The sequence below is a fragment of the Colletotrichum chrysophilum genome (assembly GCF_026319265.1).
Source record: "Colletotrichum chrysophilum strain AFK26 chromosome Unknown scaffold_17, whole genome shotgun sequence".
NCBI classification, from domain to species: Eukaryota; Fungi; Ascomycota; class Sordariomycetes; order Glomerellales; family Glomerellaceae; genus Colletotrichum; species Colletotrichum chrysophilum.
Genome location: NW_026517304.1, coordinates 1 through 539,587, shown reverse-complemented (window position 1 = coordinate 539,587; position 539,587 = coordinate 1). Strand labels below are relative to the sequence as shown.

The window sequence follows — 539,587 nt, the reverse complement described above, 5'->3', positions numbered from 1 at the left end:
CGTACTTGAGGAGACGGACATCTGCAAAACACCAATCAGCATTCCCGTCCCGTCACACGAACAAAACACACGGGTTTCCAACGCACAATCTCTGGAGATGGTCTCGATGAGGTGCTTCGCCGTCGAGAGCTGGCCGAGGGCGATCTTGAAGTGGTCGGCATCGTAGAGGGTGTTGATCAGGTCCTTGTGGAAGGGGTGGATGTCGTTCAAGCGGGGGAACGACTCGATGATCTGGCCGAGCTTCTCACTGACGGTCTCCTGGGTGAACTTGACCTTACGGGTGTAGAAGCCACGGATTCTGGAGATCTTGAAGCCGGATCGGATCTGGGTCGGCAGCCGGCGCTGCGTCCTGGAGAGGACGATGTCCAGGAACTCTTGCGAGTTGGGGACGGGAGGGAGGTCCTTCCACCTGGAGGGCGAAACATGATTAGCACACTGCCTTTACTCAATCGTACACGCAAGGGAAAGTCCATACTGAGTCTTCATGTTGGGCGGCTGGGGTCTGCGCGGGAAAATGAAGCAGTCCTCAGAGTTGCGATCGGTCAAAAATTGCCCGTCCGTGAACTGGATGAAGCACTGGGCGGTCGGGCGGTGTCGAGAGGCTTGAATTTTTTTTTTCCTGGACGCACTGCGGAGACTCGCTTACCTTATCTTATCGGACCCACACCTGGTGGCGACGCATGTCACCTCTCTCTTGGCAGCGGTTCTCGCGCTTCGACGGCGTTTACTGTCGGTGGTGTGAATTCCGCTGAGCGTGAGGGCGAAGGTTTGATTTGCGACGCACTAATCGCTAAGTTTGCCTCGTAAACCATCATGGCGGAGCTATCCTCTCGCGTGTTGTAGATGATGCTGAACATGAGGCTATCCAACTCCCGGGTGGTAGACCCTGCAGAGTGCAGACCCAAGGGTACCTCTGCCTAGAACTTAATCGCAAAAATTTCCAGCTGGTAGTGGGGCACATTCCGCGGGGCAGTCCTTCAATGGAGGGGCAACCCGAGAATCTTCAATCTTGAGAATTCCATCCTCCAGCACACGACAAGCCAGACTGGTTGATCACCCCCCTCTGATACCCTCCTACCGACTCCCTCAAAACAAAGCCGGAAACATCATCACCAAAATGGCCTCTCAGCTACCCCCCTACAAGCAGGACTTCCTCAAGGCCGCCATCTCGGGCGGCGTCCTTAAGTTCGGCTCCTTCGAGCTCAAGTCGAAGCGCATCTCGCCCTACTTCTTCAACGCCGGCGACTTTTACCGCGCCGACCTCCTCCGCGCCATTTCCGTGGCCTACGCCCACACCGTCATCGACGCCCGCAAGACTGCCGGCCTCGAGTTCGACATCGTCTTCGGCCCCGCCTACAAGGGCATCCCCCTCGCGACCTCCACCACCGACAAGCTCGCCGAGCTCGACCCCGAGCACTACGCGCAGACCTGCTACTCCTTTGACCGCAAGGAGGCCAAGGACCACGGCGAGGGCGGCAACATTGTCGGCGCGCCCCTCAAGGGCAAGAAGGTCCTGATCGTCGACGACGTCATCACCGCCGGCACCGCCAAGCGCGAGGCCATTGCCAAGATCCGCAAGGAGGGCGGCGAGGTCGTCGGCATCGTCGTCGCGCTCGACCGCATGGAGAAGCTGCCCGCCGCCGACGGCGACGACAGCAAGCCCGGCCCCAGCGCCATGGGCGAGATCAAGAAGGAGTATGGCATCCCCATCTTCGCCATCCTCACCCTCGACGACATCATTGAGGGTGCCAAGAGCTTCGCGTCCGCCGAGGACATTAAGCGTACGGAGGAGTACCGCGCCAAGTACAAGGCGACCGACTAAGCGGTTATTGGGTTTCTGGGTCAGAGGATGAGCAGCTGGGGTTCTCAGGTCACGGCTGTCGGCGTAGATGGGCACGCTCGATAGGAGCTTCCCTTGGGTCAGGCGCAAAAGATGAAGAATAAAAAAAGTGATTTCGAAGCGGTCCATAGACTTGAGCCCCCTCGCATGAAATAAAAAGCGATGCAGGATGAAATGGGTTCAATTCTCTTGCTCTCCCTTTTGAGGCAAGTTAGTCTATGTCATATCCTCGTACCGTAGCTGCATGCTGTCTATAGGAGTTTGCCGCCCTCCAGATATCGTAACGCAGTGGGCAAAAGAGAACAAAAAGCCAGTAATGCAAACCCGTCGTTTACTTGAGCGACCAGGGTATGTGTGTCCTTCCTAATCATGTACCGAAAGGGGGGAAGTATGCTGTTACACGAATAGTCACCCAAGGAAGGTGGACTTTTTCGTGCGACCAAACCATGGAATTCTTCACTTGGCCTCGTGGGCACGAGTCTCGTCGGCGACGGCCTTGAGAGCCTCGGTGCTCTTCTTGGGAGGGCCGGCGAGATCAATCACCTGAGACGTCGTCAGTGTCGTTTTGCAGCCGCGGAAATCAACGGCACTTACCATGTCGTTCCATCCACCTCCAGCAAAGGACGCCCTGCTCTCGCCAAGATGGCGGAATCCGAATCGCTTGTAATAGCTGACAAGGTACTGCTACATGTCAGCGCGAACATGGCACGGCAGCCAGGGTCAACTTACGTCCTGGCAGATGAGGGCCACACGGTCAGCAACGCCTGAGTTGTTGATCTGCTGGAGATAGGACTTCATCATGAGCTTGCCCAGACCGCAACCCTGGAGCTTGGGCGCGACGGCGAACGAGTGAAGACAGACGGTGCGACCCATGACTTGATGGCCGAGACCCGACGACTTGGACGACTCCTGGTCGCGCCAGTTGACTGGGTAGCTCATGTCGGCATCTGTGACGACGGGTCCGTTGCCAAGGGTCGAGACGACGTGGGCGCAAAGCGCGAGAACGGCGCCGTTGGCGCGGCCCGTCTCGACAGGATTGGCCACTGGCAGAGTCTCCAGGGCAAAGTCCTTGTCCTGGGCTTCGCTGGGGACGATGCTGCAGAAAATGCCGGAGCAGATGTCGGAGCAGGTCGAAAGACGGTACTCGAACTGCAGGGAAGTCAGCATGAACCAAATCTGGAGGAGGAGACCATGTTCAACACCGCTGGCCACACCAACGAGCAACGCAGCAAGGCAAATTGTCTGCAAAGCGCGGAGCAAGCAGCGATGATCACCATCCACCCAGGACGCGCGAGAGAAAGCGGCGCGATCGGAGAAACACCGTGTTGACCCAGAGGAAAAGAAAAAAAAAGTTGACTCACCTTCTCTCTGGTAGCGCGATGGTCCGGGTTGGGGAAAGCAGCGTTCTCGAGGACGACACACGACTCGACACTCGAACTGGTCAAGGGCTGGACGAGGGGGCTGAAATGGACGGGGAAAATCTCCTGGACACGGAGAGAGTCCGTCTGAGGGCGCTTCTGCTTCTGCTCAGAGCGGATGCGTTGGGCCTCAACGTAGCTCTCGTCGCCATCGTCCGAGTCGTCGATGGCGCAGTCAGAGGCCGCGGGGGGCTGGCTGACAGGAGGGTCCTTCTCGGGCATGGTGGCTGATGCGGGCTGATGCGCGATGATGAATGAAGATGGATGGGGTAAGGATGGATGGGGTAAGGATGAGTAGGATCCGGGAGTATGGGATATGGAGAATGGGAGGAGGGGTGTTGGAAGTTGGGAGGTTGTTGGTTACACAAGAGAGAGAAAGAGAGAGACTGGAGCTTTTCTGGGAAATATTTCCTGGGTTGCAAACACCAGAAACAATTGGCAACAAGGCGGGGAGCAAGCCGAGAACAGAGAGGCCCAAGAAGGCAAGTGCTACACTCAAACGGAGAGCACTGGCCGGCCAGGGCGGGTCGGACACGGAGGGCACACAACAGGCTGCCGGCCGTGGGACTCGGGGCTGACGTTAGGGGGCGGGGATGGGATGACGGAGCCTAACACAGAGGGTGCCGGCCGGGTGCCGATGAGGTGAGCCGATCAAGGCCTGGAATCCGGGGGACAGGCGCCGAGTGGCAGTGAGAGAAGACTAAGAAGGGTCACTGAACGTTGGAGGGGCACAATGCACCGACAGTGTGAGACAGTGAAGAAGATGGCAACGGCAGTGGTGGGAGCTGCAAGCTGCAAAAGTCAAGTAGGTAAGCTGCTTCAAAGAAAACAGGAGACTGTCAAACAGAAGGGCATACAGCTGGTAAAAGACTTGATTGGATTTGCCTGGGCTGGGCGGGCAAACAAGAGAATTGGAGTTGGATGACCTGCCATTGCCAGCACCTCCTCCAGCCATTGGGCGGCCGCTCACTCACTGGTACCTGGGCTGGTAGGATGAGGTGTTTGTCGCGTGACCGACCTACCCGCAGTGGCACAGTTGTGGCCTGTTCAGTCCCCCTGGATGCTCAAAGGCCGTCTGCCCAGGCTCCATCTTTATTTCCCACTCTTTGCATGCGAATGCTAGAGTTGCGACGTTGACGAATAACGCTGCTTGTGATGCATCTCAGGTCTGTGAGATTAGGTGCAAGAAAGGGCCCTCTTTGTACAGATGGCGACGCGGGTAACAATGGATACCTGTCCGACCTCTGTGCTTGTTCAGCTCACCCTGCTGATAAGGGACGGCCTGAAGCTGCTAATTGAGGCCCTGAAGCTGGCTTGCTGGCTGCCCAGGATCAAGGGAAACAAACTGAGGTGCCACGCCAGCTTGGGAGGTACCTCTACCTAGGTACCCCACCAAACATTGGCTCTGGCGGCTTGACCTGAATGCCTGCCAGGTGCGAGAGGCCTTTGGAGCAGGGAGGCTGTGGGAGATGTACTGGGCGTTTCGATCCTCAAATGGTTGAGCCGTAATCATGACTTTGGGTTGATCGAAATGGTATGCAAAAAAATCAAGAACCAACGGAGGCCGCCCTCGCTAGAATGGCCGCGGAAAAAAAAGCAACATTAAAAAAAGGGTGCAGGATTTGGCGATGCTATCCGTACTTGTTGGTGAGTAAGTGTGTTGTCAGGTCTTGGCATGCTTGTTGCTCCTTTGCCATGCGCCTGGCTGGAGCATTTTGCTTTGCATCGTGAACATGTCCCCACCACCACAAGTGCCAAGGTAGAGCCTACTTTGCAGTAACACTGCTGGGCGAGTCAATCAACCTGAAAAGGGATCTATCTCTCCCGTGTCGACGGCCCGTGAGAACGAGCCGGACAAACCAGTTTGGTCAACACTGTCAACTATGAGGAGAAGCCCTCGTCCGGCGGAAAATCTTCCTGCTCTGTTGCTCAAGCTGGCCGGGTGACAGCTGCAGGAGGTGACTGAAACGGATGGAGGTGCAGCATCGACATTTGCTAGGTGTCCCGGTCCCGCGATCCAGAGTTGCATCGCCCCCGCCGCGCTTCTGCAGATGCATCACGCTCGAATAGGACGGCAGCTGAGGCACTTTTGAGTCTTGTAGCAAAGTACATTTGGTGTTGGTTGGAGCGAGGCATCAATGAGGCTAGCCAGAGACGTTGTCGGCCAGTGCAAACAGCACCATCGACCGGCAAGCAAACGGCACCCGGCCTGAGAAGTTGGCCGGAAGCCCGGGTCCTGCCCAACCTCACCAGCGTCCGAGCATGTCTGTGCAGTGCCGACGTCCGCCGGCGCAGACGCCGCGGTCTGTCTGACTCGACCGGAAGGTGTCATCATCCAGCGTCGGAGTTATCGAGACACGATGATCTCTGTCTCGAGTACTTTCTCTCGTCTTTTTGCTGACGATAGCCCAGCGCCTCGATTTTGCAACCCGCATGATGTCGCTGAAATCGGTTGGTCCTCGACGGGCGCCTCATCATGAAGAATTTGCCGTGCGCCGAAGCGAGCGGGTGGGATTGACTGGATCTCCCGAGTCGAACCGGGATATCGAGGGCTGGGGATATTCGTCGTTCGGGATCTTCGTCATTATTGCACAGAAACCCACCAAAGCAGTGGCAGAGGATGTCGCCGGCGGCGTTCGATTGGCGGCTTGGGGCAACAGACCTATCAACTTGCATAGTTGAGGTAAGCTCCAGTGTAAAAATATCCATCGCTTGTGTGGTGAGTAAGGTGTCGGGTACCTCGTCTAAGGAGGGATGGTGTGCAAGGGTTTGTTGCTCGTCAGTTGCCTTGTTTGACTTGCGCAGATGTGCCGGTCATGTAAACGGGAGGTAACTGGGCGGACGGCTTTCGCACCTGCAGATACTCTGACGGTACCTCGAGCGCGGCTTAGGTAACGATTAGCTCGTGGGGCTGATGTGCTCGGGAGAGGCACCTGAGAAATGGGAGAAATAGGTCGGGTGACGGTATTGCGATTGCGCGTTGCTGTTTCGTTGCCCGAGGCATCTGGCTGTTCCCTGGTATCAGAGTCCGGCCACAGTCTCTTTACCAATGTAACTGTTGACATGACAGTGAGCTGCCCGGGGAAGCAGGGCATGCAGACAGCTTACTTGTGGTACAAGCAGCGTGAAAAGAAAGTACCATGCTGACGCACAGGTTCAACGCCCTTCCATCAGCTTCCTCGTCGGCTTGGCCAGTGCTTCCCGTGCTGTACTGCATCGAATGAAGGGTAAGGTAGTGCGAGCTTGCCGCCCCAGCTCCATTGCCGCAAACGGGGAAACGGGGCAACGTACAAAGTAGACGACGGCCAGGGCCAGGGTGCCTCTCGTCGCCGCGGTGTCTCTACAATCGTGTTTTAGGGGTCGCCCAGCGCCCACCTTCCTGACGAAACACTTGGTTGGTACCTGAGTGGCCGAGCTCTTTACGTACCCCGACCTCACCTCGTCTGCCCGCCCTCCCTTACGTCGAGATCCCTACCTTGACCACATTGACGTTTCTCTCTGCTACCTACCTTTTTTCTGACGACGGCAAACACCCAATCACCAGAAGACGCACCACAAGTCCGCGCCCAATCGAAAACTTTTCGCAAGCTCTCTATTTTCCAGCCTTCTTCTTCTTCGTTCAAAGACGTCTGCTTTTTCCATAAGACGTCACCACCGTGCTGCCTGGATTCCCGCCGCTGCCCCTCCAAAACACCCCTCATCAACCCTCCACCGCAGCTCCGGTGTGAACCTGAAGTACCTAGAACTTCGCATTCGCAACCGTGAAACTCGACTGGCTCGTGACGACAGCTAGCCTTACGTTGCCCGCCAACTCTAACAGAAGCCTCGGGCTGCTTGCCTCCTGCTGCTCACCGCCGCTACCTAGTCTTCCAACTTACCTTTCACTTCCACCCGGGCACCAAAAACTACACACCTGACATCGCGGGAAACAAACAAAGCCCATCATGTAAGCTCGCTACATGTGCGAAACATTCTTGACTCTCGACTGACAGCTTCGGTGACAGGCGCATCACACTAAGCATAACGAATCCCGAGGTCGAAGACCAAGACCTTCTCACCCTCGAGATCTTTCCCGACATGCCCGTCTCCACCCTCCGCGAAGCCATCCAAGCCGAGACACAGATTCTGCCCACCTCTCAGCACCTCTACCACAACGGCCGTCTGATTCAGGATGACAACAGCACGATGGAGCAGCTGCAGATTGCCGACGGTGAAATGTTGGCGTTGCACGTGAGAGATATGCGAGGAAGCACCGGTGTGCCCGACCAAGGCAGGAGAGGACAAGGACAGCAGCAGCGTCGACGACCCGGCGGCCAAGACCCCGAGCTCATCCGCCTCCAGATCCTTGGCGACCCCAACCTGCGTGCGGAAGCTACCCGTCAGCAGCCTCAGCTCGCCGCCGCCCTCGAAGACCCCGCACGCTTCGCACAGCTGTTCAACGATAGTTACGACCGGGAGCAACGCGAACGCGAGGAGAGGCAGAGGGAGATTGCACGCCTGAACGAGGACCCGTTCGACATTGAGGCGCAGGCCAAGATTGAGGAGATGATTCGCCAAGAGAGGGTAATGGAGAACCTGCAAAACGCCATGGAGCACAATCCTGAAGGTAAGTTAAGGATTCAGTCAAGACAAGGGGCTTGCATCAGCTAACGTTGTTCAGTCTTTGGGAGGGTCCACATGCTGTATGTGGATGTCGAGGTCAACGGCCACAGGGTGAAGGCATTGGTCGACTCCGGAGCCCAGGCCACCATCATGTCGCCGGCGTGCGCGGAAGCGTGTGGTATCATGCGTCTTGTGGACAAGCGCTTCGCAGGAGTGGCTCGTGGAGTCGGCACGGCCAACATCATCGGCCGCGTGCACTCTGCCCAGATCAAGGTCGGAACGCTGTTCCTGCCCTGCAGCTTCACCGTCATGGAGGGCAAGCAGGTGGAACTTCTGCTCGGCCTCGACATGCTCAAGCGCTACCAGGCCAGCATCGACCTCGCAAAGGACAAGCTCATCATTCAAGGCGAGGAGGTGCCCTTCCTAGGCGAGGCGGAGATCCCGAAGGAGAGTGAGGAGGCACTCGAGGAAGAACCAAGACTACCCGGTCCTGCTGGCACAACCATTGGCCAACGGTCTGGCGTTGTAAGCGGCCCGGCCGGTGGTGGCGCCTCCGCTCCTCAACCTCCTGCTCAACAGGGTGGCCCAGCGCCGGCGCAGTCTGCCGCCCCTACCTTCCCCGAGGAGCACATTTCTCAGCTCATGGCCCTGGGCTTTCCGAGAGAGGCAGCCGTCAACGCATTGCAGGCCACAGGTGGCAATGTCGAATTTGCCGCGGGCCTCCTGTTTGGAGCATAGACTGGCCAGGCGTATACGGGAAACGGTCGGGCTGAGCAGGACCTGCATGAGAAGCGCGTGGCCAACAAATAGGACAACGGACATCACGGGGTTGGGTACAATACAATAACTAGAGGCGTCATGTGTTTTTCTCGCCCAGTGCGACACGGGCAGCTTGTCCTGGCCCAGGTGTTTGTAAACCAACCAAGTCAACATGTTGTATTTCAGAGGATAGTCCCTGAGCGGTAAATGCCCACGGAAATTGCAGCACCTGTGCCGTTTCACTGCCGATGCTCTCGTGAGAAGTCTTTTGCATGTTTCCCTAAGTACAATTACGTGATGAACCCTTTCTCCCCTGTGTGATATCCCATATTTCAGTCTTCCGAAGATGCACAACTTTTGTGTAACCGTACAAAACTCCAGCCACGAGGATATTCTCACCTAATCTTGTAAACACAAGGCTTCAAGATGGAAGTCTCATCAGCATTGTCCTCCTCCGTATTCCATACGAATCGCTTCTGTTTCTTCTCCTTCTCCACGAAACCTGCGGCCTTGGCGGCGGCAAGACCCTTGCCCTTGGTAGGCACGGCGCCCTTGATGAAGTGCATCTTGACGAACATCTTGTTGGACAGGTCCACGGCGCCCTTGTTGCCCTCGCCCTCGCCACGCAGCACGAAGCCGCGCTTTCGCAGGGCCTCGATGAAGGCCGAGACATCCGTCTCGCCGCGGCGGTCTTCATGGCCGTCAACCTCGACGGCGAGGGCCGTGCGGTCCGCCTCCGTCTCCGCCTCGGCTTTGGCGGCCTTGCCCTTCTTCTCCGCGGCGGCTTGCTTCCTGCGGTTGCCGACGCTGTGGGAGACGACGGCATTCTTGGACTTGACGGGCCCGAAGCGGGACTTGATCTCCGCGATCCACAGCTCGCCCTTCCAGTGGAGGATGCGGTACGCCTCTTCGATGAAGTCGATCCAGTTCGTCCCCATGAGGGCGAGACAGAAGATGGCGATGTCGACCGAGCCGTCTTCCAGAGGGAGGTTAGCAATGTCGGCCTTGGTGACGAACTTGGCGGGGGAGTGCAGGTCGTAGCTCTTGATCTGGAGACGGAGCTTCTGAGACTCCGAGGCCAGCGTCGAGGCGAGGCGGGCGTCGCCACAGCCCAGGTCGGCAATGATGCAGGTGCCGTCCGTACGGGGGAGCGGCTGAGGCCCGTTCGGGTTCTTGGGGGGCATGCCGCGCGGCGGGAACCGCTGCTTCGCCCGCAGCTTGATGTCGCGGATGTAGCCGTCGACGGGGTTCTCGGGCCACACCTCGACCTGTCGGCGGAAGCCCTCGTGGTACTCGGAGAACATGTCGGGGGAGTCTTCAAAGAGCTGGTAGGCCTCGGCGGAGGGGCGGGTGTACAGCGTCTCGTTGAGATGGCGGAAGCGGGCGGAGATGAGCTTCTGTCTCATGGCGGCCTGGAGGGGGGTGAGTTTTGCGGGCGCCGGAGGCACGGGAGGGACAGACGCAGCGATGGCTGCTGCGGCATCCTTTGTCCTTTTCTTCTTCTCGTCTTTGCTGGGTGTCTCTGTCGACTGCTCGTCGACATCGTCTTGCTTCTCAACCTTGTCCTTCTTGTCCTTCTTCTGCTTCTTCTCCTTCTTGTCGGGCCTAGGCGTGCTGCCCTCCTCTGCCACCTCCTCTTCAGGTTTTGAGTCCTTCTCCTTCTTCTGCTTCTTGCTGGGCTTGGCCGCATCCGGCGCATCCTCGCCGGCCGTGGACGCTCTGCGCTCCTTCTTCTTGGGAGTCTCCTCGCCGCCCTCGCTCTTCCTGCTGCGCTTGCCCTCCGTCTTCTTTCCCTCAATCACATTTTGGTAGAGGTCGGCAAAGTTGGACTCCGTGACCTTTTCGTCCTTGTTGTTCCTCTTGCGCTTGCGCGTCTTGTTCCTCGCGGGGCCGTCCTTCTGGCCGCCAGGCGTTTCCGATTTGAGGGCGTCGGCCGCGACGGACCACCCTGGAACTGCGAACATGTTTAGGTTGACTTTGAGGTGTCAATGGCTGGTGCTGGAATGAGATTCGCAGACGCGGGATGAAAATGGACGTTGTTGTGAATGAAGCGTCGCTCAAAGCTCAGTCTCACGCAGCGGCTCATTCAGTCTTGGTCGACGAAGTTTTTTTTTTTTCTCCTTCCCATCGTTATCACACCCCTGGACGCTGATCGGCGCCAGGATGGGAGGAGCAAGGTGGGTGGACCGTGCACACCGCCGAGCTTTTGGCACGCAGTTGCATCGTCTGACTGTAAGCCAACTTCCCCATCACCACTTTTCCGTCTTTGGGCCGACTTCTGTACGGATTTGCCTTTCAAAACTTAGCACTAAACCCACCCATTTGGTTTCCTCATGAGAGGCGTTTCTTGTGGAACGATTTGCGAGCCTGTCAGCGCCGCTATGAAGATGTGCATCTACCCAACGTTGGCGCCACTTCCATGAAAACGGCTTTGCGCCAGTGAGATGCAAATCATCTGTTTAGCACCAACGGCGGCAAGACCTGCGACATCCTTCACTACCCCAGATCGTCTTGGCATCATGAATGCTGCCACCCGTCACCCTGGTGGGAATGCCCCTTTGCACCTACTGACATGCTCGAGTTGGACAAGGCCAAGTGCATTCTCTGGACCCTGAGATGGCCTCCAGTCGACTTCCGCCCGTCCGCCCGCTCCCTTCCGCCAGAAACTGGAGGAACGCTCTACTGGGAAGCCAGGCCGGCTCACCACAACCACCCTGCCAGGTCTTCCGAGATCTGCACGGTGGCTCATCGGATTGGTCCTGATCTTTCGGCCCTGCATCGGGTCCTGGGATCACGGCGTTTCAGCTTACTTTTCCAGCTTGCAACGACGCCAGTAATAGCAAAGGAATTGTTGTCCCAGGAAAAAGACAAATAGCTCGCCCAATGGGGAAGCCATGATTACCTCTGCAATCTCCATAATTCTCCCGCATGCGACGGACCAGACGGAAACATCCAGACGCGTGCGGGAGCGACCCCGAGAAGCCACTGAGAACGGGGAGCCGCAACCTGGGCCCCACGAGTCCGAGCCTCGTTACCTACGGCTGCCTTGAGCCGAACAAACGTCCGACATAGGCAACTTTGCCATGGCGTCTGTTAAGCCAGCTCGAAGGGGAAGGTCTCCTGTCAAACAGGTTGCTGGCTGCCCTAAGCTCATGACAGCAGGCCGGGGACGGATGGCTTGTCCTCCGTCCTTTGGGTCGCCGCCAGTCTATTAAAGTTAGGGCCGTTGATAGCTCTCCAGGCAGCTAGTCTCCAGCCTGTGATGATGGTTCCCCTGGTTTAAACACCGAAACATTGCTCCCTCGGATGCCGCCAGGCATGCGGCCCCGTTGTAACCGCCTGCGCATTCTCACCGGAGACCAGAAGATTCTGCAAAGTTTGGACGGCGACAGCGACCCACCGGTGGGTTGTTCGGCGGACAGTCGGTTCAATTCTCAAAAGACTCCGACTTGTGGTCCGAAAAACGGGTACGGCGCATTAACCGGCCTTATGGAGTACCGCTATGTTTGGCGTTGATAGCGTGGGCACAGAGACAGGGACCTGGGGAATGGCAACAACCCAACACGGGCGGCAGCATTCGGGGATGAACGGCCTTCCAGAGCCGTTGGTCTCGGGAGCCAAGACAAGACATCAAAGAGACGAGACAGTTCAGAGAACCTTGAGGCTGGAAACGCTCACCAAAGAGACAGAAATAGGGCAACCGGCACCGTGGCACAAGGCGCAGTACAGTCTCTGTGCCGCAATGTGCCAGATGCCTTTGTTTGGCAGCCCGGCTTGCTTCATTGCCACGATTCGCATCTGGCTATTTCAGGATCGTCCTCGACGGCCAGTCTTCAACGTCACGGCACTCATTGCTCTCTCGAAAAAGGAGAGAGCTCCCTGCCCCGACTCAACTACTGGCATGCGGGAAGGCTACCTGCATACTTAGCCTGTGGCGGCAGCCAGTATCGACCTCTGCTCAGATCAGATACAGTAAACATCCGGGAAAAGCTGCCAAGGTGACCCTGCGCGTCGAGGAGGACGAGAAGGCACAAGGCGATCGATGATGGGCGGGAACCGATTGTGACCAGTTGCAGTTGTTCAAGAAGGAAAGAGGGCGGGCGGAGGTGGTCCGCGGGGATCGGCGTGCCTCCTCCTGTTCGACAACGAGCACGTTTGTGTTGCACCGTATGCCAGCCGACTGTGTACTGCGGCCAGTCGCCGGTGACACCGTCCATGAGGTCGGAAACGCAACGATTGGCCGAAGCTGATGTTCGGATGCTTGGTGGCTAGAATGGGGGGGATGGCGAGATCCCAGCGGCACATCGCCGTTCATCTCAATCAGTCCATCGGCCTGCCAGACTTGGAATGCATTCACCTAAGTTGGGACGTCGTGGCAAGAGAGACGGGTTGAAAGGCTTGTCTCGTCAATTCTCATACTGTCCCAACGGCGGCAGGAAGGGCTGTCAAGCCATTGAGAGCCTCCACTACCTAGCAGACGGCCTTCGCGAGGCCCCGTCGGCGTCGGGTTGTTCTTTCTTAGCATGCCGCTTTCTCGGCACATGGCAAGTTGCCTAAAACTAGTGGCAGAAATGCATCCCACCTTGGAACGCCACCGGCGCATATCTCACTTTTGGGCTTGATGGCCACCAACGGACGATCTGGATACCCCATCGATGACGAACACCCCCGGCCCTGCTGAAGATTTTGAACATCACGAGGGTTTCAATACATCTTCAATAGTAGCGACGAGCGACGGGCAACGGGCAACGGGCAGTCACGGATGCCGCGTCCCCGTAGGACTTCGCCGTCGACCTAGTCGACGCTTTTCGCCGGATGTCGTCTTGGTCATTGCTGACCCCATAGGGCAGACGAGGGGCAACAGGCTGGACCCTGACGGACGGGGAGAGTCCAGACCTCCAAAGACCTCGGATGAAATAGCGTTCGGCTTCTCTCTCTGGGCCCCATGTTGCCTGCGACGTTGGCGGTGCCCAGGGCGCGACGACTGCGAGATGGTTCATGCCACCACGAAAGCTCAAGATACCCATGGCCAGATTGTCGGGTATGCGAGGACAAAGTCTGTTGAGCGTTGCCGTTGGGATTTGCAGCTTGGCGGGTTGCCTAACCCAACCTCCAATCTCCGCCGCGCTTCAATCAAATTTGCAGTAGTTGCCCTACCGGGACGGTACCGGATTGGATTGCTTCACCGCAACAACGACGATGCAGGCCGCACGATGCACAGCACAGCGTAGTGTACGCGCAGAAAAGTTTCTTTCCTCGTCAGACCATGCGTACATGAGTAGCTCGGCTTAGCTCTGCTAGACCCGTGGGACCACAACACCACAGGAAGCAGCTTTTTGCTTTCGAGAAGGAGAAGAGACGATGATTCAGTCAGCTCGTCCTATTGCCGTGCGCCATTCCACTGAGCCCTGTCACTCGGGACATGACAGACCCCTGAAAGAAGGGGCCCCGGTCCGCCCCTCAGTTCAGTGGCAGCCGAGGCCCTAAACGGCCTAATCCTCGCAGCCCAGCGGCGCCATCGCGCGAAAACATGGCAGGCTCACGACGGAGCTAGAACCCTGGACGAGCCTTACCAACCACTGTATGTACTGCATAGTACCTACCCACCTACCTACTTACGGCGGCATGTATGCATTATTACTGCCCGCGGGAGGGGAAGAGCAGACACAGCAGACGCAGCAGACACATTGAGATGGATTTCGGGGCGACTGGGGGAGACGTCTTTGACACGGAACCTACCTGGGAATCATTGAGTGGGCCATCTTAGCGCGCTGCTTTATCACGCAGCAGCACGTATCACACCCACTCGTGTTGCTTCCGCAAGCCACCCCAATACGCCGTATGTGTGTTTTCTCCCTCCCGTCGTCTTGCCGCACCTCCTACATACATGCCCATACTGGACCAAGAATAGCCAGGGTCGGGCAGCCAACTGCGTGCGGTGGACGGTCCAATTCAAGACCTTGAGCCAAAAGGTGAGTAGGCAGTGATTAGAGAGTCCCATGTTTTCACTCTGCTGTTAGTGTTTGTTGTCTTGCTCGTACTTGTCACGTCCCTGGCCCCCCTCGAGCCCGAGTCTCTCAGAGACAACTCCAATTGTCCTGCAATGCTGTCTCTCACCCTCGTCCCCATCACCGGCAGCATCGTCCATGGCTTTGTCTGCCTTGCCGGTCATGCACGATTAATGACCCCTACCTGAATCATCTGCATCCCCGTCCTCCCATTCGTCTGGGCCGGCTCTCGTGTCTGGTTTGGTTCGTCCCGATCTCCCAAGTTTCCAACCTCCATCTTCCTGTCACCACCCCCCGGTCCCTCCGGCCCGGCCTCTTCTTAGTCTTCTCGCCGCTTGGCACCTCCCTCGCTCTACCTTGTCTCCGTTGTTTGTGCATCTGCCTCTCCACGCCGCCTTTCTTCACCTTGCTTGATACCCTGTTACAGTACATTTGCCTGCCTTGGAGCTACCTTAATCTACCTACCCTTCTTCCCCTCCCCCCGTCTTCTCTATTCCAGAGTGGGAAAGGTCACCAGTCCCTCGTGTCGTGAGAGACACATCTCCAACTGCTGCAGACATCCTTACACCCCCGTCCTACCCCACGAGTCCATGCGTCCTGTCCAACCCGTTCATGACAACCTATTCGGCGTAGACAAAGTCACACTGGCTTGTTTCACTTCCTTCCACCGTCTATGGCTGCTTAATAAAAAGCATCTCACTCCAGAGCGCCCGACTTGCTTCCTCTATCTTTCCACCCTCGAACCCCGTCCCGTTGCCCGCGCACAAAGGCGGAAGTTAACCCACCTTGTCTCGCTGCGCTGCTGCCACTCTTGGACGCTTGTGGCCCGTTGAAGACGCCGCCTCTTGACTAAACGCCTGCCCAGAAATCACAGCTTTTGCCCACCCTCCCTCACCGTAACCGACGCGCCGAACATCGAACGGCACTGCTCTGAGAGTAGTAGTAGTACTCTCTGTGCCTTGGGCGAGCCACACGATCTCTTGTGTGTGCAAGTTTGCGGGAACTAGACGAGACCATCTGTTGTCGACAGGACCCAGTGGATGGAGATTTGAGTCGGGTCACGGAGCTTCACTCACAACAAGACAGCATCTACTAGGATGGACACGGCCGATGGGGCGCCCGACGGCGGCGACAAGTCCCCGACCAAGGCCTCGGGCAACAACGATGAGAATGACAACGATGACCAGAACCGCAAAAGAGCGAACATCAGAAAGAGGACCAAGACCGGTTGCCTGAGTACGTGCCCGCCTTCTTCAGCCAGATTCAACACCAAGGGATGTCTCGTCTCTAGACCGAATTGCTAACATGACCAAAAGCATGTCGAAAACGACGCATCAAGTGCGATGAGGGAAGGCCCATCTGCAACAACTGCATCAAGTCCAAAAGACACTGCGAGGGTTACAACCAGCGAGTCATCTTCAAAGACCCAATCGGCGCATTCAACCTGAACGGAGTCTACGGCCCCGTGGTCTACCCTCCCGAGGCGTCAAATCCCCCTTTCCATCAGCTGTCCAACCCGCCGCCGAAGTCATCCAATGCGCCTCCCCTGGCACCAATAGCTCCCAAGCCGCCACAGAACATGGACTATGGCGGCCAGCCGATGCATCACCAGTATGGCCAGGGCTTCCCAGGCCCATCTTCGGGTCATCACCCATCTTCCTCTCCATTCGACTTCAACCAGTATGCCTTTGGGCCGCCGCAGATACCCCCGCAAATGCCCCCGACGCCCTCATTGACATCGCCCATCAGCCCAGACCAATTCCAGGGACCGTTCGGCGGAGCCCAGAGCACCTTTGTCAGTCCAAATACCGACAACGGCTCGTTTGCGTACGTACCCCGGGAAGCATGGCAAGGACAGCCTTCAAATCATGTACGGGTGGAAGAGATTCGACACTACCCCAACGACCCTCTGCGGCGAGAAGACGTGGTGGAGGACCCCGATGTCCAGTTCTTCTTCAACGACGACGACGACGCATCCATGGGCGATTCGGACGACGGCTTCGAGGACTTGATGGGTGAGGAGAGCGCCTACGGACAACTGGTCCAGGCCCGTTCGGACGGTCCCTGGGACGGCTTCGGCACCGAGGTCAGAAAGTTCTCCGCCTTTGCGGAGGAGACGATTCTCACGTCGTACATCCCGACCCCGAACAACTCACCGCTCAACGACGAGCGGACGGCAGCCCTGTTCTGGCACTTTATCAATGTCACGGGCCCCAGCATGTCCCTGTATGAGAGGCATCCGTTTGACCACACGAAACTGATGAACAACTTTTCTGTGCCAAAGGCCGGCCATAACTTGTGGACCTGTAAGTGATTCCATGCCTCTACCGGGCTGGACACGATTAACCATCCGCAGACACGTTCCCCATCCTGTCGTTCAACCACCCGGCACTCCTCCAAGCAATGCTTGCCCTGGGCGCTTTACAGATAGCCAAACTGCAGCAGATCCCGCCGACGGCGGCCATGAAACACTATCACCTCTCCATTCGCAGGATCGCAAAGAACGTGCGAACAGTAAAGAGGAGGACGTCACCAGCCACGCTCGCAGCCACCCTGCTGTTGGGGTACTTTGAAGTGTGGAATTCGGACCATTCCAAGTGGTGCAATCACCTGTTTGGAGCCAGGCTGCTGATCAAGGAGATACCTTTTCGGGAGATGACGAGGAACATACTGCCGCTGAAGCGAGCCAGACGGGCGCTGTTCCAAGAAAGCCAGAACCAGCCGTTCGACCCCTTTTACATGGGCCACGACAACACGCACATGATGAACCATGATCTAGACGATTTGGACCTTGGCCTACTGAGTCGATTAACGAACCAACACGTGTCGTACGAGGACGATGCAGCAGCCTCGATCGGCAATTACTACACTGACCGCGATATCGAACATTACGAGCATTTGAGGGATCTGTATTGGTGGTACTGCAAGATGGACGTCTATCAAAGCATGCTCGGTGGTGGGAAGCCATTGTAAGTGTTTTTCTCGCGGATGCATATGACGCCAAACGCTGACGGATTTTCAGTATGGACTACCAGCACTGGACGCAATGTCCGCCCCGAGCCCCGATGGGCCGACTGGAGGCCATGTAAGTCACCCTCTAGGTGCAGATAGCATTGAACATGTGCTGACTCTGGTAGTTACGGAACGTATGACCACTTGATGCTCCTTCTTGGTCGCCTGTGCAGTTTCGCTTCCAAGGACCTCGCTCGAAAGAAGAAGTCGTTCAAGGGGTTCGGGCCTCCGGGTGGCCCCCCGGGCGGTCGTCCAGGGGTTCCCACCGGCGGCCCTCCCGGTGCGCCGCCAGGACGGGGAGGGCCGCCCAATGCGTCCGGGCCACCGGGAGGAGGAGGCCAGGAGTGGGGCCCACCGGGGATGGCAACCGGTATGCCCGGAGGCGGGCCGCCCCCTGGCATGATGGGAGGGATGCCCGGTGGGCCGCCCGGGGGTCCGCCGCCGGGCATGAGAGGCCACCCAGGAGGGCCGGGCGGTCAGATGGGAGCGCCTCCTGGGGCCGGGTCACCGCCCATGTTCCCGGGCATGCTGCCGAATCTCCAAAAGGTGAGACTGCCCATGGGCTTCAGCCCTCCGAGAGACGACTCGCCGCCTCCGCCGGAGATGCCAGAAGACCTCGACTCCGACGTTGCCATGGAGGCGGCGATGCGTGAGTGGGAAGGCCTTAGGGAGGCGTTTGAGATCCTCCGATCCCAGTTTGGGCCCGAGTTCCAGGCCCTGGGCGCCGAGTACGCAGACCACAGGGACTCGCCCTTTGGGCCGACGCTGCAGTACCGCACCTTTTCCGTGGCCGGCATCTGGATGAACTACTACATGGGCCTGATCCATCTGTACCGCGCACACCCGCGGATGCCGCCGGCCGCCATGATTGCCGCGGGCATCCAGGCGCAGCATACCGAGAAGTTTGCCATCGAGATTGGGCGGATCGCGGCGGGGCTGACGGACGACGTCTCCAACGCCACCGAGATCAGCACCTTGGTCGGGGCGGCGCTCATCGAGAGTGCCTTCTGTCTCTTTGTCGGCGCTATCCAGGTAATACATTCACGTGGCCTCACCGCCCTTTTACCCGCCCGGAGATCATCCTCGCTAACACGGTGTACAGTACAGAGACGACGCCCAGCGTCACTGGATCGTCAGGCGGATGCACGACGTAGCACGTCTCACAGGCTGGCAATCTGCGCGACAAATCGCCGAGGGCTGCGAGTCTGGCTGGAAGAAGGCCGCGGCTATGGGACGGGGTCCGCCGTACACAAGAGACCCCACGCTCCAGACCGTCGTGCCCCCCTCGGTGTGGTTGAACCCGAGGAGGATTGGCGCCCGGCTGGAGCTGCTGGACGGAGACGACAAGGTGCTCGTCGTCGCCAAGACGGAGCGGGCGCATTACGCCCTGGGGCTACTCAGCGTCGAGCAGGAGCTGGAGAGGCTCGACATCAAGGAGGGATGAGAGAAAGCCCTTCTGGGCGATGGATGGGTCGTGTACGATGTGTAGATCAGGGCTTCCAACCTTTTCGAGTAGGTTTAGTTTTAGATCAATACGACGGGTCCATTCAACGTCACCTCCTGAGATCCTCATCACGTTTGAGTACGCTATTGATACACGGTGGGAAATCGTCTAGACGTCAGGTTCCTGATTCGTGACCGGTGTGCCTGGGTAAGTATCTTTTGGGGTTCTCTCCCTTCCAGAAAACGTCTTTTTCACCCGCCCAGCCTCATGATTCTCTATTACGCTCACCCTAGCCCATGCTCTCGTCTAGTTGGCAGGGAGTCGCTCCACGACCGCGGCCATCTCCTCATCCGTGTATATTCTGAAGCCCTTCTCCTTCGTTACGCTCGCCAACTGCACGTTTTTCGAATCCAACTTCTCCTCCATAACCTGCTTCAGCGTCTTGAGCACCAGTGTCTCGGCGTCGGTAATCGTCAGAGACTGGAGAGCATGTTAGACATGGTTCAAACACATAGCCGCGGAGGGGGTCTCACCTTGTGGTACTCGTTCTGCAGCTCAGCCTGAGCGCCCTCGGAGCCGGAACCGATGGCCTTGGCGTCGTAACGGTAAAAGGTGCCGCTGGGCTCGGCGTGGAAGAGCTGGGGGCCGTCCTCGTCGTAGCCGGCGATCAGGAGGGCGACACCAAAGGGGCGGGACATGATGGTCTCCTCGCCCTCGGCACCCTCACCGAAGCGGAGGGCCAGGTCGCAAATGGCCTGGGTGCACGACTCGACGCGGAGGGGCTCGTTGTAGTTGAAGGCGTGGGACTGGGACTCGACGCGGGCGTGCTCGACCATGGAACGGGCATCGGCCTGCAGACCGCTCATAGCGCATCCGATGTGGCGGTCGATCTCGACAATCTTCTCGACGGAGGAGGTCTCCAGGAGGGTCGAGGTTACGCGCTTCTCGACACCGAGGACGACACCCTCGGAGGTGGCAACGCCGATGGCCGTGGAGCCGAGCTTGATGGCCTCGAGGGAGTATTCGACTTGGAAGAGGCGACCTTCGGGGGAGAAGGTGTTGATTCCTCGATCTGTTGTTGACGGGTTGTCAGAGGAGCTCTTCTCGAAGACAGGGAAGGAGGGCAGTAGGCTTACCGTATTCAGATCTTGCCATAAACATCTTGGCGGTGTTCTGTGTGTCAAATTGCTGAAGAGAGAAGGTGGTGAATCTCTTCCAGAGGAATTGATCGATGTGTTCAATTCCTGAGCGTTGCGGGCGTGGGTGATGCGGTTGCGGGATGCTGGGGTGGTGATGGTGGTGGTGGATGGAGGGGAGCTCGTGGTGCAGGTGAGGTAACCAAACGGTGACGGTGGAAGGCTGAAGCACAGTCAGGTCGTTAGGCAAGCACCAGCCTACGCAGCCGCAAGCTTGGGGGGGCTCCAGCAGCGGAAGCAGTAGCACCACCACCACCATCAGCAGGACTACGTACCTGGCCCGGACCTTAGCGCAGCTTGCTCCTGGCCCCTGTTCGTCTGCCCAAAGCTTCTGATTGGCTGGGGCGACAAGATCCCCTCCAACAGCTGCCCGCTGTCCCGTCCCCGGAATATTTCAGGGGCCAGGCGAGCCCCGGGGCCGGGGTCAACAACACGCGAGGATTTTCCGAGCAGACGCGCCTGGGCTAATAGGCACTTTACTGTGTAACCCAGCCCAACCTGCCCGCCGCTTAGACCTGGAGAGTGCGACTCTGCAAATAGAGGGGTACGACTTGACGAACAAAGAGGGACTGGCAAGGAATAAAGGTGCACACCCTCCAAGACACGGCCGCAGACGAGACGAACGCCCAATCGAGAGGACCATCACATCAAGAAAACAACGCCCCAAAGACGCACTATACCCCCACCAATGCAGTCGGCGACATGTCGTCTGGCACGCGCCGCGCGAACGGCACAGCCTCTGCAGCTGCGGACCACGAACGACTTTCGAGGGCGTCACGCATGAACACTGCGGCGAACGGGGGAGGCAGCGGCAGCGGCAGCGCCCACGCGAGCTTCAGGAGCGAACGCAGCGAGCGGAGCGATGCGCGGCAGCAGCAGAGGGAACGGGAGCGCGAGAGGGAACGTGAACGGGATCGCGAGTCGGGAAGCAATGCGCACAAGAGGTCTGCGTCGGGAAACCCTCGCACCACGAGCAGGACGCAGGACGACCGCCACGTAGAGGAGAGGAGAACAGAGAGGACGTATGTGACCCAGCTGGAGACGCTTGTGCAGCGGACGCGGAGCCCTGAGAGGGGGGACCGCAGAGGCGACAAGGGCAAGCCGAAGGAGGACAAGTCCCGATCAGCCGAGACGAAGCCTAAGGAGGCCAAGGTCGAAACCCCGTCCGGTGAGATTGCAGTTTGCCGTCGTGATCGAGGGAATGCTCACTGACTTGCGCGTGCAGCACCGTGGAACCCAGAGGCGACGCTTCTCCCCCATACATCTGCCCCCTTGGCGTGTCGAATATCCATACCGCCATTGGCGTCCCAAGCGCCCCAGCCCCAGCAACCGAAGCCACTTAGCGAGCTGTCACTCGAGGCACAGGAGGCGGTCATGATTGAGGATCTGCTGTTCGTGTTCATGGGCTACGAGGGCCAGTATATCCGCTTCGCCAAAACGTACAACCCGCACGAGGAGAGGGATCGTCTTTCAGGGCCAACATTTAGAATATTGCCTGGCCTGGACCCGAGCCTGCAGGATCTGACGGCGTCAATGCTGAAGATGGCGACGTACTACTCTGCTCTCGAGATGTTCGTCGACGTGCAGAGCAGAGAGGAGTTTGGCGCCGTCAACCACGCGTTATGTGCCTCCGTGAGGAAGTTCCTTCACGACTATCTTGTCATGATTGCGCAACTTGAGACGCAATTTCTGACAAACGAGACCTTTACGCTCCACGTACTAAACATTCACACCCTGCCTACCAACCAGATGATGTCACACCTGTACTCTTTGGCACACGAACTGCTGAAGCGAAACGCACTCCTAGACGACGATGACGAGGAGGAAGAGAGCGACAGCGCGGACGACTTTGAGAACATTCTAGAGTCCCTTCGTGAGGGCGGCGATCTGGTGCCGGGATCGGGGAAGAAGATCTCCAAAGGCGGCGTCGTGCTCGGCTTGCTCACCAAGAGGCTGGAGTCCCTGTCAGGAGACCCGGCGGCGCGCGCACTACTGACAACGCTGCTCCGAGACTCCAGCAAACCGTACATGGTCATGCTGAACGAGTGGCTTCATCACGGCGGCATCAACGACCCGCACGCCGAGTTCCTCATCAAGGAGCAGAAAAGCATCCGCAGAGAGCGCCTAGAACAGGACTACACGGACGAATACTGGGAGAGACGGTACACCATCAGAGAGCACGATATCCCGCCTCAACTGGAAGGTGTCAAGGACAAGGTCCTGTTGGCAGGGAAGTACCTCAACGTGGTCAGAGAGTGCGGTGGTGTGGACGTCAGCAAGGTCGTCTCGGACGTGCCCAACTCATTTGACGACAGCCGTTTCCTGGAAAACGTCAACAACGCATACGCCCACGCCAACGAGTCCCTCATGCAGCTGTTGCTCACCACACACTCCCTGCCCGCGCGGCTGCGGTCGCTCAAGCACTACTTCTTCTTGGACCCGTCCGACTACTTTTCCTATTTCCTCGAGCTCGGCGCCTCGGAACTGCGGAAGCCCGTCAAGTCCGTTAACACCGGCAAGCTGCAGTCTCTGCTCGACCTGGTCCTGCGCCAGCCTGGCAGCATCGTGTCTCTGGACCCGTTCAAGGAAGACGTCAAGGTGGAGATGAACGAAATCACCCTCACAAAGTCCCTTCAGAGGGTCGTCAACATCACCGGTATCGAGCAGGGCGAGTCGCTGCAACCTCTGGCGAACCAGCCGGTCGAGAACGACAAGAACGCGATTGGCTTCACGTCGCTGCAGCTCGACTACACAGTGCCCTTCCCCGTCTCTTTGGTCATCAGCCGCAAGACCGTGTGGCGTTACCAGGCGCTGTTCCGCTACCTGCTCTCGCTCAGATACCTCGAGTCCCAACTGTCGACAACATGGCACTCGCAGACGACAGGCATGACGTGGTCTCACAAGAGCTCCTCGCGCAGCCTCGAGATTTGGAAGCGCCGGGTATGGACGCTTCGCGCGCGCATGTTGGTGTTTGTGCAGCAGCTCTTGTACTTTTGCACGGCCGAGGTCATTGAGCCCAACTGGGCCAAGTTCATGTCCAGGCTCAAGGTCAAGGAGGACGGCCAGGACGGTACTAGTACCACCGAGGGACCGACGAGGACGGTGGACGAACTGATGCAGGACCATGTGGATTTCTTGGACACGTGCTTGAAGGAGTGCATGCTCACCAACAGCAAGCTACTGAGGGTAAGTCACAGGGCGCTTCGCTCATCTCTGCGTGCCACACGACTAACAACCTGCAGATCCACTCAAAGCTGATGCAAACCTGCACAATCTTTGCGACATACTCCAACTGGCTCTCGCGTGAGCTGGAAAAGGCCGATCCAGACTTGTCCGGCGCCACCAAGCCGCCCAACATGACGCAGAAGCAGTGGCGCGCCTTTCAAGAGGTCCGCACACAGAAGCCTTCGGGCTCGCACAGCGAGTCGACATCGTCGGCGGGTGCCGGCGAGCAGCACGAGGCCCGCGTGGGCAACCTATTCGAGATCATGAAGAAGTGGGAGGGCAACTTTAGCAGGCACCTGCAGATCCTCCTGGACGCGCTGAATCACTACGCCGCCACGGAGACGGTTGTGCTGCTCAGTCTATGCGCGCGGCTTAGCACGGCCAACCAGGGGACCGAGTATGCGGGGTTGAGGAACGAGGAGGACAGCATGGCATGATTGTGCGTTCACGTTACATACCCTTCCATTCGAGGAAATCACACGAGACGGCGTTCTGGGGTTGGAGCAGACGGGGTCATCGTTCCAGGACGGCATCAAAAGCAGTCGAAAGGGGGAGGAGGGAAAGAAAGCGGCAGGGGCGGGTTTTGTCCACATGCCCTACCTAGACAGATACCATTGATTTGCTGATGCGCGCGGCGTCATGTTCAAGCTTCATCTCTTGTCGTTGAGTTTGCATTCAATGCATCATGTGAGGAGTTGTCATGACAGGATTTCATTTCTCTTAATGCTTGGGAGAGGGAGAGCCTCGGGTATGCTGAAATTATACACGTGGTGGTAGTACATGTTGCCGTCCGGCATCTATTTCTCCAGAGCCTCCTTAATTATCTCGGAGATGCGCTTCTTGTCAATCTCGACGTCCTTGCCCTGTACCGCGGCGTTGACCAGCTTCATGACCTCGCCCAAAGAGACCTTTCCAGCAGCAGTGGCCTGCTCAATGGCCTTCTCGACATGCACGCGGACGTCGGCCTCGGTGACGGTGAGGACGCCCGAGTTGGCAATGTACTCGGCCATGACCTTGGCCTGAAGATCCTCCTTGTCGGCCAGATCGTCGCGGCCGGCGGCACGGAACTGGGCGGCGGCGTCCTGGCCGGCGCGCTGGGTCTTGCGCAGGAGAGCGACGAGCTGGGCGTCGGTGACGATGGGAGACGACGTCTTGGCAGCGTTGTTGGTGGCGGACAGGACGGAGCGCAGGACAGAGAGGCGAGCGGCATCCTTGGCGCGCATGGCCGTCTTCAGATCGGCCTTGAGATTGGCCAGGAGCGGAGGCGCGGCCGGGGCGGCGTCCGAGTAGAAGCGGATCGTCCGGGGCAAGGCGCGGCCGGGCACTACCGTCGGCCGGAGATTCTGGAGGAGACGTGTTGATTGTCTGGCGGCCATTGTGATGTGCGTTGGTCGGAAGATGGAGTAAGTGAATCAGAAGATTGTCCAATTGGTCGTTTCTAGTGTCGTCGACCTCGTCAATTGCTCGAGTGTTGAGTATAACTAATTCGTTGTCTGAAGCTGTCGATGGACCGACAAAAAAAAATCGAGAGCTGTGAGATGCATAAATTTGGGCAAGCTTTCCCATTGGCCGGAGCTCATGGCCTGTTCCAGATGTGCAAAGAGTTCGGCGGCGTTGGTGGCGCATTGCGGCTTCGGCGCCAGCCAGGTGAATGGACGGTGGAGCTCCCCCAAGGGCACGTCTGTCTGCCGAGGTCTTCCAACTGAGTTGGTGCTCGGTGCCCAGTCCCTACACTATTGCCTATCAAGTGTCTGTCAGGGTCGTCCGTTCGTTGGTTCGTCGAATTTGGGGAACTGGATCCACTGATTAACACTCCCATTGACTGACATCTGTGACTTTGACAGTTTCCTCCTGCCCGTTCGTTGGCCGGAGCATGGACATGTTGAGACATGCAGAGAACATGCATAAGGTTCGGATGACACAAAGTGTTCAACGACGCGTCCTTGAGAACCCGATCGGAATGCTGCGATCCAGATGCGACGTTTGTGCAATTTCCAGAGCTTCCCAGCGTCGCCTGATGTGCAGGCTGTCAGGGAATCCGCTGCACCAGCAAGGGTCGGGGCACTCGCAAACGCCTCCGGATATCACATCTACCGGGGGCATCAGGCCCAAGGTTCCGGGGTGGCATACGGGCGTAATATAGATTCGGTTGGGATGGGGCCAATCTGCCTGGTGTGTAGCCTCAGCAGCATCGGTGTTCGGGGCGACGGGCAAAGAAACTCTCAGAGTTGCAAGCTCGTCGCCATTGTGGCTGATTGGTCCCTTACCTAGTCGATTCTATTGTCAGTCCCGAAGCACCAGAGCCGCCGCCAACGCCGCCTGTTCGTCGTCGTCGACTCGGATGGGTACGACACCAAGCGGACCTTCTTCAAAACGTCTGTGCCATGGTCCTGCCAGGATGGCCAGGATGGAGCTCCCGAAGCTGGGGAACCTGAGCCGCTCAAGCTCACCGGCGTGGGAACCGGCAGGATATTGGCGTGGAATTGGCGAGGACGACGGCGGCGGCGCGGGTGCGGCAGCAAGACATGGCATGCCCTGGTTATTGCTCTTCAGATGAAAGTGGATTCCAGTGAATTGCTGCGTACCCTCAGATGGAACACGACTCGACTGCTCGGCCGCGGGGGCCAGACAACGACATGGCACACGGATGACGTGCCTGCCCTCTCAGTCAGATGATGGCCGAAGAATGTGTGTGTGCGTGCGTGTGTGTGCGTGTGTACGTGTATGCTGTACATAGTATTCGTGGACGTGTCTGAGTATTCGCTCAATGTGACGTGAAGTGCTCCAGGCCTCCCTCACCGAGAGACGACCCGACTGTCTGGTAGCGAGTTAAATCTGCGCGTTCGTTATCCATTATCCATCCTCCCCTGAACTAGGCAAGAACCAACCGCAGGACGGCTCCTCGCCTGGGCGGAAGCAGACACGCCGCCGTTCTGCCTCCTTCCAATCTAAACCCAACTGAGGTGAGGTGGACAAAACGAGCCCAAGTCCGTCCAGTCGGGTACCCAGACCGGGGAACCGCCTTCGCTTTTCTCCTGTCCTCCCTCCACCGCTTCCCTTAGCTTCCGTTGCTCTCCACTTCAGGTCTCGCACCGCACCGCACCGGTCTCCCGTATTTCGACTTCATGCCTTCTCTCCCTTCTTTGCGTCGTGTGCCGTAAAACTCGCCCTTGCCTGCAGAGGCATCAGTCGAAACCTGTCTTACACAACGGCCAACACACCAGACGATACCAAAATAACCTTGCCTGGGTACGCCTTCTCTTTAGCCAGCCGGAGGCGGAAATTCCCTCGATAGTCCCAACGTCGCCTTTCTCATGTTTCCAACAGTCACAAAGGTCGAGAGCGAGAGCGCAATTCAGATCCAGGCCGTCATCGGCTTCGCACCTGCCACGTCGCCGACAACACATCAGCTCCACCTTGACTAACACCGGGGATGTATGGAGTCTGGGCAAGAGCCGAAGCCTTCGCCATCAAGTTTTCTTCTGGTTCTTTCACGAGTGAGCCAGCTTTTGTTCACGTTGGAGCCATCAGGTGCGAATAAGTCGAAAGAAACTCAAGAGACTTGCGAGCTAGGCACGGGGTATTCGCTGCCGTGACATCGTCATCATCAGAAGCCCAGAAAAGGATGCCCACCGAAACTACCGAAATCAATCCCTCTCAAGGCTCCCCCGGATCTGTAATAAACCGATTCGCCAAAAAATGATTCGCCTCAACGACGCTTGCGCCCTATACAAACATACCTGCAACGCGCGTGTCAGCCCTGGAAGTCTTGCAGTAAGAGAGTCTCCAGGCCATACTTACATTGGAAAATACGCCTGTTACGAGCAGCGGGTCATTGTCCTTCATGTTAGTCACAGCTCCAATCCTGGACAGTCTGCAAATCATGGAAAACTAACCCTGAACTCCGGATTGTCAGCCTCGCTTCTGGCCTGTGCGACCAGAACTTGGAACTCTTGGGACGTCATGCTATATAGCAAAGCGGTCAGCTGCTTTGCCCGAACGCTTGACTGTGGCGGCTGCTCGGTACTCACCCCCGGAACTCCGTCATTGGATAGTGTCCTAATGACGATAAAAATCTCCTCACGTTCTCTCTGTTCGCCAAGCCGATCTGATGTTGCCGTGGATCTTGCGTCTCTGGTCAGCACCGACAATCTACAACCCGGTGTTCGGCGATTCCGTACCGTTGGACCATCCGCAGGTCGGGAGCGGGATCATTTGCGTCTCCACCGAGTCGAAGCCTGCACTTTGCATCCAGCTCTGCATCTGCAAGGGAGCTCGAGGGTCTTTGTACGGTTGCATGCTGTCCAGATATCGTCTCGACCACCTTCGAAGTGCGTGATCTGGCCATGTCAAAAGTCAGCAGCTGCGCCCAAAAGGGGAAGGGGAGAGACGCACTCTGTGTCAGTGTACCATTGTCCGATTGCGCGTTGAAGTATATTTCCACCGTTTGGACCCAGCCGCCTGGCCGAAGCACGCGATGAATGTCACGCAGATAATCCCTCCATCGATTCGAATGAATTCCCCCGGCCATCATCTGGCTGTGGACCAGGTCGAAGTGGTTGGATGGGAAGGTGAACCTGGCTAGATGGTTAGCGATGATCCGACTGGAGAAACAACCGGCGAGTGTCTGGGTTGCCTACCTTCCATTCAGATCATCGACTTGAAGGTTCAGATTTGGCGGCGTTTGCGCTTCGTCGGGCCAAATGTGCGGGCAAATGTCGATGCCCACCACCTATTGCGCTGGTCAACCGTCGTTTTCGGAGCAAAGAATCAGACCCCAGAATCGCACGATTTCGATCTCAATGGCGAACGAGCTCTGGGATGCAGATGGCGGTGAAGACTCCAAAGGCGGGAGCAGACGGTTTGGCACCAACGCGGAAAAGGAGTCTCCGCTTAGGGGCATGATGGTAAAGCCCAACGAAGACGCTGAAGCTCTCCGTCCACCCGCCCCGAGCCATCTTGCGCATCGCCAGACGTCTACCAGAGTCAAGTGAATGTGTGGCAAACGCCTTTGCACGCGCGTGCATTACGTACCTCGCAGCTCGGGTGTTGCTGTGCAACTTCGATTGCCCAGTCGCCGGTACCGAACCCGCATTCGAGTATTCGGCGGGGTCTCGTTATGGGCGGAAAGATGAGCGAGTTTTCAAAAACTATCGAGAAGAGACAGTGCATCATTTGCAAACGCTCGATTTCGTCCTACAGGTCGGGAGAAGAGACTAAGCAACGCGATCAGGGATTTCAGGGGCTCCATGGGCCATCTTTACCTCGTCTATCGGCGCGAAGTAGGCACCGTTGTCGACAGCATATCTTTGGAACTCTCTTCCCAAGTACGTGATAGTCTCGAGAAAAGTGTTGTCCAACGGGACCGTTTGCGGATCGCTGGGAAGAGTTTAGCGGGCGCTTTCGCCAAAGGCGAAGAGGTGCAACCGTACTTGGCCATGATGGCAGACGGAAGATGGGGTCGACGGCCCTATGTCTTCGCTCTGTGAAGCTGCAGAAGGGTCTCCGTCTCGACGTGGGAATCTTCAAAACGATCTCTCGGGATGAAGTCGAGATCGTGACCAGAGCGTGTTGTGGTCCAACCAAATGTTGGTTTAAGTTCAGAGACGGGACGGAAGACAAGGACCAGACTTCAAGCACATCCTACTCGAGAACCCTGAAGGATCTTTGACAACCATATCGGAAGCACAGGGGCCTTCACGAAGGCGGCAGCCGTGTCTAATAGACATAAAATGGACTGCCCGCTGCGCTGGAGGTGGAGACATGGGCCGGTCAGACTTCAGATTGGACTGGCATTTGTTCTACACCCCACGATGTTGCTGTCGATCCTGGGTTAGCACACACACTACCTACAACCAAAGAAGGCCTGTTTCGGCGGTCTTTGGTTCGTGGTGCAGACGAGGCACACTTCAGGTGACATGGATATGTCTTCTGGTGTTATTGCTGGCCCCGGACCCCCCCTGTACGTACGAAAATTCGATAATGGAGCCGGCAGACAACCAGGACGTGCTAATCCTAGGCCCTCGAGTGGCATAGGGCGGGTGTGGCAGCGGGTCCAACCATCCTGGACACCGCTTTTACCAGCTGCCAGATCCATGGATTCCGTTAACCGCGGCGGCTTTCACAAGCTGTTCCGGCTTCCAGGTAGACGGTTGCTTTTTGGACGACCTGGTCATCGTCTAGCGGGACACGCCATGACATACCAACTTCTCACAGGGCGGCGGCAGGGCTGCAAAAAGGCCACTCATGCTACCTACTAATTACCCGAGGGCTTGCCCATCACCGGGCTGCTGTGGCCCAACTCGCTGTTTACGTTGGAAGTTATATACAAGCGTCGGGGTCGGACGAATAAACCGATCCCCCTCATCCTGTATGCTGTATGTACGGTCGACGCATGCACACCCAGGACAACGCCCAGTGGTGGACGCCGTTCCTGAGACCAACCGCAGACCCGGAGGACAGGGCCCAGCACACACACACACCCTCTCGCTACAACCCTCCAGCGCCCAGGGAATGGGAAGCTCTTCAGCAAACACGACGTGCCATCCCTTGTTTCCTGGCTATTCCCCTTCCGCCCCCCTCCTCCCTCGACCACGGGTGGGAACGTTGCTCAAAGGAGGGGTTGCATGGCCGATCTGCACCCATTGCACGCGGAGCTATAATCGAGTCCGAGGACTCTCATGTCCCAAGGATCCGGTCGTTGGCTTATGTCTAGACGGCGAAGGAGGGAAGCAAGGTGGGAAGCCAACTTGGACCAGAGGGGCATCGAACAACACCCGATAGGACCGCGAGTCACACGAAAGGGGTGATCGTCCGCGCCGCGACGGCCTCTCGTGCCAGACGGTTGGTCCTCGTCGCAACAGCTTCCCGAGAACGTGGACTTGGGATCTTGCCCGTCAGCTTCGCGGTAGCTCGTCGGCCGTTCCTGTCGTGGCCGCGAGACGCGGTGAGGGGAAAGGTCCCGGAGCCATACGGGCAGGACGGACAACTACAGACTTGCAGAAACGGTTCCCCATTGCCTCGTACGACAAGCAGGCTGAGTGCCCTCTGAGTCGGTCGCTTGTCTTGTTTGGCATAAAGCAGGCTGGGACCATATGCGGCCGACAAACCTCAAGGGCGGAGTCAATGGTCTGATCCTCTCACACTCGCGCAGACAATCATCTGCACTCAAGCTAGCGCAGTGAGACCCATACCAGGGCTGTATCTCATAGCACAGTAGACGGGAGGGGGAGAGACGAACAACGCAGCGCAACGAAGCCATCGATCGTCACTGTACTGAGTACAGACATGCCTGTCGTCGTTGCAACTGGAGACCTGCACCACACCATCCCGAGGCTCTCTTTTGGGAGGGCTTCGGTCGGATGGCGGCACAATATGCACAAGACAGGCAAAGCTCTGCAAAATATAGGTAGGGGCATGTATGTGTCTTTGGCCTGTGGGTTGCGTCGACGGTCGCTGCATTTTGACACGTTGGCGTATTCGGGTGCGTGCGTGCTGATGGCTTTAATTACCTCACACTCCCTTTGCTTTCTACGCGGTGGACGTCCTTCTGCTGACCCTATCCCATCCTGGCAAGAGTTGCTTATAAGGCCGGGGGGTATGGCTTTGGAGATGCCTAGGTGCAGCAAGTTCGCGCCAACAACGCTTCTAGTGCGGAGTTGGTTTGATGAAGGTTGGAAGAAGAAATTGGGCGACCCAGTTCAGTCGCGAACCCTCGGCGGGCCGCTCTGCAGGCTCAAAAACTAAGAGAGAGGAAGTGCTGTAGCCACCAACCCGGAAGTACCTATCGACCAGGTTGTCGCTGGCTCGGGTGGTGGAGCTTCGGGAGAGAGCGCGCGATGACGCGAGCCACAAAACTCTCCTGGTTCCAGCTATTTGGGAACAGAGCTATTTGGGAACAGAGCAGCGACTGTCGACAACCCTTCCTTGTCGAAGAGACCGCGCCCTGGTGCTTGGGAACACCATGCCTGTCCACGCCAGCCACGTACGCCCTGCACCCTGGCCTCCCCTTGCACCAACGGACTCGAAATCTGCTGTACGGATACATGTACGGGTAAAAAGACGAGAGACACCATGAGACGACGGCCGTTCGCCGTTGAGTTTGGCTGCGCGCCACCCCGACCTGTAATCTTTTGACGTCAGAACAAGAGGCACGGAGCTGTTGGCCGTACCTCGCACCACACACACGCACGTCCATGCCGGTCACGGTCTCACAATGCTGCACGCCAACCCTTCCTCGGGGACGACGGTATCGTCGCCAACGGGAGGGTACGGGTTGGCCGGATGCTCCCTTGAGAGTGACCAATGAGCCAGCTGGGGTTGCTCACGGCAATCCCTAACACGAGCCGCAAAAGGAATTACTCACGAGTGGTGATTGATGCATGATTGGACGCCTTCAAAAACGGTGATTGTCATTGTTGACGCAGGTGCATCATCAGGTATGAATCGACCGGCCAGCCAGCCAGCCACGGAGAAGGATCCGGAACAGGGGCCGCAACCAATCTACCTCAGCATTCACACGACACAGAGTCACTTTCCCTGCCAGGTGCCATACGGTTTCTGTCCTTCCAACGAGGACGGCTCAGGACAATCCTTCGTGCCAGGAAGCGAGGCAAGATGCTAGCTCGTCAGAGATGCTGCACGTCAGAGGGGAGCATTCGACCCAGTTCCTTACAGCGTGCTACTGTGTGTAATGCGCTTCCTACGCCTCCTTTCCCTCTTGCCGGACCTTAAACGAGCCTCTGAGCTGTGCGACTTGTGGCCGTTTGTCATGTCGGCGTCTGCACGGTGCGGACCATGCGCCTGGCTATTACAGACAGTCTGTTTACCCGATATGAGAGAAATTGGGTCAGCTCCTCTCTCTTCCAACGGCTTTTCTTATCCCATGCAGAGAGGGGAAGGAGATGAGTTGGCGGTCGATGAGCAGTCACATTCAGCTCCGCCAACAGGGAACCCTAGTCGGAACGAACCCTGCTGGTTCCTCCCTCTTCATTTTCCTCTCAAACAGAACCGTCCCCTCGGGTTCCCCTACGACGGGAGGCTGGGGCACCATCTCTCTCCCTATCTCCCTTTGTCGATGCCATCCGTCCCCTGAAATGGCCCCCCCCTATCGCGACGGACGACAGTCGACCATGACGGTGCAGATAGCAACGTACAGCGGTATCATGCAAAACCCACCACAATTCCAAAGATACCCGGCCAGCGCCCCTTATTGTTGGAGGAGCTGCTGCGGAGTTGCCTGCCGCAGCATGCCCACCAATTGCCCTAACCCATTTCCCAGGACCGGGTTTTGGCGTTTCACAAGGCACGGAGAATACTTCTAGAAGGCCATGCACTTGCGAGATGGAGAGGGCGGCGCCGGTCCTACGAGCCGAAAGTCCCAAATGAAAGCGCACCCAGCAGCAGGATGAACAGCCATTATTACCTACACAGGCACACGGCTTTACTGCGGTCATGGCCGGCCGGGTGGGCTTTTCCTCTTTTATCCCGTTTTCGATCTACCGACGATACGGAATTTGGTTGTAATACCGACGCCCACCCTCCTATAATATCGCTGATGCGTGCACAGATCGCAGACAGACATATGCCAGTTCTCTTTTGGACAACCGCGGACGCGCCGCGTTGTCAAATTGACAATACCCGTCCGTCGCCAATTCCCAACGGGTCATGACGCTGTCTACCAAGCACGCGAAGGCCGCCATAGCGGCGGCCACCCGGGACCATTGGCTCAGCCGTCTTGTGCGACTTGAGCGGTCACGTCTTTCCCACCGAACTGATCCCGAAGATGACGCACCTGGTTCTCATTTGCCAGCAGCTCCCGGTGTGGTGGTGACAACCTGTGGAAGGGGGCCTTTCTCATGCTGTGTCTATGGTACTTTGGAACTATGCATTACACGTACAATATCCGTAGTTTGGTGGTGGTCGGCGACCACCAACCCCCCCTCTCCCCCCTGGGGATCCGGACGAGCAGGACCAACAAGGCTGCGATGTTGGTAAATCCTTGCCCGATTGACGCAAAGGGGCGGAGGACTTTTCTCGAGCCGCCGAAAGAGGCTCTTTGCATGTACGCCTTTCCAACCCTTCTCGAAAAGAAGAAAATAACAAATAACCCATGTCTTCAATATTCCTGTCTCTCTCGGTCTCTCCTCCGCCCAGAACCCCTTTTCTTTGCTTTTCTTTTTGTCTCTCTCTCTCTTTCCACCCCTCGTCACAATTACCCCTCCGCGGGCCCTTGCCTTGTTTCTTACCCGGGGTTCTCTCTGAGTTGTCCTTCTTTCTTCTGACAAGCCTATCTTGCGCATATCATGCATATCGTGTGTGTCTCTTCCTCAGACGCCCATCGTCTCTCTCGCTCTCTCCTACCCCGTCTCGGTCTCTGCCAAGTAGACCGGCCCGTACGACGGATTCATACGAGGTCCTGAACCGCACCCAGCCAGAAGAACGCCGTCAATGCCTCTTTCCAAGGGGATGATGATGATGACATGATTCGTCCTGATGCGCGCGTGCAAGTCACTATTCTAGACAAGATCCGAAATGGTCCCAAACGAACTCCAGGCATCCCTATTCGTGCTCGGCGTGGTGGTTGCCCAAAACAGAAGAAGTGAAAGAGAAGTGAGAAATAGTAATAACACCGCTCGCTCTCTCCACCCTTTGCATGCGCAGCGAGCGGAGCGCAAAACCCACCAACCGATATTCTAGCTCCAACTTAACTCCTCTTTGGACTCCGTGTCGGCCCCTCTCCACCATCCCCCGTGGATGTTTTGCTCGATGCAAGCGTGGTGGATCACCAGCAGGTGAAAACCGGGTTCCTGGCTTTCACAGGCTCCAGCCTCTCCACAATAACCTTGCGTTGGTTGCCCTCCATCCCCTCCGCCGCAGCGTAACCCAAATCGCCGTCTTCAAGGTCGTGTTCGTCGTATTCGTGACTCGGTCGCGCCCCGTACAGCTGCTGCGCGATGCTGCTGCTGTTGCGCCGTCCCGCCGCCGTCGCAAACGAGTACCGTCGCTGCTGTGACTGCTGCTGGCGGGCGGGAGAATACATGTTAAGCGCGCGGGATCCGTGATAGCTCTCGCGGTGTGCCTGGCCTGAAAACTTGGGTCGTTGCGCCGTCGGTTCCTTACCCAGGGGCGCGGACGACGCCAAGATACCGGAGCCGTTCATGGACATCTCGTCGGGAGACTGGGCGCCCTCGCCCGTCGGACTCATTGCTATCTCGAACCTACCCGGGTGAGGCATGTCGGCCGGCGGGCTGGCGAAGCCGAGCAGATCCTCGTCGGTGCGGTGTGCAGGTGCAGGTGCGTTGGACGCGTTGGCCTCGCCAATGTCCCCTTCGTCAATGGAACGGCGAAGCTCTGCCTCGTGACGCATCATCTCAGCAGAGGCCACCCGCATGGGCACGGCGACGGGCACGTCGACGAGGTCGTCCCACACGCACACCTTGGCGCGGCGGGTGAGCTCCAGTGGACCGTGGTCCGGCGTCTTGAGCGTCTCGACGACATTCCACGCCTGCCCCTTCATGACGGCGATCTGCCGCGCAAACATCTTTTCCTGGAAATCGGGATCCAATTGGAACACCTTCCTCAGCGCCAATTGCGTCTGGCTCCACCAGTGCGTCGACGTCAGAAGAGGGAGGAAATGATCCCGTGTCTTTTGCGAGAATGGCCGGCCAATGAGGTCGACCGGCAGAAAGAGCCATCCGAAGGGGAAGCTGCGCGTGAAGATCTCGTTAGCATGACGGCTTCTGCGCGGATTCACTCCCTCGCCCGGCAAAGCTGCCGTGAGAGGTGGAATCCAGAGGAGGAGTATACTACACACCTTCGCCATGCGTCTGGATGCTTCCAGGGCCAGGAGAGTGAGTTGTCGATGGCACCGATCATAATCTTAGGGTCTTGCGTTCTGGGCAAGGGGCTCGACGCCTGCATGGGCTGCTGCGTCTTATAGGGGTACGAGGAGCGATTGGGCGATGGTCGCTGGCTCAGGTCGACCGGCCGTGGGCCTTCTTCCTCCGCGGACGGGGCCGTCTCCATGTGCATCTGAAGCGGCTCCGAGGCGATTGATACTTGTTGCGTGTTCCAGTCCACCTTGATCATCCAGTTGTCCAGACCTCGATCAGTGTTTCGCATGATGTAATCCAAAATGACGAGCTTCTCCAGTTCTTCCCGGAACGACTGTTTCAGCGTTTCGGTCCACACGAAATTATCGGGCCCGAGAGGTAGTTCGTCCGGCCTGCTTTCGTCGTCACTTTCAATGTCATCCAACGCAGCGCCGCTGCTGGGGCGGCAGTTGTCCGCCCACCTCCTCCTGCGCTTGCGGTGCGGATCATTCGCCCTGAAACCGGACCAGTACTGGTCTGGCCAAGGGTGCTCTCGCAGGAACACGTTGGCGTCCTTGAAGCCTTTGAGGAACACCTGGAAGCTTCCCGGCTTTTCTGGAAGGGGCTTCTGTTTCCGATAGTAGTTGCGACGGTCCCAGAACGGGTAGTGGAAAGATTTTGAGGAGAGCCATACAACGTCCGTGTACGGGACCATGTGCGTGCGAAGTTGACAGTCGAGGGTATACGCAGCCGCTTCGCTGACATATGAGAGGTTCGGAATGAGGCTGCACGTGTTAGCTTTTCCGTATCCAACCAGAGTCAAGGCCAACTCACCATGCTCGCCCGAAGCAGCACGGGAACAGATTTCTGTGAATCCACTTGTTCCACTTGGGGTTGCCCGCTGCGTACGGCTCTTCGTCCTTTGGCTTGAACACCCCGACGACCTTGCCCTCGGTATTCCGAGCAAAGTAACTGCCTGAGCTACCCTGAGAGATCATGCGCGGGTGCGTGCCCTGGAGAATAGCTTGCTTCACGCTCCCGAGAATCTCCTCGAACTCGAACTTGGTCATGACATCTTGCACGACGGCCAGACCTTCCGGTGTGATGGGCCTGACGCCCTCGGGGGCCTGGAAGACGGAGTGGTGGATCTCGAGGCGCTCTTCCTCGCCGACCTTGCCGCGTTTGGTGCGCTTGAAGCGACTGGCGATTTCGTCGGCCCAGCGCTCGAGGCGGGCGTTGATGGCCTTGAGATCAACGCCGGAGTTGCTCCCGCCGCGGCGACGGTTTCTCGGCCTGGCAGAGGGGCCGGAGGCGGTTATGGATATGGGTTTCGGGGTCGTCATGCCCGAGCGGGGACGCGGCTGGGTGATGGGGGCAAAGCGAGGGGCGGCCGGCGGCTGGAGGGAGGCGTAGGACTGGGTCAAGGGGTCGTCGTCTTCCGAGTCGGAGGAGAGCGCGTCGGCTTGAGCGAGGCGCTCATAGCCCGTCGTCGCGGGCCTAGAGCGAGGCATCGCGGGCAGTCGGTCGGCGGAAGGGCGAGGAAAGGGAGGCTATCGTCGCGAGAGGAGAATTCGTGAGGCTCGCTTACGGAGCAACCGCAGGGTTGTGGTGGATTTCGCAATCGAGAATGCTCGAACGTGGCAATTCAGCGTGTCACCGTTGCGATGCGAAAAGAACAGCGGCGAAAGGAGCGCGGAAACCTGGCCTGAGGACGGAAGAAGCCACACAAAGTCTATGGAAGGAAGGGAGGCGGATAAGAACTAGTAATACAGCAAAAAATGAAACAAACGTGGTGCCAACAAAGAGAGCAGGCAGCAGGTCTGGCGGTGGAGCAGAGAAAGCACCAAAAGGACAGGTGGTTGTCGGGGACACACAAGGAGGCCGTCTCTCAGATGTCGCGTCGTGGTCGTGGTCGTGTCGTCGTCGGCGAGAAAGTGTGTCGTCAAGTTTCGGCGGACGGCGATGCTGTCATTGGGGTGCAGCCGGTGCTGCTGCCATCCTGGTGCAACGCAAAGCGCCGAGGTACCTTGTGAGGTACCTGAGTTGGCTACAGGGCACTTGAGCTGTTCGTCAGGCGGGTTGGTAGCTCTGGGTGCTACCTAAGTTACTTAGCTGCTAGGTAGGTACGGTAGGTAAGGTAGGTAAGGTAAGGTGCCCCAAGGTTCCAGGCACCTGCGGACCGCGTCTACCCGGCACCCGGCCTTCTCCCTGCCAAACCTGCACCTCGTGGCAGTATGGCCTGTAATGAGTGGCCAGTCTCTGAGGAGCTCTCGAGGCGCCTCGCGAAGACGCCAGATGTGCTTCTCATCAATTTTTTGAATGGCTTGTTGGAAAGCAAGCTCCGTGAATCACAGCTGTCTAAACCACCGATCTTACCCGACCGGACCAAGTCATGAACGTTGCTAACCAACACATTCTCCCTGTCCGAGGCAGTCTCTGGACTTTTGGCATCAACGGACGTTTGTTAGTCGTATCGAAACGGCTCGCGTAGGACCGACGTTTGGTCGGTCATTGGCAGAGGTCTTGGGTAGGTCGCCATTCGCTAAACGCTTTCCGGATCGGCCTGCACCGCGGCAGGCAGCCGGCGGCGGGAGCATCGGGCCAAACGCTTTGACTGAGATGGGTAATACCCAGGTAGGTAGGAAGATACGGGGGCCGCGGCGGGCGGGGCATAGGGTGCCACAATGTCTTGCTCGTCCCGATGTTACCGGCAAAGCTCGTGATACCTCAGGGAGGCTCACGTTGTGTATGGGCGATGAGATGGCCTCGACGACTTTGGGATGCGCGACCACAGGCAATGTCAACTTACTATCTAATATCAGCCATCCTCCGTCACGGACAGAACAGGCACAGCTCATCTAAGCTCTTCCCCTTCGGAGAGGCATCGAATAGAAGGTCACTGCCACGCCCCGGAATCCCCAAGCTCTCGGGTCGCAGATGGGCCCACTCACACCGAATGTCCGTCTCTTCCACCCGCGAATTGGCTCGATTCATCAGGCGACTGCGAAGACCTGTCAATGTCTTTCCGCACCATCACGCTGAAAACATTCCGTTTGCATCACCACGGCCAATCCTGTCACAGACTTGCATCGGAATCTGCAGGTCTTTCGTGCCAACGTCCAATTCCAGGCACGCAGCCTACCGCTTCCTTGCCGAGTGGCAGGTCCAGCATCATCGTTTGCGGTTCGGACGACTAAGAACCAGTCTACCCGGCTGATCTTCCCACCACCAAGCCTCCCGGCGTCTTGCAAGATCCCGATCAAGACCATCTCCTGCCACATCGGCCAATCCCTTCCGCCGGCCTCGTGCTCAGCTCCCCCTCATCTTTCTGGGCAGTCTCCAAATCTCTTTATATTCTGTTCGTCCGCTCCACCTTTCACCCCCGTCTCCGTCCGGACAGTATTTTTGTCTACCAATAGGCAAATTGTCAATACAGAGCTGCAAACCTTGGCATCAATCATACTATTCCCTGTACCGAAAAGTCTTTCAGCATGGCTGCCCAATTAGAGACCGGAATCAGATTCCTGGACGTGACGTCGAGGCCTTTCTCGCCCGACCCAGATGCCCACCGCGGCCGCAAGAGGCACCGGAGCCTCACGAGGAGTGACATGCCGGCGACCCACTACGGCGGCACGGGCGAGTCGAGCACGTTTCGCGGCCGTCCCCGCCGTCGATCGACCTCCCCGATGGCGCTCTCCTCTCGGGCGTCCTCTCGAGGCCTGCTGAACCCTTCGGTCTCCCCGACGAGAAAGCGGCTGCTCCGGGTCGTCCTTCTAGACCGACGACGGAGCCAAAGCCCTTCCAGGTCCCGGTCGCCCAATCACCAACAGCCGCCGCCAAGGCGCCGTCAGAGGACCCGGAGCCGGAGCCGCACCCACACGAAGGATGCGCTTCAGCCCAAGGAGCAGCCCCCTCGGCTGTTTCAGGAGCTATTCAAGAAGTCGGGCAAGCCCGGCGAGGACTGATTACGTCGTCAATCACGAGACTGGAGACGAACGATATGGAATCCGAAAAGATGGGAAACAGAAAAAAACGGCAGCACCACCGGTCGAGCATGCTGCTCACATGGCATTTTGCGGTGTGCGAAAAAAAAAAAACATGAGCAACGAATTATCCCGCCGCTAGTCGGACGGGCCTGAGGGCGGCGACAGGGCTGGCAGCATTCTGGAGATGCTCGTGTCTCGGACAGCTCAGATAACGCAAGACAGGCACCCAGACTCCCGGAGTCACCATGTGACTCGGCGGAACCCGTGCAAGGAGGCAGTCCTCGTTTGCTGTGCTTTTGGCGAGTTGTCTCTGTCTCCTTGCTACCTACCAGTGAGGTTACATGTAACTCTTAAGACCACGGGGAGTAGAGTTGCAGAGGCAAGGTGAAAATAGGCAGTCTCCAAACGAAGGGTGTGTGCAGCCTGGGGCCATCATTTAATGTCTTGACGGGCGGTCATATCCAGCTCGGCCTGGGGAATGGTGGGTAAGACTCGGAAGATCGGGCAATGAGATGCAACTAGCAAGGGACGGACTGTTGAAGGTTGTTCGGAAGTGCAGATGTATCGTTTACAGGCGATGCCCGGATGTGGGTTTCTCGGAGGGTGCAAAGCATCTTGTGTCTGCAACTTTGTATCATTACGGCAACCCTGGGTTACACATTGATAGGAATTCAGGAGATCAATCCAAACTTTGGCAACAAGACAAAGAAGCCAGTGAGTGAGCGATACGAGTCGTCGGGGCCAGACAGCGAGGTGTGGAAAAAGTCGACGGGTCAAGTGACCCCTCAGACTTTCACACTTTCACAGGTTGCCTTGGACAAGCGGGTGCTAAGAGCGCATAGTGTCGTCTAGAGTGACACAGAGAGTGGGATGTTGGCTGGGCCGAGATGGGTTGATGTGGGGCGCACAGACCAGGCTCCCTCTGAAAAGGATGGCCACGTGAGGAAGATGAACTTTCCAGATAGCTAATCGGAATCGGGAACCAGCCTGTCTCCACCGCAGATGCCCCGCTGCAAGAGGCGGAGGGAGTGACCTCAGCTGCAAGAAGGCTGCGCTGCTGCAGCCAACGCCGCACCGCATCCCATATGCCGCGCCTACCACCACCACCACCACCACCTCCACCACCACTTACCTACGGATACCTCAGCACCCACCTCAGCCCGCACCTCTCCGCGAATACGCCGGCGCCCTTCCTGCCCTGGGTCTGCACTAGACCGGCGCTTGCCTTATTGTCATCACCATTTGATTTTTCCGTCCTTCGCGCCAGACCGGAGGAAGTTTTTCTTCCTCATCTCGCCCTTCCTTATCAAAGGCAGGGACACGGCGGCATGGAAGTCAGCGCACTTTGATCTGGTGTCGACTCGACTCGACGACGACTTTCGACCTCGTTCCCCCTTTGCGCCCCAATCACGACCTTTGGCTTTGCGCTCTCATCTCTCTACCTAAAGAGTGACGATAACGACTTCGAGAACGACTCACACCCCGGTTGTGACTCCCCGCCTGGATACCTTGTCGGTCTTGTATTCACCACAACACACTGAATCTACCACCAGCCTTGTGCCTGCCTCGCCCGACTGACTGGCTGTGGTCGGCTATTCCTTCCCATCTGTTCCAAACAGCAGCATTCACTGGCTGGAAGTCTTGTGATTGCCAAGTTCAATCTCTCTTTTCCGAATCTTTCTCCATCTCAGCCACACACTCAGGACCTCAGTGCTTTCAACCCCGCCGCCAGAGTGATATAAAATACCTTCTACATATCTCTCGTCTGTGATGATCGCAACAACTCCGTCCAGACTGCCTATAATACGAAGCCTACTGGTGTGAGGCCTCCAGAACCCACCGATCCTCGAGGCTTGGCACCTGCCTGGTGACAAGTCGTCGCCATGGCGTCTCCAAACAGACCAAACGGTGAGTCCCTGCCTCTTGCCTTCGACCACAGCACCTCCCCTCCTTCCTCTTCAATATCTCCCATAGCCTTCGACCTTCCCAGGCACACAGAGAGCGGGGTAATACTGACAAGATCTCCCCCTCCAGGCCGAGCCAGCTTGGCCACCAACCCCCAGCCGCAAACGTGGAACGCGCAAGCCTTGCTAGCCCCTCGTTCGTATGCGTCTTCGACCTCGACCGCGAGACGAAACTCCCCAAAACCACAAACTCTAGCGACGCGAGCCGCCCCGATGAATCACAACGCAAACAACGCGATGGTGTTCCAATTCGCGAGTCCGAATGACACGCCCAGCGAATCTTTGACGCCCAGCATGGCTTCGGGCGCGTCGACACCCGTCCTCGACGGCGGCGCTTCGCCCTACGGAGTGGGCAGCGTCATTGAGCGGATGAACCATGTTCAAGACCGCGCTGCAGCTCCCCAACCCAAGCGCAGAAAAGTCGACACCCCCGAGTCTGACGCGGACAGCAACAAGAAGACCATGGCAGGTGGGGGCAGCGGCATGCTTGGCGCATATGTGAAGGAAAAGCAAGACGAGGGCAAGAAGGAAGGTCCACAGGCGTCCACACAGACCGTGGATTTGACAGGAGGTGACGACGACGTTGTCATGGTCGCGAACCCCGGTAACGAAGAGGTCTGCTACGGCATGTTGTCCGGTCACCTCGACTGCCATAGGGTACCATCCGCGAAGCCCGGAGCGCAGAGTATCTTTGGAGCGGACTACACGGCGCCGGTCAAGATCGTTCTGAAGAGAATCCTGGGTGAATCGACCAAGCGAATCCAGGCGTACGACCATACTCGAGAGATTATTGGAAACGTGGACGCGGCCACTGCTACTGCGCTCGTCCCGTTGCTGGACTCCAACGTCAGTCTCAGGACCGACTGCAAGATCCCAGGGCGTCGGAAGCAGCCTGACGAGCAACCGGGCCAGCCCATATCGCGATCCTACCCTGTGGAGATGACGCTTTACGGCCAGTACAAGTTCGCCAAAGCCATCGGCAAGCACTTTCAGAGACACAACATTATCCTTCGTCACCCTAACAGAGTCGACAAGGGCATACGATACGAGAACGTCCATGCCGAGGCCCCGAAGCCGGCGGCCGGAAACGCCCCTAGGTCCCTCTCGGGAGCACTTGCCCACTACAACCCCCAGACGTCCACCACCTACTACACGAACCCGACCCCGCGGACCGTGGAGGAGATCCGCTCAGACGTCATGGGCGTGTTTGATTCGATGGGTAACAGTGATGAGCTCCCAGAGCTTGATCCAGCCGCCGTCATCACCACTCCGCTGCTCAAGCACCAGAAGCAGGGACTGTATTTCATGACATCGAGAGAAAAGACATCGAGTGCCGAGGAGAGAACCAAGGGTACCATGTGGCAGTTACGCATTGGCCCCAACGGTCAAAAGTCTTACTACAACGTCATCACCGGTCATGCAGAACGACAGCTTCCCAGTGATACCCATGGCGGTATCCTTGCCGACATGATGGGCCTGGGAAAGACCCTGAGTGTCCTCTCGCTCATCGCCAGCTCGCTTGACCAAGCCCGCGAATGGGCCAGCCGCGCTCCGGTCCAGCCTGAGATGCCACCGCAAAAGGCAGGAGGCAAAGCGACGGCCTCAAGCACCCTGCCGCTGACCAGCGTCACCACGAACACAAGAGCAACTCTGCTGGTCTGCCCCCTGAGCACAGTGACTAACTGGGAGGAGCAAATCAAGCAGCACATTGCGCCTGGCGAGCTGAGCTACTACATTTACCACGGCTCGAACAGGACCAGGGAGGCCGATAAGCTGGCAGACTACGACCTGGTCATCACCACCTACGGCTCCGTGTCGAGCGAATTGGGCGCACGCAGCAAGCGCAAGGGAGGCAAATACCCGTTGGAAGAAATTGGCTGGTTCCGTATCGTGCTCGACGAGGCTCACATGATTCGTGAGGTGGCGACTCTCCAGTTCAAAGCCATTGTCCGACTGCAGGCTGCACGCCGTTGGGCCGTCACCGGAACCCCCGTCCAGAACCGTCTTGAAGACTTGGCTGCGTTGCTCCAGTTTATCAGACTCAGACCCTTTGACGATCGGAACAAGTTCAACCGCTTCATCGTGGACCCGTTCAAGGCGTGTGACACGGAGATTGTGCCAAAGCTCCGCGTGCTGGTGGACAGCGTTACCCTCCGCCGGTTGAAGGACAAGATCAACCTGCCCCCGCGGAGCGACCACATTGTCAAGCTCGACTTCACGGCGGAGGAGCGCGAGATTTACGATCTGTTTGAAAAGAACGCCCAGGACCGAGTCAAGGTTCTCGCTGGAAACGGGGTGCAGCGTGCATTGGGAGGGCACACATACATCCACATTCTTCGTTCCATTTTGCGGCTCCGGCTTCTCTGTGCCCACGGCAAGGATCTTCTCAACGATGAAGATCTCGAGGCTCTTCAAGGAATGACTGCTGACATGGCTATTGACCTGGACAGCGACGATGAAGACCAGAAGCCCGGGCTGTCGGACCGCAAGGCGTACGAGATGTTTGAGCTCATGCAGGAAACGAACACAGATGTCTGCAGCTCCTGCTCCAAGAAGTTGGGCACCAATGACGACGCTAGCATCGAGTCGGAGGGACAAGAAGACATTCTCGGATACATGACGCCGTGCTTCCACATCATTTGCGGCTCCTGCATTAGAGGTGTCAAGGAGCAAGCCAAGCGATTGCTGCCAGCCGGTCAGGCCGTCGGACCCTGTCCCATCTGCTCCACGATCATCAAGCCTGCTTATGTGGATATTCGTCGCTCGCGAATCAAGGTTGAGCACGAAGGACCTGCCAAGGACAAGACGACGACAAACGGCCGCAAAGGCTTCGACAAGTACACTGGGCCGCACACGAAGACGAGGGCGCTCGTCGAAGACCTCCTCAAGTCGAGAGACGACAGCGACGCGAACCCGCATGAGCCACCTTACAAGTCCGTTGTCTTCTCAACGTGGACGTCGCACCTTGATCTGATTCAGCTGGCGCTCGACAAGCTGGAAATCAAATACGTACGTCTCGACGGCAGCATGTCTCGTGTCGCCCGTACGCAGGCGATGGACACTTTCAGGGAGGACGACTCCGTGCATGTCATCTTGGTCTCAATCACAGCAGGTGGCCTCGGACTCAACCTGACGGCCGGCAACAACGTCTATGTCATGGAGCCTCAATACAACCCGGCGGCTGAGGCTCAGGCTATCGACCGAGTCCATCGTCTTGGGCAGAAGCGACCGGTCCGCACGGTGCGATACATTATGCGCAACAGTTTCGAAGAGAAGATGCTGGAGTTGCAAGAAAAGAAGAACAAGCTCGCCAGTCTCAGCATGGACAGAAAAGACCGGGTGTTTGACAAGAGCGAGGCGGCTCGGCAACGGCTGCTGGACCTTAGAAGTCTCTTCAAATGAGTTACGACGACGCAGCAACGTCAAGGATCGAAACGACTAGTTCGAACTGCGCCGCGCGGGCATTGCAACCTGGTGTTTCGGAGTTTATGGAATTGAGGCAGCTCGGCGATTGGCCTCGACACACGACTTTTTCTTCTCTTAGTTGGTTGCCACTTGCGAAAGGACTCGTCCGTCCGTCATCAGGTGGCTGCATTGTTTGGTGTAGGGAGGGGGAGGCATTCTCAGTTTTCAGCGTCCAATGACGTGACGATACCACACCGCTTCAAGTTATTTTATTCCCTTTTCGAGAGCGAAGGCGACGAGCATGCCATCTGTTGAGGGCGGGATCGGAGGCAGCCATGGTTTTCTCTTTTATGGTTCTAGAATTGCATTAGACCGGCTGAGGCGGTAACATCACAGTCGAGGAGGTACATCTGCTTTGAAGGAGGGACACGCACACTGCATCACTCGATAGTTTTGATGGCAAAAGTGCCTCCCTTGCAATTTACGTACATTAACCCACGTGTTTCCCTCATGTCCGAGGCATCGCAACGACCATGTGGCAACTTGAGAAGGCTCGAAGCGTGTCACATACTGCTGGTCGTCAGCACTGATGATGTTGATATTGAGCTTGGAGGAGGGGCGGGAAAGGAGCCGCGGGGATGTGGTGTCCAGAGCGATCCCTGTCCAACGTGGTTGTTGATAACCACACCCGAGGCATATCAACATGCGGGTAAGTGGCTTTGAGAGGTGGGTCAGTTATCATGTGTACTGCGTACATTTTGCATGTGTTTCGATATCATTTGAACGAGTGCTGTTTCCTCGGTGGCATCATATGCGCGTGTCTCTTATTGTGGAGTTTGTGTGTTGTAGCGTCCCCCCATTTTTGTTGGGAAAGTCGTTGTGTTGCAGTGTTGTAGTCGCATAACTCATCTTTTCTAGTTTCCGCCGCCTGGGTAGCCCAAAGTGCGGAAAGCCAGCGGCCGAGCCGTTCGCCCGGCTCTCCGCCCCAACACCGGGCTTTTTTTTCTGCTGATTCTTACCTTCAGGCTCCAGGCCCCGTCCCGCAGTTGAAGGGCACCTTTGGCGCCAGCCCGAGACAAGCCTTATCGTGTGCCCTGGTCTTGCCGCGTGCGGATTGCGGGACGGGCTCAAGCGAGTCTTTCCATTATTAAAGAGGTACAGTACCGCCGAGACGGATACAAACATGTGATTGCGGCTCTGGGCAGGGTGGTTGACGAGGTTGTTCAGGCTGTCTGAACGACGCTTCTTGCTGGCTTGTACAACGCCATTACTGACCCGTGAACATCAAGTTTACAATCGGTCTCGGGGACTGCACTCTCGTGGTTGCCTGCGCTTTATTATGGTCGTGAACATGACAGAGTAACGGAACGATAAGTTAAAATAGGTTTCTCGCATATTCATTCTCGCCCTCTGATGGGCTTCCTGTTTTCTATTCTAAGCAACAGCTTCAATGAACTGCAAGTGAACGCCTTCCGTGATGCCCGACCCCGCAAACGCCCTAATGATACCCATAATTGTGAGGTCGGCCGCTGCTGCCACTCATTGCTCAACCATAGCGGATGGAATGAGTGTCAAGGCGAAACACCAATAACGACGCGATGGTCGTTATGAGAGCAGCCCAAGCCTGTTGGCCCGGATCTGCTGTCTGAAGTGAAAGTTCGAAGCTCCCACATCACCGCCTCGTTGGTTCGAAACAACCCTCCCAAGTCATTAAATTTTACCATCCATCATCTCGTTCATGCAGCGTCAGCGCTGGCAACAGGGGGCTGGACCTTGGTGACCTGGTCGCCAGCGCGGGTGATACGTTGACCGTTCGAGTCGGTAACATAGGTCATGTCCTTGTTCTCGAACTGAGCGCGCTTCCAGATCTCAACCTCGCAGCCACCACGCAGGACACCGACACGCATGGTGGAGAGCAGGTTGTGAGCGGCGTTGGAGTGGAGGTAGACACCGCCGTTGAAGGTGGCAGTGGCATCCTTGCCAATGGCGGAAGAGATGAGAGCCTTGCCACCGGGGTGGTCCTTGATGAAGTCGGTAACGTCGTGGATGACACCAGCAATAGCAACGAGTCCGCGTCCGCCCTTGGCCTGAGCAACGAAGTCGTCCCAGTCGATGACGGGCAGCTGCTCCAGGGGAACACCCCAGTCGAGCTTGGCGCGCTTCTGGTCGAGCTTCTTCTGCAGCTGCTGGACACGGCCCTTCTCAATCTCGTTCTGGCGGAATTGCTTCAGGTCGGAGGCGAGGCCGAGCTGCTTCCACATCCAGATGCTCCACTTGGTGGGGTCGTACTGCCACCACTGGATAGCGTTGCGGTAGTCGGAGGGGAACTCGTGGTGGAAGTTGTGGTATCCCTCACCGAGAGTGACGAGGGCAGTGATGACGTGGTCACGCGGTGAGTTGCGGTCGTCGAAGGGCTGGTCACCGAGCCAGTGGGCCAGGGAGTTGACGCAGAAGGTAGCCTGCTGGACGAAGAAGATGCGGAGAATGCCACCGTAGATGTAGCCGCCCATCCAGTCACCCCAGCCGAGACCGCAGACGAGGGTAGGGAAAACGACACCCATGCCGATGACACACTTGATGAAGTGGATGTGCTGGAACATGACAACGGGGTCCTCGTTGAGATCGGAGATGTCGGTACGGCCCATGCGCTTGGGGTCCTGCTTCATAACCATCCAGCCGATGTGGCTGTAGAGGAGACCCTTGCGAACGGAGTAGGGGTCCTTGTCGGTATCGGTGTAGCGGTGGTGAGCACGGTGGCCGTGAGACCACCAACGGATGGAACCCTCAACAGCACCAGCGCCGACGGCGGCAAGGTAGATTCTCAGGGGCAGGCTGGCCTTATAGGAGCGGTGAGCCCACAGGCGATGGTATCCAGCAGTAATTCCAAGACCGGTGTTGAAGTAGTAGATGACGGCGAAGGCGGCGGTCTTCCACTGGAGAGGGACCCAGTAGGAGTAGATGAGGCCGACCAAGGGGATGACCAGAATGAAGGTGGTGTTCAACCAGTTGACGTGCTGGTACCAGTTACCCCAGGTGATGGGCTGGGTAGAACTGTGTGAAAGTTAGCGAGTGGTAGTTCAACCAGCTGTGGCCAGGACGCACATATGAGGCTTCTTGGTGTCGTAAGCCTTGGAGGCACGGACGGGAACGTAGTCGCTGGTGCCATCAGGGAAGGCCGAAACCTCCTTGGGCTTCGCGGCCGAGGACGAAGTTGCCGCCGACATGTTGATGAGAGCCAACGGGCTTCACTGGGGAGGTCGTCGGATCTGTTCGGAAGTCGAGGGACTCCGGGGCTGTCTAAGCCGGAGACGATCGGTATGCCTTGTGGTCGAAGCAACGTCCACACAACAACAAGGTCGGTGTCCAAAAGCCAGGCGGGCGATGGACTTTGGGTTTGAGGGCAAGTCTGGAGACGAAGATCAGAAAGAGAGGAAGGGGGGTTGAAGAGCCGGGAGTTATATAAAGGGATATCAGATAGTTGACCAGGCCCCAGCAAGGAGGAAAAAAGGTACGGAGTACGGAGGCCGGGGTACCTTTGGGCGAGTTGTCCGCCACCCACCAGGATCAAAAAATCCCAGCAAACGAGTTGAGTGGGAAGTGGAAGGGTGGGAGGGGTGGTGGGGATTGGGGGGGGGGGGGGGGGGTGCGGGTGGGTGTTGGTGAATCAATCAGGTCAGGACCAGCAATCACAATCAGCCAAAAATGCAAAGACAAATGCACCGTGGGTCGTGGGGTTTGACTTGACTTGCTGGCGGGACTTGGACCTGGCCGGGATTTGCAAAGAAAATGGGCAGATGGGGAGGCACAGCGACGAAGAAGCTTCCCGTTGGACCACCTAGTTTCCCAGGTCCCGTCCCCGCCGCCGCACTTCACCGAAGAGTGACCCAGGCACCGTGCCTTGAGAGACGCGTGTGCGTGTATCCCGAGCAGCGGCCAGATGCTGATATGCCTGTCTACCTTCCCGGCGGGAACTGCTGGCAAAGTACATACTGCGGTAGACAAACCGCGAGGCAAGAATGCAAGTGGCCAGTCGTGGTTGTGGTTGTATCTCGCACACCTGCCACCGCCGGAAAGGTACCAGCCGCGGCTTCCCTTGCAGATGTGCCAATTGGTGGTGTAGAGCGGATCGTAATAGGAAGTGACCTTCACCCATCTTACATCACAGTAGCTGCATTGCATGATAGCAGTTACCTAGCCCGTGTTAGCCATTGCCAAATCATCACCTTCTCTGCTTAAACCTCCACGTCGCTTGCCGGCGTTGCTCTGAATCCAGGAATCCCTCCCTTCCCTCCGCTGGCTGCTCCGTCGGTCCGTCTGTTACCTGTCACGGCCTCGACCTTAACCTCACGCCCATGCGTAGCGGCAGCAGCAAGTGCACAGCATGATCTGAGCAATCTTGGCCCATCTCTCTTAGGTAGTCTTCGTTGGGGGAAGGGACCACGACGGCCAGATTCAACTATTCAGATCCCCTCAGAGGACCCTTATCCCCAAGGAGCCAACAAAAAGCGTTCAAATGTCATCAAACACGGCCATGACGGCTCGAAAACATGCCATCTCCGACTCGAGGCTTGGGGATCAGAAGCAAATTCGGGCTCTTCTTGAGCGCAGGATCTCTCCGCACAGCCGAGGATGAGACGATTGACGGCCCCAGATCAGGTCACACCTTGGCTGGCTTTTTTGGTGCCTTGTCGGGGGGAGGGGGGCTCTGGGGTTGCAGGCAAGTACACATTGTGCCTTTTCTGCGCCGTAGTGAGGGTGGGAGGTTGTCAATCTGCAATGAATAACTGGCAAGCACGCACGAGATGCGGTCCAAAGAAGAAAAAAAAGAGGCCCCGGCTCCCAACAACTTCCCCAACGCTTTTCAATATGACGGGTCCTTGATTGGACGGGACGGGGGCTGACCCCTGCCATGTGGTCGCCGCTGGGGCGGGGCGGATGGGCGGCTGGAATCCACCTTACCTCATCGGGCAACGCCCATCCACACCCACACCACCCCAATCTGCATTCTTTCCACGACTCCCCCAGGGCTGAGGGCTGAAGAGAGAGCTTCCTGTGCTGGGAGAACTTCACAACTCACAGTGCCCGTTGGCATGGCTGGCCTGGCCCGGTTCTCCCTGCAAACACCGCATCGCATCGCAATTCTGTGATACACATCCCCAAATGCCGTCTCGTCCAAGTGGCGATATCTGAAACCGCCGCTTCTCACCAGCAACGCCTCGGTTCGACAGACGAGACAAGGCAAGCAGAGACGCCTCGAGCCTTGTCCTACAGTGACATCTCCCGTCTTGCCCTATGCAGTAGCTCTGTTTCTGCAGCTGCTTGCCTTTCTGACAGACACCACCATTCATTCTCTTCAACAATCTCTTACCGCTGCTCCATCGGACGAGAACTGGCCATCCTCATGTCCCTTCTTGGGGGCGGCAGGAAAAAGTCGGGATCGCGCCAAAAGTGACTGAGGCGACTCACCCAGTTACAAGCTTCAAGCCGCTGTCTCAGACTGACCGATCAATCGACCTCTTGTCTAGGCCCCCGCCGCATCATGCGCAGAGACAGAACACACCGCGAGAATGGAGGCGACAACGAACCAACAGAGTAGTCTGAATCGGCGGTGGCGGTTCGTTTGCTCTCCCTCAACATGTTCCCCACTAAAGCTCCATCGAGTGACGAAGGTCTCACGTTGCCTCCGAGCTCTGCTGTGGTAGGGCGCCTCCACTTGGGCAGGGAACCTGTCACTCTCTCCCTTATCGCCGCGACAACGGTCTCGTGGAACTCAACTACGCGGGTAATTTGGTTCGTTCTCACAAGAAAGCGGCGGCGTGAGCGTCCATCAATGACAGATGCATGCAATCCCTCCTTGACCTCGGCAGCCCCTCGATCGGCCGTCCTGTGACATTCACAACCGCCCCAAAGCCGGGCCCATTCCGTCATGAACTTCGCTTACGTTCGACGATCTTTTTTTACTGAAAAAAAGACGACGACCCAGATCCCACTTCGGCATCCCGGCACATCCCCAACAGAAACAGGACCCTGCCCCGCAAACCTCCGCCCCAGAGCTGCAGGACATGGCAGGGATCACAGGTGTCGTTTGCCCGCCATCCCGAGGTTGCTTGCTCTTCTTCTCTCCATTGTGGATTTCCATTGCCCATCACTGGCCATCGCGATCCCCTTCTGCCCCCTTCATGGTGGTGGCTAACGATTGGTCACGTGGTGGATTAGATAACCATATTTCGAGACGAGACTCACGATCAACGATTCGCAGACGCAGAGGCCCTTCGCCCTGAGTGAGAGAAAAGGTTCGCCCTTCTGGAACCTTTCCATGCTAACCCGATATGGTAAGGCGCTCCCTCTAGGACTTGGCCGACGCCACACCCGACCCGCCCTGTCATTCCATCGCTCCTCTCATCCAAACGTTTTGCCGCGGGAGCTAGCCGCCTCCGAGTTAAAGCGCCCCAAGCTCCCAAGCTGGAAGCTTTCACAGAGCTCTGAGGTGAGCTCTGACTGCTTGACTCGCCACCTCTCTAATACTGAAGTTTTCCGTCAGCTTGGGTCGCTCTGCTCGGCCGTTACATGGCAAGATCCGGAGGAGTGGTTGCAGCTGCGCGTGCTTGGATCGAGGGCTCAGTCTCATCCGTCCAGATCTCGGAGAATTTCTGGCAACCGCGAGTGCTTTGATAAAGGGCTCAGTCTCGTCTGATTTGCTCTACTCCTGTTCATGATCCGCACACCTCACGCAGGGACAAACTGTGGTCTGTTGCAAGGTTTCCGAAAGCCCGGGATTCACTTTGACAAAGACCAAAAGGCAAGCTCGGAGTTTCACTCTCGCCAATGCTGGCTTGTGGGAAAAGCCGGTCTGGTGCCACACAACCATCTATTACACATACATGGTCCTCAAGGATCTACACCGATGCTATGCTGGGGAAAATATGGTGCCATCGCCAAAACAGGAAAAAAAAAAAAAAAAAAAATACCTCCAGTGTCCGGAATACAAGTTGCCTCCTTCATGCAAAGTCGCCTGTAAATGCCAACCTCTTGCTGGTGTTACATGCTAACGTCTGTCGATATCGTCGTCATCGTCGCCGCTGTTGTGCTAATCATCGCCAAATGCCAAGTCTTCATCGTAGGACGCCTTCTCGTGCACCACTCGTTCGTCTCCGCCCGAATGCGCCCCTCCAACCCCCTTGAGCTCCGGGGCCTCGGCTTTGGTGATACTTCCGGCAGATGTTCGTTCCGCTGAGACCGGCCGAGTTTCGACGGCGGCGGCAGAGCCCTTCTCGGTCTCCGGCCGCGCCTCCGAACGAGCGAGTGGTGGAGCTTCCCCAGAAGGCGGGGTGGTGATCGGCTTCGTTGCCACGTCTCTACGAGCTGCAACGTCCTTCTCTGCCCCCAAGACATGATCGTTCCTGTCCGTTTGGTCCTTGGGTTCTGTGGACCCCTTTTCTTCGGGCGCTGATTGCCCTTGTGCTACTTTCCCCCGCTGCTGCTGCTCTCTTTCCTCCTTTTCGTTTTCGTCCTCGGTGCTGAACCTCTCGTCCTCCGTGTCGTTACCCGCGTCAGCGTCGTCCTTGATCGTCATGGGGCTCGCCACCGCCGTCCGTATGTCGACCGGGTCCGCAGGGGTGCGCGGGTCCGCCTGCTCCTGTCGGGACAGCACCTGAGCAAGCTCATCATGCACGAGCTTGGTGTCCTCCTGAATCGGCGTATGGTCGACCTCGACTTCGTCCAAGGGCGGCAGGGACATTGGCGTGAACTGCAGCTCCTCCAGCTTCTGCTGCATGGCTCTGCTCGTCTCTTCCAACGGCTCCGGGGTCGCGACAGAGTCCTTGCTGGTCGTCGGCGTAGCGCTCTTAGGCTCCTCAACCTCGTCGGCCCCGATGTCGCTGTATGAAGGCGCAATGTTCTTAGCACCAGCCCACCCGGCGTAGTGGCTCGGGAGAGGGCTCGGAGGGGATCGACCTCTGGTGTAGTAATAGGGGTCCTGGGAGAACCCTCCGTTCGGGTTTCCGTGCTGGGGCCCCATGTTGACGTATGCCCAGTCTTGGGATGGCTGCACGGTCCTGACCCTCCCCCGACTGTTGTAGCCGTCTACAAAGTACTCTTGCATGGAGTAGCCGTCATCGACCGAGATGGATGGAGGGGCCACATCGTCCCCGTCCGTGGGCCCGGGGAAGAGAGACATGAGCGATGAGGCCTGCAGGCGCATCCGCGGGTCTTCGCTCAGGCAGATGTCCACAATTTGTCGGTACCACGCCGGCACGGTGTGCTCTTCTCCAAGCTGAAGAGGCCGTCCCTGGGCTTCGGGCTCGTCATCCTGTGCCGCCAACGCCCACAGAACCATGCCGAGCTGGTACAGGTCAGACTTGACGCCAATGTACATCGAGATACGCTGGTTGCTCTCGATCAGCGGCGTTGCCTCTGGAGGTTCCCAGCCAACGGGACAGCCCCGCCTGTTGATGTCGATAATTTTCGCGTCGTAGTCGTAGTCGATGACAATGTTCGAGAGCGTAAAGTCGCCCTGGACGAAGCCGGACTCGTGGATATCAGCCAGCCCCTGCACGATCTGACGCGCCCACTTCTCACGGATAGGCCACGGTAGCCCGAGCTCCGACTCCTGTCGGTTGTCGTAGATGACGTCGATGAGAGCCCCGTGGACGGCATAGCTGATTAGCAAGCCTTTGACGTGCTCGTCGTCATCGTCGACAACAACGCCGTAGAACCGGATGATGTTTCTCGAGTAGCGAAGCCGGTTCAGAGCGTTGATTTCGTAAAGGAACTCGTCGATGGTGTCAGGGCCGGGGATTTCTTTCTTAATGAGCACCTCGCCGCCAACGCATACTTTGTATACAAAACCAGACATGTGCGAGTCAAACTCAATGTCCCTCTCTCTTATCCTTCGACAGCCCAGGTGTTGCACCTGGCGGACTGCGGGATACTGGATGATTTCCTGGAACTGGTTAGGGCAGGCTCAGACTGTCACAACCGTAAAACTTACATTGACGTCCTCCACGACGTGCACGTGAAGCCGGCCGTCGGTTGTCTGCAGCTTCAGATTGGTGACGGATTGGTAAAATTGAATATCCTGCAGGCTGTCCCTGATGGCTTCGTAAATCTTGGAGCTCTTGTCGCGCTGGGACTTGGTGTGCAGCAGATCCATCTCGAGAGAGTTGTCGGGCGCGTTGCGGTAGTCTAGAGATATGGTCACCCGCCGCCAGAGGGTTGGCGTCTCTCGGTACGTGACGAAGAACTTTTCTCGCTTGGACTTGTCCCGGAAGTGCATGCTGAGGTTGAGGATCCAGGTCGTCTCAAGCTCGTCATGGATCATGGCCTCGTAGTGAGACTGCGATGTCGTGACGGAATGGGCGTCTGAATTGGACTGGAGGTCGTGGATATGGGACTCCTCCGGCACAGGCTCCCCAACGTGCGCTACCATCGGGGCCACCATCGGAGCTAGATTGTCTTCGGTCTTTTCCTCGATGGGACTGACCGGCGCCGATGGGGCTGACTGCACATCCAGCGGCGCATTTTCAAAGAGGTCTGGGGCGCTAGCCCGGGGGAATGAGTGAGTCTGCGACGCTGTGCGTGAAGGCTGTATGCGCCTGTCGACGGACAAGGCACGCCTCTCGGCGGGTGAGGGCTCGACGGGTGCGAGGTTATTCCTGCGCTCCGATTGCTGGCGTTTGAAGGTCTGCACTCGAGGAAGCCCGGGCACGACCTTTCTTGAACGGCGGCCTAGCTCAGCGTTTTGCGGGTCGTCGGAGTCGGGCTCCGGCTCGGTCTCGGGCCCTTTGGTCTGGGGCGGGCCGGCGGGACCCGGAGCCCGGTTGTTTCGTCCGAACAATTTGCGAAGAAAGCTGGTACTTGGCGGCTGGCTCTGGCTCTGGCTCGTCGATGATGGCGGCGGCGGCTCTGAGGGGGCGCTCGTTTGCGCCATGGCGACTGACTGCGGTTGAGTGTCGATTTCAAAACTCTCCAGTTCTCGATGAGCTCGACAAGACGACGGTGTGAGGTGAGGCTCTGAGCGGTGTAGTTATGGGGGGGCAAGGTGTGTTAATTATGGATAGGCCCGCGAACCGGGTCCGGGACCTAGCTAGGCGGGTGACAAGGATGGGCCTTGGAAGGGAAAGACGGTCAACCACAGGCCTGGTCAAGCCTGGTTTGAGCCGGTCTTGGTGCCAGGTCGGAGCTAAATTGAGCTGGCAGCGGCTGGGGGGTGGCCGGGCGCGGGGAAGGCGAGACAGGAATGACGGCGGCCGTTGTGTTGTGGATGTCTACTTGCAACTCGAGAGTGGCGGATAGAATGCGGGTAGCCGCAGGCAAGATGGGACATCAGATGCTGTGACGGAGCAGGATGGACATGTGCAGCAAGGAAATGGTGAAGAAGTCGACCATGTTCAGATGGTGTGAGAGGAACGGGGGCGGGGGGACAGGACTCGCAGTGCCTTTTTGAGGGAGCGGGAAAGCAAGCTGGAGGCTATCGACGAATAATTGGTGCGGGCCGTGCTAGCTGCAATGTATGTGTTGTCATCCGGGGGGCAGCTTGACAAAGTTGAGTGGTGTTGTTCGGAGACGACTGAGAGGGCCGGATGAGCTCACTTTAGACAGACACGATAGTCAGGCAGGTCGAGGACTGCAGATTACGTCCGGGGCTGCATTGGCGAGAGACTGATTCGGCGAGAGAGGTGATTTGTCCAAGGCGGCACGTCGCGGGGCTATGCGGCACGGTACTTGGATCGAGCCCAGTCGGCCTGGGTTTCGGCCAGATGGGTTTTGGTTTGGGATAAGATGGATGGCAACCGACGACGTCGACGTCAATGTAGGCGATGGAGCTGTGAGCTGGTGTAGTAAGGCATGCGCAGCTGGGATTGATCGGGAGTTGGTGTTGGCGTTGGGTACTGCCGGGCTCGGCTGGATTGGACGAGGGTGGGAGCTTTTCGAGGGTGCAGCAATCGCAGCAGTAGCAGCAGCAGCAGCAGCAGCGAGCGGCAGGCTGGACGAGGCGAGCGTCGGTCTGATTTGTATGGAAAACAAGTGATGGCGACCGGGGTGATCCGAGAAGAGGGGGAGGGGCACCGTTGCCCTGGACGGCCGTGTCGTGGGGTTCAGGTCCAGGTCCAGGTCCAGGTCTGCGACTGGTTGACGGGGTTCAGGTGCAGCGAGCGTCTGGAGCAGTTTTCCTTTTTCTCGCGACGGGATAACCCAAGCGGTGCATATGGCATGCATGCATGCAGCAGGAGAGGCGCCCCGAGGTGAAGACGAAGAGGCAGACAGACGCGAGCTGGTGGTGGTGTTGGAGCTAACAACATGAAGGTTCAGTGTCCATATGGCCATGTCTTTGCTCGGTGCTTCGAGGGTGCTTCTTCGAGGGGCTGGGCAAGATGCCTGCCCCAGAATGAGGTAAGGTAAGGTAACCTGAAGAAGGTCTCCTCAAGTGAGGTCAGCTGGAGGTCACTGTCACTTCCGCCGTCACTGCAACCGCCGTTCATCTTTTTTTAATGGTGGGGCATTCCCAACTGTGATGCGTTGTCCCTCGTCTTTTCCACCCGCTGCCTGGGCGTCTTCATTATCTATCCCCGGAAAGGATGGCTTCATCACAGCAAACTACCCAGGCAGGTGTGCATCCGTTGACGAACGAAAAGTAGGCCTCACGCGGTGGAGTGGTAAATCTGTCAGGTAAGGCAAGGTACGCTTCTCCTTTGGGCTGCAACTGCCAACGAGTCCTTCCTCTCTTCAGCATTCATTGGAGGAGAACCAGCAGCAGCAGGCCTTTTAGACGAGCTAAGCCCTCGAAGCGCTACTTTTCTCTCCCTCCCCCACCTTGGCTCGAGGCCGCCCACCATCACCACCACCACCACCACCACCACCCTTTTTAGACACCTCCATCTCTCCCTCTCTCTCCATCCATCTTTAGCGGCTTCCTACCCATGCACAACCTGGGCATTGGGTTCGTTGGGCTCTCATCTGAACCCTCCTTCAAACCTGCGAACCTCCACCTCGTCCATGCAAACCTTTCGATGCATTCCCGTGGTAATCAACCTCAGAAACAGCAATTGACCGCCCTTTGCTTTCCATAGTGGTCCACCCCGTCAGAATAGGAACCGGCATGGGTGGCTGGACATCACGCCGATCGAGGTGCCAGCCAGCCGCTGGCCTTGGACATACCTGTCAACCGAACAGGGGTATGTCATAACGGATACCCCAAGCCCAGCTGCCCCCGTCGCATCCACCAATCGCGACTCCCTCGCTCAGGGACCAGAGATGCCTATCTGAGAGATCTGCTCCTGGGGGGGATCATCTTGTCCGATGGCGCACTCGTCGTCGCGGTGCTATTCTGCCATGCAACGGCGGCCAAACCCGAGTCCCGGACGCGGACGTCTGGCGACGAGAACGCGACGGGCTCGCCGGCTAGAAGCGCCGTCCGTCCCATTGCCGAAGCCACCTCGAGCCTAGTCAACACCACCTTGAACGACATGCGAAGAGAGTCTGACGGGGGATGCGTCTTTACTGGCTAAACTCTACACATCCACCCGCGGCAAAAATCTCGTCGCTTACAGTGACCATTGCGCAATCTTAGAGATAACGGGATGGATCTCTCTCCATCCGCCGGCGTGCAAAGTCTGCACGAGAAGCGCAGCATAACAGGGACGAAATACCCACGTGCCTGCCGCCCTCATGCGGGAAGACCGTCTGCACGACCCAAAGTCTTCACTTGCGGTCGTGGAAGCCAACACATTGCCAATTAGCGCTCGAAAGGTTTGCCTTTCGCCCTCCACTGCCTGACGCTACGCCGTGGTCTTGGTGACACGGCAGCTAGCATCTGCATCACAGACGATGGGACGGCAACATGACACCGTATGCACAGAGGAAACGAACTGGTCCGGCGTCATCCAGAATCACCATGCTGCGCGAGGTTGGTACCGTCGGCTGCGACACGGCCTCTGGAAGCCTAGAATCCCAGCCCCGAATGGTGTTTGCTCACACCTACCCGTGTCCCCTGCTAGTCTGAAGCACGGCTCGCCGGCCTGGCTTCCAGTGCAGCCGGGCTGCTTCTGCTGAGGCCATCGGATGGAATATCTAATCGACCTGGAAGCGCAGTCCCGCCGTCAGCCCTGCCACTCGGTCAACGTTAGTGGTCGGATCCGAGAACCACTCTCGCGCGCTGCCTGCATCTTGGGCACCGATGCAGCCTAAATGGTGAGGCTGTCTGCTCGTTGACAGGCTGTCGTCCTGTACGCATGGCTTGCATCTGCATCATTCACCCAGACACCCGGTGGGCTCGGGGCTATTGACGTCGAGCTTGGTCAACAAGACGCAACCGTGCAGTCTCCGGCCGGTTGGGATCGTCGAATGCATGGACGCCGTTGCAAAAGTTTCCCGTCCCTCTCTCTGACCACCTCTCTCTGTCTCTGGCTCTCGCTCAATTGCTGCTCCAAGCGCTGGGAGCAGGCATAGCCATGCTACCATAAGCGCCCTCTCCAATTGCGAGCCTGGAGATCTCCCGCCTTCAACGTGCCAGATGTACCCGGCCATGGACAGCAGATTCACGATCGATGATCGATGGCGGGAACACTACGGACACGGCACAAAACAAGACGTGGTGTGTCGATGCCAGGGTCTTCCCGTCTGTCCCTTTGCCAGATCCCAGCCGACCCGAGTGTCTTCCCGCAAACCCCACCGATCCCGCGTGGGTGGGTTAGTCGTGCCGCCAGACCAGACCCTGAAGCGCAAGGAAAGCTAGTCAGAGGTACGAATACCCCACCATCGCAGCTGTAAAGGAGCGCCAGAGTGCACACAGCAGCTCTCACCGTCCACAATCGCACAAGAAACGAATTGGGCCACAGTCAGGCACATGAAATATGTCACCATGACTCGACCTCGTATCAAAGAAGGACGGCCATCAGATATCATAAAAACAACGGCGAGCACCGGAGAAACGACCGTTCCACCGTTCGATGTCATCGGGGGGTCCAATCCCGCGGCCGCCAGCCAACCTCGACGCGATGCACGGCGCAGGCGTCTCACTCGAGTTGGTGTGCTCGTCATGTCGGCGGCCCCCCATCTGCAGGCGTCAGCATTTCCGGTCAACTGGGCTCCCCTCTGTTATTCCACTTTCTTCGCCTCGAACGGCATCCACTGGAGGTCACGACCCCTCGATGGGGATACCAATTGAAATGCAATGCTGTTGACGCAATGCTCATTGCACCAAACGGCCACGGCACGCGCGAATCATGTGCCCTTTTAACAATTGTTGATTGTGTGTGGCTACTCGCCGAGTGCTTATGCACTGCTCGTGACCGTAATGTACAAGAATCTGCCCTCTGCCCAATAGCTACCCTATGCAAACATGGCGCCCTGCTAATCCTCCCACCCTTCACATCGACGCCGTCCTCCTAATGCGCTCTTACTGCTGCTGCCGCTGCGCGGTCTATGCTATTGGGTTGGTCTGCAACCCTACTCTTACAAAGGCCCGCCTAACCAATCGCCTTGGAAAAACAAAAACATACGCGATAAAATAACCATCTAGAGTAGAGATGCGGTATTCTTTGAGAATGCGTCAGCACGCGTGACGGCTTTATGCGGGTTCGTCTAATTCGTTTTGTGAGTGTGTGTGTGTGTCAAAAACATCCGCTCCGAACGCCCCCGTCCAGTCATCCGCGTCAGCGCCCCAACCTCGCCTGGTCCTTCCCGTCGAGGACCTCCGGGCGCAAGCAGATCCCAAGACGGGGCGGGGCCGTGGCTTGGTGGGATGGCCGTCCATGGATGTTGGGGGCGCGGGCGGGCTGGAAAGGACAGTCTAATGGCGATGCAACGGGTTGGCAGTCCAGTTGACTACCTTTTTGATGGTGAGGCACTCTCTAGTCGTCGTTCTCGTCGTCAGAGTCGTCCTTCTTCTTGTTCTTCTTGTCCTTCTTCTTCTTGGTGTCGTGCTCCTTCTGCCACTCGCACGTCTTGCACTTGTTGGCGGCCTCGCGGTCCAGCTGGGGGAAGATGAGCTCAAAGACGTCGGAGTACCAGGTGACGGGCTTGCCCTCGATACCCTCCTTGATGTTCTGTAGATTTGGTCAGTACACAGAGTACAAAAAAAAGATGTGTTTCATACCTCTGGGAGCTCGAGCCAGTCCGACATGCAGTCCTTGGGGAAGATGATCATCTTGCACCCGGCACGGCGTGCGGCGACGGTCTTCTCGCGGAGACCGCCGATGCGGAGCACCTTGCCGGTCAGGGTCAGCTCGCCCGTCATGGCGACGGTCGGGTTGACGGGCGTGTCGAGGGCGAGGGACAGGAAGGAGGTGGCCATGGTGATACCAGCCGAAGGACCGTCCTTTTGCACAGCACCGTCGGGGACGTGCAGGTGGAGCTTGGCCTTGTCGAAGAAGTGGTTGTCGGGGAATTCCTTTACCATGAGCGCCTTGGCAAAGGAGTAGGCAATCGTGGAGGACTCCTTCATGACGTTCTTGAGGTTGCCGGTGATCTCGAGGCCGGGCCTGCTGCTGGGACGCAGAGGGGCCTGCAGTATAGACTCGACGTACATGGCCGCACCGCCCATCTGGGTCCAGGCGAGACCCATGGCGACACCGGGCGGGTTGACCTCGTAAAGGCGGTCCGAGGTGAAGACGGGGGGACCGACGTAGTCAACAAGGTTCTCCTTTCCGATGGTGACGTGAACGCTGTCCGGGACGTTGAGGGCCACGCGGGGCTTCTCGGTCGTGGGGGTCTCGGCCGGCTCCTCGCCGGTCTCCTTCGCAGCCTCCGTCTTCTTCTCCGACTCCTCCAGGGCCTCCTTGCCACTGTCGGTGAGGGCCTCCTGCTCGGGGAGGACCTCCTCGCCGAGGTCCTGGACGATCTTGAGGGCGGACTTGCGGTAGACCTTCTCGATCTGCTTCTTGAGATTGCGCACACCAGACTCGCGCGCGTAGGACTTGATGAGCTCCTCAATCGCCTCCTCGCTCAGCTTGACGTCGGCGTTCGCCAGGCCTGCCGCCTCCTTGGCAGCGGGGGCGAGGTACCGGTCTGCAATGGCCTTCTTCTCGTCGGCGACATAGCCGGAGAGCTGGATGAGCTCCATGCGATCGAGAAGGGGTCTGGGGATGGTGTCGGTCATGTTGGCTGTGCAGACAAAGAGGACCTTGGACAGGTCGACGGGGACGTCCATGTAGTGATCCAGGAAAGAGCTGTTCTGCTCGGGGTCGAGAAGTTCCAGAAGGGCAGACGAGGGGTCGCCCTGGTAGCCCCGGCCGATCTTGTCGATTTCGTCAATCAGGATCAAGGGGTTCTCGGTCTGACATTTCTTGAGCGCCTGGATGATGCGGCCAGGCAGAGCCCCGACGTAGGTGCGTCTGTGGCCCTTGATCTCCGCCACATCGGTGAGACCACCGACACTGAATCTGTAGTACTGGCGGTTGAGAGCGCGGGCGATGGACTTTCCAATAGACGTCTTGCCGACACCGGGAGGGCCGACGAAGCAGATGATCTTGCCCTCGACGGTGCCGCGAAGCTTGCCAACGGCAATGAACTCGAGAATGCGATCCTTGACGTCCTTGAGGCCGTAGTGGTCTTCATCGAGTACCGTCATTGCATTCTTGATGCCAAAGTTCTCTGCGCTGCGCTGTCCCCACGGAATCTGGGTGAGCCAGTCGAGGTAGTTACGCGTGACGTTGAACTCAGATGCCGCGGGCTCGAGGTGGGCGAGCTTGTTGATTTCGTCGTCAAAGACCTTGCGAACGGCCTCGGGCATGGCCAGCTTGTCGGCCTTTTCCTTAAACCTCTCCACCAGCTTATCCTTGCCGTCAGACTCGAGACCGAGCTCGCGGCGGATGCCCTTCATCTGCTCCATCAACCAGTACTCACGCTGACGCTTGGTGATCTTACTCTCGACGTCCTTGGTGATCTTTGACTGCAGCTGGGCGTTCATGAGCTCCTTCTTCAGGACGATCAGTGCCTTTTGCATCCTCTCCTCCACGTTGAGACTGGAAAGGACCTCCTGGAGCTCGCCCTGCTCGCCCGAGGATACCGCGGCGGCAAAGTCTGCAAGCTTCGCCGGCTCGGACGTGACGTTTCCAGTCGATTGGCTCATGGAAAAGGTGGAGATCTGGTCCCGGAAGAGGCTGTTCATGGTGGCGACCTCCTTGAAGACGTTGACGATCTCGTTCGTGACGGCCCGGATGACGGCGCTCTTGGGGTCATAGGGCTCCTCGGTCAGGTTCTCGACGTTGACGAGACTGACGGGGTATCTCCTGAGGAACGCGGTGGGCTCGTACTTTTCCGCGGCCTGGTCCGGCTTGGGCGCGACGGCGCTCTCCTCGAAGCTCGCCACGACGTCGCCCTTCTTGTCCGGCTGCGCCTCCTCCTCGACGGGCTTCGGGGGTATCGGCTCGGGGACGGGCTCGACCTTGGCCTCGCTGGGCTTCTTGTCCTCGGTCCCGGGCGGCAGCAGGCTCGAGAGGCGGATGCGGCGGTGGGGGTAAAGGATGGCCGTGAGGCTGCCCTGCTCGCCGTGCATCGGGAAGGCACTGGTGATTTGCGCAAAGACACCGGTATCGTAGACGTCATCGACGTTGCGGATCACGTCCTCGTCCTGGTTCTCGTCCTTGAAGAGGAACGCTCCCACGTACGGCTGGCCGCGCTTGATCATCTCGGTGATGGCGGCGGCCACGTTGGGGTCCTTGATGGTGATAGCCTTATAGAAACCGGGGAACAAGGGCCGCTTCGCAATGGGGATGGCAAGGACCTGGGGGTACACGTCCGGCACGACGGGCTTCTGCAAGCTCTTGTCCGAGGACTTGCGTCCCTTGCGGCCGCTGCCGTCGCCCTTATCGTCGCCACCACTGCCAGAGCCCGCCGATGAGCCGCCCGCCGCGCTGCTGCCCTTCCCGTCCTGAGCGCCGCCGGCAGAGCCTTCATTCTTGGGGGAGGACTCGGAGCTGGAGTTCTTTGCCTCGGCGGCGAGCTCCTTCTCCTCAAGCTCGCGCTGGTGCTTGAGGTTGGCCTTTTGCTCCTCCTCGGACAGAGGCTCTACGGCGCGGTCAAAGAAGCCACTGTTGTCCTCCTCCTCCTTCAGGCGGTGCGTCGACGTCGAGAATTGGGCGACGGCTCGCTGTGTTCGGGGGACGGCGGACAGGAGCAGGCGGTCGAAGGTGGGAGCCGAGCACCTCGGGGCACTGGCGGGGGATAGCCTGCTCGGGGTGGAGTATGGGCGTCTGAGGTAGTTGGCTGGGCGGCCGAGGGCGAGGCGCCTCGGGAAGCTCGATCGCATGACCATGATGGCGGCGGTCGAGGGGAGTGTTGGCGAGGTTGTGCGTTGCGGACCAGCAAGCGTTGAGGAAGCTCCGGTCTCGCGGGCACGTGGAAGTCGGGTGTTGCAGGGCCGAAGGCGAATAGCCGCTGAGAGGAAGGAGAGAGGGGGGAACAAGAGGGAGACGAGCTTTCAGAACAATTGAAACGTGCGGGTTTGTTTAATTTTTGCAGCAGTACAGGACGTCTCGTCCTAGATGGCGGTGCGCATGGCCTCCTGTCGCCTTACAAATACAAAGTGGCAGTCGAGAGCGAGAGAGTCAAGGTCCCCGGCTGAGTAGGTAGCCTTTTTAGCTATTATGGAGTACGTCGGGGGACTACAGAGTAAACGACATCACCAAAAAATCCGCCGCCAGCCAGCAGAGCACTGACGTTGCCGCTGGCTCGGCCACTGAGAGTGGAAGACGTCGTTGCCCAGTGGGGTGGCCACATCTCCACCCGGCTGCCTATAGAATCTGGAAGAACATCGGACCCGGCGGGCGGGAGCACATCGGAGCATTCCACCGATGCATCAGTCAGCGGCTTGGGTGCAGCGCAGGGCCAGCCACTGGTGTTTTTCTAGTCGTCGTATTCATACTGTCCGTTTGCATGTTGTAAGCCTCAACAGCTACAGTGTCTCTTTCGGGGTGCACACACAGTACTTAGACCGTGGCGTCCGAACTCTTTGACTCGATTGCGGGGAAGTTGAGCAAGCACTCCACGCTGAAGAGGGAACGGCAGTCCATCCAATGTCACTTACCTTAGCTGGAGCCGCTGCCCAGCCCGCTCACACAGGTCACAGTGCTCGACATCAGTCCATTACCTGATTTAATACCTAGGGTCCAGACCGTCGTCTTCCTCGGCACCTGCCATCACAAGCCCTGGACTCTCGAGAGCTGCTCTCCATCCCGCAGACTCGTCGTCTTCACACTCGAATTTGCACTCTCGAGCCCGGCTGCGACCTGCATTGTCACCTCTGCATTAGCGCTCACCCTGTTGATCCTTCACGCCTCCTCCACCGTGACGTTGCGGACGCTGCTTCCCCCTCCCCCTTTTCTCGTTGATCTTCCCTTCCCTGCACCTGGGAACATCCACCCTCGCTTCCCGACGGGACCGCATCCGGGGTCTCGGGGCTTGGTTCTTCAAGCAGCACCTTGCCATCACATACTCGTACTTACACATACACACACGCACGCGCGACTTCACATTCACTTCCACGATGCCTTCAGGTCAAAAGTCAGACGTCGCCTCGTCCCTCTCCAAGCTCACGCTGGATGGCGACAAAAAGCCCGCAAAGACGGCCAAGAAGACTAAGAAGCCAGTCGTAGACTCCTGGGAAGACGAGGACCTCGACGACGATGATGAGGAAGAGGAGGCAAAGCCCCCGGGCGGCGACGGCTCCAAGGCGCCTCCTCCGACCCCCATCTCTCCCACGTACAACGCGGCGTCTCACTCGTTTCCCCCGTACAGCACGACGGATCCCACGGGCGCCTCGGCAGCAGGAGCACCACCGGCAGGCGGTCCGCGTCGTCCCGAGAAGACGGACGCCGTGGCCAGGCGCATGATTGCCAGCGCGCTCGGCGTCAAGGTCCCGAAGCAGACGGAGGAGCAAAAGGCCTACGACAGAGCCATGCGGGAGCAGGAGCGCAAGCGCAGGGAAGAGGAGAAGGCGGCGGAGAGAAAGAAGCAGGAGGAGACGGAAAGGGCAAAGGCCGCCATCTGGGAGGACTAGACAGACAGGCAGTGCTGTCCTCTTCGCTTCAGTGTCAGTATAGGGTTGATTTCCCTCGTCATGGGGTTTGTATATACGAAAGAATCCGTGTTGTCATGGACGCCGAAGCGCAACGCACTGCTCTGTATACATTGAAGAGACTCCTACGGCGGCTAGTCGCTGCTCTCCTCCTTGGCCCTCTCCGACTTCATCGCCGCAAGCGTCTTCTCGACGGCGGGCCGGGACCTGATCCTCTCCGCCCAGGCCGCGTAGTCGGGGTACTCTTTGTCGATGGCGAACTTGTCGTTCCACGCAGTGTCGAGCATGCGGCGGGCCATATAATCCCAGGGCATGAAGGCGATGTCGACGTAGGTCCTAGGTGTGTTGCCCGTCAGCTATGAGCCACTCGGAAGGAGGACAGCAAAGCATACGCCTTGTCGCCGACGAGGTACTCTCTCCCCTTGAGCACGCGGTCGAGGACGGACAGCACGCGCACAGTCTGCTCCTCGTATCTCTCCTTGGCGCTCGGGACGTCTTCGGGGTGGAACATCTTGAACCACCCGAGCTGGCCAAAGTAGGGGCCCTGCCATCCGTCAGAGTTGTTGTTGTGAATGGGTAGGGGGGCACGACGTTACCTGTCCGGACATTTGGAACGCCAGGAACTGCTTCAGATGAAACTTTTCGGGGAACGAAGTGTAGGACAGCCTGTTCTCGGTGTCGTACGTCTCGACGAGGTACTCGATGATGGCGCCCGACTCCCAGAGGGTGATGCCCGTGTTCGGATCTGTGATGGCGGGGAGGCGGCCGTTGGGGTTGACTGTCGTGAAGTGTTCCTTTTTGACGTCCGTGAATTCCACCTTGATCTGCCCATGTTGTGAGATGGTTCTCTTCTCGCTGATGGGCAAGGAGGTGGCGACTCACCATCTCGTACGGAATCTCAAGTTCTCTGAGAATCATGACTACTTTGGCCGGGTTCGGGGCGTAGTATGCGGGCCGTGTTAGCCACATGGTGTTCGAGTGAGATGGAAGGTCTTGGGGCGGCTTACTGTGACCATACAAGACGATGGGCTTGGTGACGGACATTTTGACTGCGATATGGATTCCGAACTGGTTCGAAGGCTGCTAGATGATGTGTTTGGGTTTCAGAAGTTGGTATATGTAGAGACGTCTTGTGGTACTTATGCAGTTTGTCAAACGTATGTCTTCCGCAGCTCAACTATCTCCACCTGGCGGAAGCCCGCCCGAAAGATGCTCCAACTTGTGTGATCAGCAGTCCGACTTGGAACGCCATATGGAGTTTTCCTGCCAAATGAGGATATCGGTATCTCCGGGAGGAACACTTCCATGCCACCATCACGTAAAGTTGTCTCCCAGCGATGTTGTGCACCTGTCCAGCTTACAATATCATCACCTCACAAGGGCCGTCACGTTACAAATCAGATGCAGACACGGCTACGTCATGATTTTAATCGTCATCTCACAGAGAGGAACCGTCACGCCATGTCGCGATGCCGCGCGGGAAGCCACGAGGTTGTCGTCCGGGTTCGGCCGGGCGCCGGACGAACCGCCGGGCCCCACATCGACGCCGGCCGGATTATCACGCCGAATCTCGCAGGCCGTGTACCTTGGGCTCCGGACATTTCCATCACGAGCGAAATGTCCGATGACTCCCCGCCTAGCCTCTGCCACGACCTTCTTCTGCACGTGATTCGCCTACATCTCTTGTCTCGCGCGTCTGTATTCGTACTCGTGTCGACGCTCCCACTCCACGACCTTATAACTCACGTCTTATAGCATGTCAAATTCTAAACGCCAGGCTTGCAGGCGCGGCGTTTATGGATATACCCCGACTTTGATAAACTTCAAGATCGGAAAAGATTTCCCCATTTCACTCATCTTGTCCCTTCACCGGCATGCAGGCTTTTTTTGCCAGCCCGCTGCCACCACCACCACCAAACAATGTTTCTACCAAGAACCCCCAGACCATGCGCGTGTTTTGAGAGCACGTGGCAAACAGGTTTGACTGAATCATTGGCCGAGTCGCCACAACCCCCTCTCGAAGCCCGGAAAATCGATAAGCTTTTCCCTGGCCTCCGGACGATGTGTGAAGCAGCCGGGCTGAATCGTGTGACAATGTCTCCGTTCATCCCAGACCAACTCTAAGTTCTTCCATGGTAGAACAACGACCGCCACGCAGACGCGGCCACAAACGAATAATGTAGCCAAAACTCTGCCCGTCCACATTAGTCAGACCAGAGGCCATGAAACACTGGAACACACCGACAGGGTTGCGAGAGGTCGATTGGCTTGTGGAACAATTCCCCCGCGAGGCGCCGGTGTTCGCTTGAACAAGCCGGCTTGGCCAAGCTCATTCGGCCCGCTCCTGTGGCTCCGTAGGATTGTCGGGGCACGTCCACCTGTGATGCTGTAGCAGGAGGTCAAAGGGGCGGCAGGCGACCATCCCATTGCCGAAGGGCCGTTCGTTTTACTACACGATGCCTGCTACAGACCTGCGGGTTCCGGACATTAGATGCGAACACTTGGCTTCGCACGGCCCTCGCCATACACTCGTATGGAAGCAAGCCGAGGGTCAGCCGTATTGTTCGCGCCGATCCAGGCATGCAGAGCAAACGGAGAATCAATCGGACCGCACGCCCCAGACGCCGGTATCTTCGTCGGCTCGGAAGCGGGTCCCGGTGATTGTGACCCAGACCCGACAGTTCTTCATCGAAGCCGGCCTGCAATGGACCCCGGGTATTTGACTGAATGGAACAAACGGCTAAGCGCCGGGCGAACGCATGAAGAAAAGGATTGGGCTGCCGACAATTGTGAGGTGCATCAAGCCTTTCTCGTTTGGGAAGCTGACAAGAAGTCTGCCAGGGGACAATATTGTCAGCACGCCCGCAATGAGAACGCGCCTGCGAAGATTTGCTGGGAAAGCATCCCCATTCGACCGCTCTTGCATGACAGGCTTGGCGTAGGACTGTGTCTTGCCTCCTGGAGACCACGCCTCTGCAGAGAGAAAATTGGCATCATTTTGATTCCAGATGCGTAGCTGAATGCGGCCACTTCCCACAGCCTGACGGCCTTGAAGACATCGGCCCAGGTCGCGCGTACGAGGCGTACGAAGTACCGTAAAGGGGCCGGCGGTTTGGGGCTGCTCGGACGGGCCCTTGTCTGTGTGGTGTGCCTCTCAAACTGGTCGGAGAGATGAGACTTGATGCCTCCCTCTCCCACGTGTGCTCCCTGCCTATAGTGTTCCAAAGCTGCTGGGCCGCCTGCCAGTTCAACGCTAGCCGATTGGGCGAGAAGCCCCAGGGGCACAGACGAGAGCCCTGATCAGTGCCAGTTATCTGACGAAAACGTGAACATAGACAAGGGTGTCCAGTCGTCAAACCGTGCGGCCGAGCCCTTGCTTCGTCCTTCGCACGAAAGCAACAAGACGGACAATCATGCAAAGGAGTTCGCCCTGAAGTCCAGGATTGCTGTCAAAGGACCCAACCCGTGCGGAGTCGGCCGTTGAGTCTGACCCATCTCTGATGAAGCCGACACAACGTCTGAACTAGATCCAGATCTCGACGAGTGGACGAAGGTTGTCTTGACTGCCGGCCGAAGAGATGTAGGTGAGAGCGTGGCATTACGGACGCAGCCATTTGGCCGTCCCCCCTGTCCACCTGGAGAATAGCGAGACCGAAAGGGAATTTGATAAAATTCGGGCGCGACGGACAATCTGAAATCGAGGCGAATAAGGACGGAACTAGGATGGAGCTGCGACCGGGCTAGAGCCAAGTGGTAAACAGAGTGCCCAAAGCGAGTATAAGGTTTTCGTGATGGTCTACATCCTCTGGCCTCGCGACCTCGTCCATGGGATACCCCGCCAATGCTGCCGTGGGCAGTAGCTCGCAACGCGACGCGAGGGTATTCGTACGGCCGTTCATCAGCAGCAGCAGCAACAGCAGCCGCCGGCAAGGTCGCTCAGTGGTGCGGAATACTATCATGGGCTTGGCGGACGCTGGAATGCCGCAGCGAAGAACGCGGCCGGTATCCCGGAGAGACAGAGTTTGGCGGTGTGAAGCTGAAATTGTGACCGCAGCCTTGAAGAATTACCTCATCTCTTGCGTCGTCTGGGTGCGTTGCTGAGGTAGACGAGCTGTGCTCCCGGTGCAATGCTGCGGGTGGTTGACCGATGCAACAGGACAACGCCCAGACCGAAACGGGCAAGGGCACTCCAGATGAGCAGATCTCTGCAGACGATAGGAACGGACGCAAGACCGGTTGCAAGCCACGGACATGTAACGAGGCGGCGGGTAGAAGCCATCCGTCTTGTTCTATTCTGTTCAAACTGTAGCGCCGGGCTGAGTGAAGTGTCACCCGGGTCCTGGGTCGGCTCATCAAAGCTCCTAGTCTGCGTCAGGTCGACGATCCATCGACGGCAACAGAAGAATGACTGCGACGACGAAAAGGCGTGGTGGGTGGACTTTTTGGTTTTCTGGTGTTGCCGTTGTTGCTTGCCGTCACTTTCGTCCCATGCGAGACTCTAGACTTGTTGACTCTTCTGCGTCTGTGGTTCTGGAATGTGCCCTGTAGTTGTACGTGAACCATCCGCAGGTCAGGTAGGTACGGATAAGTGCATCGTGGCCACAGTCTGGCCTGCGGCGGTCAAAAGTCTAAGTCCAAGTCTGAACTTGGCAGTGGTCCAGGGTCCGTCGTTGATCTGGAGTTTGGGAGTCTGGAGTCTGGACGGGAGATTGGAGGTTTGGGGGCCCAGTTTGGGGGGGCAGCAGTTGGGGGTGAGAGAGTCATTACTCGGTGCTTGACGACTGAAACAGATGTTACATTGCCTTAGGCTGGAGGGGGGAGGAGGAGGAGGGCGAGCCAGCCCGCGAAAAGAGACTACGCTCGCTCATCGGGGACGTCTGAGGCTGCCGAATGCGGCGGTGCGGGTGCTGGGCGCGGTCGACCTCGCGTGGCTCATGTGAGTGCTGGAATTTGCCGGGGCCCGAGAACAGACATTGAAGGGTCCAAACATCAAAGATGGTCGACAGGGGGGCTTGGAAATGACGATGATCATGTTGGAAAAAGTAACGAGACGGCGGCAAAAAAGGGTCTGGGTCTGGGGCTTCAGAAGAACTGGAACGGGGTAGGAGACTGGTCAATTCCGACGACGTTCTAGGATTGGGCGGACGGGACGGACGGTGTCGTGCTTTGCCAACTGCGTTTGCGTGGTTGTGGTGCCTTACAGAATCGAGATGATGCAGCGCAGATTGGATGCTGCGGAGGGGGCCAGCCAGCCAGGCACGAAGAAGAAAAAAAAAAGGTAATTAGATTCGTTAATGTTGAGTCGATATGAATAGAAGCCAAGACGAGGGAGCCCTCTCCAACGTCGGAACCTTGTGGTGGTGGCCCCGGCAGAGCTTCTGCCATAGGATGCTGCCCTGTGCAATAGCAGACTGGGAGAGCACAGGTAGTATCCGTCAGGTAGATACCCAGCGGTGCATGCGCAGAGAAAAGACGAGGAGGAGCCGTCAGCATCAAAGTTTGCCCTTGCAAGATGAGCTCCAATCGTGTTGCATTTTAGAGTCGCCCCGTTGCCTCGCCGCTACGTGCCTCAGGTAAGGTGACGGGACAGCTGTTAGGGCTGCGATGTGAGGCAGGAATTGATATCACAGGACCATGTGGGATGAGTGAGCAGCAGTCGGATGTCTCCAGGGCGGGCGGGCAGAGGGAGGGATGGATGGATGGATGGAAATAGAAGGGACCGCGACTGGCCCAGAAAAGTCCCGACCCAGGGTGGACACGCGAAGAACATGAACATGAACATGAACATGAACATGAACGAACATGGGGCCCGGAGACGACACTCGCTCGTGGACTTTGGGGGTCTCATTGCCTGTCCAATAAGAGGCGGTACGTACTGCAGGTTCTGATACTCAAATGCCATGCATGCGGTGGAGGGACAACACACTAAAACAAGTGGAGGCGATCCTGAGGTGTGCTGTGGAAAAGTACTTACCTAGGTACCTTACCCAGTCAAGCCATAAGAGAGACAGAGCTCTCTTTCTCTCTCTGCCTGCCATTGTAATTTGTATAGCGGCATTCAGTTTAGTCAAGTGCTCGAGGCAGCTTGGGCGGGGCGTTCCAAGCAGGGCGGGTACGTACTCCCGAGCATGTCTGGACCTTGAGGTGCTCTCCTCCTACCTTACCCAGGCAGGTACCTAGATTGTGAGATGTAAGACGACGTTGATGATGCGGATGCGATGCTCATGGCCCCCATGCTTCACTGTTCGGTCTGAGGCCAGGCACCCATCTCCCACCACCCACCACCCGTCCAGGAATCGGGCAACCTCGTCTTGCAACCTGGCAAAGCTGCAGCAATAGCAACAGGACGCTGACGCCTCGTCTCCCCGCCTGTAGATACCCTGTCTGGTTAGGTTGTCTGCCCGGCGTGCTGCCCATGTGCCAGACGGGCAGGTCCCAAGCATCTCTCTCTCACTCTCTGCCCTGCCAATGTTCCAATCGTGTCGCCCATCGTCAGTTGTCCTCCCGGGCATTTTGCGTTCCTCTCTTCCTCCTCCGGCAGGCCAAGCTGCTGAAGACAGACTACCGAGCTACCTTGCTGCGTGATACCTACATGGCCATCCGTACCTAATCTGCAAGGTATCCAATGTACAAGCCGGGTCCGTCAGGTATCAGACTTTGCGGACCCAGGACCCGACGGACGTGGACGGAGGGCGCTGCTGGACCCATTCATATCCGATCCACACACCACCACCCACGCTGCACGGCACACCTCACCAGCACCTCGCGCGCACCACCACAAACCAAACGCACACCCACCCGACCTCATTGGACCGTCGCGCCCTGGCCCCGGCCCTGTCCTCCCGTCTGCGGGCTGCTGCCAACCACTCACGTTGCCAGGTGCTGGTGGGTGTTGCTCTCTGCTCTGCTTGGGGGCGCAGGAAGAGAGAGGAGCAGCAGCAGCAGCAGAGAACAGACACCAGCAACAAGCAAGCGTCAGAGAGTTCGGGTGCTAATAATTGCCTTGCCTACCTACCTTATCCCCGACGGCACGCATTGCTGAGGTGCAGGCTCTGCAGCGACTTGTAGCGGTGCCAAAGTGAAAGAAGGGGGAAAAAGTTACCGCTCTCTCTCTCTCTGTCTGACTCTCTGCCGCTACCCTACCTTACCTTAGCATCAACTTTACACTTTCCCGCCTCGTCAGAATTCCTTTTCCCCTCTACCCACCCACCAATTACCTGCGCCAGTCCGTCCGTCTCTTTCCTCTCTGGTGGCTGTCCTGTCGTTCTGCTGTGTGAAGTGACGCCGCGTTGTCTGCTGCCTTTTCCGATCGCTCGCACACTCTCGCACACACTCACTCTCTCACTCTCACTCTCTGCATCACCACCTCCCACGCCCACGCCAATTCGTCAGCTTGTACCCGTACGCAGATCAGCACATCAGAGATCCGAACCGGGACACCAAAAGAGACCACCAGCCTGATCTCTGTCACATCAGCTCCCTGCTCCCCAACACTCCAACCACCCACCACAGATACCGTGGGCTGTGACAGCTGCCGAACGACCCTGACCCCGAATTGAACTGCCCGTGGCCTGCCCTGCAAGGCTCGGCTTCTCACTCGTCCACGTCCTCTCGCCCACGCCCAGCCCAGCCCACACCAGACGCTGCGCTCGCTCGCTCGCTGGGGACGGATGCCTTAGCTTGGGGCGCTCTACCAATTACCCGCCCGCCAGCGCTGTCGAGGTCCTTGTGATCCCCACATTTCTTCCTCCGACACTGTCCTTGCCCGCCTTCCCGGTCGCACTCACCACCACCACATCCACTACCACCACCGTCTTCCGCTCCTTCGCACCACCACATCTCCCTCGATAGCTTCCGCTTGACCCCGACCTGGACGCCTTCCGCCCATCATCTCATTCATCGTCGCTTCCTTCGAAATCGAATTCTCGTCGCTCCCCATCAGAGTGCACCATTGCCGTGCCGTCGCTGATCGTCTCTCCACCCACCCAGCCTCCCCAGTACCCGACGCCTGCTGCTCGTTACCGCCGAGTCCTCCGCCCGCCGATTGAACAGCATCGATTCAACGGCACACTCACCGTGCTGGTCCCGGCTGCGAAACCTGCGACTTAATCAATACGACCTGCCGCATCTATTTAATATTACTATGGGCATCTAAAGTGCGTTCCTTGGACAACCACACACGACTTCTCTCGGACGTTTCGAGTCTGCGCTCGAGGACCGACGCCTACCAATCCGGTCATCATCTCGGTCACCGGCTTACCTGAAGCCTCACCACACCGCCAAGATGGGTGCCTGTATGAGTTCGAACAATGAGGAGGTGGAACAGAAGAAGAAGAGCCAGGCCATCGACAGGCAACTAGAAGAGGACTCCAAGAGGTTACGAAGAGAATGCAAGATTCTCCTGCTCGGTAGGTGATGGTCGTGATGGGATTGATCGGGGGTGGTGTACGACAGGATGCTGACTGATTATCGAAGGATCCGGCGAAAGTGGAAAGTCGACCATTGTGAAACAGATGAAAATCATTCACTTGAAGGGCTACTCCGAAGATGAGCTGTACAACTACAGACCGACCGTCTTCAAGAACTTGGTCGAGTGCGCAAAAGCCGTCATCCAGGCGATGCGACAGTTCGACATCGAACCCGTCATCGAGGAAAACAAGGCCTACGCCACATTTTTGATGGAATACACCGCAGAGTCCGGGCCTCAGGCGAACATCGACCCCCAAATCGGCATCGCCATCCAGTCAATATGGAGCGATCCGGCAAGGGAACAGCTCATGGAGAGGCAAACCGAGTTTTATCTGATGGATTCCGCAGAATAGTGAGACGCCCTCCAACTGACATGGTGTCGTAGGATGCGGCTAACAGACAACAGCTTCTTCCAAGAAGTCATGCGCATCGTCGTACCGGACTATCTCCCAAACGAGATGGACGTTCTCCGCGCGAGAACAAAGACGACCGGTATCTACGAGACGAGATTCCAAATGGGCCAGCTCAGCATACAGTGAGTCGCGGACCGCCCGCGCATCGCCCGACAGAGCTAACTATCGCCAGCATGTTTGACGTGGGCGGCCAGCGAAGCGAAAGGAAGAAGTGGATTCACTGCTTCGAAAACGTCACATCCATCATCTTTTGCGTAGCCTTGAGCGAGTACGACCAGGTCCTGCTCGAGGAGAGCAGTCAGGTACGCCGAAATTGGTGCCGTCTGTCTGACGCGTGCTAACCGTGTCGCAGAATCGAATGATGGAGAGCTTGCTCCTGTTCGACTCCGTCGTCAACTCCAGATGGTTCATGCGGACCAGCATCATCCTGTTCCTCAATAAGGTCGATATCTTCAAGCAGAAGCTTGGGCGGTCACCGCTGGGCAACTACTTCCCGGACTACTCGGGCGGCAACGACGTGAACAAGGCGGCCAAGTATCTGCTGTGGCGCTTTAATCAAGTAAACAGAGCACACCTGAATCTATATCCCCAGTAAGTTATAGCGTCATCGTTTCGGCGGGCGGGGGGCTAATCAGAGGGCAGCCTGACTCAAGCAACCGACACATCGAATATCCGACTAGTGTTTGCGGCAGTAAAGGAGACGATTCTCAACAACGCCCTGCGAGACTCGGGAATCCTATGACAGACGAGACGCCACAGCGACCACCGGGCTTGATCAGCCGAAATTTCCTTAATGTTTAGATTCATCTCCTCTGTTGCAGGTCAGCGTTTTACAGCATTGCCGGGCGTTGTGGGCGGCACTTCGTTTGGATGGCGTTCACTCTGGTTTTTCGCTCGCTTTCTACGGCTACCAGTCGAACGATAAGCGATAGCGGTCTGTGGTTGGGGGCCTAATGCGACAGCGGCAATTCCGTTCATTTGCATTGCAGAACAAATTGCTTTTCAGTCAGGGGCATCCGCAACCGGTGTGCCGCACGCCCCGAGCAGAGAGAACCGGGGAGAAAGCACGAGAGAAGGACGAAAAAAAAGCAAGCCGTCTTCTGGAGTACGGATACGGGAAGTGAAAGTTTGCAGACGAAGTGATGAAGGGACCCGTTCGCGATTGGGACGGTGGGCTAGTGTTGGGAAAGCAACAACTGCATCCATCATCTCGCAAGGAAAGCCATGAGTTACGGAAACCGTGGTGCAGAGCAGCGACAGCTATATATGATGGGGGCGTTCTTATGTGAGAAGCAAGAAGTCATATATTGGGATTTTTCAACTGTACGACGCTGTGCGGCTCAAGTGACACGCTGTTGGTGGCATTTGCTCATTGCAAAAACGTGGTGCGGGTTCGTCCGGGTCCGTCCCCCTTCGCGTTGGACACGATTGAGATGAAGCTTGGTCGGTCAGCACGCAGCAGATGCGAGGCGGCGACAAGGCCTTCCCGGTACACTTGTCAGGAGGTTGGGGAGATGTGGAGATGCGCCTTTTACTCTGGATGGTCGGCTTGAGGCTGGGCACATTTTGTTTGTATACTATATCGTCTTAATCACGCAAGGCTGTGGTGCTCTGCTGGAAGCGGTGCATTTGTTTCTCTCAAGTCACATTTCACTTTTGTTTATTCGCGTGAATGGGTTCTTCAGGCGCGACGACAGGGGTTGAGATACGGATGAGGTGACGCGGTGCATGCAGACCTTGGATTCGTCAATTCGTGATATCACCAATGTATGTGATATCGGGCGGCCGAGTCGGACAATTGGACAATTGACGAGAGGGTGAGATGGATAAATGGCATTGTGATGTACCTATGGAATGGAATGGCAACGCACGGGGGGGGCGAGAGAAGCATCAGGTGATGTCTGGGTGGATTGCAGCAGCAGCAGCAGCAGCGTATTGCATTGCATTCCGACTGGCGTATGTCGTGCTCTATCAGAGTTTCTGCTGGACGACAGAAAAGGCGGGGAGCCGGCGGTCGACGTCGTCTGTCCCAGCCAATGGCGCGCCGGCTGGCGATGGACACTCGATGGAGAGGGCATGCAGGGCAATGGAGACCGACGAGGAACAACAGGACGGAGAGCCCGTACGAATATCGTATTTCTGTGAAAGTGGCCACTATCGTGACAGAGCTGGGGAGACGAGACTTGACAGAGAACCGGGAAAGTCGGGGCCGCCAACTGTCAGTCTTGCGTTCTCCAGTGTTCCATGCTCCACCGGGCGTGGAGTGTGTGTTCAGTGTCTTTTTTACCCCAGGCCGTTGGCGCCGTGTCAAGCTGTGGAACTCAAGGTCTGGCAATTTGGTTGGTGATTTGGGCACCTACTAATGAACCTGGGCCCTCGCCGGGGTACGGTACGGTACGGGGACGGGTGCTGGAATTCTTCGCCAATGGGTCGTTGCCGGGAGGCGGCAGGTATGGCGGGCAAGCAGCACGGCAACGAAGGCGAAGACGAGAGCTATTGGAATTGAGGCTTTGGTTGGTTCCCAGGACGATTTCGGTTGGGCAAGGGTGTTAAGGTAGTTCGCCGGAGATATGCGCGTTGACGACTCGACTTACACATACGAGCCGCGCGAGGTTGAGCTGCGCGTCCCCCGGTACTTTCGCCGCAGGGAGGTAGACATTCACCGGATTGCCTTTCCAGGTCGTCCCGACACGGCCAAGCTGTTCGCCGCGAAGCAGCTTCGCCTTGTTCCTGTTCTTGCCCTTGTTCTCGGTCGGTTCGCCGGGGGTGATAGCGGTGGGAGACACAGCTGGGCGAGGTGGGAGGTGGGAGCTATCCTGGCAAACTGGCCAAAGGCCCATTCCTAGTGCGCCTCAAGATGCAGCACTGGGTAGCTTGGGTACCTAGGTGCCGCATTCTTGCGCTACTGCATGAGGAAAGGCCATTGTGCGTGGAAGCACCTCACGACCTCATGTCTTGACCGGACTGGCAGCCGCGGTGTGTCTTTCTCTGTGCTGCGACCCGGCATCCCTGTCGCGCTACACTGCCTTAGCTCCAGGTCGGCGTCGCTGCTAATAGCTGCTGCCGTGTCTCTGCTGCTGCTGTTGGTGCTGCTGTTGCTTCCCCCGCATTCTGTTGCTATGCGGCAAGCAAGTGTTCACTGCTGCTGCATCTGCTCGGCGCGGTTTCACCAGCAAGAGGGAGATGCTTGTCCGGCCTGCTCCCCTCAATTTCCTGTGGTGAGGTCATATCAGGCGTTTTGTGTTTTTCTCGGTGTTGTTGCAGGCCAGACCGGGCCAGATTGCCAGACAAGACCTTGATGGAGACAGAAACGGGGTCAGATCCATCGCGTCGTTGATGGGTGTGCGGGTTGTCAGATCAGATCAGTCAATCCATGCCCAGGCCGTCCATGCCAGGCCAGGACCGCAACTTGGGGCCTGTGTTTGATGTGCAACATGACGGCTACCTTGCCTTGGTTTGTGCGAGAGCAGGTCTGCGTGCCTTTGGCTGTACCTGCCTGGCAAATTGGATGCCATGCTGCATTGCCTTCCCATCTCGAGAAAGGCGCTTTGTATCTTCCCATCACATCTGCGTCTCGTCTTGTACCTTCTGACCGCTGGCCAAACATGCCATGGCCCATGGCTGACTACCTGCCTCCCACTAGCCATGGCTCATGAATGATACCTTCCCGTCTCTTTCTTAAGCTCCCTCCCTCCCCCTCTCTCCCGGTCTGGAAGTCTCCTCCTCCTTCTACCCCTCCCCCTCTTCCCCTCCTCTTCTCAGAGTCCAAAAGCTTGCGGTGCTTCAGGTCTTCCCCCGTCACACCTTGCTTCTGCCTCTGCTTCGTCTTCTCCTCGCTGAGCTAGCTGCATCTGTTACGAACCTCTTGCGACGATACCTGCAGTCCAATCGCCATCATCATCGCTAGAACTCCCATTCGACGCCGAAGATACCTTCATCTTCAGCCGAGAGACGCGCTCCATTGGCGTTTCGCTGACTACGAATCCCGGCAGCCCCGTGGTGGACTGAGGTTCAGGCACCGCCAGCAGCACCCCGCTCTTCTCCCCACTAACATCCTGGGCGAATCCTGACGTACGTCCCGTCCGCTCCGCTGTCAGTCGAGTCTGGACCTCGTCCTCTCCTCGCTATGCATGCTCCCAGCCGAGTCGTGTGTTTCGACTCACGTCCCGAGAGTTCGCCATAGCTAACACGACGGCAGCAGGTTTCCGAGGTGATTGTGGCCTGAATTCGAGCCATTCGAGTCTGTGACTGCTCAATCCCTTGCCTTCTACGGTTACACGTACAAACAAAATGTCGGACACCAAGAGCTTGCCCACGCGGGAGCGTCGCCCGTCTATGGGTGCCCCCATCGTCGACATCCAGGGCTCCGTCGGTCCTGCTGGCATCTCCCGCCCCAAGCACAAGCGAACCTTTACCGGCTTCGGTGCTGGCGAGATCAAGAGCGTCGAGGGTGAGTTTTCCCGCCGGCCCTCCCCATTCAATGGCACGCGTTGCCATGTGCCCGCGGCCCTGCGGGTGAGCTTTGGCAGCTCTCGTGGAGCTTGGAGGGGCAGCTCTCAGCCCGGGCTGCCCGCCCCAAAATACCCCGCACTGATCAGCGGGAGCTCCATCACGCCACATCCACAGCCCCAGTAGCTTCGTCCCCCTAGCACATGCCTGCAGCTCACTCGGCTAACCGTCTCTGAATAGCTTCCATCCCTGAGCCCCAGCGCGAAGCATGGAACAAAGCCAAGGCTGCTCCCTTCAAGACCAAGGAGGAGTTTGAGACGGATGTCGTCCGCCATGTCGAGACCACTCTCGCCCGTAGCATGTTCAACTGCGACGAGACGGCTGCGTACTCTGCCGCCAGTCTGGCCTTCCGCGACCGTCTGGTCAAGGAGTGGAACAAGACCCAGCAGCGCCAGACCCTCGTCGACGGAAAGCGTGTCTACTACCTCTCTCTGGAGTTTCTCATGGGCCGTGCCCTCGACAATGCCATGCTCAACGTCGGACTGAAGGATGTTGCCAAGGGTGAGTGCTGCATATCGATGTGCAGACAGAAAGGGGCTAACAGCGCATAGCTGGTCTTGACGACCTCGGCTTCCGCATCGAGGATGTCATTGAGCAGGAGCACGACGCTGCCCTCGGAAACGGTGGCCTCGGTCGATTGGCCGCCTGCTTCCTCGACAGTCTTGCTTCCCTCAACTTTCCCGCCTGGGGCTACGGCCTGAGGTACAGGTACGGTATCTTCAAGCAGGAGATTATCGACGGCTACCAAGTCGAGGTGCCCGACTACTGGCTTGACTTTAACCCCTGGGAGTTCCCTCGCCAGGACGTGACGGTCGACGTGAGTCAAGCCAGTCACACGCTCAAAGACGCATACTGACCCTCCAAGATCCAATTCTACGGCCACGTTCAAAAATCAACCGACGCCAACGGCAAGACGGTTGCCAGCTGGGAGGGCGGCGAGACGGTCACGGCCGTCGCCTACGACGTGCCCATCCCGGGCTACGCCACCCCGTCCACGAACAATCTGCGTCTGTGGTCCAGCAAGGCTGCCAGCGGCGAGTTTGACTTCCAAAAATTCAACAGCGGTGACTACGAAAACTCGGTCGCCGACCAGCAGCGTGCTGAGACGATCAGCGCCGTCCTCTACCCCAACGACAACCTGGAGCGTGGAAAGGAGCTCCGCCTGAAGCAGCAATACTTCTGGGTGGCCGCGTCCCTCTACGACATTGTCCGTCGTTTCAAGAAGTCCAAACGCCCCTGGAGGGAGTTCCCCGACCAGGTCGCCATCCAGCTGAACGACACGCACCCTACGCTGGCCATTGTCGAGCTCCAGCGCATCCTTGTCGACCTCGAGAAGCTCGAGTGGGATGAGGCGTGGAACCTCGTCACGGCCACGTTTGGCTACACCAACCACACCGTCCTGCCCGAGGCCCTCGAGAAGTGGCCCGTCGGTTTGGTCCAGCACCTGCTGCCCAGACACCTGCAGATCATTTACGACATCAACCTCTTCTTCCTCCAGAGCGTCGAGAAGATGTTCCCCAACGACCGTGACATCCTCGGACGGGTCTCGATCATAGAAGAGTCGCAGCCCAAGATGGTCCGCATGGCCTTCTTGGCCATTGTCGGCTCCCACAAGGTCAACGGTGTCGCCGAGCTGCACTCGGACCTCATCAAGACGACAATCTTCAAGGACTTTGTCAACATCTACGGCCCCGACAAGTTCACCAACGTCACAAACGGCATCACCCCGAGACGCTGGCTGCACCAGGCCAACCCCCGCCTGTCGGAGCTCATTGCTTCCAAGACGGGCGGCCACGAGTTCCTCAAGGACCTCACCCAGCTGAACAAGCTCGAGCTCAGCATCGACGACCAGCAGTTCCGCAAGGAGTGGGCGGAGATCAAGTACGCCAACAAGGTACGCTTGGCCAAGTACATCAAGACCACGACGGGCGTCAGTGTCAATCCCGCCGCGCTCTTCGACGTCCAGGTCAAGAGAATCCACGAGTACAAGCGCCAGCAGATGAACATCTTTGGCGTCATCCACCGATACCTGACGCTCAAGGCCATGTCTCCCGAGGACCGCAAGAAGGTGGCGCCGCGCGTCTCCATCTTTGGTGGAAAGGCTGCCCCCGGCTACTGGATGGCCAAGCAAATCATTCACCTGGTCAACAACGTTGGCGCTGTCGTCAACAAGGACGAGGAGATTGGTGACTTGCTCAAGGTCATCTTCCTCGAGGACTACAACGTCAGCAAGGCCGAGATGATTATCCCCGCCTCCGACTTGAGCGAGCACATTTCAACCGCCGGTACTGAGTGAGTAGCCTCCGAGCTTCGGACTGATAGAGACTAACACCACGCAGGGCTTCGGGAACGAGCAACATGAAGTTTGTGCTCAACGGCGGTCTCATTATCGGAACATGCGACGGTGCCAACGTAAGTAGTATGCTACAAGTCTGGACGATCAGTGCTGAAACCAGATTAGATTGAAATCACCCGCGAGATTGGCGAGAGCAACATCTTCCTCTTTGGCAACCTGGCCGAGGATGTCGAGGATCTCCGCCATGCACACACCTACGGCTCCCACTCGATCGACGAGAACCTTGCCAAGGTCTTCTCGGCGATTGAGCAGAGCACCTTTGGCTCGCCGTCCGACTTCCAGGCCCTCATCTCGGCCGTCCGCGACCACGGCGACTACTACCTCGTCTCGGACGACTTCAACAGCTACATTGAGACGCACCACCTCGTCGATGAGGCGTACAAGAACCAGGAAGAGTGGATCACCAAGTCCATCACCAGCGTGGCCCGCATGGGATTCTTCAGCAGTGACCGTTGCATCAACGAGTACGCAGAGGAGATTTGGAACGTCGAGCCTCTCAAGGTTGACGAGTAGACGAATACACTTTGAATACATGAGACAGACCGGGGCCGGTAGATGATGGTTGGTTAGGCGCGGATAAAACCAAGTACCTACTGCACTTTGACTCCTAGGAAAGCGCTGCAGAAACACCAGTGCTAGATAATATCTTTTCTTTGTATAGGCTATCAAGTATCTAAAGCCCGAGTCCTGAAACTCTTGTCCAATGCAGACGTTGAAGTGTGTGTGTGTAGTGACTCGACTGTGTGCAACGTCGACTGAGTTATTGCAGACACGAAAGGATTACGGGAGCGGGAAGACGTGAGCGTTGACACTGTTTGGGCAGGGGTTGGGAACGGCGGGGCGCTATTTAGCTTCAGTGACGTAATTATGCCGCAAGGTGGGCGTCGTTTTTGATGACGAGAAATCCACCTCGGAACAAGTTGAACATAGGCAGATGGGGCGGGTACCGTTACCACGCCGTGAACGCCATCCTGAGCTACGAGAATGTGACCATGGATAGAGGCGGTCAGTCGCGTTCTAGAAAGTCAATGGGTGCGCACTCTGCATGTTCCAGACTTTCAGAGGCCGCGGGATGAGAGACTGCCAAACAACCAAGAAGCTGCAAAGCCTCTGGTATGGGATGCCTACCTATGGCAGTGAGCATGTCGGTCCGGGAGACATGGTCCGGAAAGACGAGGGCAAGGGTCGTCTAAGGGGGGGGGACTGAAAAAAATCAAGGGACCAAGGAACCCAAACACCCCCAGCCCTGCCAGATGCAGGATGACATCAGAGGAACGACAGGAACGGGATGCTTGGAAGAAAAGGGTCCCTGGAACGCAACAGCGGCAGCAGCAGCAGCAGAAAAAGAAGTTGTGTGAACTCGAGGCGTGTGTGTGTGTGTGTGTGTGTTCCGGCCGGCAACGGAATGGGGGCCGTGGTGGGGTGTTTGGGTGTCACTCGAGGTTGTCTTCTGTAATGATTCGTGCGTTGAAGTTATTTCGGACGTGGATGTATGTATGCCTTGGTTCTTGAGCAGTGAGAGGAGAGAGAGAGTCAGTCAGTCAGTGTCACGGTGAAGGTTTTTTCTTCTTCTTTTGCAGTCCGTCTTGACGGAGGCGGGAGCCGTCGTAAAGGGGTATTTGGGGTCTTTGGGGTCTTGAGAAGTCTCGTGGTCTGCGGCGAGGCGTTCGACGGTGCCGTGGTGAGGCTTGAGGCTTCGCGCTACGCTTTCCAGGCGGACGGTCGACGACGCTATGGGTTTGCACGCGGCCATGCGCCCATCGAGATCTGGCGTCGTTCCGTTTGGATTTACCCAGCAGAGAGGGGATCGTCAGTTCGGCAGAGGCAGCAGAGTTCAGGGTCCCTTTTCGAAGGGGTCCTTGGACGGAGCCTTTTGGTGGCCGGTGGTTCGTCACGGCGTACGTGAATGCGTGTGGTTGGGGCAGAAGTAAATCTGGCAACCGACTCCCACCAATGCCCAGCATCTGCGCATGTTGAAAGTGTATTCCTGCGGTCCCCTATTCTTTTCTGGACCTGATCAGCATCCATCATCATCATCGTCCCGGGATAGCATCACCGGAAAGGATTACTTACAGGTTGACCCCTGGGGAGGGGAACCACAGGAGCCCCATCGGCTGGATCTTGCTTCGTTGTGAGATGGACCCCTTTTTTCCCTGCTGGTGCCGGTGCCGAGCCAGGGCATATGTCACGATTTTTTTCGTTTACGACTCCATGATGACGGGCGTTGGACGTAAGGACCGAGTCTGCGTACGCAAGCCGCTCGCTTGGTATTGCCCACCCGAGGACGGGATGTACATGCGGTGGTACTCGGCAGGCAGGGCGGGGGCCATCGGACGGAGCATGCGTCGGCCCTCAACGTTATCTGGTGGACGGGGACGGAACGGACATGGAGCGCTGGCGGAACGGAAGACGGCCAGAACGGAGCTTCAGCAGTCGAGTCGTGGAACCGGTTCAATATGTGTGTCTGCCAGAGCAGCTTGCTCTGCGTGGCATGGGCGATCGACGACTCTAACATGACTGAGATGAATCGGCTGGGCGCCGTGAATTATACTGCACAAAAGAACACGACGTGGTCGAAAGAGGAATGGACCGAGGCTTGCCCCAAGAACTCGGTCAGCCGGTGCGCGGCTCTAGCCTAGATTTGCCCATCGGACGGGGGGCCGTGTGGGAGAATTTCGTGAACCCTCTCACACTCTCAGTGTTCCAAGGCGAGCCGAGCGGCAGACGATAAAAATGGTGAAATGCGCGCTGCGGAGATATGTCCAGCTACAGCAGGTAATGCGCTGAACTGGCACATTTAGGCCGGCCTAGAACATGCGGCTGTTGGGTTCTAGAGTCGCAGAAGCTCTCGTGACGGGAAGTTTTGGGGGCCCTTTTCTTTTGGCGTCGTGGGAACACTGAAGGAAAAAGCTGCTGTGCGTCCAATACGGTGGGCGGTCCAGTAAGGTCGAGAGGCATACACCCCCTCTGGCGCAACATCGCGCTGCCGGGGGCGGGGGGGGGGGGGGGGGGGGGGGGCCACCGTCTGCTGCGTTTTACCGATCCTCGCCCTCGCCTTCGATGTTCGGTTAAAGAGGAGACGGTCAGGGCCTGGAATCAGATCGGGGGCCCTTAATGGGACGGAGGTACTGTTTCGGTGGGCTTTTGGTGAGGAGAGTACCTGCGTCGCGGTATGCGTAGTGGGATCGTGATTCCTCTGAAGCCTGAGGAGCCCTTCGGATTGTGAGCGGCTAAGGCAGGCTGTCAGAGGGAGGGAAACGCTAGAGCAAACGCCAGAGCCTGGAAGGGCCAGATGGAGTCGCAGGAGGAGGCACTGGACTCTCTGGAGAGCAGCTCACTGGAGGGCGCACCGTCGGGGGGTGGCAGGGGGCTGCGGGACGGGGACACTGGAGAGTTGGGAGGACACACGCCCCCCTTCCTGGCGCGGCGACAGCGCAGACCATCCCGTCCCACGCATCCATGGACCATGGCCATCCCAGCATGTCGGCCATCTCGATGCGATCGCGAAATGACGTCACTGGCCATGGTGGGGTTTGGGAGACTCGGAGTCTGTTTTTCTCTGCTGGCCCTATGCTACCTATGCTGCTAGCAGTGGTGTCCCAGGCCAGGCCACAGAGAGAGCTGCACACACGCACGCAAACACCCCCTGGACTGAATTGGAGTCTTGGAGCTTACTGCTGCGGGATGGTTTCGTGGTTGGGCGGCCGGCAATCAGTCCGGTTCGACTGAGGCCTGGGCAAGGTGCAAACTAGGTTGTCAGGTATGCGTGCTGCGTCCCGCGTCCCCCATCAGCGGTGAGTGGAGGGGGGGAGATACCACCGCCGCGAGCAACAATGAAATGCAGGCACAGGTACAGACAGGCGCGGTGCATTTGCATTGGCACATGCAACGTGACAGAGACAGAGTTGCCGCGCGAAGAATATGGGTAAAACATGAGATCGACCATGGGAATTACCACTCGGCGCTCTCTGCACGCAAAGTCAAGAACGACCTGAGAAAAGGTTAGTTACCGCGGTGCCTTTTGTCTCCTAATCCATGATGCCGAGAAACAGAGTCGATCGGCCGATGCGAGTTGCAAGGGGACAACCCTGAAGTCGGTGGTGTTGTGTAGGTACTGCATAGTATGGAGGGTGGTGTGTGTGCTGCCCGCGGACACCACAGCAGCGACGGCACCGTAATGGTTGGACAGCCGTTCACCGTCTTCTCAACGGGGGGCCTGGCCTGGGCAGCATCCAGGATCGATCGTGGAAAGCGGGAAACGGCAAAAGTGCGTCGAGCAAAACATGGCATTTCTGAGAATCAATGGTGGACATTTGGAGGGGCTGTGGTTGGGTGGGCTGGCCGGTGCATCCAATTATGCTGTCACGATGCAAGGCCGCCGCCTTCGATTCCGATCGTTTTGAGCAATGTCCGATGTCCATGCTGCATGGCCTAGGCAGGCAGGGCAGGCAGGTTGGCAAGGAGGATCCAAAACACCATGTCTCTGTCTATCCTGCCTCGCTTGATGCAGCGCCGCTGCTAACTACGGGCAGCGATGTGAATGAGCAGGCCGGCCTGTGACTCGTCCGTCAGTCTGTTAGTCCGTCCGAAGCTGCTGATGATCCCGGGCCGCATCGAAGAGAAAAGACAGCAAGAGAGGGGAAGGAATGGGCGGCTGAGAGCATGCAAGGCGAGCCATGGCATTGTTGCAAATTCCCACCCTTTTCGGGATTCTCGTGGGCTCATATTCGTGCCGTGGCGGGCTGGAATAAGATGGGCTTGTGGTGCCGCTGATGCTCAGACCATTCCATGCACCGGCGCTCGTGACACACGCCCTGGTTGTTGTCTCTCGGCGCGAGCTGGATATCGGCCGCGTTATTGCAATTCGATGCTTGCCGGCTCCTGCTAGCCCGGCCAACTGCGCGTTCTTCTGCCTCCTCGTTGCCCAGTCTGTCCAACCCGTGTTTCTCTCATTCCCCTTTCCTCTCGAGAGGCCAGGACAGTGCAAGACAGAGACAGACAGAGGCCAAGGTTCGCGGGATCAGACATTGATAAACAGGTAACTTCAGACAAGTTGAAAACAGCCTGATGTCTGGTTTGGCTGGCTTCTCGTCTCCCGATCTCGCCCTCTGGTCGGACGTTTCTCTCCATTGGATCTGATTTGACGTCTCTTGGTTCGGCACCACCTTGTGTTATGTGCTTCGCTCGGGGCTACTTTTGCTGGGCAGAAAACGGTACGCCGGGCCCCGTTCAGTCGTCGTTTCGCCCAGTGAGAGCTGCCGCAGCTGACATTACTGTACCTCTGCTTTGTACGCAGTACTGTGGCCCGTCTGGGACAATTGACCGTTCCAATTCCCGTTCCCTTCCACCACACACCCCCCCTCCCCGCAGGTACCTCGCAGCAGCACCCTTGCCCACCCAGGTACACCACCTTACACTCCTGAGCAAGCCTAGGCGGAGTGGGCAGCTCCTTTCCCGGGCTCTCTCTCCCACGCTTCACGGTTCAACACACCTCAGAAGCATTACCAAGCTGTGTCTGTCTGCCAGCCAGCAAGTCCAGCGTGTGCTTTCCCTGCTTGCACCCCTCACCCCCTCCCCCCATCCGCTCCGCTGAGTATCCCAGGTCAAGGCCCTTTCTGGAACAATTAAAAACCACTTTCCCCCTCCACGCTGAAGCCGTCGAGTCCGTCCAGGCTTTGATTCTGCTCGATCTTTCACTCTTCCAGACTCAATCACAAGCATCTCTAGCCCCCTCACCTCTCTTAGAGACAAGAAAAACAACTACGAACAAACGCGGAACCGCAGCGGCACCTCGACCTCGACAACACACCCTGTCAACGAGTTGCTGTAGATCCACCTCACGCTCTCACCGCGAAGGCAACAAGAGCAGACGACGGCGACGACTGATCGACATTCGTGGGACTTGCTGCTTGCTGCATTCTCCACGTGCGCCCGCCACTTGCATCGCCCATACCCAACTACGGCCACCTTTTGGTTCGAGCTTCCCTGCTACCGGACTTGAACCCGGCGAACAGACGGTCTGGACTATTGGAACAAGAGAAGACAGAGAAAGACTCTGAAGAGCAGGGGGGGAAAAAAAGGAGAGCAACAGAGAAGGACATTTTGGAAACGCCGTCCACGGTAATTGCGCAGGTAAGCTATCCAATTGTGCTAGTATCACAAACTGGTTGCTCAGTTCAACACACCCCCGTCAATTTCCCCAAACAAGCCAGCCCCATCTTGTACCGCGGCCGCGCCCTCGACATAGAGTTGCCCATGTAGCAAATGGCGTCCCTACGTTATGCAAAAGCGAAGGACGGCCTGTAGGGTAGGGGGGAGGGGGCCAGCCGGGCAAAGCAGACGTCACGGACAGAAAACCAGGTTTCTCTTCGTTTTTTTTCCCCCCTTCGGTCGCTCTGCTCTGCTCTGCATTGCTGTGGTTCGCTTTATTGCCCCGACTGCTATAATTCGCTACTACCAGTTGTACTGCTGCTCCTTGCACATGTTTAAAGAGAGAGGAAGAGAGCGCGCTCGCTAATGCCGTCGCCACGCTGTGCAATAGGTTGCTTTCCAGATCCCAGCAAAACGCCAGAGCCTGAGCCAGTCTAGACGTGTGTGTGCACCTGCTGCCACTTTCGTTACCCCGCCGCCTTTTGCACGCCTCGACCAGGTCCTCCTCTTCTTCCTCGCCCTGGACGCCCCGCCGAACAGCCGCCCCTCCTGCAAAACAATTCCTTGAAGCTCGCTCCCCGCCGTCACTGGTTCCTTTTTCAAACCCGGCCAACTCCAGCGTCCTCCGCCCGTCATCCCTCCCTCCAGCTGCACCATCGCATTTTAACCGCAGAACCCCCCTCGGTCGATATCAAAGTATCGCTCTATTCGACTTGGTTCGTTTTGCCCGTTTATTCCCTCATCACCGCAACGAAAGGGAAAAAAGTGCAACCAGAGCATAACCTGTTCCGTCGATCTCCCGACAGCCGGTCTCCTGCTCCACCATCCCTCACACCCTTCTCTCTAGTTCTCGACAGCCGCCCATCGCCAAACTCAACTCTCCCTTTTGTTCACCACACAACATACCCGATCGCGAAGATCGACCATCGCACAAAATGGCGGAATTCATCAGAGCACAAATCTTTGGTACGACCTTTGAGATCACCTCAAGGTACTCGGACCTGCAACCCGTAGGCATGGGCGCCTTCGGTCTCGTTTGGTTAGTCTGAGAAGTCTGCGTCGCAGCGGCTGCGAGTGCCGCTGCGAGCCTCCCATCATTCTGCTGACATGCCGTTTCTGCTGCCAGCTCCGCCCGTGACCAGCTCACCAACCAGAATGTCGCCGTCAAGAAGATCATGAAGCCCTTCAGCACCCCGGTGCTCGCCAAGCGCACATACAGAGAGCTCAAGCTGCTCAAGCACCTCAGGCACGAGAACGTATGTCGCGGGTAGTAGTTGTCAACCATCGGGCAGGCTCTAACACGCAGCAGGTCATCTCCCTGAGCGACATCTTCATCTCTCCCCTTGAGGACATCTACTTTGTCACAGAGCTGCTGGGCACCGACTTGCACAGGCTACTCACCTCCAGGCCCTTGGAGAAGCAGTTCATTCAGTACTTCCTCTATCAGATTATGGTATGCTTCCGCTCTCTCTGTAGCACCCGACGCCAATATGCTGACCGCGTCGCAGCGCGGATTGAAATACGTCCACTCCGCTGGAGTTGTTCACCGTGACCTGAAGCCCAGCAACATCCTCGTCAACGAGAACTGCGATTTGAAGATTTGCGACTTCGGCCTCGCTCGTATTCAGGACCCCCAGATGACCGGCTACGTCTCGACGAGATACTACCGTGCCCCCGAAATCATGCTCACGTGGCAAAAGTACGACGTCGAGGTTGATATCTGGAGCGCGGGATGCATCTTTGCCGAGATGCTCGAGGGCAAGCCTCTCTTCCCGGGAAAGGACCATGTCAACCAGTTCTCCATCATCACTGAGCTGCTGGGCACCCCCCCCGACGATGTTATCAACACTATTGCTAGCGAAAACGTGAGTGAGCCATCATGTCGTGAGATGCCTAGAAGTTAACCACCGCGCAGACCCTCCGCTTCGTCAAGTCGCTCCCCAAGCGCGAGAGGCAACCCCTGAAGAACAAGTTTAAGAATGCCGACCCGTCGGCCATCGACCTCTTGGAGAGGATGCTCGTCTTCGACCCCAAGAAGAGAGTAACGGCCACCGAGGCGCTCTCGCACGACTACCTCGCCCCCTACCACGACCCCACCGATGAGCCCGTGGCTGAGGAGAAGTTCGACTGGAGCTTCAACGACGCCGATCTGCCAGTGGACACTTGGAAGATCATGATGTATGTCGCCCCGAGCACGCACTGACACCGATTCGAATGCTAACAGGGCTTTTACAGGTACTCTGAGATACTCGACTACCATAATGTGGACGCGGCGACTCAGCAGATGGAGCAGGAGCAGCAATTCAACGGGCAATAGACGACGGCGCAATTAAAAAAAAAAAAAAAAAGGAAAGGGGGGCCTAGCGAGGACAAATAGGAGCGAGGAGGCTATGATACCACGCAAAACCTGATGGGACGTGTTTCCAGTACATTCACACACACTGCCTTGGTGTTCGGAAGACGGGTTCGGTTTTTGTAACGTTGACACAATGCAGAGGGCCAACAGTATACGCGATAAAGGAAATGGCATGCATCTCGGAGGTGTTTTTATCTTTTTATGTTTCCTTCAAACCATGTTGTAACGGCATTTCCTTTTTCCTTTCTGTTCCTGGGGGTCCCTCGACTGTTAGATGATAGCCCGCGGCATTGAGGACGGTGGTGTGAGGCAGCAAAGGGTCTCCAGGCCCTGGGAAGACGACTATACCTATCGAACGAACACGAATAGCCATGGCGGAGTTGTAATCACCAGAGAGGGCTGTGGGGGAAGCCCGTCTGGAACGATGAATGGCGCAACGGTAGAGTCGGCGAGAAGAATAGAAGAAACCGTGAAAACACCCAATGGCTGTGACCTACAGCATCGGTGCTGATGCTCCGGCTACACCGAGTGACGCATCGACCGGTCGGGCCTACGGTGAAGTCTCGCGGGGGTCGCACGGCAGCATGTGCCGCAGACCGCCTCATCGACAATCTGACTCGGTTCAGTTGGATCCGTCGCAAACCATTGTCCACTGATGGAGATCAATTTTCACTTCATCTGACTGCGAACCAGCCGGCAGTCAGAGTCAGTTGCAAGGAAGTCACTGGACGAAAATGAGGGTCGCCACATCACGGCGAGGTAGCATTGGGTGAGATGGGACGGCGCGGGGAGAGATGCGACTGATTCAACGAGGAGGGAGATTCTGGGAATCCCATCCCAAGGTTCATGCAATGCAAGACACGCTGGCGGTGCTCGTAGGCGGAGGCGGGTGTACGTGGTTCTTTTGCCTCTTCCGGGAACGAGGTTTTCGCCTCCCAGACATTTCTCTGCCGTCGGTAGGAGTGCACTCCGCGGGGCTTCCGCGCATGGCGGGCGGCATGGAACTTGGTTTCTGGCTTCCAGAAGGTCGACACAAGTCCTGACAATCCCTTCCAACGCGACGGGAATGGCCCATTGTGAGGTGAGCTTGCCCGTGGCATGTAGATGTGCGCTACGGACACAACGACGCGCACTCATTGGACCGGTGACGGGTGGTCGGTGCTCCGTGCATGGTTGACGTGTCTCTGGGGTGGACCATGTAGCTCGGCCGGCCCTTGGCGCTACGCCGGTTGGGGCAAAAGCGACTGACACACAATGCCAGCCCGTGATGCTGATCGTGAGAGGTGCATGTCAATTGAAACGATGCTATTCTCGTGGAATTCACAGCAGCCGGTTGAATGAGCTGCTTGGCCTGGCTGTGTTCAAGATGATACCCCAAGACTTACAGGTGGCAGCGGCCGGCCCGTGCCAGACCCTGGACTGGTCTCACGACACGTGATCTCCAGACGTATCATGTCACTGTCCGAGGCGCCTGCCAACGCTGCAACCCCGGCACTGGTTGTCTGTGGTTCTAGAACGAGTTGCTTCAGAGATTGCCGCGGGGTTCATTTTGGGCGTGCTTCTCGAATCCCTGAGTGAACCACCACCTCCGGCCGAGGTGGGACGAGCAGCATTATTTTTTCAAATGAGACGAAATTTCGATGCCGAGGGGGTTCGTGAGGTGAGGGCAGAAAATTGAAATAAAGAGTGGAAGTGGTAATAAAGTATTACTTACAGAGATGCCTTAGCGCATTAGCACTAATTCAACAACTCATCGACCCCCGAACCCCCCAAGACTAACAAGGTGCAAGGTACCGCCGTGTCGGGTGCTGGGCCCTTACCCACCACGACAACACGTCCTCGACTCTCTCACCTCACCTCCCCTCCCTATCTCGCATTCTCTTCTCCTCTGGCTGTCCGCAAGAGGCGAATTGCTCCCGTCTTCAGCTCTGCAGCCCTCGTCCTGCAATTCGGCTCTCGTGTAAGCCAGCCGTCGCTTACTGCTCGCTCCTCGTTCCGCAATTCGTTCACACCAGCCAGCGAATCAACCACGCGAGACGCCGGCGGTGCGCCACCCCGACCTTTACAGCTCATCAACACACGCGCACACGCGCACGCTGGTCGAGCCAGACGACCGCCGTCACCGCTTCTCCAAGCTGGCCCTCTTCCCGCTCTGAGCGAATCCCACCAACGACACTGCCAACTGTGACCGCGATTGTCACGAAAGGCACAGGAGAAGCGTTATAAGAAGACCGCCGTTAATCGACCACTCCTCTTAATCGTGACCTCCGCTGCGAGACGGGGTCAATTGCTTTTTGGATACGGCTCCCCTTGACCGTTGTGTGTCTCACTTCCGCCCCTCTTCTGAGTGGACAGCGCTCGATACTACGTCAGAAGAAGCCCCTCACGTTGGCGGCACCTTTTTTGCTCGGAGGGGGGACGAATAGCTTCCACGCACGGCGAGGCTGACAGCGGCGCGAACCCGAAATCCCGTCGAGCCCGAACTTGCGACGAAACGTGCGACGGATTCTCGAAAGGGGGCCAACGCCGACCCGAAGCGAACTGCAAAGAGCCGAGGTGGGAATATACATGGCAAAGTCATAGGAGTGGGCCGAGTCGCGCCAAGGAAACCAAAGACCACAGCAACGAGAAAGCATTGGTAGTTGGAATTGTTAAGGGCCATTGGTCGGCTCGGGAAGTATTGTACAGAGACTTGTTTAGTGACTCGGCTGAAGCTGCGTCGTGGATACACCGAAAGACGTGGACGGGAACAGACACGGCATGGACACCCCCGAGGTCGCGACGCCCACGTCCGGCGTTGCTACGCCGCTGACGGTGCCGTCAACGCCGGCGAAGACGGGCTTCATCCCGCTGGTGACGGTCGTCGACTTCCACCATGCGCGCGGGCCCGAGGTCGAGATGTGGTTTGGCGTGCCCGAGGGCAGCGACCCGGCTGTCGAGTACGACTGGGGGCTGCTGCCGTTCATGGCGTTGAGCGACGGCGCACATCTGTGAGAGCGGAAAACCCGTGTGCGGCAACAAGACAGGAAGCTAATACTGGACAGATCGAGCGAGGACTTTTCCTACTTCACCCTCCTCCGCCCTGCGACCGCCACCGGGCCCGCGACGTCCCTATTCGGCATTTCGTGCACGCGGCAGCTCGACGCCTCGCAGCTGATCAACCGCCCCGCCGACGTGACCCGCTCGACGGTCCAGAAGGCCGTCGTCGTCATCGCCGACACGCCGCAGCACTTTGGCATGATGCGCGAGCGGCTGAGCGTCGTCACCCAGGCCTGGTTCGCCCAGCGCGAGTTCACCGACACGGAGATCCTGCGTCGCTTCCAGGAGAGCCTGGCGGAGGAGAAGGAGCGCGGGCTGTTGACCGAGGAGGAGAGCCGCGACCAGTATCTCGGCATGAACCTTAGGGAGCTTGTGCGCGAGTTCAGGTGGCAGACGTTGGTTCTGTTCAAGTGCTGTTTGCTGCAGCCAAAGGTGCGTCGCGCAGTCAGCCCTCGACGCACTCATACTGACCGTTCACAGATGCTCTTTTTTGGATCACGTTGCGAGCGGTTATGCATGATGCAGTTTTCTCTCATTTCATTGATACCCGGTCTTATTCGTAATCTCATTGACTGCGCCGATCCCGAGCTGAACAGGTATGAAGAGAAGCTAAGGAAGCCCACAAGTCTGCGGACGAGCGATCGCAACTCTCTGCTCACTTACATGGGTCTGCCTCTTCAAATATTTGGCAAGGTGCGTCGAACGTATCTCGTCTCTTGAGCATAGGCTGACACCTAACAGGGCAGCTTGTTTGGCCCCTACACACCCCTCCAGCAGCTCGACATCCTTGCCGATTTTGGCACAAAGTCCTACATTGTCGGCAGCACAAACTCGCTGCTCCTGCAGCAGCGAGACCGCTACAGCGATATCCTAATCAACCTGGACGAGCACAACGTTAATGTCACCTCCACATCCCTTCGCAACGCCCTGGCACTTTCGGCGGCCGACCGCCGCTGGATCGACTACCTGACCAACGAGGTGAACGAGACCTGGGATGAGGCCAACCCGGGCCGGCCCAAGACCATGGGCTACGTCGGCAGCGAGGAGTTTATCCGCCTGCAGTTCGAGGAGTACATCCTGTCGCTTGTCGCCTCGGTCAAGTACCGCGCCCACCTCCTCGCCAACCCCAACAACCCGCGCGCCCTCCTCCCGCACATCGAGGGCGACCCGTCGCTCGACTTTGGCAGCGACTTTGTGGAGTACTGGAACCGCACGGAGAACCACCGCATCTGGAACGCCAACACCGACTCACACCTCTTTGACGTGGTCGAGCCGCGGCATCCATGCGCCGGTGGCCTAACGATCGACGACGTGCAGAGGCGCATCGCGCAGCAGGTGCAGGACATGCACCTCGACGAGCGCCTCGCCGTCGGCAAGGAGGTGCTGGGGCGCAACTTCGCCGCCGGCAAGGAGAAGGCGTCGACCATGTTCAACAAGTTCTACGCCGACATGGAGGCGTTCCGTGAGAAGAGGGCGGAGGAGCAGCGCATCGCCCAGGAGCAGGCCGAGAAGGCTGGCGCGTCGGCGCCCCCTACGCCCACTATCGGGTCCGAGACGGAGAAGAAGAGCGCTCAGGGCACGGGAGGCAAGGCCAGCTCGTACGTCAGTTCATGGGTCACCTGGGCCGGCGAGAAGCGAAAGGCCGGATGGGGCGGCGGCGGCGGCGGCAGCGGTAGCAATAGGGACAGTACGAGTAGTAATACCAGCGGAGGGGGCGGAGGATACGGCGGCTGGGGCAGGGGATGGGGCAAGTCCAAGACAACAGACGCCAACAAGGACGGCAGGACGTCCACGTCATCGGCAAGCACCGAGGTCAACGAGAAGAAGGCCCCGGAGAGGAGCAGCACCAGCAACCACGACTTCCGTCCCCTGACGCAAGACTCGTTTACGGAGTCGCTGTTTTCTGCGGGGACGGTAGAGTCGGCGCCGGGCAGCCCCGAGAGGGAGCGCCGGCCAAAGTCAAAGGACGGCCCTGCTGCTGCCGCCGCCGCCGAGACACCCGCGGCGAGCGCTGATGGCAAGCCGAACGGGCAGGAAAAGGAGAGCACCATCAAGATGGTGGCGCCCGAGCCTGAAAAGGAGCAGCCGCCGCTGACCCCTAAGCCCGCCGTCATCGCGAAGGAGAAGCACGAATCGTCCGACGATGACGAGGACGAAGCCGCCCAGGACACACACGTCACGACAGAAGCCGCCGAAGCGGCCAAGGCTTGGGGTAGCGAGCGCCACTAAACGGACGCAGAACCCCCAAAGTCTTGTGTTCTTTTTATATTGAGTTTGTAGTGAACATGGCGTTACTTTATCGTTATTTAGCATAGTCGCATTGATGAAGGCAAGGGTGGGTGGGGTGAGAGAGAGATGGAGATTGTTTGGTGTGTCGAGACAACGCATAGCGAAGCATTCGGCAAAAGAAAGATTGCTGTCGAGGGATGAAAGTTGATGGGTTGCATGTAGAAAGGGGTATATGTGTGAGTGTGGGTGTGTGGATCTCTCCGCGTGTGCGTCGATGTCTTTATTCATATTTACACATATGCAATGATGAAGTGCGTAACGGCCTTGGGTAGGTAGAACAAGTCTGGTGGAGGAAGAAGGGAATACAGAGCATCAAGTCATCTGCTGCGTGCGTGTGCATCCATCCTGTCCAGGTGCACGAGTTGGGCCATGTTTACAATAATGCATCTATTCAAAGGCGCGAACCGCAGCTATTTAAGCGTACCTGTTGCGTGTGTTTACTGCCAACCTACGTCCCTCAACGGCCTCTCGGTCATGGCACTCTGGAAGGCCATCGTCGGCTTGCGTGGCAACCTCGTCACCGCGGCCAAAAGCGAACAAATTCCAAGACTCCGGGTCCATGCATCACTCATACCTCACGTCCGCCCTCACTTCCAGTTATTCAACCCGGCCCAAGGATCGCTGTTCTGCTGCGGCTGTGCAGACCTGGGGTGCGCGCTCGAGGGATACTGGCCTTGTTGTTGATAGTTTTGCTGCTGCTGCTGCTGCTGGTAGTCTTGCTGGCCGTAAAAGGTCTGCTGGGGACCCAGCGGAGGCGGCCCGGGAGGGGGAGGGGGCGGCACGAAACCCGCAGGCATCTGCTGCGGTTGCCCAGGATAGTTGCCGTAGGGCTGGCCTTGGTTAAATGACGTCTGATTGGGAGGAGGAGATGCAGGCCCGCGGAGGACGGTCGGACCAAAGGTAGACTGATGAGGCGGCGGAGACGTCGGGCCGGGTGTGCGTCCGTATTGACTTGGGTTGTACGCCGGCTGGCCGTATGTGTTGGCCGGCTGGGGCGTATACGATTGCGTCGTTGGGGGGGCGGCGAAGCTGGGGTATTGCTGCTGGTTGGCTGGAGGGGACTGAGGGACCTGATACTGCCCCTGGAAGTTGGTCTGGGGATACCGCGGCGCGGAGTTGCTGGCAAAGTTCAACGGGGACGGCGTCGGGCGGTTCGAGGTGGGCTTGGGCGAGGTCGCGTTCGGTTCCATCGACATGCGTTCCATTAGTCCCCTGAGGCGCTCGCGCTCCAACTCGGCGTGCGCATCCTTGCGGGTGGACCGCTCTTGTTCGATGCTGTTGAGCAGCTGCGCACCCTCCGAACGCCTGTTGTTGACAAACGTCTCGACGTTCTTCTCGAGGCTCTGCACGGTCTCCTTCATCTCGGCGTACCATGTCTTGGCGCCCTGCAGCCCGGCCTCGAGGTCGAGGAACTCTTGGTACGCGCGCTTGTACTTGTTCATGACCGCCGTCCTTTGTCTCTGCACCGCCTCGTACTTGCTCTGCTCCGACCTCACCCGCTTGTCCTGCAGAAGCGTGTTGAAGCTGGCCGTAAGATCCTTCATCAACGCCGACTGCTTGTGGTTTGCCTGAAGCAGCCGGTTCTGGTATGGCCTGAACTTTTCCAGCTCCGACTGGAACAGCTGAGACTCGTAGTTTGAAATGGACTTTTTGTTGAGTATGAGAATCTCTGAAATGTCGTCGTTGTGAACCTGTCTTGGTCAGCATCTTTTCTGCAAGCATCAACACCAGGGCCTACCTTTTCCTTGAGGTCTTTCAACACTTGATTGCGCTCCCTCTTGATCAGGTTCAGCTTCTTCATGATCTCCTCCACTTTGTGGATCTGATCGACGACACTGGGGCCCCCTTCGTCAAAGTCCATGTCCAGCAGGTTCTCGTTGCCAGAAGGGCTGGCCGTGTTGCTCGTCTTGCCGCGGACCTTGCCGACCGCACGCTGGAACAGAGCGTCAATGTTTCCGTGTGCCGCGGCAGCCCTCATCTCCTCGAATTCAGCCTCGTTTTGCCGCAGCTTGGCCGCTAATTGGTTGTCGCTCCGCGCTGCTTCCTCCAATGCTTCTCGATAATTCCTTATGTCGCTCCGCAGCGTCGTGGTCAACCTGGAACTCGGTTGTTGCGTCCATTCGTTTTCGTATTTTGAGCGCATCTTTTCGCAAACACTCTCCTCCATGTCCAGCTGCTTCGTGTTCTTGTCCAGCGTGGTGATGATGTAGTCCTTTTCGGTCCGGAGTGTCTCAAATATGGATGTCGGGTCCTCGTGTCCTGCAACGTCCTCGCACCACGTCCTAAACTCGTCGTCGGGAAGAATCTCCTGGTCGAAACCGCCCTTTAGAACCTGCAAAGCACCGGGTAACCTTAGATAATCCAGGCTGGCAGCCATCTCGCTGTTGGCAATGTCTACTCGTTCCGTCTCCGCTCTGATAAGCTTGGCCTTCTCCTCGTCGTAGAGACTGGCCGACTCCGTCACAGCCAGAGGCACAATCTTGGAGAACAGGTCTGGGCCGGTGATCCGTTGAATATCCTGCCCGGCGTACAGTTCGCTCACGGGAATCGGCTTGGATGCCGGGAGCTTGGCGACCGGTGCGAGGCTCGCCTCCGCAGGCACGGTTTGGTGGTAAATAAAGTCATTGTCCTTGCTCAGCTCCTTCAGCTTATCTTGCACGGTCGACAGGTGCCTTTTTGTAAACTCAACGAGGAGCCCTCCCGTCTCGGCGCTGAGGTTGGAGTTCGGTGGCACGGAATTGGGGAAGTTAGTAGCGATGCGATTGGCCTCCTTCCCTTGCGATTCGGCCGCCTGCAACCTGGCAACGGCGTTTCCGTGTTGGCCTGCCTCGTCGTCGGCCAGGGCCTGATAGTACTGGGACATGGAGCTCATGAGGTTGGATTTTACCTGCGAGCGTTAGCCGAAGCTCGCCAAGCTGCACGGTGGGGTGACAAAAAGACAGATCTTACCTGCACCATGAGAAGCCAGACCTTCTCGAATATGGCCCTGTTGAAGTTGTCCTGGACGCCTTCGACCGCCTGCGCATACAGGTACGCAGCTTGGCTGGCAAGCTTGGCAAGCAGCGCCACCTTCTTCTTGTCGGCCACCTGTTTCTCCAGGAACACCTCCTGCGCTTGGGCCAGCATGATGGCGATGAGCGTCTTGACGGTCTCGCGGCTCAGGTCGGACGAGGGCGCGTGCAGAAAGTTCTCGTTGATGTAAGTGAACATGCCGGCGGACGCCTGGAACGAGTGGTACGCCGTCTTGAGGCCCGACTCCTCGGATCTCGTCTGGTGCGCGGCGTGGCATGACAGGACGGCGGATATGTTGAAGATTATGGAGGCTTTCTCGAACGCGAGGGAGTACTGTGCTGTCGACTTGTGGGTGAAGGCGTCGAACCTGTGATCGGCGGGTGTCAGTCTGCGGGCGCGGCTAGCTTGGGGAGCGGGTAGTACCATGTGAAGGAGATCTTGATGTGCTGCTCGTCGACGGGGAAGCGCAAATCGAGCAGCTCGAGCTGGCCATAGTATCTGTAGAGCATGTCGCGACCCGAGGTGCTGTCCTTGCCGGCGCCCCTCACATCCTGTCGCAGGCGGTTGAGGGTGGCGCATTCCTCGGCGTAGCGCTCGGGATCATCGCCGTATGTGTTGCGGATGTAGTCTTTCAGCGGGGAGACCCAGTCGATCTCGTTTGTGGCCTTGAGGGGCGAGGAGATCATGGGAGACTGCGTCATTTTGAAAGATGAGGGCGAGCTTGGGGCCCGGGCGATGGATCAAGTGGTTCGCAGTCTCGCGGGGGGTGAGTGTTTTGCTGTGGACGGGCAGCCTTATTCAGATGCCGTGATGATTGGGTGGCATACGGGGCCTCGTCGGAGGTGACCTCTGGGTGTTTGGTCAGGAACTCGCAGCAGGAGGTGGACGGATGCAGCTCGCCGGGTCAGGATACAGTCGGTGGTTGCTGTCTTGTGCTGTTGTGTGCGGAGTGCGGGGTGGGGGAAGCGGCGATTGAGGCAGACCAGTGTCAGTGCACTCTGGGATCCGTCACCCTCTTTCTGTACGTACTCTGTAAGGTACGGTTACTGCTCTTCAGAGGTTGGCCGGTGGTGCTGATGGAGAAGAGCTAGCGCGCAGCGGCTCCTTTCGGCGTCGAGGACGGCGGCGGCGGCGGCGTCTTCGAGTCCGTCGGTGGGCTGCTGCTCTGCGGCCGGTCTCAAGTCTTCCGAGGTGTGTGTAGTTCGGTGGCACGATATGCTGGTAGCAGCGAGGGCCTTATTAGATGTTGCGGGTGCGTTTGGTTCTATTGCTTGTCAAGAGGTGTCCCGAGTTGGTCTGCCTGTGAGGTCATAGTGCTGGGGTTGAAATGAGAGACGGGCAGTTGATTGAGGCGGGGCAGACGGGCGCTGAGAGCTCCCTAGATAGGTAGCTGCCGGCGCGTCGAGGTGTCTGGTCTTTGTGTGACTCTTGTCGTCTCCGACGGCGGCGGCGGCGGTGTTTGGTGGACGAAGCGCCCGACAGACGGTGAGTGCCGGGTGGGAGGGCAGGGCTCGGAGAGTTGGGGGCGATGAGAGAGGTGGGAAAGGAAGGCTGAGTGATGGAGGAGCGGTGTCCTGTCGTCTTGTAACTCTCAGCTAGGCGAGCTGGGCGGGCAGGTCGAACGAAGCTTTGTGCGTGTTGTTGACGTTGGCGCATAACGTGGTCCGCAGCAGGGCACGTTAGGCTGTCGTACGTAGCCGCCAGGCAGTGATGAATGATTGCCCGCCCACCAGGAACCGGGGAGGTGCCTGGCTTTCTGGCGGGGCCCGACCGAGGGGCGATTGAGGTCGATGAAGAGATGCAAGGTACGCCCTTCTCTCAGAGGATGCTTCCCTCTCTCAACGAGGGCATCAACAACGGAAACTTTCAAAATACACCACATGCAACGTCCGTCATTCAGCACCCATTCCCCATTCACCCCGGTCAAGCCCAACGCCTGACCGACCTGCGGTTGACCGACGCTCTTCCTGCATCTTCCATCACGTTCCGCAAGTGCGAGGTGCCAGGCAACCTCAACACCAAGCTATTCGTCGGGCAGCTATCCCACCTCACTTCTACCTGACATCGCCCGCTGTCGCTGCGGACCCGGCAGCTATGCCGTCGCCAATGAGTAAAGCCGTTCGCGCACGCGCAGCAGCAGCAGCAGCATCGCGTATTCAGCCTCGGCCAGCAGACATTCACCAGTGTGTAATTCGTCCTGCCGCGACACAACAAGACGGCCTATCCTTTGACTTTGGCCGGAGCAGAGTGAGACAACCCGATGCGACGTCCCTGTCTCTGCATGCTGCCTCACTCCACCCTGCTTGGGTACGATTAGCCGGCCATCTCGTGATATCCGCCGGTCTGCCCCTCAGCCAGACCGCACCGCTTCTTCGTCACGGTATCATTGCTGCTTACACCATGTGCGTCTGCTGCAGTAAGCACGAAAGCGAACCATCCGCATCTCAGACAGGACCATTGACTCAGCATACCTACTTCGCAAGCTTCACGATGCCGTCTTGTCCCACCAAGTCGACCAGGTTACAGCACCGCTCGGCCTCAAACACCAGAAACACGATAATTCCACCAAAATCTCCAGCTCCTTGAACATCCCATGTCCGAGCAACGACATTGGCCATGCTCCCTTCCCGCCCTCATGCAGGTGACGGGCCACGCGAAGAGCTGCCCCTCCTCTCGTACCCCTCATTGGCCGGCGCTTCGCAACCCCACCACAGGGCCGGACAGGGGGGCCCAGAACCTCATCCCGACCCCTCAAGAGCGAGATAAAGTGTCAAGCGAACTGGTCCGAACGGCCCGCTCTGCAGGGTTGGGAGCTCTTTGTGCGAGATCGATAGTCCGGTGTCTCATGTCTGTCGTTGTGTCTTTGACATTCTTTTGCAAGGTGCTGCAGAAAATGACCCAGAATGCCATTGTCACTGCAAGACTGACTGATCTTCATGGGGAGGCCGTTTCTGCGACCGCAACGCTCGGCCTTCTGCGCATCATCTGCCATCATGCCGGGGTACATGGCGAGATGCGGAGGCATGGAGATGTCAATCAGCAGCCAGAGCCAACCGCGCGTTTTCCACAACCGAGCGCCTCACGCTTCAGACCTCAAGCGCCGCGGCCCCCATCACAATTAGGCGCCTCAGCCTCCCCCTCGCAGTCAACCCGCGGGAACAAGTGTTGGTTGCTCATGTACATGTCTTCGTGATATTGATTGGGTGATTTCTCTGTTTGTAAAGTGTCTGAGGTGAGTGGCCTCCGCGGCGGGAGCTGGCTTTTCTTCCCCTCCCCCACCCTCGTGTGTCTATACTACATTGTACATTGCGGAATAATACAAGCATCAATCGGCTTTTTCTCCAAACCACATAAGCAAGGGCTTCTTTCTAGGTGGTCTCCCCGTTCTGCCGACGCCAGGGATAGTTTCGTAAATAAAAGGACAGGACAGAATCAGTAAAACAACCGTTTTGAACACCTTCCATGCAAACACCCCACCACCGTCTAATGATGATTAACGTAAGTCTGCTGCACGTAAAGAGCCGCCCGCCGTCGGAGGCCGGTATCGTTACAGCCAACGCTCACCGTCCGGGGTCAGCCTCTCACTTGGAGCCGTCCTTGTCGTCCTTCTTGTTGGGGTCCGAAGGCTTGCCGGCGGCGTCGTCATGGCCCTTGTGGGCGGGGTGGTTCGTCAGAGTGTGCCACATGGACTTGAGGAAGCCCTCATTCTTGTGGGACTCTGAGTCTTCCGGCGACATCGGCTGCGACCTGCGCCGTGGTGGTTAGTAACCGGGTGACAGGGGCACAGCGGACGGAACTCACCCCTGGGGAGTGACGTTCATGATTCTCTTGGCCGTCTTGTCGCCCATCTCGTTCGCCAGCATCTCCACCAGGGTGCGCTGATTCGCGCTCAGGTACTTGGGCATGTTGACCCGGAACTCCACCTTGAGGTCGCCCGAGCCGCCCCTGCGGCCGTTGAGCTTCTTCATTCCCATGCCCGAGAGCGTCAGCTTGTCGCCCGTGTTGGTGCCTGTGGCGACCTTGACGTTGACCTGGCCGTCGAGCGTCGGCACGGTGACCTCACCGCCGAGCATCGCCGTCGTGATGGGGATCGACGCCGTGTAGAGAATGTCGGAGCCCATGCGGCGGAACTTGGGGTCGGACGCCACGCGCACGAACACGTAGAGGTCGCCCTTTTGCGTGCGCATGCTGGGCTCCGTGTTCTTGCCCGTGACGGGGGCGTCGCCGGCGCCGTCGACGCGCAGCCGCATGCCGTCCTCGATGCCGGCGGGAATGTCGACGGTGATGGTCTTGCGCTCCCTGACGACGCCATTGCCCGCGCAGGACCGGCACTCGGACCCGCGCGGGATTGTCGTGCCCGTGCCGCCGCACGCATTGCACGTCGACGCCATCTGGAAGCCGCCGTTCATGAAGTGCACCCGCGTGCCCGAGCCGTTGCAGGCGCCGCACGCCGACCGCTTGGTGCCCTGCTTCAGGCCGCTGCCCGTACACGTGCCGCACTCCGTCAGGGGCGTTATCGTAATCGTCTTGCTCGTGCCCTTAGCCGCCTCCATGAACGATATGCTCGACTGCACCTCAATGTTGTCGCCGACGAGTATCTCCTGCTGGAACGGGTTGCGCCCGGCGCCGCCGCGACGGCCAAACGGCGAGCCCTGGCCGCCGGTGAAGGCCGAAAAGATATCGTCAAAGTTGAAGCCCCCGCCGAATCCGCCCTGGCCGCCGAACCCGCCGCCGAACGGGTTGCCGGCTCCGCCAAACGGGTCACCGCCGGGTGCCCCGCCGCCTCTGGGGTCGAAGCCGGCGGCGCCGAACTGGTCAAATTGCTGTTTCTTCTTGGGGTCGGAGAGAATCTCGTATGCGCTCTGGATCTCGCCGAAAGTCTCCTTCGCCGAGGGGTCCTTGTTCGTGTCCGGGTGGTACTTCTTCGCGAGGCCGTAGTACGCCTTCTTGATGTCGCCGGCCGAGGCCGACTTGTCGACGCCCAACGTCTTGTACGGGTCGCTCGGTGCGAGGGCTGTCGACGTTGCGTGGAATGCCTATGATGAGGCTCGTGAGCATGCTGTGCAGCTTCATGACAGGTGGTGCGTCACTTACACGCTTGGATGGGGGAGCTTGACATGTCACCCGGGGAGCTGGAGACTTCGTGGATCTGGCGGTAAAGGTTCCGCCGCCGGTATGGATGCCCGCGCGCTTGCAGACGGCATCCTTGAGCTTGGATTGCCGAGAAGAAATACGGCTCGACAACAGACGGCCTGGTGCCGCTGCCTTTGTGAGAATGCTTGCATTCATTGTGAGCTGTGTCGACGCATCTGAAGCAGTGGTGTCGTAGAGTTTAGAGGGTTAATAATTGGCTGGGGGACGCGGAAAAGCATCTAGCGCGCAAGTGGAACTCTCCCGCAAATTCTTTGCCCTTCGATGTGCCATTGAGTCGGGACGGTTATGATATCAACTTTTTTTTTTTTTTGCCCGATGCTAAGCCGAACACCGGTGCCTGCCTGAGGCCACTGGGTCCGCGCCCGGAGCCTTTCTGCTCAGGGCGGTTTACAGGGGCCGCGGGGCTGCTGCACGGCGAACGTCAGCAATTTGCGACGACTTTAAGTGGTGCGCGCAGCCGCCCCACATCAAGTTGCGTCCTGGTGGAAATTCGCGGGTAAGTGCGCGTTGTGTGCGCCGCCCTGCTTGCTCTACTCGGAGCCGGCACCGGCTGCACACAGCCATGCAGAAGGGAAGGGATTGTGTGAGTGACCGAACCCAAAACGCCCAAATATCATTATGTAGTATCGTAACTATGTAAAAGGCCTGCGACGGAGGGTCTCGCTTGCCCCCGTCCGTCCTTTCTTTTCCATGTGGTTTCCCGCCTAGGATGAGGTATCATTATGCACTCCGAAGTCGCCCACGCAGCCTGTTCTTCCAAAGCAGAATCGCATGCCAATCAGCTCCTGTCGATGCATGTTGTAGTCGCAAAAACAATATGGTGTACGTCGTATAGCGTCGTCAAGCGTCGTGGGGATTTGCTCGCCTGCTCCGATCGGCTTTAGTGATGGAGTGGCTCCTGACCTTGTGGATAAAGTCCACGATCACGTCGTTCTCCTGGACCCCGAGACCGTTGAAGTGTTTCCGCACAGTCATGGTGAGCTGCTCCTTGCTCTGCCTCCGGTTCTCCTTCTTCCGGGCCATCGTGGGGGACTGCAGCCCGATGCCTCCGGGTCGTGACAGGACCAGTTGGCGGTACGAGCAGGAGAAGGAGGTTGGGGTGTTGAGGTGGTGCTCGCGACGGTAAGCGTGTAACGTCTCTCGGTCGAAGGTATTCCATTGCAGCTGGGAGAACGAAAGTGTTAGCAGGCTGCTTCGTGATCGTGGCGTGAGGATGTCTGTCCCCTTACCCCTGGGTTCTGTGCCTCCTGCTTCGTGGGCACCGCCTCGGCAGCCGCGCTGGCGTTTGTGACCTCGCGCAGGTTGGAGCCGGTCGAGCTGGCTACACGCCGCATCTTGCCATTTGTATGACTTCCGGAGCCGGACGAGTGCTTTTCTTTCGTCGTTGGGCCCTCGGCTTTAGAGTCGTCGTGTGCCGCAGCGGTCTTGGAGTTTTTAGGAGCCATGACGAAGGCGACCAGGGTGAGAAGGGCTCTAGAGTGGTTGGCAAATCGCCGAGGCCGTCTGTAGTGGTTCGGTCGGGTCTCTGGAGTGAAAAGTAGGCGTCGGACGGTATCACATTGTATTCGGAGCAGCAATTGAGCAGGAAGTGGTGCGAGTGGAAGAGAGCAGCCGGGGGGGGGGGAGATTTCACGTCATGGCTCTGTCTGTTGGTTGCTGGACCGGCCGGTTGCCCAGGGCCTTGCCTGCCTCAAAAGTGAGCTGCGGGGCGCTGGCGGCATTCGGGGACTCAACGAGCTGTGCCTGGTGGTGCGACAAGATCGCACTGATTAGGTACGTACCGCGTGAGCAGCACCCTGAGAATGCCTGCCAAACAGCCGCCTGCCTCGGTGAGTGCTTGCTCATTTTTCAGCACCAACCACATTAGGATAGCGGGTGACCCACGCCGTCCACTTGGCTCTCTTGGCAGTCGGCCCCTCCCCCATCCATCCCGCGACTCATTTTTTCGTGTAGGAAGTAGGAACTCATAGCAGCACGCAGACGATTGAAAGCCAACGAAACAACCAGTCAACACGGCTAGCTGAGATGGACTTCTACCCTCGGGGTGCTTGACTGGGAGAAGAGGGGGCATCGAAGGGGGCAGAAGGGAGTCATGCTCACTATGAAGCAGACCGGAGGAGACGACGCCCTCATCAAGTCAGATTACACCTACGATTCATGGGCTGCAGTCCGGGCTTCACTCAGTAATACTCACGGAGTAGGCGAGCCGGAGCCGGTGACGGCACAGACTGAGCCCTGCAACATGCCAAACATCAACGACGCAATAACGGGAGTTCCCATTGTCGTCACACCTCAAGTCGACGGAACAAAGAAGACAAACCAGACAGACCGTTACAACTTGCCAGCCAAACGACATAGTTCCGTCCAATCTAGGGGTCTCCCACACGGGCTGGGGCGCTTTTCGGCTTACCTCATGCGGATGGCTCGCAGTACGCTTCACGCACAGTTTCCCCACGCCGCATGACCCCTCAAGCACCAGATTTTACCTTGCATCTGCGTTCCATACGGCTCCTGACAACAAGTAGAAATTCAATGCATGAGCCCGAACAACGGCGAACTGGAGGGCCGCTCGCACCCGGAAATCCCACAGACGGTGTCAAGCCCAAGTTCTCCGCACGCCAGTACAGGTGGCCATACGAATACGTTGGGTGCACATACTGCTGCATGGTCACCGGCCAGCGATACCTTGGAGCAATACCGCACGACGGGCCGGCGAGGGCGCCCAAGTTTGCTGTGCTCGCTGGTCATCCCACACCGAAAGAATGTGTGTGGTTTCTTATCCCGCGCTGGGAGACAGGCGTGGCTGGCCCAGCGGTCTGGGTCACGGCTCGCACGTAATTGATATCCCGCGTCCTGAGGGTCATCCCACGTCCGGACGCAGGTGGACCAAGAGACCCCCAAACTTTCTTTCAACGCCAGCCCGAGATCTGCTCGATTCTCCAGGGCACGTCTCTCACAGCGCCGGCGTCGTGACCCCGCAATGCCGAGAATGCCATCCCGGGGCCGATGGGCGAGGCGGCAGTTTAGCAAGTGCCAAGCTAGTCATTGGCACACATTCCCCCTCAACGACCCGCAAGGCGATGGTTGGCTGCCAGAACGATGGGCTACTTTCGTCCGTCCGGTGGCGAGCAACGAATCGATTTGCAGAGATTTGATCAGGTGCTGCAGTCGAGGACCTGCATCGATGCAGCAACCTGCTGTTGAACCAGTTCGCCGCCGCTTGCTCGACAGAAAGGTCCTTCATTAGAAGCACACCAGCCACCGGACACAAGCCCCGAGCGCTGCTGCTCGTCGGATACCCAAGAAAAGCAGCCCGTCTTCTTTCGTCGCCCTCAGCCAACACGCAAGGGAGACTGGCGATTCGATGGCCACCCTGGAGGCTGGCTTCGGGAGCTGTTGTCCAACTCCCCATGTCCCTGATCACGGCTCGCTCTCAGTGGGGATTGTCGCATGCTGACTGGCGATCGATCAAGGACCAGCAGATCACCCCTGTCCCCTTTCGACTAGGATTCTCGGTCTTCATTCTCGGAGCTGGAGAACGCGTCTGGACTTTTGACACCGCTTCACTCTGGTACGCCGAACGACAGGATTGTCTCAGAGGCACTGGGCGTTGCTATAAGGGAGGACATCACTCTTGGGTCATCCAGGTACTGCCGCGAAGCTAAGCAGTCATTTCGCTACTTCCGGCTAGGTGTACGGAAAGATAGTCGCCTGCCAAGCACAGCTCAAGCTGACCGGCCACATTACAACTACTTGTGTGAACGTCTAAACAGAAGGCCCGCGGAAGTCGACTCGAGCCCACGACGCCCACTCTCGGTTGGTTTGGTCGAGTGGGTGGGGGACCAATTCTCCACAGGGTGTGATCAGCAAGGGGACGACTCCAACAACGGGAGGTGCTCAAAATGCACGGTTTCTCCAATCTCGAATGCCAAATGGACTCTTTTGCGACTAGCGAGAGTCGTGTGCTGCCATACCTATTTGAAACCACGCCCATGCCCCATCAGGAACACATTACGAGATGAGATGGACCAAGAAGATGATAGCGTCCAAGGTCATGAGCAGAAATGCGAATCAGCTTCACTGACGCACCGGCACAGTGCTCCCACGCCAGGCGGTAGACCCGGGAGTGCGGTATTTGTACCTGATGTGCGCTGCGCACCTCAGCCTCAGGCGTGGGGTGTTAGCGACCGACCGGCGACAACATGACAGCTGCCTGCGAACGAAGCTGTCTGCTTCTAGTGCCACGGCATGTTTGTCTATGGACGAGGATGACGGCTGGCCTCACAACTTAGACGCGACAGCCGGGAAGGCCAACGGCGCCGTTGGGTACGACATGGCACCAGATGAGCTGTGCCGGGAGGCTACAGGAGGAGATGGTCAAGTGAACGCAGAGGCGCTGTGGTCCGATGGCAGCATCAACTCCCATCGCAGGCCTCGCCCACCTGACTCTGCACGGTGCCGGTGTCCATCTTCGTCTGTTGCACTATGCAGTCTGTCTGATTTCATTTCGTCATTCTCGAGCGCCGCTAACCCTCGCCAATATTGACACCAAGACAGCTTCCAGCGGCAGAAGGTCCCGAGAAGTGCGTGTGGCCGAGCACACTAGTGAGGACGATCCTGTGTTGAAATAAGCTGCAGTGTCTGTGGGCAAGCTCTCGCCCAGGCTAGCAGAAATTCGATGCCTTACAGATGCGCTCCCAGGAAAGCTCAAGGTGACACCGGCGGCCGATCCACGCAACTCGTCCGCAGGTCGGGGGAATGGCGCCCCGGATGGGCCATGTCCAAGCTCCAGACCGTGCCCATCCCCACACGTCTCGTCTTCTTCAAGTGAACATCCTACACCGGGCATCCCTGCGAGACTAACCGCGCCGGTCACTGGGGGGCCATGTCGCCCTACAAGAGAGGGACTCGGGGTCTGGAGGGTCCTCTGCCGCTACAGTTGATCAGGCTGAACGCACACTGTCTATCGTTATTCTCTGGTTTCCATCGTGCCATCGTACGACGAGTGAGAGCCGTTGAACACACATCATGAGAGAAGCCTCCATCGCATGCTGTTGTTCCAAGTGGAGCCAGCGTTGGAAGTAATGAGTCTGGAGGGCTGAGGGCTGATGGCTAGTGCGTGGGACAGAAGACGAGGCGGGCAACGTGACAGAAGACGCTCGGTCGCCAACGCCCCCATTTGTCCACCTCGAAATCGCAAACGCACGACAAACAGTCCTTCGAATCAAGCCGGGATCAAACGGATCTAGACGTGACAGTCCCTCGACCGCCCGCGCCCGATGAGACACCGAGGCCAGTCCTGCTTTGGGGTTGGCACGATGGCAGACAATACGGCTGTCCCGGGCAAATATCACGCACCGCAGAACGAAGTAAATGACGAGGCGCAGGCACAAGAATGCAGTTCCTGTCACTTGTCAATTCTCGTTGCAACGGTACCGAAGACTGGCTGAACGCCCTTGTGGTCTGCCAGTGCCAACCTTTGGGTGGTGGCTTGCATTTGAGCATCGGATATAAGCAGGTCGATGACGGCGCGAGCAGGGACAAGGGAAGCAACATGCTGGGACGTTAAGAACCGCCAGATCGATCAGATGAGAGCACCGAGAGAAAGCAACCCAACGGTGGACGTGGATCGACGACACGACACCGTGACCGGCTCGCTGGAGATGATGCCGTCGACTGACAATACACACGTCGTCTCACAGTGCGGGCTGGGTGGCCAGAGATGGGCATCTCGTTCTCGGGGCGCCGTCTGTCCAGGTACCTTGACAATTAGTGCCAGCCCAAGTCGAGTCGCCTCCCCCTCTCCGAGTGCACCCCCAAAGGCTGTCGCAACGGGGGGCCACTTCGCGGCCCTAGCAGCGTTCCAACCGCCTTTCCCATATTATTCGGGGCTACTAAAGGACCCCCATGGCGTGTGGTCCACCACACTTTTTGGCAGGTTGCCGTCTCTCGATGCTCCTATGGGAGCTGGAAGCTGGCAGCTTACTTGCTGCAATTACTGCTCTGGGACAGGTCGAGACAGGGCAGGCAGGGCATCGCATCGCATCGCATCGCAGCGCCGTAGGTACATCACGCCGCGGGCCTCACACCCAGACCTGGACATGGACCTGACTGGTCCCGACCCAGACCCGGGGGAGGGGGGGGGGGCTCCTCATTCACACCGGCCGGCTCATCTGGGAGGAGGTGGTGGGAGGAGACGCCTGGATGCCAGAGTCGAGGTCGAGGTCGAGGAGGGAGACGAGAGTGGGAGTGCCATAAGACCCCCCACATTCCCACCCTGCGTCTCTGTCCTGCCTACCGTCCCTAGATGGCCGAATTGCTCTGCTGCTGCCCACTTCCCCAGGACCTGGACCCCGACTTGTGCCATTGAGGTTGATCAGTGAGACTCGACTCGACGACAGCAACCGCATCACGACGCGAACGGGCACCACCCACGCACGACACCACGCGATCACCAACCGCAGCCTCGAGGCCAATCTCGAACCCGCGCCCGCACGTCAGTCAACCTTCGAGAAGCTCCGACGAGTTTGCCTCTGTGTTTGCCAGTTCCTACTGCGACCCTACCACCTGCGAAATCCACCAGACTCGCTTTCTCTGCCCTTGCATCTCTCGACTTGGCAAGGTCAGTCTGTCTTTAGGTAGGCCATTCCCGTCTCCCGTATGTCGCAGCTTTCCCTTTCCTCACCCGCGCCTGTTGTCTCGATCCTCCCCTTTCCCCCCCCAACCCCCAGTCCCGTTCGACATTCCACGGTACAGCAATGGCTTGGATGAGTGCCGTCGCGGGCCATGTCAGACGCGGGCCGCTACGCACATCCCATACCGGACATCGGTCAGGTTGGAGTCGTGGAATGGACCTGATATCCCACCCAAGACGACAGCCTGGCAGACTCCCGCCGCTGCTACTGCAGTTGTAAGGAGCGCCGGACACCGAGACGATGACGGCGCATCCCGACGAGCCCTCTCCAGCTCGACCTAAGGCAGAGAGAGGTGCCTTGTCCCCTTGAGGTATCTGCAGCTACGGCCAAGGTTCGCTGGGGATGCCATAGGCGGACATCAACGGCTCGCTTCGGTTCGTTTCGCTCCAGGGGATCATGCTGCGACGGGTCGTGTACCTTGAAGCTACAGATACCCGCCCGCACTCAGCGAAGACCAAGCGATCGGCGTACCGCGGTACATCCCGCTCTCATCTGGTCTACTCCATGTCTTGCTTCCTCGAGGCTGGACTCCCCCAGACCACAGCGCGTGCGACTTGAACGGCGGCGTGCGCCTCCCCCAGGAAAACAGACGGAACCTTTTTCTTCGCCCTCCACGTCCTCCAGTCACCTCCAACTGCTCCCTTCCTGGCATCGGACTAGTCCTTTTCGTCGCCCGTGTCCTGGCAATAGTACACCGAGCTATATCGTGCTTTGCTTCACGGGGCGGAGGGCTCACTTAGGGCTCAAGGCCTTGCATCACAAGAGGCCTTGCCCCAAGGTTGTCCCTCCTCCCACGGCGGGTAGCGGATGGCGGATGGCAGGCCTTGGTCTTCTTCGTCTCTCGTCGTTACACCCCCGAACGGCAACGCTTGGTCCACGGCCCTTGATGACGGTCCACTCCATCCGCAACCTCCAACCTTGCCGTCTCTTATTTTTTTTGACACCCACCCGGGCCACCCCCTCCTCTCATGCAGCCCGCGCTCGTCCATTTTACCGCAACAGGCGGCAGGCCCATCATTAATACCACGAGCTCCACCGACATCCACTTGCTAACCCACCCCCAGCAGCACCAGTACCACCAACTCACCTTGGCTTACCTCGCCTCAAGAGTGCCTTCATACAGGGAAATCTCACTCTGCCTTCTCAGCCGGCCACGCTTCTCGTCGCGCACTCGCATCTCCAGCTTGGCCGCCGTCGACTCTGCTGGCGAGACACCTCCCCGACAGTCATGTTTTGAAAACCCCTCTCCAATTGGCTTTGGAGAGGCCGAAACCAATAACCACGAGTGCGATTTTGCGCACTTCGTTGTACATTGCGAAAAAGGACGGAAGCCTGGTGGACTGATCCGCCCCAGTCTCGCCGCGCCACCCACTGCACATATTCGAATCTCACGACGTATACGGTTTCCCTCGAGACGCCACCGCACCCCGCGCGCTCGAGGCTTTGCTGCGCGCCTGATTACAGTAGACGCCCGCGCCACATAGTCCCTTGGCCATCCAAGAAATATGACTTCCGTACTACCGGCGCATACGTCTGACTTTACCAGTTCGATGCCCCTCTCTCCCCGAAGCTCTGCGACAATGGCACCGGACCACGACTCGCGGGCGAGCCCGCAGCAGTTCATCAAGCAAGAGCACGACTCTGGAAGAGGGAGGCCGCGGGAGGGCTCCGAAGAAAAGGACGCCGATCTGGTGGACGACGATGGGGCCGACGGCGACGACGGCAAGGCCGGTTCGTCCAATTCAGACGGCGGCCCTGCGCGGAAGAGACGGAGGAGCCGCAAGGGCTTGGACAAGAAGTTTGAATGTCCCCAAGAAGGCTGTGGGAAGAGCTACTCGAGAGCCGAGCATCTGTCAGTAGACGCACCAAAGCTGACGGCTTCGACTAACACGTTTCCAGATACCGACACCAGTTGAACCACACACCGAAACAGATCTACGCTTGCGACTTTCCCGACTGCAATCGCACCTTTGTCCGGCTGGATTTGTGTAACCGCCACAGGGACCGCCACACGGCCAAGGGATCGGCTCTGAACCGCAAAGACTCGATGATGAGCCACATTTCTCCCACGACTGACCGGCCACCGTATCCCCTGCCCGGGTCGGCGTCGCCCGAAATCAGTCGGCCGGGCACCGGCTTCGCCAATGTGCGACAGAACCAGATGCAGCAGTTCCAGTCGCCCAAGGAAGCCACGGGAAGCCCTTTTGCGCAGGCGACTCATACGCCTCCCACCGGATATCCCATGGGGGCACCCCCGAACATGGACGGCTACATGCACCACGACGGTGGTTACGGAAACGTCCAGGCGCTTCGGCCTCCGCATCAGTCTCCAAGCAACGGATCACGGCCGACGGTACAGACGAACGGGCCATACATGTCTCCGGTTTCCAACCAGCATGGATACCACGGCCAGCAGCACAACACCCCGCAGTCCGCAACCTACACTACCCAGCAAAACTTTCCGCCGTTCAACCTTCCCCCGTCCGACTTCTCCAACGGGACGGGTAACGTACCCCGGGAAGCAGGCCAGACGTACGCACCGACCACCTCGGCCGAGTACAGCGAACAGGGGCATCCCCAGCAGTCGGGCGAGATGATGCTGCTCGACCAGATGTCGATGCCCGGGACCATCCCGGTCTTTGGGACCGACAGCATCCTCAGCAAGTCGCCGTACGTGACGATCCCGGAAGACTTTGTCGCCTACCTGTTCAACACCACCCAGCAGGGCGAGGGGTCACCAATGGGGCAGATAGTGCCCCCTCAGTATGCGAGCAAGTGAGTACATTGGATGTTCGTGCGTGAGTTGCGCTGACCTTTCTCAGCTACGGAGAATATGGAAACTCCTATAGCGTACCTTATGTCGGGACCGACGGCGTGCCGATGGGATACTTCCCGTCCGGCTCGCACCAGGTCATGGCCGTCAACAACCTACTGGACCAGAACCTACCAGAGGCGACCATTTCGGAAGAGAAGAGCCAGGAGATTTACGACTTCATCAGCCAGAGGTTCCACGAAAACGACCAGGCGCCGACACTGCGGCAGCGCGACAGCATTCTGGAAGGGGACCGGACCGACGGCGACCACATGCTCAGCAAGCGGATGATGCAGGCCTACATCGGATCATACTGGGTTCACTTCAGTGACCAGATTCCCATCCTTCACAAGCCCACCTTCTCTCCCGATCGGACGCCGAATCTGCTGCTTCTCGCCATGATGACAATCGGTGCCGCCTGTCTCGATAAGACGCACGGGCAAAAGGTCACCAAGGCCGGCGCGCAGCTGTCCAACTTTCTGGCATGGCACTTGCGGTGGGAAATCTTCATGGACCCCAACTTCCGCCCGCCGGCGAAGCTTTGGCTGTTCCAGACCCTCTTGCTGCTGGAGCTGTACGAGAAAATGTACTCGACGAGAGAGTTGCACGAGCGGGCCCACATTCACCACGCGACGACAATCACCCTGATGCGCCGCGGCAGGTCACTCATTGGCAAGTCGGCACTAGATTCGCCTCCGAATCCGCGAGACGATAAGAATAGCTCACGACACTCCTCGGCATCAGGGGTTGCCCACACCGCCGACGAATGGTGGAATCACTGGATCACCAACGAGTCGACGCGCCGGGCCGCGTTCGCCGCCTTCGTCATTGACTCAATACACGCAACCATGTTTGGCCACTCCACGGTGATGGTCACCCACGAAATGCGGCTCCCGCTGCCCTGCGACGATGCCATGTGGAAAGCCAACAGCGGCGCAGAGGTCGGCCGGATCGAGTCCAACATCATGTCAAACGGCATTAAGCCGATATCCTTCCTGGAGGGTCTCAAGCGGACACTCAGCGGCCAGGGGGTCCAAACCAACCCATTCGGCCGCATGGTCCTGATGGCCGGACTCCTCAGCGTTAGCTGGCACATGAACCAGAGGGACCTCCAGGTTAACGTCCTCGGCGGTGGAGTCTCGCAGGCGCTAGGGGGCCGGGATAAGTGGCGGGGGACACTTACACGCGCCTTTGATGCGTGGAAGGAGGACTTTGACAAGTCACTCTCTCGGAACGAAGGCTCGTCGGATCCTTACCGGTTCGACTCCGCCAAGAAGAACGAGGCCAACGTAGTGTTTGAAAGTCGCACAGTGCTGCACCACCTCGCCCACATGGCGATGCATGTCGATATTGTGGACTGCCAGATTTTCGCCAGGGCGAAGCGGCTTTTGGGGCGAGCCATCGGGCAGCAGGACCTCAACAGCGCTCAGAGAAGGATGAGGGACCTCTGGGCGCCGTCCGCAAAGGCCCGAGACGCAACCTACTACGCGCTCAAGTTCCTCTGCTCTGTCCTGATGCCTGACGGGGGAGGATCGCCACAATCAAACGGCTTCAAGTACGACGAGCCGTATACGGCCCGAGACGACGTGCTGCTCAACAGGCCGTGGGTTCTCTACTTTGCAGCACTCGTCGTCTGGTGCTACGGGTTCGCCCTCGAGGGGCCCTGTCCCGGGGTGCCTCTGCCAACCACGAAGCAGGAACAGGTGCGGCAGATGCGGGACTACCTAGCCAAGTACGGCGGTGTGTCTTCGCCAGAGGAGCTCAAGAGCATGAAGGGCATCAACACGAACACGGCGCTACTGCTCGTGCTCAAAGACTCTTTCGGAACCACACGCTGGGAGCTGCTCCACGAGGGAGCCAATCTTCTCAACAACTGCCTCCAGCTGAATTCTGGGGCAACGGCATAGCGAATCAAGACAGAAGGCGGCAGGCATGTTTTTCATCGATTGGCATCGGAACGAACCGTGACGGCGGCATTATGACGGGAGGAATTCGGGTTTACAATATACCACTTTTGTGCCAGTTATCATTTGAGGAGTCGGGACGATAATTTGGCATGACAGACCTTGCGGCCGCACTTCACATTTTTTCTGTACTGTATCTATACCCGACGAGGCGCCCTTTTCTTCAAGGCGTGTCGCAATGTTTGTGACATACGAATAGCATGAAGGCCGAGGCAGAGAATACCTAGTCTCGGCGAGTATATTGGCGAACTTGTCACTTTTCACATTGGTGCACCCTGTGGTTCTCATTTCATTGCTGACATGGTCGGTCGTCTCAGTCGGGCCGCGGCCCATGGAGAGAACAGAGGCAACGGGACGTGGGGTGCGTGTGAACCGAGAAGATGAAATCCCACCTATCCGGTCCCAAGGTGATGGGCGATCTTGGCGGTTGGGCTGCATTCTTCACGGCATTCGCTGCGCCGTGTTGGTGCCTTCATTTAGGCTTTTTTGAATAGGGGGCGACGACGGGGCACGAGTTGGATGGGTGTGTGCATATGGACGGGCGACTTGCTCGAGGGGTGGCACATCTCTGCGGCATGTAGATGATGCCGTCTCCTGGCGATACGCGGCCCACGTGGTCCGGGGCTTTCGGCCTTTCGTCCAGTGATGAAGCTCGGCGTCTAAGCTTGTTTATTGAGTTGAAATACGCTTTGCGGCCTCCGACGGCGCCGGGTAAGTCCGCTGAGGCCCGGGTGGGCCGGGTGTATTTAAAGCTTTGCCAATGAGGGTGGTGAATCGGTGGCGTGAGGGTTGCCTTCATTTGGTCGGTTTGCCTGTCTATGCTGCCTCGGTAGACTGCGGGCCCGCCCCGGGCCGTCTGCCGGGTCCCGGTGGGTCCATCGGCACCGATGGTGTAAGTGCAAGAATTAGACGAAAGAGCATGTGCGTCGACTTACGTCATGATGATTAATGCAACGGTCCAACAACGCAAGCGCTGGTGAAGCAAGTAACAGTTGGGGTAGCTGGAACGGCGCCTCACTTTCAGGCAGCGTGGGACAGGCTTTTCTTTACTTGGTTGGTTGGAGAAGCGACCGGTACGAAGCAAACCTCAGCCGGTGAACCGTGATGGCATGAACTTGCCTGATTCGGTCGTAGTCTCCACCGCGCTGATACGTCGGAGCTTACCTCCTACCTCCGGAGAGTCGCCCGCCCACGTCCCCGCATGATGGGTTGGGTGTGGTGGACCAATCCAGGCCGACGACGTAAGTTTAAGCTTCTGTTGCGTCGTTCATCTCCCACCTCACCACATCTCGCACTCACCTCTTGTTTCGAAACGTTCTCATTCGTGAGCGAGCTGCGCGCACCTTGACTTGCAGAACAAATGGGTCACGCCGACGGGGCATCCAAGATGCTGCATCTCAACCTGCTGCCGGCGGAGATCCTCCACCACATCTTTGCGGGCCTCGAGCCGCGCGACCTCGGCCGCCTGCCCCGCACATGCCGCTTTTTACACACTTTTGTGAAGGGGAACCAGAAACTCTGCAAGGACGTTTATCTGAGTGTGCTGGTGAGACGGTTGCGTGGCGATGCGATGAATGCGGTCTAACTGCGGCGACAGGACACCCCGGCAGACGCGGAATTGGACTGGGAGAAGGAGATCCACGACTACGTGAGGCTCAGTTTGCTCTGCACCGGTAGTAATGTAGATGAGAAGGTGCGTCAACTTTCCAGTTCGTCGCATGGTAATGACACTTATCATACTAGACTGACGAATTACCGTTCGTCTACGATACCGTCAACAGACTCCTCAAGAACGCCTCATCCACGGGCGAAGCACAAAACGAAGCTGGGACTCACGCAGCGTCACGAAACGCAGCATTTCTGGCGCGCGCCTTCCGTGAGGAGCCGGCGCGTCTGGCATTTCTCTGCCGCTCCTTCATCTTTGAGCGCGCGCGCAGCGAAGTACGGCCTATCCGCATCCCGGAGAAGCCCAAGGAGGCGCACCAGCAGAGCGCGAAGCTGCACTGCCTGTATGGCCGCCCGATCCTCAACTGTGGGCGCACGCGATCGTCGCGGGTGTATCCGTACGCGTGTTCCAAGGTGTACGACTTGCGGCAGTACACCCCGCGGACGAAATGGGGACCGTTCATGGACGACGACACGGACCGTGTGGACTGGGAGAAGGTTGAGGCGATTCTGATTGTGCTTGGGAGCAACATACGCTCGCAGAACCTGACGGCCAAGGTGTTTAGTAATCTGTGGGAACGTCCGTTTGTTGGGTCGTGGGCTGGGAGCTACGTGCCTGCTCCGAATCGGGGGATCCAGGACTTGGATTTGAAGGACCCGTACGGTGTTGCCGGGACATGGCTAAGGGTAGGTGGTGGTTCTCACAAGTTGGCCGTAACTAACAATCCCAGGTGGTGTGTTTCATCGACTACAACGACTTTTTCGGCTACAACTTTCCCCTCGACGACCAAATGCCGCGGGAGGTTCCCCGGCCAGCCCTGGACGTGGGCGAAGCCACCCGCCTCATCGTCATGAAGATTCACGTCACGGACGTACAGCCGCCGGGCGAGCAGGACGGCAAAGACCTACCCGTCGTGCACTTTGAGGGCATCTCACGGTCGATTGACGACTCGTGGGACGAGAACGCCAACTCTGACCTCCGAGGTAGGTGCATGTGCTTGGCGTATCGTGCTCGTTGTCATTGTTAATTCTCCTCTAATCAGCAGTAAAAGGCACCGTCCGCCTGACGAAAGAGGGCGAGGTCCGCTGGACCACGTTCTCCATCTTTAGCGGCCACGCCCGATGGCGAAGTGAGGGTATTCAGATCGGCGGCGTCGGCTCCGCGAGGGGCGTTGTAGGGCATTGGTTCGACACGTACGTAACATCGACCACCGATGCGGGTAAAGTGCTGACTAGGAACAGAGACTACGATCCTCACGGCCCCTGCGGGCCCAGCGCGTACTTCAAAGTGTCTGACCGGGCGCCGAACCCCAAGGGGGACGATCAGCAGATCAGCTTTCACGACTTTTTGCCAATCATGGACTTTGAGGCGGACCTGGGCAGCGACGAAGACGACGAGGACTTTGTCGTGGGCGAGTGGGGTGAGGACGAGGAAGACGAGGAGATGGATGTCGAGAACGACAGGGAGGCCCTGGCGCAGGACCTGGCGGCGCTGGCCTCTGCGGACGCCGAGATCATCGACATGTTGCTGAACGGGCATCACGTCATTGGCGAATGATAATGCAGTGTACAATTATGGTGTTCTATATTCTAATGAGGGCCCCTCTGGTCTACAATTTGCTGCTCACAGGCGGGTCCGTGTTGTACTTATGGTGTTCACACGTAACCAGGATGACGTTGTCGCTCTTCCTCCGCAGGACGCCCTTGAGCTGGCACAAGGTGCGGCCGACCTGGACAATCTCGCACTCGACGATGCACTCTTCCCCACAGGGGGCCGGGCGGAGGTAGCTGCAGCTAAGGGTGCGCGAGACGCCGAGGAACTGCCAGAAGCCCGGCTTGTCGTTGATGAGGGCCAGCGGGAGGGTGGTAAGAAAGTCGAAGAGCGTCGCCGCGCAGCCGCCGTGCAGATTGCCGCCCCTATTGCAGTGGTCCGGCTGGACCGTGAAGGAGAAGGTCGCCGAGGGGTGCGGGCTTGATGCGTCTGTCGAGAGGAGTGTGACGTGGGGCATAATCTCACGCATCCAGTTCTGTGTCTTGTTAGTCGTTTGTTGTGAGAGTCGTATGTGAGAAAGACGCACCCCGGACTTGAGCTGACCATTGTCGTTCTTCTCAAGCGATATCCATGCTTTGATGCGATCCTCGGGGGTGTCGGCGTCGAAAATTGTCTTGAAATGAGAGGGGATGCGTTTAGAGTCTTTAGCCATATTGTAAACTTGATGCGGATTGGTGAGTCTCAAAGATGTGTGCTCAATGAAGGCTTCAAAATGATTCTATAAAATGAACGTGTATCGGTGTCTATTGCGTATTAAGTGAGGTTGTTGATGAAGGAACTCCATTGCCATTCCGGGCCCCTGGGCGTCCGTCAGCAGCAACGCCCCGCTAACCACTGACTTCCCCGGGTTCTGGGTCCCAGCTTCGGCACGCTAGCGGAAAGTGCCTCGGCAAATCCCATCGGTACCGCCAACTTCCCACTCCTGACAAACCACCAGTCCATCAGAGAACATGTCGAGATAACAGCCTTCGACACCCGAATCATCACCAGTTCAATGACCGAGGCCGCCCGCCATGGAGTTCATGACCGCCCTTCGGGGCTCTTTCGACGACCAGAAGCCCTCCCTCTTCGAGCTGATCTCCGAACAGCAGCTCAATTCCCTCCTCCCCCCGACGATCCGATACCTTCTCACGGTCGCGACGCAGCGCTACCCGCGGTACCTCCTCCGCGCCCTCAACTCCTTTGACGAGCTGTACGCGCTGTGCATGCTCGTCGTCGAGCGCCACTACCTCAAGACCCGCGGCGGCAGCTTCACGGAACACTTTTACGGCCTCAAGCGCGAGAGGGCCCTGCATGCCGAGATCCCGCGCGCGAGCGCCAGCGCGCCGCACATCGTGCGGGACACGCTGAAGCTGACCACAAAGGATGTGTGGATGAATCTGGCCGTGATGGTCGGGATACCGTACCTCAAGCGCAAGCTCGACGAGGGGTACGAGGTCAACGCGCCCCGCGCGCTGCTGGGCGCGGCGTACACGCAGATGCCGCCGAACCCGACGTGGAAGCAGAGGTTCCTGCACTACTACCGCTGGTTCCTGCGCAACGTCTACCCCAGCGTCAACGCGGCCTACTACTTTGCGCTGCTGTCCTTCAACCTCGCGTACCTGTTTGACAACAGCAAATACCACAACCCCTTCATGTGGCTCATCAACACCCGCGTGCGGCGGATGACGGGGGCAGACTACCAGGCCATCGACGCCCTGACGAGCGGCACCCCGGCAAAGGGCGGCGCGCCCCCCGGCTGGCGGTCGCTATTCTCGCCGCGCGAGATGGGCCCGCGGCTGCTCTCAAGCCTGTCGATGCTGCTGCCGATGAGCATCTTTGCGCTCAAGTTTCTCGAGTGGTGGCACGCTTCCGACTTTGCGAAGCAGCTGTCGCGCAAGGCGACGGAGACGCTGGACCTGCCGCCACCCGTCGTCTCGGGGCTGGCTGGCAAGGGATGGTCCGCCGACACGAGCAAGGGCAAGGAGACTGCTGGTGGCGACGAGTCCGAGGCGGCTGCTGTCCCGGCCGCAGAGACGGCGCCAATTGCTACGCCTTCACTGCTGCCCATCTACACGGTCCCCGCGCCCGAGGACTCTGCGCTGTGTCCGGTGTGCGAGGAGCCGATTGCGACCCCGACAGCGTGCCAGACGGGCATCGTGTACTGCTACTCGTGCATCCATCGATGGGTGGAGGGCATGCACCCCAAGCAGGAAGACTTCATGGCGGACAAGGAGGGCAAGTGGGAGAGCGGGCAGGGACGATGCGCGGTCACCGGACGACGCGTCCTGGGTGGCACGGAGGGGTTGAGGAGGATCATGGTGTAAGAATAGACGTGGGCCAGCGACCAGTGGGAGAGCATTCTACGAAAGGGATCATTTTAGAGCATCCGGAAAAGACCGGCGTTTGGGATGCGGTGTTAGTTTGTCACATACACATGAGTAATATACCCCCCTTGATCTGACAATCGAGTCTTTTGCGAGTGAGCAGTGGGTGAAGCAAGGGTTTGGGGAAAAGGACGCCAGCCGGCTTCTGGAATGAAGAAACGCGTTGAGGGTGTCTTGGTCTGACCCCACGCCGCCCTCCCTTTTTACGGCTTTTCTAGGCGTCCCACTGGCGCCCGATGCGAGCCTCACGAAACACGTATTGGTCTTGTTCGTCAGTCTCTGGAGCCCCAATTCAGAGACACAGTCTTGCGCTCGAACGGTGCCAACGCTCACACGTCGATGTCTGAGGCTCTCGTCTCCTGCGAGGAGGCAACTCCCGGCGGTGCGGGTGCATTCCACCGGTTCCTTTTTCCTGCTTCAGGCTTGACTTCTTTCGGCCGCCTGAATGGGATAGACTGTATTGAATTCTCTGTTTGATCGCCAGATCAGTCTGGCTTCTCCAGCCCGGACCGAGGGGCGGACCTCATTCGCTGGCAGGGGTCTCTTCGGGCGAGCAAGAGGAGGCTGGGAGGGCTCTTGGGGAGACGGCGCCGGCGCGGCATTCCTTGATGCGATGGAGGGGTGGTGATGTTTCTGTTCCTGAGGGTTGGCGATGGTGATGCGCCAATGCAAGGGATATTGGGCTGGCGATATAAGGATGCCGCCGCGAGGCTGCCCTTTGCGAGGGGAAGACTTATTGGTCTCATTGCACTCTCTCTACGAGCTCGTACTATCGTCAGTCTTTCGTTGCCTGTCTCGTATCACACCCTCTCTTGTTTCTCGGTGGCGGTGTCGGTCACTTATACACACTCTTTGTTTGGAAAAGGTAGCACGCAGGATCAGCGAAGAAGGAAAAGAAAGGAAGCATGGCATACAGCCTGTCGCATTCGTATTTTGGCGCCAATTTCGTGTCTGATTTCCACTGGATCAATTATGCCGATCCGTCCAACGGCTTCGTACGGTAATGAAGCCCTCGAGAGACTTCACGAAGACGCCTGCTAAGCCTTCCCTTCAACAGATACCAGACCCAGCCGGACGCCCTCGCTAAAGGCCTGTACTCAATCAACCCCGACACGCAGGCCGTGACCCTCGGCGTGGACGACACAAATGTCTACGCACTCAGCGAAGGCCGGCCCAGCGTGAGGCTGGAGAGCAAGCAGGTCTACAACGGCGGTCTCTTCATCGGGGACTTTGCGCATATGCCCCCGTCAGTGTGCGGACTGTGGCCCGCTTGTATGCAATTATCGAGTCTCGTGCCGAGTTGAATGCTGATGAGCCGCAGTCTGGATGTACGGGCCCGACTGGCCTGCTAGCGGAGAGATTGACATTGTCGAGGGCGCGAACCAGGCGACCGTGAACGTTATCTCCGGACACACGTAAGTCTCGCCGTGGCATCGTCGAGACGGGGCTGACATGGCGCAGAACATCGGGCTGCACCCTGCCCAACAACCCAGCCGTCAGCGGCCAGAACCTTCTCACCGACTGCGAAAGCCCAGGGGTATGCTTCCACAGGTCTGATGAAGTGCTCCCGCTGACCGTGACAGACGACCAACAACGCCGGCTGCAACTATGTTCCCCCCACCTCGGACACGCACACGTACGGAGACCCTTTCAACGCCGTCGGCGGAGGCGTGTACGCGCTGGAGTGGACGGACGATGCCATCAGCGTCTGGCACTGGCCGAGGCAGAGCATCCCCGCCGACATCTTGTCCAAGAAGCCCGATCCGTCCGGGTGGGGTCTGCCGACAGCGCTGTTTGGGACGTTGACCTGCGAGGTTAACAAGTACTTTAAAGATATGAGCATTGTGATCCAGACGGTGAGTAGACGCGTGAACATGGCTGCTGAGTGTTGAGGCTGACTGTGTAGAACTTTTGCGGTGACTACGCCGGCAACATCTGGGGCCAAGCCAGTGACACTTGCAACCAGGTCGCCCCTACATGCAACGAATACGTCGCGAACAACCCCAGTGCGTTTACGAGCGCGTAAGTACAAACGCCACTCGCAAGGCCAGAGACTGACTGCCGCAGGTACTGGGAGGTCAACTACATTGACGTCTACCAGCTGGGCCTGGGCAACACTACAACCAGCACCCCTGAGCCGACCACGACCACGACTGTCAAGACCACGTCCACCGTCTTCACAACGGTACCGAACCCCGCCACCATGAGCCACAACAGCACAGCGCTCATCTCAACCACTCTCCCGTCTGCAGCGGTCTCTACGGCCCCGCCAAGCCCGTCGACTGATCCGCTCGTCCCTGAGCGCGAGCCGGCGACCATTGACGGATACGCTTTCCTGGGCTGTTTCGGCTCGGCAACGGGCTTCAGCACGTTCACAGCAAAGGCGTCGGCGACGGATATGACGCTGCAAAAGTGCGTTGATCTGTGCACGCCGAGCAAGTATGCCGGCGTCCACCAAAAGTGCGTGCCCCTTTCCCAGATGAATGTGTCTGCTGCTGACAGAATGTAAAGCGAGTGCTTCTGCGCAGATGAGCTCGACCCCAGTACTAGAGCCGAGGCCGAACGCGCACGCTGCAATATCCCTTGCCCTGGGAACAGCACGCAGTTCTGCGGCGGAAACGCGAATGTCTCACCGGCCCCGTCCCGTCTCATGTTCCTTCATCGTCGCGCCGCACCGGCCAACTACCTCCTCACCGTCTACGGCCGCGTCAGCGACCAGACGCCTCTCCCGGCGCCACCCCTGGGCGATCCCGAGCCTCACGTCCCGTCGACCTCGACCGTGGTGACAACCGTGACCTACACCACTGTTGTCGACGGCTCAATGGCGCCTACTGAACACGTGACGACCATCCTCGTCCCCGGCTGCAACAAGTACTGCGCCGGAGACGGGCAGCCAAATGTCATCATCGTGCCAATGACCACCACAGTGGTGTCTTGCAATGCCTGTGGCGCTCACGGAGAAAACCAGGCCACCATCACCATCCCTCTGCAGATTGCGGCAGCACCGGTCACGACGGCCGCAACTGGATACTATCCTACCGCCAGCCCAGTGACGACGTCACCTCCCGCTGGAGGAGCTGGGGGAGCCGGAGGATCGTCTGGGAGTGGAGGCACACCTGGAAGTGGAGGAGCGCCTGGAAGCGGAAGCACACCTCAGCCGTCGATGGTGCCGATCAACTCGGCGCCAGGCCGGCGTCTCGGCTGGTCTGCATGCGTGGGAGTCGCAGTCGGGGCGATCTGCTCCGTGCTGATGTTTGTTTAATAATACGGCATCATCGTCGGACGGGTGGGGCTGGTCCCGGTGCATTTGGCGGAGCATTTGGATTTCTTTTGAAGCTTTTTACTATACCACGTTCATTAGCATAGACATCACCATGATACCACACCAGCGCAACGGGCGCACGTACTGCTAGAATACAACGCACGACAATATTTGTCATAAATCTACCACCTCCACCGGATTCCCGAGTCGTCCCGTGTTGCCGTACATCTGCGCCGCGTTCACCATGAGGCTGCTGGTGTTGCCGCCGGGCCCAATCATGAGCCATTTCCATATCACGCCGTGTATGCCGTAGCCGAGCACACGCAGAGCGCCCAGCCAGCCGGAGTGGGGGAAGAAGTCACGGACAAGTCCCCGCGGAGGCTGGGCGATGAGGGTCTCGTAGGCTCGCTGGCAGTCGTCAAAGTGTACGGTCTGGCGGCCATGGCCCCAATGTACGTGGCCAAAGACGTGCAGCTTCGGCCGTACTCGCCAAACTTCCTCCAGGAGACCGGCACAGCCAAGACCAAGGTCCAGGTGGTGCTTCTGCTGCTTGTCAGAGGGAGCAAGACCGACAGAGAAGGCGACATACCGGAGGAGCGTGCGTAACGAGAATGTCAGTGTCAATTGGGACAGTGTTCGCCCACGGCGGCGAGGCGCGGTCATATTGGAAAGCCATCTCGGGGCCGCCACACGCGGGGATATCAGGAGATCCGTAGATTTTCAGACGGCGGCCGCCCTTGAACTCCAGCGTCACGGCATCGTGTACCAGGTAGCGGATGCCCTTGAAGTCGAGCGTCTTGCCACGGTCCTCGGGGCGGCGGGCGCTCAGGTCGAAGAAGCTGTCGTGGTTGCCGCAGACAAGGATCTTGTGCTGGTGGGGGAAAGAGGCGAGCCAGTCGAGCTGCGCCTGAATGTCGTCGGCCGTGCCGGCATTGGTGAGGTCTCCCGCGTGGATGAGTAGGTCGCCCGGGGGAACGCGGACGTTTATTTGGTCGTGGGTGTCGGAGAGGCAGACGACGCGGATGGCGGGCTTGTCGCGGGGCGGTCTAAAGGGGCGACCGCGGAGGAAGAGGAGAATGCTAAATATTATCGTCACGAGCAGGTGGAGAGGGGAAATGAGGAGGGAGTCGAGAAGGGTTGGGGGCTCCCAATCGTTTTTGCGGCGAAGGCCGAGGGCTGTGAGAAGTGTCATTTGAGGCGGCGGGCTGGTCTGCAGCTTCAGATGCCTTGCCTGGGTGTCGGGAGGTGATTGATTCGGGTTATACGGGATCCATGCGGGTGCGTGCTGTGCTGCGGAAAGGACTGAGGTGAGGCATACGGTGAGAATGAGGATGAGATCTTCACATGGGACGAGGAGCTTCCAGCAGCTGCCCGAGCTGAAACCCCACCGATGACAGCACCACCACCACCGACAATCTATTGTTTCAGCGTGGCAGCCGTTCGTCGCACAGCGAGAAGGGGGTTGAGGACCGGCCGACAGCTGGCACGTACCCGACACTGGGGTCTGGCTGGTGGGAGTGGCCGGGGCAGCACAGGCCACCCTCCAATGTGCCGCTGTCTATCCCAAACCTGGAATTGGCGACGGCGTGCCACTGGGATCAACTGGCTCTAGACGCGCCGGGGGCTGGAGCTTGTTCCCTGGAAAGCTGACCCCCTAGTCGGGCTGGAAGGACGGGCCCTGCGCGGTGACGTGACGTTTTCTTGACCCTTTCCGCGCGCCCAAGCTTTGCTCCTCCAAGAAAACCTGCCGAGCGAGACATCGTCCCGTCATTACTTCAGCCACTGGCTGTCTTTTGTGAACCTGCTTAAAACATCTTGGTCTCGCCATCAACCGTCTGAATAGCCCTCCAAGGGATTGCGTCCCATCTTTGCAGTCCAACCACCACCTACCCGTTACCCGTGCTCAACTCGAGAGCTTGGGACGAACCTCTGACGCAGCCATGGCGAGCATCAGGGACCTGTACAGCAACAAGGACACGGCCGGGTTGGATTCCAACTTTGGCGTCGACTATGTGATCAACTACAAGATTCCCCAGGAAGGTGCGATTGGTCTTGCAGTTTCGAGGGAAGCCACCACCTAACAGCGCGACAGAGAGAACCGAAGCCGAAGCCAACTTTGTCCAGCTCATTGAGGGCTTGACGAGCGTGGGACTGACCACCGAGGTCCGCAGGGGCGACAAGCACTCCCTGCTCATTTTTGTCAAGATCGCCTCCGACAAGTTCCTCGCCGACCAGGTCTATCGCTCCCGACTGCAGGACTGGCTGCATGGCGCCCGCACCGTCGGCCCCGACTCCGACCTCTCCCAGGCCCTCCGCGATGAGCCCGTCTCGGACGCCGAGCGCCTGCGTCTGGTATATCTCCTAATCATCAAGCCCAAGAACGAGGGCGGCGCCGGCATCACACCCCAGTCCGGCCGCTGGAAGCATGTGGACTGCGTCTTTCCCCTGCACAACCACGTCTTCAACAGGCAGTGGATTAAGAAGGTGAGCACCAAGGGCCAGACCGACGACACCGACCTCGACGAGATCCGCGACAAGTTTGGCGAGAACGTTGCCTTCTACTTTGCGTTCATGCAGTCCTACTTCAAGTTTCTCGTCTTCCCCGCCGCCGCCGGCTTCGCGGCCTGGATGTTCCTCGGCCAATTCTCTTGGCTGTACGCTTTGGCGAGCTGCCTGTGGTCCGTCGTTTTCTTCGAGTTCTGGAAGAAGAAGGAGGTCGACCTAGCCGTCGAGTGGGGCGTCCGTGGCGTATCCAACATCCAGCACCCGAGGCCGCAGTTTGAGTACGAGCGCCAGGCCGAGGACCCCATCACCGGAGAAGCCGTCAAGATCTACTCGCCCATCAAGCGCCTCCAGACGCAGCTTCTCCAGATTCCCTTCGCCGCGGCCTGCATCGTGGTGCTTGGCTCTCTCATCGTGACATGCAACTCGCTGGAGATCTTCATCAATGAGGTTTACAACGGCCCGTTCCAGGCGTATCTGGTATGTCTAATGCCGGTCTCGGCAAGTCTCAAGCTAACCATCCAGGGCTTTCTCCCAACCATCATCTTGGTCGTAATGACGCCCACCTTCTCCACCGTCCTTACCAAGTTCGCCAACCGTCTGACGGAGATCGAGAACTACGAGACCATTGACGGTAAGTGTTGCGTCTCCCCTAATGCGACACAACTGACAGCTCCCCAGCCCACCACGCCGCCCTGGTTCAGAAGGAGTTCGTTCTCAACTTCCTGACCTCGTACATGGCACTCTTCTTTACAGCATTCGTCTACCTCCCGTTTGGAGACCGGCTCACACCGTTCCTCAACTTCTGGCGGTCCACCGCCCAGATGCTCACTCCCAAGGATGTCAGCTTCCAGACCCAGGAGTTTGTCATCAACCCCGAGCGCATTAGCAAGCAAATGTTCTACTTCACCGTGACCGCCCAGGTCGTCAACTTCGCCACCGAAGTCATCGTGCCGTACGTCAAGCGCCAGGTGTTCCAGGAGGTTCGCGAGGTGCAGTCCAAGATGGCCAAGGAGGACGATGCTGCCAAGATCAAGGACCCCGCTGAAGAGGCCGCCTTTTTGGAGAGAGTGAGAAACGAGGTCGAGCTCGAGACGTATGATGTTACCAGCGACTACCGCGAGATGGTCATTCAGTTTGGATATCTCTCCCTCTTCTCGGTCGCGTGGCCCCTGACGGCTTGCTGCTTCTTGGTCAACAACTGGGTCGAGATGCGGTCCGACGCCGTCAAGATTGCTATCAGCAGCAGACGTCCCATCCCGTGGCGTGCGGACTCGATCGGACCTTGGCTCAACGCTCTCGGGTTCCTCTCCTGGTTGGGCAGCATCACCAGCGCGTCCATCGTTTTCCTGTGCAGTGCCAACGGCGACGGGCCGCGTGGAACACCGTCCAGCATCAAGGCCTGGGGTTTGCTGCTCAGCATTCTCCTTGCTGAGCACTTTTACTTTGCCGCGCAGTTCCTCGTTCGTCTGGCGTTTAAGAAACTGGACAGCCCCGGACTGCAGAAGGAGAGGAAGGAGCGCTTCCTGATGAAGAAGAGGCTCCTTGAACAGAACCTGGGCCAGGGTGTTTCCGACCAAGCTGCCACGCCTGGTATTGAGAAGACTGAGGAGATTACCCTCCAAGCGTTGGAGGAGGAGGCTCGCAGGATTTCCACTCAGGGCCACGGAGGCCCAGAGGAAGCGTGAGTTTTTTGAGTGTCATATCCGCTCAAGTCACTAACAATGAGTAGATTTTGGCGCAGACAGCGCGGTATGGGCGAGACCATTCAGATCGGCAGGAGCTTGATCGCACAGGTGAGCATGGCTGAAAGGCTGTAGTTGTGGCGAACTAACATCTGTCACAGAGCACTTCCGGCAACAAGACCAAGGCGTGAGGGCGTCAAGACGACACAAGGGGATACATGGGCACTTGCCCAATCACGAGAACATGATAACCTGCGTTGGTGTGTACTTTTAGCGGAGGCTTTGAAAACTGCGGGCATTTGGGGCGTTCGTTTCTAGGAGTAATCAATTCGATTTCTTGGACTTCATGATCGGTGACTGAAAGGGCGACCGACGGTCAATTTGAGCAACTGGCAGATGACCGATCCGCTAGATATGCGCCCGCAAGGCATACCGAGAGGCTTAAACGGGTTGCACTGATTGTCCACTTCCAGATGATGGAGGGGAGACAATCCATCTAGGCACATTATTGAGCTGCGCCCCCCGCTAGCTGGCCTGCCTGACGTGCGCTAGGGGTACGTACTATGTCGAGGTAGCTTTTAGCGCAGTTGGTCCTCGAGCTGAACTTGCCCACGACATTCCCGTCGCTTGGAGTCACCAATCGCGAGACCTTGTCAAGCAGTGTGCCACACCGATGGATTCAAACGGGTCTCCCCAGAACGCCCCGGAGCCGCTGGATCATTTACCAAGATACGGGCATCGACAGCCCTACCTCGGTTCCAAGCCTGTCGTTTGCTTCCGCGTCTCCTTCCGCACTTCTAGGATTCATCGCCCTCCATACCGAGTTTGTCTAGTGACTAGTCTCGTCCCGGGCGATGTTCACCCTGCCTGCACGTTGCTTGAGGCTTTCTGGGTGTGTGTCTCGGGAGCTGTCTGGCCCCCGAAAACGCCCTGCATATTGCCCACCATGTCTGCCCATGCTGTGCCGTCCTGCGGCCTGGAGCTGTCCTTGTTCGTGGTCCTGAGCTAGCTGCTCAGCTCAAGGACAGCCTGGTCGAATTCTTCTTCATCTCTCTTCACTCTCCGTCACATCATTCAGAACATCAAAAGTCGATTGTCCAAGACGTCGAATGACTGAGGGTGTCGCACCGGCGTAACCTGCGTGCTAACCACGCTTACCCCGCCAAGGACAGATCAACACCATGGATATTGTGGCCGACCTAGTGACGGGGCCGTACAGGGAGATTATCGAAAAGGGAAACACGGCGATCGAGAATGCGGGCGACAACCAGGAGATGCTCTCTGCGAGCCAGAGGATGGTCAAAGGTGCCGAGCGATGCCTCAAGATTATTGAGCCGCTCTGCGCACGCCATCTGAAGGGGTCAGAGGTCGCTTTTACGAATGCGCTCAAGGATAATAGTAGGTGTTTCACCGGTGTTGCTCTGAACATACTGACAAGCGACAGATGACATTGCCGAGTTCAGGTTGCAATTGACCGATACGCTCTGGGACTTTGATGAGTACACGGAAGCAGACACCTTCGACAAGGACAAGTACACGGAGCTGTGGGAACTGTGCAAGAAGTCGGGCGTGAAGATTGGCGAGATCCTCAAGAGGTTGAAGCTGGAGGCGCCTGCGGCACCCGTCGCCGCAACACCACCGGCCGTCACAATTGGTAAGCGGCATTGAAACGCGAGGCAACATTGTCTGACCAGCGCAGAGAGTCAAACACCAGTCGTCCTGATCGACTCGGGCATTGTTCATCCCCCGAGTGAGGCAGAGCCAAAGGTTGAAGAACTCGAGCCCCCTCCACCTCCCCCGACGAACCCATGGGATCTGAGGACGACTCCAACGATTGAGACGGGGGCCACTTTGACCGAGACCATCGAGAGGCGGCCGCCTGTGTCGACCATGAGCTCTCCCGTCTCCGAGCCCAACAGCCCCGAGTACGAGAGAAGGTCGAGTTGCCTCTTGGAAATCGGCGTAGACAGATTGCTCACGGACGAGGAGCGGTATCACATGAGCCCGCAGGACATGAGGCCCCCTCCTCTCTCACCGCGTGGGCGGACATCCACGTTGAGCGCGCCCATTCCGGGGGACCACGCGATCCAGCCGCGGCCTCATCGGTACTCACAAGCCAGCTCCGTTCATTCCCATCCCTCGAGGCAACGCTCGCTGGAGTCGATGCACGGATCAGTGTTTGACGGGTGGAAGGAAGAGGGGACGAGAAGCCCTGCCATGACGGATCATCGCTCTTCAACGGCGTCCGGCCAAGACGGACAGCTGATTCCACTGTCTCGAGGCGCAGTCATACCGCCAAACTTCCCACCAGGCATCCACGAAGGCATCGAACGAGTCCCACTGGTTACGAATGACTATGAAGCGCCCATACCGGTCGATTCGGAGTCAACCCACAGCAGGCCCGCATCCATGATGTCGGCTCGGCCAAAGGATTGTAGTATCGGCCTCAGCAGCTCGTTCTATCTGTACAAAGGGTTCTGCGACGGGGCAAAGGAGGTCATTCGAGGGGGCGCTGGCATCAAGAAAGTCAAGAAGCCGGTACGTATACTGCGAAGGAGTAAGGGGCCTTTCTAACAACCGAACAGGGCTTCTCCGGCGCGCACGTTGTTGCCCAGTGCGAAAGCTGCTACTATGAGACCGACTTTAATCAGATGCAGGCAGACGTCAACTACGCAGAGGAAGCCAACTACCAGCTGAACAAGATTGGCTACCGCGTCCGCTTCCTGCAGAAGAGTCATATCGCCACGAAACGCGCCGACGAGTCCCTCTACGGCTGCGTCTTTTGCGTGCAGTCCCAACATACCCTCGAAGAGTGCGATGCCACAGTCTTTTTCAGCCAGAAGAAGCTGTTTGAGCACCTTGCGCGCCACCCACGCCCGCTGCCGCAAGTCCCCGGGGTCACTGTGGTAGAGGAGGCAGAGATCCCGTTCAACCTCCGGAACAACTATGATTTGCACTTCCGTGCTCCGCCGAAGCCGTCGCCGCTGGCAGACAAGCAGCTCGAGCTGGCGCAGCTACCGCACGCCACGGCCACGCAGACGGTGAAGCGGATGTACGGGATGCGGCTGCTGTACGACCAGACACCCGCGTTTGAGCTTGCAAACGGCGCCAGGCTCGGCGGAGTGGCATTCCCTGCCAAGTACAACGGGGAGTGGATCATGGCGTGGCATGAGGGAAACTACGGCTCCGCGCCGGTTGACGTGGTGAAGCTGGAGCCGCCACCCAGGGCGGAGATCAAGATGGACACGACGAGTAACATCTCTGCGGTGGCACGGTGGAAGTTTGCGCCCAAGTCAAAGGACGGCGGCGACTGGCTCAAGTTTGATCAGGGAGAGAGAATCACAAACATTAGCTGTAAGTTAACCGCTCTTACATATTGACGCAAGCTGATGCGGTATAGGGGCGTGGCAAGATCACTGGTGTTGGTCTGGGACGAATGCCAAGGGGACATGGGGTATCTTTCCGCAGACGCATATCGATACGAACACGATACGGGAGACCACGGACCGGTCGAGCATCTCGAGCAGCGAGAGAAAGAGGTCTGAAGGGTTCTTTGGGCGGCTTACGAGCCGGAAGAGTTCGCAGAGGCCGTCCAGTGTAGCTGAAGTGATGGTATCTTCGGGGCCCAGGCCTTCGGTGTTCTAGGAGAGATGTACAAAGGAGTTTGGAGGAGCTTATACCCAGATTACGAATAGACGTTGACTTTGCATGCCGGTAGTTGAATCTGCCTCGTGCCGCCTCTATCCGTTGTCGGGATCCCGCGACTTGCCGATAAGAACGCGTGGGATTCGGGAACGCATCCGCGCCTCGGGGCATCCGCCATTCGGGGATAGACCGGGTTCACCACCTTCGCCGCGGTCCCTTTACACCGAAGAACAGAACGTCACCGACTTATTACCCCGCACCCCATTGACCCGAGGTGGGCCGCTAACGCAGAGTCGTATCCTTGGTGGGGTACGGCAGTGTCTGACGGTACAATGAAGAGCGAGCTGATGACCTTTCATCGGTTTCGCCCCCGGCTCCAACCCCGCCTAGGCTTCTCCAAGCGCCCCCCCAAGACTCTCCTCGAGACGATACCAGGGACTTTTTTTTTTTGGAGACCGGTCCTCGGACCAAGCTTGCTAGACACGTTTTCTGTCGCGCGCGAACGACCTCATCTTTTTTCCCTTTTTTCTATCCGTCATCGGTGTGTGATTTGAAATTCTTTTGGACTGGAGCGAATTGGCCACTTAGCGTCTTCTTAATCTTCCTTACATCTACCCCGTGGAGAAGCGATCTACCCGTTACCCCGGATTTTCTTCTCAATCACAACATTGCCATTCGCCCGAGAGCAGACGTCGCGAAAATGGGACTGAACGGCGACGAGATTGCAAAGCACAATAGTGCCGACTCCTGTTGGGTCATTGTTCATGTAGGTTGCGTCTGCTCAGACAGAACGCAGTCAATTGACGCGCAAACAGGGCAAAGCCTACGATGTAACGGACTTCTTGCCGGGTGAGTGCCCCCCTCCCCTCAACACCGTAGAAACACTTCTAACGATGCCAGAACACCCCGGCGGCTCCAAGATCATTCTCAAGTATGCCGGCAAGGACGCGACGGAAGAGTTCGACCCCATCCACCCGCCAGACACGCTGGACAAGTACCTCGAGCAGTCCAAGCACCTGGGCCCCGTCGACATGACATCCGTGGTGGCGGAAGAGAAGGAGGAGGACCCCGAGGAGGCGGAGCGCCTCGAGAGGGTCGAGCAGAAGCCGCTGCTGTCTCAGTGCTACAACCTGATGGACTTTGAGGCCGTCGCGCGCAGGATCATGAAGAAGACGGCATGGGGTTACTACTCGAGCGCCGCCGATGATGAGATTGTGAGCAGCCCGTCGCATTTCACCGACTAGTACTGACCGACAGACCCTCCGAGAAAACCACAGCGCCTTCCACCGCATCTGGTTCCGCCCGCAGATCCTCGTCGACGTCGAAAAAGTCGACTTCAGCACCACAATGTTCGGCGCAAAGGTCGACATGCCCTTCTACGTCACCGCGACCGCCCTCGGCAAGCTGGGCCACCCCGAGGGCGAGGTCCTCCTCACGCGCGCCGCCCGCAAGCACAACGTCATCCAGATGATCCCGACGTTGGCATCGTGCGCCTTTGATGAGATGATGGACGCCGCCGAGGGCGACCAGGTGCAGTGGCTGCAGCTGTACGTTAACAAGGACCGCGAAATCACAAAGAAGATTGTCGAGCACGCCGAGAAGCGCGGCTGCAAGGGCCTCTTCATCACCGTCGACGCCCCGCAGCTCGGCCGCCGCGAGAAGGACATGCGCTCCAAGTTCACCGACCCCGGCGCCAACGTCCAGTCGGGCCAGGCCACCGACCAGTCCCAGGGCGCCGCCCGCGCCATCTCGTCCTTCATCGACCCCGCCCTCTCGTGGAAGGACATTCCCTGGTTCAAATCTATCACCAACATGCCCATCATCCTGAAGGGCGTCCAGCGCGTCGAGGACGTCATCAAGGCGATCGAGGCCGGCGTCCAGGGCGTCGTCCTGTCCAACCACGGCGGTCGCCAGCTCGACTTTGCGCGGTCCGGCGTCGAGGTGCTGGCCGAGACGATGCCGGTGCTGAGACGCATGGGTCTCGAGAACGCCATTGAGATTTACATTGACGGCGGCGTCCGTCGCGCTACCGACATCATCAAGGCGCTCTGCCTCGGTGCCAAGGGCGTCGGCATCGGCAGGCCGTTCCTGTACGCCATGGCCGGCTACGGGTTCGAGGGCGTCGACCGCGCCATGCAGCTGCTTCGCGACGAGATGGAGATGAACATGCGTCTCATCGGCTGCACGAGCGTCGACCAGCTCAACCCCTCGCTTCTTGATACGCGCAGTCTCTTCAACCACGGATCAACGCCGTCGGATAACCTCGGCCTAGCCATCTACGATCCGCTTGCGACGCCCACGCAGAGGCCCAAGGTGCCGAAGCCTTCGAAGCTGTAGACCTTTTGCGGTGTTTTTCTTGTCACCATCGTTTAGAGCAAGCATGGAATGTTTCAAGACTTGATCCAACGTCAGATGTATGATACTATACACTATACAGGGCGCTATATACCGCAAAGACATTTGAATTGCAGGAGACACTGTTCGCTGAGCAGCCATAGGGTTTTCCAACTCCAGTGATAAGATGAATGACCGGTGGCAGTTTGAATCAATTGCCGATTTGCCCTGGTATCTCAACCAGTCGACCGGGAGAGACTGACTCTGCCTACACTACAGCTGTCTCACGGTGCCTATCCCGGCGTATCGTGACTTTATTATACTACACTCTTACATTCACACAGATTCTATAGTACGAGAAGAGGAAAAGAACAAAAGTGTATTTACCTACATGCGTCTTCTGTGCAACATGCCAACCTGCGGAAACCGAGAGGCCAAGTCTTCAAGCGACCGATTGCCGACGGCCTCCTTCAGTGCGATCGTGGAGATGGCCGTTGGCAAATGAATGGCGCCATACACCCCGTCGTCAGCCCACTTGAGGTGGTGGTAGACAAGGTAGAATTTCTTGCCATAATCTTCTGGCTCGAGAATCCAATTCCAAGCTGGCTTCGGCTTGCGACTGTCCACGGTGACATGAGAGTCGGCCGCGACGCAGCGGTAGTCAAAGGCCCCGTTTTCACGCTCCTGTGTGAAGAACGCGAGATGGGGCAGACAAGATCTTGCCAGGATGACCTCGATATGGTGCACCTTGTCGGCACTGAGAGTAGGCAACCCTTCAAAGGGGGGTTGACTCTGCATGTTCAATGCCTTCTCGATAGCGAGAACAAGTCCGTAGACTTCCTCGGCCAGCCCCGGGTTGATCTCCACGACATCGTTCACAGGGACGGTTGTAAGGAGACGGTTGACTCCGTGGTTGAACGACATGAAGTCTACCATCTTCACCCGGTAAGTGTCCCAGATGCCTAGCATCTGCCACAAGGCTCCGAACGGGAACAACTCCTTGGTGATGCCGCCGCAGACGTCAAGGATCAAGGGCAAGCTCTCGTCTTTGAACGATGCGGCCGGGCCTTTGAATTTGATCAACGGGGCACTCGTTTCGTCCGCGGTCCAAGGCATTGCGACATCCATGATGGCGGCCAGACGGATGAGCACTCTGGTCTCGTCCTCGTCCAGTGTGCCGTTCTCGAAGCCGTGGAAAGTCTGAGCGAGCATGGCTGCAGAGAAGAAGTCGACGTTGAGTTCGGCATCGCCACCTACAAGGCAGTCGGCAATCTTTTCGGGCCAGCCCTCCTTCACCTTGTAGGCATCCGGCGTAGTTCCCTCCTCGAGGATATCCATCAACGTGAGCATTTGGTGCACGTGGTCGAGCACGTCGTATTGGTAGGGCATCTCGATCGCAACATCCTCCATGGCCATGTCAGAGCAAATGTTGGCAAAAGTGTAAAGGAACTCGAAAGGCGTCTGGTCCTCGGACGCCGGTTCGGGTCTCCAGGGTCGCGTCTTGAGCGCCGTGGAAAGGTCAAAGTCGCCATAAATGACCGCTCGCGGGTCTGTTGTCTTGCGGAGGTAGCCGATCTGATGGTACAGTTCCATGCGCGAGAGTCCGACCATATCTTTCATCGTCTGGCAATGGTCATCATCGAAGTAGAACCTCCACGCACGATCAGTGGCGATGATGTATCTGAGGTTGGGCAGGTCCACGCTGCATGTCGTCAGGCCCGGGGTCAGGTCTGAGATCACGAACATGGACGTTTTCTGTGGGATTAATCGACATTGGCGTTGAAGGTTTCTGAGATCTGCAGGCGAGTTCAGGTGGAACACTTGCCAGCCGGCTTCGTGCGCCGTTATTATGGCCCCGACGGCGTTCTCCAGCGTGGCGAAGGACAGTATCGTGACCGTCTCACCTTCACTGATGGCCCTTTGCATTAGCTTGATAGTTGCCTGACCAATGTCGGTTCCGGCCTCAAATCTCTCAAAGGGGAGATCGAGCTTGGCCTCGGCCTCTTCGCAAGCGGCCAAGGTGTAGCCCAGGTCGGTGTATTCAAAGGCCAGCCTTCCGAGTGCTTGGCCTTTGTGCATTCCGAAGGAGGACATCACCACGAGGGTGCAAGCCCAGCCCTTGGTCTTCTCGAAAAAGTGGTGGTAGATGTGGTCGCGAATGACGACCTGGCCGAAGTCTGAGTGCAGGGTGCGCTGGCCATCAAGCTTGACAATGATGGTCGTGCCTGCTTCGTCCATAGCCTCGAAGAACTCTTGGCGGTCATTTGTGAAGATGTCTTCCCATGTGATCACAAGGCCAGCAACCGACTTTTCCTCTCCATTCGGCCAGACAAACTCGCTCTCCAGACGAGTAGGCACGATGAAGATGGATCTTTTCCCGAGTGTTTCAGTGGCGAGACTTGCGACACTTGCAATTTGTTGCATCTTTCCGGAGGAGGGCGGTCCAGTGACCTTGAAGTAAGAGAAGCCGTCGTTCTTCTCGATGGCTGTGACGATGGGTGTAATGGTGTTTCTCCAATCCGTCGCATGGTATCGACCGGAAGGCTGGTTGTCCTGCTCCGCATTGGGATCCATCGCTGCTATCGTTTGTAATTGTTTTCGTCGTCCGTTGTCGCTGTCGCGTTCTTCTGACTTTTGCGAGATGGATAGCTTTGACGAAACAGTTGTATTTCGTTAGTTAGCGGCGGCGGGTTTGAGATAGGTAGGCAGCGGCCAACGGAAGCGTTGGCGAACTTTTTTCTTTTTGGTTTTTTTTCCTCCCGTGGCGGGCCGGGCGGGAGTATCTGTGTCTTTTGGATATCGACTGCGAGTGAAGAGGAAGGAAGGTCCTGGGGCGAGGTGAATAGGAGCCCGTTCTACTTTGATTAGAACACAACGTTTTCACAGCTCACCTCTTAGATACGCACCTGCCCAAAAGACGATGGGAAGAAAGAAGAGCAACAAGAAAAAAAAACAGTCCCAAAAAAACCCCACTGTCTCCAAAGAACAACATCAGCAATGGATGGTATACTCGAGAAAATCAGGGCCTTATCTGACATGCGCAAGCTGTACGGTGAGATCTTGTTCGAGAGGATTACGACTGAACGGCCACACCCACTCGGGGAGAAGATAGTCAATGGAGCATCTAGCACTACGACTCGTGCTCTGGACGTCCTAGTTGTCCTTGTGAGATACCTGTCGTGATGCTCCCGTCTGGCCCCGACAACGATACGGGTTCGAACCTCATTTGGGAACTGGCCTGGAGAGATCTCCAAAGCGACGAATACAAGGACAACGCGCCAGTCCTCAAGCAGGAGATCATGAACGCCGTCGGCAAGAACGACACCTCGTCCTTCTCACTTTGCGAGTCGCAAATCATGCGCGAGACTCTGTGGAGCCGCAAGGAACTCCTTCTCTGCGGACTCGAATACCTGGAAAACGGGCTACGGACTGGGAGAAGATTGACTCACCCTACGCGGCTTTCCTCGCAGAGATGACCTTGGTGAGCTGGGACGGCAAGTCGGAGGGGTTGGGCATGGCCGTGAAACGGGTGTTTTGCCGTAGGTACCGCTCCGACGGTGACGCAGGCCGCCTCACTTTGCTGAAACGCGCCCCGATGATCATTCGCGTCCACCTCAAGCCGTCCGCTGGATCCAATCTAGAGGAAAAGGACGTCCTTCGATTCCAGGGCGGCGAAGACGTTAATAAAAACTGCTGGCTGCAGTTCAATTGAGAACCGACGACGCCAAGTCAGGAGATACCATACAGCTTTACGCATTCAATGGTGTTGATATCTTGCCCACGACATTCAACGCCAGCCGCTCAAGGCGCCCCGAAATGCTTGGAGCAGAAGGCTATGAGTATATGCTGTTCTACTGTAGCTATGACCCAAATATTCGCATCAAGCATCGTTTCGCCTGTGAGAAGGACATATACGGCGATGTTGACGAAAAGATCCTCAAGGAGCGATTTCGCTTCGAAACTTGACAACCTGCGCGACCTTCCACTGGCGAGAACTTTTCGACCACGCGCCCCAGAAACCGCATCAAGACCATACTGGAAACTCTCCAACGCAAAGCCGCCATGATGACACAGGCTCCGAGGCTGAAAAGGGCGGCCCTGGGGACGAGGCAGGCCCTACAGGCCAGAAGGTTGGATACCGCGGTAGAGGTCACGGAGAACCTGGTCGCGGTGGTCACTGATGACACTCACTACGGAGATTCCCACCAGATAGAGAATACTTATGATGAAAATTCAAGCACGGTTCGATTCAATACTTGGAATTTCATAATCCTCCTTTAAAATGATGTTATACGCATGTTACAGAGCAGTTAAGTACTACGTCACGGATAGTTAAACTATCATAGTAAAGCAAGCAAGTGATGAAACAGTCTCTATAAAATAACGAATACATAGTGAGATGAAGTAATGTATTGAATCAGCCCTGTTTAATGCATATGATCCCATCAGCCTGACGTCGCAAATGTATACACTGGAACAAGTTGCAGTCATCGCAAATAGCTAAAGGCCCGAAGCCATAGTCTCTAATCCGTGTCATGCAGTACCACTCTGTCTCTCCTTCCCCATCGACTAAGACCCTGAGACTAGCACGGCACCTGTCAAGGATCAGACAAGACAGAACTTCTTGTATGGCATCATCGACGCCATAGTTGCACGATTGCACCGCCTCTACGTCAAAACTGCTGAGCAGATCAACCACGTCTCCGATGACTTCTCTCCACTCCGACGAACCCGGAAGAGTTGGGTTAGCCGCGCGGTGTTTCTTGGCCGGGCGTGCCTCTTTGTGCGCCGCCGTCTCGTCACCACGGGCGAACTTGGCCACTCCTTGCTCTGGTCCGGGGACCAGCTGGCCGACTTGCTCTCTGAGCTTATATATGGCCATCGCCGTGTCCTCGAGCGCCGCTACATAGGACTCATCGTGGCAATCGTCGGTTGCGACTTTGCCTCCTGTGGCTCTATGGTCTCTGCGGAACGGCAACTACTCTTGCAGCTCTTGGCTCTCATACCGGGCTAGCAAAGTATCGCTGTTCTTCTCGAGAGCGTCGTTGTCGAACAACCTGGACGTATGCTTTGACAGAGCGTCTTAAGTCGTCGGCCGAATATTCTGCTACGTGCTTCCGCCGACGCCTATGATCGATCTCGCGGGTGTGCTGCTGTGCCTGCTCTTGGAGCTGCCGGCGCATCTGCTCGACTTCAATGGCCTCTTGCCTAGCTTCAGTCTTCGCTTTCGCAGCATCTTCTCGAAGTATCCGTTTCATCTGCTCGACCTCAGTGGCTTTCTGCCTATCTTCGGTCTTCGCAGCTTCGTCTCGAAGTCTCAAGATTTCTCGCTTCAGTCGTCCGATTGTCTCGCACTGCCGCGCTTTCGATTCCTCGTTGGTGGCAGTCAGGGTCTCGCGAAGGTTGGTAAGCTCTTGAGGCCAGGCTAAAGTTTGCCGGACATAATCAGCCATTGGCAGTCTCTCGATCTTTGGCCGGGCTTCCTGTAATGCATCGGAGCATTTTGACAGCCAATCTACTGCTCTCGTTAATTCGTCGCTTAGCATAGCACGCAAGTGCCTCGCTGGGCAAGGAACCCGCTGAATGAGGCAGTCCATATTCGCGGCCATTGTCTTCGCCTCATTCACATTCTTCTTCAGGTTATCAATCACAGCGTTCATTGCGCTTGGCATATTTGCGTATGTACTTGGGTACTAATAGAGTTGGATGGTAAGTGCCAGAGAGGATGATGGAGGACGACAGAGGCAACGACGATAAAGTGAAGTTGAACAGAAGAAAGCGGGGCTCCAGGATTGGCAAGTGCAGACTCGCTTGGAGAGCGCAGGCAGGTGAGGTCTGGATGGCAGGTACGGTGGACCATGACACAGCAGGCGCGAGCAGACATGCAAAGCTGGTTTGGGGTTTACCAGGCGACATTATATGGTTTGAAGAGGGCGTATAGTCACAGTTTAGACTATCGCCACTGGTACGCTTCGCGTGTACTTGGGTTGCCTTGCCTTTGGTGGTTTGAAACGTCGAATCGTGTGTGATAATATGTCAGCTTGCCCGGTGATTGAGACCCTTCATTGACGCATAATCCGAGTCTAGTCGTGTAAGACGAATGTAAGTTAGGTGATATTGTTGTTGCAGTTGTTTCTTGTGCGCGTTGTCCTGCCTTGATCTCTTTTTCCCTTGTCTCTCTTCGCCTGTGCCTCCTTTCCTTTCCTCCCGCAACAAACCACTACCAACGCAGGCACCCACCCACGACACCGCCAGACGATCAAAAGAAAATGGCGCCTCGATTCCCGATTCTCCAAGCGTTTTCTGATTCTGGAAAGAGAGAGGAATTCGTCAAAATGCAGTTGGGAAAATACCTTCAAAGTGAGGAGAAGGTGCTGCGCGTGTTCGAGCAGATGCGCGACAGGCTCCAAGTGAATGGCACAATCACGATCAACACAGAGAATGCTTTCGGACCACAACGAAACCCGTCGGATCTGCTTCGAACTGTCCAGCAGACCAACGTTTCCCGGCGAATAATCGCAACTCGCAGGCAGGATATGAGTAGAAGCCCGCCGCAGGAAGTCTTACTTGCCGGGGACCGGGAGGGGTGTCGTCAGGGAGGCGGCAGAGCCTCCGCCCCGGCGATCGGAGTCTTACTTTGCCTTGTCCCGTTACATCCGGCCCTGTCCAAGCGGTGACGTCAGATCGCACAAGTCGCATTGTGCATGGGAAATTCGTTCAGGAGAGCAAGACGGGATACGAAGCTTCTGTGCACGAACACCCGCTGCACAGCCCATGGGGCCGGTGGGCAGATCATAAGATGTGCATAGTTATCCATCGCGTGAGCGACTCAGCTCCCGCAGACGAACATGAATGCGAGTCATACGGGCGGCGCCAACAATAAAAAAGACATTGCGGTTCGGAAAAAGGGGAACGGGGGCAGCTCCACGATGGCCTTGGCCGCCCAACTTTGTTTGGTTTAGCGGCATCTCAAACGGGCAGGGGAGCGCAGGCCAAGCCCAAAGAGATCGACACACTGTATTCCTTGTTTCATAATCCGGTAGACGGGTGACCCCTGCCATCGAGGCTCCGAGATCTCTGGAAACTTTTTGAGTTGGCGCCCTGGGAGATTTTTATCCCACATCGCCTACGGATATCCCACATTTTCGGATGCTATTTTCGTTGCACAACTCCCAGCGATGAGGTCTGCGTTCAACCATGCTCCGACGCAGATTACCGGTGTTTTGAACCCGTAGGGCTGGCAGCATTTCTGCCTGTTGGGTCTGGCCATTCGAAGGCAGTTGGCCGGCGCCTCTCGTCGTATTTCTCATCGATCGTCGAAGCTATCGCGATACGAAGACGCGGTGTCGAACCAAGTGGTCCGGAGGCGTGCGGCGGTCTGCGTACGACATTGAGAGTTTGTCCTGCATCCGACAGAGGATTTTGTGCACGATGGCCTCAACCTGTGGTCGCCGGGCAATTGCTCGGTCTTCTCCGTTCACCTTAATTCCTTGGCCGTGGGGAGGAATCACTCCCTCGCGGAGCAGGGGTGATGGCAGCGCGAGGTGAACGTCGACGGTGAGGCTATTGGGATGATGCTGACAGCGGCAGGTTTACGTCAGCCGAACTTCCGGTACATCAGACGACGGGAACGGACGGGAACTCTAATTGACAGCTTTTACAGCAGCGAAGCTTGTCTCGCATGAAGTTCAGACGAATTTTTTCCTACAGAGTCTTGCTCGATGGCCGTGCCGGCGATCAGTCATGCGACTCAACCGCAAGAGCCCCAGAGCAACGACGGAAACGGGGCAAACTGCGGGCCCCATGGCAGGGAAGGCCAAGGGGAAGGCGTCCAAACCTTCGATGGACGATGGCCGTCGACGTCTCTTCAGAGGTGACCGGGCAGGCGTTTAAGCACTCCACAGGTTGCGGTGCCTTCACACGTTCGGATCCCACATCACGGCAACCTTGGCTTGGACCTCCGCCCGCCCAACACTTAGCGCGCCAGGACTCTGTTTCCACCTTATCCCTTCTCGTATGGAGATCCTCCTGCTCGCGTTCGGTTCCTATTCGCCAGCGCCCTCTCGGCCTCGACGATGTCGTCGGTTCCCCTGGCAGACTCTATCGGGCCACACCGTACCTGCGGGATGGCGCAGCCCAGCGGGGGGCTCCCAGGTTTCCACTCCTCGATGGACCTGTGTCTCCTGGAGGGAGGACCGCAGCACTTGGCATCGAGTGAGCGTATATACAAAATGAACAGGTTTCTCCCTCCTCTTGTTTACTTGGGACTCTCTCTCCAACGTCGCTCTCGCGGATCACCAAGAGTTGCCTTTCGTTCTTTTCCTTTAGTAGTCTTTTCAGTGCGTTGTCCTAATAACAGATACGGTCCTTCTTTCATACGTATCTGATAATCACACTCACTCCACATACACTCACTCAACATCTACTACACTCATTCGACACATCATGGTTCGCTCAAACACTTACACGGCACTCGCTGCCGCCACACTCTTTTCACAACTGTCCTCCGCGGCCATCACCAAGTGCCCCAACGAGGAGGCCGTCTGGGAGACCCCCGTCGGCGTCAAGTACACCGTCTGCCCCGGCTCCGACTACCAGTATGGCGGCAACAGCCTCCAGGTCGTCAAGGATGTGGCCTCGACCAAGGACTGCGTCCAGATCTGTGATACGGATGCCCGCTGCTACCGTGCCGTCTACGACACAGAGGACAAGCTCTGCCACGTCAAGGACAACAAGAACAACATGAACTGGGCCGCCGACGGCCGCTTCGTCTCCATCCGCATGACCAACGACCTGCCCGAGGGTTCCTTCCTCGCCACCTGCCCCTTTGACGAGGAGTCGTACAAGGTCCCCAACACCGACAAGGAGTTCCGCGTCTGCCTCAACACCGACTACACCGGCACCAGCGTCAAGATGGTCAAGGACGTCACCACCGTCCAGGCCTGTGCCGAGCTCTGCTCCAACACCAAGGACTGCACCAAGTCCGTCCACGACAACATCAACAACGTCTGCCACATCAAGGGCGCCGAGCCCGCCAACTCGCTCTTCTGGGTCCAGGACAAGCAGTTCACCACCATCCACGTCCCCGAGACCTACAACCCTGCCGTCGAGGGCAAGTGGGGAGACCTCATCCGCCTGCCCGTCATCCCCGTCGCGGCCTACATCGTCCCCGCCTACCCCCAGCCCGACAGGCTGCTCTTCTTCTCCTCCTGGGGCAAGGACGCCTTTGGCGGCGCCTCTGGCATGACCCAGTACGGCGACTACAACTTCGCCACCGGCGAGATCTCCCAGCGCACCGTCACCAACACCCACCACGACATGTTCTGCCCCGGCATCAGCCAGCTCCAGGACGGCCGCATCGTCGTCCAGGGCGGCTCCGACGCCGAGGCGGTCTCCATCTACGACCCGGCCACCAACAACTTCACCCGCGGCCCCGACATGAAGATTGCCCGCGGCTACCAGACCTCGACCACGCTGTCCAACGGCAAGATCTTCACCATTGGCGGCGCCTACTCGGGTCCCCGCGAGGGCAAGAACGGCGAGATGTACGACCCCGAGACCAACGAGTGGACCCTCCTCAACGGCGCCGACGTCAAGCCCATGCTCACCGTCGACCACGAGGGCATCTGGCGTGAGGACAACCACGCGTGGCTCTTTGGCTGGAAGAACGGCAGCGTCTACCAGGCCGGCCCCAGCAAGGACCAGCACTGGTACGGCACCGACGGCGACGGCTCCGTCATGAAGGCGGCCACCCGCGACGACCAGAACGCCATGTGCGGCGTCTGGGTCATGTACGACGCCGTCGCCGGCAAGATCCTCTCCGCCGGCGGCAGCCCCGACTACACGGACAGCGTCGCCAACAACCACGCCCACATCACCACCATTGGCGAGCCCAACACCCCCGCCGAGGTCGAGCGTGTCGCCGACATGGCCTTCCCCCGCGGCTTCGCCAACGCCGTCGTCCTTCCCGACGGCCAGGTCCTCGTCACCGGCGGCCAGCGCAAGTCCCTCGTCTTCACCAACACGGACGGCATCCTCATTGCCGAGCTGTTCAACCCCGAGACCAAGGAGTGGAAGCAGATGGCGCCCATGGCCGTCCCCCGCAACTACCACTCCGTCTCCATCCTGATGCCCGATGCGACCGTCTTCTCTGGCGGCGGCGGCCTCTGCTACGTGCAGACCATCCTCGGCTCCACGGCCAAGTGCGACAAGACGGTCGACCACGCCGACAGCGAGATCTTCCAGCCGCCCTACCTCTTCAACGCGGACGGCACCCTCGCGGCGCGCCCCAACATTGCCACCATCGGCACCGACCCCGTCAAGGCCGGCGCGACCATCACCTTCACGGTCGAGAACTGCGAGGGCCCGGCCAAGGTCGCGCTGATCCGCACCGGCAGCGTCACGCACTCGTCCAACACGGACCAGCGCCGCATTCCCCTCGACTTTCAGGTCAACGGCAACGAGTACTCGGCCAAGCTGCCCGAGGACTACGGCATCCTCCTTCCCGGCTACTACTACCTGTTCGTCTTGAACGCCAACGGCACCCCCAGCGTTGCCAAGACCGTCCACGTTGTTTTGTAAGCGTTGATTTACTACTGGATGGATAGACTATAGACAAAAGCGACAGAAGGATAATACCCCCGATAGACTACTTAATGTATAGTATAAGGTCGCGCCAAATGATGCGATGGTACTGTGACGACGTAATGAAAGAAGACTAAGATTAGAATATGGTTGCTCGCGCCGTAACGTTGATGTGTGGCGATACGTTCCAGTGGGGGCCAGATTCAGCCCAAGTTTAGAGCCTCCAATCTACCCGTGACTGCGCATTCCAACGTGAAGTCGACCGAGACCTGTGAGATTTCTGTACCTGGCGCGCCAACGACCGGTTCACCGACAAAGGGGCGGCGGCTGCTGGACAAAACCAGCGGTCGCCGGCGTGGGGGATCAGCGGTGGCGTCGTCGGACGAGATGCCGAGGACGTTGACTGATTGGGCTGGTCTGCACGTGCATTAGACGCCGTGTCGACCGCCCGGCCGTTGTTCGTCCCAATGGTCAGCAAAGCTCCGGGGCGCGTCGAGTCTGCGACGGGAGCAGCGTCCTCCGAACGTTGTTGAATGGATGCTGCTGGCTGAAAGGTGAACGATGACGCCATGCTGCATTGTGAAGAAAGCGAACGGTGGGGAGCAGGCTCACCACGCGACCTGCTGTTCCCACAATGCGCCGAACATCGACCGTCTAGCGTCCCTGGCGCCGTCTCGCCAGAATGCAGCGCTTGTTTCAGCGGTCGCCGGCGCTGAGCCACCTCCGCGTTCACAGACCTTCCGGGGAGGTCACCCTCACCGAGGTCTGTGGTGGTGAGATAGCCTTACCTTTCTTTGGCCTACCTAGGTTTGGTTTACGAACAGTGGCAGCCTCTCGAATCACACCACCAGAGACGGGCATTCTAAGCACTACCGAATTCTGCTCTTCATGCATACGACACGACCCTCATCTAATCCATGCAGCCCTCCCCCGCCGATGGCACGTCGCCGTCTTCGTCAGCTGAGAGAGGCTCGGTGTGCACGGCGGGCAAAGCAGCATCATCCCAACGGCCTCCCCGCGGCGGGCACTAAATCCCATACCCAGGCCTCTGGAGCAGGTCTCAGAAAGAAACGAGAAACGAACGACGGCGCAACTCCAATCTCCCCCTGGAAACTTGACTTTCTGGTATTCCTTTTCGGAGAGCGTCTGTGTGTGAGAGTGTGTGTGTGTGTGTGTTGCAACCGTCGAGCCGGCCGTTCGTTCGCCCCGCAAAATAAAGCCGATTACATCTCACAAGACTAGCCCCCGTCCCCCCCATACCGTCCGTGATCAATGATCCCTCACTCTCATCCCCCCATGTTACGTACGGCGAGGGAAAATAAAACAACAAAACATCAACAAAAACACCAGCCCCGCCCACCCTCGTCCCTGCCTCACCACACACTTTCCTTATCGCACGCTTCCGTCTCCTTTTCTAGACCAAGCCGTAGAAGGCCATTCCAGCGCATACCCTTCCCCCCCGCCGGCATCCGAGACCACGCGCCGCATCGGCCGATCTGTGACCTCGTGGGTGCCTACATCACACTTGGCGCGGCGTGACTATCCTTAGATCCAAAAAGTGCCTCGAGAGTGCCTGTCTGCCTCCCTCGTACTACAGCAAACGAAAGCCACACCCGACGGCACCCACTACGTACCAAACATCGCATCGTGCCTCGAGTACTCGGACCACTCCTCCAGCCCAAGACTAGCACGACAGCCACATCCAGGAACCACAGCACCCACACACGTCGTCCAGCTCGTCTCGCGAATTCTTCAACAACATACCGGGCCCCCTTTTTTCGTCACTCTCGGTCACCATCGCCGACTGCCCGAATCGAACCGATCCCGACCGATCACCAGCGCGCGACCGCGCTTCTCCCTTCTCCCCTCCTCTCTCTCCCTGCCTCTCAGAATGTCGTCCCTCGAGGCAAAGATCGTCGTCCTCGGCTCCCAGAATGTCGGCAAGACGAGCCTCGTCATGCGGTACTGCAAGGGCTCCTTCAACCCGGCACAGACGACGTCCACCGTCGGCGCGAGCTTCATGACCAAGCGCGTCGTCGACACCGATACCGACACCATGGTGCGCCTGCAGATCTGGGATACGGGTACGTCTTGCTCTCCCCAATGTTCTATACGTATCGACTAACAAACCCAGCCGGCCAGGAACGCTTCCGCTCCATATCGCGCCTCTACTACCGCGGCGCCAACGCCTGCATCCTCTGCTACTCCATCACGGACGCCCAGTCCTTCACCGAGATGGGCATCTGGCTGACCGAGCTGCGCCGCAACCTCCCCGGCGACGTTGTCCTGCACGTCGTCGGCACAAAGGCAGACATCGTCGCCCGCGACCCCTCCCGCCGCGAGGTGCCCTTCGAGCGCTGTATAGCCTACGTCGCCGAGAACCTCGCCCCGGGTCTGGCATCCACGCCGCCGCCCACGGCCACACCGACAGGCATGCCCTCGCTGCTGTCGTCCTCCGACCCGCGGACGTCCTCGTCGCAGGTGCACAGCCAGTTCGGCAGCGGCGGCGGCGGCGGTGAGCCGCGGAGCCCCTCGTCGAAGCGCAGCTCGGGCTTCTGGGGCCAGGAGGTCGGGTGGGACGCGTGCCACGAGATCAGCGCCGAGAGCGGCGAGGGCGTGGAGGAGGTGTTCCGCGTGGTGACGCGCAAGCTCGTCGAGCAGAACCGCAAGATGCAGCAGGCGCTGCTCATGGCGACGGCCACCCCCGGCACGCCGGGCTATGAGTCCGGCATGGACGGCGGCTACTTTGACGGCATGAACCCGCGCGGCAGCTTCCGCGTGGGACGGGACCGGCGCAGTTGGCTCTTTTCGCCCGGCTTCTCGCCCGCCGTCACCGTCGAGCAGGGAGGCACGGAGCAGAATACCGATGATGGCGCCGCCAAGGCGCGGAGGAAGTGTTGTTGAGTCAGGCTCTGGAAGATTGGGCCTTTCTTTCTGCAACATGAGACGACGGTACGAAGAGACGGATATTTGACGACTGTTTTTTTGGGCATTCTGAGACAAACGACACGATCCGGACTGGCTGAGGACATAATCATGCAGTACACGACAAACCACATTTCTGGATCAAGCATGGTGCGAGGCGTTTGGGTATGGACTATTGGGCTTTTCTTCAAATGGGATCACGGCACAGGGTTTGATTTTCGCATGCGGCATCACTGCATGGCTGTTTTACGGTACTGGGTTTTACAGAGAGAGCATCTCTCGCGAGAAAGCATTGTTTTGGTGGCAAAGGGGTTTCCTTTCTATCCTTCTGTATAGTTTCATCATGAGCGCGGGCTGCATTCGTCATAGCATGGCTTGGCTCCATCTAATACCATCATGTCATCAAGGCCTTACGCCCGAGAGGCACCACCACCGCTCTGCTGTGCCTGTGCCTTCTTGGACTTGTCTACATCGTCGTCCACCACGGGCGCCGTCGGGATGTCGATCCCGCCAATCCTGTACTCTAGCCCTACATAAGCATCGCTGACGACGAGCACATCGAGCTTCCTGCCCTGAGCGGCTTCGGGCACCTTGAAGTTGGCGCGGGCCGTGGGCTTGGAGCCGACGGCGACGCTTCTGCCGGCGCCCTGAGACCAGCCCGCGCGCTTGACGGCGATGACCTCGTCCCGGGCCGTGTCGGCCAGGACGACAAACCAGCCTTCATTTTGCGGCTTCGGGAAGCGCGGTGCGTAGACGTGGGCGTCGCGCTCCGTCAGGGGGTTCAGGCGGCGGAGGTCGACGGACACCGACAGCGCGGTCGTCTCCGGGACCGACACGGCGAGGTTCGGGAGCTGTGCGACGGCCTTTGCGAAGCGAGGCTGCTGGTGCGGCGCGACGGAGAGCTTCTTCGCCAGCTGCGTAACTTTGCCCGGGGATCCCAGAGCGCCAATCTTGGCGAGGGTGAGGTCCGACGTGTCGTTCTTGAGCGTGTCCACGCCCACGCCGGGAAGAATGGAGGCCGGGTGGTCGGTGGGCCAGCGAGCCGACTTGATGCACTGCAGGAGCTTGATGAACTCGAGGCAACTGGAAAGGTGGCCCAGCTCCGTGAGGACGTCGATGGAGGCCTGGATAATACGGATGGCCTGGTCAAGCACGCTGGTCTGGTCACCGACGTAATCCGTGATGGGCAGGGAGATGCGCGACATGTGCGCCTGGAGCAGGAGAAAGGCCTTCACATGGGGGTCCCACATGGGCAGGCCAAAGGAGTTGCCAGAATAAGTCAGGTTGCGGGACAGCTCGTCGTTGATGAGGTCTTCGTTGTGGCGGACCGGGAGCTCGTCGTACTCGGTTGCGCGCGACATCCACGACAGAACATCGAGAAAAGACGCCTGGGCCTTGGCGTGCTTGACGAGGTGGCGGATGGTCTTGTGAGAGAGGTAGTAGTAACTCATAATCTTGCCAAAGGGCGTGGGGTCGACATCGCCGTTGGGGAACACCTCGACGCAGCTGGACTTTGCCAGCTCACCCAGGGACTTGTCAATCATCTCAATCATGTAGTCGTTGGCCATCGTCTGCGCGGCGATGCTGTTGTGCTCCTCAGCGGAGATCTCGAGGCCGTAGTACGAGGGGTTCTTGTGCAGGCGGCGGAAGAAGAACGTCCACGTGAGGTAGTCCAGGGCGTCCTGCTTCGTGACGACAGTCTCGGCCGAGACTTCGGCGCACAAATGATTGTCGAGGACGGTGTGGAGGGAGGATTCCACGGGGAAGCCGGTGTGCAAAAAGTGCTTGTAAAAGTCCTTTTTGGCGTCTTGTGTAAAGATGCGCGCCACGCCCGAGTTGTCGAACTGCGGGCGGCCGGCGCGGCCCAGCATCTGGAGGACATCTGTCAGATCCATGTCCTTGTAGCCCTCGATCTTGGCGTCATAAAACTGCGTGCCCTTGACGACGACGAGGTGAGCGGGCAAGTTAACGCCCCAGGCGAGGGTACTGGTCGCGACCAGGATCTGGATCTTGTTGTTGAGAAAGAGCTCCTCGGCGAGCTGGCGGTCAGACTCGACGAGACCGGCGTGGTGCAGGCCGATGCCGAAGCTGATGGCTTCCTTGAGGGCGTCGTCCTTGACGCGGGCGAGGTTGAGCTGCAGGTCGTCCTCGTCCATGTGGAGGAACCGTCGCGGGTTGTCCTCCATGCCGCAATAGTTGATGAGGTCCTTGGCCGTCAGGCGGGTCTGCCTTCGAGACGGGACGAACACGATGACGGGCTTGTCGGGGCTGTGCGTCTTGACCGCGAGGAACGTCGGGCGGTTCATTGACTGCATCAACGGACAGAACCCCCTGGTCTCGGGGAAGCCGTCAATGTAGAGCTCCAGCGGGACGGGGCGGACCGAGTGTCGGAAGTTGAAAAGGCCCTCCTTGACGCCGAGCCAGTTGCCCAGGTCCGTCGCGTTCGCGCAGGCCGTCGACATGCCGAGCAGGCGGACCGAGTTCTTGATGGACGCCGCAATGTAGTTCATGCGCGAGACGATGATTTCCAGAATCGGGCCGCGGTCGCCGGCGAGCAGGTGGATCTCATCAATGATGACCAGGCTGACCTGGCGGACGTAGCCTCTCGTCTGCCAGCTACGGGAGATACCGTCCCACTTCTCAGGGGTGGTGATGATTACGTCGGCGTCCTTGATCGTGCGCGTGTCGGGCGTGTTGTCACCCGTCAGCTCAACCAGCTTGAGGCCGAGGGGCCGCGCAAGCCGGGCGCCCCAATCCTTGACACGCTCGCGGACGAGGGCCTTCATGGGGGCGATGTAGACGACCTTTGACCCGGGGCGCTCCTTGAACGCCCACCACATGGCGAGCTCAGCCGCGACCGTCTTGCCGCTGCCCGTGGGCGAGCCGAGGAGGACGTTTGCAGGCGTGTGGTAGAGGGTGTGGAAGATTTGCGTCTGCATGGGGTTGAAGAACTGGAAGCGCTGGGCGTAAATCTCCTCGAGGGCCGGGTTCTTCAGGGCGCTGATGGGCAGCGGCTGCAGGTTCAGGAGGTCGGTGTAGACGCTCTCCGTGTCGGGGCGGATGAGGTGCTGGAAGGAGACGGGCGTGACCGTCTCGGCGCCGAGCCACCGGTCAGAGACCGCCCGCACGTAGATTTGGTTCGGCAGGGGGTCGGAGAGGGGAATGGTGAAGTTGAGCTCGTGGTCGTCGTGAATCTTTCTCCTGTTGAGGATGAAGAACTCGTGGTGGTAAATCTCGGACGTCTCCGAGTTTTCGACCCAGATGTAGTACGACTCGGACGTGCCGTGGACGTGGTCGTTCCACTTGAAGTCTGGGTAGATGAACAGCTTGATGCGGAGGACGTCGCGGTTAAGAGGGGCGATCTCAGCCTCGACGCTGACCGTGGGGAAGTTGTTGAGAATGTGGGCAATCTTCTTGCCGGCGCTCTGGTTGTGGACGAGGCTGCCAATCTCTGCGGGCTCCATGTCCCTCATGGCCTCGATCGACAGGTTGTCCTTGGCGTCGAGCTGGTTGAGCACCGACTTGGGAAAGTCAAACTGGTGCAGGGGGTGCTGGAACGCCCAGATGCGCTTCTCGATCGACTTGGCCAGCGTGAGCAGGACCAAGCACTGGTGGCCCCATCTCCTATTCAGGGCAATCATGAACAAGGCTCTGCAGATGCGGCCGGCCTGCTGGGCCACGTAGTTCAGGTCGTTGCCCAGCGCAAAGTCCTCCGGCTGGGCTCTGCAAATGTACGCCTGAAGCAGAATGTTCGTCTTGGCCTGGGGCGTGTCGATGCCGCTGTCGACCTCGCAGGGCACCACGTCATACTTCATCTTGGTAAGCTCTTTTTCCTCCGAGTCTCTCGACTGGATATTGTCAAACTCTCCGCTCATGCTAATCATTTTGAGGATGTCGGCCTCGGTGGCTTGCGGCTGCATCATGGTGTTGAAGATCTGGATGCTGGTGTGCAGGATGTAATACTGGCTTGCAATGCGGCCAATGTCCTTGCTGCGGAGCTCCTCGGTCACCTCGTTGAAGATGATCATCTGGCTCTGCTGGAGCGTGCGGGCCGCCTGGATCGCTAGCGTGCGGCGCCTCTGGACGAGCGTCGGGTCGTCCCTGATCTCAGCCCACTCGATGCCGTAGCTCATGGGGCTCCGTTGCATGCGGACGAACAGGTACGAGTAGCCGATCCACTGGACGGCCTCGGGGATGGACGTCACCGTGCCCAGCGCGATCTCGGCGTTGAGGTTGTCGACCAGCTTCGTCGAGAACTTGGACTCGATCGGCTGCTGCTCCGTGACGGTGGTCAGGTAGTGGTGGAGCCTGTCCTGTGTCGTGCAAATCATGCCAATACCGGTGTCCTCGAACTGCGGACGACCGGCACGACCAAAGATTTGCAACACGTCGAGGATGCCGAGGTCGACAAACTTGCCGTCCTGGGCGCTGTAGACCTGGGTGCCCTTGATGACGACGGCCGCGGCGGGCAAGTTGACACCCCACGCGAGCGTCGCCGTACAGCAGAGCACTTTGAGGACTCCTTCAGCAAAGAGCCGCTCCATCAGGTTTCTGTCGGAACGGGCCATGCCGGCGTGGTGCACGCCGAGACCTTTTGGGATCAGCTCGCGCAGGTCCCGCGCCTTGGACGACTTCATATCGCGCACCGCGTTCTCGTACCCGGGATGCATGGTCGGGTCGAGGAGATCGATGCAAAAGTCTTCCACGGCCTTCTCGTACAGCATCTTGGCCGTGACCATGGTGTCTCTCCGCGAGTGCACAAACACCATGACCTGGTGGTCCCGCTGGAGCATGTCTCTGACCTTTTCGAAGGCGACCTGGTCCAGGTTCTCCTTGGACTGCTTCGAGCCGGCCTTGCCCTTGACGCCGATGAAGTGCTGCTCCAGCGGCACGGGGCGGAAGGAGGCGTCAAAGTAAAAGAGACCCTGGTACCGGTTGACCTTGAGGAAGTCGGCCACATCAATGTAGTTGGGGAGCGTGGCACTCAGACCGACGATGCGGATCAGCGACTGGGTGCTTTCCACCTGGCGCTCCGTTCTGGCAACGAGCGACTCCAGCACAGCACCGCGTTCGTCGTGAAGCATGTGAACCTCATCGATGATGAGGAGGCGGACCTTTTGCACCAGCTCGGTGTCGCCGGTGCCCTTTCTCGTGACGACGTCCCATTTCTCAGGGGTCGTGACGATGATTTGCGTCTGGACGATCTCGGCCTTGGTCAGGTGCATGTCTCCGGTGAACTCGCGGCACTTGATGCCAAGCCAGGCCAGTCGCTTGCCGAGCTTCTCGGTGACTTCCGCCGCGAGCGCCTTCATCGGGGCGACGTAGACGATCTTGAAGTCTTGCGCGTCGACTGCAAAGTCTGTGGTGGCCGGGTCCTCGATGGGATTGGGCGTGCAGTAGTGGCCGATGGTTTGCAGGATGGTGAGCATGGCGGCGTCCGTTTTGCCCTGCACCCGTCAGTATCACCACAGCTTGAGGGGATGACAACTTACAGCACCAGTGGGCGCGCAGATGAGCATGTTCTCGTTCGTCCTGTATGCCACCGGATGCACCAGACTCTGCATGCGGTTGAGCGTCTTGTACCCCTTGAAGGTCCCGCGGCAGAGGCCATCCATGTCGGATATCTTGACCAGCTTCTGGCCGGGGCCCAGGACGCCCTTCTTTCCCGCAGGAATGGCGTACTCTTCGTACTTTTCGAACTGCAGCCTCTCACTCCCCGTGGGGAGCGCGTACTTCTTGCCAGAGTGGCTGAGAGAGTTCCCGGCATTGTACGCCTTGTAGACGTGGGGGTACTGAATCTCCTTGGTCATGGCCGGAGCGAGGGCCGCATTCTTGTGCTCGTAGTCCTGGCGTCTCAGCGCCTCCTCGCGCTGGGATTTGGTCAACAGTCGCCCAGTCGCCTCCTGGTCCCCCTGTGACTTGACGGCGGTCACAATCTCGTCGCGGTGACCGAGCAGCTCAATGATGAAGTCAAAGTCATCAAAGCCGATGAGGTCAGCCAGCTGCGACTGCAGCTCCTCGTCGCCACGGCCCGAGGTCAGCACGCTCATGACCTGGCTCTGGAACACATCCTCGGCCAGGCCATTCTTCGCAGCAATGCCAGAGCACTTGCTCGCAAACCAGGCAGCGCCGTACGCGCCGTCTCCGTTGAGTGCGTCCGGGCCGTCGAGCTGGTCACTGCTGTAGTCGTCTTCGTCGTCGTCTTCGATAAAATCCCACACGTCCTGTGCGCCGTTTCCTGAGGAGTACCCCTCGTAGTCGTCGTCAAAGTCCACTTCAGATGGTGGCGCGGACGGCAGCTTCAGACCGGCCAGGGCCGTCTTCATGGCTTCGAATTGAGCCCGCCATTGGGCTTCGGCGGTGTCGAGGTCTGCGGGTGCCATTGTGAGTGAGTGTTGTATGAGATATGAGTGGTGATGGACTCGAGTATCCGTCGACGACGATGAGATATCATCTTCATGGCACTGCACTAAACGCTGATAGAGGAGTCATTCACCGAGCAAAGTGGGGCGAACCAGCCTGCAGTGTCGTCTCTGCAGCAGTGGTGTCGTTCAGCCAGTGACGTCCGTCTGTTGGTGGGGTTCTGGCCGTCCCCCGCCAGGCACTCGAGACACTGTACGGATGCAGCGCTGACCGCCACCCTCCACTGATGTGGACGGAGGTGAGGGCCATCCGAGCCTCCGACGACCATAGGTTGTCCTTTATGCATAAGCTCGCCCAGCCATTGACATGCTGGACCTGATGAGGCAAGGTACGCCATCATGCCGTAAATCCAGACGTCGACCCCCTGTAGCGAACTCAAAGGGCACCCATCCACGCCAGCACGCCAGGTCGGGTGCCGCACCACCTTAATTGCTCTGCAGCCTGGAGGGGCAGAGCCAGGCCAAGTTCCCCTACTTTAGTGGGCATGTGATGTATCGCCCGCCCAAGACAGCGGCCTGCCGTGCGGCCAATCCCACCATAAACCTTGACGTCGCGGAGACGTTCTCCATCTTCCTCCAACTTGGACAATCCCCTTTCTCCATTTCTCATATCAATTCCGCCAACTCCTGACATTTGCCCCCGCGATACCGCCCTTTGCCTCACCCGACGACCTCGAATCGCGTTGACACACAACACCGCACAGCGCATCGCCCACACGACACCGACTTGTTCCCCCGCCCCTGAAATACCGCCGTAAGTCCAGTCGGACCTCCCCTCCCGGCCTAGACCGCCACAGGCACCACGACGATGACGATAAACTGACAGAGCAAATCGACCAGAAAATGAAGCTTCACTACATTGGCGTACGTCGACCGTCCACGCGCACTGCTCTCCGGCACAACCCGCTGACGCCATGCGCCCCCGTGTAGATCCTCCGCAACGACAGCAAGCCGGCTGTCGAGCTGTGCAGTGAGATGGAGCTGTCGGCATACTCGCGATTCACAAGAAGTACGTTTGCGACAGCACCACGGACATGGGCAGCAGCCTCGCAGACAGGCACCAGCGCTGACAGGATTGCGCCGCAGACAGCTATGCCGAGTTCATGACCCTCTTCTCCAAGAAGGTTGCCGAGTCTACCCGTCCCGGCCAGAGACAGGATATCGAGGAGGGCGACAACACGTTCCACTGCGTGGGAAGGAGCGAAGGCATCTGCGGCGTGTAAGACGTTTTGTCCTGTGTAAAGTGCGGCGGCTGACCATACGGCGTAGCATCATTTCCGACCACCAATACCCCAGTCTAGTAGCCCACCAGCTTCTCTCCAAGATCGTCGACGAGTTCCTCACCAAGCACCCGCGCTCCACGTGGGCCACCGGCGAGCCCAAGCTCGCCCTCCCCGAACTCAAGGAGTACCTCACCAAGTACCAAGACCCCCAGCAGGCCGACTCCATTCTTAAGATCCAAAAGGAGCTCGACGAGACCAAGATTGTCCTGCACAAGACCATCCAGAGCGTGCTGGAGCGCGGCGAGAAAATTGACGACCTGGTCGCCAAGAGTGACGGCCTGAGCTCCCAGAGCAAGATGTTTTACCGTGGGTCTGCCGGTGAATTCACAGGAGGGCTTAGACTAACACACCCAAAGAACAGGCAAAGAAGCAAAACTCGTGCTGCGTCGTCATGTAAAGCTGGTCTTCTCGTAACCCCCTTATCCTCATCCTCCTTGGTCATTTCACGTCTGGCGTTGGACGTTTGGACTCGTTTCAGCATAAACACTCGCTCCGGTCACGCTCGCTAGGATTGCAATGACAGAAACATCTTGCAGAGTCGGGCCTTTCGAATGCCTCATCAGTCTTGTGGAATGAAGGCCCGTGTTCATATTTCCGCAACTTGTGCAGGATAGTTCAGGAATAATACAACATTGTGTGAACACCCCTGAGACATCCCTTGGCAGTGACATACTTCACATTGGCGCTTAGTCACGCGGCGGCACATCCAAACTCATCAGAATTTGTTTGTGTAGGTTTTAAGCTTTAGGATTATCTACCCAAAAAGCTTCCGTCGATCATGGATGATTCAATACTGGATAAAAATGAACAAATCAGACTGCCCGTCCAATGTACGCGCCGCGCCTCTAGAGGTAAACCCCTTGAACAGTGGTATCGATGCGACAACCCTCGAGGTTGTATTAGAGAAAATGGAACAACAAACAATACGCCCCCCAGTGTCCTCTCAAAGTGGTTGTCAAAGTCGCTTGCAGACCGTTTTTTCTTTTGGTTGAACCCACACACACACCGCTCAAATCAAACAAATGAAACAAGAAAAAGCAGCCCAGCTCTCCAAGCATAATCGTCTCGACGCAAAAAAAGTGGTCCTCCAGAGTAATAGGGCTTCGAGAATGTAATAGTCAAAAGGGGTGATTTTGAACATGACGGCCTGGGCATCGAACGAGTGGACGAAGGGAATCGTGAAAAGAAGTGTCCGTGAAGTGGGAAGGTCGTGATAGTGTTGTCGCATAAAGGGACATAATAGTGGCGAAGGCGATCATTCTCCCTCGACAATGATGCGCTCGCTCTTGCGGTTCTGCGCAATCTGCTGCTCAAACGTCTCCCCGGGGCTGATGAGCGTCGGCGTCGAGCTCTTTGTCGACGAGAGGCGCTCGTTTCTGCCAATAGTGACCGTGTTCACGCTCACGGGGCTCCTCATGCTGGGGCTTCCGGAGGGAAGGGCCGGCGTCTTGAGCGGCCGGAGCATCCGGCGCTGCGACCTTGAGATGCTGATCTGGCGGGCAATGGAGATCTCGACGGCAGCCTTCAGCGCGTCGTCGGGCTCCGACTCGTCAAGGGACGGCTTTGTGACATGCGTGTGGGCCGACGAGACGGATGCGGGCGATCGGTCCTTGGCGCTCGGGGCCGCGCTCGAGGGCGCCGTGGAGTCGGACGGCGTAATCATCTGCCACGCGGGCTCGTAAATGGTCGGCTTCAGCTGCTCCGTCAGGTGAATCTCCTCCGACTCCCGATCGTCGGTGGGAGAGTCGAGGAGGAGACCGGACTGCTCGGGCCCGAAGGCGTAACCGATCGGCACGTCCTGGGGCGCCCTCATCGAGTCGGGGGTCGCGGTCCTGGCTCGTCCCGAGGCCTCCGCCTTCACGGCCTCGAGGTAGTAGCGGGGTCGCGGAGGGTCGAAGCTGGACCTCGACGGGGACGGGAACGGCGACGTGTGCGAGCGGTGGCGGGGCGACGCGGGCGGGTTGTTGGCCGATTCCGAGGGCGTCGCCGGGAACAACGACAGCGAAAAGGCTGGCGACTTGAGAGGTTGCGGCGACGTCGCGCTCCTGCCCCTCATCCGCTCCTTCTCCTCCTCCTCCTTCATGACCTGGTCGTTAATCGTCTTGAGCCTGTCCAGCGTGGCCTGCCGCCTCGCCAACAACGCAGACGCCCCCTGTTGTTGCTGCTGTTGCTGCGCCTGCTGTCCCGGCGGTCCTTGCGGCTGCAGGATGCCGCCAAACATGACGCTATACCGCTCCATGTTGATGCTCGGGATCTCCACGTCCAAAAAGTTTCCTGCGGGCTTCGTCGGGAGCGCGGGCACATGCATCGATACGTGCACCGGCGCCGAAATGTCCGACTTCTTCACCTTGTCACGGGTCGACCGTGTTGATGCCATCCTGCTGAGCAGCTTTGGCGGCTTCTGCTCCTTCGGGCTGGGCGGCGCGGCCATCGGCCCCGCGGTTTGTGAGCGGACCATGGCCGGTTTGCTGTCCCCCGGTCTCCTCTCGGTGTTTCGTCTTCCCAGATCAGTCGCCTGGTTGCTCGGCGGTAGGCTCTCAAACTCCCGGGTGCTGGCCATTGGTTGCTGGAGGTTCATTGGTTGTGAGATGGCGACGGGTGATGAGGCGAGCCTCTTGCTCTTTGAGCGTCCAAATAACTTCCATCGCCCCGACTTCTGTTTCGGCGCCGGTACGGGTTCCGCGGTCTCCATCGGCGAGGGTAGAGGCTCTGGTGAGGCTCTCATCATGCTGGTGCTCATGCTCGACGCCTGCGGTTGCCAGTCGTTTCTCGGCTGTGCGGGTGGTGGCGGCGGCGACGAGAACTCGGGCGGGATGTGAGTTGGGCTTCCTATTGCCATGCCAATCGCAATCGTTCCCATGTTGCTGTCCATCGAGTCTGGCGTCTGCGTCCTGACGGTGAATGTCCGAGCCGGTGAAAAGTCGCCGGGACTCTCTACCGGGGATGCTGGGTTGTCCCGTATCGGGATGTGGTACGATTTGAAGCCTCCGCGCGCCGACGACTGAGGCCTGATGTACATGTCATCCTTGGAAATCCGCCTGTCGGCAAAAGACCTGAAGCTGGCGGTGCTGTTGTTATGAGGGGAGAGCCCTCCGCTGGTGCTCGGCCGCTCGGCCATTGTTGATGATGCCTTGGAGCGAGGAGGTGTAGGCAGCGGGCGATGGCGGTACGTGTTACGAGCTTCGACGACGGCGGCGGCGGCGTCGGCGGCAGCACCCTCTGAGGAGAAGGAGGGCACGCTCTCGTTTTGAGAGAGGCTCGAGTCTTCCTTGGCCAGTTGGAAACTTGACACAAGACCCGGCTCCCCCAGGACGGGGGACTCTGGGCCGTGCGTCTGCGCACCACCGGGGGCCACTCCACCAGTCCTCATGCTCTTCATAGATCTGGAACGGTTGACCAATTTGAACATGCTCCTCCAATGGTGCGTAGCAGGAAACCTCACAATGCTAGCGCCTGGCCGATCCTTGTTGACAGGGCTGGAAAGCAAGCAAAGCAGGCGGGCTGCCCAGGACGTGGAGCGGGGTGTTGGGTTTCGAAAAAGGAGATGATGAGAGGCGATTTGCAGAACTAGCGGCCGGGAGAGACTTCCAGGTTGGATCGTAGTTTATCTCTCTGAGAAAGTAGAGGGAATGGGCGGAAGAAAAAGGTTGATTGAGCGGGAAAAAAAACAAGACACACAGAGACCCGACGAAAATAGAGAGTAGACCCAAAACCTCCCCAACCCGGTTGCCTGTCGTACCCATACGGCATGCAAAAGACAGGAGATGACCCAGACTGGGGGTCCCTTCGACTTAACTTTACTTTGATATCATTCACTCTCGAGAGTCGCCTCTCCCGCGGCCGGGCGACCCAGAGCCCGCAGCCCGCAGCCCAGAAAGCCCAGAAGCACTCTGTTCTCGCCCCCAGCACGCGACTCGCAACTTTGTCGCCTGTTTGAGATTGATAGGACGGATATTTTAGGGGGGGCTGATCAACACAAGGATGACGAACCTCCCATCCTGTCCATGGGGTGGTCTGTGGATCAAGGGTCCCGGTCGTTTGCGAACGATAAGTCGCGTATCTTCTGCGGTCGAGTGGAGGTTGTGCGGTTTCGTGTGTCAGACTAGCGAGAACTGTAGGGAAGACGGCGGCGAAGCATGATTAACGGAGTCGTCAGCTGCATGGCATGGGCGGCCGAGAGGTCCAGAAGCATTTCACGGTCTGATTTTGTTTTGACACTGCCGTGCGCCCAGGGCTGCTGGCTTGCTGGCTCGGGGGTCTTGTGATATGCAGTACCTGCAGTAGGTGTCGGAGGGAGGGGAGCTCGAGAATAGCCTCATGTCGTGTTGCCGCGTCTGGTCATCTCCCGCCCCCATCGCGCGCGGCGGTTGCCGGCGAATGACCCAACATCGTTCTGGGTCCCTCATCACAAACCTCATCAGAGGCAATTTGAGTTCAAATTGACGACGCCCACAACCTGACGGTGCCCTTGTCGAATCGTGCCGTACCATGCCGCTAGAGGGGGGAGGGATTCGAGAAGGATGGAAAGAAGAGGAGGGTCGCATCCGTGCTCGGTCTGCGGGACATCCTTGGTTGGTTGGGTTACCCCGGCCCGGGGGACAAGCCTCAGGGTCGTCCCTGTCAGACCGCACGTCCTCTCGTCGTGGTTACGCCCCGACCGCTCAAGCCCAAGCCTCGATGAAATCGATCCGCAACGCTGGGGGGAAGGACGGCTTTGCGACAACTGACCGTTGACGTCGTCGTCGCCTGGTTAGTCTCCATGGCGAATTGGACTGCCGGGATCCGAAGATGAAGCGATGGGACTGGCCCGTCTGGACGTCGCTTTGCTGCCCACAGGCCTGAGTCGCCTGCTGTCCAGACTCGCCGTGCATCGTCAACGGTCGCTGGGCTGAAGATTGCTTCATTTGAAGTTCAATCAAACAACCGATGCCGCCAGCGAATGAGAGTTACACGACGTTGCAGTCGCGGATCCTCTCCGCGCCAAAGACTCATTAACGGCGCCCTGCCCGCGCATACTCCGATCCCCCACTCTGACATCAAACGGGTCTCTGGTTTAAAATGAAAGGATCGGAGACGTTGTTGCTCATCCGGCTTCCCACCAACCACGGTCCGCAATCAAGGAAACAACCTTCTCACACAAGCTCTCTGCCCGCCCAGCGTGACGCCAGCGCAGTGCAGTGTAATCTCTCAAATCTTGGAGATTTCCCGGCTGATTCTCCCACCGCTTGTTTTCTGTCGGACCCATGGGCTGTTGCCTTGCTGGACCTCCGGGCATAACAACCCGTTGTGTCGCTCGTGCCGTCCTTGCGATCGACCAACATTGCGATGGCAATGCGATGGCAATGCGATGGCAGCGCGATTGCGACCGGCTCGCAATGCTGGCCAAGCCACCGCGCGTGTTCGCACCCACGAGGTCGGGTGCTGTTGGTGCACGCTGTTGCTGAATAAGTCCGCCGCGAACCGTGTCAGCATCCCAACGACTCTGTGGGCTCCTAGCCCTTAGGGCCGTCGTCTCGTGTATGCGACCCGGTATTCCAGAGTGACAGGTACACCGTCCCAAAAAAGCGCACTCTGACCGCGTAGCATTAAAAAAGCGTCGTATTGAAACGGACTTCCTGGGTCACGAAGCGCTATTGCCAGGCGTCGCCGAATATTGGGGGTTTGGCTCTCGCTTGCTTTTAGGCGTGCTCTGTCTGCGCTTGGGCCGTGTGCTTCTTGCTTCTCCCAGTCGACGATAAACCCATAGTCGGATCATGTCCTGGGTTCTTGAGATGACATTTACGGATCGCTGCACATCCAGGAGCTCTGCGCGCGACAAGGCTGAACGTGACCGGGCTTCTGAGGGAGTCAGGAGGACTGGAGGATGCGACGAGGCTGCCCAGCGAGTGGGTTTCATGTGTCTTGTCCGGGGTCGACGGCCGACTGATCGTCTCAAGATTGCAAATTCGCGGTTGTGGCCGGAGCGCAGACTGTCGATAAGAAAAAGCTCCGACGTTCCCGTCGCTTCTGATGTCGTCTATGATGAAGGTGTCAAAGTCTGCCCCTGGAGGCGCCCTAGCCAAACATGCCCTGGTAGCGTCCCTAGTCACATCCAGGAGCCTGACGGACGCCAGGAGAACCAAACTTGTTTGATGGTGAACCACAAACCATTCTTCCAAGGTTCGTCTGAAGGCGCTGACTTTATCGCTGCTACCGGGCGGTTGATGTGGTGATGGTTTAGTTCAGCGCTTCTAAGCCGTGAACCTGCATGCGCTGGGAGCCGCAGCACCGTCCGAGGGCTGGATGCGTCGACCCAAGGGAAGAGGCTCAAGAACCACGCTTCCTCTGCCGACGTGCTTCTCGATGCCCAGCCGCAATCCTCCCGTCCATTCTTCAGCCTTGTATGCCGGTCGTCTGGCTGTGTGTAAGACGCAGGTGCTGAGGCCGATGGGATGACAAGAGGATCAGGCAAGGAGTGATGCTGCGGATTCAAGCGTAACGCAGCCCCAGCCGACGATCCGTTGACAATGTTGCATCCCGTCCGCCGTTCCTGGGAGAGCTGAAAGAAACAATTCGCCTCACCCTTCTGCAAGCATCCGATGAGCAAGAGGGCCAGGCCTTTATCGTTATTTGCAGCAGCCCACAACGGAGAGCCAGCCGGCTGGCCCAGAGCAGACCGGGACCGAGCTGGACGGAAAGCATGCCATCCAACAGAGGGCGAGTTGTGCTCCAGACCACGAGCGGCAGCGCGAGCGGACTTCCGTCGTCGGTGCCTTGATGTTGCCCTCTTGCAGCTGCGCGCCGTCAGTCCCAATGGGGTGTTGAGTTCACGCAGTTGCAGGCCTGAGAGTCTGCCGGCAGGCTTGGCACGACATGGGGCTCATCGTGGCTGGCGGCAGTAGGTGGCTGATGCATTGCCGTGGCGCAAATTCATGCATTCTGAAGCGGAATCGCGTCACTGCCGGCCGCACGGTGCTTAGACAGGCCAATTGGCACAGTCACCCCGCCATCACGTGATGGCAGCATTTGGCGGGGCAGAGTCCGCAGTGAAGCTGGACGAAGGCAGTTCCTTGTTGTCGCAGAGCCCGTCTTTTTGGGGGCGGACGCTAAATGGTGTTTGCCGTGGATAGCAGGCCTGTTAATACTGCTAACGTGAGTCGAGGTAGGGAACCATCTTGCGGTAAGATATTTGGCCCCAAAGGCGGTGATGGAATGGCCCGGCGGATCACCCCTATGGAGACCGGCCGAGCTTTCTCCCCTGGTGGTGGAGGACGATTGGCCAAGGTCGCAATGGCAACGGTCAACAAATGGACTGACCGACTGACTGACTGATGAGGCTGGTGATGTGTGCAAGCAGACGATGCTCCTGCCGCTGCTACTGTTTCTGTTGCTGCTGCTGCTGCTGCTGCTGCTCCTGAGCCCGGGCCTGCGGGATAAACACAAATGCCAAAATGATGGGATCAGGTACACTGCAGGTAAGGTAGCAGAGCACAAAGCCGGCTCGGGAGGCGGTGGTCGCCTGGGAAGCCAGACAGAGTCACCACCCCGCCGCATGAATCCAGGACAAAGCAGCCCGTGGCAAGTGGAAGGGACCAGAAACACTTGTATTCGCCTAGTTGCAACCCGTGCTGAAGAAAGTACCCCGCCCCGCGGCGCTCGCCCCGGTGACGACCTCTCAGTTCATAGCGGTGTACCCCGCCCGGCCCGCTGGACCTAAAAATTGATGTATCTCTAAGAGGGGCAGGTCAGGCAGGAGGGCGACCAAGAAACACATCTCAACCCGAAATTCCTCCCTCCAATATCCCACCACACCGCGTCAAAGCTTGGGCTGCTGCACTCACACTCTTCGACTGAAGCTTCTTGTCTCTTTTTTCCCCGTATTTGCATCAGCGAGCACCAGGTTTCCTTCCACTCCTTCACCATGTCGTGGCAAGGTAAGCAGAGCAACGGCCCAGCTCTGTCCAGAGAGAGGCCATCCCCGAAAACCCCCACCTTTGCCGAAACAGAGAGCTAACCTGTCGCCTTCGTCACAGCTTATGTTGACACCAGGTAGCCGCGCACCAGAGCTCTCCCCCTTTCCCATCCCGCGCCCGTCCCGTCACGGGCACTCGATGGGAGTTACACGGACGATCATGGCTGACATGGACTTTGCAGCCTCGTTGGCACTGGCCACATTGACAAGGCCGCCATCATCAGCATCGCTGGCGACAGCACGTGGGCGTCGACCGCCGGCTTCACGGTATGTCGCGGTGTTCTGTCTCTAAACATGCCGCCGGATGCTGACTACGCTGGTGCACACAGCTTGCCGCCAACGAGATGAAGGTCATCTCCGACATTGTCAAGGGAGACGCCGGCGCCAAGGACAAGGCCTTCGCCGACGGTCTCTACATTGCCGGTGACAGATTCGTCATGGCCCGCGCCGAGGACGGCACCATCTACGCAAGAAAGGTTGGCATCACAAGCCCTGAGAAGAGGCCCAGAGGACTGACTTCAAGCCAGGGACGTGACGGCATCGCCGTCGCCAAGACCAACCAGGCCATCCTCGTCGGCCACCACAACGAGAACCAGCAGGGTGGCAACGCAAACCAGGCGGTGCAGAAGCTGGCGGACTACCTGGTCGGTGTCAACTACTAAGTGTTGCGAGCGTGGAAGAGCGGCGGAGGGTGGACGGGCGGCCCATCTGAAGGCGCCCTTGGAGTTTTACCGTGTGCGAGGCAGGCTGGGCATCTCGCTCCCACACACACGACGAGGATTTGACATACGAATCGACGAACACTAGATTAGCAAGAGTTACCAATGGCGGAATCTTTGCTTAGCCACGGCCATGTCCGGAACAGAGTCCCTGAATCATGCACCACAAGGTAATGCGGAGTGCTTTCGTACAGTCATTATCTTGACACTTTGGCCAAATCGATACACCTCAACGTATGATACATGTTCTGGAGAGACCAACACGCTCAAATCCAGCTGCGCCGTTCTGTGGTATACAACCCGTCTATACGCTGTCCCATTCCGACCAACCCAATAAGTGCGCCGTAACTTCAGATATCGTGTGACTAGACAGGCAGCTCCGCGTTTCGTCGACCAACACCAGACCGGTCGACCGCGACCCCAATGTACGGTCCAATAACGGGTATGTTCCTCGCGAACGCCGCAATCGTGCCCAAAAAGTCACCAAAAAGAACCATTATGCCGTAGAGCTCAACACAGAAGCCGATAAGGGGCCATCGCAACAGGATCAGGGCGAGACCGCCAAAGAAGGCCGCCGTTCCCTTTGCCTTTTGTTTACGCGCGAAGAAGAGGAGCGTCTTTTGCGGTCCGATGATTATCGTCAGGCCGATCAGGAAGAGGATCTGCGGCCGCGTCGGTCAGTTGGGTCGCACGTCAGCGTTTCAAGGGGGCAGATCGTACGTTTCCCATGGCAAGCCTGCAACAGACCGTCAGCTTCATCTCAACAGACTCGTGTGCGGGAAAAGGGGGACGTACATGGCTCGGTCAAAGAAGAGCATCACTCCTCCGATGAGGAAGAAACCTCCTGAACCGGCGTCAGCTCCGATAGACCACCAATGCGCCAGAGCTTGGATAGGGCGCAAACCTACCACCAGAGCAGAAAATGACCCCAATCTCTGTAATTCATGTCAGCGACCGTCCAGAACGGGCAGCGAGGCCTAGGCAGCGTCGTGATGCGGCCGGCGTGGAGCTCCGCGGGTCGACGTACTCTGGGAATCCGACATCCACATCGACGCCATCTTGCACGGTTTGGTTGACTGTCGAGTCGGATGGGCTTGGTTTGATATCGGGTTTTATTCGAGTGATTCAATGCGAGCCACAGGTGACTTGTGAGACTCGACGCGCAAACGTATGAAGGCCAAGGAGTTGCTGATCTGTAGCTAACTGGCGGGAGCAGACGACAACTTTTAGATTTAAGACCAGATCACTACTACACTAGGAGGAAACAAAGCCAGCGTTCCTGCCACGAAACAGGGGTTGCGCTGCTGCTGCCCGCGCTGTCACGGATCGTTTGGGGGATGGGACAACGCGCTAAAAATGCGCTGCGAGGGTTGGCCACGGCATTTGGACCAATGGCAGCGGGGGGCAGACCTCGGTGGGGGTCGTGGGTGCTGATTTAACTTTAACCCACGCTCACCTGTGGAAAATTTAGACGCTTTAACTCACCATCCTCACAACCATGGAGCTCACAACGACCGTCGCATGAACCGCCAGCTGGCGAGATTGCGGTTTATGCCAACGTGCTTCTCGATGCGGCATGTTTGTTGACATTTGTCTGCTGAAGCTGCAACTCAAACACGAGTTAACGGGCACACGAGCAAGCTCACAATATGGGCAGTCGATGGACGCGGCAAGTGTCACTTCATCTAATTCGCCGCGGCGGCCGTAGCCTCGAGCTATGGCAACTGAGTATCGTCTCCCATACGTTCTCGGTAATCTGTCGATTCACAGGCGGAGAACAATCTCTGATCACGATTAAGCCGGAGTGTCATCTAGCACCCTTTGCTGAAAGGCGGAGGGCTGTGTAGTTGAGATTTGACTTTGTTGGTCGCACATATCCCAGCTGGTTTTACTGTTTTGAATACAATTCGTTTCCCATGCTCCAAGTCCCAAACAACGCGATGCCGTAACGCCTTCGCCGTGACTCCGCAAAACAGATAACCCATTGACGCCAACTTATTTGAGAACGGTGTGCGCTCCACGCGCCTCCAGGAACTGCTCCGCCGCGCCCTGGGGCAGCGTGCGAATCAGGCCAAACACCTCCTTGTCGTGGTACCGCAGCCGCGTCTTGGGGTCGAGGTACGGCGCGGGCAGGCCCGTGATGTCGCAGTACCGCTTTGTGTGTGCCAGTGACGGCGCCGACTCGATGTTGGTGTACGTGACGGCCGGCGCGGCGCCTCCGTTGGGCTTCAGGCTCTTCTCGAGAACGAGCTTGGACAGGCTGCGCGAGGCCTGGGCCAGGTTCGGCGGCAGGCCAGAGGCGTCCTTGCCGGTGGCCGGCGTCGAGGTGCCGCTCGTGGAGAGGCCGTCGTCTTGCTGACCGGCAGCCGGGGTGCCGGCGCCGCTGTTGTCATCCTGTTGCGGGGTCGCCATGGCCGAGGCTTCGCGACGGGAGGCATCGCCGAGGATGGTCTTGATGTTCTTGTTGCGGCGCTGGTTGGGGCGCCAGGACGGGTTGCGGAAGCTCTTGTGGATTGAGTGGATGTCGATCTCGTCGAGGAGGGCCTGGTGGGCGATTTGCGCCTCCGTCTGCTCTTTTGGTGCCGACATCATGTGCTTTACGTAGAAAAGGTTGGGTGAGATGTTTCGCGCAGGTCGTCATAGGCGTTGCGGATCGAACTGAGGGCGACGGGATGACGGTGCTGCTGGTTGAGGCAGTGGCAGGGGAGCTTATTCTGCCGCGGCTTACCGCTTATTCGGTGTGCTCGGTGTACTCGGGTACCTCTGCTACTGTCCTGGCGGGGTCGTAGCGTCAAGTAAACAAACGAACCACCTTCACGCACAGCAGCGAAAGCAAGATGGTAGGCCAATGTGATGAGTCTATTAGTTTCAACAAGCTGACACCCGAACAGGAGAGCCCACACGAGCACCAGCAGAACCTTCTGCTTTCCCGCATCATCACCAATGTGGTATGTTTACCAGGCAGACTGCGCAGCATCGCGACTTACACGACGCAGGAGAAACTCAACGAGGCCGTTATGGTCATGAACAAGTCCTTGCAGGTAATGAAATCACATTGACATGCAGACGTCCGGTCTGACTGTGACAGGAAATCAACATCCAAAACATGAACGTCGAGCTTGTCGCTCAAATGTTCAAGAACTACCAGTCCAACGTCCTCTTCCATCTTGAGGGTATGTCCGCCTGCATCTCTTCTGCTCACATCTGCTCATTCGCATTAGCAACGGACAACTTGAAGCCGCCTTCATAGATTTCCTGGGATTTTCTTTGGGGTGATGGATGATCAATGAGATATGATGAGACGAGCTGGCGAGAAGACCAAGAGGTCATGGCAGAATACCCCAGAAGAGACTGAATACACACTATGGTTAAACTGATTGACTTCTTGCTATTTCTTTGAATAAAAAGCATCCACGGATGTGGTCACCTCCCCCAGACTCAAGTCATGCTGTCCGGGCACCTGTGACCACTAACAGCTACGCCGCAGCACGTCCCGACCCACTAAATTTTACAGCCTCGTAGCTCAGGTAGCCTCGCAAGACGGCGCATCGCGACTTGAACACGACGACCGAACAGACGCATTGAACGAGACACAACTGACGCGGCCCCTTCGAGACAACCTGCAACGGCCGAAACGATTGAATCCCATCCGCTTCGAATCGACTCACACCCTCGGCATGGTCAGTCGCATCGCGACAGCCTAGACCCTTCAACGAGCATCGCGATGGCGCCCTCAGCAACCGAGGAGCTCCCTCCTCTTAAGGGACCGCCCGAGAGGACGTATCCGCCCGCCAAGATATTCCCGGTGAAGGAGGCAAAGTTTGAGAAGCCGATTGCCGTACAGCATGATGGAAGAGAAAAGGCAGCGGCGCACCCGGGTGCAGCCATCGTCATCGACAACGGTGAGCACGACGACAGCGAGCAAGGATTGCCCGCCCGCTGACAATCACAGGTTCATCGGCAGTGCGCGCTGGCTGGTCCTTCGAAGAGAAGCCCAGGCTGAACATCCCCCCGATTATGTCCAAATACCGCGACCGGAAGGCTGGCAAGACGTACTCCTTCGCCGGCAGCGATTGCTACGCCGACACGACGGCGAGGAGCCACATCCGATACGCTTTCGAGCAGGGGACGGGCATCGTCAGCAACTGGGACGTCATGGAGCACCTGCTCGACTACATCTTCCTCAAGCTCGGGCTCAACGGCGACGATGCGTCCATAGACGTGCCCATCGTCATGACGGAAGCGGTCGCCAACCTGCCGTACTCACGGAAATGTAAGCCTTGCAACCAATCTGGAGACTACACCTCTAACGCATGACAGCCATGACGGAAATCGTCTTTGAATGCTACGGCGCTCCATCTGTGGCGTACGGTATCGACTCCCTCTTCTCCTACAGACACAACAAAGGCAACACGGGCATCGTGGTCTCGTCGTCCTACACCTCCACGCACGTAATACCCGTCTACAACCACAAGGCCATGTTGAGCCAGGCCACAAGGCTCAACTGGGGCGGCTGGCACGCGGCCGAGTACCTGCTCAAGCTCATCCGGCTCAAGTACCCGGCCTTCACGGGCAAGCTCAACGTGTCGCAGGCCGAGCACATGCTGCGCGACCACGCCTACGTCTCGGAAGACTTCGACAACGAGCTGCGGGGCTACCTGGACTGGACGGGCCTCGAGGACCGGGATATTGTGATCCAGTACCCGTTCACGGAGGAGGTCGTCGTGCAAAAGACCGAGGAGGAGCTGGCCCGCATCGCCGAGCGCAAGAAGGAGAGCGGCAGGCGGTTGCAGCAGCAGGCGGCTAAGATGCGGCTGGAGAAGCTCATGCGCAAGGAGAACGAGCTGGAGCACTACAAGAAGCTGCAGGTCAAGCTGGAGCAGCAGACCAACAAGAAGGAGGTGCGCCGGCTCCTGGACAGCAACGACCTCAAGGACGAGGCCGCGTTGGAGAAGGCCATTGCCGTGCTGGACAAGGCCGTCAAGAAGGCGCGCACAAAGGACGTGGGCGGCGACGCCGAGGAGGACCAGCAGGAGCCCGTGTTCGACCTCCTCGATGTGCCGGACGAGGAGCTCGACGACGCCGGCCTCAAGGCCAAGCGGCAGCAGAAGCTCATGAAGTCGAACCACGACGCCCGCGCGCGCGCAAAGGCCGAGAAGGAGGCCGAGAAGGCGCGCATCGAGGAGGAGAAGCGGCTGGACCAGGAGCGCCGCGAGAACGACCTCGAGGGCTGGCTCGAGGAGAAGCGGCAGCGGCGCGACATCACGCTGCAGAAGATGAAGGAGCGCGAGCGTCTCAAGCAGGACCTCGGCAACCGCAAGTCGCTCGCCTCGCAGATCCGCATGAAGAGCATCGCCAACCTGGCCTCGGACAACCCGACCAAGAAGCGGCGCCGCGGCGGCGACGACGACAACTTTGGCGCCAACGACGACGACTGGGGCGTGTACCGCCAGATCGTCGTCGGCGACAACAGCGACGACGAGCAGGAGGAGGAAGACCTGAACGCGAACCTCAAGATCTACGAGGAGGAGCTGCTCCGCTACGACCCGGACTTCACGTACGAGGACACCCACGAGGCGCAGACGGACTGGTCCAAGTCGATGCTGCACGCCTTCGCCCGCGGGCCGCGCCCGTTCGACGCGGGCTCCCAGGCCGAGCTGAACCAGATCCACCTCAACGTCGAGCGCATCCGCGTGCCCGAGGTCGTCTTCCAGCCGTCCATCGCGGGCGTCGACCAGTCCGGCCTCGTGGAGATCATCGGCGACATCCTCAACCAGCGCCTCGGCGCCGTGCCGAACCGCGACGACTTTCTGAAGGACGTCTTCCTCACGGGCGGCAACACCATGTTCCAGGGCTTCGACGAGCGGCTCCGGTCCGGCCTGACGCCGCTGCTCCCCGCCGACTCGCCGCTGCACATCCGCCGTGCCCAGAACGCTCTGCTGGACGCGTGGAAGGGCGCCGCTAGCTGGGCGGGCTCGGCCGCCTGGAAAGCCGCCACCATCACGCGCGAGGAGTACCAGGAGAAGGGGTCAGAGTATATCAAGGTGAGTCCGCTTCATGATGCAGCGCTTAGACATGCTGACACGAGCCTAGGAACACGACCTTGGCAACACTTCATATGTATGATTAGTCGGGCGCTATTGCGGGAGCTAGAATGGGTAGTCAGGGAAATGGTCAACGTAGTTTACACAGTCTGTCACAATGAGACGAAAAAGTCAATTGACTCCCTTGGTCACCGTGACGAATAACAATGGTGCGATTCTGCCCAGCAAAATGTCTGTATACACATGCAAGTCCCTCCATCCAGAGCGCATCACTGCCAAGGTCCTGCTGAAACCGAGTACTTCTCGAATGCTCGAAATGAGGGCTGCTGCTGCCTCCTCTTCCACTCACACAACAACCGTTCTCTTTTGATAAGTAGCGCAAGCCTGAGGCTTTGGCCCAAAAATACCCCTACTCGGGAGTCTTGACTCAGGAGTAAGGTGGCTAGAAAATACAATTCATCCCTCAAACGCCTGCCCCTTGGTAATATCTTGACAAACCATTATACCGCAACGCCAACTAAGCATAAACATTGAAAGGCGAGGCGTCGGTCCAGGATCAGCACGTCCACGGCGAGCCCTACATCGACGCGGTCGGCGCAGCCGGAAGGCCGTCCTGCTGAAGCTGGCTGTCAATCTCCTCGCCCTCGCGCCGTGTCTCGTCCTTGCCCTGCTGCTCCGGCGAGAATGCCTTTTCAAACTGCTGGCGTCCCGCGAGCTGCTCCTGGGCGGCCAGTCCTGCGACGGCCTGCGCGACGGCCTCGAGCGGCGTGCCGGCGGCCGGATTGCTGGGCGCCACCTCGGGGGCGCTCGTCGCGGCGGAGGCGGGCGGCATGGGGGGCTGCGCGAGGTTGACGTTGGGAGGGGGCTGCGGGATCTCGCCCTGGGCGTCCAGCAGCCGCGACTGCAGGTGGATGACGTATTCGCGAAGGGCGTAGTTCTCTGACTGCATCGCCTTGTAGCTCTGCTCCATCTCCATGTAGTCCCGGACCTGCTGCTCCAGCTTCTTGATGTAATGCTCCTTGCGCTGGCGGAAGGCTCTCTGTTCGACATGTTAGTCTCTGTCAATTGGCGATCAAATCAAAGGCGCGGACGTGTCAGATGCGCTTGCACCGACGGGACCGCAGTCAGACGACCTAGGTGACGCAGTAAGCACCGAGACAGCTCCTGCGACCCGCGCCAGTCACGCGCCCCCGGCGATCCAGCGCAAACCGTATCAAGACATACCTGGGCAGCTCTGTTTTGCGCGGCGCGCTTCGACTGCGAGAGCTCGCGCTTCGCCTTGCTACCGGCTCCACCGTCGTCCAGCGCCATAGCTGTCGAGGCGGGATGGGTCGGAGGAGGAGGGGCAGTCGACGGGCCGGCAGCGGTAACGGGAGGAGCGGCTTGCTGAGGCGGGGGAGGGCCAGCGGGCATCATGTTCACGTCTGGCGCGTGGACGTTGCGAGCGGCTCGAAGATCGGGGTGGATATGCGCTTCGGGGTCGGCGTTGTTGTTGGAGCTGCTGTTGTTGACTATCGGCGGCAAGACGTCAGAGGGCGGCGAGTTCGTGCCGTTACTATAGCCATGAGCAGGCGACGCGGTCGGTGGTTTGGCAGCTTGGGGACGAGCTCCGCGAGATGGGGCCGTCGCGTTGTCAGACGAGATGGGCGTGGTGTGCTGGCTTAGTAGCTCGAGCTGCGCTGCCAAGTGGGCTGTTTCTGTGGAGAGTACATATCATGTCAGCGAGACCGTCCGAAACAAACCCCGAGGCTTGTCAAGAAGCAGAGCCAGTGATTTGGGTTAAATAAGACGAGTTGCAGCTCGATGGAAGCGTCGGCATCATGAAGGGAAAAAAGTTCCCGAGAGAGCAGGGGTGTGAGAGAGGCGGCTGGGAAGGTGTAAGAAGGAGAGACGGCCACAAAAGCCGCAGCTCCCTCTGTACCTGGCGCGTCTGGTTCTGGAGACTGAAAGGACCGAGATGCTGCCAGATACTGCCGCTCAAAAGACGGGGTTGGGGGGTAAGAGTGATTACATATCACCGAGAGACGAGACAGTAAAGAGAGCGGGAGAGCGCAACCTCTTGGGATGTAACGGATATCGCTGATTGCAACGTAGTTTTAACGTGAAAAAGAAGCCTGTCTCGGGCAAGAGTATATGGGAGTCGGGCCAGGTACAATGGAGAAGCAGTGAGCGATGGATGATGAGGTAAGGCGACTGACAGGCTAGGTCGAGTCGGTGGTAAGAAGGACGAGAGAGTGAGTGTGCAGCGCGCGAGCGCAGAGGGATGGGGATGGGACGCTCGCGGGACAGGCGGGAATTGCTCAGGCTTGAGGTGGCCGGGCGGAACGGGAGATGGAGGGCTGGATAGAGCAGGAGACGGAGATGGGAATGGCGACGCTTGGAAGGGGAATAACGAGAAAGGCAGACCACTACTCACCTGTATTAGTGGTGGTATTCGCGGACGCAGAGGGCGAGGGTGAAGCGCTCTGCATCTTCAAGCTCCGGTTCTGACTCAGCATGAAGTGGACGGAGGATTGATTACTACAGGCACCCGAGAGGACTTATAAAGAGGGCCCGGACGATGAGACTGGTGGATGAGACGGGCGACCGATGCGGCAGTTCGAATATGTTTAGGTAATCGTCTGCGACCTTAGCGCGTCGAAGAGGAGGGGAACCTGACGAGGGTGTGGGTAGCTGCGATGGGTTGTGTTGTGGGAAAAGCGTGTTGGAGGTGGACGCGGTAACGTAAGGTGAGGCAGGGAAAGTGGCCCGTGGAGGGACACAAGTATCCGAAGGTACCGTTGCGGTGAGGTAAGAACCAAGGAAAGGGAAGGCCGTCCGTCGCCCGCTTGCCGTGCGAGTGGTAAGGGTGAGTGACGGGTTGCGTTGAGGCGGGAGCAGCAGAGGTGAGCAGTCGCAGCAGCAGCAACAACAAGGTGAGGTAAGGCAGGTGGCAGGCCGCGGGTGGTGGTCCTAGCTTGGACCTTTTTCTGATCCGCGGCAGCATGCAAAATGCGTCCCGTCCCTCTTTTTTTTTTTTTTTTTCACGCCAGTTGGTACCAATGCGCCCAGGTGCGGCCAGGTGGTGGTGGTGGTGGTGGTGTGGAAGGGAAGCTTGCCTGGTGGACAGCTCTGAGCTCCAGCCTCCGAGCGTACGTCGACGGGAGCTTGATGGAGGGAGGGGGTGGGTGGGAAGGCAGGTGAATGGACGAGAGGGGGGAATTGCCTGGTGGCTTAGAGAGCTGCTTTGAGGCGTTGAGTGTGTCGTGTCGTCCTGTTTCCTGGTCGCCAAAACCACGCAGGCACGCAGGATTCCTGTGATGGATGGATCGAGAGTCGAAGCTGCCTTTCGAAGGGAAAATCGAATGGCTGGGGGGCGAAGGATTGGCTGATTGGATTCGGATGCGAAAGACGAAGGGACGCGACGAGACGAAGAGAATCTCGGTAGGGCGGATGCTTGTAGCAGGTAGCAGCAGGTACCGACAAGAGGTCCCAGGGCGGTACTTTCGTCCGCTGTTCCGACCCGGTGCTCTGTTGCTCCTCGCAGGTAGCTCAATGTATCTTTCTTGGAGAGGGAGACAGCTGCCAGCCTGCCTGCCGGAGCCGACGGGGCAGATGGTCACCCAACAAGGTGAGAGTACCAGCAGACCGTCATGCTTCAGCCAACCGATCTCATCTTGTATTTCAATTCCTGAATATTGAACTTTATGCATTGCTGACGGCCATCCAATTCTGCGTTTTGTCCACATCTCATCTGTCAAGATAGCTAGCTTATTGTGTCATCTCTTGAGTAGAGGACTGGCTACCTCTCGGCCTGAGGTAATCAATCAGGTCTGGATTCAATGGACAAGCGAATCGGTGTCTCCCGCATGCTTCACCCAGCTAAATGTACAGGCTCAGCTGCGCACCGAGCTGAGGACCTGTAATCACCACATGCGCGATACCGCACAGTACCTGTCCTGCTGTGTAGCCTCGAGCGCTCCCTTTGCCGTCAGAGGAGCTGCTGTGTCAGGCAGCACAGGTCAGCCACGTGATGCCGTCTGTTTCGATTGGCCATTCCCTTCTGGCGGCTCGCAATCGCATTTGCTTTCGAGCGGTGCTGCTGATGATTCACCGAGGTCTGTCTGGCACCCCGAGGTACCTCCTTTGACACGGAGTTGTTCCACGCATCCGATGCCCCGGCTACATGGCCGTCGGGCGTGACAAGTTACCTAGTACTGTCAGCAAGACTGGTTTGTCAGCACAGCGACGAGGGGCCGGGTCCGCCAGTGGGTTTATTGGCTGGATCTGGTCTGACGCAAAGAGTGACGGCACCCAAACGCGATCCCATACAGAGAAAACAATTAAGCGGGACAAATTACCTCATCCGAGGCGTCTCCACAGGGGCCAACCCAACAACACGACCACAACCATGACCACGACCACGACCGCCCGCCTGCGTCGACACACTCACGGCGAGGCGACGGACATGTCGAAAGAGCCGACCGGAACCCGGTGCCAGGCTTCTCCAACCAGACTGCGCGGCCAAGGCAGATGCATTAAATCAGGGCAGGTGAAAAGTACCCCTGTACGTAACCACGAGCGAATTTACCGAAGCCTCACCGAGATATTCCCTATTCGGCAGTAGGTAGGGCGATGCCAGCGCCATCGCGCGCGGACTGGTTCCCACGTTGCTGCTGTCAATATATCCCGCTTCACTCGACTCTCGCGTCGATATGTCAGGCTTGGGAAAAAGCCGCACTTGCAGACCGCATGGTCTCGGACAGCGAGCACCGCGACTTCCGTTGTTTGACTTACATAAGCCGGTGGCTTGGCGTACCTGCATCCACCTCTGTTGCATTTGGCGGAGTTCAACCCCGGTACTTTCTGACGATGCGGTCTGGCCAATGACATGTTACTGACTCGATTACGTGATGATGCATTTGAGCATTGCGTCGCAAGGGTCGTTGTTGGGTTGTTCATAGACTGCTGGTAAGCCCGGGCTGACTTGTGGCAGTTGACTTTGAGGTGAAATAGAGCGCAACAACAACTTCAGATTAAATAATGAGCCCAAAGGGTGCCGAAGACAGCATTCGGGTTTCATACCAAGTTCACAACAACGCTCCAGAGCATTGTACCTCTAAGTAACTTAAGCCTTCACTTGGCTGTAAACGAGTGAAGTTGGAGCTGAACGTAAGAGAAGACCTCTGCCAGGTTGCTGCTTTTTTGATCCATCGGGCTCAGATCTGATAAGAGCCTGGACAGGTTCGCTGTCCATGATGCTTTGGATTGATGCAATGAATAAAAGTCGACAGACAGATACACATGAATAACAAGAGACTTCACCAAGTGCCCTGTCCACGAAGCATTCCAATCTACAGACTCTTGCATGATGGGCTCTGAGTAGCTCACTCAACTACACATGCCACTCCGTCGGCTCAAAGGTGGTCTTCGGACTTCCGCACATCCGTCAACATTCTTCTATTCAGCTGTCCAGGGATAGATCTCGCCGTTTGCGCCAAGCTATCAAATCATCTATGACATTCATCCACCACAGCTCGCCGCTTTACCGGCCATCCCATTGGCTTCCTGCTAGCAAGCTCTGCACTTACACCAAACAGCCATGTCCATCTCGGCAATGACAAGAGCAAACCACATGGATGGTACCGTGTTGTGGGGGAATCCCGCCGAGATCAGATTGGACGTCTTGCTTACTATGCAGCAACTCAAACACGGCAGCATGCATCCTTTCGAGGGAGGGGCATGGCAGACTATGATAATCAACCCAACGCCAGTCATGACGGCTCGCTAATGCATCTATAGGACGATTCCATCACCTACAAGCATGCATGGTGCACAGTCAGCGTTGCGGCGGCTGGAATGCCCCGCTCCGGCTGTGAATGTGCGGAGTTATGAACGAAACGACGAGTCTGACGGCGCGAGGAGGCCCAGAAACGGGATACCACGAGCTACACAACAAACCAAGACCGTCTTGGCGGCCCAGAACTGGCGGACGAGGCTCCTCCCCAGCCGACGAGATGCGGAATACCGCTATCATTGACAAGACGATTCACCAAACTACTGATTTATTTTTTTCTTGCCATGCTCTCCTCATACCAGCACACTCAAGGAGACTTGAACAACCTCCCCCCTTTCCAGACGTGCGTAATGTTCTCCTGGTTCAACAGCACCTTGATATCGTCGAGAGGACTCTTTGTAACGGCAATCAGGTCCGCATCAAATCCCTCTTTCAACTGGCCACTCAGGGGCGCCATCCCGCCGAGAACTTCAGGGGCATTGGCCGTGCCGGCCTCGATAGCCTGCAACGGCGTCATGCCCCTCTTCACGGCCCATTCAAGCTCCCTGGCGTTGTTTCCGTGCGCCATCTCCTTGGTGTGGTCGCTGCTGAGCGTGTCCGTCCCGAGAGCGATCTTGATGCCCCTCTTGATGGCCAGCGCATACGAGTCCGCGGCCCTCTGGAGGAGCTTCTCGATCTTGCGCGCCATGTGCGGCGGCAGCGTGGGATCCTTGCTGACGGTGTTGACAATGTGCTGCGTAGCCACGAAGATGGCCCCCTTCTCCAGCATGGCATCGGCAACCTCGTCGTCCAGGTACATGCCGTGCTCGATGCTCTTCACGCCGGCCCGCAGCGCAGCCATGATACCCGCCTTGCCGATGGCGTGAGCCGCAACCGCTCGGCGGGAGCGCGCGGCCTCGTCGACGATGGCCTTGAGCTCGTTGTCCGAGAACTGCCTGTCTTCGGGGTCGTCCAGCACGCTCAGTACGCCGCCGCTCGAGCAGACCTTGATACACCGCGCGCCGCGACGAACCAGTAGCCTCACTTGCTTGGTGCAGTCGTCCGGGCCGTCCGCGATGGCGCAGGGCCCGCCGCACCGGGCGAAGTTGACCACCGTGTCGATGGGAGACGTGTGCTCGTCGCCGTGACCGCCGCTGATGGACATGGCGGCGATGGAGGAGTACACGTTCGGGGCCACGAGGCGCCCAGACTCAATGGCGGGGACGAGGTCACCGGCGTACCCGCAGAGCTCTCGGACGGAGGTGTAGCCGGCCATCAGCGTCCTCTCGAGGTCTGCGACGGTGACGGCGCCGATGAGCGCATTGGAGCCGGGTAGGAAGTTGAACATGCCCTCCTTGAAGTCGGTCGCAACGTCCATGCCCATGAAGTGGACGTGGACATCCCAGAGGCCCGGCATCACGACGGGGACGCTGACGGGGTTGGCCGATCGATACTTGTCCGGCAGCTCCTTGGCCAAGCCGACGAAGGCAATCTTGTCATCCACCACGGCGACGGCGGCATCGCTGAGGGGATTGCCACGGCCGGGTATGAGCAGATCGGCCAGAATGACGGTGACGCTTTGGTCTTGTGGTGTCTGAGCAGGCAGCATCTCGTCAAGTCGGTCGGCTATGTCGAACTGGGTTGCCTGTGATGCTGCCTGTGCTGGCGCCGTGCGAAGAGGAACGCGCATGATACTCAATCGTTCGAGTCATACGATGAGTTGAGTGAGCTGGCAGGTGCAATAGTTAGACGCGGAGACACACTCGCCTGTTGACTCGTTTGCAGTGCCGCAGAGGATGAGATGAACTCTGATCAGGATTGCGTAGGACGTCGAGAAGCTTATACGGATAACGCGCGGGGTAGTTGATAACCCCTAGCTGATAACCAGGGGAGCAGATCTCTTACCTGGTCCGCTTCTCCCAGTGCTATCGTAAAGCAGTCAACCGGCGTCAGCAGCATGGTTTTGTCGGGATTCACCTGCCATAACTAGAAGTGAGCTTGTAAGTGCATCACTCGGATCAGCAGTAAGCTTAATGTGGGAATACTGCCAAGCTTAGGGAAGTGATGCTACACCAAGCTTACACCCCTGGCTGGCTCACTCAATATGGGCTGCTTCCATCCACGATGGGAAGCTTGGGTCAATTACCGGCGGGATGACTTGAATCGAGGCTCTCAAAGTCGCCAGGAACCCCTCGCTCGTGAGAATGAGATTGAGGTTGATCAGCCTCTCGCGGACCGACCCGCTGAAGCCATAGCTCCTGATCATGTCCCCGAGGCCCTGTCTAGTGTATTCCGATACAAGGGCTCATGCAGAAGTGCCATCGAAACTTAAGTATGAACATGAACATGAGATTCACTCGAATCAAAGTGTTGTTGCTTCTTTACAGTTCATGAGGAGTGAGTTCCATTTCCCCACCTGAGCTCGGCCACAGACCAAGGTACGTACACTCAACTCCTCAAGCACCGCGGCTCCCACTGGTGGAAAAGACTTACATCCATCACACCTCATCACCACCTCACCTCTGCCCTCACTCACCTCTCACTCCCCCCAACGGCCATGAGCGCCCCTTCACTCCTACGACACTTTGCAACACCCGCGCGGTCAGTAGCAGCAGCCTCCCGCCTTGCCTCGTCAATTCGATACACACAGCAGTTCCGCAGCATGGCCAACGCTCAACCGCAAGCCCACTTCAGCGAGGGCTCAGATGAGGCATCCCTCTCGTCGACGCTGGACACTCTCCTCAGCAAGGGCCGCTGGGCGCTCGTAAACGAAGGCGAGGCCGTCGAGCGCAGCTTCAAGTTCAAGAACTTTGCCAAGACCTGGGTGCGTTTGTAATGTCTCCCCATACCTGTAGATGTGATGGACTGACACCACGGTCCAGGACTTCATGACGGCAGTGAGCCTGCAGTGCAAAACTCACAACCACCACCCAGAGTGGTCCAATGTATGTGTGCGCCTTCACTTTAGCGTGACGAAACTGACGGGAACAGGTCTACAACACGACCTTCATCCGCTGGACGACACATAGCCCCGAAGGCCTATCCGTCAAAGACCTCAAGCTCGCCATGATCTGCGATGCGCTGGCCAAGGACTTTGGCGAGGTCGAGGCACCGGCTGCCGAGACCCCTGATGAGGGCGCCAGCTGCGGGATCAGGGGGCTGGCGGACAAGGCCGCCGGCACGGCCGGGGACTGCTGCGTCCCGAAGGCGAAGAACTGACGTGCCCCCACCACTACGTGAGAAGCTTTGCGGCCGGTGGGTGGATTCATGGGACGAACGGCCGGAGCACGCCCCGCCTCTGTACACTGCTGTATGATATCACTTGGGGCCCGTTTTCAACGAGTGTTGTGCTGTCATTAAGTACTTTACTACGTGCCATTGTGCGGGTGGCCTCCCCAATATTTACGTCAGAAATCGCATCAGCATTTTGCACACCCATCAGTCCCTCTTCGAACGCCGCCCCAATGATATTAACGTGACTACGTAGCCCGTCTCGGGCCGTGTCGTTCGCTTCCTTGCGGTAGTACCGTCCGCCGCGTCTATAAGTCGTATCGGGGGATACCCATCGGTATCCATAACATGCCGTTTGCGTCGTCGCTCAGCGGCCGTGTATCGTCATAAGTCTCGTATGACCTTGTCTACTGAGCCTTTTGAGCCTTGATGGCCTTGAGCTTGCGCTCGCGGCGCTTCTTGTGGGCCTCGGCGCCAGCCTCGGTGTCGAGGCAGTAGTCCCACCAGCGGAAGGAGGAAGCGTAGTTGCCTATGAACTTCTCGTGGTGCAGGTCGTGATGGTCGGCGCCGGCCCAGAAGGGCAGGAAGTGACGTAAGCTCCAGGGGAAGTCGTAGCCGCTGTGGGCGTCGATGGCCTGGAAGAGACGGAGGACGATCCAGGCGTACATGGTCAGGAGGTGGAGGTCGCCGGTCAGGGTAACCCAGAAGATGGGCGAGCCGACGATTCCGATACCCAGCAGCATGACCTCGATGGGCGAGGCGTACTCGGCGGCGAGACCGAAGGGGGCCGAGTAGTAATGGTGAAGCTTGTGGATGGCCTTGTAGAGGGGCCCGTAGTGCAGGGCGCGGTGGAACCAGTAGTGCCAGGAGTCCTCCATGACGAAGAAGATGGAGATTTGCATGGCCATCTTCCAGAGGGGCGGGAAGGGGACGCCGTACTCCATGCCGCACCAGGTGGCCAGAGGGTGGAAGAGCCAGATTTGAGGCAACTCGACGGTGAAGTGGGAGATGAGGACGACCATGGCGCAGTCCCACTGCTCCTTGAGTGTCGGCATTTTTTGCTAATAACATGTTAGGTGTGTTTTCTATTGTCGAGCAGCAGGCGGCTTACGGGTTGGATCTTGTACTTGTGGAACCAGGGGATGAGGTCGAAGATGATGAAAGGCAGACTGCGGCCAAAGTAGACGGTCTCGTGCATGACGAAGCTCATGATGCCGGTGGCGAGGGTATCGTTCTGCATCCAGAGGTACCAGGCCTTCATAGTGTTAGTCGCGTCGCGCGTAGCTATCGGGTATTCGGTGAACGTACGGCCCAGAGGCGCTCTAAGTAGTTGAGCTGCACATTGTACTTGGAGACCTCCTCAAAGACGCTAAAGTAGGGCTGAGTGTGGTTGAAGGCCGTGTTGATAACGGTCGAGTTGCTGCGCAGACGGAAGCGTTAGCGGCGGGCTCGAGGATATGTCATCGGGATAGGGGGCGCGGAGGCGGTCGGGAGGACACTCACATGAAGGCGGCCATGATGGCGGGGAGCGCAGATTCGCTTCACGATGCGCAGGATTACCAGTCTGCAGGGTGAAAAGTTGTAAATCGAGTATGTAGGAAGAATGAATGAAAGCAGCCACCCTTCTCGACGATGCGCGAAGGCGAGATGCAAGCGGTGGGTGTGATAAGAAAAAAAAAAGACAGCGAGCGTCAAGGTCGGAGGCAAAAGGGTCCAGGACCGGGTCTTGTTGAGGTTTTATCCATGGATCATTTCGGTTGACGGGGAAAGGAAATGGCAAGCAGCAGAAAAATACTGGACATGCCTTAGCTCGGGGTTGTGCTATGAAAACGCCCCTGCACATCGAGGTGTCAGCCAGCCAATGGCGTGTTGCGCCTGGACATGAGCCCATGCAGTCTGTGGGTCCTTCCGTCTTCCGTGGCGGGCCCGGCCAGTCAGAAGCCAGCGTGCCCTGGCGACTGGGTCGGGCGGTGTGAGGGCCACGGGAGGCGAGAGGTGTGCTAATCAGTGGGGTGGAGAGCCATTGACACGCTGAGAGAGTGCTAAAGGTACAGCGGCCACCGCAGACGCCGAGGCGCGCACGGGGCATGGAACATGGGACAGAGCTCCTTTTTTGTTCTGTGTCAAGCATGTTTCTAGACGAACGTTGCTGTCTAACGAAGCTAATGCTAAAGCAGCTTGGATGGCTTGTCGGGGGTGACAGTCAGCACTCAATTGGGGGGCTTCAGTCAGATACGGATACGGGTCATCAAGTGAAGGCGACAGACAGAAAAGGGGACGGGAGGACCAGGAGGGAAACGCCATTGTGACTGAATGGGGGATCTGATCCACTGCGCCCCGTCGCGGGCACTCGAAGGAGACCGATGTTGGGATAGCCCTATCTTATCGGCGTGCATGGGGTGCTCCTGATTCCTGCGTGGTGGCCTCGCACCTCGACAATTCGTTGCTACGCCTCTCCCAGTCTGCGTGGATGATGCGCTTCCTGTTCCTCAGATCGCGCCGTGCTTCCCATTGGCGTTGGGTTAGGTGAACCATCAGCTTAGCTTGCGATACGTACCCGTCCTCTCAACCCGAATACGAACGTGGAGGGGTGCGTTTCTCGTGGCTTGCTGGATGCTCGACACCACTGTCGCTCACTGTCGCCGTCACCTGTGTGGCCCGGACTTGACACTAAAAGAGCCTCACAAGCTGTTCCGCCGCCGTTCCCCAAGCTTCAATCTGCCACACCAGATTGCCGATTGAGATCCATCTGACCTCCGCCGGGCGCTGCCTTTGTGCACCTGTCAGAAGCATGCTGGATCCACTGCTGTTGCTGCCACTCTCACCGGAACTGACGAGCGCGGACATGGGGCAGTACGTCGAAATGGCGTGTTCCGGCTGAGTCTGTTCCGCTGCATCGGTCCCAGCCTGTGATGACCGGTGCTTGGTCGCCGTGGTCTGAAAAGGCCTGTCGTCCCAATCCCAGCGTTGTCGTCGCCGTCCCGCCTCTTCCCGTCCTTCCCCGCGTTGTCATGACCGGAGCCGCGAAGCTTTCACCGCCCCGCGAGGGAAACTCATGATGACTAGGCGTGGTGTTTTGTGTTTTCATTCCCGCGGCCGCGCCCCGCAAGGTTCAGCCAAGCATCGAATGAACCGACACCCGGAAGCTTGTCGACCAAAGACTAGACCTCGTGTCATCATCACTCTGGCCTCTTTTTGAACTTCATCTCTATCAGTCTCGTCGCGACAGAACGAGGGCAAATGCACCCGCTCGTCTACCCCTCCAATTGGATGGAACTCGACTTCCTCAGCGGGCACTGTAGCGGTCTGCCGCGAAGCACCGTCAGTGGCGCCAGCTCATCCGGCTGACTAAGGCACAGCGCCAGCTCAGGCATCCACACCGTCATTCCACTTCCGCCAGCACGCGCGCGGGGCCCAGGCCCGACCCTCGCAAAAGTGTTGTTCAGGGCAGTCCCGTCGTCGCTTGCTTACCTATGGCATGACGTCTACCCAATTCTCTGCTGTTCCCTTGAATGAGTATCCAACACACGCACGAAACTGCAATATTCACAGCCCAGACCAGGTCAACCACCGACCCATGAACGTGGCGGAGGAGCGCTCTCTGAGTGAGAAGCAATAATGTCTGTTGTGGCCGAGTAAGTAGCCCGTCCCGTCTTTTCCCCTCCTGCCCGCACCTCACCCGGCATCGCCCGCCAAGAAAAACAAACACAAAAACATGTGGTTAACAGCATGAACACAGCCAGGTCCGTCGCTTGGACGCACAGCTGGATCGGATCCCTCTGGGTCTGAGTATCTCTCAAGAAAACGGCGAGCTTGCTGCCTCGGAGCATGGCATCTTCAACTCCACCTCCGCCGACGCCCTGTCGTCGCCGAGGGTCGATGAGCTGCTGCGCATCGTGAGGGCCCTGTCCACCACCTCATCTTCACGCTCCCTGCTGCAGTCACACAAGATCCGCGCCCTGCTGACCCAGTCAAAACTGGCTGAATGGGACTTTCTGGCCGAGTACAGCGAGGGTGAGGGACGGAATCACTATCAGTCAGAAATCGAGTGGCTGCTCATCAGCAAGGCCACCGTGCAAACTTACGGAGTCATCCTCAACACACTCCTGGACCAGATCATTCCTCTCAGCGACGACATCTGGTACTGGGACGAGGTGCTCAGCTCCTACACCTACAGCAGTCTCTACACCATCCAGACGTCGCCGCTGCGTCTGTGGGCCTTGACAAAGGACGTTTACCAGGACAGCAAACACCGCTTCCAGCACCTCAGCCACTCGCCCGGCGAGTTCGTGGAGTCTACGCGGACAGGCCTGGCGCAGCAATGGAGTCAGTTTTACGGCATTGTGCGAGAGAGCATCCGGGAATCCTCCATCACGACACTGCAGCGACGAGTCCTGTCGCCCGTTGCTCTCAGCCGAGGCGAGGCCAGGCGGAAGCTGGCTCACCTCAAACGGCTGCGCGAGATGACGGCGAGCGGTCTGGGTGTCTTGGTTGACGAAGGCCTGACGTTTGGCGTGGATGACGACGACGACAAGAGCGAGGCGGGGGTCAGCAGCCACGACTGGAAGGGCGTGGTGGAGAGGAGCGTTGCCCTCATGGACATGGTCCTCAAAGACGTCTTGAGCCTCGAGTCGGGCGTCGCCGAGTTTGAAGACAAGGTGTTTGCCGGCGTGGAGGAAGACCCGGAGCTGTCCATCCATATTGAGGACGCCAACGCCGTGGAGAAGCCCTCTGTGCTCGCGAGACGTCTCCTGAACATTCTCGACTCCGGCCTTCCCAACCACGTCGTTGCCACGCAAGAGCTCGTCCGCGGCAACGGCCGCCCCTCACGACTCATCCGCTACTGGCTCCCCACGGGAATTGCTCTGCTTTCTTCGACGACTGTGCTCCGGGTTCTGGTCAACAGGCGCGCCGAGATATTCGATTGGATCCGTGATATTGGCATCACGGTAAAGGACTTTTGGTTCAACTGGGTCATCGAGCCGGTGCGCAAGATTGTCGGAACCATCAGGCACGACTCCAACAGCGAGATTGCCATCATGAGCCGCGACAGCCTGAAGGCCGACCGCGAGAGCCTGGAACGCATGGTTGTGGACTTTGCTCTGGACAAGCCCCATTTCGCGGGCGAAGGATCGACCGCTCTCACGGACGCCCAGATCGCCGACATCAGGACCAAGGTCAGCGAGGGAGACGTCACGCCGGTCCTGCGCGCGTACGAGAAGGACCTCAGGAGCCCTTTTGTCGGCGCGGTCAAGGGCGACCTCGTTCGGTCGCTCCTGATCCAGGTGCAGAAGACCAAGGTCGACCTGGAGGTGGCCATTAGTGGAATCGACGCTCTGCTGAAGAGCCAGGAACTCGTGTTCGGCTTCGTGGGACTGACCCCCGGCGTGCTCGTCTCCATCGGCATTGTGCAGTACCTCCGCGGCGTCTTCGGCGCTCGCAAGGGCGCACGGTACAGCCGCGAGGCCGGCAAGAGCATCCGGGTGCTGCGCAACATTGACCGCATCTTCTCCGAGGCGACGCCGTCGCAGAACAACCTGCTGTCTTACAAGGATCACGGCCTCCTGCTCTGCGAGGTGCACGTGCTGCGCAACCTGATGGAGAGAGTGCTGCCCCGCGACAGGCAGCACGAGTTCCTCGAAGACCTGGACGACCTCGCGAACCTCAAGGGCATCCAGGTGCAGGTCAGAGCATTGGACCGGATCCGCTGGGCGTATGCCCGGTGGCTGCAGTAAAAGATTACGACGGCCTCGGAGCCTTTAATGATTCGCACGGGTACACGGTCTCACGGGTTTCAGCATACAGGTCACCACAGCACAGCCATTCAGACGATTGTACCATACGTGGACGCTCGCTGGAAGCATCATGAATTGTCTAGGGAGCATCGCAACTTGGTAACGGAGCTTAGCAGGCGGCATTGTCTTTGGGAGGCGGTTAACTAAAAAGTTGTCTCTGCGCAATTGAGCAAGTACATGTCAAATTCTGCCATGGACAAATGACGATATGACGAGGCGCCCTTGTGACTGACTGTGATACTGGCCATGCCAGGACCCGTGACACGGTCTAGGCCTGGACCCTGAGAGGCGAGACAGTGCGATGACGTTGGCGTGGCTTTGCACCTCCTGGCAAACCTCGCGGTGGCGGGAGACCGATGCTCAACGGTGAGGTGACGGGGCGGACAACGCATCAACAGGGAAGTGGCCTCGTGGTGGTGGTTGGCGGTGGCAGGTGTGTTGAAGACGACGAGGCGCGAGCAAGCGAGGCAGCTCCCGTTGTGCCGTGGAGGCTGTCAATCATGCAGGCGCCTTGCGGATATTGGGGGATGGTGAATGAATGGCCCTGTATCTTGCATGACGGATGCTGTGCTTTTTCCTCCCGCCCTTGGCCAATTCCCATTGCATATCTGCAGCGAGGTGCTTTGATTGCCCAGCAGGATTTGCTTCTTTTAGCCTTTTTGATGCCCTCCGACGCTGATCCGACGCTCGTTGAACCACCTACCTTTGGTAACTCCAGGGAGTACCTGCGTAGCAGATGCCACCCGCTGGCCAGTGATATTACAGTGCCAGTCGAGTCCGAGTCGCTGTGATAGCTTAGCTGCCCGCCCCTCAGGCCCTCCACTGTTCCAGCACTTTCCCATCCCTCGCCCGTCGGATCGGTCAAGTAAGAGGCCGGGCCCAGCGTCTTACCCCAGACGATAGGCGCCACTCTTCCCCCAAGGGCGCTACGTACCGTCCTCACAGTAGAGCGGACTGTACAGTGTGCCTCGCCTCGTCTGCGACCCAGTGCTGCGTGCTGCGTACCTACATACACTACTACGACACGACAGACTACCGCCGCCAGTTTCCTACCTCATCCCAATCGACTCCCCCCGTTTCCCCGATCCGACGACACATCGCGACAACCTCACCGCACACGCCCTTGACCACGATCCGTTCCGCCGCCCACGCCGTCGGAGAAGCAGCCCGTTTCCCCCTTCACATCGGCCCCCTCGGTTCAGTCCCTGACCACCCGCCGCCAAAATGTCGAGCAACCGCAACTACGACTTTCTTGTACGTGTCGAATGCCGTGCCCCTCCTCACCTCTCGCCGCCCTTCCCTCGATGCCCCTCGTCCTCACATATCACCGCCTTCCGGGCCATCTCCAGAACTGCCCGCCGCTGCGACCGTCGCCGCCGGCGTAGAGGACAACTATGACATTGCACATATGGCTGACCAGCACCCCAGATCAAGCTGCTGCTGATCGGCGACTCGGGCGTAGGCAAGTCCTGCTGTCTGCTGCGCTTCAGCGAAGACTCCTTCACGCCGTCCTTCATCACGACCATCGGCATCGACTTCAAGATCCGCACCATCGAGTTGGACGGCAAGCGCGTCAAGCTCCAGATTTGGGATACCGCCGGCCAGGAGCGCTTCCGCACCATCACCACCGCCTACTACCGCGGCGCCATGGGCATCCTCCTCGTCTACGACGTCACGGACGAGCGGTCTTTTAACAGTATGTTCTCTATGTCCCTTGCCGACGGTGCTCCTACACCGCAACTCGGCCCGGCGAATTACACCGCACCCACGCTCTCCACATGAGCCGGTGGACACACCCCAGGCATGTGAAGGCTGACAGGACCCCTTGACAGACATCCGCACCTGGTTCGCAAACGTCGAGCAGCACGCCACCGAGGGCGTCAACAAGATCCTCATCGGCAACAAGTGCGACTGGGAGGAGAAGCGTGTTGTCTCGACCGAGAAGGGCCAACAGCTCGCCGATGAGCTCGGCATCCCCTTCCTCGAGGTCTCGGCCAAGAGCAACATCAACATCGACAAGGCCTTCTACTCGCTCGCCGCCGACATCAAGAAGCGTCTAATCGACAACCAGAAGAACGAGCAGCCGACCGCCTCGGGCGTCAATGTCGGCGAGCAGGGCGGCGCCGGCGGAAAGTGCTGTTAGATGGGCGCTTGAGTCGTGCTGTTTGTCTGGAGCAAGATGTTGATGTTTTGGTCGATTCTGCGCTGCCGCCACTGCAATCACAGCTGAGAGAGAGAGAGAGGACGTTGACGGAGGGCTGCGGACGATGATAAGAAGAACATGGCATTGATTGGCACAATAGCCTAGAAGGGACCCGGATACTGGAGAGAGGAGGCTAAGGGAGGCCGATCGAGAGAGCAGCGGGTCCATGGATTATTCGGGAGCGGGAAGACGAGAGGCCTTGCGTCGTCGACGGATTTGGCCAGCCGGCGAGCTCGAGGCCGACAGGCGGACTGACACACTTACCCTACCTACGTACCTTGTTTTCTCAGCCGCGGAAAGAGAGTGCTGCGTGGTTTCTGTCATGTGGTTTATCGTTGCCGACAACGCCTTTCATCGCTAACCTAGAGAGCAAATATCTGGTCTGGAGTTTCGGGAATTTCTATTTTGGGTCTTTTTTTTCTAATACATCCTTTACCTACGCCTGCTGACCAAATGGGTGATGTGTGTGACGTACGTCTCGGGCATTACATATATGATACATGGTTTTGTACAGATTCTACCACACAAAGTGGGTTCTCACCGTCACGCTCTCGCCCCGCAACCGGACGAGCTCCTTGTGGTGCCACGCCCGGACGAACCGCCGTGCCTCGTGGGCGTCCGGGAACGACAGGACGAACAGCGCCGACCTGGCCGTCTCGTCCATGGTCTTCCGGGCCACCGCCTCGGGGTCGACGATCTTGGGTGCCGAGTCCTCGTCCCAGTGGTAGTCGTCCTCGGTCGGCTCCTCCAGCGGGCCCCTTTGGTGTATCCTGGGCGGGAAGTACGGACGTATGTGCTGCACCGGCCAGCCCAGGCCCCTATCCCGCGCATCCCGCCTAATCCAGTGCGACAGCGAGCGCTGGTCGAGCGTGCCGCCCTCGAGGGACAGGACGACGGGGGAACAGGCGCGCGGGGGCGGGTCGGGGGTCATGCTCAGCAGGCCCTGCACGCTGAAGGAATCCAGGCGCTTCTCGGCCGCCTTGTTGAGTTTGTAGAGGTGCAGGCTCAGCGGCGCGTTGGACGGGGCCGCGAGGGTGAAGATGTCGGGGTCGCCCGGCTCGGGAGCGGCCGCGAGGGGCGCGGCGGCGGACTGCAGACGCAAACGGGCGGCGTTGTGCCGGCGCTGGGCCTCACTCTGGTACAGCGCCGCGGCGTGGTGGGAGGCGAAGAGGATGAAATAGCGGCCCAGCGGCTGGAGCGTGTTGTGGTCGTAGGCCTGCATGACCTTGCTGATGGAGACGCCCCAGCCGTCGAGGTGCTGGCCCTGCGGCCCGACGCGGTAGAAGTCGCTCTCGCTGAGGTTCGTGCTTGCGTTGGAGAGGATGAGCAGCGAGGACTGCTCCTTGTCTGCCGGTCCGCTGTCGCCTCTCGGGAGGGAGTCAATCCAGGCCTGGAGGTCGCCGTGGTTCACGTGTCTATCCTCGGCCGGGTCGGTCGGCTTGGGAGAGGCGTCGTCCTTGAAGAGCTCCTTGTATAGAGACGGGGACTTGCGTGCTGGCTTGGGTGCCTCGGCCTGCTCCTCCTCCGTCTTTGGTGCTGATTTGCGTGAGGGTATCACCGAACTTCCAAGGCCCCATTGCATGTTCTGCGGCGTGTCCTCCGGTTTGCTCTCCGGCTTGTCCTCCGTCTTGCTCTTTGATTTTGTCCTGCCCTTTTTGTTCCTCTTGCCCTTCTTTACCTTCTCCTTCGGCACGAGCAGGTCCGGTATCGAGGACAGTGCCGCGCTCCTGGCCTCCAGGTATTTCCTTCTCCTCTCCTCCCTGGCAGCCATCGCCGCCCTCCACTCGGTCACTTCGGACTTGTCCACATGTGTAGACGTGACGATGCGGACTTTGGTTTCGTCCTCCTCCTCGCGCTGTCGGTATGGAGCGTTGTTGTCGCCCTCTTCAGGGAACATCTCTTGGAAAATCGAGGACTGCGCTTCCTTCTTCTTGCTGTCCTTACGGTCCTCTCCGCGTCCCTCGAATTCGAGAGGGCGGGCGCTGACCCATTGAAAACGAGCCGGCTGCCTATGCCATTGCGGCGGCGGCGGCGTGCGGAGGAGCAGCAGCGGCAGCTGTCGTCGGGTCGCGATCGTGTTCATCCGTGCAACTCTGAGGGTCGAGCCGCGCAGCCCTCGTAGGTCAGCCCATTGCATGGGGTATCTGATGGGGGAGCCGCCGCCGGTGCAGATCGTCGATAGGGTGGCGGGGGAGGCGATCAATGGGTGCTCGTGGCTGAGGTGACAGAGGTTGAAGGTGGTCGGAATGACGCTGAAGCTTTTGGGCTCTTTTTCGCGATGCTACCTACCGCACGCTGCGGGACAGGTACTTTTTCGCATGTACCTTTTTTTTGTGAGCTGTGGTGGGGCAGCCAGAAAATTGTTCCGAGGTGTGGTCGAATTTTTTTTTTTCTGGTGGCACTTACACGGCGCAGGTCATTGGAGTCATTCTAACGACGACACCATTTGGCCAAGTCGAGAAGGTTTACCCTTCTGACCGGAAGGCGCAGAGATACCCAGGTTTTCATTTTTACGTAAGATAGAACCCTTTCAGAGACACTTCAGCCCTCCATGGTCTTGCTGCGTGAATTGCGTCTTCGGTACGCCTCCGTTTTGATCATCTCTCTACCGGGGTCGTCTGCTTTGCTAGAGATGCTTCACTCTACAAGTTAGATGTGACTCGGTGAGGCCGAGGTTTAACTGCAATATCACAGTGTGCCATAGTCTGACTCTTGTTTTCTCCTTTTGAATTTCATTCATGTTTTCATTTGGCAGGTTACCGCCTGCCGGCACACCTTCGGAATTGCCTGACTTTACTGTGTCTGCGCGACTATAAGATGTGCACCGAGTTAATTCGATTGAGGACGACAGACAAGGGCTAGACAGAATAGAGCCCGGTAGAGCGACGACGGACGATAGTAACGGACAACGACGACGATAAGGATAGTGCTAGTGAGTATACATGGCAATATCACGGAGGGCTCGTCGTATATAAAAGCCTAGAGAATCTCAGTTGCATCTGCCCGGCCAGCCCCACTTGCCCATTCTCACTCACTTCATTCATGAACGCTCCGTTCTAACACTCTACAGAACAACGGGCGACGACCAGAAAGATGGCCCCCAAATCGATCGAGGGCAAGGTGCGCCCTCTCGCCCCTTTCGATAAGACGCTCGAAAAGACAACGCTGAAGGGCGCATCGCGCATTTACGTCAACCGGGACTCACTCATCCAACTGACGGGAAGCGTCGACAACGGGCGAAGATGTATAGTCACCAGAGTGGGCGAGGATCAGACGACGACTGTACGTCAGGCCGCCCTCTGGACCCTGTCGGACAAGAACATCAGTCCCAATATCATCCTCATGAGTGAGGCCTACCGCGAGGCCTGCGGCTTCGAGCTCGGCGATCAGCTGACGATCACGATGCATGAGAAGACCGCCGTCCCTGACGCGGAGTCTGTAGTTATTCTGCCCGTAACAACAACGGACAGGGAAGTGAACGATATCAAGACGTTGGAGGGGGCGTGGATTGGAGTGATCAGGTTCTACTTGAGTATGCCCCCCTCCCCTTCGCCGCACCAAAGAAGCGATGCTGACCATCCAGTACGTGCTGAGCAAGTGTTCCCCGGCATGAAGTTCGAATGCGTGGCACCCGGGGCCAAACAGATTTTCAAGGTAGTGTCCGTCGACGGCCAGACGGACAACGTTGCCAAATTCGTCACATCGACAGCGCCTAGTATCATCTACAGTGAAGAGGAGGCGCCAGTCGAAGAGGTCAAGGAAGTCACAAAGCTCGACGTCAGGGGCATCCCCGGCCTCCACGCGGAAGAGAAGAAGCTGAGAGGGTTCCTGCACGGCTTCAACGGTAAGTTCTTCTACCATGGCCAGCACAAGTCTTGCGGCATCGTCATCCACGGCGGGCGAGGCACTGGCAAGTCGTACATTCTCAACCGCATCGCGGCCACCGGGTGGGGCAGGGTGTTCAAAATTGAGGAGAACGACAAGTCCTCAGCCGTGGAAGAGGTGTTCAAGCAGGCGCGGTCCCAGCAGCCCAGCATCATCCTCATGGACGGCCTCCAGTCGTTGATCGGCAAGGACAGGGCCAACTCGAGCGCCATCATCCACAGGCTGGGTCAGCAGCTCGACCAGCTGGCCGAAGAAGCCCTGCAGAACCGCGCCCTGCCCAAGGTCGTCGTCGTGGCCACTTGCCTGGACTACATGACGGACGTGCCCCCTGAGCTGCAGAAGCGCACGAGGTTCGGGCTGAGCATCCCTCTTTCAATCCCCAACGCCGAGGGCCGGCTGGAGATTCTCAAGGCACTTCACATTCCCGTCCAGCCGGCGATCAAGGACTTGATGCTCGGCAGACTCTCACAGCAGACGCACGCCTACAATGCCGACGATCTTGTTGGGCTCATCGACAACGCAAAGATCGCATCGAGACAGCGACTCGACCCCGACGGCAACGGCTTCGACGAGGAGACGATGCAGGAGCAGCAGCTCACGAGGGAGGACCTGGAGCAGGCACTGCGCAGCTCCAAGCCGACAGCCATGCACGACGTGAACCTCAAGCCGCCGACGATCCACTGGCAGGACGTGGGAGGCCAGGAGAGCCTCAAGGTGGCCCTGCAAAGAATGATTAAACTCACGACCACAAGCAATCCGTCTGTCCAAAAACTGATCCTGACCCCGCCCAAGGGCCTGCTCCTCTACGGCCCGCCCGGCTGCTCAAAGACGCTGTCAGCGCAAGCCATGGCCACCGAGTCCGGTTTCAACTTTTTTGCCGTCAAGGGCGCCGAGCTCCTCAACATGTACGTGGGCGAGTCGGAGCGTGCCGTGCGACAGCTCTTTGAACGCGCGCGCGCGGCCAGCCCGAGCATCATCTTCTTTGACGAGATCGACTCCATTGGCGGACAGCGCACCGGCAGCGGCGCCAAGAGCCAGGGCTCCGTCAACATGCTCACGACGCTGCTCACCGAGATGGACGGGTTTGAGGCCCTCTCGGGCGTGCTCATCCTGGCGGCCACCAACAGGCCGGAGCAGATGGACCCCGCGCTGCTGCGCCCCGGGCGTTTCGACCGCATCGTGTACGTCGGCCCGCCGGACGACGCCGGTCGCGAGGCCGTCTTCAAGCTGTACCTCCGCAAGCTGCCGACCGCCGCGGACGTGGACCTGGCCGAGCTGTCGCGACTGTCCGAGGGCTTTTCCGGCGCCGAGATTAAGCAGATTGTCAACGTCGCGACGGAGCCGGCGGTGGAGAAGGCGTTGGCACTGGCGGCTGAAGGAAACGGAGAAGGCGCCGAGAAGGAGATAGAGGTTTGTATGGAGGACCTAGTGGCCGCGATCAAGGCGTCCCCCAAGGCAATTACACCGCAGATGCTGGAGGGCTACGATAAGTGGTCCAAGCAGTTTCTCAGACACCAGAACCAGAAATAGAAGTATAAGTTGCCCCGTGCCAAGTCCCCAAGTCTCCGTTGTAATTCTTGCGAGGTGAAACCTATTCCCAGTTGACAGCCACGAGGCCAACTTTGAGAAGTGTCCGTACAAGACATTTGTAGGCATCATGCTTATACGCATCCCGATCGTGGCGGAGCTGAAGCACTTGGCAGAATGTCAACCCGCGCACGGATGGGGCAGTGAAAGTGTACATGATGCAGATGAATGAAGGCCTCAAGATGCAGACCGTACATTGCATTCGCTTGCATCTGCGTGGTCTACTTGTTGCGCATCCTGTTCGTGGTCTGATGTTGACAAGCCTGCATTCACATGCTGAAAAGAGCCAAATGAAAGTGGTGCAACTTTTGAACTGACCAACGTTGAGTCGTGATTGGCTTCTGACCACAAAAGTGGCGCTGCGGCACCCCTTTCCGCGTACGTCTCCCACCCACCAACTACTGCTCCGATCTTGGTTATCTCGTGACTGCTCCAACGACGAGCAGTCTGATTCAGGCACTGCTTACTGTTTGGCCAGCTTGGAGCCAGGGGCGTCACCTCATTCAGGTGCTGCTTGACTCTCGTCGCCCAGAGCCCTGCTTCGCTTTCCGGAAACGGCTTCCAAGCGCAGCGCAGATCTGGGGCACCAGCAAACGTCGCCCGTCAAACAAGCACGACAAGCTACCGAAAAGGCACGGCCAGGGGAGCGTGCCTGATGGTTGGGCCGAGCGAGAATCCAACGCGCATGACGGTCGTTCGACACGTGAAGGAGGCGGTGTGTGGGCACTAATTGGACGCCTGCAATTGGCTCATGGCTGACGGCGGGAGCCGCGATGGCACGACTTGTCGTTGAGATCGCCTCTTGTAATTTTTCTGGATCCTCTGTAAGCTTCGCTGCAGCACCAAACCATCGTGTGCCTCTGCTGCTGCCAGGGCTGGCTGTTAAGAAGACTGTCAAGAGCTGAAAATGTAGTGGTCCCCGTACCTCTGTTGCAGAATCCCGCCGTTCGGTGACCTTTCCCCGTGTAAAAAGAGACAACCGTTGCGGCGTTGAACCCGGCAGGTCACTCAATCACTTGGCGGGCTAGCAAGCAACTACCCTCCCAGCTAGGTTCATGGTGCAGGGGCCCCAGGAGCCTGAAATTGTCCACTCATCACGCTTCTTTTTTTTCTTTCTGATCTGCCATCCATCGTTCGAGGCCGAACGACAATTCCAACCGGCGGCCACTTTCAAATCTCCCCGTGAACGCTCGACCTTCATAAGAACCGGCGGTGGCGGCTCCTTCTTCAACTGCCTCTCCTCATCTCCTCCTCGCTCGCCCACGGTCAAAACTCACCCCACCCGATTTGAGCGCATTCCCAACGCAGCAGCTCGGCCCCGACGTCCAACTACTTGGACCCCTATCAAAGCGTCATCCAAACCGCAGGAGCCCACTTCCTCTCCCGACGATAAACACACGACCTCCCCACCCTCTCCTTTGCTTCAACAGCAGCACCACAGACCCAAACACACCCTCTGCAGCCGACCGAAATGATTGAGAGTCCGACAGCAGCTGCCGAAGCTCGCGCCGAGCGGCGCAGTAAGTACCACGAGGCCGACGTCGTCGTCGTCGGTGCCGGCGTCTTTGGCTGCGGTATCGCCTATGCCCTCGCCCAGCAAGGAAGAAGCGTCCTGCTCCTCGAGAGATGGATGCAGGAGCCCGACCGCATCGTCGGTGAGCTGATGCAGCCCGGCGGAATCGTCGCCCTGCGTCAGCTCGGTCTGGCGGACTGCCTCGAGGGCATCGATGCCATCCCCTGCTACGGTTACAAGGTCAGCTACCACGGCCAGGGCGTCGACATCCCCTACCCCTCCTTGGACGAGAGCGGCCGCATTGTCAGCGCCGGCGCCAATGACGCCAGCGCGAAGCAGAAGGAGGGCAGGAGTTTCCACCACGGCCGCTTCATCATGAACCTCCGCAAGGCCTGCATGAAGCAGGAGAACATCACCATTGTCGAGACCGAGGTCACCTCCACGATCCGCGGCGACGACCAGGACACCGTGCTCGGTGTGAGATCAAAGACGAAGGACAAGGCAACGGGCAAGACGAAGGACGACTACTTCTTCGGCCAGCTGACCATCATCGCCGACGGCTACGCCTCCAAGTTCCGCAAGGAGTACCTCCCCCAGGCTCCCGTGGTCAAGTCCAAGTTCTATGCCCTGGAGCTCATCGACGCCCCCATGCCTTCACCTGGCTACGGCCACGTTGTCATTGGCAACGCCTTCCCCATCCTCCTGTACCAGATCGGCACACACGAGACCCGCGCCCTCATTGACGTGCCTGCCAACATCCCCGAGGCGTCTCCAGCCGCCGGCGGTGTCCGCGGCTACATCAAGAACTGCGTCATGCCCACACTCCCGCCACAGATGCGTCCCTGCTTCGAGGCCGCCCTCGCTGACGGCAAGATTCCCCGCTCCATGCCCAACTCATATCTCCCTCCCTCGCGCCAGACGGCCAAGGGCATGCTTCTCCTTGGAGACGCCATGAACATGCGCCACCCCTTGACGGGCGGCGGCATGACCGTCGCCTTCAACGACTGCGTCATCCTCTCGGACCTGCTGCAGCCCTCCAAGGCGCCCAACCTGGCCGATCAAAAGGTCCTGGAGGGCGTCCTGAAGGAGTTCCACTGGCGCCGCAAGAGCCTGACCTCCATCATCAACGTCTTGGCCATGGCCCTCTACGCCCTCTTCGCCGCCAACGACCGCCAGCTGCGCGCCTTGCAATTGGGCTGCTTCGACTACTTCCGTCGCGGCTACGCCTCCGAGCCCATGGCGCTCATGGGCGGCATCATGCACCAGCCTACACGCCTGGCGTATCACTTCTTCAGCGTCGCCTTCCTCGCCATCTGGCTGAACGCTTTTGAGGTCATGAGCGGCGCGCTCGGCTTCCTCAAGCTGCCGCTGGCGATGATTGACGGCATCCTCATCCTCTGGAGGGCGAGCGTCGTCTTTTTGCCCGTCATGTGGCGCGAATTGAACTAGAGCATGCTTACGGCATACATGAGGACATGTTTTGAGACATGAGCAAGCGGACGAGTGATGAATTGAAGAAGACTAAAAAAAGAGATTTATTCCCCCGATCCTCTATGAGGAGGATTTCGGCTGTACATATAATGCAAGGCGCGGGCGGCAACACATATTTGGATCATTGGATCAACGGGGCGGTACAGGAGTATCAGGCCACACAATAATATTAATTCGTTCAAATGACTTGAGGCCACCATGCGTGATTGACCGTTCGCAACTCGTACAAAGGCCACCTGATGGCTCAGACGTGTACACACCCACCAGGGTGCTTTGCTGCATGTGTCGGCCACGAATTTGGCATTTATTCGGAACACCTACCACGTGTAAGCATCCCTGGTAGCAGTGCCATCTGTAATGAAGAACAACAGCATGTGCCTGTCTGGTGGTGATGAGATGGTATGGGTTCTCCAGAGCTTTCTGTACATCCCGCGTCCCATTTGACGTTAGGAGTAGGACGACGTACATCTCTCTCACCCTTATCCTCACTCACTGCGACGATGATCACCATTTCATGCTCTCAAATGGGGCCTTTCGCCCTCTCTATTTGGCCATGCAGCTACTCATGCCTGCATCTAATGTACCCGCCTACACTTGCTTTTATGTGGAGGCAAACATGCCCCATCCTGACTCCTCGATGCAAGATGAACAATGAAAAAGAAAAGTACCAAAACACGTCTCTCTCTCTACGTCAACCTCCGACGATAGACTCCCATCATCCAGCTACCTCGAAGCACAGCCAGGCCAATAGCCATCTTGATGCTGTCCGAGATGACGCTGAGCTTGCTTCCGGGGACCTCGTGCCAGTCGACGGGCACCTCGGCGACGTGGATGCCAGGGCTGGTGCCAATAACACTGCCGTCTTCTCCGATGACGGGGGCCGGGGGCGCGGACTCGGCGAGCAGGAGCATCTCAATGTCGAAGATCCAGCCCTCGGTGTGCATATACGGGACGATGTGGGGGAGCGCGGCGCGGGTGAAGAGCTTGAAGCCGCACTGGGTGTCGCGGAGGCGCGAAGTGGCGGGCGGGGTGAGGATCATCAGGACCAGGTGGAAGGAGCGCATCAGGAAGTTGCGGAGGGCAGAACGCTGGTTGTCTGGTCAGCATATATACAACAGAAGGGGACGAGGGAGCTCACCTTCACAACGGCCTCGCTGCCGACGAGATGGGCGCGGCTGCCGATAGCAACGCCGCGGTGCGAACCGTCGACGACCTCCTCGCAGCCCTGGATCAGACGGCCGAGGTCGCTGAACTTTGTGGCGCCGTCGGCGTCGGCGAAGAGGACGTACTCGCCGCGGGCGTGACGGAAGCCGTGGGTGACGGCGCCGCCCTTGCCGCGGTTGCGCTCGAGCTTGATGACGCGCAGGACATCGTGCAGGCCGTTCTTGTGCGCGAACTCGAGGCAGACGTCCACGGTGCTGTCCCTGCTTCCGTCGTCGACGATGATGATCTCGTAGCCGGAGAGGGCCTCAGACGGGGCGTTCTTGGTGCGGCGGCGCGAGGTGGTCGGGCTGAGGATGGGCTTGGTGTCGGAGGAGGGATGGCCAAAGTGGGCGTCCAGGTAGGCGACGGCCTCCTCGAGGGTGGGCAGGATGCGGGCCGCCTCGTTGTAGGCCGGCAGGACGACGGTGACGCGCACGTCGGCGGGCTCGATGGTCGCGCCGGAGTCGGGGACGTCGCGGGGGTCGGTCAGGTGAGCATTGGTCTCGGAGACGCGGCGCTCGGCGAACCAGCGGTCGAACCAGCAGGGCGCGGTGGTTGCGACGGGCTTGCCGGAGGTGGAGGAGGTCAGGTAAGTCCTCTCGGAGGGGAGGACGGCGCGGGGCTTTGGTGCGACGAGGTGTAGGGTGATGAAGATCTGTTTTGGGTCAATTGGTACCGTTGAAAAGTGTTGAAGGTGTTTTGGGACTGCTCCCATGGATTGACTTACCGTGAGGAGGCCAAAGGCGCCTAGGACGAGCAATGCGACGCCAAGAGTCGGCCACGATGCTTGGGTTATGTGATCCATAGCTCCGTCGCGGGTGTGACCGTGGGCTGGAATCGCCCTGTCGATCACTGTGTAGTGGGTGAGGAAAAAAAGAGAGAAAGAATGAAAACACGTTGGCTATTCGCCTGAAAGGAACTTGGAAGGAAGAAGAAAAAAAAAAAAAAAAAAAGGTGCTGCGACTGCCGCAGCTGCAGCTCAGATGGGAGGTTAACAATGAGATGAACGCGGTGCGCAGTGCTCCAGCACACCTGTTCTGGGATACGTAATGCGGAACGGCCCAGCTCAGTGCCCTGCAGCACAGCTCGTAGAAGCCCCCCTTTTGTGGCTTGACGAGGCTGGCCAATTGGGGTAAGCGGAATGCTGTGGAGGGGAAGGTCCCCTGTGGGACGCTGGAACTGTCCTTCTATTTTCGGGACGTGGGGGATGGAGCCTTGCATTAGTGCACTGGCCTGCCAAATTTCAGATGCGCATCTGCCCTGCGGTTTACTGCGTTGCGAGCGACTTTGCTAGAATCGCTGTCTGGAGTCTTTTGAGGTGTTCTTCAGCACCTGGATGCGACCCAGCTTATTCATGCAGCCCATTACTTCCATCGACTAGATATCCCCAAACTTGAAGATATCCATCCAAATTTATACCTCTACCAGAGTGACCAGCTCAATAGGACAACACCAGGGGAAGACCATCATAACACTGAAGAAGCCTCTTGTCAAGCCCCCACACACCCAGCAGCATATCTCAGCTTCTGAATGCGATCGTCCCGGATCAACAAGGTTGCATGGAGTTGACGCGTGAGCCGAGCCACCCTCCCACGCTCTCTGCTACCCGCTTCAAGACACAAAGATACCGAGGTGCGGTCCGAACCATCCCACATTCCAGCAACCGCACCCGGCGTGGTTCAGTGCCCCGCGATGCTACCCGGAGGCGACGACAGATTCCAGGGCTGCGCAATCGCCAGCCTATTCTGGACTGCCTGGCCCTTACCCTTTGGTTCACCATCCCACGTTTGTTACGGTTTCTTGGGACGGCATTGCGAGTTCCGGGTCCAGTACCCAGGCCAATAAGTGACCACAACCGAAACGATGACACTGCAGGAGCAGGAAACAGTCTTGATATCGCAGCGCGTGCCGCCCCAGGGTTCAATCGGTCCCATACGCGGCGCATGAGCTAATAACGCAATCCGCTGCTCCCGTCCCCAAACCTACACCAAGCCCAAGCATATCGTCGCATCGAATCACGGCGCCAATTTACACGAGACTGCCATGCTGACGAAAGTCACCATACAACACCATGTGCCGCTCTGATCCAGCCAGAACGTGGCCCGTCTCTCACTATCGAACCTGGTCCAATTGCAGCCGGCTTCTGAAGCCACCAGAGGGACGTCCAAGCCCAAAGGATGTTTTCTCTCAGCCCTGATAAACACACGAGCCTTGCCTTCTTTCCGTCTTCAAGCCACCAAACAATCCTTATTGCGTATCTGGTGGAAATTGCTGCGCAAGCCATCTGTCCCTTCCCCAGAAAGAGGCTTCCAAGTCTAGCCAAGAGAATGACCAGATTATCGACGGTCCAGAACGATGTTTCCCTCGGGCCTCTCACCAACGGCATGGCTACTCGACTGCAGAGGGAACGCCGAGCACTGCCAGCGTCCAGCTGGAGCCCATCGTCTCAATATAACGTCCGAGAACCTGCAGAAGACCGGCCCCGGGACCAATGAGATGGGCGCAACCAGGTGAACCGCAGCAGATAGGGAATGCAGAGACACAGAGATTGGGCGCGCGCCAGGTGGTACTGCATATGCCACGCGCTGCACAATCCTCCGCCATCACCCAATATTCGAATGGCCCTGCATGCATGCTCGGTCAATACTGCTTACTGACAAGACTGGCACGGAACACAAAGAAAACGACGCCCAGAGGAATATCTCTTATAATGACAGCAGCAAACCGAACGAGGAAGGCGGAGGTCGCCGAACCAGGACGATATTGCACGTCTACCTGGGAAGAGGCACGGGCGAGATGTGTCCGCCAGCCATGTCTGAATACTCGCCCCGACTCGATTCGTCCTAGGCTTCATGCAGGCTCTCGATAACAGCTGAGCTGTCCGCCGCCGCCCACACCGCACCCCCAAGGAACGGCCCGCTTCAATAGTTTCCTTTGGTCCACGCTGGCCTGCCCAGATCTTGGCCCGCTGAAGACGAGGGAAAAGACTCAAGATCCAGGCTTCCTGATCCCTGACGATCCCAACCTCTTTCAGACCAGGACCCGACCGCGGGGCCGGGACAGTCTAGATGTCGACATTTTTGACAAGCGCGGCCGGCAACTCGATAGTTGTGAAGATCGCAATGCACCTACCGGCGCGAAACGAAGAGGGGGGAGGCCGCCCCCGTTCCTGGATGCCGCCGGAACTAATTATAAGCTCGTCGTCTGTTCACACAAAACACCAACTTAATAGGGCGGGGGACTAAAGCAAGACAAATGCCCTACAAACCAGACTTTCCCGTGTGGCGCCAGGGGGGGACCACCTAAAGATATCGTATTTCGGCATCCGTGAGTCTAAAACTTGACTGGCGTATTGTATGTGCGTGCCTGAGACCTCCTGTTCCTTCGGAGAGAGTGAAGGGGCATCAGCCGTCCTCCCGAGTATTGTCTTACACCTTGTCTCGCATATCACACCGCCGAGAAAGCAGTGAGACTCGTACCATGCGATGTGCCAGAAAATACGTCACTGGAGCAAGAAACAAGTGCTGGGGAAGCATGACGTTTTGTGTGAATGTGTTTTGTTTTTGTTTTTTGCTTCTTTTCAGTCCGTTTACCGTCTGAACATGTAGCGTGTAAATGAGACACGTCAACATCAGACCAGACATGGCTAAAATAGAAGTAGGTAGGTAGGTTACAAGCCCATTCCAAGGATATTCCTCCGTGTGGCCTCCTCCTCCTCCTCCATCTGACACAGTAAAGTGAAGTTAATGAAACAGGTTTGTCTATAAGTTTCCCAATCGGTATGAGAGAAATCTGTCATCAATCGTTATGTGAAATAAGAGAATCCTAGAGCCTCGATCCTGAAGAAATGTCCAGTCCTGTTGTGGGTGTTGCTGAAGTCCAGCGCCAGCAACTGCGATTTGAATCGTGATAAAATGTTGTTGTCCGTGTTTTTCTTTCTTTTCCCGTCCCAAGTGTTGCATGGTGTGTGGTCTGGCGGGATGTGCCAGATTGATATAAAACATTACTCTTAAATAACGCCGTCTCGAACAACAATGAAGAAGCAGGGGGCTTAAACCGCAACGGGCGAGCTCTTTGTTGACCAGCGGTTCTTCTTGGTCAGCTTCGAGCCGGACTGCTTGGACAGCCGCTTACCCGACTTTGGCGCGGAGACGACCTCGGCCGGGGCGGCTGTCACCATCTCGACGGCGATGGCCTTGTTGATGGCGTCGTTGGAGACGTAGGGAGGCGTCGCCTGGCGGGATTCCTCGTACGGGACGCTGGGGATGCTGCCGTGCGGCGGCTGCTCGGTGTGCGAGTCGATCGTCTCCAGCTCGGTGAAGCGAGTGACCTTTGACTTTGACCCGTTCCGGCGGTCCTTTTGCTTCATGGCGGAGGGGGCGGCGGTCGTCGCGGGGGCGTAGGTATACGACGATGTCTCCTCTTCCTCCTCGACGGACTCGTAGACGGGCTCGGGGGTCACGCAGGCGGCGGGCGTGGTGGCTGCGGACGACCTGCCGGACATGGGCGCGGAGAAGGGCATGTTGCTGATGTTGAAGTTAAAGGAGGACAAGGATCCGTGGGTCGATGAGCGGGTGGACGCTGACGAAGACATGACCGGCTGAGCGGGAGGCTGAAACTGCATCGGCGGTAGTGAGGGCATGGCCGGGATGGCGTTGAAGCCTCTCATCGACGGCGGCGGCCGGGTCTTGTCGGTTGGCGAAGACTGGGGCTGGAGACCTTTGGGTGAAGTGTCGCCCTTATCTGACGCATCTGAAGCCCGACGGGAGCTGGGATGAAGACGATGAGCGTGGATGGAGATGGCAGGGTTGCGAGGCCCTTCGGCGCCCGTGGGAAGAGGCGGCATGGACATGTGTTTTGACGGCTTCATCTCGAGGTCTTCCTGGGAGGAGGTCGACTGGCTGGAGCTGCCGACGGGGGATCCGGCTGACTCTGTCAGTAAAACATCTCATGGACTGCGCTCCCCGAACTCACCCTTGATCGATGTCGGGCTGTTGTGGCCGGACTCATATGACCTGTCCACCTCCTTGCCCTTGAGTGAGATACGGGCGGTGTCGGGGACGGAGTAGACGGAGGCGTTCTTGAGGGTTCGCTGCTCCCAAGGCATCGGGCCAGGCACGCCGCTGTAGCTGTAGGCTCTGGGCATGTTTCCTGCCGGGTTGGCGTGGGCGGAGGGATACGTGACGTGAGAGAGGCTGCTTCCAACACGAGGCAGGCTGGGTCCAGGCATCCTGTTGTTGGTCAAGCCGCTCATGGCCATTGCACTCCTCCTGCGGTTCTGCTCGGCGATTCTGGGTCGGTCTTCAGCCTTCCAGCTGGACGGCGCACCGGAAAGGGCGTCAACGGCGGCATGGGTGGGCACATGGCGGTACGGCTGCTTGGGGGGCTCCTTGGCCTTGTCGGCTTGCTTCTGGCTGTGCTCCTTGGCCTGCTGCCGCGACCTCTTGATGAGAGAGAAGACGGACATGTTGAGTTGTGTGAGACGGTATTATTCCAAGAATGATAACCTGTTGGCGAAAAAAGCAGACCCGGTTGGACGGATTTGAGGTGATAGTTAAACAACGCTGGAGGCGCACAGTCGTACTCGAGGACGGGACGTCGTATAAGTCGGGCCCGGACAGACGGTTTTGACTATGCTCAGGCGGTACAGGTGAAACTCGGATGGTAGCCGTACCACAGACACAGTCCCAGCTCCAAAAGCCCTCTCTTGGGATTCAAAAGATTTGTCGTCTTGGCGTCGGTCGTCCGTTCGCTCATTAGCCGTTGTTACGGACGATGGCTCGTGCCTTTCTGGCAGGTGGACGGACTGGTCGTCGGTAGGTTGAAGCGAGAGAACTGGAGAGTAGCCTACACGTGGGACAAGATGGGGAGGGACACAATCAATATAATTATTACAGCCTTAGGTAAGGCCTGGTGGATGGAGTGAATGGAATAACTAATAAGAGAGAAAGAGGGTCGATGGATGAGAGGGAGTTTGCCCAGAACAGAAGCTGGGTTCGGGAGCCCTGGTTCCTTTAAGGCGTGGCAGTGTGCATGGTGTGCCGGGTGTCTTTCGTCTTGGGATTGGACATGGGAGGAGTGGCATGGGCATGGGGGTGTAGTCGCAGTAGTGCAGGTCGAGGATAGGACAGGATGGGATGCCTTCGTTAGGTGCAGATGGGTGGTGCATGGAGGTCGACGTGCAGCTCGCTCGTTTTCTCTGCAGCTTCTGGCTCCCGACAGGGCCCCCAGGGTACATACTTTTCTTGGCGGACCGAACCAACCTGGAGGTCTAGGAGGAGCGCCCTTTCAGAGTACTCTCTGGAGTCCCTCTCATGGCGCCGCTGCCAGTCCCGTTCCTTGGGCTCGGAAGCAGCGTGTGATAGTGTCAAGCTGGTGCCGCTGGGCCGCCGTCATGACCGTGGTCCGCTCATCTGTCGATACCCCTGGATCGCACGGTCCGGCCTGGAAGCTGCCTTTGATGGAGACCGACGATGAGGACGACGACGACGACTCGCAATGGGGCCGGCGCAGGTCGGTCGCGGCGCGAGTAAGATCCACGGGAGGCAGAGCCACTAGCTCATGGCTGGCGGACGGTACCGAAGGCGGGCGACGAAGAGAGACGGCACGACAAGGCGTCGATGGTTTTGTCAGACTGAGAGAGTGGTGGTGATTGATGGAGAGTAACTACTGACTGATTGACGCCCCCGGATGGAATTCGCGGCCTCCGTCTCGAGCCCGCCCAGCAAATCACAGCTGCGTCGGCTCGACAAACGGCTTTCTCCCAGCTGTGCCTCTTCTGCTTGGGATGATCAAAGATCAAACGGGCCTCGTATTCAGAGCAGGTAGCGGTACCTGGCGGCAGGGATGCGCCGGCCACAGCTCGAGCCGTTGTGGTCGCGGGTGCAAAAGAAAGCCTTTGGCCTAGATTCGATAGCGTCGGGGAGGAAGACAAGCCGCTAGCCAACGCCCAGGTACCCAGTACCAGATTAGGTCCAGTTCATATCATCACGGAGACTCGCGCGGGCCTCTTTTCCTCAGGTCCACGCAGGATGAGGTCCGAACAGCTGCTGGCTGCTGGCTTCTTTTGGCTGCTGCTGCTGATGCAGTTTGGCAAGGTTTGATGGCGGAAAGCTGGGGGTCTTTGGGAAATCCTTTCCCTCAGGCCCAGTCCAGAACACAACAGAACGAACCCACTGGAGTACCTGACGGGGTGGAAGTGCAGGGTCAAGAGGGGGAGAGCCAGCCGCACAGGACAGGGGCCTTGAACCCAAACTGAAGCTAAAAAGTGTGCTGGGCTGGCTCGCTTCAGGGGAGTCAATCGCTGCTGCTGGACGATGCCCGCCGATGATGATGAATTGGCGAATTGCTGATGGTGTGCCAATGCAATGTGCCCCTCCCCACCACTAAGAAAGGTAAACGGCGCTGAAAGGTCTCCTCTCCCGCAGTTTGTCGCCGCAGGCTAGGCTTGGTCGAGTAAAGACCAACACATCAGCTTCTTCGTCTTGTCAAACGGGCTTTTTGTTTCCAAACCCAGCCGTGGCAACGGGCGGGGATTACGCTGCTGCCATTGTTTTACGCACTCGACCTTCGTCTCGCTGGCAGTGTGGTGCGCCACTCGGCATCTGGTCTCATTACATCAACCACGCGTCGCTCTTGTTTCACCAGGCCGAATATCGACGATGGCGATGCCAGTGGCCCGCTGAGCCCGTTGTTGACGTCTGGCTTCTTTTGTCCTCCAGGCTGGCTCGGCCAAAAGAGGTAAGCAAGGGTAAACGCTCAACGATAACGACGTCGTCTGGCGAGCCTCGGGGCCATGCCGGAGGATCAGGGAAACCCCCACCCCTCACAGGGCTCGCCAGAGACACACACTGCCAGCGGCGGCCGTTCCTTGCTTTTTCTCTGGCAGTCGACATCGTGGCAGATGTTTTGGCCGCGCAGGGAGCGAGGGAGGGTATCATGTATGTCAGATTGTGCCCCTGTTGCAAGCTTGCCAGTACAAGTGGATTCTGCAGTACAGTAGGCCCGCCTGGTTGCAATAAGGTGTGGTCTGGTGGAGAGACCTGTGTTTGGTGGAGGTATCCGTAGACGAGAGGTTGAGGTTGGGGGAGGGAGGTCGCGTCCGCGAAAACAAGGTTGACGGTCGGATGACGGGTAGCCATTTCCTGCCACGCTGCCGGGGCCAGGGCGGGTTTGGAATGGCAGGAATTATCGAATTGCAATCTTGCATCTCTCCATGTGATGGGAACCGGCTGCAGTTGCTATCTGTACTCACCCTCGAGTAAGCCTCTTGCAACTCTTCCATCTCCACTTACACACAATCGACATGAGCGTTGCACAGAGGACCCCTGTGTTGTCAGCTTCAACCCGCCGTGCCCCAGGCTAGGTAAGCTTATTACTTGTTAGACACTCCAGATATCGTCTCGAGGCGTCTCCTCAAGCAAGGCATAACCTTGCCGAGTGAGAATGACAGCCACTGTGCACACAGGTCAGCCCGGCTCGTGTCTGACAACAACCTTTCCATCGCGCTGAGGTCTGATTCCAGTGCCTGAACGCCGGTTCCTGGCGCCAAGCACGACGGTCCAAACTCGCGCTCGATGCTGTCATCCGTATTGCAGGTCCAGACGCCCCCGACTCCCACCTCATCATACCCGACCGGGATGTGCCAATATTCTTCAGACTTCAATTTGCGCCCTTCATTTCGAAAGTCCGATTGCCCTATCTCGTGCAAGTCGACATGGGCATACGGCAAACTCGCTGCCGCCGGCTTGCACACCTACCTTTTAATCCCCGACCGCCTCAAAAAGCCCGTCTGCCTGCTCTCCTGTGCTCCGATGCACCGACTTGCATGTTGACCCAGTCTCCTGGACCCAAAACAGAACTGGACGGGGGGTTTCCTCCACGTGAATGGTGAAAAAAGCAGCATAGCACAGGCGCTGGCCGAGTCGAATTGGGCAACTACCAGGTGGTATCTCAACCCCCGGGAACCTGGCCCTGGAAATATTGTTTTCGAAAGGCCCGGCTTCCTCTTCGAAGCCTCGAGCTGAGCAATAGTCCGCGTTGCTGTCATGGCGCCGTTTGAGTGGAATAACCTCACCGTGCAGCATACCGTTGCATCGCCGACGCCAGATCAGTCTTTGCTTTTTCTCTCTTATCTCTGAAGCCCCTGTGCCGGTGAGATGGCGTCTACCCCCGACACCTCCTCGTGTGTGTCTGACGCCCCTGCCAGACGTTCAACGTCAAGGTTGTCGCCATTCAGCCTCGTCCTCTCGCGTTTCCGGCCATCGTGAGGCTGGGCATTGGCAGCGCTTGCCTGTGGCTTGCCTCAAGAGGCGCAAGATATCGTATAAACCACATGTATGTCTTGAATGGCTGCCACCACAAAGACTCCCAAAAGGCGGACGGCGAGACTAGGCCTGGGATGAAAGAGCTTGCCGTCATGCCGGGCGGGCTGGCGACACGCTGCCACGCACCAGCTGAACCAAAGTCTCAGGGAGCAGGAGGAGGAGGGGGGCGTGTCTCTTGATCGGCCAGTCCAAGCCTAGACTGGACCGCCCCGATCAACGCATGGGTGGTGCTCTATCAATAACTACGCCATGATGCGACCCTGCCATTCGAACAATGTTCCGTCCCATCCCACCCTCACCATGCTTCGCGTACCCGTGGGATATCATGTATGTCGCGGCCGCCGCACGGCAGCAACGCACAAGTAAAACATGTCCATATGTCAATCGTGCCGCCCGTCCTTCTTATCCTCATGCATGCGGCAGAGAAATCAGACGAGATGCTTCTGCGACACAGACCGGCCGCATCACATCTTTTCGGCCTGCCTGGTCTTGGGCGGGAAAACTGGGTAATATCGCAGTCTGACATGCATATTGGCCACTCGCCAGACAACATAGGGCATGAATGGATGAGCGTCTCTCAAGCTGCTTGGCTGCCCTCTCAGGCACCGGAAAGCCACAGAGATAAGATGCTGAGTTGAGACGTCCCCATTGACCTTGATCTCATTCGCTCGCAGAGTGCCCTAGAAAACTTGATCGTTCTGCACCGTCGAGATTGTTGGGCTGAGGCGCCATCCGCGGACGTGCCAAGGGCCCCTGTTTTCGCCCCAACTGGAATTTTCTCCGTCGCGGCGTCGCCAGCAGGTTCCGGCCCGCCCGGGTTCGCTACGGGTTCGCTATCCCCTGCTTAGGGCCCAATGATGCCCCTTGGCTCGGCGCCAGAGTGGGAATATTTCCTTGGTCAATCCGCATATAACCCTGTCGCGACGTGACGGTCAAATCTCACTGCTGGTGCGCCAATGCGTCTTTGAGATTGACGCAGAGATGAAAGACGGGCTGCTGTCGTCGGCAGGCGCAGGTAGAATCCTCATCGTCTTATCGCGTAGGCGGAATTGCAGGACTCTATTCTGGTGTCGCCGCCGCCGGCACTCGCATGACGGCAATTGGGCGTACGCCCGACGCCGTGATTCGAGAGGTGACAACGTCAGACAAGTAACCGGCGTGAAGCTCGCATATGCGCCGTGGCCAAGAGACGCCGCCGATCCGGGAATATCGGAATAGCTTAAATCGTGAAACGGCAGCTTGCCGTTCAAATAGCCCGAAACGTCCCATTTCCCTTTGTCTCGTTGAGGTCACCGCGCCATTTCTGCACAGTTCATGACAACAACAGATGGGTGATCAGCTCAGCCACCGCGGCCCCGATAACCGCTGAGAACGCACCCTTTTTTTCAGCCATCGCCATGCGCGTTTTGATGGACAAGGCTTGACGGCGATAGGAATGGTGGATCCCACTCGATTGCGTTCTCCCGTTGCTCTACACAAAGAAGCGCAAGTTTTGTCTCGTATCTGGCGCGGCTCCATCTGGCGACCGAGCATGCAGGCGAGCAACTCGCAGCTCTAGGTCCACGGAAATAGCAGCGACGGTGGTTGAGATTCGGCCCGCGCTGACCATCATCGTCAGCACGATTGGGAAAGTCGTGCTCGAACGACAGCAAACGTCCCAACTGCAGCTGCAGGTCTCCGGTGGACCGCCACATGCTTTGCTGGCCTCTGTGTCCGTATTTGACGGTAAGGCACGGTTGCCAATCCGTGGGGGGGTTGATGCGTTTCCGTCAAGATGCGGGCAGACGCAGGCAAACGCGCATGCACCTGCTGTTGACCCTTTTGCATCGATTTCTCCAGGACATCGCCAGTGCGTGCGTCTATTGACATGTCCATATAACTTCTGCGGGTTATCTGGTGAACATGAAGGATTTGCTGCTTCTTTTGGGTGACCGGCGTAGCTGACGCACAGAGGTTTTCCGATCGAATCGGGCCATGCCACCTCGATTCGACTAATATTGGAAGAACCTGATCCTGAACAGAGTTCGACAGGCAAAAGAGAACGGACAGCTGTGTCATTGCCCCTGGGTCGTGCTTGGCGGTGAAAGCCGTGGAAGAACGGGAATTGGAAATGTGATGTCGTGGAGATGGCAATCTGACAGCGCTGGATCCCTGCATGTTTGAATTTTGCGTTCCAGGCGAGAGGAGAGCCCTGCTTTTGCTGGCCCCAGCTGGGTGGCTCGAGCTCCCGTGATGATCTGCACGGAAGCAACCAAGCTGGAGCTGCTGATCCGTTTGGGAGCCATTTTGAGACGTGGGGCACATCCGACTCTGGAGTTCTCTTGCTGCAGCTGCCCGGGACTGCGCGCTTGTTTTCACGGATGAATGCTTTGTTTGCAGAGGAGACTGATGATTGCATTGAGAGCAGAGAAACCACTCAGCCACTCAAGACGAGGTGGCATGGTGGGATGGACCATTGCGATGTCTGACTACATAGTATCGACCACAGCTAGCCACTCGCCAGGAAACCACCTCTTTGATGGTGCTTGCAAGTGGCCGTTTGTGACTGATCCCTCAAAGTCAATGTCTGGAACAGTCTCACCCTGGAGCCCACATGCATTTGCAGACTTGACAGCGGGCCAACTTCAGATGGACATCAGCTCAAAAAAGCGAGGAATGCTGCCAGGAGCTAGTGGCAGATAAACAGCCATTCCAGACAGCTGGAATCGCTCGGCGCTGATCAACAGCAGGATCAAGTGCGGGGAAGCTGACGGGAGTTGCGTTCGAGTGTGCAGTAGATCAACAACCTTGTGTTGCCAGGTTCTCCTCGGTCCCACAGAGATACCATGGATAGCTGGGCAGGGCAGAAATGAAGACCAGAGGCACCGGGCGTGCTGTGCTTCGCGGCCGAACTTAAGCTTAAGACGCGCCCAACAAAGTGACGGCTTTGGGTGGAATGGGAGGGCAAAGCCGGCCGGTTAGGCGCGCCTGCAGGGTCCTCGACGTCTAACTCGATGGTTCCGTGCCTCGAACTCCTGGAGCCTGAAGTCGCACAAAAAGACGAGTAGCGAGCTCATCCCGGCACTCGATACCTGATGCTTAGTCACCCGCATCCCCACTTGGCGGCAAAACCGCAGACGAGCGCCTACCGAAAAGAGGCAATTAGACGAGCAGCCGCAGGTTGACGCAAGCCCCCAAAGACCGGAACTGGCCCGTGCACCGGACACCTGGTATCCACTTTAGTTAGGTACCTTAGTGCGGGTCACATACCGCTGGGCAGGAAACAGCACGAGGAGAGGAGACACTGGCCCGTGGGAGGGCAAGGTTCCAGTCCCGGTGCAGTGTCGGGTTGGGGGCAAAGTGTGGTGCGGGCAGCTGGCACTGGGCGACCGGCGCGAACTGCCAGGGAATCGTGCAGCGTTCGCCTCCTGCCCGCCGACCCTTGCGGCCCACCGCCCATCGCCGCCCACAGTGCCAGCGGACGGCGGACAGCGGGCAGCAGCGCAGCGTACATTCCGTCCCAGCCCAGCAAGCACACACTGCCTAGCATCCCGTCCCAGTCCCAGTCCCTCCCAGTCCAGTCCTCGCCTTTCCTGTCCGACCGACCGGATACAGCCTCAAAGTTCTCTCCATCTCATCATCAACCCCGTCCCACGCAACCCGACAAAAAATTGCGCCGCGTCGCCCCCGACGATTCGCTCCGGATTCTCGCATCGCCGGTCTTCATCTCGGACTCGCGCTGCCTGCCATTGCTGCTCCCGACTCCGTTATCGCAGTCGCGTCAGCACCCATCCTTCGCTCACCCTACGTTGCCTTGCGTCGCTCAAGTCCCGGCGCCCGCCAATCGCGCGACCCGACCGCCCCCTCCCATTTTGATGGCTCTCTGATCACTTCGTCCCTACGTCACCCGGCACTTCACGTTGCCACAAACCATCGACAACCGCATCGACGACGACGACGACTTCCACTGTCTTGAGTCTCGTGCCCGACCGATCTCTCGACTGCTGCGAGCCGCGCCCCATTCCAGGCGCGACCGACCGACGGGAAAGTGGCGCTCACCATCCTTAGCCAGACCGACGCTGAGCTGTCCCTTCAACAACACCTCGACCTCGCCCCCGATATCCTCAGCTACCCCCGTCTCAGCACCGAGGGGGGCACCGAACCATTGATGATGGCACAACCCGTGCCTCATCATGCGACGGACAAGAAACGCGTCAAGGTCTACGAGCTGCGCAACAATGACTGGTTCGACCGAGGCACCGGCTTCTGCACCGCTGCTTTTATGCAGGTACGTCATGTTGCGCGCCTTCTCGATCGTCACGCGTCGTCACGGTTGGGCTGCTTTTTGTCGTCGGATCAGATGCTAACCCGATCGCGTGCCACCAGACGGAAGATGGCCAACCTCGCGACCCCCGGGTCATTGTCGAATCGGAAGACCACCCCGACCGGCTGCTATTAGAGACCAAGATTTGCAAGGAAGACGGCTTCCAAAAACAGCAAGGCAAGCTGCACATTGATGCTTCGTCTGGCGCATATCGACTGACTGAAGAAACAGAGACCCTGATCGTCTGGACGGAACCCAGCAACGGCATCGACATGGCCCTGTCTTTCCAGGAGGCTGAAGGGTGTGCCTTGATTTGGTACGGAGTTGTCTCGCCTCTCAAGCGCGACCTTGTCGCTAATGATTGTCTCTTGTAGGAAATTCGTCAACAGCGTACAGCAGACCTTCCAGGGCGGGCTGGTCGCAGCGGATGACAGCCTCTCCGACGACCTCGCCATGGAGCTGCCAAGCACCATCAGTCTCCCTGCGGCAGAGATTGGAAACCTCCCAGAGATTGAGGCCAGCATGCGCATCATGAGCCAAACGGCCAGCGGGCGAGACGCCTTGGTCAAATGCCTGACGCCTCCGGGTGACTACATTGCCCGCCTGCTCCCTTTGGTCGAGATGGCCGAAGACCTCGAGAGCCTCCCCGACTTGCACCGGCTGTGCAACATTATGAAGAACATCATCCTGCTGAACGACACCGCCATCATCGAAGCGGCGGTATCGGACGCATTCGTCATCGGAGTGGTCGGCGCCCTCGAATACGACCCCGACTTCCCGAGCCACAAGGCGAATCACCGACACTGGCTGGGTAACCAGGGGCGATACAAGGAGGTGGTCCCTATCGAGGACGACAACATTCGCAAGAAGATCCACCAGACATATCGCCTACAGTACCTGAAAGACGTCGTGCTCGCTCGCATCTTGGACGACCCTACGTTCTCCGTCCTGAATTCGTTGATCTTCTTTAACCAGGTCGACATCGTCCAGCACCTGCAGGGCAATTCCGGGTTCCTCAGCGAACTCTTCAGCATCTTCAAGCCGACCCAGCCGGACCAGAAGAAGAAGAAGGACGCCGTGCTCTTCATCCAGCAGTGCTGCGCCATCGCGAAAAACCTTCAGCCGCCGGCGCGCCAGACGCTATTCGCGAACTTCCTCCATCACGGACTCTTACAGGTCATCAACTTTGGCCTGCGTCACAACGACGTGGGCGTCCGCGTGGGTGCAACTGATGTTCTCGTGGCTCTGATCGACCACGATCCCCAGTTGATCCGTCACACAATCTACCGACAAATCACGGAACGCACAGTGCCACTTACCGATTCCCTCATCGATCTCCTTTTGGTGGAGTGCGATCTCGGTGTAAAGTCACAAATTTCAGACGCGGTGAAGGTTCTCCTCGACGTGGTACTGAGCCAACACCCCCCTCCACCAGAGCCTGTCATCGCCCCCAAGGCCAGTGCGGAATTCAACTCTCGGCGACACATTGACGTACAGCAAGATGTATATGTTAACACCTTCTACATCAACTCGGCGCCGCGTCTCTTCAAGCCACTCTTCGACTTGAAGGAGCGCAAGGACATGACCTTCCCGCTTCAGCAGGCCTCCATATTCACGTATTTGATTGAAATTTTGTGCTTCTTCATCAGGCAGCACGGACATCGCGCGAAGCAATTCATTCTCGAGCATGACGTGCTTCGTCGAGTGGCTCAGCTGCTGGCGTGCCCGGAGAAGTATCTGAAACTGGGTAAGCTCAATTGCAAGGACCACAAGGCCTCTGCTAACCACCACTCACAGTTGCCGTTCGCTTTTTCCGCACTTTGGCAAACTTGCAGGACTCCTTCTGGGACAAGCACATTATGGATCACGGGATCTTGCTGCCGCTCCTCGACCTGGTGTCCAAGTCGATGCCTCGTGACAACCTGCTCAGCTCAGCTTGCCTGGAGTTCTTTGTCTACATCAACGCACAGGATAACAAGAAGGACTACTGCAAGTTCTTGGTCCACAACTACCGAGAACGATTGGTCGCGCTCAGCTACGAGGACACCTTCAAGTCCATGGTCGCTAACTTCGACCAAACGCAAGGCTTCACTCTCGACCTCTACAACGAGTCGGAAGAGGACCACACAAAGAGGATGGGCAACCCTCACACAAGGCTGGCGGAACAGCTCCACGTGGACAGCGAGCAAGACGAGTACTTCAACACGTCTGACGACGAAGAGAACCCCGAGGCTCAGGCGTTCGATAAGATGAATGCGACAAATGGGTTTGACGGGTCGACGACTTCATCAAAACCACTGGTGGACTACCCCTCAGATGACGAGGCGGACGAGAACGCGGAAAACACGGACCCCGAGGTCTTGCCAACATCGGGTGAAAAGCAAGAGGAAGCAGATGGCACTTCCGATACGAGCAGCGAGTCGTCGTCGGTGGCGCCACCAGAACGACTGTCGGAAAAGCGGCGTCGTGAAGAGGACGACGACGACGAGCTCGGCAAGATGATGCAGAACAAGCGGAGGAACAGCAGCTCCGCGGGCTCGAACGCTGCCATGACGTCGGGCATCGTCAGGAAGAAGAAGAGCTTCGCAGACCGGACGAATCCGGCAGCGCCAAAGAAAATTGCCATCAGCATATCACCATCCGTAAAAACGGGCGGTACGGCAAGGTCGGACGACGAATCGTAGGCGATCACGCCCGTTAACCAGCTGCATGTTCGGCTATGATTGGTGATGACTGTTTCTATCTTGCTTTTATCCAAGGACGGGCGAGTTCGGTGGCCGAGGCGTTATTATCACAAAGTTCACACGGAACGGGGAAATCGAGAAGAATTGCCGAGAATAGCTAGAGACAGAGAAAGTGAGAGAGAAGACTTTGCCATGCGGACCAGAGGCTAGAAAGTGTGTCCTGGCCAAGGACAAGCAAAGACGCCAGGCAAGAGGGCAAGTTGACATTTTGCAGACTGTGCCGGCGAAGGCCCTCCTGAGGAGGACCAGAATGGAGAAGGCTGAGGGCCCTGTGGGCTGGGATCGTTGGCTACGTGTACCATACTTGTTGAGATGCTTCTCCAAAGGCTCGCGTGCGGCCTGCGGGCTTGTTTATTCTTCCTACGAGGCTTTTCATCGGGCGCGTAGATCCCCCCTTCTCTGAGCAAATACCAATTTGGCTTGAATCAAATGATGGAAGTGTCCGTTATGTGACTCGAACCATAATTCGCTTGTGAGCGGCATCTTGTGAACTGAAATATGCCTTGTAATTGGCACCTTACGGTCTATGTGTCTAGATTTACGCTTTACATTTAAATGTACACATATTTGTACACTACAACATTCATGCATAGTCCCGCCTCATCATCATGTTCCTGCCCAACTGTGGCAGTTCATGCATGCCTCCTGGGTGACGTGCTAGTAATACGCCCCGTCAGCTGAGTGCCGCCTCTCCGGGTGCTCGTCGCCCCAAGCTGGCTCATCGTAATCGCTGTCTGAGCAGGCCTCGGCGCTCTCCCGCTCCCACCTGGCGGCAAGTTCTGCGGCGGCGGCGTCCTGCTGGGCAGCGACACCGGCCAAGAACGTGGCCGCACGCTTGGCCTTGGCCATGCTCAGCGCCTCGGCTGTGCGCTCGCGTCCCGTCGCGGCGTCAATCATCTCCTCCTGCGCGTCGGCCTTGGAGGTGTGGTGCTCCTTGCCAAGGGCATCCCGCGCCGTCTTGACAAAGTCGAGCGTCGCCAGGTCGGATTGGATGAGCTCCTCGGCCTTTTCGGATTGGGAGGCGACGCGGAGGTAGCGGATGGCCCAATTGAGAGACTGGCGGCAGGCGCGCGTGAAGCGGTACTGGCGCTCCGCCAGCTGGGAGATGACCCAGCGCAGCTTGTCGTACTCGTGGCGCGCCGTGTAGGCGTGGAGGAGGTTCTTGAAGTTGGAGAGGCTGTAGCACAGGTCGCCGTGCCCATTGGTGTTGGCGGCGGTGACGCAGATAGTGATGGCCTCGCGGTAGTTGCGTACCGTAAGGCATACCCGCGCGGCGCGGTCAAACACGCTGTCTGCGATGTGGATGCCGTCGCTCTGCAGGCCGAACAAGACGCCCTTGATATCGTGGAACGGCCAGCCGCGGCCGCCTTTATTGCCCTCAGCCTGGTGATACTTTTCGATCTGATCAAGCTTGGCAAAGACCACGGGGATGACGGCATTGCTGATGTCGTGCCCATCCGACTGGGCCTTGGACAGCAGGGTTTTGGCTCTCGGGCAGGCTATGCCGTTGCTGCTGATGCTGGCCTGTACGGCCAGGCGCAGGCATCGGCTCGAGAACCCCATGTTGTTGTGCACCGCGCGGTTGTAGATGGAGTTCACCACACCCCAGTTCTCATGCTGGGCCTCCAGGAGCATGCGCTCGTATGTCTTGCGCTCGTCGGCGGGACTGAAGCGGTGGGCGTTCAACCGGACGCGTTTGGTCACGACGGGCAAGGGGACGCTGGACAGCTGCTTGTACACCTTTTCGACAGCGGCGAACTCCTCCTTGGAGACCCCGCTTCGGGAGAGCTCGAGATATAGCTCCCTCATGTGCTCGTCGCTGTACGTCCAGTCGCGCTTGCAGCTCTTGAAGACGGCGTGCCAAAAGAGCGGGTCGGTCTGGTACCCTGCGCCTCTGCAGAACCTCAGCCACCGGACCATCGCCTTGATATCGTGGCATTTGCCGTGCCTGTCGGCGATGAAGCGGACCAGGTAGCGGTCAGGAGTCACGCCAAGCTCCTGGATGTATGTCTCCAGGAACGTTTCCGTCTCTCCCCAGGTGTGGCTCTTTGAGTAGATTTCGAGGATGCTGACGAAGATGGCATTGAACTTTACCCGCTGCTCCTCGGGAAACGGCTGCAGCGCCTTGAGGGAATTGAAGTCGGCGCGAACTGCATCCCAAAGTCCCTTGCTCGCCTTCTGCTTCGCAAACGCACCACGAAGCTCCATATCCTTCCACGCGTTGGGGTATTCGATGCAAAAACTCTCAAAGTCTCTCTTTGCCAGTGCTAAGTCGTGTGCCGCGAGGCGGATCCGCACAATCGTGTGCCGGATGGCGTACGTATGTTCGATGCCGTAAAAGTCGTTGTCCAGCACATGATTGATGAGTTCCAGCGTGCCCGTGTAGCCGCGTGAGCGCTCCCACTGCTGCCACAGGATGGACTCGACCCATGTGCTTTCAACCAGCCAGCCGTCGCGCTGGCTGAAGCGGCACATGGTATCCAGAACCTCGAGTGCGGCGTAGTTGTGCGACTTGATCACGCAGTCAACCGCGAGGTCGCACATTTCCCTGGTCTGGAAGCTCGGTCTCAGGCTCTGGTACGACGAAACGAACGTGTCGATGGCCAGCGTGTATTCGTTGTGTTTGGCCAGCTGGCAGATGAACCAGGTCGTGTCAGACAGCTGGGCCCTTGCAATGTACTTGACTCTGCCAAAGACTTCCGTAATGAGGGTGCTGCGCTGCAGTTCCAGAGCCCTGGAAATCACATTCTTGCCCATTGCGATGTATTGCTGGCGCACACGGGAGGGGGCCTGGTCGATATCGGCAATGTCGGCCAAGTACAGCCTCCTGATCTGTCTGATATGATCCGTCCGCGCAGTTTCCCCGGTAAATTTTTCCAATATAAGGGCCTCCATGAGCTCCATTGGCCGGTGCGCCAAGTAGTCGCCCAGACTGATCGGTCCATGGTTGACAACGATTCGCAGAATCTCCCCGGCGTCCGTGTAGTGGCCCTCCTGCTGGCATGCGATACACAATAGCGTAGATAACTTGATGAGCCAGTCGGGAGGTTCTCGAGAGTCGGCTACGGAGGCTTGTGCTCGACGCACCAAGTCTACGGCCGCAGTCGGCGCATACTGGTTTGGATCTGACGGCGAATAGCGGGGTCCGTCCACATTCCCCAGGTGAGGGTTATCTCTCAAGAACTCATCGAGCGTGTGGGCAAGCCTTCTCGTTGGCGCAATGGGCTGGACAGGCTGAAATTGCGACTTCCTGGCAGCCGCAGCAGGTCTTTGATGTCGGGGCTCCCCCGATAAGCGGGACACCGGCGCCGTTCCGTCGGATTCTTTCTGCTCCTTCTTTTCTTTCGGGCGCGTTGGCCGTCGGGGGTCGGGCCCAAGCCCCTGTGAAGCTTCGTACAGCTCGGCGGAAGACCGGCTCTTGGACCTTCTTGACCAGCCCGAGAAGTCTGGGTCGGTTCGGACTTCCTCCTGCAATGCCTCGATCGTGGCTCGCCCATTGGTGCTATACCGTTTCAAGGACTTCAACTTCCGCCCATTCTCGACGGCGGACCGAGCAATCTTTATGCGTTGGCGCCGCTCCTCTGCTACCAAGACGAGCGAGCATGACGTCCCAAAGAGAAGGCCTCGCAGCGCATGGAGAGCGGCCTTGGAGGGGACTGGTGGGGGTGCAGACATTGCGCGAGCTCGACAATGTCCATGACCGATTCGGTTCGTCTATCGACTCATCTCGGAGGGCATGCGATCAATCGTTCGGGCGTGGGCGTCGTGGTGCAGCAGGAGCATGCCAATCGGCTGTTGGGAAGCACCAGGCAAATATCGAGAGACCCTTGTCGAGACCAGAATTATCGTACCATCGCCTAGCTGCCCTCGGTCGCGTTGCTCCGGGCCGCGGTGGTGGTGAAAATTCACCGGCACAGTAATTTTCCGGTGCCGTGCCGAAAGCCAGGCGGTCGGTCACAGGCGGGGTGCCCTGCAGACTGCCGTAGCAACCCCACTGCGTTTCCCAGTCCTTTGCACCACTACACGCTGCAACCCTCCCAAGCGAAGCCGAATGAGGTGTCATTGAGTCGGCAAGTCGACTTGCAGTTCTTGCAACGGAGCCTCTAATTAAATGTCTAGACGATACCAGTGAGAGCGATGGTCCCGTTATAGCCGGTCATTCAGCACCCAAAATGGCTTAATCCATGCCTTTGGTATTCTTTAACTTGATGTTAAGGTAAGTAGCTACGGTTTGCAGACGTTTCCAGGTGCTTTGGATATCTTTATGTTGCCTTTGTACGGTCTCGCGCTTCGTATGCACCAGCGAGCCGGTGATAATGCCTGCTCACCGGCGGGATGGCTCTAGCCATGTGCAATGACACTTGGATGACCTTGGCATCAGCAACTAAGGCAGGAATGCCAGCATCGAGATCAGCAGTTCCGGCCTCGTTGACAACGTTGACTGTGTTGTGCGTGCTCACGTATCAATCCCCAAGGCAAGGAGAAAGTTGCTCCGACTGCTTATGAATCCAGCTTATCCAAAGTAGCACAGTTGCCATGTAGTTCCATTCGCCGCCTCAATCGGGCCTGCAGCCGGACCCCGCTAGCGCCTCAATATGCGAGACCATACACAATGCGAAGAATGCGAAGAGCACAATCCGAAAGCCCCTCCATGTTCGGGATTAAGACCGGTGTTTAACCAAACCACGAAGCAAGGTCATCCACTGCCGTGGCTGGGTCTCTGTGCAGGGCCTTGTTACATGGCACACGCGAGCTGGAGCATCCCGGACTTAAGGCTGGTGCAGGAGCTAACTCTAAATGCCCACATATCCAATGGGACTACCGCCTGCTTGAAGGCACTCGTCGAGCAATGATGAGATCACCCGCAACTGGATCTACAGCCTGCATTGCCGGCTGGGGCTGGTCCACGGGTGCGCCTCCAAGCAGCCAGTTGCACAGGTAGCGACCCGTAGTCGGTTTCGCGTCCAAGTGGGAAGGAAGCAAAGAGCGGTATAAGTTTCAACCCCTCCTTCCTCTTGGATGCCCTCTAATCACATCACCAATTCGGCACTTGAACATCACCGCTTCACTTTGAATCAACTTCACCCATCACACCTCATTTTCCCTCATCCTTTGCAACATCAACTTACACCTCCAGCACTGCACCCCAGCCGCCACACTCATCATGTCCGCCCTACCTATGGCAGCTCCCCCCAAGACCCCTCTGGGTCGCTACCGCATGCTCTCCCCTACGGCCTCCGTTCGAGTGAGCCCTCTCTGCCTCGGCGCAATGAACTTTGGCAATGCCTGGGAGGGTTACATGGGAACGTGTGACCAGAAGACCGTCGAGGGCATTCTCGACTTTTTCTACGACCAGGGCGGCAACTTCATCGATACCGCCAACAACTACCAATTCGAGGAGTCCGAGGCCTGGATTGGCGAGTGGATGAAGAAGAGAGGCGTCCGCGACCAGATGGGTACGATTGTCGAGCTCGTCACCAGTTCCTCACTAACACAGCTCTAGTCATCGCGACCAAGTACACCACCAACTTCAAAGCCGGACCGGGGGCCCCTAACATTATGGCCAACTTCACCGGCAATGGATCCAAGAGCTTGCACACATCCGTCGAGGCGAGTCTTCAGAAGCTGCAAACCAGTTACATCGACCTCGTGAGTTTCGAAATCTCCAGTTGCCAAGTGACGTCACTGATTCGCGCCTAGCTCTATGTGCACTGGTGGGATTATTCCACGTCGATCCCAGAGCTGATGCAGTCCCTGAACCATCTTGTGGTGACGGGCAAGGTTCTCTACCTGGGCATCAGTGACACTCCGGCGTGGGTTGTCAGGTACGTGAGGCGCAGCATCGGATAGAAGACACTACTGACGCCCACGCAGCAAGGCAAACGAATACGCCAGGAACCACGGCCTTCGTCAATTCTCGGTCTACCAGGGCCGCTGGTCTGCCGCCTCTCGCGACTTCGAGCGTGAGATCATCCCAATGACCAAGGCCGAAGGCATGGGCCTGGCCCCCTGGGGTGCTCTGGGCGGCGGCGCTTTCAAGACGGAAGAGCAACGCAAGTCCCAGGAGGGCCGCAAGGTTCAGGCCAGCGAATCGCAAATCAAGATCAGCCAGGTGCTGGAGAAGATTGCCAACCGCAAGGATACCATCATCACCTCCATCGCGCTCGCATACGTCATGCACAAGACGCCTTACGTCTTCCCCATCGTCGGCGGACGTACCGTCGACCATCTGAAGCAGAATATCCAGGCGCTGACGCTCAACCTGAGCGACGAGGACATCCAAGAGATTGAGGCGGCTGTACCGTTCGACATGGGATTCCCTCACAACTTCCTGTGGGGAGAGAAGGCCCCGTCGGCCCCTGGAGAAGTCTGGCTGTTGAACATGGGAGGAACCTTTGATTACGTCCCCGAGCCCAAGGCCATTGCGCCCAAGGAAGGACAGTAGAGCTGGAGAATCAGGTCTCACCGCACGAGATGGCGCCCGACGGACTACTGAATGTGTATGATAAGTGGGATGGGCATACTAGCACCAAAAAATGAAGCCATGACAACGTATTATACTTTTTTTTCGGATTGTTTGAAGGCATGTGTTTCTGAAGTATGAGAGTGTCGTTGACATTGTGTTTGGGGGCCATGAGCCTCCCGCCGATCGATCTGGAAGTGGAAACTGCATGTCAGATTTTGGTCAATGGGGCACACAAGTTCCATCTGCCTTCGCACGATAAGTGTATAGAGCAGATTGGCTTACAGTCGATTTGATACATAAATATCCGCCGCCTTAATAGCACTTGGGAGCAGACGCCATGCTAGTTGCTCTGTACTGGACACCGCATGGCTCCTTCCTGACGCAGCACTAAGCACTTCCTTCCTCCTCGGCAGGCAAGCACCGCCTGACAGGGCACCTTCCAACTTCAAGTTCGAAGAGAAAACTCTTCATGACAGGCGTTTTGTCGCCTGCAACTACATGTCATAGAATCAGGAACAATTTGCCCGCCATATCACAATGCCTATTTGACACTCATCTTACATGGGTTTGATATGAGAGACCACTCTTCTCTCATTATGCGCCGCCAATCTGAGCGGCCCCGTGGCCGCACCCTCAAAACTTATTCGAAGAAACCCCAGAGCCGCAGGTCCCTTGGCGCAGAAATATACCGCGACTTGACGGCTGGCAATAACTCTAGGGTTTCGAGCGGCGACGAATCATCCATCCGGGGAACTCCACCCATTGTCGGTCATCGCACCCCTTCAGCATCGTAAGTTAGCCACGAGCAGAATTTGGGCCTGAAGACTGACAGTATGAAGGTTTCGAAGGGATGAAGAGAGCTTGCCTAAGACCAAGGAGAGTGTCGCACTTACACCCGAAGAAACACACCATGACAGAGTTCAGCGTACCAAAGACCCCTATCACATTCAGACCTCGTCCATCAGCCTAGAGGAAGCTTCATCGCAAGATGATGACGATTCATCATTGAAGGACCAACATTCGCAATCCGATAGCTCGCAAAATTCGAGCGTCACATCCGTCGGACGGGGCGCTACACACTCGGCCATCAAAACGGAACCACGAGACTCGCCTGAGGCCTTTCCCGATGCGATGGTCCGGAGTCATGTTCCACAGCTTCATATTAAAACTGAAGGCTCTCCGTTTCAGAGGCGGAAAAGAAAGAGAGCAGAGTCTCCCTTTGGGTCTGACTTCTTGGTGGCCCACCAGCCGCGACGGTTTAACCAACAAGAAGGTAAATGACGTCGATGCGATGCTATACAGATATGCTGACATTGCCGTAGCTTGGAAGGAACCTGATAGTTCAAAGAAACGAAGTCTTCCCGTTGTGTTCGGCCCTAGAACGCCTAGTCCCGTCAAGATGCAGGGGCGCCGGAAGGTTGCAGAGATACACCCACAAGATTATAAAGTGTTGCCATTTGCGTCCCCAGTGATGCCGACCCTTCAGCGGGGTGTTCGAGACGGATTCGAACGCCGCGAGGTTCCGAAGTTCAGCAAACACTACTTCGATGGCAAGCGGCGAAGAAGGCCACCCCCAACACCCGGCCTTGGGTCGCTTCTGAGTGCCGAGAAATCGAGGGAGGTAGCTATTCTTAAGGGAGGACCAGGAACTAGAAAGACATTGTCAGATCCCTCCAACGCGTATCTCATGTCTGAGGCGATACTGGACGAGCCTCAGGAAGCATCTCGCACAGAGTCGATGGCCTCTTCTAGCAATCGGAACGCTGATGTACGGCCTTCCGTCGAACGGCTTGCCAGTCATGTCTCCCACTCGGGCAACCCACACGACGATGGCAACCTCGAGAATGATGGAGCTGTGAGCAAAAATACCGGCATGGAGATGAAGCGGTCGCATGGCCAAGGAAGCTCTTGGGTGGCCACGACAGACAACTTTGTCCTGCGAGAGACCGGTCCAACTACCCGACGCTCTTCCAAGACTACAAGCGAGCCGCAATTATATCTGGACGGACGAGACACTCGTCCACCTATCCGCGACGCCCCCAATGCTTCAGGGGAGTTGAGTCTGTCACATCTAACCACCAAGGCCGGGCCCTTTGAATTTTTGAGAACATGAGACAGCGAATAGTATCATGAGAAAGGCGCAATTTGTGGAAGACAGATGGAATATCGGAGAAGAAAAATGATTGCACTACGTCAAGGCGCTAATGGCAGCCAACCTCCAGACAATGAGCTCGATGCAGATAGATTTGTACAATCATTGCCGCTTCGCGCCTAATACAAGAGGTATCTTCTGATATAATACATACCAGGCTTTTCCGTAACCCTCCCGGTCCGTGAAAACGAACTTGCTTGCATATGGAAACCGCCTCAAACGCCATGCGCCACAGAATCCCTCGAATATCAACAGGTGATTCAAGCATTGAAGTCAATCATTTCGCGCCCTTGGGCTTGGCCTCCGCGTCACCAAGCTCGCGGACGAAAACGCTGGCCTTACCCTCGGCGCTGTAGTCCTCCATGCCTGTCTCGTAGCCGGGACAGACGCCGATGGCGAGATACTTGCCGTCCTTGGAGAACGCAAGCGCAGCAACGCTGTCGGGGAACTTTTGGTACTGCTTCATCCTGCGCTTGGCCTCGGCGTCCCAGAGCGCAACGGTGCCGTCGCCACCGCCAGAGGCAAAGGTGCCATACACCGGGTGGAAGATCATGGCGTTGACCGGGTAGACAATGTCGCCCTCGCCCTCGGCGGGCGCAGCTTGGCGATGGCACTTGAAGGCGTACTTGCGCGCCTGCGACTCGGCTGAGTCCTCGAACCACTCAACGGCGACACGCCCCTCGATGCTGCTGGTGGCGTAGCCGGCGTCGTTGGGCATGCAGGAGACGGCGCGGGTCAGGAACTTGAGGGAAGACTCGCGCTGCTGCCAGGGCTTGATCTCGTGGGGTCCGGGCTGAGAAAAAAGGGCGGGCACGGCGCTGATGTCGTAGATGTTGACCAGACGGGCCGTCATGGCGACGACAACCTTGGACGGGCTGACGGCCAGGGCGTGAGGCTTGCCCGGCAAGTGGACAGTAATGTTCGGGTCGGAGGGGGACTTTGCGTTGTGGATTTGCAGGGTCTGGTCCCAGGACGCGGAGATGAGCAGGGCTGCAGGGCGTGTTAGCTGGGCTGTGTGACGGAAAGGGGCTGTGACGTACAGTGCTCTTGGCTGTACGCGACGCATCGCGCGGGCGCGGTATGTTGAGAGACTACGGATTTCTCTCCTGACTCCAGATCGACCCTGTCATGATCCGTCAGCAGGGCGCTCCTCCAGGAACGTTCAATTGCCGTCGTACCGGTAAACACAGTGGTCCAAGCACGCCGTGTAGGCCTCGTTGTCTGTCGCGCCGAAGCATACATCAAGGACGGGGGCGCGGAACTCGACGGTCGTAATCAGAGTGCCCTGCGCATCTTCGCTGCCACTGTGTGTGTCGTAGAGGTAGATTTTCTTGTCCCAGCACGAGACGAGTAGCCTGGTCGGTGAGTCGGGCGCATACGCGAGCGCGGAGATGGCATCGCTGGGCGGCTGCGCCAGCTCGAATTGGGATGCTGCCTGGCTGTCAGTCCTTTGAGTCGTCTCGCAGAGTCAAATACGCCCTCAGCACTCACCAGGTGCCATGTTGACGTTGTAAATCGGACCAAGCTGCAGCTCTTGACCTCTACGGAGCTAGGATGGCAGCTTCGGTGTGATGTTTACATTGGCAAACTGGTTGGAGGGGCTCTCACGTGTCGATAAGCGAAGAAGCAGCTTATCGGGCGAATCAGCGCCATTTTTGCCGGGGACCACCGCCCGCGGGCCGCACCCCCACCATTGTCGGATTTCTGCGATTTTGTGAACCGCAAAGTAGCAAAATTGTGACTCGATCGCCCAATCACCAACGCAACTCTGCTCACCCAAAGAGGCCAACTTTTTTGACGCCGCCCCGAGCAATCGATCCGTACCCCGCGTCAGCGACTCGAACCCACGACGACAAGGCAGAATATCCCGCCGAGCACAGAGGAAACAAGCTGTCTCCCAGAGCAACTTGTAGGAACGTGTAAAAAGCCCGCGCGCCTCCCATCGCACCCCGCCCCTCCTCCACACCTCTCTCGATACCTTCGACTCCCCCGTCGACCACCACCACCACCAAACACAACGCCCTCGACGACTTCGAGAACCAGCAGTCAAGATGGCGGAACCGAACTACAGCCACTTTCGATACTTCGAAAACAAGTATCCCGAGATCGACGAGTTCGTCATGGTCAACGTCAAGCAGGTTAGTCGCCCCGCTGCCCAACGCACCACCGCATCGGACCCGATACAGCCGCCGGCCCCGTTTGGAGGAGATTATGGAGCAACGCCGTCTGACAGGAGGATAGATTGCCGAGATGGGTGCCTACGTCAAGCTCCTCGAGTACGACAACATTGACGGCATGATTCTGCTTTCCGAACTCTCGAGACGTCGTATCAGAAGTATCCAGAAGCTCATTCGCGTCGGCCGCAACGAGGTCGTTGTTGTCCTCCGTGTCGACAAGGAGAAGGGATACATCGATCTCAGCAAGCGCCGTGTGTCGCCGGAGGATATCATCAAGTGCGAGGAGCGGTACAACAAGGGCAAGATGGTCCACTCCATCATGCGCCACGTTGCCGAGAAGACCCTCACCCCCATCGAGCAGCTTTATGAGACTATCGCATGGCCCCTGAACAAGAAGTACGGTCACGCGATCGACGCCTTCAAGCTGTCCATCACGTAAGTTGGATTCAAAGAGTCCGTTCAGCTGGCACAATCACTGACCAAGCCGGACGCAGCAACACCGAGGTCTGGAACGACGCCACCTTCCCCAGCGAGCCCGTCGCCGAGGAACTCAAGTCATATATCGCGAAGCGTCTCACCCCTCAACCCACCAAGGTCCGTGCCGACGTCGAGGTCACATGCTTCGGTTACGAGGGTATCGACGCCGTCAAGACCGCCCTGCGCGTCGCCGAGTCCCGCAACACCGAGCAGACCCAGGTCAAGGTCAGGCTCGTGTCCCCGCCCCTGTACGTCCTCACCAGCACATGCTTGGACAAGAACCTCGGTATCACTCGCCTCGAGGAGGCCATTGTCGACATCCGGAACAGCATCGAGGCGGCCGGCGGCTCGCTGGTCGTCAAGATGGAGCCCAAGGCCGTCACCGAGAGCGACGACGCCGAGCTGCAGGCCCTTATGGAGAAGAGAGAGCGTGAGAACGCCGAGGTCAGCGGTGACGAGAGTGTCTCGGAGAGCGACGACAACCCGGAGGTTTAGATTTCAACGGTCAAGGCAAACAAAAAAGGGGGCGGCTGGTAGAATGATCGTACTGGCAGCTGGGAATCCGGAGTGATTCTAATGAGACGACCAAAAGAAAGTACCCATTACTTCACGTGTTCCCCAGGGTGTCATGAGTGCGGAAAAAGTGCTGCCTACGTTAGCAGGCCATTGTTATCGGGCATCGCAAGTCGGCGCGAGGCTGCCCAACATGAAGGCGTTGGGAAGGATCCGGGTCGAGTTGTTGGGTATGATGATGGCATGAGCAACGATGAGGGATTCCCCAAAGATAGCACGCATTATTCCAATAGACCCCGGCGTTGACAATACATCATAGGCGTTTGAACATCTACATGGGGACGATGACAACAAAATGATCTATATGCTCGGTCTATGACGGAATCTAACGGAGAGTTCTCTACTGCTTGCTGAAGCTTCCTTCGATCCACCCGCCATCAACGTACCATGTGGCTTTGTTGACGAACCTCCCCTCCGGCCCGAGCAGGAATGCGATCGACGCCGCAACCTCCCAGGGTTCGGCCAGACGTCTAGTCAGGCACGGCTGGTCCTCCGCGGTGAGCCAGAACTGTCCGCTGGGGCTGTTGAACGGCTTGTGCATCATGTCCGTGTCGATGCAGCCCCTGAGTGAGTGGTTCAGTGAATTGTCCCGTCTCGAGTGGATCCAAAAGGGAGCACTTACGGACACAGAGCGTTCACGCGGATGCCTCTATTCGCACCCTCGAATGCGGCCACCTTGGTTATGCCAAGGAGAGCATGCTTGCTGGAGACGTAGGCTGAGACGCCCGCCGAGGCGTAGTTGCTCGTGATGCTGCCGACGTTGACGATGCTGCCACCGTCCTTCATGTTGCGCATCTCCTCCTTCATGCAAAGGAAGGTGCCAAAGACATTGGTTACGAGGATTTCCTTGAAGTACTCCTTGGGTAGGTCCGTAATGGGAAAGATCTCTCGTTGCTCACGGGCTATTCATGTCAGTTGCTTTCCGACGCTTCGAGAGAAGGGGATACAGACCAGCAACATTTGCCGCCCCGTCCAGCTTGCCAAACTTTTCGACAGTCTCATCGATCCAGGCCTTGACCATGTCATGCTCCTGGATGTCGACGACCTTGGTCATGACTCTGCCCTTGACATCGGGAATGTCCTTCTCGATGCCTTCCAGCGCCTTGGCGAAGTTCTCCGCTGTGGTGGCGCACATGGACACCTTGGCGCCGCGGATGAGGAGGTAACGAGCCAGGGCAAGACCCGTGCCGCGGCTGGCGCCCGTCACCGCGATGACCATGTCCTTGAAGGGGTAAGGGTCCGCCATCTTGTGTTCTCTTCGTCTGGAGAGGGAGGGGAAAAGGGGGGCGCCGCGGGGAGAGAGAAATAATATGTGATTAGAGGGATGCTCGGCAGAACAATGTGATACTCAGCCGAAGAGATCTCGGGGACCTGGCAGCGGCAAGAATCAAGGGTGTAAGGAGAAAGGGGGAATGATCTGGCCTGGGAACGAGGGAGGAAAACGGAGAGAGCGTGAAGACGAGATGGGAATCATTAAATCCTCGAAATGGTACGTGGTCTGGACGATCCCGCCTCCCCGGACGGTTGTCGCGACCCATGAACCACATTCCGATTTCGTGGTGGATGTTTGCAACTCGACCCTGGTCTTTGCTAGCCAAGAGACTCATGATCCTGGGGTCGACGGCATATGCATGGGGACCCAGATGGAACTGGTGCAAGCACTCTATCCACTGTTCTGTCTACCGGTCTGTCGAAGAAGAGGAGGTTGCGAGACATGAAGCGTTCGCAGAGGACTTGCGAAGCGCGAGAACGCTGGACGCCGCCAATCATAAGCCTGCTTCTCGAGAAGCATTTTCCTAAATAGTCAACGGTGTTACATTGCACCTGTACAGACGGCCGAAGCAACTGGTACTGCTTAACCGACCGCGCCTATGTGCTTGGCTCTCACATCTTCTCGATGTCGTCGCTGAGTCAAGACCGTCAGGAGAACAGCCGGGCAGCGAACCCCGCGCCTTGCTTGCGATACTCAAATTCAAACCGACCCCGTCTTGTGTTGCCCGATGGTCCATGGGAGAAAAGAAGTGGCCTCTCTCCTCCTGGCGGCGGAGCACAACCCCGGCTCGATGTGCATGAACCCCCCGGCTCCAACGGCATAAGCCAACGTCTGGACGTCCTCCATCAGCCAACCACACATCCTGCTGGTCTCATCACACCGTACATCGAAGCAAACATGACCACCTAATCGGTGCAACTCCCGTGGTACATCAAAATCTGGCTCGATGTCCGTCGTAGGATAATCTACTAGACGCTCTAGTTGCTTGCTCCCACATGCAATCCCCAGAACGCCAGCCAGTGCGAAAACTACATAACACTCGCAAACACTACCGAGATTCAAGATGCGGCAGGCAGGCTGTCTCGCCCTCCATCGCAGAGCATGCGAGGTCCCCGATGCGGTGACTCGAAATGGGTGGCTTGCTGATCATTCGGTGGGAGTTCCCGAGTCTCTGGCTTTCGCATTGTTCTCGCAAACAATGGCAAAACCTTTCCAGTATACTCTGAACAGTCTAGGAAGAGGGGGCGAAAGATTGGCAGATAACGGTCTCGAACGCCTCATCGGAAGACTAGAGAAGCAATCATGGCTTGGCCTCCTATTTTCTTGCCTCGCTTTAAACACTCCGTGATATCCACTGTGGTGTTGATAGTCATGGCCCCCAAATCCTCCAAAGGGAACACAGCCTGCAGCTTGTCCTGATCGCTTTGTATTGCACCACTTGAAGAAATAATCACGCAATGGATTTGCCATGGACTGCGCCAGTACCGCCGGGCGAGGTGCGGACGGAGGTGAACCCGCCGACCCTGAAGGTGAAGCTATACTCGTGGGCGTTTGTGACGACGTTCATCGCGGGGACAACGGTTGGGCTGCGCATCTTTACGAGATTCTACGTCACGAGAACGCCGTTGAATACCGATGACTGTAAGCTGTTTCCTCAAAGACGCTCTGCTGGTGTCTAACCTCACCGGCAGACCTCATTGTCATATCGTTGCTCTTCGCCATATCGACGATTGTCGTGCTCTTCCAGCGTAAGTCTCCGAAGCCCTCGGACGCAGGCCACGCTAACCATTCCCAGAGGTCGAAGTCGGATTAGCACATCACATGTGGGATATCCTCTGGGACGTGTACAACGTCCACAACACTGGGGTAAGCGCAGACTCCATTGATAGTGTCAGGGTAACCGTGTGCTAACCTTTGAGTGTAGTGGACAATTGCCGCAACAATCGTGTATGCCCTCAGCATCAGCTTCTCCAAGCTGTCCATTCTCTTCTTGTACCTGCGTCTGTCGCCGCAGGTATGGTTCCGCCGGGGCGTCTTCTTCCTCATCGGACTGGTCGTCTGCTACTCCATCGTCTACGTCCTCATCAACATATTTGGCTGCACACCGATCAGAGCCGGCTGGGACCTCAACATTGTGGAAAAGACTTGCGTGGACAAGTTCTCCATCTACCTGTCCTTCAGCATCGCCAACATCGCCATGGACGTCTTGATCCTGCTGCTTCCCATCCCCGTGGTTGTGCCGCTGCAGATGGCCAGGAGACAAAAGTTCTCCATCATCCTCCTCTTCGGAACAGGTGTCTTGTCAGTGCTCCGTCCCCTGAAACGCCACTCCCGAGATGTTTGCTGACAAGTCTCAACAGTGTCTGTGGCGTGGCCACCAAGCGGACCGTCCATCTCCCTAAGCTGCTTGCAAGCCCGGACTATACCTGGGAAGCCGTCGAGGCGTTCATCTGGGGCTACTTGGAGCTCAATGCGGGCATGATCTGTGCCTCTGTGCCGGCGCTGAAGCCCTTCTTCATGCAGTACCTCCCGTCCTTCATCACCTCCCGAGTCGGCAGCAGCAAGCGCGGGGGATCATCGCTGAACAAGTCCTCCAAGTCGCGCCTCAATACTGTCGTGGCACAGAACATGGAGCGTCGACGACGCCAGGATGAGTCGTACGAGCTCAGCTCGACGGACGGCAAGAGGGACGGCGTCGAGGACGACGAGACGAAACTGTGGTTGGGATACCAGAAGAATGTCAAGGCTGCCCTTGGTGGCCATGCTCGCGAGACTTCGAGGCAGGTCGACGACAACAGCAACAGCAGCGTGGACACGCTGGGTGAGATGACGGGCCCGCGCAGGGGTGACAGGACCGTTGTTGTGTCGGCTGAGAGCAGCGCACCGGGTGGGTGCGGTGAGGGATCGAATGGCATCATGGTGCGCCGCGAGACGACTGTGCAGCACGGCACCTAGGCGTGCTCAGAGCGTCGCTCTATTTGGATGTGTTGATAAAAGTTGTTGGCTTCTTTCTCTAGTTGGTGTGACGGAGGCGTGTCCAGACGCAGATTGTTGGGTAGTAGTTCGCGGTTAAGAGAAACCGCTCCGTACTAAGGCTCAAGGACATGTAACCATAATATTCTGTCCATCCACTTGCTGTTTGACGTTCGAGTCTGGTGCTGTTGTGCTTTGGACCCATCTCGGAGTTGGCAGCTCTTCAGAAGACGGATGCGAGGACTTCCTCCATCTTGCAGCGAAGTGAAACATGTGGGGAGAGTCGACGAGCATGACTTCATGCACAGCTGGCCATGGCACGTCTACTGAGTTGCTCAACGCACATTTGTAACAACTTTCAAGTCGAGAGACTGTCGGATGTTGTAAGGATGAAGGACTAATGCAGGAGGAAGAGCGCAGAATAAGGTAGGTACATGAGATGATAAGCGCAGTTGATAAGATAAGATAAGAAGGTGGGATGACCTCCAATCGAAAGTTTCGCCAAATAGAATACAACTGCGAAAGCTTCAGCAATCACCTCACCACACGCAGCCACCGTCGCGCCCATGAGCTTCCGATCGCTATGGGCGCGCGCACGAGGGAGCTTCCTCGGTGACACGGCAATCCGCCTGGTCGGCATTGCGACCTGGATCCCCGTCGTCATCTGGTTCAACGACCATGTCGCGACTGTGACAAAGATCAGCGGCGCCTCCATGTACCCGTACTTTAACGAGGACCGCAACAGCACCATCATCCGCGACCTGGTACTGAACTGGAGGTGGCACGCGAACGAGGACCTCAGGAGGGGCATGATTGTCACCTTCAGGTGCGTTGCTTGCGCATTGCCGACGCACTGGGTCACGACAAGCTGACACTGCAGCGCAACAGGAGCCCATTTCACCCGGAGACCGTCGCCGTGAAGAGAATCATCGCCCTGGAGGGAGACCATGTCAAGACACGGCCACCGCACCCCCAGCCGATGGTCAGGGTGCCGCAGGGCCACATCTGGGTCGAGGGCGACGGCCCTGCGGACCAGACACTGGACAGTAACACTTACGGCCCCATATCCATGGAATTGGTGACGGGAAAGATTGTGTGGTTCTTGTACCCCTTCCGCAAGTTTGGAAGGACGAAGTGGGAGGACTTTAAGATGAAGCCGCGGGAGTGATCTAAATGTACCGAGAGCAAGGCTTCTCTCAATGTGTATAACAGCAACTGTATCCCTACTTGACTCATCGGAAATGCAACCGAGTTTCTCCCATGACCTCTGACGCAGGCCCGGCGGGTGCTGATCCGCGTCCCCCTCGGAGGTCTCGGCAGCGCCCGACGCCAAAAGGCCGACGCCTATCGGTCTAGCGCCGGCCGCAGCTGAAATGCTTAGGTGACTCGAACTCGCGGTGACGCAGCGGGACAGGTGGACCGCTGCTGCGGCATGTGGCCCGTGCTCATCCAACAAAAATTCCAGAAGCCCGGGAACCCTGCGAAATTTCATTATCGCTGATGCGTTGGACCTCGCCGCCGCCAAGTTTTTTGCCCGCGCAATAAACCCACGCGACGACCAGAATCGACGGGGAGGCCTCTCTCCTCGCCCTAGCTCTTATTACCCCCTCTCAGCCTCGACACGGCGTCGTTGTTCCCTCCCTGGGCACCACTGACTGCCCCCACGAGACCTCGAACAAAAACCGCAGGCGTCACCGACACCGATCTCCCTCGACGACCACTGACCGGAGAGAACCTGGTGCCGACTGCGACAGACGCACCCGCAAATGTCTGTTGCTGACCGCCTCGTCAGCTACTTTGCTCCGGCCGATAACAGCGCGCGAACGATTCAGGGGGAGCTTGCGGTTTCCAACCCGGCGGCGGCGGCTTCAATTGCGGGGGATAGTCATGCCGGACAGACGGGAGGACTCTTGCCGGATATCAAAATCAGCGGACAACCACTCGTTCAGGATATGGGGCAGGGACATGGAGATCTCGAAGAGGAGGGCCGCCCGCCCTACTTCCACGCCATGATTGCCGGAGGTCTCGGGGGCTCGACTGGAGATATGCTCATGCACTCCCTGGACACAGTCAAGACGCGCCAGCAGGGCGATCCGCACATCCCGCCAAAATACACATCACTGGGGTCGTCATACTACACGATATGGAGGCAAGAGGGCATCAGGAGAGGTCTTTACGGCGGGTGGGTGCCGGCATTGAGTGGATCGTTCCCGGGCACCATGCTGTTCTTTGGCACATACGAATGGAGCAAGCGGTTCCTCATCGATCATGGCCTGCAGCACCATCTGGCGTATCTTACAGCAGGTGAGTTGATACGTGCGTGGGGAAGGAGGACTAGATACTAATTAAACTATCCAGGCTTGCTGGGAGACTTTGCCGGTTCCATCGTTTACGTTCCGTCCGAAGTGTTAAAGACTCGCATGCAGCTGCAGGGACGCTACAACAACCCTTATTTCAAGTCAGGGTACAACTATAAGGGCACGATTGACGCCGCAAGAACCATCGTCCGCCACGAGGGTCCGGCTGCGCTCTTTTACGGCTACCAGGCGACGCTCTACCGCGATCTCCCCTTTTCAGCGCTGCAGTTCATGTTTTGGGAGCAGTTCCACGCCTGGGCCCGCCAGTACAAGCAGAGCAGAGACATTGGCGTGCCTCTGGAGCTTTTGACTGGCGGTCTGGCAGGCAGTTTGGCCGGCGTAATGACGTGTCCTCTCGACGTCGTCAAGACACGGCTGCAGACACAAGTGCATCCCGACCTGTTGCCCAAGGAGAACAAACCGGCAGCTAAGGGCGCGGCGCACATCTCTGCGGCCAAGTCCCAGACGCGCAACATCTCAACGTCGTCGCCGTCAACGCACACACCGCGACCCGGTGCGGTGAACCTGCAGACGTCCTCCGTCATCACCGGCCTCAAGGTCATATACCAGACGGAAGGCATCAGCGGGTGGTTCAGGGGTGTTGGTCCCCGTGGCGTTTGGACCTTTATCCAGAGCGGCACCATGCTGTTCTTGTACCAGCGCATTCTTAAGCAACTAGAGGTTTGGGACAGCGCTGCAGAGAGGGAAAGCAGCATTTGAAGAGCCGACGGTCGGCCTACTGGTGGAGGTTTGGCGGGGAGTTGGATGAGGGAAACATGTACAAACACTTCCATCTGTACACTTACGGATTTAACCATGGGACGGCGTTTGATGGCATAGTAGAAGGGCGTGGAGTCCCATAGAGCCGATAGAGCAAAGACACTGTCCACTTTATAACGACCACCTGATTATTCCGAGTGGCTTGATGTGAAGGCTGCAAAGAGACAATGAGATGCATATGAAACCAGCTTATCGTGTAGACAGCTGAAATGCAGCCTGCAGGTACCTGCCCCGCTGGGCCTTAGTGTCCCTGAACCCCTGTCCCCGGCCCGCTAACGCCCCTGTGACGACAGAAGGGAGCTTTACGCGGGGTGTCTCACAGCTTTCTTCCAGCTCCAAAATTTCAAACCTCAAAACGCGCCGCGCGACATCGTCTCATAGCTTCATTCACGCACCTTATCCCCACCACAGCATCACCCCGACTCGAAGCGCGCACTCACTGATATAGTAATTTCGAAACACACCTCTGCACCAAGGCAGCCGTTCCAATGGCCTCCGATGCAGGCACCCCTCCCCCTCCAAGGGAGCCTACTCCAGGCGGCTCCCTGCCCTCCTCGACCGCCGTTCCATTGAAGCGACCTGCTCTCGAAGAAGACTTTACACCCTCGGTTCCCTCTCCTCTCAACCCAGACGTCAGATCTACACCGAAACCACCAGGCGCAGACGAGATGCCGGCGAAGCGCAGCAAGAAGGAGACGCTGAAGAAGCGCGAGTCCAAGGGTGTCAGCGACAGCAACCGTGGCACTCCTGACCCGAAGCATAAGGAGCCGAAGCAGAGTGACTACAGTCCCATGCGCTACAAGCTGGCGCCGCCCAAACCCTCCGATTTCGAGCCTGCGAAGCCCCCAATCTTCATCCACCACCACGACGTTCCTGCCCTTGACGGAGGCCAGGTCCAGTTCTACGAGACTTCAGAGCAGTAGGCCTCCTCCTCGCCTTGCTGCGCCAGGCACGACTAACGACTCGATAGTGTACATAACAAGAAAAGCTATCACTACACCCACTGCATCGCGGACCCCGAGTTCCCATCGTCGCTCTACTACCGCGGCACGGAAGCGGAGCCCTTCGGTCCCCATCTGGCGTTCGAGGACAGCGCGACACACCTCTTCTTTGACCAGTCTGGTCGCCATATAACGACCGAGAAGGGCTTCCGCATGACGCGCGCGAATGTGGCGATCCGAGAGGGTCGCTTCTACTGGGAGGTCAAGATCACGAGGGGCATGGTCGACAAAAAGGACGGCGAGGACAAGCCCGAGTCGCATGGCCACGTGCGCATGGGATTCGCGAGACGAGAAGCGTCAGTGGACGCCCCCGTTGGGTTTGATGCCTACAGCTACGGTTTCAGAGACGTCGGCGGCGAGAAGGTGTACATGTCGCGGCCAAAGGCCTTCTTTCCCGAGGGCGAGGGTATTCGAGAGGGAGACGTCATTGGCCTGGAGATCCAGCTGCCCTCGGAACGATTGCAGAGAAAGGTACTGGCCGGTCAATACAACCCGGCCGTGGACACGGGCATCGACGACGATAGCTTGGCCTTCGAGGCTCCGAACATTGTCCGCGACCGCATCCCGATCCGCTTCAAGTCGCACATCTACTTTGAGAAGATCGACTACCACACCACCAAGGAGCTCGAGGACCTCATGAACCCCTCGCCTGTGTCTTCCGGACCCGCCAACTCTGTCGAGGCGCCTCACCCCAACCACCCCGTTCCCGCCCTACGAACGCTACCACACTCTCACATCAAGGTGTACAAGAACGGCATCGACATGGGCACGGCCTTCCACGACCTCCTCGCGTTCCTCCCGCCAGCATCAAAGCCGCAGTCTAACATTGGCGCGCGATATGGCCTGGACAACGGCATGCTTGGTTACTACCCCGCCGTCAGCGTTTTCAGGGGTGGTGCCGCCGAGGTCAACTTTGGCCCCGACTTTTGGTACCCTCCTCCAGGCATCGCGGGTCCGGCCGACGACGTGGACATGGTCAACGGTGGGCAGGATGAGGCAAAGAAGTTCGACTATCCGGCCCTGGACGAGATCCGACCGGTGTCGGAGCGGTACACGGAACAAATCGTGGAGGACATCGTCTACGACATCATCGACGAGGTCGACTTTTGGGTCCAAGACGGCTGCAAGATTATTGACCGCTTCGGCCAGGGCGAGAAGGCCGGTCAGACGGGTATCGCGCCCACGGGTCGCGACGAGATCAAGGAATTGGTGCAGGATGATTAGGCATCATCTGTGCGATGGAAGAAGTCTCAGCGATGAGACTCTCGCTTGCTTACGAGATACCCGACTTTGCTTCTTGCGTTGTAATCCACAGTTGTACATTATACTATAAAATGGGCGTGAGGCTTGGGACAGTCCTTTCTACATAATAGCCTCTATTTTCCTAAAGCCCGGGGGGCCCCAATACGAAAAACGAATTCATTCCACAGTCGTTCATAGCCCTCGTGATATCTCAGCTTGCTAACTCGTCATGCGTCCGTTCATGCTCTTTGCAAACCAAACGTTGCGGTCGTGAGAAAAGAAAAAATCTAGTCATCATTCATTCATTAGCGGAATCACTTCCGCGTCGCCCTCCTCCGTACAGACTCGGGCGTCGTTCTTCCTGAGTCTCTGCCGCTGCGTCGGCTGCGTTCGCTCCTCTCGCTCCGCGGCCTGTCAGACCTGAGAGGTTCTGTGCGGGAGCGGGAGGGACCCGGCAGGGCTGGGTCATCGGGCAGCTCCTCGATACGGCCGCTGCCGTCGATGATCTCGGGCGCATTCTCGCGCTTAATGCGCTCCTCGCGGCCGCGCTTGTGGCAGTACCACAGGACGAAGAGAAGGACTGTGGCGTGTTAGTATCTGGGCCGTCCATGAATCAGACTGGTGCACTTACGGAATAGCGCGACCGAGATGATCGCATTGGTGCCAATAAAGGCTGGCCATCTCAGCTTCAGCGCGTTGACGATGGCCTTGAGCATGCCCACCACGGCACCCGGCTTGGTGACCAAGTCCGAGAGGGTGGCCGGCGTGAACATCTTCTTCGCGGCGCCCTTGACACCCTCCTCCGCGGTGACCTCGGCGGCCTGCATGCCCTGGCTCTTCGCCGCGGCCGCCAGGACCTCCGGGCCCAGGCTGGCGGTGAACTTGTCGGGGAGGTTCGTGACGAGCTTCTTCATCCCGTTGGGCAGCTTGTCGAACGACTTCTTGATCGTGCCGTCCTTGTCCTCCACGAGCCTCTTGATGTCGTCGACGGCTGTCGGCACGCCGTTGACCAGGTCCTTGAGGGCGAGAGTGAACTGCCGGACCAGCTCCGAGGACTCTGCCGACAGCGGGATGGCCTTGTTGTTCTTGGCGGAGAGGTTGAGGTCGTCGAGCACGCGCGACAGGTCGTCCTTCTCCCTCGCTTCCTCGTCGGCCGGCACGGTTGTGGGCTTCACCGGCGCGAGCTGCTTGTCCTTGTCGTCGCCCTTGACCTTGGAGAACAGAAAGGCGATCTTGCTGGGCTTCTTGCCCTCGGCCTTGGGGTTGACCGCCACCGTGGCCGCCTTCTTGGGGGCTGCCGCCTGCTGACTCGGGGCGGTCCGCCGCGATTCGTCCGACTCCCACATGTACTCTGGTGTCTTGGTGCGCGGAGGCAGAGGCGGGCGGAGGCTCTCGTCGTCAGAGTCCGCAGCGTCCGGGTCGGACAGGATGCGTCTAAAAAAGTCTTCGTCTCTGCGGTCTAGCACCGGTGCTGGCCCGCCATGGGTGCGGTCGGTGGCGGCGCTGCCTGCGGGCGACAGCGAGCGGGAGCTGGTCTGGCGCCGCGACGGCGACGGTCGTGATGCTGGGTGTTGCTGCTGCGGGGTTCCGACGTTGCTGCCGCTGTCGTGCTCTCCTGCGGCCTCCTTTGCGTCCTTCTCCGTCTTGTACTTTTTGTACTGCTTGTAGCCAAAGTATTCCAGCATCGTGGGCGAGTGTGTGCTGGTATGTGTTGTGGACTGGCAAAGGTGAGGGGTTGAAAGGATGGCGCTCGTCGAAGGCGAGTCGTCGAAAGTTGGCGGTCGGATCGGTGGTTTTATTCGATGGCCAAGCGTCCCTTTTTGTTCTGAATCACATGTGGTGCTAAGCTGTCTGAGCCCTGGTTCTGATTCTCGGGCGTGTATCATGCCTTGTGAGAGCTCAGGTGTGTTTAGCCACAGGAAGACCTTGGTTGGGTGGTAGCCATTGGGGTAGCTTGCACCGCCACACGTGATGTCACCACAATGCCATCTGATGATCATTCATGCCCATCGATTGGAGCCCGCCAGCGCAACGTCAAACAACCGCATGTAAGCGAGCCCGGCTGTTGGGGCCGCGACTCCACTAAGGGTCTTGCACCGCCACACTTCCATCGGAGGCCCCTCACCGGCGCATGTCGCCTCACCCTGCCGAGAACCGTTCGTCTTTGTAAAAATTGCCAGCGCAAACTCATGCAGCGCGTGGCTCGGCCAATGCATTGATTGACAGCTGTCTTGGAGCTATGGCAGGGCAATAGTTGGCAGTACTAAGCCACCAACACGGGGTATCTATCGTAGAAACTGCTCGTCGCATCCAAAATGTCGTCTTCACTCCGAGTCCTCCTCGCTCTCTCCGCCTGCCCCGTTTTCCTGCATGGACTCGTCTGCCGCATTACTCTTGCGCCCACTGGGACCACTTCTCCGGCGGCCCCTCTGGTAGGCCTCTGTGCTGGTTACGGCCTTCTCGCCGACGAACAGCCCGCCGTCCCAGTCCTTCGAGCATCGAGGACATTTCTGACTGCGCTGTGTGCGCCAGTATGCCCCCTCGCAGGTATCGTGCAGCCGCGCGTTGCAGTCGACATTCGTGCATCTCTGCCCAATGGTGACGACCTCCTTACACGCCTCGCAGAACTTGATGCGCTGCCACTCCTCGGCCGCCGCGTCTGGGTCGTTGTATGAGTCGACGAGCATTCCCCTAAGCTCGAGCAGCGCCCGCGGGCTGAGAGTGTAGAAACCGTCTCTGGACTTCTCCAGCCATCCCTGGTTCACCAGATTCACGAGCATGTCCTCCACCTCGCTGTGTTTCAATCCCTTGTCTGCAGCAGACTGCGTCGCCGCCTCGCCATTCTCTTCGTTGTTGTTTTGGCGCGGGGGCCGAGCGAGCTTGATCGCTTGCATGTCAGTGATAGCCATGACCTCCATGCGTTGCGAGTTATAGGTCTCGAACAGGGCGTCCAGCAGTCTCTTAATGAAAGCTATTTGCTCGGCATTGTAGGTCGTCGCCAGCTGTGTCATCGGGTCGGAGGCGGTGTTGACGAGGGCGTATATGCGCTTCTTAGACACCTGGTGGACGGTGCTGCGGATTTCGTAGTCGAAGAAGGACACGGCTTCGGCGGCCGCGCTCACGTACGAGTCAAAGTCGTCTCTAGTGACCTGATCGGGCGTGACTTCCTCGCCATCTTCGGCCTCGATCGTGGAAATGGCTGCCAGAATGGACTGGGCCTCTTCAAACGTAAGGGTGCCGCGGGCGAGAAACGCCTGGAGAAAGGCTTGGTTGCCGTGGTTGTAGTGTTCTGGGACGATGGGCATGTTGGCGGAATGAGAAACTGGACTGCCGCGCGCCGGCCCTGGTATCGTAAAAAGATGTAATAGTATGCGAGACGAGAATTAGATAAAAGACTAATGCGGTAAAGTTGCTGAAGAAGCTATCGCACGTGCGGGAGTGATGTCGTGGGGGAGGGGAATTTTCCAAGACGCGACTCACACGCGTTTCCTACGGGCAGAAATTAATTGAAAAGAAGCTCTGGCTGGAGCTCGACGGCCCCACCAATCGACCAACACGGTGCACCGCTCGCTGAGGAAGGCGGCGTGGGGCCCCTACCGAGCCACACCACACGGTGGCTGGATCAGCGGGCTCTGAGCCTGAACCTGGAAGGCAGCATCGCCGGAGATTTCTTCTTTGGCTGGTGCGGGCAGGGGCTCTCCGCAGCAATGGGTCGGGATCTCCTCCAGAGTGGAGGTCTAGATCCTTCAGGCTTCCACCCCTGAACCTTCATGATCGGCTGAATTCAACAGCAGAAACCTTGCTGCTTGGGAGTCGCAAGTGCCACATGCCGACGACACGGCACTTTGCTGTGACTGGCGATCATACCCTCCGGTTCAAGCTGGCCGAAAGATACCGGCCTGGCGGTTATTGGGGGTCCCAGAGCCAAGGAACAAGAAGTTGGCTAGCACTATTACTACTGCCGTAGCCAAGGCAGACACAGAACGGCGCTCGTGGACGACGACGCGAATCGATCGCCGCCTCCAACTCAATCAGCACGTGGTGGTCCGACCGTTGCTCAGCTTCCATCTGGCAGACTGTCAATGTCACCACCGCATGTGCCGCCGACCTTCATCTCAACAATCTGCGCCACCGCCGACCCAAACCTGCTCATTAGTCTGCGCTAGCGATTACCAACTTGCCAGATTCGGACTCAGGTCCCGAAGCCATTGCTGTTGCTCGGGCTCCTTCGGGCATCGTTCACTGGCACTTGTTTTCTGACTCAGGAGGCCAGCTTCAACACAAAACCGCTAGCCTCATCTCCCCCTGGGCTGTCCCTGTCTTTTGGGCGAGCTCCAAGCACCAAGCAGTCGGTACACGGCGTGGTCCCTTTGGAAATGAGCTTGGGTGATATGATTGACGTGATAATGGGTCAGAGGACTGGGAAACTCTCCCTTCAGCCGCAACCTATTTTCTCGCTTGACAGACAGGATGCCACCGTCGCCGCTGACTCGACGACCAGCACTCGACGACAATAGAAGCTTGATTTGCCATTGCCATCCGTGATGGGGAGGATCCCGTCTGCAACCCGCCGCCCCATCGGTCCGGTCAGCTCTGCCGGGTTGAGGCTGGTCCGGGAAGCCCTCCGCGGTGTCCACGCACCCACATGCCTACAGTCATCAGCGAATCTGCGCCTGCAAAGCCAACCTCCACTCGCCATACATGTTTCGAGCCATCGATGCCTCAAACCCAACCGAAGGGTCTGGTTGGTCGCAACCTTGCTGCGGATAGTTCGGTCGAACTCGTACGTTGCCATGCCGCCTATACTCGCCATGGCCTAGTTCCACTGTCATCAGCCTATCCGGTCTTCTCTCTAATGACAGTTGCGACGACGCTTGCGCATTGCTGCTCCTCCTCGGCCCAACCCACGCAGCTAGTCGACGGCTTCATATTAGACGGATTGTGGCGTCCAACGTTTTCATTTCGGGTCGGCGTGTGAGACTCTGCGGTCGGCAGATGCCCGCCAGAACCGCACTTGGAACCGGCTAGAATACGTCAATGTCATTTTGTCTCGCCATGACACATTCGATGCCAGCCTCCGAAGCTATTCGCCCTTGGTGCAATATTGCTGCGATGATCATCTTTTCACACTGTCGTGTTTCAACTCTCATTACCCACCGGCATCATGGTAAAACTCTTCATTGCCATCCCGAGCGCGCGCCCCGCCGGCTTCTTTGAAGGATCCCTAGCCAAGACATTTTTGGACCATCGAGGGCAAGCTTGGGGGGCGCGGGCTTCGTGAGGGAGGGCTCGTAATACGGCCCAAACCCCCCTTGTCCTGCTCCGGAGTATCCATCTCATCATTCTGCCCGCTTGTGTGTGTGCGTGTGTGTCCTGATCGCACTTTATGCAGTTGCGAACGCCGGACATGGGTGATCACCCTTCCATGTTCCTGAAATCTTGGTAGCAGATTCTCAAAAGTTGTGCCCGGGGGAGTCTATCCATGCGCAGATCGCAGGGGGGGCGATCGCTGCGATCTAAGGCTGCATGATAAACATGGCCTTGCCGTTGCTTGCTCCCCAGTTCTTAATTTCTTCTTTCTTCTCCTCCCCCGTCACCTTGTTCCCTGCCGCGGTCTACGACTCCGTATTCATGTCTGGCCTATTTGGCCAGCTTCCAAGGGGGTGACATGGCCATCCAGCTGCCTCAAGAGGAGCTGGGCACAGCTATAGGAGTTCTCGTCTACTCCTTGTTCTGCATCGCATGCAGTTGTACCATGGGATGGCTGACCTATGTCCATCGTGAGGCTATCAGCTGTAGGTTATCCCTTTGTCGTGGCCAGCAGGCAGCTGACTATCATCAATGCAGATGTCGCACTTGTGTCATATTTCACGGGCCTCTCCACAGCCGCCTCCGTGGCCCAACAGCTTCACACGATTGTGTACTGGAGGGATATCAAGAATGCGCAGTTTCGGCACTCTATCGCCAACGTTGGCAATCCTGAACTCGCCATCGCCGGACAGTCGACCGGTCTTGACCTCGTACTCTTCTACATTCGTAAGTCGTCCCTAGAGCATGAAATGCGCACGCCTGACACTCTTCAGAGTTTTACAGCTACAATGTCGAGGCGGCCTTGACCTTCTTCTGGTCCATCGCGCTCACGCAATCCATCTTCCAACTTGAGCCGGTGAAGTCTACACGAAAGCGAGCCAACTACATCGCCAAAGGCACCGCCGTTCTGCTGCCCGCCTTGCTAATGGGCATTCTCCGACTCGAGGCGGTTCAAAAGCAAGCAGTGCCTTTTCTCTTTCTGGCGGATGGAGTCAGTAAGTGACATCTGCAGCCATCGGATAGCTTCGTCTGACAACATATCTAGTGGGCTTTTGTCTTAGCGGGAGTGGTGTTCTTCTCATCGTCATCTTGGTCAAGTACATCCACACGCGCCGCAACCTCTTATCATGGAACGTCCGCTATGGCCAACGTTCGGCCAGCACCAAGAGTAGCGACACTCTAGCGGTCGACACTAGTAACGGGAAACGCCGCCAGAGTATATACGACAGATGGCTCGTCGTTCGATTCAGCATCGCCTTTGTGGCATTAGCGTGAGAATAAACTCCTGATCCATCGCCTAGTTCCCCGACGACTGACTAGAACTTTTAGCATTTTCCAGGTGGTCACGATCATGTTCCAAGTATCATCTGCCCGCCAAAACAATCGTGACTCGTTGAGCGACAGCCCGGACCTCAGCACGGAGCGCCTCCATCTGGACCTCATACTTTTCCTGCCCGGCGTCTCTGCGAGTCTCCTCACATTTGTCGTTTTTGGGACCACCAAAACATTTCGCGATTACCTGGTCAATAAGCTCGTACCGAAAAAGCTGCGCAGGCTGAGCAAGCAGGCGTCTCCGAGGAGAGCCCGACGGTCGATGGCATACTCCCAGAGGAGCGGCACACGCCCGCCACGGCTGTCTCTCGACACGTATGTCGGGAACGATCTGGATGTGTACACGCCCACGCGCGACGGGGCTGGGATTCAGCTGAGAGAGTTGAATGCGGATGGCTCAAGCAAGCCGGGCGAAGACGAGTTTCCCTTGGTGCCTGAGCCGATTAAGCCTAGCAATGTGTATTTGTATCCAAAGCAGTAGTTATGATTCATGACCAAAATGATACCACCCGGGCCGAGGCTCTGTTTCGATTTGTACATCGAGGCTTTGTGTGCAATTCAAAGCTGAGACTGAAGTGATGAAATGAACCGCGAAACGAGGGATCCGAAGATGTCGTCGATCGCTCCATTGCGACGATAATGAGCCGCTGTACAGCTTCGGCATGAATGTGCAGGAGGGAACTTGTTGGCAATGATCCAGTCTTAGCTCCCCCGTCGTCGCAATTTCCAATGCCGAGACTCCTCAAAATACAGCCTGAGAAGATGATTGTACAGGAAAGGGATGAGGGTGTGGTGATGAAGTCGTTCACTTGAAATCGAATACGACGCATCTCTGATCTCACTCCATTGCCGTGATCCTGCGACATGGTTGTAGAGCCAACCTACCTACCTGGGTCAGAACCTAAGTTGAGTCAGACTTGCACTTTAGACAACTGTTGGTGTTTCGTTGTGGTCCAGCGAAGGCGACGCCTAATGGGCATGAGCGCTGCTGACTAAGACGATTAGCGCCGTGCACGTCCACCGTCAAGCTCCATCAACATTCAACCTCTTTCAACCTCACCTGAGGCTCCATTGCGACGGCAAACAAACCCGACAGAGCAGGTTGGTCTATCACCTAACTCATAATTATTCATTGCGAGCGACTTCACACGACGCGACGAACCGCCCTGGCCATCTAGAGCACTGCGGCAGGACGACGGCAGCGATTGGCCCACGTGCCCCGACTGAAGTAAACCCACCACGCGGCTAGATCCACTCACTTCCAGCTTGCGACTGAGGCGCATCACATACACAGCACCTCTGGTGCAGAATGTGCTAGCACATGAGAGACGCGGTTTTCATTTGATCTTTTTTTCTTTCTTCTAGAGTCTGAGCCCTTTGTCTTTTGCATCCATATCATAGGAGAATTTCCGACGCGTCTCCTGGGTCGCCGCTACCCGAGGCGGTCGCTCAGCCTAAACAGCATCCAGCACCTTCACCTCTCTCACGCCTCACCATGACGGGGCCCACGTCTTCCGACGAGTTCGCGGTGGTTAACATCTGCCGGAGCGATGGCCAGGACAGCGGTCCCGGTTACTGGCCAGCCCCGGCTGATGCTGCGAAGAAGAAGGCGCCTTTGGACAAGGTACCACGGGCGAAGCCTCACATGATTCGGCTAGCCGAAGACGACCCAAGGTTCCAGGAGTGGCGTATCAAGCTGGGAATCTTGCTGAAGCAGGAGCTGAACCCAACAGGTGAGTTCAGAGCCGCTCGAAGTCACTCATGCGTCTGACCCTCTCACAGAAGGCCCGTCATGGCTCCTCAACTTCCCGCGGGGATACTGGTTATACGAAAAGTCTAAGCACCTTTGGGTATCAGGCTATCCCGTCAAATCCAAGCTCTTCAAGAGCCCTCAAGAGTTCGGTCTCCACCTGCTGTGGCTCCTCTCCAACTCTACGGACCGGATGGACTGCCGGTGCATTCACTGCAACGTCCGAGAGATGCCTGCCCTCGAAGAGCTGACCGTGACGGAGATCCCACGTCCGGTACCCGGGCCGACGAATGCGCAGCCCCCGTCCAAGATGCGCAAGATTACGCCGCAGATGCCGCTCAGTCGCACTGCTTCACCAGCGCCAGCAGCGGCGACCCCACCAAACCCGAAGAAGGAAACGCCCGTACCGGTTCCGACACCCGCGCTGAAGAAGGAGACCCCCGTGCCGGTGCCGTCGATACCGCCTCGTGCCGTGCCCGTCCCGGCTCCGGCTCCAGCCCCCGTCCAGACACCGGTCCAGCCGCCACAGGTTCCAGTACAGGTCCCGGCACAGGCGCAGCCACAGCCACCACCGCAGCCACCGGCGCAACCCCCGGCCCAAGCCCTTCAACCTCGAGTCCAGACGCCGGCACAACAACCCCAGCAGCCTATAGCCCAGGCACCCTACCAGCAGCAGACGCAGTTCCCTCCCTATCCTCAGCAGCCGCACAACCCGGGCGCCTTGTTTCGCGTCGGAGAGATGGTTTGGCACCAAATGTCCAACGGCTGGCGCCTTGGCGTCGTGGCAGCTACGGGCATCATCAACCCCAAGAATAGCAAACCCGAGGCGCTCCAGATCCTCCCTATATCCCATTATCTCTTCGGCCAGCTTCCGGTGCAGCTCATCGAGGCGTCAGCCCGACCTTTTCTTGCCTTCTCCGTACCAAGTGTGGGCATACCAGAGCTGCAGGGCAAGGCGTACGACGACGTGCCGTGGCAGCAATTCCTTGGCAGTCTGAACCCCGAAGACACCCACCGCCGCGAGGTGATACTGTTAGATTCGTCCAAGATGGCTGCTCAGAAGATTGGCTCGTCTTACTCATTGTTTACCCGCCTTTCGACAACCGAAGACGGCAAAAAGACAGACTACCAGGGCATTTTCCTTGGCGCGGAACGCGTCGAGCTCGGCGACGTCCTGCGTATTCGTATCACTACCGATCAGCCGGGGGTTCCGGAGGCAGCTACAAACCTGTCGGACGCTCTGCTTGGCCTTCGAGAGATTTGCACCGCGGTGGATATGCCTGGCGCGGTGTTCTTCAAGGGTGACATCTATCAGCCCATCACAGGCGATAACAAGCCTGTGGGCGGCATGCCCGTGACTGAGGACAAGCTACCGCGCCCCTTGCGCGAAGAGAGCGCCTTCCGAAACAAGTTTGCGCCGGCGGAGCGCTGGCGGTGCGTGCTTCTCCGGCACAACGCCGTCCTCCGCGAGGGCGAGCTCAAGGGCCGCTTCTATCCAACCCACAAGCTCCTTCCTCTGCTCGACGGCCAGCAAAAGGTGGGCGCCGAGGTGCAGCAAGGCATCGTTAGGGACGCGCAGCAGCGGCTCAACCAGCGCATCGACGGATTCAAGACTGGTTACATTGGGCGCAAGAGCACGCGCGCCGAGACGATTGGTCCCGCGTTGCCGCCCGGCAGTGCCATCCGCTTTGGAAACGAGGTACGAGAGGAGACAGAGGCCTAGAGAGCCTTTTCTCTACGTCCCGGGAGACCAGTGGTGGTGCCTCGCCATCATGGATATTATTACCCTTGAGATTGTCGCCAGAACCTGTCTCTGAGACAGACCATGGGTGCCGTGTGGCCACCGAGAACATTACTAGAACATACTCTTGGCCGTGGTATAAACGTTGATTGGAAGGCAGGCCGTTGAAGAGGGCTGAAGAGCATTTCCTGTAGAATAGATCCAGGACCAATCATTGGAGGAGGGGCGTTGACGGAGGAAGTTTGGTAGACTAGAAAGATCACACAGCATAGCTCTCGGGGAAGCCGACGGGAGCACATATCACATCCATAGCAATCTGTTTTAAGAAGTCATGGTGGCAGCTCTGTCGCTTTGACCAATTCCATTGCGAACCCATCTACCGAGACATTGCCATCGACATCACAACCACACGTTACGAGGACATCAAACCAGCTCCTTCCAGTTGTGGAATTCACATGCAGGCTCGATAAAGGGCCCCCGTAGATTTTCTCCCCAAAAAGAAATCCACAACTCACCAATCACCGCGTCAAGTCCCGCCGCGCCACAGCCTCACCTGTCTCTCTTTCCCACACACACCAAGTCATCTCGCATGATCCAATGGCAGAGCAAAGTCCTACTATCACCCAGACCAGACTCCCGGGATCCCTCCGTCAGCACGCTACTTGGACGAAGAATATAGGCCATTCTGCGCTTTTCATTCGTCGGTACCTGATGGCGCGTTGGCAAGAAGATAAAAAAACAAGACAAGTCTTAGCCACCATCCATCAACACACCATCCAATGCTCTCAGCCCCCCGTTTTTCTAGAAGGCCACGAAGGCCAAGAAGGCCAAGAAGGCCGACCACACACACACACACACGCACACGGGCGGTTTTGTCCGTGGCGTTACCCCCGTTCCCGCCGCCCGTCAGATTAGGAAACCAATTCACCAACCAACAGAGCAAACACACATTACGACCAAGGGTTCCGTCTCCGTCAGCACCAACAGCCGCGAGAACCCAGGAAAATGGACCGCGCAGATCTCGTTTCCCCCCAACGAGACTCATCCTGCAAACCCGTGGCAAAGTGTTCCAACTCACCGCCAACTTTTTTTTCTTTCGTTTGATTGTCATTGGCATTACGCACGCACGCCCCTTTACGCTACCCAGGTAGGTGACCCGCGCCACACACTCACACACATACCCTGCGATACGAACGCACCACACATACACACACACCCCTTAATTCACACGGCCAAAATTAATCCTCTGCTTAAACCCGTCGCCCGGGCTCGTGGCTCGCTCTCACCTCTCACTCTGTACGTGCGTGCGTGCGTGCTTGCGTGCTGTCATGGGCAGATTTCCCGGGATTGCGGTTCCCCTCTGATTAGCCCTCCCTACTCGCCGGAGACCTCGGTCAGACTTCTTGTGTGTGCGTTGCGCGCATGAACTTTGCTTTTTCGCCCTCTTGTTCGGTTTCTGGAAATATGACCTGACAGGCTACGTTACACGGTTACACGAGTCGACGTGACATCGCTGGTTGACGACTCGTCGTAAAGTCAGATGATAATGGTCTGCTAGTGTGGTTAGGACAACGGCCGATGGCACATCACGGACACCGTCTGACGAAAGCATCATGACACAGAAGGAAAAACAGCTTGTCCAAGGCGATTCTGATTTGCAAAATCCTAATCCGTTGGATACAAATGATTTGTAATGGGTGATTCGTGAGAGATGGGAAGAATGTGATGAGAAAGAGAAGAATAATCCGCTTTCCGCACGGCTAGTCTGCCACCCTTGATGTTGGACCCGCGTTGTCGGTTCTGTTTCTCTGCCCATTACCGCTCTTTTCTTTCTCGCTGCAAATGCAACTCCCCTCTTTGATACAGCGCCTATCAACTCCCTTTTTGCTTTTCTCTCCGTGTCTCTCTTCGCTTCAACCGCCGTGTGTCTCCGGTTCGTCCCGTCTTCCGCGATTATGGCCTGATCCACCCCCTCCTCCCAGTTCAGGTGCGTCAGGGTACGTCTCCTATCGTTTCTTTTTCTGTTTCTTTTCAGTGTGGTGGGCAAGGTGTATGCAGCAAGTTGGAGGTTGTCATTGGTCGGCAGAAAACGGTGCCTTTTGTGTGGTCGAGGCAATGCTGGGTTCGTGGTCGCGTAGTGTGTGTGATGTGCTTCAAGGCTTCATGTTCTTCGTTATCCCTCTGGTGTCGTTGGCCGATGCAGAGAGACCGTTGTGGCGGAATGAGAAGGTTTGTGATGATGCAGATGATGGATGGTCGTGTGGTTTCGTAGTGTTGCAATATGAAAGGAACGATGAATGCTGGTTCGACGGAAAGAATCGGATGAAAACGTGCGCCCGAGGGATTTTGAAGATGAATAGGAAATGTCGCGTACTCGCTCCCGCCCCCTGCACCAAAACAGCTTCGACATCATTCACCCCGCCATGCCCGGACGCCTTCAAGTCGAATTCATAAAAGTCGGACGGTGTAAACACAGTGGAGTGTCGCATTACTTGAGTTTTAGAGCCTCGATCTTGGCTTGTATGCTCTTGAGGATTTCCGGGTCTGGTTCTGGCTCGACCTTGCGAGGCTTCAGGCGAGGACAGTTGGCGTCTTTCTTGTGTCCACACTTCTTGCACTCGGTGCCGTCCTCCGCCCCGCCGGGGAATATCGTCTTGCACTTGTAGCACTCGTGATGCGGCACAGCATTCGGCCCAAACTCGTCACCAGGGTATCCGAACGGATACTTGTCCTTCTTGGGACTGTTGATGCGGTTAGCAGTCAGCGTCGACATGTCACGGGGGTTCAACGTACGGGTCTCTGGGACAGTCGGTGCAGCGGTTGTGGCTGCACTTGGAGCATGTCTTGCTGCCGGCGGTAAAGAGCGTCTGGCACTCGTGGCAGGTTCTGCGAACCCTCTGTCTGGGCTTCTTGTAAATGAGATCCTGTCCTCCAGTCTTGCTGGGGCGCTTGAGGACGATGTCCTTGGCGTCCTTTGGATCGTACGAGTAGTCGGGGATGATGGGAGCGTTCTCCTTCTGGGCCTTGAGGATGGCGGCGCGCTTCTCCCGGCTCGCGATGCGCTCGGCCTCGGTCCGCTTGGGCGGGTAGCGGACGCACTTGGTGCAACGGACGTGCTGGCAGGTAGGGCACTCTTTGGCGGCGGCGAAGGTAGCGTTGCACTTGTGGCACGTTCGGTGAACACGCATGCGGATGGGCTTCTCGACGCGGAGAGCGGTGCCCTCGGTGGAGATCCACTCGCTCTGCTTAATCTCGAGGCCGAATCTCTCGCCCAACTTTCTGGCGCGCTCCTCAAACAACTCGGCTCTGGGCACCTTGACGACGCCCTCGAGGTCCTCGTACTTGCTCTTGGTCGGCTCCTTGGCGGTCTCCTTGGGGGCGGCAGTAGGGGCGGCGGCGGGGGCGGGACTGTGATCATGTTAGACTCGTCATACAGGCCATTGCGATATCGCAAGAGTTGGATGATAGGAAGAAATTGGCGCTTACGCAGTGCTGGACTGTCCGGCAGGCTGTCCAGAGGTGGAAATGGTCGACTGGCGCTTGGAGGAGGATCCCTTGAAGACGGTCTTGGCTCTAGCGAGCATCTTTCCCAGGCCCTTCTTTTCCTTCGGGACCGAAGGCCCGGCCTGCGCTGGCGAACTCATGATTGTTGTTGCTGTTGTTGTAGTGACGAAGCGTTGGTTTGCAAAACGTGGGATCCCGGGTCAATTGTGGATTTCCTGGGGTGAGTTGAAGATCTGCAGTGCACTAAAACCACAATCGAGCAGGGCTGGGATTGGTGTTTTGGCGATGCGGTTGACGGAGGAGCAATTGTGTCTCGCGGCAACGTCTTTAAGAAGCGTTGGTGGTGGCGGTCGAGAGGCGAAAAAGTGCAAAAGGTGTGTGGTATGAGGGTGGTGGTTCGCGCTGTCGGGATTGATCAGCGGACTGGAGGCGAGAGCTGGATGTCGATCGTCGGTTGTTGCGAACCGAGGCAGCACGGCGCAGCGGGCGACGTCGAGTTGCGGCGGGTGCGGCGATGTTGACGGGCGAGAAAGGTTGAGTCCTCCACGATAGTTGTGTCTATCTCCTTCCCATTGCCTGGCGGTGAGGAAGAAGAAGAGGTCGAAATCGCGAACGACTACTTTTTTAGTTGTTCGGGATGAGTCGGCCGGGAAGAGGGTGTGGTGTAAGAAGGGGGGAGGATGAGGAAGAAGAGGACGGACGGGACGTGGACGGGGAGGAGGTGGTTGAAAGGAAGTCTGGAAAAAGTGGGAAGGCAAGCCAAGGCCAACCAGGTGGTGTACCAACCCAAGTCAAGCGTATCCGCCCTTTTTACTGCGTAAGTGGTGCGCCGTACCGTATGCACTGCGTAGCGTAGGTAGCGCAGGTAGTGGTCCCAGTGCAGCGTCCCAAGAGGGCGGTGGGAAGGCACAGGGGTTTGAAGGGGAACATGGGCAGAGGGCTCCACGTCCTTGGCCAGCAGCAAAAGCGCAGGTTGCTGGTGCTGGTGCAGTTACAAGGGCCATGCAGTTCCAGCAGCAGGGGCAGCGAACAGCGGGCAGCAGAACCAAAAAAAAACAACAGACGGGGGCGGAAGACCAGACCTTACCGGCGACACACCTCACCTGGGCTGGGGAGCGGTACCAAACCAAACGTGGACTGGCAGTGGTAGCACTAAAAACCCACCTCGCTGGGTGACTGCTGGTGACTGGTCACCCATCACAGCACGGTGGCTCCAGTGGCTCCCCCCCAGTGGCTCCCCTCGAATGGCCGTGGCCCCATCCCGGAGACAAGGCTCTACTCTTCAGAACAAGAGCGACCCACAGTTCTCGAGTGGATACTCTCACAATGGAACTTCACAACCCAGGCTGGTGTGGAAAGATACGTACCTGTCCCGAGGGAAGGGTGGAAGGACGCCGCGACAGACACCCGACATCCAGACAGGCCAACCAGCCAGCCAGATTCGAGCGTCAGCACAGGCGCTGCATCTGGGGCTGGGGTGTGGTGGAGCAAAGGGAGGGGGCGTCCACCCTCGCCCACCCCTCCCTCTCCTCTCTTTCACTCCTGCTTCGTTTAGTCCTTGGTAACGTAACTGCTGGGATCGATATTGCACTGACTGGCGACAGACAATGGGGCTGGATGACTGGATCATAGGGGCCGTCCATATCTCTCTGTCTCTACCTACCTAACAAGCAATGCACCTCACTTGCACACTCGCAACTCACATAACCACTGCACTTCTTATCCGCACATACAAGACCACCACATCGCTCTGAAGCGAAGAAGCGAAGCGGGGGTTCTGTACCTTCCAATTGGGAAGCATGTCCGAGCTTTTCTGGTTTCTGCGATAGCGGGCCTGGAAAGCGGGGGTCTGGGGGGGTCTTGAACCACACCCATGAACCCTGTCAACCCTGTCCAGAAGCACAACCACAACCGGGGGATTCACACGGAGCTGCTCTGGAATATGTCCGGCGCTAAGCCTTTCGGGGCCATGCCTCACCTCACTCACTGCGGTTGCTGTCGACACTACTGCGTGCTGTCGACACGAAAGAGCGTTCGTTCCTGGCCTGACATCCGTGATACACGTCTTAGCTAAGACTGCCGTTCCTTGGGCGTGCAGCAGATCCCAGACTCTTCCAGACACCACATTATGGACGAGGCTCGGAGGGAGACGCCCAAAGAGGGATTCCAGGAGACGGCGATATCGACCTTCGAGACCGGGACGGCGTGACAGGACGTCCCCTTCGCCCTCGGCGCGCGGATGTGTCTGCCTCTCTCACCATGCACCTTCCGTCTCCCCAACGCTAACGAGCTGGGCACAGGATAGCCTCAAGAGAGAGGAAGGGCGGTGGACTAGCTGGGCCTACATAGTACCTTGCCTCGAGCTAACTTGCCTACTCTGCTGGTATCCGTAGCCTGCTGGCCAAGTACGCCGTAGCGCAGCCTCCAGCCGTGGTGTCCGTAGCGCCGCCTCCTCAACTTAAGGTGCCGTGGTAACGTGCGGTGAAGATCCCAAGGCCAGAGCTAGAGAAAGGCCCTTTTAACACACAGATGATGGCTTTTCCAAAAGTCCCCTACCATCCAAACCAACCAACGGACCGCGGCATTCGACAAGCAAACCTTTCTTTTAGAGATCAAGCTCCGGCTTGTCGTCGTGAGACCTAATTAAAACACGACCGAGGATATCCCATTCTTTCTAGTTTCCCGCCCCCATGATTCCAATTCCCGTCTGTTGGCGGGGGGCGCGGCCGACCGACCGACCGACCGACCGAACGACACACACGGTATCGTACGCCCCCAGCATATATCAATCGACAAGCCGGACATTGTAGTGTCTCACTCTCGGTCGCTTATTAGTAGATGGGGAAGGGGAAATACACTCGACGGGGGGAGGGGTTGAAGTGTCGTGTTGAAGAACCAGAACCTCGGAACGCATACAACGCCTGACGGTTGATTGGCAATTGGCGGGAATTACTCTGTAGCAAGCGACGTAATTACATGTTTGGCGAGTGGGATGAGGAGTCTCTCCCGTGACCTTCGCTATCCGTACTCATGGACGGTAATGACAGCAGAACCGGCCGTGCTCACCTCACCTCACCTCACATCACCCTCGCAGCACCTGGCACCTGGCATCTGCACCTCCTAACAACACTGTGGAAGCGTGAAAGCAAACTGCGTCTTCATCCTGCTGCCCACGGCCCCAAGCACCACCCACCCGACCCACGGGTATCTAGATAGCAAGCCGGACCCGAAATGGCTTAGCGGACGGGCCTCCCTTCCCTTCTTTAACTTCCCGCACCGGGTACGGAGTCCACTTGGGCAGAGCGCAAAAATCTCACTACTGCAAGAGAAGCCAAAGCCAGATGCAGAAGACTGCTTCCCCGGCGCCCTGTATCCATCCTCTTGCTTCCCAGACTCCAGTCCCAGGCTCCCAGCACATGAAAAAGAGCAACGGGGGCCCGCTGCTGCGATGAAAGAGGCATCTGGATCGCCGAAGAGGAGATCCTTTTGAGAAGAAGATGAGCAAGCAACAAAACACACAAGACAGAAAGGGCCCACCGCCTCCTGAACCTGAACCCGGCCGAGGCTTTTCGCAACACGTAGGATCGGCCACGATAGACGACAGCACCGTGTAATGTCTTGGATCCCGAGCATAGGGGAGAGCCGCGGTCCACGGGAATGGTAGCGGGGCGTCTGTCTGTCGTGGGAGGGAGAGAGGCCCTCTCGCTATGAATCAATATCCCGTTGATACCAGGACGGTGGAACGAGACGGCCGGCCTAGCGTCCCAGAAAGAGACACTTAGATGCCTCGGACGGGTCAGGTCAGGTACGGCACGACGATGATTCCTCTTTCATTTCAGGCGCGGGAAGCGCAGAGCCCCTGGCGCGCGCAGCACTGCTTCATGTCGGTCTCTCACAATTAAAAACACCACGCGATAGACGTTCGGCCGCATCGCCGACGGCTTCATCGGAGCGCCGCGAGCCCGACACTGCGTTCCTCACGATGGCTGTTCGCTGCTGCGACTGCGCAGTACCAAGACCTACGTGCCGGGGTGAGATGCATGTAGCCTCGGACAGGATGAAGCTCCTTCTGTTGGCTCCTCCTGTGTACGGAGTGCTGATACGTAGGACGGGTTGTTGGATGGCTCCTCTCCTCTCGCTGTCCTGTTGGAAGGCTGTACAGAAGATGGGATATCCGTACAGTGCAAGCAGGACCAAACGAATAGGAATGGAATGCCCCTTGGTGCAGTGGCCCTCTCAGGTCCCAGGACCGTCCCTTGCTTAGAGGCGTTGTGGATTTGGGTTGGTCCCATGTCTCTCGCACCTAAAAGCCTCCTGACCTTATTCCCGGGCACCGACCGAAGCGATCCCAGCAGTTCATCCCCGACCCCAGAGAGGTAATCCGGACGGTAGGAGGAGGTGTTCGTTTGTAATCAGCGCGTTGTGAGGATGGACATGTCTTGCCTTGGATGTTGATGTCTAGTGGTTCGGATTTGCGGCGTAGGAAGTTGGGAAGCAATGGAAGGCTTACCGCTCCTTCATCGTGTGCACGTGTCAGTCCAGCAGGCCGGGGACAGGGCGTCGCATCAGCAGAGTTTCGTTGCTTCTTTTTGCGAGTCTCTCCCAGCCTTACTGTGTTTTGCGGCGGAAGTGTTTTTCCCAGGGACACGCCCCCTAGTAGAAGAGGAGAGGAGAGTCGATCCGAGTCGAGGGCGCTCGCACTTGGGAGGACTTGGTTAAGAGCCCCGTGTGTTTCCGTGTCTCTGGTATCCGTATCTCTCAGTGTCTTACTGCGACTTATGCAGTACGTACCTGCTCTTCTTTCCCTCATGCACTGGATCCAGTCTTCCTGCTATTAGGCCCCTGATTGGTGCTGTAGACGAGAGAGATGAGATTGGGCGCCCGGGGGGCGTCCACCTCAGAGTTTAGAAACGGGGACTGGGATTTCGGGGGAAGTTTTCAGATGGAGACCTGTCGCGTTCACTGTGCACAGCGAGGCCCAGGCACCGCGCGGAGACGAATGATGCTCACCTCAGGGCCCAAGCACCCGGGCGAGCGAGCACATCTCCAGCACAAGCACCACATAAAACAGCAGCGGGGGTGTTGCTGGTCCCGTCAGGCCAGCACAGGGCGGTACGGATAGCAGGGAGACACAATCCGAGGTTGCTCTCTGCAATGTGATGTACCCGTACCACTGTGACGGCGCCATCCATCCAGCAGTGGAGGGCCCTCAAAGATTACGAAATCACCACCACAGGAGGTTCCAGCGCCATTGCCTTGGCCCTTTGCCAGTGCCAGCGTCCGCCAACCAGTCAGCATCGGCCAGAGAGTCAACCGGAGAAGTTGGCGCGAATCGAAACCTCTACTGCCCGGGACCGGGGGCCATGCCTAGGGCGTGAGCTTTCTTTCCCCTGGCAAACCACACCACCCACACCACACCAACCTCGGGGCCAGGCTGAAGTCGAACGTCGTTTCCAGCAATTGACTACAGCACAGATTATTACTTCACCAATGGAAGTGAAAGAGATTTAGGCGGCTCCCAAGCGTACACGGCCATCTCCACTCTCATCTTACGGTCGCACCTCTCTCTCCCAGCCGAGCGGTCACAACTATGCTTTTTCGTTCTCGAAGCATTGGCGTTGGAGTTACCAATACCGACTCGGAGCGGATGTGCGGTCAAAGGGCACAACAAGAAATGGCCTCCCTCTCCAGAGATCCGGTCAGGCCCAAGGCCAAACACACAAACAGACAGGGCCCTTTCTAACAACCGAACCAGCTCGTTGGAAAAGGGTCTCCCATCAACCAGGACGCAACCAGCCGATTCCACGGGCTGGGCTGCGGGAGACAGATTGACCAACGCACCAACAGAGAGCAGAGCCCAAGAGGCTGGAGAGGCGGTCAGACATTGGACAACACCAGTGCCGCCCGCAGACCTGGGCGGAGGAGTCTCACCAACGACGCTTTCGTTGACGCTGGCAGAGCCTTTTGCCTAAGGTAGTGATCTATCTGCCATGGAAGTAATCGCACACAGCAGACCACAGACAGGGGTGTCCTTCTTCCATGGAAACTTCAAAAGTTCTACGCCATGCTTGTTGCTTTTGTTGCCTGCCATGCGCACGTTGGATGAGGTACCCGTACGACAGACATGTCGACTCACCTTTGTGTCACTAGCGTCCGAGTCAGTGGAAGATGTCAACGTCAATCAGCCAAGTGTCAAGTGTCGCCGTCGACGTCAACCCGTCGCCCAAGCGTGCGGGCCTCGACATGTCCGCAGTACGCACTCAGACATCTGGGCATGCTGAGGCGCCGCACACGCGACGCCATGCTCGCAATTGATCGCGCCTCGCATCGCACCAGACACCGGGAAGGAACACCATCACTCAATGCCAATTCAACCTCTGTTGACAGGCCCTAAAGGACGCCATCGTCACCTGCACAGCCAGACGCCCAAGCCAGTGCGATACACATGTACAGCCAGCCCGCAACAATTAAATAGGAAAAAAAAAAAATCATGCCATCCCCGCTGCTGCACCGCAGGTCACCACCACCGCACCGCATTGCAGCGCCGGAACACCGCAAGCTGCATGCCGGTGACACCCACAGCAAAAGCGGCGGACGGCTGTCAGCTGCTGCTATTCACACAGGCCGGCGTCGGCGTCGAGCTCCGCACAATTTACCAAAGCCCGTCTCCTTCTACGCCTTCTTCGAATACTGCCCTGCGCCGCTGGCGGGAACCTCGCTTGGAGCGATGGCTGAATAGGCCGCCGACGATTGACGGAACCCTGGCGCCACGCCTCCCGATTCACTTGCCTTGGACACGCGAGCCGAACACGGCCTTTGCTTCCAACCGCCCTGCCGGGTCTCTGCTTAGGATGGTTGTCTCACCAGAGAACCGACCTGGACTGGTGTGTTCTAGATCTCGCCTCGAGCTTAGTCCAGACCCGGCCATCATCCCTCTCGTCGACTCAGGTTTCGCATTTATTCGGCCGTGAATGACTTACTACTGTATGGGGTACAAGGAGACGAGGGCTGCCTAATTACCTTCCTTACCTTGGACCAAACAAAGCCAGAGGCCCCGCTCGCCCATGTTGCAAAAAGACATGCCGTCCGTTGCAGACACACACACAACCAGGCAGGGAATGAACGGAACGATACTGCGAGGCGTCAAACTGCATATCGACCGGCTGCGACTCTCGCGGTGGCAGATGAGAGGTGACACGTCCTGAGGGACAGAATTGCCGCCCACATACCTTTCTGCGCTCGCGCCCAATCAAGCGTATCGCCGCCGATGCATGCGAGCCACAGAGAGGAGGTGCAAACATCTGCAAAGCCCACGCCGTTCCTGGAGAAACACACAGGTGTTCTCGTCAGGTGCAGCTAGCTACCAGCCCCCCGAATCATGGTTCATGACAGCAACGTGGATTCGTTCTGGCCAACGAGCAGCAGCTGTTGGACCAACCGCATAACAGCCGCATATGACCCGCCGCCCGTCGGGGTTGGCGATCAACACGATGGAACCCCGAAACGGCAGCTGGCCAGTCGGGTCGACAGATTCTTCAGCAATCCTGTCGACGCCTTTACTTCGGGGAGACGAAGAGTTTACCCTACGCCGTAGGACTGGCCCGGCCGTGTCGTTCCAAGCGGTCGACAGGTTCCATCAGCCCCGCACGACTGCCACGATGTCGATGCGACTGGCCTCAATTCCGCCTCCGGCCTTTACTGCAAATGGATCTCTCTGCAGAAGCGGGGCCCGCGGGATGGCTACTCGCGGCCGTCTCTGACCAGACACCAGACAACCAGTCTCTCAACAACTTCGTTCCGTGTCGTCATGTCACGCACAACTCGAATGACTTGCAGCGGCTACATCTCGTCCGACCCTCCGGGCGGGTGCTCGTGTATGTATCGACTGGGAACATTGCTAATATTACTGCTGCACCGCGCCCGCTTCCCCTCTCTATCGGCCGTCTCGTTTGATGAGCAGACAGCCCATCTACATGTGCTTGCCCAAGCGGGTAGGTGGAAGGACAGCTCCTCCGTCGGACCAAACTCCAGAGGTGTCTTCACCTGTAGCATCGACGGTGGCCGATCGCCCCCGCTCGTCCTGAGAGCTGCGCGGGTTTTTGTGGCGCTTCGGAACGATTTAGCTCGGATCGACGTTCCTGTGTGCTAACTACCCGCTGGACCCCCCTTCTCCCTAATTACGGAGCACGTTGTCGGCGCCGCATCGCACTACACAATTTAAACATCATCAACTGAGTTCTGACGACCATGGGGATGCAGAGACCTGCCGAAGCCAGCCGATATCGTGTCATCACTTTGTTGGGTGCTGGAAATCGTTCGCGGTGTCTCTCATTCCACGACCTACCGACCTGCTGGAACGACTGACATCAGGTGGCGGCGGCGACACGACAGACAACGGATGGCCAGACACAACCGGTGGAGTTGATTCGCTGTCCTCTCTTGCCGCCATGCACACCAGCACACCAGTTGCCGCTGTACCGGGTTCGGAGTCTTGGGGCGACCACAATCTGGTGGCCTGGAGAAACCGGCCAAGTGGTTCTCGATGGCCGGCGGAAAATGTTTGCTTGCATTCGGTCTCGTCCCTCAGATCTGCCCATTGTGGCTTATCATGGCTTCACAAACTCCATAGCGTGCGAGCGAGACAAGAGCCATTGCCTCCCTCACCGCTCCTTGAAGACCAATCAGCAAACAATCCGTTGCCCTGGAAAAGCTTGGGATACCGAAGGATTGTTCAGAAGCAGGCACCATGAAAGAAGCATTTTCTGGAAATGGCAGTTTGGACGTCGCCAAAAACTGATAATGGGCATGCCTTAAGTCTGGGCAACTCCACTTACCCCTCTTCAACCCTCCATTGGCTCCTGTACGTCGGCGAGAACATGAACAACACCGTCTTACAGCAACTCTACTTGGGCTTGCATCAAGCAAACAATCAACAGCCAACTCATCGTTGACAACCGTCGTTACACACAGTCAGCACAAAGGGTTGCAACTCAGACGGAGGCTATCGAACAAGCACTCTGCCCGGCAAACTCAATACATGGGTCAATGAATGCTGTAGGGTAAAAGTCCAACACTTCCGAGGCGACCCCTCAACCACACTGGGAACTTTTGCAACCGCGGCGAGGCAAAAGCCTTGTCGCCCCCCGAGTTTCAGAATCGCATGCCACGGTTACGCCGACGAGGCCGCGGGCGTATCGACTTATTCAGCTGAGAGCCTCACTAAACGCTGAATGGACAGGCGTGTACAGATCTCGAGACCGTATCGCCAGCCGCCCACCCGCTGTTATTTCCGGGGTATTCTCATCTACGCCACTTCAAACAAGAGATCCCAAGCAGATGGTGCGCTTCAACGGTTTCGGTAGCCCAGATTGTCTTTGGCACTGATTGGCGCCGAGGCGTTGATCATGAGTCCCTACAGTGCCAGACCAACCCCCAAGTACGGACTTCTTTATGACGTTTCCGCGCCGCCGTCTTTCGCTCTCGATAGACACGACCCTGCTTATGTTGCTAAATCGGTGCCTCTTCCAAATTGTTTGCGCATGTTTTGGTTTCGTTCACTGGGAAGCCAGCCCTCTGACACAAAACACATCCACCGACCAACGGCTTCTTAGTCATGAATCCGAAAGCAGCAAAGACATGGCTCGCAAGTGCGACACTGTCTGAGGAGTCCGCTGAACAGGTTTTCCGATGACGACGAGCAATTTTTGATGATCGTGCCGAGCGTTGTGCAAATCCAACTGTGCCGCGACGACAATTTTCGCAGCCGAACCGTGTGCTTGTTGCCGCTCGGCCTCGTCCGATCATCATCTCTTCTGGAAGCCCAAGTGCTTGCGTCCCCGGTCCTTGTCAGGACGGCCCGAGACGAGGCGCCCTCCAGTGCGGGGCGGCGGTAAGGACGAACCCACGAGTCGACGTGGTTCAGTTGTTGATTATTCCTCGATTTTGCCACCGCAATTGTGTGTATCAATAATATTATTATTATTTTTCTCTCCGACGGCCGTCAGCATTTCCACAGCCCCAACTTTCTTGCAACCCAACACCCGCGTTCCAAGGGAGGAAAAGAATTGGGCGCGGCGCGCGGGCAAAGGCGGGTATATTCCACTTGTGGTGCCATTTCCCTGTCCTTGCGACCGGCCCGCGCTACTTTCCCCGTTTGTCAATCAACTCCGTTCCCCCTCCCCTCCCAGGCGAGGGCCCTTACTGAAGATCCTTACTTCTACGCCGTTGGCACTGCGAACTTTCAAATCCCGACGTGTGCTTAGAAACCAACCCCCGGGCTTTGATCAGCGCTGTACGGATAGCAATTCGACAGTACGGACTTACAGAGTCGTAGGGGATGGCCAGCGTCATCGTCTAGTCTCTTTCGACGTGCATGCGTGCGCCGTACGGTTTGGTTGTCGTCATTAGAGTTTCGCGCAACTCTATTAGACTCTAGACTACAGATCCTTTCGGGGGGCCATGTTGGATAGGATCGTTCGGAGATGAGCAGAATTACGGGATGGTCGGATGCCAAGGAAAACGTGGTATCAAACCATGAAGCTATCTCGAGGAAGCTGTCCTACTAGTTCAGGAAAGGAGTTGGCCGGCGAAATTCTCGGTTTCGGTGGCAGACTTTGTCCGCCGGGTCGCATTCCGTGATTGGTGAGAGAGGGGAGGTCTGAAGGTTTTCCAAGGGCGCCGTCCCAGCAGATTGCAACATCAAGGGTTGATCGACTGCGGTCAGAACCTTAAAAACGACTTGTTGCAAGAAACCCACGGCCGCGCGACCCAAGAGACGGCGATGTCTGGCATTGACATGGCATGGCCATGAGGACAAGGCAGCCCAACCAAACCTTATGATCCCTTCCCCCCAAAGCCTGGGGGTTTGTGGTGCACTGCTGTTCTGCCATGCTTGATATCTATCTATTAGACTTTGAGGCTGCGGGGCCCCCGACGGCCGTTGAAGGCGCTGTCCCTCCCGCCTGGAACGATCTACCGAAGGGTTTGAAAGAGCTCCGGGGAAGGGTTATATCAAGTTTGTCGACTCAGAAATAACCCCCTATCATGACAGAGACATATCGCGGGCCCCCAAGTTGTGTCGATGCGCTTGGTTTGGTGATGGTCTGGCGACCCGCGACATGAGAGTTGTCGTCTCTTTGGGCCTCGTGCTATCAATATCGACAAACCCTCCCTCCCCCTTGCCTGGGTGGTTCCCGGCACGCGGCATCAGTCCCGAGTCTAGTCTCCCTGGTTTGACTGCCAGGCCGCCTCCCAAATCCTGACAGCTTCAAACAGTACGTAACCTCTTCTTTCTCGGTGACCATTATCCTGACAACGCGCTTCTCGCAGGATTGCTACACTGCCATCGGCAAGGCTGTGCGATCGCCTGCCTCTCTTCTTCTCGGAATAACCGCTCGCAAGAGCCCCGTATTATGCCGTCCCGGGTTGCCTTTCTCTTTCATCCATCCCCCCGGCCTGCGTGCCTGTGTCTTCGGTGAGGTTATCGGCGAGACGGAATCATCCGTCGAAAACGCAAGCAAACACACGCATGGCTTACTTGATTCAGTCGGCCACTCTGACAATCAACAGGGCTGTCTGTGTGGGCTTTGTACACTACGTATGACGATGAGCATCTTGTGGTGCACGGAGAGGGGACCACGGGCCACCCGGGGAAGCAGCCCGGCGAACGCTTTGTGCGATGGCAGATGACAACGGCAGCAGTGAGCAGCAGGCTGAGGTGGCAGGTTCAAGGTAGTCCTTGCTGCTGCTGCTGCTGCTGCTGGGTTGATGTCTATCAACGGAGTGTGGGGCGGGTTCTTCATGCCCGCTCTCAAGTCCATCACAGTGTGATGGGTATCCATACTGAACGACTGGGTTGGTTTGTCAGTGTCGAAAAAAAAAGGGACGGAGTTTCCCGTTGGCAAACTGAAGAAGCTGCAGGATTTTCTTTTGCCTTTTTCTTTCTTGGGATACGATGTGCATACTCCGGCCAGAAACAGCAGTTGCCCAGGCCGGCATTCCCAGGTGCATCCGCCAATCTGCGAAGTATATCCGAATGATGTGCAGCGCTTTACGTGTCAGGAAGTCAGAGAGAGAGCCCAAGGGGGCACACGTTTTACGATACGGCCAATTAGGCGTGGGCCAACAAGACAGGAGAGGGAGGTAGATACACACGGATACGCTGGGCAGAGATGGCGACCAGGACTGGGAGAGATACATACGGCAACTCTCCCGAGGCTCAAGGGCATGGCCAGCAAGATGACCGTTTCATAGCCTCGCTGGATGTTGCGCCGCCGAGTGGCCATGGTCCCCAGAGGAGGGAGGGGGCGGCAGGCAAGGGAAACACACAACAAGACGGGCGGGGAGTGGGACGGACAGTCAGTCCGTTCGTGACGTGCAATATCGGGAGTTGCTCCGGGGCCGCGGTCAAAGAATTACACTGATGGCCTGTGGGGGCGAGAATGAACGGATCAGCCCGTTTTGGGACGCGATGGCCGTGAACGAATGGTGAGCGGACGGTGACAGGGCAGGGCAGGCGGCGTGGCGGTCCGTTGGGCGAAGCAGGTACAAGTGTATGCCAGATAGGGCAGAAAATAGAAAAGCAATAATAAAAAAAGGCATGGGCCGTGGTTGAAGTCATTGGGTGTGGGACGATAGTCAAGGGTTTGCAGGAGAAGTAGCTCCGAGAGCAGCGTGCTGTGTGTGCTGTAGCGAGGTGTGATGGCGAGGCGATGCACCGCGTTGCTGTACGCTGTAATGCAACCTGGCAATGGGCAGCGATCAAGGGCAGCGCTGCGCAGCGGCCCGGCGGGTTGAGAAGAGATTCCTGTTCTTCCTTTCCATCTCGGGTAGTGAGGTTCCCGCTCAACCGCTGCTTCTTGCTGGGGTGCGAGTTTTTGCATTTTGGGCATCACTGGCTCGCTGTCATGAAGAAATGGTGGGTTCTTTGACGGGGTTCAAGGAGGTTCCGTTTGACTCGAATGGCATCACAGGCGAGCGGGAAGGCCCGCGGGAGACGGTCCAGGGGGTTGGGTCGGACGACTCAGTCGGGCATCCTCGAATCGCAAAGGCTGTCCTTGTTTCGATTTCGTGCCGCTCGTCGACGTTTTCCCTTGATGATTGTCCGTCTTTTTCTGATTTTGCAACTCTTCACCCTTCAACTCCCGAGCCTAGGCATGGTTCGCCGGACGGGAACAGGGACTCGTTCTGGACCCGACGCGACGCCGGAACCGCGGGGAACGGAATGCAGCCAGCGACGGCAGACATGGACCGCAAAGGGGAAAGGACGAAGGGCGGTGCGGTACGGGAAAGCCTTTTCCCCTGATCGGCTCCCCTAGTGGGATGATCTGATGTTCTGGACGCGAGGGCACGAGGGGGTCGGAAAGGAGGTTGACATATTGTTCAGGGTTCGCGTGCTCCAAAGGTGGTATTCAGCAATTGCCCATTTCATGATGTGTTATTCCCGTCTTGGCGGAGAGTTCAGAGGCCCCCGGGCTTTAGTTTTCTCTTGTTGAGTGATTTTCAGGGACGAACAAGAAGGGGGAACCCTGAATCCTTGATAGACTTGCGTCAGGCATGAGTTGACTCTGGATGCTCTGAAAGTTTCTTTGATGACAGCCGTTTGACAGCACGCTACGCCCAGAACGGTAAAGGGGTTCGAAACGGGAAACGGCCAAAATTGGAGCCTCAACGTCTCTCTGTCTGGGTCTTGTCCTTGTGCCGACTTGCCCGAATGTGCTAGATACCCCCAGTTCTTCTGCTGGATATTCTGCCCGTTGCAATATTCGAGACTTGTTTTGATGTTCTTGTCCTTGAAGATCAGGCGCGGAGAGCGGGCAGCGCTGTAGCCGAGATGGCTTGCCGATGGGGGCAATTGGGGGCGTCTTGTTCCTCATTTACGCAGTGATGGGGTACTGACTCTTCGGACTCTGGCAAATGTCAGAGCGCGGCCCAAGGGAATGGGTGACTGTGCGGGTACCTACGTCACTCTGGGCAGATGGAGCTCGTTTCTCTCGAAATTGACTCGGTCTCTCTTTTTGTGAACAAGGTGGGTTTGTTGTTTTTCTGGGTGGATATGTGATTGATCCAAAGGCCCATGCTCTTGTTTAAAGTCGGATCCGGGCCGGATGTCGGGGTTCCTGAGTCGTTATTCCCATATGCTCTGTCAGTGCGTCGCGGGCACGGTCTTTATGAAAAGTGATTGATCCTCGAAGAATCTTGGGATGCAAGATACGTAGGGGCTGATCCGATTCCCTGGGGTTGTGAGAGTTGAGCGGCCGTGATCGCGTGCTTAAGTCACAACCGCGACGATCGTGTGAATGATGGCCTGGATGGCTGGTAGTGTGCCTTCCGGGCTGAGCACGTCCCGTCGTGCTGTGCCGCAGTTCGCGGCCCAGAGTTTGATATCCAAAGAACGGGATGTCCAGGTGCGGAAGACGGAACCACAGCGCGTGAACAACTATTGCGGAGCGCTGTGGCAGCCGGGAGGCAATCATCGCGGAACAGAGGAATAAGACCCTGGGCGTCGGGAGGCAAGACGGGGACCGTTCCCTTGTCTCATTCTTCATAGGGCTTCACCGAAGATGGAGATTGGGGGTTCGAGCCGGGGGTCGATCACAGCGAGAGGGAAATGGGAGGGGGGTGCGCTCATGGGCACCGTTACGTGGCCCAGCCCAGGGTCCTGTCTGTTGGTAGCACCGTAGCAGGCTGGCATCTCTCTGCCCTGGCTGCGCGACTCATGTTGGGCGGGAATACGGCGGAACAATGAATCGTTGCAGGAACTGCTGGTAAGGTTGGCGGTGTCCGTGCTTTGGACGAGATGAACGCCCACGGTTGAGGGCCGTTTCTGCGGTTCTTGAGTGCAATTGTCAAAGGCAAAATATCCGACGTTCGTGAGTCGAAACTTCAGGTGTGCGGCGGCCGCTTCGACGTGGTGCGATGCCGAACCAGTCCGCCGGGGTCGGGGCATCTAAATCTGGAGTTCCAGGGTGTTTATGAGACCACATCGGCCGGCTGTGAACGGTGGCTATCACCATTCAGGCCGGTCGTCGGCCGCCATCGAAGCGAACCGTGGAATGTTGGTCCCAGGACACGGCGGTCCCAACAGTCTGGCATCCGTGTTCTCCTGCAGAATTGGGGCACGAAGGATCGGTTCCGCGTTGGGTACGGATGGAGACAAGTTCCAGCGAAATGGACTCTGTTTCGAAGGAATTGAGGCCGAATACTGTGTGGATCAAACGAACGACAGCAGGATGACGGATATTAAGTTCCCAAGAATGCCCTGCGATATGGATCCGAGTCGTGGTCGTGTTGGTTGTTGGCGGTGCCTCTGTCAGGTTCTTGTCAGCCGTGCCTCCTTGGTTCTGCATGTGTCAAGCCTGTCAAACGTCAGGTGCGTGAATCATGGTGCTGGGGAGTCCGACGTCTCGGGCAATATTTGAGTGAAAAGGGACTTTGGAAGGATTTGAGGTGCCACAGCTGCTGCGGAGCTGACAGGAACAGTGTCAGATCCCCACACAGTCGCAGTTGCCCCCTTTCATGACATCGTGTCTCGCTGCTGACTTTCCCAATGAGGGAAATGCTCACTGAAGCTGTGTTTGGTATCGGCTCCGAGGTTATTCCCAAAGGCATTGAGGTGTAACAAGACTGTTGATTGCTCAGGATACGGCCTGCCGCTGGTCGTCTCCACTGGAGAAGTCAGCATGACTGGTTCGCAGAGCTCCACAGCTTAGCGTGTGGCTTCCTAGGCTGCTGTTGGTGCCACGCTGACATCGCAATTCGAAGAATGTGGCGGACATAGCTCAGTTGGGAGAGCGTCAGACTGAAGTCAACTTCAATCACTTAATCTGAAGGTCGTGTGTTCAATCCACACTGGCCGCATCTTCATCTTTTGCCATAATCGGCTTGTTTTCTTTTTTCGTTCTTTCTCTCTCGATCAGCTCAAGTCTTGATTTGTAGATAATACAAGAGGGTATGCTCATATGCCTCCAAAAGACCAATGTTCTGTGCCCGGTATATCGACGTCGGTCTGGATGCGTCCTTTGTCACTGAGGCCGCTGTCTGCGATACCCGGGCCGATGACTTCCTCATTTTCGCGTGCAACTCAATAAATTTCCAATAAACTTGTTGAGATTGGGCACCTTCTTCCGGAATAGAATGAGACAGTCGTATTCAACTTGTGGTCTGCATCTTGCCTAGTGATGCTGTTGGTGATGCTCTGAATGAGCGATAGGCGGGACCGTCAAAGCTCTGCCGATAAGGACCCGGCCCGGAGATAATCCACGCCCGCAATCTCCCGGGACAATTCGTCACGAAACGCGACTTCGAAAAGCTTCACTTGAACTCCAGTACACGACGACGACACGCCCACGCTCCAGTAGCATCCGCATCGCATTCCAACACGCCGCTCGCGCTTATTTGCCTCCCATTATACCCTCTCTATCCCAAGGCTGTGCACATTGCCTTCGCACAGTCGCCCGCCACCTGCCCACGAACACCCCCACCACAGCTTTATGCAACACTGGCCAACTGAGTCTTCGGAAACGCGCAACCAACAAGACAACCCCTCGAACCCCTCCTCCTCAAGTCAGCATGGCTTTCGTCACTGCCAACAGCCGACCGGCGTCGATCAGCTCCGTCGCGCCGACTCCGGCGGCGCCTCCCCGCGCTCTGTCCCGGAAGGTGGCCGCCGTGACTCACTCGACGCCATCAGCGCTGCCCAGCTCGACGAGAAGCTTCGCGGGCTGAGCTTCGACAGCGCCAGCTTTACTTCCGAGGCCTATCCCTCCATCGCCGGTCAAAGAGTGATTGATTACGAGAATGCCCTCACGCCTTCGCCCCGACAGCCATTGGGCTTCAAAGTCATTAAGCGATCCGATCCACGACCTGATGGCGTTCAGCTTACAGACTTTCCTAACGGTATGCCATGCTCGCCCTCGGAAATTTGTACACATGAGGGCTAATAGACTGCGCAGAGATCTTGACCCATGTCCTATCCCACTTGCATCCCGATTCCCACTCGGCGGTGGCGCTCGTCTCGAAGCGCTTCTACGCCCTCGTCACCACTCCCCACGCGTGGCGAATGGCCTTTTTGCGCTTCTTCCCGGGCCATGTCATGCTGGATGATAACTCCGGGAAGCCTCGCTCTGGTCCCCTTGAAGAAGACGTCTCCGAGTTTGTGCGATCTGAGGCGCGTTATTTCGCGCGCCTGACGCCGTTGGCGACATGGAGGAGCGAGTACTTGCTGCGCACACGTCTGCTTCGGGGCCTTGTGAGGGGCAAGCCGGGCTCCGGCATTGGGTCTTCCACTCGCAGCAGCAAAAAATCAAGTGCCGTTCTGACCTACAACTCGAAGCTGCCTTGGGTTGTTACGCACGTACACGCCGTGTTCTCTACCGCCGCTGCAAAGAAGCCTCCTCAGGCGATTCACGGAGCGGCAGACCTGGGTGTTGGGACAATCAGCGATCCTACAAACGGGAGAGTCGAGAAATGGGGCTTCAACGACCCGTTCTCCACGCTTCAGCTGGATGAGGTTATGCCACAATTGGAGCCATACGGCGTTGGAGACGGACCTGCTGCATGCCCCAATGTCATGGACGTCAGTCAGCCTTATGGGCTGATCTCTGGCGAAGGCTTTCCCGGTGGACGCGCCTATTTCCGTCCCGCAAACGAGCTGCGTGGCCGATATCTCGGCACTGATACCGGGGTGATCGACACGTATCCTGATATTCCCAAAATCCCGGAATTGTCAGAGGCACTTTCTAGCGTCTGGATCGCCAAGTCTACAGCGATACCCAACATGACGCACTCGGTCGTGGGTATCATTACGGGTTCAACGCTTGGAGTTGTTACATGCTATGCCCTTGGAGGAGACGGTAGCGGTCCCCGACATGCCAACGGCGAGATGACGGCACGTTGGGTTCTCAGCCCAGGCGTCCCAATTGTGTCTCTCAAGGTCGACGAGCAGTACACTCAAAAGCGCAAGACCGCTCAGCGAGTCTGGGCTGTCGCTCTCAATGCCCTGGGCGAGGTTTACTACCTTGTCGATGTTCCCAAGTCACCCGTTGAACGAGCCAAGGGCGAGGACATTACCAAGAACGCTTGGTACGCTGGCAGGTCGGTCTACTGGCAGCTCATCGACCAGACCCGCCGCCAGGCACAGGCCGATGATCTGGACAAGCATGCGCTCAAGGGCGCTTACTCCCCTCGATCTCCTGCGGACGCGATGAAGTTGAGCAGGGAGCAGCTCGTCGCAGAGGCTCGCGAGATTGACAAGTTCATGCGGTACAAGCCTAACCATTTCCGAAGAGTCTGCGACGGCTGGGACATGCGCAGAAGACTCGAAGTCGATTTTGCCAACGACGATGGCGGCGGCGCAGGAGAAATCATCGTGTCCATCCGCTGTGGCCTTGACGAATCGGAGCCCGAAGTCACACGTTTTGTTAGATCTGTCGCCCAAACGCCCCGGCCTAGTGCCGAGAATGCTTCCACTCCTATGGAAGAGTCAACACCGGTCTCGACGTCTTTGTTCGGAGATGGCATCGTCGATGTCAAGCCTATGGCGGCACAGCAACCGAGCAAGGGCGATGTGACGCCAGCTTCTTCGGGTTTGCTGACTCCCCCGGCCACGCTTAGCTCGCTTGACGAATGGTCTGTTTCCAGTCTGGCACTGGGAAGCCACAAGGTGTCAGAGATCACAGCATCTGCCGTAGATCTCTCCTCTCACGCTCTTGTGACTCTCTACGAGGACCCTCTCCACTTCGGGCACAAATCGGCTGCCACTCCCACCATGACACCGCAAACCGCGGAGAGTGTCGCAGAGATCCCAGGCCGTAGGACCCGCATGATTGCCATCGGAACCAAGAAAGGCGGCGTGGTGGTTTGGAACATGCGCGACCAACAAAACACGGAGGTCAAGCCCCTTCGAGTGATCCAAACAGACTCTCCTGAAATCTCCTGCCTGGCCTTAACGGCTCTCTACCTCGTCCACGGAGGAACCGACGGCCTGGTCCAGGCATGGGACCCTCTTGCTTCAACTCTGGAGCCCCTTCGCACCCTCAATGCCCGCTCCGCGGGTCGCGTCCCTCGTCACATGTTGACGATGAACCCTTCACTCAGTGGCGACACGTATCCGGCTGCGCGGGCCATCTACCTCGACCCTGACCCGACAGTCCTGCGCGGCATCACCTCCTTTGGCGCCTTCTTGCGCTACTGGGCTTACAGCGCCACCACTCAACCTCCCGGCCGCAAGCGCCGTCTTCGTCACTCTGATATTCACGGCCGCCTTGCGACGCGTCGCCAGGGTGGCAACGTGTCTGGTTATATCGCCGCCGAAACCGCGGAACTCCGCCGAGAGCAGGAGCAGAAGGCTCGTGAAGATGCCTGGCTGCGCAACCGCTTCGGCGTTGGTGCATTCGGCGACTTAACCGAAGAGGAGGCCATCCAGTACGCTGAGATGATCTCCCAGGAGACCTTGTTATTGGAGGAGCAGCGGCGTACTAGTGCCAGCGACACTGGCTCGGCAGCTGACGGCGGATTGGACACAGCGTCTTCGTTCAGCGAGAGTACAGTCGATACGATCACGCCGGAGCCAAGTGTGACCGGGTTCACACCGCCCCCTCCGGTGCCCGAGGAGGATGAGTACGAGGTGCAAATTCAACAGGCGCTTAGGCTCTCGCTCATGGAGGCTGTCAACGACACTGGACCGTCGCCGCGAGGCAACAGCTCAGGCGACTACGAGTTTGCAGTCAAGTACAAGCCCAAGGCGACCAAGAAAACGAAGCGGTCACCATCTACATCCCCGTCAGCAAGCTACACACCCAACGCCGGGTACAACGCAGCGGGGTCCTCCAGCAGGGCCACGCCCAGGGACGACGACCTGGAGCTTGCCCTGGCTTTGAGCGCCGGTGAGGCTGGCTCCAGCAAGCCTCCGCCGCAGGAAGACGACCTCGAGTTAGCTTTGAGGCTCAGCCTCCAGGAAGCTACCGCCAGCGGCCACTCGGGTCTAGGGATTGAGCAGGATCATTTCCAGCAGGAGGAGTTTCCCGTGCTGGAGACCAGGGGCAAGGGGAAAGGGAGAATGTGAGGATGGTCTGCTGGTTTGAGTTGCGCTTGTCTGATTTTCGTGTTTGTGTGAAGCAATTGGTCCTTTTCTTCTGCATCGTCGCAGGTAATGCCGTTAATCTACTTCTTTTCGAGTAAGATTCGTCTGCTCGTGCCCATACCAACCGGGTTCTTGCTTATAGAGCATTGTTCATGAGAACCCTAGAGAATAGATACTTTTAGCCCGTACACAGGTCTGTTCCCGTTGGGTTGTTGTATAGATCATGCGAGTAAGCACCATGCAGGAAAGGTGTGCAGTTTGACTTGTATGTTGAGCTCAGCCCGTCCTCGCCGACACTATGAGGTTTGTGGGTCAATGTAGAACGACGTCAATAACGACCCAGGTCTCAGGAGGCAACCGTCTTGTTCACGGTCGAGCATCATCGAACTGGTATAATTATTGAACAGGCAAATATTGTCTTGATCCTGGCTTTCTGGTTTCCCTGGCTGACAGTTATTGGGCAGTTGGCCGTATTTGACTACAATCAGACTGGAGTTGTACTGCGGCGAAAGCTTATACAGCTTGGGAATTTCTGCCGCTATGGATCACTCCTGTAGTAGCAATCTGAGAGGATCATATATTGACTAGGCCAGAAACAACTCAGTGTCTCGTATTTTTTTACCAATTCGAAGTTTGTAAAGCGGTTGACAATATCACGCATGCAAATTGGTCTCAATTTTGCCATAGCAGAAAGGAGATATTTGACGAGGGGAAACAAGAACGCGCGACTCCCAATACACCATGAAGAACGAATTTCTTCTCAGAAGTGAAATGCGGCAGAGACAGAGAATGCCGAGGTACGCTTGGGATGGACCTCAACTAATCTACTTTGGCTTTCTGAGTGAATATCGTAATCGCGGTAAATCAGACGATGCTATTGGACCTGCAATATGGTCACCGAAGCTTGGTGTCGTACAGTTCAACTAACCGCTGGAACCGAGAAGACTCAAGATGAAATGGTCTTGACCCGCCATATTCTGCATCATGATGTCCATGACAGGGACGTCACACTCAACTTGAAATCATTCGGCACGCCCATTTGACCCGAATTCCGGGCTGACTAACGTCAGGTTTTTCTAACGTAATGTCTTCAAAAAATTAAGTTGAAGCCATGAGCTTCCGCGAATGGATATTGACAGTGAATGTCGATCGCGCCCTTCAGGCGGGTCAACTCCGTAATAAGGGGGGAAACCAGGCAAGAGACTCCGAGACCCAGCCGGCCGCCGGCGCGCCCTTCGGCCCCGGGCGAGCAGAGGAGGTTGTGTTCTGACCCGAGCTATGAGCAAGCAGCCGGGCTTTGTCATTTTGCGATCATGTGTGCTTTGGTACACGTTTGAAGTGATGTGTCGTGTCAGCACCGAGTACATAAGTTAGAGGCTTTTCCAGGTTGAACTAAACGCCATTCTGGCATTGATACATTCTGAAGACTCTCCTAAGCTCGTGGGTCGTTCAGCCATCATTACAAACAACAACATGTGCCAACACGATATCGAAGCCAACGGGTGGGCCGCCATGCCAGTCGATGCTGGAAAGATCTTTGGCGACAAACCATTCCTCCACGAACCGGCACCCATTTCGGTTCAAGATATCCAGTTTCCGTCCGATGACCCAGTTGTCGCGGAGACTCTGGGTTATGCCAAAGACCGCCTCCATGCGCAAACCTTCAACCACTCAATGAGAGTCTTCTACTATGGTACGTTCTCTGATAGACATATCACCACGTGCTAACAACCCTCTCCGGGCATGGCGATCACCAAACAGCAATTCCCAGAGAAGGCATCTTCCTTCTCCCCCGTGACCTGGGCCTTGACCTGTCTCCTCCACGACATCGGCATGGCGGAGGAGAACCTGACCGCGACCCGCATGTCCTTCGACATCTACGGCGGCATCAAAGCCCTCAACACCCTCAAGGACCATGGCGCCGCCACAGACCAGGCCGAGGCGGTCTGCGAAGCCATCATCCGCCACCAGGACATGGGCGTCGACGGGACGATTACGTATTTGGGGCAGCTGATCCAGCTGGCCACGCTGTACGACAACGTTGGCAGGCATCCCAACGTGAAGGACTTCGACAAGATGGTTCACTACAAGACGAGGAGGGAGATCAACGAGGCTCACCCTAGACTGGGGTGGTGTTCGTTCTTTGCAGGGACGATTCGGAAGGAGGAGGAGATCAAGCCATGGTGCCACTCGACGCATATTGTGGGGTTTGATAGGGAGATTGAGAGCAACACTTTGATGAAGGAGTGGGAGTAATTAAGTGTTAGAGTAGAAGGAGGTCAATCCAAGGGATGCAACGGTGTATGTGTAAGTTGGGTGTTGTTCTACGCTCGTACATGGATTCATGCGGCCCCTGGTTGCAACGGGTATTCGGGGAATCGTGATAGGGCATACGAACAACTGAATATATCTGATCATCAAAAAGAGTACTTGTTATGAAACTAGACCCCAATCCTCTATGAGAAACTGTCACTGCAGTCAGTGGGATACCAGTTCTTGACAAGGAGGTTTAGATATTGTCGGGTTATGAACCATAGCAATGAAGGCTCGGATGAGGCATCCGAGACTTTTGATATTGCTTCCAAAGAAGACCCACCATTTCCCGTAATGAATAATGAACTCACTGACCATTTGCTCGCAATTGTTGTGAGATTGTAAAAGTTGTAAAAGTTGAACTCGACGTGATAGATTGAGCTCGTGGTGCCGAGTACCGACTTTCAGGCAGTGCCTATGGAAGCCGAAGACGTCTTGAGCAACATTAACCCCTTCTATGTGTCCTTCTGCTGACCCGACAGCCTGTAGCTTGACTACCATGTGCGCCTGAGTTCTAGCAATGTCATATAGAGTGCGATAGCTTCTGATACGTGTTTAGTGACTTGCGGGGTGGTTCAGGATAACAAAGTAGTCTCCAAAGCTGATATCACAGCTCCTGTACGGCCGCCAAAACTCCCCACGCAACGGTCCAAATAGAGAATTCTGCAGATGCCGCCCGGATCAGCGCCGGACCCAGCTCATGACCGCAAGCGTCCCGCGCCGGGGGCCGTTCCGTCTGGGCACTCTCGGCGTACGCATTCGACTACTTCCCCAGCCCGTCAGACTGAGTCCACTGTCATCACAAAACAATCCCAACAAGAGCGCTCAACGTCTCTCTTACTCCTCGTCATGAATCGGGGACTTTGTCGTCTCCGTCATATCTTGCATGGGCACAATGTCTTGCAAAGCAACCGTCAGATAAGCTCCCGAGACAACGCACATGTCCTTCACATTCCTCCGTCTTACAAACCCTCCGAGTTCGGGAACCCAAATTCCAGCCGGTGAGACCCGTGACGTCTGTCTTTCAATACGAGGGAGCGGCGTAGGGCTGATGAGCGACCTTGAAGTTGATGTCTTGACAAATTACACACTCCGGTCCACCATCAAACGAGCGATTCGAACAGCGACCACTCACTAAAGCCACACACCAGCTGGATCGGAGGAGCCATCCTCCGGAGCCCAGCCCTCGCGGAGCCGGTACCCGACTCCGAAGGGGGCACAATATCTCACCAACATGTCATCCCGGTCTAGTCTGCGTAACGTCCATCCAGTCCCGCACCCTCCTGTCTGGCACAAGACGTTGTCTTAACACTTCCACTGCGGAAGCTAGCGGTTCTTGGTATTAGAGTTGACCAGAACCGCCGACATAGTCCCATTCCATTCCGTCTCATCCCGACCTTTTTTGACCTACGCGTGATCGGTCTCGCAAATGGTTTCTTTGTAAGATTCAACTCTGCCTCTATCAACCAGCTTTACATCCATGAGACCTCCAAGTTATTCTAGAACTTCCCCCCTTCCCCCCTTCCCCCCTTCCCCCCTTGGCAAAGCGGGAGAGAAAACAGGGAACAAGAATCGCAAAATAGAAACCACGCCTCAACGTCGCCTCCAGGTCTGTTACCGTAGCAGGAAGGGCTGAAGTGAAGAAACCAATCTATCTGCCGGGAGACCCCATTCGTCCCTTTTCCCCGACCTCTTGGCGTTTAAATCAGGTAGTGAATAGATTGAGAAAAGGCCGCATGTTGTTTTCAGCCCATCGCTAGCTTGACAGCTCTGGGCGGGCTGGCTGTGGGTTGGTTTCGGACCTTGACGGACTGCGGGACGGCTTGTTCAAAACGAAGAGAGGCGCGCACGCGGGTGGTATGTGTATGGCCCCCGGTTCAACATCGAACATCGAACATCGCCTATCCCGTCCGTCACGCTTTCTCTCCCCCCAGCCGGCCCCCATCGGCTCCACGGCTCCTCCCAAGGCTGAGAGGTTTTGGTGTGCTGCGGCAAAGATGTCGTTGCCGAAGCCAGGGCATGGTTGGAGCGAGCCGTCAGGGGAACTCAGTCGTCGTTGTCGCCGAGACAGGGATTATCCGTGACGTATAGCCATGTGCAAATCGAATGGGGCCTGCACCTCGCTTGTGAGTTTCGCACAGTATCCACGCAACATGGCCGCCGACTCGTGCACCTGTATCATCTGAACTCTTCCAGATCAGCCCCAAACTGCGCAACCCAATCATGATGGCGGTGCCCCTTTTTCTAGAATGGTTCTCTCGCACGTCGCTGGAATTCAGATGATATGATGCGCGTCATATTTATCGTTCGGCACCCTTCATGATATGGCCTTTGACAGCCGCAAGGCCGATGACGACGTGCGGCCGTGAGAGGCTGTGCCTTGCTGCTGCGACCTCATCCCCGCTCGAGGCCCATTAGCAGCAGCATTAACTATGATTAGAGGTGTATAATAACACAGTTCGAAGGACGTCGGTGAGGTCGCATTGAAGGCATCCCCCCTCCCCCACCCACGTCCCGCCTTAGCCGTCCCTGGGCGTCGTGCCATCATGAGCCCGTCGATGGCAACACTTCAGCCCTTCCCGCGTCTGCGCAGAGCCCCATTTTCCCAAATCCGTGGCCTTTCTCCTTCCAGCCTTGCTACACCAGGCCTTGCTTCACCAAGAGAGAAGAACCGTAAACGCCTTGGTACATCTGTCATGAACCTTATGTCTCAAACCAACCGACCCAGAACCCAGACGCCGATCGCTATGCAAAATTCAAGTCGGGGACCTGCTGTCCTCTTCGCGTGCCTCACACCTGGGCCGCCATTCGTTTTCGTCTCCGAAGGTGCCGGCGCCGACGGCGCTGTGGCTGTCGGCGCGCTGATTGTGGTGACAACAGTCGGCCCAAAGGGGTAGCGCAAGCTGAGAGTTGACACAGCTACCCCGGATGGGCCAATTGTGATGGTCTCACCACCAATGACGGTCGTCGTAGTCCCTCTCCCTGGACCGACCGTGAACGTCTTGCCTTCCACGACGACCACCGAAGCCCCTACCTGTGTGATCGTCGCACCACCCACGATCTCAAAGGCCGTGTCCGAGGCCTTCGCGTTTGGGCCGCCCATGGTCACGTTGCGCACAATGACCCCTGATGGCCCTATCAGAATGGTATCATCGTCGACAATCTCTGTAATGGTGGACGACGCCAGACCATACGTGAACGTCGTCGAGTGAACGATCACGACACCGGGACCAATAGCGGTCACCATCTCGCCGCCCGCAACGACAATCTCTGTCTGTGTCGGGGACGATCGATTGATCGACACCGTTTGTTTCGGGAACACGATACCGGAAGACTGAATCGTAATGGTCTGCCCCTGAACCACGGCCACGACTGGTGTAGCTTGCAGCTCGAACGTCGTCCCTCCGACCACTACAACATTTTGTAAACTATCTGGTGCAACGACGACTGGTACATCTCCCACGACGGTGTTCGAAGGCGCCATGGTGCTTCGGCCAACATTGCCCGGCCGGTCAACAATGGTACCTCCGCCAACTACCTCGCTTGGGTTGATTGTGAATTCCGCACCGCTCACGCTGACTTGACGTGTCTCGGAGGGGTTCGTCACTGTGAACGTTTGGTCGTTGACGATAACCTTGGTGGGCTCAACGGTGATTGTGTAAGTGGCTTTTGGTGGTTCCTTTACACTCTCACGTGGCGGAACCGTTGATGCGGGTGGCCTCTGGTCGTTTGGGGGCGACTGAGGCTGGCTCGTCGGCGATCCGGGTGGCCTCTGGTTGTCTGGGGCCGGCTGAGGCTGGTTTGTCGGCGAGTCGGGTGGCTTCTGGTCGTTGGGGGCCGGCTGCCGGGGATTGTCGGTGGGCTTGTCGGCAGGTTTCACAGCTGTGTGCTTATCTTGCGGGGCCTTCGTCTCAGGATCATGGCCGTACCGTGGTGTGCTGATGGGAGAATAAACGACTGACGGGTTCTTGGCCATCGTGACGAACGTATAGGTCGTAATAGGTCCTATCTTTGGCGTGGACATGGTGAGCACCATGGACGGCAGAGCGGCGGCGGTGCATCCACTCGTATCCGTGCATGTCGCGAACCCAGACGCTATGCGCGATTTCGACTTTCCTTCTCCTATACCCAAAGGAGAACATGTGATTGGGACAGTTATTTCGGGCTGAGGGGGCGTGTAGTCTGCCGGATCCCCATAGAAAGTCGTCGTAGATGTGTAGACGATGGACCAGGTTGTCGGTACGGCACCGTCGCTGGTCGATATGCATGACACATCTGGTTCGTAACCCGTGGGAACCGTCAAGACCACGACTGAATCACGTTCGACCGTGTCGGTAAGGTTCGTTATGGGTCTGCTGGAGTTGCCGCTTGGCGAGGCGGATATTGTGGCATTGCTGATGGGAAACGATGGTTCGAGACTCGATATCGATGTTGTTATGGAAGCCGAAACTGCGCTTCTACCTGGACTTATCGTTGATGTGTTCGCTATGGGTAAAGTACTCAGGCTGCGGGAGGAGGCGTCCGAAAGAGCGGATGACCCTGTACTTGAAGGGTTTCTGGTAAACGTCGAGTTTGACACCTCTGACGTGCTGACGACGCCTGGGGCCTGGGACGTCCCATTGGCCACGTTCGATGAGATCGAATTTTTCGAGATCGGCGAACTGCCTTCGTCTGATGTTGGGGACGCTGTGCGGCCTGTTCCTGGCTCTCCTGTCACCGAGAGGGTTCCTCCTGGAAACCGAGATGCTGACGGCTGTCCGTTTGTTGCAGACAGAAGACTCCCGCTTGCCGATTGAATGGTTGAAGCCGTTTCGACTTGAGTAGATGGAAATGCGTCCTGCGACGACGGACTTATTAAGCTGGTTGACGTTGTGCGGTTGGAACCCACAGCTTGTCTTGGGAAATGCGCAACGCGCTGTGCTGTGCGTTTGTCAGTTTACCGCAATCGTGCCAAGCGATGTAGACTGGTGTAACGCACCATTGTCGCCCACTGCATGAACTGTACTCGAGAAGGTTGCGAGAGAGAATAGTACAATATCGAGAAGTTTCACGTTGCTGCGTCTTCCCGAGCCACGATCCCCGTCCCCGTCTGTCCCACGTATCCCTGTCCGCGTCGCCATTGGGGTCCAGACGCGATGCTGTCGTGTCCGCGGGACAGCACCAGAGAAAGTATTATTGCTGTCAGGCCGATTAAGAAGTGCACCTCAAACTCATCACATTTCATTACTGATCGAGGCACGAGACGAAAACGGAGAGACAAGAAGCGGGAGCAGGTAAACGGACAGCCAGCCGGGACGCCGCCCGTGACTAGGGCGCGAAGGGGTTCATATTCGATATCGGCTGCTGGTTCGGGATGGTGGCGCGGGTGACAGCTTCTACGCGTGCCTGGTCAACTCGAGTAAAGAAAGCCGGGAAACGACCCAGTTGCCCCAACATCCCTAGCGTAGGTAATCAGCACTTCCTTGGTTGCCACTAACACACATGAACCGACTCATTAGAATTGGCCCGCCGTCAACTACAAGCCGCCGCGGCTGGGCCTCTAGCGTCGCACCGCGCAGGCCACCAGGGACTGCCTTTCCAGGACATGGGACCGACGAGATGGGGTTGCCCCAACTGCCACCAGCCAAGTTGCTGCAGCCTCCGACTTCGTAAAGTTGCAGGAAAGGATGATCACTGACACCTCTGCATGCTTGGTCCAGCATTTCGGCCAGTGAGATCCAGCAGCTCTAGGAAGGATGCTGCGAAGTAAGACCTTGTACGAGGGAGAAAAACTCCGAACGGTCCACCGAGGCAGGTCAATGACGAACATTGGCCGCGATTCGAGCCCGGAAAGGTGAATGAGTGCGTCTTTGCTTCCATCTCGTGTCTCTGATGTGCTTGTAACCACTCACGACCGACGTATGTCTCAGCCTACTGACCTTGCGCTCGAGGGAGACTCAGGTAAGGCAGAATAGGTCTGTCGTCGGAAAACACAGTTATGGGATGGCCGGCGACACACCCAGTAAGCAAGCACTCGACATTCCGATAGACACTTGGCCGGCCGCCGCCCGCCCGCCTGTAAGACGAGCTCAATCTTGCAACGTCACCGGAATCGAGCACTGATCGGCCTGTCATTGACTGCCCTGGCGACGATCCCCCAGACAGACCGAGCAAGCAGAGTCTAAATGCGTTTGCGGCCTAGTCGGCGGGTAGAGTGACGGTCGAGGCTTGCGCGAACGCGTCGCTATTCCTTCTTGGCCTCATTTCGACCCTTCTCTAGAACTCGGATGGGTGCAGGCCATGACGGAAAATTCACTGAGACAATCTCTTGCGGTCCACCTCCGCCAACTCTGTGAAGCTCGGGTGCGGCGACCGTGCGCGCGGGAGACATCCGTCTTTCGTACCAAGACAAGTGTGGCTGTCTAGAACATACAGACGGCGCCGATGCTCGGGGCTTATTAGAGGAGGACGAACGGAGACAAAGTAGCCAGTGGCTGCTGTCGTCGTCCAATTTGAAGTGACGATTTCCCGGAGCATGCCGTGGCCCTTGGGATGTGTAAGACGAGCAAGCCACCATTATTCTCTGCCAAAGGTCGGTCAAACATTGACGCTGCATTTCTGCGGCACGTAAGGCTGACCAAACGGGATGCCGTTGTGCTGACCAGCTAGCCACTTCACACTGCCTAGAGCGCATGGAGTCTCTATCAGCCGATGGGCAGAGAGGGGATTCAGAGGTTGGTGTAGTAAGACGGGTTGAAACAGGGTCAACCCAGGTCTGACGGACGGGCCTAGCGCATTTTCTCCGCTCGGCATTTGTTCAGAGATTGGACGAGTAATTGCTGTCCGAAGCTCGGGAGGTGAGCAGTTGGAGTCCGCCTTCAGTGCCCAACGCGTCGGCACGCGTGGGGGTTCTGCGGCTTCAAGGGGCTCATGAAGTTCTTCGCCATTTCCGACATCTGCACGATGGCTGCGGTGATGACCGACATCACACCACGGCTCCATGATGACCGGCTATCAGACATAGCGTACTGTAACCACTGCGTAGGGAGGGGACTGCAGTTCACCACGGCATAGGCACAGTCAGCCAAGGCGCTGCAGATACCTGCCGAGCCATGGCGTTGCAACAGGCCTACAAGCAGCCTGGCAAGGAACATGTTGAGTGCCGATAGATAGCCTCGGTGATGCGGGCGTCTTTTCAACGGTTCCCGGGATGCGAGTCAGTCTTGGCCCGGTTCACTCTCCAGGGCCACAAGTGATAACTTTGAGTGAGTGATCGTTGGACCTGTTCCTGACCAAGACCCACTGTCGGTGCAGTGAGGCCATCAACCGGCCCAGGCTGTCTAGAAACGCTGTGAGCACGAAGAGTCTTTCTGGTCGTGTCGTCTCCCGCCAGTTGCAGTTCTCGCCCGCGCAATGGAGAGGTCGGCATCATGACCAGCGGGACCCGATCAAAAGGATCAACAAGCGAGTGCGGTGCGGGCTACCAGCAGCGGAACCGGAGCACTCTTCCCTTGGACTTGTCTTTGGTTTCTCGTGCCTCTTGCTAGTGGCAAAGATGCTGCTGGGTTCTGCTTGGTTCTTCTGCTAGCGGCGTGCCTGGCCGGGCTGAAGAGGTGTCAGGTAGACGAGCCTGGGCCGCGGAGCAGGAAAAGTTTGTTTCGTGGTGCTTTCTTCTGTCTTGTTCGGGTTGACAATTATGATTGCGATTATAGATGAATTGATGAAATTATTTCCAGTCCAGTCCCGAAGAAGCCGGTGCCGCAAGGCCTCGCGAGTTGTGGCCCGTGAGGGATGATGGGACTGATTGGGTCTCTGAGCACGTCGCGGATTCCGGCACGGTTCCGGTAGGTTACAGCTCAAGGTAAGGTACGCAAGTTGTTATTCCGTGGCCGTGATTCAATAGCGACAGCGGGCGTGGTCCTGGGCTGTCGCACCGTCGCGTCGCATGTTGTTGGTGTTTCCACGCAGAAGCGAGCAACACAACCCCAAGGATCTGAAAGGGGCAGCTATTCGCACGCAGCACAAGGCCGCCAAGGAATCTCGACGGCGGCAGCGGGCTCTTGGACTGCAAAACAACTGAACCCAGAATAGAGGCGGTCCCTGAAGGCGGGTTTATATCTGTCGTGCTAAGAGCCGGGTTGGGGTCCAGCGTGTGGGGAGTATGGCTGGCGCTGAAAGGGGAGAGATGGAGAAGCTGCGGTCCACGGTTGCATTGGATCGAAAGGCATCCGTCGTTGCGGAACCGTGATGTGCATTGCTGCTACCGCGCAGGGCCGCTCTGCAGGGCCGACAACGGGAGACAACGGGAGACAAGATTCAGTTGCATCCCTCTGCGTTCTCCACCTCAGCTGGCGACTCGCGGGACGCCGATTTGACGCCGACAAGAGAGACTGGAGAGGTAGGCATGGGGCCATTGGCTGCTGAGTGAAAATGGACCTCACGTCCACGTCCACGTCGAGCACGCACAAGGCCGGAGGCGGGACGGAGACTCCGGTGGGTGTGGGTGGTGAGGTTGCTGCCCTGGCTGTAGGTATGGCAGGTGGTGGACAACGGGAAGTGATGGGACGAGTCGAATGACAGAAACTCCAGCTGGCATTGTGCAGCCCAGACTTGCAGTCTCCAACTCAGGTCCGCAGGCTGAGGTGCTTGGGTCAGGGTTCCTGACACGGAAAGACATCCCGTCGTGCCTCTTTCCTTGCTCTTGCGCACGTTATTGGCAATTGCTGAGGTGCAGTGTGGTGCTCTTTCCATATGAGAAAGTAGCCGGGCGGGTGCAAGTGTCCTGCCGTGCCTGCTTCTTTTGATTTCCCAGTCTCCCCCTGCCCCTGCCTAAGGTATCTACTTCCAAGTACGCAAGGTACAGACAGACAGACAGACAGACAGGCACTGCTTGCCCGACAACCGTCGATTCGCCTCAGCAAATCATCACGAGCTGGAGCTGCTGCCGTTGTCCCGGCCGCTAAACTACGTCAATTCAACGCCCTCCAATGGTCCTGCGCCGCATCCCCTTCTACAGCCTTTAGTCACGGACCCTTACGAATACCCTTCCTCGTGGCGTCGGACCCCTTCTGGCGACAACAACAATATTCACACGTCCTCACTCTCACTCTATCTCGCCCTGCCAGTGGCTGCCTGCAGCAGTTGCCAGAACAATGTGATTGCTCCAGGTTGATTGCCTCAACTCTGACGGCTTAGCGAGATGGCCCAGACAAGGTACGACCTGCAGAGGCATCCCATGACCAAACCGCACCAGCCAGCCCCCAAGAGACAAACTTGTCCAGGAAATGGCAGGATGCCAGACTGTCTGAATCGGCAGAAGCCTTCTTCCGCAGCCTCTTGGCCACTCTACTTAGTGTTATTCGACCCTTGGCAGTTGCTGAACAAACCGCGCCATCGACGCATTGTTCACCCTCGTGTCTTGTCCATTGCGTCGTTGCCAACCAGCCATGCAGGCCGGACACTTCTACGAAAGCCTACCTGCCCCAAGCGCGTTGCTGACACCACTCCACTGCTTCATATTCTCCGGCCATGTCATCCAAGTCGCCGTTTCTCCGTCTCCAAGCTCTGCGTTACCTGCAAGTCCTCGGCCGTCCCGTCTTTATCCCACCATCGCCGCCGCATCTCATCTCGAGGGGCAACGAGACCACAGACAAAGGCGGCCCAGATGCTCGATAGTCCAAGCGCGACCCGGTTAGCGGGTTCATGGCTCCTCGACTTGCCTGCGGTTAACATCTGTTGACAGCCATGGCAACCTCTAAACCCATTGCCAACTTGTGCGACTTGCCAGCTGAGCTTCCCGCTACAGAAACGGCCAAAACTCAAAGGAGAGGCACCATAAGCCTTCGCTACCTCGTGTCGCCAAGGCGTCTCTGTTCGCAAACATGCGTGAGACTCGCAGACAACACGCTCGCTCTCGCCGTCGTCATGGTCGCAGTCGCAGTCGCAGTCGCAGTCACAGCTCACTCCCCGCCTAGCCTACTCCTCGCCTGCCGCGTCTAATGATCCCAATCCTCCAACCCACGGATGACCACACTCGTCGTCTTCTCACCCATGTATCGATCTCAACGGTGCCATACACTAGGACGTTAGCATGTCGACATCGTCCACGACGGGGACGGCGGCGGCGACACTACAGCCCCCCGCTGGGTTCCAGTCTTGCTGTGTCTCGATCTCTTGCGGGGCGCACACATGGCTCTTGCTGGCTTCTGGAGCCTCTCGAGGGCACGACAACGGCCATGCTGCTCAGGGAGGCTTGTCACGCTCCGCCGCACTTGTCCTGAAGCAGGCAAAAGCACTGTGTGTCGATAAGTCGATAAGAGGGTAAGGATGCATGCTTTGTACGTACCCCGGTCCCCAGCTTTCCCAAGAACGACGGGACCACCAGACCGGTGCTGGACGGGGCCCTGGTCCTTGTCTCACACCCCGACGTGCCATTGAGCCATCCGGCTTTCCCTTGCTTGTTGCGGCACAGCCCTTGTCCAGGTCGGTAGGGCCTGGCTCTTCCTTGCTTGGATAGCCATGGACGCTTTCTACCGCAGTAGCTGGGTGCCACCCACTCAATTCAATGGCAGAAACTTAGAATTTCCGCTCATCATTCAATTGCCCTGCCTTCCCCCCTCCTCTTCCGTCTTCCGTTCTTCAAGACACACACACACACACACACACACACACACACACACACACCACTATTTCGACAACATCCTGCAGATTGGTTTTGCGGGACAAGTCATGACCGCAGCTCTCGCCAAGCGCATCGCGTGGACGGCTCGGCAATAGCTTCAGTTGATGGACACAACTCTCTCAGCGGCCCTCTCTTCCCTTGGAACGCCCATGCAGATCACAACGACATCTTGGTGACTGCGCGCACCTCGAACGAACCACAAGCCGGGTTCTACCTCACATCGGCGGCATGCTGTCAACTGTTCTCGTCGCAACGGTGCTTGTTGGCATCGTCTGCGCACAAAGCCCTTCCGCCGTGGCTCTCACTCCCTCGAACGACTGGTACGGCGTCGACGGCAACTGGTCAACGGTCAAATTCCAGGTCGGCACGCCTAGGCAGTCTGTTAATGTTCTTGTGAGCACCTCGCTGTCGGAGTTTTGGGCTGTCGGTGCTGGAGGGTGCCTTGCAAGTAAGTATATCTGACCCGTTTTGTTATTCGTGGGGCATGCTTTGACACGCGATGTAGAGGAGCCTCTATGCAACTCCGCCCGAGGTAATGTTTTCACCGTCACAGACTCAAAATCTTGGGATCCTTTGGGAGGATGGCAACTTGGTCTGGACTATCTCGGTTACGGCGGCAACGGCGACTATGGCCTGGACACCCTCTCGACAACGACGCTCGCGGGGGATGCGATTAGTATGGACAACATCATCACAGCTTCGATCAACAGCACCGACTATTACCTCGGATTTCTTGGCCTCGGCATCACCAAGGGCAGTTTTGGCAATGAAATCGCTGAGTCGCCTCTCACGCAGGCCGTCAAGACTTACGGCTGGATCCCTAGTTACAGCTACGGCTACACCGCCGGTGCTTACTACAGTAGGTCAAGCCGTCCCCTCCCCAGCCACACCACGTCCTAACCTTCGGCAGAGGGCACTTCCGGCACGCCGTGCTCCGTGACTTTGGGAGGATACGACTCAAGCCGGTTTGTGCCGCACAACACCGAGTTTTCCCTGGACCCGAGTGATGGACTTCCTCATGCGTTGGTTCGGGGGATTGAGGTGACCGTGGGCGAAGGCAAGGCGGTTCCAGGAGGCTGGGGTTCCCGGACTCAGATTCTATCCAACATGACGACTTCATTCTCAGCCATGATTGATAGCTCCACTCCCTATCTCTGGCTCCCGGATGCCATTTGCGATCAATTTGCCGCTGCCTTCAACTTGACGTACAACAACACTTTCAACCTCTACACAGTCACCAACGAGCAGTATGCCGCCTTGAAGTCGTCATCGTACTCGTTCACGTTTTCCTTTAGCAGCCATGACAACACGGACGACTTTGGACACCCTCTCACAGTCCCAGGCGTAGTCAACATCACCATCACAGCTGCGGCTTTCGCGCAGGTCCTGCGCTATCCTTTCATGGACGAGGCAATCAAGTACGGCGATCCGGCCGTGCCTTACTTCCCACTCCGTCGCGCCTCCAACTTCACCAACACACTCATCATCGGCAGATCCTTCCTTCAAGAGGCGTACCTGATCACAAAGTATGACAGTGGCGTTTTCTCTCTCCACCAAGCGGTTTTCCCCGAGGACGCCCAGACACATCTCAACATTTCTCAGATCAAGCAGCCTGACAACAGCCCTTACCCCGGTCCTCCCGCGCAGGCAACCATTCACGGTCTCTCAACAGCTCAGATGGGAGGGATCGCCGCTGGAGTGGTTGCTTCTTGTATTGTCTTGCTGGTCGCGTGGTACTGCCTCCGCCGAAGGAAGAGGGCAGCTTGTGCGGCGGCGCGGGCGATGGAAGAGGGCAAAGACACGGCTTCAACCATCATGATGGAGCCGCCTAGGAGTCCTGTGGCAAAGATGTTCTCCAAGATGCTGGGCAAGAAGAAGGCAAAGCGAGGCTCCCCGCAAGAAGTCATGGGTAGCACTTCTCAGCCCATTGAGGTAGCGGCTGATGCCAATCACGCCGTGTACGAACTGCCAGCACCGATCGCCCCCATCGAGCTTGACGGAGATGACGGCAAGTCCTTGCACGAGCCCACAGGATTTGGAACAATGGATACGCAAACCGCGGGCACATACGAGGCGGCTAGGAGGAACATTGAGATTCAGCTACAGGGCCCCGTGCCTGCTTACAGCCCTCCAGAGAACCCAGCAGACTTCCCTCCCCCAGAAAAGTCGATGCCGGACCTGGAGCCAGTTGCAACCTACAGGCCGGTCGACATGCACTCGTCAGCCTCTGCGTCATCTCCCTCATCTCCCACATCCCCGACCTCGCCCATGTCCCCTACGATGGGCGACAACTATTCGTCCAATCAAGGGTCCCTGCCGTCTCCTATGAGCAGCCCGCAAGGCAACTGGACGAACCGTATGTCCGATCTCCCATCACCCTTGACTGACGGACACACATATCCGTCGCCAACCTTCACGGTCAGCAACTACGGGCACACAATAGCCCGCTCTGTCTCCATCAACCGTCCTGTCTCCCTCAACAGCGATCTATTTGTCCCCAGCCGTTCCAACTCTGCCAACTCCCCCCCAAACTCTGCCGTTCCTCTTCTACCCGTCTCCCCACCAGGGGCCATCTATCAAAGAACACCCATCGATCCCTCGAACGTGATTTGCGTTGGGCCTTTGCCAGAGAACGTTTCTCTATCGGACCCTCATCCTATTGCCCCGCTCCCGCTGTGTCCCCAGGGCCGCACCCTCCTCTCGGTTCCCGATCTCATAACAGATCGCCGCTTCTCAACCGACACGCTGGGAAGCAACTTCACCGAGTTTGAGGAGGAGCTCATGGCGCAGCAAGAGCTGACCAGGCAGGCAAGCGTGCCCGAAACCCAGCAACGGAGCCACAGCGCGGAACCGGACCTGTCGATGGGCCGACTGGACGGCACCGAATGGATCCACGTACCCCAGCCGGCCGAGCGCCGATACAGCTGGGAAGACTAGCGACGAAGCCTCTCACGAAATCTTTGCACATTTTGCATTACGCATTACGACTTATAATGCTCAACCGCATCTTTGCAGGCGGCATATTTTCTCTTCATTCCTACTTTCGTTTTATTTCTTTATTATACGGATCATCGCAATACGCGACGGAGTTTTAGATACCTCAGTCCAAAATAGGACCTTGGCGTTTGGGCATGTCTACAAAAGAGGGCCGCAAATCCATGAAGACTTCCCGGATTTCGAAGGATGTCTCTCTGATGGGAGCCTCGATATAGGAATGATGAATTCATAGAGGGACATGGGTAGTGGTTAGAGGCCAAAAGGGCCGATATCAGCAAGTGGCTACGAGACAGCGTGCCCTGCTGCGTATTTGTACCGTCGACATTCATAGTCAAAGACTAAAGGCTCTCGGGCCTCAAGACAAATTCGTTAAAGACAATTACAGGCTTACACTGCATGTGAATTCTAGTATATGTCGTCGGCAAGGTTGATTCATGCGCCTATGCTTATGAATGAGACTTTGCGAAACCCCTTCCACCGCCAGAGACCTCTTCTATGCATTACAAGACTCAAATGTCTACCAAATCTCTTCCCACCAGGTCAACTTTCCGAAAGCCGCCTCCACTGCCTCTTCGTCGGGGTATGCCTCCTTATCCTCGGCCAAACAACTCTTGACAGCTTCCTTGACGGCCCTGGACATCTTCAGACTGCCGCCGCAGACGACGAAGACTGCGTTGCCGGCGACCATGGACCTGATCTCGGCCGGTCGTTTGCGAATCACGTCCTGGACGTACTCGCGCGGCGTGTCCTTGTCGCGCGAAAAGGCAGTGTGCACCGCAAACCCGCCTTTCTCCTGCCGGCTCTTGAGATCCTCCCACACATCCTTAAAGTGGAAGTCAGCGTGGCGGCTGCGGTTGCCAAAGAAGATGGCCGTGCTGCCTACATCACCCCCATGCGAGAGGCGCTCCTCGATGAAGAGACGGAGCGGCGCGACACCGGTGCCCGTGGCGACGGCCACCAGAGGTCTGCGGGCATGAGCTGAGCCGTGGAGCGACGCGGAGCTGCGGTTGAGCGTTATCCTTAGCGGCGTGCCCTTCGGCAGCGACTCGAGGTACCGCGAGCATAGGCCCTGGCGGATCTTGCGGAGGATGGTCTTGTACTTGACCAGCGCCACCAGCAGTTCCACCTCTGTCGTTTGGTCCTGCTGCTGCCTGACGCTGGCGATGCTAAAGTCGCGCCCCCGCATGATTGGGAACATGTCCAGCACGCGGCCGAGGGGTATGCGTACGGAGGTGAACTCTTCGAGGACCTCGAGGATGGTGCGGCGCGGGCGTGTGGTGTAGTCGTAGAACTCGTCCGTGTACTCACGCATCGTGAACTCGAGGAGGCGTTCCCTGTGGTACTCGTCCGTGGTGAAGTAGAACATTTCTTTGAGAAAGGAGCGGCGAGGGATGCTCGTGATGTCGAGGTTGTGGGTGAGCAGATGGCGGAGGGTGGTGCTGGTAGTGGGATCGACGAAGAGCCCGCGGGGGAGGTCCGACGGCAGGGAGAGAGGGAGATCCACCACAGGGCCCCAGTCCATGAGGTCGATCAGCTTCTGAACATCTTGAGGGAAGTTCTTTGGGTATATCGTCAGGCTGTCAAAGGGTGATATTGTCGGCTGGGAGGGGAGGGTGAGGGTTATTTGGCGGACGTCTTGGAAGTGTGTGGAGGGGGTTACACGGGTGTTGTGCGTGAGTGTTGCAGGTTGACTTGAGGGAATGTGTAGGAGGGTGGAAGGGGGTGTATCGGCGATCTTGAGTGAGTTTGTCTCCTGCGAGAGTTCGTCAATGGCTTTCTCAGGGTCTGGCTCGTGGCCTTTGGTGCTCTCCGCGTCTAGGTTCAACAACGATATGCTGTACCGTGGAGGCAGCAGAGCATCATCTGGGATAGGAGAAACACCCGCCGGGAGGGGGTATAGGTCGAGCAGCTTCTTGCGGAGATCGGCGGCCCATGGCATGTATCTCTCATCCGCGCTGCGGCATTGTCAGTGGAATGTGTCGTAGGGGTTTGCGATCAAACGGGAAGAAAATAGAGGGTCGCCACAAGACCGGCAAAATACAACTCAAAGTCACTCACCCATCTGAGTCTTGCTCGTCAGCTTCGCCTCGAGGGTAGAACTCTTGCGCTCCCAACTGCTCCAGCCGTTTGTGAAGCTTTCTGGCTGCCCAGTTGAACCTATTGAAACCTCCATTAGACCCTCGCCTGTGCCGAAGAAGACTGGCAAAGACATACTTGATATACATGCTATCACCGAGCCCAAAGGTCGTAAACTTGACGTTACCCAGACAGCCAGGCGGCAGCTTTTTTCTCAGAAGACTCTTCCAGAAGACGGTCGAGTTGCGTGGCATGTCTCCCTGGCCTGTTGTTGAAATGACGAAGACAACAAGAGTGTACTGAAGCAGCAAGCTCTGTAATTGGGAGTTAACAACATCGCGCCTTATTGAGTTGAAAGGCCATGGATGACGAACCAGTTGAGCCCCGTTCATCTCGTCTACTTTGGTGTTGAAATGCAGGCGCTGGGCGTTCCGGCCCAGCTCCTCGGCAATGTCCTGGCTGTTGCCCGTCTCTGAGCCGTAGAGGATCAGCATGGACCGACCGGGGATACTGGCTACATGCGCCGGCTCGAGGCCGTTATCTGAGGCCGTCATGTTCATGTATCTGGCTGGCTTCTTTTTTTCTTTCTGTTTTCTCTCTCTCTCACAATTGGCCGAGTTTGAAAACAAAATTCCAGAGTTGACAATTCCGCCAAATCTTAATAGAATCACTTGGCCGCAATCCCAAATGAAAGCCTTAGTCGTGAGAGTCGTGACTCTTAGTAAATGCGGCTCATTGATTCGTTAGTGCGCAGACACCAGAGATGTTTTTCTTTGCCCCTCCAGCGGCATCGGAGGTGGGTGCCATCCAGGCTGGCTAGCTACGGCACAATGCGGTACGGAGATCACGTGCTACTGCGCATTGCAGGTGAGATGAAGCCGGACTGAGGTCGCGGAGCGATGAGTGGCGGCCAGAACGCAAATCTACGAGAGTGAATGAAGACTGTCCGAAGCGGACAATTCGATACTGAGAAATACGGTGGCCCTTGTCCAAGGTGCCGCAGATGATTCGTGTGTCATGCTGATCAGCCACAGAGCATGGATAATTCCCGAGATCCGGGTCAGACGAGTTTGCGCCACAGGTCTCTCGTGGCCCTCTGGAGGAACAACAAAGCAGAGACACACAGGGCCTAAGTGCCGGGACTTGGTCGCTAATCTTCTTGGGTTTAGGGCGGTAATGGATGGGTGGATGGTGCCCCCCAAAGATACGGCAGCTCTGGGCCTTGCATGTGAGGTAACGGCTGGGCGGGCCACCGCGGACACGGGACGGCGGCGCCAGTGTCACTGTCACCCCCTTGGGCTGGACGAGCGATGGGCGCCCCATTCTGAAGAAGCTCCTGTGGGGAAACCTAAGGCAAGGTGGGAGGGACCCGATGAAAGGCCAGCTCGACGGTAAGGCGAGCGACGACCTTCAGCGGAAAGCTTCCCGACTCAGGCTGTCGCCTCGCCTCACCCTCTGACTTGCCTGCCACTTGTCATCGCCTCGCCCTAACATCAGTCAACACGGCCTCTGACAGACCTTGGGACGTGTCCAGAGCTCGCCGTATGAGGCGACAGTTGAAGAGCAAACCACCAAATTGAGCGGATGCGAGATTGCCTGTGGACCAAGACTCTGGCAGACCGCCTCCTATTGATTCGTATTGGCCTTATTGCTTCCAGATATTGAACATCGGACATGAGAGATGCAGGATCTCGGATTCTGGCCCTCGTCCCTATTTCTCGCGCCGATTTACCCTGTGTGGCACCGTCCAGACCCCTGGCGCCTTAGCGTAGGATGCCGGGGACCCTCCCCAAAGCCTTCATGCGCTCCGCGAAATCCAGTGGGCCATGGGAAATTTGTTCATTCTGGTCCAATTTCGGGCGCAAAAGCACCTCTCCGCGGTCCCATAGATACGGGAGTGCGGCGTCAACCGGGGACGGAAGACGGGTCCCGAATGGGCATCCGCCGAGCCACTTCCATCTTCGGATCGGATCAGCGGTCAGTTGCGCATCGAGCTTCACTTCACGTTGCCCGTGCTGCTGAACGAGTGCTTTCGACGTTGTTGCGACAGTCGAGCTTGCCCTGCTCGCTTTAGTCTTGCTGCAGCAAAATGGACGGCGTCAGTCCGCAAGGCTACTGCAAGGCGACCAAGTAGACGGACTTCTGCCGGCACCTGTCCTACCTTGGTGTAGCTGAGGGTAGTCAAGGTAGGGTTGGACAAAGAGCAAGGCAACTCAATCGGTGTACCAGTCGGTTGCGGTGGACCCTTGGATTTAAATCTCCGGCGCATGTTTCTCTTGGACCAACAGGAACAGCGGACGAGAACCTGCTGGTTTGGGGTGAGAGTTGAACCGAATACCGGTAAGCTTGTACAAAGCAATCAGATGCTTGTCGCTGAAGGGGACCCTGGTGGTCCGAACTATGACTATGTCCTCAGATTGGACATATTGCGGAAGGTTGAGAAGATTCCTGGCTGCTTCTTAAATGATGGCATTTGGGGGCCTGGCTGGGGAAGTTTTGCCGAAAACACCTGTCAGCTTGAAGGATAAGCTTGCTTCTGCGGTAGGCTTCGACGAGGTTGGCTGAGCACCAGAACAGGTCGCCGCTCTCCTGGCTGCTCTCCAAATCATACCTCTAGTTGCAATGGCTTGGCCGAAGGACAGAGAAGGCAAAAGAATTGAATCACAGCATGCCTCTCCACAACATGCGGGCCCTGGGGCAATTGCTGCAAGTACTGCCGATGTCGTTGTTGAAGTATCCAATCGGGAGAGTTGTGGTCAGCAAGCGAACTTGCCGACACATTGAGCAAACTGCATCGGCAAGTGACCTGCTTGATCGCGGCGAGACGAATTTGGCATGAGATCTTTTGATATCCAGGCCATCTGGTTTGGACCAGCATCCGGAGGCTCCGTGTAGAGTGGCCGTAGGTGCCGAGATCTTTGTCGCATTTCGGCTCCCAGTGGCTCCACGAACACGCACATCAGCGGGTGGACACTGGATCAATGCTGCCTTGGCTGGGATCCCATCGCAGGCATTTTGCGGGGGAAGAGTCATTTCATTTCCCTGATAGGCCGGTGTTGTGGTCACCGCCTGGGCAGATCACACAGGATTCCGGTCGCGAAGCAAGTGCATGTTTTTGTGTGTTGATCGTTGTCATGTTTTTTTTTTTTGCGTGTGCAGCAGGTGCTTGTGGCTGGCCAGCCAGTCATGGCCAGGCATCTGGGCGATTGTGTTTGATAAGGCCATATTGCGATGATATCGACATGAGATGGGGGATGGGAAAAGAAAATGCACAGAAGCTGCAACACGGCGTTCCGTGCAGGGGTGTTGTCAGTCACCCCCGTCGGTGGAAGCCCGTGCCCTGTGGCTGCCCATCAATGTACCTGCCATGTCTAACACTATCGCGTGGATCCTTCCTCTGGACGACATTTCATCTTCACCTCCTCTTGGTACGTACCTCGCCCAGCTCAATGCCTGGCGACAGGGCCTCACCGACCGCCTTTCGTCTTTCGTCCCAAAGTGGCCGGCTGCCCCTTCTTGCTGGAGCATCGGGGAGCGTGGAGTTTATCAGCAACTGTCTGCTAGCGGCAGGAACAGCCCAGCTGTCAACCTCCATTCATCTCAAGTTGGTGCGATGCTAGTGTACCTCATGCACTCCGTAGTGTTTAAGAGAGACAGACAGACAGACAGAGAAAAAGCAACAGCTTGAAAAAAAACAACTCCAACGTACGTAGAGCAATCAAGTGAGAGCCACCGTTTGGTCATTACGGTTGTTAAAATATATGGTAATCACGACACATCAGACCTACCATTCCGTCATTCGGTGAGGAAGCTACCTGGCGGTCCCCTCTCAACCACCCTGGGCGTCTCTCCTTCCCCAAACCCCTGCCTGCCTCATGCTTGTGCAGACACACAACAGGCAAGTACCCACCGGCCGCACCGCCACACCTGCCCATTCGACACTCCCGTAAAGGTAGCTAAGGAAGGTACCTGCCGCTACCTACCGCTAGACACTGACCACGGCCTCCCAGGCTGTGGGCCGCACCTGCTGTTCGGTGGGTTTGCGCCTCGCTTACCCTCGTCCCTCGTTCCCCCCTGCTCACCAGAAAAAAAATATTTGTACATATTTCAGGTCGCGGCTCGGCCTCCCTTCCTCTCTCCCCTTTCCTCCACATCACAACTTCAAGATCCTGTGTCACCGCGCAACGCAAAGTCGTCTGTCAACCTCTCTCAAGCTTTCTAGGGCACCAAGCTACCCTAAAATCCCCCCCTCCATTGTTTCAGAGTTCAACTTCACCGAACTTCCAATCCACCCAAGCAACCGAACCGTCGTTCCTGTCACCAGGTCCCAAGTTCGTCCGCACGTCATCTGTTATCACGCACCTCATCCTGCACGCAGCCTACAATCAACCTCAAGCCTCTTCTTCATCCCAGCCTAAACACCGCCAAGATGTCTGCTGCCGTCGAAAAGGTTTCCGAAGCCGTCAATGACGTTACCAACGCTCTGAGCAATGCCTCTATCACCGACAAGGCCGCCGATAAGCCTGCCGCCAACAACGATGCCGTCCTCGCCAGCGCTGCTGAGGGACGCCGTCTGTACATCGGCAACCTGGCCTACGCGACAACTGAGGGGGAGTTGAAGGAGTTCTTCAAGGGTTACCTTGTGTAAGTCGCCTTTTTTCCCTTCGTGTTTTCCGAACCCAGGTGTCGTCATGCCACCGGGAGCCCACTCGAGCTTCGGGCGGTCAGTCGCACCTGCCTACCCCAAGCACCAGCCACGACATATCCTCCGAACCACGGCGCGGCTTTCACGTCGCTGCCTGTCTGCGGACCAGGAGAGTCATCATGCTGCACCCGTCTGGAGTCTGCATGGCCCCATGGGCTGTCGCCTTGCCTTGCAGACCGCCTCTCTTCAATGTCACGATGTTGCCCCGTGGCCTCTCCTCCCTGACCAGCCCCGCAAAATTCCACCCACTTGCGTCGCGCGTGCCAGCTCATACTGACCCGCCTTTTTTCACAGCGAGTCCGTCTCCATTCCCAAGAACCCTCGCACCGACCGACCTGTTGGCTACGCCTTCGTCGACCTCTCTACCCCCACCGAGGCCGAGCGCGCCATCTCTGAGCTTAGCGGCAAGGAGATCCTGGAGCGCAAGGTCTCCGTTCAGCTTGCCCGCAAGCCTGAGCCTGCTGGAGAGAAGACCGAGGGTGCTAACGGAGAGGGCGCTGGTGAGGGTAACCGCCGCAGACCATCTGGCCGTGGCCGTGGACGTGGCCGTGGCCGCGGTGGTCGTGGCGCCCGTGGTGGCCGCGTGAGTCACCCCCGAGGAACATCATACCCCGTGATATCTTTACTAACATCTGATCAGGAGGAGGGTGCTGAGGGTGCTGCCGCCTCTGTTGATGCTGCCGCCGAAGTCCCGCCCACCTCTGAGGTTCTGCCTTTGACCGACGCCACCAACAAGAACACTACTGACGCCGCCAAGACCGAGAAGCCTGCTCAGGCTCGTGCTCCCCGTGAGCGCCGTGAGCGTGGCCCCCCAGCCGACGGCATCGCCTCCAAGACCAAGGTCATGGTCGCTAACCTTCCCTACGACCTGACCGAGGAGAAGGTCAGTCATCTATCCGTAGCAACTTGCATTGCATCTGGCTAATAATCCCATAGCTGAAGGAGCTCTTCGCCGCCTACGAGCCTTCTTCTGCCAAGATCGCTCTGCGCCCCATCCCCCGCTTCATGATCAAGAAGCTCCAGGCCCGCGGCGAGCCCCGTAAGGGCCGTGGCTTCGGCTTCGTCACCCTCGCCACCGAGGAGCTTCAGCAGAAGGCCGTCAACGAGATGAACGGCAAGGAGATTGAGGGTCGCGAGATCGCTGTCAAGGTCGCTATTGACAGCCCTGACAAGACCGATGAGGAGGCCAATGCTCCCAAGGAGGAGACCAAGGCCAACGGCACCTCGGAGGCTGCTCCCGCCGCCGATGCTGCCGCTACCCCCGCCGCGGCTGCCCCTGCTGCTGCTGCGGCTCCCGCTACCACCACCGCCTAGATATAGGCGAAAAAAAAAACCACCCAGCCCCGGCATGGCATCTCTGAGCCAGCTTTCAGAGATGTCGCCCTTACGAGCTTCATGATGCGGTATCTGTTACGACGATTTCCCCCTTTTTGGAAGTGCCCCTGAAAAAGGTGGCCATTGCATCTACGTCTTGCTTTCTCCAGACTCGTTCTCGGTAGATAGGCCAGACCGGATGTGCAGCGCTGCCATCATCACTAAATTAATACACACGATCTCACCGACGACCTCTCTCTGCATCTGTTACCTACCTCCCGTTTTCTCCGTCACCCTTTGCTGGGTTGTACATTAGCTTTCGCGCGAGGCGGTCTGGAAGGAAGAGGAAAAGTTCGGCGCAAAACGAATAAAATCGGGTAGCTTTTTGCAGTTAATGGAAATGGTGCCAACCAAATGCAAGTAATTGTGCCATGCCGTGCCTGTTTGCGAGTCCGGTGAAATAAGGTTGTAAAGCGTATCCGGAGTTCGCGTCCGTCTGAACGTCGGACAGAGTGCCGTCTCCGCATGATGGGTTCTGCGGATACCTGACCTGGTGTTCCTGGGTTGGGCTACCTTGGGTGGAATCGGTGTCGGTTTCAGTGGCGCTTGTCAGTGTTTCGAGGGCTGTCATTGGTGGCGGCAAAGGGGCCCAAAAGCCAAGTGTCCCAGAGGCAGTCTGGACCTGTCGAGAGTCCCCCCGATGCTCCAGCCTTCGGCTGTCCCCATGAAATAAACCCCCTGTCTTGTCTTGTGGCCGTACGCGGCGAGTCTGCATACGTTAATTGTTGCCATTCATCCAAGACAAGACGCCACCAGTAGGAGAGAAGACAGCGAAAGAAATCCTCGTTTTGGGCGCCACAGTGACTTGAAAGTTGAGGCTCAGCTCGCGTATGGCCCCCCCTGGTCCAAAGAGGTCAATTGCACTACCACCCGACCTAAATTAACAGCAGGGCCAGCTGTTTACGTCCGCCCAGACTCCCGTCCCCCTGGTCTGCAGAAACCACGACCCCTTATCGGCATCCAACACCCACGAGCCCCTCCACAATTCTCGCTGCGACAACCTCGAACATACCTCAACCCGCGCGGCCTAGCCGTCCGTCAAATTGCCTGCATTCCTCCCCCGCACCGCTTGAAATCCTTCCACGATGGCTTCCAAGGCCATGTGGGAGGTCGACCCCGAGACGCGAGCCAAGGTGAGTCCTTTTTCGACACCGTTTGCCGTCTTGCGATTGCGCGGCTCCTCGCTGACCCTTCTGTCCTCGTAGCTGGCCGCGATTCAAAAGGAGGCCAAGAACAACGTCTGCTGCGACTGTAACGCCCCGTCTCCGCAATGGGCCTCCCCAAAGTTTGGCGTGTTTATCTGCCTGTCATGCGCCGGTGTTCACAGAGGCCTCGGTGTGCACATTTCGTTCGTGCGCAGTATTTCCATGGACGCCTTTAAGCAGGTCGAGATCGAGCGGATGCGCCTCGGTGGCAATGAAAACTGGCGCAACTTCTTTGAGCAGCACGAGGATACCAAGATGAGGGGCGTCTCATGGGACGACGCGACTATTGCCGAGCGATACAGCGGAGAGGTGGGTGAGGAGTGGAAGGACAGGCTCACGGCCAATGTTGAGGGCAAGGAGTACGTTCCCGGAGAGAAGAAGGCCGCGCCCGCTCCGGCTGCCGCCAAACCCGTCAGCAGGACCGGCACGCCGCTGAGCGGCATCAACAGCCGCTCGGCCAGTCCCGGCAGGAAGGTTAAGGTCGACGACAAGTACTTCTCCAAGCTCGGTGCCGAAAACGCCTCAAGACCCGACAACCTGCCGCCGAGCCAGGGCGGCAAGTACGCGGGCTTTGGCAGCTCGCCGATGCCCGAGAAGAACGAAGCTGGCATGCCGACAGTCGACGACCTGCAGAAAGACCCCATGGCCGCGCTGAGCAAGGGCTTCGGCTGGTTTACGAGCACCGTCTCCAAGACGGCCAAGACGGTCAACGATGGCTACATTCAGCCCACAGCGAAACAGGTGGGTGATTCTTCTACTTCTGGAATTCCGTGTCCTCCGGCGCCGGCCCGGACGAAGACGTCAGGACTAATACGTCGCCCCCCAGCTGGCTGAATCCGACTTTGCGAGACAAGCTCAGGTCGCCGCCGGCAACGTCGGCCGCGCAGCGCAGCAGGGTGCCCGCAACGCCCATGATGGCTTCAACCGATTTGTCGAGGGCGGTCCTAATACCCAAGGCGGCCAGGGATCAAGACAGGCGCCCTTGGACGAGAGCAAGAAGGACTTTTGGGACAGCTTCTCGAACCTTGCGGACCAGAGGCAGACAAACAGCGGCAGCTCCATCGGCACATCGGCTATGGGCAAGAAGACCGGCGGAGCTGCGGCGCCCGCAACGAAGAAGGACAACGATGGCTGGGATGACTGGTGAGTGATGCTGAAGAAGTGAATTGGGGAGTTGAGTAAGCGGTTATCGTGCTTTGGCAGGCCTGCATAACGTAGAATATCATTTTGCTGCAATATCAAATTGTTTGGAAACAGGAATTTCCTCATTTTGCCTTGGACAGGATTGGAGGCTCGGCGTATCATTTTGCTCATTTTGCGGCGGAGAATGTCTCCCTCACAGCGGATTCATCAAAAGCAACGCATATATCTGAAAGCCGAATCTTCAAGAAAAAACGACGCACCTTCGGGATTCTGTTACCGCAGGTCAAGTCGGCGTCTTTGCTCTGAATCACCGAAAAGGGTTAAGTGGAGCGGTGACCCGAGGTTAGCCGGTATCGCTGCACGGAGGTCCCATTTTCCCCAGTGACGACACGGCCACGGGCGACTCTGAATCTGAGCTCCCACCTCCAATTCCCGTCTTCAATCCCACCCCACCCCCGACGACAGCAACACCATCAACTCTCCGAGGCCATTGTACAAGCCAACAGAGAGTCCCAAAATGTCCGCTCTCAGAATCCTCGTCCCCGTCAAGCGGGTTATTGACTACGCTGTAAGTTTCGACTACCCCACGAGCCGCAATGGGCCGCAGAGATTTGGCTTGTGATCCGACGACCGAGCTGACACCCGGAATCCGAAAAAACACAGGTCAAGCCCCGAGTCAACAAGGCCCAGACGGGCGTCGAGACGGCCGGAGTCAAGCACTCGATGAACCCCTTTGACGAGCTCTCGGTCGAGGAGTCGGTGCGCATCCGCGAGAAGAAGCGCGCGCCCGGCGGCGTCGAGGACATCACCGTCATCTCCGCGGGACCCCCCAAGGCCGTCGACGTGCTGCGGACGGCCATGGCCATGGGCGCGGACCGCGCGATCCACGTCGAGACCAAGGAGGGTGACGACCTCGAGCCGCTGTCGGTGGCGAAGCTGCTGCACAAGGCCGCCGAGGAGCACAAGTCGAACCTGGTCATCCTCGGCAAGCAGAGCATCGACGATGACGCGAACCAGACGGGCCAGATGCTGGCGGGTCTCTTGGGCTGGTCGCAGGCGACGCAGGCGAGCGAGGTCAAGTTTGGGGAGGGCGATACGGTCAGCGTCACGCGCGAGGTTGACGGTGGCGTCGAGACCGTCAAGGCGAAGCTGCCGCTCGTCATCACGACAGACCTGAGGTTGAATGAGCCGCGGTACGCCAGCTTGCCGAATATCATGAAGGCGAAGAAGAAGCCGCTCGAGAAGAAGAAGCTGGCAGACTACGGCATTGGTGTTGAGAAGAGGTTGAAGGTTTTGAAGGTTACTGGTGAGTTGTTGATTTTGGCTGTACGGGCACGTTTGGGTGGTTGTGCTAATAATTGTGTACAGAGCCTGCCCAGAGGCAGGGCGGCGGCAAGGTCGAGGACGTCAACGGGCTTGTTGCGAAGCTCAAGGAGCTTGGTGCCTTGTAAGGGGCGTGGCTTATTAGTCTGTACCAATATTAAAGAGCATTTTGCAATAGACTGGTTTGATCATGTGTTCCTTCCATGTCTGAGCTATCTTGAGTATGTCTCTTTGGAGAATCATGTGTAAGCATGCTCATCTACAAGTCAAGGCAGTTCGGCCGTTACACGAATGCTCAACTTGTGTCGTTGTGATTCGGACATCTTGAGGGATGATGTTGACGAGGGGAGCACGGAGTACTTCATTCTCTCATGAAGCTTCCAAGACTTGTGGCAACATGCGCTGACAGGCGTTCTAGATTGGACAGAAAGTGAACTGATGGATGCGCCGATCTGGCCTAGTAGAGTAGTCCTCGGAAGTATCCACTGACAGAGCCGCATGAACAGGATATCGGATTACTCCAAAGCTTGTAAACTCTGTCAAGAGTAATCAACTCTAATGTTGGGTTCGGCTGTCACCGGTCAGCCAGAAGTGCAACAGGCCCCGGATTGGACGTTGGTTGATGCAGCGTAAGGCGCTCGCTGGTGCCGTCTGTCGAAAGCTGCTCGGGAGCGACTCGGCGACCACATTGGGCGCGTGTCATGCATCTGTGTGGAAGTTGTAATCTACAGCAGGAGCATCACAGAGTCGGCGCGCCTTCCGAAAATCCACACGACCGCCGTGCCGGGACCCACACTGCCTCCCGCCTCACCTATGGTACTTATTCGAACTTCACCACCAGGCCTTTCAACCAGTTCAACGAAAACGGCGTGACCCAGTTGGTAAAAGCACACGTTCAAACAAATACCGCCAATAGGATATCTGGTGATCCTGGAGGGGCGCCCAGTTCGAGTCGTCTCTCGTCACGCGAGAGGGGGGCCTAGCAGTAGTAAGTCTTCCGTTCCGTTTTGTCTCTTATTATTACTTTCTTTATTATTTCTTTTGCGTGTTTATGTCCCTCTAACGGCTTGGTTCTGCTGCGTTCGACCGAGGTCGACCTCACGATGTTCCATTCGCATATAGAAAACATGACAGAGCCGCTTCCTCACCACTCCCGCATAACCCAAGCCCTAGTTGGTCGCATCCTTTACCTGACTGTACGAAGTCCCTCCCGCAGCAGCGTCAAACTCCATCGCCTGGTCCAATCCAACGATGGAAAACAACTTGCGCGGCGTAAAGTCCGGCTGCGTCCCAACCACGCCCGTCTCCTTCAACCTGGTCAACGAGTCTCGCATAGCCTCATACGCCGGGGCAATCGACGCAAACGGCACAATCATCATCCTGAAGCCGATGTCCTTCGCTTGCGCGGCAGTCCACGAGGGCGTCGACGCATGCTCCACCATGTTCAACAAGACCGGCGTCGGTGCAAGCGCCTTGCACGCCTCCCTGGCCTGCTCTTCGGTCCTCACACCCTCGAGGAAGGCGACGTCTGCACCGGCAGCGATGGCCGCTCTCAGTCTGTTCAGCGCCTCGTCGAACCCGTGCGTCTGCAGCGCATCCGTGCGGGCGATCACGACAATATCGGAACCAATCTTCTCGCGGGCGAGCTTCGCAGCCTTGATGCGCGCCGCGAACACCTCGACGTCGACGACTTCCTTGCCCGTCAGATGGCCGCACCGCTTCGTCTGCACCTGGTCCTCAATGTGCAGGCCAGCGACCCCCGACTGCGCGTACTGCGTCACCGTACGGGCGACCTGGTTCGGGCCGCCGTACCCGGTGTCCGCGTCCGCGACGAGGGGAACGGAGGGGTCCAGGGAGGCGAGCATCTCGGCGTGCGAGCGCATGTCATTGAGGGTGGCAAAGCCGAGGTCTGGAAGACCCAGGCGTGAGGCAGAAGTGCCTGCGCCGGTCTGTCGATGTTTAGCTGCTGAGACTGTGGACGAGGCAGGTAGGTTGTTTCTTACCATGTAGAGGCCGTCAAAGCCGACCCCGAGTGCGATCCTCGCGCTGAAGCCATCGTACACTCCAGGCAAAAGGATGAGGTCGTCTGTCGTCTTGAGACGGTTGCGGAGCCGTGTCGCGGCGGATACGTTGTCCGATGGCATTGTGACGTGAACCGGGTTGGGTGTGTGTGGTGTTTCGCAATGTGACGAACTCTCGAAAGGCGCGGTGTTTCTCGACGTCCGTTGTCCGCGTAATATCAGACGGAACGAGGGCCGCGGTTGCCGCTCGTGATCGACCCTCCTATTGTACTGATTTATAACCTCCATGACGTGTTAGTCCATCATACCCACAAGGTGGGCTTCCCCCCTTTTTCCCTTCTCGCCTTTCGGGAATATCGGAGAGGCGCGACGGAGAATTTTCTGTTTGTTTCCACCTTTGAGCCACTTGTGAGCCTCATCAAAAGTTGGAGAGTTGACGATGCGTGGAACGCCCTCGTTATTCCCGTGCTGTTTGCTCTACCAAGTGAAGAGGGTTCCATCCCGCATGCCCGCGTCCGCGGACCGCCATCGGCCGAGTTTATGTGGGCTTTCCGTCCGATCATTGCCCCCGGTGATCTTAACTCATTTTGACCCAGGACTAACATCTCTTTGGTCGAAGTTCCCTTTTTGACTTCCCTTCCCATCCAACACTCCCGCGGTCACAGCCGCAAAACATTCAAGGTTTAGAAAGAGGGTGAGAAATGCGATTATATAGACTTTGAGCCTGCAACACTTTTGCTTCCTCCCCCTCCAATACAAATGGACCAACGCACAACGATGGGGGAGTCTGGAGCCCGGTGCGTCCGAGAGGGCCAAGCTTCGTTATCGGCTCTTTGCTTTTTCTCGGCTTTTCGTTGCTTGTTTTGGGCAGATGGGCACAAGAATCCCATGTGGTCTTAAGGATTTGGATTTGTGAGAAGGTTGGATATTATACCGGGACGAACACTACCGTTTGGCTTTGGGGAGGGTGGCCTGCGTATGCTCCTTGACTCGATGTGCGGGTTCAGGACTGTGTACTCCAATACAGTGCATTCCATCAACTTGACCTTTTCTTCATCTTATCGTCCACTACTTGTCCTTCAAAGCTGGGAGAGACGACACATACGACGGTACGGAGACGACTTGGACGGCATGGGCAGGATAAGTTTCGCCAGCAAAGATGTCTCTGTCGAGACGGTCGAGAAGGGCACAGTGGTCCCGGATTCACCACTTTCGCCAACCAGGCCGCCGGAGGAAATCGCCATGGAGCAGCCAGAATGGAGGGCCACCGAGAAGAGCCTCGTGAGGAAGTTGGACATGTCGTTGCTACCAGTGGTCTGGACATTGTACATGTTCAACTTTCTCGACCGGAACAACCTGGCGTAGGTCTCGCGCCGCCGTCAGTGGCAGGGTGGAAAGGAACTAACAAGAGGCTAGGCAGGCGAAATTGAACGGTTTCGAGAAGCACCTGGGCCTTGTGGGGAACCAGTTCAACACTGCTGTGTCGGTATTCAACGTCGGGTACGCACGCGCGAAACGTCCCGTTTGACACTTGTTGTGTATGGGTACTGACACGGAGTGCAGGTATATGACCGCACAGCTGCCGTCCAACATGCTCATAACACGGGTCCGGCCGAGCATATATATCCCCTGCTGCGTGATTCTGTGGTCATGCGTATCCGCTTCAACGGCAGCGGCTAAGGACTTTTCGAGTCTGGCGGTCATCCGAGTCTTCTTGGGCGTGGTTGAAGCGCCTTTCTTCCCGGGGGTTTGCCAGCCCACCTACCTAACCCCCTTAGACTCTTGCGTACTAAGACACGCTCTAGGTCATTTACATCCTGTCATGCTGGTACACCCAGAAGGAGCTCGCCTTCCGTACCGCGATCCTTTACTCTGGCATGCTCGTGGCCACCGCCTTCGCAGGGCTCATCGCCGCCGCCGTGTTCGCCCATCTAGACGGCGTCCGCGGGCTGGAGGGGTGGCAGTGGCTCTTCATCATCGAGGGGGCGGGCAGTTTCGCGTCGGCCTTCACCGCGCTTGCGTTTCTGCCGGATTACATCGGGAGTAAGACGGGGGTTTGCTCGTGGCTGATGAGCGAGGAGGAACTGAGGGTTGCGAAGATGAGGATGGACGCGGACCGGGTGTCGGTGCCGGAGGAGAAGGGGACAGTGTGGCATGGGCTAAGGCTTGCTGTTACAGACATCAAGACGTGGGGATTTGTGAGTGCTGATGACGACCGTTAGGTGATGTCGTTGCTGATCCTGTCGCGCAGGTCTGCTTGAATGTCTTTTTCCTCTCTTGTCACGGGCTGACGAGCTTCTTTCCTACGATCGTCCAGGGGTTCAAGCTGGGCTCGAACACGATCGCGCTCGTGCTCACGGCGCCGCCCTACCTCCTAGCCGCCGTCGTCAGCATCGGGGTCGCCATGTCCAGCGACAGGCGGGGCGAGCGCGGCCTTCACATCGTGGCCCCCTTGTGCGTCGCCATGATCGGGTACATCATCACGGCCTCGACGGTCAACAGTCCCGTGCGGTACTTTGCCAGCTTCCTCTTCGTGCCGGGGGCATTCGCGCCGACGGGCTTGATCTTCAGCTGGGCCGCGAGCACGCTGAGCGCCAGCCCCGAGAAGAGGGCCGCGGCGACGGCGCTTGTGTGTCTGCTGGCGCAGCTGGGGGGAATCTGGGGGCCTTACTTCTTCAGGCCGCAGGATAGTCCGCGCTACTTGCTGGCGTTTTGTCTGATGCTCATGTTCTCATGTCTGACGGTGGGCATGGTGTTTGTGATGAGGCTCGCGTTGAGTAGGGAGAATGGGAAGATAGTCGGGGAGGCGGAGGGGACGGGCAGGAGGGTGAGGTTGTACATGTTGTGATGGAGTTTTGTTTTGGGTCTGGCGTTTATGAGATGTGGGAAACGATGGGATGAATGACTTTGTCTGGAAGAAAGAGCAAGGCGTCCAGTCTTGAATTGTATGTAGCATACGCAACGGGGATCAGGTTATCACTCTTTGAAGATTACGGCTTTTCCAGGTTGGAGGAGTTGATGGCGCTCATGTGAAAAATCCAAAACGACCTACGAGAACCACCCGCTCAGCGTCTCCGATTGAGCCTTTCTCAAGTACTTTGGTTGTGAAGGGTCATGTCAATAACTTGTCGGTCCAATACATGAACTTGAAAGAGTAAATGACTGCTTCAGTAGAAGACTCAGGAGTTCGTTTATCGATCAAGCAGAGCCCCAAGAGGATTAGTGGGACTCGAATGTTCGACAATAAAAACATTCAACTCCTCATCTTGTTGGGCATGCAACGCATGTCCATTTGGGAAATGGTTGGTTGAGTCAGTATTAGGTTGACGCAGGTCGTGTAGCGATGCAAGTCCTGTTGCTGTCTGCCATCTTGGCATGCGGCCAAGCGTCTCGGCTGGGCCTGCCCGACACGACAAGTGCCCACGTGATGCCATTCTATGGCACAGAAGCGCAGCCAGGGTGACATTTGTGTAGAGTCTCTTTGAACTCTGCGAAAGCCAGAAACAAAGCAAACATGGCAGAGGTAACCATTTCTCCATCATAGAGTTGGTTGCGTGCTGAAGCTTGTTAGATTGAGCGAGGAGAAGGACAGACGGGCGGTGGAGGGCGCAACCGGGGTTTCCGAGAGGTTGGCGCTGGCGGGTGTCTATTTCGAGACAAGGACAGCAGCGCGACTCGAGTCGGTGAGGAGAGGTTGTGAAAGGATTCAACTTGTTTGCTTCGTTTCTGGTTGGCAAGGGAGAGCCCGATAGGCGGGAAGCGGAGGGCGTCCCCGTCCGTCCGCCCCGTTTAGGCCGGTCAGAGTTCTAGGCCACATGCAGTTACGGCAGTTAGTGGACTATGCATTGTCAAGGTCGCAGACAGTTGGACGTTTTGCTTTGGAGTTTTGGATGGTGGGACTCGACTCCGAATACGGCCGGTTCATCAGAGACAGCCGTTTGGTTTGGCCACCGAGCCCACCGGTCTGGACGTTGCGTCAATTTCAGGACTCCAAAAGACGCAAATTACACTTCCGAATACAGCAGAGTCGATCTTAGGGTTTGGGTTATTTTCCCACACACCAAATACCAGCTCAATGGCTCCCTCGCGTTCACGGCGGTGATGTAATGTCGGTCAATCAAACAGGGCTGATAAGAGCTGGGGGGGAGAAATACCACCCTAGGGGCCTAGGTATCTTAAGGTGTCTTACCTTATCCGTGAGGTCCTTGGGTATCAGATAGCTTAACGTGCGTGGCCAGCCAGGGAGAGAGGAATTATGTAAGGCGTGATTTCTGGGCGGATTGTCTTAGCACATTGCCTCACGTCAAAGCCCCGCGATAACGACGACATCGGCGTGCGCGCCCTGACTGCGGGGCGGCGACATGTCCCTCATCTTCTGCCGTCCTTGGGGCCCTTGGGCGCGCTGTCTGGCGAGAGTTTCCCCTGCAGCGACTGCGACTCTTGCAGCGTCGGTCCCCATGGCCTCCCCGTCTTCCCCGTGGCGGGCGTATCACAGCGTTGGAACCCCACCAGAGCCAGCAAATTTGCACAAAGGGTCCAATGACAAGCTTTCCATTTATTTTCTTAAGCAGCCTCAATGTACCGTGTACTGGCTGCACGCCTGCAAATGTACGCTGCGAGTGACCTTGACCTTGACCATGACCTTGCCCGGGGACACTGGAGCTGTGTCCTGTCCCTGTCCAGTGTGTGTGTGTGTGACTCCTCCGCGCCGGTGCTCGTGCTCCTCTCTTATTTTTCTAGCCGATATCTACCTCCCCTTCACTCTCTCACTTTTTTCCTTCCTCTCTCACCAACAAAAAAATCCTGCACCATCTTGCAACATCCCCGTCACACAATATCTCCGGCCATAACCCCTCCGCCTCCAACATCTCGTTCAGAGAAAAATAAAATACCCCTCTTCTGATTGCACATTTGCAAAGCTGCCCTTATGAACGGGCGCCCGTCAGTCTTCACCTCTCAGGTAAGTTGCTGCTGCTGCCGATGATATGCAGCCGTTTTTTTGTCTCTCATCGTTTTCCCCTCCTGCGGCCGGGGGGTTTTGAGGTCACGGCCTTCGTGATACTCAACCCCGCCGGTCAAAACTCTGTCTCGTGCTCGTGGTCATAGCCTAATTGATTCAACCGGCGTCTACTTGCACCTTCTGCATTCTTCAATTTGTCCACAATGCCGCCGAATACCAGTCGCTGACTCGCTATCAATAGGATTACCTTTCAGGTTCGCTCGATGCCCTCTCCGCGGTTGACTCACCGCCCTCTGTCAACCAAAGACTAACCATGGCCAAACAGACCACTTGTGGAAGGCTTCCAGGGCCTAAAGGTCTCTTGACACAACCAGAAAAGCTACCTCGTACCAGACCTACCAACCGATAAACCACCATGTTCTCTCGATTGGCCACCCAATTCTCCAAGCCCGCGGTCAAGAGTGCCGCCGGGTTGAGCACCGGTTTCCGTGCTCAGACCCGATTCCTCTCCAAGCAGGCCACTGGCAGCAAGGGACGCAAAATGCCCTTCAACCAGACCCGCGCCACTGCCCCCGTCGCAAACCTCGACGCTACCTTCACCATCCGGGTACGTAACCTCCGACGATCCACCGAAACGTCACTGTGAATCAGCGGTGGGCTAACCATGCACAATAGGATGGTCCAGTCTTCTCGGGCCGAGCCTTCGGAGCAAACTCCAACATCTCCGGCGAGGCTGTCTTCACCACCTCTCTCGTGGGATACCCCGAGTCCATGACCGACCCCTCCTACCGCGGCCAGATTCTGGTCTTCACCCAGCCCCTCATCGGCAACTACGGCGTCCCCTCCAACCAGCTTGATGAGTACAAGCTCCTCAAGTACTTTGAGTCTCCCCACATCCAGTGCGCCGGTGTCGTCGTCGCCGACGTCGCTGAGCAGTACAGCCACTGGACCGCCGTCGAGAGCCTGGGTAACTGGTGCGCTCGTGAGGGCGTCCCCGCCATCTCTGGTGTCGACACCCGTGCCATCGTCACCTTCCTCCGTGAGCAGGGTTCTTCCCTCGCTAGGATCACCATCGGTGACGAGTACGACGCCGACGAGGACGAGAGCTTCATCGACCCAGGCCAGATCAACCTGGTCAAGCGCGTCAGCACCAAGGCTCCCTTCGTTGTCGAGTCCCCCGGTGCCAAGTACCACGTCGCCCTGATCGACTGCGGTGTCAAGGAGAACATTCTCCGCAGCCTCGTCAGCCGTGGTGCCTCCGTCACCGTCTTCCCCTACAACTACCCCATCCAGAAGGTCGCCTCCAACTTTGACGGTGTCTTCATCTCCAACGGACCTGGTGACCCGACTCATTGCCAGGACACCATCTACAACCTGGGCCGCCTGATGGAGACCTCTCCCGTCCCCATCATGGGTATCTGCCTCGGCCACCAGCTTCTTGCTCTGGCCGTCGGTGCCCGCACCATCAAGCTCAAGTACGGAAACCGAGCCCACAACATCCCCGCTCTCGACTTGACCACTGGTCAGTGCCACATCACCAGCCAGAACCACGGTTACGCCGTGGACGCCTCCACCCTGCCCAGCGAGTTCAAGGAGTACTTTGTCAACCTGAACGATGGCAGCAACGAGGGCATGATGCACAAGACCCGCCCCATCTTCTCCACCCAGTTCCACCCCGAGGCCAAGGGCGGCCCGATGGACAGCTCCTACCTCTTTGACAAGTACCTCGAGAACGTCCAGCTCTTCAAGGAGAGTGAGAAGATCTACAAGGACAACCGCCCCACACCCCTCATGCTGGACATTCTCAGCAGGGAGCGTGTGGGTGTCGAGCCCACCACCCTGGCTGCGGCTGCCTAAGTTTGTTCCGCTGTGGATTAGCTCGTTCTTGACTTTCATGGGATTTGCGGTGTCGTAGCAGGTATAAATGGGTTTTCGTCATGGGAAGCTAGTGATGGTTCCTCTTTTTTATTTACAGTTGATAACATAGCCCCAAAAGTAGCTATTATTCCTAAATTGATGCAAAAAAGGCACTTCATTTGGAAATAACAACGTCGTTCCGTCCAGTGAATATGCTACGAGTGCACTGTGACGATTATTCCCTACAAGGCCGCTTGTGTTGACTATCATCGATATAAAATCCGATTCCCTCTTTTAGACATCTGACGAAAAAGGACAGCCCAAGAGACTGCCGCGAATTCACAACCCGATGAAAATTTATGGACGAGTACAGGGAAACACGTACCCACAGACCTGCAAGCTGAATTCTCCCTGGATCGCACTCAAATCATCAGCCTGCTACCTAGGCTAACACGCCAATGGAGGACAAATCTTGAGGCAGGCCCCTCTCTGGCTAGCCGATAGACGCTTGCCAAGCCATATATGAGTTGAATTTGAAAGCGATATGCGAGCTCGTTGAAGATGTTCGATTAGCGTCTCATCCATCCACTATTCGGCTCTGTCTGCGGCGCCCCCCCTTCCTCGGCAGAGAAGGAGATTACGCCCAGCATGACATCACAGAAAGTTTCAAAGGTTCAGTTTAATGTCTTCTTGAATGTTCTACTTTTGGGAGAATGAAATCAAAATCCTCCTGTATGGTGAAGCCCGCGGGTAAGGCGGGCAGTGGTATCGCAGCGTCTCTCTCTATGGTGTCAAAAAAGGGGTCTTGTTGGGAAAAGCAATCTACAGCTTCGCGCATGCCATGGAGGCACCCGACGCTGGGCATTAGAGAGAAATTCAAATAGCCATCCTGCCCACCTCATTTCCAGTTTTCCCCGTCCCACCCTTGCCCCGTGCTTCGAAAGCGATGCTTGGCGATGTCGTGTTTGTATCCTGCCGCATGCGTCGCTGACGTTTTGCATCTTTTTGTCCCCAAGTTTTCCTACACTTCATATACATGCTGGATAGGATTCGACTTGCGCGCCAAGTCCTGATCCAAAACCCTTCGCCCATCTCTTTGATATTGTTGCGCTGCTAAGAATACTCAGTGCGTCTCGAGGTTCGCAGCCCGCTGAGCTACTCCGGAGACCTTAGGGGACCTGAGTCGATGAGCGCCGACAAGGACCAAACCACTTTGAGGGCTACCCTTAGTGTCGTCTGGGACGACTGTATCCACGGTTGCCTTTCCTGTAAAAGCCACCGTCATTGATACCTGGGATATATCTGTCGCCCATGAGACGATTGTTTTAGTATCGTCTCTCACGATCGTCGCTGCGCGAGCCGAAGGTTCCACGGTCGCCTTGCCTGTAAGGGCCGCCCTCATTGATACCCGGGAGGTACCTATCGCTTAGGGGACGAGGGTTGCGACGACCATTGCCACCGCCGCCGCCGCCGCCGCCGCCGTTTCTTCGATTGCGGCGAGGGCCTGATCCGCGGTGGGGTCCGCTGTCGAAGCCCCGTCTGCGTTGCGCATCTCTCTCTCTGTGCGGTGGGCGAATGCCGACAAAGACTTCTTGGCCGCGGTCGACGAAACTATCGCCTTGCTCGAAAGTGTAGCGGTTGATCTCGGTCTCGGGGCCCATGTCGCGCTTAAGGTCTTGGGTGTAGAATGAACGCATGTTGCGGATTCGTCTGCTGGCCAGATCGTCGGAGACGGGCTGGAATGTGATCGGGGGGTTCTTGCGCGTCGTTTGGACAGGGCCTCCTGGGAAGTTTTGGATCTGACGAGAGCCTCTGCCTCCAGGGCCGCGGGGCGGGTCCCGGTCTCCTCTGGGTCCAAGGGGCGCTCCCTCTGTGCCTCTGGCCCGGGGTCCCAAAGGAATCGCGTTCACGTCCTTAACAGCGGGCCCCGAAGGGATAGGTCTGGTAAGTTCGGGGGCGGCTAGCGCGGGCGGAGGCGCGGTGCCCGAATCCAGGCGGGCAACAACGAACCCATCGTCCTCACGATCGAAAATGACCTCCCAGCGAGCTCCTCTCCGGCTCTGTCCCTGAGTCTCTTCCTCGTCAATCCACTCACGAACCTTCTCGGGAGGAACAAAGTCCACCCAAAGTGGCTTGCGCTCACGCTCATCGGGCCAGATGACGTCATGTAAGGCGTTGCGGACGCGAGAAGCCTGAGATGTGGTTTTGAAGACCGCAAAAGCGTGAGTCCTAATCTGGTCGACGAAGAACTCCTCGATATCGCCTTCGTTGGGATCGGTGCCGGCCGGAGTCGCAAGCTCAAGCAGATGAGCCTGAACCACGTTCTCGCGAAGAGGCCTCATGAAGTTCTTGATGTAAAGAGCTCTGGTTGCAGGGTGGACGGATGGCTGCACGTCGCGCTCATACTCCATAGCATTGCCTGCTCCCTGCCCGATAGGGGACTGTGTATCATTCGCGTCCTTGGGTTGGTTTGCGATGTCTGCTGATTCGGGAGCCGGGACAGAATCATCGGCAGCCGTAGTCGCGGGTTCATTCTGCGCCTCATCGTTTGTTGTCATTGCGACGTCTTCAACATCTCCCTTAGTCTCGGGTTCGTCCTGTTCCATGGGCTCGTCTTCAGGCTGGGGTACATTCTCGGAAACGGCCTTTGCATCATTGGCGATATCTTCGGCAAGACTGGTGTTCTCCACCAACGCGTCCTTGATGTTGCTGATGACCCCAGTCACGCCAGAAGGCTCTGAAGATTGCACTTCGTCGTCCTCTTGCGCCTTGAGGCGTTTGCGGGAGGCGTCCTCCAGGGGCTCGGCAGGGCTCTCTGAACGGCGCTTTCGCTTTTGAGCATCCTGAGCTATCTCGGCAGGCGCAGGAGGGGTTATTTCGGCCGAAGGCACGCCTTCTTGAAGTGCAGCCGGGGCATCTTGTTTATCGTCACTCTCGGTGGCTACCGCCGGGGCGTCGCTGTTGGTCTTTGAAATTGGGGAGGCAGACTCGGGCGCGGGCGCGGTTTCGGGTTCGGCAGGCGCAGCATCAGGTTCGGCATGCGCCGATTCCTTGGGGGCTTCGTCGACAGAAGCAGAGTCCGCAGACGGCTCCTCAGCTTCTATAGCCTGAGGTTCGGAAGTCTCAGTGGGCTCGGGTTCGGAGGCCTCCGCCTCGTTCTCGGCGGCTGCATTGCTGGCATCGTCTTCGGTGAGTCGCGAGACGAGGTCCTGCTTAAGGCCGGCTATGGCAAGCCCTCGCCGCTTCAACTCAGCCTTGAGTTGGACGACGGTTTGCTTGCTCCAGTCCTTCATCGTGAATAATTGCTGCGTCGCAACGACTGTCGCATAGCTCGAATGCTAGATAAAATTGAAAAAGTGATATTGGGCGCGTGATCAGAGCGATATTTGCGCGTTGCCGATGTTGTTTGCGCGTGTTGCGATGTGTCAGGTTGGCGATGCTGAGCAGAAGGTGGACAACCGGGAAGGCAAGTCGTCGTTGGGTCGCTTCCAAGTTGAGCGCGTCGTCGCGACCTGAAAAATTGCCCCGTCATGCAAATCAGAGCCTCTCCACTGAGCTACTGGTACTTGGTACGCTAAGGTAGACAAAGTCGCTCTAGTGCAGGGGTTGCCTCCCACCCTCACAGTGATCGATCCCGTCTGGGAAGGATGTCATCTCTGCGCGCGGCCCCACAACTTTTCGCGCCGTCATCTGCCGGGAGATCAATCACGTGGTTCAAAGCGTTGACTTCGTCTCAAGTCTGGCATTTTGCGCGCCGCCCTATGCTTGAGCGCAATTTGAACATTTGCTTTGTTTTCTAGAGCTAGAGCTACGAATTTTTTTTTTACACCTTGCTCTGATAATTTTGAACATGAGGAAAGAAGTGACAAGGGATACCCGATGGCTCCTGCGTCTTCTGTTCGCATCAACATGACTAAGCAAAGATCAGACGGTGAAGCCAGTTGAGCACGGGCCAGGTATCCATTCTAGCAGCGTGGCAGCATGGCGCCAGCCGCCAGCCGCCGTACCTTACCTTAAATCTTGGAACCTGGGCTATTTTTTTGGTCTCACCGCGTCGACGTCAATTGAAAGGGAAATAAATTCCAACGGCTTTTGTCTCGCGCCGTTTTCGTCGCGCCACAGGCCCTTTGCGCCTTTCTGCTTTGCAACTTTCTGTTCAAGGGACAACAGAGCCCCGCCATCTCCCTGGCCTCCTGCCTTGCTGCGCGGTTTTGCCGCAGATGGTTGAGATAAAAATTGCCACAGATGAAGAAGCGACAAGTGTCGGCTCGACAAAGAAATGCATCTCTACGGCTTCTCTCGGCAGGCACGATCGTGAGATATCAAAAGACGTGATTTCCCCAGCACCAGCCACCTGCCAAACACAACCACCAGACTTCAAATCCCTACACGCCGCTCATCCTTATTATCCTCCAGAATCATCTCACAAAACCTCATACTTTCCAATGGATCGGCCTTCATCAGGCTCCGTACGGAGTATTTCGCCATTTCAAACCCCCCAGCACTCCCGCCTTCTGGATCACAGCTTTCTCGGCGCGACGCCTCTCACGGAGACTCCGGCAACAAGCGCAAGCATCGGCAGAGGGGGTACTCCTGGTTCGGACAGGGTCTTGTCAGGCCGTGTCAAAAAGTCGACTCACAGAACACCTTTGCGCAAGGAAGATGTTCTCAGTGAGAAGGAGAAGGGGGAGGAACAGCGGCAACTGAAAGAGATGATGGAGGAAGTGAAGCTCTTTCCTAGAAGCGACAGTTGGGCCGATGACGAATTCAAACTGTTCAAAATACTGTTCATGAGACAATACAGCCCTCTGCTGCCAGGTGACTGGCAGATGAGCTTCAGAGGCATCCCAATTCCCGATATTCTATTTGCCAGCTCCGTTGCACACCCACCCATCATCAACACGCGGTCCGGCAACGATTTCAAAGGTGGGGTTTGATGCTTCAACTTGATGGTATTGAGTGCTAACTCGGCTCCAGCGACGAAAGCTTTGGCTCGCCTCATTGACCTGACGAGAGAGGTTCGAGGCTTGGCTCAGACAGGCCGAAGGCACAGAGCGAGCGCGCTGATCACGAAGAGACTCCAGGAGTACGCCAAGTGGGCTGAGCACGACGGAGAGTACGACACACTTGATTACGTGCCGAACATCATTATCGACGCCGTCGACACGTCTCAGACGCCGCAGGCAATTGAGGAGCACATGCAGAACCGGCTAAGAATCGCCGCCGCAAGTCAACGCGCTCACTGGAGAGCTGAACGGGCACCTGAAAGCGGTCATGAGGAGAAGGAAGAGAATGGGTACGCGTCAGAAGTCGACCCCGAGGAGGCTGAGCCCGAGGACAACAGGATTGTTCTTGTGCCGGACAAGTACCCGACGCCGTCACCGCAAAAGGCCGACTCGCCTCCGTCGACCCCGCATCGAAACGGGATCAACGGCGATGGCATCAGCGAGCATAGCAGCCCGAGCGAAAACTCCGAGAGCGCCGAGCAGCCGGACGAACTCTGGGCCGGCGAGTATACGCGGCGCCCACCTGTCATTTACGGACTGTTCGTTGTCAACACATCGGTCATGGTGCTCACTATTGACTCGGCAAAGGAACAGGACGCTGCTGGGAGTTACCAGGTGGAAGTCGGCTTCAGCAAACGTGGCCAGGACGTGTGGAACGCGATCACCATTGCCATCGTTGTCTGTCTGGCCAGGGACACCATCGTGGAAATGAGGAAGAACTTTGAGACTTCGGTTTTGGACGAGTCGAGCGACCCTGACGCTTGATATGACGGTATGAATGATATGAGGCCCCGGCACGGCAGCAAGCGTCGTTTGATCTTTCTTTTCTCTTTGTTTACGGCGGCAAGCAGTCCTTTGGAATGCGTATACCCATTTCTGTTTTGGCGAACGCTGCAGATACCCATTTCCAGAGTAGAATCCTTGGCAACTATGTTCCCCAACAAGGCATCATAAGATTAGCTGCATCCTTATTTCTCTAAAGATCATCCGTACTGTGCGCTCAGCTGAGCAGATGGCATGACTTTCACTGGGCAGGGATGACATTCCAAAACTAGGCGATTGGCTCGTCAATATGGGGCATCGTTACAAGCCTTGACGACCCCTCACTTGGGACATGTGCGCATTATCGACAAGTGTCTTGATCCTGACTTCACGGCTCCTATCACCGACCTGAAGCGCCGAGCCTTGAGACGAATTCGTCGGATCCGGCCCTGACGGGGTCCAAGTCGTCCCGCGACCGATCCTGGCTCCATGAGGGTGCTCGGCTCTTGGCTCGGAGTCATGCAGATCGGAGGTCGGCCGCCGAAGCAAGAGAAAACACACAATGTGACGAAGCAAGGCAGAAAAGTCGACGACTCTAATCAATTCGCCTCTTAACACCGAGGATGGCGCTGTACGACCTCGGGATTACGTATCCTGTTTTTTCGTAATGGCGTTGAAGGGGTGCAGGACACCGACTGCCTTATTCGTCACCGCCACGATTCCCCATACCGCAAAATGCCCCGTTGCCCTGTCAGCTTATTCAGGTCGCCTGTCACTGGGCCATCGCCTTGCCCGTCCTGCAGGCCAGGTTCTCGGAGCCGGATTCCGGTCCACTACGAGCTGCAGGTACTTTGGGGGCCTTTTCTCACAGTGAGGGAAGGGAATGTCAAGGAAGCGTCTGGTGGTGTGCTGCGTGGAGGGATGATAGGTCAAGAGCCGAGCCATCCTGCTCTGATTCGGCCGGGGAAGGAATCGAATTTTCACAATGGAGGGCTGCCATTCTCGATTCTTGTGTCCTGTTCCCTGCGCTAGGGGTGGCTGGCGGCGGTGTAAGTCAAATCCTGCTATTTCAAGACTTGACATGTGTGTAGTAGCACGCGCAGTAACACATCATCCTGCTGCTGCTGCTGCTGCCGCGGCGCCGCCTTTGTCGGGCTCGGAGAGCGAGCTGGCCCAGCGAGGTGTGTTGCATTGCATCCTGGGAGGGCTTACTATGACAGAGTATGGTACCTTCTGGGGCCCTGTACCTTGGTCGATTCCAGAGCGCTGGAGGGGAGGGGACCGGAGACCGAACTGGCGGGCATAGCGCTGCGCGAGGGTGGATTTGATTTGTGACCTAGACCTGGGCTTGATGAGGAGGGGACCATTGCCCTTCTCTCTCTCTTTTTTCTGCCGTATCTCGCTTGGCCGACGGGAGTGTGCCGCGCTGATGTGAGAGATGATCGGGTTGTCTAATCTGATGTGATGTTGTCTTCTCAGACGGGGGGACGGGTGGGACGGGACGGTGCCCAAGGATACCTGACTGTAGATCAATCTGTTTGCTGGAGGTGCAAGTCATGGCGTGTCGGTGAAGTCCTAGGGCACAAGTCAGTTGGCGTGACATTCGGCTTTACTGAGAGAGCATTAGAGTTCAAATTCTTTCCTCCGGGGCCCAAGGGTCTGGCGCAGAACAACATGGAGACAGCGTTGCTCGCCAGACGTGCCGATTGATCCATTCTCGAGACAAGCAAATCAGAGCGTGCTGGCGGATGGAGTAGTCCAGGGTGTCCAGGGGAGCCGGCCCAGGCCAACCGGGAAAGGCTAATTACGGCGTATTGTTCGGGTTTAGGCTGGAAATTTAGGGTAGATAGGTCGTGTCATTTGCTCCCCGGCTGTCGTTATCTCGCCATTGCTCGGCTAGATGTGATTATTGATGGTTGTGTAAGGGGAAAGAAAAGGGGGCATGATGATGAGGACAGATGAAGGAATATTGACTGCGCAAAGACGACAAGGTCGTGAACGCAAAGTTAGTTTGGGGAGGCAGGACAGCGACAAAACAAATCGAAAAAGAACAAGGCGAAAAAAACAAACATGCTTGAAATATTCCCCAAACAGCATTAGTTCGACCCTCCGTGTCATCAATGCCGCGATGCGATGCTGGACTGGACGCAGCAAGGTGGACTCGAGTCGGGTGGATATTGCTAAACTCGGTGGACCACGCACCCATGTCTTGAGTGTCTAGCGACATGCCACGGGCGGCCAATCAGCAGCCACATGTTGTAATCCGTGACCTCTCAGCCCAGATCACCCAACGACGGGCTCCGATTTTCCCCCATTCTCGTCCGTCACTCGTCATTGGGAACCCAGCGTGGGCTGTCTGTTCTCGTGATTTCTGCCAGCGCCGCGTACAGTTGCACGTTCTCGTCCGCCCATCACCATCGCCCTGTTCGCCCTTGTCGCCTCGTTGTGTGTGTGTGTCGAGGTACACCACGGCCACCACGCACATCGCTACCACGCTTCCCGCCACTAGCTCAGCGTCCGTCACTTGTCAGGTTCGCTACAGACTCGCTACCGCCTAGCAGGCTACAGCCTCCAGGTCCTCCTCAGAGTCTCGCACCCACCGAGCCAGCCCTCTCACCGCCCGGTGAACCCTCGCAAGCGCCTCCCAGCGCACCGCCAGCCGGGTACGGGTACGGTGCAGCGTGTACGGGTGCCCTGGATAGCCACTGACTGCCCACTGTCAGAGTCGTCTCCCACGAGGGGCTCTTACATGTCCGTCATCATCACCAGCAACACTTGTTGTCTCCTCCTCACCAGCATGCACTCGAAATCACCGCTCTATCCCTCCTAGGCGCTCGTCATCTTCTCACAACCCTCTCCTCCTCCTTCCCCAACCCAACCCCTATTCAGCGTAACTCGGCTTCTCAAGCCCCCCGGGCTCTCGGCCCCTCCATCTCTCACACCACACTGTGTTCGTACAGGCAACCCGAACACGGCGAACCCCTTCGTCCCTTGGATTCACGGTGGCGACCCTCTGTCTCTTCTCAGTCCCCCGGCCGCCGATTCCGCCTTCTTGCTCCGTCATCCGGTTCTCCATATCCCTCCTGACCTCTTGTCGTCGACTGTGGACGGGGCAATCCCTCCCCTGAACCATCCTCCGGCCTGCCGACTGTCGAACCACCTTTGCAACCGTGGTAGGGTTGTCTAAGTTTGACCTGCTTTTGACTTCTTTCCCTCTTCCTCTACCTCCGTCGACCGCTTTGCCCGTTGAAGTATCCTCTTACCTCCGAGCCAGCCTGTCGCCTTCCTCCGGTCTGAGCCTCTACTGCTTACGAAGTCATCAAATCCCCCGTGATCGATACCTCGGTGAAGGCTTCTAACAGCAAACCCCTGAATACGAGCCTCTCGGATCTACTGGTCTTGCGGTTTGATACAACACAGACGCCTGCCGCAGACATCCACCTCGCACCCACGACCGAGCCGCGCTTCTTCGAATGGCGATGGCCGATGGCATCTCGTCGGCGGCTCAGGGTTCGGCCAAACAGCCCCCCTCGACCATGCGAACCGCCCTTCCATCACGGCGCATGTCCCCGAAAGCCCGAGACGGAGGGCAGCATGGCGCGGTAGAGCACGCGAGAATCCCCAGCCCCGGCCCCAGTGCCGACAACATCGACTCGACGACCCTGCGCCCGGAAATGCGACGCAGTCCGTCGAGCGAAGCCACTTCAATGTCGGTCGCCAGGAGTCCAGCCTCAGTATCTAGCGACAGTTCTCCCCAGGCGAGAAGGACGGAAGCCAGACCCAGCCCGGCACCGACGACAGCGAGTTCTGCATCCGGGCAAACCGGCCAGGTCTGCAGGTAAGGAGACGACAGCCAGACCACCCCCTTTTCTGCAACGAGACTAACCAGCCGCAGCAACTGCGGTACAACGAGGACACCGCTGTGGAGGAGATCGCCTCAGGGAACGACGATTTGCAACGCTTGTGGCCTGTACCAAAAGGCGAGAAACGCTTCGCGGCCAACTAACCTGAAGAAACCGCCGCATCTTGTTGCTGCTACACCAAGGACCGCTCCGCCAAAAATCGCCCCTGCGCCTGGCCCTGGACCGAAATATCTCAGCGCTCCCGCTCCAACGTATGTCACCGAGGAGCAGGCCCCTTCAGGGACCTGCCCAGGCGGTGGAAAGTGCAATGGTACTGGCGGCGCAGAGGGTTGCAGCGGGTGTCCTGCCTACAACAACCGCGTGTCGAAATCTGCTCACTTGAATGTTGTTCAGGGGCAAGGTTGTGGCGGCGGCGGCGGTGGCAGCTCCTCGAGTCAGCAGCAGCAGCAGCTTGAGCCCATGGCAGTTGACGACCCCGCGGCTCCCGTTGACATTGCTGCTCTGCAAATACAGGGACAAAATCCAAACACGACCGTCGTTATCGCCTGTCAAAATTGCAGCACGACCGTCACGCCCCTGTGGCGACGTGATGAAAGTGGGCACACGATTTGCAATGCTTGCGGTATGTGCCGTCGAAATCTGGGGAAGATCTCGATCTCGATGTGCTGACATAATTAGGTCTCTACTACAAACTTCATGGAGTCCACCGGCCCGTCACCATGAAAAAGTCGACAATCAAGCGAAGGAAACGAGTGATTCCCTCTTCGTTTGGCGGCGAGTGGACTGAAGAGATGCTCGACGGATCAGAAACGCAGAGCATGGCGCCTGAGGGCAGCCCGGAAAGAGGCACGATGAACGAGGACGGGTCTATCAATCTGGGTTTTCGGCATCGCCAGGAGGGCCCCCTGGCTATGCTACCAGATCCTCAGATGCGCCCCAACAGGCAAGGGTCCCCTCTGCCATCGGCGACCGACCTGGCAGCCTATCAATCATCGATGCCGCGGACGTCGCATCCCTACCCTGGATCGCTGAACGACGACAACCGACTTGCGCCGATCACATCGCTGACCGCAATTGGCGAACGTCAATCGTCTCTGTCGCCTGCGTCGTTTCTCCCTCCATCGCGCAAACGGTCCTTGTCTGCTGAAGGAAACCCGGCGGGTGATGGTGGCCCCGACACCTCGAAGCGGCTGTCGTCCATCAAGTCGATCCTGAACCCCACCGACGGGGACGAGAGCCCTACCTACCACTCCGGAGGCGAGGACGCCGCTGAGCACTACGCCCGATCTGCAATGTCTCCCGCCGGCTCGGCGCCGAGTCCAGGGTCCTACTCCAACACTCGCCTGACGCCCCTGCCCTCGCCGGGGCCCAGCAGCCAGACAAGCCATCCGGGCTATGGCAACCAAGAGAGTGAGAGGGCAAGGGCCGAGAAGAGGGCCGCTCTGACTAGGGAGGCGGAACGGATGAGGGAGATGCTCGCTGCGAAGGAGCGGGAACTTGCGGAACTGAACGACTGAACGAATCTTCCAAACGATACACACGAAAAACGGGATCGGGATATCGGCACGGGGTTATCATGTGCGCGCACATCATGGCTTTGGAGTTGCTTGTGTGAATTTTTGAAACAGGGAGATGGTGGGCGGTAATCTTGTGGTTTTTGCGCGAAAGTCCAAACGGAGTCATTTTGCTTTGCTTTGCTTCTTCCATTCTTCTTCTTCTTACTCCTTTTTTACCACCGGCGAAACGAGAGAGAAAAACAAAAACGGACAGGTCTGGCCTTTACAGGAAAGGGGAGAGGGTGATGTTGCGCATCTTGGCGCTCAAAACAAAACTGCATCTTATCTGTCCCGGCGTGGCTCACGACGCGGCGGCGTTTCTTCGTATTACGACGACCAAAAAATCCCTTGTTTTTTGTCCTTTTGTATTTGGACGAGCTATGAAGGGCAAATGCTTCTGTCAAGAGAAAAGGGGGGAGTTTGAATAGTCTCTTCTGCTTTTCCATGGTTTAGATATCGGACCATCGACTGGTAATGGGCTCTACTAGGCCAGGGTAGTGGGACAGACGGCCTCGATGGAGAAAAATTCAAGCATGGCAATTGTTATTGGACAAGATGCCGCGTACGTTGCTGTTTTCCGCCGCAAAAAGTAAAAAAAAGCGAGCAAGTTTGCACGTCGAGTTGTTCAAGAAAAAGGGGTCTGGGACATCCAAGGTTGGTTCTGTGTTTTCGAGGGCAAAAAAATCAGGTCTGTTAGACTAGCCACTACGGATCCCAAACAATACCCTGCTTTTACCGGCCTCCTTTGTTCTCCTTACACCATCTAAGAAATAAGTGAAATTCATACAATTGCGCCCACCGCAAAGCAGACGCAACATCTTCCCAACCACTGACGCAAGTCCCACACTATGCGCAAACTCATACCAGTAGCGCTTTACAAGTTTCCGAATACACGCAATGTACAGCGGACCCGGCGGGCCAGACATCCAGAGGGGGTTTTCTGTTGGGTTTTACAGTGGTTTCCCTTCTTCGTCGGATCTGCCCTCTGCCTCTCTTCTCGGTTCGGTTCTGTTCCCCATGCTTTGTCGCAAGGCCGAAGGTCGCGTTCCCCTCTCTTCTCAGTATCTTGACAATTCGAAAAATCCTCAGCAAATCCGGTTCACATCGTAGCCATCTCTGACCCGTGCCTCCCGCCCCAAAGAAGCTTTGGGAGGGAAACGCATCCGAGATGGGCTTTTTGGTATGTTGTAAAGGGGGGCGGCTAGCTTACACCTGCTCTGCTCCCCAGCCGCCGTCGGCCTCGCGCATGTTGGCTGGCGGCTCGATCTGGGGGACGAACTCGAGGGCGGCGTAGGCGACGCCGATAATGCCGATGATGGAGCCGGCGAGGATCTTGAAGATGCCGTTGTTGATGAGGATGGAGCCGATGAAGATGTAGACTAGAAGCGAGCGTCAGGATCGCAGGTTCTCCAAATCGGGGAGGGCTGCCAGGCTTGAACTTACAGATTCCACGGCCGATGAAGGAGAAGAGGAAGGAGGCGTAGCGGGACACCTGGGGAGGAATCTGGAACTCTGCAATTGGGTTAGACGGGCTTCTGGGAGCTGGAGACAAGGTCAAGTACCAAGAAGAGCGGTGCCTGTGTCCAAGAGGTTAGCTTTGGTTCCCGATCCGACTGTGGTTTCTCGGCAGGGCGCAAACTTACAGAGACCGAAGATAATGACGTAGGCGCCAACAATGATTCCCTGGCTACAGGCGGTTGTTAGTCGGGTCGTACAAACATGGACTGCGTCCCCTTGTCCACAGAATTTTTTGATGCGCGGAGCCGTGCGCGCGCGCTGCGAGATAGCTTCGCGGCAGCGATGCGCAAGCACAGGAGATGTCCGACGGGATCGGCTGAGGGCGAGGACACGTACAAGGAGAAGTCGAAGAATTGGGCGATACCACCCAGGACCATAACGGTCGCGGTGACAAGGTTGACGATGCGGCTGTTGGGGGCGATATGTTAGTCCATTGCAATGCGATGGGGTGTCCGGGGGGCACGTACAAGGCGTCGGAGAGCTCCATGTTGGCGATTTAGCTTGGTGGTGGTGGTTTCGGGAAAGTTGATGGGCGGAAGAAGGATTTGTAAAGGAAGAAGAAGGGGAAGAAGAAGCTGACGTGGATGGAGACGGAGACGCCAGGCAACTGGATATCGCGGGTCTCTGGGGATGGGGATGTGTGAGTGGGAAATGTGCAAGGTGGGTGCGAAAGGTGTGACGTCCGGAGAAGAGGCTGACGAGTCAAGGTGCAGCACTTGTGTCCAGTGTGTGTTGTGCTTTGCTCCTGAAGCTGGCAAACCTGGCAGATTAGATACAAGGAGTGCAGCTGTGGATACTGCGACGGGGGTAGGTACCCGGTACTTTGTTAGCTGCTGCCGTGCTGCTGCACCAAACAACCCGAACACGTAGCAGTGCCAACAGGAGGCGCATGTCACCAGCCACACCCAAGCTAACCCACCAGCCTCTCACAGGGTTTTTTGACACTGACACTTGAAATCTCTGCGACCGCCTGCCTGAGTTGGGGGCCAGCAGGGGTTCAGCGACAATCGCGACGTCAATTGGTGTAGAGGCAAGCTCATTACCTCAGCCGAAGCAAGGTGAGAGCTTCACTTCAACAGCTCCCACTTGATTGATGGTCTGATATTGAGGACTTTTCGACAACGGATTGGTGGTCTCATTGGCTCTTTCGCTTACTACGATGTGAGCGCAATCAACTGGAACTTTCTTTTTCCCAATATTTGTACAACAAATTTTGTTTGATGTTCCCGTCATGTTAACCCTCCGAGCTTCAGTGCCTAGGCAGAGCCACCTCGGCCGGCTGCCGGGGCGAGCTCTGTATGTCGGTGTCTTGAGTTTCCGGAGGTCGATACACATGCCTCCCGTGCAGACGAAGCATCACTCTGCGATTAAGGATATTAGGAACATTGGCATCATTGCTCATGTTGACGCTGTGAGTGCGCCATTCACAGCTTGCAGGATGAGATTGCTGATGACCTGAAGGGTAAAACGACCACTACTGAGCGCATGTTATACTATAGCGGCGTGACTCGTCGAGTTGGAGGTAAGAACTTTTGTGAGGGGTCGTTCTGGTGGATGAGAGTTGCGGATGGGCAGTGAGAGTCTGCAGGATCATGAGCTGATGAGAGGATCCAGATGTCGATGCCGGAAACACCGTAACGGACTTTCTTGACTTGGAAAGAGAAAGGGGCATCACGATTCAGTCAGCAGCCATCACTTTCAACTGGCCTCTACCAGAAGACTGCCAGCCTGGAAAGCCTCCCAAGACTATCAACCTCATCGATACCCCCGGTCATCAGGACTTCCGATTCGAAGTCGACAGGTGTCTTCCTGTTCTTGATGGTGCAGTGTGCATCATTGACTCTGTGAAGGGTGTGGAGGCCCACACAGAGAGAGTGTGGGCTTCTGCGCATGAGCACAAGATCCCGCGGATCGTCTTCGTCAACAAACTGGACCGAGACGGCGCATCATTCCGCAAGTCGGTGCTTGAGATTGGTTCTCGTCTCGGCGGATGGCCACTAGTATGTCAGATACCATGGTGGGAGGGCGACCAATTCGTCGGCGTTGTCGATATCATCAACCGCGTCGGATACAGGTGGAAGGCCGAAAAGCAAAAGACAAAGTACGAATTCGCCGAGCTTCAGGAGGTGCTTTCGGGCAACCCTCTTCTTGCGGAGATCGAGACGGCTCGCGAAAAACTGATCGAAGGAGTCGCCGAGTGGGACGAGGCCATTATGGATCTCTTCGTTGACGATCCCACCAAGATCACCAGTGAAATGCTCAAAGAGGCTGTCCGCAACGTCATTCGCAGCGGCGACGGAAACGCCATCCCCGTCCTGGCGGGTGCCAGTTTCCGACACATTGGCGTCGAGCCTCTGATGGACGCCATCGTCGACTACCTGCCTAGTCCAGACGAACGTCCAGAGCTCGAGGTTCGCGTGGGGGCCAACAAACAAGAGCTCCAGAAGCTTCTTGATAACACTAACAAGCATAACAAGAAGGCCAGCCACGGCCAGGTTGCTGCTGTAGCGTCTGTCTTCAAGGTCTTCCACCATCCCAAGGAAGGAACTCTGAGCTTCGTCCGCGTTTACCACGGCGATCTTCACCGGAACTCGTCTACCTGGAACACCCACATCCAGCAGTCGGAGAAGCCTTTCGGTCTGGTACAAATATCTGCGGAGAAGACCGAAGACGTGCAGCATCTGGCAACGGGCCAAATTGGTGCCATCAAGGGGCTGAAGAAGGCTCGCACGGGCGACACTCTTCTCGCATCTGTCGGCAACAAGCAAGTTCCAGATAGTCTGAAGCATGTTCACATAAGACCGCCCGAGATCCCCCCAGCGGTTGCCTTCCTTGCCATCGATCCTCAAGGCATGACTGCCGCCAAGGAGCTTGAGATTGCCCTAGACAACGCATCCCGAGAAGACCCCAGTCTCAGATGGACGCGCGACGAGAAGACTGAGCAGTTCATCCTCCAGGGCATGGGCAAGCTCCACCTTGATATCGCGGTCCACAACCTTAAGCAAAACCCCAAGGTCCAAGCCGATTTCGGCCCCATTGAGGTCGACTACAAGGAGTGCATCACTGCCCCGATCGGACCTCACCACGTCACATATGACAGAGTGGTCGCGAGCAAGTCTGGCAGGGTGTCATGCAGCGCGACCCTTGAGCCGCTTGAGGAGCACCACCGGCAGGCCGCCCTTGAACCAACTGTCGAGCGCGATGGCAATATGATCCATGTCATCATCGACTTACCCGAAGAGGGCTATTTCCCCAGCTTTGACCCTGAAGAAGCCCGTCAACAGCTAATCAACGGAGTAGTCGCCGCACTCGCACGTGGTCCGCGCCGCGGTTCACCTGTACAGGGCTGCCACATCACAATTAACGTCGATGCCACCGAGGTTGAGAACCCATCAGGAGGACACTTCACAGGCGCCGCAAGCCGTGCTGTTCGCGAAGCCCTCCGCGAAGCCCACACCACGCGCCAGGTGGTTGGTGTTATGGAGCCTGTCATGCTGGTGCACATCAGCTGTCCCGAGGCCGCGGCGGGCATGGTGCAGCACGACATCAGCTCTGGCGCGGGAGGCCATGTGTTGGAGATCAATGACAAGTCTGCCGAGTCGAGTTCAACGATTGATGTCAGCAGAATATATGCTCCCCCGGACCCTTACGACAGTGTCGCATCCCTGAGGGGCAAGAAGTCCATGACCAGGACGGTGGAGATCGTGGCTAAGGTGCCGTTCAAGGAGGTCCTCAACTTTGATGAGCATTTGAGAGGCAAGACTGGCGGACGGCACTCGATGACCATGGCGTTTGATAGCTTCGATCGCGTCGTGGGCTCTAGAGAGAAGGCCTTATAAAGATAAGAGGCGCGATGTACGATATAATCCAAAAGCGAGGTACCGATACACGGTAATTGTGAAGAGAAATTTTCAAACATATCCAACTCATTAATCGAATGGACATTGAACATGTACTGTGGATATTCCCAAGGAAACAGTTGCCAGCGGATATCTTGAGTCAAGGGAAGATAACTAAGCCAGGTTATGAGAGGCTTTGAATTTCCGTAAGCCGAATATCGTTCTAAAGTAGTTAAATGAGCAAAAACAACAACGTGGGAACCTAATTAGAAATACAAATCAAATATAGCACGACCTGGTTTCGATCCAGGGACCTCTGGGTTATGAGCCCAGCGCTCTACCCCTGAGCTATCGTGCTTGCACTGTGTTGATAGCCTTCCCCGTTTCAACACATAGGTAGGCTTAGCTGGGACTGGGTGTGAACACGTATAAGTGACCTCTCTTCGACAACGTCTAATCCATGCAACTCAAACTTTACTCAACAGAAACTATTATACGCAAGTAGTATTTACTCTAGTTTAAATCATAAGATTAGATATTAATTATAAACTTTATTAATGCTTATCTTATTTCTCAGACTTGTGATTTGACAGTTTTTCATCACGGCTGTATGTTCAGCCTTAAAATATAACTAAGGTAGTTAGTCGGCTTAAAATGCCTTCTCGCTGTTATCATCACATATCAATTCAGTAATATGAGAGCGAGCTAGTCAGACAGCTAGATTCTCTAAAAAATAGGGGTGACTGAGCATTAATCATAGATATAGTGTTTGCAGCAGCAATGCCACATTCTTGCACGTCGCACACCTCGTATAGACTATATTGGAGAAATGCATGATTGGCCAACGATGCTGACATGCAGTCGACTTTCCATGTCCCTCATCTCTCAGCTTCCTATTCGGGCGGAAGGAAAATCAGGCTGGCTCTCAGCAGTCTGTTATGAGACAAGACAGGTGTAAGTAGGCTTGGCTGAGCATCTCGTACGTGGCGCAGCATCGGATCAGGCTGTGACGGGAAACACGTATTAAAGAAGCTGCCTCCTCACCTTGCGTGTTTTTGCGTGGTTGTGTTGGAAAATCAGCAGCCTCAGTTGATACAAACATGAAGCCGTTCGATCGCGCCGCCAAAATACTTGGAGGCTTTTTTGCTCTCAGAGATAGATTCGTTCCTCTTCGATCTCCTTTTCCGGAGAGTTTTTCTTCTGAAGCTTCCATAAAGCTGTTCATCGCACGGAACCGAGCTTCGACACATTCGAAATGGCTCCCCTCCGGTTGGCGTAGGATGGCACTTCTCAATATCGGAATACTTACGTTCACGATGCTCTTCCTCTTAAGTATTCTTCTGATCTCGATCGCAAAAACCGACAGTTTCATGCAATCTTGGCGATTCTTCACAGCGGGCTGTGGAAGGACGACCGTCACCAATACAATGCTGCACTTGCTGATCAACATTTTCTCGAGTGTTATGCTTGCATCCTCAAACTTCTTCATGCAAGTTCTAAACGCACCAACTAGATCGGAGGTCGATGCTGCTCACGCTCAGGGTAGATGGGTCGATATTGGCGTGCCGTCTTGGCGAAATGCTTTCATTCTTTCACGCTTCAAACGGCTCGCGTGCCTGAGCTTACTGTTGACTTCGGTTCCTATTCATATGATCTTTAACAGTTCTTTGTTCAAGATCGACAAACGTATGGGAGATTTCCATGCAACTATCGCGACCGAGGCCTTCGCCGATGGTGGCTCTTACTTTCTCCCGGGCGTAAGCATGATCACCAGCGAACTCTATCGCGAAGGCAACAACAACGATACTGGCTGGAAACGTACATTCGAGGATGATTTTGGCGACACCTCTCTCCTGCCAAGTTTTCAAGATCTCGCCACCAACAATTTTTCAAAGCAAACAGCCAATATGTCGGAAGCGGCCACTCAAGTTTCGAACTGGGATAAGCTCGGATTGACAGACTGCCAAGGACTCTTTGGTCAATCGACATGTACCGGGTTGAACAACTATCGCAACCTTGTCATAGTTCTGAAGGGTTCTGGGTGGAAAAGATCCGAACTCTGGAATCTTTCGGCCAGTGGCGGGGAAGTGTGGCAACCCATAGTGCCTCGAGACGAGTCGAACAACCTATGGTTCAGTTCGCAATGCAACATGAGAGGTACCCTGTCGCAAAACGGTTATGCCAGCTGCAGCACCAACTGTGACATATTTTTCCAGTGGAGCAAACCGGAGGGTGACAGTCGAACATTTCTCAAACTTTCGGCTTGGTTCCCAGCGCACCATAACGAATCGAATTGGAACGAAACACTGTACTCTTCCGTTAAGAACGACTTCATGCTGGGTTTCAATTCGGGTGACTTCGAGCTGGATCACTGCCGAGCGGAGCCGAGAGACAACATGTGCAGCATTGCCCTCGCCAAGCCACTGCTTCTCGTTGTTGTTGTCTCGATTCTCGTTAAAATATCCACCTGTATCGTTGTAATGTTGGTTCTCGGCAACGAGGAACCGCTCGTCACCCTGGGCGATGCTGTGGCATCGTTCATCTCCATTGAACCCCGGCCGAAATTCGTGTCAGGTCTAATGACTCACAATATCGTCCAGGACAGAGAAAGAGACGGCACCATCTATGAGCCATTGGGACCTCGCAAATGGTTCAGAAGACAGCATCATAGGTCCCCAACTGTTTCCACAGGAGCTTGGGTCAAAGCCTATTGCCTATTCATTCCGGGGTTTATTGTGTTACTTTTCATCGTTGTGGGACAGTTTAATATAGATATATCGTGAGTATTAACGCTGGTTGACCAGTCCCCTAAGGATACCTTAACGACGAAAATAATTGCTTACCTTATCTAGAAAGTGGAATAACACGGAGAATGCTAAAGTTATGGCCCCTATAGGTCGTGGATCTATCCATTTCCTCACTATTATAGTGGCCAACATCCCGCAACTGTATCTTTCCTCTTGCTACTATGCGATCAAGTCATTGATCACCCAAATGGAGATGGGGTGGGAGTGGAGTCAGTTCTCAATCAAGTATTCTCCGCTGCGAGTCACGAAACCCAAGTAAGTCTGCAAAATGAACCCTATAGATACCTTAAGTGTCTAACCTTCTAAAGAGGCCAGCAAACGTCCACATTCCGTCTTCAACTGCCATACAAACTCAGCATTCCTTTGATAGTCTGCAGTGTCTTGGTGCATTGGTTGCTTTCAAATGCGCTCTTCACAGTAGTGTCACAGGGGAGTAAGCAACCCCCCAGCGAAGTTAGTTGTACAAATTTGGTCTAACGTGTCAATGATAGCATATTATGTTCTAGGCCCTTCAGACTACACAACCGATCCTGAAAGTCTTCCGGATGACGCTGCAATAACCCTCGGTAGCTCGAGAGCGCACACACTGGCGTTGTTCCTCATCAGTATAACGATGATGATCTGTCCAACGATTCTTTCGAGACAGAAGCTGCCAGGGCAGATGCCAGTCGTTGGCTCTAATTCGATGGCGATTGCAGCTGCCTGTCGAGTCTCCCCGCTATCTCAAGTTCCCACGCACTCAAACGAAGAGAATACCACACAAGATACTGAGCTTAAAGAGCTTGTCTCAACCACAGGCGAGGGTGTCGAAGGTGTAAAGGGGGCAGGCACGCCGAAAACAATGATATACTTCCCGCTCAAGTGGGGCGAGGTCGAGATGCCCAAAAACTGGCACGACCAGCCGGAAGGGTGCCGGGAAACGGAGGGAGTAGGCCATCTCAGTTTTGGCACTGTCCTGGACAACCCCCGTCCTCCGAAGGAAGGTCGCCTTTATGTGTGATAAGTATAAAGGAGAGGTCAATCTAGGCCCTGGCCTTTTCTCGCGTCGCCCTTCTTTACAGATCAGATCGGCCAATGCTGACTCCTTCATCTTGCGTGGATGTTCCTAGATAAGTATCTGAACACAATGTACAAAATCTTGTGGAAAGAGGCCTCTAGGCTTCTGCGCTTTTGCGCCATATGGGAAATTTCCAGGTCGAAATCGGACTTGGTCAGGCCGGACGGGGTGATATTGGTGTTGCTACTACTATAACTCCACATCGCATCTTCACCGTAAGGCCACTGAACAGAACGCCAGAGGAGCTAGGCAGCTATAGGAGTAGATGCTGTATGCGACAGACTGTTTGCGTTTGGTTCTTGTGACATATCGAAGTCAAGATCACAGCTGATGAGGCGTGACTGGAGATGGAATCAGAATCAGCCTGAAGCATCGAGAGTTTCCGGTATACCAGCTAAGAACACAAGAGGAATCGATCGTATATGTTCTCGTCAATGTTATGTCCGGGACTACCGGGCTTTGTCTTGAGTAGGCCCAGTCGTGTGGGATGAAAGTCCGCTAGCTGCAGAATAATCCATCAGCTTGCATGTGTGAAAGGCGGGACTTCAGTCGGTAATCCTGCCCTGTACTCATGCCTGTGCGGAAGAACTTGTGCAGCCCGGTGAGAGGCGGGTTGTGTGACGGTGTGATGGTGAACAAGACCCAGCACCGAAGTGTCAGATTCTAGCGCCGTCGGACTGGACAGTAGCCGTGATCCTTATTGACTAGTCTGCGATCTGGTTTGTCAGTATCAATGAGGAAGAAATGGACATGCTGCATCGGGGAATGTCGTTGATAAATTGTCCTACAATGACTTGACCTCACGTCATCACCGGACATACGAGTAGCCAGGTTCGCAAGGACTTAAGACACCCCTTGGTGAATGACCTACTTGCCGATGGACTTCAACTACAGCCCTAGAGATCTCGACTAGGCATGGTAAAGTTGCTATAGGGCTCACGGTTGATGTGCTTGGAAGATCTGGTGAAAACAAGCAGAGAAATCAGACCGCATCTTCGGAAGCATCGAATATGACAAATAGTCTACGTGAACATGCCAAGCTGCAATACCCCAACAACGGCCGCCGAGCCCGATAGGCGCCGAACACGCCTGCTGTGCCATGATCCTAGAAATTGGCGACGAAGAATATAGAAGAAACAGTTTCCATGTACCACCACGTGGCCGTAGACGTGGGACCCCGGAATGTCACTGATCCGCGAGGCGTTGACGATCATGAATGGAGGTTGGCCGGGTCGCGGGCCAGGGCCTGGCGATCCTCCCATGCGGATGGAATTATTCTCGACCGGACAATGCCAAGCTTTTTTGTTTCGTTTGTCAAAGAGGATGAAAGTTGGGACGAACAAACGGCTGCTCTCCCGTCGCTTGTTTTATTTTTAGGCGGCAATGGAAAAAACAAGCGCGCTGAAGGTGGTGTGCCGTGGGCTTGCATTGGCCCTGCAGAGGCCCAACACAGCCTCTGGATGCCCGGATTGACGCTCTCCGGGCGACCAAAGAGCCAATCAGAAAACGGGCGCACCCCAGCCCACCTTCTGTTCTAAGAAAGTTTACTCCTCCTCCCCCAAGCCCTCCATACGCAAAGTGGTCAAGGCCCGTAGTCTCGGGACTTCATCCGTCGACTGACCAATCCGCGCAGAGACAGCCTGGCCGGCCCTATGGTTTTCTGCAGGATTTCGACTTTTGTAAAGAGCAAGACCAATGACTCCAGCCTAGCGCTGACGGGTAGACCGGCTCCAGCAAGGCTTCCATCTCGTCGGAGTACACCACTCCCGGGAGGAACTGGGTAGCTACGCCGCGTGCCAAAGACGCGTGCCATGTTGGCACATTCCCACGTCTTGCTCACTGCCCGCTGTATGGTGAGATGGCGGTCGGGTGCGTTCGTTGCCGTTGCTAACTCCGTCCCCCAGCCATGCTTGGGAGGCCGGGACCTTGTTGACGATGGATGATTTGGGTCCAAAATAGAGTACATCCACTAAGAATACATGGCAGCCTGTTCCTGAATCCGCATTCAAGCAGGCGAGCATCACAGTATATAACAAAGTGTCATCTCCCGTGTTCATGATACCTTCTCTTACATCTCATCTCGCATCCACATCTTCACAGTTTCCTACCTGCTCGAGTTCCTTGTTTCCTAGAGTCTGTCATCTCAGCTTTACACCAACCTAATACCAAGTCATCCAACATACACAGTAATCAAGATGCTCTTCACTCAGACCGCCGCCGCCGCCTTCCTGGCTTTCGCCTCTTCCGCTCTTGCCGGACCTATCAGCACTCGCGATACTACTCCGGCTTTGAGCTTGACGCAACAGCTATTCCTCGCTGATACGTGAGTTTACAATAAAAACAACATCAGGCTTGAGTATAAAACTAATGAGAACAGCGCTGCCGACCGCTTTAAGCTCCTCCCTGATGACAAGCAGTTCGTCTTCGACTTCAACCAGAAGCAAGCCAACCCCGGAAAGGGTGGTGAGCTCGTCGCTGCCAACCGCAAGACATTCCCCGCCCTCGTCAGCACCGGAGCCGGCATGGTAAGTTCCCATGACACCCCCAGATTACCAAACAACAAAGCTAACGACCCCAAAAGGCCGTCGGACGAGTCAAGCCCTGCGGCATGAACACCCTCCACGTCCACCCCCGATCCGTCGAGCTCCAGATCGTCACCGAGGGCCGTCTCATCACAGAGATGGCGCCCGAGAACGGCGTCCTCGCGGCCGACGGCAAGACCCGCCGCATCATCCGCACCGAGCTCAGCCCCTACATGATGACCCCCTTCTACCAGGGCTCCGTCCACAGCCAGTTCAACCCGGACTGCACCGACGCCATCTTCGTCGCCAGCTTCACCTCGGAGGACTTTGGCACCGGCCAGATCGCCGACGAGACCTTTGCCTTTAGCGACGATCTCATCGCTGCTACGTTCGGCCAGAGCATCGACGGCGAGGATATCGAGATGGTCCGCGCTGCCATTCCTGCCAGCATCGCCCTTGGTGTCGATGCGTGCTTGAAGAAGTGCAACATCAAGAAGCGTGAGATTTAAGGGGGTGACGTGGGACGTGGGATGTATATAACTTGCTACAAACGGGATTGGGATTGTGAGGGCATAGCGAGGGGCATGCATGGCATACTTCATGATGGCATTGGGCGGGAGCGCATCTGATTTGGCTTGGGTCGTGAGCATTGGGCAGGCGTTCTTGGCATTGGGTCATCTTTACTGGTTTTGTTCTTTGTTTGAATACTTTGAAAAATCACATGCATGACGTTTGGAAATCTTTAAGAAACATACCATCTCTTTTGTGAATACTGCCACAGCTGTGGCTTCTGTGATTGCTGTTGCCGCCTCTAACACTGCGGCCTCTGTCCTTGTTCCCAACACCCTTTCCAGCCTTGTGTTACTTATAGAGACTGCCTAATTTTCCTGTGCTGGGGCGACTACTTTTCCTCCGGGTTCATATGTACTATATAGAGCAAGTATTGATGTCGTCGTCGTCGTCGTCGTCGTCGTCGTTATCGTCATCGTCCGTTATTATCGTCCGTCGCTATTGTTAATTCTATCCGCTTTACTCCTACCATCCTCAGTCGGAGGAACCCAAAACACAGGATATACAGTTTCTTCAGCACAGGGAAAATAGACGGTCTCTACTTATGACCTAAAGCTTACTTGACTTACAAAGTTGGAGCCCCGGTAACAAAAGGCAACAGGCAAATTCATTGCTGTGTACTGTGCATGAATCAAAGTCTGAGCACCAGTGCTTTCGCTTTGATATTGCATAATGAAAACTGCGTTCTTCTCGAAAAAGCTAATGCCTCTCAGATAAGGCCAGGAGGAGAAGAGGGACCAAAAGTCTCCATAGCTTCGTGGTTCCCGTCATGTAAGTCAGACGCATTCCTCGGCTGGTCCAGAATGGGTCTCCGCGTGCCACCAGATGAACGAGAAGCAACGTGATCTAACAACAAGACGCTCTCATTGGGTCATAGGTGATAATGTCGATGGAGCAGAAGCAAACATCGCGGCCCCCGGATCTCAAACCTAGTTGCTATTACACAACTTGTCCCCAGAAGAATAGTCGATGAATAGAGATGAAGCCTCAAGAAAAGAAATCGCACATGCTCAACACGAGATTAGCAACTCAAGACACAGAAAGCTTGTGTTCAACCAGGCTCCACACGTCCAATCTCTTCGGTAGCGTTCCTGCCTTCTGCCAGAGATGCCGTCCCAACAATTCTCTAGTATGTATCCCTTGAATGGTCGGCTTCTCCACGCGCAAATGGATGCAAGTGTGTTTTGCCCGGTCTCTCCAGGTTTCCCTCGAGGGAAACAGCACTAACCTGACTTGGTCATCACAGTGTTTCTGCTTACCTCTCGAATCTGATAGAATGACACAAGCCACCAAGGCCATGGAAGGCCGGTACTGAACGTGTATGCATGGGTGGACGCTCATCGTGAATGGGATGTAGCGAAGCCACAATGACGCATGCCAAGGTCGTTCCAGCGGCAGGAAATGAATGTGTGGCCTAGCGGCGTCTGTTGCTAGCAGTATTCACTTGGTCTTCTGCGCCAATATCGTGGACAGGGACGGCAGCCCGATGCTCAACAGTCTCCTCGCAACGTTTCCTAGATTTTGTCACAATTACCGTGAAGATGCTTTCATGAATCCACAGTACATGGCAGCTTGGAGAAGTTCACCTAGATGCAGACCTTGATCGAAGGCCTCAGGTGCCAGATGAGCCTCCTTCCATCCAGCGGACCCTTAGCGAAGCTGAAGTTATCCATTATCTACACGGAGCCGAAACTACAGCATCTAGGTGACAAGCGTTGTTGGCCGTACGATGACCGCAAGCTCAGAGATATTCTCTACGTCACAAAGTATGTCAAATCAAGACTGATCAGTTGGTGCTTGGCGCGGGGACGCGATGCCCCAGTCTCATTTAAGAGAGCGAGGATTAAGGCGGGCATGGCGTGACCTAGCCTGTTCGCGGCCCTTCGGAAGACCTAGCGCCTCAAGGGTTGTCATCAGAAACTGCAAATGATCATCCATCAGTAATTGCGCTGTCAGCCTTGTCCGGGCTATTGGAAAATCCTTCCAGTCGAACAGAAGACCGTTGAGGACGTCGACTCTGGAACGCCAACCATTGGCATGTCGCAATCTGGAGACTGGGACAGCTACACAGACGATGCCCACGATTTGAGTACAGTCTACCGGGGGAATAATTCCCCTGTAAGTACCTTCTTAGGAGTTTTGTATACAAATAATCGATCTTTCTAAACCCTGTACTTCCCTCAAATTTCAACGTTTTTCGAAACGTAAAAAAACACAAAAATAGAGATATACTAATTCTCTATAGAAAGAAATTTAAAACGTATTTATAGCGTTAAATTTCATTTTTCTAAGTAAAAAAAACGCCCTTCGAAGTCACCTACAGGGATACGCCAGGATTGTTTCAGTACCGACAGGCCAAATATTTCCCTGGAGGACTGTATGCGAGCACGGGAGATTCTAATCGCGGGCGCGTCTACAGGGTCTGGCGTGGAGGTTTGGCTAGGCCGACTCGGGCACAGCTCGCTGGAGCGCAATTTCCTGCTCTGGCGATGGTGGCATCTGGCACCCCGGATCTCTCGCACGGCCAGCAAAGATGATAGATCGCATCCGCTTGCTGGCTGACAGTTGCTCCGGCGTTGGCTCGTTCACCTTGCCCGAGTCAACGAGACCGGGGCTGGAGAATCGTCGGAGAGAAAGAAAGCTCGGTCGCTTTCCTGGGCAAACGGCACGTGGGTTCTCACCAGTTGAGGGTCCTGGGACATGAGGCTCATGCAACATGTCCACTTGCCAGGATGGTCGGAACGCCCTTGCGAAGATGTGCAGTTGTGCTCGACAAGGCTCTCGCGAAGGGAAGCAAGCCCGAGGATTTTGAGGGGGAACCCGGATAGTTAAGGAGGCAAGCCGCAGGCGAAGTTGAAAAGGGTAAGAGCGTTTCGGTCTGTGGTTCAAGCCTGGAGGCGAGCGGTGCAGGGCCGACTCGACGTTGGAGTAAGGAAGTTAGGCGTTGGCTTTGGCTGTTGGGGGCTTGAATCTTGATAGGAGAATCGGTCCACGGAAGGGGAGGAGGCGTCGTTTGGGCCTCGGCATGGTGGGGCCTGTTCCAGATATCGTGAGCTGCGCTTCCAGAAGGAGAAGGCAAGACCGCTGGATCATGGCGTCGGTGTTGAAGAAGGCGTTGCTCCGCATTCCGCACTTTTGCATTCCAGCACGGCGAGAAATTCGGTCCAGGAGAAGAGTGCGAGATTCATGCAACCCTGCGAGGGAGGCGACCCATTCGTCGCACTATCGTGTGTTTTGGTGGTCAATTCAGGAGGTCGCAGCGACAACGGGACGGAGTGTGGGAGTCTGTAGTCTGGGTCGCGGTGCTCAGGGGAGAGAAAATTTCGTCGAAAAGCGGCAAAGCTGAGCCTGTCGGCCGAGTCGACTGCGAGATTGTTTGCTCAAGTCGCACGTGGAATTAAGCTTGATGGATAAGATTGGATGACAGGTTCGCGTGTGACATTGCGACCGGCGCTTCTCATCAACTCTTTGAATGGGCGACTGCCAATTTGTCACTCGTCTGCACGCTTTCTCTCTCGATCGAGGACGGCGCGGAGAGGCTCATCTGGAGGATTGCCCAATGTGGAAACGTCCCCTCGCCGGTCGACCAGCCGGCGCCTCCTGCCCCCTGGTCGTGTGTGTGCGCCTGCTGTCGGGTCTGGAGTTGTCAGTGTCGCGCTGGTCAAACTCAATGGGCGCCGCGGTCAGCCATTTTCCAACGGCAAGGGCAACCGCGACACCAGTGGGAGGTGCTTGGCCAATGAGAAGCGGTACCTGCGTCAATTTATGCATGACCTCACAGGTAATGTGTGGAAATGCAGCACTTATGCAGGAACTGGGCAACGGTGGAGGTCAACACTAAGAACCGACCAACCGTCAGCCTCCCCGTTGGGCTGGGCCTGTGCTTCTCATTTCGTTTGGCCCCAGGCGTCTTATTCGCGCGCTGCCTCCCATTGGCTCCTGCGCTGAACAAGTCAAGCTTTGCCGAGATGACGGCCGAGTCTGATTGGCGAGTGCACCCAAACTTCAGCACCCCCGTCGTTTTCATTTCCCCCCGGGCCTCGCATCCTTGAACATCGCAAGGCCCAGTCCGCTCCAGTCCGTCCATCGTCGGCCAAGCCAGTGCAAGCCTCTGCCTCACCCCGGCCGACACCACCGCCCAATGTCGCCATGACCAGCCGGAATCCTTGGGCGCGCCCCTCAATGCCCTGGTCAAACCAGTGGCTCTCTCGCAGCCCTCTCTCCTCTTGCGGCCAACAGGGGGCAGATCGCGCAAGGATCTTTGGACTGGCTTTTCGCAAATGCCTGTCAACGGCCTGCTGCAACGCACCAATCGCCCTGGGCACACTCGAGCACGATTCCCGCCCCAGATGATTGTTGCTCGTTCATTTCATCGTCGGCCCATCCTGCCACCTCCACCCTCGCGAGTTCTCCTCTTCCCTTCTCTTGTCCTTGCACCGCATCCTTACGCCTTGCCCAGTCTCCGTTTTGAGACGTTCCGCTCTTTTCACCGACATTCGCTTGAACCTTTTCGCTTTCTTCCGACTCACGCTCGTTACCGAATCAACACGCGCGCGCCGCCGCTGCTCACTACGCCTTGCCTCCATGTTATAGCATTGAGTCCGGACAACTACTCAAGAGACCGCTGCTATTCACAACTTCACGCGACGCACGCCCTGCTGGACCGAGACTTGGCTCTTTGAATTGTTGGAGGACTTCACGACAACTCGCGACGAGACCCCGCTTCCGAGATGAAGCTCACTACGATTCAGGCCGCCGTTGGCTCGGCCATTGTGTTGCTGTCCGCTCAGCCGGCCATCGCCCACGACTCTTCCCATCGCCATCTTCACAAGGCGCGGCCCGCCGTTAGCCCTGCTGAAAACGTCGAGCAGCTTGTTGAGAGGGAAGTCATCAAGAGGACCTCCGACGGCAAGGCCATCTGCAGCCTTCCCAGCGACTCTAGCTTGGTCAAGGTTCCCGGCGCTCAGAACAATGGCTTTGCCATGAGTCCCGACCAAGTCTGCACCGAAGGATCCTACTGCCCTATCGCTTGCAAGCCTGGCATGGTCATGGCACAATGGGACCCGAAGTCGTCCTACACTTACCCTTCCTCCATGGTGAGACTGTCTCGGGTATTCTTACTAAGTTCCAGTCGCTGACCAACACAGAACGGCGGTCTTTACTGCGGTTCCGATGGAAAGGCCACCAAGCCGATCAAGGACGCTCCTTACTGCGTTGAAGGCGCCGGCAGTGTTGAGGTCTACAACAAGTGCGGCAAGACCTTGTCCTTCTGCCAGACCGTCCTGCCTGGTAACGAGGCCATGCTTATCCCCAGCGTCATTGACAAGTCTATCACTCTGGCTGTTCCCGACCCCAGCTACTGGTGCAGTACCGCTGCTCAGTAAGTGACCTTTGATTGTCGCGAAAAGAGTCTCTTTACTAACTGTAATAGCTACTACATCAACCCTCCCGGTGTCACCGATGAGGGCTGCATTTGGGGTGATGAGTCCAAGGCAGTTGGTAACTGGGCTGCTTACGTTGCCGGTGCCAACATGGACAGCCAGGGCCGTACTTTCGTTACTCTCGGCTACAACCCCATCTGGGAGGGCTCCTCGTTGAAGAACACGAAGCCTACCTACGGCGTCAAGATTGAGTGCCCCGATGGTGGCTGCAACGGCGTTCCTTGCGCCATTGATCCCTCTTCCAACGCCATTGGCACGGTTACCAGCAACCAGGTCGGCACCGGCGCTGGCAATGCCAACTACTGCGTTGCCACCGTTCCCAAGGGCCAGAAGGCTCGCATCATTGTCTTCCCCCTTGATGGTTCTGGCGGCGATGACTCCTCCTCCGACGACAAGAAGGATGACAAGAAGGACGACAAGGTCGAGATCAAGGTCGCCAAGTCCACGCCCTCGCCGACTCCCACTCCTACCCCCACTCCTACTCCGACCCCGACCCCGACACCGACGCCGTCTTCTTCTGCTGCCCCGACTTCGAGCAGCTCTAGCGCCAAGGAGTCCAGCTCTGCGTCGTCTGCCTCGGCAACCCCGACTCCCACTGTTATCCCTGGTATGTTCCACGAGAACGACACGGACACGACCACTACGTCTTCCAAAGACACCAAGATGACCACCCTTGAGCCCACCGCCGCTTCCACGACTGAAGAGGCGGCCCCCGCGACCACCTCCAAGGAGAACGAAGGCGTCAGACAAGGTGGTGGGGCCATCGCCGGCCTCATCATTGCGTTCGTCGCAGCCACTTTCCTGTACTGATTGTCACTTGACCTCGGTGGCATCTATTCGCTTCGCGCCAGCCAGCAGCAGCTCGTTCTTCTCTTCAAAGTCTTTTGCTTGCCGATATGACGCAGCGCCGTCCTTATGCTGCTACTCATCGACCTCGACGTCTCGGACACAGCCCGCTCGGTCGGATATATCTTCACGCTCAAGGGCAGGCACGCTTGCCACGTACCCTTCTCGCTGCTGGCAATTCTTCGCTTCGTCCGTCGCTCACGAACACGCGGCAAATCTTTACATACACGCCGGTAGCAGATGGCGCCTTCATCTTTTGGACGTACTATATCAAATCTCCCGCGATGATTTCGCGGCAGTTTAGTGTTTATTGTTTTAGCAACATCGCGTCTATGGCGCGAGCTGGCGAAGCATTCTTCCGGGTTCAGTCACCTGGCCTCTCTTCAAACGGAGGCATTTACACTTTTGGATCGGCTTGCTTCTCATCTATACCCATTTACGTACGCATTATTTTTTGTTATTTATTATTTGAGGACATGTGGAGGAAGAGGATATGATATGGAAACATTAGTCATGACATGACGGGGTTGGGGGACCGGAAAGAAAATCTTATTCTTCAGGGGGAGACTTTTGTAAGATGACTGGCTTGGGGTCAGACGTTGAAGGTGAGACGATGTTGAGGATGGGACACGACGACGCGCGCGCGCGCGCGTGTGTGTGTGTGTGTGGAATCTACACCGCCTTGGTCCGTTTTTTCGACTCTTTCGTCGGATGGAGGATCCCGGTAGCAAGACCCTGCCTTATGATGGGCAATCAAATGAAAGATTCAGAATCAACTATTTCCGGTCTTGCTTCAAACGGTGCCGTGACTGCTCCCTGTCTCCCAGGCATGTCATATCACCATTGGCCCGTGGAAGTGGTAATATCAACTGGGTATCATTATTCTGCAGCTATCCTATGCCTTCGACACTGTTTCTGTGTCTAACCCTTGACCCAACCTGGAACGTCGTCCAGGTCAACTTCCTCCTCGTACTGTCTCTCCTTGATCGCGGTCCACGGTACCGGCCACCCCGCCAGCGTCGGGCTCTTCTTCGTGGCACCCATGACTGCAAACCGTCCCTGCGAATGCGCAATGTACCCATGCATGAAGCCCAACTGGATCAGAGTCGCAACATTCATCTCGACGTCGTCCATCTCAACGGGGCTGTTCCCCCACACCAGCCCCTCGTTCGGCCGCAGCTTCTTCGGTCCCCCGGGCGGCGGGACGAGAGTCGACGACGCGTCGTGGGAGACGGCCTTCATAAACGCCGGCGTGGCGTTGGAGGGGCGCTGGTGCTTGGAGGGAATGTAGCCTTCTAGCCTGCGCTGGAGGTACGTAGCCGTGGTGTGCAGGTCCGCGAGGTCCAGTGTTGCCGCCCGGCGGGAGGGTGCTGCCGCCGCGTTAGGGTTCGTGTCGTCGGGCCCTGGGGCGTATGTGAGGAGGAAGGTCTTGCGCGCGAGGGAGCGCCACAGGAGGGGACGGAGGCGGTGTGTGAGCACCAGCAGCAAGCCCTTGTCGAACAGCCACTTCTCGTGGATGGCGAGCGCGTTTTGGAAGAGGACGAAGTCGCCTCTGCGGATCGCCTGGGATAGGGGGTGGAAGATCGGGGCGAGGGTGGCGGACTCTGGGCGTGAGAGGAGGACCTTGGAGGGCAGGCGACCGAGGAGGAGGTTGCAGGGGATGAGGTAGCTGAGCACCAGGCAGCGGTGTGATGTCAACGCGGGCGGGATTTGGAGGTAGGCCTCTTCGAGGCAGAGAGCTGCGCGGACAAAGTGGCAGTTTGCGAGGTTGAAGCGGCCGAGGTAGTAGAGGAAGGTGACGCGCTGGGCTGCCGGATAGAGGGACAGAGGGGGCGAGTTTGTGGAGATATTTGTAAAGATTTGCTTTGCAAGGTGAGTTCTCCGGCACTGTATATCGTTAGAATCTGGTCACCGGCGATATATCGAAGCTGGGCTTACGGCAAAGAGGAGTTTGAGCACGAGGTTGGCGAACATGTACACGCCAACCTTCTTCCCCTCGGGCTTGCTGTAACGGGTACTGGAACGGTCTGTCAGGCAGGTGGTGAAGATCTTTTGGATGATCTCAGCCGAAGTCTCGGCGATGGACTTGCGGTCGTCTGCGTCGACGTTGCGGATTTTACGGGTCAGGTCGGGACGCTTGCTGAGCATCATGGTGAGGCGCGATAGGGACTCGCACAGTGACATTGCCGTTTTGAGGAGCATGCCGCCATAGGTTGGGTGGGCGAAGGCGGTGCTGCAGGAGCTGGGTGAACGTGTCAATGACTACCCTCAATGCAAGCTGGACACACACTTACTTGACCAGCCCGCTCAGCAGGGTATGTGCGCCGAGCAGATCGTCGTAGTCGACATCGCGCCAGAAGAGCATATAATCCTTCATGAACGTGATGAAGCCCGGCCACGGCGAGCCCTGGCCTTCCGGCACGTCGTCCTCTTCCGGTAGGCATTTTTCAATCGTGTCTTCGAGTCCGCTTCCCGAACGGAACTGGTTGCGCAGCTCGGCCGCGAGTTGGTGATACTGTTGATGCGCGTTCGGCTCAACCTGGAGCCAATTGCGGAGTTCGTCGCTGTTTTGGGCGCGCACAAATGTGCGAATCTGAGTAAGGAACTGTACTAGAAGCGCCATGGTGGTGCCTCCCGTGTTGAGATGCTGGAAGTGGGATGAATGGGGAGATGCTGGACGGTGAGGAAGCGAATATGAGCTTGGGGCATGCGATGAGAGCTCGTCGGTGGTCAAGGTAAGGTGTGAGGTGGGTTCTTCGATGAGCGGGAGCAGGGATGTGGCGGTCGGTGAGAGAGACTGGCGTTGCCCCGCCAGGATGGTACCGCGTCTACATCCAGAGCATCTCCACCTCATCACTTTCTATGCAGTCTTTCAAATTGTCTCACAGATCACCAATTCCTTCATGATAGGAAATATTTATGCTTTTTGATATGTGGCTTTTCATGTACAAGTGTACGCCGCCCAACATCTTGCGCCTAGATCTGTCCTTATCGCCGCGTCTGAGCGGCTCGCAACCTAAGAATCACGAACTGAGCTAAACCTGCAGCCTCCCTTTTGAAACCGAGCTGCACGTAGCCGGAGCTAGAAGACGACGTCCGATCTACATTGATTTACACAGACTCGACACGCTGCACCACCAGCGCAGTGGCTGCACCTCCTCCGTTGCAGATGGCAGCCACACCGTATTCGCCGGGCTTCAGCTGGTGCAGCAGTGTTACGAGAATTCTCGACCCGGAGCTTCCGAGAGCGTGGCCGAGAGAAATGGCTCCTCCAAGGGGATTCACGCGCGCTCCCTCAAGGCCGAGGATCTAATCGATAGTCAGCGGAAATCAAGTGGCTTGCAAGTCAATAAGCTTACCTTCTCATTGGCCTTGATGACAGCGGCGAAGGCCTCGTTAAATTCCCAGACAGCCACCTGGTCCTTGGTAATTCCGGCTCTCTCCAGCGCAATCGGAACGGCCTTGGCCGGGGCAATTGGAAAATCAACGGGGTCGACAGCGGCATCGGCCGAACCGCAAATCTTGGCCAGAACCCGGGAGCCTGATCCGTACTTTTGAGCAATTTCTTTGCTTCCCAGAACCAGCGCGCTGGCACCGTCGTTCAGAGTGGACGAGTTGGCGGCAGTGACGGTTCCTGTGCCGTCACGCACGAAGGCGGGCTTCAGAGTGGGGACCCTGTCGAACTTGACATCGAGGTATCCCTCGTCCGTCTCGATGACGGTATCGCCCTTCTTTCCGGGAACGGTGACGGGCGCAATCTCTTCGGCGAAGGCATTCGCCTTCCACGCGGCTTGAGCGCGCTTGTAGGACTCAATAGCATACTGGTCCTGAATTTCACGGGTGATCTCGTACTTCTTGGCGGTGTTCTCAGCGCAGTTGCCCATGTGGAATTGGTCGTAGACGTCGGTAAGACCATCCTTGATCAAACCGTCCTCCATCTTGACGTGCCCGAAAGGCGGCAAACTCGAGGAGCGGGGGACATAGTATGGCACTCTGGTCATGTTCTCCATGCCTCCGGCAATCTGGGCCTCTGCCAGACCCAATTGGATGTTCTGCGCGGCAAAGACAACCGCCTTCAAGCCTGAAGCGCACACCTTGTTGATGGTAATGGCCTCAACGCTCGACGGGAGACCGGCAAAGATCAAAGCCTGGCGAGCCGGCGCCTGTCCGACTGATCCTTGCAGCACGTTTCCCATGTATACGTCGGAGATTTTGTCGACAGGGACCTTTGACTTTTCGAGGGCAGACTTAATGGCGACAGCGCCGAGCTTCGGCGCGGAGACGCTCGTGTATGATCCATTGAACTTGTCGATACATCAGCCGACGGTCTCAACTTGTACACTTACAGGGGTTTCTACCTTTGCCGTTGGCGTTCTCGAACCACTGAGAATGTATGCATCGCGAATCTCTTGCCTCAATGCCGCTCTCGTTGAGAACAGGCGAGTCGCAGAGGCCTGCTTTGCGAATAGGCTCGGAAGCCTGGAGGATTGTCTTGAATACATGGTGACACGGTGACAGGCAGACTAGAGAAGGATTGACAAGGACGGCGGGCTTTGAGACGATCCAACGGGCACAGAAATAGATGGGATGGCTGCAGCTATTTTACAGAGGGATGGAAGACGGCGAACATGTGGAAAGGCGCGGGCGGCAATAGCTTACCCGAACTGTTCCCTCCCGCCTCTGCCTGCCTTACCCCAGGTATGCTGCGGGCTTCCTCGGCTTAAGGAGGGGGAAGTGCACGGGCGGGGCCGAGCTTCTCATGACCTCACCCCCCTCAGTGTGAACCCCAGGGTCGGCAAGCCGAGTCCCCCACCCCGGACCGTGAAAATATGGAGGTTGCACTTGCAGTTCGCTGGCTGCCGTCACTTTTTTTCTGCAGTGGTTCCGCGGCTGCATCCCAAGTGCTCCAGCTTCCTTGCTTCCCCGGAACGGCGGAACATGGCGGCATGTGCCTGTCGATTCCGATATCGTCGCGATCATCGTGTACGAGTGTAAATCACCGGCCATGAACCCGACACCGCGGCTCTGTAAATATGCAGGCGTAGGGTTCAGTAATCAGACGTGCGCATTGCCAATATATCAGCCTGGATTATCTGTATTGTAATTATCGACGCCGTTTGTCAGCCATGCTTTGTCACCTCTCGCCTGTGTAGGGCCCATCATCAGAAGCCAAAGAGCAAATGAGGCGTCTCGAGACCGCAGAGTGTCACTGCTTCAGTGTCCCAATGGCTCGAGTCGTGTGCTGCGCCTGGACCCGGGGTCCACTCGGCGTTGGTTTGGTCTCGTCTGATTCGCGTTTAATCTCCCCGGCACTGATTGGCCACAATCCAGAGACCCACTGATTGCGCCTAAGCGGCAGGCGGTGGTGACTGCTTCCCGCGCCATCCTCTCGGACTTGTGAATTCAATGTTCCACACCCTTCCTTTACCACCTCACGGCCCTTTCAAGAATCGTCGGAATCGCTTCGTTCCAACAATCACCAGAGTATTTCGGAATAGGCCATCAGCTCTTGGGCCTTGTGTGCATTTCCGAACCATAGCTTCCGCGATAGCTGTTGTCTCCTACCCCTCAGTCCCGGCAATCAGTCACCGACCGCCACCGACCGCCACCATGTCTACTGCTGCCCGACGTCGTTTGATGCGTGACTTCAAGGTAATTTCTATCGCTGGATTTTTCTTCGATGAAATATCACCACTGACAGCATGGATGACAGCGCATGCAAACTGACCCTCCCGCGGGTGTCTCTGCCTCTCCCGTCCCCGATAACGTTATGACTTGGTACGCCAGACCATCTACGGGCCGACCGGCTTTCCCACATGTGACTTACAGAAGCTCTCCAGGAATGCCGTTATCATCGGACCTGCCGATACGCCCTTCGAGGACGGAACCTTCAGACTCGTCATGCAGTTCGAGGAGCAATACCCCAACAAGCCGCCCGCCGTCAAGTTCATCAGCCAGATGTTCCATCCCAACGTCTACGCCACCGGGGAGCTCTGCTTGGATATCTTGCAAAACAGATGGAGCCCTACATATGACGTCGCAGCGGTGTTGACGAGCATCCAGAGGTAAGGCGGTGTGTGCATCGGACTGGAGCTGCGTAGGCTAACCATCGCCAGTCTGCTTAATGACCCAAACACCGGATCGCCAGCGAACGTCGAGGCTTCCAACTTGTACAAGGACAACCGTAAGGAGTACACCAAGAGGGTGAGGGAGACGGTTGAGAAGAGCTGGGAGGACTAAATTGCAATGATACCACAACAAAACACATACGACTGTCATGAACAACATTCATAGCCTCGCAGGAGCAGGGTACGCCCATGAGGGATAGCAGGAGGGCTGCGTCCGGGACGCTGGAGGACAAACAGAAGCACAGCCGTCAAGGTTCTGACCTCACAGTGTTGTGGCACTAACACGGCGAGGGCCGGAGCTGACCAGACACATTCCTTGGTTTTGCTCGCATTAAGCAGCTGGGGCATCCGATGAGGTGGGAGTGGGGGGTTTGGCGTTTCGGCTCGTGCTGTCCTCTCTGAATGGCTTTTGGGGCGGCCCCATGTTGCGGTTGGCGTTTCGCGGTCGTGCTTCTCTTGGGTGACGTTCGTCCTCAGCTGGCTTTACAGGGGAGTTCGCAGGAAACGCATTTGGGTAGCGAAATACCAAATCTATTGTCCATGATGCGGCCCGACGTTTGTTTATTATGGCTGTGATTAACCACTACGAAAGCGGAGCAACCCACCCCAAACACACAAGGAGTCAACCGTGCAAAAGGCGCCAACTTTCATCTCGAACCTGTCGCGTGCCTGGCTTTGGTCCCTAGTGCGCAATGCGCCAGGCCGTCTGTTGTGTGCGATGAGCACCTAGGTAGGTGGTATTCAGGGAAACAATCCCGCGGACGACCGTGGGTGTGTTCACGGCCAGTGGGATGTCGCTGTGTGCGCTGTACTTTCAGCGGACGGACAGGGAAATAGGGGATTAGATCGCTCTGGGACGGACCCTTCGGCTGTGCTCGTTAGTGAGGTGGGGATGAAACCACCAGTGAGGATGAAATACTGCAGTGTGAGTGTGTTTTTCTTTGACCGCGCCGATGCCCAGCGACTGGCTGTGGTGGGGGGCTAATGAGAGGGGACACCAGGAGGGAGCTGGCTGAGTTGAGCCTGTGAATGTGTACCTTTTGTGTTGTTTTTGCCGGGCAGGTACCTTCTCCCAGGTTACCCCCTCCTCTTTCCTCGAAGGCTCCGTACCTCGCTCTGTGAGACCACACTGGACTGCAGCGAGCGACCCATCCCGTTCTCAGTACTGTGACTCTGACTGTCTTGCTGCAATCAAATATTCCACGCGAATTCTAGCGCGTCCCGTCATTTGCATCCCAACCCCAAAAACTCCCAAACAATCCCAATCTCCTTCCCTTCTCCCCTTCTGCCCCTCGACCGACTGCCTGGCTGGCTGCAAATTGCTGCTGGTTTGTGCTGCCGATACCCTTTTTCTTTTGCTTATCGCCTTGCAGAAAAAAAATACCTGCGATATGTCATTCTAGCAGATTATCCCATATTCTGCACACCGTCATTTCATCCCCGCCTTGTTTGTGTGGCCTTTCAACACACGCCCCCGTTGCCGTGCTGCGACCGCCTCGTGCCTCGCAACCCGCAACCTTAACCCCCCTATACCGCAACACCACGCCGATCGGGATCCATGACCTTGGCTGCGACGCCTCTTGGTCTGCAATACCGTCACGATGTCTAGCGCAAACAGCATCAAGGTGGTGGCCCGATTCCGTCCCCAGAACAAGGTTGAACTGGAGTCGGGCGGCCAGCCCATCGTCGCCTTCAATGGCGAGGATACTTGTACCCTCGACGTAAGTATCAACACTCCGGGCCCGACTTCCTGTGGCGCGCATGCATGCGGGCACCCGACTAACGGTATGTCTCACAGTCCAAGGAGGCGCAGGGCTCTTTTACCTTCGACCGAGTCTTCGACATGAACTGCAAGCAAGCCGACATTTTCGACTTCTCCGTACGCTCTACTGTCGACGACATCCTCAACGGTTACAATGGAACCGTCTTCGCCTATGGCCAGACCGGTGCCGGAAAGTCCTACACCATGATGGGCTCCAGCATCGAGGACGAGAACGGCCGCGGTGTTATCCCCCGCATCGTCGAGCAGATCTTCACCAGCATCATGTCTAGCCCCAGCACCATTGAGTACACCGTCCGAGTCAGCTACATGGAAATTTACATGGAGAGGATTCGCGACTTGCTGGCTCCTCAGAACGACAACCTTCCCGTCCACGAAGAGAAGAACCGTGGTGTCTACGTCAAGGGTCTCTTGGAGGTCTACGTTTCTAGTGTTCAGGAAGTCTTCGAGGTCATGAGAAGAGGTGGAAACGCCCGTGCCGTCGCCGCCACCAACATGAACCAGGAGTCTTCCCGTTCGCACTCCATCTTCGTCATCACCATTACCCAGAAGAACGTCGAGACCGGCTCGGCGAAGAGCGGTCAGTTGTTCTTGGTTGATTTGGCTGGTAGCGAAAAGGTCGGAAAGACGGGTGCCAGTGGCCAAACGTTGGAGGAAGCCAAGAAGATCAACAAGAGTTTGAGTGCTCTGGGAATGGTCATCAACGCCCTGACCGATGGCCGATCGTCTCACGTTCCTTACCGCGACTCCAAGTTGACCCGTATCCTGCAAGAGTCCCTCGGAGGTAACAGTCGAACAACCCTCATTATCAACTGCTCTCCCAGTAGTTACAACGACGCCGAAACTCTCAGCACACTTCGATTCGGTACTCGTGCGAAGGCGATCAAGAACAAGGCCAAGGTCAACGCAGAGCTCAGTCCCGCCGAGCTCAAGGCGCTGCTCGGAAAGGCCCGCGGCCAGATTTCTACCTTCGAAGGCTACATTACAAATCTGGAGGGCGAGGTTCAGCTGTGGCGTGCTGGAGAGACTGTGCCGAAAGACAAGTGGGTGCCGCCTATTTCCGCAGATGGCGTTGCCGGGGCCAAGGCAGAAGCTAAGGCAGCCCGTCCATCAACACCGTCCCGCCTGCTTCCTGACAGCAGAGCCGAGACGCCAGCCGTCTCTGAGCGCTCCGGAACACCAGGGCCTCCCCTCGACAAGGACGAGCGAGACGAGTTCCTGCGCCGCGAGAACGAGCTCCAGGACCAGCTTGCGGAGAAGGAGTCCCAGTTTACGACGACCGATAAGGCTCTCCGCGAGACCAAGGAGGAGCTTACCTACCTCAAGGAGCACGATGCCAAGACTGGTAAGGAGAACGAGAAGCTCCACGCCGAAGTCAACGAGGTCAAGATGCAGCTCGAGCGTCTGCACTTCGAGGGCAAGGAGGCACAGATCACCATGGACGCTCTGAAGGAGCAGAACGCCGAGCTGACTACGGAGCTCGATGAGGTCAAGCAGCAGCTCCTCGACGTGAAGATGAGTGCCAAGGAGACCAGCGCGGTCCTCGATGAGAAGGAGAAGAAGAAGGCTGAGAAGATGGCCAAGATGATGGCCGGCTTCGACCTCGGCGCCGATGTGTTCAGCGACAACGAGAAGGCCATTACGGAGGCCATCGCCCAGCTGGACGCCCTACATGAGGTCAGCGCGACTGGCGAGATCGTCAACCCTGACGAGCTTAAGGCGCTCAAGTCCCGATTCGTCGAGATTCAAGGAATCGTCCGTCAAGCCGAGCTTTCTGTGTACAGCGCTTCCTCGAGCGAGGCGGACGCCCGTCGTCGTGCTGAGCTTGAGGATCGCCTCCAGACCCTCCAGCAGGAGTACGAGGAGCTTCTCACCCGTAACCTGGGAGATACCGATGTTGAGGAGATCAAGGCCCGCTTGGAGAGCGCCTATGCCGACAAGCAGACCACCTCCATGCAGCTGGTCGACGAGCTCAAGGCCGAGATTGCCCAGAAGGCCGCTGAGAACTCCAAGATGAAGGCTCTCATTGAGGATCTCCAGCAGAGAGTCAAGGCCGGCACTGCTGCGCCCACGACCAACGGCAAGTCCATTCAGCAGCAGATTGCCGAATTCGACATCATGAAGAAGAGCCTCATGCGCGATCTTCAGAACCGCTGCGAGCGCGTTGTCGAGCTTGAGATCTCGCTTGATGAGACGAGAGAGCAATATAACAATGTGCTCAGGTCATCCAACAACCGGGCCCAGCAGAAGAAGATGGCCTTCCTCGAGAGGAACCTGGAGCAGCTCACCCAGGTCCAGCGCCAGCTGGTCGAACAGAACTCGGCACTCAAGAAGGAGGTCGCCATCGCTGAGCGTAAGCTAATTGCCCGCAACGAGCGCATCCAGAGCCTCGAGAGCCTGCTACAGGATAGCCAGGAGAAGATGGCTTCGGCCAACCACAAGTATGAAACCCCAGCGACCCCTGTCCCTTCTTTTAGTACCCCAACCCCAGTCAAACCTCCCGTGAACAAAATAGGGAGAATCCCACACGTTTCCTTTTCCATCCTTAATTCATGTCTCAATTCTAACGACTGGTGTCTTGTAGATTTGAAGTACAGCTCGCTGCCGTCAAGGAAAGGTTGGAGGCTGCCAAGGCTGGCAGCACTCGTGGCCTGAACTCGCCCTCTATCGGAGGATTTAGCTTCTCGGGCGCAGGCAGCCGCATTGCCAAGCCCCTCCGCGGTGGTGGTGGTGACAACCAGGGACCTTCCATCCCCGTCATCTCCAGCATCCAGCAGAATGAGGGCGGCTCTAGCAAGCGCAGCAGCTGGTTCTTCTCCCAGAAGTCCTAAGAACATCTCGTAGCTCACTAACCCTCGACGCCCATCTTCCGAAACGTCAAAGGGTGTGCGCACCCATAGAAACGACAAAGTATGTGATTAGACAACAGCTCGGCGCGGACTAGACCGCTATACCCCCGCTGTGTTGATCTGGCGGCGGCTGTTCTTTCATACTCTTTTCCTGCTGCTCTGCCTCGCAAATTCAATTTTCTTTGGTCATTATACTGGAAGAGAAGTTGATTAGACGGCAAGATTCACAGACATGGGCCACATGATTAGTAAGGGAGGTCTTGTTCTTCTTCCACGGATCGGATCGGTTCACGCAGTTGGATTTTGCTCGAGACAAGCAGTTCTGGGAGGCCTTTGTCTTTTTTGTTTTAGTCGCAGGTGTTAAGGCAAGAGCGGATATACACGAGTATACGACAAAGGCTCTTGAGGTGTGTGGGTGTGGAGAGGAAGAAAGAGACAAAGGCTGGGTGGGAATGAGCAGAGTATGATGGATGACGAGAAGACGGCCAAAACGGCGTGTGTGCCGCCGCTGCTTAGTTATGAGGGAGTTGTTGCCATGACACGACGGACCTCACTTACGAACCCAAAGAAATTTGACGGCTAATGACACTAGATACTCAACTCTGGTTTACCCTGACTGATCATTGTAATTTCAATTTCTGTGTGAAGTGCTATGAAAAATGCTACCCCAGACTCAGCTGAGTGGGGAGGGTATTGCGGGAGTGGTGTGCCTGTGCACAAGCATCCAGATGATGCCAATAAGCAAGCAGTAGTAACCCATCTGTTCCCCGATGCTAATGTCCTGCTTCCTGAGCAAAAGTACAAGTACACAGAAAATGCTGGCGCGGAGTTGCCAAGAATTTGTTTGAGTCTATCCACAGCTTGAGTTCCAAGTTGTCGAGTCATGACAACCTAGAGCCGCGGGGTGACCAAATCGCCGGCTGGCCGCAGCTTAGTGCTTGGAAGCCTTCATCATGAGAATAACCTCAGGCACAACGATGGCCGCCATCACAAGGAAGGTCACGATGCAGACGGCGAAGATCTTGACGTAGAGGATGACAAGGCGCTTCCAGGCAGCGTGCGAGTAGGTGGCCCAGGCGACGGCCATGGTCGCATAGCCCTTGCCGCCGACGACGCGGGGCTCGACCTTGCCCTCGAAGGAGCGGTCGAAGGGGATGACGGTGTCGGCCTCCTCGGGGAGCAGCGAAGCCTGGACACGGACGAGGACGACCTCGGCGGGGATGACGACCAGAACGTGGAAGGCGAGGCTGATGAGCGTGATGACGACGCTCTTCCAGGCGTCGCTGGGGCTGCCCTCGGTGCCGGGGACGGTGGTCGTGGGGGCGCCGAAGCGGAAGTTGGGGAGGTCGAGGCCGAGAGCCCAGCCGACGGCGATGGGGACCCAGGTGGCGACCAGGGAGGCGAGCCAGAAGGCGGCGACGGGGCGGGCGGTGGCTTCGAAGGTGCGCTTGAAGGGAGGGAGGCGAGACCAGAAGTGCAGAGGGGACTGGGGAGTGATGACGATGTGGACCCAAGCGGTGCTGAGCTGGACGAGCGACAGGGCGGCGAGGAGGGTCGCGACGGAGGCGAGGATATTGGGGAGGAAGGCGGAGAAGATGCCGTAGAGGGCGCCAGTGGCCAGAGCCTGGGCAACCATGCAGAAGAAGCCGCGGAAGTTTGCGCGCCAGCCGCCGTTGGCCATCAGGAGGCGGTTGATGGAGCGGAGGGAGGAGGTGACGGTGGTGGGGCGGCCGCCGGTGACCTTGGACGGGATGGGGCCGACGCCGGGAACATCGGCGGCTTCGTCCTCGTTGAGGTTAACCGGGTCGTAAGCCGGGGGGTTCTCATCCTCGACGATGGTGAAGATGGGGTAGACCTGCTGGAGGGTGTAGGTCAACTGCGAAGGTGTTAGTCGTTTGAGCCTGTTTGCTTTTTTCGGGAAGGGAAGCTTACAAGGAGAAGGACGGGAAGGAAGACAATGAAGTCAGCGAGGAAGACTGCAATAGACCACGGGGGCAGGTCGTTTGGCTGCTGGCCCTCGGTGGCGCGTTTGTACACCGCGCTGGCGATGTGGTGCATCATCTTGGCGGTTTATCTGACGATCAAATAAACCAAGTTTTGCGATAAAGGAAACGGGGTTGACGATGGTGTCTAATTGTGATGATGAAGGAAAGAGAGAGGAAACAAACGACAGGGCAGGCGAGAGGGGTGTCCGACGTTAAAAGTTGAAGCAGATTGGGGGCGCTGGGATTCGGTTTATTAAATCCATGGACCAGTGCCACTGCGCTGCTTCAGAGAGAAAGTCTATGAGTGGTCGGTGCCCGGTGTGGTATGTGTTCCCCCCTTCACCCCCCCCCCCGGCCTACAACGACCTCACCTCGATTAGTGCCGTAGCGGGCAGTTTTAGCAGGCAGCAGGCTGACACAGCCACGCCGTGCCCCCCGCCGACAGATCCTTTCGCCTCCAAACGCCCAGCGAAGTCGCGCAGACGGCCTTCCGATGTCGTGTCCAGGTCGATTTGACTAGGCAGACTTGGGCAGGGCTGCTGGAATGACTCCCAACCATGTCTGTTTCCTGCGTTGGAGGCGGCCATGGCATCAGTCTAGCTAGCCGCTGGACAAATGGACTCGCGACATCGCGAACGCGGACGGCCGTTCAAGTTGATTTATTGGCGAGGCTCTGTGGCCAGTTGGCCTGGAGGCGTTTTGCTGTGTACGTACAGCATCGTGAATACGGGTGCTTGTAGCAAGGCGGGACTGTTCACGTCTGAAATCTGGATGAAACCTCGTACTCTGAGTTTTTACTGTGTTCGAGTAAGTCCCGTCTCGGAGGCCTTCTCGACCAACCCTCCTCGTCCGGCATTGTTGGGATCAGTTATTGATAGAAACAAGTCGGAAACACTGTTTCGTCCGAGATATTGGACGCCCTACATTGCCTGACCCGACGTTCATCATGCCCGCCGTTCAGCTCGCCCTATTATTGCCAGCTGGAATGGGGAAAAGTACACATCCGCGCCGCGATCTGCCATGATTCGCCTGGCATGGCGAACTAAAAAGTACCGTTCATCAGCAAACGCCGACGCAGCCGGTAGGATTCGGCTCGCTTCCCTTCCCAACGCAGTTACGCGATACACGCCGGCCACCCGAGCCGGTTCCCGTGTCGGGGGCTTTCCTTGACAACTGCCGTCGCCAAACCGTTTGGTCTGTTCAAAATGCATTCTGGACATCAGGTTTGTCAGTCATGTCCGGCTTGGCAGGCAAAGTTCTGTTCAAGGTGAGACTTGAAGCCGTCTGCTTCCTGGCGGGGCTTGAAACGGCAATTCAAGCCACTGATTCAGGGTCCAGTGCACCCAGCGAGTCCCAGGTGCAGAAGAGCTGCGGTCCACTGATGCGACTAAGTGGACTGTGCGCCGAGACTGGTGACATGGACTGCCAGGTACAACTCTGTTTGTACTCCAATTCCCCACATCGCAACTCCCACCATACGTCACCCGCATCGACCCCTCGGAGCAGCTTGCATCTCTTCAACTCCTGACTCAAATCACGTCTGAATTCCATGTCCGGCAACGCGATACCAAATCTGCTGTCCCTCCGCGGAGCAAGGGGAGGCCGACCCGGTCGCGGGCGCGGAAGAGGCGGCCCAGGCGGCGGACCTTCCTCCGCGGGTCCGACACATGACCAAACCATCCAGGGCACCGACGACGATGCCGCCGGATCACGTCTTAGCGCCGTCAATGTGGGATACCTAGAGGACCCGTACGCCCGCTTCTTCGTCGACGGCATGGCTGGACCGCCTCCCAGGAGACTACCCATCATCAACCGAGGTCCGTGTTGTCCAGGGTCTGCTTCCGTCGAGCATGGAGGCTGACCTCTATCCCAGGCACTTACACGAGAACCGTTGCTCTCGACAGCCTTGTCGACAGCTTTTTATCGGAAGCCGGTGGTTCGGGCGACGGGCCGAAGCAGAAGCAAATCGTCTCTATCGGCGCCGGGACCGACACTCGCCCCTTTAGACTTTTCCCAAGGACCGACCGGCCGGGACTAGTCTATCATGAGCTGGACTTTGCCGTGACGGTGCGAAAGAAGGCCCGCATAGTTCAGGGCGTACCCCCTCTGCGTCAAATCCTCGGTAACCCTTCATCGGAGGAGGACGGTTCGTGGAGCTGTCAGCCTTCAGCTTCCGATAGCTACTACTGCCACGCACGCGATCTTAGAGAGCTCGTCCAGCCCGGCGCACCAACCCTCAAGGGACTCCGAACGGACATTCCGACTCTCTTGATATCTGAGTGTTGCCTGTGTTACCTGGAAACATCCGCAACGAAGGACCTCATCTCGTGGTTCGAGCAGAAGATTCCCGACCTCGGCATCATCATTTACGAACCCATCAGGCCCGACGACCCCTTTGGCAAAATGATGACGTCCAACCTGGCGGCAAGACGGATTCGTATGCCGACATTGGAGAGCTACAAGTTACCGCAGGACCAAGAACAACGCCTTCGCGACACTGGCTTCGAGCATGCCAACGCGTTAACAGTCGAGCGGATCTGGGAACGGTGGGTGTCGTCAGACGAGAAGGAAAGGGTTGACCGACTGGAGGGGCTGGATGAGGTGGAGGAGTGGAAGCTGCTTGCCGACCATTATGTTGTAGCCTGGGGATGGAGGGGATCCGGGTTTGAACTGTTCAATTCTGGTAGATAGCGGGCATGGGAAGCTTCCCGTGCGAGTGCGGAAGACCATCCGAGGTTGTAAGAGCACCAACGTTGGGGTCTGGTTTACAATCCATGAAAAGCGTTTGCTCTGAGATAGACTACACAGGTAGACAGTTGCTAGGGTTTGCTTCCTCGCTCTGTACTCCATGGCCACCCGGACTTGGGTTTGCTGTCCTAACCCAACTCATCAACAATGTATGATAAGGCGGCAGCCAACTTCAAATTTCGAAAAATCCACATCAAACTGGACAACACCGAAGAAATCAGGCAAAGATACAGAGAGTCGGTAAGGTGCTTTGAATCGCAGCTTGTTCGTGAGACACGACATCTACTGGACGCACCACCAAGTCTGAGAATTATTGTAATCGACCTTGATATGTTCTGCCAGCTTGTTGCAAACTTGGTGCAACGATGTTCCCGGTGCAAGCTAGATCTTAGACGACTATATATGTTGCGTACTCTAGTCCAGAGTATAGTCTCTCCCAGTTGCGTTCGGCTGATGTGGACGAATGCAGGAGGACAGGGGTAGCAGTAGGCTTCACGTTGACCAGATGGCAGAATTCGACTGCCTTATCTCGTATGCTCCGCGCTGGAGGAACCAATAACGAATCAACACGACGATGCCCACAGGGAACACCAAGCAGGTGGGCTATTTGACAGAGGCAGACCTAGATTGCCTAGGATTTGACAGCCTATTGGGAAAAAAGAAACTACAAAGAAGAGATTCGACTGATCTGGCGAGGCTCTGTCACTTGGCCTTCCGCATAGACACCGATGGATGTTCCATTCTGATCGAAGATAACTTTAACTACTTCAGCTCCCATCAATTGTCCTGGAGGCCAGCTTTCGGATCAGGTGTGAGCGCAGGGTGCCAGGTGAAAGGACTTGCGCCAACCGCCCAGCGTCTTCTCAACCCGCTCCATCGCCGCTGTCAAAGCTCTGGCAGGCGTCCCATTCGTAGCTCCTTCTGAGCCTGGTGTTCGTCCTCTGATCTGCTTGGCTTGGAAGTATGCCTTCACAGTTTGCCCCAAGAGACAGGAATAGGGCAATCAACAAGGGTACGTGAGATATGCGGCTGCGGCAAGATCAACCTCGTTCGTCGATTCCCGGGCTCAGATAATCTGGCGATGATGTGGATTAAATCATCTTGTCAGAGCCCATCAAGTGTTGGTTTGAAGCATGTGGGTGAAGTGCGAAAGCCCACTGAATGAGCAGGGAACTGGCGATCCTCAATGGAATGCGGCATGTGCGGACCTATCTGAATCGTGGTGTTCTTTCAGGCATCAAGGTGTTGGAACGAAGCGTTGGACAGGGTGAGGTAGCGTAGAACAGGAACGACATCGTAACTCGCACTTTTGTCTCAGCTACTACGCACTATGCAACGGAACCGCAGACAATCATCGAAGCTTCCCCTTCGTGGGTGGAGGTCATACCAGTACAAGTCGACATCGTGAGGCCAAATCTCGCGTCAGCCGTGTCGCAAGCGACGCGACAGCCTCACGCTGAAACTCTCAGAAGACAGCTATAGAAACAGGACAGTAGCCACCAACGCCAAGCTCCTCGACGCCTCCGCGGTTCGTGTGCATATTCCGATCAACCTTCTTCACTACGGCCCAAGGCGGGTGCCGCAAGCAATGAAAGCAAAAGAAATTTTGTCTTCTCTATCCAGAAGATTAAAAGGGTTCCAAAAATTCCCTAGCCAGCCGAAGCCAACTAGGAGTGGTCATAGTTATAGTTTTCAACTAGCAAAAACACGATCTCGGACGAATCCTCACTGATACGCGTAAAGCCCTTGCACTCGGATGGAGAAGAAAAAGGAGAGAAATTTCGAAAGACGGCGGGGGGGTCGAGAGAATTTTATACCCGTTCCCTGGCAGCTGGAGTGGGGCCCCCAATCAGCCGCGGTACGTACCTATTGCGACCCTGAGGTGCTCCCTCCTTTCTGCATTTGTGCTAGTGCGCACCTGCCTGGGTTGAGGCCAAAGTAGGACCCACCGGTACCGCTTGCCCAGGGGAAACAGAAACTTTGGAAGGTGCTCTGCAGAGCAGCACCGGCGGAAGGCATGCCGGTACGTACCACCCGCACCCCCCGAGCTCCGTGTCCGCCGACTTCACATCTCAAACCTCTGCGACGCGCGGGGTGGAAAGGGAGAACATTCAAGACCACTAGGGACATGCGAATATCTGAACCGTAAAGATGCTGTCCTTCATCCTGATCCAGAATCGCCAGTATGTTTCTGTGCAACCCAGTCCACTCCTCCTGCGATCCAAAGAGGTTCTTGCTGACTGACATGCTATGATCAGGGGCAAGACCCGTTTGGCCAAGTGGTACGCACCATACAGCGACGACGAGAAGATTAAGCTCAAGGGCGAGGTAGGCAGCAGCCCATTCAGTCACAGTCCATCGCGGTAAGAAAGGCTAACGTCCTCTGTCCGCCGTCCAGGTCCACCGCCTCGTCGCCCCCCGAGACCAAAAGTACCAATCCAACTTTGTCGAGTTCCGCAACAACAAGATCGTCTACCGCCGGTACGCCGGTCTCTTTTTCTGCGCCTGCGTCGACACCAACGACAACGAGCTCGCCTACCTCGAGGCCATCCACTTTTTCGTCGAGGTCCTCGACGCCTTTTTCGGCAACGTCTGCGAGCTCGACCTCGTGTTCAACTTCTACAAGGTCTACGCCATCCTGGACGAGGTCTTCTTGGCGGGCGAGATTGAGGAGACGAGCAAACAGGTTGTGTTGACACGGTTGGAGCATCTGGATAAGCTGGAGTAATGTGCTGCGCCGTCGCGGAGGACAAATGAGCGTGCGTTCTCGGGGGAAAGAGGAAAGACAAGGGAACGTGGGAGGCTTACCTTTTCATGGGCCGCTTTTGGACCAGCGCTGCGGCTCGTCCATGACGCCAAAGGAGTACGGATATGCTGGAGTCTGGAGTTCAGTTGAGAACGACATGCACGACGTCGGTTCTCCTCGTAATTATGGAAACTTTTTGAATTTGGGCAAACTATAGGCTATGAACGAGTATCTCGGGGGTCAGTCCCCGTTTTTGAAAGCGAAACTAGGAGGTATGTCCTCGTATCCATCGCCCAGATGCCAAATGTGCAGTATTTAGGCACAGACCTTAAAACCAGCCTCCCCTTATCTTCAGACCCAGGAGAAGCAATTCTGGGTGTGCAGCGCAACCCTTCGAACCCAACCCTGATATCCTGCCTCTTGTGGTTGTGCAAACGGATATAAGCACGTTTAAACTATCGTCCTCCGCATACGGAATTTGATTTGTACCGCACACGAGCTCAGAAGTCGGATGGATCGAATGCGCATAGGCGGGAGACGGCCGGGTCGGTATGTCGCAGAACGTTTAGAGAATAGGGCAAAAGTTCCTCTATGAGCAAAAAATGCTCACGCAGCGGTGGATGCAGCCTCAAGCATGGCTGGTAACATAAGCAAGTGTTAATTGCTGACGATCAGTTCAGCTTTTCGGGTGTTAGGAAGATCTCCTTAGGATCAGGCGGAGTCTTTGACGGTCAGGCGCGACATTCGCTTTGCGGCACGCGTCTCCTCGTCCTCGTACATATCCATTGCCGTGTTGCGGCCAGCGACGTTGACGTACACGTTCTCATGCTCTCGGCCTTGGAAAAGTGCCTTGACGCGAGGGTCATAGGGAGGGTCTCTCTGGAGAGGCTTCACCGTCTGGTATGGGACGATAGCCTGACCCTCGGTTGGGGTCTCGACAGAGCCCTCAGCAGCGTTTGTCATGCAAACATCACCGTCGGTGTCAGGAGAGATTGCTCCGCGCGGAACAGGAGAGCTCATCAGCGAACAGGCCGAATCATCGTTGTCGTTGCCTTTCGATTCCTCCGTGATGACGGCTTCTGTTTCAGCGAAGGTGGTATTCTGGGAGATATCAGGGCCGAACTCGTTAGCGGAGTTATTGTGTCCAGTGATGTTGCTACCAGGGCTGGTGAAAGGCATCGGACGGTTGGAAGGGGTCGACGAGGGCTGAACGTAGCCGTAGGAAGCCAACTCCATTCCGAAGCTCTCAAGAAAAGCGTCGGCCTCAATACCAGCCTGCTCCCACTCCTCTTCGGAAGTAAGAGGAATGAAATCCTCCTCCATTGCGTCTCGGTTAACCGGCTGGAACTGTGTGGCATGCTGCTGACCGGAGGGGAAAGAGGTTGTAGAGGTCGGCTGGTTGAGTTGACCGACATTGGGCTGCTCAAATAGAGACTCGGCATCATCCCAAGGCAAACCTGCGGGAGGAGGAGAGTCACGACGGACCCGCTTTGTTGGTGGCGTGTGAATATCACTCCAAGGAGAGAGTCTACCATCGGAGGCCGCGATAGAGGACTGAGAGTGTTGCAAGGAACCTCTACTGGTATTAGTGCCTGTGACGGTCTCGTCGCTGTCCTTTTTAGCCGTCTCCAGCTCCATCTTCGTCTCAGGGCGGTATGAATCAAGACGGCGGTTCGAGTTGCGCCGACTGCGACGACTACGTCCGTCGATGGGAGCAATGCTGCTGCTGCGGGAACGGACAGTGCTTCCTCCGGCATTGGCACTCGGGCGGTATCTATCAGTGCAATTCTGAATGAAAGCGGTCCTGTCCACATTAATGTGGCCGTCGCTGCCTCGAGAAGTTTGCTGGACGGACGGGTTTCTGTTTCTTGCACTGGTCACCGCTCCTCCTTGTGTATGCAAGATTCCACCCATTGGAGCTGCAGCTTGATGAGCCAAGCGATCGTCTTGAGCATCCATAGTGGTTTGGTGCGATTGAGGGCCTCCAAGTGTCTTGGACAGAGAGGATCGTCTTGTAAATGAGTCGCTTCCGGGTTCTGCCTTCGAGGATTTTGATTTCTTGCGAGAACGTCCCTTTGATGACGGCTTGATGGGGCAAGCATTTCTGTAGTGCGTTCCGGCTTCACCACAGTTGTGACAGACGTAACTCTTGGGAGGAGGGCTGTCAAATGAGGGATTGGAGTTCGTGTCGCAATCCTGAACGAAATGGCCTAGTGAGATTTTGTCAGCTGGCTATTCAGTCGCTTGATGGTTTGTCTTCATCCGTACCCGGTCGCTCGCAGCGCTTGCACAGGTAGTCGCCGGTAGGGACGGCTGGAGCCGCTGCAGCAGGAGGCATGACGAAGATAGTCTCTTCTTCGTTCTGCGCTGAGAGCCACTCTAAACGTTCGCTACTGACACCGTCGTACTTGGACTTGTCGAAGCTGGAGCGCCTGCTCTGCAAATCCGACTGTTGCGAAGCTGATGAAGATAGAGGAGCTCTGGTCTGCAGGAGATGCTCATTGAAGGTTGAGGAAGTGGCTGTAGCAGAATGGACAGAAGCACGACAAGGCTGGTCAACCAGCTTCTTGAAGTGGATCTCAATGTCGCGTCTGGCGTAGTTGAACTCCCGCTTACCATCTGGGAAACACTTCAGGTACTCATTCTGGTGGTTCGAGAACGAAGCAAGAACCGGTCCCTTGTCGTAGCCTTCGCGGGCCAAAAAGTCACAACCTTCTCTGTAAACAACCGTGGAGTCAAGGGCGGAGTGATAACCAAGTCTTGGAATTTGCAATGTCATCCATTTGGTGTAGATGCCGAGGAACGTGGGCTTGTCAATGACGTGCCTCGAGGATCGAAGCAACTTCCTCTCCAAGCGGCTCTGGCTCACATCCTGGAGTTCTCGTGGCATCAAGTCCAGAGCAGCAAGTTTGTCCCGGGACATAGCGAGGATACAAGTGCTTGAACCAGCTGAAAAGGGTATAGAATAGAGCACGAAGGCGCTTCTGAAAAAAAATTAGTATTGCAGTTTGTGAAGCTTCACAAGGACTGTGTAGTGAAGGCAAGCTGAAAGTGCGACAAACGTGAAATGAGGTTAAGGGAACAGCGCGTTAGCTGCACTCAACGCGGGCAGGATACTTCAGAACGAGAGGTTTTGTTATTTGTGAGATTTGAAAGAAAGCAACCCCAAATGTGAAGTAGTGCGATCCCAAAAGTTGGTGTCGAGGGTTGAGTGAGTGAGAGAAGGGTGGGAAGAAGGCGCGTAGTAGGACCTCATGCCAGAAGTTTTGTCAGTGCAGGTAGGAGCCCGACCACAGGAAGACTGCAGTGGAGCGTTTGATACTCCCGAGACAAAAAAGGTCCAGACGGCAAGGAGCCCGAGGTGCGATCATGCTGCCTACCGAGGCCAGCACTTCCTTCATTAGGCCGAGTCCTGCTATCCAGACTCTACTGTCCTCCGTGGTTCCTCCATCTGCAACACCGTCGCGGATTGTCTCTCCCTGGAGGTATTTGAAGCACTTTCGCCGATTTCTGGATAACAAGCCACGCCTAGGCTACATAGGGGCAATGGAGATAACCGCAGCGACATAGAATGATTACCACGGCTCTTCATCGGGGAAAGAGCTCACCAACTGCGAGGAAAAGGAAGCATGACGATGCAAGCTCGCAATACGCGTCCATTCTACGCCATGCCTAGAGAATACTAAACACCAATATGCATGCCCTTACCAAGGATAATTCCCTCAAATCAGACTGCCAACTCCTCGTCCTGCAAGGCAATAAATTCGTCATCTCTTCAAAGCCGCAAACCTCCTCTCCAACTCCGTAATATCGGGCACATTACCCCCCGGCCCCTTGCCGCGCGGCTTTTTCTGCGCCGCAGCGTCCATCTTCTTGTTCGGCTTGAGCTCCAGCGAGTTGAGCGTGACCTTTGGGTGAACATTGTCCGTTGTCATCCTGGGCGGAGTGACTGTCAACGGGCTGCTAGGTCCTCCAATCGTCCTCGGTGGCGTCGCCTTGCTTAGCTCCTCCTGTTCCTTGGCTACCTTTGTGCTATTTCCCAACGGACCCTCGGGTATCTTGACACCGATACCGCCGCTCGGGTTGTCGTCGTCGTCATCGTCGTCCAGCAGGTCAGGAGGCTCCGCGGCCTGTGGCCGTTTCGGCCAGTCGACATTGTACGCCTTGGCAATCTCCTCCAGATACCCGACCACCAGTTCCTCCTTGGGTGGGACGACGCTGAGCTTCTTCACCACCTTATCTGACACCTTGCCATCCGAGTTGTCCATGGCTGTCATTACGAACTCCTTGCCATACTTCTCCGCGAGCAGCGTCCGCACGACCTGCAGCTCCTTGATCTCCGTCTTGGGCGCCGCATAGATGATGCTCTTGACCGCCTCCTCCAAGCCAGGGTCACACGTTGAACCTTCGAGAAGCCCTGCGCGTGCTATCAGAAGTTCGCAGTACAGCTCTAGTATCTCGTGTAGCTCGGTCGTGATGTCGGAGCGGATGATGTTCTCGACCCGGATGCGCGCGGAGTCAATCTTGCCCACCTCGAGGAGCTGCGCCATTGCGCGTCGTTGCGTCTTGGACAGTTGCTCATCGCGCTGCTGGACCATGCGCAGCCGTGCGATTGCCAGCTTCAGCTGGACCTTGAGCTTCGTCTAATCGGAGGGGGATCATTAGCATTGGACATGTCGTCATCGCGCCAGAACGGCGGGGTAAATGCGGAATGGGCGGGGACGACTCACGACGACGTTTACAGGAGGGGCCATGGTGTTGCGTGTGTCCGTGTAGTTCGAGGAAAGAGAATGACGACCAGTACAGATTGAATGCGAAAGACGCCACCCTTGAGCAGCGCAAGGCAGACAAATTGAAGCAGGGTGGAGGACAACCTTGGAACTCCGGAAGGGGTCTGTCTGCCTTATCTAATCGCGACAGGTAGGTGGGATGGCTGGAGCTCGCGCCTCACTGCGGGGTCCCGTTTGTGCCCAAGTGGCATGGACCAGGGATAGGTGGTCTGCAGCAGACGGGGGTACGTACAGGATTTAGGGGCTAGCAGCCCAGGGGAATGCCCAGGAATTACCACTGACAGGTGCCACTCGGGTCCTTCATCCCGGCTGCTACGTATGTCACGCATTTCGGTGTCATGGACAATTCCATGTTGTTTTCACTTTGAGGATCGACATGACTTTTTCTTATTCTTGAATTGCCATGTAAACCTGCCTAGCCTGGCCAGTCCGTCCCGGACCCCAGCTGAAATGCATGCGAGTATGATCCACCAACGCCAAAGTCATTCAGCCCATCCGTGGGTATCTTTACATCGTGCCGTAAGAAAGCTCAACCGCGAAATTGACGGTTGCAAATTGAAAAGCCAGTTTGTGTACTTGTGATTGCTCGTGTTCGTCCAGAAAGACAAATCAGAACTGGCGACAGGTCAGCATAGTGCGTCACGATAATTGCAGACAAACGTACGATGTTGAGAGCCGTGTGCTGGGGCAGTCTCGAGCCATTGAGCATAGCTCTGGTCTTCTTGGGACGCTGCTGGAGACGTCTGAAAGCCTCCTGAACATGGCGCGGTTCGATCGGGGATCTACCCTCACTAGGGGGATCGAAGAGACCAGTCGCGACCTTTCGCTTCTTCGAGCCGGCATTGTCGCCTCCGTTGAGTGCCTTGAACAAGTCCTCCTGCTCCTTAACCTTGAGGGCGTGCTCGGTAAGGGTCTGGACCATCTCGAACGTCAGGAAACCGAGAATGTCCACAATATCGTCAGAAGGCTTGCTGTCGGTGACAATTCCAAAACCAGCCCACTCGCGGAAGCGCTTGCCCTTGCGGTAGGTGAAGGAGGCCTGGCGGTATTCGGACCAGGTGACGTACTCCTCCTTGGTCATGGCCTTGGTACGCTCATCAGCCTTTCGAAGGCGCTGAAGGGTGATGAAGTTCATCTCCTCCTCCTCTTCATCCTCCTCATCGTCACGCTCGGGGACCTCTTGACTGTAGAATGAGGACGGCTCCCAGGGAAGGCCGACCTTGGCCTTCTTGTTCTTCTTTGCAGCATCATCGACGGGGCCACCAGGCATCACTCCGCCAGCAGGGTCTTCGCCGGCACCGAGATCCGCCTCACCTCCCTTGTCGTCGGAATCCTTAACATTTTTTCGAACATCCTTCCACGAGAGGAAGGTCCGGAGGCGGGAGACCTTGGCTTGGTCGTGGCGGATCTGGAAAATCAAGTCATTGATAGTGATTGATCGAGAACCACGACGAGCAGCGAGGTCTGTGCAGTTTCTGAGCTAGCAATGGGTTAGAGTGGTAGCGCCGGAAGTGGGTAAAAGCATCAACATACCAGCTCAATAACCTGCTGACGAACAATATCTTCGATCATACTAGTAGTTTCGACAGACGGCTCTGCAGTCTCGCCAGAGACGTACATCATCTTTCGGAAAACGTTAGCGATTCGCTCATGAATTCCATAGAGTCGCTTCTCGCCCTCCTTGAGCGGGGGCAAAGGACGATGTTTGGGAGCTCGACGACGCCTGGGCTTGGGCTTCTGAAGCTCGGCTCGCTCTTCATTGGTGACGGGGATATCAGAGATGGATTTGAAACCAGATGGATGAATAACGCCGACCGCTTGGTCGAAGGCACTCTGAAACAGCTCATAGGATTCGCGTTGAACGCGTTCGGAAACTGCTTTGGCTGCTCTGGAGGGGCGCAGGGGCTTGGGTTTCTCCTCAGGTCCCTCGACCTCGCTGTTGCCATCCTCGGGAGTCAGCTGCTCGAAAACGCCAATTGCCATCTCAATACCGCTGACAAGGTCTCTCAAGTGACATCCGACATCCGGAAGGTAGTAGGGAAACCCGAAGCTTTTGAGCCGCTCCATGTCGCCAAGCTGGTGATTTCTGGAGTTTTGAGAGAATTCGAGTACGGGTTGGATTTTCGGAGGGTGCGCTTCCAACAGGAGGGGAAGAAAGTGTTTGGACCCTTCAGGAAGCAGCTAGGTGTCGTGTGTTTGAGTAGCCAAGGCAGGTGTCTCCTTAGAGACATCGTCGGGATTTGAGCCTCGTCCAGCTAACCGGGCTGGCTGGACGCCTTGACGGCGCTGCACTTGCAGCCAGGAGCTCTTCGAAACGGCTGTTGATATCCTTGGCCTGACATATTGGAACAAGCTATCACGAGGCTAGGCCAGCAAGCCTGGGGCCTGGGGCGTCGATGTTTGTTGGTGTGCGCAAGAGAGTCAAAGCGAAGTGAATGCCCAGCAAAGCGATAGAGTGGTCCTCAAACAGCTTAATGTTCTAAGCTTACCTGACTGATCTCCTGGCGATATTTATACGCCTTGTCATTCTTTGAGTCCGACATCTTGAAGGTTCGAGAACAGCTTCGACGATGTGGATTTGGTATGTGGTTGAATCGTTATCGAGGCAGCAAATTTCCAAAATTTGAGGATGCTGTTATTTGTGCTGGGTTTGGGTATTTTGATGCAGTGTCACCGAGGAAAAGAATTCGCGTCGGTGTTCGGAGTGGAACGGGCTGATCAACTTGGTGCCAGAGGTGAAGTTAAGGTGAGCAACTGCAACAGTGGATTGATTAGGTGACAAGGGCCCGCCCCCAGATTCAGAGGTGAAGTTGGGGACCACTGGCTGGTACCGGAAAAAGTAATTGCCGTCTCCGCGCTTTGTATGCAGCGCACAGGCCTAAGGGCCCATCCCCTGTTGCGTTGAGAGATCTACCAGGTGCTGTGGAACATAGCTATGAGCTGCCTTCCGCGGCTTTCACCCCGCAAGTCGGAGGAAAACCTCAATCTGTGGCTTCACAACCGTCTTACCCTGCTGTATGCTATTTCATATCTGGTCTAACCCTTTTATGAAGACTATTTCGACATATCAGCCACTCAAGGCTCCAGAATTGCCTCGGTGGCTCCGTTACCCAGCTCCCGTGCCTTTGAGAAAGCGGATTGGCCCATCGTCCCGTGCATACTATCTATCCACATGATGGTCTGCAAAGTGGAACGAGCCTCATGCCATGATAACTTTGGATATGCTAGTGTGAACCAGACTGACCGTAAAGATAGCTCGTCAGGTTCAAAGACGGATATGGAGCCTACGATGAGCATCCAGAACAGCAGTTTCTCGTGCACCGGCGTGCGTATGATGAAGTTCTTACATGCCATGCGGAATTTCGCAGCAAGGTATGCGTACGGAAACTTTCCGCCCGGAATCTGCAGTGTCGTTGAAAGGAAGGCGAGCATGCCTAGACGAAGACACTCATCTGAGGCATCTTCAAGATCGCCTTGAAGGTGTACGAGGCGTGCCTGGACGGACCCCAAGCAGTCTTGGAACAGCAGGCCGTCGACCCGCGAGTTGTTCGCCAAGTGGTTGTTGACCAAACAGACCAGGTGTCTAAGGTCTCTAAAGACTACGGCAAGTCTGATATCGGCGAACACTTCGATCAGACCTACCTCGATGGTATTTGTGCGGGTTTCGGGAGATCTTTCAAAGTATGGACTCCACGATACAGGGCCTGTGAAGAAGGACGGAATACCTCCGCTCCCAAGGGCCCACGTGAGAGCAAGCCTGGTCAGTGTCAGAGATTCGCCCTCTAGTGCCCTTACGGTTCGTTAGAGACTCACCGATCAAGCTTGAAATGCAACTTGGGAAACCTATGAAGGTATTCAAGTCCCCCGCGTAGACGAACGATCTGTTGCAGCCCTGACAAGTGTACAGCGGCAGAGTCAAAGTCGCCCCACAAGCTCGCGATCATTGCCAGTGTCAAGATGACATGGAAGATGGCCTCGTTCTCGTGCGAGTTCTTCTGGGACAGGGACTTGTTGAGCAGAGAAATGGTGCGTCGCAAGTGAAATTGCGTAAGCTTTCCTGAAGGCGCGTATTTTGTACGGTCTTGAATCGCTGAGGAGCAGAACAAGATGCTGTGGAGAAAGATCTGATCCTGCAAAATCCAAGAGAAGGATAACGCTTCTGAATTCGGGGAGCGGGGCAGATTGACGATATGTTCGACGGGGTAAAAAGTCTCCTTTAGTGTGGCAGAGGAAAATACTGAAGATAATGAGATCTGGATACCTTTCGACACGTTGGGGTGGCTTACGTCTAAAGAGAACCTCCTGGGAAGGCCTCTCCAAGTCATCTGCGAACCGCACCAGGCATATGTCGGTGGGAGGCAGAGAAGGCGTCGGGTCTTTCAAGGCGATCAGGTCGTCCTCTGAGCTATCTTCCGTGGTTAGGGGTTGTCGATATTTCCTAGCTCTCCTCGTTCTTGAAGGGTTATCTGTTGAAGACCGAGACGAGTTGGATGGGACGGACCGAGAGCCTCGTTCATGTTCGACTGTTTGTGACGAGCCAGTAGTTTTCAAAGCCTTCCGCGCAGCCTGCAAAGATCTTCGAGACCCTTCTTGTCGGTTCTTTCCCTTCATGCATCGACTGCGAATGACTGATCGGTCGGCGGATCTAGTCTTGCCAGAGTCGCCGACAACGACAAATGCGAACTGATTGGACATGGTAGCCGTCTTTCACCAGTTCATCAAGATTGAAAAAGAATGTTAAGCACTGTCGTCACCTATTCTCACACTATCCGGGACAATGGAAAGAAGGAATCCACTACGGCTACGATCCGAGGGATTTTGGCCTGGTCTTGTAAGATCGGTGGCGTGGTCCCGGACATAAGACTTCACAGCTCCGACCACATCGTATCCCTTTTTCGGTAAGCTTACCTAGGCCGAAGGCAGCTCCGCCTATTTGTTGCAGCTCATTATTTTCCACTTTTTCATTGGAATGAGCAGAGGCAGTGATATAACTATCAACCAGGATTGACAGAGCAGCTATCTGTGCTGTTTTCCTCAATGGCACGAAGGCCAATCCGATAAGAGTGACTAAATGTGAAGCATGGAGACCCAAGATAGGGTGCCTGCAACAATGGGTGAAAGTGTCCTGCGCTTCCCAGCAGAAAGACTTCGGTGTCCATCTGACCAAAATTAAGAACAATGTTGTCCTGGGACTCGGCAGCTCCGAATATTTGCTCGGTATTTCAAATCGGCCTGGAACAAAGAAGGCTTACTATGCTACGGCAACAGCACATCCTGCGAGATATTTAACATCTCTTCCGTCGCCGCCGTATCTGCTTTCGTCGACTCTCTGGGCCTCACACATGTAACTTTTCCGAACACGCGAGATGTAGTCACATAAACACCAAAGATAGGCGGTCTCAGTGAGGGGAGGTCGATCCCCTAAGGGCTATCATTGACAGGATGTTTCCACGCTTCATAAGCGACCCAGGCCTGGAATAGTCCAACTACCAAACTGAGAATACCCAACAAGATAGCGACGGAGATCCCCACAAGCGTTGCCAGCATAACGTGCCTGTCTTTGCTGTTGGCCTTCAACCATAAACCGAAGTCGCCGCGTGGCTTCGGATTCTCGATTTCGTCACAGAGGTCCATGAGTCGTGAGCCCCAATAGTTGTATGTGGTCTCCTTTTCGTGGTCGAGTCGGTACGATTGAAAGCGCCTATCTTGGCAATCGGGGTCAAGCGATTCCGCCGAAACCAGAGATCGAAGTAGGCTTAGAGATTCATTATCCATGGGAAATAGAATTCTTTCTAGTGAATCTATTGTTTCAAGTAACAATTGGCGCGGAAAAATTTTGCTTTTTACAGTTAGCAGAGCTTTCTCGAAAACAGTTTTCTAAGAACGCTTTACCTCGCTAAGTTATTGGCGCTGGTCTTCGATGCCTTTAGACATTCTTTCAGCGCCGCCGTGTGATGATACAGCTCGACAACTCCATTAGTCTGATCGAGCTTGAGGTGATTTCTGATGTCATTTGTGCCCCGAAACGAGATACGAGCAATCTTCTTCAGTTTTGTGGCCCTGATAGTCTGTCTCAGGCTAAGAAGAGAAATGTTGTCTTCGTTCTGACTTGGATGATCTCCTTTTGGAAATGTTGCCGAGACAAAGTTGTTCAGACTTTCGTCACGATGCCAAACGCTTGGCTCTGTGTCTCCGAGAAGGCTACCGCTGTGATTATCAGCACAACAGCTAACCATCAGCAATATTCTAACGGCCATGTTGAAGGCACGTTGTTTGTCCTCTTCGTTGACTTGTACCATCTCGTTTCGACTGTTAAAATACTCTTCAACTAGATCGTCTCGTCGGGTGCTCGGTCTGTCTCGAACGAAACGGATAATGGCGATGAGGTCTCCATGAGATCGCAATGCTGGATTAAAAGTCTCGGGTGCGTAACAGGCCGTCGTATCCTTGTAGAAATCGAAGTAGGTCTTGAGACTTGTAAGTCTCGACCAAGGGCACGCAGCATTATCGCAAGAATACAAAGATTGGCAGTTCTGGCAAGCATTCCAGTCCCACAAAGCGTGACACAGTTCTCGAATTTCAGCATCTGTTGTTTGGTTCAAGATGTAAATATTTGACATCTCGTAATCCATTGTGAGGAAGCCGTTTCGTTGAAATCTTCCCAGGATATATACATTTCTTACAGTCGGGAGTGCAAGCTGTAAAAATACGAGAAGCGAGTGTTTTGGTTGAGTCTTCGTCAGAATCAGGCTGGGCAATGGCCTTCATCTTGATCGACGTACGTGCAGACTCACCCCTCACCTCGATGGATCTCACCAATCAAATTCGGGCGGCCGCCTCATTCACGTCGCTCAGCCATAGTACTTAAGGCGACCAATCCACGTGTTGGAAATGCCACAGACTGCCTCCTCTCTCTGTACTGCCTACTCGCATTTCTTGAACCTCCTCATCATGTTCGTCCAAGCCACTTGTGAGGATCAGTTCAACCATGTTATCAAACGTCCTCTACACGGTTTCCAACAGAAACAAAAAGCCCGAAGCGGAACAGACATCCAACGGCCCCTACATCTCAACATCCTCTCAAGACTTGGATAATGAAATTTCGCCGGACTCAGGATACTCATCAAACCCGCCTAATACATCTACAAGGAGGACATCCAAGCTCAAAGAGGGGACACCAATCAAATTAGGGGGGAGAGCCTTGCTTCGGTTCATGGACGATTCAGACCAGAGTGTCAGAGCACGCTTTGAAGACTTAAGAGGAAAAGTCCTGCCACTACTAAGTGATGAACTAAGAGCGAGGGGCGTGAGCCCTGGGAATGTATCAATACGACATGTGATCTTTGGAGCGACCCGGGACGACGCGCATGACTACGTAGTCGTCCTCTGTGACCACAAGTCACTCAAAGCTGTCCGTCGAGTATTCGACAGGGAAAGAGTCATTCGGGATCTGTTGGATTCATCTGATAATGATAAGTGTTCGTTCAAGGTAATACTCGAAGGCAGCCCACCTCGCTTGAGAGCCCTGCTATCAACCGTCTGGGTAGAGATTGCGGAGGCGGGATATGAAGCTTTCCCGGGCACCGGCGAAACTTTGTGTGGACAGCCACTGAGACTCATCAACCCTGTGAACGACATTAGATATACCACTTTCGGCGGAGTCATCAAAGTTGTGGACAAAAGCAATGAAGCTACATTCTACGGTATGACTGCAGGCCACGGCATTTCCAGTCTGGAGCCTGAGGACTTTGCAATATCGAAGATGATGGATTGTTGGGGCAGCTCAGAAACGGAAGCGGAAACAGAACCTGAGACAGAAAGCTCAGATAATGACGAATCTGGATTTTCACGCCATGTGCCAAGCATAGTCGACCATAAACGCTGGCAGCGTCTTGGAATGGCCTTCACAGGAAGAAGCCAATCAAACAAGTACTCCGATTGGGCGTTGCACGAATTGAGGCATGGGTCTTTGCTTCCAAACATGATTTGTACGAGGGAGACAAAAGGAAAGATCAGAAAGCGTCCACTAAGCACGAAAGTCGGAATGGTCACTGCAGAGTCATCCAAGATCCTGGTAGAGTTGATTGGGGGTCACAAAGGTTCAAGAAATGGTGTGTTGTGGAACCAGCTTGCAGGATTGCTGGTTGGACCTGACATGTTACCCGTGGACGCTTACATGGTGACATTGAACAAAGGCTCAAGTAAGTCTGAAGCTCAATCAACCCATAGTCATCTCTTAATAACCTCAATAGTTTCCGATGGGGATTCCGGCTCTTGGGTTGTCGGCTCGCGCTCTCTCGAACCTTACGGCCACGTCATCGCTGACGATGTTTTTGGAGATATTTACATGGTTCCATTGAATACTGCCATGGCGAGTATCCAGGAGTATCTACAAGCCAAAGCGGTTCATTTGCCATCGAGCAACGAAATGTGGTTATCGAGAGCGATGCCGAATCCCAGATTGATTTTGTCCAAAAAGTCTCCAGCAGACCCGAAGGGTTCGTCTAGATATCAAGAGCACGGTGCAATTAGACTCTTGGACTCAGATACAACTGATTCTGGGAATAAACATGACGCCGCACGCAAACATACTGAGTCTGAACCGTTTGAGACCGAAACACCTCAGGAGCTGGAAACGGCACCCAAGAGCCCTTCAAGAACCCAAATGGTTATGGAAGTGGTTGAAAGAGATAGAATGCTCATTTTGGGCAGCGCTAAAGCTCGCCGGGAGAAATATTTGCAAGAACTCCAAAAGAGTCATTGCCCGCGTCTTGACTCTGAACAAAACTCAGCAAACATCATACCAGAGACAATGAAACGCCCGTTTCCCACAATCACTTCGGAAAGCCCTTTGGAGTATGCACGCCAATCGTTTGGACAACCCATTACATTGGCGCCGGGACTGAATGCGATGTTGACGGGTTTTGATCTGAAAGATGGTGCGAAAAAGGTATTGTCTGCTATGAGGCAAAGAAAGAGTGCCCCGGGAGCGGCCACTGTCTCCGACAGAAAGGATCCTCGAGGCCCTGGTTACGCCAATGAGACGATTTTCAAGAACAGAAAGCCCCTCTTTGATTTCAACTGGAATCGCTTCACAAGTATTAAAGAGACGAAGAACAAGCTGAGTTCCCCTGGATTTGACTCAGCGTCCCTCACCGGTTCGACATACTAGTTCGAGGCAATCGGGGAGACGATGAGATAGATTCGGGTCTTGGATGGGAAGGACTTACATCTTCAAGTCGGGGACCATGGAGCAGATGAAGAGATGGATTTACACATGAATCGGAAAACGTATGCAGCGATACGTGCATGTGGATAAGTACTCATACGAAATAGCTCCTCATAAGCAGTCGGTGACAATAGTTATCTACGCCACTCAGCTTTCATCCTCGCCAGATCTCGCTCCTTCAAAAGCACGACACTGTGGCGTTTTTTCATGGTGACTAAAAAAAAGAAGAATCCAATTCGAAATATCGCGAATCTTTAGTAACATCGTAGATTGAGAACTTCAACGTAATACAGTAGACCTCAAACATATTCTGTGGATCTTGTGGAAGAGGTAGCGTCCTGGCTATGCAATGCTGGAGCTGCATGAATTTCTGGAGTGTGCTTCAGGCAAATATGATGAGAACCGAATGATCATACAATTGAAGCTGACTATAAACCAATACTGTAGTCGAATACAATTCATGCTGCCACATTGGTTAATATATGTGTGTGTACCGCACCTGGATGGGCAATACGGCCAGACATGAGCGACAGACTTTTTCCGATTCTGACGCTCGTACCTGCTCTTGACTTTTAGCCTCTCAGATTTGTTGTTTTGGAACTGAACACTCGCGAGATAACTCCAGATCTCGTCCGGTTTCGAATATACTACTTAAATATGAAGCTTCGTCCCAGGAAACCACTGGCGATTACGAACAATGGTTCCGGATCATCGCGTGAGATAGCCAAAAGGGTCACGAAAAAGGCAACGATACCCTAGAAAAGCAAGTCTGCAAACACAAGGGATGCGTCACGTCGCAAGCCACGAATAGCCCCCACTCGCCGAGGGCTGAGATCTCAAAAGAACCAGTTTTGATTAATGGACTTGCCCACGGAACTCCGGCTGATGATCCTGGAGGAGATGGCCGCCAGTCATGCCGGATCACTCCTCAAGCCACCCACAGTCTGTGTCCTATGGCGAGAGTTCTTTGAGAAAACCATATTCACCAACGTAAAACTCAAGTCATCTTCCGACATACGTTGGTTCGACCGAATGATGACTGGAAGGCGAAAAAGTCTTCTACAATCGATTTGGCTTCATGTAAAGTTGTGGACATACAATTGCGTTATTTGTCAAACGGAAGAGACCGCCGCCGAAGCGGCAGCCAACGGCGAAATCTTCAGTACGCGTCTTTTACAGCTTCTCGACATTCTCTCAACGCGGGATATCAAACAGAATCTTACGCTTGTGCTGAGTGCCGCATCCCCAAGTGATACGAGTCACTGCTTTGGACCGTTGATTGGCGGACAATTTTCATGGGCAGACCCTAGTTTTCACAAGGCTTACTTCACCCAAGAGCGGAGATATGTTGGCTCTCAGCGGCGGGGACTTGGAAACCTGCTCGATTTCGACGTCGGCAACCGAGCCACGATTCCGGAAATTCGAGAGATAAAGAAATTCGTGATTAGCCGCAAATTTCAGAGAAGCCTGTCATCAGGCGCTCTGATGAATGTATACCGATGTCTTCCCTACCTCGAAGAGATAGTTTATGAGCCATCACGCGGAGTTGATTTCGCAGACGACATCGCCCGGATCTCGGCAATCAAAACGTTGTTTAGAATGCTGCCGCGAACGGTGCAAAAGCTTCAACTCTGAGAGAAATTTTTTTTCAACAAATACACGTTCTTCGGCAAACGAGACACAGAATCTCTCGCGCTGGTGGCGGCCCAAAACGCGCGTTCTCTTGTGGCTTTTGACGCATCAAACTTGTTCAAAGCACACGAATTTTTCCGAATAGCCTCCTCGTACGGGCCGTGGTCAAGGATGAAGTCTCTAACGTTGAGGTCTAAATCCCGTGAACAACCGGAAACACTGTTTTGTGATGCAGCTACAACAGCCATGCACATGCCTAACCTCCAAATCATGGAAATATGGGCTGGCAGTCTAGGGTGGGGGTATTTGTTTCGTTATGAAGTGCTGAGCGGGATAGCCGAGATCTCATTCGAGGCTCAATTCCGGTTTGACTTCAGCCCGAAAACATGTCGTGTGTGGCGAAGTGTGGCAGAACAACGCGGACTGAAATTTGAGGAAAGAACTCTGATTCTCGACAAAATGGAGTTATGCGCACAAGAATCTGTGAGAAGTCGGTTGCGTAGCTGTAAACTATTATTATAACACCGCGTAGCCCATTGTTAGGGCACACGTACCTTGCCCATCGTTCCCGCCGGAATATGTTGGTCAGTGATGATGAGCACAGGTATGATAGATGTAAGCGAAAAGATGAGACTTTCAATGAAGTCTAACGGGTATTGAACATAAAGTAGAACAAGAAAAGGAGATGCAGACGCAGGAGTCGCGCCTTCAAGAGGTGACCTGGCGACTCCCCTTTCTCTTATGTACATACAAGACACCAGCTAGATGCTGTCCTCACGGCCGTGCGCGCGCCCATGCCTTTGAATCCCTCAGCCTTGCCCTGTCCAGAATTTTCCCATGGTATGTTGTTTGCCCCCTTTCCGAATCGTACATAAAAAGGACCATTAAATGTGCTCAGCCTCGTGGTTGCAGAGCTAAAGAACATGCAGAGTCGCCGCTGAGCCTGACGAGGGTCTTTCCGAAGTCGTAATCTGTCCAAAGTTATTCGCCCCATCCAATGTTACATCAGATAGGAGCGGGATCTTCGACCATCTCTGCATCCTCGGTGTTGGCAACGATCCCGTCAGGACCCTCGCCTTCAAACACCTCATCTCCCTCGTATGTCTTTCTCTTCCAGCCGCAGGGCTCTGAAGGGTCCTTGATCCACTCCATGGTCGGGAAGTAGTGCTCGTTCTTCTTCATGGTGATAACCCACGGCACGCTGTCAAAAGTGACGGCCTTCAAGCGGAAATCTGCTGCTGTGTTAGTCTTGACTTTACGTACATACTGATGGGACACTCACAGGTGTTGTCTGGAATCTTCTGGACGGTTGCAAGGAAAGATTCCATGTTAGGCGTAGACTTTCCGTTGACGTGGGTGATGAAGTTTGTGGGCGCAAGGCCGTACTGGTACGAGGGCGAACCTCGAGTGCGAGCCGAGACGTAGACCTCGCTGTGCAACTTGCTGATCTGTTGTCTAACGGCATGGTGAGGGCGGTGCAGGATCGCTCCGCAGAAAGAAATGGCATGATCTGTCTCAACGTCATCCGCAGCCACGGTGTGAGCCTTGATGTGGAGCTCTTGGCAGTCACGGACAATGACAGCGTCCAAGACCTCGTGAGAATACATGATATCGAGCTCGGAAACCTTGGTGATGACCTTGCCGTTGAGAGTGAGCAAAATGTCACCTTCCAACAGGGCACCAGACTGTTGATCACGCTCAAAAGTCCGCTTGCTAACCATGAACAGTTGGTGGTGTGTCTTGTTGGCTTCGGTGACCTTTGTCATCCACTCATCAGAGACGCCCATGACTCTGGCCTGAGCCATGCCAATGGCCCTGAATTCAACCGACAGCATTCTCAGCTTCGGGGCGAGACCCTGTTGAATCTGGGAAACAACAGATAGCAAAGTGGGGGTGGCCAGTCCAAGGTGGTACTCTTCGTCGCGGTTAGAGCACGGCGAGCGCTCGCCCAGGTAAGTGAGCCAAAGGGCTTGAACAGTGCCGTCGTCCGCGACGAGGACACCGCTACCACATTGGTTGCTCAAGCTGGTGTCAACAGTAATGGCATCAACGTTGACAGCACGGTATCTGGGCGCGCCGGAGTTGGCCGGGATCGCCACAGCCGTGACTTCGGTGACAGTCGTCGACGCGTGGACAATCTTGCCGATTCTGTTGTATCCCATGAAGTTGGTCGAGGCTCCCTGCGAGATGTTCTCGGTGCTCAACTTGGCGCTCTGAACAGGGGCGTCGACCAGCTTGGGGTCATACTGGACGATGGCGTAGTTTTGAAGCGGGTGCAGGAAAACCACCTTGCCCTCGACAATAATAGAGTCAGCAATGGTGATAGTCACGTCGCAAAGATCGTAAGGCACAATGGCTCTGGAGATGACGACGAGACCCTTCTCAGCGTCGATGACCAGACCCATGCCCCATTTTCTGTTCTTGGGGAAACCGTCAAGCTTGACAGGCATGGTGCAGTTGACGTGTACGAAGCTTCGTACCAGGTCAGCAATGGCAGGGTGCTTCACGTTCTCGAGCTGGATGAAGGACGCTGAGCGGGCAACCGGCGGAACGGGAGGAAGGGGGTCGGCGAGGTCAGTGAAGTCCCAGAGACCTGTCTCGTCGTTTCTGACCGCCATCCTCATCTTGGCTGACCAATGCCTATCGACATAGATGACTGTCGTGTTGAGAGTGTGCAGATCACGCAGATGCTTGTATGTGACAACAACTCTGGACTTGTCTGGGATGGTCTTCATGACGTCGATGAAGCTCTCCAAGTCAGGGGTCTTCTTATGGTCCACACTTTGAATCAACCAGCCGTTGTCAGCGCTGTCAAACCTGAAAGATCCAGTGGCTTCGCAAACGAAGACTCCTTGGCATGCAACACCGTAGAGACGAGCTTGTTGGTAGGACAAGCTGTGGAAGCTGGCGCCGGCAACGGAAACAAATCGATCAGGGGTGATCTTGTGCAGGTCGCCGACGTCAATATCAACCTCAATATCCTCTCCACCTCGCTGGATTTGGAGGCGAATAGACTTGCCAACGTTGGAGTCGAGAAGATCATCCAAACGAATGAACTGCGTGACCATCTCTCCGTTCACCTTGATGAGAATGTCGCCCTCCTCGATCTTGCTGTCGGACTGGCCCTTTGGAAGCACAATTTCTGCAACAAGCATGTTGTTCTCCTTGGGGAAGGCCTTGCGAGCAGCAGCCTCCCATTCGGCGGTAAGACCGAGACGTCTGCACTCGTCAAAAGGCTTGAGAAGGAATTGGCATTGGATGTCACCTCTCGTGACGGGCTTGCCTTGCTGGACACACTGCAGGGCTCTTAATGGGCGGTCCAGGGGTAGGAAGTAATCTGTTGAGGCGCCATCGGAACGTCCACCAGCTTGCAGCGCAACGGCAAAACCATCGATGTTGACCACCGGACTGCCCGAACTGCCACCACTCGCGGCGGCGTTGGCCTGGTAGTAGCACGTGTTGAAATCGCTGTAGCCATCGCCGTACTCGGGCGCGTTGCGATCCAACCGACTGATGAATCCAGACAAGATACTGAGCTTCTCTCCAGCATCGTTACCAACGACTCTGATCTCGACACCCACTAAAAATACGTCAGTGCCTCCACTTTAAAAATGCGTCGCCCATCAGGGTGTCTGCCTACCCTTTGCAAGATCCGGTCGCAACTGCAGCGCGTTCAATCTCATGTACTTGACGGCCTTGGGATCGAATCGCAGGATACCGAAATCGTGGACAGGGTCCCGGTAGACTGGGTACGCATCGACTTCTTCGTGGTTGTCGAAAACGACGTATCCCCAAAAGGGACCGGATCCGACGACGTGTCGATTTGTCAGGATGTATCTGTTGGGCCATAGAATTAGCATGCCGCCTCAATCCATCTTGGGTAGTGTCATGACGTAGTCTTACCCCTTCTGTGCGTCCACCACGAATCCAGTCGCCTCGCTGGTCAACGCCGGGTCTGTGTCGAAAGAGCAGGTCTGGCAGAAGCGAATAGAGACGACGTTGCTCACGACATTCTCAATGGTCTTCTGCCATACCTCGGGTTCTTGGGAGATGGGGAACATGCTTCCCATCATGGCGCTGTCCTCCATGCCAGAGTCCTCTTCAACGAAAGCCGAGTGTTCAAGCTCGATCTCGGGAGTGTTGTCGCCAGCGGACAGCTTGCCATTGACGGCGCGATGCTGCTTGTGCGGTCGCAGACCCTCGGGGCTTGTGGGCGCCTTGCGCTTGGAGCGCGGAGACGCGTTGGTGCCGTTCATTTCTGCGATCGGGGGGGTAGGTGTTGATGGATTGGAGGGTTGGTTTTGCTGCGCGGTCGGCGGAGGGTCAGATGTGACGGCGCCGGCAGCGGACGAGGTGGTAGAGAAAGGACGGTGGAACTGGCCAAGACCGGTTCGTCGCGTTGTCTTATAGCAGATGGTTTTGGGAAGAAGGGCCAGAGTAGTGCGGGAGCAGCCGTGTTTGGCGAGCGGGAGCTGGTGGTGCTGGCGTCTGAGCAGCTGGTTGAATGCGAGGGTGGAGGAGGTTGTCCAAGGTGTGACCGGGGTGGTTGCGGTGGTTGTGGATGCAAGATTCAAGGAAGTCACAGTCCCTCTGCGGACGAAGACGGAGCGCATCCAGTGTTGAGAAGGATGGCAGCGGCAGGCAAGCCTTTCACAGGCTGCTGGCAGGTTCCTGTTCCCGTTGGAGGGGGGAGACCTTCAGCGAGCGACTGGAAGCGTTTGGAAATTGTACTCCTGGCTCGGCAGGGAGACAGTCTCAATCCACTGAGGCTCAATCTTTGATGCAATGTGATATCTCCTTGATCCAGAGACAATTAAACAAAGCAGGCCAACACAGTCTTGTCGGCCGTCGAAAAATTTCGGGATGCGAGAAAACGGGAAGGCAAACAGGATGTGGCCACCACCCAAATCCAGATCACCAGGCTAGATGCATAAGAGCCCGCTTATATGGGTGCAGAGGGTGCATGTCCCGGGTGGGTTGGCTGCCCCCTGCCCCGGCTGCTGATGTAATGTGACACTAGCGACCCTCCCCACGCCTGTAGCCTTCGCTAAGCCGGCCTGCCACTGCGGCAATGTCCCGCCTAACAATCTTGACAGAAGGACGTCAACGGGTGTGTGCCTGGCCGCAGCTAACATGGGACGGTGATGGATCATGCTCTCCAACTGCACACCATCAGGGGCAGCTATCCAGACTGGATGAATATGCAGGTCTCACATTCTGCTTGCACGAATGACCAGCTGGGGTACACCTTGATCTGGAGACCGCCTCGGCCCATTTGATTCGTCAAACGCAAGTCCCATCCACGGCTGGGCGACCTCTCTCTCCATCAACGCCCACCCCGGCGATCAACATTTTCACAGATACGAAGTCAGCAATCGTTTTGTGTGCTCATTCCTCTTCTGATTTCGTGGCCACAACCTTTGACGAAGTGTCTCTAACCTAGGCCTGGGTTCCACATCCGCACGCTTCCCGCATCATGAAGCTCATTCAAAAAGGACCACGTAGACCAGTCATCACCAAAAGGTCCTTCCAACCCAAAGATCGCATATTGACACGCTTCAGTGGCTTCCTACTTTCCGGCCATTCGTAGGCACCCTATCCGGAAAGGACGATGTTCGGCTACTGCTCCTCCTCGACGTTCTCCTCGGCCTTCGCCTCGCCGTCCTCCTCCTCGGCCTCATCCTCGACCTTGGGGGTGCTTTTCTTGGGGGCGCGACGCTTCTTGGCCGAACCCTCTGCTTGCCAAGTCAGCTTGCTTGAATTTGACATGAAAGCTAGATGTAGACTTACCACCAGCGCTAGCAGCGCCGCGCTTCTTAGGGGTCTTGACAGGGGTGCCATCCTCGTCGCCCTCGTTAGCCTCATCGCCGCCCTCGCCATCGGCAGCACCGGCAGCTTTCTTGGGCGTCTTCTTGCGAGCTGTAGACTGTGAGCAATAGGACTTTTGAAGGACTGAGAAAACCCACCCGCACGGGGCTTGGCCGGGGTAGTGACGGTGCCGTCACCGCCAATGTTGAGGTCCCGGATCTGAGCCAGAACGGTGGCCCACTGGTGTTGCAAGGCCTTCTGCGTGCGGCCGGGCATGTTGACGTTCTTCCAATCGACGCCCTTTCCCTCAGGGAGCACACTAGCGAGGACGCGCAAGAGGAGCTGGCTCTGAAGACGACTGTCAGTATTTGATCCAGACATGAAAACGGAGACGGAGACGGAGACATAGGAACAGAGGCCCAACTTACTCTCTCAGCCTCAGTCCAGGCGCCAGCTCGAGCGCCGGAACCCTCACCACCCTCGGCAGTGGCAGTGTTGGCGTTCTTTGAGTCAGCCATGGTAGGTTGTAGTTATTTCTTGGATAGCTAGAGTGTTGGTGGGATAGATTGTGTGAGAAAGGTGAGTGGTGATGATGTTGCGAGGAGAAGATTTTGGAGAGGATGTGGAAGGAAGGCAGAGATTTGAATAGAAGAGGAGTAACGAAAGCAGCTTGCTTCAGGTTTCTAGAGGGAAGGAGGCGGGTCTCATGGTCCAAGGCTGCTCTCGCTGTGCAGGTTCTTGACTGACATCGTGGTGACAAGAAGTTCACAAGGCGAGAAGGGCTTGAGACTGTGGCTTCCCCAAGAGAGAAAGACGCAGACATCTAGACAGACAGCAATACTTTGGGTGCCTTTAAGGCGAGAACTGAGTTGAAAGGGTAGAGGACAACTGCTACTGGTTTCATGGTCAGTATACTCCTACACGCGAATAATCTGCTAATCAAAGTTGATACCTGCCTCTGCTAGGCAAGGGGCATGATACACGCAGGCTCATTGGATCACAGAGACTGTCTCTGGCAACACTTGCTTGGGTGAGATGACTGGCCGTGTGACTTACTTTCTTTCGAAGTGGTTCTGTAGCCTAACTCGAGGTAATTGTCCCCCTCACATCAAAGAGCACTCTAGCAAGGCAAGAGGGTGTTAGATAAAGGCAAGAAACACCAAGACTGAACGGGAAACTTCTGGTCTCTAATAGATAGGTTCAAGAAGTAAACGACTGACTTATTGGCATCTTGTCAGGAGTCAGCTTCATAGAACGACAGACAGGGCATGAGGAAGGAAACCGGGGATTTGAAAGGATTGCCATGCTTGGACGCCAGGTATCACTAGGGGATAAGAATTACAGCAAGATCATTGCGTGGCTCTGACCTGTGGAAGCAGCGGGCCCAGTAAGCAGAGCTCTGCTGCCAGACACGTCCGTCCAACCAGGAGTGGGGAACGCGCCAAGATCGCCGCGGCCTGGAAATAACATGAGAAGCAAAGATAGGGCTGATTCTGTGGCATTAATTTCGATGTTTGTCTCCTTCCTATCTGGCTGCCCGCGAGTACCAATCCTGCCCCCAACATCCTTCGAAGACGACCAAGTTTCTAGTAAGTATTACGCAACCCATTCCAAGCCAGCCGAGGCAGACAACAACCAAGGCTCGGCGTATCATCGCCATATCTGAGTTTCCAGGGTAGCGCAACCGTTCTCCATCAAATTGAGGGACCCAGGACCGAGTGCGAAGAAAGGAGACTGCGAGATGTAAAGCAAATATGAAGTGTACACAGGCAACACACCCCCCGTCTATGTCGTAATGAATTGTCGCCGCACGTCGGCGACCGAACGTATGTGCAATGCGGACTTTTCAGTCGCAAGAAGTGAGAGACAGGTCGAAGCGTGAATAACATCCTCCCAAATGCCGGGTATCGTTTCGTGTCGTTTCCCATCAGTCCAAGCTGTCGTCAAAGTCGAAAAAAGCCCATCTCCTAGGCAGAGAACAAGGATACAGTCCACTCCTCTCAAGACATGGCTTCTCCATGTCATTCTTCATTTCATCTTGCTCTTATACAGCATGAACTCTCGGATGCGTGCTTCGTGGTCCTCGCATGCCAAAGCCCATTTTCTCCGCACCTCCTTGTCCTGTTGCATCCAGTCGAGGTACTCCATCAGCTCTTCGTCGCCACGAGAGGCTATGAAGTCGTAGCCCTTGCGGGCTCGAAGATCGGCAATGTTTGTCTTGCGGGCGTTGAAATGCTCGATAACCTGAGCGTTGAAGATTTCCCATCTGAGAACATAGCTTTGAAAGTCTTGGATGTACTTTTGCCAAGCTCCGCCCGTTGGCTTCAGACCGACCGCAAAGGTAGGAGGAGGGCGCGGTGCCACGGGCACCACCGGAAATTCAAGTGCCGGCTTCTTTTCTTTCTCGATAGGAATGCTGCTAGATGGCTGGCTTTCGAAGGGAAGGTTCATCTTGAGGTCACCCAAGGAACCAAGTCCGGAAGCAGTTTGCGCAAACGGCGCCACGTTCTTGAGATCTGCAAAGCTGGCCCTAAACTCTTCACTATCCTCAGAGCCTGCGGCGTTGGGGTTGAAGTCAGGCTTCCGCACTGTAGACTTAGGTGCGGTTTCCATCACTCCATTGACGTTACCAGGCCTCCATTCCGGGCGAGAAGGCTCAACCGGGATGTTCCTCGCGCCGTTTGACTGAGCAGCATTCGGGGCGCCTCCGGCCTGTGGGGGATCAATATCCATGGCGTTCGGGCTCTTCGCGCCAACTGGCTCTGCAGTAGTCTTGCGGCCTCGCCAATCACCATCCTCATCACTGTCATATTCATCGTTCACCAAGCCGGCGCTACCAGCCGTGGGCTTCACCTTTGCCTTGCGGGAGTTGGATCGAGTGGTGCGTGTCGGGGAGGTAGACACGGACGGGGCAAAGTTTTGGGCGCCAATCTGCTGGGTCCAGTCCTGAGCATCAAATTTACCTTCGGACGAGGGCGATCCTGTAGGCTGACCGGCAAAGTCCTTCTGGTGTCGCAAGGTCGGACGCTTAATCGGTGATCGACGACCTACGCGGCTTCCAGACTGAGAACGGCCCTGGGCGTCATGAACAGGGCTTCCGGCACTGAATTGGTAGGCCTCAGATCCATCGTTGTTGACAAACCTGGTGTTAATATCGTCTGTGCTTCGCCGGCTGATTGAAGGTTGCTCGGGTTCGGTGCGAGTGAAGGTATCATCGTCGATGGAGAAGTTGAAGCTAGTAGAGTCACTTCTGTCAGCTTGATGCACTGGACTGGGATTCTGTTTTGAAGTGGTGATCTGGCGCTTCTCGCGTCCAAGCGGGGTTAGTTCCGGAGCTTGTCTCTTAACCAGCCTACTCAGAAGCTCGCCCTGCTTGCGCTCAAATGGTGTAAGGGAGTGACTTCTCAAGCTATCTCCACTGGGAGAAGATGACGCAGAGGACGACATTTCGCTTTTCTGGCTCTGATGCTGTTTCGTCGGCTCCTCCCAAATCACGGGCGAAGGCTGCTTGCCGTATGTAAAGTTCGGCTTGATATATGAAGCGAAAGAAGAAGTTGAATAATGAGAAGTGCCGTACATTGAAGATGCCTGTTGCTTTCCTGCAGACTTGGTGTTTCCATGTTCTGGACTATATTAGCTGAGCTCCGTGAAACCAACAGTCACAAACTCACCATCAGTAGCCGTTGCTGGCTTGGGGTGACCGCCATCTTGAGCAAAGCCAGGGTTCGCATTCGGCGGCGTGTATCTCGCGCTAGCTCTGGATCTGAAGGGGTCCTTGGGTGAGTTAGCTGCCGTAGCGGTCGCGGTGTTCGGTCGGTCGTCTTGTGGCGTCGAGGACGTTCGAGGACTTGAAGGCTCAGTTCTGGCCTGACGCGGAACACTCTGTGCACGTTGACGAGCGCTTCCGGGTGATAGGTTAGGCCCGAACCCTTCCTCGGGCTGCCGAGGAGTTTCACGAGTGCTCTTGGCTCGTCCGATAGGCACCCCATCGAACGGGTTTGTCTTCTCTCCTCCGTGCGAGGAGTAAGGTGTGCTCTGCCGACTGTCTGCGTAGCCCTCACGGAATTGGGCAAGAGGGTCTGGGACACCTTGTCTGCGGGCATTGTCGGCGAAGATGTTGGAGTGACGGTTGGTCGTGGAGTAATTGGAGGCGTTGACTGGAGGCTCGTCACCAGGAACAGGCGAGTGAGGCACATAACCTCCCTTGCGTGCTCCAAAGGCGGCCTCTGCTCGCTGCTTTTGGGAGGGTGTTCGTGGCACAGGTCGCTTAGGGGGCTCCGGGGGTTCGTTTTTGGGCTTTGGTTGAGACTGGCTCGCTTTGCCCCTCATGTTCTCGAAGGCATGCCAGGCATTCCGTTTCGCCTCTGGGTCACTCTGCTGCTGGGCCTTGGCCGTGGGAGCTGCACCCGAGGCAAAGTTGCGGTACCTATTCGCTCCCGACGACGGCGGGTTACGAGCCGTTGAGGTGGCATTGCGACGAGGCGGAGGCGGGAAGTTGGAGCCGGCGTTCTGCCATGGATTGCCCCTCACTCCAGAAGCAGTTGGGTATCTCGATCGTGTTCTTCCAGCATCGTACTTGGCTCTCGAGTCGGGATCGGTCAGGACCTCGTGGGCCGACTGAATCATCTGAAACTTGGAGTTGACTTCGGCTTCTCTACCCGGGTTTCGATCGGGGTGATACTTGAGAGCTAGCAGAAGTCAGTATGCCGGACGAGGAGGCACGGACGGGGAAGACGTCGCCGTACCAAGTTTCCGGAACTGTTTCTTGATCTCGTTCACGTCGGAGTTCGCTGGAAGCTCCAGGTCCGCGTAGTAGTCGCGGCTCATGTCAACTCCTCCCATCCTGGCGGTGGATAGAGGTTGTCAACTGCTAGCAAGGTGTGAAGGCTGCCTGATTTTGCGCAAGATGCATCCCAAGGTCGGTCGTCGTGTATGGAAACGATGTGAACGTCGTGCTGAGGAGCGAGTTTTGTTGAAATTTCCTAGTCGCCCAAAGTTGGATCCAGCTCGTTCGATCGAGTGCTCGTGGCTGGCAAGCTATTGGCAGAGTGTGCGTTGGGGAAGGCGAAGTCGCAGGCGTGACGTTGCCGCTTGCAGGTGGCTTCGCCTCGTAGTGCGGAGTAGCGCAACTGCAAGTTTGCGTGGACGAGGTGAGGCGGTGCAACTGGCAAAGAGGCAACCTCGTTGAATGGTTGTCAAGTGCGATCGCTGGTCGTGGAAGATGAGGGAAGGTGCAGACGAGTAGAGATCTATGGTAGCAAGTGTGTCAGCAGTTATGTCACAAGACGAGCAGCTTGCGACAGAACGGTGGTGGTATCCGCGAGTGAGAGGTATCGTGCGAAGCGAATCAGACGTGTCAGACGAGTAAGCAGCCGTGCAATAAGCGGGCGAGCAGTCTCCAAATGGACGCCACAAACGGGAAGGAGGGGCAATCGACACCGCGAGTCTAGGAGTCTATTATGTCTCGCAGAACTGCAGACAGCAACAAGGATTGGCGTCGATGCTAGATGACGGAGCCAGGCACCGCGGGGGAGCAAAAGGTAGCGGTCCGACGATGCAGACAAGGGCACCCGATGGTAAACCAAGCGGGCAGCAGCCAGTCGGAGGCAAGGACGGCAGTAGACTAAGCCGCCGGCAGTGGTTGGCTGCTCACCGTCTTTCGTCGTCGGTTTCTCAGGGTAGATGCAGAAGTGATTGGGTGGCCGCGCATGCGACCTGTCGTGGGAGGGCAACTCACCGAATGACGTCAAAAAGCAGCCGTAGATGCAAAGCCGAGGGGGACTGTCTGGTCTGGCAACGGGCGAGCAGACGAGACGGCTGATGGCGGGGAATGCGTGATACGACGCTGTGTCGACGTCGTCCAAGAAGAAAAGAGGTTCACGGGTCGTCAAAAAAGGAGAGTTGAGAGCCTCATCAGCTGGGTTAGGTAGGATTTGCGAAAGCGAAGAAGCAAATATTGACTGCGACCTGGCCTGCTTTACCTTTTTCCTTCCACAGAGAGTAAGGTCTTGTTGACGGCCCGTCCGTCCTTCCTGTTCGTTCGGTTGCGCGGGCAGCAGAGGGTCAATGGGGCAGGGGTCCAAATTTTTATTTAGCAGTCCCTTCAGGGACTCCCCGGCAAACCCCAGCCGTTGTTCCTTTGGCTGCCCCTCCATCCGCACCAGCCCTGAAAGGACGCCTCAGCTCGCTCATTCCAGCTGCCCCTCGTGCCCTCGTAATGGTCGATAGGGTCGCCTTGCTTCAACCTGAACCTCCGAATGTGGATACCTACCACCTCGATGGCCTAAATCGAACCTAAGAATTGCGACTCTACCAGTGCGCTAAGCCACCGTTCTACCGGGCTGATCTCGGGAGGCGTGATGAGCCGCGCCTCAAACTAACGACGGGAGTCGACCAGTCAAGCCACTTCATCTGCCAGCCACCCAACTACATCAGAGACCTGCAAGATAGATGGCCGATTCCGTTGCCTCCCCATGCAACAAAAGTTAGGCAAATCTGAACATTATCAGCAACGGATCAGCACACACTCGGATCTTGCCCTCAAGCTGAGATGAAGCTGTCTACGGAAGCTATGAACGGCACTCTCGTGTCAAGACACTGTCCACTCTAACATGAGCCCGGAGGTGCTGTCTCTATTGGTCTAGTCTCAAGTACTGGCTCCGCTCAGTGTTTGTCACTTCATACAAGTTGGAATCGGGAGTACTGCATGATATGTTGTGGTCTAGCGACACAGATGACTTCCCGGAGCCAAGTTTTTTCAACAGGTCAATCTAGTGAACACAGGGCGTACCCAGCCCGAAACTCACGAATCGAGCTTCCGACCTAGAAATCTACTGCTTCCGCGGCACCCTTCTGATGCATATCGCAGCCTAAAGGTCGTCAACAAGACTTACTCGTTTCGTTTTGGTCAATCTGAACGGTCCAAGAACGACTGGCAAGAGCCACCTTACCTATCAGAGACGTTTGCTGAGTACGCTGGAGTCCCTGTCACAGACGAAGGGATCGATGACACAGGCTCGACCATTCGAACATTTCTTCCTCTATCTTCGGCACAAGCAAGGGGGAAATTGCAAGAATTTCGCGGCACGGCAAGAGTTGTGGAATCGGGAGTGACTTGCGTACGCCCAGAAGTGACGAACCTCAGCTTTTGTTACTTGAGAAAGAACCCGCCGAGTATCAGCTTATGTGGCACTGTCTGAGTAGACGGGCTTACGCTGGAGAACTTTCTTGGTGCAGAGCCTTCGTCGGCTGGCACAGATAACTTTGCCTGTTTGCTTCCGCCATTTGTTAACCAGAACAGGTTTGGCAGGTTTGTCCGCTGGATATCGGCGCCAACTGGACGAAGATTGATCACATTTTTGAGGACTCTAGTGACCCCCCACTGCGTCGGTACGAGCTGTGAACGGCACTGGCAACAACGCAATCCAGTCTGTTCTATCTAGCAAGGAAAATATGTGGCTGAAGCAGACGTTCAATATCACGAGGTTGTTCCAGTTGGTGATGGAAGAAGCCTCGAATGTGTATGGTACTCCCAGAAACCCTCTCCTCTCAGAAGAAGAACAAAGGCGCATGGATCGCTATAGCAACATCAGAAGGAATATCTGTAAAGGGTTTGACGAGCAAGTCAATACAAATACACGCCCTAGAGATACTTACACGGAGGAACTAAGAACATTATTATATCTAGGATGACGTGTCGCGTTTCTACGAAGAATCTGAAGCTGGTCGCTACAAGAACGAGACCGAGAGCGGAGCCCGTGTTTACGGGCCCAATATACACGAAACCTGCATTCGAAGGAGCTGAGTTCTTTCGAAACACTGGCTGGAATTTGGATGTAGCTCATGATGTTCGCGTACAAATTGGAGTCGCTTCGAACTCAACGACGCCTGAGGACCGTCAAATTATGCACATCAGCCCCGCTAGCCTCAAAGCTTCTCTGATTAATGCTCGTAACAGAGTGAATTCAGCAGAATATGGCGAAGTGGATGAATTGGCTGGTAATTGGCCCTACGACCATTCGCTCGACGTGCCGCTTTCGTTCTGCCCGAATTGCGGGCCCCATGAGAACATGACACAAGCTCACTCAGTCTACGCCAATTTGTTGAATGCTGTCATGAGTGACACGGAGTCTTGCACGCGCATTACAGGCTGCGTACTTCACGAAAGCGCGGATGATTTACCATCGTTTCATCAGTTTTTTCCCACCTACTGTAAACGAGAACATCACCATCACGATCTTCGAAGTTGCAACAGTGCCAGTCAGTCGTCGAGGGTACTGGATCGTCATGGCAATTATCACTGTATTCGCTGTTATCTCCACCAGTGTTTGCATCCTCTTCAGGACGACAGATTTCAGCATACCCAACGACGCCTGGCACACGATTGCTCAGATGTCCGAGAGCGCCGAGATATCGAGCATTCTATCCAGGTCCAAACTGAAAACAGACGACCAAGTCCTTGAACTCAGCAAAGAACTACAGGATGAGGACGAAGAGGGTCGCTCCGTAGTTCGCAACGGAGCTTTTGTCCGTGCCTCGTCCTTTTCGACAGCCAGAGACAAGGATACAGAGGCACAGCCCAGGTTGCGCGGCCGTTTATTCTTCTGGAGTCAGGCTTCAAGAGTAAACAGCCAGAGTTGAGTCGGGAAAACAGGCCTGTCTGTAAAGGGATAGCAGATGATGGACGGTCAGAAACGCTGTCCGAGAAAGCAAGGACGATATCGCATTTAAACGTTCAAAAGAAGGTAGGGTACAACGGAAGAATAGTCATGGCGAAAACGCGAGGCGGATGGGCCTCGACCATGTCAGCAATGGCAGTTTTCAATGCCAGCTTAGCAAAACCAACATAAGGAGTCGCCAGTCAAGGTTCGCCAAAACAGATGACCATGAAACTTGGGACGACGTCGGTTCTGCCCCGCCCCCGCCGACCTCACAGACCAGAACGCGTGTCTACGCGCCGTGGTTGCTCCGCCAACGGAGCGGACATCCCGGTCATAGAACAGCCCTCTATGCATCCCGAGCGTCATCATTGGCTCGGCAAATGGCGTCAGCTTCCATATGACAGTGCTGTGGTATATGTTGTTCAAGCAAGTAAAACCAGTCTCGCTCAGAAACGCATGTGTCTTTTCATTCTGCGAAAAATATTGCCTTCGAAAACCAATGCTTTATGCTGCCTGCCAAACGCCCGCAATCAAAAATAAAGTCCTTTAACACAGTATTGCCTTTACGGCAATGAATGATACGCACACGCAATGCTATAGCCCTGTGGCCTCCCCTGGCACCCATCCGATCCTGCCCGCAGATTAATGTCCTCATGAGCGCGTTCGCATGTGTCTCCAACACAGCTGTATCCCTGATACACGATAACAACGCCTAAAAACCACACATGGCGCTTAGCTCAAATCCTTGCTCATCTCATAGGACCAGCCGCCGTCTTTGCGCAGCCTATTGCGAGCCGCAATATCTTTCCTGATCTCATCCTCCGTCAAGCGGTCTGATCCGCTCCAGTTTGCACTAGATGTGCGGGCGCGGAACTTGTGCCATCTCTCCTTGCTGTTATTAAATACTTCTTCCATGTTCAAGGCTCGAGGAGGGCCAAAGATGCCTTGAGGATCCAGAGTCTCTTGTCGCATGAGAGCTCGGCGCAGATCGGGTGAATCAGCCCAAGGCGCCACGAAGTCGTCGTTCTCATCTTCATCTTCAGGATCAGTGTCGATTTCAGGCAGCTCAATTTTTTCGCCGTCTTGGAATCGGGGCGACGACCGCGTAGCAGACTTCTTAATCGTTGCTGTCTTGGTGCTTGCGGCAGCCATAGGCCGAGCCGGGGTCTTGTGCGCCGGGCCAGCAGGGTTGGGGTTGGGATTGAACGGAATCTCTCCCTTGGCGAACTGGTTGATATCCAGTTGCTTGGTTGCCTTGACCGTGCTGTTGTGCTGGGCCGTGACAACGCCCTTGAACAAATCCCTCGATACGCTCTGTGGGCCGTTGCTGTATCCAGTAGAGTACATTGGCTTGGGCATCTCCTGGTTGTGTCTGTTAGCTGACGCTAGAATCTGTGTCGGATGATGAGAAGGACAAACCTTCTTGAACCCAACTGACGGGGGCCGAACGGGAGGTCCCTTGATGTTTGGGGGCTGGATGTCCATGTCAAGCTCATCAGCGAAGTCGTCACTAGTACGCCTTCGCTTGGCTTCCTTGGCCTGGTACGAAGGCCCATTGCGGGCAGGCTTGCGGCTGTCCTCGTCTTGCGGGAGTGGTCGCTTGGACCCGGCCTTGGACGCGTTGGAAAGAATCGTATTGACCGGTCGATCCTCCTGAGATCGAGGAATAGTCGATTGCAGACGCGAGGGCGGACGCGTAGGAGGTCCATCGCTCCGCTGGCTTGCGGAATAATCAACAGGACCGTTGGGCTGAGCTCGGACGGCAGGAGGCGGAGCTCGTGTCTGCTTGGCACGCTCAATGGCAGCCTGCCTCTTCTTTGCCTCAGTCTGTTCTCTCTGCCTCTCGGCATCCTGTCGCCGTTGCATCTCCTGCTTGCGCTCCTCTTCTTGCATGGCAGCGCGCTTGCGTTCGAGCTCGAGCTTGGCATCCTTTCTCTTCTGGAGATCTCGTTCTTCTTGCTCCTTGCGCTTGGCAGCAAGCTCAAGGGCCTTTGGTCGCCCGGTTGACCCAGCGGAACTCTTGAAGCTGTTCACCGACGCCTGCTTGCTATGCGAGCTGGGTTGTGACTTGGGCTTGGTAGATGAGCCAAGGGTTCCCTCCAAGTTTGAAGACAGCTGGCTATTGCTTGGGTGATACTGAGAGTGCTGAGAAGTAGTGTTAACACGAATGACGGTCGGTTGCTGCTTCGCCCTGCTGGCAGTCTCCTTCGTCGGCTTCGTAGGGCGGCGGAGCTCTCTGTTCCTCGTCGCCTGGCCCGGGCCGGCGGATCGAGAGGCTGAAGGGGGCGGCACAGGGGCTGGCGCCTCGGCCATCTCCACATCTGGCTTCTCTGGCTGTGAAGCAGGAGCAGAGGCATCGGTTTCGGCTTGGTTCTTGGCCTTGCGTGGGCTGGTCCTCGTAGGCTTTGGCGCTTCCTTAGGTGCCGGCGTCCGGACGGCCTTCTCTCGCTCCTTCTCTCTCTCCTTCTCCTTCTCCTTTTCTTTCTGGGCGGCGATCTTCTTCTCCATCGCCGCAATCTTCTCTTGCTCCTCACTAAAGACCCGGGCCTTCTCTCGCTCTTCAGCCCTGGCTTTGTCAAGCTTGCTCATCTGGTCAGCGAACAGCCGTGCTTCCTTCTCCTTGCGCTTGTCCTCCTTCTCCTTTTCGACAGATGCCCTTGTTCTCCGGGCCACAGGGCGCTCAGGGCTTCCAGTAGTGGCTGTCGCCTGAGAGTCAACTGTCCTATGTTTTGACAAGTCGGGGTACAGCGGCTCCGCTGAGATGGACTGAGGAACGATAGATTCCGTAGACGACTCGGAATGAAACCCGAGTCGTACCGTGGAGGGTGACATCATGGAAGACTTGCCCTCGGCGCTGATGGCCGCACTGCTAGCAAGAAGACCCTTCGAAGTCTTCAGAATGGAAGACAGCTTGTTCTTGACTTGCTTCAGCGGGCTGTCTCGGAAGCTTCTGGTCGGCGACTTGGGAGACTCAGGCCGTCCATCCTCGGGCACGACAGACAGAGGGTTGGAGACGGAAATGTGCTTCTGGGAAGGAACCAAGCCTTCGGTCATCTTGTCCTTGGAAAGATCTGGCAAGACGGAAACTGAAGCAGACTTGCCATGGCCATGCGAGCTAGTGGTACGATCAGGCACGACAGGGGCCCGTTTCGGAGAACCAGGCCGGCCAAGTGTTTCCTTCTGCTTGGGGAAAGCAAACTCCGACCCGCTGACAGTGTCAGCGCCATCAATGCCCTCCATGACATCGGCGGTGTGACTCTTAGGCAGACGCGGTCGGGGAGGGGAAGCTGGGGCGTCCTTCGCAGGAACAGGAGGTGCAATCCAGTCATCGTCGTCTTCCTCGTCGTCTTCTGGGAACGCGCCAGGTGTTGGTGGTGCTGCTGTAGACTTCTTTGGTGACGCTGGTCTAGTCTCTGGAGCTGCCTGTGCAGTTGCTTGAGCAAGCTGCTGGGCAACTGCGGAGCTCGGGATCGATTTGGAAGGCCGGGTGGCATTAGGCTGAGATTTACCCAGCATGTTGATTTGGTCTTGCAAACGCTGAGTGTACGCCTTGTTGTGGGTAGACGCGTAGCTGTCTTCCTCCTTTGCCGCATCCGTCACAGGATCGATGTCCATATCATCAGCATCTTCGTCTTCTTCATCCTCTGAAGCACTGGGAACGTTCATGTTGTTGCCCAGGCTCTTTCCACCAGTGTGTCGACCATAATAACTTGTGCGGTGGTTATCCAGATGGCTTGTCCTTGACACTCGAGGTCCGAGGCTCTTGTTCTTCAAAGGCTCTCTGGCAGGTAGCGAAGCGAAGTTGAGACTGCTCTTCCTAACAGGGCGAATCGGGCTCGAATCAACGGACGGTGATCGGGTGTCTTCGTCCAGGTGGACGTCCACGTCCTCCTGAGTCTCGGCAGCTGGTGTAGGAGCAGGAGAGGGCGATGGCGCTGCTTCGGGGGATGGCGCAGGAGAAGCTTCCTTGGCTGGGGAGCGCTTGACAGGTGAGGTCTTGACTGGAGATGTCTTGACTGGTGAGACGCTCTTCGCAGCTCGAGGCTTGGGGGATCTGATGGGAGATGTAGCGACCTCGGTTTCCTTGGCCGGACTGTCAGGAGCTGGTGACTCGGAAGTTTCCTCTGGGGCTTCCACTGTGATATCCCTCATCACTCGGGTCGTCTGCTCCTCCTTTGTGGTTTGGAATGTGACTTCAGGTGAGCGCATTGTCCTCGTTACGGTCGGACTCGGTGGCGCGTTCTCCTCATCGTTGGTCTCGAAGGCGACGTGACCGCTCTTTCCGGCAGTCTTGGGAGGGCTGGATCGAACATCGGCAATTTGGGTATCGTCATCGATAAGATCGACGTCCATGTCGTCTTCATCGTCGTCAATGTTGTCCATGTCCTGGCTGCCGTAGTAGCCAGAATCAGCAAGGGCGACATGCTGTTTTGTGACGGCGGGTTTGGGGGATGCGGCCGCTTTATGCGGGGAGACAGTTCTGCTAAGTAGGGGTGATGATGTTGATTTCGCCACGTTGAGCTTCGGTGTTGAGTTCCGAGCAAGCTGTTGTGTGAAGGCGGTCGGCGCGCCTTGAGGAGTTGCGGAGAAGACGTCTGATAGTGGCTGCACATCGTTAGCCATAATTGTCGCGCCTGGGCTACAGAAGACTCACCACTCGAGGCTCGCCATTGTCAATTTTACGCGCCGTGCGTGGCGTCTTGCCGCGAAGCTTTCCTGGAGTCTTAAAAATCTCGGCCACGTTCCTGATCACAGTGTTAGTAACTGATGCCTGCTGGTGACAAGGATGTACGTGCACTTCGTTCTCGTTGAAGATCCCGGCCATGTGTTCGTTAAGCCAGTCCAACTCGTTTCTCGCGGCAAAAGAAAATTCCTCGGCTTCCGCCTGGACGATGCTGAGGGCGGTCGTTCGTTCTTCAGAGATCCATGACGCGGAGCCGACGGGCACACGCGTGCCTCGCATCGTAGCCATTGTGAGGGGTAGGGCGCGACAGGCGCAATAGTGTCGCTATGAAGAGAAGGTGAAAAGCTAGCTGGTCATGGAGGTCGAGTGGGAGTCGAGGTTGGTAAAGGAGCTTGGTAGGGGAAAAAGAGGATAGCAAAAGTGGGAAGCAAAGCTGTACAGATGTGTGTGCGGTGGTGTTGATGGGCCTTCATCAATTGCGTTGCGAACCGAATGTTTTGGTCGAGTCCGCATTTGGCTTAGCGCGGCTGAAGGTCGTGGGGCTCTCTGGCCTGGGGCAATGACAAGTCGCGCTTGCGGCAAGTTCGCGGTTGCTGCAACCGATAAGGGCCTTATCGGGCGGGACAAGCGGGCGAGGGTTCCATGCGAGGGGGGGCTCAGGGAGGGTGAAATGGAAACGCGACCGAGCGAAAGTAAACAAAAAGTCTCGACACCGACAAAGTCCTCCTCAGCAACAACACCGACAACGACTAACCAGTGCAGCATGAGGGTCATAGAAGTTATTATAGACGTATGCGACTCGATCCCACTTGCATTTGCTTTCTTGCGCTGACATTTCCCAGGGCTTTAAGTCGTACGCCGTGCGGACGGTGATTTCAGGATGGTAAACAAACATTGCTTCCATCCGATGGGTCGAGAGGGAACGAGGGCTCACACAGAACAGGGACGAGAGTTTCAACTCAATCACTGGCCTCAACGGCTCTGGCAAGTCCAACATTCTGGATGCCATCTGCTTCGTTCTGGGTATTACGAACATGACCACAGTCCGAGCGCAAAATCTCCAGGTAAGAAAGACATAGTGGATGACCGTTCCCGGTTGACTGCATGCTGATGCGACTGGCCATAGGACCTTATCTACAAGCGCGGTCAGGCCGGTGTCACGAAAGCGAGCGTTACGATTGTCTTCGATAATAGGGATAAGAAGAAGTCACCAATCGGTTTCGAAGAGTATGCGACAATCAGCGTCACCAGACAGATCGTCCTCGGCGGCACGTCCAAATACCTCATCAACGGACATCGTGCGCAACAGCAGACAGTGCAGAACCTCTTCCAGTCTGTGCAGCTGAACATCAACAACCCCAACTTCCTCATTATGCAAGGTCGGATCACCAAAGTCCTCAACATGAAGGCTGTAGAGATCCTGGCCATGATTGAGGAAGCCGCAGGAACCAGGATGTTCGAAGATAGGAGGGACAAGGCACTGAAGACGATGGCCAAGAAAGAGATGAAGCTGCAAGAAATCACAGGTCTGTTGACAGAAGAAATCGAGCCCAAGCTCGAGAAGCTGCGGACAGAGAAGCGCGCATTCCTCGACTTCCAACAAACTCAAAACGACCTCGAGCGTCTGACAAGAGTGGTTGTCGCGCACGACTACGTACAAAACCAAGAAAGGCTGGAGCATTTCGCATCAGATCTCGACGGCAAGAAGCAACGACAAAAAGCCCTCGAGGAGTCTGCGACACGGTTGAAGAGCGAAATTTCCCATCTTGAGGAGGATGTGAAGAGAGTGCGCGCGCAGCGTGACAAGGAGCTCAAGAAGGGAGGAAAGGCACAAGGTCTGGAGGACGCCGTCAAGAAGCATTCCAACGAGATTGTGAGACTGGCGACAGTCATGGACCTGAAGAAGTCCAGCATGGCTGAAGAGAAAGAAAAGAAGACCGCCGTGGAAAAGACAGTGGCTGAGCTGGAAGCGACCTTGCAAAGCAAGACCGAGGCATATGAGGCGACCAAGGCGAAGTACGACGCTGCCAAAGATGACCTTGAGAAGCAGAGCCAAGAAGTCGAATCCAAGGAGGAGCTGCTGCAGACACTGCAGACCGGTGTTGCATCCAAGGATGGACAGGAGAGCGGCTACCAAGGCCAGCTTCAAGACGCCAGGAATCGCGTTACTGCTGCCCTCACCGAGCAAGAGCAAGCGAAGATGAAGATTGCGCACTTGGAGAAACGTATCAAGGAGGAGGAGCCGCGCGCAAAGAAGGCAAAGGAGCAGAACGCCGATCTCCTCAAGGATCTCGAAGGTCTGAGGGCACAAGCCCAAAAATTGGAGAAGGAGCTTGGCAAGCTGGGTTTCCAACCCGGCCAAGAAGAAGAGCTCTACAAGCAGCAATCTTCCCTCCAACAGCAGATCCGCGGTCTTCGACAGGAGGCTGACGGCCTGAGGCGCAAAGTTGCCAACATTGACTTCAACTACGCCGACCCGGTTCCCAACTTTGACCGGTCCAAGGTGAAGGGTCTGGTTGCTCAGCTCTTCACTCTCGACAAGCAGAATATCCAAGCCGGCACAGCTCTTGAGATCTGTGCAGGTGGACGTCTCTACAACGTCGTGGTCGACACTGAAGTCACTGGTACTCAGCTGCTTCAAGGAGGAAAGCTTCGCAAGCGTGTCACCATCATTCCCCTGAACAAGATCAACACTTTCAAAGCCTCTGCCCAGGCCATCGCCACGGCCCAGAGAATCGCGCCAGGCAAGGTCGACTTGGCCCTTACGCTCGTCGGGTACGACAACGAGGTGTCTGCTGCCATGGAGTACGTCTTTGGCAACACTCTCATCTGCGCGGATGCAGATACGGCCAAGAAGGTCACTTTTGACCCCAACGTCCGTATGAGGAGTATCACCCTTGAGGGAGATTCTTACGATCCCTCCGGCACGCTATCTGGTGGTAGCTCGCCCAACTCTAGCGGTGTGCTTGTCACCCTGCAGAAGCTGAACGACATTACTCGTCAGCTCAAGGAAGCCGAAGGCTCTCTGCACCAACTCCAGCTTACAATTGCCAGCGAAAAGTCCAAGCTCGACCACGCCCGCAAGATTAAGCAGGAGCTTGACCTCAAAAGCCACGAGATCAAGCTTGCCGAGGAGCAAATCAGCGGCAACTCGTCCTCGTCCATCATTCAGGAGGTCGAGAACATGAAGGAGACGATTGCCCAGCTCAAGACCGACACAGCGGAAGCCAAGAAGAAGCATTCAGAAGCGACTGCTGATGCCAAGCGAATCGAAGAGGATATGAAAGACTTTGACAACAACAAAGACGCGAAGCTCGTCGAGTTGCAAAAGTGTCTCGACAAACTCCGAGCAAACCTCACGAAGAACACCGCTTCGGTCAAGGCGCACCAGAAGGACCTGCAGGGTGCTCAGCTTGACTCTGAACAAGTTGCCGGCGATCTGTCAGCCGCCCAAGAGCAGCTCCAGGAAGTCGAACTCGCCATCAAGGCTCAGCAGCAAGATATTGAGGATCTTGTCAAGCAAACGGCGAGCCTGCAAGAGACACTCGACGGCGTCCAGGCCGAGCTGGATGATGAGCGCGCCAAGCTTCACGGTTTCGACGACGAATTGCACGCTCTGGAGGAGGCAACCCGGTCCAAGAACGCTCGAATCGCCGAGGAGAGCCTTGAGATGCAGAAGCTGGGTCACCAGCTTGACAAGTCCCACAAGGAGCAGGAATCATCCGTGCAAAGGGTGGCGGCTTTGGAAAAGGAGCACGAGTGGATTGCCGACGAGAAGGACAGCTTTGGCCGCACGGGAACGCCGTATGACTTCAAGGGCCAGAACATCAAGGAGTGCAGGGCGACGCTCCGCAACCTGACGGACCGCTTCCAGGGCATGAAGAAGAAGATCAACCCCAAGGTCATGAACATGATTGAAAGCGTTGAGAAGAAGGAAGTCTCCCTCAAGCACATGATGAAGACGGTCATCCGCGACAAGAAGAAGATTGAGGAAACCATCATCAGCCTCGACGACTACAAGAAGAAGGCCCTTGAAGAGACATGGCAGAAGGTTAACGGCGACTTTGGTCAGATCTTCAACGAGCTTCTGCCAGGCAGTTTCGCCAAGCTGGATCCTCCCGAGGGTAAGACCATCAGCGATGGTCTCGAAGTCAAGGTCTCGCTCGGAAAGGTGTGGAAGCAGAGCTTGACTGAGCTTTCTGGTGGACAGAGGTACGAAGCTTTGTTTTCTTTCTTGCTTGGACACTCATGCTAACAATCTGCAGATCACTCATCGCTCTGTCTCTCATTATGGCCTTGCTTCAGTTCAAGCCCGCGCCAATGTACATTCTCGACGAGGTCGACGCCGCTCTCGATCTGTCACACACACAAAACATTGGCCGGCTGATCAAGACCCGCTTCAAGGGCTCGCAGTTCATCGTCGTCTCCCTCAAAGACGGCATGTTCCAGAACGCGAACCGCATCTTCCGCACCCGCTTCAGCGAGGGAACCAGTATGGTCCAGGCACTCACACCCGCCGACCTTAAGTAGGCTGGCGAGTGAGAGCGAATGTCCCGGCCGCTGTTGTCTCTCGACAGCCGCTGCTGGGGTCCGGCATATCATGATGATGACGACGAAATGGAATACCACAGATGCCCTAAATTTCTTGTCATTAAAGCGGTTCTTCACACACTTTTTTGTATGATGGGCGAAGGGGGTCTTTGGTTGGATACCAGGAGCGCGTGCAAATGGGGCCGTGGATGCGGAAATGAAAATCACTCGCGTGTTTGTTCGCTCGGGCGGTTACGTTGTATTTAATGGGAACGAACCCAGGCCTTTGGGAGGAGTAACGGTATGATCTATCTATGGAGGCTCGAGTGCTGTTGATAATGATGATTTGATTTATTCTCTGTTCCGCATGTTGAATAACGATGACGCCCCCGGCCCTCTACCTTCTATTACTTGCGTGATTTCTATTCTTTGCGTGATCTTACAACCATCCCGTGACTGTGGTTTACAAAACAAACGCCATCATCACTGCTTGATGTACACATGCTCCCCGCGCTGTTCCACGCTCACGTCCATACCGACCTCGAGCCAGGCCTGCATGAACTCGACACGGTCGGTGGTGCCGTCAAAGAGCGGGCAGAGCTGCATGCCAAGGCAGCCCATCTTGGGCGCGCCCTCGTCGACCTCGCGCAGCTTGCGGAGGGACCTGTCGGGCTCGACCTTGTGACGGACGCCGGTTGCTGGGTCCACGTTGGGGAGTTTGCAGCTTTTTCCTCAAGTCAGCTTCCGGCCGTTAGATGAGAGAGAGTCAGAGACGGGACTTACCGGACCGTTCGGCAGGAGACTTGGAACTTTGCTGGGGCGGTGATCTTTGAGGTGCCCTGGGTGAAGGTGATGTGTTTCCACGACTCTTCATCGTAGGCGGGCGCACCGGCGACTGAGGCTTCAATTAGAGACGTCACACTGTGTGGTGAACTTGCAAGGGCCACAAACCGATGATGTTGGAGCGGAACCTCCTTACGTCGAGCTGCGTGAGCTCCTCGTCCTTCGGCACCTCAGAGTCGAACTCTTGAAGACTGCTGAGGTTCATCAAGTGAATGGGGTACTGTCTCACTCGTCAGCGCTCAACGTTCATCTTACAATCTCTTCAGAAAATGTCACTCACCGCATCCTGGAAGCCAACAATGGTCTGGAACCCAGCCTCCTCCTTCGTCGGCGCACACCGATACACCTCCCTTAGCTTGCTCGGGTCGACCCTGAAGATGGCGAGCTTGTTGCTCACACCGAGATACTGGCTCAGCTCCTTCGGGATCTCCTTCTCCATGTTGAGAGCGGGCACCATCTCCTTCCACACCCGCACGTCCTCGTACGTGTACCCGCGCTCCTGGATCTCCTTCTCCGTGGGGAACTCGACAGGCAGTAGGACCTCCCTCTCGGGCACGGCACGCCACCCGTCGCGGATCTTGGCGGACACCCACTGCACGAAGCCCGCGAAGCCGCGGTCCTGCCAGGGGAAGCGGAAGACGATCCACGCGTCGCTGGTGCTCTCCATGAAGACGGTGCGCTTCGTCGGGTCCGGCACGAAGACGTCCACCTTGACCGTCGCCAGCAGCGGGAACTGCCTCTGCGTGACAAACTCCCAGCTGTGCCGGTCCTTGGACTCCTCCGAGTCGTCGACGGCGACGGGAAAGGCCGACTTGAGCTGCGCAAAGGTGTACAGCCGGTCAAACTCCAGGCCCGTGGGGAGCAGCTTGCTCTTGGCCATCTCAATGCCGCGGCATGACTTGATGGGGTACACGCAGAGTGCCTGCAGCCGGGCGACGGCGCCGCCGGCCGGAGGCTCGCGGTGCTGGGCGGAGAACTGGTCGCGGAGATTGCTCTTTGGCGGGGCGATGCCAATCTTGGAGTGCGTTGCGCGCAGGGCGTCGCTGGTTGTTGCCGGGATCGGCGGAAAGAGGTAAAGGACGGGAATGAGGAAGCAGACGACGGTTGCGAAGGGAAGGAAGAAGAAGCCGAAGCCCAGGCCTGTTGGGACTTGGTGCAGGGCTGCCGTGGCCGAGATGTTGGCGCCCGCTGCTGCTGCGGCTGCCTCCATTATGATTATTGTTGACTTTTTTTTTTGTTGATGCAATAGGTTGATTGTTTTGATGTTTTGTTTAGAGTTTGAGGTGGCGCTCTCTCTCTCTCTCTCTCTCTCTCCCTGTCGATTGACGTCGCTCGCTGTCTCTCCTTTGTAAGACAGTTGAAGAGGTTGAATGTGAGCTTAATTGTGGTTTAGTCACCACTTTTTCACAACCACAGCCGACTGTGGTTCTTTTGGTGTCGATCCGGTGCTTATTTCTTCATGTTACGATATGAAGCATCATCTCACCTCATTTCTCGAACAACCACGTCTCCGGTCCCAGAGGCTGAAACTTTGACCTCCTCGCCATCCCTTTCAGGGTCCAGAGTCCCCTACGCTACCATGCGCGTTTGAAGTTTGGATCACGTGCCATGGCATGTGACCCAGACTGTCATCCCCTTAGTCAGGGGATCGTCTCCTCCGACCCAACTGGGGCCAGGAACAGTCCGTCGGCCCGTGCTTGAAACAAAACCTTGGTTGAGGACCGTCGGTCTCAATCCCGCAAAACCAATTTGCAGAACCGTGGTTGTGGGTGTGGGCTGGCGAGCAACGGTTGCCGGCGGAGCACCGTTGTTGGTCATCGTATACTCGAAACCAGCAAGGAGAAAGGAGCAAACCACTCCCCAGCCCCCATTCTGCTTTTCGTAACGATTGTCGCTGACTTTCAATCCATGGGCCGTGTCCCTTGAGAGCCTGTGCAGTCAGTAAGGTGGCTCACGTTGCCAACCGCCGCCCGTTGAGGTGGATTTGGCGACTACGACAACATCAACTCGTCACCGTCATCCGCTGTTACGTCCGTAAGACAGAGGGATTTACGGTTACATCTACAGCGGCGAAATCTCCGGCTCTCCTGTGGCCCCAGTTGGCTCGTGCCTTGCAGGTCTAGCCAACCTCCCGTTGCGTAGTGCTCTTCCAGGTGCTGCTGATCCAGCACCAAGCCGGGATGTGATGGGTTTGCGTCGAGAAGCCATCACTCGGACCCCTGACAGTTGCTGTCGATGCTCAGAGTCTAGCCTCTTAGCTCGAGCCGGAGCCCGGCTTTCATCAGATGGCCGTTCCTGTCAACGAGGAGGACTCAAGTACCGATCGTATCAACCGCCTTCGAGCTGAGATGCCGCAGCCGACGTTGTACGACGAAGACGTGACTGCAACCTATCGTGTGAGCATGTACATGGAACAGTTCCAGCACCAACGCGCTGCGCCCGTTGTCTCCTCCGCGCACCGTCACGCCGGTGGGAGCTATGGTCCATCTCGATTGCTGTGCAATATTGTCACTAAGTCTGATCGCATTGTCGTAGCCAGCTTGCGAACGTAGTCTGTTCCCAGGTCGTATCGAAAAGGGTCCTGCCGTATATTCCCCGAACGACAACCCAATGGTAGCATTGAAACGACATAGAGACAACATGATGTCGTCGACAACCGTTGCGATTGGATGTTCGCAAATAGTGTCGCATCAGGGTGGTATTCTTGCGCGATTCGAGCGATAGTTTTTTGGACGCTTCATTTCTGAATAATGTGCAGCTACCCACGAGACGCCAGTTCAAGTTCCGCGGGAGTTGAGCGACGCTTGATTGTTGTCATGATGTGTGACCACGGTGCGTCGGGAGAGCGGGATGGACTCGTCGGGCCGGTTCAACTCCCACATGCGGCTTCCAGATTTAGTATTGAGGGTAGCCAGCACCCCGTAGAACCCGTACGTTGGCACAGAAATACTCACCCACTCGGAACAGAACGAGCCGATAATACCTATTGATATTTGCCTGAAGTGGTACTGCTACCTCCGACTGAGGTGACGATCACTGAGCGCGGCTGTGCTATGTTTATCACCACCTTCCTCCTTTTGATAGACGACGGTGGTCCGTGGGCGTAGAGCTCAAGTGTAAGCTAGTCAACGGTATTATACGTGCAACTTGATGGGATTATCGTCAGTATAGAGGGGCTATTCCGACCCTGCGAGCGTATGACAGGATTGCACTCCATGCCCGGTAGACCAGCACGCACATTGGGACATTTCTTGTCCTGATTACCTCCCCGCCCAGTATGAGATGACGACAACGAGCATAAAGTCGAAAATGCTCTCACTAGTATCTTGACCTGGGCTTGTGCTTAGAGTTGTCGCATGCGTGGGGACAAAGAGCTCCAGGCCAGGGCAGGTGTCTTCCTAGGATCTCCCCGCCGGAGCTTCTCTATAATGGAAATGAACGACAATTTGCATGAAATGGCATATCTGGAAATTTGATCATCCTCCTTGGGAAAGGAGAAGATGAGGCGTTACACACCAAAGGTGCCAGTGGTCTTGAGCTGTGTGACAGGTCAGATACTGCATCTGACCGAGGGTTGTCTCGAACGAACATGACGACTATGCTGGTAACGCGAAACCCCTTGTCCGGAACCCCTGAATACGGAACAGATGAATTTGTTGCAAGAGGCCTTTGCGCATCAACCTGGTCAACCCAATTGCTCTGCCGGTAAAGGAGCTCGCAGTGCATAGTGAACCACAGTCTAGGGCACACGTAAGATGTTGAATATGAACTTGAAGAATCGAGTCCATGTGCTCATAGTCCCAAAGCCCCTAGCCTGATTTCGTCTAAATTGTCAAACTTCCCGAGGGGTATTCACTGGTTGATAGAGGCCTAAGCGCTAGAAATGTGATCTTGACGCCGAGGTTGATCGCGATCCGGTTCCCAAGTTATCAAAACGTGTCGAGATTCTACAAACGGTTGAATTAGTCCTGGATGTCTGAAGCTTGCCGACGGGCCCGACACCCCCATCCCACCTGAATTAAACAAAGGATTTGTGCAGGTTACTTTTCCCCCTGACGCACGGTAATTGAGCGCAGTTGCCTGTGAATCTTTGTAGCTTGCAACTCAGAAATGACTTATTAAGCTTCCAATGTTCTCCTCGTCAACCCGCTTCGGTCCGGGATTGCTTGTGGTTCCGACAACATGGCCCATCGATCAGCTTCCGTCTTTGGGGTTGCCGTATTATGAGCAAGGTATCAATAGCCGCCTGCCATCGGCGCTTTGCCTGTTTGCCAGGAGATGTTGAGCCGGGAGAGCTATATCAAGCCGCATTATTGTTTTAATTTGCGAAATGATCCCGCTCTGCCACCAAACTCGAATGCCTCGGCGCCTCGTGGTACCACCAACCTTTCAGAGGCAGTTCATCCGATTAGCGTTAGCTTTCTGAGAGAGCAAAGGCATTTTTGCCGACCGCGTCGAACGGCAAGGCGTTCCACCCGTGGCCGTCACCGAAAGGCCGAGACTGTGTAGCGCGCTGACCCGAATGAACCAGGCCGGGCGGCTGTTCGTGGTCCTGCTGGACCGAAGGCGAAGACTTGGAAGCTTCAGAGCTGCGGACTGCCAGGCCGTAGGAAGACTACATTTGGTTGAATTCCGTCTTTGTTGAACAGCTTGAACCAAGGATATACTTCCGATGTGGATGCAACAGCCCCTTGCTAAGACATTTTTTTGGGGCAGTCATCCGAATCGCGCGCAACAAAAATACCCTGTAAGTTTTTTCATAGATATGACCGAATCAGAGCAACTTTGGGGCTCAAGTGGATATTTGGGGGCCGCGGCAACCGTGATTTTGACGGCGCTGGTTCGAGACTTTGGTGACTTTTTTTCAAAGAAAGTTGCCCGGGTGTATGCAGGGCGCATCCCCTTTTCCACGGATGGATGCATCCCGTACTGGACATGGAGTGGTGATCCGCTGGGAAGAAACCAGCCTGCGGCAGGTCCAGCCGCGAATTGGGCGGCAACATGACGCCATGTTGGCGTGGGTATCGACTCCTTGGTGCCAGGCGGTTTTGACCACTTCGATGTAAGTCCGATTTGAACAAGTCGATCCTTTTTTCTGGTTGAAATCCGGGTGTGGCGGTCAGCAGAAGTTGCCATGGATGAATCTGCAGTCCAGGCGCATAACCCATGATCCCGACAAGTCAAGGAGCAATGACCTCCTCCATGGTGGGGTCGTGGAAAAAAGCAAAGAAGGAAGAGATGCGAAAGGCTTCGGAGCTCGAGCCTGCCACATGTCCCCCTGTCTCGCAGCGTCCCTTTGCTACGGAAATCTGCAACCTTTCGCCGGCAGAAGAGAGTCCATGACGCTGTGAATCCCGGATGTCTTGGGAATCGATCAAACGGTATCGACAAGCTGATGTCGACGGCGGGACAGAGATTCAGGCAGAGCGCGGCAGGTGATGGTCAAGGTTCTTTTGTTTCTTCTCCCTGCCTCTGATGAGACGATGGCGACTTGGGGTCAGGTCGTTGGCAGTTTCTATCAAACATCCATCCAACGGTTTCCGTTGTCTCTTTTTCCGAAGATTGTCCCATGGACGTCCACTCTGGAACGACTCGCTATTGATGGGCCGGATTCCGATATAGAGTGCCGTTGCTGATATTGAAGCAAAGAACATGGATAATGGCGGTTCCGCGGCGTCCACAACGGCCAGGTCAGTAGCATCGTGACTCGTTGTCAGTAGGTATCCGGTGCGTATGCTGGTGAAGTATGTGCTAGGTAGGCAGCGATTTGTAGTATTGTTTGTAGCACCACAGTGGAACGCGCCGATGCGGTGCCGGGAGGAGATGATGGGGGTACGAGAACGAGGATGCTGAGGGTATCCGTACGAGGGTGCGCCCCAACTGACCGGTCAAGTTAAGGCCTTGTTGCCACCTGGGAAAAAGCAACGTCAGGGAGATTTCCGTTCTAGAAGCCGGGCCGCTGGTGAAGGCCGGGAGGATGCAGGGGGGGGCTAGGTTGATTGAAGGAGGGGGGAGATGGTTTTGAGTTCAAGGGCCACAGCGAACAGGGAGGAATGAGACGTTGCAGTTGCAGCAGTGGCATGGCCCCATCTGGATAATCGGATTGTTGACGCACAGTCGTTGCGGAAGGTGCAGGGCGCCGGAAAGTTTAAAGACCCAGTTCAGTTCAATTCAGTTCAGTTCAGTCCAGCTGAGGACAACCTTCCGCGAGAACGAGAGAGGGGAGGGGGGGAAGGGAAGAAGGTGCCGCGTTTGAAAAGGCCATCCTTGCTGAGTTGAGACAAGGCAAAGCAGGGAGCGGCTGCCTCCAGCTGTGCTTTCGTCGAGGAGCATGGCAATCTGGCACGAGGTTCGAGTTGCATAGTCTTGCTTGTCCCGTAAAAGTATCGGGCTGTTCTAGCTGTACTGGGCATGTAGTGCAATAAGGCTGATGTCCCGATGTTCCATGGCAGCTGCAGGACGGGGGTTGGGTTGGGTTGGAGAGGGAGCACCAAGAATGACCATACTATGGTAGGTGACTTGCACCATTTGGCCAGCCCCAACTGCCTACGATGCCTGCGATGCCTACGATGCCTACGATGCCTACGATAAGAAGCGCCGCGGAACATGTCGTAGTGTGCCATCTGGAGATATATGTGTAGGGGATTATGACGAGGGTTGTTGAGAGAAAGATTTTGTTTTTGTGATGGGAATGCAGCGCATCGCAGCGCACTGCATTGCATTGCATGGCATGGCATGGCATTGCAGCAGAGCTGAAAGCGACTATTGCAGCTATGGCAGGCGGAGGAGGCGACTGAGGCAGCGCTGCTACCCGCATTGCTACCTGCATGCCTAGGGCGGAAGAATGCAAAGAGCGCGAAAGCCATGCAGCCACACAGCAAACAGCTTACACTGCATGTGCAAGTGCAAGTGCAAGTGCAGTAGGCAAAGAAGTACATACTGCATGGCACGAAAGCAAACGCAGCCAGCAGGGGGGAAACTGGATGGCAACACCAACAACAACTCGATCGGTCTGAGCCGCTGAAAACCATTGGATCGGGTCATTGGAGGTTAAATTGGCACCGCAGCCCGCAAGACAGCGCATCCCGGGCCATGCCGAATGCTGGAGATGGCAAAGCCTCCAAGAAGAGGTTGCAATGGACGGGAAAGGGACCAAAAGGAGGGGAGATGTGGGCGTGACAGCAAGCAACTTCCCTGGTTCTCGTATCTTACCAAAGAATCGCAAAGCAACTAGCCCCATCTCAGGACGGCGGCTGATCCTGGCGAGCCTCGGTGTCCCTCTCGCGTTCTCAACAGAGCCGGAGGCAGGTGAGAGCGGAGATGGTCCGGCGCCGAGCTGTGCTGTGCTGTGCTGTGCTGTGCGGTGCGGTGCGGTGCGGAGCTGCGCAGGGCTGGCGCAGGAATCATGCCTGCCACTTCCAGTCTTAGGTTTGTGCGTGTTGGAGACAACTTCTATTCTGTTGGCATTGGGCAAGGAATGTTCATGACTTGCTCAACGAGATATTTAAAGGCCTATATGTTAGACCTTCAAGATTAACTGCCGGGGGTTAATGTTTCTACTGACGGGTTTAATTGACTCTATTGGAAGTCAAATGATTCAAACTCCTTGAACTTCTGTCTCGTGTCTGACCACTTCCTTGACTAAGTTGCCTTGTAGACGGACGTGAGAAACCAAGGCCAGAACAGTTGACTTTGCCCCACGCCAAACGCTGAATGCGTCTCATTGCATTGTGCCTTGTCCCTTATCCATAGAACCCTGGAGAGGGGAGGCAGTATATGCTCAAGTAAGACTTAAAGATACTTCAACTATGTAGGTCTTGTGGATACACAACTACTATTCGTGGCCGGCAGACTACGGATACCTAGGTAAGGTAATGCTCACGATGGACAGACACTTTAGAGGCCCCCATCCGCGGAAGAAACACGTACCTGGTCTCCTGCATGCTCAGATCTTGCCTAATCTCGTACATGGCGCCTATCCAATGCCTTGTCCCCAAACTGTTCGCGCCTGGAGTAAAGTACCCTGCGGCAGAAGATCCTTGGTGAGATACCTTGTAATGGCCTGAGTTCTGGTAGGCGCCTTCCCAAATAGCCACTAGAGGGAAGGCAGGTGCCGCTCTCTGCTGCATCGCGATGGAGACGATGACAACAGCCCCAGCTGCCCTGTGCAGTAAAAAAAGAATTAAAATAAAAAAGGCCCCTCGAGACCGAGTGCCCCAATGGCCCCCCAATGGCCCCCAGGCGCAGGGAAGGCACCTACTGGGTCGGGACAAGGTGCCTACCTTACTTACCTACTGCGTACCTACCTACCTGGTTTGGTACGGGTACTCTGTGAGGTAGAGAAGTACTATGTATGGGTATGAATGCACTAAAACCAAGGAAGGTGGACCCGGCCCGGCCATTGACTCCTGCTGTTTCGAGACCCATTGGATCATGGAGGAAGGACCTCCATCTGCCAATGGCAATTACATAACACGGCTTGTATTTTTTTATGTTGTTTTCTGTCTCATCAACCTCTTACAGTTTGTCCCGTCCGACATCCTTTGACAATCGATGCGGTGGAACAAGAATGGAACCCAAACTGGAACCCGCCCATCATACATGAACACATTCTCCACGTGATTTCCACGATTCATCAGAGCCGATCATCGCTGGAAATCGACGGCCGATGCCCATTCATCAGCCTCTTCAGGGACGATCCAGGAAGAACCCACGCCTCCGCCCCGAAGAGGAAGGGCAGGACGGAGCGCGGCACACGGCACACGGCAATCCTACGACACATCATATCACACACATCACACATAACACGCATGCGCACAACCTCTTGCCTGAATCGGTACTTCCATTTACTGCGCAACGGTACCTATCTTTGTGAACGCCTCCTGACTCCAACGACGTCCTCCAGTCCTCGGCCCCCCGGTGACGACGAACCGCACTACGCTATCTACGTAATGGCGCTCGTCCTTTTTCCGCCTTTCGTCCCATCTACAGATACCTACCCATCTGGCGTACTGCCCGCGCTAGGTACTGTCGTCCTCCGCGCACATCACCATTGGCTGTAAGGCTTGCTTGCCACTGCATGCTCGATTTCTATTCCGGATCGCACCCTGGAGCCCTGTCAAGCCCTGGCATCTCTGTCCCTGTCAGGACGCCGTCGAACAACACCAATGTGCCTTGCTGATCCCGGCATGAACGCCGGCGGGCGAGTCCAGACAAGCGCTCAAAAAAACACTCTGGCTGCGGATCCGGGTACCCACGGATGCAAAAGCTTCCTGGACTGCGCAGTATCAACACACACACATGTCTGGGCATCGACTTCAACGAGAGCATACTTGGGCAGATACCCACGCCCATCACTGCAGATGCGCCTGTCGATCGTCGCTCATGTGCGCAACATCAGACACGCATCTCAGCAGAGCATTCGGAGCGGGCCACTCCATGATGCCTCTAGTACAACAAGACACGGATGCTACACCACGGAAGTTGGCCTGCTCACTACCTACTATGCAGTACCAAGTAGTGTACATACACGCTGCACCGCATCCATGGGACGATGTTCCTGTGCTTGGATGCTGGGACTGTTGATCAGTGGCCCGCCCTAGTCCGCAATCGAGGCATCGATTGGCCCGAACCGCTGTCCAGGTCTGCCCTGCCCCTCATCCTGAATTGTTCTGGGACGAATGTCAGCCTGGATCGTCGACTCCTGCTGCATAGCGCACACACACCGGCTTTGCCATCCATCCTTTTTATCCCGCCTTTAGCCCGCAGCCTCTGCTCGACATGCCCACCTGTCCAATCTGACATGCAGAGACGGTCGCCATCCTTCCCTAACGCTGTCTCAAAAGAAAATTCTTGCCAGCGAACAACCTTCTGCGGTGGAAGGGAGGGTGAAAAAGAAAGCTGGCTGGATGGCGGGTTGGCAGGCTGGGGGCAGCACGGGGGTCAGTCAACAACCAGGCACCGAGAACCAACACGGCGGAGAAACTTACACTACCTGACCTTGCCATCCATCCCTCAGGCCTCAGCAGCAAGGTGTTGGACCTTAGCTCCGACGTCGAAGCACCTTGTCTGTTTTTCGCAGCTCTGAGCTTGGGGCTTAAATGAAAGTCCCGTGTTAATACTTGCATCCCGCCCAACGGTAACTTACCTTTCACACTACTGCCGCGTCGCACCGCTCCCAGTCTGCTGCTGTCAACGCCCGCCCGTCGAACATCGATCCCGCGGACTGCCGTTCCAACTTCTCCACCAATGCGGAACATGTCACCAAGCTCTGGCGGCGGCGGCAGCTTCACCTCATTTCTCGTCCCATCCCAAGGACCGCCGCCTTTAAGCATGGGCGCTAGCGGCATCAGGTTCCCAGGGCCAAGAAAGCTAGATTATGCTGTTGCTGCTGCTTCTCCCCTCTGTGTTCCACCGGGCCACACCTCCCGACGATGTCTGTGCTGCCGTTCTAACCACACCTTCCTCACGCCCCCTCAGCGCTGCCCTAGCTGTGCCAGACTAGCCCCAGAAGCTGGGTGTGGGTGCCAATGAGGGTGTCCCTATGGTGTGGATTGGTGAGGGGTCTTGGCCTCCTCGTCCTCTTCCATGTCGGTGGCTCCTTGCCCCGACAGCCTGGGTAGGTACACGGGAAACCTCTGCGAGTGAGTGCCTGGCTTCTGCCCAGGCTGGTCTGGTCCCCTTTACCTTGAATAGACCTACCACCTCAGCATGAGCTCTCCTCCTCGCCGCAAATACTGGTGCGCCGTCGGTCTCTTGCTCTAGGGGGACGTCTGTGAAAGAGGAAGCACATGCAGATTGTACTCTCACTCTCATCTCTTCTCTCTCCGGCACACTTCGTTCAATACCATCCCTCCTCACGGTGCGGATGGTGGTCGACAGAGTCGTCAATCTCCGCCGTCTTAGACAGGATCAGTCCCACATTGTTTAAGAGTGACCTTTCAAGCTGAGCTTATAGGCTCAACGAGTTGCGACTGGACGCCCAGACTCGAATGAATCCGCGCTAGAGTCGCATGGAAGAACGCGCCTACACACTTCAAACTGCCAGACGACAGTTGTTATTTATTCAAGCATATGTAAATTGGAGCGGACGGGCCTGGGAACGCGGGTTTCAAACAATGGGTCTGGCGGCCATGTATGCGCGAGTTAAGTTGGACTAACTTGCTAGTGACAACGCCGCCTTCCATCCACGCCGGGGCGACTGCGCCCAGCTGTCACGGCCCTTCAGTCGCGCAATCCGAGATCAGGTACAAGACACCAGATCAACGACAGGAACCTCCACACATCATTTCGAGCTAGGCCGGTGTTGATCAAACTCCCAGCAAGAGGAGCTGACAGGGTCTCGAATTCGGGCGTCCTACTTTGCCAACCCCAACCCCAGCAAGCCCAGTCCAGTCCAGTCCAGCTTCAACCCCACCAGCCTGGGCGCTTGCTTTGGCTCGCCGCTCGTTACATCACTTTGGGCGAAGGACCCTTGTCTCATTATTTGCCAGGGCTTATCTGTGCCTCTTCTTTCAGATTTTGACGTCCAGTTCTGCTCCAGTGTCACACGCACTCACCTCTGGACGGAATTTGTGGCTTCGACCTTGTGGGTGAGTAGAACCCGTCAACAAGTATCGTCACCTCATCAGCCAGGTCCGACGATCCGTGCTGTTCTCTGGATGCTAAGCGTTTGAGCAGAGCAGACGGCCGTTCAGATATCAGACCCAGCTTGGGCCAAGAACTTAAGCCGCCGGGTCCCAGAACGGCCAGCCGTTGCCACATTCCTCAGTCGACACGGGTGGTGACTCCGTATCAACGCCTTGAATCGACCTACTTCTCCTCCTTCTCGCAGTGCCTGCCACGCCTCAGCCGCCCCAGCACTCACGCGCCATCCCGGAACCTTAATCGACCTAGGGTCGTCTTTTCAAACCGCTCCTCCCGAGGCTAGGGAACCACCAGGACCTTGAGCTCGCAAGGGTAACTGCGCCAAAAACCCCTTCACCCCGCGCCAGCCTCTTTCATCACTTTTCAGGACGACAGCTCTCCATCCTGGGCCATTCTTCTGCCCCATATTGCAAAGGATTGCTAATCTCCTGCCGACATATCATATCTCCGGCATCCTGAACCGTCGAAGCAAACCTGCCCACTGCCTATCCTGTCAACAACCGTTCCAACGCTAGCTTCCCTCTCCCACCACCACCGCCATCCAGGAGCATTTCTTGTGTCCATACGCATTCCACGCCGTGTCTTGCCGGGACGTGGCCGATATACCCACATGCTCGGCCACTTTCGTCTCGCTCTATGACTACACCGGCACTCAAGGTTCGGATCTGACCTTGCTCATCTGGCGGAACGTCCTCATCCTCGACCCTGTCTCTCGATCTTCGCCCCTTGTCCGACCCAAGTGAGTGGAACCGCGGCATATCTACGCATGTTTACTCGTCTTTCCCATTCTTGGTCTCCCCTCGCAGCAAGGCAAAAGTACATGCCACTCACACGTTGGAGATCATTGTCAACGCCAATTACAGCCGACTAGGTCCCTTGGCTTGTAAAGTCTGGCCAACCACAGCCGGTTCTCCTCTACTCACCAGCTGGCAAGGACTTTCGAATTTTACCGGGATTATCTTGGGCACGAAGCCTAGACACAACCATCTCGCCATCTCCCTCTAGGCATTGACTTCCCTTCCTAGCGTAGCACCTACAAGGAGTCCCAGGCATAACGCCAATCCCGCAAGCAGATCACCAAAGCGCAGGTTGTGATACCCGCCCTCCTCAACTCACCTAGTTACATTCTGGTCACTCAGGAGCCCCACCACGGCCTTTACCAACTGTTGTATGAGTTGTGGACAGAAGGTCCTGTGGCTCTGGACGACCTGGACCCCCCCCTCCTGTGTGGCACAGCTCGAGTTCTCCAAAAACAAGTCCCTCTCCAACATCTCTCGCGCGGCCCCTCTCACACCTAGGGAGTCTCCTTTTACGAAAAGCCCAGCCAACGGTCGGTATCTCCTCTGTGGCGCTGCTCAACAAGTAAGCTTCCGCCGTCTACTAGCCATCACCTCGTCGAAGTAGTGCCCATGCCTTGGTACAGGGACCAACAGTCTGTCATAGGAAACCATAGGTCTGAATCGCTCGTCCAAGCTCCTTCACCCCTCTATCTAGACGGATCAGCCTCTCAGAGGATCGGGCACCATCGACCCCACGACTACTTTCCCTGACAACTTTAAGAGACCCGCAACTTGGCTCGCTCGGCAGAATCCGCTTAACCTAGTATTTTCCAGCGCAATTCGCACCGTCGTCCCGTGTTGCCACCGGCGGTCCCAAAGGGATACAGCTCCGTCATTTGCGCTTGTGTGGACAGAGCGTGCCAACTTTGCGGGAAACGTTGGCACACGCTCCACACTACGTTCCCGTCCCCTTGTCTCCCACTCGAAATCTAGACACCAATCACCTACAACCGCGACCATGGGGGACTATTACCACCACTTTCTCACCTCCATGTCCGGAGTGGCAGCCAGCCAGAACATGAGTCCACAGGATACCCATTCTCCTCAATTCCCCGGCGGCCAGATGCCCATGATGGGCGGCGCAATGCCGGGACCTTATCCCAACCTTGGATACTTCACTGGCTTTCCCGACCCCGTCGGGCTCAGCGCCCCCAAATCCTCCCGCAATCGAAGAAAGTCGGCCCCCGGTATTGACCATGTCAAGCACCGACGCACAAGGTCAGGCTGCTACATGTGCAGAAGTAGAAGAGTTAAGGTAGGCTCGTGAGTCCTGCGCACTGCGCTTGTTGTGCTAATAACCATGACAGTGCGACGAGAGTCGGCCGATATGCGACAGTGTGTAAGCCCGGAACGAAACAGACAACCCGAAATAACTAACATGATCGCAGGATGTCGCAAGGGCAGCCGTGAGTGTATATACCCAGAACCTCCAGCAACCAAAGGCTCGGCAGCACAGACGGCAACTTCGAAAGAAGGCAACACCACACAGCAAGCCAGTCCCGACTCTTCCAACGATGCAGAGGATGGAGAGGAGGAAACAGAACCCGCCGGTCTTGACACGATTATTGACGAAGACGAGGGTGACGAAGATTCTCCGCACAAACACTTTGCAGGCCCCAGCAGAAGCAGCACAGCTTCTTCATTCAGCCTTCAGCGCTCAGGAGGAACCCGTGGAAGCTCCGAAACACCCTCGCATGAAGGAACCAAGAGTGCCTCGCCCTCGGCATCGGTGGGGACCTCGAGCAGTCAAGCCACGACTACATACGCGATGCCAAATCTGGGAGTGCTTTTTGTGAGCGGCCACGTCGATTGGTCTCATCTTCCCCTCGACATTCGACAACACCTCGAGTACTTTTGCGAAAATATCACCCACTATCATTATTGCATGCTGGCCGACGCACAAGAGGTGTTTCGTATACATCTCCTTAACTATGCGTTGCGAAACGAAGCTCTGCTTTACGCGGTCGTTGGGTTCGCCGCTTATCACCGCACAATTCAGGACCCTGACGGAAAGATGGAGGACTTTTTGAAGTATTACAACAAGAGTGTCATCTTATTGCTTAACTCTCTCAAGAGAAGAGAAAAGCACGACGTGACCACTCTTCTTACCGTGCTCCAACTGGCGACGATCGAGGTATGGAGTGACAAGGACATTGGGATCCAGGAATTAGCTAACAATAGGTCAAATAGGAGTACTTGGGCGACTGGATCAATCTGATGGGTCACCAAAAGGCTGCGTATGAGATGCTGATACACCTATTTTCTCCCGAAACCGCCAATCATAGCCCAGTTGGCCGCATGATCGTGTCTTGGTACGGCCGATTCGATATCTTCATCGCCCTCATGGGCGGGTTTCCGACGATGCTGCCGAGGCAGTGGTTCACGACAAACGTCGAGTACTGCGATAAACAGGCTGCCGTGGACGAAGACAGCATGCATTGGAAATTGGAAGCAGAGTCTGGCAGGCTCAGGGTTATCTCCAGGGATATGTCAACTTTGTTTGCGCGAGGGAGCAGGGGGCAAATATTACCGGAAGATTTCGCCCTGGAGCACGAACGGATTCAAAAAGCGCTTCACGACTGGAAAGACGGCTGGGACCACGAGATGACCGACCCGGCCAACTTCGTTACGGACTTCAGCCATGCGCGGCCGCTGACGGAGGAAGACATTGTGGACCCCTTTGCGCCGGGCATCCTATACAACTTCCCAGCTTTCGCCACAACGATGCTCACCGGCGAGTGGAACTCTACGACGATGATGCACAAATGCCAATCGCCAACAACAAAACGGATGGAGCTATATCAAGAACTGATGGGCCACGCGTACGCGATCTGCCAGATCTTCGAAGCTGTCGAAAGCTGGCCCTCAAAACCGAAGGGCAGCCTCATCACAATCCAGGCATGTGTTGCTCTCTCGGCCTTATTTCTGCCGCATGATCCCAAGCATCACATGTGGATCAGACGCAAATTCGCGTTGTTGGAGACCATGGGGTAAGTTGCCACCCTTGACTGACTGTGCAAGCTTTATGGCCGCTGACAATGAACAAAAGATACATCCACCCGATCACTCTGCGATCCAAGATGGCCGAGCTGTTCCAGGAGCCGTCCTGCGTGCGCTGGTGGCTGCCTGACGACGACGGATTCACGCCCATCCTCCAGAGTGTTCGCACCTTCGCGGATGAGCGCAATGCTAACGCGATATCGACTCAGGCGGAAAACCTACGAGAAGTGCGACACATTTTTGCCAAAATGCAAATGTATGACGATCCGTCAGCCCAAGGCGGTCAAAATCCGGCAGCGGCCTGATGTCGGACTCAGACATTGTTTGCATCAAAACTTTCCTCGAGCTTCGTTTACGCACAGCGGATGAAGACAGTGATTCGGTCCTGTCCAGATCTGGCCCAAGAGGGCCAAGAGCATTGTTTAGCCATTCGATTTATTCACCATATCCATGTTGCCCATAAACCCAACCTTACCCGTTTTCCCCTTCTTGCATCTAGGCCATGTCTTGCGTTGCGGGCCACGCATTTTGGCGTTTTTGTTCCGTTCTTCATGAGGAGGTTCACTGTATCATACGTAACTTGACCCCCTTATCTTCGGCACACTTCCCACCTTTTTCTTGAACATCCTTTTTCACCCTCAGTCCATGAGCGAAAAACAAAAACAGTCCCGCTAGACATAGACATGGTCTTGTTATATTGATACACTGTGATTGGTTGTCACCCATCACAATATTATAAAAGAAAAAAAGTACTATACATCATCGTCCTCAATTCATAACAAGAGTACACCCCCGCCTCTAGGGGGAGCAACTGCTGCGTGGCTCAACCAGGAGGAAAACATGGATGGCTTTTTTTACCGTGCGCCCACTTCCAATAGTAAAGACACCAATTAACATCACGAATCGTTCTTCTCCTTCGTCTCGGCCTCTTGGTTGGCCTCGTCTTTCTCTGCTGCCTCGTCTTTGCTGCTGTCGTCCGCTGCGTCTGTAGTCGCCTTGGTGGGTTCCTGGGCAAAGTCATGCGTGCTGACGTCCTTATCAGCCGCGTCGTCTTCCTTGGTGTCGTCTGTCTTTTCTTCCTTGCTAGCTCCACCGTCTGTTTCCTCCGTCACGGGCTCCGCCTTCTCTGCTTCTCTCGTCTCAGAAACCTCGTCGGCCTCGTCGTTTGCTGGCGATTCGCCGGCCTCTTCCTCGTCCGCCATCACAACGGTCTGGTCCGCATCATCCAGTGACTCATCCGTTTTTTCAGGCTCCGCCTCCCTCTTGACCTCTTGCACCACCGGCGCTTGTTCCTTCTCCTCAGGAGACGGGACGTCCTCCATTATCTCCTTCTCCACTATGACAGGCACGTCTGCAACCTCGGGCTCCTCCTCGACAGTCTCCGGCGCGGAGATGTGCATGTCGCGCATCTTGCTCGCCACGTCGTTGTTGTCCTCCTCGTCGGCCTCCACAACGGTCGTGACCGCACTGCCAACCGAGGGACTAGCCCTGACGTGGCGTCTCGTAGCGGTCCGGCCCACGGGCTGGAAGTTGTCGGGATCTTCGCCCGGAGCAAGGCCATCGCACTGGGGAGGCTTGACGATTGACATGGGCAGCTGCTTCTTGTCGGCGCCATTGCCATCCGGCACGGCCGTGGCAGTCTCCAGGCCCTCGGCCTCGGGCGGCAGCTTGTAGTTCTCGGCGGGGAGGAGCTCGTACATGTCGCAGACAGTCTTGAAGAAGACGTATAGACCCGTCTGGCCCTCAATGGTCCAGAACACGGCGCGATGCTGGAACCAGGCGTGGGCGAAGATGCGGTGCAGTCTTCGGAAGACGTTGACGAGGTTCTTGACGGCGACGCCCTTGTTGTGTACATCTGTCAGCACGACGAAGCGCGAGGGGAAGATCTTGGGGTCGGTGACGATGTTGGCAGCCCAGTCGAGCGTGTGGCAGCAGTAGTCAATGGCACAGCAGCTCTTAGGCTGCTCGTGGACGGCGCAAAGGAACTGCCACTCGGAAGCACGCATCTCGGGACAGGTGGCGGCGCTACAGGGCGGGGAGTCGAAGAGAAACCCGACGATGAGGGTGTTGCATTGCGAAATGAGGAACCGGCACAGCTCGTACAGCCAGAGGGTGCGGTCGATCCCGGGCGGGGGGGTCGCGAGCTGGATTGCGGTCGTGCGGTTTATCGGGGTGCTGTTGCTGTTCGTGTGGTAGTAATGGAGGGCTGCGAGGTGCTCTTGGAGCTGGAATGCCGAGTCGAGCTACATATCCATGATAATTTGTCAGTATGAGGACGGAAGGCGCACGCAGGGTAGGCGCTTAGGGGAGTCTGGTCTTATCACGACCTCGGGCGGCAAGGACAAACCTCATTAAGGGGGACCAGCGGCGGCCCAGCTGCCATGTCGGCTGCCTTGGTGCCCGGATGTATGCGGCGCCTTGAGTTGGCGTCGATCAGGGACTGCTCCATCGGGGAAGCCTGGCGATTTGACTGCGCGCCCATAGAGGGGGATTTGGGGCCGATCTGGATCTCTGCGGGCGGCGGTGGGCTGGGCAGCCGGGGCGAGCTCGGCGCCATTGACATGGTGCGAGAGGAAGGTATACGAGAGGCGATGCTTGCGAGCGACAGGGAGGAAGACGAATGCGTTGTCGGGAAGACTTTCGCGGGAAGATGGTGGGAGTGTGGTGTGTATTGATCGTCGGTGATGGTATCGTGCGAAAAGTCGACCCGAGACGGGCGGCTGGAGCTCTCCAAGTCACACAGACAGCCACACACACACGCCGTGGGCACATTGGATAGAGGAGGTACCGCAATTTGGGGGCCAGAGCTTCCCGCCCAGTTCAGGTCGGACAGAGCCCCTACAAGGCTTAGTCAGGATCTGTCCTCTTTTTCCCCGGGATGGCCAATATTAGACTGTCGAGTGGGGCCAGTCGACGTCAAATTCGCAGTTTGCAGCGGTACGTACCTTGGTGTAGCCAAAGCTGCAATACCTCATCTCAGTCGCCTGCCTGCCTCACGTCTTGTACGTAAAACACGCCTTTTCAACGACGATCATAGACGTGCTTCGCACAAAACTGCGGACTCAAGTTTTCTCAACCTGGGTTCTGAGAAGCAAACCTAGACCGTCATAACTCAGATTTGCACTTACAGAAAGACTACTGGTCCGAGCACAGTCACAGGGTTCCCCTCCATTCTGCACCATGGATTTCGACGACGATGCCCCGCCTGATCTGGTCGAGGCGGGAACTGTCGTTGATGAGGATCTGCCACCGTCCGACAAACAGATCAAAGTTCCCATCACCATCGTAACGGGATATCTGGGTGCCGGAAAGACGACATTGTTGAATTATATCCTGACTGCTCAGCATGGAAAGAAAATTGCTGTGATTATGAATGGTTTGTCTCATGACTTTGCCTGTTGGGGTTGAAATCTAATGTAGCGCAGAATTTGGAGACTGTCAGTCAAAGCAACTAAGTGCATGGAAATGATGCTAAACCTAATCAAGCACTCGATATCGAGAAGTCTCTCACTGTCAACAAGGGCGATGAGCAGGTTGAAGAGTGGCTTGAAGTTGGCAACGGATGCATATGCTGTTCCGTCAAGTAACACTTCCCATTGAGACACGTGCCTATCAGACATGCTAACCTTTGAAGGGATACTGGTGTTAATGCGATTGAATCCCTCATGGAAAAGAAGGGCGCGTTTGATTACATCCTCCTCGAAACTACAGGTCTTGCGGATCCTGGTAATCTAGTGCCCCTCTTCTGGGTCGATGATGGGTTGGGCAGCACCATCTATCTCGACGGCATCGTCACACTCGTCGACGCCAAAAATATCCTTAGCAGCCTCGACGACCCCTCCGGCAAGATCGAGCTCGAAGACCAGGAGGACGACCATGGCCACGGTCCGCTGATGACTACAGCGCATGTGCAGATTTCTCATGCCGACGTCATTGTCATCAACAAGGCTGATTTGGTGTCCGAAGAGGAGTTGACGCGTGTTCGGACCAGAATCGAGTCAATCAACGGCTTGGCAAAGGTCCATGTCACGCAGAAGAGCGAAGTGCCGAGTTTGGAAGGCTTCTTGTTGGATTTGCATGCGTATGATCAGGTCGCAGAGCTCGATTTGGGCCAAAAAGGGCACAGCCACCTTGACTCTGTGCGTCCCCCCGAGATGAACATCACGCTTTGTTGGAAGATCCTCACTGACTTGGCCGCAGACCATCTCTACTGTCTCGATACCCGTGCCTAGATTGGGACCTAGTCAACTTGCCAACGTCGATAAGTGGCTGAGAAAGATCCTCTGGGACCGCCGCTTACCTGGGGATGATAAAACTGTTCTCGAAGTGCACCGTGCCAAGGGTCGGCTTGTATTTGAGAATGGAGACGTGAAGCTCATGCAGGGTGTCAGGGAGATTTTTGAGATTCTTGACTCGCCCGATCAGACGCGTGAAGCAGTGGGAGAAGGCAAGATCATTCTTATTGGAAGGTATCTCCAGGGCGTAGACTTTGAGAAGAGTCTCTTGGAGACTCTCAAGTCGGATGCGTAGAAATAGAAGCACTTGCAAGCCGAAGTCATGATATTGGTGCGCATGTCGAGGCTAATGCGTCACGTCGTCGATATGTACATTGTTTCAATGGCCAGGAAAGCAGCGAGCGTCACTCTGACCCCAACAGCCCGATCTCATCATTTAAGGTTCGCAAACAGATTGTGCACTCGAATCTTCAGCAACTCTTCCAGGTACGTTGCCTCGACGTGGTGGAACCAAGAGCAAGTCTCCATGCCAGGACCACGGCCCTGGCGTAATACTTTGTTGGATGTAGCTTTGGGTGCACAGCAGACGGTACGAGTTCTCTCTCAATGTAGTCGAGTCTGCAGACGAGCGATGCAGGTGGTTGGCAGCTAGGAGACATCTGCTCACAAAAGGCAATCGCTTTCCAGGAAACGAATAAAGACTGCTGGCGGTGATGAGAAGCACAACCCGACAATCAGAGCTCTCGGGGGATGCCGTCTCCAGGCACCAAGTACAAGGGTCATGTAGCCAGACATGGGTCACATACTGATACGCCATGGGTGAACCAACGATGTTGGATGCTGCGCCCGCAATAGACTCCGAGTCTGGACCCTTCAGGTCATCATCCCATGTACTCGGAAAGGAAGCGATGTCAAAAAAGGCTCTAGAGCGTGTAGCGCTTGCTCGCACTGGCTGCAGGGGTTTTGGAGGGGCTCTGGGCGCACAGGCCATCGGGTCCATCTTTGACCGGTCTTCCGTGCGTTAGCGTTGACTGAGCCACTCGACCTCTCGACGCCTGTACACCAACAATCCCCGTAGAGCTTCATCCGTTGGTAGCTTCGTCGACAAAAATAATCTTTCGAGCGAATCCGACCCATCACCGATCCGAATTGAGCCCCGAGCCAGCCCCGAACACGAACGTAACTACGCGATTCTCGATTGCGACCATACAACTCACGAGCCCTAATCATGAATCGACCAGGTAGGCCAGATCCTCGCCCATCTCCTTTCAGCCTCGGGGGTACCCCGCCGTTTGCATGTCCATCAAGGCCATCTCCATCATGCCTGCCAATACGAGTCCCCCTCGACTCTATATCCTCCATATGCCTACGTAGGATGCTGCGATAACGCACGCGACTTGCCCTGCCACCCTCAACCTGCCCACGAGACCCCGCCATCGCCATCCACCATGGGATCATCAGGCTCTGCGCCAGGGCAAACAGCCGTAAAACGTAGTCTGGCAAACAAACGCGCGACCTCTGCCATACATTTTCCATACCATTCAGCCCCGAAGCCAGTGGAATCTCGTTCAAAACAAAGCCGCTTTCCAAGTTCTCAAAGCTGACAATGGGGCCCCAAGTAGGAGCAGTTCCTCAATCACTTCGAGGCATACCGACAGGCTTTGGTGGCCAACAGCAACAGCAGCAGCAGCAGCAACAACAACAACAACAAGCAGGAAGGGCAGTGTCAAATCGGTTACCAAATGGTAAACTAGGTAGGAGGACAGCCTTTGTCCAGGCGCAAGCACGTGCTGGAACATCACACAGATAAAGAGAGATCGCGACGTTAACATGGTGTGCTTGGGATCTGTAGGAAGTAATGGCAGTGGATGGGCATTTGGTGGAGGAGTGCCTATGGGAGGTGCTGGATTGCAAAATCCAGCTCGCCAGCTTGGAGGCAATGTCAGTTTTGCGCAGAGCTTAAGCGGGTCGCAACCGGCAACACCACTGGACCTTTCGTACGTTCCTTCCCCCTTCAAGCTGAACAACTTTGCGCACACCCTCCCTCTCGTCCTTGTTATTGTTGTTATTGTTATTGTTCCCTCTTGCACCCTTTCCCACTCCCGGGAGCCACCCCAGCACTCGCACCTGCATTTCCGTCCTCAACCCACGATCACTGGGGGCAACAGCCATACCAGACAACAGACGCGCCTCCTGCTCCGCTCTGTCAGGGATCATTGTACTACCAGTCTTGTACCCTGTAGCCCTTCTTCTCCTTTTCATCATGGTCAGCAAGCGCAAGCGCATTTTGCTTCAGAAAAGCAGGAAGCTGAGGGACAAGATGGAGTCCAAGGAGCCCTCATCTGAGGATCACCCCAAGAAGGGCTACGCCGAGGTTTTGAAGACGTAATTTTATTTCCCATGGCCTCTCCTCTTCATTTCTCATTTTTCTTCTATCGGTGGATTTTTACGTTTTTTTTTGGGATGGTGTTGGTGCTGACTTTTGAAGTAGCGAATTCCCCTCGCTCTCCAACAACGCCCAGATGAACAGCAGCGGCCAAGCGAACATGTGGTCGTCAACGGCTTCGCGGAACTTGGGCAGTGGCCCTGTGCCACCGCGGAACCAGTCGACACCGTTGTCTGCTCAGACCGCTCAGGAGGAGCTCTTCACTCCGACTTCAGCTCGCCAAGGCGGATTCCGATTCGGTACTCAGAACAGCGGAGGAGCGGCGACCCAGGCGCCGTCTAACCCGGCGGACGATTTCCCACCGCTGAACCGTAACGCGAACGGTGAGATTGGCGGCGAGCGCGGTGTCAACCTGATGCCCTCATTGGGCTTTGGCAACCAGGCAAGCGGCGCGGCCGCTGCGATACCTCCTAGTCGTGGCGCAGGAAACGGCCTGCTCAATGCTCTCTCCGCGAACAGCAGAACCTCAGATGACCGTTCACCATCTGCCGCCAGCGGCCAAGGTGAGAAGAATCATAATGGCTCACATCGCTCTCATACTCACACATACCAGGCCAGTCAAGATCACAAGAAGTGTCTGTGGATGACAGCAGACAGAAGGGAAGCGCTTTCCGCGAGGAGGCTTCTGGCGATAGTTCATCTCAGTCTGCCGAGAACCGCAATCCTTTGGGTGCCATCGGCAACGATTCACTCACCGGCAAGGGCAAGGAGGAAAAGGACGGCCAAAGTCTGGAGGTGCAAGATCCTTTGGCTGGCCTGGCACCTATCGACAAGTTCGGCTTGAAGGGCCTGCGCATGTTGATGACTAACTACCCCAGCTACGGAGCGCTCATGCAGGGAATGGATCCCAACGAGTTCGGTCTCAATGTCAACTCTTCAGAGTAAGGGACCCGAGGATGTATGATGTGACCTCCTGCTAACTGGACAGACTCATCTCAACCCAGATCTACTCTCTGTTCGATGACACGCCTCCCCGGCCCGCGATTCCCAACGTCCGCCTCCCTGAGTGCTACAAGGTGACGAATGTGCAGCCTATCGAGACAAAGATCCCGTCGTTCAACGAGGAAACCCTCTTTTGGATCTTCTACAGCTGTCCTCAAGACATCAAGCAGCACCTGGCTGCGCAGGAATTGTGGGGATATCCGTTTCCTCAACTCACCAGTACCACTGCTAACTCTCTGCAGGCACACACGGAACTGGCGTTGGCACAAGAAACTGCACTTCTGGCTGACCAAGGACGAGCTCATGATGCCCGCTAGCCTTGGCCCGAACCACGAGCGCGGTTACTACATAATCTGGGACACTATCAGCTGGCGTAAGGAGCGGGTACGTCTCACTGTTTACCCCATAGTCCTGCAGAAAACTAACAAACGGACGCAGAGAGAGCTTACTCTTCACTACGGCGACTTGGAGACGAACTTGGCACCGGCAGCATAAGGTGTTCTGTTTTACTGGCTTCCTCATCAACTTGATGAGGCTCAAAACGGCTTGATACCTGGGTAGTTTACCGAACAGGCGTTGAGTCATGTGGATATGGCATCGTTTTACAGGCTTCCGGACTGAAGCAGGGGCAGAGGGCGATAGGCCTTCATGCTTTGTGTGTATGATTCACTGGTCATTGGGAATTACGGCGGCCGTCAACGAAGGGAAATAAAAGACGCTGCCGAATCTGCGAAGCACTCTCTCAGTTCCAACCGTAGAATTTTCCTCTGAGTGCCTGTCGAAGTAAGACAGATTTGTTGTTGCCCACGTTGATGCGGTTACTCAGGCGGCTCTGTGGGTGGTAGCATCGCCTGCAGGCAGGACCGGGACGCTGAAAGTGAAGTGCCCCGTGCGCTCCTTCCCTGTGCGGAAACCTCCGGCTTCTTCGCGCCACATACCTCCTAAGCTCCTAGCCCCCTGCTCCCTGAGCAAGGCTGATGAGCTCATCTCCATAAAGGCTGCCAGCTAACTTACATAACTACCGCGAACAACGTACCTGTCCCGATCGCATACTTATCACGCCCAGCGGCGATTCGGACCCCCCCGCGTCTGACTTCATCAACGAAACCCACGTGAGGCGAGCGAACAGCATCTTTGCCAACCGAGGAACGTAATCGCCAGGGTATCATTGCACGCACCATCTCTGACCCCTCGATCGAAGCACTCCGGCCAGTCCGGCAAACAACGAATACGCCCTCCACTCGCAGTCATGGCGAACGAGCAAATCTCGCTCCCGTATCTGATAGTGATACTGCTCGTCACAGCATTTGTGATACGGTTCCTCTTCTTCTCGCCATCACCGCCACCGTCGGCATCGGCATCCCGGCAGAGCGCGGCATCAGTGCTGCGCACGCGCGAAGCTGCTGTCGAGAGGATACAGCAGATGTTCCCCCAGGTGGATCGACGGACGATTCTATGGGATCTGCAAAGGAATGGAGGCAACATTCAGGCCACGTCCGAGAGGATCTTGGCGGGACGCATGGAAACAGTAAGTGTCCAATGTCTTTGAAATGTGGACTGGGCTACGATGCAAGGGCAGTTGCTGCAGAGAACTGTTGTGGCACTGAGTTCGCGATTCGCTGTTTATGGACATGTTCAAAGGCAAAGCGCATTGTGCTGACCGAGATACGTTCAACAGCCCCCGGTCACCTTCCAGCCACCTCCTCCGCCGGGAACTAGCCCAGCGGCAGCAAGCGCCGCCACCGCAGCAGCCTCCAAGGCCGCCGAGAAGCCTTCGCAACCTGACTTGATCACGAGATACAAGCTGCAAGACAAGATCGCACAGCAGCAGGCGGCAGCGGCAGCAGCGGCCGAAGCAGAGAAGGATAGGGGCAGCAAGGGATGGAGTTCGAATCGAGATGAGAGGCAGGCGCTGTTGCAGAAGCGCAGAGACGAGATGATTCTGGCGGCGCGGAGGAAGATGGAGGCCAAGATTGCCGCGGAGAAGACATCAAGCTAATGACGTTTGTCTGAGTAAACGGAGTTTCTTGTTAGGGGAACAGAACGGAATGGGATGGGGCAGGCAGAGCGCAATGTGCATTTGAGGGGTCTGTACACATTCACATTACTCACAGTCACAAACAACAGCAGATATAATATCTTTCAATTCAGTGGATAGCGTTGAAGGAAGACAAACATTATGGGCATGGGGTAGTGCTTTACGTCAAAGGGATGATGTTCCCGTTACCATGTTCCCTATGTGATTCCGCAGGCGGGAATCCCACATGGGTGCTAGCGGGGATCGCCTCGAGGGAGGGCCGTGGAGGCGCGATGATGGTAGATGAGATGAGCATGTGCTTGCCGACAAGCACGACTCAGGATCCCAAAAAAGTAGGGACCGCCAATGCAATGCGATATTGTACCGTAAACGCTCACAACTAATTCTCCTTCAAAGTCAACCATCTTGGCTGCTGTTGCGACGATGTTCTGCTGACCTCCTGCAACTCACCCATCACTCGAGTTTATGTCAGAGACTGATTTGACAGCAACTCAAAAAAGTATGGTTGCAAAGATCTCGTTGGACAACCCCCCCTATCTATTTGCTGGCTGATTTGTTTCATTTGCTGGTTGCGAGCGCCAGAATGCTTATCGAATGCCCCCCCAATTTGTTTCATGAATCAGAGTTGTGTCACCTTCCTTCAGCCACATGTTCAACTCAAGTGCCAAGTGAGGCTCTCGTTCTCGCGGAGTGGGAGGCTCAGTTGAGTCAATTGAGAGGTGCCTGACAGAAGTATGTCTCACTGGGCTATCCGGGAGGCCTGGCTGCCCTTCGCAACGGGGCCCGATTAATCTTGCGTCTTGTCTTACACGTGCGTCTCTACCGGCCCCCTCCGGTTCTGCGCATTCGTGCTCTCTTATCTTTCATTTTATACGAACACGTCTCCCATCAAAGTGAGGTGTTTAATGACCTTGTGGGGGTTGAGCGTGATGGCGCAGGAATGTGAGTTTCTCAGGCAGGTTATCTCTGCTGGCGTCATTCAGGGCATCCGTCGCGCGCGCGCGCGCACGCAAACGCATGTGCTCTTTTGTAATCAGGGATTCGGTGGTCTCCAGCGGAACACATGAGCGATTGTGAGCCACACGCAGGACCCAGAGACCCAGTTTCGTTTCCACCTGGCAGCAGTTTAAATGTGCTTGTGTGCCTCGGGGACGAGGTCGGCGGTGGGGCTTGACTCGGGTGCAGCGGTGTCGTTGTTGTCCTCGGGCCTGAGAAAAAGTACTATTACAGAACACACGTGGGGGGCGGGTTCCCCTTCCTTTGGTGTCGAGTCTAAAGTTACACCGCCCTCTGGAAGAATATTCCCTTGGGAAAGCCGGAGTCGGATCCGGGTCATACAAAGAAAAGGAATAGAGACACTGGGAAGCGTTCCATCAAAGGGAACACAAACATGGACACCCGACGTCCTCGCCCTCCCTCTGTTGGAGTCTGGTTCGCTGGACGTGGTTGGCTGACGGTGCCCCGATGCGGCGGGCTAACTCTGCTTGGCGCCGATGTCAGATCCCCCCTCGAGGTACCTACTGAGAAGGTGTTTCGTTTTGCGGTTTCTCTGAATCCCTCTGACTGGGCCAGTGCACGCTTCTTGACTGACGCCGAGAGCATTCGACATTGTTGGAAACAAGTCCCTTAGAGACGAGACTACTCTCGTCCCGAATCAAACCAGCGATCGCAAAAGACCCTGCAGCGGATGTCAAAAACAATCCGAGGTTTTGTCTCGTGGTGGGCAGAGGAAAGAAACTAGCAGAGAAACGGCGTCTGGTGGCGAACAGCCACCCATACAGAGGATTTATTAGAGAAAGAACATCCGCAATAGTTCGTCTTTTGCTGTGTGGCGGGGCCCTCGGGGAAAGTCACAGAGACGGAGTGTGGTCACTCTCTTGGATGTGTGTGGGATGGAGGGGGGAACATGTCGGGATGGTTCCAAGATGCGGCGGCGTGGGCTGGCGGCTGGATCTCACTCGCTGCGTTAGTGCGTGGTGATTTTCAACCGCTTTTCTGCTTCTTGATTTGCTTCGTCCACTGCTGATCCGTCCAGTTGCTCAAGTCTTCTGCAGCTGGTTGAACAACTTGTTGACGATGTTGCACAGCAGACAATGACATGCTGGAACCGCATATGACGCTGCAGCCGGGAGAACCCCTGTAACATATGGCGTGCCATATCTTCGCGAGTTCTCTTGGGATAAGGCACCTTCATGCGTCGCATCGCGCCATGATGAACATCCAGTGCAGTGCTTTGCCCACGGTTGTTGACAAGGAAGTATTCGGCAAGGAATTCTCAGAAGCAGACACCTAGAGACGGGTACAAGACGGAGTCCGGTACGTACCCGGTGGCATGGGTGGATCAGATAGACGATAAGCCCCGCTTCGACCCAACATTTTTGTCTTTCACATGCTAGAGGGACGCTACCGCAACGAGGCGTTCCAAGTACTCCCGGTCGAGCTCACTCTCACCTCAAGTCATGGGCGACGGGGGCGTGCGGTTTGAGCTCCCGGGGCCCTTCACACACTGACCCGACCACGACTCTCACTGCGGTGGACTTGCACCCGTCTTCCGCCTTACGCTTTGTACGCCGTAGGTACTAAATGCGGTAGCAAAGGCGCAGTGGTTACAGTCGACGTAAACAACAACAGCGCGGGGGACGCAGGTAAACAGCTAGCCACAAGACTCTTAAAGCAAGACAGGGTACCTCGTGGATGCATCTCCCACTTCCCCGGCCAGTCACCCAGTCCACGTTCACCTCGTTCTGAGGTAACTTTTCGGACGGGACTCTTCCCTCGTATCATCCCCATCCCCGGCCACCACCGATTCCCATCCGCCCACCGCCTGGGAAAAGGAAAAAGATCCAAAAACGGCCAGGGCCTACCGGCCAGACTCCAGGGTTACCCTTTCCTGCTTGGCACCTTGTCGTCTCGTCCCTCTTCGCCGCCTTTATTTTTTATTTGCTCTTGTACTCACTCGAGATCCCATTTTCTTTGTCTCACTTCACATTCTTCAACCCACGTTTACTTACAGGTTCATCCCACCAAGTAACCATCTGCCAAACCTCTACTTTTTCTCGCCTTGCTGCTCTGCAACCCTTGTTGCTACCAAGCCACATCTCGAAGACAGGAATCTTCTCTCCCCTTTACCTCGGAAGAACAGCTACCTGCGCAGACGCATCGGAGACGTTCCATTGGCGGGCGATACCAACATCTCCAGACCTCCCCTCACCCAGCATTCCCGGATTGCTAGAAAGCGCGCGCTGGGCTAGAACACCTACCGTTGGTCGACGACATTCCTGATCTCGCCCAAACCGTCCTCGATCACAGGCCAGGAACTCACCTGAAGGCCTATTTCTCCGAATTCCCCAGCGACTCGATTTGTTGTGGTACTGCGATACTAAACCCGGCCGCCGGTGGAAGAGACCCGAAAGACACATAATGCCCCCCTTGCGACCTTGGGCAACCATTTTCGAAGAATTTCATTTGCAGCAGAGTAGAATGTCATCGACAGTTTTCTCAATGCTTCCCACGTCACTACAGGCGCGGCTGCCGCTGCCGCCGATAAAACAGCTCCGCAAGACCGTGAGCCTACAAACCCTCACCTCCAGCAGGCAATCGCATACCCGTTCCCTCTCTGGCCTCGACGGCGTCCATTCCAACACCACCCAGTCCCACATCATTTCAGAGACGGAGGAGCACACGAGGCTGGTGGCAACCGAGCACCATCAGTCATCGCGGACGTACGAGGTCCGATCGGCTGCGGACAAGCAAGAGTATCAACAACAGCAAAGTGAGCACCAGGTGCAGCTGCTACAGGCCCCGCAACAATCGAATGTGGATTGGCGATGGGTCCAACAAGGTAAATGCCAATCTACTTAATTCTCAGGTCGCCTTACTGACTTGAGTGTGCTTTAGGTGTGAATCTGATCAACGTGGCTCGCGATGATACTCGTCGCCCACCTACCATGGGGCCGGGAGCGGAATTTGAACGGAAAGCTTTCATCGACGGCGTTGAGTACATACTCAAGGCTCTACCAGGAGATCTGAATGACATGGAGATCGACCGCCTTCGTGCCTCTTTGCCGAATAATCTCAGATCCCCTGCTGGTGACCGGTCGCATTCACCGTCACGCAGCCCGAGTGGACCGCGATCAATTCTCCACCGAGGCGTTCAGACGGCCGTTGTCAACATCTTCATCCTCATTCACCTGGCTTTACCATACATTGTCCTTCTCATCCGCCTGGCCGCCCGTACCGAGAGAGAATACAAGCTATCCGAGAGAGTTGTGGGTTCCGGCATGAGCTTCGCCAATACCGTTGGCAGCTTCGGCATGAGAACTACGGGCGCTCTTTACAACGTTGGTGACGGCCGGGTCGGACAAGCACTCACGGAAGCGATTGCCTGGACCGTGGAGGGGTTCACGGGCGGTCTTTCCGAAGGAGTTGGTGAGGGTCTGAGCATCGTGGGCGCGAAACGGCAATGATATGAACGATAAGGATACAGAATCCAACGCTACGAGATGCCTCTCGTTATTACCCAGAAAGGGCATTTTCTTATCATCTATCTTGGCTTTAGACTTTCGGAGTACATTTCTGGGTTTTGTGTTGGTTCGGTCGGCAGGTCTTTGGGAACGACTGGAGAGAGGAGTTCTTTTGGACGATTTAAACATTACGAAGACCACTGTGGTCGAAGCGAGGTATGGGTGCTGGCTTGCTGGCGCGAGTCAGGATATGGGCGTTTCCAATCTACCTCACTTGAGAGAGACCTGATGATCTAGAGTGGTTGCATGCATTTATTCTGGTCAAACCCATCTAGCCGTCGGATACGGCAAGAGATGGGTGACACGGGTAGACACGAGCCTACGTGGGATTCTCGATAGCTCAAAATGAAGAAACACTATCATGACACTGACAGCAAACTGACTCGTTGACATCGGCGCTGATCCAGCACGAGTTTGGGTTTCGCATGAGCGCCTCGGGATGGCCCCGGATTTCACATGACGGGAAGACATAAGTGCAGATAACGTGTGTTTCTGAATCCACTTGCCTGGGCCGTCCGCCTTACTGGAAGTGGAGTTGCTGGGAAAAGCGCAGAGTTACTCAACGAGTTAACAAATAAGATGAGAAACCCAAGACAACGACTCTGTTGCGTTACCATCCATTTTCTTCTGTTTGACGCCAAACACTTCCACAAGGATCCAGTGTGCCGCCGGAGCCAACCGGGGCGCGCCCTTGAATGGCTCCACGACTGGTCCCTCGATGGACCCACAAAAAACTTATCGAAGACGTCTGATTAGGCCCGAGACCAAAAAAAAATCCATCGCCTCCCATCCACCCCCCAACTATCGCAGTTCGACGGTGAAAAAACAGAGCAAGACGTCTCCGTCCCCGTACCTTCATTCATTCCCTTTTTCATTCAAACTACATTGTACTCGCTTCTTTTCCAGGTTATACCGCTCTAATACGTCTAAATGTTTCGCCAATCTCTTAGGAGATGTGTTCGCATCAGCGGCGCAAGCTTCGCCGCCCCTGCCCTCCGAACCACGCGACCGGTCGTCCTCAAGTCAATCGCCCAGCCCTCCCAGATTGCGCTTCGTGCGCCTTCCAGCTTGAATGCCTTCAGGCTCTACTCGAGCGAGGCCGCGGCGGCTGCTCCTGAGCAATCGGCCGATGCCCCCCAGCAGAAGTCCGGTTCCATTTCAAGATTCGAGGACCTGCGCACCCTGGGCGTCCACGACAACCTTGTCAACAGCATCACCAAGGGCTTGAAGTATGAGACCATGACCGATGTTCAGTCCAAGACTATCGAACCGGCGTTGAAGGGAATGGACATGTAAGTCTCGAATTGCTTCTCTTCCAAAGTGTAAACTCGCTAACTGACTTGTTCCAGGGTCGCCCAAGCCAAGACCGGTACTGGAAAGACGCTTGCCTTCCTCGTTCCTATCCTTCAAAGAATGATCTCCGCGGATCTCTCCCTCGCCACTCGTAGAGCGCGCTTCTCTGCCGACGCCTCCGACATCCGCGGAATCATCATCTCTCCCACCCGCGAGCTTGCTGAGCAGATCGCCGTTGAAGCCGAGAAGCTGTGCCAGGGCACCGGCTTGGTTGTCCAGCGTGCTGTTGGCGGAACCCAGAAGCGGCAGATGCTTATGGAGACCCGCAGGCGCGGATGCCACTTGCTTGTCGGAACGCCCGGTAGACTCAACGATCTCCTCAGCGACCGAAGCAGCGGTATCAGGGCCCCGAACTTGGCTGCCATTGTCCTCGACGAGGCCGACCGCATGCTGGATGTCGGCTTTGAGAGAGAACTGCAGGATATTGTTTCGCAGTTGCCCGACGCTAAGGAGACTCAGCGTCAGACTCTCCTCTTCTCCGCCACCATCCCCAGCAATGTCATCAACCTCGCCCGCCAGTGGGTCCGCCCCGACAACTTCGACTTTATCCAGACCGTCTCCAAAGACGACGTGCTTACCCACGAGAAGGTGAAGCAGCATGTTGTCAACTGCAGAGGCTGGGGCAACGTGCTTCCCTCCCTGTACGAGCTCATGCACACTGAGCTCGAGAAGCGTGCCAAGAACCCTGACCTGCTGCCTTTCAAGGCCTTGGTCTTCCTTCCCACCACCGGCTTTGTTGAGCTGGCCAGTGAGATCGACCGAAGCATGAAGCATATGAGAAGCCAGTACGACCGTGTCTGGAGCTGGCGCATTCACTCCAAGCTCACCCAACCAGCGCGCACCAAAGCTGCTGATCAGTTCCGCGCAGCGACTTGTGGAATCCTCTTCTCCTCAGACGTCACTGCCAGAGGTTTGGACTTCCCCAATGTAACCCACGTCATCCAAGTCGGCGCCCCCAGCGACCGTGAGCAGTACATTCACAGACTCGGCCGCACTGGTCGCGCGAAGAAGGAAGGAGAAGGCTGGCTCATCCTCCCCGAGTCCGATATCCGGAAGGCTCGTACCGAGTTGGCTGGCCTCCCAATTGAGCCATCCGCCCTCGAATCTGCCAAGGTCGATTTCACCAGGGGAGAGACGTCCAGTGAGATTACCAAGGCAGTTACTAAGGTTGCGTCCGAGGTTCCCGAGGAGATTCTCGAAAAGGCCTACTTGTCTCTTTGGGGACAATTCGACAGCAGAACGGCGCAAGCCAAGGCGGACGAGCTCAAGGAGTGGTGGATTGATGGTATGCAGAAGGATAACACGCCATTCATGAGCAGGCAAGCACTTGAGAAGCGCGGCATCAGGAACATTCGGGGCATGAACACCACCTCCCCTAGAAGATCCAGTTACGAAGATGACCAGCCTCGTGGTTACGGTCGTGACTCTGGTCGCGGATTCGGTCGTGATTCTGGCCGCCGTGACTCTGGTCGCGGGTTCGGTCGTGATTCTGGCCGCCGTGCCCCTCGCGACGGATTTGAAAGGATGGAGCAAGACCGCTTTGGCGACAACAGAGGAGGCCGCCCTCAGCAGAGATCCCAGAAGGCATCTTTCTAAGCTGTAGTCTCTAGGAGAAAAGAACGATTGAAGTGGAGAGAGAGGCCCGTGATGGTGACGGGCCTCGAAACGTGTTAGACATATCATACCCCACCACACCCCAAATTTCCCTTTGATCTGTCTAGGAGGCAGATTTGTATCATAGACATGATTTTGTTACGGAGCCACGATAGAAGGTCAGTTTGGGGGGCGAAAAACGGGTTGTGCAGTTGTATCAAAATCATTGGGATGGAACCGAAAAGAAAAACCGGCTTACTGTATACCACGAAAGCTCACGACAGCCATGTACATATAATATTGGAGAAAATCTCCGAATCTCTTCTTTAAATAACGTTTCTTTTCGAGCTGGTGCTATGATTATGCTTCAATGCCTTAATGTCCCGTTCGTTTGTAGATGTATTCATTCCACATCGTCTCACCCCTCAGATACCTCCTTTTGCACCTACAACCTGCGGATATCAGTCATACAGACAGCAACGACAGCGACGATAGCCTTCATCTCCGGCCTCGATGAAGTCTTCCAAACCTGAAAACCTGGCTCCCACCAACGCCATTTGATGCTATTAGAGCGTTAACAAAAGCCATACAACCTCATGTTGGCAGCTCTTGTCCCGCAACACTACTTCTAGATCCCGAACGCCCGCCAAATGGTAAAAGCCAACGAACGACACGAAAACCCTTTACCGACCAGCCAGCAAGGCGTTCGCATCCCACAACAAAACCCTCTCGTCCCAGCCGACGGTCGCCACCCAACCCCCGACACCAAACAGGCACCAATCTACGCCCACCACAAACTCGGTGTGCCTGTTCATGATGCCGACTTGCGCTCCCACCTGCGCCCCGCCCGCCGGCCCCGCGGGCGGCGCGTTCGAGCGATCGTCCCATAACCTGACGGTCATGTCGTAGCTCGCCGTCAGCAGCAGGTCCGCCGCGTGCGGGCTCCAAGCCAGTCTCCTGACGGCGTATTCGTGCCCCTGCATGACGGACACCGGCCCGGCCGTCGGGTTCCGGATGTCGAACGTGCGCACGGCGCGGTCCACGCCGCCGGTCGCGATGACGGTGTCGCGGTACTTGTTCCAGTCGTGCGTCAAGACCTCCGCGGGCGCTGCCGAGGGGAAGCTGGGCCCGGCGGCGTGCACGGGGATCATGGACGTCAGGTGATAGCGTGAGGAGACGGGGGTGCGCAGGTCGAAGATGCGGATCTGCGAGTCGGAGGAGACGGCGGAGATGATGTTGGGGTTGGAGGGCTGGAAGGCGGCGCTGTAGGTACAGTTGCCGACGGGGAGGGTGCGCAGGGAGTGGTCGCGCGTCGGGGACCACAGCTTGATTGTGCCGTCCCAGGAGGCGGAGACGAAGGTGTCCTTTGTGATGGGGCTCCAGTTGACGGAGAAGGTCTCGCGCTTGTGTTCGTGGAAGTTCATGACGGGGAAGTCCTTGACGCCGAGGTCGAAGAGCTTGATGGAGCCGTCGCCGCAGGCCACGACAAGCTGGTTTTCGTTGATCTCGGACCAGGCGAGGTCATATTGGGAGTCGTTGGTGTCGAAGCTGTTGTTCGTGCAAGGTTAGCCATGTTAAGAACCGGATTGAGTGTTGACATTGAAGGTAAGAGGGTACTTGCGTTGCTTCAACCTCGACGCCGCGGGCTGTCAGGCCCAGGCAGAACACTCGACCATTTCCTACGATGCCAAAGTTGGCAGAGGACGCGACGGCGATGCGCGAGTCGTAGTAGGGCGAGTACTTTACGGCGTACGGGTTGTAGCCCTGTGTACGGAATTCAAGCATTGGGGCCATGGCGGCGGCGTCGGTGCAAGGCGATGCTGCTGCTGCTGGTTCGGGGGCCCGTGGTGTTTGTGAATTGGGACGGGCAAGAAGAGGCAAAGGGACCGTCACGGCAAAAGCATATGAACGCGGGCGGGACAGCTCTGTCCGGGCCACAGGGGCTGGTGATGTAACGCCGATCCGGGGTACCTCGGCAGGACGGGGGAGTGCTGGGATGAGGGATGGCGGGGTGGCTTTCAGCACTCCAAGGTATGCGTTTATCGGGTATGAGAGGGGCTGTGGGGCTAGCACTTTAGCAGCGCGCTCTAGACGCGCCTGGTCGATTACGCCCTTTGGCAGTGCGTCGTCCGTCCCCTTTTGCTGTACTGGCTTGGTTTTTATAGTCAAGGTTCCGCGCGAACGGGATCCAGCTTCGAATATGAAGCGGTTTCGATGTTCCCAGCCGGTGTATGACTACATCATGGAGCCTGAAGAGAAGCGGAAGCACAGTCCTGCCTCGACCCAGCGCGCAGAGGAGGATGACGAGCCAACTGAGGTGAAGCTTGCGATGCTATCATCGCTTCACCCGAATTTTGAGCAGGAAATGCTGCTCGATGTTCTCTTGGCTCACAATGGCTCCGTCGCCGAGTCTCTAGAGGCACTCGCAACCCCAACCTCTGCCAAGAAACCCAGCGGCGTAATGGGCGCCCAGAGCTCGTTGAGGAATTTCGCCACAAAATCGGTGGAAAATGGGACTGGCGCAGAAAGCTCCGCGAAGAGGAGGTTACTGTCGAAGAAGGGCACCACGCTGCATCTCTACGACCCTGACGACATTGCAGAACACACCCCCTGCTCAGTCATCCACAACTTTCTCCCGGCCGAAGAGGCCAACGATCTCCTGCGGGAGCTCTTGCGGGAAGCTGAGACCTTTGAGAAGAACGTCACATTCAAACTCTTTGACAACGTAGTTGCCAGCCCCCACACCACGAGCTTCTATGTCGAGAGCTACGACGAGATTCAGCGGCAAAAGACGGACTACCTGTATAACGGCGCCAAACTTACCGACATCCGCCGCATCACCCCTCAGCTTGTCAAAGTCAAGCCAAAGGTGGCGGAAGCCGTGAACGCGGAAATACAAAAGAGGATTGCGACCCGTTACCCCGGGGGCAAGAAGCTGCGGTTCCAGTCTCCCAAACCGTGGGCTCCCAACTCGGCGTTCGTCAACTGCTACGACGGACCGCAGGAGAACGTCGGGTATCACAGCGACCAGCTGACATATCTCGGCCCCCGCGCCGTCATCGGGTCTCTGTCTCTCGGCGTGGCACGAGAGTTCCGCGTGCGCCGCATCATTCCCAAGGATGGAGATAGCAACTCGGCCGAGGACCCTGATGCGGAGGGCCAGATCTCGATTCACCTCCCGCATAACTCATTGCTGGTCATGCATGCCGAGATGCAAGAGGAATGGAAGCACAGCATTGCGCCGGCGCAGTCGATCGACCCTCACCCTGTCGCTGGAAACAAGCGCATCAATATCACGTACCGCGACTACAAGGCGAACATGCACCCTCGTTACACGCCAAAGTGCGATTGCGGCATCCCCTGCGTGTTAAGGGTCGTCCAGAGGAAGAAGGAAAGCCATGGGAAGTACTTCTGGATGTGCCATGGCGGAAACGCGCCTGGTAAAGAGAGTTGCTCGTTCTTCCAATGGGGGAAATTCGACGACGATGGCAATCCCATGTGGACTCACGCGAAACCGAAACCTTCGGCGTGAACTTTTGTCTATTCTACGACACGTGCTATTGAACACACCGATCAGGGGTTCACATATGGGTTTGTGTCTGCCGGCTTGAGGTCTCCCGCACCGTTGACCTGGCGAATCTGCAGGCGCGTGAGGTCTAGCCCGTCAATGACCCGAGCGTTGACGGGATGCACCTGTTGGCACAATTTGTGGTAGTACTGCGCTATCTCCGCCATACCAGCGAGCTCCTCGTCGCTCAGGGACCTGCACTCGTTCGTCAATGGGACGCCGCATCTCTTGCAGAAGGTCTTGGCCAGGATCCCGTAGTTGAATACGTGCCGGCCAATCTTGTCTTCGTCTCCAGCCAATACGACCTGCTCGGCGGGGGGTTTGATCCAGACGTAACCGTTCTACACGCGGGTCAGTTCACGCTTTGCGCATGCGCGGTCTCCCTCGGAGAGAAAGAACAATCACTTACACGCGCGCAGATGCTGCAGTTGCACTCGACAATGCCTCCCATGAGACCTTCCCCTACCCATGTCTCATCCATGGGATTGCTGAACACCGCGAAGGTGACATCGCCGCAGTGACAGCTGCCCGTGTACGCCTTCCCACCCTCAAATTCGGCCGGCTTGGAACCTTTGTGCGCATGAGGGGCGTACTTGTCTCCAAGCGACGCGCCGTCAAACCTGTCACTGTGTCAGCCTCGAACCGACTCTGTCGTGGTCGCTAAGAGGACCCTACGGTTTCTTCTCGAGCGCAAAAATGTCCAGGTCTTGGATTGAGCGCACCTGCAGGTACCGTCAGCTTCTTGGCCGTTTGGGTCTGTGGGAGTAGATCGTGCGGCGGAGGATTCGAGACTTACATTCAACCCCAACTTCATACCTGGCGGCCCGTTGGGGAAGTCCACCATAATCTCGGTAGCACAGTTACCACAGAACTGAGCGGGCATCAGGATGTTTTCTTTCCGCGGATAATTTCGTCAGCTCACCTTATGGGTCATGTTACCAGAGCCAAAGTTGTAGCTGGAGAGCTCGCTCGCGGCGCCTTTGACAACTTTGAAGTCTTCGGGAGCGGGCATGACCCAAAGAGCGCCCTTCTTGGAGCAGATGCTGCAGTTGCAGTCGACTGCACTCTTGATCTCCGGGAGGCGGACTTCATAGACGAAGGCGCCGCAGTGGCAGTTGCCGCGATAGGTTTGCTTGGGTTCTTCGGATGTCATGTTGGGCGAGGAGGGGAAGATTCTGCTGCTGGAGAGGAGATGAAGGAGGCAATGAGGTCTGGCAAAGATGAGATCAACATCTTGACAGCTCTCCGTCTCTTATAGAATTCAATACACACGATGCAAGAGCGTTTGAAGCGACCAAGGCTGCGTGCTGAGGGCTGAGATGGGTTTGCGTAGCCGGATTAGTCAACAGTACATTTTGTTGAGATGGAAGTGGATTGCTGACAGTCCACCGTGGCCTCATTGGTATTTCTTAGTGAAGATGTACGGTTCTCCGGCCCCAGGGATACTATTTTGAAGCTCGTTTCCGGGTCACCGACACGATCTCCGGGCGGCACTGATGGTTTTACGCTGCTGACTGCATAGCATAGCGCAACGCCTGTGCGACGTCGGATTTGGGCGCCGTGACCCGCGTTTGTCGCATGCGACGATGACGAATGTGCTTCAAGAAGCGAATGGCTGTCTTTACCTACTGAGACTGAGACTCTTTGACTCATCTAAGCGGTTGCCGTTGCATCACACTTCATTGGTCCCTTACTGCAGCTCGCGACAGGCAAGAGTTGCGCCGCGCTTACTGTGTACACAAGGCATGTCGTCACAGCTCTTCAGCGTTGGTTGATTGTCTAGGTTGCCCGACAACTCGCAGGCCCAATGAGAGGTTGACTGACGGCTTACGATAGAGTCTTTGTGCGTGAGAAGTATCCAAAGCAAGACTCGGGAGTCATTCAGACGGCGTGTGAGATAAGCCAAGCAGGCAACCGCCGAAGCGGACGTTGTGTTGTTACCGGGCGAAAGGAAAGTTTCGGCGACCCAGCTGTTGGGGACCCGCGGGAGCTACCTTGGACATTTATCGGATTGGACTTAGAGGGCGATGTGGCATGTTGGGGTGAAGCTGTCATACGGAAATAGAGGCAAGGTGCAATTCGGATGTTTGTTGAGATGAGCACCCTCGTCCACTAAAGGATCCTGAGCGGGGAGTTGAACAGGGAAAGACGGGTTGGGGGGTTTCAGTGTCCCCAGCACTTGGCCAGGGGCCGTCCCGTCCCGGCGAGTTTTTAGGGAAACCCGCCGAATCCCATTAATCTGGCGAGCGTTAAAAGGAAAGCTGACGACCGAGAAGGAGGTAGCCAGTGAGTTGTGCATTTTCCAGCAATGCCTTATGCGCTCCCGGGGCCATTCAAGTTCCGGATGGGTCCGCAGACGATCAACGGCCGCCGTGGTTGCGGTGGGAGGGCCGAGGAGGCGGAGATGACCAGCCCGGGCATATCGGACTTACACCCGTTGCGTGTCATCGCCAAGAGAGGACGGCACACTGATAAAGCAAGCGAACCGACTTTTCGACCTTTTGACGATTGCTTGCTTCCCTGCGTGCCTGCTTCGCATCTCGCCAAGCCGGCGTACGAAGCTCCAAAGATGATTGATAATCGCTTGATCAGTCACACCAAGCATTCCTCTCGATAATATCTCCATCCAATCGGCGGAATGCAGCGGGCGCCGTGGGCCAAGGAACCACAGGCTTAACAGCCTATTCGAGTACACTTTGCCCAAGACGTCTCAGTTTGAGGACGAAGCCGTTCCTTTCCCCGCATACGATGAACCGCAGACACCCCCCCCCAAGACACATCCCCCCCTTAGATCAACGATCAACGATCAACCGGCCATCACGGGCTGCCATTTACAGATTAACGGGGCCAGGTTCCTGATTCGAGATAGGCCGCACGCTGTGTGGGATGGGGCCCCCGGCCGGCTCCCGCGGGAGAAGTCAACCTTATTACAACGGCTATGGTGCCAAGCTGATCGGCCGTTCGCAAGCATGCCACACCAGCACCCAATTCGTCCAAACGGCCCTGTTCCTTTCTTAAAGTGCAACTGTGGCTCCTCGTCCACCGTAGTCATTCCTCGTTTGCCTCATTCACTTTCCATCTCAAGTAAATCACCCCTGCCTCGAATGTCTTGCCAGCTGCCGTGCTGGGAAGTCACCCGCCGGCAGTTTGTTGCATCGCGTACGACGTGATTTGCTTGGCGAGCATTAGACAGCGTAACTCACCTTTTGTGCTTTAAATTTGCCAACTTGGCCCTCGGTTGACAGTGCATCGGAGGATGGCTGGCGAGGCGGGAGTGCCAGGGCAAGACATCCAGCAGTCAGTCAGTCTGTCTGTCATCGCTTCGGCACTTTTGGTTTTCGCCATGGACTTGGAAGAGAATGTGAGGGAGGGTGATGTGATGGCCAAGATCTGCGAATTGCCATCCCCGCTTCCGGTGTGCTAGGTTGAGAAAGGGAGGCTTTGAATCCTGGGATCCTCGTGCTGGGCGTGTGGGTGGTCCTTTACCGTTGCGTCAGGCAAGCGGGTGATTGCAGTGTTCTTGCTTGAAATGTATTTGAAGCCAGGCCCTACCCCTTGCCCCTGGGTGGTTCCTCAAGGACGGGGGTTACTCCTGAGCTCAAGGTCTTGCTCCGTCTGCTTGCTGTATCCATAGGAGCTCCTGCTCTCCTGACATCACCTCCCCAGGCTTTCTCTTTTAAAAGCCGAGTCGCATCCACACATCTCGGGATCCTCCCATAGTGTTTCACCTCTTCCAGGCACTTACATGCACAGCCAGGCCTAGGACAATCCTCGCTGTCTTGGGATCGACGTTCGACATGGCCTACATCAAATCTGCCGTGACCGTTGTCGTGGCTGCGCTGCTCTCGCGAGTGGCTGCTCAGTGCCCAAACTTGACTCCTGTCTCGCAGCCCTCGTTGGCCGAAGGCTACTCTGCAAGACTTGTCTTGAACGGCCTTGATTCTCCGCGAAGTCTTCAATTTGACACCGAGGGAAACCTTCTCATTCTAGAGCAAGGTGCTGGCGTTCAATATGTCAAATTGACCGACAATGGCGGAACAGACGTCTGCGCGGCTTCTCAGAAGCAGCTGATTCCCAACACACAGGTATGTCAATCAACCCTCACATTGGGGGATTTCCCGGGAGACGAACGAAACTTACAAAATCGCAGCTCAACCACGGCATCGCTTTGTCCGCGGATGGCAAGACGATTTACGCATCGTCTTCCACAGTAGTCTACGCCTACCCGTATGACGCGGCCGCCGGCACGGTCGGCCAGGCTCGTCCCATCATCAACATCCCGACGCAGACTGGCCACTCGAGCCGAACATTGTTGATCCCCAAGAGCAGTCCCAACTTCCTGCTGGTTTCGGTTGGCTCCGCGCCTAACCTCGACCTTCCGACGGCCGAGGTCTCTTCTGGTCGCAGCCAAGTCCGCGCCTTCGACCTCACTACGATCACCGGCGATCCCGTTGCTTACAACGATGGAGAGGTCGTGGGATGGGGCCTGCGTAACAGCGTCGGTCTCGCAGACAATGTTGACGGTGGAATCGTGAGTGTGCCCTAGTTACTTTGGCAGGGCATTAGCTAACGACACATTCCAGTGGACGGTCGAGAACTCGCTGGATAACATGGACCGGAGCGGTACGGATGTCCACAACGACAACCCCGGAGAAGAGCTGAACTACCACGGCATCTTCAACTCATCATCCAACGAGTTGAGTGGAGCAAACTACGGCTATCCCAACTGCTTCGCTGTCTGGGACACCACTACCATCCCTAATGTCCAGGTCGGAAGCCAGGTCACCCAGGGAACACCTTCAGGCGACGTGACAGATGCGTACTGCCAGTCAACACCTGTGGCACCTCGACTCACTTTCCAGGCCCACCTGGCGCCCCTCGATATCAAGTTCGAGCCCAGCGGAAAGGCTGCGTACATTTCCTTCCACGGTAGCTGGTAAGCACCTTCAGGACGGGACTTTGAAGTTGACGGAAGCTAACGTACTCGCAGGAACCGCCAGCCTCCTGATGGATACCGACTCAGCCGAGTTGACTTCGGGGCCGATGGACAGCCCACGGCCGCCTCGACGAGTCGAGAGGCGGAAGTCAGAGTGATGTGGAACAGCGACCAATCTGTCTGCCCTAACGGTTGCTTCCGACCTGTCGGTCTTGCATGGGATACCAAGGGTAGACTGTTCATGGTAAGCGACGCATCGAACGAGCTCTTTGTCATCACGGTCCCCGCCTAGAATGCGGGAGACCCTGGGATGTCGTGCCCGGCGTAGTCAGCTAACCACATCGCTGTGGATGGACTGGGAACAGTGTGTGGAGGTATGAAGAGGAGGATCTTCTATGCACATATTTACTGGAGCTTGGTGGCCGGATGCCCTGCACATAGCTTAGCTACGCCGGCAATACAATTCACGTTCGATTGTTGTCTACTCACAGATGACCTGGCTCGCCTGGGGGGATGGCTGGCTTCAGTCCATCTGCCTACCGTCGGCGCATGTCGTTACAAAAAGAAACCCCAACACTCAAATGTCCTTTCTCTCGCAAGGAGAAGGCTGTCTGTCAAAGGACGAAACGAAACAGTTCCTCTCATCAAGATTGCCGAAGACAGACAAGCGGGGAAAATGTGCCTCGTTGCCGTGCAGCAGCAGAGAGGACGACCCTTGCATCGGCCCGGGCTGCAGTGGACCAAGCGGGGATCTCCCAGTGTGTTTGTGCCTCTCCCACTTGGGCATAGTCTGGTGCGTTTTTCGCTCTCAGCAGCAGTCTTCCCGTATTGATTCGCGTGGTGAGGTGCGACAAGGGCAACCGCAAGTGCAGATGCTGTGCATGCCGTAGTACGCTTCCTAGTAGCGCGGTGCTCCAATCAGGTGTCACGCCAGCTCTCTCAGGTCTCACACGTCCAACCAATCTTGCCTGGGCACCCTCTCCCACCCGTCCCGTCCGTCGGCGTCCCTCTCGCTCCCGGCCAGTCTTAATCCAACACACTCATTCTGCTCAGCCTGCCCGTTTACTGCGTTGCGTCCCCATCCCACGTTGGGCTGAGCCGCCAAAACACTCGTTTGCCGCCCTTCATCCATTCTCGAACCTGTGGTTCGTTTCGTCTTCATTCCGACGCCCAGAGGCTTCACCGGTTGTCGACGCCCGCTAACCGCAACGCATTTGTCTCAGCCTCTGCGACACTGCAACGTCGGAACCCACGGTCTGTCGAGGCGTCGTCACGCGCGCGCATCGTGCTGCACGAACTCTCCTCGCCTGCCTGATCCTTCGTTCGAACTCCCCACGCACATCACTCGCTTGACCCGTACCGTCCGACATTTGGGCTCGCGACATTTGCGACTCAGCCCTACGGCCCGACTTTTCGCGTCTTCGAAGCGCGCAATCTTTGCGACACGCTACACACAACCCTGCGCACATCGCCCACGTCACTCGACGCAAGCGCAAACGCAAATACGCCGACCGCGACTGAGCGCACGAGATGCCTCTCATCAATCGGCAAAACCTCGACGACGATGTAGTGGTCCCGGCCCACTACGGCGGCTGGTCACCGCTCAGCCCCGGCGCCGTGGTTGGCGTCACGCTCGGCGCCGTCGTCGGGTTCCTCCTCGTCCTCTGGATGTTCTACACCTGCATCAACTTCGGCCGAGCTCCCGTCGAACCATCATCATCATCGTTGTACACACCCACCGCGACATCGGTTCTCTCAGTTCGGTCTCGGAGCCGACATCACCGCAAACACCGCAGTCCGGCTCGTGGGCCGAGAATAATCGCGACGGAGGAGGTGAGGGTCCGAGAGAGGGACAGCGTGAGCCGGACTAGGGGCGGACCGATCATTGTTGACGCGGATCCGCCGATGGTGGAGCGTAGAACGAGCCGGGGACCGCCGCCTCCCAGGATCGTGACAGATGAGGAGGAGGAGGTTGTCGTTATCGAGGAGCATGAGCCTGAGAGGAGGCGGAGGAGGAGACACAGCAGTTCTCACAGGCACAGCAGCCGACACGAGAGCCGGAGACGTAGCAGTCGCGACTACTAGGGCAGAGAGGATATACCTGGATTGGGTTGTTGAGTTGTTGGGCCTTTCGAGTCACGGGGTAGATGTTGGGCATACGATATTGTAATGGATTCACCCTGCTTCGTGATGGACAGATGTTATCGACTGCGACGCGTGTACTGGGACGACAAAGTGTACGAATGTTTGTGTGAGAGATGTCGGTTTGGCATGTGAGTGCAGCGGTCATGCGATTATACGTCAAACGGGCCGGGGAATTTTCTGGGGAAAGGGGCCCCTTCTCTCGTCTAGAGATCAGACGGAAGAATAACAGTGGCGCCGTTCCTCGGATGCGGGATGGACCTGAGCGTGTTCGGTTTCGATACGAAAAGAAGATGCCCGCATTCCTCACCCCGGAAGAGTTGTTGATGTTCAGCATTACCCGAATACGGAAGAATTTCAGAATCTTTAACCCTCCACGATCGACGGCGGGTGTCGTCCGGCGCGTGACGACGCTTGAAGCGGCCTGAAGCGGAGCCGCGACACCACCCCGAAGAGCGAAGAGGTTGCCTGTCGGAGGTTTCGGGCTCTTTTTTGCTTCATGTTCATTCTGTGATCTCTTGATGATTCTGTTGGGCTTATTGGACAGGTCGGCTGGTGAGGCGTTAGGGGTTCTGGGTGTTACTCCGTGGTTGAAGAGGGTTTGCTAGTCTGCCAGGCAGATATGCACGCGGATGCTCATTGATTTACACTGAATAATGGCTGCATGTGTTTTCCCCAGAGCACTTTCGTCCGAATATTTATTTCCCTTGCTCCTGGAGGGACTGAAAGCGCACCTACCAAGATGTGGGTGCGCCCAAGCTAAGCCTCGGCGCGGCTTGACATCTCATGCACGGCATCTGCATGGTGCACAAGCCGCGCCAGGCACATTGAGCCAAAATATCACAAGATCATCGAGATCCCGGGTGGCGCACCTTCTTTCTACGCCTCTTCGTCGCTCTCGCGCCCATGGAACCCTGATGACATGGAAGGGGAAGGGAGAAAAAGGGTAGACTTTCCTCGTCAGTTTTGACACCTCTGACCACCTCAAGGGGGGTGTGGGAACTAGGGAAGGAAGCATTGGCCAATGACAGGTGCGGCACCCGCATTTCACATGCTTTCCCCGGACTGGACGCCATGCTGCTAATAGTTTCAGAATGACATCACCTGCGAGCTTCGGCTCGCCGGGGGGTAGCAGCGCGCAGGAACTCAACCGGCGTGCATGCTTCGCTCCAAGTCACCAGCTAAATGGATTAGGTTGTTCATGAAAGGGGGAACAGACAGCAAATCAGGCAACCAGTGCTGGCGAGTTAGTGGACAATGCTAGCTAACCATCATTCCGCCCCTTCTCTCGGCTTGCACGCCCAATCAGACGTACCTTCTGAGACTTGAGGAGAGCTCCTTTCTCTGAGACATCATAGCTCCCACCTACCTGCCTACCTTACCCACCGTCTCGTTGTGAGCGTCTTCTTTTTAACATTTGACTTTCCTCCACGCTGCTCCCATTTGCTCTTCTTATTTTCTTCCCGTCATCACACTCGCAACGACATCCTTTGACGTCCATTGCCCTTAGAATCGTCATAAGACATTGTCGCGGTCACGACTCCGAATACACACAAGAAGAATAATAGCAGTCGCGAGATCGCAGCTTTCAGGGCGCAATGGAGCATCCAGGTATGTCACCATGTGCCACGAATCCCCCCAAACCCCCGGTCTATCCTGTACGACACCTCGCAACCCCAGCTGTAGATGTAGCCAAGATTGCGCGATGTATCCATACCATCTTGATCACCCTCGCAGACTTGCAGAGCCTCAACCCCAACCCTCGTGTAAAGAGTTACGTTCTGACGATGCTCAGTGAAGGAAATTAGGACGGTCATTCGCGACTTGGTCCAAGGCTCGCCCAAGGAGCAGTATGACGCCCTCTTCAACCACTTCACCGAGGACGCAGCCTTCACCCACCCCTTCTGCCACGTGCCAAGTTTTGGCAACGTCGACATTCCCTTCCTCTTCACCATCAATTCACGGTGGCTCGTCCTCATGATTTACCGATGGTACCGCATTCTGAGTCCCAGCATTGCCATGAACATCGAGTCGGCTGGTAGGTTCACATCCTCGTCACGATACATCGCGAGCAGAAACACTCACACACACACACACCCTGAACAGTCCTAGATCAAAGAGCAAATCTTCTATACGTTAAGATGCGCCAAGACTTCCGGCTATGGTTCGTTCCTTTCTACTCCGCCCCTGTCGACTTCGTCGTCGTCCTCCGTCTCGAGACACGCAACGTCGATGATCAAAACCGGCCTCTGCCCCGCAACCAAACCGACGCTTCTGCCGTCGGGGCCCGCCAGCGTCACTTCATCATCCACCAGGAGGACCACTACCAGGTCGGCGAGTGGCTTAGGTTTCTGGTCCCCTTCTTCGGATACTGGGCCTGGCATGTCTTTACTCTCTTTTCCACGATCCTGTGTGCTGCCGGCGCCCTGATTGGATATCCCGTCACCCGGTACTTTGACTGGCAGGCCACAACGCAAAACGGCGCCCAGGTGAATAAGGCCGACTAGTGCGAGATCTTTTGCTCCAGATTGCGCCACCTTTTAGAGCGTCTCCGCTCCTTGGGGCGCCGCCATTTCGAGCTCCTCCGCCCCTTTGCCGAACGCGTGCTAAATCCCCTACGTCCCTTGGCCCACCGTGTTGCCCAATGGCTTCAAACCACGCCCGTGGGAAACTTCGTGAGGAACCAGATTGGTCTCTTACTTCTTTTACTTTACGTGATCGTATATGGTATCATGGGCGTCATCTTGTTTGTTGCGTGGCCTTGGTATTTGCTCTACAAGAAGATCTGCAACGTCGACGGAATGAACAATAGCGAGTAGTACACTGAGGAAGAAGTGGCGTGGATGGAGCTGACATTGTAGGCAAAGGATGGTTGTGTACAGCAAGGTTATTTGCGCTCGGTCGCAGAAAAACGTCTGTAACTAATTGTTGATCGGCACTATGCGAACCTTGTATTGTCAGAAGGACGGCAGTTTTCTGAGCAGGACGTCGTGGTTGGAGGAGTCATTCCAGAGACATCATGTTATAGCAATCAATCCCAACGTTTTACTTCCGCTATCGTCGCTGATGTTATCGTCACTGTCGTTGTATCAAGTAACAGTTCAAAACGCCGGTCAGTGAATACACAAGGAACTGTGGCTGCGAAGACACAGGAAAAATAGGCGGTCTTATGATCAACCCACTTCAAATTCAAACCTGCTTCCGGCTCATCGCCTAGCTTCGTCTCGTGCTCTTTTTTTCGCGCGCTTTTTTGGGTATACCGACACAAACAGCCACAAGAGGGCTGGCTGACCAAAAGAAAAGTCCAAACCACACATTCACACAAGTAAGCCTTCCTCCTTTTTGTATATACCGCGTGCGTTGCCCTCCTCCTCCTCCCTCCGTCTTTTGAGCTATATGCAGAGTGCTTCGGTCGAGACGCACTGACTAGTCTTATTTTCATCTCCCCACGTGATCTGTTCTAACTTTTTGTCATGGCCTCATCGTGTAATAACTTCATGCGTATATACGCCCTCGCAAACTTGGATAGATTTGCCAAACACCGTAACCTGTGTACGGCGTACAAGTGGTGGTAGATTAGGCGGGCCCTTACATGCCACCACCGTTCGCATTAGCACCGTTGGCGCCTTGTTGATCTTGCGGCTGCTGTTGCGGCTGTTGCTGCTGCTGTCCTCCAAAGAAGAAGCCGTCGAATATGTTCATCTGCTGCCCGTCGCTGAAGTCGTGGTGCATGTTGTCCCAGTTGATGCCGAAGCCGAGATCGAGGTTCGGGGTCGTGCCGTCGCCGCCGGCGCCGACTTCGCCGTTCGGGTTGCCCTGGAGGCTCTGGAAGAAGTCCATGGTCTGGATGTCGGGGTACTCGCCGCCCATGTTGTTGTTGTTGTTGTTGTTGTTGTTGTTGTTGTTGTTGTTGTTGTTGTTGTTGTTGTTGTAGGAACCCCCCTGCTGTTGCTGCTGTTTCTGGTTCATGAAGGAACCGCCGCTGCTTGACCTCTGAGCCGCCATGCGACGCGGCACAGGTGGCGAGGCGACGAAGGAGGGATCGATCTCTGAGGGGCTGCCCTGGCCCATCATGTTGAAGTCGGCGGCGCGCGGCGAGTTGCGCGGGGGCAGGTCGCCGGCGACCGACAGGCTTGGGGAGGAAAGCGTGTCCGAGAGGGCGCGGTCGGTCTGGAAGCTGCCTTGCTGGAACTGCTGTGGCGGCTGCTGGCGGCGGCGGCCCGGGGCGGCGCTCGCTGTCGACGTCGAGGCGCCGTCGCCGCTGGCGGAGCTCCACTCGAATCTGTTCTCGCGCATCTTGCGCGGCGGCACGGAGCCGAAGCCGCCGGTGGAGTTGGCCATCTTGATGGTGGCCTTGGCCGTGCGGTCAAAGGCGTCGCGGCAGGTCTCTGCGGGCGGGCACTTGTCGATCAAGTCGGTGAAGACGGACTTGGCGGCGAGGATCGTGAAGTCTACTTCGTCCATTGTCTGGAAGGGCCATGTCAGTACTTATCAAAGCTGGGTTCGAAAAGGAGGGCCGACTTACCAGGCGGCTTCTGACGATTGGCGAGTGCCAGATTGCGTAAAGGTATGAGATGCCGGCCATGAAAAGGTGGTGGGTGGAGAGGTACGTGTAGCTGACGAGTCCGCTGAGGTGTAGCTGTCGATAGATGCGCAGGATCTTCTGTCCAGCCTCAGCGACCTTGAGGTAGATTCTGTCCTCGTCCTCGCGCAGCTCTGCCTGGAACGCCGTCGGGCTGTTCACCTCGTTGGACGTGTTGTACTCGCCCTCGAACATGGCAGGGACACTCAGGCTCTGGCGGTACAGCATGATAATCGCCTGCCAGTAGTTGAGCTCCAGGAACTCCGTTGAGAAGGCCACGCCCGTTTCCTCCCTCGTCGGCGCCGAGTTCTTCCACTGGTACAGCCGCCGGTCAATGTCGATGCGCCAAGAGCGGAAGCACTCGAACTTGACGAGGAAAGGGGACGGCAGGTGGGTGTGCATGTCCGAGTTCGTAATGTTTTGGCCCGAAGCCCGCACGACTTGTGTCTGGTTGTACTGCAGAACCTGCAGTATCTCGGACTGCAACAGGCGTAGCTTGAAGTAATGGTATGCCACATGTTTGTAACTCGGCTCGGCCGAGTCTGGGGGCATCTCCAGGAACCCGGTGGGGGTGATGTACTGATCGTCCAGCAGCGAGGGGAACTCGGTGGTGATGACCTGGTCGCTGATGCCAAACGGTCGACCTACGCACGTACTGACCAGGCGGTCGAGGGAATATGTGCACCACCAAAGCCGCCGCCTCATGTCACGGATGAACAACCGTCTTCCCTTTTCGCGGGACCGCGTCTCACCCGACTCATTCATCTCGCCGTTTTCCTCTTTAATCTTCCCCAGCGGGTCCATCATGGCTTTCGCTACGTCGCTACCGTCCTCATAATGCAAGCCTAGGTCTACGGCCAGTCTAACAGCGACGCCAATTATGTACCTGCAAGGCCGGTTAGCGTACACGTTACAAAGATCGCATGAATCACGGGACAAAACTCACCAAAGACCCGGCGGGACGGGCCGGAGGAGCGCAAAGTTGGCCAGCAAAAGTACCGCTTGCAGAACCTCCAGCCCGCCGCCACTATTGCCAAGACACGCCTCGAGATGTACGATAGCACTCGCGTGATATTCCTCAGGCTGAGCCTGGCCAAACTTATTTGCGTCTGGCGGATTACGGGGCCCAGCACCTGAACCGTCTGATTTCACAGGCTCGCCCACGATGACGCCGCAGCCAATGGCAAACACCATGTTCAACATATATAATTCCCGCGGTCCTTTCGGCCCGCTCGGGTTGGCGTACGCCTGTTCGAACATTTGCATAAACTCTCCGCGATGGAGGATGGGTATTTGGGGGTTGGCGTGCTCGAAATAGAGCGTCACAAGCCTCATGCCGACATCACGGTCTGGGAAATTCGCCGGACGGATCGTGGGTTTAGTGTGGAGGCCAAAGAAGGAGTCGCGCATCGACGTCCCGCTGCCGATCGGGAGGCCTTTGCCCGCGCGGTCAGAACCATTCTGATCCGATACGGAGTACTGCACGGCGGCGAAAACGACGCGGTTGAATGACACGCCCGAGGCGGACGCCAAGGACCGCGGCTTCGACGGGGCGACGATATCGAGCATGCCCGTCTGCGCCCCGCCCTCGGCCTTCTTGGCCTTCTCCAGGTCAGGGCGGTGGACGCTGCTGTTCTTCGCGGGGCCGTTGCCGTCGATGCTTTCTGAACGCGCCGAGTGGCCGAGGTCTGTGGTCGATCTCGGAGGTTCGGTTCCGGGGCGTGAGCAGAGCTCGAGGTTCTCGGCGGGTGGGAAGAGGATGTTGTTGTTGGCGAGCAGCGCTTCCAGCTGCTCCACGCGGGTTTCTAGATAAAACACATAGCTTCAAGGACAAAGTCAGCAGCCTTTCAATGTCAACGATACCACCATGGTGTATGGTGGACTCTACGTGAAGAGGCAGTAGTAACCCCAGTTGCTCGCGCCGTACCTTCTGGGGATCTCCTTCTTGGTGATTGGATCGTAGCCCACACAGGCGACGCCGGCCTTTGCGCAGCTCGCACAGCTGGGCAGCTTCTGGTCGCACCTGTTCTTGCGCAGACGACAGCGGTTGCAGGCGCTCACGTTGCGAAAGTTGCTGCTCTGGCCCGGCTTCCCGCCCGCCTTGTCGGCCAAGGCTGCGCCGGCGCCGGCGATAGCGTCGTGTTGGTTGTCGCCGGACGGGCTCTGGTCGTTCCCGCCCGAGGTCGGGGAAGCGTCGTCGTAGGAGCCCTGGCGCGGACGCTTCGTCGGCTTCATGACCGGCGAAGGCGGCGAGTGGGCGGGCATTGCGTAGTTTGGGCGTGCGCGCGCGCGGGCGGACTCGGCGGCGGCGGCTACGGAGGGGACGTCGACGAGGGCGGGTTGGGAAAAGGGACGGGATTGTGTTTGGAATTATTTTCCGGGCGGCGGCCGGCCCGGTCGAGGTCCTCGGTGAAGCAGGGATGAGGAAGGTGTCCAATCAGAGTACTGGTAAGGAGAATTGTGCGACGGTCTATCGGGTTGAAGGCTTTGATCAGCGTTAGGGAAGTGGGCGGTTTGTGAGAGGTGACGATTTGCAGCGTTGTTGGAGAGGTTGGAGGGAAAAAGAGACGTCGGTGAGGCTCACAAAGTGCTGGTACACTGCTATCGCGACGTTATCTTGACTTGCGCGCAGGCAGCTCCACCCATCATTCGGTAGTGGCACCGATGGGACTGCCCGCGCTGCAACTGCTGAAGAAGCGATCGTTATTTTTTTCCCTTCCCCTCCGAGGTACCTTCCCAGGATATCCTATCTCTTTTTTTACTAAGGCGGCGCTAGAATTTTGGGTAATCGAACGGGTGGCGGGGTGGCCGTTACGGCAGTTTTTTTCCAGATGCGAGTCCGTCGAAAACGAGACACCGACAATGTGTGCTGCTTGCTCAGCTGGTATTCACGTCGAGTCTGAAGACGTGACCGAGACTCGGGTCGCAGATGGCAAGAATGCGCATGTCGAGGCGGGGGAGACTGACGGAGGCGGGCGGTGAGGATGCGGGTTGAAGGTAAAAAGACAGACCCAACAGCGCCGAGGTTGAAAGAAGAAAAGAAAAACCGGCGCGAGTCACAGAGCATCCGGCGTGTTGCTGCAGGATATGAGAAGCAAAAGAGTGGGCATTTGCAACCTTGCCTGAACAGCGTCGGTGAAATGGGGTGGATTACAACGTGCGGACGGGCAAGGCAAGATTGAAGGCACCTTTCACACACACACACACACACACACACACACACAAAGTTGCTGTAATAAGGGTGTGATGCTAAAGCAGGCAATGCGCTAGCTGTTGGGCAGGGGGTATTCCAACCTGCCAGGCCAGGATATAACTTTTTTGTCAACTCCAAACACCTGCTCACTAATACTTTTTCCAGGCTCAGCTGATAAGCGCAAAGGAAGGAGAAGGGATCGTCTGCGAGAGGCGCGCCTGTGGTAGAGAGTGGAGGTAGTAAGCCTCGAGTAAGAGCAAAGAAGAAAGCGGCAGAACGTGAGAAGTGACGGCCTGACTCTCTGTCACAGTTGGATTACACCTAGTCTGTGGCCTCTGTTAGTAGTTGCTTCTTCTTTACAGAATGCAACTGGCGGTGGGTAAGGACCTCATCGCCCTCACACAGAGTCATGCCTAGTCCAAGCAAGGTGCGTATCCAATTGCACTGACACGCTCTTCTCTTCTTCATCAAAAGCCTGGAAACTTGAAAGACAGCGTCCAAAGTCAACATGTAGTGGCCCCCCGCACTTGGGGGGAACATCGAGATCCCAGCCGGCTAAACCGGATCCAGCAACTCATCCTGCGCTGGCGTCGAGAAAGCACTCTCTGGATTGGACGCTTCACTGAAGTTTTGGGCTTGGCAGATTGATGGCCGCCGGGTATCAGTTGACACTGCTTGAGCTAAGCACCTGTAATCAACGGATTGCCATTGATTGATACCACGAGAAGAAGGAGTCTGCCACAGACCTTCGCCAGCTCTCTTATCTATCCGTCCCAGCCGCAGGCCTTCTCTTACACCACCGTAACTGAAGACATAGAATCATTATCTTCACCCCGTACTGTCGCGTGCGCCGTTCCCTACTCTGGACCGACCTCCAGAAACGAATACGACAGCTGTGCAGAAAGAAAGCAGAGAAAACAAGGGTGAATGTCGTCTTCATGTGGTCGTGATCATCTTGCCGAGTATATAATCTCTCCGCCTACCTTCTTGTCCCCTTCAGAGCATCACGTCGGCTTATTCAAGTACCTACCTTGAGCCAACGTTCGTGCGTGTAAGTCAAAGTCCGGCTTAATCCGCCTATTGCCGCTCCCAACGCAGCTGCCGATAATCGGTGGCCATCCTCACGGCCAACTCATCGTCACCCTCACTGACCTCATAGGTGCAATTGAACATGATCTGATCCAACCATTCAATCAGCCATCAACAAGTACCGAGGTGGCATTAACGACCTCCCAACTCAAGCTTAGCACAAATCCTCTCAGCCGCCAGGGGTCGCCAGCTGTCTTCTAGCCTCCCCATGCTCCCCGTCCTGCCGATATCGACTCCTCTCCAGGTGTCAAGCTCCAGCCCAACCCATCACCAATGGCAATAACGCCTTCGTGACCCCCCGGAGCGGGGACCCAAGGAACAAAAAAAAAAAAAAAAAAAAACCTTCGTGAAAGGTCCTACCACATGTCAATTGCACTCACAAAAAAGGAAACATGGGTACACAAAACTGCATAGCCAGGGGGGAAACAAAAACGTCGTCAGCCTCGATGGGGCCCCGTCAAGTTCCAGACCAGAAATAGAACCACACTCAATCAATCCAAAATCTTCGGACGGCCAAAACCCCCCACACCGGGAAGTCCGTTAGTGTTCCAAACAGAAGAAAACGACGCTACCGTTCCAAACTCATTGATCCAGCACCACACAAAAGCAGAACGAACGCATGAAGGGCTGTGGCAAAGCCCGCCCATGCATTACCCCAGCGGCCTTGAGACAATTATAGTAGAAACGGCTGGGGAGGTGATGGATGGATGAGAGCCCCTCGTCCTGGGAACCGGAAAACTCTCCTGCTACTGCTCTTCGGATGAACTGAACATAAGATAGATGCCGGCAGTATAGACCAGCCGACATAAAACGGCGCGCGATGGTTAGCAAACAACCCCTGCGAATAGTCTACCCCAGATCTGCTCAAAAATAAAGAGACCCCTCCAACGTAGCATTTATCCATCGGCCAGAGGGCCTGGCTCACATGCAGGCCCGCCAAAGCTTGTGGTATCTCATGGCAAGCAAGTTTAACTGCATCCCTCATCTCGATCTCAATTCACACGTCCAAGTTTGAAGATTTTTTATAAAATGTTTGTCAAAGTAAGGGGATCGTCCCCATCAATTCTCTAAGTGGTCATTAAAACATAGGAAGCATCCTTCGCAGGCCTGCCCCCCTAGCAAGAAAGAAAATCCCAAGAGATTCCAATCCTCCGTCATCGCAGATTCCCGGTCGGTCGGTCGGTCTCTGGTATCCAACAATGCCATTCGCTTTTTGTGCCCTTTCTTGTCTCTCTTACTCTCAACGTCGATTCCTGGACTTCCATGGTATCTCCAACTCCTTTGGTCCAAATAGATCCAAACAATAAAAACACAGGTAAACTCGGCTCAGGCGATTTGCCTGGCCATACATGGTGGTATGAGCTCGAAACGCCCCCTAAGTCTGTAATGAAAATAGAAAGAGAAAAAAAAAAGAAAAGAGAAGATTCTCCTTCATGCTGCCCGCTGATGGAAAATGGGGAATAAAACAAGTGACAAGTCGTGAGAAATTCCCGTGTATGCTCTCTCTCCGCCTCCGTCCGAATTATATCACATATTCCAAAAGCTCTTTTCCTCTTATCCTGTCGTGTCCCGTGAACGATAGTCTATGTCTTGGTCGCCCTGTTCCCGTTGATAACGCCGAATGATGAGAAACGCCGATGGCTTGGTTGTTAAAGGCAGGGTCATGATGTTGCGTAATGCCTTTAGCGTCGAAATCGAAAATGAAAACAAAAATTCAATCGTAATCCGGCTTAACGTCTGCAGCTGGGGCCGGCCTCAACCTCGTACTCCTCGTCGTCGTCCAGGGGGAGCAAAAGTCCCTCGGTCTCAGTAGGCTCGAGGGCCGTCTCGATGTCCTGTGTCGGCTCGTCCAAACGTCCACGGGGCTCGGTGGCGTACAAGCTGAGAACGGCTCCGATGATGGTGATCGCACCGCTAGTCCACCATGCGAGACCAGAGTAGCCGATTCGGAGGCCCAAGGCGTAGAGAAAGCCAGAAACGGTGGGGCCAAGGGCTCTGCACAAGCTGGCCGTAGAGGCGGCGACGCCATTGATGGTTCCAAGGGAGAGCAGGCTTGGTGCGGAGTTGGTGAGGAGGATAGCGTTGCTGGGGTAGGCCATGGTTGAGAAGGTGCACTTCCAGATGACCATCATGTAAATGCCAACCATTCGAATGTTGCTCGGCAGAAGGACAAGGTATGGGGTCAACATGTACAGCATGAAGTACGAAATAGCGAGCATTCGGAAAAGGCGGAGGGGTCCGAGGCGTCGAACGACCATGGGGAAAATGAAGACGGTCGAGATCATCGAGTAAACGCCCTGCACAGAGAGAATGACACCAATCTGGCCGGTTTCCATGCCGAAGCCGTCGACGAACTTGAAAGGAAGGTGGATATCCTTGTGCTCGGGCGAGGCGGTGCTGAGGAAAACGGGGAAGAGCTGATCGAAGGTCATTGTGTGGCTAGCGAGGAAGTCAGTAACAACCCGATGGCTCCAGTCAGGAGATACACTTACAAAGCCAGAATGCCGTAGGAAATGATGTTCAAGACAACCGGCCGCGTGAAAGTCTTGCTTGGCTCAGCAGGAGTCTGCTCAATGTCTTCACACGGGGCAGCGCTCAGATCCAAAGTTTCGGTAAGTTCAGGAATCTCGGAAGAGGATCCAACAAGCTGAGGCGAGTTCTCGTTTGTGCGGTATCCGGGGAGGTCGTCGTCGTCAAGCAAAGCCTGCTTCTCAGCCTTCCGCGCCGGGATCTGGCAGCTGCCGAGCGAAAGCCATGAAGAGATGCGCTTTCCAAGCTCGACACCAGCATCTCTCCTCTTCTTGCGCTCCGCGTGCGTCTCCTCCAAGAACAAAAGTCCGATGATGACACCGAAGAAGACCGTGATGGCACTGAAGAGGTTAGGCAGAAGGTAGGGGAAGCGCTCCCAGATTGTTCCCTTGGGGAACAAGCTGGGAAGGTTCACACAAGGTTCGGCGAGCGCACCGCCAATCATCGGTCCAACAACGGAGCTATCGAAGATTAGACACATGAACCTGGCAAGTGTGACGAGTCGCGTAGTTGGGGTATACTCGTCGCGGAATTAACTTACCCAAGGCACCACACTAAGGGCATGATGGTGTATGCACGAGCTGGTGGATAATTAGTCTCCCTGACCTGTAACCGGGGAAGGATCCGAACTTACGCTGGTGTTCCTTGACAGTGACCAACTCGGCAACAGTAGTTTGCAACACACCAATGTTGCTGTCCCCAAGTCAGTATCCCCGTTTGACAACAGATTCAAAATAGATACATACCCGTTCAGCAGACCACCAAGAGCGCGCGCAATGAGCGCAACGGCCAGATTGGGTGCGAAGCCGAAGACCAGAGAGCTGAGAGCAGTACCGGCGAGACCCATCAAGAGAACTGGTTTGCGCCCAATCTTGTCGCTGAGCCTTCCCCACATGACCCCAGTCGAGAATTCAGCCAAGGTGAAGGCAGAGGTAACCATGCCGGCGTACACGGCGATTTGATCGTCGGTTTCAGCGATGTGGAAGTCGCGGACCATGTGGTAGATGTATGGGAAGATGGACATGAAAGCGATCGGTTCGCAGATTCTGCAAAGAGCTGATTACTCGTGTTAGTCGCAGCTGCGCCCACGCTTCGTGTAAGCCTGGGAGAACTTACCGAGAACAAACATTTGTCTCGCGGGGAAAGGTGGACGGCTCGACTTGGCCTTGCTCCCTGAGGAGCCGCCTCGAGGGCCTCCCGTCATGTAACCTGATCTCTTCATTTTCGGAACTTCTTTGACCATGCGATTCGGGTTCGAAGCGTTGACAGGCCGGTAGGTGAGTGATACCCAGCGTCGGAAGGGTAGACGATAAGAATGCTTGGGCGTTCTCGCAATATATAGCGTTGGCGGAACCCAGAAATAGTTCGGTTGGTCTTGGGTCGAGGGAGACGAGACAGGAATCGCTGTGCAGGTGGTCCAGAATGGTGTGGGCAAGAATTTGTTTTGCCAGTTCTCGTTAAAGGGAGGGAGAGTCTGCGTGTTGAGACTGATGATGTAACCGGAATAAGCAAAGGTGAAAAAGCAAAGGTAAAACAAGTAGCGTAGAGCAGAGCAGCAGAAGCAGAAGCAGAGCTGTAATCCGGGCACCGGTGGCTGAGGGGCTGTGGAAGAAAAGTATCAGACGGTAAAGGAACGAGCAAGCTCTGGGGAAGCAAGCAACTTAATATGAAGGGAGCGCGGACATGATGATGAGAGGACCAAGAGACGTCAAAGCCCAGGGCCACCCCAGACACAGACCAGACCCAGCTGGGTTGGACAGGCCACCGGGACCTTACCATTGCCTGGGTCGCGGAAGCAAATTGGATCTAAGATTGGAACGGCGGTGACCATGGCATGGCCAGCGCAAAAAGCAACAAGACGATCCTCCCACTTGTCCACCGGGGAGGGACTCAGGGAGATGCGGCGGCGAAAGTCCCACGACGTGGGAAGGGGATCCAACTGCCCGGCATGACGGTCGTGGGGCCCAAAAGCCCTGTACCTGATCCAGGGGTACCCCCAAGACGACCTTCGGTGGACTCCCTCTCCATAGAAGCGCGGTCGAAGGATACCCCCTGTCAACCTGGATGTTCGAAAGGCGGTCCCAAGCCACGAGCTTTTGCCTTACAGCTGTGGGTACGTACACGACGGGGCCAGTACCGAGTGACCTGAACCATGGGTACCCGGGTGAGATTTCGTGGGACAAGCCGACATTGTTAGCAGGGTGAGTGGTGAGTGAGAGAGCCTGCGTGGTGTGTGGTGTGCGTCTGTCCCTTGGCCTCTCTGCATTTCTCTCTCTGCATCCCTCTGCGTTGCTCTCGGTACGTACCCGACAGACCGACACGACCGGAGTAGGCAAAGTAGGCAAGGGGTGGTAGACTCGGGGAAGGATGGCGCCAGACCGGTACAGGGATCTCTGGATTTGGAGAGGGAAAAAAAAAAGGTTTCACAAGAGGCAACGAGGCTAGTCAAGCCCTGATGGGACTGGTCTGGGTTGGGACAGAGGGAGACTTTTTCTTTTGGGGGGGTCAGCTCTCGGAATGGGGTGTATGGTTGTGTGGGTAGTTGCAGGCGGTAGCAGGAAGGAAAAGAAAAAACAACAGACGGAAGAATAGAACAATGTGTGCTAAGCTGCAGCTCAGAGCAATGCAATTGTTGTAGTCGATGGCCGCTGCGTAGCAGCTACTTGCCCATCAAGTACAGAGACTGCAAACGCAGGCAGATGCAAACGCAACGACAACTACGTCCACAACCGCCGTCGCCGTCGCAGTGTGGTGATTGACTCTCGTCACAACGTTGTTGTTCTTGTTGCTGTTGTCTGTCCCATATTTCCTTCCTGCTTGCTTGACTCTAAGCGCCTGCGAGAATCTCTGTGTCTCTGTGATGCCATAGGACTGCGTAGGCCCGACCCTGGTCCTGTTGTTGTCTTGACATCAGGTTTTTTTTCTCGTCCCTGGTCGTTGGGCAGTCAACTCCAGATACTGGGCGGCCAGGACACAAATGAGTTGAAGCCGTGCCAGGGCGAACATCAAGCCAGGAACCGCAGCATGTACATACTGACTGTATCCGCAAACGAGATGCAAAGTGTCCGCGACTCCGCGATGTGAGGTGCGCCGTACAGCGGCACGTAAGGTCAGGTCGTAGTCTGCGTGCAGCCCAAGTTTTACACCCCCCGGCACTTGGGTCGCATGGCTCTGCTGCAGCAGGGGCTCGACATTGGATTGTTGGACTTCAGCGACAAACCACCGCCCGAGGGCTGGTCAAACGCTAGTGTAATGTCCAGAGGACATGGGGAAAATGCCCAGGTTGACCCTGTGGCTCAGCAATAGACCGCCTCCTTAGCACAAGTGAACTAGACCTGATCCCCGCGCTGCCTGATGTTTTGCGGTGAGCAGCCAGTGCAGGACGTTAGGTTTGCTGCCTCTAATTGGGAGAGGTGGGACATCCACCGCGGATGGTCCTGAGCTGCCCTCCAGTACAACGACGACTGGTGAGTGACGGTACCTATCGTTGGGCGACGAGGAGGTGGGACGGGGACGCGGGTACGCCTCCTGTAGCACGCGGAGCTTATCACGCCCCAGAGACTGTGCATCAGAGCGCCGAGGATCTGAGCAACGAAGCTTGCTGATTGAGCCACCTCGTCCCTCGACTCCCATCTTGATGAAGCGGTGAAAGGAACGGCCAGGGCTGCGGCGTTCCCCGGCCGGATATCGACAGCTGTTGCACCAATGCTGCCTTGTAAGAGAAGAGAACATTTCGAATCCAAAGAAGGCGCTGCCGCTGCCCATGCCCATCATCGATTCGGAGACCGTTTGCCGAACTTTTTTGGAGCCTCGTTCCGATCGACCTGCAGGCCGTTCGTGGATCTTGCGCTCGCGGCCAAGTGCACACATGATATGCGGCCATTTATTTGATTGTTTCGGCGCTGATGCTGAATACGAGAGAAAAAAGTATCCGTAGTCATACAATCTTCTCTGCCTACAGCGGCCGTATGTTACCGTGTGGAGATGTGCGCCTCAAACGTCGCACGGGTCTATCGGCCGAGACGTGTTTCCGCCTGTGAATCGTACCGCACATGTCCAGCATTGGTATGTGATGTGACGTCTGATAATGGCGACTCTCGGGTTGCAGCTTGCTCAGGCGCCGCACGGCAGAGGGGCTTGTTGGTTGCATGCACCCTGGCCACGACGGCTTCCGGTTCAAATGCCAATGACAGACGAGGTGTGCGCGACCGAGTGCCCAACGGCGTCTAGAGACGCACAGCGGAGGGATACCCGAAGACATCGACTTGCTAGACCGGGGGAGTGCAAGCCAAAATTTGAATTTCCATACACCCACACATCCTGCCATTCGTCGCTCCATCAAGGAGTCATATCGTGACATGTCCGCATCTTACTTGCCGCGCACCGAGTCACTTGATGCTGCATCTTACTCCGCCGCAGGATGGGGGCAGTTGTGTTGGCAAACAGTCAGCCTGTTTGCTTGCCGTCTTGTTCGCCGACAGTCGCCTTGCTTTACGTTGCCCTGGTTTCCCTTCACCGTCGGCGTCCTGGCACCCTGGAATACCTAGTCCACCAGACCGACACGTCGGCACCTGAAACTTTGAGCACTCACGTGTGCTACTGTCAAGCGCTTGTCACTGAATGATTGACGTTGTCCCAGCGTGGTCATGACGGTCCCACGCAGCATGGGATGGGGCCGCACGAAATAACCCTGGTGTCACGTTGATTAACGGCGAGGGAGTGGGAATTGGGGATTGAACCAACGGACTGGGCCAACATGGACTGGGTCGGCCGCAGCGTTGGCCCTCTCCAGAGGCATCCAGCTTGTCGGTGAGCAAGTGAACACGAGCCACAGCAAATGAGTTGGCCGGGGTAATTATGAGTTGGAAAAAGTCTTTTTTTTCGTTTTCCAATAAAGCTTATGACCCTGGTCCGCCGACGGTCATCTCGTTGAACATGCACCCAGATCGTAATTATGAGCAATTCCGATCGCCTTGCTTCAGGACCTGCAAGTTAGGTAAGACCCTTCGTCAAGTTCGTCTCGGGTACCGACAACGGACTGAAGACTCCTCCGACCTGACGGATTTTTTGGCTCCTGTGCCGTCCGTAGGGTTTTCGCGTGTCCGGCATTACACAGGAAAGCGCTCGGACTCATTCGTCACGCTCGACTGATTGAAAAATATCATGTGGGCGTCGCGGAAGCCGGAACGGTAAGTGATAGACAGGAGTTTGCTGCTTTCCAACTTGCCACTTTCAAAATTGACGGTCCATCGGACAAGGTCAAGGGGCTGAACGTCAGCACAGAGTTTGAAAGGGGAAGCGGAAAAGTGAGAGCGTTGGTTGGCGTGGGTGTGGGTTTGTGCTTGGGCTTGGGCGTGGCGGGTTTCGAACGACGTGACAGTGTGCTTTGCCCTCGCTGCTCACCATCTCCTCCCCCACTGTGCACCGTCGTGTTCCAACATCGAGCCCAGAACCGAGGCCTACCCCAGCTCAAGGATATGAGCGAAATGGGTTGGCGAAGGCTGATCCCTGTTCAAAACCATGTGGCATGGCTTATATCATTCCCCGAGCTGCATCACCAGTCCCTAAAACCTCTGCTCTGTCAGGGATAGCTGTGTCTGAGGTCTACCGCGCGGAGAAACACAACGGTGGCTGCAAGTAGGGAGCCTCATGCGTGGACATCGTGGTGTTACTGACTTTGGCGAGATCAACCGTGCTTTCAGCTTTAACCAGACTTTGCCAATCTGCAGCCTCCAGTTCTCGCAACGTTTCTTCTTTCCACTCATCATGTCAATAGCCCGTTTGACCGGTAGTCATTGAATCTTGCAATTAGCCACCATTCAGACTTACTGCCCGCACAGCGTCAAAGTGTTCGCAATTTGACGTGAAAGGCGTGTAATGGTAATTGCACTTTGATTTCTGCCCAGCCTGGTCCGGATGACATCCGCGCTGTCGCCGTTGGGAAATCTGGTGCCACTTTGGCGCTCCATAGTCACAGCTTTGGCTTTGGACTTGTCGCCAGCGTAATTTGCGAGCCTCGTCGACCGAAGAAGCAAGCTGCGAGCGACAAAGAGCGCCAACCAAGTCGGCCCGCAAAACGAAATGGCGGTGATCCCCTCTTAGGTTAATCACAATCAGGGAAATTGGCATTCGTCTCTGTGCTAGATCAGGGGTACCCGGTCTCGCATCCCAGTCCGCGTCCAAGCACCCCCATACGACCGTCTCTTTGGGCCCTGATCGGGCGAGTGCCGGAACCGGTGCCGAAACGTCAGGTAGCTGGTTCGTGAGTAAGTACAGCGTTGAGGTATCTTGGCTGTACATTCTTAGCTCCATTGTCGCCGCAAACTGCTTCATCGAACCCTACCGACTATCGTCATATAGACCGCGAGTTGCAACAAGATGACGACAATCGGATGGTTCTTGCCGCCAAAGTGAACGGGTAGTCATTGTTGGCGGAGCATAATCAATCAGCGCATGTTCTCCCATTCAAATGCGCCACGTCAGGCAGCTCAAGCCCGATTGGTATGTTATGTCTGTAGAAGCACGTTGAATGGCTGCAGGCTCCGTCTTGCAGCTCTTGCCGATAGAAGGCGGTTCGTGGAAGACTTCCATATGCTGTTTGCAAATCTGGGGGGCAGCAGACAACTAGCCCACAGCAGGGGTTGGCTCATGTAGGTAGGTATGTCATGCAGACAGCTCTTGACTTGACTTGCGAAGACCTTGACCAAGATGCTTCTTGCTAGCTGGCTAGGAGCTATCCATCCCAACCTAGTCGAAAATCGATTTACCGGCGTTATCGTAAAACTTTAAAGAACGTGCTCATTTGCAATGTTACAGGATGCGAATCAATCAGAACTGCCAGGGTGGTGATTTGGGTTCCCCCCTTTGATGTTGGGGACCCAGGTTGAAGTCTCCATCGTGAGGCGAGAGCACAGTTTTTGGGATATTACATCGTCATCCGCGCAGGCCGTCTCGACCGAAACCGTCGGCGGTAGAGAGCCGAGGCGAACGGCAATGGTAGCGATTTGCCTACGAATTGGGATTTCAGCAATCGTACGATATCCGTTGATGATGTTTGACCGGTGTTTACAGCACATTGAGAGATTGTCAGGCTGTCATTGTCATGCTCGCAGATGGCAAGCCGGTGAAGCTGCCGAGGCGAACTGCTGCATACCTGTCCGAGCGGTCACATAGTACCGATACAAACAGGTACGCACCCCCATCCGGAACTCAATGTTCTCTTGACCCGGATGGCCAGATCTCAGGGGCAGTTGAAAGTCTCCTAGTCTTTCGCCACGCGGCGCTTGGCGACCCATCGAAGGGGAGCAGCCGAATGGCTGGGGATGTTCTCCCAGTTCTCCCTTGACCGAGCCTAGCTACATCCACGCTTAGTGAGTATCCAGAAAAGGGGTGGTTCACTTCCGATGGGACGGCCGGTTTGGAATTGTGCAACCACATGACCTGTCAACGTCAGGAACGGGGCTCGCTAGCAGAGGCCAGATCAGGGTAAGGCCCTGCTCAGAAGGCTGATCAGTGAGCCTTGACTTCTCGTCGTCGGTTTCAGAATCATATTCGGTGTTCCCGGGGAGGGGCTCTTGGTGGCTACCAGTTGGATCACCACTGCTGATGCTTCGAATGCTTCTGTGGATTCCTCTGAGCTTCTCTGCCACTTCCTAAATGAGAATGGTGGCTCCAGTACCTACCCCCGCCAGGTGCATTCGTTTCGCAGGGGCTGTATGGTCTCGGTGGCGCGATACGGTGAGAGACAACGAGGCATGCTTGGATGTTTGCGTCGCGAAAAGCTCAAGCGGCAAGCCGGCTGGCTGCCGATTGACCAGAGCAGCGACGTGCTCCCGAGCGGAAGCAAAGCAAAGTGACCAACTGCAGGTCGGCCGGACGTCGATATGCGGCGCCTGTTTGGACCCTCGCAACATCGGTGAAGATAAAGGCGAAACAAGGCAACCCCATGCCAGGGCCCCCGTACTGGGCACCAACATGCGAATCCTTCCGGCGTTAGACCCCCGTGCATGCGATTGTTCGATGACGAAGCGACGACGACAATGTTGACGACCAGCCTCCAGGTCGTCCTGAGTCCTGGGTCGCTGGGTACGGGAACAACCAGGATCCCAGGCTGAGGTGGGGGTGCGCAAACAGGGGTTGCTACCAACGGACGGGTCGGACGCGCAGAGCAATTTCAGGGTCAAACAAACCCATGATTTGCAGCAAATTTTCATCACGGGGGAACGGCGGCAGGTTACCGGACGAATCGAAAGACTGGATTTTCCAGATGCTGATCAACTCAAGTGGCGCACAAGACGAGGACTTCGAGGCGAGACGAGGCGAGCAGGACGAGCGCGGAGCGGAGCTTCCAAAGTTTTTCCTTTGACGCGCGAGAAGGCCATGGCATGCCGTGATGTGTGGTGTCCCGTCCGTCCCGTCCCAAGTGATTGGAAACTGCGGGCTGCATATTGCCCATGTTCAAGGTGGTAGTCTGCCGCGAGGCGGGTGGGCAGCGCTGGGGGGCGGGCGGCTACTGCAAGTGTGATTGTAGTGCAGTGCGTATCTGTACTCGGTCTGCGCGTGTGTATGTAAGATATGTACATATCGTCGGTAGTGGGCTCTGATGCGGCGGTGTTGGTAGTGGTGCTGCGAGTGTAAGTGCAGATGGCGGTGATACGTATCCGTGGTCGTGGCCACGGGGGCGGCCGAGTTGTGTTGTCTCAGTCCTGTCAGGCTGACTGTCTCTCTGCCATGTCAAATGTCGTCGATCTGGAGGGTCTGTCTCAGTTGTGTCGATTGGCGATTGAGTTTGGGCGACAGAAAGGGCGGGGTGTGTCGAGCGAGAGAGCGAATATGCGGCCCGAGAACAGAGGGCAATCGGTCAAGCTTCGTAGAGAAAATGCTTTTTGTTGCCGTTCTTGTCCATCCCGGGGTTGATGCTGGCCTCAGGTGATGGTTGGCGGTGGGCAGAAGGATGGGCGGAAAAAGGAAGCGTTGGTCAAGGGCAAGATGAGCGGTCGATGTGATGAAGGACAAATGATGGGGTTGGGGTCAAGAGACGGGGGTGTTTGACGGGAATGGATGCTTTCTTTTTTTTTTCGTCACCTCTCCACCCCTTGTCATGATGGTTTCTTTTTCACAGCTTCCTCGTGTGGTTTTTGGTTCTCGGTCAATTGGTTTGCTGTGGCCCAATCTGGGCTGTCATGTCGATCCCAGATGCGTTTGCGTTGCTTTGGATGCAATCGGTGAGAAAACGGAATGTGCAGGGTGGAGTGGTTCAATAGGCTTCCAAGGAACCCAAGGAAGAGACGGTGAGGTGTCCGGATACGGGCGTAAGGAGACACTGGGCCGAAGGTCGTGAGGAGTCAGGAGGAGCCCGCAAGCCCGTTCCACGCACGGCATCACTTGCCCCAACATCCACTTCATGGGATGGGGATGGGTCCACGATCGGTCTGCCTGTACCTTCCGGTTCGGATGTGTTTTCTTTTTCCGAGGGTATGAGTGAAGACACGCAGACACGAACATGGCAACCACAGGCCATCTCCCAGCCCGCCGCGGTTTCCTCGGGACACCTCAACCTGTAAGGTAGAGACGCATTTTGATGCGCGTGCCCCAAGGAAGGCAGGGCAGCGCAAGGCAAGAGTACCTATCTTGAGTTGCACGGCAGGATGGCGCCTGCCTCACCGTCCTTCTGCGCAGATCGTGGTTTGCGGGACGGACGGCCGGGCGGGCCATCACATTACAACCGGAGAAGGGAAAAAAGAAAGGAACGTAGGGGAAACGAGCAACCAACGCCAAAACTTCGGGATGCGAGGTCTGGACTCGACGTACATAGGAAGGCATCTCCTTGTGTCGTGATCCCGTGCCCGCCTTCCTACAGCGAGTGTGTAAGTGCCCCTACGTACCTACCTTACCTGCCGGCCTTACCTTACCTCTCGCTGGGAGCACTGTCTGAGACCTTTCCTCGACCCGACTGCCTCCTCCGAACAACCTAAGACAGCAGGAGGGAGGCAGTTGGCAGCTTACCGTGCATGAATGCCCCAGACCAGACCACTTGACACCTCACCACTTGCCTCCTTACCTCACTTTACTGTATCCGTACTCTACATGTCTAGGTACCCTACTTGCCTACCTGGCAAATCGCAAGTGCGTCCGTCATGTCATGCCTTGCTCCTTCCTTCCACATTTTGTTTTTATTTTTATTTTTATTTTGCTTTCCGTCGAGGTGCTTCCGCCTGCCCGTTTGTCCATTCGGAGCCCGATGGAACAAGCAGGCCAACGGCAGGTGCACCTGCCACTTCCGGCACCTTCTCGCTTTGCTTTTGCCTTCAATTGGACGCTTGCCCCGTTCGTGGTCGGGTGCGCACAGCACCACAGTATCCCCCAACCCACGTCTTGCAGCTGCGAATACCCTCCCTCTAATGCCAACCTGCGGCCTGCTGCTGTCAATCGGGAATCGCCTTTTGCAATACCACGTCGCCGCTCGTCTGCAGCGGCCCGTCTTGTCTGAGCATCTAATCATACCAGAGAAGAAAGCCTATCTCGAATCACACAGTGTTCGCCATAACCAGCTGCCCCGTCCCGTCTTGCGCCTCTTCCCGCCCTGCCTTCCCGCGTGTTGGTTGCCTCACACGACAACGGAATCTGCCCTCGGATCTGATTCTGACTCTGGCTCTGCCTCCGCCAACCTCTCCCGTCCCGGTCCTCCCTTGATCGGGTCTGACCCGGCCGCTGCAAGCATCCATTGAACCATTCCTTGTTCACGACCTGCTGGCTGATTTGCCTAATAGGGGTTTACACGATCTGCATCTGTTGCATCACGAACTAACACATCTTGCGATAGGGTGTCATCTGATCACTCTTCCTTTTGTGGCTGCAGCACCACTAGTTTTCAAGCGCATACCGCCTATCGCCTGCCGTGTCTTTGGTCCATCATTATCCCGCAACGCTGCAGGGACTCGACCAACTCGGTGTGATACGCTTGTGCTAGGCCACCAATGTGCGTTGGTTCCTGGTGCTGTCAGGCCTGCCTTCGACCTGCTGGCCTGCCAATTTCCCGAATTTCAATGAGGCGTGTTCAAACTCTATCAGGCAATTCGAGGGCAAGGACAGGCACTGATGGTCCAATACTCGCAGGCTAAAGTTACATTGTCATTCCACACCTTTTGGAGCTATCGAAGCAGTTCATCCCTTGCTTCGCACTCGGTCTACCATGCTCTTACAGTTGTAAAGTGCCAGAGATGCATCCCTGCACTCTGTCTCGGCAACTACATGTGTCAATTGCCACGTTCAACCTTGGGCCGAATTACAACGTGGATTTTCATCATCAACCAGTCGCTGGCGACCTGTCACGCTACCCATCAAGGAAGTTGCTGCTACTGTATAATGCCCATCAACACCGTCCGAATGAGAAACGAGTGGAGAATGGCGGCCATTGACAAGGTCCTGCAAGATCTGTCACATTTCCGGCCAAGGTTTATGGCTTGCGATATCCGTCAAGATCGGCGATGCAAACTCCTTCGATCAGCATCTTTTGATGTGATATTCTTTCGCGCGACCCAGTGCTTCCTTTATCGCCTGTGGGTCTCGAAAGAATTCATGTTGCTTGCAAAAAACCATTGCTAGACCGCGTATGCTTGCCCGCAAGAGCTGGGGTCAGTGTACGTGTTGGTGACGACCCGGTCTCCCCGCCGGTTTCCCAATGTGACCAAGCTGTGCGGCGTGAGTTGACGGTCGGCATAGCGAGTTGCTTTTGCCTGATATCGGAGAGACCCATAGTCCCCGTTGGCGTCGGGAATCAGATGACAGACTGACAGATTGTGCTGCAGATCATGAATATCGACTGGTTGTTTCTCAAAGAGGCTCATTGACTCGGTTTTCGCAAGCTTCACCCGCGTTGGGAACCCCTCTGCAAAGCCTTGCCAAGTCTAAGTCGTTTACCCACTTTGCTCGATGGGCTTGGGTAGGCGAGAGCCTGGACTGACGGTCTCTACTTAGTAGTCAAGAAATCAGTTTCGCAGGCACATGACAGCTGAACAAGACTCTTTCCACACAGCCAGGGTACGAATGCAGGTATTCAATTCTCCTGATTTCCGTTTAACAGTATTGGACCCCGGGCTCATGAACCTCCAAAAGCAAATTATTGCTAATGAAAGCAGAAGGCTTGCAGCTTTCTACGGCAAGGGGTTGTGGTATCCGCTCTCTTCATCTGAACAGCCAATCATGCAGTGTCCTCATAACTAATTCTCCATCTCCCGGCCGCCGGAGCCCTGGCTCGCACGACCTCGGAAGCCCGGGAAGAGATCCTACTCTCCATATACCCTGCAAGCGGCACTGGGATCCAAGCAAGGCCAAGTCGGCCGGCACACAACAACTCAAACTGAGTGTCCCCGATGGCACAATTGGCTAGCGCGTCAGACTGTTAATCTGGAGGTTGGTGGTTCGAGCCCACCTCGGGGAGAGATAGTGGTTAGATTCCACCTGTGCTACTTCACGATATCTTTTGTTATTTTTATATGTCATTTTTGAACCTCACACCTCTTTCAAGCCCTTCGCAGTGCAAATCAGTATGTATGCATGTCGCAGCTGACTATCATAGCCCCTTCCTCATGTTTTTGTTATTGCGTACGAGTCTACGTCGCCGTAATTTTCCATTAAGTTGAGGCAATGTCACTGCAGTGGTTCAGGCGGCCCTCTACAAGTCGTCCTAGGGGGCAAAACAGCAATACCGCCTGATTCACTTACGGCGTATGACAGTCTTCGTTTGGGTCCTGTATACTTGGGCCCCGTGATCCTTACATACAGCATTTGCGAGGACTGGACTTATGCTTGCGAGGGTATGACCCTAGCACAACCGTGGAGTGCAAGGGTGGGTGTCCGGAAATGCTCGCCGGCAGGTCTAGTAAACATACCCTGCCCTTCTCTGGGCATGGGTTCGACTTCTGACGGCACGTGTAGGGCCGCACCGAATTTGCGTCCTCCCCAATTATGGATGTTTCCTCGAGAGAAGGGGCTTCATCTGAAGTACACATCATGAAGGTCAAGATACCGGGAGCAAACGAGCCCATTTCGCGCGATAAGTGGCAATGCTTCTGATACTAACATTCGAAGTTGTCAGCTCATATTGTACACACCAACAGCGGCTCGCAAAAGCATCCAGGGATCATCTCCACTGGCGTTGTTGTTACCTTGTTCGATCCTAATTGGTGAGCTGCTTTCTTTTTGCAAACTGGTAATTGGTCCTGCCAGAGTCCTGGTCATGGGCGTGAGAACACACCTTGGCAGGTGACAAACTGAAGAAACCGACAAGCAGCTCGATTGGACAGCTTCACCTTCGGTCAAGGCCGCCTCACCGGCTTGGTCTGGTGCCCCCATGTGCTTCGTCCCTGTAAGGGGTGGTTCTCCACCTCAATATCGCTAGGAGCCTTAAAGCTTGAACTCCATGTCTGTTGTCTGCGGCCCCATGTGAGTTTCCCCGTAATCGTCATTGTGACAGGTCACTTACCACCATGTTGCAGCCTCGTAGATCTCTCACCGCCTGCAATAAAGGCCCCTGTGTCTCTGGCTGCGTAAACCGAGAGTTGCCAGGGTAGCATGGAATGTTGCTGGAAAGGAAACAAGCAAGTATCACATCCTGGTTTATTGGTCAGCTGCGAGTCTGTGGCCTCGATTTGTCTCATCAAGGCCCTTGAGTATTGGCAGTCTGCGCGCGTCTTGGGCCTGGCAAATCCTCCCAACTGGCATTCTTCAAGGCTGTCATACTTTCTGCAGGCATCGCTATGTTACACAGCCTCGGGGACTGCCACTTGCGGTGCATCAACCCTGGGCCCTTGTTGGAGGGGACTTTGTTTTGTTGGCCGTTTTTCTTCCTCACTTCTTGGCAGCCTTCTTCTCTTTCGACATCTTGCTGCATCGGAAAAAGCTTCAAGAGCAACCACATCCAGTAAATCACCTATCAAGCGACAGGGGTCCCGGGGTGTCCGGACCTCATCATCAAGGAGTAGCATCACATGGAGAAGCTGGGACCATAGCCAGTGACTGATACGGAGTTTCCATGGGTCCTAAGAAACTCGTCATAGGCCACTCATTACACGCTTTCACCGCTGCTTCAATTTGGGGCGATGCTTCAGTCATCCGAGTTGTCCGGGACCCAAGGCTGACAGCAATTTAGACAACCCAGGTCGCAACTTTACAAGGCAAGTTATTTTGTAATGCATACTGCCACAAATGGCAATCGGCCTCAGAAATGGGTGGCTGTCATCGGCCTAGACCACCTAAGCGAGCCGGACCAAGAAGTGATTGATGCTGGGGTTGATTTCCTTTGCCCTTTTTCTGTTCGATCGGGGGGCATGTGAGTATTGCGCCCAGAAATCCCCCTTGCCCGCGAAGTCCTCGAAGCCATGGAACGAGACCTGGCTAAGCCTTGCTGCCTAGGATCCATCGAGACAGTAAACAGCAATGGACACGTCAGGCCGACTGACGTGTATACAGGGCCGGCGAGGGGTGATTGTGGTGTTGCGATGCGAAATGCGATGTGATGTCTCTGAGGCTGTCAGCCTCTATGAATGCCGTGTCTGGCACAGGCTGAATGACCGGAGCTCTTGGCCAACATGGCCTCACAGACGGTTTCGGCAATCCTCGGCAAGCGTGACCAACGGCTGTTGTTGAAATGGGAAAGCCGGAGATATGCGTGGCATTTGACCACGACCCGCGCAGCGCGAGCGGCTTGTAACTGCGATGGACATTGGTTGGGCAGCAACGAGGTTCAAGCGAGTCGGAGATCATCACCAGCGCTCGGTTAGATGGACGTATGGTACAGGGCTGGACGGGCCATGTGGGTGGCACTTTGTGTCACAGAAAGAGAGAATTTCCCATCTAGAGGGTGGCCGGGGAGATGCACTGGGACAGGAGTGGCAGTGAATGATGAACTGGCAGAGGCTAAGCTTCCAGCGCGCGGTCCGATGACCGTGAAGATGATGGAAATGTTGGAAAAAACGAGGCGTACTGCGGACGAAGGCAGCACTTCTGCCATGTCATGAATGGGGGCCTGTCAGACCTGACGGCGCATGAATGCCAGCGAGATGCGAATACCCCCTTCAAGCAGCTAGCTGCATGGCGTGGGCAAGCGGGCAGACCTACGACGGATGGCCTTGATCCTGAATAGGGCAGGGTGCTGCAGGAGGTACTGACCGAGGGCTCCCCTGAGTGGCTGACAGGTCGACTCGGTGAAGCAAAGGCATGGGGGATGGAGCGGTACATTGCGATCAAGTCGAGGGTACATGTTGTGCGACGGCAGCCTCAGGAGGGCGGCGCAGGCAAGACTTGCATCGATATGATGGCGGCCACGACATGGAATGGTGATATTGATCTCAGGTATGTATGGGTCGAGTGTAGTCGGGGAGTGACAGAATGGACGAAGACGGCACCGAGAAAACAAGGGCCAGATCTGCGGTGGGCTGGGCTGTCCGGCCGGGCAACCTCGGGGGCTGCGGAAGGAGGATGCAATGGCGCCGTTCCAATGGCATAGCGGCGGAAGAGCATTCCGAGTCGCGGGGGGGCCGGCTTAGTGGCTCCCGTCATCCCATGCCATCATGCTGGCCTACCCCAACCCTTCAGGTCGTGCTCGAGGCTTTGCTTGCTTGCTAGTTAATTAGCTGCTGCGCCAGGCAAACCGCCTGGAGCTATCGAATGTCGTGCTTTGGTTGTCTTTCGATATCGGCGGAAGCACAAAACATGGAGCCGTCGATGACTTGGGAAGTGAAGCACGGGATGGGTCTCGGAGCTACAATGTCAGTGTGCGGCCTTGTGGAGGAAGTGTGGCGCACGTTGTCGCTCACACTGACCTACCTACCTAAGGTACCGTGCCGTACCGTAAGGTAGGTATCCACAGATCACAGCTGGCTTCCATTAGCTGGGTTAAGGTCGTGGTGTTATCCGTTAATTAGGTAGGTCTCATTCCCTTCCCATCCCATCCCATCCCGTCCCGTCCCTCGCCCTCGGGGTCCACTGTCGCCCGTACGGTGTGTCGCACAAACACCGACACTGTATCTCGGTTGCAACCTCCAGCCCCGAATGACCTACCAGATGGCTGACGGGAAACACGTTGGAATTCACGCCATAGCCAGCTGGAGGTAGCCATGTTTTGGCTTGTGACACTCGATGGAAGAAATGGAAGCCGCGTTGGCTGCTGCCGAGTTATCGGAATCTGCTTGCCCGTCTTAGCGGGGGCAAGCCCCTTCTCAGATCACAGAGCACGGCAGCAGGCAAGTCACAGGTCACTGGAAGGGAAGGCCGCCATCCGCTGGGCTGCCTATTGTACAGTGCCTAATGTACCCAAGTTGCCTTCTGTTACATCGCTCCTCCGACACCGAGACGCCGACACCAACACCGACGACTGGCACTGTCCTCCTCGTTTGGCCCTTTGTGACAGTTTCTTTTTTTCTCCCAACTTCACTCATCCCTGACGACAAGCTACTTCTTGCCGGATTCAACGCCGCGCCAGCTCCGCTCCGCTCAACCTAGTCACGACCTACATTGCTCCATTTCGTACCACACCTCAGCCGTGGAGGAGGCAACAACGGATCCAACCTGTCCCTCTTTTCTCCCATCCGACCACTTCCCCGGGTCGCACAAACTGCCCTCCGCACACGAGATTGCCTCGACGCACCAACAGGCGCCAGCCACGAACTACGCACCCGGACACAAGCTACATACCATACACATCCTAGCATAGCAACGCGTCGCATCGCATCGCATCGCATCGCATCGCACCACTACCACCACCACCACCACCATCACTGTATCCTTACCCGCGATACACACTCTACATACAGTCATAGTCATGGCCGGCAAGAAGGGAGCCGGTGAGAACAGCAAGAAGGCCGCGGGAAACGCCCGCAAGGCCGAGGCTGCAGCCCAAAAGTCTGCTGCCGAGGATGCGAAGAAGGCAGCCGCTGAGGATGCCGAATGGTCCAAGGGCTCCAAGAGCAACGCAAAGAAGTGAGTGTGTCTGACGCACCCTCCACACAGGGAGCAAAGTGTATGCGGGCGTGAACGCGGCTTCCGAATGCCGCAGCCAACACCGTCGTCCAGGACCGTCACACTTCATGCATACTGTCCCAAAACAAGCCGGATCTCTGTTACCCCGCAAAGAACAAGGAAAGAAACACATGGCACAGGACATTGGCTGACACGCTGTTTGATGCCAGGGAGGCGGAAGCCGCCAAAAAGGCCGAGGCAGCCCGCAAGAAGGCTGAGCGTGAAGCCGCGTTGAAAGAGGAGGAGGCAAACACACCGGGGCGATCCGCGCCTAAGAACGCCAAAACGGCTGTCAAGAAGACCCGCGGACTCGACCTGTCGCAGTTGGACGACAAGCCCAGCGGCTCCCTTGCCGCCCTTAACGCTTCGGGTATTGACAACGCCCTTGATGCTCTGTCGCTCACAGGCTCCTCCGATGCCAAGGTTGACAGACATCCCGAGAGACGCTTCAAGGCCGCCTACGCAGCCTTTGAGGAGCGCCGACTCTCCGAGATGGATGAGGACGGCTCGGGTAAGGGTCTGCGTCTGCAGCAGAGGAAGGACAAGATCCGAAAGGAGTTTGAGAAGAGCCCCGAGAACCCTTTCAACCAGGTCAACGCCCGCTTCGATTCCAGCAAGGAGGAATTGGCGCAGCTGAAGGCCAATGAGAAGAGCAAGATCGAGAACAGGCTTGGTTCCAAGTAGAATCTCTTGTCACTCTCGCCTTCCGTACCTATGGTAGCCCTCCACCAGATCAAGGAGATACACATACCTAGTAGATATAGCACAGAGATGATAAGGCTGGGACTCGACTAGCATCGGTCACCCACCTACGATAAAAATGACATGATTACTCGAATATGCATCTGATCATGAGGCCAAATTTGCCCCTCCATCACGATTGTGCGAATGAGATCTCTCGCTGTGGTACATGACATGTTATGTCTCTGGCGAACAACTGCTGCCACTGGTCGAAGAGACAGCCTGCCACGCCGTCATCCGTCTGCCACGTTGTCTCCTTGTTTTCTCCTGCCTGAACGGCCACCACGGTGTCATCACCAACGCGGGACCGACATCGCTACATTTTTTGGCGGGGTAGCTTGCCCACTTACGTAGGTGAGGTGGGGTAGGTAGTCACTGTGCTGCCCGCCTTCCTGATAAGATAACATTCTTGAAGCTCTCTATCGCGATAAAGAATACTGGCGGCAGAATATTACACCGCCTTTTTTGACCGCCCTCAGCTGTGCATGAACAAGCCCATCGACAACCGTCTCATAATCCTAACGACATCATTATAGGCATATTTCATCTCATCAGAAAAGAGGCTATTTTACGAATGTCTCATCAAACCTCAAAATGTCGAGTCTAAGAATGGGCAGCATGCCGTCGCTGAGGCGGCAGCATCTCCTGGCCGAATTGTGAGGTTCTTCCAAGTCTCAACCCACGCCCAAGCCCCCTGAAACCGGGGGAGAGGGGGTCAGACACAAATGCGGCTGCTAACGCTTGCTCACAGTGCCGGTCTCAAGCAGGCCTGCCCGGAGGGTGTATTTGTGAGCTTGACGCCGGGAGACCCGATGCTGTGGTCGGGCGTCATGTTTGTGAGGCATGGTACTGGAAACTCATGATGAGATCACAATCAGGCAGCATGCTGAGACCATCATACAGGACCCTACGCTACGGCAATACTCAGATTTCAAATATCATTTCCCGACACATACCCGCGGCTGCCGCCACTCGTGACCTTCTCGACAGACATGTTCCACCCGTTGATCACACCATTAACGACCTACATGTACACCACGGATATCCAGGACAACGGCACAGTGAGCGCAACTGACGCAGAACGCCTGCCTCCCGGCGGCTTCAGCCTACGACACGGATTCCCAGCTTGGTTTGGACGAGGAAGCCGAAGTGTGGCGGGTAGTAGGCAGGCCAGCGGCCAGCAGCAGCCCCCGGCAACGCCGGCGAGAGGCGGTACATCAAGCAGTGCGGCGACGACACCAAGTTCCAAGGCTACGCCGATTGGAGGGCGTCCGGGATACCTCGACACCTCGCGACGGGAGGTTTCGACGTACGAGGTTTTGAGATACATTAGGAGCACGTTCGATGATGACAGTGTGCTTGATTCGGTGCCGCTTGAGGCTGCTGGCAACCCGGGCGCTTGGCACGCATGGCGGACGCGTCAGCGCCAGGCGGGCAATGTCACTGAAGACTCTGCAAAGCGGCCAGTGGAGGCGCAGGAAGGGGAAACTGAAGAGAGGAAGGCCGAGGGAGAGACGGCCGCGGCTGATGGCCAAGACAAGGCTGAACAGCCAGTCCCCGAGGCCGAGCCTGCTGCGCCGGCGACACCCGTCGCGAACACTATCAAGCGGAAGCCAGTGTCGGGCGTTGTGCCTACCCCGCGGCACCCTGGAGAGTGGAACTGGGAAGGAGTGTGGGAGGACAGAGTACAGAAGGGCATCGCGGCGTCCCTTTCGGAGGCGGTGCTGTACGGAGCGGCCAGCGGCGGTGACGATTTGGTGAGTCTTCTTCACCTGGAAAGTGATGAAGCAGCTGCTAACTTGGCGCAGATCAACTTCCTCGCAATGGAGGAAGGCGAGGTGGATTCTGTCCGTGAGAACCTGCAGCGGACGCTGGGAAGCGGCGCCGCGACCCCCGAAGAACGAATTAGCATGCAGGGCGTGCCTGCTGGCGAATGATTCCATGGTTTATGATAGCGACTTCCACCTTTTGTCTCATGAAAATCCTATGCTAGATGACCTTTTCTACCCCTTCCCTCTGCTGTTGCTTGAACGCAATCGCGAGAGATATTTCCACCACCGCATCCAACACCCATAGCATCGAGAACCTCAATAATAACAATCTTCAAACGCCAGCCATTGTGCGTCAGTATCTCATCTCGACTATGGGCCTATCACCAATAGCCTTTGTCGTACTGATTGTTCTCGCAACTGTATCGCTTCCACTGATCTTGTTTGCTCTGCTCTCGCGCTTCGTCTGTCGCAACTTCAGAGACGCGGCCGGCCTCCGCGAGCCCAATCCTCGACGCTAGTTCGGTCTGAGACGTGCCCGTGACGACAGCTCCAGCAACAACAGTAGCAGCCTGAGCTCTGGCTCGCGGTTTCTTACGGACTCCTGGCCTGACCTTGAGAGCACTCGAGGACACAACGACACGCCGCCATTGGACCCTGGCACCGAGCTCATCGACTTCGCAGACGTCGTCCGATCGCCATCGCAAGCTTGGCACCCGTCGAGAGAGAGCCGCCTGGTATGGAGCTTTTCGCCGACGAGAATAGACCGGACGGCACCGCAACACCTCAACCGCTCCGAGTGCTCAAGAGATTCGGGCGTCATACTGGAGAGGTCGGAAGACCAGGGAGTGTAAGGGGCGTGAGCGACTCGGACGAGAGCCGCAGCAGTACCCCCGAAGGCCCTGACAGGCCTTTGGTGGTCCTAAAGAAGAGAGGAATGCAAAATGGCAGAGAAACACCTGGACAGCTTGGTTTCAAACCGAGCCGTCATCACCGCCCTCCTCTCCCAGCATCAAAGAGTGAGACTTCTCAGCTGAAAAAGCATAGACCCCGCTAATGAAGCATAGTTTTTCCCGACACTGACGACGAGGTTGGAGATGATACGATTCGCGCATCTTACGATGGCAACGACCAGATCGCACCGCTTTTATCTTGCGGTCCTTTATTTTCTGACCCGTTTAGTGCCCGTATGCCAACGAGAGATCCGGCAGTTCTTGTGCCTCGGGTTGTGGTGACGCCCGCAGTCAGAGCCATAGAAGGCGACAGGGGGGCTATGTGGATTGCTGTCGAAGTGTCGGCAGAGCTGTGCCAGCCGACCGATGGCACGTTTCTTCCAATGACCCCCGTCTCCAACAATGGATTCCCGGTTCCTGGAACCGAACCTCGTCAGCTTGGAGGTACGTTGAGGCTCCGGAAGATGCCCGTGTGGTGCTAATTTTGGCTCAGATCGATACGGCTGCATATACGATATGGATATCCAACTCATCCCTCTAGGAAATAATTGTATCCTTGAGATCATCCAGGAAGACGAACCGACCCCCAGGTAAAGTTTCGAACTAAGCTTATTGACAAGGGCTAACGAGATTGCAGCATGTTATTTCCGGGATTGAAGGTTCTTGTGCTTGCGCACGTTCACTTCGAGGCCAAGGGACCTATCCCATTCAGGCCAAACGGTCATATCCGGCAACGGTCAGATGATTTGATCGATGACCTTGAAGATCAGCTCGGGAGCTCGAGGGTAGAGTATCTCCGCATCGTGGTCAAATACAAGCACTCAGCATTCCCCAAATGCGGCAGGTCTGACACTGTTGACGGCGTTGCCGATGTGGAGACCAAGCTGGAGACATCGGCCACAGCCGCACTGCAGCACCTCAACCACAGATCACTTTGGTCTCCGTGTGCAATGCTAGCACCAAATCCACTCTTTGGCATCATCCACCAGCACTGGCCGTAGGGTACCAAGAAGGGAAGAGAGGTTATAGAGCGGATTGTTCGGCAGCGGACCCCCCCTGATGTGCCGCCCAAATCTCAGCCCAAGCCCAGAATGGAGTATACTTCGCCTACATCCATGCAAACACCACCAACCGTGCCCAGACGGGAATCAAGTCTCGGGAAGGATGGCACGGTAAGGCAGCCGGAAGCTGCCCGCATCGGGTGGTCTGAGCTCCGGCAGCCTTCGGTAGCAGGTTGGCGGAGGAGCCGCGCGGAAGATGGACAGCGCGTCCCGTCAAATGCAACGTGCCCCGAAGATTCGGCCTCCGATGACAGGGATGTCAGGTCTCCGGGAATACTGAGAAGTCCGCGCTCCATGGGGGCCGGGTTGCTCAGGACCTTGGGAGCTTCTGATGACGTGACTGCGGACGGCCAAGCAGCTGAGAGCCGGAGCCTGAGAGGCTCATTCCGTGGGCAGCGCGGGAAGCAAACCAGCCGTTGGGGTTGGACCAGTTGGTGGTAGGAGTATGGATTGTTTGGTTTTCTTTGCAGTTTTACGTAGACGCAGTAGTCCATCGCGTTTCTAAACGCTTCATAATTCAACATTGGAGTTTCGTCTCTGACTTACAGCCGGACTTCACATGTGTTTTATACGCTTTATGCTCTTGCTCGCAACGAAGTGGCTGGCCTGTTACATCAAACTTTATGGCAGGACGCACACCCTCAGCCTAGTATAGCTGACAATAGAGTGAGTGTGAGGGCGAAAATGCAAAATTTACCTTGGACAAGGTCTCGAGGTGGGCACACTTTGAACGCATTTACAGACCGTGTAGTAACCTTTCAACTTTTTTTTCTTTGATTGACTTTTTGGTGTTTTTAGGGGTATTTTGCTTTTACGAATTGACAAGCATTTACTGCTGAAGCTCATCCCTCCACGGAATAGAGGTCTGGGCACCCTTACGCTCGACGGTCTTGGCCGCCGCGTGGTTGGCCCTGCGGATGCTCTGAGCAATGTCAAAGGTCTCGCCCTTGGCCTGCGCAGCGACGGCAGCAACGCAGTAGGCGCCGACAAAGGTGTCGCCGGCGGCCGTGGTGTCGACGACCTTGGCCTTCTCCGCGGGGATGAGCTCGGCGGCGCCCTCCTTGTTGACGTAGTAGACGCCCCGGCCGCCGAGGGTAATGACGACGTTTTGGACCTTCTTGGCGATGAACCACTCGCCGACGCGCTTCAGCCCCTCGGGGGTGTCGAGGTCGGACTCCTGGCAGCCGGAGAGGATGGCGGCCTCGGTCTCGTTGACGACGAGGTGGGCGAGTCCGTCGTAGGCCTCCTCGGGGAGGCGCTGGGCGGGGGCGGGGTTCAGGAGGACGGGTACGGAGGCGGCCTTTGCGGAGCGCAGGGCGGTCAGGACGGTGTCGAGGGGAACCTCGAGCTGCATGACTAGCAGGTCGGGCTTGGGCTCGAGGGTCTGGGGAAGGGAGCCGAACTTGTCGGCGGTGACGGCGTAGTTGGCTTCCGGGGCGAGGATGATGCGGTTCTGTCCGGTGGGCTCGTCGACAACGATGATGGCCATGCCGGTCTTGAGGTCGTCGCCGACAGTGATGCGGTCGGTGCGGACGCCGTACTCGCCGAGGTGCTTCAGGAGGAGAGAGCCGTACGAGTCGGAGCCGACGGCGCCGATCATGGAGACGGAGGCGGATTCGGAGGCGGCATCGTTCGGAGACTCACGGGACCGGGAGAGCTTCGCACAGGCGACGGCTTGGTTTGCGCCCTTGCCACCGGGGGAGATGACGACCGAGTTCGACGTTAGGGTCTCGCCTGGCAGGGGGTGGTGAGGGACGTAAGACGTCAGGTCAATGTTGAGGGAGCCGAGGACGGTGATTTGAGGAGCCATTTTGGGTAGTGAGGCGCGTGAGTGTCGACGCAGATGGTGTTTCGTGTGCGCGCCGTTTTACTTCTCTTCAGGTGTAATCGTTGGCACGATGGACTTGACAGGTTCTTTATTAGACACGTCTCGTCGTCAGTCGGGTCTTTCGACGCAGTGAAGACAATCGTGGTTCCGAGCGAGAGAGTGCAGCTCGGATAACTGCGGGAGTGACAGATAACGGTAGGCGGCGTGATCCAGTGATGAGGGGCAGAAACCAGGAGCAGAGGATTTCGAAGTTTTCCCAGCCGACGGAACGTGGAGAACACTGCGGTGCAGTGCGGTGAGGGGAGGGGACCCCGCCGAGAGGGAGGGTGGGATGATGATGCACTTGGCGGGGCAGCTGGCTAATGGCTGCCAGGTTCGCAGTTGGAAGATGGCACCGTGGGTGGAGGAGGGTGAGGGGCATGTTGGGTGGGCCTCCCCTGAAGGATTGGCGAATGGTCCTCGGGGCTGGGACGCTCTGCAGCTTAGGGCGACTTTAGCGCTGCTGTAGAACGTCTAGAATATCCACAGAAAATAAAAACGCTGTGAAGAATTCGAACGCCAAAGCAGGGAAAGGAGGGATCCACCGCTTTATTTCGTGTTGTGGTGTTGGCATGGAAAAAATCGCCATCTTAGGAGGGGGAGATGGACAGGGGGCTGGCTTAGTTAGATCGTAGATAGGAGCGGCCTTCCTGTTGGTTCTTGCTCGTTCGGTTTCAATGTTTTGAAGCATCAGACTGCAGTGCAAGACTGCAAAATACCAAGTAAGCATCATTAGCTTGGACATCAACCACTGCCCGCGAGGGCTAGGTCCATACTTTTACCTCGAGTTTAAGGGGCCGTGTCCTGCTAAAAGAGCCGAGCCGAAGAACGGAGCCCACCCTGAAGGTTACTGTAAGCGCATCCGACCCCCTTACCGTCCATGGTTTGAATCCGATCGGGTGTTGCACTCGACGGCACGGGACCTGACGTGCTGACGTCGAAAGGGTCTGGCCTGGTCTCTTTGCCTCGCCCCCATCCAGCGCCGTTCATCTGCCCAGGCGGGATGGATCTGAGATAGACTTGAGGATCCAGACCTTGGACCAGACCCTCCAAAATTCTTCTGTCTTGTCCGAGTCTGAAATGGTTGACAAGTTGCTTCTTGCGAGTGCAGCCGTTCGTACATCTCGACCCAGCGCGACGGACTCGATTTTCTTGCCGCTACCGGCCCGGTAGCCGGGGACAGCCGACCGTTTCCATGTTTCGTTTCGGCCAACACGTGGAAATGAACGACACCACGACCGTTTAGACTTTGGGCGTGCAGACGGCTTTGCGACTTAGACTCGGTTTCTTGTTGCCTCTTAGCTGCTTCTCTTGCTGCTCTTGCTTCTGCCACTGCTGCTGGCTGCTGTCGACGCCGCCCTATCCTGCTCTGCCATGCCATGCCATGCCATGCCACGCCACGCCACGCTGCATCGGGGTGTTAGCAGCTATGGGTCAGGGTCCTTGTTGGTGTGTGAGGTTATGTGTGCGTAAGGCTCCACGGGAGTTGGATTTTAGTTGGGATGAATGACTTGGTGAAATGCTCTAGTGGAGGGGAGCAGAAAATATTTTGAAGGCAGAAGAAAAGGCCCTGGAGAAAGACTACCGGAGACGCAAGAGCTGCACAGTAGACCTGACCTACGTTACCCAAGCAGAGGTGCCCAACGCTCTTTTCCGCTGAGGAAGGTACCTTCCCGTCCTTCCTTACCTGCCTCACTTGCCTTGCCGTACTGCGCCGTCATGCACCGGCCGACGAAGAAGGGAAGGGCCGTGTCCTGCTTGAGCCTCCTGCCTCCTACTCGTTGACAACTCAGACCAGTCTCCCTTTCGTGCTTTCCATTCTCTTAGCGCCGGGTTATCTTTATCCATCATGACCTTTTTTGTTTCTTCGTAATCCTTTTCCACTAAGCCGGCCTCTGCTCTTACAAGTTCCCAATCTTGAGTCCTTTCCGGAATTGCATCTCGATCCCCCAAGACTTCGACTGAAACCGCACACGATTTCCCTCTTACATAAACGTCCGTGAAACGATGGACATCGATCAAAACAGCTCGGCCTGGACGACGACTGCCGCCTGTCTGGCCGTTGTCCTCTTCCTTTATCTTGTCAGGCCGCGGTCATCCTCATGGGGCCACCCGCCCCTACCCCCTGGCCCGCCGGGTGAATTTCTCCTTGGTCATCTGCGTGTTATTCCCAAAGAGAGAACCGCCGAGACGTATGCCGAATGGGCCAAGAAGTACAGTCAGTATCATCCCTCCGGCGCCGTCACCAAGGCTTCGTTATGACTGACACATCTTCAGAGTCAGATGTCATCTATGTCAAATCCCTCGGGCAGCCCATTATTGTGCTCAACAGCGTCGATGCTGCCAGGGATCTTCTCGACCGGAGGGGGGCCAACTACTGCGACAGGCCCAGATTCACCCTCTTTGAGGTGTAAGTTACCCCGAACTCCGTCCGGACGTGTCCTGTCGTCATGCTGAAGCAAATTACCCGCTTGCCAGCATGGGCTGGGGGAAGACGCTGACCTTCCTCCCCTTCGGGCCCCGCTGGCAGATGCACCGCAAGCTGCTGCAGACCACTTTCAGTAACACAAACGTGCGGCAGTGGTACCAACTGCAGGTCACAGAGGCCCGCAAGTCCGTCCACAGCATCATAAAGGACCCAGACAACTGGGAGGTTTCCATGAAGAGGTAAGCCGTGGCAGCGCCCAAACGGCCCTGAACTCTTAACGCCGTCGGCTGACATTTACCAGGTTCGCCGTCGCCATTGTCCTCAAAGTAAGTTACGGAGTTGATGTCCGAGATGACAACGACCCGTATGTAAAGATCGCCGACGATGCCATGTACGCAACTGGCAACGGCGGTGCACCCGCCAACAGCATCGTAGATGTTTTCCCTCCCGGTACGTCCCGGAGTGCTGGATATTCCCAAACCCAGCACTGACAGTAATGCTCGCCGCAGCTCGCCATCTACCCAACTGGCTGGCTAGAGACTGGTCGCTGAAATTTGCGCGAGAATGGGGCTGGGCTATCCAGAAATTGCACAACGTTCCATTCGCCGTTGCTCAAGACGAGGTGGTAAGTGTGTCCTTCGGCTTGTCACGTCGACGCCCGCAAAGCGCTGACAAGTCAAGGCTCGAGGCAAGGAGAACCCGTCCTTTGCGCACACGTTGTTGGAAACGTATAAGTCCAACGCCAAGAACGGTCTGGACAACGAGTGGTCACTTGACGATATCAAGGGGGCAGCGGGCGCCATCTTCATCGCAGGGGCAGACACGGTAACTGAGCGCACCGACGATGATACTCAGACCGAGTAAGACGCAACGCTGACATGAGCTTCAGACCTGGGCCACCATTGTTGTCTTTGTCCTGAACATGGTCCTCCATCCTGAGATTCAGCAGAAAGCTCAGGCATTAATCGACCGGGTCGTCGGGCAGGAGAGACTTCCGACCTTATCCGACAGACCATCCCTCCAATACATTGACCACATTGTCCAGGAGGTGTACAGGTATGTCAGACCAGTTCGACTCAGGAGCACGTGGGATGGTTGCTGAAGAAGAAACACAGATGGTCTCCGTTGGCACCGTTAGGGATTCCCCACAAGTCCCTTGAAAACGATGTCTACAACGGCATGTTCATCCCTAAGGGGTAGGTTCTCTGCCCCTCTTCACCACCACCAACCTCCGCGGCCCGAAAGGAAGCTGCATGCTTCTAGAATGAAAATGCCAACTGCTTTCCCCAGGTCCATTATTTTCGCAAACTCCCGCGCCATGACTCAAGACGAGAGGATATACCGGGACCCCAAGTCTTTTAATCCAGACCGATACAAGCCGCCCTCTGCTGGCGGCCATGGTGAGCCCTTGCCCCTTGGGCAATTTGGATTCGGTCGTCGAGTTTGTGTTGGCCGTTTTCTGGCAGACAACAGCGTCTGGATAGCTGCGGCCACGATGCTAGCCACTCTCAACATTGGCAAGAAGGTCGGACGAGACGGCCAAGTTATCGAGCCAGAAGTGGTGTTCACTAATGGCGGTACCTGGTGAGTGCCAAGACCCATATTCTTCAGGGGGAATCCGCTGATCTGATGTCAAACAAAGCCACCCAGAGCACTTTGAATGCTCAATAACGCCGCGCAATGAGAAAGCAGCAGACTTGCTGCGACAGTCCATCTCTTCTTGAAGAGCTTAGCAACCAACAAAGTGAGGCGGTCTAGCCTCTTGGAGCTGGTGTACTAAGCTTTTAGGCTTCCGGTTGATGAAACCGTGCGCGGCCTGCATCGAGGGGGGACCTGGATGCTCGGGTTACGTTCTCTCACTGAAGAGAAGGTCCCTTGCGACAGCCAAGTCAGCTTCAGGCTCTCGAGGAAGGAACCTGAATCAAAGACGGCTGTTCTACTGGCCGAGACCGAGACATGAGGGAGGATGATTTCGGATGTCCCTTTGACAACCAAGCAATACCAACGTTGCATTTTCAGAGACAATTCCAAGGAAGTGCCGTCCACATCAACATGTAATACGGACGTAGGGATCTCCACCGTTTTTCCTGCTCGACAGTCCTGAAATAATGGAACCGTTGTTGCCACAAGAGCTTGCCGAACTTCGCCGGTTGGCTGTCGACAAATCCTGAGCTGCATTCCCTAGCTGGAGCTGCAGCTATACCAAGCCTGCATCCAGACCAAAGATGGCTTCGAATCGAGGGTCTGGATTTGCATTCGAACTGGACCCGATGGAAAAGCTCCCTGGCTAAAGGAGGGGTTCCCGCTTGGCCATCGACTTGAGATAGCCCACGTTTGGGCCGCCCCATGTCAATCTCTTCTTGCATGACGTTTGTTGTCTCTACCTCTCATGGGTTTTCTCACTTCTTCACTTGTTGCTCTTCTCCTGTGCCCTATGCCCTATGCCCTCGTTTTGAGGCCGTTGGAGAGAGGGAAAATCAACGGGCGTCGTTGAGAGTCATGCGCACAAACGGTCAAAGCCATCCATCTTATTCGTCCAGTGTCAGGTCATCGCATGAGCCATGTCACCCTCCCTTAAGCGTTGTCGCCATCTATGAGTGAGGGAAAAAAAAGTGGCAGCAGACGGGGGAAGGAGAGTGCATGAGCCGTCATGACAGATTTGCGGCCGTAGCAAAGCGTGAGCAGGGAGAGCAAGAGCAGCTGCGCTAGCGGAGTGACTTCCGCGGCATATATCGAAACATAATGGTTGATCGTCAACGCCGGCGACGCCAGAGCCAGAGAATCGTCCTTCCTTCTTGGATTCCGGCGCCCTATCGGTGGTCGCGATGCTAGTTCCGGGGGGTAAGCTGAGCCGCTCGCTCTAAGGACAGGGTTACGACTCGTGGGATGAACTGGCCCAGGAGGGCAGCATCTCGTGCATGGGGTGAGATCTTGGATCGTTGTGTGACGGCTGAGATCTGGGAAATTTGTAACAGCGCCAAAGACGCCGGGTCTTCTAGACCGTCTAGAAGCCGCGATGGAAGGCACACCGCATGGGACCACCACCTCAATGAAAAAAAGTCATGAGCCACGCCATGTGGAACTAGGATCAAGCCCCTTTGGCTCTTCATTGGGGGCTGGAGTTGGGGGCACAACGTTGGCCGCCATCCGCCCTCCCAATTCCATAGAGTAGCAGCCGGTTTTTCGGTTTATTCCCCTAAAAAGGGACCTCTGACTGCGACTTGCATAACAAACTAGAAGCCAAGAACGACGGTAGAGAAGCAGCTAAAGATTCATGACAACGCCGCCCAACTTTGCGCGGTCACATCGCCGATATAGGACTTCTATTTATGAGTCTGTGTGTGAGTCCGTTCGTCTCGTGGGAAACGGCGGAGGTGATTCAGAATTAAGAATCACACCGACGGTCCTTCACCGCAACGTAGGTAACTTCAACCAGCACCACAAAGTTCAGCCCCGGCTCAGCTTGGCCCTTTTTCCCAGGCTTGGGCTGGCTCCCCACGGCCGCCGAAGGAACCCGCAACCCGAGTTATTCTGCCCAGGGCCGGGTGCTGGCCCCGGCGCTTCCCTTTCTTATCAGCTCGACGGACTTCCCGGAGACTCGAGAGTCCATTTTAAAGCAAGAAGCAGCCGCAGCAGCAGCAGCATCCGCCATAGCTTTTTTCTCCGCATGTGGTGCCCTGTAGAAGTGTAGCAGGTAGCTGTAGGTAGTAATGAAGCAATTACCAAGCCGAAAACTTTGACAGCTCCGGACCCTGTCGAGACATGACGCAGATACCCGGCCACGTGCAATTGAGACAAACCGACTCGAGGGCAGCAAAGGAAGGCAACTCGTGACGGGGTGCACCGCAGGAAACGACGACAAAAAAAAAGGGGGCGACGGGAGAATAATTCCAGAAGACTCTCCAGGTTTTGGGATGTCGCGCAACGACAACAGGTTGCGCAAGCCTCAACGGCTAGTGCGCAAGACGGCGCACACACTTTCAGGTAGCGATAGCGGTGGAGGAATGGGCTGAAGAAAGCCCGGCCCGGCAGCTAACGAACGGTAAGAATCAGCCCAAGATTCGACACCGGCCGGCGTTTGCGGACTCTTCGTCGATCGTCGTGCCAGGCGGGTTCCCCCCTCGTCTGCCTAGGGTTCCCAGGGTTGCTTGCCTCCAAAAGCGGCGAACCTTGCATCACTCCAACACATGCTAGAAGCTTACAGGTGAGAAGGGAGGGAGGGGTCGGGAGGAGCTTGGATGTGTTTCTGGTGCAGTGCTACTCAATATTGTGCGTGTGTGTGAAGAAGATTTGTCTCCCCCAAGTAATCCCCCAAAATTCCATCTGATACTCGGTCTTGGCTGCTTACTCTTCTTTCTCTGAAGTGCTTAACTCTCGCTCAATTCGAGCAGGACTTCTGCTTTGTGCCCGTCCGCCGTCTAATACACGCCGTACACTGCTACCCCTCATCAGCAGCAGCTCTGGCCTTTCCCCTCTTATCCCCCCCTATCCTGTTTCGTGCTTGACGAACAAACCCCCCACTTGGGATGCTTGGGATGAGTTGACGAAAAAAAAGTCGTGGATTGTGAAAACTGCAATTGTGGAAATGAGATATAGTGGACGTGGAGTATTGGCATCGGTATATCGCAGGAACGTCAGCAGCCTGCGGCTTCCTTCCCCCCCTCGCCTGTCAATATTTCCACATCCATGCCGCCCCATCCAACCCCCTTGTCCCGGTAGACCTTTCCGTACGCTTAACCTTTGGGGCGAAACGGTGTTCTCGAACCGTGGCTGCGGGGGTTGGGATCGTCATATCAAGGAACGACCTTCGACGTTTTTGTAGGCATAACGATGACTCGAGCCGTTTCGGAAGACGTGAGCTTGCATACGGGCGAGTCGTAATCCCAACGTTAAATATTGTCGTCAATCTGAACGACAATTGCCTCTCTTCGTATTGCACAATCCGTGCTGGTCGACGAGACAGGTTTGTCGACCTGTTCCCCATCGTCCCATCTATCTCGACTGCTCCGCGCATATTCTTGGTTTCATCCAGACGTGGCACTCATCCAACAGCTGTCAGCTCATCACGCTCCCCCCAACCGAGTCCGCCCAGACATCGGATTCCTTTAGATATACTGGGCTGTCCGGGCCGAATCCGCCGGTCGTCGATCGCTTTTCCATTCGCACACACGGAAACTCCCCCCATCGGCCGTGTCTCCAGGTGAACTTCCAGTCGATACCAGCGGAGATTTGTCCAAGCAAACGTTTGGAAGGTACGATCCACCATCGAGGCAGTTGCAGTCGGTCCTGGAGAGGAAGTTTCGACCAGCGGGCCACTTGCCTTTCCAAGTTTGGGGTCTTGGAAGCACGTCACCCTTACATGTTATCTTCCGCCGATCCAGTCTTGCGTATCTGTCCTGAGTTGCCGCCGACTGCTGATTGCCCGACTCCTCCCCCAACTCCGAAAGTGGCGTACTGCAGCGCGTGGTCCAAGACGAGGAACGCAGCCCACACGTCGCCAAATAGCAGTCCCGGAGATTGAATGACAGAAGAGCAACAAAATCGCGCGCAGACAACGGCGATCCGGCACCCCTCATCGTTTGTCTCGGAACATCCGCTGCCATGTCCTCTCGCACATCCTTATCGCAGAAGGAGAAGGCTGAGGCATATGACATGGAGAGCCAGTCTCCGGTTTCCAAGGCCAATGGTGGCATTACCGAGCTGATGGCCGTCCAGGACGGCGAGGTTCATCAGAAGGGCAGCCGCCAAAATCCAAAGTGGTTTCAACGGCTTCTCGACGCCGGTGTGGAGGAGAATGGTATTCGACCAGTACCCATCGAAGAGCGAACCAATGAGAACTACAGCAACCTCTTCACTGTCTTCTTCTCTAGCTTGCTTTGCTTGCTTCCGTGAGTTTCGCACTGTGTCGCCGACTAAATCGGAGGAGAGACTGCTGACAGATGGTCGATAGGATTCCCACCGGAGCGCTGGCCACCGCCCAGCTGGGCCTCAGCCTCAGAGATGCGTCGCTGGTAATCATTTTCTTCGCGGCCTTGACGATCATGCCTCCGGCGTTTATGGGTATCGCAGGCTCCTATACTGGATTGAGACAACTTGTGCAGGCCAGATATTCGTTTGGGTGAGTCGGTATATCCTGTGCACACCTGACACACAACTGATCGTGTGGAATCAAGATATTACCTTGTTGGTGTCCCCCTTCTTCTGAACGCTGCAACGGTGACTGGGTTTTCTCTGTCCTCTGCGATTGCTGGAGGACAAACCCTCGCAGCTGTGAACCCGGGCCACATTGATGTCAAGGTTGGAATCGTCATCACGTGCCTCGTCAGCTTCGCTGCCTCTTTCATCGGATACCGAGCTCTCCACATGTGGGAGAGATGGCAGTGGCTCCCAAGTCTCATAGCCATCGTCATCGCGGTAGGACTGGGAGGGAGGAATCTGTGGAAACAGGCTGAGGTGCCATCTGCGACCGCGTCGCAGATTCTCAACTATGGGGGTCTGATGGCCGGTTACTTCATCACATTCGGTGGGATTGCCTCGGACTTCACGGCATATCATAACCCGAACAAGACAACCAAGTGAGTTCTAAGATCTAAAGGTTAGTCGACGTACTAATAAGATCAAGATTCCGGATATTCTCATACATTTACCTCGGGATCTTTTCTCCCTCGGTACCCCTTCTCATCTTGGGTGCGGCAATTGGTGGTGCGCTCAACAACGTCCCGGAGTGGAAGGCAGGGTGGGATGCCTACGGTATCGGTGGCGTCATGGCTGCAATGCTGGCGCCTGCTGGCGGTTTCGGGAAGTTTCTACTTGTGGTCCTCGCCCTGACTGTCATCGGCAATATCGCGACTTCCATGTACTCAGTTGCGCTATGCATGCAGATGATGCTGCCAGTCTTCACCAAGGTACCACGCGTCGTGTTTATCATTGTCGCCCTGGGTATCATGATACCCATGGCTATTCGCGCTGCTGAAGCATGGGCCGACTCGCTCGAGAACTTTTTGGGATTGATCGGATATTGGGCGGGCTGTTTCGACGCCGTCATAATCGAAGAGTTGGTCATCTTTCGACGCATGAAATACGACTCCTATGACCATGGCGCATGGAATGTCGCTCGCAAGCTGCCTTCTGGGTTTGCTGCGATCGGAGCGAGTCTATTGAGCTTCGGGTTGGTGACACCAGGAATGGACCAAGCGTGGTTCACAGGGCCGATTGCGAAGACGACTGGGGACATTGGGTTCGAAGTCGCGTTGGTGTTGACAGCCATATTTTATGCTCCCCTGAGGTGGCTGGAAATCAAGTTGCAGGGTCGGGTTTGAGTCCGTTGGACATGGTGGTGGAACGGGGGCCCAGGGTAGGATACACCCAGTCAGGCGAGGTATGGCAGACCGACTTTCTTGTTGATGGTTCGAGGAAGCAGTGGCATAATTCGGATTGCAGGACCCTAGCACGATAGAAGAGATTCGACAGTTATCAAAATGATACCATTCCTTGGGCGTTCAGGCGGGGTTTGCTTCGGCGGCCTGCTCCATGGTGACTACCAAGCTCAATTCCCTCCCAAGTCTCAGAAGCTTGCTCATGGCTCAAGGACTGTGCAGGTCGGCCGATCTTTGAGGCTGCCAGACGTTAGCCAAGGCTATGAAACGGGAACAAACAGCTGCCGGGCTTGTTACCTAGGCGTCATGGCTTAGTTGCCCGCACAAGACCATGTCTTCTCCGAATTGATGCCACGCCACGCCGTTGAGTCGAGCGGCGGGTACTGGAGTTCCATCGGGGCGCTGAACTCGGTCGGGGGACACGACGACGCCGCCACGGCCAAGCCATGTAGGTGCCACAGTCACAATGACGGTGTCTACAAGTTGCTGGTAGTCAGGATGGAGAAGGGAATTGATGACTTGTGCCCCGCCCTCGATCATTACGCTGTGCAAGTTCTCGGCATGGAGGGCAGCCAGGATAGATGGCCAGTCGAAACTTGGCTTGGTTTCTCGAGAGCTGAGGAGAATGAATTTTCCGCCATGGGCCTCCAAGATGGCTTGCCTCTCGGGGTTGATACCCGTTTCCCCGACGAGTATGTACGGCGCCAGTCCGTTGCCTGCGCGGGCAACTTCGAACACTTTGCTGTGCTCTGTGAAGTTCCAACGGCCGCGAGGGTCTAGAACAATGGGCCTCGGCTGGGCATCAAGATTTGCACCATCTATACGACAGTTCAAGCCCGGATCGTCGGCGATGACTGTCCCAACACCAACGAGTATAGCGGCATGGTGACGACGCAGATGGTGGGTCATCGCCTTGGACTCAGGACCCGAGAGGCGTGTTCGCACGCCGGGAGCGAGAGAGAGGGAGGAGTCCAGTGAGGTTGCAAAGGTAAGGGTAACAAAAGGGCGGTTCTGAGTTTTGACTGACTGGACAGCAGAACCAGACCCGGAAGGTAGATGCGGCGCGAGCCAGGCAGCGTCGGCGTCGGGAATGTGTAGGGTTTCTGCCATGCCTATTGCTGCGGCCTTTTGGGCCGTCCAAAGAAGTTGAGTGGTGGTCCCAGAAGAAGCCGTTGTACAAATTTGTGCAATTTGGCAGCTCCCTGCGTAGCGCAAGAGTAGAAACTGTGGCAATCCGTGTACTGACCAGGTGCCCCTAGTCGTCTGAAAGTCCAGACTGGCGTCCCTGTTCAGACTGCCAATAGAGACCGCGTCAGCCTACCTATCAGAGGGCAGGTAGACAACACAGCAGATGAATTAACGGTGTTCCGCCTGTCTAGGAGCGGGATGGTCTGCTGTTGCGATGTTGCGACTTGGCAACGGTTTCTTTCCCAAGGAGTTGTGGGCGAATGAGCCGCTGGAGTTAGTGGTCCGGACGAAGTTGAGCAAAGCTCCCGGAAGCCTATAACCCGCGGGTGAATCCTTCCCCTTGAGTATCTATGACTATTCCCAAAGAAGCAACAGGATGGCTTCGGATGACTCGAAGTTTATGTGCCTGCCGGGAAGAGCTCTCGCCAGGTAGGATGGCAGGGCACGAGACAGAGTGCGGAGTTGACGGAGGGCGGATGGTCGGAAGAGGACGAATCTGGCCCGCCCTGAAGGAGGCAGTGTCCAAGGATGCTGCGGTGAGGTTTTTCAGATGACCAGCCAGAAACAAGGCCGGGCGAGATGTCGTAACAGCCGCGGTGATGGATGTGTACCGACAAGCCGGAGGCAGTAGGCGCACCAAACAGGATCAGAGTCAAGATTGAAGTCAGGAGACAGATGTCGACGCCCTGGTGCTGACTACGGTAGGTAGCTTTGGGATCTGCAAATTGTGGACGCGTCCTTTGATGTGATTCGGATGGAGGGAGGGCACGTCCTGTTGGAGAGCGGAGAAGTGTCCGCGGTGATAGACCTGGTTGTAACGACGTTGAACCGGGGCGTGACCGGGACGTGGAATAGTCAAACGAAACGCACGCCAAGTCCAGAGGTACGTGGTCTAATGACTGTCGAATTGGGCTCGGTGTTTGCTTCGACTTCTTCCACCGATTGGTACTCTGTACTCAATCTGCAGTTCAAGTGGCGGCAGAGGCTCGGCGATTGACTCAGAAGGTCCGCAACGTCTTGTGTCAGATGGTGCTTTTTTTTTTCTCTCTACTCCGTCCCCCTTGCTTCCTGACGAGGGTCGTGAAGCAGCGATTGTGTGCGAGATGGAGGAGGATGGATGGAGGGATAGATGGATGGTGTAGGGCAAGGACGAGACGCGGATCCGGACGATCAGAGCAATGCCTAAGGCGACTGCAGGCAAGTGCAAGGCCAAATGCAAGCGCAAGTGCAAGTGCGAGTGCGATGGAGGGTAGTTGCAGTTGCAGATGGTGATGGTGATGGAGATGGGCAGGTACAAGTGCTGGTGCAAGTGGAGGTGCAAGTGCAAGTGAGGGTGAGGGTGCGAGGCAGGAAGCAGTCACGATTGGACGAGAGACCCTTCCCAACTGCCCGTCGCTCTCGCCTCAAAAACCGTTGCTTCCTTCCCATTCCAGTGAGAGCGGCCAGTCTGGTGGAGAGCGGCGGGCGGCGGCCCCGCTGACGATGCAAAGTGGACACTGAGAACTGCCACCGGGTTGGACAATGGCAGCTGAAGGTCGGATATTTGGTGCATTAGAGGACCTTGGAACTGGACATGACTGAGGATGATGTGACTGACTAACTGCTGCTGTGTGTGGTCTGGTCTGGTCTGCGCTGGTCTGCATGGCAGGTTGGGTCAATGTCGATGCGTGCGCCCTTTTGCCTTTTTCTTTTTTCCCCCTTTCGTTTTTTTATTTTTGCCCCTGCTTGTCTTCTCCAATTGTTTCCCCTATTGATCCGTCTTGCTTTGCCTTCCCCTCCCCCGTCCTTTTAGTTGAGAGTCAGTCAGCCGTGGCCATCACTTAAGTTAGTTGTTGCCAACTTACATGGAAGGTCACAGGCTAAAAAAGCACAAGGAAGGCAACGTACCCAGGGCGGGCCTACGTGCTACATATTAGCCGATCGCCAACTGAACGTCGGGTCCATCGTCGTCTAAGTGCTCGCTTAACGGCTGCTTCAGATGCTGGGAATGCAAGAGAAAAAAAGATGTCAAGTGGCATTTGGTGGCATTGCTCGTCCTAATCCGCCATCTCAAGCGCCCTTTTAGACTTTAGCCTCTCACCGACATGAGGTTGACGTCCTGTTTGCCTTTTCCGATGACCTCGTTCATCGCCCTGCCCTGCCCTGGCCTTGGCCTGCCCAGGCTCTTGTCCCCTCCCCTCCCCTGCCCTGGCTTTAACTTTCATGTCGACACCTCACTTACACCACCGCAGCAAGCGTACTTGGGACATACTTTTGCCCGACTACTGTTAGCCTGCTACTGCCTTGGTGCCCCTCATCGACCCCCAACCCCAAGTTGTAGTGGGGTTGTAAGACTTGGTACGTCGCATGCGAGTCTTTGTCGCTCCGGGCAGGCAAATCCGCATACACGGCACCTCTAATTGCACTGACCACCCCCTCTTCACCCGCTGCGGGAGGGAATCCCTTAGGGCGGCCGCGCTCGTGGCCATGGGCCAGGATCTATCTATGCCTTCCAGGTGTGAGCACACTGCTATGCTACGCAGTACTCACGATGCTGGTTCCTGATCTGTGTCTCTTTGCGTCTGACAACAAGCGCGCGTTGGGTTGGTCTGAAAGGTAAGAGACGCCGCCATACTACCTACCTACCTACCTCCACCCCCAATCCCCGAAGGCAGAGAGAGACTTTTCCCATTTTACCTTTTCCTCTCCTGCCTCAAGTACTTGCTGGCTTTGCTAATCGCTTTGCTTTCCATGTCTTATGCCCACCACACCTGCAGCAGCGGAAATCCCATTTCGGGACTATTCCGCCGGTCTCTCGCTGAAACTCCCCGGTCACGCTTTTTGGTCGCTATTACTCTTCATTCGATTCGTCACTTTTACCAAACGAAATACACCCGTGATGGCTGGCGCATGCTCACGATCGATGCCTGGTCTGGCCTTGGCCAGGCGTTGTTACGACACTGGACTGGGCTCTTGGAGGCGGCTGCTGTCACTCTGTGCTCTTGACTGAGGTGCATTTTGCAGCTGGACCCAGCATGTCCTGCGCCCTGGTACTGGGGCGGGCTGGAAGAGCGACTTCATGTGGTTACAACGCGACGTAGTCACCGCAGGACAAGCAAGTTACATGCGCAGGAAACAGAACCCAACTGGGCACCACATTACGCAGACCGAAACCTTATCTCCGACTTCCTCATTGGCGCCTCACTTTCGACTTCCCATAACTTACCTGCGGATATTGCTGTCCTAAAATATCTTGATCTCGTACGAATCCCGCCAACTTCCGCCTCCCTGACTGCTTCTTCCGATTGGCCTTGCCTGTCCCGCGCTTGGTTCCTCCCATCAGCTGGTGTCGCAATTCCGGGTCTCCCTTTCATCGAATTCCCATCCCCCCTGGCCTCCGACAAGTGCCTACAACACCCAGATTCGGGTCATTCAAGCCACTGGCGCACACCACTATCAACGTTTCTTCTCATCTTCTCTCCTCCTGTGTGGGGAGATTCTACCTGGTTGCACTCGCGAGGAAACCTTAAGAAACCTTACTGGGCTACCCGCTCCTTGGCCGCGTCCACATACGCCAATCTCTGTCAAACGGTCTGCCCGCGAGGTCATCCTTACTCGGTTTGAGGCCTTGCCCGCGCACATCCTTACTCGAGAAATCAGGCCATCTGCCCAGCTATTTCCGTGAGCCATGCCTCGTGGTCTATTATCAGTCCAGAGCCCTGGGCAGCTAAACGCCGAGATTGCTTCAAGACTACGCCGTCATTAACCTCTACCGGGCGGGCGCACTTGAGCAAGCCAACGTTTATTGGGAGGCGTCCGTGTCTTCAGTGCAAATGGCTATTTGCGCGCCTGGAAGAAGCAGCTTGACGAGTTTTCATATCGTCAAGCAGCACACTCCGATGGGCGATGCTAGCCGTTAGGTTCAACCCATAAGAGAGGCTAATCAGGATAGATACGATGTCAAATAAGCCCCAAAGGCCGACCTGACAGCGGGATTTGCCAGCGGCGATCTGCAGGGGCCTCTGTCTGCAGTACGCCTGGTGCTAAGGTAGCCAATACCGCTCTGTCGCAGACTGCTCGTGGGGCTGGTGCGACCTAGGGCATCCGAGGCATCCTGAAGTTGACCTGAAGACGCACAGCATCTTGTCCCGAGACATATTCCTCATATCCGATTGCATCTGATCGAACGAATGCTTCGGCCAGCAGCACCCCGAGGGACCAGGCGGTCTCCGTCGTGTCTCATTCCTGAGACTGCCGAAGAAGACCAGTTGCCCAAGCCGCCACTCTGCCTGACCACCGGCACGACGCAAGTCTGTCTGTCTGTCGGCTGGGCACAGGGTTGGGAAAGCCGCAAAACAAAGATCTGACAACCACATACTGCCGAGGACACAAATCTCTGCGCATCTGGAGCTAGCGATTGCCGGCCGCGGGTGATGGCGTCTTTGCGCGCCAGTTGGCCCCCAATCACCGCCTCTTTTTCTCCAGGGATGTGACCACCTGCCACCCGGCCGTTCCTTCGCACTCTGATAACCCCATCCCTTACTGCTGAATCTCGTTGCCATTCTGCGCCTCTTTTTGCCCGCAAATCCACCTGGCGGAGCACACAACGTTGGGGACGAACCCACAACATAACGAGCCTGACTAAGTTGGATACTCAGAAGCAGCATGAGAAGCAGTCTGAGACATACACGCTGGCCTACAGACTCAGGCTGACGAGATCGCCGGGCGAGCTTTCCAAATCCACAACACATCCCGCGTCTTCGAGGCAGAGTGGTGTTCGAAGGCAAACACGGGATCCTGGCTCGGAAAAGGGCCGACGCTTTATGGTGTTCAACTCGAACCCGTAGCAAGCGGTCAGCCCTGGCCAGCTAGCGGTCATCGACGACGCCTGTGCGTGAGATCGGGGCTTGCTTGGTCTGATATTTCCCACTAAGGCCGCCTTTTGGCTGCGCAAAAGGCGAGCGTTGGCCAAAGCTTACATCTGCCCATTCCCAGAGGGCATTGCACTAGTGTTTCGACATTCCGGTGACATCCTGAGATCTGGCCAATACCCGAATGGGTTTGTTCACTTTGAGTTGCAACATATCGCCCATCGCGGTGGGGGGAAGTAGGGGGGGCAGACCAGATGCTCAGGACCCCAGCGCCGCTCCGGCAGGCAACTTGACGATACGTTCCCTTGCCCAGTCTCTCGGATACGTACCGCTGCGCTGTACACCTATTGTCAGGATGTCCAAGATCAGTATCTGCGCAACCGAAGGCTGGTAAATTGACCTGCTCAGTGTCATCGGATGCAAGGGCCTTCTCTCGGTCCAGGTTATTCGTTCTATCTTAGTAGTAACAGACGCCACAGACGGCGTACTAAGGAAGTGGAACTACACACATTTATCACTCTTGATGCCCATCCGCCCACGAAATGGCATCCGTTCTTCACGATCTTATCCCCTTCACCGTAGACTTAAACACCAAAGTCTAGCCATTCCTTTGCTACTTTCCCGCCCTTCTCGCAACTATGGGAGCCATTGTTAAGAACTCCCAGATGTATCCGAAGGTCTCCGACCCACCTTCAACCTTCGGAGCGACCGCCCGACATCCTTTCTCGACGGAACCCACTCCGAAGGATCCGTACACCTATCAGGTTGGATTTGGGAACAGGTTTGCCTCGGAAGCCATGTAAGTTGGGCTCGTGAGAATGTCATTCGGGGGGTTTTGGAGGCTGACGGGAGAAGTCCTGGAACTCTCCCACAATCGTGTAATGCACCGCAAAAAGTCAAGTACAACTTGTATTCCGAGCAGCTGAACGGTTCAACATTTGTTTCGTCCCGAGAAAACCTGCAGCATGCCTGGTTCTATCGTATTTTCCCCTCCGTGGCACATGGGAACCTGACGAAAATGCCGCGCAATCCGGATGTGAGTAATACCTCCAAATTTGCTGGTAGTCCGTTGCCCCCTGACTCTTTTGCCCGTGAAGATCGAGTCAAGATTCACATCTAGCAACGAAAACGTTGATTTCATGCCCGGTGCGCTGTGTTGGAGGGCATTCCCGATTCCTGATGTCGACGGGCCATCTGTGGACTTTGTTCAGGGGCTGAAGACGATAGTCGGGCACGGGGACCCCATGAACAAGGAAGGCCAGGCTGTGCACGTCTACACATCAAACGCCTCGATGGGAAATCGCGCATTTTGCAGCAACGATGGGGATATGCTCATCGTCCCTCAGCTTGGAAGACTTGACATTCAGACGGAATTCGGGAGGTAAACTGCCCCCGGGCCCTGGAAACGTGTGGCTCTCGCTGACTTTTGCACAAGAATGATGGTGCGGCCAGGAGAGTTGGCAGTTGTTCAAACAGGCATTCGCTTCAAGGTTACACTACCAGACGGAACTGCCAGAGGCTGTAAGTATCCCTCAAAGGTGTCAGGTCAAAGATCAACTAAATGTCGTAGACGTCCAGGAGTTGTTCGGAAGCCGTTACGAACTCCCGGAGCTGGGCCCCTTTGGAAGTAACGGCCTGGCCTTGCCACGAGATTTCGAGTTCCCCATCGCCTCTTTCGACATGGACAACTCTGAGTGGGAAAGTACGTCGGAAACCCCCTAAATGCATCGCAGCCTAGGCTGACTAGAACTCAGTCGTGTACAAATTATCTGGAAAGTTGTGGTCTTGCAAACAGAGCCACACACCGTTCGATGTGGTTGCGTGGGACGGCAAGTATGTTGATCGACTTATTACCCCTTTTTTCGTTTTCCTTTTTGGATAGCTCTTAACTCCGGCGGCAGTTACGTTCCGTTCAAATACGCCGCCGAAAAGTTTATTACTGCAGCTTATACAGACAAAGACCAAGCCGACCCCAGCCTTTATACCGTCTTGACGGCCAAGTCCAAGATCCCCGGAGTGTCGGTGACGGACTTCATGTTCTTCTGCCCCAAGTACTCATCAGCAACCAATACCTTCCGGCCTCCGGTATCCTTCCCCCGACCGCTTCTGGGGCCTTCCGACTAACTTGACGCAGTACTACCATCGTAACATGGCCACCGAGGTCGTAGGAATTGTGTATGGCGATTACAAGGGCACGAGTCGCAACCTAGAAGCAGGCGGACTAAGCTTTCAGTCGAGTTACATGCCTCACGGTGGTAGGTCTCGGCGGTCCTCATACATATCGTCACCCACTTACACGAAGAGCAGAAACACACGAGGCCTTTGAGAAAGCTACGACAAGCGAGTTAAAGCCCCTCCGTGTGGGCGAGGGCTTCCTCGGTATGTGCGGCGCCAGTCCGTCTCCGAATTCCATGGCTAACGTGCCAATACAGGATTCATGTTCCAGATCAGCACGCATTGCGCAATAACACAGTTCGCCTTGGAAAGAAGTGGCGTCTTGGAGGGTAAGAAAAATTACCAGCGTGTGCATGTGCCATGTTAAATTGCTGACAATGGACAAACAGTACCTCCAGCGTCCCTGTGGGACTCGATGCAAGGCCACTTTTTCGAACACGTCCAGGAGGTGAACGAGGAGTTGAAGAGACGGGGACTGCCGGTCCTCGGATCAACGACCCAGTGATACGACTTTGCATTCCTCCCATAGCGATTCTCGTTTTCCATTTCTCATCGAGCAGCGTAGCGAAGCGATGCAAGCTTTTCAATGGACGGCATTACAAGCGATTGGGGTAATAGCCCCTTGATTGGGGTCGCACGGTTGTATTCTTCTACATAGGGAAAAAAAGCGGAGGAGACAGTCGAGGCCATCGGGCCAGTGGTAATTGCAGTGAATCATATTTTGAAGATAGATCGTACTGAATTGAACTGTGACCGTGATTTTGCGGGGAATTTCTGGTATTCAGGGGGTTGTGCGGACGCGTTGGCTGAAGCGTGGAGAAGCGCAACTTAGACACGGATATTTCCAGATCAGTCATCCTTATCCGATATGGTGTAGTGGCCAACATGATGCCCTCTCAAGACCTTGAGAGGTTAGGCATAGCCCCGAGTTCGATTCTCGGTTTCGGAACATTTTGATTTTTGATCCTTATCACTTTCTATTTGCCCTTTGTTCATTAGCTCTTTTTTTCTTTCGCATGGCTACGAAATCCGCTTAACAGACTTTCTGGGTGGTTATAATGCGTGTAGCCTGATAAGTGTCCGCCTCCAATCCGTACCCAACTGAACGACCGCGTAATGGCAAATCCCATTGAGTTTTCCATGCTTATCATATCTTGGGACGAGGCCGTACCACATGGCCAAATCCAATCAGGGTCTCAGCCTCGGATCCTGCAGGTGCTGCTTTTATGCAGATCATGGCGCGGGGGCACAGGGATGCAACGCTTTTCAAAGGGACGTTATTCCCTTTGCTTAAGGGTCTGCGGAGAAGGTGCCACAGTGCTGGTGTGCGAGCTGTAAGTGTCTTTTTTTTTTTTTTTTTTTTTTTTGAAGTCTTTGAAGGTGAAAATTTTTTTTGGCCAGACTCCGGTGCAGCAGACCACATATATCAAGAACGAGCTCCTGTTTTTCCGTCGAAGTCGATGGTCGAACGGTTTACTGTTCGTCTACCTTCCTAAGCTATCCGGCCTTCTCGGTGTGGGACTTTCAACACTCCTAAATGCTGGTTTCACTTGGGTCTGATGCATTGAGTCGCTCGTTTTGTTATCACGTCGTAGTGACCACTTGACGATAATATCGACAAAAAAAAAAAGTAGCGGTGTCGACAAGATAACAGTAGGAATAACCAGAGGTGTGTGGTAGCAGCTTATTCGCAGCGGCGGTTGCTGGCCGCGTGGAACATGAGACAGCATCTCACCTGACTGATTTCTGGGTACCTCACTATTCTGGCTGCTAGCCGTTGCATTTGTTGGCCGACGATTCACTGACAGCCCAGCCAAGTTGGAGCACTGCCACATTCACCACAAGCAAACGCATTGATGGGCCGAACAAGTACCGCCGTATCCGTAGACGGGCTCAATGAGACGGCCGTCCAGCTCTTGAACGGAGCCGGAGGTGGGGCCTACATCATTGCCGTCACAGCCGCTTCTTCCGTCTCTCTTCGCCTTCTAACCGGCATATTGTGCGTCAGCTCTGGTCTGAAAACCGGTGCCTGTTCCAACATGTCCTGGGGACGTCGGGTGCGAAGCGGGAAACACGGAGGAACAGGGTTGGCAGGGGGTTGAGAAGCACCAACTGGGGGAACGAGAGACGTACCCGCTTTTACGCGAATGCTGCGATACATCAGCTGGGGTGGCTTGCGGTGCAGGCGAATGGGGGAAGCCTTGATACAAAAATGTCATTGGGGCTGGTCGTTGGTTTCCGGAACCCGAAGCACCATGTGAGACAGGGACAGTTTGGGGGCTGGATTGTTTTGTTTTGTTCATTAGTTTTACTGGATGATTGAATCAGCCTCCTCCGTACGAGTATTAAATGCAATTCACAGAGAACTCTGGGAACAGAATAAACGCATCGTGGCTCGGGGGAAGGCAGAATGAGTTCAATAATAAGTAGGTCCTCACAAATAGTCATTAACGAATACGGCCTCAACAAGACACTACAGCTCTACCAAGACCAGCGGCGTGCCGCCCAGAGACTTGGTCGAATAAGCCATTTCAGGCTAGAGTCACGAGCACAGCGAAATTTAGGCTTTGGGGCCACCTTTTCTGCCCACCTCACCTCCCCTCCCCAGCTGCAGGTGTTCCACGCCCAGTGTTTGCGGCTGCCACGGTGCAACCTCGCCCGCCCTGGGCTCCCTCCCTCAGCAAGCAGCAGGGGAAGCTCGCAAGTCGCAGATGTTCTGCCGCGCACGCGCACGCGGCTTGGCTCTTTCCCATCCAATCCATCCGCCCGTTCCATCCCATCCCACCCAAAGGCAGGCCACCCTCCTTCACATATCTTCTTCCCCCAACATCGCCACGTTCTCCCGGGTGGCACGCCTTTTTCTATCCACTCATTATCCATCAGTACCTGTCCACTTCCTTCACACACAACTTTGTCCAACCATCCATCCTTCATCCACACGACTGCCTACCTTGACAGCCTTCGACCGAGGCCCTATCGCATTCATTCTTTCGCTTCGGATCACGCGAGCCCCCAGCTTCGCTGAACCTCATCAACGACCGTTCGACTACGACCGTCGACCTACCTAATTTAATCACTCCATTCGGGATCCTCCAAACCGCTCCCACCACATTACCATAATGGCCGACCACGATAAGCCCCCCGCGTATGGCGGCCCCCCTCCTCCCCAACATCCTCAACAAGCCTACCAAGGCTACGGCTCTCCTCCGCCCCAGGGCCCCGGAGGATACGGCACTCCCCCGCCCGGCCAGCAGCCCTACTACTCTCCCGGCCCCGAGATGGGCTACCCGCAAGGCCCCTACCCGCCTCCCGGCCAGTACCCCCCGGGACAATATCCTCCAGGACAATACCCCCCGGGCCCTTACGGCCCTCAAGCGCAGTACGGTCCCCCGGGCGGCCCTGGATACCCGCCGCAGGGCGGCTACTACCAAGACAACCGAGGCGGCGGCGGCGGTAGCGGCATCATGGCTGGTCTGCTGGGTGCGCTTGCCTGTTGTTGCTGTCTCGACTGCTTGTTCTAAACGCGCGCTGTGCCATTCGCGATTGCGACCGACCGACTTGTTATCGATACCCAACAGATGCGATCAGACTTGAGAGGAAGGGACAGACTTGCTGCGAGCTGAGCCAAGGGCATGGCATTGAGTTCTGGCAAAAGACAGCAGACCGGTTCACGGGGTTAGGGACAAGAGGGCAAAGTGTGATCAGCATTGGTTTGCATTAGGACATGCATTTCGTCGCACGGCGTCAACGGTGAAAGGGATATTACACGCACACGAAAACCGCAGTTATGGAGAGCCGGGTGGGAAGCGCTTCCAGAGAGAAATGGCCTCGATTTCCTGGGTTCTCCGTTGCGGGGGGTTTTTTTTTTTCCTCTTAGTATTGCTATCAGTTAGGAGGGGTTTGGGATCCCGTTGTACGTAAGTCGCGTCGTCTTGAAGACGTCGTTACGACAGTCAGCCGAAACCTTCCGGTATAATTTCATCACGTCGTGACTTTACTCAAAATGCCCCTCCAGGTCGTGAACAGAGTTTTGAACAGAAGGCGAGCTTGGTGCGGGGTTGAGTCGTTCTCTGGTTTCCGAGCTGTAATTCGGGTGGCTTGGTCTAGGTGTGACGGAGTCATTCCTGGCACACGCCACCGCAGCTGGTTCGGAGCTCACGGATGAAAGCCACAAGAACACCTCCCAAAATTTTAGGCACGGATGACGGGGCGTCTTGTACAGGCAAGCATTGTGTGTGTTTATGCAACATTGAAATTGGGAGGGGGGTAACTTTCTACTACTCTACGCTCTTGTACAGCTCATCAAAGTCACGCTGGATGTTGGCCACGCAGTCGTTGGAGTAAATCATCTTCTGCACCTCGGGGGAGGCCCACTTATCCGGCACGGTGCCGCCCTTCTTCTCCTTGAACATGCGGTCACGCTCCTCCTTGGCCTTACCCTCGCCGAGATGCAGCTGCTTGCCGGAGAGGAAGGCCATGTTGACCAGCTGCGAGCACCAGTCCCGGCGGGAGAGTTCGTAGGCCTTGAGGCACTTTCGGAGAGTCGCGGGCGAGGTGTCCGGGGCGCGGGCGAGGACCTCGGCGACGACGGAGCCGTCCTCGATGGCCATTGCGGCGCCCTGGCTGAGGTGGGGGAGCGTCGGGTGGCAGGCGTCGCCGAGGAGGGCGACGGGCCCGGCGGAGTGGACCCACGAGGGCAGGGGCTTGTGCATGCGCAGACGCCATTCGCAAACCTGGCCGTCCGGGACGAGGTTGAGCATGCGGTGGACCAAGGGGCAGAAGTCGTGGAAGACGTTGAGCATGGCCGTCTTGGAGCCCTTTGTTGTGTAGGTTGCGTTGGTCGAGGCGGCGAAGTTGGAGTCGGGCTGGGTGGTGGAGAGGTTGTAGATGGTGTGGGAGGAGACGGGGTAGGCGATGATGTGGCGCTTCTCACCGATCCAGCGCACGACGTCGTCCGAGTCGAGGAGGGCGAGGAGTTCGGGGTCGTCGGCCATCTGCTCGCGGGTGAGCATGATGCGGTAGGCGGCCTGGCCCGTGTCCTCCTCCTCGCCCTTCTCGCCGATGGACTCGAGGAGTTCGGTGCGGACGATGCTCTTGATGCCGTCGCAGGCGAGGAGCACGTCGGCTTCTACCGAGTACGCTTCGCCGTCGCGCGGTTGCACTGTGAACTTTGGCTTCGGGTCGAACGAGTCGACAGACACGAGTGAGGTCGCAAAGTGGAACGTGATTGCGGACTCCTTCTTGCACGCATCGTACATGCGACCAGCCAGGGACGAACGGTGTCCGTTGCAGTGCGGGTAGCCATAGAGCTCGCGGATGTTGGGCATGTCGACGTGAGCGAGCTCGACGTTGGTTGATCCCTCTGTTTTCCTGTGTTAGCCGAGTCGCGTGACTACTACTTGGACAAGTGGTTCATTACGTCTGATGCTTGAGCCCTTTACGTCTGTGGCCTCCTTCTCGATCTCGGGCCAGCAGCCTAGGCGGTCAAGGGTTCGAACGACGTTCGGGGGCATTTGGATACCGGCGCCGACGAAACCAAGGGTTGATGCTGTCTCGTAGACATCAACATGCTTGAATCCCTTTTTGGCGAGCGCGAGAGCAGCGCCCAAACCGCCCATGCCTGCGTTGAGCGCGTGTTAGTCGCGAGGTTGACATGAGGTATTGCGGGAGGAAACATGCATACCAGAGCCGATGACGGCGATCTTCAAATCTTTCGGGTCTGCCATTGTGTCTGCAATAGTGTCGGAGTGTGGCTCTGAAGAACAGGCGAAGAAGGGAAGCTCAGTGCGACTGCGCAGGTAAATATGATTATCGAGACAACGGCGTCCGGATTTTCCGCAACAGCTATCCTTGAGGCAGTTTATGAAGTCCGCCGGTCCTGGAGCCTCACATGGGGAATGTGGGGGATCTGAGCAAGCTCGGGGTCCATAATCGGCTGGAGAAGCGGGGAAGCTCGCGACAATGAGGGGATGTTCGATGTCTTCTCTGCCTTTTTGAAATTTGGTAACGGGCCCGGGATCGAGAGACGGGAATGCGGCAGACGCTGGTTGGGTGGGATTGGCCGATTAACCAACTGCCGGTGCGCCGAAGGTGTAGTGGGGGTAATGCGAACTTTCTGGATATTGCCGAACCCCAAATCGGGCGGTCAGCGTTGAACGTTTAACCAGCTGAAGAAGTTCATCATGTGCGACGATGGTGTTGGCAGTGGACCGGCTGGAGTCAGCCTCCGGAGTCGAAAGCCGGCATGCACAGCGTTGTTGCTGATGAATAACGTCTAAGGGTTGTGCATCTGGTTATGCAGGTTGGCTAGCGCCGTGGTTGACAGCGGCGGTTGTGTCCGTGTTGGCGGTTGACAGCGGGATCGTGGTCTGTTGGGGAGCGGGGGCGCGCCTTCCAGGTTTGGGGAAAATGCCCGCGTTCGGCGACAGAACGGAGGGAGGGCCGAAGTGTTGTCGTCATTCGCGAGAAAACGGCACGGTGCCCCGATCCCGGGACTCTTTCGATTTGCCTTGCTCCAGCGCCGATGTGGAGCGCGATGATGGCTCCCCTAACTCCCCTGCGCTTGTGCCTGACCGCGCATGTCGGGTAGGACCCTCGGGCAGCTGGAAGGCTGAAGGGAAGAAGGGCCGGGACTGGTCGACGGCTGATGGATGATGGGCGGAGGGTAGTATGCAGGAAAGCTAGATAAGTAGCCACCGTCGTAAATATCAGGCTTGGGGTGGTCAGTGTCAATTCCCAGCTCCCTCATTGGGACATCTCATGTGACTGGTGTTGTCGGGGTACTATGTATTCTGCCAAGGAACGAGTTCTTACGGGCCAATACGCGTAAGAACTTGTCGAAGTCAGACCTTCACGATGCCGTCTTCAAGGTGTTGGTGACGCAACGCCTGCCCACCCGCCGATATGTGGCTCAGCCCATGAATTCCCATGCTCGGTCTAAGGCGCAGTGTCATCTCGGCGAAAGCTTCGCTGTCCGAAGACGCCAAGGCAATCAAGCAGTGCACAACCCGCCTCCTGCGGAATCCAACGGTCGGTTGGTGAGAGATCGCAACCTCGTCTGTCGTCTGGTGCTCCAGTTTGTCGGCGAGTCACTCCCGGCTTGTCGCACAGCCACGCATGTTCGCCTCCTAGCCACGACCAAGGCATTGTTGTCCAGTAAGCATGTCTGGGTGGGGAGAGTTCGTTGACGCTTCGCCTTAAGCGTACAAGGTGCTCCTGGTTCCATCGAAGCTTGCGACCAGCATTGAGACGCCAGACGCCACCGCCAATGGAACTGGTGCTACCGAGTAACCGTAGCGTACCGGGTTCCTGTGTGAACTGGTATTTGGAAGATCGTACATAGTAAGTCAAGCCAAGAACAACACACAAACAAACCGACGACAATGACCTTCAGCCGATCCGTCTCATAGATCTGAGCGTTTCATTCGATCTACGAGCACAAACAAAGCCAGGGTCTCTTTCTGGGGTGCCAGAGTCTTGGATCAAGGAAACAAGCTGGTTCGGTCAATTGGATTATTGTGGTTAGATAGGATGAAGCGCGCGCTGATCTATTTCTGCATCTGCGGCGGGAGGGTGGGTTGTGAGAGCGGTGGTGCACAGTCTACGCAGTACAGTCTACAGAGGCACAGAGGAGAGGCCGCGCGCACCAGAGACGGCGGGAGCGACAGAGAGACAGCTGTTCAGTGGGTTGCAGCAGCCCAGCCCAGTCGATGGAGAAATCCAGTCCGTGGCAATGATCCCCTCAACCCCTGCCCAGCCAGAGCGTGGGAGACGACAAATGATTGGGCCAGAGGTCACCGTAGCAGTGCCAGAGAGATGGCGAACCGTGGCGGGACCCCACTATTGTCCCGCTGAGTTGCAGGGGTCTGTTTCGTTTGACGCGACGGGACAATGAAGCCGCTGATGTCACCAACTGCAAGGCCTCACAAGCGACGCATTTTTATCCCTACCACCACGGTCGATTGCCTCTGTGCCTCTGCAGCAACTGAAGCAGCTGCAGCCACCCCTGTCGCGGCCCCGTCCAGGTTTTGTCCCTGCACCCACCCAGCCAATCAACGACCCGCAACTGTTCTGCTCAAACCATTTGGCGACCTTCTTGGCGCCTCCCTCTTCACTGTCGTCTGTGCCTCTAGTTCCTGTCCATCTTTATTTCTTCTGTTCGACGCAAAAGACAGACTGGGGGCAGCGACAAAAAGAGGACACCCCTCTGGCTTCAAGAACCTCAACGTTGCCTTTGCCGACGGTCTCGCCGACACGACCCCTACTTAGACCTCTCTCAACTACTGCCATCTTCGACGACAACGCAATGTTCTCCCGATTGTCCTTGTGACCGGCACTTTATCTCGACCTCACCTCGAACCCTCCACTCGCCGCCGACCACGACGACCTTTAACCCCTTTACACCGCCCTACTCGACGTCCCTAAATCCTGCCCACGAACCTCACAAAACCCAAGCACCGCATTTATTATACGCATACCGAAACATACTCTTGGCTGCGAAGATAATCCAAAATGTCGGCTACCCCGACAACGGCGTCGGAGACGACGTCTCTCGCGTCGTCTCTGGCGTCTTCAGTGGCCTCGTCGCTGTCTACCGCCCTTTCTGCCACGATATCGGCGACGTTGAGTAGCAATGGTACAATCACCACCTCATCGGCATCGTCAACAACAGCAACAATATCTACTTCTGCAACTGCCAATCCTATCGGTGCCGCGCAAAGGTCCCAGGGCATGACCCTTCTCGGTTTCCTCACTGCCTTGGCCACCGGTTTGACGGTCTTTGGAATTCAGGTCCTCGCCTTCCTTCTTCTACGAAATAAGTTGGCACGTATTTTGTGAGTACTCCTCTGTCGTCCTTTGGACAAGCAGTCACTGACTTCTCACAGCAAACCAAAGACATACTTAGTCCCCGAGCGAGAGAGAACAGATTCTCCGCCGGCTGCGCCATGGAATCTGATCAGCACTTTGTTAAAATTTAGTGACCGTGAAGTCATCAAGAAGTGTGGTCTTGATGCCTACTTCTTCCTGCGATATCTCAGGGCTCTTCTGACAATCTTCATTCCGATTGCTTGTGTGGCGATTCCCATTCTGATTCCGCTCAACTACAGCGATGGCAGGGGTCATGATTTTCTGAATGACGTGGAATCGAACTCAACAAACAGCACCAACAGTACTTCGTCTACCTCGCGGCTGCTGGTTAGAAGCCTGCAGCTTTACATTCGAGCCGAATCGGACAGCAATTCTACGGAAGACAGCATACCGACAGGACTGGATACGCTAGCCTGGGGAAATGTTGGACGAAATCATACAAATCGTTACTGGGCTCACTTGGTCATTGCGATACTGGTCATTGTCTGGGCGTGCACCGTTTTCTTCTTTGAGCTACGAGTATACGTCAAGGTCCGCCAGGATTATCTTACCAGTGCCGAACACCGACTTCGCGCATCAGCTACAACCATTCTTGTTAGCGGTATACCTTCCAAATGGCTCACCGAGGAAGCATTACTCGGCCTCTTCGACGTCTTCCCTGGCCAGATCCGCAATATCTGGTTGAATCGGAACCTCAACCGCCTGCTCGAGAAAATCCAGCTTCGTGAGAAAATTCACCTGAAACTCGAAGACGCTGAAACCGAGCTCATTAAAGCTGCAAAGAAGAAGCAGCTGAAACGACGCAAGAAGGAGGAGAAAGCTGCTAGAAAACAGTCAAAGTCTAAGGGACCGACCAAGCAGGAGGAACTCCTTAGGAGGCAACGGGAGGACGAGGAAGCCCGGAAGATGGCCGAGGGCAATAACGGAATCAGCTCTGGCGAGCACGAGGAAGTCCCTCATGATATTGGCGCCGTCATGGACGAGGAAGACTCCAAGTCGAGACGCTCCAGGCGATCAAGCTCGTCGTCGTCAAGCTCTTCTGAAGACGGTGATCGTCCCCAATCCAAGGGCTTTGGGCTCAGCGTCATTGGAGATGGATTCACCAAAGTCGGAAAGGGGCTGCTCGGGGGTGTTACCAAGGCGCAAAAAGAAATCAAGGAGTTTGGTCAGGACGTCGAAGATACTGTCGAGACGACCAATGGATTTGCGATGCTACAGCCCAACGACCGCCCCCGCAAGGTTCAGATCTTGGCTGAAGGAGAACGACCTGGGACAGCCAAGAGCGTCCGCAGCAACGGAGAGCAGCTGAAGCCGACCCCGACCGCCGACACCCACAAGACTCACTCCCGTCATGCATCCGCTGCTACTCAAGATACGTCAGGCCCCAAGAACAGCTACGAGCCGTTGGGCAATGGCAACACCGTGCGGAAAGTAAGCAACTTGGACCATATGTACGATCAGGAAACTCGGAAATTCTGGCAGTTTTGGAAAGCCCCGGCCGGTGGCTACGCATCGCCCATTCCCCAAGGATATAACTCCGGTGAATTCCCTTTCAACCAGCCAAAGGACAAGACGTTTTGGCAGGTGATCAAGTCCTTCATTCCATTCATGGGCGACGACGGCGAGGATCCTATAGAGTACCCTCCGTGGAGTGAAATTGGCGACGACTACACGAAGATCCTGGACGACGAGGCAGAGTGGCGCAAATGGCTGAGGGATAAGGATCGCCCAACCCATCGCTTGCCGCGCTGGGGCTTCCCTGACTGGCTCGCTTGGCTCACGTTTGGACGCAAGGTTGATACCATTTATTGGTGTCGCCAAGAGCTCGCCCGGTTGAACGTCGAGATTGACGATGACCAAGCCCATCCCGAGCGCTATCCTCTGATGAATTCTGCTTTCATCCAGTTCAACCACCAGGTCTCGGCTCATATGGCTTGCCAAAGCTTGATGCATCACGTTCCTAAACACATGTCTCCAAGGATCAACGAAATCTCGCCTAAAGATGTCATTTGGGACAACATGGCCATGGAATGGTGGGAGGAGTCTCTCCGATCAGGCGTTGTCACAATCATCGTCACGGTGATGGCCTTCTTCTGGGCCATTCCTATCGCCTTCTCGGCTACGCTTGCGAACGTCGACTCCCTCATCGAGAAATTTCCTTGGCTTAGCTGGATCAAAGACAGCCCGAGCATCAAGAAACTCGCTGGTGCTATTGCCGGTGTCTTGCCCGCGATTCTGCTCGCCCTCCTGCTTGTCATTGTTCCGCTCATTTTGGAACAGCTTGCAATGGTCCGGGGCGTCAAGACCGGTACTCAAAGAGCCGAGTTTGTTCAACGATTCTACTTCGTCTTCTTGTTCATTCAAGTCTTCCTTGTCGTTTCGATCACATCCTTCTTCGTTGCGTCAGCAGATGAGTTTCTCCAGAAATTTGAGCAGTTGCAAAGCGTGACTTTCATTCTCGACACGCTGGCCACGAACCTGCCGAAAGCCGCCAATTATTTCTTCTCCTACATGATGCTGCAGGCGTTGTCTGTGAGCTCCGGTACGCTGCTTCAGATTGGCGCCCTCATCACATGGTATCTCTTGGCTCGTATTCTCGACTCTACAGCTCGAGCCAAGTGGAAGAGAAATACCACACTCTCGACCATTTCTTGGGGACAATTCTTCCCTGTGTACACCAACTTTGCATGCATCGGTCTCATTTACAGCGTTGTTGCACCGCTGATCTCGCTGTTCGCTGTTCTCACGTTTAGTTTGCTGTGGTTCGCTCAGCGTTACAGCATGCTTTACGTCACGCGCTTCGAGACCGATACAGGTGGTGTTTTGTATCCTCGTGCCATCAACCAGACTTTCACGGGATTGTACGTGATGGAGGCTTGTTTGGCGGGCTTATTCTTCATAGTGGTTGACCAGCACGGTAACAACGTTGCAACCGCTCAGGGTGTCATCATGTTGGTCGTACTGGGCTTCACGATGCTATACCAGATATCGCTCAACTCTGCATTCTCGCCGCTTTTCCGATTCTTGCCCATCACAGTGGAGGACGAGGCCGTTATCAGAGACGAGGCGTTCCAGCGCGCTCAAAACCGACGCCTCGGGCTCATCGACGATGACGAGGATGACGAAAAGACGCCAATGCGGAATGGAGGTGGCGCAAGTTCGGATCCTCGCGGCATCGAACTCCAAAAGCTTAACGACGGTGGCCCGCAACGCAAGAACTCGACTATGCGTCGTGTGAAGAACGTGGGCCACTGGGCGAAGGAAGGAGGCAAACATCTCCGCTCTAAGACGTGGAATATGGGCCCAGCTTCCGTCAAGACTGCCGCTGAATACCGACGTCACCAACGCGACAAAGATCTCGAGGCTCAACGGGCACTCGGAGAAGCGCTTTATGGCGGGTTCCACGACGAAATCGAAGACTTGACGCCCGAGGAGCGTGATGTACTCGTTAGAAACGCGTTTCAGCACTACGCTCTTCGGGCGCGAGCGCCAGCGGTATGGATCCCCCGTGACGACATCGGGATCAGTGACGACGAGATCAAGAGGACGAAGGAGTTTAGCGAGCATATCTGGATCAGTAACGAGGGCACAGCGCTTGACAGCAAGGTCCGCGTGGTGTACGGGGCGAACCCTCCAGACTTTTCAGAGGTCGACATCATCAACCTCTAATGAGGCCTCGTGTTTTTGTATAATGAACATATGCATATACCCAGCGGGCGTTAGGGGGAAGGGAACTTAGCATTAGAAGAGAAAAGCAACTAGCAAGAGTTATACTTGAAATACAGCCAGTTCAATTCGTATCTCGTCAATCGCTCTCAATGAACACATGCCAAACAACTCCAACTGACATGGTCGTTAACTTGTGAATGAAAGCCGAAGGTTTGGCCCAAGGTCTGTCAGCTTATAAATCATTGAGACCAATGACGTGAGAGACTTGACGAAGATTTGGAGACGGACCTTCATCCGACGCGCGAGCGCCAACCCCCGCACGAGTGTGCCATTCCAACCTCGACTGCATCAGCCCTTTCCCTTTCCCCCCTAAACATTTCAGGTTCAGTGAGCACCTTTCGGTTATAACCACAACGAACAAGCACCGTATCGCTCCACGTCACAATATGACAAAGTCAGGCAAAGCCAAGGCCGTCGTGAACGGAACCACCGTCGCGGAGACGACGGAGTGGGAGGAGGTGGAGGGGAACGTGTACTTCCCGCCCTCGGCGATCAAGTCGGACATCCTGGAGAAGACCTCGCACACGACGTTTTGCCCGTGGAAGGGGACTGCGGAGTACTACTCGCTCAAAGTCGGAGGTGAGTACCTATGGGCGCGGACGTTGTCTGGCTTGATTGGTTGCTGATAGTTTTCATCAGGTGACAAGCTCGAGAATGCGGCGTGGTACTATCCCACGCCCAAGGACGCGGCGAGCGAGATCAAGGACCATGTTGCCTTTTGTGAGTATCGAGGGTTGCGGTCCGTGATGGAGAGTCTGATGCTAATGAACGTGTAGACAAGAGCAAGGTTACGGTCTCTGTTGAGTAGGGGGCAAGAAGCAGTCTCGAGCTTAGGAGTTGAAATTTGGCGCACTCGTCAGGTGCCATGTCAAAGTGTATGAGTACTGCAACTTTGAGATATCACGAAATTCATCACCTGCAAACTCCGAGTGTTGCATTCAAGAACTTTTCTAGATCATCCAGTAGACCAGGGTATTCCTCTACATAAGTCATGACGCAAGGAAACTCATACTGGCCGTCTAGACCTCCACAATTTCGTTATCGTCGTCTTCAATCTCCTCTACCTTGGAGCCGTTCGTCAACTGCTTCTGCTCTCCCTCACCTTCTTCAGGCGCTTCGTCGCTCATGATGACCTGCACCAGACGGTCGCAAGTGTCCTTGACGCCCTCGTCTTCCACACGCAGATGCGTTTCTCGGATGATGGGGTACACTTTCACCCTCCTCATCAGGTCGCGAGCTTCGCGCGTGGTGGTGAGAAGCAACAGGGTCTCGATGTGTGTCTGGATGATTCTCGGGTCTGAGTCGCGCTTCTTGTCGGGGGGAAGAAGTTGCAGATCGGGCAACATGCCCATCGTGTCTTCATCGTCGTACTCTTCATTACCGGTAATGGGGAGCAGGATGTAAGGCAAGATATCGACCTCATCCTCATCAAGGAAGGTGGGGTGGAACTGGATCTCGAAGGCGACGTTCTTGATGGTACTTGCCACGCCCTTGCGGCGGATCTCAGAGGCATGCTCTGTGAAGACCTTGAGCTTGGTGATGGGGATGACCTCGTCATAGTCCTGACGGGTAACGAAGTGCTGGCGGACTTCGGCATGCTTAGTGAGGTCGGCGAAGAGGTAAGCGAGGTAGTCGTAGTCCGCGTCCTTGTTGTAGCCCTTCTCCTTGACGAAAAGATCAATGAGCTGGTTGAGTACGAGTTGGTTGGACTTGAGCTCCTCGGGTGGCGTCTGCTTTCTGGTGACGATGGTCTTGAGACCGTCATACTTTGCTAGGTTGGCCAAGAGCATGGCCATCAGGTTGGCGTTTGGCTCGTTGGGCTTCACTATCAGATCCGCAACTTCTCCGATGAACTTGTCGTCTTTGGCAACATTTTCCAAGACATCCTTCTCTGCCGTCAAGTTGACGAGAATGGTGAGGACATGTTCTGCGATTTTCTGAAAATGAATGAGTGTCCGTACACAGCCGACATAGGAAGGCCAGTGTCTAGCTTACAGGGTGGTCTTTGACTAGGAACTTGAGGTGCTTGATTGGCGTCAAGCTCTCAGTCTTGAAAATGGCCGGTTGCGCTTGCGAGTAACCGACAAGATTCTCAACGGCCAATTTCCTAATTTGCGGGTTGGGATGGGCGATGAAGCCCACGAGCTGTTGCGAATAAGCTGAGTCCTTCAGGCCCGAGGATTGGTCTCATACCTCCTCTAGTTCTGTCGGCATTTTGGAGAATTTTGTGGTGTAGCTTTCTGCGTAATGGAGGAGGTTTCTCACAGGAATACCAACTTTTAAATGCTGTTCCAAGGAAATTGTCTCGCCTTCGTTGTAAGACAGACCGGGAGAGTCACTCGCAGAAGCTTTTTGGTGGGGTGTTGTGGCGGGGCACTCGTTATGGCTCGCCGATGAAGTCAAAGCCCAGAGGATTGATTGGTCTAAAGACCGCCTTGACCCACTGTAAGCCGGTCCAGGGTTCTGGGCTAATCAGGCGCGGGGCAATCGATAAGAAAATCAAAAATTTCCAGGCTCACAAGAAAAAAAAAAAAGAGGCACCGCCAATCCCGCCCCGTCGCTCTCCGCCACGACTGTTCGAGTCCAAATCTGATCAAAATGGGCAAGGCGACGACCCCGACCGACCGCCAATCGCGCAGGCACAACCCTCTGCAGGACGATATCCTGGCCACAGGTCCTTTGAAGAGCAAGGTTTCCAAGAAGAAGAAGGGCAAGGATGGCGACGAGGGCAATGGCGACCACTTCGTCGATGCGACCCGCAGTCGCACCATTCTGAGGCTGGGCCGAGAGCTTGCGGACGAAGATGCGCCTGCGAAGCCCGAAGCCTCTGCGAAACCGGGTGTCGATCTCTTCGGCATTGAGTCAAGATATGGGGTCGATGTTGGTGGCGACGAGCAGACATACGAGGAGGAGGAGGCCTGGGGCGAGGAGGACGAGGTCGTGGAGGAGATTGAGATTGATCCGGAGGACCTTGAGACCTACCGCAAATTCCTGCCCGAGGCCGAGGAGGATCCTGCGGACATGCTGAACGATGCCGGTTGGGGAAGCAAGGGCGGTGACGAGGATATGGCTGGTGGCGGCACCAACCTTACCGAGCTCATCCTCGAGAAGATTGCGGCGCATGAGGCTGCCGAAGCCAGGAAAGCAGCGGGCGTGCCCGTGGATGACGTCGACTACCAGCTTCCTCCTAAGGTCATCGATGTTTATACGAAGTGAGTGTTTCGACTTCCCAGCCCCGGAGCTCGTCGCTAACAGGGCCTAGGATCGGCCAGATTCTGTCGCGATACAAGAGTGGCCCCTTGCCGAAGCCTTTCAAGATCCTGCCGACCCTGCCGCACTGGGAGGACATCGTTGAGGTCACTGAACCCCAGAAATGGACGCCGAACGCTGTGTACCAGGCGACGAGGATATTCTCTGCTTCCAAGCCGGCAGTGTGTCAGAAGTTCATGGAGATTGTTGTTCTCGACAAGGTCCGTGAGGACATTTACGAGAACAAGAAGCTAAATGTACACTTGTTCAACGCTCTGAAGAAGAGTTTGTACAAGCCTAGGGCGTTCTTTCTGGGTTTCTTGTTCCCGCTCCTGTCTAGCGGCTGCACCATTCGCGAGGCCCATATTGTTTCTGCTGTGCTCGCCCGAGTTTCGGTGCCGGTGCTCCACTCTGCAGCTGCTTTGAAGGGAATCACTGAAATGTGTGTTAAATTCTCTGCGAGAACCGTTCGAAACTGTACTGACATGGTCTTAGTGCCGCTCAAGAAGCCTCCGCTGGAACCGAGGGTGGTGGATCTGCCAACATCTTCATCAAGACTCTGCTGGAGAAGAAGTACGCCCTGCCGTACCAGGTTATTGATTCGCTCGTTTTTCACTTCATGAGATTCAGGAGTGTTGATCCTGCCTCCATCAAGGAGGGCCAGTCCTTCTCTGGAGATATGGTTAGGTCACTTCCTGTGGTTTTCCATCAGAGTTTGCTGGCATTTGCCCAGAGATACAAGAACGACCTGAGCGAGGATCAACGTGAGGCGCTTCTCGATTTGTTGTTGTCGCACGGCCACGCCGCTATTGCCCCGGAGATCAGGAGAGAATTGCTTGCCGGCAGAGGAAAGGGTGTAGCGATTGAGCAGAACGCTCCTTTTGACGGCGACGACACGATGCTTGTGGATTAACGAACTAAAAAATGGGAATGGGAGTTGGAGCTTGGCCAGCCCCAGGGCATTATAAGGCGTTAGCAGGTTGATTTGATACCCGCAATCCTAATCGAACGGATTATGAGAAGCTGCGTTGTTTCAAGTGTGTATGACTTTCACGTGTGCTCTTTACAGGCAATTACTGGAGGAGTGTGTTGGCTGCTTCCCAGTACAGCTCAGCAAGGGCGCAGCAGGTGCGAACCATACTGGCCCTGCTCAACAGGTGCCTTCATCCACAGTCACCTGCATGATATGAAGAGCTTTTCAGTCTCCTGTTCGGTCCTGAAGGCATTCTCTACCATCTCTGCCACCTATGTATTCTTTTCGTCTCCAGACCGCGCGCGCCGACGTATCTGTAGCTTCTGCAGTATCCTTCCGCCTCGTCCGTCTTCTTCCTATCAGCCCAGCATCCATCCCTTGACCCTATATCATGTTCGGTGCTTGGGAATATGATAGCGTTTACGGAACGATGGCACGTCGAGGCTCAGGTTCCGACCCTCCTCTAGGCGCCGAGCCTTCTTCAATGTCCCTAACATCCTGCAGGCGAACGTGAGTAGACGCAAAAGCAATTGCAACCATTCATAGCTAACCAATTCTACAGTTCTTCGTCCCAAACGTTCCCTGAAACCCAGAGAGAGACCCAACGACTATCATTTAAAACAGCACTTCGACTCATAATACCTGACGGATCCATGGACACACCAGCCAGCTGGGATGGCTCAAGCACGCCGAAGCCAGCTTTGGCAGAGGGGTATTTCGGGAAACAGGCGATGCCAGGCTCACCAGCCACACCGCACTCAATGAATCGATCGACGCCCACATCAATGGCTTCCCAACAGTCACCAGGCAATTACTTAGCAACGCCGCAGCGAGGGTCTAACTTCGATCCCCCAAGACCACCCAAAGAAGGATTCGAATAGGTGTGGTTTCCAGAAGGGTATTGGGCGGAGCGAGAAGTCCGGAACGTATCCCGCAAAACCAGCGGCAACTTCTGGAAACGATCAAACAAATTGTCCAAATCTCGATACTCTGGGGCCAGCGAGCCTTCTAACTCTGAAGCGGAACCTTCACCTCTGACAATTATCAATCACGGGCCTTTGAGCCCGTCGTCAGAAGAAGCTCTCGTGCTGTCTTTGCAAAACCCCCGCGCTCCAAGCCACATTTGTGACCATCTGCCCAGCATCTCTTCAACTATGAATATCTCTCAGACACACACCGAAGAAATCGAGGTGAACATGAAGAATAATGGATCGGACACACCCCGCAGCTGGAAGTCCATAGGTACGTCCAGTACCAAACGTCGCGGGGAATCTGCAAAGTTCAACTTATTCAAGAGTAAGCCTGTGAGTCGCAGGCACTGATATCCATGGTTTTTACGTATCTGACTTGGAGCAGAAGACAGCTCCCGAGGAGCCGAGTGCACCACCCCACCCTCATCAAATTTCCGCAGCTTTGAAGAAGGTTGGAAGCTCGTCAGGTCTCAAGTCATTGAACTGGGGGTTCACCAAGGACGCCCCAAACAGCTCAAAATCCGGACAACGGTGGTTCGGAAAGTCACCTTGGCATCGCAGAGATTCCAATGACACTATCAGCAGCGTGACAAGTTCAGTTCGAGAGGTCTTGGCTGGCAGAACACCAGCTACCACCCCCGATCCCGAAACCTTTCTTCGTGAGTGAAGCCGTCCTGTGATTTCAGTACTGTGTAAGTAACGCCATAATTCAGACCAATTAGACTACACCATGACCCCTTATCCAGCCGGAGTAAGTTCTCTCGATAATCGCTCATAGCTTGCGTGATTCTGACCTTTGGCGCAGGAAGCAACGCGGGTCAAGACGCCACCTCTACACGAAGACACCGCTGATGGGAGACCCCGAGGTTTCTTCGGGAATGTGATACCACCGGGAGGAGACGGCGACAGCTAGCATCCGGAACCTGCCTCTGGATTCGAGAGGAAGAAGGTGCAAGACTGTCATAAGCAGCTGCCCACAAAGCCCAAGGAATGGTGGGACGCAAAACCGGACCATCGGCCGCGGCCCAAGAAAACGATGAATGCCCAGCCATTCGAGTTTGACATACCAGAGCACCTACCGAGCAGCCCCATGTGCCCGACAAATCCTAAGCATCCATCCGGTGGCAAAGGGATGTGCGTCTATCATGGTAGAAGAAGAGAGGGTTCGCTACTTAAAGTTGGGCAGACTGTGAATGACAGGCGTCAGGGATCAGAGGTATCGATCACCTCAGAGAGAGATAATAGAGATTGAGAGTGTTTGTTGTCAAAGGTCTGAGGTATTGGTAAAGCAAAAAAACTCCGGTTCGTGACCTACGGAACCCAGCACTCCTCCTTATGTAGCTGTCAGTGCAACATGTAGTTTTAGCAAGGCGGACTTCATTGTGGCTTTCCTGATGGTGTGGCGCAGGTGCCTGGGGTCTTTTCGTGGCTGGTGCTCCTAGCTAGCAACAGCTGTGAGGCTGGTCGCAACCCCAAAATTCGAGGCCCATCCTTACCTTCGCCAGCACTCGTCGCAGTCAATTCACCTCAATTCTACCTGGTTATAAATATCGCGCGTCGCAATCCGACCGCAACTACTGTGGATACCCTACTGTCAATTATCAACGCCGAAACTCTTCACGATGGCTGCCGTTGAGCAGGACCCCCTGCTCTTGCTGCGCCAGTCGATCGCATCCAAACGACCTGCGGTTCCGACAGCCTCCTCTGATGCCTCAGCGGCCGAGGTTCCTCTCTCCAAAGCTACACATCTGCGCTTTTCGCACCCGTCGACCGTATCGGTGTCTCTGGATACTCCGACGCGCTTCATATCGAGCGACCGTCCCGTCGACCTTCGATCCATCTACTTCGCCTGGCTGAACAAGGACGTTGCCATTCCCGAATACAATGCCAGCGCGACTCGCCTTAACGAGGAGTTGGGAAGCCTTGGAACTGTCCAGAACCTCGCGTTCGTCGAACGTCTAGACCTGTTTACCTGGCTGGAAGGCGCTAGTGAAGAAAGTGAGCATATCAAGCCGCTGGCTGGCGACAAGGAGGGCAAAGAAGGTGCTGGCGCAAGCGCGTCCAAGGCTGCTCCTGCGGCTGCGTCGAGCAGAGCTGGACGCGGAACGCTGGATCCCAGACTGGCCGTCATCTACAACGGAGAGCGCAAGATGGGTGACCGCAACTCCATTCTGCGCGGTGTCAAGCCTACAGTGAGTCGCATGTGTGGCGATGTCCCCCGGCATCGACTGATAGATTTCACAGGACTTTTCCCACGTCCGCAAGCTCGCCGTTCCATTCATCCAAAAGAAGCCCCAGGGATCGTCAAACATCAGCTCCAACCCTTCCCTCGCACTCAACCCGAAGGCTCCAACGCGTCGTCCCGATCCTATCATTCTTCTCTCGCCGTCCGCCTCCTCGCTCTTGCGATTGTCCAACATTCGCTCGTTCCTGGAGCAGGGGCGCTACGTCAATCCCGATGGTGGTGCTGCGGCCTCGAGTATGTTGCATGTGTCGCGCATCATGAAGGAGATCGACCCCTCGCGCCCCATGCGCTTCATTCTCGTCGAGGGCCCCGAGCAGTTCAAGCCAGAATACTGGAACCGTGTCGTTGCAGTCTTCACCACGGGCCAGTCGTGGCAATTCAAGAACTACAAATGGAGCAACCCGCAGGACCTGTTTCGCCGCATTCAAGGCGTTTACGTTGGCTGGCGTGGTGACCAGCCGCCTGAAAGTGTCCGCGAGTGGGGACACCGTGTGATGCACATTGGAGTCGACCGCTGGCGTGATGGTGCGGGTGCCATCGAGGCTGCCAAATTTAGAGACAAGGAGGCCTCTGAGGCTATCTGGAGGATTATTGAGGCCGGCATGAAGGCCAAGGGATGGACGAAGAGCACTGCGCCCACTCTGCTGTAAAGAGGTGAGGTTGGGAAGACAGAGAGGAAGCTCAGAAATGCGGAGGCATGAGAATCTTCACAGAAGAGAATGGGCGCGCTAAACAGAGGTGCATGTATCAACAAAAAACAGGGCTGGGGAAAGTAAAGTTCACAGCGACGGCGTTATACGGGCTGATTTGTGCAGGACAGAAGATTGGAGAGACACCCGACTTCTATGCAGCTCTATGGATAGGGGGTGCAATGAGTTGGTTCTGGTCATACCAGGTATTCAGAAAGGAGATTGCTAAACGAAGCTAGAGGAACGATACGGTCCTCTGTATTGAACTACAAACGTGCACTTAAGATTGATGTTGGCATGAACACACAAAGATGAGACGGCAAGTAACATTTATTCAATCGATTCATGTACTGCAAGAATCTAGTAATGTCAGGGAGACCAACAGATGCCAACCGGCCGAGAACAGACCTGCCTTTGACACGGCCGATAGCTCCCAGCGCTTGGACCATGCCTACGATGTACGTACTACCTTAGCCAGCACCGCGTTCACTTCTAACGACGCGTCGGACCCCTGTCCCGTTGCTCCAAAATTCCCGATAGTAACCCCAGAAACCTGGCGCCAGCTCTACGGATAATCAGACGTCCATCTGGCGGCAACTGATTCCCCGAGTTCGACGTCTCACCATATCGCTCACCACGATTTCCCAGTCAAGCCATCAAAATGGCACCAAACGCCGGCTCAAGCCGCAAGCGCAAAGAGCCCGAGCTGCCCTCGTCCCTCCAGAAGAAGCGCAGACTGAACGACCTTTCGAAATCCTCTCCGACAACGCCAAAATCCACCCCTGGCGTCGGCTCATCGGCCGTCAAGAAGTCCAGCCGCAAGACCGCCCCGGCCGTTAGCTCGCCATACGAGGTTCCCGACTCCCCAGAGGAGGGCGCTCCTCCAAAACGAATCCGAAACGTTCGAAGCGTGAACCGACCGACGCCCAAGGTTCCAATTGCCGCTCGTGGCCAGATCAATATCGATGCGTACGATGTGCCAGACTCCGACGATGAGCTGCATCTGAACCCCAAGGAGGTGAATGCGCAGAAGGCGAGCCCGACGGTGAGAAAGAGCGGTGGCGTAGCGAAGGCGGTCGTGCCTGAGCCGAAGCAGAAAGCAGCTAGAAAACGAGTGCCGTCGCAGAAAGGTGCAATAAACGCAGTGGAGCTGGACCCGGCAGAGGAGATTCCCACAACCGAGGAAACAGAGGTGAAGGCGCGCGCCAGTGGGAGGCGCAGGATACCAACGGCCAAAGTGTTGGAGGAGCAGCTGGGAGGGATCCGTTCCGGCACACCAGTGTCCCGCGCGACATCGTCAGCGGCCGACGATGTCCAGGAGACGAAAAAGGCAACCGGCAAGGCGGTTCGCAACGTTTCCATGCCGTTGAAGGGCATCTTGACGCCGTCGAAAAGGGACGGGACACCAAGGAGAAGCAAGAGCGTTGCTTTTGATAACGAACAAAGCAAGGAAGAGGTGTTCTTTGAGGATCTGCCAACAAAGTCTGGACGAAGTAAGCAGACCCCGGGAAAGGCGACGCCCAAGGCTGCGAGTACGACAAAACCACGAAGGCCGGCCCACAAAGCGGTTGAGGAGGAGCCGGTGGAAGAAGACGAGGAAGAGGAACCTGAGCTCGAGGTCGAGGGAGGGCCTGCCAAAGAAGAGGAGGAATCGGAAGATGAAGATATCTGCGTCGTCTGTTCGAAGCCAGACTCAAAGGCGGGAAACAAGATTTTGTTCTGCGATGGATGTGATCGGTGCTATCACCAAAAGTGCCACAATGTCCCGAAGGTTCCCAAGGGCGACTGGTACTGTGACGATTGTGTTCAGCAAAAGGAATCTCGGGTTTTAGCGGCTGGTGAGGTGGCCAAGATTCCTAACTTCGCCCAACACCTGAACAGCATGAAGAGAGTGCTGCTCGATAGGTGTACGGGGCGCCGACGGATCAAGTTGATTGATCAGGATGAGGCATATGAGAAAGCACACCAGCTGGTGGAGCAGACAGTGCTTGCAGGAGAGGGAAACTCGATGTTGGTGATCGGAGCCAGGGGATGCGGCAAGACCACGGTAAGCAACGCAAGAACATCACCCAAGAAGAAGACTGACATCCCCAGCTTGTTGAGAGCATTGTCAGCGACCTGTCTTTACAATACAAGAAGGAGTTCCATGTGGTGCGCCTCAATGGCTTCATCCACACGGATGACAAGTTGGCTCTGAAGGAGATATGGCGCCAGCTGGGCAAGGAGATGGATGCCGAAGACGACATCACGGCTCGGGTAGGTCCACGTCGAACTGCTCAAAGATGGAGAGGTCTCTAATTCAATACCAGGCCAACTACGCCGACACCATGGCCTCGCTGCTGGCGCTCCTCTCCCACCCGTCAGAAATGGCTCAGGCGGAAGAGGGGGTGACGTCGCAGGCTGTCATTTTCGTCATTGACGAGTTTGACATGTTTGCTGCTCACCCGCGCCAGACCCTGCTCTACAATCTGTTTGATATCGCGCAAGCACGGAAAGCCCCCATTGCGGTGTTGGGCTGCACGACACGGATGGATGTTGTGGAAATGCTGGAAAAGCGCGTCAAGAGTCGTTTCAGCCATCGATATGTCTACTTGTCTATGCCGAAGAGTTTGCCAGCGTACTGGAACGTGTGCAAGCAAGGCCTTACGGTTGACGAAGAAGACATGGAAGCGGAGGGGATCGATGTCAGCGTCGAGGGACACGAAGCCTTCTATGCAAATTGGAATGCGATGATCGAGGTAAGCGAACCAGCGAGGTTGAGAAGCACGCAACTAACCCGTGTCCAGGTGTTGCGCAAAGAGAAGTCATTCCAGAATCTCCTTCAGTGCCACTATGCGACATCAAAATCGGTATCGGCGTTTTGGTCGGAATGCATCCTCCCGCTGTCCTCGCTATCGCTCGAAGCCCCAGACCTGGTCCTCCCGCCCCCGGCTGGGTCAGCGGTCTCCCTAAGACCACCAAACTCCAAGTTGCATATCCTGTCTTCGCTCTCAGAGCTGGACCTGGGGCTGCTCATCGCCGCAGCACGCCTGGATATCGTGGCTCACACAGACACGGTCAATTTCGCCATGGCGTACGACGAGTACAGCTCCCTGATGGGCCGGCAGCGCGTGCAGTCGGCTAGCTCGGGCATGCTCGCCCTCGGAGGCGGAGTGCGGGTATGGGGTCGCGGCGTCGCCGGCACGGCGTGGGAGCGGCTGGTGTCTCTGAGTCTGCTGGTGCCCGCGGGCCTAGGCACCGGGCGAGCCTCTGGCTACGGCGGCCTGGAAGGCAAGATGTGGAAGGTTGACATGGCGCTGGAAGAGATTCCGGTAGGCGTCAAGCTGAATAACGTGCTGGCGCGGTGGTGTAAGGAGATTTGAACATGGGTAGTGGTGTTCGTCACCCATAGCATTGCATACCTAGCATAATACATACGACCGAGTCACGGAGACGTGGCGCAACATGATACTTACTCTACCTGACGAAATGACCTGACTTTCTGACTTTGACAGCAACAGTGCGCACTCATGATGGGAGCAGCCGACTGAAGAAGAAAGATCCGAGTGCGCACCAACAGTTTGCAGTCGTCGGAGCATGTCTTTTGTGGCAGCTGGCGCATCCTAGCGCCGCGTGGTCGGATGAAAGACGCTACGAGACTGCGGACGTTTGTTTAGAGCCACAGAGCGCACGCGTAGGTGCTTGTGCTAGCTATCCTACCTAGTCTGGGATATGGCCTGTTTTCTCCCGCGCAAATCAGTTGATAATTTAGTGTGCGTAAGGCCCATCGTGAGATCCATGGCGGCCGTCGAAAGCCTCTTTGACTTTTGGTTACTGCAGCCGAACTATCCGCAGCACGTTGCATGTCAGTCAGCACTCAAAAGCAAATAGGTAATGATACCCGTGAATGCGCTAGGAGTTTACGAGAGAGGGAGGGGAGGGACTAGGAGTTAAAGGAGACCCTGGCCCTGAGCAGGTTTGCTCTCACGCACGTTATCCACGTGTTGCTAGGGATCTCGATTTTTGGGGGGGGGAGATGGGCAGCGAATCTCCTCCCCCTCTATATTTCTGAACTGGGGTGACGGATGAACGGAGGCAGCGATCCTCGAGGGTTAGGAAGGAGGCCACATGTCGTGAAACGAGTGATCGACGACGACGAGCCATCAGCCCCCGGCAGAGGGTCTCGGGAGAAGGCGGTTTGGAAGCACCTTGAAATAGGACCATGCTGCGTCATGTTACCCAGCAATCGCACAGCCAACAGATGGGCATGAGGAATGTAACGCTCTCGAGGCGGGATGTTTCTTCTGAGACTTTCGGTGTGCTCTTTTGCCTGCCTGCCTTCCCCGATGAGATGGGATGACAGCGGCCGCCAGGAGGTTGAGAGACATTTGATGCAGAAATGATGGCGGCGGCCGACAGGCTTTTACGAGTCGACGTTTTGGGGGCATGCGCCAAGGAGTTTGGTGGGCTGGTTGGTTGGTGTAAGTCATGGTGCTCAGCAGGCAAACACGGACACGGTACTTTTGCAGCCCGGACACACTTGTTGGACTCAAAGTAGGCATTCGTATGTTGGAGGCGTCGGCGGGTTCACGTCCGCATACCTCTGCACCATTCTGGGGACTTGTTTCTGTTTTCCTTCAGCTCGTAAAAGCGCGTCTCCAGCATCGGGCCGGGGGGGAGCACTGGAGAGATTTAAGTGCAGCGTGGGCATGCATCTCAGCTTGGAGAGGTTCAGGCCTAGTGGGATCGCGGGGCGGTCTTGGGTGGTAAACGATGGACCCAATGGCGGTTGTCGGATGTGAATCGGCTCCAGCATGCCACAGCAGTGGAGCTGGCAGCGTGACCCACCAGACATGGCGGCCGCCGCCACGTTGCGGCCTTGATTCCGCCCGTGTGTCTCCGCTGCTGACGGAGGGCACCAAGGGCACTCACTAAGCTGCTCCAGTGACCATCGAGCGACTGCCCGGCCTGCGCAGCCAATCGTAGAGGTAGCCGACCGCCCAAGACCAAGACCAAGACCAAGGCCTGTGGAGGCCGCAGTGCCGTACCGATCGCATTGTTGAGCCTCCAAAGTTTGCTATTGTTCCCGTCCCCGTCTTGGAAAGACACAGGAAACAAACCCATTCGGGGAATCAAGGTGCCCGGGACAGGTCCAAAGGGAAAAAGCCAAGAGAGAGGAAAAGAGCCATGCATCACCGTCTTGACAACCAATCCGGACGAAGGACATCCATTCACGTTAACCGAACCCTGGACAGACGCCTGCAGCAGCGGCCCTGGGAACCTGGAACTGGCTGGCTGGTGCCTTGGGGTTGGGGGGAGGGGAGGCGGCCGCCGGCGCCCAGCGTCACTCAGCGTCACCCGAGCGAGCCAGTAAACTCGATCCTGTCATTCCTCGACAGCACGCCTGACGGGCCCCCTTCGGAAACGAGCACGACGACGAAAACTAACTTAAGGCAGACTGGCATCTCTTCCTCTTCATTCCCTTTTCACCACCCCTGTCTCCAACTTGCTTTGCGCGCTCCTTTTCTCGCTATCCACCTTGCAACCTATTTCAAGAGAGACCGGCCTGTCTTTCTTGGTTTAAACAACACCACCCCGGCAGCAATCCTTTCTCGTTTTACCTTACCTTACCCTTACCTATCTACCGTTCTACAGGTGCTAAGATTCCCTTCCCAGGCTCTCAGTCCGGCTTCTTCAGCTTCCGGCAGGGACACCTCCACTGGGGGCTAAATCGGCTTCACCGCGCGACGACGCCACTACCAGCGCTACGCCCCGCGGCTTGCTGCTGACCCGGGGGGAAGCTCCTCCCTCTGCGCCTCCGTCCTCCGTCCCCCGGCCGTAGATCCTACAGGCAACCTACCTGGGCACTGCCTCCGAACCACAAACGCACGCTTGCTTCACCGTCCCCCGACCTCGCTAGCAGCAACATTGACAGCTCGTTTCGTCATTGATAACCATTCCAGTTTCCCGATTGGCAAACTATCCCCTTCGAGATTTGCTGCTCCTGAAATCTTGTTCCATCCCAAGGAAAGCGGCCGTTCACCCGAACCTTACAACCTTAAACTCACCTCCCACCTCTCCCGCCCTCCAAAGTACCTACCTCCCCAATACACTTACCGTAAGGTATCCAAACTTGGTTTTGTTGCATGGTCTAGCCAGCCGTCCGATCCCGAACAAACTTACCTCCCACCGAGTCCGAGTCTTCCTCAACACGACCACCATGTCAAAACGCACAACCTTCACCACAATCTCTCCCCTGCCCAGCGGCATAAGCCGCGAGGCCGTCCTGGACTTCCTCCACAACCACCTGGACATGATCGACCTGAACCCTCTCATCAAGGAACGCCACGTTATCAAGCCACCCGCCCACGCCCCTCCCGAAGAGCATTCTTGCGTCTGGTACTCGCTCACCGACGAGATCTCTTACCTGCCTGGCGGTTTGGCCACGGGCGACGTCAGCTACACCTGCGCTTTCCACGACCTGCCCACCGGCCTGCAGACCCACTGTTACGCCCCGATGGGTCTGGAGATCCGGGATAAGTGGACCGTGGCCGGCTCGCTCCCGGGCGAACCCATCGAACCCGTCGAGCTCGGCATCGGCGCCCCGCTGACCGGCCTGTACCTGCGCGAAGACGTTGACATGCGCTGCAACGTCTTTACCACGTCCTTCGTCAAGAAAACGCTCAAGAAGAGCCATGGCCAATTGGTCGAGCGCATCAAGTCCAAGATGCAGCAGCAGCAGCAGCAAGCTTCTCCTGCGCCCTTCAACTCTTACCACCTGCCGTCCACGCATGCACGTCACCACAGCCAGAACTCTCTGCACGGGTCTTATGTCTCCAACTACCGTTCCAACAGCCCACCACAGATGCCTCCGGCACCCAACCATCCCGTCGCGAGCTATGCGACGCTCGGGAACCAGATGAACCTCCCAATTAGGCCATCATATAACAAATCCTTGCCGCCGCCGCCACCCAACGATGGTGCCCAGAACCCATTTCAGAACGCATATCCAAGACCACTCCACATCCGTCAAGTCTCCAGGGGAGCGCCGGCAAAGTCGCAACCCGGCGCCTTGAGCAACAACAACTGCTACGCCCACTCCGACTATCCTGACTTCGCCACCAATCCGTACGAAGTAAAGCCGCTGTCGCACTCGAACTCGTCGCCCTATGCAGCAGGCCTCTCTGGCGGTGACGCAAAACGGCAACAGACAGGACCCTTTGTAGCCGAGCTGGAATGAGCCGCAGGTCGCAACGTTTCCAGCCGGTCCTTGATCTGTCTTTTCTTTTTTATGTGTGTTACCAGTCATTTGATGTAGCCTACGTGCGTTTCTTAGTTGATACCCCCTTTACTTCCAAAATACCTAGCAAAATCTATTGGCCAATCTCCATCTCTCTGTCGCTTCATCCACCACGTCATATAAGTGATCGTGTGCATCGGTGCGGCGCAGCAGCTTTCCGTGATTGGCAACCCGGGGGTCGGATTGTCCAATGGCATGTTATGCATCCCACCGCCAGTGTGACCTCGATGCAACCAACAAGCACCTTGCTATTTCCCAGCTTCGTACTGTACTTTAGTCGAATACTCTAGTCGTTGAACCAAAAACACTTCTTCAGGGAGACGAATCCCTGCCACCTGCCGTCTGGAAGTCCCTTTCACTAAAGGTAGTAAGTAGTAGCATCGGACCTTGGGTAAGTATTTGCATTTCCTCAACAAAGCTGTCATCGCCAAACAAAGCAAGTATTTGATTTGAAATGTGTGTGTATTAGGATAGGTAGTAAATAATACTCGACAACAACAACAAAAAACTCAAGAGACAAAGCCAGGAAGCAAAAGCCCCCCCTTCCCCCCTCCTTTGGGAAACACGCGCGGGTGATTCTTTACAAAGGGAAAAACAAAACGTCCCCTTTCATCCACTGCTGCGGCCAACACCCATCCCCCAGTTTTTCTCCCGGGTTCCAGCGAGGCCGCCTGTCTGTCTCTGCTCTACGCACCTCTCTCTAAACAGTAACGTTTCTCCTTCCTCCCCTTTTGCTGCTGAGGAACCAACCGCGTTCCCCCCCGTCTATAGCTGCTCATCTCTGGGCATATCGGCGTCATAAAAAAGGGTGACATTAATAAGGAACAACAAAACAGGACGTGAAGATGGAAATCCAGAATGCAGATAAGAATGATGATGATGATGATGTTGGCGATGGACAACCACCGCTTCGTGTCGTCAAGCAATGTTCCTTGTTCGTCGCCGTCCACACATGAACACGTTTCGTATCGTTGGGATGTCCGAGAGGGATGAAGAGATTCGGCAGCCGACGAGAGGATGGAGAACAAGGTGTGACGGGTGGTTGGCAAGGGGGGGTGTGGTGACAGAAGGCGCAGGAGCGCATTGGGACACTGGCTTCGATGCCCACACAGCCCTCTCTGCCTGCCCGTCAGACACCGTTGGCTTCCATCAATGTCTGCTGTGTTGTGAATTGAGTCGCTCTTCAGTTTTCCCAGTCAAGGCCATGAGAACACACGAAAACGAAGGCGATGTTGATGTGAGGAGTGGAAAAAGGTTGATTGAACTTGACGAACGGAGGATGGGAAGATTGGTGGGTGTGGAAGAGGGCTGCCCCGTTCACAGAGCGAAGACGGCGACGGCACCGGCGATGAGGGCCAGGGAGCCGGCGAGGGCGGCCTGCTTCTCGGCGCCGGCGACGACGACGTGTGTGGGGCAGGGGGCGCCGCCGCACTCGGTGCCGTTGCCAGCACCGCCAGAGCCGCCGGGGGTGCCGGGGGTACCGGGAGTGCCCGGGGTGCCAGGGGAACCGGGAGTGCCGTTTCCGCCGTTGCCTCCGTTTCCACCGTTTCCACCATTGCCTCCGTTGCCTCCGTTGCCTCCATTGCCGCCGTTGCCTCCATTGCCGCCGTTGCCGCCGTTGCCTCCGTTTCCGCCGTTGCCAGCATCACCGCCCTCGCCACCGGGGGTGGCAGGGGTGCCGGGAGTGCTGGGAGTGCCAGGCGCACCGGGAACGGCAGGAGCGCTGGGAGCAGGGCCGGGGGCGCCAGACTGGCCGGGGACCTGGGGAGGAACCGCGGGGCCAGTAGGCGCGGGGCCCGGGCAGGGGCTGCCGCCGCACTCGGTGCCGGGGACGCCGGTCTCGACGGGGGGAGCGGGGGCGGGAGGGACGACGCCGGTGGGGTAGTAGCCGTGGTCGTAGTTGGTGGTCTAGCAAGCCAGAGTTTGTAAGTCATTGAAAACAGGCGAAGAAGTAAAGAGAAGAGAAAGACTCACGTAGATCTCGGTGCAGGGGCAGTCGGGGATCTTGAAGGTGGTGGGCTTGTCGATCTTGTAGGTGCGGTTGTTGAAGTACAGGGTGGTGGGCTCGGGGCACCAGGTCTCGACCTGCTGGTGGACGCGGGTCAGGGTGACGATGGTGCCGTTGACGATGGCGAGGCTGCCGTCCTTGTGCTTGAAGGGGAGGTGGTTGGGCTTGGCGGCGGCCGTGGCGGCGAGGGCGCCGATGGTGACGAGGACGGATTGGATCTGCATTTTGATTGATGAACCTGTTGTTGTCTGTTTAAATCTCGTTTTCTCGATGACGATGCCAAATGAGTGGACGGAAAAGGCGAGGCAAATGAGTGTGAGAGTCTGTCGAGCTTGTGTGAGGTGGTGAGTGGACGACGATAAGATTATAAGACTCTTGTAAGGAGATGTGTGTGAGTTGCGCCTTGCGGGTTGCAGTTGGTTTTGAGTGAGTGTGGTTGGTTTATTAAGTGAGTGACTAGGGCCAGATGGAAACCAGAAAAGCAAAAAGGAGGGAGGGGGAGGGAAAACGAGGACAGACAAACGAAAGCCTGTGGTTGTCGACTGTTGGTGAGTGCGTGTGAGATGAGGAGGACAGAACATCGTCAAGCTGAAGAGTCGGCCTCTCTTTATGCTGCCTCTCCCCCACACGCCTTGGCAGGCTTCCAACCACGTTCAGGGGGGCGCCTTGACCGACGAGCTCGAGCGATGAGAGACACTGAGGAACAGAACGAGATTAGAACGATGCCCGACCTACACTGAGACAGAAGCCTTCCATCCAATGGGGTCCCGCGAGATGACGGGCCGGAATGTCGGTGGACCTCCCGGGTCCCGTGTTTGTTGTGGCCGCCGCGGCGCCAAGAATGTGAGAACCGGCCGCCGGAAATGTGGCGCATTCCAGACGTCAGGGGCAAGAGGGCCGCCGGTGAGACGTTTTAACCATAACGGCATCAAAGTAAACAAACGGTCATGCCTTTCCCGATTCGAGGCTCTTCGCAGCTCATCAAACGCACATTCCCAAGGGACCGGTCTTGAATACCACTTTCATCTGCTTTCTCTCATTCAGGGTATGTCGAAGAGTTGAGCGGCTTTCCCCGACCCGGGTCGGGAAGCGCTGAGATATGTACAGTTGAGTCAGGCCGCTCGACGACCGCTCCTCCTCCCTTATTTTGCTTTTCCCCTTTGGTTTGTCCGTCCCACAGCAGCCGCTCACTTTTTCTCTCATCGTTCTCTTCTCGTCATGTTCCCACGTGTTTGTCACATCCCGGCGTGCCAACCAAGGGCATCCGGGCGGGCCTTTCGCCTCGTCCTCCACTCTCACGCCAACAATAATCGTTCGTTGGTCGCCTGTAGCTTCGTCTCACGGATCGTGGTCGAGATTCGTGCTTCCATGCCGTCCTTCTATGATCATCCGCCCCGCCAGCCAGCTATGATTCAAGACAAGATGAAAAAAAATTAAAAGAAAAAAAAATTTGGTAACAAAAGTGAAATCCGCATGTGATGATGATGACGTGATCATGTTCCGCGGAATCAGTTTCGCCGACTCATGGGGTCTCTCCTTCTAAGAATATTGTCCGTCCCCAACGCCGTCATTTCCAAAAGAATCCAGATGGCAGAAGATCGGCCCTGCTCGGGCCTCTCCGAGAAAAGCAAAAGATCCTGCCCACCGCCTGGTAATGAATCAAAGACCACCATGTATGTATGCACAAGATTATGGTTTGTGGGTAAAGTGCCGTAAATGCCATCGGGGGGGCCTGCGCAACCAGCATCGACGAGGCGAGATTCTAAGCGTGCAAATCGTTCGAATCGCAATGCGAGATGTGCAGAAAATATCGCCGTCACTCAGTCGGTTCGTTGCGGTGTAGGCCATCACTGACAGTCCGGAACATGGTTTATTTGCGGTTCGATCGGCTCGTGCTGCGTTCTACACCACGGCCGCCGACTGAGTCAAAGTCGTAGTTCTTCAGAGTGTGCTCGTATTTGGGGCTCCTCAGGAATTTGGGCACCGAGTCCTGTAACAAAGTGGGGTTAGTCATCGAGCCAAACATGCCGGGTTGAGTTGGGAAAGGAATAAACTTACGCTAGCCATCAACTTGAAAACTGCATTTTGCGCATCCTCAAACAGGGACATGACTTCTTGCAGAGTATCAATCATGGCGACGTCTTGGCCAACGGCTTTGGTCATGCGAGTGGCCAGGTTGTTGCGAAGTTGATGATCAATGTTCAACTCGCAGGGAGATCCGGGGGCGAGGAATGCATTATAAATCCCATAGGCCTGCGCCATGATCTCCTTGATGCCGTCCATCGAGTTCGCATTCGGGTTCTTCTGGGCGACCCTGATTGCTTGTCGGCAGCTGCGGACGAAGTCGTCGACGTCCAGGTAGAAAGACAGGTTCTCCTCGCAGTGCGTTTCTCTCAGATTTTCCCTGAACAGCAGACGCAGGGCAGCATCGTTGAGGATCTTGTCCAATCTCTGGGTGTTGGAGTCTCTCGCAATGACGTTGCGAGAAGAAGCCGGCGTGGCGGCTTCGCTCTCCGATGTCCGTCCTCTCACGCCGATACCGTTAATGAGATCCTTGCCCTTGGCCGTCAATTGGTAGACGGAGTGCTTGGTGGGTTGGAACAGGTTGTTGCTCGGGTACTGTGCCATGTGTGCCCGATCCTGTACCACGGGTTCAATGAGGTCGTACTCCACGAACAAAGACGCAATGTCGTACGTCTCCCGACGGTCCACGGTTGTACAGCAGTCCATCAGCCAGTCAGTGGCAGCCTTGCCGGTGAAGGTGTCCTTGTATGTCTTGCCGTTGACCTTGCGCTCGCTAGCCATCTTGACACCGGTAAGACCATCCTTGTAATCGCTCAAAGAGTCAGAGTCGGCTGAGCTGACGCTTGACTTGACGTTGGGGCCGTGTGCGCCGATAAATCTCCTGAAGATGACCTCGATGGTGCCACGGTCTGTGATGAGCTTGTCAGTCTGGCCGTCCCTCTCGAGAATGACCAATTGCGATAGCGTGGCGCCGACCAGGTCGGAAATGGACTTTTGCTGGATGCCATTGCGGGAGCAGAAGCGGTCGAGCACGGTGACGCCCTTGGGAGTCAATTGCCACACGGAGCCCTTCATGTTGTACACCTGCTGGTACTTTCCGTCAGCCGACTCAATGAATCTCGCCTCGAGGAACTTTTGGCAAATGGAGCGGGCCATGTCCTTGGCCATGGAGAAGGTCGTTGTCGTCGTGGTTGTCACTATCCTGGAGGGGTCCTTGGGGTCGGGCATTCTGTTGGATTGAGAGAACTTGAGGGAACCCAGGTTGTTGATCGCATCTTCGGACAGAAAGGTGTTTTCCACTCTCGTCAATCGTACTCGGTGGGCGGACAAAGGCAAGAGGCTGACAATCAGGGTCGAGAAGAGATCCTTGAAGTCCTGCAGATTGCGTGTATTAGCGCAACGATTGATGCAGGGCCCGTGGGCGGGGCAGAAGCGCGGGTGGTGATCAGGCTTGGGAGGAGGGGTTTCGCAGGGAATGCGTCCGGGTGAGTAACTAACCTTTGTGAATGGGCGGTCATCGTCCGTCATGCGGAGGAGCCGCGACGATGTTTGATGCATCTTGCTCTCGATATTCGGCAGCCGAATGGGCAGAGGCCTGTTGGGGTCGGTTTCGCTGTAGGGTTGAGAGGGTGGATCCTGGACCAGCGACAACTGGCTTGGATACTTGCCCTCTGGGTGGTTGAGAGTGCTGGTCGACGACGAGTAGTTGGAGGGACTCCTGTATCGTGGGTATTTGTCTGTCGGGCCAATACTGGCAGCGTCGGAAGCCGAGTCGGGGGTGAAAGAGGCCCTGCCTAATGCGGAACTGGAGGCGCGCTGGCGTACAGACTGGTCTGAGGAGAAGGTCGCGAGAGCGGATTGGGTCTTGTCAAAGGCTGCAGCAGCGAAGCCAAAGAGACCGCCAGAACGTTGCAGCTTTTGCAAAGAACTGATTGACGGCGAGTGGTGGTGAGAACGGTAATACGGGCGATTGACCGAAGAGGCGGGGACAGCGTGGTAGGGATCGGTCGATGATGATGTAGTGTTGGTGGTGGTGGAGGAGGTGGTGGTAGCGGCAGCAGCAGCAGTGGCAGCAGCAGATGATTGAGGAGTAGTAGTAGTAGTGTTGGTAGTGGTGGTGGTGGTGGTGGTGGTAGTAGGGTTGGGGTTGGCGCTGGTGGTGGTGGTGCGTGAACGAGGTTGCAGGTTGGCCTCGTTAGACTGTGGCTCGTGGTTCGGAGGTCGGGAAGTCTTGGAGACAGCGGCCATCTAATGGGAAAAGGAGGGTTAGAAAAAGCGCGGACGGCGTGACGGGCGTTCAAATAAAAGGAAGGCGCAAGAAGAAAAAAAAAAGAAGAGAAAGCGGGCTTGGTGAGGCAGGGCGTGGAGGAGGAGAGGAGGTGTGTGGTGTCTGGTGGTGGTAATGGTGGAGGAGAAGGAGAATAAGGGACATGGGGAGTCGAATGGAGCACTAAGGTGAGGTGTATGGCATGGTAAAGCGAGCAAAGTACAGTACAGAGTACACAGGCCTCAAGGGGCTGATGTACATGTAGACGGCGGAACCCTGCAAGTAGACAATACAAGGGGGGGAGGGGGGCTAGTGGGAGTGGAAGTGGGAGGAGTGAGAGACGAGGTACCCTGGGTACAAGGAGACAGCCAGAGAGAGGGATAGAGAGAGAGGAGAAGGCAGAGAGAGGGATGAGAGGACACCACTGGACTTGGGCCTGGACACACCACACACACACACCCCCTGGACGCTCTCACACGCACACACACACACACACACACACACACTCATAGACACACATACCTCTCTCTCTCTCTCTCTGAACCACTCTCGCTATCTCTCACACACTCTCCCTCTGTGAGAGGCCGCAAGTCGAATGCCCTGGACGACGCTCCACGCTACGGCCGGCGAACGACGGCCGGGTCGGGTGGGATGCAGACCAGTTGGTGTCGGTGTTGAAATTGGTGCCGGTACTTCAAGCACGGCTCAAAGGAAACCGGGGGTTGTGATATATGGAGATATGTGTGCGCGCGCGCGTGTGTGTACATGGAAACGACTAAGACGGGAATGGGGCAGTGACGACAGACAGATAGGGGAGGGTAAGGTGAGGTAAGGTAGGCAAAGACGTAGGTAGGTTTGTAACCATTGGTAGGTAATCAGAAAAGCCTCTTTCACAGAGGCAGGTATGTGCAGAGTAAGGTAGGTAGGTAGGGTAGGTAGGTACGGATACAACAGATGGCCTGAGGTAAGACGGGCAGGGGACTCACTGGTGCTGATGGTGATCTGACTGATACCGCTGACCAGTCCAGGGCTCGACTGTCCGTGAACGACCTTGCCGGGCTGGACGATGCTCAAACTGCCCCGGGAAGCATAGGGCAGACGGTTGTGACAGGGCTCGACGGAAATAACAGCCGTAAGGATATGGTATTAACGGCAAGGTGTGGAAATGCGAGGCCAGAATAAGATGACGGCGATCGTGCTTCTCTGGTACGGGATGCGCCTCCTCCACGAGCCGGGGGAGAGAGATTTGAAGACGAGGGTACGGCAGCTAGGTAAGGTACCGTACGGCCACGCAGGACTCGACAGCGATGCGCAGGATGAGGATCCGAGAAAATCGTCTTCCTAGGTACGCCTTGAGGGGAGAGCGGCAGATGTGCGGACTAGAAATCTGGGCTTGGACTGAATCGGTTTGGGCTGGGCTGGTGTGGACTGGACTCTGCTTGTCTGGAAACTGGCTGTTCCGTCCGTGAGAGTGAGAGAGGAGGTTGATGACTGGGTAGATGTGATTTTGGGGCTTGAGTTAGACTGGATTCAAGTGCCTGGGGAGTGGATTGGAAGGGGAAAAGAAGCAGCCTAACGAGCACCGTCAGTTCGGTAGCTAGGGCGCAGTCGTTGCCGTCGTCGTTGTCGAGTCGAGTAACGACGTCGTCAGGGACAGAAGGTAAGGAAGGGTCAGGTACGGTAAGGTAAGGTAAGGTAGGCGAGCTAGCAAGCAAGAAAGCAAGAAAGCAAAGCGGAAGCCAGGCGGAATAGCAAGTAGGAAAGACTTGTTGAAAGTTGGACTTGAACATGGACAGATAGACCACGAACAACGACGGTGTCGGTAGAAGTTGACCAGCAGAAGCAAGCCAAAGAAAGACCACGGCCAAATCACCGCACGACAAGACAGGGGCAGGGGCAATCCGATTTTTTTAGGGGAGACCTTGGACGAGAGCCAGACTGCGGAAGACTGGAAGCAGGACTGGACTTGGACTGGCACATTCGCGGAGCAGATGTGAATGGCGATGGATCCCAGGTTTTGCAGAGAAAACTGCCACCTGCCGTTGAACACCCTGGTCCGCCCCGGTTGAGGATCCACCGTCGTCCCCGCTGATGGCGGCCCTTTGCAGTTGCGGCCCCCCCTTTCAGTGTTCAGAGTGCCTCCTCCATCCCCCCCCTCCAGTGTCCCCTCCCTGGCCTTTGAGGTCGGGCAGTCTTCAATGAGCATTTCTTCCTTCTCCCCTCAGTGCTACACTCCACCGTACCGCTGGTTGGTCCCACCGAGGGGGCCATTGGCACCTCACCACGACCTCACCCCCCCCCCATCAGCGGGCCAGGGCACATGGGCAGCCATGGAATCAACCGCTACACTCCATTATTGTCTGGCATGTAAGGCAAGGCAAGGTGGTGGTACGGAGGAAGGTACTCCAGCCATGCAGGAGCCTACGCTGCTACGCCAAGTACCTTTCTGGCCATGCATTACCCTTTTACTTTCCGCAGTGCCATGTGCCGCCCTGCCTCCCATTCCATCATATCCTCAATCACACCTCACCTCCCCTTACCCCAGCACGCCTTATACCAGTGACCACACCATATACCCTGCTTGCTCTATGCCTTGCCCTCCCGTAACGCCGTAGTCTCTTCTGTAAGGTACTACTATCACACAGTAAGTCCCTCTGGAATTACAGAGACTACCGGACTCCGTCTCCGTAGCGGACAGTAAGGTACACACGATAGCCTGATGCCCTTCAGTGTGAATGCCTGCTGCCCCCCGTGTGCACCAGCCATTGCCATGCCCCCATGCCCTGCGCGGGCCTAGATCAACCCATCCAACCCCCTCCCACTCATGTACGGTGCCCTAAAGGGAAGAGAAGACGTGAGATGCGGTGTGCTGACGAGGAGAGAACGACGGTCTGGGCAATCCTGACCGTTAGACCTTAGGTAAGGAGGCGTCTGCACCGTGGATGAAGGTGAAGGGACCGGAACGAATTGTCATGTGGTTCTCCCCCTCCCTGAAGCCTGAAGCGGGATTGAAGTGGGTAGGGGGAGAGGCCGAGGCCAAGGAGCTGCAGCTGCAGCTGTTCCCTCTGCTGTCTCAACGACACGACGTTACGTACAGCATGGCCCCCCATCTGCCCTGAAAGAACGGGCAGAATAGATGGAAGAAGAAAACTCTGACGTTTGATCAAATTGCTGCGTGGTAACGGCCCCCAAATGGGAACAAAAGGGGCCGAGATGGGGGAACGGTGCCTCCGAATAGACGAACAAGAAAAACAAAAAAAAAATTCTATCGTTCGTGCTGCCGGTTGACATGAATGAATGAATGAATGACTGCCGCAAGTCGTAGTACGGAACGTGATGCTTAGCCCCAAACCATGACGGAAATAAGATCCATCAGCAATTATCAAGACAAGCAAGTCCGGAGTAGCCTGGGCCCTTGTTGCACGCCGGTTCGCTTCGGAAAGCGTCTTTCGGGACGTTCTCCGGCGGGCTCACGTTTGCCTGCGGATATTGGGCTTCGTTATTTTTTTTTCTTCAACCCGCCGCACATTCAAACCATGACAATGTAGTTTCGCACACACACACCTCAAGGCCCAGACCTATCACGCAGCCCAACATTACCCGTCCCTTCGGATATGGGGGATTACATCACACAGGAAAGAAAGTCAATAACATTGACCGGGTGCCTGAACCAAACCAAACGAGTCGTATGAACCATGTCAGGTCGCCGTTCTCTCGGCCTTTCTTTGTCCAGACTCCAGGGCGGCAATGCTGCAGCAGCAGAGGCAGAGGCAGAGTGAGTGAGGAAACAGTCCGGCCACCACACACCTCGCGCCTCGCACATTTCACCTCCGGACGATGTCGCCCCTTGGACGAGGTTTCGTCCACGGCTGGGTGCCGTTTGATCGGATGCTGTGGGCAGAACATCTGCCATGTCATCACCCATAGTTGCAGGCAAAAAAGGCAATATATCCTCGTCATGCGGCCGTTCCAGCCCAACTAGTTGGGGCAGAAACTCTGCAGCAGAGAAGAGAGGTAGGCACGTCGCTGCGAGATGTTTCGTACGAGACGAAAGTCCGCCATTTCCGTACAAAGACAATACGGGTGTTGTATGGGCATTGCAACAAAGAAAGCAACCAGAAGCGATGGGGTTGAGGCACGTGTATGAAGGTTGCCGTTTGAGTACGGTAGCTGCTGGTGGCTTGAGTAAATGTAAAGAAAGACCTCTGTCTTTATTTTGAGCCTCTCTAGTTGTGGGCCGACAACCTGGACCAAAACGCGGCATATGTACGCATGTGTACGGATTCAAGGTCGGCGATATCACAGCTGCAACCCATGCATTCAAGTATGAGCCATTCATCAGCATGAGCAGTTTAGACGTCGTGGTGATACAACCGCATGCATTCGACTGCATGTGCATGTCGTCCGTGGCTCACACGCCTTCGTATTACAGGGGCACGTGCCGGGACAAACAATCGTCTTCTGGTTATCTACTCGTGTGTACACATATGAGGGTATGATTTTACATTGATTCTGATGTCAGAGGCCGGCCGGGGGGCACCTCGGGGTTTGATGGAGATCGGAAGCGGGCAACAAGATGGATGGATGGAAGACAGGACAGCCAGATACTGCGCAGTAGATGGTGGGGGGACGGGGAGGACGGATGTTAGCACAGCACAGACGGGCGAGCAGAAAAGAAGTTGGAGGGTATATACGGTAGGTAAGTACGGCGTCCGCATCAGGGGGACGATGGCGTAAGGGAGTGTACCCCGACTTGGGGCAGACAGAATAAGAATAGCTCGACACTCTCGCCATCTGATATTGGTATGCGCAACTCTGTTCTCCCACCTCACTGGAAAGACGGGAACACCAGGGCTTAGGAACGGTGTCAAAGCACCGAGGGGAAAGAGGGGAGGGGCCTAGGCCTAGGCACCGCACCGGCACCGGCTACGCAGCAACTACCAGCAACTACTCGCAGCCCGCCCTGAAGCTTGAGGTGTTGAGTCTTTGAGCGGCAATTAACCAACCCAACACACAAAGTAGAGAGACGCTAGAGAAACAAGAACGTGGGGTTTTGGATTGTTAGGAGTTGTGGTGGGGCGTAGCAAGTCGGGCAAAATTGCAGTCAAGACACTGGGTAGGTTGGTGAGTTGACTATGCGTTGTGGGGTTAAGGAGACTGAGAAGGTACGGATACAGTGCCTTAGCATAGGAAGTGCGAGTGAGTAACAAGGCAGAGACAGTTGTTACGGCGTAGGGCAGTAGAGTAGAGACTGGCGGCAATGATGTTGTTTATCGAAGAATTGCAAGTCTAGTGTTGACAATACTGCGCATGGTAGTCTGTGGACTAGGGAGGTGTCGGGCGGGTATTCCCAGCTTCGGTTGCCAGGGGTTGAAGGGTCTGAAAAGGTTTTGAAAAGGCGGTGATGTTTACCACGCCCACTTGGTCGCTGGGAACTGGAGGGCTGGTCGAGGAGAGGGGAGTCGGGGCGGAGAGGTTGCTGACGACGTTTATCGTGAGGGTTCAGATATGGTGTAGGCTGTAGTGCAATTGGACGGTCTGGTGGTGATAAAGTGGGCAGCAGTGGATGCGAGCAAGAGTCGGTGGCCCGTACCTCGACTTTGAGCGGCTGGGTGAGTCGAGACAGGCCAAGTACCTCCTGCCGTGGAGGGCATGTACTGTACGTACCGGCTACCTTTGTGTGCTCACATTCGGGACAAGTGACAGAGGCGTCCGCAAGACAGCAATCGGGTGGCTCCATCTCATGGCTTCCATGTGTCGCCGGGTACATCAGGCAGGTACCCAGCGAGGTGGACCAATGAGGGACGCGATGTGTGTGGGTGCGGTGGAGATGACGAGGGTGGAAGGAGGTGCCTACGAGATGGGGGCAGATGGCCGCAGATGCCATGCCTCGGGGAGAAAGTGGTAAGGCGGTGGGAGGGAGGGAGGGAAGGAAGGAAGCAATGAGGTAAGGCGAGGAACGTACCTTTTCGACAGCTCCCGTCCTGCAGTGCCTGCCCTTATTACCGTACGGATACCGTGCCTTACCTATCTACCTTACCAATGGAAGGAAGGCACTTACCTGTAATGCTTCTCGCTGGGCAGTCTGCGCCGACCGCCGAACACCGCGCCGGCTGTGTAAGGGTACCGTTCACTCGGTGTTCACTTACCTAAATACCTGGATCATAATTCTCCATGGGCGACGGATAGCGCTCGTGAAAAGACAACCCGACTTTCTCGCATTTTGCTGCCTGAGTGTGCTAAGCAAAGGCCTAGCGACCAATGAGGCATGGAGCGGGTACCGCTCCTGGAAGTCTCACCACAGGCCGACAGATCGGCGCGTGGCCTCAGGGATTCCTCCCACCCAGCCAAGCTGTTTTGGGGCCGCAACTTCCCTGCGAGCCACGCAGTGGATCACGGTGGGTCTCCGTCTTTCTTTGGCGGCGTCACGTTGCTGCCACGCAGACAAACCCCTGTCCCCGTCCTGCTGTCTGTCGCCCCCCTCATTTCCCGCCCAATTTTTTTTGCTTCTTTTTTTTTTCCCCCTTCGATCCCGGTCTTCAGCCGCTGCTTCTGCCGTCTGTCTGTCTATCTGCCTGCCTGCCTTCCGTCGCCGATGAGGGACAACGGTGCGTTGCGTTGCAGTGCGTTGATGACTGTTCCTGCTACCGTCCAAACCTAAGGCACGGGGATACCTTACGTGATTGCATCGCATCGCATCGCATCACATCGCCTTCTTGCTCATTACGGTTGAACATGCTCCCGCCGTGCTGCTCGCTGCCCACTGACTGACTGACTGATCGTTTCCATGCAGGCCACCATCCATCCATCCATCCAACCCGGAAATCCCAAAGGATCACCCACACCACCCACCTCGAATCCAACTCAACTCAACCAAAACTCAACTTGCTAACCCGGCCAGCCCAACACATCCCGTTTCAATTCGCACGTTGGGCTAGCCTCGCTCCACGCACCACTCGGCACCCGAGCCGACAGTGTTTACAGCTGGTCCCTACGGCGCGGCACTGTACCACCATCTTCTCGTCCAGCCCTCTTCGCGCGGCTGCTCTGGGGATTGACTTTGGCCGCCTCGCCCCCGGCGCCAGACACGCTGCCCGCTGTCCTATCCGCTGCACCGCAACACTATTGCCATTCTGTACTGCGCTGCGCTGAGCAAAGTACACTTCCGCCTCCGTTACAGACGACCACCGTCACCGTCTGACATAGACCCTCAGAGTCATAAGGTTTTGCACGCCGCCCCCTCCCACCCCATTCGTCCACTCTTTCAACGTGCCGGCCTTCCCTCCGACGGCGATTAAAGAAGCCTGAAACATGACGACGGCAATCGAAAAGTCCCAGATCGCGGAAAGGGAAACGTAAAATCCCAGAGAAGCCATGCTTTTGTCGGCAGTCCCATCGGCATTCCACGACGGAAACGGCATTCTCTATTGCCATCTGCTCAACTACATACAGACAGCACTCTGCAATGTCAACACAAAGCACGGATACCGATCCAAACTACCTGGCGATGTCGAGGACTTCGGGTCTCAACACCTGCCTGACCTGACCTCAACCAGGAGGACACCTTGGAGCCAGACACGCAGGAAGACGCGGAATGATGGTGAAACCCTCAGCCTGCGTGCCGTGACGTTCAACGTCGCTACCGATGCTTGGCTTGACGGGTGTGAGCCAAAGGTAGCTGCTCCCAAGAGACGTCGCTCTCGGAGTCACCGTGATGACTGAGGAGCTCCTGGATCATGGATGGGCCGCCAGACTCGTCTTCCGTGGACCGTGGACCTTGAGCCGTGGACCGTGAGCTCGTTATTTCCGAACGACACGCTGTGGTCCCTTGGTCCCGGACGCCGATCTTTACCCCCTTGGCACTCTGAGCCTGGTCGCCGCCCCCCAAAACGCCCACTTGGACGCCGTTGCCAGCCAGGGCCGCGACTCAACTGCCTAACAAAGCATCGCCTGAAGCGCTAGTCCATCGTCTGCCCGCTCAATAGCCCAGCATCGCATCTCAGAAATTGCCAAGGTTCCAGGTATGCGCCAAATCAGCGTGCGCAGACAACGTGGAACCCCAACTTCTGCACCTCTCTCACCACGCTACACTGCAGGCCTGCCATGCACTACCGACGAAAGCCCCAAGGAGCTTCAGCCTGCCGTGTCCACCGTGTTAGGGGTTTAGGGGCCAATCGAGCTTGCTCATAGGTGCCTTAGTGTGCCTGTCGCCGCTCGCTACCTAGCTGTGTGGTTAGTGGCTGGTTGCTAATGCCCTCCCCTCCCGTCGTCTCGCTGCCGTCGGACGAGGCTGAAAAGTTTTGATGCAAAAAATCAGTCTCACTTCATGCGCAACGAGACAAGCCATTTGACCATCCGGCGTCACTGTGGGCGTGGACTGATGCAGACTATTCCTAGCTAAGGGCGTGCACACCGTGGCATCTCATTCCCTTCTCATCGTCTCGGCTGCAGCTACAAACGAGACGAACAAACGGCTTCTGTGTATCCGTACGGCGTGCGGTTAAAGAGACGCTCCACAGCTCAACACCGCCCGTTAATCATGGTGTTTCTGTGACGCCGGAGCTGGTGGATCAGAGGAGCCTTGCACCGCCTCTCGCCCACAGAACATCCCTACGACTGGACTTCTAGAAGCCCTCGTGGAAACACAAGCGAGGGAACACCCCGGGTTTGATTGCGGTTTTGGACAAGGCGGTCTGCGGCGAAACTTCGAGGTACAGCGCATAATACCGGCAACATCGTACAGCACCGGTGCAGTAGGGCACACAAGGAACCAAAAACACTTGCGAACAGCCAGTCACTCCATTGATGATGCCAGGCTAACCGACTGAAGCAAAGCTTGAAAAGCCCGGGAAGCCTGCTTCGGTTTCAAACGTCTGACGTTTCGCTGCCCGTCTTCCCGCATCTGCCCTCGATGTACGGCAGCAACCTTTAGTAATGATAGGTCAGCCATTGCTCGGCAGTCCTGGCACCAGTTGAACTCTACTGTCTGTCGAGTTGAGGATCAGATCAAACGAAAAATCCGCGGACGCCGGTCCCAAAAGCGCATTTCAGTTGATAGGCGAAGCACACATCAGATCGTTATCGGGTTTACTCAAACCGAAAAACACGCCGACAAGAAAGCGCAACTGTGGTTGAGCAGCGAGAGGCTGTTCCCGTGATGCATACCGTGGTTGTGTTTCACACCTGCCGCGTCCAGCGAGCAAATGAGAGAGATATCCGGGAGCTTCCTGCGCAGCTTATCAAAATGTCCTATTTCAAAACCAACTGCGATACCGAACGACGCGCAACTCTGACGGGTCAGGTTCCAAAGTGAACGGCAGTTCACACCTGGGATGCTCCCTGAAACCAGCACATGGGATCAGTCACCTCCAACTGCCAAGCGCGGTACTATCTGGCGGCGCAAACCACTACTATGCAGTACGCAGCATCTCGTAACTCCTCATTGTAACGGCTGGTCAGTTCAGTGGATACCGGCGATGCCCCAAACTGGATTGGTAGCCGAAAGCATAACTATGCGCGAGGGCAGCGATCCATGGTAGGGCTTTAACGGCTCTCGGTCCGTATTGCCATAGCAGTCTCGGCTACAATTCACGACTAAGGGGAGAAGACTTTAACGGTCAATACAGCGCCTACGATGATAAAGACGCAACATGTAGAGAAAGGGGATCGCTTGAAAGCTCGGATAGCGACCAGCAGCCAGCGACCAGGCGATGCAAACCCCGATACGAGCTCGGTGAAGGTTGCTCAGGCTAGCAAATTCACACCCACGTACGATATCACATCAGTCATCCGGGCGACATACACGTATTGCACGACAATGTTGCGACCTATCACTTGGATCGCCGCATTGCGAGCCCAATAGCGGAGACATGATCGAACGTGGTGGGAATGTGGCGGCGCTTCAACACGTGTCTTTTCATCTGGCGGGTAGTTAAACGCGTTTCGACTGATCTGAGACGGCTGATCCATCGACGAGCTGAAATTACGTGACAGGATCAAAGACATGGCTGATCGTTCGTGGGGACGATGCCAAGGGGTCTTGTTGAGGCTATGCATGCAACCATGCTGCGTTGGGCCTGGCTCGGTTCGAAGTTGCCTTCTGGAAGAATGAGGTCATGGCCCGAGTTGGTGCACTAGCGAATGCGGGCGTCAATCTCACCACAAACATTAATATCATTCGCTCAGCAGCGATGTGAACCCGTTTCTAAATTGCTGCCCGGCTGTCGGAACTGCGGCGTGGAATGGCCTACGGCCAGGCTTTCAGCGATACGCACGTTCGGGTTACTCAGGGGAACGTTCGAGACCAGGGCCCTATGTCTATCCGAAAAGGGCAAAGTGGAATCCCCCACACAGGAGTTGTGAGAGAGACGCCCCACAGCATTTCAACTGGATGAGCGGCGGTGAGGTTGGAGGCGAAATACTTCGAGGAGCGTATACAGAGCGCAACAAATACCTCAAGACCTAGCGGGCGCTACATTTCTCCGTCAAGCTGCAGGGTGTCAATAACTCGGTAAATACATCTGGTGGGGAGTATACGGTTTTACCTACCACACACGACGCGGCTTGACTTGACAAGTAGACGGTGGTAAATCGATCTTGCAACGGAAGCCATTGGTGTAATCCCTGGCTAACCCCCGTTGTTCCCACGTGGATTTTCTCGTGAGGGGTTTCTTTTACGGATGGATACATGCGAGCGTTTGCTTCTTTTTCTGTTTCCGCCCGTCAACCCGAATCCGGGGTTGCCTCCGTCAGCCCGCAGCTACACGTGTTCGGCAAGGCTTGTTTCAAGCAATCGTTTCTTTTTCTTGCAAACGACTGCTTGAATTCAACTGTGCTGAGGGCTCCCTTGCCAGTGAAATGGACCGATTCTCGGTGTTGCGGACAGTTCGAAGTCCTAATGCTGCACAGCGAAGGCGCATGCTTGAATTTACCCGGATACGCCTCGCATTGATAAGGGCATCGCCAGTGATCCCGTTCAATATCACCTCAACCTCAGGCTGGGATGTCGCCAATTGAGAGAAAGAGGAGGTACCTGGATCGCGTGGTGTCTAGTCGTCGCCTATCGGAACCGTTATGCAACAGGTCCAACAACGCCGTATAATGCACCAACAGACTGGCAGTGCCTGAAAGCTGCCCCTGGCTGCCGGCTGGCCGCTCATCTGACCGGCGTCAAGCAGTTCGTCCTATTGATGCTTAACCCTGGCTGGCCGCCCGCCGTTTTTATTGATAAGCGCTCCACACCCTATGGCTTCAGCGGGCGCTTCTGGTCAACGTGCAGATGGCGCGGGGCATATATCGAATCACAATGACAGTCACGAAGGCGCAGGCTAGAGGCACGGTTGCCAAGCTCTCATCAATACACCAGCGTTCAACGAGTGCCTCTAGAGCCTGCGGCATCACATCTTTGGCATGATCAGAGACTGTTGTACAGATACCCAGCAGCAACCGCACCGCACTGATTTCAGACTACTGGTCCCTGGCCTAAGCCGTGTTTGGCGACAATGGTGGAGATTGCCACGTGGGTTAGCAAGCCACACGGAAATTCGCACTCGACGCCAGGGGCCTGGTCTGAAGGATTTTGTGCGGTACGCTGGCACATGGGAGACTGGGCCCAAATTTGAAGTAGACGCCGCTTACGAGACAAACACCGACAGGGAACACCACTGACCGACTTGTCACCTGAGTCATCATAACCCCCGAGACCTGTCCAAAGAAGGGACACAGAGGCGCCTGTTGAGACGACAACTGCCCTGGGCTGGTTCATCGGCTTGAACCCATCGTCCATCACCAACCGATGAAGATGGGCGGTCGCTAGTTCGAAATCGCCGATCTCGCCGTGTTGCCACGAACTGACGGCTACGCCGATCAAGCGTGAAACCGCAAGAAACGCGGAACCAGCAGGGTGCGGTCCGGATACCGGCGTGGCTTTCACGCTTCGTATGCATGCTGTGGTGCTTAAATTACAGGTCGGCGGGATCAAGGGAAAAATCTCCAATGCCACATGGCAGGGCCGGGTATTCCCTTGCCGCCCTGCCATGCCTTTAGCTGAGATCGGTGAAGTCACCGCGTGCACAGGGGAGGACGAGAACACGCCTCAGGCGTACAACCCCCAGTGTACGCATGTGCATTCGATACGGCAAAGCGGATATACAATGGAGGTGAAGCAAGCAAGCAAACAACCCGTTGGAGGCACCCGCCAACGACATGGCTCCGAGTGGCCGGGTCAAAGCGGTAAGCGATGAACCATCGCAGCCCAGGGCAACGCGGGTATGGGTGGGCAGGAAGCCCAGCACAAGATACCGACAGTATGTCACCAAAGGCGGGTTGCTGGTCGCCCGCTGGAGAATGGGCCAAGCTCCAAAAACTTTCATCCAGGTCGGCGGCTTCGGGGCCAATGGTGCGTATCGAACAAACGCAACGCATGACGAAGCGGTCATTTCAGACCAACCTTGGCCAGAGGTCTCGGGGAGAGCCCCCGAGACACATGAGAGCCAGTAACGAAGCGATGAAGAAACAAACTATAGCCGGCCAATCCCACTCGTTACTTGGTATAGAGTTAAAGTGTCTCCTGGCGCGGTGTGGACAACATTGAGCAAGATACTCCGCGGGAGCCACTCCTCAGCAATGATATGAAACTTTTCTTTGGCACTTCTCTTTCCAACCTGTTTCCAGGACCAGTCAACACCGCTTTTTTTCCCCATCCCGGCTCGTCACAACGTCGCGTGGCACATTTTTGACACCGGATCCAGAGCAACAGCATCCTTGGTCAAGCCTTGCCAGCCGATCCCTGAGCGCAAGGTACACAATACACACCGCAAAGTTTGTCTGTACGGAGCACTTTTACACGAAAGGGAGGATGAAGGCGGCTCTCCCGGTGGAGCATGGTCGATCGGCACCCCTCCGTCGTACGACACAGCGAGCGCTTCCTAGCTGTCTAGCCTCTAGGGCCGGGGCTGACAGGTCGATCGGACTGTGACCTCGTACAAGGTACTTAGCCATGTGTTGAATTGCGTACAGCTTGCCGGCCACGACGTGGGTCGCTCGCTCTCCTCTACGCCGCCCAGCTTCATTTCGAGGCGTTTGACCTAACGCCTGTATCCATGTCAAGTCACGATGCCTCTCGGGGCCAAATAAGACCGTTTCACACAGAATGCTCTCAAATTGGGTCGCGACGGGCTTGGTTTAATGATGGACCGTCTCGACCTGAACCAAGGCCGTTTTCAAGAACATCATGGGGGGTGGGCTTGGTTCTAGAATGCCCGTGGAAGGATGAGCTTAATAGGGGGCAGCCAAGGGAGCCTGAAAAGCCGTGTCTTTAGTTTTTTGGCGGCGCCAGGGGATCAATCACGACCACGCCTCTGACAGCTGGAGCTTTTTGCCCACCTTTAGTTGACAGCCCATCCTAGCCTGCGGTACATGAAGGTCATATTGGGTATCCGGTCTGAGAAGTACGGATGGCTGCTCATCAATGCTCAGCTCGGACAACGCGATAGCCAAACATTGCCAATTTACCAGCCATGGCAGTTGCTCCTCATCGGCGGTAGTGAATCAGCGAGCCATCATTTGCTGGTTATCCGCAGGACTACCGAATCAACGCGCCCGCTCGAATCCCCGTCAACCACGCAGGCGTCACCGCTCATGGCAAGTAGCGTGAGGAACGTTACACAAAAACCGACGTTCCGCAGTACTTATCTGACTTCAATGACTCTTCTCGCTTGGCGAACCAATTGCGCGCACATTATACAGCGCTGGTTGAGCTGCCATTCAATCTTCAAATCTGCCGTTCGGCATAGTGTCCCACATGGATACGGCGTGTTCAAGTAGAGTTGAATTGGGGTTGTAGGCGCGGAGTGACCTCAACCTCATCTTCCCTGCACGACGGGAGTCCGCAGTTTTCCGAATCCAGGACCTGGATGGTCTTGGATGCTGGGCAACCGCGGATGCAGCTGTGCCACTCTCTCGCGTGGCAAAACGCCTTTGTGAGACTATGCCCTCAGGCTTTGTGCGTTTTGTTTTACCCTGTCGGGGCTTGGCGAACTGCCGATACCTCTGTCTTGGGTCCATGTTTCTACCAAAGACACAATGGAGCTCCAAGCCGTGGCTGAACACCACGCGAACCCAAGTGCCACAACCGGACTGAGCCTGAGGTGCACAGCCGTTAGTAGCTACGGCAGAGAGTGGAGGGCAGCCATGTCTGCCAGCATATCCGTTCGTTTGGGTCTGGAACTGTCTATCATCAACTAATACACGGGTGTCATTTCCTACGGATTCCTGGATGAAGGCCCTGTACCTGAAGGAGGTATTCTACCCCCTCGGGGTTCAGATTCAACGAATGTCATCTAGCGATGGCGCGGTCGAGACTAGCCGCTGCACGCACCCTTCCGCCTGTCAATTAAGTCTCGTCCCAAGACTAGAGGCAGAAGTTGTCCTGGCCGCATAGCCTCGGCTACCGCAAGTCGATGCGTGCCTAGCCGCATAGTTTGCTGCTAAAGATTGCAAATGGCCTGATTATCTGACCCCCATTCCCATACAGACGTATATGCTGGATGCTGGTATGCAGGCGAGCTTGTCGCACCTGCTGGCTGCTGTACGAACGGTGAGGCAAAGTTGAGACGAGAAGTAACGACTTTGAGGCTTGAAGCTGGAGGGCATGATCAGAGCAAGTACGATATGGCTATGGTTCCCGAATCTTCGACGACGAAGTGGCTGAACAGCTGCAAGATGTCAATTCACTGCTTGATCAGCAATGACGAGCAAACGGAAGCAAGGAGACGCCCCGGAGAGAAGAGCAATGCGCAACGGCCTGCACCAGCACGCTCTCGCCCATCTCGGGGCCCGTGACCGCCCTTTTGCTCTCGGCCAGGGACCAGCATCGCCCGCAGGTGATCTCCATCATCTTCAAGTCCGGCAGTTGCAGATGGCAGTGGGTTACAGCGTCTCGGCAGGCCGTCGAACGGAGCACTGCATGCCTTAGCGGCTCGTCGGCCATCGTCCGGAACCCTACCTGCACGGCACATCACGAGTTCGCATCTGCTGCTGATAGTGTCACGAACGCTGACGTCGTTGCAAGGGGTAACTAACCAGCAATCCCGTGTTCTTATCTGAATCCTAACCAGATCTGATGGACAGCTGCCGTCACAAACAGAGCCCCAAAGTCACAGCCCGATATAGCTGAGCCAACGGTCGATGGTTTCCAAAGGACCTATATCGGGATTGTCTTGAGTTCTGACGATGACGGCGCTATGATGGCACAATCCCTCTTTTGCCGACGCCAATGACTCGAGTCGTGGCGAAATAGGTCCTTCGGGGCATTGCTTGACCGACCATGCTAGATTACACATTACGAAACCGACGGGCACGATAGGAATTGGCATCTTCAACACGGCCGGTCATTCCTCCACAACGGCCGGCGCCGATTTCCCCAGGGGACCCGCCGCGCCAATCTCGTCTCTCCGATACCAGCGCGAGAAACTCGAGACGACGGCGCGCACTAGAATTTTCCGTTTCCGATCACTTGGGTCCCGCAAGCCGACTTCTCATTCGCCTAGAATACGATATCCCGCCGCTCGTTCGGACTCTCTTATGCGGTAAGCAGGACAGACTTGCACGCAAACACACGGGCACATACACATGCACACACACAGACGGTGAGGGTAGTGAGGGCACCTTCACGCTCCCGCAAGACGCGGTCGAGAAACAGCAAACCAAACTCTGAATGGCATCATTGCCGATAGCTGTACGACTGTGTTTTAGGGGCCTCGGACGCGTGGGTGCAACTTGGACTTTCCTTTGGTTTACGGGTACTGATGGACCGGCAACCTCCTCGCACGCTGGCAACCTCCTCAATGTACGAGCAGACCGCAAGAAACAAATTCCCGCCTCAGACCCATGGGCCAAGGCATGCGAGGGCGAAGCTTGAGCCAAGACCCCAAAGTCAATCTGGGTTTCGTTAAAGGGGTGGTGGGATGGAGGGCGATGAAATGGCTCCGTGCACATGACGACCGCGGGTTGCCCGCGCCGTGAGGCTCTTGTGACGGACACCTCGCCGGCTGCCACGGATGTCGGGAGCTTCGGTGCGTGACAGCTGTCCATCCTCCCATCTCTTCCGGAACAACTTACCATTTTGACCAAATGATCACCGTCGCCGGTCAACGATTGACTCCGGAACCCCCGTTGATTGTTGAACGCGCAAGCGCGAGATTCGTCGTGCTCCTTTATCCTGGTCCGATGACCCCGGAATGAATACATTCTGCCCTGAGCGTCTGTCGTCATACCTGCCGCCGAGTCAGGGCGTCTCCAGGCAGTTGATACACACCAAATCAACCCCCTCTTCCTCTCGACGCCCAACGGATGCTGATGACGACCTTACGGTCGGAAGGTCAGAAGAGAGAGAGACGAACAACTCAACGCCCACCATGAGCTCCTCGAAAACCCTCACGCCGCCGCTCGACGAAGGCTCGCCGCAGCTCAAGTTCTATAGAATGGAGCGTCCGACGGGACAGCTCTTCGAGCTCAAGGAGATGCAGAAGCAGCAGCTGACGGGACTCGACGAGGCGGACGAGGTCCCTCCACCCCCTGGCCCCCCTCCAATGGCTCCTCCCCCTCCTCCCCCTCCCCCGCCCCCTTTTGAGAGCGCTGAGCGCGGGCTGCGAGAATTCAACTACAACGGACGAGACATCAAACCCCGCAACAGCGAACGCAGCTCGGGCGCCCTCGGCCGGCATCGTGTCAGCTCCTACTCTATCTACTCCGACTATTCGTCTCATCCCTCTTCGGACGATGGTCGCCGTGGTGACGATAGAGAACGTCGTGATGCCGTGAACACGGGCGGCGGTGGTGGGGGCGGAGGGAGTGTGCCGCAGGTCCAACATGTCGAGCATCCGCCAAGACGGAATCTGAGTATGAGGGCTGCGCCGCCGACGCATTCGAGAAGCACTTCCGGTAACAGTCGCAGCAGCGGCCGGGGTGGCGGCTTGGTCGTCTCGCAGCCGCCGCCGACCTATGCGCCCTCCCGGGAGTTGTACAATCGTGTGCGATTCGCAGAACAGGAGCGCATCCGCCGGGAGGAGTCGAGGGCACCGGGGCCGCGGCGCATCGAGATGGTCGACGTCGTGGGCGGTCCCAGTGTAGGTGCGATGTGGGTGTTTGCGTGCTGTTACTTCTTCTGGTATCGTTGTTTGATGGACGGCGAGGACTTTTGACAACGAAGTTGTTCTCGACGTCACGAACACCACTAGCTCCGAGCCCCTTTTCTTATTTCCTTTCTCTCCCCCCCCCCCCCCCCATTCTCTTTCCGTCTCCTTCTCT

At 56.4% G+C, this 539,587-nt stretch overlaps 140 protein-coding genes and 4 non-coding genes across 144 annotated transcripts in view; 83 read left to right on the top strand and 61 right to left on the bottom strand.

Moving 5' to 3' along the window:
* NOG1 (Nucleolar GTP-binding protein 1) overlaps positions 1 to 486 on the bottom strand; it is a gene marked incomplete at both ends in the record, with an annotated part of 2,329 nt that extends 1,843 nt beyond the window's left edge. The window contains 3 exons of the mRNA XM_053176146.1: positions 1 to 21; positions 87 to 409; positions 476 to 486. The exon at positions 1 to 21 is cut by the window's left edge and continues 111 nt beyond it. Coding sequence (XP_053040046.1) covers positions 1 to 21; positions 87 to 409; positions 476 to 486 — 355 coding nt within the window. The remainder of the gene's footprint in view (positions 22 to 86; positions 410 to 475) is intronic.
* A 631-nt stretch (positions 487 to 1,117) lies between these two features.
* PYR1 (Orotidine 5'-phosphate decarboxylase) lies at positions 1,118 to 1,822 on the top strand (the record flags this gene model as incomplete). Its single annotated transcript, XM_053176145.1, has 1 exon — positions 1,118 to 1,822. One exon carries the CDS (start codon positions 1,118 to 1,120, stop codon positions 1,820 to 1,822), a length of 705 nt encoding a protein of 234 aa, XP_053040045.1.
* Positions 1,823 to 2,296: 474 nt separating this feature from the next.
* Positions 2,297 to 3,480, bottom strand: COL26b_003243 (uncharacterized protein; the record flags this gene model as incomplete). Its single annotated transcript, XM_053176144.1, has 4 exons — positions 2,297 to 2,383; positions 2,435 to 2,521; positions 2,570 to 2,989; positions 3,202 to 3,480. 4 exons carry the CDS (start codon positions 3,478 to 3,480, stop codon positions 2,297 to 2,299), a joined length of 873 nt encoding a protein of 290 aa, XP_053040044.1.
* Positions 3,481 to 7,335: 3,855 nt separating this feature from the next.
* On the top strand, positions 7,336 to 8,598 carry DDI1 (DNA damage-inducible protein 1; the record flags this gene model as incomplete). Its single annotated transcript, XM_053176143.1, has 2 exons — positions 7,336 to 7,864; positions 7,919 to 8,598. 2 exons carry the CDS (start codon positions 7,336 to 7,338, stop codon positions 8,596 to 8,598), a joined length of 1,209 nt encoding a protein of 402 aa, XP_053040043.1.
* A 416-nt stretch (positions 8,599 to 9,014) lies between these two features.
* COL26b_003241 (uncharacterized protein) lies at positions 9,015 to 10,583 on the bottom strand (the record flags this gene model as incomplete). Its single annotated transcript, XM_053176142.1, has 1 exon — positions 9,015 to 10,583. One exon carries the CDS (start codon positions 10,581 to 10,583, stop codon positions 9,015 to 9,017), a length of 1,569 nt encoding a protein of 522 aa, XP_053040042.1.
* Positions 10,584 to 15,724: 5,141 nt separating this feature from the next.
* Positions 15,725 to 19,083, top strand: COL26b_003240 (uncharacterized protein; the record flags this gene model as incomplete). The annotated part of the gene is made up of 6 exons (XM_053176141.1): positions 15,725 to 15,863; positions 15,944 to 16,933; positions 16,984 to 17,596; positions 17,650 to 17,712; positions 17,765 to 18,671; positions 18,742 to 19,083. The coding sequence occupies 6 exons, from the start codon at positions 15,725 to 15,727 to the stop codon at positions 19,081 to 19,083; spliced, it is 3,054 nt and encodes a 1,017-aa protein (XP_053040041.1).
* Positions 19,084 to 19,389: 306 nt separating this feature from the next.
* On the bottom strand, positions 19,390 to 20,244 carry PUP2 (proteasome component pup2; the record flags this gene model as incomplete). The annotated part of the gene is made up of 3 exons (XM_053176140.1): positions 19,390 to 19,563; positions 19,617 to 20,155; positions 20,220 to 20,244. The coding sequence occupies 3 exons, from the start codon at positions 20,242 to 20,244 to the stop codon at positions 19,390 to 19,392; spliced, it is 738 nt and encodes a 245-aa protein (XP_053040040.1).
* Positions 20,245 to 20,981: 737 nt separating this feature from the next.
* COL26b_003238 (uncharacterized protein) lies at positions 20,982 to 23,941 on the top strand (the record flags this gene model as incomplete). The annotated part of the gene is made up of 3 exons (XM_053176139.1): positions 20,982 to 21,447; positions 21,505 to 23,465; positions 23,522 to 23,941. The coding sequence occupies 3 exons, from the start codon at positions 20,982 to 20,984 to the stop codon at positions 23,939 to 23,941; spliced, it is 2,847 nt and encodes a 948-aa protein (XP_053040039.1).
* Positions 23,942 to 24,301: 360 nt separating this feature from the next.
* COL26b_003237 (uncharacterized protein) lies at positions 24,302 to 24,880 on the bottom strand (the record flags this gene model as incomplete). The annotated part of the gene is made up of 1 exon (XM_053176138.1): positions 24,302 to 24,880. One exon carries the CDS (start codon positions 24,878 to 24,880, stop codon positions 24,302 to 24,304), a length of 579 nt encoding a protein of 192 aa, XP_053040038.1.
* A 9,407-nt stretch (positions 24,881 to 34,287) lies between these two features.
* On the bottom strand, positions 34,288 to 36,828 carry COL26b_003236 (uncharacterized protein; the record flags this gene model as incomplete). The annotated part of the gene is made up of 3 exons (XM_053176137.1): positions 34,288 to 35,212; positions 35,320 to 36,102; positions 36,152 to 36,828. 3 exons carry the CDS (start codon positions 36,826 to 36,828, stop codon positions 34,288 to 34,290), a joined length of 2,385 nt encoding a protein of 794 aa, XP_053040037.1.
* Positions 36,829 to 41,480: 4,652 nt separating this feature from the next.
* COL26b_003235 (uncharacterized protein) lies at positions 41,481 to 44,669 on the top strand (the record flags this gene model as incomplete). Its single annotated transcript, XM_053176136.1, has 1 exon — positions 41,481 to 44,669. One exon carries the CDS (start codon positions 41,481 to 41,483, stop codon positions 44,667 to 44,669), a length of 3,189 nt encoding a protein of 1,062 aa, XP_053040036.1.
* Positions 44,670 to 46,408: 1,739 nt separating this feature from the next.
* On the bottom strand, positions 46,409 to 47,896 carry OLE1 (stearoyl-CoA 9-desaturase; the record flags this gene model as incomplete). The annotated part of the gene is made up of 2 exons (XM_053176135.1): positions 46,409 to 47,723; positions 47,775 to 47,896. 2 exons carry the CDS (start codon positions 47,894 to 47,896, stop codon positions 46,409 to 46,411), a joined length of 1,437 nt encoding a protein of 478 aa, XP_053040035.1.
* Positions 47,897 to 51,759: 3,863 nt separating this feature from the next.
* COL26b_003233 (uncharacterized protein) lies at positions 51,760 to 54,600 on the bottom strand (the record flags this gene model as incomplete). The annotated part of the gene is made up of 2 exons (XM_053176134.1): positions 51,760 to 53,613; positions 53,662 to 54,600. The coding sequence occupies 2 exons, from the start codon at positions 54,598 to 54,600 to the stop codon at positions 51,760 to 51,762; spliced, it is 2,793 nt and encodes a 930-aa protein (XP_053040034.1).
* A 4,921-nt stretch (positions 54,601 to 59,521) lies between these two features.
* On the bottom strand, positions 59,522 to 62,925 carry PIM1 (ATP-dependent Lon protease pim1; the record flags this gene model as incomplete). Its single annotated transcript, XM_053176133.1, has 2 exons — positions 59,522 to 59,716; positions 59,767 to 62,925. The coding sequence occupies 2 exons, from the start codon at positions 62,923 to 62,925 to the stop codon at positions 59,522 to 59,524; spliced, it is 3,354 nt and encodes a 1,117-aa protein (XP_053040033.1).
* Positions 62,926 to 64,155: 1,230 nt separating this feature from the next.
* On the top strand, positions 64,156 to 64,668 carry COL26b_003231 (uncharacterized protein; the record flags this gene model as incomplete). Its single annotated transcript, XM_053176132.1, has 1 exon — positions 64,156 to 64,668. One exon carries the CDS (start codon positions 64,156 to 64,158, stop codon positions 64,666 to 64,668), a length of 513 nt encoding a protein of 170 aa, XP_053040032.1.
* A 152-nt stretch (positions 64,669 to 64,820) lies between these two features.
* COL26b_003230 (uncharacterized protein) lies at positions 64,821 to 65,730 on the bottom strand (the record flags this gene model as incomplete). Its single annotated transcript, XM_053176131.1, has 4 exons — positions 64,821 to 65,022; positions 65,079 to 65,230; positions 65,283 to 65,510; positions 65,569 to 65,730. 4 exons carry the CDS (start codon positions 65,728 to 65,730, stop codon positions 64,821 to 64,823), a joined length of 744 nt encoding a protein of 247 aa, XP_053040031.1.
* Positions 65,731 to 72,970: 7,240 nt separating this feature from the next.
* On the top strand, positions 72,971 to 74,163 carry GNA3 (G protein alpha subunit; the record flags this gene model as incomplete). The annotated part of the gene is made up of 5 exons (XM_053176130.1): positions 72,971 to 73,094; positions 73,162 to 73,507; positions 73,562 to 73,690; positions 73,741 to 73,870; positions 73,921 to 74,163. The coding sequence occupies 5 exons, from the start codon at positions 72,971 to 72,973 to the stop codon at positions 74,161 to 74,163; spliced, it is 972 nt and encodes a 323-aa protein (XP_053040030.1).
* A 3,695-nt stretch (positions 74,164 to 77,858) lies between these two features.
* On the top strand, positions 77,859 to 80,946 carry GPH1 (Non-essential glycogen phosphorylase; the record flags this gene model as incomplete). Its single annotated transcript, XM_053176129.1, has 6 exons — positions 77,859 to 78,018; positions 78,258 to 78,578; positions 78,629 to 78,894; positions 78,943 to 80,369; positions 80,417 to 80,489; positions 80,539 to 80,946. 6 exons carry the CDS (start codon positions 77,859 to 77,861, stop codon positions 80,944 to 80,946), a joined length of 2,655 nt encoding a protein of 884 aa, XP_053040029.1.
* A 6,572-nt stretch (positions 80,947 to 87,518) lies between these two features.
* On the top strand, positions 87,519 to 88,900 carry HOG1 (MAPK protein hog1; the record flags this gene model as incomplete). Its single annotated transcript, XM_053176128.1, has 6 exons — positions 87,519 to 87,622; positions 87,710 to 87,839; positions 87,893 to 88,036; positions 88,092 to 88,448; positions 88,499 to 88,761; positions 88,819 to 88,900. The coding sequence occupies 6 exons, from the start codon at positions 87,519 to 87,521 to the stop codon at positions 88,898 to 88,900; spliced, it is 1,080 nt and encodes a 359-aa protein (XP_053040028.1).
* Positions 88,901 to 91,699: 2,799 nt separating this feature from the next.
* On the top strand, positions 91,700 to 94,207 carry COL26b_003226 (uncharacterized protein; the record flags this gene model as incomplete). Its single annotated transcript, XM_053176127.1, has 4 exons — positions 91,700 to 91,929; positions 91,984 to 92,410; positions 92,459 to 92,671; positions 92,720 to 94,207. 4 exons carry the CDS (start codon positions 91,700 to 91,702, stop codon positions 94,205 to 94,207), a joined length of 2,358 nt encoding a protein of 785 aa, XP_053040027.1.
* Positions 94,208 to 94,854: 647 nt separating this feature from the next.
* BRO1 (bck1-like resistance to osmotic shock) lies at positions 94,855 to 97,980 on the bottom strand (the record flags this gene model as incomplete). The annotated part of the gene is made up of 4 exons (XM_053176126.1): positions 94,855 to 95,958; positions 96,006 to 97,154; positions 97,217 to 97,646; positions 97,703 to 97,980. 4 exons carry the CDS (start codon positions 97,978 to 97,980, stop codon positions 94,855 to 94,857), a joined length of 2,961 nt encoding a protein of 986 aa, XP_053040026.1.
* A 2,880-nt stretch (positions 97,981 to 100,860) lies between these two features.
* On the bottom strand, positions 100,861 to 102,568 carry COL26b_003224 (uncharacterized protein; the record flags this gene model as incomplete). Its single annotated transcript, XM_053176125.1, has 3 exons — positions 100,861 to 101,026; positions 101,081 to 102,315; positions 102,374 to 102,568. The coding sequence occupies 3 exons, from the start codon at positions 102,566 to 102,568 to the stop codon at positions 100,861 to 100,863; spliced, it is 1,596 nt and encodes a 531-aa protein (XP_053040025.1).
* A 705-nt stretch (positions 102,569 to 103,273) lies between these two features.
* Positions 103,274 to 103,878, bottom strand: COL26b_003223 (uncharacterized protein; the record flags this gene model as incomplete). Its single annotated transcript, XM_053176124.1, has 2 exons — positions 103,274 to 103,597; positions 103,663 to 103,878. 2 exons carry the CDS (start codon positions 103,876 to 103,878, stop codon positions 103,274 to 103,276), a joined length of 540 nt encoding a protein of 179 aa, XP_053040024.1.
* A 6,830-nt stretch (positions 103,879 to 110,708) lies between these two features.
* Positions 110,709 to 113,847, top strand: COL26b_003222 (uncharacterized protein; the record flags this gene model as incomplete). The annotated part of the gene is made up of 3 exons (XM_053176123.1): positions 110,709 to 110,980; positions 111,028 to 111,903; positions 111,951 to 113,847. 3 exons carry the CDS (start codon positions 110,709 to 110,711, stop codon positions 113,845 to 113,847), a joined length of 3,045 nt encoding a protein of 1,014 aa, XP_053040023.1.
* A 1,417-nt stretch (positions 113,848 to 115,264) lies between these two features.
* On the top strand, positions 115,265 to 117,127 carry COL26b_003221 (uncharacterized protein; the record flags this gene model as incomplete). The annotated part of the gene is made up of 5 exons (XM_053176122.1): positions 115,265 to 115,450; positions 115,502 to 115,597; positions 115,648 to 116,256; positions 116,301 to 116,553; positions 116,616 to 117,127. 5 exons carry the CDS (start codon positions 115,265 to 115,267, stop codon positions 117,125 to 117,127), a joined length of 1,656 nt encoding a protein of 551 aa, XP_053040022.1.
* Positions 117,128 to 117,179: 52 nt separating this feature from the next.
* Positions 117,180 to 117,773, bottom strand: COL26b_003220 (uncharacterized protein; the record flags this gene model as incomplete). The annotated part of the gene is made up of 2 exons (XM_053176121.1): positions 117,180 to 117,596; positions 117,648 to 117,773. The coding sequence occupies 2 exons, from the start codon at positions 117,771 to 117,773 to the stop codon at positions 117,180 to 117,182; spliced, it is 543 nt and encodes a 180-aa protein (XP_053040021.1).
* A 361-nt stretch (positions 117,774 to 118,134) lies between these two features.
* Positions 118,135 to 119,427, top strand: COL26b_003219 (uncharacterized protein; the record flags this gene model as incomplete). The annotated part of the gene is made up of 1 exon (XM_053176120.1): positions 118,135 to 119,427. The coding sequence occupies one exon, from the start codon at positions 118,135 to 118,137 to the stop codon at positions 119,425 to 119,427; it is 1,293 nt and encodes a 430-aa protein (XP_053040020.1).
* Positions 119,428 to 120,392: 965 nt separating this feature from the next.
* Positions 120,393 to 121,996, top strand: COL26b_003218 (uncharacterized protein; the record flags this gene model as incomplete). The annotated part of the gene is made up of 7 exons (XM_053176119.1): positions 120,393 to 120,487; positions 120,545 to 120,759; positions 120,809 to 120,902; positions 120,949 to 121,024; positions 121,071 to 121,343; positions 121,394 to 121,509; positions 121,555 to 121,996. 7 exons carry the CDS (start codon positions 120,393 to 120,395, stop codon positions 121,994 to 121,996), a joined length of 1,311 nt encoding a protein of 436 aa, XP_053040019.1.
* A 927-nt stretch (positions 121,997 to 122,923) lies between these two features.
* COL26b_003217 (uncharacterized protein) lies at positions 122,924 to 123,941 on the bottom strand (the record flags this gene model as incomplete). Its single annotated transcript, XM_053176118.1, has 2 exons — positions 122,924 to 123,295; positions 123,339 to 123,941. 2 exons carry the CDS (start codon positions 123,939 to 123,941, stop codon positions 122,924 to 122,926), a joined length of 975 nt encoding a protein of 324 aa, XP_053040018.1.
* A 748-nt stretch (positions 123,942 to 124,689) lies between these two features.
* COL26b_003216 (uncharacterized protein) lies at positions 124,690 to 127,127 on the top strand (the record flags this gene model as incomplete). Its single annotated transcript, XM_053176117.1, has 6 exons — positions 124,690 to 124,789; positions 124,842 to 125,731; positions 125,777 to 125,885; positions 125,933 to 126,935; positions 126,996 to 127,047; positions 127,098 to 127,127. The coding sequence occupies 6 exons, from the start codon at positions 124,690 to 124,692 to the stop codon at positions 127,125 to 127,127; spliced, it is 2,184 nt and encodes a 727-aa protein (XP_053040017.1).
* A 990-nt stretch (positions 127,128 to 128,117) lies between these two features.
* On the top strand, positions 128,118 to 130,316 carry COL26b_003215 (uncharacterized protein; the record flags this gene model as incomplete). Its single annotated transcript, XM_053176116.1, has 4 exons — positions 128,118 to 128,334; positions 128,381 to 128,590; positions 128,636 to 129,474; positions 129,522 to 130,316. 4 exons carry the CDS (start codon positions 128,118 to 128,120, stop codon positions 130,314 to 130,316), a joined length of 2,061 nt encoding a protein of 686 aa, XP_053040016.1.
* A 965-nt stretch (positions 130,317 to 131,281) lies between these two features.
* Positions 131,282 to 132,918, top strand: CYB2 (Cytochrome b2, mitochondrial precursor; the record flags this gene model as incomplete). The annotated part of the gene is made up of 4 exons (XM_053176115.1): positions 131,282 to 131,347; positions 131,397 to 131,430; positions 131,482 to 131,795; positions 131,839 to 132,918. 4 exons carry the CDS (start codon positions 131,282 to 131,284, stop codon positions 132,916 to 132,918), a joined length of 1,494 nt encoding a protein of 497 aa, XP_053040015.1.
* A 384-nt stretch (positions 132,919 to 133,302) lies between these two features.
* Positions 133,303 to 135,489, bottom strand: COL26b_003213 (uncharacterized protein; the record flags this gene model as incomplete). The annotated part of the gene is made up of 1 exon (XM_053176114.1): positions 133,303 to 135,489. One exon carries the CDS (start codon positions 135,487 to 135,489, stop codon positions 133,303 to 133,305), a length of 2,187 nt encoding a protein of 728 aa, XP_053040014.1.
* A 2,426-nt stretch (positions 135,490 to 137,915) lies between these two features.
* Positions 137,916 to 138,575, bottom strand: COL26b_003212 (uncharacterized protein; the record flags this gene model as incomplete). The annotated part of the gene is made up of 2 exons (XM_053176113.1): positions 137,916 to 138,398; positions 138,492 to 138,575. 2 exons carry the CDS (start codon positions 138,573 to 138,575, stop codon positions 137,916 to 137,918), a joined length of 567 nt encoding a protein of 188 aa, XP_053040013.1.
* Positions 138,576 to 141,360: 2,785 nt separating this feature from the next.
* On the top strand, positions 141,361 to 143,496 carry COL26b_003211 (uncharacterized protein; the record flags this gene model as incomplete). The annotated part of the gene is made up of 1 exon (XM_053176112.1): positions 141,361 to 143,496. The coding sequence occupies one exon, from the start codon at positions 141,361 to 141,363 to the stop codon at positions 143,494 to 143,496; it is 2,136 nt and encodes a 711-aa protein (XP_053040012.1).
* A 1,894-nt stretch (positions 143,497 to 145,390) lies between these two features.
* COL26b_003210 (uncharacterized protein) lies at positions 145,391 to 146,403 on the top strand (the record flags this gene model as incomplete). The annotated part of the gene is made up of 2 exons (XM_053176111.1): positions 145,391 to 145,583; positions 145,634 to 146,403. 2 exons carry the CDS (start codon positions 145,391 to 145,393, stop codon positions 146,401 to 146,403), a joined length of 963 nt encoding a protein of 320 aa, XP_053040011.1.
* A 431-nt stretch (positions 146,404 to 146,834) lies between these two features.
* COL26b_003209 (uncharacterized protein) lies at positions 146,835 to 152,807 on the bottom strand (the record flags this gene model as incomplete). Its single annotated transcript, XM_053176110.1, has 2 exons — positions 146,835 to 151,871; positions 151,917 to 152,807. The coding sequence occupies 2 exons, from the start codon at positions 152,805 to 152,807 to the stop codon at positions 146,835 to 146,837; spliced, it is 5,928 nt and encodes a 1,975-aa protein (XP_053040010.1).
* An 882-nt stretch (positions 152,808 to 153,689) lies between these two features.
* COL26b_003208 (uncharacterized protein) lies at positions 153,690 to 154,526 on the top strand (the record flags this gene model as incomplete). Its single annotated transcript, XM_053176109.1, has 5 exons — positions 153,690 to 153,710; positions 153,777 to 153,855; positions 153,933 to 154,065; positions 154,116 to 154,435; positions 154,486 to 154,526. The coding sequence occupies 5 exons, from the start codon at positions 153,690 to 153,692 to the stop codon at positions 154,524 to 154,526; spliced, it is 594 nt and encodes a 197-aa protein (XP_053040009.1).
* An 858-nt stretch (positions 154,527 to 155,384) lies between these two features.
* Positions 155,385 to 157,538, bottom strand: COL26b_003207 (uncharacterized protein; the record flags this gene model as incomplete). The annotated part of the gene is made up of 1 exon (XM_053176108.1): positions 155,385 to 157,538. The coding sequence occupies one exon, from the start codon at positions 157,536 to 157,538 to the stop codon at positions 155,385 to 155,387; it is 2,154 nt and encodes a 717-aa protein (XP_053040008.1).
* Positions 157,539 to 162,029: 4,491 nt separating this feature from the next.
* COL26b_003206 (uncharacterized protein) lies at positions 162,030 to 162,742 on the top strand (the record flags this gene model as incomplete). The annotated part of the gene is made up of 4 exons (XM_053176107.1): positions 162,030 to 162,042; positions 162,142 to 162,157; positions 162,263 to 162,347; positions 162,410 to 162,742. The coding sequence occupies 4 exons, from the start codon at positions 162,030 to 162,032 to the stop codon at positions 162,740 to 162,742; spliced, it is 447 nt and encodes a 148-aa protein (XP_053040007.1).
* Positions 162,743 to 163,164: 422 nt separating this feature from the next.
* Positions 163,165 to 163,857, bottom strand: COL26b_003205 (uncharacterized protein; the record flags this gene model as incomplete). Its single annotated transcript, XM_053176106.1, has 5 exons — positions 163,165 to 163,461; positions 163,520 to 163,535; positions 163,595 to 163,643; positions 163,708 to 163,734; positions 163,827 to 163,857. The coding sequence occupies 5 exons, from the start codon at positions 163,855 to 163,857 to the stop codon at positions 163,165 to 163,167; spliced, it is 420 nt and encodes a 139-aa protein (XP_053040006.1).
* Positions 163,858 to 164,794: 937 nt separating this feature from the next.
* On the bottom strand, positions 164,795 to 165,391 carry COL26b_003204 (uncharacterized protein; the record flags this gene model as incomplete). The annotated part of the gene is made up of 1 exon (XM_053176105.1): positions 164,795 to 165,391. The coding sequence occupies one exon, from the start codon at positions 165,389 to 165,391 to the stop codon at positions 164,795 to 164,797; it is 597 nt and encodes a 198-aa protein (XP_053040005.1).
* Positions 165,392 to 165,636: 245 nt separating this feature from the next.
* COL26b_003203 (uncharacterized protein) lies at positions 165,637 to 168,925 on the top strand (the record flags this gene model as incomplete). The annotated part of the gene is made up of 8 exons (XM_053176104.1): positions 165,637 to 165,639; positions 165,691 to 165,747; positions 165,796 to 165,840; positions 165,888 to 165,972; positions 166,504 to 166,701; positions 166,752 to 167,072; positions 167,120 to 168,843; positions 168,893 to 168,925. 8 exons carry the CDS (start codon positions 165,637 to 165,639, stop codon positions 168,923 to 168,925), a joined length of 2,466 nt encoding a protein of 821 aa, XP_053040004.1.
* Positions 168,926 to 169,420: 495 nt separating this feature from the next.
* On the bottom strand, positions 169,421 to 170,259 carry COL26b_003202 (uncharacterized protein; the record flags this gene model as incomplete). The annotated part of the gene is made up of 2 exons (XM_053176103.1): positions 169,421 to 169,882; positions 170,068 to 170,259. 2 exons carry the CDS (start codon positions 170,257 to 170,259, stop codon positions 169,421 to 169,423), a joined length of 654 nt encoding a protein of 217 aa, XP_053040003.1.
* Positions 170,260 to 174,926: 4,667 nt separating this feature from the next.
* On the bottom strand, positions 174,927 to 176,288 carry COL26b_003201 (uncharacterized protein; the record flags this gene model as incomplete). The annotated part of the gene is made up of 1 exon (XM_053176102.1): positions 174,927 to 176,288. One exon carries the CDS (start codon positions 176,286 to 176,288, stop codon positions 174,927 to 174,929), a length of 1,362 nt encoding a protein of 453 aa, XP_053040002.1.
* A 972-nt stretch (positions 176,289 to 177,260) lies between these two features.
* Positions 177,261 to 177,817, top strand: COL26b_003200 (uncharacterized protein; the record flags this gene model as incomplete). The annotated part of the gene is made up of 2 exons (XM_053176101.1): positions 177,261 to 177,422; positions 177,590 to 177,817. The coding sequence occupies 2 exons, from the start codon at positions 177,261 to 177,263 to the stop codon at positions 177,815 to 177,817; spliced, it is 390 nt and encodes a 129-aa protein (XP_053040001.1).
* A 419-nt stretch (positions 177,818 to 178,236) lies between these two features.
* On the bottom strand, positions 178,237 to 179,346 carry COL26b_003199 (uncharacterized protein; the record flags this gene model as incomplete). Its single annotated transcript, XM_053176100.1, has 4 exons — positions 178,237 to 178,890; positions 178,941 to 179,084; positions 179,138 to 179,249; positions 179,333 to 179,346. 4 exons carry the CDS (start codon positions 179,344 to 179,346, stop codon positions 178,237 to 178,239), a joined length of 924 nt encoding a protein of 307 aa, XP_053040000.1.
* A 2,101-nt stretch (positions 179,347 to 181,447) lies between these two features.
* COL26b_003198 (uncharacterized protein) lies at positions 181,448 to 183,564 on the top strand (the record flags this gene model as incomplete). Its single annotated transcript, XM_053176099.1, has 2 exons — positions 181,448 to 181,464; positions 181,569 to 183,564. 2 exons carry the CDS (start codon positions 181,448 to 181,450, stop codon positions 183,562 to 183,564), a joined length of 2,013 nt encoding a protein of 670 aa, XP_053039999.1.
* Positions 183,565 to 184,848: 1,284 nt separating this feature from the next.
* Positions 184,849 to 185,767, top strand: YPT2 (GTPase Ypt2; the record flags this gene model as incomplete). The annotated part of the gene is made up of 3 exons (XM_053176098.1): positions 184,849 to 184,878; positions 185,053 to 185,320; positions 185,457 to 185,767. The coding sequence occupies 3 exons, from the start codon at positions 184,849 to 184,851 to the stop codon at positions 185,765 to 185,767; spliced, it is 609 nt and encodes a 202-aa protein (XP_053039998.1).
* A 577-nt stretch (positions 185,768 to 186,344) lies between these two features.
* COL26b_003196 (uncharacterized protein) lies at positions 186,345 to 187,910 on the bottom strand (the record flags this gene model as incomplete). Its single annotated transcript, XM_053176097.1, has 1 exon — positions 186,345 to 187,910. One exon carries the CDS (start codon positions 187,908 to 187,910, stop codon positions 186,345 to 186,347), a length of 1,566 nt encoding a protein of 521 aa, XP_053039997.1.
* A 1,010-nt stretch (positions 187,911 to 188,920) lies between these two features.
* On the top strand, positions 188,921 to 191,242 carry COL26b_003195 (uncharacterized protein; the record flags this gene model as incomplete). The annotated part of the gene is made up of 2 exons (XM_053176096.1): positions 188,921 to 189,359; positions 189,411 to 191,242. The coding sequence occupies 2 exons, from the start codon at positions 188,921 to 188,923 to the stop codon at positions 191,240 to 191,242; spliced, it is 2,271 nt and encodes a 756-aa protein (XP_053039996.1).
* Positions 191,243 to 192,770: 1,528 nt separating this feature from the next.
* Positions 192,771 to 194,261, top strand: COL26b_003194 (uncharacterized protein; the record flags this gene model as incomplete). Its single annotated transcript, XM_053176095.1, has 1 exon — positions 192,771 to 194,261. One exon carries the CDS (start codon positions 192,771 to 192,773, stop codon positions 194,259 to 194,261), a length of 1,491 nt encoding a protein of 496 aa, XP_053039995.1.
* A 728-nt stretch (positions 194,262 to 194,989) lies between these two features.
* Positions 194,990 to 196,311, bottom strand: COL26b_003193 (uncharacterized protein; the record flags this gene model as incomplete). The annotated part of the gene is made up of 3 exons (XM_053176094.1): positions 194,990 to 195,391; positions 195,442 to 196,161; positions 196,234 to 196,311. The coding sequence occupies 3 exons, from the start codon at positions 196,309 to 196,311 to the stop codon at positions 194,990 to 194,992; spliced, it is 1,200 nt and encodes a 399-aa protein (XP_053039994.1).
* Positions 196,312 to 199,557: 3,246 nt separating this feature from the next.
* Positions 199,558 to 200,973, bottom strand: COL26b_003192 (uncharacterized protein; the record flags this gene model as incomplete). The annotated part of the gene is made up of 2 exons (XM_053176093.1): positions 199,558 to 200,438; positions 200,481 to 200,973. 2 exons carry the CDS (start codon positions 200,971 to 200,973, stop codon positions 199,558 to 199,560), a joined length of 1,374 nt encoding a protein of 457 aa, XP_053039993.1.
* Positions 200,974 to 208,982: 8,009 nt separating this feature from the next.
* On the top strand, positions 208,983 to 211,819 carry COL26b_003191 (uncharacterized protein; the record flags this gene model as incomplete). Its single annotated transcript, XM_053176092.1, has 4 exons — positions 208,983 to 209,099; positions 209,198 to 209,436; positions 209,510 to 210,882; positions 210,933 to 211,819. 4 exons carry the CDS (start codon positions 208,983 to 208,985, stop codon positions 211,817 to 211,819), a joined length of 2,616 nt encoding a protein of 871 aa, XP_053039992.1.
* Positions 211,820 to 212,536: 717 nt separating this feature from the next.
* Positions 212,537 to 215,554, bottom strand: COL26b_003190 (uncharacterized protein; the record flags this gene model as incomplete). Its single annotated transcript, XM_053176091.1, has 1 exon — positions 212,537 to 215,554. The coding sequence occupies one exon, from the start codon at positions 215,552 to 215,554 to the stop codon at positions 212,537 to 212,539; it is 3,018 nt and encodes a 1,005-aa protein (XP_053039991.1).
* A 1,489-nt stretch (positions 215,555 to 217,043) lies between these two features.
* Positions 217,044 to 218,324, top strand: COL26b_003189 (uncharacterized protein; the record flags this gene model as incomplete). The annotated part of the gene is made up of 4 exons (XM_053176090.1): positions 217,044 to 217,335; positions 217,383 to 217,528; positions 217,580 to 217,704; positions 217,754 to 218,324. The coding sequence occupies 4 exons, from the start codon at positions 217,044 to 217,046 to the stop codon at positions 218,322 to 218,324; spliced, it is 1,134 nt and encodes a 377-aa protein (XP_053039990.1).
* A 2,450-nt stretch (positions 218,325 to 220,774) lies between these two features.
* On the bottom strand, positions 220,775 to 221,998 carry COL26b_003188 (uncharacterized protein; the record flags this gene model as incomplete). The annotated part of the gene is made up of 4 exons (XM_053176089.1): positions 220,775 to 221,487; positions 221,538 to 221,620; positions 221,676 to 221,928; positions 221,989 to 221,998. 4 exons carry the CDS (start codon positions 221,996 to 221,998, stop codon positions 220,775 to 220,777), a joined length of 1,059 nt encoding a protein of 352 aa, XP_053039989.1.
* A 550-nt stretch (positions 221,999 to 222,548) lies between these two features.
* COL26b_003187 (uncharacterized protein) lies at positions 222,549 to 223,646 on the top strand (the record flags this gene model as incomplete). The annotated part of the gene is made up of 3 exons (XM_053176088.1): positions 222,549 to 222,635; positions 222,739 to 223,109; positions 223,169 to 223,646. The coding sequence occupies 3 exons, from the start codon at positions 222,549 to 222,551 to the stop codon at positions 223,644 to 223,646; spliced, it is 936 nt and encodes a 311-aa protein (XP_053039988.1).
* Positions 223,647 to 224,064: 418 nt separating this feature from the next.
* On the bottom strand, positions 224,065 to 224,970 carry COL26b_003186 (uncharacterized protein; the record flags this gene model as incomplete). Its single annotated transcript, XM_053176087.1, has 3 exons — positions 224,065 to 224,287; positions 224,347 to 224,626; positions 224,676 to 224,970. The coding sequence occupies 3 exons, from the start codon at positions 224,968 to 224,970 to the stop codon at positions 224,065 to 224,067; spliced, it is 798 nt and encodes a 265-aa protein (XP_053039987.1).
* Positions 224,971 to 226,454: 1,484 nt separating this feature from the next.
* On the top strand, positions 226,455 to 227,952 carry COL26b_003185 (uncharacterized protein; the record flags this gene model as incomplete). Its single annotated transcript, XM_053176086.1, has 5 exons — positions 226,455 to 226,638; positions 226,689 to 226,745; positions 226,793 to 226,863; positions 226,922 to 227,298; positions 227,358 to 227,952. 5 exons carry the CDS (start codon positions 226,455 to 226,457, stop codon positions 227,950 to 227,952), a joined length of 1,284 nt encoding a protein of 427 aa, XP_053039986.1.
* Positions 227,953 to 228,536: 584 nt separating this feature from the next.
* Positions 228,537 to 229,138, top strand: COL26b_003184 (uncharacterized protein; the record flags this gene model as incomplete). Its single annotated transcript, XM_053176085.1, has 2 exons — positions 228,537 to 228,796; positions 228,859 to 229,138. 2 exons carry the CDS (start codon positions 228,537 to 228,539, stop codon positions 229,136 to 229,138), a joined length of 540 nt encoding a protein of 179 aa, XP_053039985.1.
* Positions 229,139 to 229,736: 598 nt separating this feature from the next.
* On the top strand, positions 229,737 to 231,047 carry COL26b_003183 (uncharacterized protein; the record flags this gene model as incomplete). Its single annotated transcript, XM_053176084.1, has 2 exons — positions 229,737 to 230,274; positions 230,329 to 231,047. 2 exons carry the CDS (start codon positions 229,737 to 229,739, stop codon positions 231,045 to 231,047), a joined length of 1,257 nt encoding a protein of 418 aa, XP_053039984.1.
* A 548-nt stretch (positions 231,048 to 231,595) lies between these two features.
* COL26b_003182 (uncharacterized protein) lies at positions 231,596 to 233,332 on the top strand (the record flags this gene model as incomplete). The annotated part of the gene is made up of 2 exons (XM_053176083.1): positions 231,596 to 232,026; positions 232,078 to 233,332. 2 exons carry the CDS (start codon positions 231,596 to 231,598, stop codon positions 233,330 to 233,332), a joined length of 1,686 nt encoding a protein of 561 aa, XP_053039983.1.
* A 332-nt stretch (positions 233,333 to 233,664) lies between these two features.
* Positions 233,665 to 235,035, bottom strand: COL26b_003181 (uncharacterized protein; the record flags this gene model as incomplete). The annotated part of the gene is made up of 2 exons (XM_053176082.1): positions 233,665 to 233,930; positions 233,982 to 235,035. The coding sequence occupies 2 exons, from the start codon at positions 235,033 to 235,035 to the stop codon at positions 233,665 to 233,667; spliced, it is 1,320 nt and encodes a 439-aa protein (XP_053039982.1).
* Positions 235,036 to 235,674: 639 nt separating this feature from the next.
* Positions 235,675 to 236,655, bottom strand: COL26b_003180 (uncharacterized protein; the record flags this gene model as incomplete). The annotated part of the gene is made up of 1 exon (XM_053176081.1): positions 235,675 to 236,655. One exon carries the CDS (start codon positions 236,653 to 236,655, stop codon positions 235,675 to 235,677), a length of 981 nt encoding a protein of 326 aa, XP_053039981.1.
* A 2,363-nt stretch (positions 236,656 to 239,018) lies between these two features.
* Positions 239,019 to 239,935, top strand: COL26b_003179 (uncharacterized protein; the record flags this gene model as incomplete). Its single annotated transcript, XM_053176080.1, has 4 exons — positions 239,019 to 239,145; positions 239,198 to 239,386; positions 239,434 to 239,655; positions 239,706 to 239,935. The coding sequence occupies 4 exons, from the start codon at positions 239,019 to 239,021 to the stop codon at positions 239,933 to 239,935; spliced, it is 768 nt and encodes a 255-aa protein (XP_053039980.1).
* A 1,552-nt stretch (positions 239,936 to 241,487) lies between these two features.
* COL26b_003178 (uncharacterized protein) lies at positions 241,488 to 243,465 on the top strand (the record flags this gene model as incomplete). The annotated part of the gene is made up of 2 exons (XM_053176079.1): positions 241,488 to 241,725; positions 241,775 to 243,465. 2 exons carry the CDS (start codon positions 241,488 to 241,490, stop codon positions 243,463 to 243,465), a joined length of 1,929 nt encoding a protein of 642 aa, XP_053039979.1.
* Positions 243,466 to 245,971: 2,506 nt separating this feature from the next.
* COL26b_003177 (uncharacterized protein) lies at positions 245,972 to 247,127 on the bottom strand (the record flags this gene model as incomplete). The annotated part of the gene is made up of 3 exons (XM_053176078.1): positions 245,972 to 246,224; positions 246,277 to 246,891; positions 246,970 to 247,127. The coding sequence occupies 3 exons, from the start codon at positions 247,125 to 247,127 to the stop codon at positions 245,972 to 245,974; spliced, it is 1,026 nt and encodes a 341-aa protein (XP_053039978.1).
* Positions 247,128 to 262,755: 15,628 nt separating this feature from the next.
* COL26b_003176 lies at positions 262,756 to 262,845 on the top strand. The gene has a single exon. It is a non-coding gene; the product is annotated as a tRNA-Phe (tRNA).
* Positions 262,846 to 263,477: 632 nt separating this feature from the next.
* COL26b_003175 (uncharacterized protein) lies at positions 263,478 to 267,049 on the top strand (the record flags this gene model as incomplete). The annotated part of the gene is made up of 2 exons (XM_053176077.1): positions 263,478 to 263,883; positions 263,940 to 267,049. 2 exons carry the CDS (start codon positions 263,478 to 263,480, stop codon positions 267,047 to 267,049), a joined length of 3,516 nt encoding a protein of 1,171 aa, XP_053039977.1.
* A 1,491-nt stretch (positions 267,050 to 268,540) lies between these two features.
* On the top strand, positions 268,541 to 269,323 carry COL26b_003174 (uncharacterized protein; the record flags this gene model as incomplete). Its single annotated transcript, XM_053176076.1, has 2 exons — positions 268,541 to 268,760; positions 268,839 to 269,323. 2 exons carry the CDS (start codon positions 268,541 to 268,543, stop codon positions 269,321 to 269,323), a joined length of 705 nt encoding a protein of 234 aa, XP_053039976.1.
* A 3,005-nt stretch (positions 269,324 to 272,328) lies between these two features.
* Positions 272,329 to 273,356, bottom strand: COL26b_003173 (uncharacterized protein; the record flags this gene model as incomplete). Its single annotated transcript, XM_053176075.1, is given in 2 exon segments — positions 272,329 to 272,414; positions 272,432 to 273,356. 2 exon segments carry the CDS (start codon positions 273,354 to 273,356, stop codon positions 272,329 to 272,331), a joined length of 1,011 nt encoding a protein of 336 aa, XP_053039975.1.
* Positions 273,357 to 280,268: 6,912 nt separating this feature from the next.
* Positions 280,269 to 282,977, top strand: COL26b_003172 (uncharacterized protein; the record flags this gene model as incomplete). Its single annotated transcript, XM_053176074.1, has 3 exons — positions 280,269 to 280,488; positions 280,546 to 280,899; positions 280,951 to 282,977. The coding sequence occupies 3 exons, from the start codon at positions 280,269 to 280,271 to the stop codon at positions 282,975 to 282,977; spliced, it is 2,601 nt and encodes an 866-aa protein (XP_053039974.1).
* A 577-nt stretch (positions 282,978 to 283,554) lies between these two features.
* COL26b_003171 (uncharacterized protein) lies at positions 283,555 to 285,667 on the bottom strand (the record flags this gene model as incomplete). Its single annotated transcript, XM_053176073.1, has 4 exons — positions 283,555 to 284,992; positions 285,096 to 285,194; positions 285,252 to 285,427; positions 285,488 to 285,667. 4 exons carry the CDS (start codon positions 285,665 to 285,667, stop codon positions 283,555 to 283,557), a joined length of 1,893 nt encoding a protein of 630 aa, XP_053039973.1.
* Positions 285,668 to 289,542: 3,875 nt separating this feature from the next.
* Positions 289,543 to 291,132, top strand: COL26b_003170 (uncharacterized protein; the record flags this gene model as incomplete). Its single annotated transcript, XM_053176072.1, has 4 exons — positions 289,543 to 289,757; positions 290,113 to 290,401; positions 290,459 to 290,701; positions 290,755 to 291,132. 4 exons carry the CDS (start codon positions 289,543 to 289,545, stop codon positions 291,130 to 291,132), a joined length of 1,125 nt encoding a protein of 374 aa, XP_053039972.1.
* Positions 291,133 to 292,277: 1,145 nt separating this feature from the next.
* Positions 292,278 to 293,544, top strand: COL26b_003169 (uncharacterized protein; the record flags this gene model as incomplete). The annotated part of the gene is made up of 3 exons (XM_053176071.1): positions 292,278 to 292,325; positions 292,398 to 293,138; positions 293,224 to 293,544. 3 exons carry the CDS (start codon positions 292,278 to 292,280, stop codon positions 293,542 to 293,544), a joined length of 1,110 nt encoding a protein of 369 aa, XP_053039971.1.
* Positions 293,545 to 294,057: 513 nt separating this feature from the next.
* COL26b_003168 (uncharacterized protein) lies at positions 294,058 to 294,991 on the top strand (the record flags this gene model as incomplete). The annotated part of the gene is made up of 3 exons (XM_053176070.1): positions 294,058 to 294,108; positions 294,204 to 294,846; positions 294,909 to 294,991. 3 exons carry the CDS (start codon positions 294,058 to 294,060, stop codon positions 294,989 to 294,991), a joined length of 777 nt encoding a protein of 258 aa, XP_053039970.1.
* A 1,041-nt stretch (positions 294,992 to 296,032) lies between these two features.
* On the bottom strand, positions 296,033 to 297,007 carry COL26b_003167 (uncharacterized protein; the record flags this gene model as incomplete). Its single annotated transcript, XM_053176069.1, has 2 exons — positions 296,033 to 296,812; positions 296,867 to 297,007. 2 exons carry the CDS (start codon positions 297,005 to 297,007, stop codon positions 296,033 to 296,035), a joined length of 921 nt encoding a protein of 306 aa, XP_053039969.1.
* Positions 297,008 to 298,015: 1,008 nt separating this feature from the next.
* On the top strand, positions 298,016 to 299,575 carry COL26b_003166 (uncharacterized protein; the record flags this gene model as incomplete). Its single annotated transcript, XM_053176068.1, has 6 exons — positions 298,016 to 298,245; positions 298,301 to 298,384; positions 298,448 to 298,490; positions 298,690 to 299,082; positions 299,202 to 299,513; positions 299,564 to 299,575. 6 exons carry the CDS (start codon positions 298,016 to 298,018, stop codon positions 299,573 to 299,575), a joined length of 1,074 nt encoding a protein of 357 aa, XP_053039968.1.
* Positions 299,576 to 302,259: 2,684 nt separating this feature from the next.
* On the top strand, positions 302,260 to 303,701 carry ARG2 (Amino-acid acetyltransferase, mitochondrial; the record flags this gene model as incomplete). Its single annotated transcript, XM_053176067.1, has 2 exons — positions 302,260 to 302,451; positions 302,520 to 303,701. 2 exons carry the CDS (start codon positions 302,260 to 302,262, stop codon positions 303,699 to 303,701), a joined length of 1,374 nt encoding a protein of 457 aa, XP_053039967.1.
* A 1,325-nt stretch (positions 303,702 to 305,026) lies between these two features.
* On the bottom strand, positions 305,027 to 306,994 carry COL26b_003164 (uncharacterized protein; the record flags this gene model as incomplete). Its single annotated transcript, XM_053176066.1, has 1 exon — positions 305,027 to 306,994. The coding sequence occupies one exon, from the start codon at positions 306,992 to 306,994 to the stop codon at positions 305,027 to 305,029; it is 1,968 nt and encodes a 655-aa protein (XP_053039966.1).
* Positions 306,995 to 308,413: 1,419 nt separating this feature from the next.
* COL26b_003163 (uncharacterized protein) lies at positions 308,414 to 309,472 on the top strand (the record flags this gene model as incomplete). Its single annotated transcript, XM_053176065.1, has 2 exons — positions 308,414 to 308,627; positions 308,679 to 309,472. The coding sequence occupies 2 exons, from the start codon at positions 308,414 to 308,416 to the stop codon at positions 309,470 to 309,472; spliced, it is 1,008 nt and encodes a 335-aa protein (XP_053039965.1).
* Positions 309,473 to 312,948: 3,476 nt separating this feature from the next.
* COL26b_003162 (uncharacterized protein) lies at positions 312,949 to 313,475 on the top strand (the record flags this gene model as incomplete). Its single annotated transcript, XM_053176064.1, has 3 exons — positions 312,949 to 313,153; positions 313,228 to 313,307; positions 313,365 to 313,475. The coding sequence occupies 3 exons, from the start codon at positions 312,949 to 312,951 to the stop codon at positions 313,473 to 313,475; spliced, it is 396 nt and encodes a 131-aa protein (XP_053039964.1).
* Positions 313,476 to 314,051: 576 nt separating this feature from the next.
* Positions 314,052 to 314,849, top strand: COL26b_003161 (uncharacterized protein; the record flags this gene model as incomplete). The annotated part of the gene is made up of 1 exon (XM_053176063.1): positions 314,052 to 314,849. The coding sequence occupies one exon, from the start codon at positions 314,052 to 314,054 to the stop codon at positions 314,847 to 314,849; it is 798 nt and encodes a 265-aa protein (XP_053039963.1).
* A 1,245-nt stretch (positions 314,850 to 316,094) lies between these two features.
* Positions 316,095 to 316,893, bottom strand: COL26b_003160 (uncharacterized protein; the record flags this gene model as incomplete). Its single annotated transcript, XM_053176062.1, has 6 exons — positions 316,095 to 316,267; positions 316,332 to 316,400; positions 316,451 to 316,465; positions 316,532 to 316,575; positions 316,743 to 316,814; positions 316,874 to 316,893. 6 exons carry the CDS (start codon positions 316,891 to 316,893, stop codon positions 316,095 to 316,097), a joined length of 393 nt encoding a protein of 130 aa, XP_053039962.1.
* An 846-nt stretch (positions 316,894 to 317,739) lies between these two features.
* Positions 317,740 to 320,245, top strand: COL26b_003159 (uncharacterized protein; the record flags this gene model as incomplete). Its single annotated transcript, XM_053176061.1, has 3 exons — positions 317,740 to 317,817; positions 317,844 to 317,928; positions 318,021 to 320,245. 3 exons carry the CDS (start codon positions 317,740 to 317,742, stop codon positions 320,243 to 320,245), a joined length of 2,388 nt encoding a protein of 795 aa, XP_053039961.1.
* A 286-nt stretch (positions 320,246 to 320,531) lies between these two features.
* On the bottom strand, positions 320,532 to 320,603 carry COL26b_003158. Its single transcript has one exon. It is a non-coding gene; the product is annotated as a tRNA-Met (tRNA).
* Positions 320,604 to 326,304: 5,701 nt separating this feature from the next.
* COL26b_003157 (uncharacterized protein) lies at positions 326,305 to 327,140 on the top strand (the record flags this gene model as incomplete). Its single annotated transcript, XM_053176060.1, has 3 exons — positions 326,305 to 326,432; positions 326,487 to 326,634; positions 326,691 to 327,140. 3 exons carry the CDS (start codon positions 326,305 to 326,307, stop codon positions 327,138 to 327,140), a joined length of 726 nt encoding a protein of 241 aa, XP_053039960.1.
* Positions 327,141 to 331,931: 4,791 nt separating this feature from the next.
* Positions 331,932 to 333,452, top strand: COL26b_003156 (uncharacterized protein; the record flags this gene model as incomplete). Its single annotated transcript, XM_053176059.1, has 3 exons — positions 331,932 to 332,297; positions 332,349 to 332,581; positions 332,633 to 333,452. 3 exons carry the CDS (start codon positions 331,932 to 331,934, stop codon positions 333,450 to 333,452), a joined length of 1,419 nt encoding a protein of 472 aa, XP_053039959.1.
* A 957-nt stretch (positions 333,453 to 334,409) lies between these two features.
* On the bottom strand, positions 334,410 to 336,111 carry COL26b_003155 (uncharacterized protein; the record flags this gene model as incomplete). Its single annotated transcript, XM_053176058.1, has 3 exons — positions 334,410 to 335,375; positions 335,427 to 335,730; positions 335,783 to 336,111. 3 exons carry the CDS (start codon positions 336,109 to 336,111, stop codon positions 334,410 to 334,412), a joined length of 1,599 nt encoding a protein of 532 aa, XP_053039958.1.
* Positions 336,112 to 336,599: 488 nt separating this feature from the next.
* On the bottom strand, positions 336,600 to 337,990 carry COL26b_003154 (uncharacterized protein; the record flags this gene model as incomplete). The annotated part of the gene is made up of 3 exons (XM_053176057.1): positions 336,600 to 336,797; positions 336,848 to 337,792; positions 337,835 to 337,990. The coding sequence occupies 3 exons, from the start codon at positions 337,988 to 337,990 to the stop codon at positions 336,600 to 336,602; spliced, it is 1,299 nt and encodes a 432-aa protein (XP_053039957.1).
* A 1,108-nt stretch (positions 337,991 to 339,098) lies between these two features.
* UBC2 (Ubiquitin-conjugating enzyme E2 2) lies at positions 339,099 to 339,728 on the top strand (the record flags this gene model as incomplete). The annotated part of the gene is made up of 4 exons (XM_053176056.1): positions 339,099 to 339,140; positions 339,202 to 339,266; positions 339,329 to 339,553; positions 339,605 to 339,728. The coding sequence occupies 4 exons, from the start codon at positions 339,099 to 339,101 to the stop codon at positions 339,726 to 339,728; spliced, it is 456 nt and encodes a 151-aa protein (XP_053039956.1).
* Positions 339,729 to 341,217: 1,489 nt separating this feature from the next.
* KLP1 (Kinesin heavy chain) lies at positions 341,218 to 344,227 on the top strand (the record flags this gene model as incomplete). Its single annotated transcript, XM_053176055.1, has 3 exons — positions 341,218 to 341,337; positions 341,415 to 343,837; positions 343,981 to 344,227. 3 exons carry the CDS (start codon positions 341,218 to 341,220, stop codon positions 344,225 to 344,227), a joined length of 2,790 nt encoding a protein of 929 aa, XP_053039955.1.
* A 949-nt stretch (positions 344,228 to 345,176) lies between these two features.
* Positions 345,177 to 346,306, bottom strand: COL26b_003151 (uncharacterized protein; the record flags this gene model as incomplete). The annotated part of the gene is made up of 2 exons (XM_053176054.1): positions 345,177 to 346,121; positions 346,178 to 346,306. 2 exons carry the CDS (start codon positions 346,304 to 346,306, stop codon positions 345,177 to 345,179), a joined length of 1,074 nt encoding a protein of 357 aa, XP_053039954.1.
* A 1,473-nt stretch (positions 346,307 to 347,779) lies between these two features.
* Positions 347,780 to 348,921, top strand: PPM1 (carboxy methyl transferase for protein phosphatase 2A; the record flags this gene model as incomplete). Its single annotated transcript, XM_053176053.1, has 2 exons — positions 347,780 to 348,047; positions 348,104 to 348,921. The coding sequence occupies 2 exons, from the start codon at positions 347,780 to 347,782 to the stop codon at positions 348,919 to 348,921; spliced, it is 1,086 nt and encodes a 361-aa protein (XP_053039953.1).
* Positions 348,922 to 351,129: 2,208 nt separating this feature from the next.
* Positions 351,130 to 351,706, top strand: APS2 (AP-2 complex subunit sigma; the record flags this gene model as incomplete). The annotated part of the gene is made up of 3 exons (XM_053176052.1): positions 351,130 to 351,161; positions 351,237 to 351,306; positions 351,377 to 351,706. The coding sequence occupies 3 exons, from the start codon at positions 351,130 to 351,132 to the stop codon at positions 351,704 to 351,706; spliced, it is 432 nt and encodes a 143-aa protein (XP_053039952.1).
* A 729-nt stretch (positions 351,707 to 352,435) lies between these two features.
* COL26b_003148 (uncharacterized protein) lies at positions 352,436 to 353,362 on the bottom strand (the record flags this gene model as incomplete). The annotated part of the gene is made up of 1 exon (XM_053176051.1): positions 352,436 to 353,362. One exon carries the CDS (start codon positions 353,360 to 353,362, stop codon positions 352,436 to 352,438), a length of 927 nt encoding a protein of 308 aa, XP_053039951.1.
* Positions 353,363 to 353,960: 598 nt separating this feature from the next.
* Positions 353,961 to 354,647, bottom strand: COL26b_003147 (uncharacterized protein; the record flags this gene model as incomplete). Its single annotated transcript, XM_053176050.1, has 1 exon — positions 353,961 to 354,647. The coding sequence occupies one exon, from the start codon at positions 354,645 to 354,647 to the stop codon at positions 353,961 to 353,963; it is 687 nt and encodes a 228-aa protein (XP_053039950.1).
* Positions 354,648 to 355,491: 844 nt separating this feature from the next.
* Positions 355,492 to 356,478, bottom strand: COL26b_003146 (uncharacterized protein; the record flags this gene model as incomplete). The annotated part of the gene is made up of 2 exons (XM_053176049.1): positions 355,492 to 356,367; positions 356,455 to 356,478. The coding sequence occupies 2 exons, from the start codon at positions 356,476 to 356,478 to the stop codon at positions 355,492 to 355,494; spliced, it is 900 nt and encodes a 299-aa protein (XP_053039949.1).
* A 645-nt stretch (positions 356,479 to 357,123) lies between these two features.
* Positions 357,124 to 359,057, bottom strand: COL26b_003145 (uncharacterized protein; the record flags this gene model as incomplete). Its single annotated transcript, XM_053176048.1, has 4 exons — positions 357,124 to 357,129; positions 357,179 to 357,994; positions 358,048 to 358,695; positions 359,004 to 359,057. The coding sequence occupies 4 exons, from the start codon at positions 359,055 to 359,057 to the stop codon at positions 357,124 to 357,126; spliced, it is 1,524 nt and encodes a 507-aa protein (XP_053039948.1).
* A 632-nt stretch (positions 359,058 to 359,689) lies between these two features.
* On the top strand, positions 359,690 to 360,555 carry COL26b_003144 (uncharacterized protein; the record flags this gene model as incomplete). Its single annotated transcript, XM_053176047.1, has 3 exons — positions 359,690 to 359,843; positions 359,972 to 360,163; positions 360,422 to 360,555. The coding sequence occupies 3 exons, from the start codon at positions 359,690 to 359,692 to the stop codon at positions 360,553 to 360,555; spliced, it is 480 nt and encodes a 159-aa protein (XP_053039947.1).
* A 7,825-nt stretch (positions 360,556 to 368,380) lies between these two features.
* On the bottom strand, positions 368,381 to 371,631 carry COL26b_003143 (uncharacterized protein; the record flags this gene model as incomplete). Its single annotated transcript, XM_053176046.1, has 4 exons — positions 368,381 to 368,607; positions 368,658 to 370,955; positions 371,016 to 371,212; positions 371,279 to 371,631. 4 exons carry the CDS (start codon positions 371,629 to 371,631, stop codon positions 368,381 to 368,383), a joined length of 3,075 nt encoding a protein of 1,024 aa, XP_053039946.1.
* A 1,363-nt stretch (positions 371,632 to 372,994) lies between these two features.
* COL26b_003142 (uncharacterized protein) lies at positions 372,995 to 373,701 on the bottom strand (the record flags this gene model as incomplete). Its single annotated transcript, XM_053176045.1, has 4 exons — positions 372,995 to 373,110; positions 373,166 to 373,294; positions 373,342 to 373,531; positions 373,612 to 373,701. 4 exons carry the CDS (start codon positions 373,699 to 373,701, stop codon positions 372,995 to 372,997), a joined length of 525 nt encoding a protein of 174 aa, XP_053039945.1.
* Positions 373,702 to 375,211: 1,510 nt separating this feature from the next.
* COL26b_003141 (uncharacterized protein) lies at positions 375,212 to 378,025 on the bottom strand (the record flags this gene model as incomplete). The annotated part of the gene is made up of 3 exons (XM_053176044.1): positions 375,212 to 376,782; positions 376,855 to 377,871; positions 377,929 to 378,025. The coding sequence occupies 3 exons, from the start codon at positions 378,023 to 378,025 to the stop codon at positions 375,212 to 375,214; spliced, it is 2,685 nt and encodes an 894-aa protein (XP_053039944.1).
* A 4,550-nt stretch (positions 378,026 to 382,575) lies between these two features.
* On the bottom strand, positions 382,576 to 386,815 carry COL26b_003140 (uncharacterized protein; the record flags this gene model as incomplete). The annotated part of the gene is made up of 2 exons (XM_053176043.1): positions 382,576 to 386,448; positions 386,498 to 386,815. 2 exons carry the CDS (start codon positions 386,813 to 386,815, stop codon positions 382,576 to 382,578), a joined length of 4,191 nt encoding a protein of 1,396 aa, XP_053039943.1.
* Positions 386,816 to 387,290: 475 nt separating this feature from the next.
* COL26b_003139 (uncharacterized protein) lies at positions 387,291 to 391,057 on the top strand (the record flags this gene model as incomplete). The annotated part of the gene is made up of 5 exons (XM_053176042.1): positions 387,291 to 387,317; positions 387,370 to 387,410; positions 387,471 to 387,591; positions 387,654 to 390,739; positions 390,793 to 391,057. 5 exons carry the CDS (start codon positions 387,291 to 387,293, stop codon positions 391,055 to 391,057), a joined length of 3,540 nt encoding a protein of 1,179 aa, XP_053039942.1.
* Positions 391,058 to 391,540: 483 nt separating this feature from the next.
* COL26b_003138 (uncharacterized protein) lies at positions 391,541 to 393,110 on the bottom strand (the record flags this gene model as incomplete). Its single annotated transcript, XM_053176041.1, has 4 exons — positions 391,541 to 391,781; positions 391,841 to 391,952; positions 392,009 to 392,120; positions 392,181 to 393,110. The coding sequence occupies 4 exons, from the start codon at positions 393,108 to 393,110 to the stop codon at positions 391,541 to 391,543; spliced, it is 1,395 nt and encodes a 464-aa protein (XP_053039941.1).
* Positions 393,111 to 405,343: 12,233 nt separating this feature from the next.
* Positions 405,344 to 407,690, top strand: COL26b_003137 (uncharacterized protein; the record flags this gene model as incomplete). Its single annotated transcript, XM_053176040.1, has 5 exons — positions 405,344 to 405,640; positions 405,693 to 405,720; positions 405,774 to 406,519; positions 406,576 to 407,375; positions 407,435 to 407,690. 5 exons carry the CDS (start codon positions 405,344 to 405,346, stop codon positions 407,688 to 407,690), a joined length of 2,127 nt encoding a protein of 708 aa, XP_053039940.1.
* A 591-nt stretch (positions 407,691 to 408,281) lies between these two features.
* COL26b_003136 (uncharacterized protein) lies at positions 408,282 to 409,948 on the bottom strand (the record flags this gene model as incomplete). Its single annotated transcript, XM_053176039.1, has 2 exons — positions 408,282 to 409,628; positions 409,733 to 409,948. The coding sequence occupies 2 exons, from the start codon at positions 409,946 to 409,948 to the stop codon at positions 408,282 to 408,284; spliced, it is 1,563 nt and encodes a 520-aa protein (XP_053039939.1).
* A 617-nt stretch (positions 409,949 to 410,565) lies between these two features.
* On the top strand, positions 410,566 to 411,915 carry COL26b_003135 (uncharacterized protein; the record flags this gene model as incomplete). The annotated part of the gene is made up of 4 exons (XM_053176038.1): positions 410,566 to 410,761; positions 410,872 to 410,968; positions 411,020 to 411,524; positions 411,586 to 411,915. 4 exons carry the CDS (start codon positions 410,566 to 410,568, stop codon positions 411,913 to 411,915), a joined length of 1,128 nt encoding a protein of 375 aa, XP_053039938.1.
* Positions 411,916 to 413,883: 1,968 nt separating this feature from the next.
* On the top strand, positions 413,884 to 415,503 carry COL26b_003134 (uncharacterized protein; the record flags this gene model as incomplete). Its single annotated transcript, XM_053176037.1, has 6 exons — positions 413,884 to 414,005; positions 414,112 to 414,569; positions 414,620 to 414,947; positions 414,995 to 415,198; positions 415,251 to 415,392; positions 415,447 to 415,503. 6 exons carry the CDS (start codon positions 413,884 to 413,886, stop codon positions 415,501 to 415,503), a joined length of 1,311 nt encoding a protein of 436 aa, XP_053039937.1.
* Positions 415,504 to 416,257: 754 nt separating this feature from the next.
* On the top strand, positions 416,258 to 417,007 carry COL26b_003133 (uncharacterized protein; the record flags this gene model as incomplete). Its single annotated transcript, XM_053176036.1, has 2 exons — positions 416,258 to 416,536; positions 416,687 to 417,007. 2 exons carry the CDS (start codon positions 416,258 to 416,260, stop codon positions 417,005 to 417,007), a joined length of 600 nt encoding a protein of 199 aa, XP_053039936.1.
* Positions 417,008 to 420,547: 3,540 nt separating this feature from the next.
* Positions 420,548 to 421,512, top strand: COL26b_003132 (uncharacterized protein; the record flags this gene model as incomplete). Its single annotated transcript, XM_053176035.1, has 2 exons — positions 420,548 to 420,887; positions 420,944 to 421,512. The coding sequence occupies 2 exons, from the start codon at positions 420,548 to 420,550 to the stop codon at positions 421,510 to 421,512; spliced, it is 909 nt and encodes a 302-aa protein (XP_053039935.1).
* A 987-nt stretch (positions 421,513 to 422,499) lies between these two features.
* On the top strand, positions 422,500 to 424,518 carry COL26b_003131 (uncharacterized protein; the record flags this gene model as incomplete). Its single annotated transcript, XM_053176034.1, has 2 exons — positions 422,500 to 422,861; positions 422,919 to 424,518. 2 exons carry the CDS (start codon positions 422,500 to 422,502, stop codon positions 424,516 to 424,518), a joined length of 1,962 nt encoding a protein of 653 aa, XP_053039934.1.
* Positions 424,519 to 425,198: 680 nt separating this feature from the next.
* COL26b_003130 (uncharacterized protein) lies at positions 425,199 to 426,309 on the bottom strand (the record flags this gene model as incomplete). Its single annotated transcript, XM_053176033.1, has 2 exons — positions 425,199 to 426,063; positions 426,098 to 426,309. The coding sequence occupies 2 exons, from the start codon at positions 426,307 to 426,309 to the stop codon at positions 425,199 to 425,201; spliced, it is 1,077 nt and encodes a 358-aa protein (XP_053039933.1).
* Positions 426,310 to 426,757: 448 nt separating this feature from the next.
* Positions 426,758 to 428,047, top strand: COL26b_003129 (uncharacterized protein; the record flags this gene model as incomplete). Its single annotated transcript, XM_053176032.1, has 1 exon — positions 426,758 to 428,047. The coding sequence occupies one exon, from the start codon at positions 426,758 to 426,760 to the stop codon at positions 428,045 to 428,047; it is 1,290 nt and encodes a 429-aa protein (XP_053039932.1).
* Positions 428,048 to 428,088: 41 nt separating this feature from the next.
* On the bottom strand, positions 428,089 to 429,236 carry COL26b_003128 (uncharacterized protein; the record flags this gene model as incomplete). Its single annotated transcript, XM_053176031.1, has 5 exons — positions 428,089 to 428,424; positions 428,493 to 428,703; positions 428,759 to 428,805; positions 428,880 to 428,954; positions 429,006 to 429,236. The coding sequence occupies 5 exons, from the start codon at positions 429,234 to 429,236 to the stop codon at positions 428,089 to 428,091; spliced, it is 900 nt and encodes a 299-aa protein (XP_053039931.1).
* A 2,644-nt stretch (positions 429,237 to 431,880) lies between these two features.
* On the top strand, positions 431,881 to 433,023 carry COL26b_003127 (uncharacterized protein; the record flags this gene model as incomplete). Its single annotated transcript, XM_053176030.1, has 3 exons — positions 431,881 to 432,168; positions 432,234 to 432,614; positions 432,667 to 433,023. The coding sequence occupies 3 exons, from the start codon at positions 431,881 to 431,883 to the stop codon at positions 433,021 to 433,023; spliced, it is 1,026 nt and encodes a 341-aa protein (XP_053039930.1).
* Positions 433,024 to 436,759: 3,736 nt separating this feature from the next.
* COL26b_003126 (uncharacterized protein) lies at positions 436,760 to 437,668 on the top strand (the record flags this gene model as incomplete). Its single annotated transcript, XM_053176029.1, has 3 exons — positions 436,760 to 436,772; positions 436,957 to 437,199; positions 437,274 to 437,668. The coding sequence occupies 3 exons, from the start codon at positions 436,760 to 436,762 to the stop codon at positions 437,666 to 437,668; spliced, it is 651 nt and encodes a 216-aa protein (XP_053039929.1).
* A 1,081-nt stretch (positions 437,669 to 438,749) lies between these two features.
* COL26b_003125 (uncharacterized protein) lies at positions 438,750 to 442,008 on the bottom strand (the record flags this gene model as incomplete). Its single annotated transcript, XM_053176028.1, has 4 exons — positions 438,750 to 439,628; positions 439,687 to 440,629; positions 440,690 to 441,565; positions 441,671 to 442,008. 4 exons carry the CDS (start codon positions 442,006 to 442,008, stop codon positions 438,750 to 438,752), a joined length of 3,036 nt encoding a protein of 1,011 aa, XP_053039928.1.
* A 3,747-nt stretch (positions 442,009 to 445,755) lies between these two features.
* On the bottom strand, positions 445,756 to 447,776 carry COL26b_003124 (uncharacterized protein; the record flags this gene model as incomplete). The annotated part of the gene is made up of 6 exons (XM_053176027.1): positions 445,756 to 446,464; positions 446,518 to 447,015; positions 447,096 to 447,135; positions 447,189 to 447,247; positions 447,301 to 447,610; positions 447,671 to 447,776. 6 exons carry the CDS (start codon positions 447,774 to 447,776, stop codon positions 445,756 to 445,758), a joined length of 1,722 nt encoding a protein of 573 aa, XP_053039927.1.
* Positions 447,777 to 458,919: 11,143 nt separating this feature from the next.
* Positions 458,920 to 458,993, top strand: COL26b_003123. Its single transcript has one exon. It is a non-coding gene; the product is annotated as a tRNA-Asn (tRNA).
* Positions 458,994 to 463,373: 4,380 nt separating this feature from the next.
* Positions 463,374 to 464,254, top strand: COL26b_003122 (uncharacterized protein; the record flags this gene model as incomplete). The annotated part of the gene is made up of 2 exons (XM_053176026.1): positions 463,374 to 463,531; positions 463,711 to 464,254. 2 exons carry the CDS (start codon positions 463,374 to 463,376, stop codon positions 464,252 to 464,254), a joined length of 702 nt encoding a protein of 233 aa, XP_053039926.1.
* Positions 464,255 to 465,303: 1,049 nt separating this feature from the next.
* Positions 465,304 to 466,248, top strand: COL26b_003121 (uncharacterized protein; the record flags this gene model as incomplete). Its single annotated transcript, XM_053176025.1, has 2 exons — positions 465,304 to 466,068; positions 466,120 to 466,248. 2 exons carry the CDS (start codon positions 465,304 to 465,306, stop codon positions 466,246 to 466,248), a joined length of 894 nt encoding a protein of 297 aa, XP_053039925.1.
* A 2,675-nt stretch (positions 466,249 to 468,923) lies between these two features.
* Positions 468,924 to 469,904, bottom strand: COL26b_003120 (uncharacterized protein; the record flags this gene model as incomplete). Its single annotated transcript, XM_053176024.1, has 1 exon — positions 468,924 to 469,904. One exon carries the CDS (start codon positions 469,902 to 469,904, stop codon positions 468,924 to 468,926), a length of 981 nt encoding a protein of 326 aa, XP_053039924.1.
* A 2,064-nt stretch (positions 469,905 to 471,968) lies between these two features.
* COL26b_003119 (uncharacterized protein) lies at positions 471,969 to 472,375 on the top strand (the record flags this gene model as incomplete). Its single annotated transcript, XM_053176023.1, has 2 exons — positions 471,969 to 472,179; positions 472,239 to 472,375. The coding sequence occupies 2 exons, from the start codon at positions 471,969 to 471,971 to the stop codon at positions 472,373 to 472,375; spliced, it is 348 nt and encodes a 115-aa protein (XP_053039923.1).
* Positions 472,376 to 472,440: 65 nt separating this feature from the next.
* Positions 472,441 to 473,253, top strand: COL26b_003118 (uncharacterized protein; the record flags this gene model as incomplete). Its single annotated transcript, XM_053176022.1, has 4 exons — positions 472,441 to 472,628; positions 472,691 to 472,839; positions 472,884 to 473,014; positions 473,071 to 473,253. The coding sequence occupies 4 exons, from the start codon at positions 472,441 to 472,443 to the stop codon at positions 473,251 to 473,253; spliced, it is 651 nt and encodes a 216-aa protein (XP_053039922.1).
* A 454-nt stretch (positions 473,254 to 473,707) lies between these two features.
* COL26b_003117 (uncharacterized protein) lies at positions 473,708 to 473,977 on the top strand (the record flags this gene model as incomplete). The annotated part of the gene is made up of 2 exons (XM_053176021.1): positions 473,708 to 473,789; positions 473,856 to 473,977. The coding sequence occupies 2 exons, from the start codon at positions 473,708 to 473,710 to the stop codon at positions 473,975 to 473,977; spliced, it is 204 nt and encodes a 67-aa protein (XP_053039921.1).
* A 4,013-nt stretch (positions 473,978 to 477,990) lies between these two features.
* Positions 477,991 to 479,708, top strand: COL26b_003116 (uncharacterized protein; the record flags this gene model as incomplete). Its single annotated transcript, XM_053176020.1, has 4 exons — positions 477,991 to 478,277; positions 478,340 to 478,507; positions 478,563 to 478,964; positions 479,012 to 479,708. 4 exons carry the CDS (start codon positions 477,991 to 477,993, stop codon positions 479,706 to 479,708), a joined length of 1,554 nt encoding a protein of 517 aa, XP_053039920.1.
* Positions 479,709 to 487,047: 7,339 nt separating this feature from the next.
* Positions 487,048 to 488,483, top strand: COL26b_003115 (uncharacterized protein; the record flags this gene model as incomplete). The annotated part of the gene is made up of 6 exons (XM_053176019.1): positions 487,048 to 487,184; positions 487,342 to 487,505; positions 487,686 to 487,888; positions 487,938 to 488,058; positions 488,111 to 488,182; positions 488,377 to 488,483. The coding sequence occupies 6 exons, from the start codon at positions 487,048 to 487,050 to the stop codon at positions 488,481 to 488,483; spliced, it is 804 nt and encodes a 267-aa protein (XP_053039919.1).
* A 357-nt stretch (positions 488,484 to 488,840) lies between these two features.
* Positions 488,841 to 488,927, top strand: COL26b_003114. The gene has a single exon. It is a non-coding gene; the product is annotated as a tRNA-Glu (tRNA).
* Positions 488,928 to 491,097: 2,170 nt separating this feature from the next.
* COL26b_003113 (uncharacterized protein) lies at positions 491,098 to 491,499 on the top strand (the record flags this gene model as incomplete). Its single annotated transcript, XM_053176018.1, has 1 exon — positions 491,098 to 491,499. The coding sequence occupies one exon, from the start codon at positions 491,098 to 491,100 to the stop codon at positions 491,497 to 491,499; it is 402 nt and encodes a 133-aa protein (XP_053039918.1).
* A 756-nt stretch (positions 491,500 to 492,255) lies between these two features.
* On the bottom strand, positions 492,256 to 493,704 carry COL26b_003112 (uncharacterized protein; the record flags this gene model as incomplete). Its single annotated transcript, XM_053176017.1, has 3 exons — positions 492,256 to 493,340; positions 493,398 to 493,598; positions 493,662 to 493,704. The coding sequence occupies 3 exons, from the start codon at positions 493,702 to 493,704 to the stop codon at positions 492,256 to 492,258; spliced, it is 1,329 nt and encodes a 442-aa protein (XP_053039917.1).
* Positions 493,705 to 496,489: 2,785 nt separating this feature from the next.
* Positions 496,490 to 500,515, top strand: COL26b_003111 (uncharacterized protein; the record flags this gene model as incomplete). Its single annotated transcript, XM_053176016.1, has 2 exons — positions 496,490 to 496,812; positions 496,864 to 500,515. 2 exons carry the CDS (start codon positions 496,490 to 496,492, stop codon positions 500,513 to 500,515), a joined length of 3,975 nt encoding a protein of 1,324 aa, XP_053039916.1.
* Positions 500,516 to 500,961: 446 nt separating this feature from the next.
* Positions 500,962 to 501,383, top strand: COL26b_003110 (uncharacterized protein; the record flags this gene model as incomplete). Its single annotated transcript, XM_053176015.1, has 3 exons — positions 500,962 to 501,154; positions 501,215 to 501,295; positions 501,352 to 501,383. 3 exons carry the CDS (start codon positions 500,962 to 500,964, stop codon positions 501,381 to 501,383), a joined length of 306 nt encoding a protein of 101 aa, XP_053039915.1.
* A 211-nt stretch (positions 501,384 to 501,594) lies between these two features.
* On the bottom strand, positions 501,595 to 502,789 carry COL26b_003109 (uncharacterized protein; the record flags this gene model as incomplete). The annotated part of the gene is made up of 3 exons (XM_053176014.1): positions 501,595 to 502,512; positions 502,571 to 502,720; positions 502,769 to 502,789. The coding sequence occupies 3 exons, from the start codon at positions 502,787 to 502,789 to the stop codon at positions 501,595 to 501,597; spliced, it is 1,089 nt and encodes a 362-aa protein (XP_053039914.1).
* Positions 502,790 to 503,173: 384 nt separating this feature from the next.
* COL26b_003108 (uncharacterized protein) lies at positions 503,174 to 504,737 on the top strand (the record flags this gene model as incomplete). Its single annotated transcript, XM_053176013.1, has 3 exons — positions 503,174 to 503,787; positions 503,838 to 504,266; positions 504,320 to 504,737. The coding sequence occupies 3 exons, from the start codon at positions 503,174 to 503,176 to the stop codon at positions 504,735 to 504,737; spliced, it is 1,461 nt and encodes a 486-aa protein (XP_053039913.1).
* Positions 504,738 to 507,390: 2,653 nt separating this feature from the next.
* Positions 507,391 to 508,663, top strand: COL26b_003107 (uncharacterized protein; the record flags this gene model as incomplete). Its single annotated transcript, XM_053176012.1, has 2 exons — positions 507,391 to 507,960; positions 508,013 to 508,663. 2 exons carry the CDS (start codon positions 507,391 to 507,393, stop codon positions 508,661 to 508,663), a joined length of 1,221 nt encoding a protein of 406 aa, XP_053039912.1.
* A 700-nt stretch (positions 508,664 to 509,363) lies between these two features.
* Positions 509,364 to 512,064, top strand: COL26b_003106 (uncharacterized protein; the record flags this gene model as incomplete). Its single annotated transcript, XM_053176011.1, has 4 exons — positions 509,364 to 510,749; positions 510,797 to 510,958; positions 511,012 to 511,440; positions 511,489 to 512,064. The coding sequence occupies 4 exons, from the start codon at positions 509,364 to 509,366 to the stop codon at positions 512,062 to 512,064; spliced, it is 2,553 nt and encodes an 850-aa protein (XP_053039911.1).
* Positions 512,065 to 514,901: 2,837 nt separating this feature from the next.
* On the top strand, positions 514,902 to 515,921 carry COL26b_003105 (uncharacterized protein; the record flags this gene model as incomplete). The annotated part of the gene is made up of 1 exon (XM_053176010.1): positions 514,902 to 515,921. One exon carries the CDS (start codon positions 514,902 to 514,904, stop codon positions 515,919 to 515,921), a length of 1,020 nt encoding a protein of 339 aa, XP_053039910.1.
* Positions 515,922 to 517,298: 1,377 nt separating this feature from the next.
* On the bottom strand, positions 517,299 to 518,213 carry COL26b_003104 (uncharacterized protein; the record flags this gene model as incomplete). Its single annotated transcript, XM_053176009.1, has 2 exons — positions 517,299 to 517,889; positions 517,956 to 518,213. The coding sequence occupies 2 exons, from the start codon at positions 518,211 to 518,213 to the stop codon at positions 517,299 to 517,301; spliced, it is 849 nt and encodes a 282-aa protein (XP_053039909.1).
* A 1,646-nt stretch (positions 518,214 to 519,859) lies between these two features.
* COL26b_003103 (uncharacterized protein) lies at positions 519,860 to 522,261 on the bottom strand (the record flags this gene model as incomplete). The annotated part of the gene is made up of 3 exons (XM_053176008.1): positions 519,860 to 519,979; positions 520,048 to 521,388; positions 521,512 to 522,261. 3 exons carry the CDS (start codon positions 522,259 to 522,261, stop codon positions 519,860 to 519,862), a joined length of 2,211 nt encoding a protein of 736 aa, XP_053039908.1.
* Positions 522,262 to 538,695: 16,434 nt separating this feature from the next.
* COL26b_003102 (uncharacterized protein) lies at positions 538,696 to 539,406 on the top strand (the record flags this gene model as incomplete). The annotated part of the gene is made up of 1 exon (XM_053176007.1): positions 538,696 to 539,406. A coding segment is annotated over one exon (711 nt), but the record flags the coding sequence as incomplete, so codon positions are not given.
* Positions 539,407 to 539,587: the final 181 nt, after the last annotated feature.